General features: G+C 41.0%; 6 protein-coding genes, 2 long non-coding RNA genes and 1 other non-coding gene across 12 annotated transcripts; 7 read left to right on the forward strand and 2 right to left on the reverse strand.

Annotated features, from left to right (window-relative positions):
* Positions 1-6,094: 6,094 nt before the first annotated feature.
* LOC130251558 (uncharacterized) lies at positions 6,095-65,407 on the reverse strand. Of its 2 annotated transcripts, XM_056488269.1 has the most exons (5): positions 64,817-65,407; positions 46,132-46,207; positions 44,382-44,863; positions 22,270-22,323; positions 6,095-8,471 (listed from the first exon to the last, which is right to left on the reverse strand). In XM_056488269.1, the coding sequence occupies exons 1-5, from the start codon at positions 64,883-64,885 to the stop codon at positions 8,343-8,345; spliced, it is 810 nt and encodes a 269-aa protein (XP_056344244.1). In that variant the 5' UTR covers positions 64,886-65,407; the 3' UTR covers positions 6,095-8,342. The 2 variants fall into 2 exon arrangements, with proteins under 2 accessions (XP_056344244.1, XP_056344245.1); XM_056488270.1 differs by lacking the exon at positions 22,270-22,323.
* Positions 65,408-95,014: 29,607 nt separating this feature from the next.
* TRNASTOP-UCA (transfer RNA opal suppressor (anticodon UCA)) lies at positions 95,015-95,101 on the forward strand. Its single transcript has one exon. It is a non-coding gene; the product is annotated as a tRNA-Sec (tRNA).
* A 26,169-nt stretch (positions 95,102-121,270) lies between these two features.
* On the forward strand, positions 121,271-124,748 carry LOC130251935 (uncharacterized). The gene is made up of 3 exons (XR_008840258.1): positions 121,271-121,410; positions 122,080-122,098; positions 124,678-124,748. It is a non-coding gene; the product is annotated as an uncharacterized LOC130251935 (long non-coding RNA).
* A 2,344-nt stretch (positions 124,749-127,092) lies between these two features.
* Positions 127,093-197,522, reverse strand: RBKS (ribokinase). Its single transcript, XM_056489007.1, has 8 exons — positions 197,308-197,522; positions 177,887-178,019; positions 172,536-172,599; positions 169,732-169,794; positions 163,040-163,204; positions 157,528-157,619; positions 147,798-147,986; positions 127,093-128,314 (listed from the first exon to the last, which is right to left on the reverse strand). Exons 1-8 carry the CDS (start codon positions 197,355-197,357, stop codon positions 128,141-128,143), a joined length of 930 nt encoding a protein of 309 aa, XP_056344982.1. The 5' UTR covers positions 197,358-197,522; the 3' UTR covers positions 127,093-128,140.
* A 92-nt stretch (positions 197,523-197,614) lies between these two features.
* Positions 197,615-359,973, forward strand: BABAM2 (BRISC and BRCA1 A complex member 2). Of its 2 annotated transcripts, XM_056489005.1 has the most exons (12): positions 197,615-197,760; positions 201,133-201,292; positions 218,399-218,475; positions 230,310-230,404; positions 247,299-247,493; positions 251,045-251,119; positions 284,822-284,931; positions 320,388-320,487; positions 322,417-322,487; positions 323,944-324,026; positions 338,467-338,620; positions 356,645-359,973. In XM_056489005.1, exons 2-12 carry the CDS (start codon positions 201,165-201,167, stop codon positions 356,706-356,708), a joined length of 1,152 nt encoding a protein of 383 aa, XP_056344980.1. In that variant the 5' UTR covers positions 197,615-197,760; positions 201,133-201,164; the 3' UTR covers positions 356,709-359,973. The 2 variants fall into 2 exon arrangements, with proteins under 2 accessions (XP_056344980.1, XP_056344981.1); XM_056489006.1 differs by lacking the exon at positions 197,615-197,760 and having other exon boundaries at positions 201,131-201,292.
* A 25,050-nt stretch (positions 359,974-385,023) lies between these two features.
* Positions 385,024-401,624, forward strand: FOSL2 (FOS like 2, AP-1 transcription factor subunit). Of its 2 annotated transcripts, none has more exons than XM_056487615.1 (4): positions 385,024-385,811; positions 391,540-391,794; positions 395,425-395,532; positions 397,014-401,624. In XM_056487615.1, the coding sequence occupies exons 1-4, from the start codon at positions 385,713-385,715 to the stop codon at positions 397,521-397,523; spliced, it is 972 nt and encodes a 323-aa protein (XP_056343590.1). In that variant the 5' UTR covers positions 385,024-385,712; the 3' UTR covers positions 397,524-401,624. The 2 variants fall into 2 exon arrangements, with proteins under 2 accessions (XP_056343590.1, XP_056343591.1); XM_056487616.1 differs by lacking the exon at positions 385,024-385,811 and adding an exon at positions 385,846-386,234.
* A 17,333-nt stretch (positions 401,625-418,957) lies between these two features.
* Positions 418,958-494,148, forward strand: PLB1 (phospholipase B1). Its single transcript, XM_056487986.1, has 58 exons — positions 418,958-419,161; positions 422,932-422,969; positions 424,085-424,148; positions 424,621-424,679; positions 426,097-426,128; positions 426,997-427,040; positions 427,988-428,072; positions 428,564-428,615; positions 429,758-429,844; positions 430,322-430,384; positions 431,677-431,759; positions 434,123-434,198; positions 434,838-434,942; positions 436,420-436,494; positions 440,152-440,214; positions 441,014-441,094; positions 442,533-442,599; positions 443,291-443,349; positions 444,422-444,495; positions 445,987-446,030; positions 446,885-446,993; positions 447,868-447,919; positions 449,376-449,456; positions 450,969-451,034; positions 451,716-451,816; positions 453,208-453,289; positions 453,919-454,023; positions 454,668-454,763; positions 455,235-455,306; positions 455,924-455,983; positions 456,393-456,453; positions 457,159-457,217; positions 459,050-459,117; positions 460,077-460,120; positions 461,338-461,446; positions 465,114-465,165; positions 465,305-465,385; positions 466,483-466,548; positions 466,959-467,059; positions 467,759-467,840; positions 468,255-468,359; positions 470,007-470,102; positions 471,246-471,317; positions 472,891-472,953; positions 475,097-475,157; positions 475,856-475,914; positions 478,380-478,438; positions 479,621-479,664; positions 480,893-480,992; positions 482,377-482,428; positions 484,191-484,271; positions 485,301-485,366; positions 485,924-486,018; positions 487,212-487,293; positions 488,618-488,722; positions 489,808-489,903; positions 493,285-493,359; positions 493,844-494,148. Exons 1-58 carry the CDS (start codon positions 419,113-419,115, stop codon positions 494,063-494,065), a joined length of 4,380 nt encoding a protein of 1,459 aa, XP_056343961.1. The 5' UTR covers positions 418,958-419,112; the 3' UTR covers positions 494,066-494,148.
* A 39,560-nt stretch (positions 494,149-533,708) lies between these two features.
* On the forward strand, positions 533,709-562,897 carry PPP1CB (protein phosphatase 1 catalytic subunit beta). The gene is made up of 8 exons (XM_056486423.1): positions 533,709-534,159; positions 546,670-546,801; positions 550,066-550,296; positions 550,641-550,745; positions 555,549-555,620; positions 558,715-558,866; positions 560,388-560,522; positions 561,145-562,897. Exons 1-8 carry the CDS (start codon positions 534,108-534,110, stop codon positions 561,247-561,249), a joined length of 984 nt encoding a protein of 327 aa, XP_056342398.1. The 5' UTR covers positions 533,709-534,107; the 3' UTR covers positions 561,250-562,897.
* LOC130250598 (uncharacterized) lies at positions 534,170-544,840 on the forward strand. The gene is made up of 3 exons (XR_008840007.1): positions 534,170-534,589; positions 543,471-543,609; positions 544,381-544,840. It is a non-coding gene; the product is annotated as an uncharacterized LOC130250598 (long non-coding RNA).
* Positions 562,898-576,716: the final 13,819 nt, after the last annotated feature.

Here is a 576,716-nt window from a genome sequence, read left to right on the forward strand (position 1 = left end):
AAATGTTTTTCTTCACAGACAGAGCCATGTGACCACGATGGTTTTCATATCTGTGGACATAGTTTCAGGCTAATGTGTATCTTTCCTCTGTCGTTGTGTTGGGTCCTTGCCTCAGCTGCTCCCTCCTCGGTTTCCCCCTTAAAAACTGGCCAAAGTGCCACCAAAACCTTGAAAACCCACCCTGCCCTATCTGAAAAGAGATCTTTCCTGTCCTGCCTGTTGGAAATAACTGGACAGGCCCCACTGCTGGCAGCCCTGGCATCTAGAGGTCAGCAGAGACGGGGAGGGACATTTGTTCCCTTCTGGGTGGACACAGACCTGCTTCATGGTGCTGGCAAAGGGTGCCACAAGGGCAGAGGCAAGGCTCGGTCTGTGTGCTGGGGGACAGGGGGGGGCAGGAGCAGCACAGAGAGCAGACAGATGGCTACACAGCCAGCCCGGTTATTACCAGAATAAATTGGGTAAATCACAGGCTAAGCAGTTGCTCTCCCTGTGGTAGAAGAGGATCTGACAGTGTGATTGAAACTTAGCAGCATCTCAGAGCAATCATGGCTGGGAAGCTTGCTGTGCTGGGAAGCTCCACTCAACCGGGTTTTGCACTTGGACTGTGTTATTACTGCACTTTAAACCACAAGAACAAAATGTTTGGGACATGCTAATGACACCAGGAGAAACAGAAGCATTTTGATTTGGTAGTAATTGTAGTAATTATTTGCTACCAGGGCAGATATGAATACAATATAATGGGTCTGATTATTTATCAGCATTCAACACCAGAAAGAAAACAATGCTGGTAAATAGCAGAGGGTTTATTTTGGGGAACTGTTTAAAGCCAAGAAAGGACAAAATATCTCTGTTCAAAACAGGGCCTGTGGAGGCTCTGTGGCAAAGATCTGAAAAAGGCTTTCAGGCTTCACAAGAGCTGTATATGATTGAGGTTTGGCCCTGATGTGTTTGGCTTAGTGGCACTGCCAAGGCCAGGTTTGTTGAAGCAGCTTGCCCTTGGGCTAGACCCTGGCCAACATATTGCCAAATGTCATCCACTGGCAAAGAAACCACCCAGGGTAAAACACTTTGGCAACCCACTTTGGAAAAACTGAGGAAAGATGCTTCAAACACTTGCAGGGGTGCACAAACAGCAGAGTTGTGGGCACACCAGGACAGGTCTCACAGAGCAATACTCACTGTCCCTCAGTGGGGAGCAAAGGCCTGTGACAGCCCTGCTGCAGCCTGCCAGCACACTCCCAGGCACTAGACCAAGGACAGATGCTGACCAGCCTCCCTTGGAGTGTCTGCTCCTAGGGGACCCTTGGTGGAAAGCAACTTTCCTCCCATTGCAGATGGCAACCATGTTCCTTTCAAAGGGGCGTTGTTGTCTCCATTCCTCCCAGCTCCCACGGCACTTTCAGTTCCTCCACTCCTCCAGCCTCAGAGCTACTCTGCTGTGAGCATGTCAGACAGGAACATGCAATCAGTTCTGGCCAGCCTACCAACAGAGCCAGCTGTTATTACAGCAGCCACAACAGCAAACAGATCTTTGGGCTCCTCATGTGTCCAGAGCTGCCTGCACATCCTGCCCCAGGTTAACTGAAAAGACGTGGTCAGGTCCTGCCAGGCTGGCATGCAGCTACAGCCAGAGCGAGTTCTTCAAGCATCTACAACTTCTGCTTCCTCACCCCTTTGCTTGAATAAGCCCACTGAAATCTAGCTCAGGAAATGGTGTGATAGCAACATGCTTAAATGTTCTCATCATCACTGATGTTCCTTCTGCAGAGCCTTTGCTGTTTCAGCTGCATCCTCTTTGGCTTGCTGGGTTGAGGTTTACCACATGAGGGTTACCCACTACTGGAGGATGCTTGTCCTTGCTTTCCTAACATGTTCCTACATTTCAAAAGATAATTCCATGCATAACATACCCATTGCAAGCCTGCAGCAGTGCTCAAACCAAATTCACTTTGTTCCCATGACACATGAACACTGGCCTGCCACCCAAGACAGACCTCACACCCTTCAGAAACCTGAGCCTGAGCCATGCCTTTGTGACCAACCTCTGCACACAGAGACCATGGATGATTCAGGCTCAGCCTGGCTGTGCCAAGGCACATGATGGATGCCAGACAGCCCTGATGAGCCAGGGTTCTCCTGGCAGGCCCCAGCACCCACACATTGAGGGCAGAGGATCTGTAGGATGCCCATTTGCAGCCATGCAGATAGATCAGCAAGCAGCTCGGGTTTCAAGCACTCCCTGAGGAGCAGTGCAGCTGCTGAATGTGAATGGGGTCACCCCAGCCTCACCATCAAACACATGAGGGCCAAACACACTGAGACCTCCCCATGGAGGAATTCCTGGAAGTGGAAAGGCAGTAAACATGCATACAAGGCAGTGCTGGCGTGGCAGAGTTGGTTGCTGGTGCATTGCTGGTGCCTGTTTGGAGCTACTGGCCCACCTGGAGCCCTGGCAGGAGCAGACCCTGCCACTGAGGAGGGGACAGAGATGGGACTGGCACACAGTAACATATCCCAGAAAATGCCCCTATGTCACCACCTTTCTCAACCAGAGGTGGTATTTGTGCATGTAGCTTCCTAGGGAGTATTTTTCTTTTATCTTCTTTCTTTTCAAGTCTGTAGCCAAGTTGTAGTCAAGTGTGTAAATACCGAGCAGCCACAGCATCCTGTAGCACAGGGTTTCCCAGTGCAACCCCACACTCTGTGCAGACCTGCCCCTGGTTGTTTGCCTTGAACCTGCCACCTGCTACTTTTATTTGATGTCCCTGAAGTTCTTGTCTGAGAAACAACAGAATACAATCACACTCTAATTTGTATTGAGATCACTTTGTCTTGAGTCACTGGTGTCCAGGTGCCTGCTTCTTTTTAATTCAATGGTGAAAGCTCCCAAGTGCCTCAAGGGCACAGATCAGGCATTTGTAAATTTTTCTTCACTTTTCCAATCATTCCTGGTGTGATGCACTGCCAAAGCCTGCCAGTTATTATCATAATGGATGAGACTGCAAAACAGTAAAGAAATACCACCCTTGTCTTGGCATATATAACCCCTCTGTATGTCCCCCATGTCCTCCATGCATCACTGCCTGCAGACACCTGTGAACACACAGCCTCATTCATGTCCCTCCCCTGCACAGGCTCTCCTGCCCATGCTCCAGATGCACATCCACCAGCATCCATCCTTCCAGAACCACACTTGCATACGTGCTAGCCCTTTATCTTTACTCCTCCAATACATCCTTCTGATTAAAATATAACTAATATGCCATAAATACAAACACCACAGGCACATAAATGCCACTGTAAATGCACTGTGTCTATATACCCATGCTGTATCAGCACATACCCCATTCAATCCTAGCTTGATACACACCCTCAATGCATTCTTCCACCCCACACCTTGCCACAACATGCTATGCAGCTTCAGAAGACCAAAGGAAAGCCCGAAGTTGTTTGAATGAGATGGTCTGTCCAGCTGGAAATTCTGCTTCTCAGTTTCTCCTGTGCTTAGCCATGTTTCAGTGGCCTCCATTGAACCTGGGGTGAGAACCCTGGCCCCAGCAGCACTGTCATTTTTTCCCATTTTCCTAGCCACTCCCATAGGCAGGCAGATGGGTCAAGACTCAGCATGCAGCTGGAAACAGGGTGGTGGGTGGGTTTTCCAAACACCACTGCACTTTGCAGCACAGAGGTGGTGAGTGTGCCACAGATGGGCTTCACATGGAGCCCTGTCAAAGACTGACCCAGGTGAGCACAGGGCACCCTCTCATGGCTGACTGTCAGAGGACAGAAATTTCTGCACAAATGAAACACAGTGAGACAGAAATACATATATATATCTCATGTGTGCATGCATGTACGTAGGTATATGTCAGGAAATGTTTGGACAACACAAAGAAGAGATGATCCTGTGTGCTGGCTGCAAAGGGACTCACTGAGGCTCAGGTATACATGTAGCAATCCATTTTGCCACTGCCGTGATCTTGGTTCCTCTCTGTTATTTTTAAAAGGCCACAGCATTAACTTAATTAATTTACTTTAATTGGAGAACAGCATTAGCTTAAACTGTCCTGCTTAAATGGTAGAGGAGCTGTAGCCAAGCTCTTCAAACAGCCGCTTGTCCCCATTCACCCTGCTGCAGATGGTTAACACAGCTGAGCTGCACTTTGGCACAACAGCCCTGCTCTCCTCTCAGGGTGTTTTCTGCTCACAAGGGAAACACCTGCACCTCCCCAAGCAAGATGGCTCACAGCAGAGAAAGGACTCAGCTTAGAAGTTACAGGCTCCCCTGCTGAGCCAGGACCCAAGCCTGGGGAAGCCAGGAGCACACCAGCTAAGCAGAGGTCCTGAGGGACCCATGCCAAGCTACCATGCTCACAGTGCTTTGCTCAGACCTCAGCCAGCATCCCTGCCTGCTCTGGCAGAGGAGGAAGTGTTTGCACAAGCTGCTTTGGAAGCCACAGAGGTGAAAGCCCTGCACTGATGGATGCCAGAGGCAGCAACACGAGACAGTGGCTATAGCAAGGACTTGAAGACAACAGCTCAGCTCTCATTTCCCTGGCTTCTGCTGATCTCTCCTTCCCACATGCCAGGGTCTGGCATCCAAAGGAGGCCAACATCCTCACTCTCCTTTGTCACTAACATTGGTAACTACAGCTGAAAAGTACCCTGTAAGATCTTCACGAATACCCTGAACCTGCCTTCTTTGAGCAGCAGAGTTGTTGCCATATTGCAGTTTATCACCATGTTTCACCACAAAACTGCCCTGTTTTGCTGTTAAGGCAGAGGCCCAGCTTGCAGGGAGAGATGATGGGTAGGCATGATTGAACTAAATCCAAAGCCATGCTGGGGGCCCACACACAGCACAGGGGCAGCAGCAGCAGCAGCTCTACCCCCAGCTCACCCTGGTCAAGGGGCTGGCTGTGCAGTGCCAAGCTGTGTGCCAGCTTCCTGCCCTTCACCAGCTGCACCCTGGCTCTGGAGCGCTAGGTGTCCATCCCTCCAGCCTGGCAGATACAAGGTCAGTGCATCCCTCTCTCTGAATATACAAAACAGACTTACAACAAGCTTCATCTGGCAGAGGTTTGTGGAGTCATGGCCACCACCATGGTTTTGAAAGGCATCTGGGGCCCCAAGGGTGGGTGCACTGAGGGATCAGGCTGTGCTGGAAGAAACAGCCCAGAGAAAAGCATTCTGTAAGGGAGGCACAAGAGCAAGGGCTCAGGGGAGCCAGCAAGTCACCGCACAACCCTTGCAAAATTGGCCAAGGCAAATTAACAAAGCTGCAGCTGACAGAGAGGGGAGGATTTCAAGATAAGATGGCAAGAAGCCTAGAGGAGATCAGAGCTTGGAGGGAAGAATGGAAAAGGCCTCCTGGGAATGAATGTAAGTAGGACTGCTAAGGGAATTTATGTTAATATCTCTCAGGAGGCCTTGGAAAAGGGGACATAGGTAATAGCCTTGTGAGATGCTGGTGAAGATACAGAGTTAGGAGTGGGGGAGAGACAGGAATTAGCTCAAGTAGATAGCAAGGGGTGAGGAATGCACATTACAAGTACCCCAGATGGAGTATTTAGAGCAAAATACAGAGGAAGTGATGAACTATAGCTAAATTATGGAAAAGTGCTCTGGCTGTAAACAAAAAGGCTGCAGAGAATCTCAGGACAAATATGCAAGAGTTCCTGAAGTTAAAATGACAAGCCAAAGTCCATTTGGGTAGTTACCCACCCTCCTGTTTTGATGGGGGGTGGGGGCTGGATACCTCCAGTTTGACTTGCCAAGCAATAGGCAGGTCACTCAAAAGCCAAACCAGCATCTTGGTGAGGGAAGCACCAGTGAGTGACAATACACTATACCAGTAACACCACACCTCAAACAGAGCAGCTGCACATACAAAGACCCTGGCATTCATTTTGGAAAAGCTCATCATTTTCAAAGCCACTCACTTGCAGACATGGCCTCCTTGCATTGTGGAGTGCTTGGGACTGGCTGCCCTGTGTCACAGCTCGCTCTACTCCACCCCCTCCATACTCTTGCCCACTAACTCCCAGAAGGCAAATGAGATGAGATGGCACGAGACCCACCACAGGTGTGAATATAGCAGCTGTTACACTTTATTTCGTTGTGGGGTTTTAAATTTTTTTTTTTATTATTATTTTTCCTTCTGATTGAAAAAGAAAAGACAGAGAAAAGTTACAAAAGTAGTAAAAGGCAACAATATCGTCAGGACAGCCCTGTTCCCTGCTCGCACCCGGGGCAAGGGAGCCTGCCCCACCTGCGGGCTGGCAGGAACACACCTCTGGGCCCCAGCACCTTGGCAGCTCTTGCTGAGCAAAGCCTGAGGCTGCAGGGCCATGCAGGGGCTGCCACCCCAGCCATTTGCACAAGGAATGTGCCTCTTAGATGGGTCGTGGCTGTCCCATCTCCTGAGCACAGGGATTTGGTCCAAAGGAGAAAAGCTTCCTGTACTGCACTGGTCAGCTTGATCTGGCAGCAGTTAAAAAGCTGAGGTGTGATAAGCAGAATTTCTACTGGGGCAGGAGGAATCAGCAGAGGAATTGGGCTCTCTTGGAAATTGGGACTTTCAGGGAACCATGATGGTCAGCCCAAAGTCCCTCACCAGTAAACACAAGTGACCTCTTGGAGGTGGTGCTGGTGCAGGGGGGGGCCCAGCTGTAACATCTGGAGCCAAAGAACAGGCAGAGCTGGGACAGCATCAGGACAGATATCCCCTCACCACCTTGCCCAGCTGCTCTGCCTGCCTGAATGACAGGAATTAGGGAGAATAGGGTGGGGTGGGGGATTCAGGTCCCCAAGCCTATAGCCTTTGAAATTTCTCCAGGGGTCTCAGTGAAGGACCCAGACCAGTTCACTGGGTAGCCTCCTACTGGCAGCTGGACTGACCACTGGTCTCAACCAAAGAGCAGCATCAAAGACTCTACACTGAGGCAGATTTTAAAAACCAAAGATTATTTTGTATTACTCACAGTTGCTCCTCTTGATCTAGACAAACAGTAAACTACTTGCTTCCCCTAGTACTCAGATGCAGGCTCATGGTAGGGAATGCCCACAACAAAGAGGTTACTCTCTCCACCAGGTACAGCAAAGAGGAAAGGCCTTGTTCTATTAATTCCTGCCTTGTGGCACAAAACATATACAATGCCTTGAGGACAGATCCCAAACACCGTGATAGCAAGGCCTAACACAGTCCCAACCACCTCAGAACTGTCTATGGAGAAATGTTCCCCACCTTCACTCAAACTCCCCTCCTGTTTCTTCCACCAACAGCCACAAAATCGACTGCTCCCACTTCTTGCTTCATCTGGGAATATTGTTCCACTGATACCAGAAAAGTGTACCTGAACTTAGCAGCTAGCCTAAACAAGGGGAGTGGAAAGCTTGCTGGAGACATTAAATTGGTTTGAGTTTGGTGCCACCAGTTACCTCCACCATGATGTAGTGGGACAACACTATGGAGAAGTGTTACATACCCCAGAACACACACTGCCTCAGCAGAGAGGAGATCCATGAGCACACAGCCACCCCCAAGTTCTTTTCTTTGATGATGCTCAGACAACTGAAGGTGGGTGCCACATTTTCCTGCACAGCTCAACACAGACCGTCCAATTCTAGAATTTTATTCTAACCCCAGATCTACATATGGATGTCTCACTTTCCCATTTCAATCTCTTTTTGGACAGTATCACTGAACTGCCAGCAGATCATCTGGAAAGCACAGCTAAATGTGCCAGTTACTCCTCCACACACCTCCATGTCCTAGGGTTTTCCACTTGAGAGCTTGATGTGAATGCAATTACAACAATCTCAGAAAGGGATCTTCTTGTTTTGCAAGCAGCTCTGTATAGGCTCTTCCTCCAATCCTGAGCTCACTTCTGAGTAGAAGTATCAGGTCTATAGCAAAACACTGTAGACCCAGATATCCTTGGGAAACTGACTGGATTTGGTTTCACAGCTTGATCATTCAGCCCTGCTGCCATGCAGGTGATACAAACCCCTGAACACCTCCTGGATACCTTCAGTTACCACCATGCTCATGTTTGACACTGCCTTGGTGGCAGTTCTTGTGGCTTGTGGACCTGACTGGCTTGCAGTGCCCTGAAAGACAAAACTCACTCCCTTTGCCACTGCTTGGGTCCATCAGCGGTATGAGAACAGGCACTGCTGCCAAGCCATTGGCTTCCTCCTGCCAGAGCAGCTGCATTGCAAAGATGTGTCATCGCCCCTTCTCCCACCCCTCCCCTTGGGCATCACCACCTCCCCCTCTCCCTGCCAGGCAGGACACTGGTGGATAGTTCCTGAGGTTTTTTGGAGAAACTCCTTCAGTAGGCACACGACGGTTCTTCCACCGGAGCTATTGGGCTCAGCGGCTTCAAGGTGCTGAGGGAACGGAAGGCAAAAGTGGAGGGGTCATACATAAAGTGGGGTGGCGGGCGGCCTCCGCTGATGCTCTGCAGGGGAATAAAGAGAGGCATCAAGTCAGTGCTCACAGCAGCTGCAAACAGTCAAGTTCTTGAGTGCTTTGTCATCCCCCTCTCTGATACAATTACACCTCCTTGAACGTGTGGTCGTGCTTGCGCTTGCAGCAAATGGCACTAACATAAGCAGTGGAAGCACTTGGCTCGCATTCTTGCTCTTACTCTTCAAGACAAAAAGCAGGTACACAACCCTTCCTCCAGGACTGAGGTCCCTAGGATCCACATAACTAGTGCTCATGGCACCTGTAGCCACTAAGTGAAACAGGATATCCATGATGCATTTAAGGTATCACATGGAAAAGCTAAATTCACTTGGCCTTGAAGTAAGATCTAATGCACTTTTAGAGCAGTGGAGACAAACCAGATCATCTCTGGAAATGCATTCTTCAGCCCCATTTTTCAACAGCTCTCCAACAAGGATTTACAAACTACTCTTTCTTAAAGTCCCAGGCATGCTGAAACTCTCCAGGGTTTTGGTTCCAGACTCTACAGTTTGACAAGGAATGGCTGAGAGATGCTTGGAGGAAAAGATCCCACCCCCAGGCCTTACAGACTGGTTTCTACCATGGCCACTAAAGACTGTTCTCTCCCCATTTGCTCCCAGCGTTCAGAGCATGGTCAGAGCAGTCCAGAGTAAGGAGGCCAGAAATAGCCATGCACTGTGCTCCCTGCACTGTGTCACAGGACAGAAATGCTTGTTTTCCAGCAGGCTGTGCTGGGATGTGTAGATCCCAGAGGAATTATGGTGCCAAAGAAGTAATTCCATTCTGTTAAACTTTTCAGGAACTTTGGTTTGTTTCTTTCCTTATGCAAGCAGAAGCACTAGTGGGACAGCTACTTCACTGATACTTTTTGGCCAGGAGAGGAGGTCTCACTGCTCTATGGTGTAGGAGAGTGTTTAATCATGATTCTGTAGAGTTCACTCCCAAGGAGTATGTGTGAAGTTCAGCAGCTCAGAAACTCATGCAAATGTCCCCTACTCTCAACTCACTTCCATCGCTCTTGGGAAGGGCTTTACCACTATTTTCACAGAGGTTAGGAAAAAACACAATGAGAAACAGGTTAGAAAAACACCAAAAACCTACAGGTTGGGCAGAGAAGTGATTGAGAGCAGCCTTGCAGAAAAGGACTCAGGGGTGATGGTTGATGAAAAACTCAACATGAGCCAGCACTGTGCACTCACAGCTCAGACAGACTGATAACGTTGGAGCTGTTCAGCTTGGAGTTAAAAAGGTAGTATGGAGACCTTACAGGGACCTTCCAGTGTTTGGAAAGGGTCTACAGGGAAGGGAAGCCAAAGAAAGACTCTTCCTCAAGAACTGTAGTGACAGGATATGGAGTTGTGGGTAGAAATTGGAAGAGGTGAAATTTAGTCTCGATATTAGGAAGAAATTCTTTCCTGTGAGGGTGGTGAGACACTGGAACAGGTTGCCCAGAGAGGTTGTGAATGCCCCAACCCTGGCAGTGCTCAAGGTGAGGCTGGATAAGGTCTTGAGCAGCCTGGTCTGACAGGAGGCATCCCTACCCATGGCAGGCAGGATTAGAACTAGATGATCTTTACGGTCATCTCCAACTCGTAACATTCAGTGTGATTCAGATTGGGCTCTGGTGTTATGTGACTCCCTGCTCCTCTTCTAGGCCTTTCCTAACTAGAACCATGGTCTCCTTTGCTTAGCCTGTACTGTGAGACTGTTCTTCAGAGAATTAGGCTTTTTAGGAACAATTACCAACTCTACTGTCTCACAGAAGACAGAGGTTCATTTTAGTACTTCAGATACACGTCTGTCACACAGCTGCAACCACCCAACAGCACGGCAAGATGATGTTTTGATGCTTCCACCTTTCCTCTGCCTAGGTTTCAACCAGCCACCACAAGACAATAATGTCCCCAAAAATCTGTTCAGATGGTTTGTCTCACCCAAACACACAAGCAAATCAGAGTAAGCTAAGGAAGTGTCCAAGCCAGGCCCTGAGTGCTGCAGTAACTGCAGCAGGATCTGGAAACCTGTTGTCTCCAGGCTCTTGCTCACAGACCAGCCCCATGGGGCAGCATGTCAGGAAAGACCTCTAAAAGCCAGTGTGGGCAGCATGCTCCTGCCTAGTTGGTATCTCTTCAGCAAATTAAGATGGGCACTCGAGAATGGAAAATGCCAACACGGTGCTTGGACTCAGCTGTGCCTGGAGTTTCAGCCAGCAAATCATGCCCTGCTACATCCCCCTGACACCTTGGCCAGCAGCACAAGAAACAAGAGAGGCAGATTTAAGGGCCTTGACTCAATAGCCACCTGCTGTGGGGTTATATATGGTGTGTGCTCTGGCAGGCCTCAGAGCTGGAAGGTAACATAGCAACCCCTATTCAAAGCTAAGGGGCAGAATAAATCAGCACATTTGTCCTTCTCCAGAGCAGAGAAGGTCCCCTGCCAGTGCCAAGAGGGAATAGGAACAAAGAACCTGGCAGTCCCCTCCATTTTGAAATGCCAGACAGGATTAAGGAAGGCAGCTGAATCGATTCATTTTTGGCAGACGGCAGATGAAGAGCCTGGGGAAAGATGGGTCCAAAGGACAGACAAAAGTCATCTACAAAACTCACCAGGCTTTGGGTGGAAAGCTGTACTATGGTTTCTCTCTGGGGCCAATGTGTGGGGCAGAGAGCCTTCCCAGAGTACTGCCAGGACGAGGGGCACAGAACGAGGGCTGAGGTTGAAGGCCAGGGATGTGAGAAGACACAGGAAGATGCCAAGATTCATGGGTAGTCAGGCAGCTGCAAGTGAGGCTCAAACTGCACCCAATTCTGCCTGTTCATCATGGCAGCTCTCAAGGAGCCAAAAAATGACCACTGGCATTCAACAACAGCAGACAAGGGCAGAGTGAGAAGGGGCCTGTGCTCAACTGCAGGCAGTAACAGGAGAGGCAGTAACCCGACTGCCCTCATCCACAGCAAAACCCTGACCAATCTGCACTCCTTTATAACCCTGAGCAATACAGGATCCTCATGCACCTGCTCCCTGACTGACAGGGAAGCACCTCTGGTACCGACCTTGCTGGAGGCAAGAAATCTCCAAAGCCCTCAACTCTCTTCTTGCAGAGGAGTGTTTTTAGATTGGAGTTCATATCCAGCTCTAGGGATGGCCAGGCCTGATCTGGCTTAGTCCAAGACACCATTTGGAATCACAGCATGTGGTGGTCTGGTCCTGATGAGTAGTACAAGGCAAAGCTCTGTAGATGTATTTCCAAAACAAAAACAGATAAAACCAACTGCCAGAGAGGGGAACACGTTCCTGCCACACTGCTGCTTGGGCCTGCTGCCTCCTTGTAGTCTGGACAAGCACCCTAATCAGCCTGCCCCTCTCCTTGGGCACACCATGCCTGGGACTTTGCTTTGACTAGGAAGGGTGTTAAGAGTTGTTGCTGCCACAGCAGGTCCCCAGGGAGCTTGCCATAAACCTGCCTGACAGCCCCTGGTGAGCAACCCCAGGCCAGCTCCTGCCAAGGCTCCTCAGAGCACAAACAATATGCACTTGACATTAAAGGCTCATGTGTTCACTCTAATGGCATTCGGACAGCTGGGTACCGCTCACAGAACGGAGCCTAATATGGGCCCTGTGCTCATGGAAATCATTAACCAGAGCCCTCAATCTGCTAAGCAGTGTATTTACACAGCTGGAGAATGGCCCGAGTCAGACTCTCTGGGCTGCCACAGGAGAGCACGCAGGCTCAGACATATCCTCTGTCAAACACACGTGCTCACTTGCACATACCCACCTGCCCTCACACGCCTCAGGCTCTCCCCAGTACACAGGCACTCCCCTGGTCACTTGTCCACATCTCTCTGTGCACACGCAGACTCCTCCTGACTTGGAAATCACCAGGAGGGCTGTTCCACTCACACAAATCTTGCCTGCTTGTAAAGTAATTCAAGCCATGCAGGGCCAGAACTTCACAGCATCCAGGGGATGGTCTAAGGCACCACAGCACATCACTGCCTTGTACAGCTGCTCAGAACACAAGGTACTTCCAGCACCTGAAGATAACCACACTGCCCCACTGCACACCTTATTTGAGTTAGAGGAGCTCCTAAGGGAGGCAAACTCATCTAATGGTACATTTCAGCAAGGAAAGAGTATATAGGAAGAAGACTAACATGTAAAGCTAAATCTATTAATATGAAGCCATATTCCTTCTAGAAACAGGTCCCTTATTTGGGAAAATACCCCAAATGCAGACAGGAACATGATTTTGGTCTCATGATTCTATAGAATCATGGTTCTCCTCTTTCAACAAAGCCAAAGTGAGCACAGGTCCAAGTGAGGCTGTGGGATTGGCAATCCCCACAGGAGGGGGGAAATGCAGTTACCCAACACAAGAAGGTCTTCAAAGGGAGTGGTGTGCTAGGGGTGATGGAAAACTAACAGGACTATTTGGTCCTCTTTCTTAAGAGGTCTAGTAACCTGGTGGGATTCAAAACCACGTCAGCTTGCACTTTGCCAACCCATCCCTACTCAAGATTATTCCAGCACAGGAGTCCCCTCTTTCCTACTCTTGGGCCCCAGTGGTTGGGAAATGCTGCTGAGCTCTGTTTTAAGGATGCTGCCTTCCAGTGGTGGGTGAATGATCCCTTTGCACTTTGTAGACTCACTAGTTAAAAGTCGTTTAGGATGAAAGGCACCATGTAATTGCAAGTTGTAAAGGCGCATCCGATTCCCACCACCACCTTGTGTGGAAAGGAATAAATCCCCGGAATAGCTTTGGCAAAGACAGAAGCCTGCCTGAGATGCTGCTTGTTTGTGAGACAGCTGCCTTGCCCAGGAGTGGGCAGAGCCAGAGGTAGCACCAATATTCAGGCAGGGCACAGAAAGAGTAAAGGCTGTCACACTCCACAGAGGAACATTTACAGGTACACTGATTTAATGCCACTTTGTCCTTCTTCCTCTCATCCCTGCTAAGAGCTAGAAAATAAACTTCTCCACTCTTCAGCTTTGATGTGTGAAGCCATCAGCTGTAAGCATGGAAAGGGGAACCACATGCCTGCTCCTAGTTACATCTGTAATTCCAGACACGATTCTGACCAGGCCACTTCCTGACATCTCTGCCTCAGTTTCTCCAATGCATAATACATACACATCCTGGTTTCTGCTGGAACAAAATTAATTTTCTGCCTAGTGGCTGGTGTGTCCTGTGGCTTAGATTTAGGATGAGAACAATGAGGGCAGCAATAACTAAAAATACAAGTCTGCTAAGCAGTATTTATAATAGTTAAGGACTTCTCAGCTTCTCATGCCCTGACAGCAAGAAAGTTTGGAAGGGCATGAGAAGCTGGGAAGGAAACAGCCAGGACATCTGACCCAAACTGGACAAAAGGCTTTTCCATACCATATGATGGCATAAGCTGGTGTTTTGCCTTCCCAAGTAACCATAATGCAGCCCTGCTTTCCTGGAGATGGCTGAACACCTGCCTGCCCATGGGAAACAGTGAATTAATTCCTTGTTTTGCTTTGCTTGCATTTTGTTTGCTTTCTCTATTAAACAGTCTTTATCTCACCCCACAAGCCATCTCACATTTACCCTCCCAGTTCTTTCCCCCACCCTAAAGGGGTAGCAAGTTAGCAACTCGTGGGGTTAAGCCACAACAGTACCCCACAGCCAGGCAGCAGGGATGAATTAATTAACTTCTAGGTGTTTCAACCTTCTGATGAGAGGCGATTTCTTTTCAATTACAGTCTTGCTTCAGGCAGTTTTCAAGAAATAGTTGCTGGCAAGCAGGACCAGCTTCTCCAGTGGAGCAACAATTTACATTTAACTGCTTATTCATTAACTCTGATAGGGCCTCTAACAATTTATTCCAGTCACAAACCTGGAGCAAGGAGGAACTTTTCACAGGCAAACTCCTTTCCTCCTGAAAGTCTGTCTTCCACCCCCAGGTTCATATAGAATTTTATTTTAAGGAATATTTAAAAAATAGACCGTGCCAGAACTTCTGACTACACTTTTCCTTCCTCTTCCAAAAAAAAAAAAAAAAAAAAAAAAAAAAAGTCATCTTCAAAGGTTGTTCTGACAAAGAACCCAAAACTTTGCAGTGAACACTGTTTTCTTATGTTTTTCATCACCCTCCCCTAAAAGGCTGAAAGACCTGTCTGCCATCACCAACATAAGGCTGCCTAACACCTATTTCTTTCCATACCATCACATTGCAAAGAGCAGTTCAATGGTTTACAAACATATCACTGTTCCTCTTAGAACAGTTAAAAAAAATTTAAAAATCAAACATTTGCAAATGTGTGTGCAGAGTTGTCAGGTGGCAGCTACCAAACTTACAGAGGTGCCACCAGACAGACAACACTGAACCTTTTTGGAAGGTACTTCAAAGTGCCTAGCAGATGCTTGTTGGTCACTTGCCCAAAAGCAGAAATAGCCAGTTTCAGCTCTGGGTCCTTGCTGGCACCAGCATGATAAGCCTTTCTTCTCCTCTCTCACACATCTTTAGCTATGTCCTTGACAAAGCTGACTGCAAGCTTTGATTTTGCCTGCCTGACAACCTGAAGGGAAGAGGCTGTACAAATAAAAGGGACAGATGGGTCATTCAGAGGGGCAGTCTGTCGTTGCTCCCTGGCCAAGCTGGGGAACTCACCACTCCAGGGTTCCAGTACAGATCATTCTCTGAAGGCAAAACGAATCTCTTAGGAACAAGTGAATGAACCCATGTTTCCCTACTAGTGAGCTGTGTCTTGCACCCACTTTTTTTCCTTCTGATAAGAAAATGCCTGTGCTTCCTGCATACCTGCAGCAGTTCCTGCAAATACTACAGGGTCTGCATGTGCCTGAACAGAAGAAGAGCCAGGCAAATCTCCAAGTGCATCTGAGTCCTTAGTTTTGGTCCGTACACAAGTGACACTACCTCACCCTCTCCTTCCTTCCTCTCCACCCTCCCCATTCCAGCCCTTGCTGTGTAGCAGGAACAGCCTGCTCTCAGAGGGATCAGAGCAGCTGCCTCACAGCCCTCCTCCCTTGGGGCCAGGAGCCCCAGGTACCGTGCTTCCCACGGAGCCGGCACGTGGTGCGTCCCTGGGCGTGCGCAGCTTCCAGCTTGCGTGAGGCCAGGGCACGCAGATTCCCTCTGGCCAGGCAGGCTGGCACAGAGCAGCACGCTGCTTTCAACTTGAAGGTACACAAATTAAACCTGCAAAGTGAGGATTAATTAGCCTGGCAGGAGCAGGCTGCGAACACATGCTGACATGGTGCACTTGCCTCTGGACAAACCACCCCAGCTGTAGAAGCCAAGAGCAGGAAGTGGGTGTATTATGGGAGAGGTGTGTGGGAAAAGAGGATCACAGCTCTAGGGACTGGGAGAGGCAACAGGTGCCAGGTTCCCACAGCCACATGAGCCAAAAGGGAGCAGGAACAACTGCAGTGGGCCTGGATGCAGTGGGCAGATGTGCCTAATCAGACATCTTGGACTTGAAGCTGACAGAAAACAGTGGCTCTCTGTGACCCTGTCCATCCCCTACATCTCTACCTCTCTGCTCCACCACTCAGATATGACCCAGAAGGCATTAAACCTGATCCTCTTCTCTCTGTGAAACATGCCTTGCCACTTTCCATTCCCTTAAACCACGGTGCCACTAGCCATAGCCACCACTGTCCCAGAAGCAAGTGGGCTGCACTTTGTTTCTACCATTCCTCACCTCCCTCCTATTCTTAAACCAGACCCACAACCCACATCAGACCACAAAGCAGGAACAGTGCTGAAAATAGGAAGTCAGCCTCCTCACTAACCAGCCACTTGCTACTTTCATGGTGCTGTGTGGATTATAGAGCTCTTGGTTATTCCACAAAGTCTATTCTGTGGGCGCTGACATGATTCAACAGGTGCAAGGGCATACATGGCAGGAATTTATGAAAAGCAGGAAGCAATAAAAGTTTTCATCCTTAAGGAAACAGAAAAGAAACATGACAGTCCCACTTATACCTGCTATGGGCAGGCAAAAGGCTGGTTAGCCTTTGCCAGGAAATCCAGTAAAAGCCAGATATTTGGAGTAGTTTTTAACAGACAGACACATTCCTCCCTTAGCCACACTGGACCCTTCTCCACACTGAGGAAACTCAGGACAAAGTTTTTTATCAGGAATTATTCAGAACAAGGGCTGGGGATCTCCAGGACCAACTATCATCTTCAGCAGGCAGTTCAGTGGCTGGGTTGGAAGGAGAATAGGATACCCAAAGCTCCCACTTAGCAGAGGGCCTCATCCATTCATGCTCAGCAAATGCATGCCCATCAACTGGAGACAAGACACCACTGGGGAAACTGGAACACCAAAATCTCCATGAGGGGCTTCTGACCATCAAGTAATACAAGGCTGTGACTGGCCAGGGAGGCGAGTCTTTCTTGTTGATTCTAAAATCAGGGTCAGGTTTAGACACTCAGTCACACACTAGAAACAACCAGAAAGGTTTGGGAAACTGTTAGCAAGCTGCAGTTTTTGATTTCTGCTGCCTGAGAAGCTGTTTATACTCATGATATGGTATGAATAAGGACATAGCTCTAGGAACTTAAAAGTTCCCCTCTATCTCTCTTCAGGTGAGTCACACCTTCTGCTGGTTTCTCAGTAAACTCACTCTGAAATTGCAATCATGGTATTTATCTGCATACTTATATGCTAAAATGCTTGCACAGCTCCTTGGGAAGGGCTACATCTGTGTTTATATATATAGATTTATTTATTTATAGATTTATTTATATATATGCATGAATAGATACACAACCTTGTGATTTTTTAGAAATCTTTACTTTGTGCTGTGTAGGCAGAACCAGAGGTTTGCACTAAAACTGCTCTGTCACCTGGTATGCCTTGCACTTGTGAATAGCTCCTGCTCAGCTCCAAGCTGAAAAGGTCCCTTGTTTTAGGAGAAGAAAAGCCAGCATGTTTCTGCAGTGGCCTTTTAGGATGCAGAGTAAGAGATAAGAGACAGGGAAGTCATTGGAGGCATCTGGCCCCTGTCCAAGCAGAGGGCGTTCTCAACATCGATAAGATCAAGGCAAGAGCACAAGAGGTTTATGTTCCGATTTAAAATTCTTATTTTTACATAGCAGAAAACATCTCTGATCAGTCAGGTTATCAGATTGGCCTTGAAATCCTTCCTTCCTATCTGCCAGCCCCAACATGATCCTTGAGACACAACTGGTAAGCCCTTGGGTATCTTCTACCCACCTACGGCTGTTAAGATAAGCTCAGCTCCACTAATCCCATTCAGAGACTGCCTGTAGAAGTTTGTCAAGGAAGAACAAAAACAGGACTTAATGAGGGATGAGGGTTAAAAGTACTCATCCCAAGAGGGCCCGGAGAATTGAAGGCTGGTGGTATTATAGATACACTGGAAGACAGGTCTCTCTGCATTCAGAGCTGGCCAAGCCTGGTCCAGGGCAGAGGCAGTTACACCCCATGAGCACATGGTCACAGTGTCATGCTCTTTCCAGTGCCAAGGAAGTGTCTCCATTGCCAAACACACCTCACCACACAAACACACTCTGGACACTAAAATACCCATAAGGTGTGAGTGCCCCTCTCCCACTTCTAGTGCCTTGCTTCCAGTCACAGACATGACACTGCCTGACACTCTGGGGCACCAGGGACCAGGTTTGCACACTCACACTACCCAGCTCATGTGCAACACCCACATAAGCCAACACCTGTCCCTGACATTGCAGTGGCATGTGCTTTGCTACATTTTACCTATCATGTACAAATCATAATTCATATACATGCTGTCGCCTCTAATTTATCTCTGCTCACCTGCCCACAGGGGATGATTCTTTTGTTCCATTCTCCTTCACTGGGTGGGAACAGAAGCAAGATTATTTTCTTTTTAATATTATTTGCTCTTCACTGTAGGCTGACACCTCTCACAACTGCTATTCCTGAAAACATTTCAAACTGAGCTGTTGCACGTTAGAAAAGGTTATCAATCTCTCTTCCATAATCTGTCTAGCTTCTTAGACTAGTCACATCACTATCCCATCATCCCACTTAAGAACTGCTGAGTGAGTGGAAAGGCTGTAGCTGATCACCACCTGAGCTGGCCCTTGGGAAACTTAAGTACAGGAAACAACTGCAAGGTGACACCTTAGTGCTAAAACAGCAGCAAAACCCAACCCAGGTCACCTGTTTAAGACAGACTATCAAGGACCTCAAACATTTCCAAAAGCTGGAGCTGTGTTTCCATGTCAGAGGGCAAAGACAGTGCCCCTCCCTCTCACCTTCCCATGGGAGACTCTTCCAGCAGAAGACATAGGAAGGAATAGCTGTAATGATGCATGAGAAAACAACACCTTGCACTCTGACACGCCAGCAAAGCCCCGAGATGTCAAGGCAACCAAAGTGCAAGCCAGGAGGAGGGTTTTTTAAAAAGCAGGCATCATCTCACTACCACATGAGACACTGATCTCAGCAAGAACAGGATGAAAATGCTTCACTGATATATGAAGGTCACTGTCATGATTGTCCTCACACAAAATGGAATAAGCATGATCCTTTCTCCCACAAGTTATTCAGCAGCAGGAAAACTGAAGGGAGAAAGCAAGGATTCTTGCTTCCAGTGCCTGACACAAGCCATTAGATATCCAGCCTGCTCTTCAGATCAGCTCACTCACTGCCTCTTCATCCAGCTATACACTGTCTGGATATCTGTGACCATCTTGGTTCAGAAAGAGACTACCTGAGCTGAAACAGGAACACTGGTGCATCAGCACTGCAGTGACACAAAGTGGTTCACATGGTGATGTTTCCTGTTCAGACACACAGACAGCTGCCTGGTTCCTCCTGTAACAGCTCATCAACCCATCACTGTGAGATCTGTCTTCATTTCTTCTATCCTCACCACAGTGGGCAGGTTCCAACAATGAACCTGTGCCACCAGACCCTCAGCAACAGAGAGCCAAGCCTCTCACTTTGCCTTCTGCTATCACTCCTTGCACAAGGCTACATTCAGTGGGGCCTCAGAATAGCCCTTCCAATAGATCCTGTGTCCCTAGTGTGCTCTTACTCCATTACTGAATGTTGGACAAGACCCAGAAATCACAGAAGGGTTGAGGTTGGCAGGCAGCTCTAGAGATAGCTGAGTTCAAACCCCCTCCTCTGAGCAAAGTCAGCAGGAGTCTGTTACCCAGGACTGCATCCTGGCACACCATGACTCCTTCCATGGACAGAGATTCAACAGTTTCTCTGGGCAACCTGAATATCTTACATTTCGACTTGTGCCCATTACCTCTTGTTCTGCTGCTGGGCAACACTGAGAAGGAATACCATGCCAAGCATCTCCTGCTGGCTGGATTGAGGTTTCCCTTTATATGATGAGAGGATGGCACTGTCTTTCAGAAGTATTGACCTCTCTCAGCTGTTTCCAGAGCTGAGGCACTTCAGCAAAGAGTTCTGCCAGGGACCTGATGCTGCCTTTCTCAGCTGAGTACACAAAAGTGGGCATTCAAAATCGCTTGAAAAATGGAGGCAAAAACTGCTCCTTTACTTAACAGCTCTGCCACAAGAGACCAGCAAGAGGCTGTGAAGCACCACATGCTTTTATCACAGAAGCCACAAGTGCCTCAGGTGGAGAGGCACTGTCCCAGCTTGGCAAGGCTAGCCAGAGAAGAGTAGATTTTGTGCCATCTGTCAGAAAAGTGTGCCCTCAGTTTCTGCTGTTTATTGTACTGTAAGCTGACGTGGACTTAAGGAGCAAAGGGATAATAATTCTCCTTTCAGGTTCTCCAGGGGCACAAAACTAAGCCACAATAATGAGCTTAAGATGTCAGGAAACCACTTCACTGAGGCATCACTGAGACCCAAGGGACTAGAGAACCATCACCAAGCACCACTGGAAATAGCTGGTGTCCAGGGACAGGCACTCAGAAAAAACCCAGTGAAAGAGCACAAGGCAGGCATAAAGGATGGTGATAAACAAGATGTGCTAAAACACGGCAGCAGGATTAGACAGCTGGCAGGTCTGAAGGAGAGGCACAGTCTGGGGAGAGTTTGTGGGGCACAGAAGGACACAACTCTATTGAAAACAATCCAGGCAGAAGCACATAAGAGATCAAGATTAATTGTGCAATCAGAAGTATCGGGTCACTGTGAGGCTGCTGGAAGACAGGACTGAAGAACCCTAACAGAAGGTGTTTGAGAAGTCAGAAAAATACCACCCCCAGCTCTGACAAGGCTCTAGCCAGCTCTACCTGCTTCTCCTCCTCTCAGATACCAAATTCATTTCCAGAGCAGTGATGGGCAAGGACATCCAACCACATGCTTATCAACTGCAGCACTTCTGGGTACACAAAGGCATCATTCCTATTGCCTGTTGGGCAAGGTAAAAACCTTGAAAGGATCCTGGTCTGTCATTCATCCCTCTTGCAAGGCTATAAAAAAAAACACTGCAGTAAAGCAGCAGCTTCATCACGAAGGATATTTTTCTTCCCTCTAATCTGCTTTTGCCTGTGTATCACAAACATGGAGGATCATGTGGACTGAGGTACACCTGCTCTGGCAACAACATGAAAGGTCACAAACAAACAGAATGTTAGAATGTTTTGGGTTGGAAGGACCTTCAAGATCATCTAGTTCCAACACCCCTGCCATGACAAGGACACCTTCTAATAGACCAAGTTTCTCAGAATCCCATCCAACAATTCTTCCAGGGATGGGGTAGCCACAACTTCTCTGGGCAACCTGTTCCAGGGCATCCATGACCCTCACTGTAAAGAATTTCTTCACAAAATCTAATCTAAATCTACTGTCCTTCAGCTTAAAGCCATTCCCCCTTGTTCCATCACTACACACCCCTGTGACAAGTCCCTCTCCAGCTCCCTCATAGCCCCCTTTAGGTACAGAAGATGATACAAGGCGTTCTGGGAGCCTTATCTTCTCTAGGCAGAGCAGCCCCTGCTTCCTCAGCCTGTCTTCGTAGGGAAGGTGCTCCAGTCCTCTTAAAAACTTCACAGCCCTCCTCTGGACTTGCTCCAACAGTTATATGTCTTTCTTCTGTCAGGGACTGGATGCAGCACTCACTCCAGCTGGGGTCTCACCAGAGCAGAGTAGAGAGGGAGAATCACCTCCCTCAATCTACTAATCACATTTCTGTTTGATTCAGCCCAGGATACACCTCCCACAGCACCATATAGCACTGACCAGAAGAAAGACAAGGTACCCACAAAGGAAGCAGGGGCTGGCTGATGAATCCAGGAATTTGCTTAAAAGAAAACTCTCAGGGGAGCAGGCAAAAAAAATGTATGAGAGGATGAGATTTGAGCACACCTGATAGGGATGCAGGCTGTCAAGCATGGAGAGACTCAGGACACTGCAGCTTCATTCCTAGCTGGGATGAAACATTATCCAAGCACTGTAGCTTTTATCTGTCACCACCCAGTTCCATATCCCGTCTGGTTCTGCAAACACCAGTGCATCATGCAGATACAGTCCCTTTCTCCCAGCTACCTAAGACCTCTCACCCCTACCAAACACCCCTTGGCCAAGAAGGATCCAAATGACACCCTACTGCACAGCTCTGCTGTAGGAGCTCACAGCATGGGCTTTTACACCAAGGAAGCTTTGAAACCACAGTCTCCAAAATGGAAAAGACTATGTATTATTAGCCTTGTCAGCACCTAACCAAAACTACAGCATTCTATACTCCTCACTAGCAACTTTTGTTATGCAGCTGATTGAGCCACAGAATCACCACATTAGGTACATGTGGAAAGATGAATGAAGTGCACCAGAAAAGGGCAACTTACATGAATTTTAATTACTCTAGTCTTCGCTCCACAATTCTTCTTAAGCAGCATCTTCTGAAAGAGAAGTAGAATCCAGGGATTAGTAGAAATAGCATGAATGGACAGAAAGAAGGATATTGTAAGGAGTCCTTTTTAATCAAGATTTCATTAAAACAAGATGGATGCATGGTTAAGTGAGATATGAAAGATTAAGGATTACCAAAGGTGGCCAACAAGTAACCAACCTAATCTGAGAATGTCTCACACAGCCTGCACAGAATCCTTTGGCAGTGGCTGATTCCCTGGGTTTTGAAAGAACATACAAGAAATTTCACAAGGAAAGAGACAGAACGACTGCCTGAAAGGAAGTTTCTTCTTAATTTCCATCAATTAGTGGTAAGACTCTGCCCTGAAGCAGGTGAATTTGTCTTCCTTTACAAAGGAAAAAATAGTCTATTTCATGTAAATGCAGATGTTCCCATTATTTAACAGATATTTTCATTATGCTTATTTATTTAGAATAAAAAAGAAAAAAAAACAACCAAGGTAAAAGCACCTGCCTGAAGTTCTAAATCTCTTTGCCATATATTGCAAGAGTCATTAAAGTTGTCATAACACGAACCACACAACTTAGCAAACAGGATATACTTGAACCAGCAATTATTCTGGGAAATCACAGAAATAAACAGGTGAGTTGAAGTTCTATCCCAGTTTTGAGGCAGTGTTTTGAAAGCTGGCAAATGAATAAAATCATTCTTTCCCCTCAAAAAATCGTCACAAAATAACTCCCATGTGGAAAAACAAGGCTTCAAGAGAACAGTTCTTTCATTTAAAAAAATACTTCAACTACACTTTTCATACTGAAAAACCTGGTGAGGGAGGCATGTCAGGAAGAATCTTCTCCATCTGCTTCTGAAAGAAATAAAAGATTTTCCTAGCTTCTGTTTTTAACACTTCTCCAGTTGGAAAGCTGGGTGAAGTATGGGAAAACACTCCCCACACTCACATGCTTTTACAAAGCAACTGAAGTGTTTTTCAGATGAAGTTTTTAAAGGCTGTAGAAGGACATCCCACCATCTTACCAATATGAGTGGTAAATAGCTAGACTTCTCTCTTTTCTCTCTTTTTGTTTGTTACCCTTCTGCTTTTTCTAGCACAAAGCAAGATAAAAGTAACACAGTACAGGGAGGCTTGGAAACTCAAAAAGCCTAAAAAATCCAAAACATAAACAACTTCCAAAAAATTCAGAAGAAAAAGCACCACCCCAAAACTGAAGTCAGTGCTGAGGTGAAAGTATTTATTATTTTTCCAGTAGAAAGTCCTGCTGGGAGGTGGGAAGAAGTCCCATTCCTCCACTGCCCTCTGCCACTCTACATCCCATAAGCACATCTTTGCAGTCCCAATCCACATTACTGCCCAAACTTGGAGAGGGACTTAGAGATCCACCCAGCATTTCTACACACATCAGCCTCTTTGATCTAAAATCCAGAACTTGGCACGCTCACATCCCCACTTTGAAACTTTCACATGAATAGTTTGGGGCTCAAGGACAGTGTATTTCACTATCTAAGCATGCATGGGGAAGAAGGGCGGTACTGCAAGAATTTTGAGCTTTTTCTGTTAATCCTTTAGCAGAGGAATCCTACTGCTGTCTCCATTTTTCAAAGGACTCAACAGTAGCTGTGTCTGACTGCTCAGGTCCCAGGTCTGACCTGGCAGCAGAGCTCCAAGGTTTCTAACTCAAAAGGACCCAACAGGCCTTTGCAGAAACCAGGCAGGAGAAAAAGGGAACTGCTGACCTTAACTAGCCCAGCCCACGGCTGCCCAACTAAACAAGCAACCCTGGGAATTCCTATAAAATATCACAGGCCTCAGCTCCCAGCCAGGCTGCAAAGCAGCTATAGTAAGGCTGGTATTTACTATGAGGTCACTGCCTTTCTTAAGGCCCCCATAACCACACACTGAAAAAGAGAGAAGGAAGGAGACCTTGGTAGGACTGACAAAACCCAGGGTATAAGGAAGAGCAAAGTGAGAAGCTGTGAGGTCCTGCAAAGTTTTGGTCTCTCCCTAAGTTTTTCGTCCAGCTCCTGTGAAATGTTGGCTAATGGGATGAAGAAGGGTAGGCTAGATAGCTCAAGCCACAAGCCCACTGGTGAGATAAAATGTGTGAGACACAGCTGGGTTAAGCAATGAAAGTGAGAATCAGGACTTGTGATTTTGAGCCCCATCCTTTAGGGGAAGAATGCTGTTAGAGCAGAACATACCCTGCTGCATTCCATATGACTATAAGCTTTTTAACTTTGGGTGAGATCCTCAGCTTCCCCAGGCTACTGTAAAGCAGAGCTTTATAGGGGTACTTGGCTGAACTCTCAGGATGAAGTGAAGCTGTGATACAAAGTTCTACATTGCCTCAGTAGCACCACTGAATCCTCTGCCGAAAGGGAAAAAACAGAGCTCTGTTGGCCAAGGAGCAAGTACAACACCTTCCAGTACAGTCCAGTGGGATGAAATGCCTAGCATGATCACATCCACAGGTCTCCCTTCCAATGACTTCATCAGGGTGCAACAAAAGACATTATTTCCCAACTAAAATCAGCAGAGGCAGAAAGGTATTTACCCATCCTGGCCTTATATTAAAACATACAGGAAGGACCAACAGAAACAGAAATTACAAGATGACACCAAAGAATGAATGAAAGGTTTGAACTAGCCTGCAGGTAGATGGACAACCAGCCAGACTCTTTCAAGAGAAATTCAAGTGCTCAGCTCTATCCCAAGTCCTACTCTTCTGGTAAGAAACAAAAGTGGTCTTTTAGTGATGCTGTTGTGAGACTCTTACCACTAATTACACTACTACTGTGGTTTGCAGAGGTTTCATTGTGCAGCAAGAGCAAGATACCCTACATAACAATTTTTGTTTCTCTTGTGTTTCCTCTTTGTTCCTGGCGTTCCTCTTGATGAACTTAATAGAAAAATAAAAGCATGACATCCCCTCACCCACAGGCTGTTAAACTGGACCATAAACCTCAGCATACAAAGCTCCCTGGAACTCTAAGTTCTCTTATTTCTACTTAGACTGAAATCAGAGCAAGACCACTTGTGCTGTGCCCTTACAGTCTCCAGATCCCACATCATAGTAAGATCTGAAAGAGAGAGGGAGAGAGAGCAAGCCAGCCACATGATCCTGCAGAGAATGAATACATGGAGGGCAAGTTATCAAATCTTATTCTATTTAATCAAATTGTTTCCACCTCACTTGCAGCCACACGCTTTCTGCACCCAGCACAGCAGAGCCATGCTTTAGAAAAAATCAAGCCATCTTTGAATGGTTTTCCATCCCTCAGTCTCCCCTTTTCTTGCCAAACCTGAGTGCAGACTTTCGGACAGGGAAGCTAAAATGCAGTGCTGCCTAGCAACAGCCAGGGACTTTCCACAGCAGCCTCTCCTCATCCTCCCTCTGGAGACCTCCACGTCACAAGCCAACCACGGGATGCAGCAACTCATTAACTCCTATTTATACAGATACAAGGCAGAGCTGAAATAACATTTATTTGGCTACATGACTTGCAGTAGCCTAAAGCAGGGGAAACGGCCTGTAAGAAAGGTGACATACTCAGTTTAGTAACCCTGGGATCATTCCTAACTACTACACCAATGTGAAAGTGCAGTTTTATTTCCTCAAGCTATTTTCTGGGAGTTGTGACAATGAGCAGAGCAGAGATTTGTCAAAGGTCATAGAGGATATTAGTAGCAGAGCTGAGAATAAAACCACAGGGTATGGTTTCCAAAACTTTATTCCACCTGCAGAAAATGAAATGGAAGAAAAAGAGGCAGTGTCCCTACTTCAATTAAAAAGTCTTTCCTGCTGCTCTCCAACAAAACTGCTGGCATCAGAGCTGAAAAATACAGCTTGGGAGCACTATTATTTGCATGAAGGGAAATTTATTTTGCTATCTACTGTGATATCTACTTCTGCTAAAAGGAGGAAATGACATGACTAAGGAAATGTTAAAGCTTTTTTGAGGACACAAGAGTTATGCCTCTCTCTGAAAGTAAAGCTGAATTGAAACACTTTAGAGTTAATCCTCCAGAAAGCAGCAAAATCAGTTCAGCCCAAGAGCCCGCCCACCAATCTCACCTCCTGCTCATAACTCAGAGACTCTCTCAGTCCTGAGCCTGGATTCAAAAGACAGTTGCAGGGACTGGAAATAACATATTCACCAAATGAAATGTGGAAATGAACCCCTGATCTGCCACACATGTGGCTTTGCTGGACATGACTGCCACATCAAAATAGCCCCATTAGAGCCGAGATGAGCCACCAGCCCTGTTTCTCTTGGAGTACAGCTTCCAGTCCAGCCTTGCTTCAGGAAATACCTCCAGCTGCTTAAGCAGCAGTGCTCCAAGTCCTCTAGCATTGACTAGAGCAGCTCTGAACTAACCCAGAAGGAAATGGTGAATGCCTGCATTTGCTTATGCATGAAAGCTACCACAGAACTATTCTATACAAACTGCACCATCCAGATGACTGTAATGTATATTAACAATCAAAATACAGGCATTCTTAATGCTTCCTGGATCACTCCAGGAATACTGATATCCTCAAGATAAATGAAGTTGTCACATTGCTGCAACAGCTCAAAACTAAGTATTTAAAACTGTCAATGCACAGTTTAAAGACAGCCATCACAACTTAATTTTCAAATGCTTAAGAGTTTGAACAAACTCTTAAACCAGCATACAGTGCAAAATATTTTACATTAATAGGTATTAATAAACACTTTTCATCTTGTCTGCTTTTTATATACACATTTCTGATTTTAGAATAGTTTCATTTTCACTACCTCCACAAGACAAAGCAACTCTTTTGTCCATTAGTGTTGTGGGGGAGGGAGAAGTGTTAATTGCTATTATTTATTTAGTTTTATTATCTGGTCACAGTTTTAAACTGGCCTGTCCAGAGTTGGATGTAGTTTAATTACTACTGGTGTTCTTAGACTAATTTAGCCTATTTCAAGAAAGAGAGCACAGGAGCTCTCAATTTCTCAACAAATCATTTAATGTCACATTTCATCAAATGCTTCATATTGATAATCAATCAGCTTGTTACAATTTAAGAATGTTGCAAGGATTTTCACTTGCTTAATGAGAGAGGTTTCAAAATTAAAAAAAAAAAAAAAAAAATTAAAAAAACCCCAAACCTGTATTCAGTAACTGTGCTTTAATTTGACTCAAAGACCAGACTTCCCAAAGAACATCAAGCAGGCCTGACGTCTGCCTTTCCTTAGGTTTGCTCATGACCCTCCACAGGACAAGTGCACTTTAAAGATATGGACACTTCTGTCTCTTGTTGACATCTTAAGGCTCTTGACAGGATACAAAGTTTAAATTTTCAGAGAAAAGCCTCCTCAGTTCAATTACCCCTGTTTTACTTCCATGCTGTTAGCCCTACCAGTCAGCTACCCAGTCATCCAGAGAGTCTTCCAGGAACAAGAAGGACCAAGCTTGAATGTCTAGCACAGAAACAGAGAAACAGAATGGTGATGTTGCTTGCTTTGTTAAAGAAAAAAAAAAAGAAAAAAAAAAAAAAAAAAGAAAAATGAACTGAAAGAAGAAACAGAACAGTGTGAGGAGAAATTTTACTCTAAGTCACAGCAGAGGGCTGATGAAAAGGGAAAAGCCATGCCCAGTGACGCAATGTGCCAGGGAAAATTGCCTCACAGCAAGGCAGGGAGGCAGCTCCATGGCCCATGGAGCAGAGGGCTGAAGGGGCCTCAATAGGACACATCTTGGGACAGGGAGGAGAAGTGGGTGCGGGTGCAGAGGCAATGCCTACACGTGAGCTCCAGCCCGATGCCAATCCCATTACACACAGTGAGCCAGCAGGGAAGCACAGCCCCACGGCCCTCCTCCCCCGAAGGCATTTCAGAGCAGAGAGCCTGCCCATCTCTTTCCCAACAGCCTTGGAGCCAGGCTTGGCTCAGGAGGAGCAGCTCTCCCCGCAGCCAGCTGCTGGTGAAGGCCTGTCCTGCACCCCAGCGCTGCACAGGGCTAAGGCTCAGGGCAGGGGTGCAGCTGCAGCACAGTGGGCAGATGAGCTCAGGGTGCTGCACAAAGTGGCCATTGTGCCACCGGGCCCCACTGTGGCACTGTGACAGCACAGGGAGGGAGGCCCACAGCTGCGCCCACCGGAGCAGGGAGGCACATGCAGCAAGCCAGGATGGAGCACAGCGATCCAGCAAGGCCCTTCTAGGGCACAGGATGAATTAGAGGAGGGGGACTGGCCACCCCCAAAGGCACTGCTTACACAGGCCAGGTGTGATACCCCAGCACAGCCCCAGACACAGTTCAGTAGCAAGGCTGAAGCTTTCAGTGTTTTCCCAACACAATAGCTCTGTGCACCTTCAGGCTTAAACATCACAGCCCAGTGCCCTCTGCTTTAGAGAAATCCTCCACCCAGGAGAGCACTGCTTCATGCTCATGTGGCAGGGCACAAGGGAACAGGGCCATGGTTCCTGTCCTTTTGCCAACACAGTGATGAGCTTTCTACAGGAAGCTGCCATCCCAATGAGTTTAGGAGAATAAGAAGCAAAAAAAAAAAAAAAAAAAAAAAAAAAAGAAAAAAGCTATTTTGTAGGTTGATTTTGGACTAGGTTTTTTAATTCCTTGGCCCTGAGAAGTGCTACTAGGACATGGGCATCACCTCTTATCCTTTCAGTACAAAAACTGTACAGAAAAAACAAGCTTCTCTTTACTGCTTTTAAGCTGAAGCAACTCCAGCTGATACCAAGCCCCATCCAGACTCAGGCTCCCAGGCATACATGATTTAAATTGGCAGACAAACCGGGGCTAGGCTTTCCTAGCAGGTACCTAAGGGTACTCTGCATCATCAGGGATGTCTGGGCCCAGGGGTGCAAAGCCACTTTCCAGTGCATCCATGTACCAGACACAGACACAAGCTCCCTGCCCAGCCTCTGAAGCAGCACAGCAACAGGAAGGCTATAGCTCAGCCATAGCTTTAAATTACAGTTATCATCAGTCACAGTCTCCAGACTTCTCCATCAGAAGTTAAGCAGCCTCACAGCATTTTAAAATACAGGCCAACTCAAATGGTTTGGCCAACAGGTCCTCCTACAAAAACAAACCCCAGCATCCAACCACTAAGCTCTTGTGATACTGTGGAACATCCTGAAAAGCCTCTTAACTCTTTTGAATGTTATTTCCAGTTAATACTCAGTTGCTTAGTCATTCATGCTTTTTTTTTTTTTTTTGCCACATTTATCCTCTGAAGTCCATCTGAAGTTCCTTCAAAACATGCACATATTTGGTCTCTTAACATTGTCATCTCTACCAAAATGGGAGGCCCAGTTATCCAGGCAGCACCTCTGCCAGCAAGGGCCAAAAATCCAAAGCCTCCATATAGTGCAAAACACCAACAGCTTAGTGCATCTGGACAAGGCAGCAGAGGAAAGGCTGATTATTAAGTGATCATTGAGAACAAATCCAAATCTAAAAAAGCCAGGCAAGGCCTTACAGAAAGAGGTGTAGTGCAAAGACTTGCACTCAGCAAACAGTAGACCACAAAAACCAAAACAAAATAATTCCTGTGGTCACCAAAATGCGATCCAACATGGTATCATCAATCACCTCATTTTGTGCACTACTGGGAAGAGCTCAGCTATCACTGCTGAAGAGAAATGGGTGAGAGCCTACAGCAAACATAAACTGGCAGAACAGCAAGTCAGTCTCAGTCAGTAGCTGCTCTCTAAAAAAGCACAGCCCAGTTGCTCTGCAGTCCAGAAAGGCAATGTGCAAGTGATCACCGCAGAGTGGCACCAGGCTCCAGGGCCTGGGCAATGCCTGCTACAGAAGAGAGTGAGCTGAAGTCTGGCCAGCAAGGTCTGCCACCTGGCAGAACATCTGAATTCCCACTATTCCCAAGGCCCAGAGAACAGATTAAATTATTCAAATTACAGGCTGCTTTTGAAGTTTTTTCTGCATATCACACCAGAGCCACAGCTAACATAAACACAGCTACCTACTCACACAGTTGTGGTCTAAACAAACAGACTGTCTGCCTGTCTGTAGGTGACTCTGGTTTTCTACTGCTCCGCTGTCTCCTTTGTGGCATACAGTTTCCAGATATACTGTGGACCTCTACAGAAGCCCTGTCCCTTTAGCAACAGATAAAACAGGCTGTATTTGCCCTGGCACTTTTACCACTAGCCCTTTGATTGGAATTTGGGGATGGAGGAAGTGAACACTCTCTACGGAGCATCTCTGGCTCAGCAGCCACTTTCCCTGCTGGTCTGGCAAAGTCTGAGTCTGCTGATCTGCAGGGTACATCAGATGGTTCATCTGTTCACTCCATGCCAACCCCAAATCCCACACTGAGTTTTCCTCTGAGGCCTGGAAAAAAAACTCAAAGCTCCATTTGTGCAGGAAATAGACCTGACCAAAAACTCCAGCACCTGTGGAGTAACAAAAATGTAAAGAAAGGGCAGGATTCATTAATTCCCTATCACTCATCTGCACATGCCAAAGCTACCAAAGTTCAAAGATTGGGCTTCCCCCTCTGCTCACTAGAGTCTGTGAAAGGAGGAGGGGTGCAAAGGGACTGAGGGGGTCTAGTTTCACAGCTGGCAGGCATGGTAGCAGCTCCTGAGAAAAAGCTTACAAAGCTTCTAATTCAGGGCAGCCAACATGACCGTTTCCTCCCTTCCTTCCTGGCCTTGGCTCCAAAATTGTCCACAGGGAATGTCCAGTCCAGTCTAACATATCATCTGATGTCTCTATAGTTTATCTCACTTCTAACTGAGGCCCTGGCTCGGACATACTCCAAAGCCCTCCCTCTTCACAGACTTGTGCTTCAGGCAGAGCTAGGGCACAAGGCACACTGCCTCCTGCAGCTTTACCCCATTCCCCTCACCACTGCTGCTGCACATGGGAGATGGCAGGGCTGGGGGCATGGAACAAGCAGCCCCAGACTCTTCCCTTGGCTGTTTAAATGCTGTCCCCAAGTGCCCCAAGAAGGGTAGACATCAACACAAGTCAGGTAATAGAGTATAAACACAGTTCCCCTTTAAGTAGGGAGATTCAGAGAGCTCTGAAAAATCACACAGCTGTATACCCTGGGAAAGAAGAAGAAAAGTACCAATTCTTGTCAGCTGTGACATTACAGGAACGTGAAGAGGAAAAGAATCCACAGATGGCTGCTCCAAACCCAGAGGACATAGGGATAAGAGTGTGTGCCTTTACACCAGCCTTGGGTAACTGAAAAAACAAGACATGGCAAATGTTCTGTGCATGCCACGGGGCCCCATGCACACCAGCCACAGAGTGAACAGCCAAGCATGTGGAACACCAGATTTCCAGAAGAGACTGCATGCTCACACAGGTTTGCCACATGAACGGATAGATGTATGTGTGGATGGCAAAAAGAAAAAATAGGCCAGAACAACCAGCTCAAAATGGTTTCCAGTCTAGATTTTTAAGCAAATTTCTTCCTGGTTTGGACACAACTAGAACATTTTAGATGTTCATATGAAGTATTTATATTTAAAAGTAAAAATTTTTGGACTTAAATACTTGTTTGTCAGTCCAAAACCCTGCCCTAAAGTTAGCACAAGGAACTTTTCGGGAGGTATAAAACCCACACAAGATCTTCCTAACCACCACAGAAAATATCCAGTGGAGATAGTGGGTTTCTCTAAGGAGAACCTGGAACATCTACCTTTTCATCAGATTTTTAGCCAGAGTATTGGCTTCTCAAAAATAGGACAACTTGAGATACACTCATTGCATTAAATGAAGAATGGATTTGTAAGTGGCCTGGATCTTCACAATAGGAACCTCAAAATGTGGCTCTGAATTGCCTCTCATGCTCTCCAGCTGAGTGCAAAGGACATTACCCTGTAGGAACCCTTGCCTTGGGTTTATCTGATGCTGCTGAGAGCACTCACAAGTGGAACTTCAAGCAGAAAACATAAGGTCACATCTTCAGATGAGAACTTGGATTCATGGACTGTGGAGAAACTTTGAAAAAGCCAAAAGCAGACTGACTACATAAACAGCTTTGGAAAGCCAAAACGAGCCTGTATTAAAGAAGCAAACATCCCAAGCCATGGGGCTTGCTCAGGCTCTGAACACAGGGCAGCAGAGTCCCTCTCCTTCTCCTCCCAAGGCACACACGTGCTATGTCTGCACTGCCCTGCAAAATATTTAAACATGTTCTCCTTTCACATGACTATGCCTGTTGGGGAAATCTCATGTGCTTGCATAAGCACATGAAAATAAACAAATACTGCATCAGAAGATGATTAACAAACCTGAGATACCATTTTTGCCTACAAATAGACATCCATGAAATGGGAACAGTACAACACTAATCACTCAGAGAGAAGTGATGACATAACTGTTGCCACATTCCCCACCCAATCACCTCCTTGTCCCCCTGCTCCTCTTCCTCACTGAACCTCACTTACACATCAGTGACAAGGGAACATGCTGAAGCAGCTAGACAGCTAATAGGATAAAGGCCTCTTACTCCAGGGAGCTAATCCATTTATGCAGAACACAACTAATGACTGTGCTTGGAGATTGCTGTCCCATGCCCACGTGTGCCTCACAGTGCAACAAGCACAGCACACAGAGTCTTGTTCAGATGGTGCTCCAGTGTTGAAACTCGGAACTTCTGATGGGGCTCAACCTAGCAAATTTGAAAGTGCTGGCCTAGGCCTGTACCCGTGTGAACAGCTTGAAAATATTTCAGAGGACCCAGTATCTCCTGCCTGGTACACTGTCCTTCCTTTTAAGCTGGCATATGGTTCCCTTCAACGCTGCTGATCAGCACTTGCAGATTCTGATACCATTTTGCATCTCTTTGTTCACATCCTCACAGGTGCACATGGCTTGAAGTGGTGTAAAGCTGGTTCAGGGAACCATCCCCACTGCAAGAAGCAATACAGCCAAATCAGCAGTGTTTCTCCCTGGACACTCCAATAAGCTGGTGAGCTTCAGAATCTCTACTTATGAGCTTCAGCATCTTGTCCATGGGTACCAGCTCAGGATATGCGTTACTTCTGCCAAGTTTTTGAAATGCCTCTGTGTGAGGGCAGTGAGGCACCATCAGAGCCAGAAGCAGATCATTGTCCTTCTAAACAGGTGTTAGCAGAGGACAGCAAACCACAGAGGAATGAAGTATTTGTTGGAGAACTGCTGCCCTCAAGCATACCACTCCATGGTCTGCATCAAGATCCACTTTCCAAACAGTTGGTAATAAACCATCAACTCAACAGCTTGCAAGATCCATATCAGAGCCTGTATAGCACGTCAGTGTTCATAGCACATGTATCAGTCTTAATGCACAAATCATATCAGTGCTTCATTCAGCTCAGGATTTTGGCCCATCATGCTTACAAAACAGTCATGCCCTAGGACCAAGAGGGCTCCTTCACTCACCACACTGCAGAAAGGCAGAAGTTCAGATTAACTCATTAAAAAGAGACCAGATTGTATCAAGGACAAGTTCATTAGGATCCTCTGTGCAGAGAAAGGTTTATAACAAAAGCAAATGTTTACACCTGTTTATATGAATAGTTTTGAGGGTGTTTGATTTGGATGCTCACATCTGGAAAGCAAATGAACCAGTGCTTCAGCTCAGTAGAGTTTTATACAGTGACTGAGCAACACAGGCAAGTGTCACAGTTGCAGCAGTAATTACAGCTGCTTTCTACCTCTAACCCTACCAGAAGCCCCATCATGAGACAGCAATCTGGTTTTTTTTCAGCTTCTTGTGGTTTTACCATTTCACTCAGCTCTAGAGAGAGTCCATAGGCTGTTTAGCACAACTGCCCATAGTAAGAGTCTGCAAAATGCAAACGGGACAGTAAAATTCTCTTTCACGCTTCTTGTAGCAGTCAGGCTTGAATAGAACATTGGTATACTACGAAAGAAAAGAGACAAAAAAGCTGAAATGGTTGTACTATAAATCTTTCTGCTTAGAAAATATTTTCCAAGAGCACCACTTTCCGTGCTCATAATTGCACTCATTCCACTAACAATAACTAGAAACTAATAGTGTTGGTTGTTATTCAGAGGACAAGAAATTAAGTTGAAAATTATTTAAGAGCTTGATTGGATAGCACACCAAACTCAGTACTACAGTGAAAATAAACATGCCATGAACTTGCTGTGCTATTTCCACCAGAGCTCTGAACAAAGCATTGCAGCTTAGATTAAGACTCACTTTAAAGTACGATCAATATACAGTCCTATCATCCAGTCAGGTACACCATGTTCTTGTGTGAGGTTTGTCTGTCTTTCTGGCACATACAGCAAACAGTAGCAGTAACAAATTTTCCTGAACAAACTCAGGGCATTCCCTGACCTATGGTGGCTCTCCCAGCTGCAAACCACATCACCTGAAACATAACAAGGAACACATTTACAGAAGGGAGAACAATCAGAAATCTGACTGGCTCTATTTTAAAGATATTTCTACCTATATTAGGAATTACACAGATCCACTAGATTTGAAATTTGGAGAATGATTTTTTAAAATCTCTTCCCTGTTCCTTTATTATAATATGCCCACAACACAGCAGAGCCTATATGATGGTTTTGATGAGCTTCTGAAGTCACAGGCAAGATAGGGAGTTTCTAAAGCCTTTACAGGTAGACAAATTTTTATTTTGTTTATGCTGTCAAAAATAGCATGCTTACAATAAGATTGCAAAGTAGCTTGCAAAGCATTTTAGGGTTTTATCCTTTGCACAGCAGATCAACCTGTTTTTTCCCTAATCAAACTCGTGAAAGTGAAAATACAGCTTGCAAGCATATGTCGGGATTTTAAAGCACAAGCATGGTTTTGAATTAAAAATACTGCTTTTCCTAGTATAGACATGACCACAGACTTCATTTACATTACATTCCTAACACTCCAGACAAAGCTCAGTTTTGCAAATTCATTCCTATGAAAACTGCTTTGCATAAACAGTCAAAGTCCAGTAGGAAACCAAAAAGATTGTTTGCAAGGAGGAAAACCAGGAAATTTCATAAGGTTTCTTTTAAGTGCCCTCATTTACATTTTATTTTTAATTTACCTGCGGACCCCAGGACACCTATGTGTTTGAAATTTTTAATTTAGAAAAAGCAGTGACACTTTTTTTCCTTGAAGAGGATTTGGGAGGGTTTGTCTCTCCCTTATTGGTCATAATTTCTTCAAAACAAATTGCAGCTCAACAAGAAGCATATCTGGGCTCACAGCTCTGGAAAAGGGCAGGGAGTTTTACATGGGAATCTGCTCTGGTTTAATTCAGTCTCCATCTACATGAGAAGTAGATGCCTCTATTGAGTGCCTCCTCCTGTGAGATGAGCTGTGGACCAATGCCCAAAACTCCCATTGACATCAACAGGCTGAAAGAAAGCCCGAGCAGAGCCCAGCAGTGTGGTTCTCATGTGAGCCAACAATGGAGAGGTTATTCAGAGCTAAGGCAGAAAATCAGAGCTAAACCCCTGCCCACGCCAAGGACAGCTGTGTTGTTGACAGCCAAGCTGGCTATTCTACCACTCCAAAGCTTGGTCTCAAAAACAGCATTTCCTAGAGTGTTTACTCTAGCCACAGGCTTGGCCTTAAAAGCTCAGCCAGCTTCTGCCTATTGAGCAGTAATGCCTGCTGCATTTTTAAGACTCAGACGTGCCCTGGACAAGCTGCTTGCTCTCTGTGTGAGGTGACAAAGTAGAGAACAAACGCCCAGCATTAATAGTTAATCAGCACCATCACATGACTGCCCTGTTGCTGCTGTTACCACAGTCACACCATTGCCTCCCTCCTTCCTTCTGACCCATGGGCAGTGCCCCACTGCAGACTGCAGGGCTCAAAGCACACCCGTGTCACCTCTCAGACACCACTGCCAAGCCATGCTGGGCAAGGAAGGTGTTCTGCTTCACACATACAGAGCTAAGCAATGCCAGGGAAAAGCTAAGGAAAAGCAAGCTGTTTTCCATTCCTTACTACCATCTCTTCTGTATAGTGCTTTGAACAAGCCTATAACCATCTGAATTCTAAGCAATAGCCGCCCCTGTTACCTTGTGGCTGCTGAATCCTAAGGGAATTCAATGCTTAATGGTGGAATTGCAGGAACATAGAAAAAATCCCTAATCTATCTCTACTGCTTATTTCAGTTCCTTAACCTATACAACAGTCAAAAAAGCAAGCAGAAAACTGCCACCACCATCAGATGCCCTCTGGACTATATAAGGAATAACCAGGTTGGTTCTAAATAGCCATTCACCCTCCCCAGTTTCCTCAAGCCACTTCACTGGCCCTCCAAAGAACTAAACCATAAGGCTCTCCTTTTCAGAGGTTGCTACCACTGCAAAGATACAAAAGAAGCAAGAGATGCAACTTATTAGGCCTGAAGAGAGATGCATTCATCTGCAGACCAGATACAACTTGGGCAGTGACAGCATATGGTGGAGCTGCCTGCAGGCTCCTTCTCTCCCCAGGCAAGGATGAGATATTTGTATCACAATGAGCCACATGCTGAGGGAGGTGTGGGCAGGGAGAGGTATCTGGCCAACTCAACAGCCACACTGGGACCAAACCCAGACAGCCCCTCTAGTCCAGACACATCAAGACTGGGGGAGGTGAGGACAATCCAGCCATATTGCAGAAGAGGAGAGCACTGTAGAGAAAGTCCTGACCTTCACTTCCAAGCAGCATCTCCAAGCTAGTGTTTCTGAAAAATATACACAGATGCAGCAAAACTTCTTAATCTATCAGGCTCTTGAGATTACTTGGGCTGAGCTCAGGGGCTGGGAAACAACATGCCAACATTATCCTCCTGCACAGGACTGTGTCAAAATAAGAAAGAAAATATCCTTCAGAAAACCTAATTTGAAAAGGACCTGCAAAAGTCAACACACAAGAGATAGAACAGTGATATGCTGCAGGATGGCCACCCTTGGGGATCCAACCCAGCACCTCCTCTGTGGCTGCTGCTCACCCCACACCCAATCACATTTTAACCAGTTGTTGCTGTAGTTAGGAGCTTTCGGTTTTGCTGAGTGATGTTTTCTGTGGCCAGCTGGCAGCCCACCATAAAAAACTGCCAGTAGATATGGGAGACTGGGCTTTTCCTTCTATTAGCTCAGTAGGAATCATTATGTGTGATGCTTTGAGAGCAAAATGCTGGAGGGCAAAACTGCAATGTTGTCCACTCACATGCAGAGCTTCTGGCAGATGCTTTCAGGTGGAAGTGCTTTACCTCCTTCCAGATTTGCTCCTCCCAGGCCTACCAAACCATCAGTTCAAGTCGTACACAGCATCACCAGCATCACTCAGGACTTCTCTCTGAGTCATATCCCAAGGCCACAAGCCAATGGTGTCCATATGCCCATTTGATCTGCTCTCTTTGGACTACAGCCAAAGAGTCAGCTCTAGTCTAATACCTTCTTACCAGGCTTTAGAGTTTTGAGGAAAAAAAAGAAAGACAGCAGGGTTGGGAAGGTAGCCAGCAAGCCTGCCAATCTAACTGATAAGCCCTTGGCTTTAACCTCAGGCTCATAATTTTCTGCTACTGGTGCCAGGTGCTATTATTGTCCCTTTGGGAATCCTAATACAACAAAACTACTCTCCCTAGCTCTGTCTCCACTATTCTTAACCTTCCTGTTCCACAGATCTCTGCCTCTCAAACCTCAACCACATCAAATTTCCTCTCATCTTCCTTTTGCTCAACCAAGCTCTCTTGTGTTCTCCAAATGACCCTGACCAACCTAATCCCTGCTGTCTTTCATGATTCACAGCAGCACCTCAAGGAACCACATTTCAGATGTCTCAGCATTTATTCTAGCTTCTGGCTCACCCTCCCTTGGTAGTCCAGATAGATATATTCACCAGCATGCAAGCTACCAGGAAAAATCATCAAAATTACACAGTGACATACCCCAGGAAAAAGAGACCGATAGGTATTTCCAGAAATAAACTAATTTGTCCATCTCCCTCTTGAGCTGTTGCCCCTTCGCACATGTTACAAAACCAGAATAAATAAATGCACTGAGACAAAACAAGGATAGAAAACATCAAGGGAGAAGAACAGAAGCATTTCGCTCTAGGAATGGACAACACATTCTGTGCCAGGGCTCACACAACAGTGGAAGAGATGCATGAGAGGTGTGTGCGCAGAATGAAAGTCTGCTAGCAGCACATCTGAAAGGTGAACACAGTATCAAAAGATACCATGGGGCAAGGCAGAACTGGAGTGGACTTGCACTAAAATTAATCCTGTATTTCAACAATGCACAGAGAACACAGATCCTCATGGAGAAGCTGTTGATGTATAGGCTGTATAATTTCCAGAGGGCCTTTGCAACCTCAACCATTCTGTGAGAATACTCTAATCTCTGGTACACTGGTTGATGGGGAGAGTTTAGGAATAGGATTAGATTATCCTGCCTGCCTTGCCTTTGGCATTTACAGCCTGGCAGCAAGATGAACCTTACCATCAGTGAGAAGACACAGTCAACTTACTTGCCTCCTTCAGGAGGAAATCATTATGCTTTCTAAGAAGCAGCTAGGCCAAGTTCTGCTTGGGTTACTGCTCTTTAACATTCCAATTCATCCAGCTGCAGCTGCACACAAGCACTTCCTAATGTTTTTGCATGAATTAGATAAGCACTCAGGGAACACTTAGGAGACACAGAGATAGAGGTATCTGCTGCCTGGCAGAGTCATAATCATTCCTTGGGGCTAGATGGAGTTCCTCATGCTTTTCCCTGCTATTGAGTCTCTCTCCACCTCCCAGACAGCATGTTTTCTTCCCACTCTCCCTCTCTCCACCTGTCAGATCAATGTCTAATGTCAGTAAACTGGACATCAGCTGGCTGGCACTGAGCCAGTCTTTACAACAGATCAAACCACTGGAGAACATCTCCTCAGCTCCTCCAGAGATGAAAAGAACAAGATACCTGTCCCATGCCCCATCTCCCATTCATATGGTACATGTATAGAGTCCCAGAGCCTCCCACCATGGAACTACATCCTTGCAGGTGAGTAGACCAGAATGTCATTGATCATGTTCAGCCTAAATTTCCTCATACTAGGACTCCCTTGCAGCAGGCACACATAGCATTTGCTTGCTGGTCACTTCAGTGCCAAACACTGTCAGGGTTGAGATAGACAGGCACTTCTGTGCTGTAAGAACAGCTGCTGCAACATATTTCTGGGGGTGAAAAATTAAAAACAAATTGCAGGAGGTTACCAGAAGCAGAATTTCTCATTCTGTAGTGATGTAATCAGTTTCTGCAATACTTTCTTTACTATGTTGCTTCAACAAGCCCACAGACAAAGAACTGCTTATGGCCCAACTTCCCACACCTGAGAGACAAGTTCTGGTACCGGGTCCCTTAAGAACTGGTGTAAGCCATTATGCTCAGCACAGCCCCTGAACTCCACTCAGTCACTCTGGAGAGTGAAGCCCAGGGCAGAGGCTGTGCCAAAACTACCACTAGCAGTAGATTTTCCAGCACCTTCTCACCACAGAGAGAAGCTCAGATGGGCAAACAGATGGTAACAATTCTCAGGAACTGAAAAGGCCTGGATTCAAATGGGAGGCCAAGAGGTGAAAAGGACTCACGAGCTCACATGTGGAAGCTATCTGGAAGCTATTTGTCAAGTCCTGGAGAGACATGCAAGGGCAAAACCCAGCTGTGCTAAGGATATGGAAATGTCACCCTGGAGCCATTAGCAGCCCAAAGCCCAGACCCCAGTGCACCAGGGTCACACACTGGGTCCTTGGTCACGTGTGGAGAATGCTGTTCTGCAGCCTCTGTGCAATCAGTATTGACTCAAAGGAAGTTTTCAGTGCTGATCACCTCACCAATGCCCAGTCCAACCAAAATGCCAGTATTGAAACATACAGCAGGAAGAAGATGGTCTTGATATTACACAGCTAAGCACCATCAGGCATTATAACCAGGCCATTCCAGTGTCAAATCAAGATGAAATCTGCACCAAAGGGGGTGCAGAGCCTGCAATGAACAATACAAATGTTAGCACAGGATGCATTTTCCCTTCTCTGATAGCCTTTTTCATCCTAGCATCTCAAAGCATTTCAAGGAATGCACTAAGCCTCTAAAAGAATATGGTACTGATACTCTGTAAAGGAAGCTAAATAAAGAGCAACTGAGATCACTTGGCTTGTTCAGCCTGAAGAAGAGGAGACTGAAAGGAGACCTCACTGCAGCCTAGAACTTCCTTATGAGGGGAAGCAAAGGGGCAGGCACTGCTCTCTTCTCTGTGGTGACCAATGACAGGACCCAAGGAAATGGGATGAAGCTCTGTCAGGGGAGTTTTGGGTTGAATATAAAAGGTTCTTCACCCACAGGGTGGTGGGGCACTGAAAGAGGTTCCTCAGGTTACGGTACCAACCCTGCTGAAGTTCAAGAAGTATTTGGACAATGCTCTCAGGCACATTGGTGTGATTCTTGGAGATGTCCTGTGCAGGACCAGGAGTTGGACTTGTGGGTCCTTTCCAACTCAAGATATTCTGTGAATTTCTGATCTGTCTATTCATACAAGCAGGCAAACAGGAAACCTATCTAATCACTTCGCAATGTACCTGGAAATATACCCATGTACCCATACTCTCTGTCTTGTACTTCAAAATTACACTCTCCATATCAGCCACATACCCACACAAAGAATTTGGACTGCTTGTTGTACCACCCCAAAGCTGCTCTCCCTCCAAGAGACCTCTCTCCCAGCAAATGCTACACTCTGACTTCACAAGCTTCTGTAAGTAGATTTCAAAGGTGCTCCTGGCAGTCCCACTGAAGAGCACAGGAGGATCCTTTACTTCCTCTCTGTTTACACAACATGCCAAGACCAATTAGTTCCCTGGGAATGAGCTCAGCAACTCCAAGAAGTCTTTGTGACATCCTGGACTTCTTGGAGTCCTCGGAACCTGGTGCCTTCACCTTGAACCAAAGCATGTCCTTGCGCTCCTTGACCTTGTGCTCTCAGCATTGCCAAAAAAGCCAGATATGCTAAAGTGGCAGCAGCCATGCAGGGTGACCACAGGCTTCATTAAATAGCAAGGGGTTGGCAGCAGGGCCTGCATGCACAACGTGTCTGTCCAGGGACCATGACCAAGGGCTGCTGGGAGAGGGCATTCACAGCAGCAGTGTGAGTGTCTGCACAAGCCAGGGCATTTCTGCCCAATTAGGGGAAAGAATAGAAGCCTTCTGAGCTAATTTTCTAGTCCTTTGGAGAAGTGAAGAAAAGCATGCATAGAAATATCCTCCCTTGGCCTCAACAGGGAGACACTGGGTGGCAAGCTGACCAGCCAGGGTGGGAAACACATCCACCAACAGTCCAAACTCATGTCTGGAACACAAAAAGTCTGAATTACTGTACCCTGTGAAGCTGGAAAGGCACAGCCTGGCATCTAACCAAAACAGGGCTTTTTAAACCTGCTCCTGGTACAGCCTTCCCTGCTGCAGGAGGCTGAACTGAAAGGCATGGATGATAGAGACTTCCATTTATCCACAGGCCAAGAAAGCAATTCCCTGACTTCTTAAAGGCACTCTGCCCCCAACCCACTTGTCTCCCAAATTTGCTACTCTTTTGTACCAAAAGGCACCAAATCCCTGGAATACAGGGAGACATTTGGACACCACTTGCCAGTGACCCATGGGAGGAAGCAAAATCTGCTTAAACATCCAACACAGAGCCACTCTACACTACAACCCTCTGGACTAATATTCTATCACCAGCCAACAAACAGAATTTGATACAAAGCACTTGGCATCTCTTCATCCACCCTTGAGTTACCCATGCTACGTCACACCCCCAAAGTGCCTTCTTATCACACAACACATTTGCTTCAGGCACAAATTCGTCTTGCCTGATACTCTTTGTCATCTGTCAGCAGCACAGAGCTGTAGGAATGGGAAGTAAGGCTCAGGGTTAAGAGTGAAAGCCACATCTGCTGCTCAAAAAAATGTCCAGCTGATAAACTTTTCAGCTGTGTTCTCATGGGCAAGTATCTGATAGCAAGGATAAGAATCACACAGGAAGAAAAGTTTGATGTACAGAGCCCAGATGAAGCCTTAGAGTAGCCTGTTTAATATTAACATTCCCCATATGCCTTGTTTACCTGACTAACACATGATGCCACACACTGCCCAGGCAGTTAATAAAAGCCATTTTTGTTGGGAAAATGGAAACAGACCAAAAAACAAACACTCTGGTCCCATTTTGTAAGTGGGCAATGAGGGTTCTGAATGATTTTCATAGAAGAAATAAGTACAGGTAGCAAGCAAAGATTCATCATAAAGCTTCAAGATCTTACTGACTGAAAGTTAACCAATTAAAATTCTAAAAATAAATACAAATGACCAAATAAAATATTCAGGCTGCATCTCACTTTGCATGAGCATGTCATGTCATGCCCTCAGTATACTTTCTTTCAAATTAAATCCACCAGCTGACTATCCTTTCTTTATAACATGGATTCCACAATCATGGAATGTTATTGAAATCCACAGTAAAAGTGTTATTGAAAAAACACACTGCCACCTCCACTCCAGACCTCAATTTCTTTTGCAAAAATCCTTGCCACAATTAATCCAGAATTGTAGAGAGCAAATGGACAAGGAAGCCAATTACTCTCACAAGGTTTCCCCAGAAAAAAACAACAATTTGGAAAGCTTGTTTAAATTAGCCCCTAACCTTCATCAATACAATCCTAAACACAGTGCTGAAAGGAGCTCAAGGGAGACCAGGCAGATGCTATGCCTGGGATCCAAATCAGAGAAATCACCTGGGCCAAAAGAAACATTGCCCCATTTACTCATGTGCACTCTGAAAAAACAGAAGGCTGGGCACAGACTTAGCAGCTTTCTTCTTCTCTCTTAAGGATGTGAGACTAATTAAAGTCTGTCAGTATCAGTAGAAGATTTGGGTGATGTGAAATGCAAGACTGGGCCTTTTGAATGTTCTGTGAGCAGAAACTTGGCTAGAAGGTTGAAAAGGGGGTGAGGGAAACTGTACTGAAAATACAAGTCTCTGCATTATGTATTCATGGGATGTATGCTGCCAGCAGGACTGAGAAAAACCAACAATGTAATAGGGAAATCGAAATCTCACTTTTAGAGTGAGATATTTAGAAAATAAATGCATAGTCCTTTATTTTAGTGGGACCATCTTGTAGGCTTAAAGGAAGAGTTGCAAGCAAGGCTAAAATTAGTACGTCCAACCAGAGGCGGTAAAATTCTTTCCTAATGAGAAGAAATTCAGAACTGAAAATAATTCTTTTTAACTTACTGCAATGTACCAGGGCCAGCAGATGTCTACAGATATCCTTCTAAACTGACACTACAGCAGTGCAAACAGAAAAACAAATAATGAAGAGACATGAAATAACTAACTCTGCAGCAAGGCCTTTTGAAAGGGAGGCGCCAGATGGGAACTGTACAGGGCAGCCTGCCCCATTTCCCAGGCTCTGCAGAGACAAGGCAAACTTCTGGCATTTCTACACCTCAGCCCCAGGCCAAACTAAAGTCCTGCAAAATCAAGAGTAACTGCATCTAGAGCAAACTGTAAGCAGTTTGTAAAGTGTTAAGAATGTAAAAAGCACTCCTTTACACAGCTATAAAACTCCTAGGAAGCATTAAGAGATCTAAGTCCTAGGAGGTCAACAAGTGTGAAAATTCCTGTCATCATCAAGTCGACAACAACTTTCACCAAAGGCTCTTTTCATACATCCTAAGCAATATAATTTATTTTGAAGTGATATAGGTCAGTAATTTGATGAAAGCAAATACCAGTGATTTTGCTCCTGCGCTGTGCAATGAACTGGACAGTACAAGTGCTGCCTTCCTCATGGGGTAGCAAGAGAGCAGCCCAGCTCTAGCAGGAGCCACCCAAGAAACAGTGCCTTTACCTCTCAGGAGGGGTATCTACACCTACCCCAATTTATCCTAGACAGACAGCAGAGGTACCCTGAAGACATGACCACAAGAAGCAACCTTATAAATATACTGATCCTTGCCTCAATGACCCTTTTCTGTCTGCTCACCACACCTTTTTCCAAGCAATGCTGCTTTCCTCACGTGAAGTTCTGCCTTACCTGCTGCATTTTCTCCAGGTCAAGGCTGGGCCTGCTGACCTTATCCCCATACCCTTGCCGATGTCTCTTACAAGGCATGACCTGCTCGAGGCCGGCCCCGACGCTGGTGAGGAGGAAGGGTGCGGAGGCGGGGCCGTGCACCAGGGGCTGCAGTCTCTTGGGAGGGGAGGCACTGAAGAGCACGGGGCTGGGGCTGGCGTGCAGGCCATCGCCCTGCTCTGCCACGGACGCGGCGCACAAGTTCTTCACCTCCTCGTCGCTGGAGGAGGTGGTGCTGCCGTCGCTGCAGCGCGCCAGCCGGCTGACCTGCGACCACTTGCGCTTCTCCGCCGCAAACTCCCGGTTGATGCGCTCCAGCTCCTCTTCCGAGCTGTGCCGGTCAAGGCCGGCATGGAAGAGGGCCCGAACCTTGCAGCATTGGTTCTCCTGGTTCTGGAGCTGGTTGGTAGCCAGAGGAGTCAGGGTGCAATTCCGTCTTCTCTCTAGTGGGAGGAGGAGATTGAGAAGTGGCAGAGCAGATCTGTGTTCCACAGCCTAAGAAAATGGGCCCATTTTCTCCTGACCTGTTGTTTTCATCTTCACCCAAGTAAACATCTGAGCTGTTTCCCCACCTTTTCTTCCCCAGATGAAACACCCCCCAGCTGAATGCTTCTCTTTGGAAGTTTCCAGGCCTTTGTTCAGACCAGACTGCTAGATGTTGTCCCCTTTCAAACCATCACCTGGAAGTCTAATTCCAGAGAAAGAACGTAGATCTGTCATCCACCTCATCTCCTCAGGGTGGAGAAGACATGAGCTTACAAATGTGTTGCTAGGCACTTGCCTCTAGCCAAAAACATCAACTTCTAGTGACCACTACAAACATCAACTTCGAGTTCTCAGGGCAGAAGAACCACCTAAGTTATGCTATTCTAAGCATCACCTTTATGGCTCAAATAAATGAGGTCTGGAAATAAAAGTCCTCTATTACAAGACTTGTCACACAAGAGGTGCTTGTCACTTGTCTTCAGCCACAAGCTAGGCATGCTTTATCCCTTCTGCTGAGCTCTTTCTATGCTAAGCATACAGAGCAGGGATTTGAATTCTAAAAGGACATGGCCTGTGGGTCAGGAACTGACTTTTGCTGCCTCTGCATAAGAATCCACTCGAACCTGGGCACAGGGCATCCACTAATGGCAAACTTAGCATAACTTGAGATGCATTTACTACAGATTTCACCTGCAACTCTAAGCTACTTCGTATCAAGTCCAAAAACAACAGCAGAGCATCTGTATCTTCTCTATCAGACTCTCACAAAATGCGAAAGTAGGGCTGCACAATACTAACAATCTTGGAGAAAGGGAGCGAGACTATCAAATAATGAGTCCAGGAGAATGAAGAAACTGAAGGTTAAAACAAAATAGCAGGATGAGGAAACCCAAAACAAAGATGACACAAGTGCAAAAGCATGGAATAGAAAGGTAAACTTTTAGTCCCAGCTCTGCTGCTGGCACAATTGTGGACCATCTCTGCAGCACTGCAACTTTAACACGTGGTTAACAATGTCTATTTCTGGTGGTAAAAATGCAACTGCTGCATCTGATAACACCAGCCGCCCACTGTGAAGTCCCAAATGCTTCAAAGGTGACTGATTTACTACATCTGATTATGGTACATTGGGGACTGAGAAGGAGGCACTTGCAATAGCACAAGTGAAAAGAAAAACTGACTTCAGCCGTAGCATCCCAGGATCCTTCTATCTTCATCCCTTTACCTCTGTCGATCTGAGCAAGTTCCTGGTTCTCTCCCTCAGAGTCATCGCTGTCCTCATCACTTGGGGGATAGGAGATCTAGGGGACAAGGAAAAAGAAAAGGCTTCATTATGAGCACTGAACATTGCCCTGCTGCTGCCCAAGCCACTTCCCCCACCCTCCCCCTCTCATATCCTGCAGGCATCCACCCCACCTAACCGCACACCCCCAGCCACAGCACCTCCTGTATACACATCCTCATCTCCCAGCCCCAATCTCCCATCATATCCTCTCACCTTCTGCACCACAGAACACACAGCCTACTGCTATTTCCACCACACTGCACTGCCAACTCTTTCCCAAGTACAATGAACATATCCTGCCTTTCACTTCCCAGACATGTAGCTTACAACCATCATGGCCTACCACATCCACATCACGTGGATAACTGAATCTCCAAAATCTCCACTGCCAAGATAAAGACACATCCTGTCAACAGCACTATCATCTTGCAAGGCACCCACAAATGGAAGTGGCACGTTAGCTTTAGCCATCCTGTGTATGTACCCACACTTCCCCCTTGAAGTTCACACACAATCCACCACAGAACAGACTCACCTTGCTTTCCTACAGGACAACCCTGAAGTATTTAATAGAAATAAAAGAAACATGATTTCACAGAAATACAGATAATACTGTTATGGTGTCCCCTCTAGGAGATAATTTACAGTATCACTGAACACCTTTGAATGTTCCAAGAGTAACAATTCACATATTTTGTCAATATCGAGACTTTTCAGGAACATTTGCTCTATGTCAGCCAATAGACTTCAAGCCACTCACTCAAAACATGTCTAACACTGAACAAACTGGCAGCTGCCTCTTGAGAGGATAGAGAGATCTGAAACCAAGCTTTTATAGGTCAGATAGATCGCACTGCTTCTGAGTTTCCTACACAGAGGAAATCCTACCTGCCTTGTTACTAAAGTGACTTTTGTTCAGCTGCATAGAGCCTACCTGGAAGTTATTAGATTAAACCTCTGAGCTACACAGCTTAGGATGTGTCTCTGGCAGCAGCCAAAACCAAATGAGTCAAAGGAAAATGTAACACTTAAAAGAAACCTTTATAAGAAACAGTTCTGGAATAACATGGTCACGGCAAGATGAACTTCATTATTCCTTACACTTTTTTATTCAGAATAACAAGCATGGCCATCATTCTTAGCTGCCTAAGATACTTGCTCACAACAGAATCCAGTGATGATACAATTAAAAACGTTACATGCTATGTTTCCATTTTACACATTTCATGTACTGTGCTTGACTTTTATGGAAGAGGAGGCAAGCATGCAGCCATTACACTGACTTGGAATAATTTTCCTCCACCACCCTGAGAAGACCTTTGTAGTGTTTCAGCCACCCAGAGACACAAAAGAACAGCTACACTGAACTAGGTGTCTATGAAAGACACACTGCTGATGAAGAGAAACAATAACAGTTGAAAAATTCTGATTGATACTGAATTTGACAGCTATTAAATCAACACACCTATTTTGTAACCATCATCCAGAACTGTGTTTAGGGCATTTTGTTCCCCCCAAAAGCACATTGACACTTTTTCCCCCCTCCTTCTTTAAAGCTACCTTTTGCCCTTCTGTATTTACATTGCTCTTTGAGAAATCAAAATATATTTTCCATTTACATTGCTCTTTGAGAAATCAAAATATATTTTCCTTTCTTGCTAGTCTTTAAACTACATTCTCAACTGTCAAAAGATGAATTGGGCAAGTCAGATTTCAATTTATCCCCACTGCAGATATTCCTGAAGTAAACACAGGACACTGTTTTTCCTTCTACAACTACAATTTTCTTGTATGTGTTCACACACATGCATCATTTAATAAAGGCAGCTGGCACTGAGGAACACTGCCAAACACAGAGACTTCTAGTTGTCCCCAGAGCAGGTATAATACCTTGTTTGTACCATGGTAGTTCACAGAGGGGACAGCTGACACTGAGGTGCCATTGTGTAGCTGCTGTACAGACAGACAGAGGTCCTGTCTCTGTTACAAAAGCTAAGGCTTCCATTCTAACTCAAGAGGTACTGACCTTAGTCTGTGGCTCATTCCCACATAAAAACCTTTCATTTGGACACGGCAGGGTTTTCAGTGAGGTTTAGCAGCTCTGCGTGGGAAACCTAGCAGCTTCAGTTTCTGTACAATGTGAATGTCAATACATGGCATGGCACTGCTTCCAAAAAAAAGCCAATGACATCTAGCACATGCAGGTCAAACAGCTACTGCACAATGTCACTGCCTTGAGATGCTTAAGATAGGAGCTAGATTTGAGTCAATGGCTGACATTTGAAGGTCTTTGTGTCTGCCGGTCCTGGGCTTCCAAAATATTCACTCTTCCCTGTGCAAGTGCAATTTTGCCAGTCTTTGGTCTCATATGAGTAACTCTCCTCTACTGAGCCCTCCCCAGCCCCCAGGCAACCAAAGACCAATTCCCTCAAGCACTTTACTAGAGGCTTTCTTCAGGGCACCTGAAAGAAAAATCTTCCAAACAAGAGACTTTAACTTTCATGTCCCCCAACACAGAACCACCATTCATAGCAGGCTCACCATTAAACTTGTGGAGCTGATTTTTTTTACCTGAAACTCCTTGCCACAATACCCCACACAGGCAAAGACTAATAAAAGATCAAAAAAGGGATTCTCTGTCTTGTTGTCTGACTAGTTGGAGATAAATATTCTCTTCCTTGACTCTTCCTAGGCTTTAACAGTAAGCTTTTCCTGTACATTCAAAAACATTTCACTAAACACAGCAAGTACTGTGTTCAGGCCTCCAGCCTCCCTTGTACAGTCCCTGTCATGTATTAGCCACAGATTTACTTTTGTCTGAGGCAGTACAGCCCCATTTTCCTCAGAAATTTGGAACTGTGGCACTGCTGCAGCAGAAAATTCAAAAACTCCATGTCAAAAGTCCCACCAAATTCTGGCTTCATTCACAGCATATCAATTGCAGAACACTTAGACTGAAAGACACCTCTTGGTACCACAATAGTCCAAGTTCTTGCTCAAGCTGGAATAACTAGAAAAGTTGCCAGGACTGTGCCCAATGTGCAATCTCTGCCTCAATATGCAAAACTGATGAGAAGGGAATAGAATAAAATCTTCAATTCACATAGATATGTGAATGTTTACAAGCTATGGCACAAAAGAAGCCAAAAACCAAAGGACAGGTGGCCATCCACCCTTCAGTGTTTCTTCAGTAAATGCATCAGAAAGCAGTCTCCTGTTGATGAGGATCTCAGTGTTACACCTGAGTCCTTCAACTCTGGCACCTGACACACCTTTGTGGTGTCAGGACAAGAACTCCTTCTGTGCCAGATAGAAGCATAAACTAACTTCCCCATGCATTTCATTTTTCATCCATCTCTAGTAAGGAAATCTGGGTTGGTGTAAAATAACCAGATGGTATTTAGGGAAAACTTAAAAGAGTAAAGCTTATACTTTTGAGGGAGTTTTAACATAAAAGACAAGTAGGAGATGCAAGAAAAAACTAGAGACAGAAAAATATATCTCTCATCACACTGCTGCTTGTCAACTGATTAATAAACTGCAGTTGAAACTGCCCAGATCCTAAAGGGTCACATCACCCTCAAAGTCTAAAGCTCTGAAATACATCAGATAGTAAAAAAGCCCCACTATGCCAATGTGGAGTTCCTCTTGGTTTGCCTTCCAGAAGAGAAATTATCCTGCTGTCATACAATCAAAAGCAATGACATTAAAATCATCTGTGAGCTTACAAAGGTTAAGAAATCTCACTTCTAAGGCAAAATAAAACTCTCCCAACAGGCTTCATTTAAAGGCTGCCTTGTCCTAAAAACCTAAAACACCAACAGCTTGGTTTGGTGCAGTGGAGGTATATTCATGAGGAAGAGATAATACAGAGATACAGCTGACCACAGGCAACCCCTTGTTCACAGCTTGAATGAAGAATGCACACAGGCTGGAGGGCATCATTCCAATCTCCCTCTGGGAGCAGGGGAGGGAGGGAAGGAGAGAGTTTACCTCCAGGGAGGTGGTTTCCCTGGCAGAAGCCAATACTGCCTGTGCTGCACATATAAGGCTGCTTGTGATCCAGGTTTGTTCATTTCAGGCTGACCACTCCAGGGAATCTTTACAACTAAGTGAAGTCCCTTCCAAGAGCCCTGGAAAGAGACTTTTCTGAGTTGGTCTCACACCCTGGTTCCTGGCACAAAACCAGAAAGCAATAGATGAGCTCAACAATGACTACTGGTATCTCTGTGATGGGGAACTGATTTCCATTTCTTCAGACTTCAAACTGGAGAAATGAAACCAGTACTCACTACTCACTCACCTCCCCCCTGCCACATTGCCTACAGAGCAGCTGCTACAGACACAGGGCTCTGCTGCTGGCTCTTCTCCATTTCCACTGCTTGGCTTTAGCAGAAACATATCACTGAATTTCCCTAGTGTTATTTTTCCAGGTCAACAACTGGTGCAGTTGCCATGAGACACTGCCTGATCTTGAATGAGGGAGGTGCCATCCTGCCAATTATAAGAAACTCTGAATTAGAGAGAGTTGGAAAACAAGGTAGATGAGACACTGAAAGTCAGTTTTGAGCCATGGAACATTAGGAAGAAGGAAGGAATGAGTCAAACAGACCTTCAAATTAACATGCAACTCCTTTCCCAAGAGCTCCTTTAATTTTGAGAGATATTCAGTATTACAGGGAGAATTTATTCTAGTACAACAGGCTGGTTCTTTCCAAGAAAAGTTGCTGAGTTAAAGTTCAGTTCAATCTTCAAACATTCACATGTGAGATGTGACTGCCCAGGCTATATCTGGGGTTTACAGCTGGAGTCCTTCAACAACTAAACTCCCAGCAAGAACCATCCCAGTTTGGAAAAGCTTTTTTAGAGTATTTTTTCCATGTTACTATACCCCTTTTTAATTTCCACAGTAGGTCTGTCTTCAAACTCTATTCTCCGTTTCCTTGCAAATGGCTACAGTTCCAACCCAGGGCTCATAACCCTTGAACATGGTCCTTCTTTACAGAGCAGCTGTCTGGGTAAATGAGAGCAGGGATGGGCCAGTGGGACACAGCACTCCCTGAGGCCCTCGTTTTCTAAGCCTTACCCAAGCCAAGGACAGCAAGATTCCTGCTGTAGGAATGCCATCTTCTGCATGGGCCTAGAGTGTATTAATTGTCAGTGGTATCACAGATGTGAGGGAAGCAGAGAGTCACTCCAGGCAGCCAAACTGGGATGTTTTAACAGTACAGTTATTTTTGTTCAGTGCTCTTACAGTTCTCATACACAGTGACTGGCAAATCTCAGGATGCAAATGGTGGCAGTCATTAACCAAAGAATATGGAAACCAAGCTTCTGTTCTGAGGAGCAATGACTGAGCTGCATTTCCAGAAGCATGGATTTAAATCAGGTCACCTAGATCTTGAAAGGAAGGCACAAGGCTTACACAGAACAGTGAGGATATGAGTGGTGCATGGGTATAAGAAGGCACATGCATGGTCTTCTTACCATTTTAAATCTTCTCCCTCATCCACCTGCACTTTCACAAAAACGTGTGTTCGACCATGCTGTCTACGGCTTCTGGAAAGAATTCACACCTGTGGACAAATCTGACTAGAACTGAAGCAGCAGAGATACACTACCTAGTCCTAGGGATCCTCATCTGCAAGTGGAGCAAACCAAAGGACTCCATGCAGACAAGTGCAGTGGGGCTAGCTTCATCCCTGGAAAAGAACTGTTGTTTTGACTGGCCAAAACACGGTTCAGGCCACCACAGCTGACTCTGCACCCTCTCATCTGTCCCACACCAGTTCTCTTTGCAGCAGTCAGAGTGTGCAAACCTCTTTTTCAAAATCTTCCCCTGTTCTTCCCAGGGCTAAGCTAAGATCATTTTGCAGGAGGAGACTAAAGATAAAACCACCAGGGGCTTTACAAAATAAAAGCCAACCAAACAAAAAACCCCAAGAAACCCAGCAAGTTCCAATGTTTCACTATTAATCCACAAAAGCATGTATACACCACCAGTGTGCCTATGGTACTTGAACATTTGCAGTCCACAGGCACCAGAAACTAGACACCCCATGTTCCCCAGTCCCAGGGATGTGAATACAGCTGATGCCTACAATTGAGACTTCTGCCCACTCTGGGTCTGTTCTCAGAAAACCTGGGCAAATATTGTTACAAGACTAAAACTAAGATCATGCTTTTAAATTCCACCCAAAATAGAAATAAGTACTTGCAAACAGACTAGAACAGACTCAGTTCTACCAATGGTATAGGCACCCACATAGTGGCATTCCTCCTATCAGGCATCACACTTCTGTGACAACAAAAGACAAAAAAGGAATGCTGTCAATTAAAAAATTAGCCTTTAAAAGGCCTCCTAGGCAAAAAGCACCCAAACTCTGATCCTTACCATCCAAAATACTCCAAATCTGAGAGAACCCTATTATGCTTATTAATCCTCAAAGCCACTATGAGAACAAGAATCTCTCTGATTAAACATACATGCAGTCATGTTCGGAGCCATGGTTTCCATGTTATAAACTTCACTTGTTAAAAATACAGATATAACAAAGTCACTACAGCCTTCACTCAGCAGGTGGATGGGGTCTGGCAACAAAGGTGTTACCACAGAAAGAGAGTCTTTAATCCTTCAATTTCCTTCTTGACTCCCAGACCACTGTGTTCCAAAGTAAGACCACTTCTGTAGCATGGGAGCCAGGGGAATGGTGCAGCTCCCTGCTGTGATAAGTATCACTCTTACTGGTAGCAAGAATTTTTACAAAATTCTCAAACTATCCTTATGTTGTTAGCTTAAGGGGCTAATTAATGTTTATAGCTCTTACTACAAGTGACAGAAACCATACACTCCTCCAACTCCACTTCTACCTGCATGTAAAGCTCACAGGTGTGTCACTTCCCAATCAGTGTCCCACAAACCTCCTACAGATACCCAGCACAGCCTGGCCTCAGGTGGCAGTCACCTGCATGTGATGAGTTTCTCAACAGCTCTGTCACTCTGCTCATAGCTTTGCTGGTTGCATAATAGAGAGAGCTATGGCTAATTCCTACCCAAGTCTCAAGGATTCTCATGGAGGCTGGTGTTCACCTGTTAACTTTCTCATCCTGTGAGGGAAGGCATGAGAGCTCAGATGAGCTAATAAAGAAAAAGGTTGCAAAGTGTTGGAAAGCACGTACCAGAAAGAAGCAGCAACACAGTTGTGATGCAAAGAGATCCCTTTGCAGAGGAGATCAACTCCCCTGACAGCTCTGTGTGGAGCCGTGGCAATATGTTTTTGAAAAGGCTGGATGTGGCACTTGGTGCCATGGTCTAGTTGAGGTGTTAGGGCATGGGTTGGACTCTATCTTGGAGGTCTCTCCCAACCTAGTGATTCTGCGATCACCTGGCTCACACCAAGCAGGAGCAGCATTATTCAGCAGCTTTGACAACACAAAGCATGGCAAGCCAGAAAGACAAAAAGGACCCCGAAGGATTAAAGACCTTTACAAGGCCTCATCCACACTGCACTAAGATACAGTAACTTAGCTCCATCTGTAATTTACAGCCCATTTGCTGCTAAGCCCCAGCTCCAAATAGATTGAAAGCATTTATCAGAGGCTGAGAAAACTATTTATCAGAGGCTGAAAACCCTCTCAGACCTAAGTACAAGGGACACCTAGAACTGGAGAGACACCTATAATAGCTGAACTTATCAGTAATGCATTTACTCAGGGAGGGAGGATGGGAGCTGCCAACCATTCCTGCCTTGGCCACAAGGATTTAAATACAGCTCTCCTGACTCATAGCCCACCCCCACTGGCCTAGCTCAGTTACTATATTGCTGCAATGGGAAAAGGTTTCTTTGCACAGGCCAGCTTCTCAGGCACTTTACAGCAACTCCTCAGCATTCCATGAGTCCCCTCAACCAGGGAAGCACGGCTGACAGCAGCTGGCATAAACAACACATCTGGTAACAGTTTTTCCATTCCCCACTCAAAAGACTCAGAGGGCAACTGCCTTTGCCCTGAGATACTTCCTTAGCTGAGGAGAAGCTGCTTGTGTTGGGAGCCTCACTCAACACTCACCTCTGCTCAGCCATAAAAAACTGCATTAGCTACATTTGCAAACACAAGGAACAATGTCTTACAGTCAGGCTGGAAAATACATTTGGAGCACATGAGACATTTCAGGCTTCTCCTCCCCTCAAATCTCACATTAACCCCTCTGAGTGCAAGCAGATGACAGCTGTTTCATCTCTATGGATTTACACCAAACTTCTCATGTTTTATCAGGCAGCAAACCAGTAGGATAACACTTTCAGACCAGGTCTTTGATCCATCTGGTCAGGCACCTTTAAAGTAAGAGTTAGGAACATGTCATAACTTGCAATGTCTCTCACTGCACCAGAATCTTTCCTGGTAAATATTTAGTGATTCCAAGTGGTTCCTAGCTGGGAAAATCTGACAAATGGGTTGTCAGATCATCCCACACATGGAAGGACAGTTAGAAATGAGTGCACAAAGACAGAATTTGAATATTCGCTCTCTTCTTCAATATACAACACAGAAGGCACAAAATTAAATTAGTATGAGGTAGGTCCTAAACAAATAACAAGTGATCATTTGGCAACATGTATCTAAGGTGTGAAATATTCTGCCACGAGATGTTCTGAATATAAATACCCTACACAGATTTGGTGGTGTAACACAAACAGGTTTAGGTAAAAGAAAACTTACTGAGTTGCTAATGCAGGAGGATAGGATACTGGGAGAAACTGTAGGTCTAACATGGGATGGATGCTCCTAAATCCCATTCATGGAAGAGGGACACAGAGCACCATGCATTTACTTGCAATGTCATAACATAAGGGGGATGCACAGAGCAAAGCCTGACAGGGTTCTTTTCTTTCAGGTCCAACTCACCCCACTACAGAGTGCTGCTGAGACAGTGTCCAAGCACCAAATACTAAACTAGCATCCCCACATATCAGTTCAGGGGCAAGATGGGAAAAGCTGCATTGCACTGCAGCCCTCCACAAAATACCATTGAGGGGTTTCCCAAAAGTGATTGGCTCTGTCCAAGCCAGAACAAAAACAGTTCTCTGAAAACAAAAATCTATACATGGAAGCTGCTGATTTTTCAAGCCTTTAAATTATTTATGTTTATATGTTTCAAACCAAATATCTCTGCTCTTTCCTCTTAATTAGCCCTTGGCCATAGAACTTTATTCCCTTGGAATAACCAACTCATAGGAATAAAGAAAAAATAATATTAAAAAAAGAAAGACTCACAAGAATAGTCTGGCTGCAGACAACTGTCTGGAACAACCACTTGGATTTGTGTGCAATAACTGGGTGACAGGATATGGAAGGATTATTTTATATTTTTCCAGCTTACATCCAGACACACTCTCAGCAAACTGGAGAGCCTAGCTGCCTGTCTGGCACCTTTCCTTAAGATGGGAAATTCCCCATTCAACCAAAGGAAATTTTATTCTCATCTTATACCCATATAGAGCTTGGCAGATTGTGTCATGCCAAGAAATAAGGACATCAGTTAAATAAAAACCAGCATGCATCATGGAAACAATGTGACCCTGTTAGGAAGGAGTAAGATGAAACAGATTGCTGAATAAAATAGGTGTGAAGGGGTAGGATCTTTGTGCTATCTGCAGCTCAAATTGTGTGACCTCCCTGAAATCCTGGCTCAAAACCAGGTTTGTAGCCCAGAAAATCCATTAATCAGCTACCAAGCAATAGTTTGGTCCCTAGATATATCAGAAACCAAGGTCCACCTATTCTCATTGTGACATGTATGAATATTGAGGTATTTGGACATCTCACAAATACCAGGCATCTCCTATCCTTTCTAAATTTAGATAAGAACCATCTACCTTGAAGACAGGCAACAAACCTCAGATGAGCCTATCCATGAAATGGGAGACACAACTAATAAAAGCCTCCTCTGGAGACCTAAACTCAGGCATTGGTTTCCCTCCTCTGAAAGTGGTTCTAGCCTTGAACTCAAAGTTCTTCTCATATGGTGTGATACTGGAACTAGGATGGGGAGGTGAATCCAGGCAAAGCTGCAGAGGCCTTTCTCAGGTTTTCTGGTACAAAGACCAACCAACCCAGTCATGCTGTTTGAGGAAGGCAACCCACAGCCTACCAGTCTGCCATGCCTTAGGGATATCTCCTCAGGTTTCACTGCATCTCCTTGCTCACAACACTCATGTGAACAGTGCACTCCAGTGGAGCACAGACCTTAAACTGTTCCCAGCACCACAGCTCAGGCCTTAGCAAGCTCAAGTTCTCTGCAGCAGGCTGAGCCTGGATCATGAGCTGCCTGGATAAGAGGGCTGGAACCAAAGAAACAAGGGACTGGTCCACACCAGCTGCTTTGTAAAGCACTCACATCTTTGGGCTTTTAGCCCCTGCCACCCTTAGATGACATTCTTCTGTGCTAACACAGAATAACTAGAAAGAACAAGGATTTGGATTACTGCACATGCAGCCATGTGGCAGCTTTGGTGCAAATCTTCCAAGCAAGATATTTTCTTACATGCAAGTCCAATGGGAAGTTTCCATAAGCATCCATGATATTTCACCCTCCATGAAGGATGGACCAGAGAACTCATCACATGAGTTCTTCACAAGGGTACTCTGTTGTGGCATTCCCATTCTGCTAGAGCTTCTCAACAGGACAACAGCAAAAGTTCATCTGGCTGAGCACTTAGTGTGCTGCAGTGATTGTAAGGGAGAGTTAAAATTTAAAAAAAACCTACAAACTACTTGCTCACTATGTAAGATCTGGTCCCGCTGCCTCAGCCAGCTCCCAAGATACCCCAGCTAAAAGTGCCTGTCCTCCAAGAACTGAACAATTCAGTGTGACATATAGACTGAGGTACATATGGACACCAGGTCTGTGTCCAAATAGCCCATGGCAGAGAGGAGGTTATAATGGGCACAAAAAGCATGAACATAGCAAGAGAGGGAAGAAATGCCTAGAGACACCCTGAGCTGTCCACCCCCAAAGAGATACCATGCTGATCCATAAGAAAGCTCATTTGAGCTGTGCTTCCCCTGCTTGCTGCATCCCCAGAGCTTGGGCAGCCCCGTGTCCAGACTGGCACGGAGACAGCTCTGCACAGGTCACACTGGGCCATATGTCCCTTACGTCGACTTTCAGGCCTGGGTCACAGCAGAGTTCGCTGCACAGGGAATGCTTTCAGTGCAGATAAAGGTCACAGCTAATTGGCTTTTCTCTAAATCCCTGCCTGGGTGTTCACACTGAGCACTTGCGGGTGGTGCAGTGCCCATTGACACACAGCTGAGCTGGCTGGCTGCTGCTCACCGGCGGCAGGAGGACAGGCGGGCGCTGCCCACGGCCACGCACGGCAGAACACGGCAGAACACGGCCCAGCACACACATACCTGTGCTGCGGGTTGCTAGGAAGAGCTGGATCACCCGGCAACCTGAATCCCACTCAACAGGAGAACCGGGGCTACAGATAAAGGCACGGGGGTGGGAGGAGCTGGCTCTGCCTACAATGTGTGTGGGAGTGTTATTTCCCACTGAAAAGGGAATGCAGCCCTTGGTTCCCATTCTGAGGAATCCCAACAACACTGCCGTGGCCCCAGGCGTGCTCCAGGAACAGCCAGGGAAGCTGGCCAGGCTGACACACTGCAGCAGTGGTGCCCTGCCCACCCACCTCTCCACAGAACTCTTCTAAGCAGATGCAAGCCTTGCTTTTACTATAAAAGAAGCTGAAGCCATATTTTTTATGAAAGCCATATAATTAAAATAAATAATGACCTGGTTTTGCTTTCTATTTTTACCTCAAATATGAGCTCTTTTTGCACTCAGGAAGACATCTGGCATCCCAAACAGTGCAACAAATTTGGAACTTGTAGGACAATGCATGACAGCAGGAAATGAAGAACTGCATTATCCAGCAAAGAAAAATGATCGGTTTTCACTGAAATCTCAAAGTTAAATACACAGCACTGACTTTTCAGAATTTAGCTTTTCATCCAAATTAAAACCAAAATTGGGAAATATAAGGAAAAGTAATGAGATTTCTTTGTGCTTTTGAGTGGTGGAGTTTTGTTTTTTTTTTAAGCTAGTCCATAGTTTCCTATCAGTCATTAAGGCCAGCTAAGACAATGTCTCAACAAAATATCCCAATGTCAATGAATGCCCCATCATGCTGTATTTGCAGTATCTGCAATTTGTCTGAAGTACCACTCTTTGGGATTAAATCATTACAGGAGGTTATCAGTGCTGAATGTCTGCACAGAAAAGATGACAACCCTTAAAGACAGCCAAGTAGAAAGAATTGCAAACCTATTTTTTTACAATGCCTCAGGCAGAAGTCTCAAAAACCTAAGGCTTAAAGTGGCCAGGGTTGCCCATTCTATTCTTTCCCTTAGCTTAGTAACTATCACAGCATTTCTAAGCTGCTAACATACATATTTTCAGTCCTGATTATCACAAGCCTAACTTCAGGCATATTCATAGATACTCAAAAAGTCAAAATTGTACTTACACACTTAGATTCATGCCTTTGTGTATTTCCTGCGATTACAACAAACCAGAAGCATCTAACACAAGCACCTGATGTAACAGGAAGAAAAGCAAGAGTTTCAATGTAAAACAGAGTCCTCCAGTTCTAGAGGAATGAACCTGTTTGCTGGCATCTGCTGAAAACCCACCAAGGAGAGAAAACCTGAATACACCGCAGCAGACAAAGCTAAATTTTCCCTGTGCCAAGCTGAAGACCTGTGACACACAACAAGCAATAGGCCCAAAGAAAGGCAGAAATCAGTCTATCCTCATTCATAGTAATGAGGACTTATGTATATCTTTGAAAGCATACCCACTGTGCATCAATAATTGTGCTACTCCACTCTTGTTTTTGGTCTAAGGAGAAAGAAATAATGCTCCCAGCTCTACAGGCTAACAAGCTACCACAGGGACACTGACTGCAGAAGTCACTGCCTGCAAGCTTTGCATGGCCAGCTGAATCCCCTTCATACAGGGAAGATGAAGATGAGTCCCAGTTTCCTGTCAGGGCTGGCCAGCCAGACCAGAGTCTCAGGGCTGATTCCACATACAGATGTCAGTAGAAAATAACTGAGATGACTTTCTGGCCCCCAGTGCTGTGCATGCACACATGTAAACTGTAAGGGTACATGAAGAGAACTGACACAGTGGCTTTGTTAGCACCTAGCACACAATTCCCTTAAAGCAAATATAAGGCTAAAGTTATGTAGAAAAGAAATGCAGCTCTCTGTCACCAGAACACTCACATGTGACTTTGTATCACTGATCAACATTAAGGAAGTGACAAACATGTCTGTATTATCTCTGCCCAAGACCAAATTGAATATGCCAAGTATGTAAGTAATTTAACAACTTTTATGGATTAGAACATCAGTTGTATCACCTCCAAAGCTGTTTGTCAACAGCAAAGTTGGAAAGAAATTGCCACCTTTAAAGCGCTCAGTTTTCTTTAGCTACATGTTCCAGCCAGTTAATTTTTTAACACACCACAATACAACTGTTTCATTCTGATAACACCTAGGGCCACTAATTAAGGGCTTAGTTTGACTGGCAATGCACAGACTTGTTCCAGCCAGATGCTCCCTGCCCGAAGGAGCTTGCTTGCAAGCAAAACTCAGAAAACAGACACCCACACTTTAGCCACTACATAAATAGTAAGGCCCCAAGAGTTAAAGAGAAACTTGGAAGAAACACATTTATGTGAGAAACTCCTATCCAAAATTGTGGGGATGAATAAGACATTTGATTTGCAGAAAGCTCACAGAGTTGGTTAGAGAACACTTCTAAGGGCTCAATATCAGTATTCCATCACAAACCCACATGCAAGCCAAAGATATGCATTTTAAAAGCTCCTTGATCAGCCTGACTTAGTAACTCAAAAAGTGCTTCTCAAGGCTACAAGTCAAACTATGAAAGAAAATATTAAAAACTATACTAGACTGTAATACTGACACAAATGACAATGACACAAAAAAAATCATGCCTTGAGTTAGAGGTCCCTCTCACTTTCCTGGTTTGAAGCATTTCACTGCAATATGGGAGACTCCCCTGATCTCACTCTTTTCTCCTGTATCAACTGCGCTGGAACAGACCCAGTTGCCAGCCATTATCAAAGATGATACCTAACCTGTAAAGTCAGATCCACTTCTGGCTCAAAAGCAGCCAAAAAGGTTCCTGAATCTGGCCTAATCTCTAGCAAATAACACCAGATCAGTGAAGCAAGAGGTAGACCAAAGACTGAGGCACCAGGCAATGCCCTCTCCTTTCTTGGATTTAGCCACTGATTTAGAAGCTGAAAGTTGAAGAGCTGAAGCTCTCAAGCTAACAGGCTGTGCTACAAACTACAAGAGCTCAGGAGCTCTTGCTGCCTCTGCTACAGGGGCACAAGTACCCAGTGGAAAGATACCTAGGAAAACTTTACATCCCCACGTCCACAGGCTGTGATGAGATGCTTCCACAAATGTCGAGAAAGCTGGCAAATATCAAAAATAGGCCATTCACTATCATCTTTGAAAGGTCATGGCAATCAGGCAAGGTGCCTGAGAACTGGAAAAAAGCAAATGTTATTCCAGTCTTCAAAAAAGGCAAGAATTAGGAGTCAGGGAACTATCAGCCTGTCTGCCTTACCTCAGTCTCTAGAAATGTGATGGAATGCCTCATTCTGGAGGCTATGGATCCATGTATGTGGATACATGGATGACAAGGAGTAGTCAGCATGAATTTACCAATGTCATGCCTGAAAAACCAATTGCCTTCTACAATGAAACAACTACCTGGCTAGATAAAGGGAGAGCAGTGGATACAGTCTACACTGGCTTCAGCAAGACTTTCAACACTGTCTCTCACAACATCCTCATAAGCAAATTCAGGAAGTGTGGACTGGATGAGTGGACAGTGAGGTGGATTGAGAACTGGCTGACAGTCACAACCAGTGGCACATGGTCTGGCTCAAGGTCTGTCATTGGTGGTACCTTCCAAGGTTCAATACTGGGCCAAACATTGTTTAACTCATTCATCAATGACTTAGATGGAGGAGCAGATGCCTCCTCAGCAAGTTCACAGATGACACAGATCTGGGAGTAGTGGCTGATACCCCAGAGGGCTGTGCAGTCCTTCAGAAGGACAGACTGGAGAGAAGGGCACAGAGGAACCTTCTGAAATTCAACAAAGCTAAGTGCAGGGTCCTGCACCTAGGGAAGAATAACTCCATGGACCAGCACAGGCTCAGGGGCTGGAAAGGAGCTCTGTGGAGAAGGAGCTGGGGGTCCTGGTGGACAACAAGCCACCCATGAGCCAGCAGTGTGTCAATGGAATCCTGGGGTGCATTAGGAAGAGCACTGCCAGCAGGCTGAGGGAGGTGATCCTGCTCCTCTACTCAGCCCTGGTGAGGCACATCTGGAGTTCTGTGTCCAGTTCTGGGCTCCTCAGGACAGGAGACACATGGGGCTCCTGAGTGGGTCCAGTGGAGGGTAACAAAGATGATTAAGGGATTGAGACATCTCTCATACCAGGAAAGGCTGAAGGAGCTGGGCCTGGTCAGTCTCAAAAAGAGGCAACTGACCGGGAATCTCATCAATGTGTATAAATACCTAAAGAGGGGGTGTCAAGAAGATGGAGCCAGGGTCTTCTCAGTGGTGCTGAGCAAAAGGACAAGGGGCAACAGGCAGGAACACATGCACAGGAAATTCCACCTGAACATGAGGAAGAACTTCTTTACTGTGTGTCTGACCAAGCCCAGAGAGGTTGTGGAGTGTCCCTCACTGGAGATATTCAAGAACTGTCTGGACATAATCCTGTGCCATGTGCTTGAGCATGGAGCCTGGAACAGATGCTCCACTATGAACCCTTCCAACTTAGCCATTCTTGGATTCTGTGAATCAAGGACAGCCATCTTCCAAGGTGAGGCACTCAAATTTGAACCCTATCACACTTGACAGCCCAGCCACCCTTATCAGAAACTTCTGGCTGAGCAGGCTAACCCAACATCAGATGAAGTGTCAGTCAGTCCCTCCCTTCCACCCCGGTGACTTTTTGTGAAAGGGAAATAAAGGAACACTTTCTGAGAGACACCAGCACATCTCTTGAGTCAAAGTCCTCTGAGCAGCCCTAGCTGTCAGCTGCCTAAAGACCAGCTTTAGAATGGAAAAAGAAGTCCATTACACCAACACACAGAGCTTGCATATTTTGTGGTTTCACTTACAGAAGGCTATGGCATTCTCTCAGCTTCTCCAAGTGGGGAAAGACTAAGAGGAGCTATCAGCCACACTAAACCAATTTGAGACACATCATACAAAAATAAAACCTTTACAGTGGGCAGAAATTTCATCCTGAAAAGATTCCCAAAGCTTGGAGGCCAATCCAAGGTTGGCCAAATCTTCCACACTTGTAAAAATGAGTTGACAATTTACCCACGGACAGTCTCCTGGGACTTTGATTAATTTCAATCCAGTTGTAAGCCAGAAGCACAACAGCAGCTTGCTTTTCCTTGAATTTGGGAACTTCCCAAAAAGGTCATAAAGCGAGTGGGCAATGAAGAAGAAGAGCAGCTAAGCACACTGTTACTAAGGCTCAGAAAGCACTTGGTTTGGGCAGTGAATGTAGATCAATTCTTACTCTATCCAAACTTGATGCTCATTCTCCACTTACAGGGCTACAGACCTGATTCTGTGCTCTCACCTAACTTTTCACTAGGTTTCAATGGCAGCACATTGGACCTTTTAAATAATGCATATACCATACAAGCCAGAATACACACAGACCTGCATAGACACAGACCAAGGCCAGGAAGGCTGAAGTCTGGTCAGTGCCTGGCAGCCCCACATCATGAGGGAAGTGGAGCAAAATGGTACAGGACACTTGGCCTTGACACAGGGCCTGTGCACAGCACAGCCACCAGAAGCTCATACACTGCTCACCCCCTGTGATACCTTCCCAGGGTCCATACCTGCAAGGAGCTCCGGTCCAACACCTAAGACAGAGCACTGCACACTCCATTAAGCAATTAGTATGCTGCTCAACCAAGACCAGGCAGCTGCACATGGTCCCCAAAGGCCTACAAAACAGATTTAAACCCAGAGTTTGCAAGTCTGGCTTTCTGCCCATACACATGTGTACCAGTCATTGTAACACTCGCCACTGCAGGCTGCAAAGACAGATCTGATGGGCTAAGCTTTAGCCTTGCAAGCAAGGCACAGTGAAAGCTTAACTTTCTCCACTGAGCCTGCAAAAATGCAGACCACCTGTCTGCAGCACAAAACCTTGGCACCAACATGAACAAAATGGCTGCAGATGCCCACTCATGCACATTTTCCTGCATGCCTCCAAGCATCCTGAAGGCTGTATCTACCTCTGAGAGCTCCTTCCAAAGATTGTCACTGTATCACAACCTGAGGCTCCAAGAGAAACAATAAAGCTAAAGGAGGAGATTGAAGTCATAAGGCCCAGAAACACAGTGTTAAAAAACCCCCTCACTCCCTCTGCAGATACTCTGCACTGAATCAATACACTACAACCTAAAGCACTGCCCTTATTTTACTTCTAAAAATAAAGCCTAACTCTGCCTCCCCTGAGAGCCACAGAATGTGCAATCCCCAGAGGAAGAAGTACAGCAAACTTTGTTAGAAACAGTGCTGATGTTTCATCAAAGTTGCCATCAGGCTGTCCAGAGTGACTGCGCAGAAGTGCAGCCACACGGCAATGAGCCTCTGTGTAACACATACAAAAGACTCCACTAGAGTCTGGTATACGGATCCCCAGCCCCCAACCCAGGCAACGAGGGCTGCTACTTTTCCCAGATCCTTTCTTTTATTTGGGGCCTACACTTCCCGCAGTACTGGTGCCAATCCAGAGTAACTCTGCTATTTCAGGGGGTATCCCTTGGTTCACAACAATTTTGCCAAATCAGGATCTGGTATTTTTTTTCTCATTCGTCATGGCTCCATTTTTATCCCGTGGTATATGGCTCAAAAATTCCTCTTTATATTTGGCAGGAAGGGCTTAGACAGTTCTTATCCTGAATCTGTGGTCCTCAGTTTTATTTTAAACATTAAAAACGGATGTAAGAAGAATCTGGAAAGCCATGGGTCAGTGCAATGATCCAGCCTGCAAACTTCGGCTCAGACTCTGGCCTTCAGGACCAGAAGAGAGAGAAATGCAAATAGAGAGCTGAAAGGCATTTTAGGTAAATCATGTTTGTACAGCACCTAGCTCAGTGGGGTTCTAGCCTGGAAAGGGCTACGAGGCTACAGATTGCACACATACAAAGGTATCTATCTAGGCAAATGCCTGCACAATTAAATGGGAATCCCATCAAAAGGAAAACATTCTAAAGAACAGACAGATACATCTGTCTTCATTCACTTTTCTGTATTATGTGAATTGTGCAGGATAACTCTGAGTGCAAAGGAAAGGGACTTTAAGTAACAGGAATACAGCCTAGGCCAGTTCCTCCTGAGCACACTGGCTGAGAGGAAACTGACCCAGCATAATAAACACTGCAAGTTTCCAGCTTCTCAAGGCCCTCTTAGTAGTTACCTGAAAGGGACAAAAAACAACCGAGACAAAACCATCTTTTCTTACCTTTAGCTGGAAAGGCTGAATTTCGTTCAAAGTCTGGTTCCTGAGCTTTTTGGTGAGGATCTTCAGCATGGTACAAATCCGAGGAGCCAAGAAAGGGTTAAGCACACACACACGCACGCATCTGCATCTGCCGCGCCGCTGCCGCTACGCTCGGCGGAGCTCGCATCCAGCACCCAGGTACAGGGCGGCGGGCAGGGCTCCGCTCAGCCGCTCCCAGCTGCGCCCCTTCCCCTCCGCCAGCGCACCCTGCCCTGCCGCCCTCCGCGCTGCCAGGCGCCCGGGATCCCTCTCCAAAGCCTACAGAACAAAACTGAACGCCAAACTTCCTCTGCCTTCCACCCCCTCCCCAGCTACGCTTCAGAAAGGAGGGAGGTACCAGCTGGCAGCGTGCTGCAGGGGACAAGAGACACCGGGCGCGGAGCGCTCACTGCGGGACGGCAGAGCTCCGCTCATGGCAGCGCTGCCGCCCGCTCAGCGCCCGGCGGGCACCGGGCATCGCGCCCCGCCGCTGCCGCCACCCCGGGGTCCCTCCGGCACGGCCAGCACGGGAAACTTGTAACCAGCGGCGCGGCAGCAGCGGCGCACATTGGCCCGACGGGGCGGGACGGGGCGGGACGGGGCGGGGACTCCGCTTAAAGGGTCACCGGCCCTGCCGGCCGCCCGCGGTCCTTGGAGTCCCGGGCTGGGCGGGCTCTCTCCGGGATGTAGCGGACTGGGAGCTGCCTCTGAGCTACCGCATCCTGGCTCGCAGCCCGCTCAGTCCAGGGATCCCAGAACGGGATGCCGTGACCTGTCTGTCCTGTCCTCCCATTGAGAGCACAGATCCATAGGGGGACTCGTGGGTCCTGTCTCGGGTCCCTTGAGCCACCCTGGGAACTTGCATGGGGCCTGCAGCAGCAGGGACACTCGCCACAGCCTTTCCCCACAGGACCGCGGGCGCGGGGCCAGGCCAGCACAGCCCCTGCTGCACCAGCCATCCTCGGGCACAAGCAAGGTGCCCCATTCCCATGGCCAGTCCTGCAGCACCTCCCTGGCAAAACAGTCGGGGCAGTTATCAGGGACTGGCTGATAGGCTTTGAACCCACAGGAAGCCGCCGACACGTTTGCCAGCAGTAACAACAAAGGGCTTTCACCCGCTGCCAACTCCGTGCCAGCGACGAACTCCCCGTGTCTAGGTGAAAGGTCCCTTTTGCCCATTACCAGTCCCTCGGGGCCAGCAGAGCCTTTTGTCCCAGCCTTCCTCCTGGAAGCATTGCAGAGGTCTCTGCTTGTGTACAGATTCCAGAGGAGTGCAGGCTGGTTAACTGTGGGTCCTCATTTCTCAGCCAGCAGGCCTGTAACAAGATAAGGAAAGAGCCCTCCTAAAGTGCTGACTGTGGAAAAGAGAGAACACATCTTTCCTGCAGGGGAAAGGGCCTCGGTTCAGCTCCACTTAGAAAACTATTTTTTCTTGAAGCAGTACAACGAGCACAGAGCCTGAGCCAGAAAACAAAATTTTTGCTTTTCAGATAGTGCCTTCTTAGAAGATGTCTGCAGTAGGAAAGCTGTCTCAGCTTTAAACCATACTTGTTCTGTGAGTTCTGCATTCACACTGTGGATTTGTTTTTGCCTATTTTTTCCCCAGTTCACACCAAACTGAAATCACAATCCAACCATGACTCTAAGCCACCACATATTGCTATAGGTACTTCTGCCTTTCTTATTGCATGAATTTAAAAAAAACAAACCAGGGAATAGTGCACAGGAGCAGATTGCTAGTCTGGCATCTTGCATGCAACAGAAGGGAGTAAAATGCTATCTGAAACCAGAAATTCTCCATAGAGATATACAATAATATGTTTAATGCTAGGTAAGAATTACTCCTGGGAACTAACCAATAACCAAAGTATATCCCAAAGTCCAACAACAGCGACCCTCTTATAATTTTTTCCTTTTTTTGTTTTCCATATAAAGTGAAATTCCCCAAGCCATTATTCATTGCTTATTTCAGCTCTGGAGACACTGGCTGTCCCTATAATGGTCTGTAAGATATAACCCATAAACCACAGCTTAAACTACTGTGTATGATTGCTTTCCCATTCAGAGTTCAAGCATTGGGACAGGCACATGCCAGGGCCTCGTTGTTTGCTCTAGAACAGATGAAGCTGAAAAAGCTCCCTGGAAAGGAGAAGAGCAGAAATGCCATCCCAACTGTAACACATCACAGGCTCTACCTGAGCTCACCCCACCCCACTACACCACAGGACAACTGTGGGGACCACAGCCTGGTGAAGGGTTTGTGCTTGGCATCCTAACCTGCTGCAGGGCCAGGCCTTCTCAGGGCAAGCAGTAAAAACAAGTGCTGATGAGGCTTTTTTGGGGCACTTGCAATTTGAGAGAAACTAATACTACAAATCCTGCTTCTACAAGCTTTACCTACATGTGTTTCAGCAAATACCTGCAGAGTAGCTGTTTCTTTCTTGCTTTGTATTTTTATGACCAGAATAGCCAGGAACACCAACTTTGGGTACACCCAGTTCTATTGGAAGTCTAGTTATAGACACCTTCTCCCAGTGTTTTCTCAGACTCTGTATCTGTGAGCATCTCTGTATTCCAGCAGACTCAGGAGAAACTCACACCCTCAGGTTCCTCCCCAGCTAACTGTGCACCTCACACTGGTAAAGTACCACAGCCTCTGTCTCAATCCACAACTGCAATGCCAGGAGCAACTGATCAACAGATCACAATCTCTCAATCAATACACAGCATCCAGCATCTCCTCTGAATGAGGCACAGTGACACACTGCTGCAACCAGCAACAAGCAATTTAGCAGACCCCCAGAGGAAAAGAAACCCCCCCAGTAAACAGACCTACAACCTACTGCTGCAATCCTTGTCTTAGGTGATCTGTGTCCCGAGGATGAAGCTCAATGTGCTGAGTGGGTACATGACACACTGCTGCATCACACAGTGGAAAGAAGGCTTCCTGAAAGGTCTGGAGACATTTTTCCTCCACATACAGGTTGCAGAACACTACCGAGTAACTTCTATCTATGGATAGCAATATATTTTCCAGGGGTAATTAATAATATTATTCCCAAAGAAAAACCCAAGTCAGAGAAGGTTACTTGACTTTCTGAAGGTCACTGAGAAAAGTTGTGGAAGATCCAAGAACAGAAGTGGTACCTCCTCGCCCCAACTGTATGTGCCTAGACTGTAACCTAGCCTGTTACTAGATCACACTGCCAGAGCTATGCAAAATTCAGTGGTTTCTGTTCCCAAGCATCTCATGTGATCATTCTGCTCTGTTTTTGGTTCCTGTGGGTTTCCCACCCCTGGAGTTTTGATCTGCCTGCTGGGTTCAAACTAAAACTCAAATCTTAAACCTAGTCCAAGTTTCCGCTGGTCACATGATAAAAGCAGGAAAAATGCATCACACAACACTTAGGGTAAACCCACATGCCTGCTCCAGCATTTCTTGAAGAGCTCTTTATGAGAGCCTCATGGCTAGACTAGCAGCAGAAAGGAGGCAAGTGGCAAGTTTTCCCTCTCAAGAACACATGGCACTGAGGTGAAAGGAAGAGGGAAGGGGACTGTGAGCTGAGGCAGGGTGCTGGTTCACTTCCTGCCCTCTGCTGCCATGGGGAAGGCACCCCTGGATGTCTGCTGTGCCACATCTTATTATCCCTTGGAGACATTCCTCTGTGGGAATCCTGACCAAACAGTGCAATGGAGAGACAGGCAGTAGGGGTGAAGACAATACAGTGAGGATTAGTTTAATGCACAGATTCCCTCTAGGCTGTGTTTCCCGTTGTGCTTGGAGGACAAGCTAATGCTTTCTGCAGTTTATCCTGCCCAAGGTGTACCACTGACACTGCCAGGTGCAAGAACAGGAATGTGTGTGGGTGCAGAAAGCCTCATTAGGCAGGCCTGGCCAAGCCTTCACAATAAGAAAGAGATGCTTTTTTCACCCTTTGAAGGTGAAAAAAGCACCTGGGGATTTGCTCGCCCCTTGTTACACAGTGAACCGCTTTCTGGTCTCCTTTTTTCACACAGTGTACTGTAACAGGCTCATGCTGCATCTCTGCGTACGCTGGTCTGAACATCCCGAGGTTGGAGGGGAATAAACCAGCCAGGAAAGAGATTCAAGTGCCATCTATTGGGGATTTCCCCTCATTACACCGAGGGAGACAAAGCTGAACTGGAAAAAACCCATCCATCCCTGCTTGCTTATGACCCTAACTGGGTGATGTCCAAGACAGACACTGGAGGTACTGCCAGTGCCAGGCAGGGAAGGAGCATCTGCCAAGGAAAATGCTAAGAGAGAATAGGAGGGCAAGAGGAGGATGAAAGCTGAGCTTGCTTGGAGGAAGATGTGGACCCAAAGCCAGGGACACCTTGAATGGTGCTCCAGAGCAGGGCCAACCACCAACAGATTCAAACACAGTCCAGTGTATGTACATGAAAGCAGAAGAGAAGGAAAATCCACAAAAAAATATTGAGAATTGTTCCCAGAACAGTATGACTGATAAAACAAAGGGCACCAAGCTTTGTCCCTAGCCAGCCACCAATCATTTCTAGCAGGAACCACAGGGCGTTCCTCCTCCCAGACTGTGAGCCTGTGGGCTCCTCCAGAAGGGATCATCTCTGACTCAGCTTAGTTTGGCTTGTGTTAGGGCAGACATCACACAGAGGCCAAGTCCCCACCACACAAACCACGAACACCCCATGGCCCAGCTGCAGGGGTGAAGCTGCAGCACACACAGGGGCTCTCCAAGCTCTGACTGTCTGGTATTTATATCAGGAGTATGGGACAGGCAGTTGGGAAACACATGCCACACATGAAGGAACCCTTCACTAAAGCTGTAAGCAACCAAAGGTGAGAGCTGCCCACCATTACCTTAAAGGCTTCAAACTGTCCCAGAACTGGGCCAGCTGCTGTCATGCAAACACTTTGGACATTCAAGGAGAATCAAGAAGGGCTGGTTAAAGGTAACTGTTAAAGGACTGTAATAGCTATCTGTTCTGTTTTAGATATGTATCTTTTCAACTCATCTGAGCAATGAACTACCAAGGATACATGTTTTGGCATACATAGGTTTTGACTGCCATAAAAGAGGAAAAGGAAAATTGAAGAGATGCTATTTGATAGAGAAAAAGTGACTGTTCCAGCATAGATCACATGACATACATAAGAAGAAGAGACAATCCTGTCAACAGCACTGCTGGGCAGCTCCATCTCTGATATAATTCCCTTGCTGCCCAGTCTCTCCTTGCAAATTGCTTGGGCCAATTGGAAAGTCAGCATGTGGCTGATACAAGAAGAACCTGAGAGAGTAGGCCATTTACACTGTGCTTCTCCTGATGGTACTGCAGACATTTGTTCCTCTGCAAGAGGGCCTGGAAGGGACCCATGACACCCACTTGGTAACAGGCTGCTGGGACAGCACTCACAGCTTAGCTTGGGCAGGCCAGCCTGGCTCCTCAGAAACACAGGCAAAGAAAAGCAATGATTTCTGCCTTGGATAGCTTCTTTCTAATGCCTGGAGAAGAGGAATTGTCTCATCTGACCTTCTTTCCTTCAAATACAGTCACTGCAACTCCCTCACATCTCTTCCTTTTCAAATGCCTTCTCAACAACAGTCCTCAGCTGAGATCATACAGTGCTTCTGAGCCCTGCCATGTAGCCAGGAGCAGTCAGTCCAAAGATGAAAGAAACATCCCCACAGAAAGAGCCTACCAGCTCATCAGCTGCCTCAGACTCGAGGTCTTTAGGTCAACGACAAGAAACCTCAAACTATAATGCTTAGAAGGGCAGCAATGGAGAGAAAGATCCTAGGGTCCTGCAAAAAATGGGAAACTTCTAAAGCAAAAGTGCTAGGAAATGAGCACACCCAGTCTCTGAAGAGGAAGGGAGAAAATATTATTGTGGTTCCTGGTCTGATGGGGGGAAATTCCTTTCTGGAACTTCCTGGCTGCCCAGACAGCCTCTGGGCTTATCCCAGATGTATAAATAAAACACAGTTTTCAGCATCAAAGAGGTTTCCCAGTTCCTCTAGTTGGGCACCCCATCTAGATATGTATTTGTGAGCAGCATCTAGGGAAAGTGAAAAAAGAGCCAGGTTAGTATCACCAGGGAGAGAAATTCTAGAAAGAATTTCCAGGACGTGCAAGTTTGAACTTGATGCCTTAATTCAGGCACAGTGCACGTATAAGGAGAGCAACAGCCAGGTCACACCCATACTGTACCCTGGCTGGGCCATCCTAGGCACTCCTGACCACACTGCCCCACTTCGAGCCTGGCCAGACCTCTCAGACTGCCACCAGGCGAGCAGAAAACACCAGCCAGCACTGGTGGTGTTTCACAGAACTGTTAGGACTCCCATCTCCTGCCTGCACCTCATCTCCAGCTGCTGCCAGGCTCCAGTTCATCGCTGGGCAGGGACGACAGTCTTGGGTCTGCTGAAGTCAGTGTGTGAACCTGTGCTGCTGAGTGGCTCCACATGGCAGGGAAGGCTGGGAGAGGAGCAGGAGCACCGCCTGAGGCCACTGCAGGAGTGACAGCACAGCAGAATCCTCCGAGAAAGGCTTGCAGGTAAAATATATGGCCCTTAAAATAACTGCAAAACTGCAAATGACTGAGGATTTGTGGCCACAAACCAGCTAGAAGCAAATGGAAGGGGTCCAAGCATCCAATAAAACTGCACTGTGAGGAACAGAAAAAGATAACTTGTCTTCACAAGCCTCTGCCCCAAAAGCTCAGATTGCTAGACTGGCCAAGGAAGGAGGGGCCTCAGAAGACTATGTAATGAGAAAAAAATCACAAGTGTGCTATTTACTCCTTGCTTGCTAAACTCCGTGATTGCACATTGCACCTGTACCTCCTCCCCAACCCTTCTAGAGGCCAAGACCAAACGATTAAACCTTTATCACTTTCCCACAGATCAGGACAGTTATTTGCAAGCAATTTACCAGAAATTCCACTTGAAACAGCTCTCTAGACTGTATAAACAAGGATGAAAACAGCCTTGGGAGGGAGGAAATGAGATTTGGCATCAGAAACCATGAGCTCTGCATGCAGTCACGCTAGCACTACAAATGGTCAAAAAAGTGGGCTGGCAAGAAAAGTTGGGCTAAGGCAAAGGGCTGATAAAGGGTGGGGGGTGAGACATTTTCATGGGGATCTTATCATCCATCACCCTCTCATTTCGCTTTGTTTCCACGCTCGTGAAAAGTCGTCCCCGACTCCTTCCGTGCCTGCATCGCCGGCCGGGCGGCCCCAGGTGGCGCAGCAGACCGCGGCTTGGGCTGTCCCGGCTCTCCCTGCCAGCCGCTGTGCCGGGAACAGGGACGTGCAGGGCATGCAGGACATGCAGGACATGCAGGGCATGCAGGGCTGCCGGGTTTCCCAGCTCTGACGGCGTGCTTGTTCCCCCGGCTGTGCCGAGAGCACAAGCGGCATTACCGCGTAGCAGCAACGAGCTGCTTTATGCCGGCGAGCACACGCTCAGGAGATCGCGCTTTGGTAACCAAAGGTCTGGGTGTCACAGCCAGGTTGCTGCTCCAAGTCTGCACACACAGCCAGCCAGGCTGCTGCTCCCAGGCTCTGCAAGCCCCCTTGGCGCAGAAGGCCAGAGTGAAAGGATCAGAGCTGCCTCCGAATCCCACCCTAGAATGACCTCTCTTCAAGTGCTTCATGAGAAGTGGGCACCAGAGCCTGACACAGGTTACAGCCCTCGAAGGCAAACCAAAGGATGGTCACACGGCTGACTCCTTTCAGAGGACACAATGCAGAGAAAAACTCTCCATCTTAGTTTCCACACTGCAGCCAGCGTTCCTAGAGGTATTAATGAGTCATTTTCTGTTTTTGAAAAAAACTCTTTCTCAGCCAGATCTATTCAGATGTATTCTGGTTGCCCTCTAAATGGGAAATGGGCCCAGATACACAGCATCAAATCTCCCGAATCAACCTGCTCACACATCACAAAGCCATGCATTTAGCAGGTGTGTGGGACTCCATCTCTGGGAGGAATATGTAGCAAATGGCAAGAAAAACAGGACAGACAGATTCAGTCTAAAGAATCAGATGTTCATCTCATCAGTTCCCAGCCCTCCTCTTTTCTCCCTCGTTAACCCAAGGGATGACTTGTGAAAAGGCAGCTTAACTTGGTTATATATGGCAGACACTCATCATACCCACAGATAAATGGAATTTCAGTATACTTTTGCCCACTTCCTTGCTATCGTCACCATAGTGCACCATCATCACAATGTCAGAGCTGTGGTTGGGATGGTTGCATACTCAGGTCACATATTGCATAGGAGAGCAGCAGTCCCACCAGATGGACTGGAGCTGCACAGATAAGAGGAGACACTCATTATGTCATCTCAGCCCTGGCCTGTGTGTCCTGACACCAATGTGGTGGTTGCACCGACAGAAATGAAACTCAAGTTATGGTAACAATCAGGCTAAGCAGGTGACAGAAAGAGTTAGGAGAAAGAGCTATGATCAGACCAGACAGATAGGTCAGGAAAAATATGTGACTTGGAGCACTGCAATTAGCATCCTGACCAAAGGAGTTTTGTTCCTGCATTTCAGTGCAGGTTTGCTGTGTCAGACAGATACCTTTCTGTGCTGTTCTTCAGAGAACACAGAAAAGCTCAAAGCTCAAGCACATTCACATACTAGAAACTCAATAGCACCATTCCCAAGAGATGTAGTACCCCAAGGATCAGTGTAACTGAATACACCTGCAGGGGTGTTCCTTTCAAAATGTAATCAGTCCCTCCACGATTTCATTCAGCAATATTAGTGTAATCTTAAAATCTCCAGGTTTTACCTGAAGACAAAGGAAGTTATTTTCTATGAAGCTTGATGAAAATTAGCCAGGCTTTGAAGCGTTACTGGTTTGTATGGTTTCGTTTTTATCTCCTAGGTTTTATGTGACTTTCTCCTTAAAAATGAAAAAAAAGTGTTAATTAAACAGAGCTCACTATTGTTATATGCCACTGTCATGAAGACAGTGATAATAAAATTGCATAATTACAAACCAGTTTATCTTCCAGCAGATTTTTGCTATTTAGGGAAAACATTACAGGGTCATGAACACCAAAAGACAAGGCTTTTTAACCAAGATGATAGAAGATTTAAAGGCTCAAGGCCCACGTCCACAAAAAAACCCAAGGTTCCCTAAAATGGATCTTGGGAGAAATCAACTACCTAAGTCCAGGCATGCAACCCTTAAAACCCTGCCTAATCCCCTGGGCTCATAGACTATGTCTATACCAGTAAATTAAACGTGCCCAGGACTGTTCTCTGGCACTGAGAGCCCTGGCACAGGATGGCTTGCACCAATAACATTAAACTCTTTTATCCTTCAAGCAAAGCATTTGGATCCAAGTGGTTGTTGGGAACGGCCCCTGGCCCACAGTAACTCCCTCAGTTGTTCCTGGGAATTGTCTGGAAAAGTGTTAACTGGCACAGGCCAAAACCATGGCAAGAATAAATTAAATGGAATCAGCTATTAATTTCTAGACGATGGAGTCTTACTGCCCCAGATTTACTGATACAGACATAGCCCTAAAATCTTATTGTGTGGACATGTATTATCTATATATGCTTACATACTATTTATATAATATAGATTTATATAGAATATTTAACATTCATATAGTACACTTATAAGTATGAAGTTTGGTATGCATAGGAAGCATTTCTTGGCAAAAGTGCAACACATAGGTGTTTATGTTTCAGGTTGACCAGCCATCAGCAGTCTTTCCTTTCATTCCAAGTGTCCCTTCCAGATAATGGGAATTTCTAGCTTCTCAGACACTGCAATTTTATTGTGGGTAATTGAAAACATTAGGGGCAAATTTTCACATTGATTTTCACAGCTGGAGTGTCTATTTGTCCATGCTTAGAGGTGTTTGCCTGGAGATTACCTTGGCTTATTGAAGCTTCTGAGCTGTGAATATCTAATATTGTTTCATGTCTATCTTGTACATAACTCGGCAATTCCCAGTGTAAAGCACAGGACTCTGCTGTGACTGAGTATCTCATGTCCACCTTGACAGACAGGAACCTGAACCACCTGCTTTACCTGCTCCTCGTGGCAAACAACCCTGCAGCTCTTCAGAGCTGAAAGCCCTTGCTCTGTCCTGACTGCCTGACTCAGTCACAAGATGTCCTTTTGCAGAGACAAGTGGGACGCACAGGGATGATGGGATTGGCACAGCAATTACGGGACCATTCCTGTTGCAGGTACAGGACCTTGAGTGTGTCCCAAATTACACGGTACACTTTGATTTTCCCTGGCATTAATAGCTGGTTTTCCCTAAAACTAGTCCAGCCAAGTCGTGTGGAAGCATAGGGTGTTTATTTACAGGCTTAGCTTTCAAACACTCCACTTGTCCGTAGACAGGATGGCATCCTCTGTCCATGCAGTGATTTTTTGCTCCAGCAGTGCAACATGAGCAGTAGCCTCAAGTAGTCTTGACTTTTACAGAAAATAGCTTCAGCTACATAGTCAAAATCCCATGCTGCTTAAAAAGAAAGCCTTTCATTCGTGTCAACTTGTCCATAAAATCTAATCGTGTACTCGTTCATATCAGACGATATACCGTACACGTCTTAGGTGCAGAGCACAGCCTCTGAAGGGTTTGGACAATATCCAGATGTATGTTTCACTGTACCAGAGGTGTGTGAATCAGCACGAGCTCACACTCGCGGCCTGGAGACCTGGCTGCCCAGGGTGTGCAGATACATGACGGATATATCACCATGCCAGCAGATCCATGGGGATGTACAGGCTGGGCAATAGCACCCTTCCAGCCGCAGCTGGTGGCTCTGAGGGACCCGCGGAGGCAAAGCTTAGTCTGCACGCTGCCCCACAGCCCGTGCGAGCGGCAGAGCACACCCTCACAGCGGGAGAGCCGGAGCAGCGCACTCGGTGAGAGGTGCCGCTGACTCAAAAGGAAATGACCCAGGGCTAGGTGTCCCTGCAGGAAGCGCTGCGCGCCAGGAGCCGTGTGGGCGCGGAGCGGGGCCCGCGGCCGGCAGGGGGCACGCGCGGCGCGCGGCCGGGCCCGGCGGGAAGGAGGCGCGCGCCCGGCCCGCTGTGCCCTCAGAGCCGGGCCCGGCACCGAGCCGGGGACACTGAGCCCGGAACCGAGCCCGGGACACCGAGCCCGGAACCGAGCCCGGGACACCGAGCCCAGAACCTAGCCCGGGATATCGAGCCCGGGACACCGAGCCCGGGACACAGAGCCCGGGACACCGAGCCCGGCACCGAGCCCGGGGCAGCGCGGCCTCCCGGGCCGCCTCCTCCGCCCAGAGCGCCCATCCGGGCTCGCCTTCGTAGCTGCCCTCACACACCCTGTTCTGAGCTTCCCTCGTCCCGGCGCAATCCCTTCTGGTAACACTTGGGACATTGAGGCCGATTGCAAGACTGCGGGTGCGAGTCCCTGCCAAGATTTTCCCATTGTCACAGCTCGCTGAGTTCCTTCCCCTTCCTCCACCCACCAAATCCTGCTGGGTTACTGGAAAAGCTGAAGTCCCAATGTACCAGTGTCTTCAGGCCACCTATCGCAAAAAGGGATTTTTCCAGGAAGGCACATAACACAATCACAGCCATTCCCGACTTCTTTGCCACTTGAAATTTCTTCTTTTCCACTCCGGAAAAGGAGTGGTGACCTATTTCCACAGCACAAGTTACTAGAAAGGCAGTAAATAAGTAAGTAAGTAAGTAAGTAAGTAAGTAAGTAAGTAAGTAAATAAATAACTAAATAAATAAATAAATAAATAAATAAATAAATAATAAATAAAGTAAGCAAGTTTTGGTGGGTCTGTATTCTTCAAGCTCCAGGACATACATACATACATACATACACAAACAAACAAACAAACAAACAAATAAACAAAGTTAGTTTTGGTGCATCTGTATTCTTCAAGCTCCAGGACACATGCTGAGCCAGCCAACCTAGTCCATATATAAAACCCACCCCATTCACTAATTCTGTCACTTCATGGTGACAGCCAGCAGGTATGTAAATTGTTTAGAGAGTGTCTTCTCCTCCCCACAAACCTTAAGAAATTTGGGGGATGCACAAAACAGGATGGGACAGCACCGACCAAACAAAACAAAAAAATCTCCACACAAAAAAAAATAATTTAAAAAAAGCCAAAAAAACCCCCCAGAAACTGGGGAGACAATATTCTCTAAGACTCAGAGTAGAAAGAATCAAAATTCCTGTATTACAGGGTGAATTTTCATTTTCCAAATAGTTGGTCACATTTCTTAATTTCTCTGAGCCTCATAGTTTTCAATAGAGCACCATCTTACCCACCTGCACAGTGGCTGGTACATTCTGGTGAAGGTCATTATAAAGTTAGGCACTTTAATTACATGTTTAAAGTGACAATTGGATCTTTTTATGATCGTGACCTGAAGGAAAACCAGACTGCCTATTAACTAGAGGTGGAGAACATTCCATTAATGAAGCATGGAAGGCAGGACTGTGAAGTTCTTGTTCTCTTTCTTAAGGACAGATTATTCTGTACTTCTGCATAAGCCAATTAGTTTTTAGCTACCTTGGCTCCCCAAATTGCAAAGTGGAGAAAAATGTATATTGCACAGAAGCAACGTGAGATTTATTTATTTATATAAATAACACTGCCAAGGTTCTTGGAAATTGCCAGATAAAGCATGTCACATAAGAACAAAGTAAATAGAGCCAACAGCTTTTATCGTGAAGTAAGTAGAAAATATTTTTGTCTTTGTGATGCTGAGAATAATAAGGAATGAATGACCTTTTCACAGTGTCCTTTTCACTCTCTTGCTGAGCATTCCCTGCTAGATAGAAGTCATGTGAGAAGGACTCACATGTTTTTTTCTTAGCACATCAGACATAACCCTACGGAGAGTGAAATGCAAACAGAGAAACAACCAGAAGCTTTCTTGTACCATCAAAGATGTAGAAAAAGGGGCAAGAAAAGGTGGCAAACCACAAAGTTTGCCCAACAGAGAGGCCAAAACAGGGAAGAGAAGTATCAAAAGCAGCCACAGGCATCTGAGAGGAAAGCACAAGTGAGTGGGAGGAAGACAATGCAATAATACAAAAATAAAGCCCCTGGCCCATTTGGGCATGTTCAGATTAAAGAGCAGGGACAAGCCAGACTGACAACTATCTTGGAGCTCTTCCCCAGGGAGCAAGCCACTGGGTGGTTTTTGTATATAATAAAAAAGCTTTAGGCATTTCTGTTCATGCCAGCTCCCTTTATTGAGCTGGCACCTTCCCCCAGGATGGCTTTCCCCAGCAGCCTTACCTGAACCCTTAAGGCAAGTGCTCTTTTTCCCTGCCCACAACAGCAGTGAGAGACAACATCCACCACACACACCTTCCCCCACCATTCTTGCCTCACTAGACCTACCAAGATTTCTTTGGTTTTGGCCATTCTGAGGACAAAAGCCATTATGTTTAATCATATCCCAGGCAGTCTCTCTACCCCCACTGACCTAACACATGAGAACCATTTAAATGATGCTGGCCAGCTGCACTGTATCTTCACAAAAGAGTTCTCAAGGAGCCAGCTCTGTGCACAGTACCTGCAGTGGTACAAACTGGAAGGGCAATTAGGAAATGTCCCTTCTGTCTGTAACTGCAGTAAAGATATACACATGGGAATGCCTTGACATTCTTTTTTAATGGCTTTTAAAGCATTCAGTCCTTTCTCCACTATTCAGAGTCCAGTGTATCTGGACAGCATACACAATGTGTAACACAGCACACACAATGGAGGGGCATTCAAAGCCTCTACCACCACCTAAAACTTTTCTACAAGAAGTCATCCTCACAGCCTCACTCATCACCCCTAAGTAAATTTTGCTCCAGTTTTGGCATCTTCCATGCACTTCTGGAACCTCAGGACTCCTCCTTGTCTGAGAAGACCTCACAGTTTAAGAACAGGCCCTTAGTTCCCCTTTTCTCCACTGTATTTGTGAGCTATGGAGAACTGGGCTAGTGGGAGCCCCTGGACTCCACACTTAATGGTTGGGAGAAGTACAGCAACCCAGAAAACACAAGAAAAGCTGATAGCACTTCAGGCTTTTTGATGCCTCCAGGTAGTTGGGGTGTGATCTGACCCCATCCTGCTTTGAAGAATCTCCAGCCAAACTGGAGAAAGGACATAGCCTGGTTTCTCCCAGAAAGTCACCAGGTTGATGGCAGAATACCTTTGGTGTAAAATGATAGGAAAAGCCTGAGTATAAGAGGCTGTTATTTCTCCTGGCTGAAAAATTTACTAGGGAAAACTGGTCCCTTTGCTTTCCTAGATCTGAGGAGCTTGGTTTGACTCCAGGGAGATTAAAGCTACTGAAATGGGAGGGAGGGAAGGTTCCTACCATTAACAAAGGGCTGGTTGCAAGTCTGGGGAAGGAGTATACTCCATCATTAAGATATCTATGTTCCCTCTGGGAAGTCTTTGACCTGGAGTAAGGATCTGAGTTCAATGTCATTCTTCAGGTGGTAATTAAGCAGAAAGCTGGTGGAGGAAGCAATCTCTCAATCTCTTCAATCTCTCTCTCCTGCTCCTGTCTCCATAGACATCTTGCACCATGAAACAAAAGTCTTCACCTGTGCACAGCCCTTATCTATTGCCAAGTGTTGGGAAAACTGTGACTTCAGGAACTGTTAAGAAAAGGTCACTGAACTGCTAAAATCTGACAGCATTTCCATCACATCCAAAGCACAGCAGCCAGTTTGCTCTGTGCACCTCCTTCCCTAGCTACAATAAAGTGGGCAGCCCAGCAGTTAATGCAGGCAACTCAGAGTAATTGAATTTGCACAGGGCCCATTTCCAGCCCTGCTATTGTGCAAGTCTGGGAAAGGCACCAATTCTCCCTGTGCTCTCTCTCACGCCCCCCAAGTGAAACAAAGCACCCATCAAGCAGCAGGCTTGCTTGTCTGGAAGAATTAATAGCTGTGGAACAACCTGAGTTCTACACAGGTCCATCAAAGCCATTATCAGGACTGATGCTGGCTATAACCCCCTTGTTCAGAAAAAAAAGAGGCACACAGAGGCACCATCAGGAACTGCAGAATGACCCAGCCTCAGGGAGAAATTTGACATCATGCAGATACCTAACAGCAACATTTATCAAACAGGACTTACAGAGACTTGACTTGAACCAGGCAATCTGGAGTTTGTAGCCATCCTCTTAGCTCCTTAGGCCTGGAGCCTTAAACGATTTAAGCATCTAAATAACATCAGCAGCCTGAAACCTAAATACCTTTGAAGAGCAGGGCCTCAGGATTAGCCTGCTAACCAGAAGAGTCTAACTTCATGCCACTGGGAACACCAGCCCTGATGTTTCACCTGATACTTTCAAAGAGGCAATTGAGGATTGAGAACCCACCTTGTTAATTAAAGAAGAGTAGTATCTTGCCTTTTAACAGGGAGATATAATCAATGTTAATCTTTTGGGCGTGCTACTAAATATCCAAAGGGGATGTTTGTTCTGCAATTTCCCTCTTCCTTAATGGCAGGCAATGGTAGGCTTTTCCCTGCCCTGCACCATCAGCCACCCTGCAAATCACAGCTATAAATATTTTGGCTTGTTTGATAGCTGTAGCATTTCAGCGTCTTTCACCTCAAGCTTCCCCTCAACCATTACCCATTGCTCCTTCATGTCAGAGTTTTTGAGCTGATGTCCTCCTGTTATGCTACACATGCTGTGAGCCCTGTGTAGACATTTCCTCATGCTCTGAATTCCAGGCTGATCCATACCATGTCCCTGAAGGAGTAGTAGCAAAGGAGAGCAAGCTCCTGAGTTGGGCAATGCAGAGAAGATGCAAGCCATTTGCCTGAACCACCAGGGACTGCAGAGGTGTCCATCTCTGACTGAGGAAGATGCACTGGATGGGGAGGCAGGATAGACTGAAAAAGCAAATAGGGAAGGAAGGGGATAGGATGGGTAGTCAGGAGAAGGACAAGGGCAAACAAGGCAGGGGAAGGTTGAAGCAAGAAAGGCAGTGGGGGAGAGGCAGGATGTCTAGGAAGAAATAAGGTTTGAGATGAAGGAGTGGGATGACTGGCAGAGTGGGCATGGCCTAGAGTCAAACATGAAGTTTAGCTGAGGAGCCAATGTGTACAGAAGAGTGGAGATCATGTGGACAAAGGCAGTTGTGGCTATGGATGGAAAATCGACTTGTTGATATACTTAGGTTCCTGCCAGCCAAGTCCTAGCTATGGAAGCAGTTTTGGAGTTGTTAGACAATAGCCTTAGCAAGGGAAAAAAAATATTCTTCTTTTTACAACAGGGCTTGAGAAATCTCAGGTATGATGTCTGGAGAGGACATGTTTAATGTGACCAGAGAGATGAAACATTGTAACCTGGAGACTTCTCCTACCCATAATGTTTGGGGCACTTGAGATAGTTTGTGAGTAAACAGCAGCAGATGGTACCATTAGTATTTCTGGAGGAAGAGGGGTAGGAAGGGTGTGCAGAGAATTTGGATGGATTGAAGCAAAGCAAAGTTGGTACTGTTGTTCCTGGCCTCTTGAGAAATCACATGCAAGTGTCCTAGATGAAGGCAGCTTTGCTGCAGGCATTACAGCAAATGCCATTTTAATTTCTGACATGTCACAAATGGAAAAGATTTAACATGTATTTGTTCAATGTCACTAAAAATACTCCAGCAGATGCAGGATAAGGAGGATAGGGCTGATCAGTGGGGGAGGGTGGAGAGGACCTGCACTTTCATAAAGACTTAAATGTGAAGCTCACAAGCAGGATTTGGAAAGACTCTCCCAGTAACTGCTAAGTATCCTCTGCCATGAAAACCTGCTGTCAAGTGTCATGTCAAATCAGGGAGACTATAGGCAGAGACTGAGAGAGATTCTTTTCCTAAGAGCAGCCCAATGGATGGTGAGTAATTACACTGCTCTGGCATTGCCTGAACTTGACAGGTTCTCGCTAAGAACAAATACCCTTTCCCTGGTAATGAAGAAAGGTTCAATCTCATTTCACTCCAGGTGAGTATGTTCACTACAGTGAGTCCCTTTGCCACTGTTAGCACTCATGTGTTAGCCATGAGTAGTGTTCTGGCAGGTTTTAATCAATTTCACACATGTCTGGAGGAAGTGTGGGACAGTAGGTCAGCTGAGAGAGCAGCTGGGTGCATCATTTTCTTCCCCCTCCTATGTGTTGTAAAGCAGGTCACTGTCTTGTGCTTATCCCTTGTCCCTGCATGGGGAGGCTGCATGAGGTCTGCAGCAAGGGGTGCCAGAGGGCCTTCTTGCTCCCAGGCTGGGCAGCCTTGGTGTACAGACTGTGCAGGCTGTACAGATCTGCTCCTACTTCCACACTGTGCCCCTGGAAGGTAAGCAATAACCATGGCTCCCTGCCCTCCCTTGGTAAACTTGCCCTGCCTTTTCACAAAATAACAGAGAGCATTTAATGCTTCCTGGGCCAGGGGGTGACCATGAAGTCCTGACTCCTCCAACCCAAATGGGATTTTGGTTAGTAAATCATGAAACAATAGTAGTATTTTTGCTCTCAGTATGCAGCTCTGTCCCTATGCTTGCTAGAGATGGGCTCACACAAAATGCCAAGATTCAAGCCTCCATGAGCACCAAGGGAATTCAGATCCAGATTAGACAGTGCTTGGATGCTTTGGTGATTGGCACCTTAGAAATTACATAGATAGACAGAACACAGTGGAAATAGATGGGACTTTGCAGCTTTGGCTCTTCTCTGCTAGTTCTAATTATTTAAGATGATGTTTCACATCACATTCAAGCTCCTGTGCAGATAGCAGTGGCAGAGAACAAGAGATCTCTGCCACCTAGGAGAGGATTATGTGGATATGACAATGTTCAAACCCACTGGGCTCTGCCACGCTGCATTATTTAAGCCCAGTAACCAAATTTAGTAACCAGCCCCTGAGGCGCTGGGAGAAGAACACAGCTTCCAGAGCTCCTTCTCTGCAGTCCTGTTGGCTTCCTCCCTTAAAGGAGCCACCAGCTTTTCTCTTCCTCCCTCAGCCCCACCAGCCAGGCCTGAGTTCCCACATTGTTCCCCCAGGAGCAATGGAGCCCCTTGCACAGGTGTAACACATGAAGCAGGTACAAGCTGTCACACACAGTGTGATGCCTTGGGAGCCCATTGCAGAGGTACCTGCTTGGGGAAAATGAGCCATTCCAGCTCCAGGCCTTCAGGATGCAGGGCACAGAGGTTCCATCTGTGCAGTGAGGTGTGAGCTCAGGTATAGAAAGGACAAACCCTACAGTCAATGATCAGCCAATCTGGACTACTGGCTGCTTCCCAGCTGTAGTTCTGTATTCGATATTGGTGTGTATTCAGGCTCCTAGTGCTGCCCACTCTGCCCAGAAGTGGCTCTCACCTCTTTGGGAGCTTTGCAGCTCCATCTGAATCTGTGCATAAGCATGCCTGCTGGCAAAGTGTATGGACAGAAGCAACTCTGGACATATAAACAGACTGAGACTTGAGCTTGGGTGAAGACCTCTGCTTGCTTCCCTTGCCCACCAAGTGCTGCAGATGACAGGAAGAGGTGAGCACAGCTCTAACTCTCACCAGTCCTAGTCTCCCTTCAAGAGCAGAGCTTTGTCACTGCTCCACAATGTCACAGTGTCAAACAACGGCACTTGTTAACCAGTTTTCAAAAGAACTAAAGCCAAGGGAAACTGGGAGGCTTGGGCAGACCCTTTGCCAGCATCTCGGACTGTAGGTCAGCTGTCATGTGTTGAGTGAGCAGGTGCTATGCCACAGCAGGCCCTTGACTACCCAATTAGATGGGAGTGCCCCAGTCCATGTATGTGGCCAAGCTCTCTGGAGCAATCTAAGGGAAGGAGAGGTTGAACAGAGTAAATATTTAACCAGTGCTATGTCAAATGCAAACACATGTCCAATGTGGTGTTTGTCATCACAGGGCCCTGATCTTGTACATATACTTGAGGCAACACAGCTTAACTCCCCACTGATTCTAGCAGAGCTAGCTTGAGAGATGCAGAATTTATCTGGCATGTGAAGAGATCATTTCAGTAAAACCCAAGCTCAGCCTGGGGGAGCCATGAAATAGTGTTGAGACCTGCTGGTACTGTAGGTGACTCCTGCCACCATGCTATTAACTGCAAGGCGTATCCTCTCCACCACAGCAATTGGACGCCACTGCCTCTTAAAACTGTCTGCTGTCTCTTAGATCCCTCCCTGGCCTTCTGCCCAGAGCCCCAGAGGCAGAGTCGGAGACTGGTGTTTACAAACAGTCTTTTAAACTCTGTGTGGAATGAGAAAAAGGAGCAAGCCCAGCTGAACGGCCCTGGGAGGAGCAGATCTCATCAAGCTTGCACGGAATGTCGTGCAGAGCCACCTTTCTTCACCAAGAAGAACGCTCTTCGCCTAGCTGTCTGAGCTGTGAGGACAGGCAACAATGGCAGTAGTAAGGGAGCTCTCCAGGCAGTCAGGGCTCCTGCCAGATGCATCTCCTGTGAGCTGGGCCTCTCAGGTTGCTACCATGCCAGGGAGCATACAGCAATGCTGATTATAAAGACCAGCTCTGCAAGGAAAGGAAGATTTTGGGGTTGCATGGATGGTAGCAGCTAGTCCACAGGGCATGAAATCTCTGCCATCTTTGCCATTCGCAGATGCCAAATTGTGGGTATGCAGGATTGTTCAGGCTTTTTGATTTCTATGGTGTTGTTGTTTATGCAATTCTCAGCCTGACCAAACTCAAAAATAGGTTATTTATCACATACCTCGAATGCCATAACACATATGGCCGATTGCACCAGTGGCCCTAAGCTATCCCTACCCCACAGCCATTTTATCTGTAAACCACAAGCTCTTTCCTGGCATTCCTATTGTTCAAGTGACCAGCAGAGCCTATACCAGCACTGGCCTCTGGCGGATGGTCCCGGCAAGCAGGCGACACCCAGTACAAGCTGAATTCTTCTCCTTCTGTGAGCCCCTGTGCTCAATCAGCTCTTCCCTCCGCTGCACAGACCCCCAACAAGATGCTGCGAGTCTGTGCCAGCAAGGATGGCATTACTGGCTGTCATGTGACATCGGTCCTTGGAGAGCTGTCCCCATCCAGCACAGGACACCAGACGCCTGTCAGCTGCTGGCTGGCCCCTGCTGTGCAGTTCTGGGTGTGACACCCTTGAGCAGGGTCATTTTCTGTAAAGCCAATTTATTCTAGTCCTTTTTGAGGTCCTTTTTCTCCCCCTCTCAAGGGGGAAACTCTCCAGCAGTGCTGTTGTGGAGAAATTATTCTGCCAGAACTTTGCCCATGGGGACACAGTATGCTGGAAAAACAGTCATTTAATTCTGGTGTGATCACTTCAATTCTCAAGCCTGGCTCTTTCCCTCCCTCCCTGCTATCCACTGGAAATTAGCTTGCTCTATTCAGTTGCAAGCTCTTTGCAGCAAGGATGTGAGGGCCACGGTGTGGCTTGTGACAGGACAGCTGCCCAGTGTCCTTGCTGCTTCAGACTAGTGGCAAAGTGTGCAAAGCCAGTGTGTGGCCTGCTCTTGGGAAGGGAAATTACTCCCCAGCCTTTTCTGCAGACACACATGGAAACACAACTGTGAAAATAAAAATAACAGTTCTGGTGAGAGCACAGCAAAGACTTTCAGCAGCTGTGATGAACATCAAACCACCTGGCCAAGCGCTTCTCACTCTCACTCTCTGCCTTTCCTACTCTCCAGGAACCTCAGGAGGGGCATGACTGGAATCCCTGTCTGGGAAAGGGGAGGACAAAGAACATGTAGATGCCCAGCCTGGGATTTCCTACAGCTACTGCTCAAACTAGGCAGACAAGAGCCACGTGCAGCAGCTCCAAAAGCAACTCACAGGAAGGGAAAGGCGTGAGATTGTTTGTGTGAAATGTATACATCAGGACTGGCTGAGGGCAGCCCAGACCTCTGTTTCCCTGGAAGTAGAAGCAAGGCCTGGGGTTTTGCCAGCAGCCTGCTGCCACCCAGCCTGCTCTTATGCTAGCAAGATTCATCTGCAGCAGCAAACATCCAGTCAGAGGAGATTTTCAGGATGGGTTGCTTGGCAGGGAAGGGAAGGGGTGAGTGGGTATAGAAGAGGATAAACCTGTAATGTTCCTCAATTGCAGTACAGAAGCAGCCTCAGATTTCCTCCTAGGGCCCAAACTCACCTTGGCAGAGCTCTTATCTGTGCTCAGCCATGCTTGCACACAGGGGAAGAGCCATGCTGCCTGGTGCACCGGGCCCTTCTGGAACTGCAGGCTCCATTCCTTCTCTGCCCTAGACTGACACAGCTACAGCCTTCCTCAGGGCTGAGCTGGTGGCAGCTGAAAGCCGCGGCAGACACGTGGATGCAGCAGATCCAGACAGACAGAACACACAGGCAAGATGAGGCGGTTGGGGTGTGGGAAACTATGAGGGGTTAGAAATCTGCTGATTGCCTTTACACAGAAGCAGGCTCAGGAGAGAAAACCCCTGCTGAGTAGTTGAGCTCTATCCTGTCTCCTCTATGCCACAAAGCACGTGCCACTGGTGTACAACCCTTCATTAGATGGCTACACTGGCCATGGCCCATCATCAGCTGCTGAGCAGCAGCCTTCCTTCCCAGCCAGGTATCCTCTCAACAAAGCTAAACTCCCTGAGAAGGAGGGAGCAGAGGAATAGCACTCTTAAAGCAGCCTGCCCTGTAAATCATGACCTCAATATTTGCACTTAAATCCAAAAGCAGGAAGAAGATCATCCTCTTCATATTTTTTGTGGGCAGTCAATAACTAACCTCTGGGACCTGGCTGCTTACGAGAGAGAAAATTTCTGAAAGACAGCAATAAAGAGGACGTGGGTGCAAGGGGAGGAGGAAGGCGGGGATGGGGAGAGGAGGGATACGTATGTCACAGCTTACCTCAGAGCCAGAATTAGAAGCTGGGTAAAAAAATAAAATCACAGCAGGAAATAATGTGTAGCTTAAAATAGCAACATCAAATGGGAGCGAGAATGGGGAGTGGGTGGCATTTGAGGTTGCTGCTCTGTTCCTCCCTCAATGGCAGGGTGATTAATATGTCTACGCTACTTGTATTTATGTAACAAAGGGCACTAAAGGCCAAAGCTGCATTTTCACCAACACTGCAGGGGAGTCTGAATCCTTTCTTCTCCCCATAGCATTAAAAGGGAGAATCTGCACTCATGCTTCTTGCTTCAGAAACAAAAAAATAAAACCAAAACAACTCTAAAAAGTCCATGCTTCAGCACTGCACACACAGTTACATTTCCACAGCTTGGCATGGTGGCACAGAGACCTCTAAGGCTTTGAAGGCATTCCTGCTGTCTTTCATGGCTCCCCACAGAAAAAGCCTGTTCCCAGAGAACACCTGTGAACGTGTTTGGGTTGTCTCTGGCTGGAGGCTGCACTGTAATAGCAGGCAAGGTACCACTACATGTTACTACACATTTTCGTGCTCGTTCTCTGTATTTGCAGTGAATCATAGATCTCTGAGATGGGTCATGCAGTCCATTTCCTTGCCAGCACAGGATTGTTCCCAGCCATGTACTTAAAAACCTCACATTTCTCTTGGGAGACAGTGATTCAGACAGATCACTCTTCTCTTCACGCTTTGTATCCTGAGAACTGCATTAAAGACTTGAAAGCGCTCATGTGTTTTGATAAGAAAGGGATGTTGTTCTTGGGTGCATCAAGAACTGTTCAACCCACCACATCACTGTTCACTGATGAGTGGCTGCCAGATGTATCACACTTGTTTTTTAGACTCCTCTGGACTAATAAGTGATGCAGAGGCCTGTGCAGAACTTGCAGTGAAAAGTAGGAAAGCATCCCAAGGGGTGCAGGAGGCTTCTGCCTTAGCTGGCCACATTCAGCAGCTCCCACTCATCTGAAAGGCCATGTGCTGCCAGCACTCCCCCTCTAAGTGTCTGGTCCCCTCAGAGTGCAAAGGCAAGAGCAAAGACCTTCCTTCACCTCCACACACTCAAGCCTCCCACCTCTCCAGTCACTACTATCAAAATGCCTGCTTGCAAGTACCTGTACATGCAAATAGCTTAAGACCAAGTTTGTAGCGTGATAAAAACCTGCTGCACGGGCCTGATCCTGAAATTCCCTGACATCAGCAAATATCTTTGACATAAGCTGGGCCATGCTGCTGTCAGAGGAAGGAGAATCTGGCCCAGATCTAACGCAAATCTTCCCACAGGCAAGTAGAGCAGCACGATTTGTTTAAACATGGCATGCTGGTGGCTGCAGAGACCACTCCCAGCAACTCCATCAGCATGAATAATATCCTGCTAGTTAAATCCAGCCATGGTAAATATCTCCACCATGTTATCCCTCCAAGCAAATATAGTACCTGTATGGAAGAAATTCCTCAGAATGTTTCCTGTCTGGATCTGAAGCTTGCCAGGGACTGAATTTCCTGTGAGGCTACAGTTGGGAATGCAAAGCAAAGAAGCTAAGAAGAAAATGAGATGATACATATTTGGACCTGCTTTACACAGATCCTCCTAAGCAAGTACATATCCCGCCCCCCTGAAAATTATATAAAAAATTAAGTACTTGGATCTTCAAATATGGGCTAGGTTATTTTTCATTAAGCCTTCTTATTTTTACCCCACTGCCTCCCTCTCTACTCATTTTTTTTCCAGCTGCAATTCTGTGACTTACACATCCTGAAAATGAAAGAGGTTGTTTTTGCCAATAGCAAAGTGCTATGCATCCTTTCAACCATCTGGAAATGGATTTTTTATTCTTCCTCTCTCTCAACCACACACGCACGTGCACACACACAACCGAGTCTTTGTCTCTTGGAATCATTTCCCACACCAAATCTGATGGCCATGAAAAGAATTCAATAAAAAAGTTCCACAGGCATTAAGAGGCTGAGAGAGAATAAACAGGGTGACTTCCTGGGCACTTGTTCTCATCCAAACTGCCACCTCATGAGGAAGTGATGAATGCAATGGAGCATATGGTTCAGTTGTTAGAGATTAGGAGAGGTAGTTTAAGGTTCTTGAGGTTTTATCCTGGTTCTGCTACAAACTTCCTTTGTCACTAAGAGCAAGTTACCTGCCTGCTCAGTGCCTCAGCCCCCCTAGCTGAAAATAGGGACACACTTTCTAACTCTGTGTGATGATCAGTATGTTCGTGTTTGTAACGTGACCTGGTCTCCAGAGATGAAAGAAGTAATCTAAAGTGAAAATTGCCATGATAACTCTGTGCTGAGCCTAATAGAGTCAAGCAGAACACTTTGGGAGCCAGAGACTAGACTTGATCATCCCTTGCCCAGAGGCAAATGTTAAGTGAGCCATGTCACTATGCTATCCAGATGACTGCAGGTCTGCAGGAGGAAGCAAAGAAGAGCCAGAGCCACACTGACTGGTACAAACATGCTTATAGTGTCCAGCTGAGAATGAGTAACAGCTGCTTGCTCATCATCCTGATTTCTGTCACTACTAGTGTTTCTGAATGCTGAAGTGTCCCAATGCTGTGACTCAGGGCTGTGAGTCATGGGGCTGTATGTCTCCACTGCATGGAATCACTCACTTGCTCTCTGATGAGATTGCAGAAATCGTAGATCATCTTGGGTCTCTTGCAGTGGTAAGTCTTAAAAATATAGACACATATTTACAAACACATACAGAACAAAGTCATTCTGTCTCAAATACTGTCTACAGGGGATTTGTAGTAAAGCTCAATTTCACATACACATCCCACTCAATAAATCTAGGAAAAGTATGTCTTTTTTTTTCTCCTTCTGTGGACATTTAATTCCTATATCCCCAAAGATGTAGCAAAACTGGGCTAAACAGGATACAGTGCAGGTAGCACTCAACCTTTTGATTCCCCTGCTTTTGCCAGTCACATTTTTAGACCTGAAGTTCTGACATTGTGGCGACACAATACTTTTTTTGCATTGTATCTGCCTGTCTGGGCTCTCCAGCATTCCTGGTAAGGGAGTTTTGATCTAATGGCATTCTCCTAACCTCAGTGCTAGACACTAGTTGCACACAGGGCTGCTGTGGGAGCCCTCTCTGAGCTGGCTGTCAAGACCTCAGAGAAGACACCAGAAACTCCTGAAGTATCATCAGATCTGTGTTGACCACATACAGTGCAGCGGACAACTTTCGCATCCACAGACTGCAACACCAACCAGCTGCACATCCTGGAGCTCACCTCCAGTTTCTATGCATGATACAAGTTCTCTGTTGATACAGGTGCAGCTGGAATGGGCCACCACTTCCTCTTGAGAGGAGGGAGCAGGGGCTCACCTCAGTGCTGACCTCACTGGCTGGGAACCTGCTGCGCTGTCCACCCATACAGCGCCTAATCAGTGAAGCGGAGTCCCCACACTGACAAGAGTGGGATTGCTGATACTCCTCTAGTGGCAGCACAGTTTGTGTTGGCAAAAGAGTGTTTCTGTTGGCATATGCCTCTTCCCAGAATTGATTAAGTCATGCCTGTTTTTGCAAAAATCTCTGCAGCAAGGTGTTTTACTGGTGTAAAGATGTGTAAAGAATCGCTCTGTTTGCTCACAGCCAGTCTGAATCCTTCCCACAAAAGTAGATAAAATACTGTATTGGCAATTTTCCCAAGTGGGCTTCTGTGTGCTGGGACAGGGTGAGAGCACTTATATGTCTGAACTAATGCAGACAACCAGCAAGATCCGTACTAGGAAAGCAAACACAATGCTCTGAGCACAGGGACTCCCGAGTGATAGGAAGTGACTTCAGCACACCAATTCCTCTATTCCCGTAACTCTCTGTGGGCTTGCCAACAATCCTTATCGTCCTTGCTGAGAAAGGAGAGCTTTGCTAACTGATTACATCCTCGTTTCCTTGCTGTGGTCAGTCAGTTGCTGCATGCCAGAAGCAGCTGGTACGATTGATAGATAAGCACACGTCTTGATGGATCTGTCTGCTCTAACCACATCCATCCCTGCGGCTACGAGACAGACAGTTCTAAAAAGGACTGGAACAACACACAGCAGTTTTGTTACCAGTACTGGTTTTCTAAAAACACTAATCCAGGGGATATTGACTCTTCCTACAAAATACTGCAGGTCTCCATGAAGGGAGCCAGAATGGTCCCAACCCTCCCCATCAGTCCCCCAAAGCAGGACATCCCACAGCCCAACAAGCCCTGCAGACAAGGCAGTTCAAGTGCTGGACTCAAGACCCCAGGTCATCAGGCTCCCTGAGATACCATCCCTAAATGAGGATCCATGTCCTGCACTGACACAGGGTCAGGTCTAACACCACCACCTGAGACTAGACAATAAATGTGCAAGACTGGGCTCTCTGAGGATAAGCATGAATGCATTTGGAATTTTACCCCATTTTGATTAAAGCTCTCTGCACCTTGAGTTCAGCATTTTTGGATAGCCTGAAGGCATTCTTCAAATGCAATAGCACAATTAAGTAATAAAATGCCTCAGGATCACCTCTGCTCCAAGCACACTGCCCTCTTTTAAGCAGCACATCATGACAAAAGTCATCTCAGGCCAAATTTCTCTCCAGTTTGAGTCACAGAAGTGTCATCAGAGATGGAGTTAGCTCCGTTTATTAAGTGAGCAGAAGATGGCCAATTTTATTTTGGCTTTTGTCTTTTTTTTTTTGTTCTAGTTCCTGGAATCTGGTTTGTAGAAGTGGCCCTTCCCTCGCAGTGAGCTCACGCTTTGAGGTGGGCAGAAACGTCCAAACAGCATCTTCTTTGACCTTTCTGGTACTGAGATGCTTGATGTTGCTTTTTTTGTAAGTTTCTGAGAAGCTCCCACAAGCCTCTGTCCCCCCCATCTTCTGAACTGCATCTGCAGCATCCAACAACAGTCCCTCTGGAGGGCAGCGTGGCTCTCACAATGACGACACCACACTCTTAATTTGTTCCAGCCTGTTTCACACTGACATTTTAGCACTGACGTCATCAGCTGCTGAAATTTCATTGCTGCTGCTAAGAATAACAGCCCTCTTCATCCCCCACTTTACACCAAATAATTATTTTAATACTGTAGGGATCTAGGCTTATCTTTTCTGACACAAATCAGGTTCTGGTGGTTAAAAGAAGTAGTAAGAGCAAAGCATTGCAGATGCTGACACAAAAATAAAAGTGTATTGCTAAGTTGTAGGAGTGCTATAAATACTGAACAGGAACTGTTCAGACTTATTTGTTTTAAAGCTTCTTTGTCAGACAATCCTAGGCATTGTGAATTGCTTGAATAGCCTAGACTACAGTCAGCCCCAGAAGTCCCTTACAATGCCACTTCCAAATTCTCCAAGGCTTTGTACCTTGAATATTTGCTTATACTGGTGTAGTGTGAGCATAAAGTACTGCCAAATCAGAATTTCCCATTGACTTTGGAGCCTGAACCAAATCCCATCGATTTCTGTGGGAGGATTTCTATTAACTTGAATGGGCATTGAATCAAACTTAAATTGGCAGTGCTCTGCACCCATTTGGCACAGTGTAGTTCTCTGCATAAGGTAGAGAAGCAGGTCCAAAGACACTCAGAAATGCTTTAATTAGGGGCATTATTGAGGAGAGCAAGCTTTTCCATCATTAAGCTGATAAACTGAATTTGTGCTATACTTTTAATAGCAAAGGGTCAGATTTTCAAAGACACTTGGTCTAAAATGAAGCTGAATGCTTACAGGATTTCCAAGAAATGTTTTAAGGCAAATCAGATGCTGAGAAACCTTTCAAATCAACAGGTCTCTACACTTATCTATACGCTTTCAGAAATCCTAGGAGCTACCAGTTGGTCTTTCTTGTAGGCTTGTAAATCTAATTAGAAATTATGAGATGACCACTACCTGCAGCCAGGAGCCAGGTCTGTTCACCAGTTCCTGGTCAGGCCTGGGCCCTCCCAGGCACAGTGAGCAGTAGCTGCAGAAACTGCACCAAATACTGCCTTTAGGTACCTGCCCCTGATGCCCCCCATTCATCACAGAAGGAGAATGGCACCTCTGTCAGGCACAGTCCCTTCTGGGCAGGGGTGACAAAGGCCTCTAAAGGCCAGACACACAGAGGTCCTGGAAATGTTATTTTCAGCCCCTGCTGGGGAAGTCAGTGGCTAGCACAGCTTCCGCTGCAGGAGCAGACCTGAACCTAGACAGACCAGCATCCGGGCAAGGAGAAAATTCTCACAACTGCTTTGTTACTGCTTCCCCATCAACTCCAAGGTCCAGCATCATTTCCTATGTTGCTGCTGACCCTCTCAGGCACCTTCCTCTACTGCTTGATCTTTAGCAACTGCTGCCTTCATTATCTCTGCATCTCCCTTTATTGCAGGATAAAGGAAGTTTTTGGAGCTGGCATTTCTGATGGATCCTTTGGTTACTCAGCTGGAGTAATTTTGTCTGGCTATTATTTTTAATTTGGACTTAAATGTTTGGCATAGTCTTTCTCTGGAAAGTACAGGGAGATTGATCATGAGACATGAGAGAAAGACATCCCTGCTTAAAAATGCTGCAAGAGAAAGAAGATGAGAGCAGCATTCTCACACTAAGAAGCGCTGAAAAGGTTGATGCTAGAGAGGAAAGCAAAGAGAAAGTGAAAGTGGTGTCAGAGGCGAGCCTCGAGCACGAAGTACAGAAGCCAGGAATGCCTGCTCCGAGCCCTGGCAGCCATTCTCGTTCGGCTGAAGCGGTCAGCAGGGTCACATGCCGAAGGGCTGACAGGAGCGTATCTCTGAGCTGACTGTGCCTCTTCCGGCAGACGTCAGGATGGGCTTGGCTGGAAGCCTGAGGGATAGCTGGGACACCTGATTTCCTCAGCCCCCGTGCTAACCTCTTCCTCTCCTCCTCCCCATGACTAATTTCCCTCCACCTCCTCCCGTGCACACCCCCAGGTCCTCACCCCGTGCATTTTTATGCACAAAAGACACTTGTTAAATTACACCACTTGCTACTGGGATAAGGACCAGGTAAAGAGATAGGAATGTACTGAGGAACGTGACTCCTGCAAACCAAGGAAACAAGGAAAAATTTCTGCCCTGCATTGGCAGGCACAGAAGCAGCTCTCAAACTATCTCCTTCTGCTAGCTCCACCCTGCTTCTGAGTTGGGGTACTCTTAAAAAACACCTTTAAGAAGTTGCTCAGTACAAACAGTAAGGCCTCAAATATGCTCATGTCTGTCTGGGGAGTCAGCGGGCCAGGGCATATCCGAGCTGGTTCAGCTGCAAGAGGGTAAGCCATGACTTGGAGCCTTGCACTGAAAGCAAAGCTGTGCCCAGCAGCATTCCTGCGTGTGAGTGGGAATGGTGCTGCCCCATCATATACTTTTTGCTTTCTCTTGCTGACATCTACAAAACTGCTCCCAGCTTCGGGCTGTGACTCTGGTTCTGTTCTGTACCACTTTTACTGTGATGCTGCTCCACCAAGTACCAGTTTTGAGTCTAAGCTTCCCCAGGGCGAGCAAGAGGGGGAATGGGCCTACGGGGCTTTTTGTTGCTTACACCAAAAAGAATTATCTAATTAAAAATTATTGGAAACCACATGCATTTGCAGAAATGGCTCTGCTTCAGAGGAATCTCTCGAGGCAAATAAGTGAGTAACTCTTCAAGGGTTTATGAAAATAGCCTGTATAGTTACACTGGCTGGGATAAAATTAGAAGTGTTTTCAATCCTTATACTTCGGGGCATAAGTTGATCCTCAGCTGGAGGCCAGGGAGGAATTTCCTCCCAGAGGATATTATTGTTCTGAGATGTATCTCATGGGAGATTCACATCCTCCTGAGTACCTGGCATTAGCCACTGGGAAAAAAAGAAAAAAGAAAAAAAAAAGAGCGGAGCCCGAGCCCTGGTCCCTTCGCAGCACACCTCGGGGCCCGGGCCGCCCCCGCAGTTGCACAAGCTGCCCCGTCCGATGTTGTAAGGGTCCCCGGAGGTCCGGGAAGGGCCGGGGCGGCCCCGCTCCTTCTGGGAAGCGCCGTGACTCACCCGCCGCGCCCGCCCGGAGCGCCCCGCCCCGCCCCGCGGCCCAGCCAATCACCGCCCTGCTATTTGCATGCGCGCCCGGGGGCCTCTGGGACAGCAGCGCGGCCGCCCCGCGCCCCCTCCCGCCACCGCCGCGCCCTCCGCTCCCTGCGGGCCGTGCTCCTTATGGGGAGAGATGGAGGGTCCTTGTCTGTGGGATAACTCCCCTCGCCATTACCCAGGGGTACAAGAGACAGGGGACTTCATATACAAGCCATGTGGGCGTTCAAAGTTGCCCGGATGACCCTCAGTGGTCTGGGGTGCAGGCTTCAAACCTGTAGCTGTCTAGCGACAGAGTGGTTCAATTCCACCTTTCGGGCGGGCAGATCCTTTTTGTCCCGGAACAGCCCGGCGATGCCCAGTGCCGACCGTGCCCACGGGCACAAGGCAGCGCTCACCGCGGTGTCCCCAAGTGTCACCACACCAGGGGCGCGTTCCACTTACATCTTTTCGCACCTTATTCTCACGGCGCTGGACTGCTGGACTGGCACCGTGCCACGCGCAGCCGAAGGACAATTCAGGTTTTAATTGGATCTTTCTGCTGAGCAGATCTTTGTTCAACTGTGTCACATGTCCTACAAGAACAGAAAAGAAGTAAATAACAGAAGTCATTCTCTAGATCCGCTCCATATTGACGATAACCCATCTCCCACCCACGCTGCAACAAAGATGCTTCACTTCAGCAGTAAGCACGGGTGCTAATAATGTCACCCAGCCCCATGAAAAAGAAAGGTTAGCATCAAGCTAAAAAACATATTCTTCAAGCAGAAGGCATTTATTTTGTGATATCCTGTTGCAACAGCTCTCCAGTCAATGATTTGTGGAGCTCTAGTTAGGACGAGACCCCAGCCACCCCCACCACAGGGGACAGCGAGGATTGGAAGGGCATTTCCACATCATCTCCTGGCCCCACAAGCAGGAAGGGCGATTCTGCCTGGTGAATTACAGAATACTGAGTGAATTGTCAGATCTCTGGTGTTCCTGGCTGCATTTTGAGGGGTGCAGTGCCATCCGGAGTGAAGTAGGTAAGCACCCCTGAGGATCTAAGCCTAATGACTGTGCTTCCTTTCCATGGAATGACTCACTCCAGCTGAAGGTCTGGGAGGAGAAGGGAAGGGCACTGGGAGCCCTCCATGTTGCTCCAGGAATACACGGTCCTCTTATGGGAAATGTGGGGGCAAAAGCCCCTCTGAAGCCCCCACAGTGCGCGCCAACTTCTCCGTGGCCTTGCAGATGTGCGTGCACAGCTGGGAGTGCCCCAAGTCCCAGATGGCCATGTCTGTGTGGAGCCCTGCCTGCCAGGCAGCCTGCTCTGCCCATAATGAACTTTCTATGTGGAATTTCTCTGCGGCCTCAGAAATTGGTATCTGCTCTGCAGTTTGGCTGGGGGGGTTGTTTTGGGGGTGAGGGGGAGAGTTGGAAAGGCCTTTGCCCAGTAGTGGGCAGCTGAGAATGTTAGCGCTTCATGTCAGTTACCAAGCAGAACATAATACGGCTCTTTCATGTGGTGTTTATAACTGAACATGCTGTTTTGTGTCAGCCTGTTTTTTTTTTTTTTTTCCTTCCAAGAAGTAGTTTTGGATTAAATTATGACAATTACTTTCTTATATTCACACACACACACCCCCGCCAGCCCCCACCCTTGCCCTGCGTGCACACAAACACAAACGGGAATTATGTGCTCTGAGCGTGATTCGAACTATACAGCCTGGGATCTGTGCCTGGCATTGAGTTCACTTTTTTTTCCTCCACAACAAAAAGGCCACATCTACTCTGTACTCTTTCATTGCCTTAGGAAAAAGTAGGATGGTCAGATTGCTAGTGTGGGTGATTTGTCCCTCATGGAGCTGATGCGCATGAGACTTTCAGGCACGAGAGAGGAGCTGGGGAGCCTTGCCTGGGGAGATTGTGGAAAGCATTGCAGGGACCTGGCTTTGTGAAATCCCCTGTGAATCCCTACTCTGAGCTGCTTACACACCCCCAGTCTGACTCCTGCACCTGGGCAGTGCCTTGTCTGGTGGGTAACACAGGCACATGGCAGGAAGCGATCCTGCCTTTTTGGGCTGTGCCCTGCAGGGCTGCACCTCTAGCACGTGGCTGAACGCAGGGAAACACGTATTCATAAGGACAAGGGACATGGAAAAACTGCTCTTGCTTCAGCTGACACAGTGGGTGGGACAAGGCCTTAGGAAACAGGGCACCCTATACTTCAGTGCTGTTTTTTCAACACTGGTTGGAGGAGAACACCAGTGTGGAGGCCCATGTAGATGATCTGTCGGTAAGAGGGACATTTTGTACAATGCCATCCATCTCTCATCTGAGTCAGCTTTGTTTGGAGTCACTATTAGTCAGGCAAGGCTTCCAGTGTTTGAACCTGAATGTCACTTTCTTCCCTGACAAAGGGCCAAATTGAGAGGAGCCAAAGCTCTCACCACTGGTTAGAAGGCAATCCAGGGGTTACTCAGATCCAAAATGCACGAGAGAGAGCCTGGCTCCTTAGTCAAACATAATCTGCCTCCTGTTGTTTTCCCCATGGAGTCACAGCACGGTGAGGAGGATGTGCTGGTGACAGATGGCTGACGCGACTTGCTAAGTGTTCGGGTGACTGGGCTGTGACTCAGCAAGTGTTTGGTTACAAGACACTGGGAGCATGTGCTTTTGCACTGGGAACAGTGGTCCTAGCTGGATCTTATCCTGGGAGGATTGAGCATGGGCTGTTGTGTGAAGCTGTGACTGCCATCTTCCATGGGAGGAAAGCAGGCACATGTGGCCTATTAGAACAGAAAGTCAGGCTCCTAAATTACTGTTTACACTTGCAATGGATAATGTCTGAGCATGTATAAATATATGACCTGCCAGTGGTGCTTAGATGTCCTACTGGCCTTCAGAAAGGAAACATCCTGGCCTAGAAAAATTACCATCTTGCTCAGAGGAAGTAGGAGTGGGAATTGCAGTTGAGTCACTAGAGGGGGACAAAGACCTAGCCTGGGTATGCATCCATCCACTTCCCCCACAACTGCAGCTGTGGGAGACACCTTGGAGAGGCAGCTGCAGAGATAGTCCTTCTCAGGTGCCTTGAAGGTACCCAGTTGCAGGAACAGTTTTCGGGAGGCTGAGCATGCAGGTAGGGACCAGCAAGGCTTTGTGGAAATGAAGCCACTCCTTTTCCCCTAGAAGCATGATGGCACATGTATGTGCATGAGTAGGTTAGCAGCCTTTATGTTGGCTCTTCCAGCATTCTCTCTACCTAGAGCCCGTTGGTCCATAGCTGACCTGGGCTTTGAAAGGCTGAATTCCAGGCATTGCCAGTGTCACCTGGGCAGAGGACACAGACAATCATGTATGGGTACAGGCACATGCCATTCTTCTCCGTTCTCCTCTCATGAATGGAGGAGAGCTGAATTCTCAGATCTGGATAGGTGCCAAGTGTAACTATTGTCTCTGTGAGCTGAAGATGTCATGGAAATATTGGAGGACTTGAGCAGAGTGTATCTGTGTGCATCCCACACGTGCAAGGAGAGCCCAAGTGGCTGTGGCAAACAACAGGGCACTGCTTGCAAGTGACAGATTGACCTGGAATGCTTAAGAGCTATCCCACACACTGTCCTGGGGAAATGGAGACCTTAATGACTCACACGAATGGATCGTGATACGCAGCCCTCAGCCCGGCCAGGCTATGTGTGGAACCAAGACACTCCCGTTTTCTCCCCTCCAGCATACTTCCCTGACCAAATCCAGGACTGAGCCACTTGGCTCTGCTGGAGCTGGTCAGAACATGTTTTTCTTCTCTTCTCTTTTCCCCTCCTTCACCCTTTGGAAAATGTTGACATTTCAGCAAAGGGCTGAAAACCCAAACCCTGAATATTTTCCATTGGAAAACGCTGGGGGAAAGGGAGAGGAATAATTCCCAAACTGCCAACAATCAAATCTCTTTTGCTTTAAAGGCTTTTGGGTTTCTGCAAGGGAGGCATATTTGGAGGTCAGTGAACACTTTTTATGAAAATGTCTGTTCTCTCAACACCAAATTTTTCACTAGAAGTGTTCCAACTGGCACCATTTTCACTGGTGATGGTTTGGACACTCTCTACATCTAATTTTGGAAAGGACCTGAAGAAAATTTAATTCATTTTATTGGAATATGAGGCACAAATTTCCCTCCCACACCACAATTGATACTGAGAATTTGTATTCTTGGTATCTTGAGACTATACCCTGATATTCTTTCTCTTTAAAGGGTGCTGTTCACACAAACATCTCAAGCAAGTTTGGAACCTGATCTCTGGAAACACCATGCTCCCAGAGCTCCAGCTGACTTGCCTCAGACCTCAGAGCACATTCCTGAAGAGAACCTACCTTTCACAAGGTCACATCAAAGGCTGCAAGGGAAGCAATAGGCACTGAAAGGTGTGTTACCTGTAACTATCCCTTGAGCAACTGATAGCACAGAACACTTACAGAGCGTTTTGTTCTGATTTCTTCAGCTGATTTACATTTCTGTCTGAATTGTAATGTAGACCTGAAACATGTTTCATCTTGGTTTTGCACATTATGCTGCTTTCCTGTAAGTTAAAAAAAGGGACAATGCTAGTATAACAGAACACACATATTTGTAGGAGATGAATTATGCCCTAAAACCTTCACTAAATGTGGCTAATAGCAGGTTAGAGTTTATAAAAGGAAAGATCTTAAAATGGGCACACACTGGTCATAAATAAATTGAGGCTGCAGACTTGCAGAAACTTTCAAAACAACAGCAGAGTGAAGTTCAGGATAACCTCCAAAGAAAAGCAATAGGAATAAAAAGCTCAACTGTTTGAAGACAGATCTTTATCAGTTGTGGGAAATCATGACAGCAAAGGAATAGATTCAATCACACAGACAACGCTTTTAATATGTCATGCCTCTTACCCCATTATTTTCCATGCTGAAGCTTCTCAGTTACTATTTACATTCTCTCTGGTATGATTTAGTAATTGCATTGCTGCACTTCATTCTGATTTAGTACAGCTCCCTGTCTCCTGTCACTTCCAGGTTTTTCTGAACTAACCACCTGTGTTTGAATTCAGTCAGCACCAAAAAAAGGGGCATATTTGACTTCATCAAATCCCTGGGTTTTATTCTTTTCAGTTTAGGAACATGTCATTATAATTGTTAAAGCTCATAAAGCAGTGGGTTTAGAAAGATAATGATGCAATATCTGTTTTAGACCTCACCCTTGTTGGCTGGGGGCAACTAAATGTTGATAAAAGGAGCAGGTACTGAATGTCTCTTAGTGGCAAGAAATACAAAGGACCTGCATTGGTGCTGTACATGCTTTGTCATAATTTTTCAAGATAAGTAAGCAACATTTCACTTACAGAACCTTACTCTTGAATTAATAAAGTCAAAAGATCAAGAGTTTTAGCCCCTGGCCTTGGAAACACAATTGCAAGCCAGAAGCCATGGCAGAATCCTGAGGAAGTGCCATCTGGAGCTGCAGAGCTGTAACTAGCCACTGGAAAGCCACACACACACATAGCTGAGATGTAGCTACAAGCTGTCCTTGCTCCCATCAGTACTACAGGGGCAGATCCAGAAACAAGGAGATCCCACATAAGATAAAGAGTCAAATGAATCACCCTGTCACTGTGTGAAATGTAATGACTGGGAGAGCAAACAGATTAAGCCAGGGCTTATGACTGTTAACATTCATAGAAACATGTTCCACAAATTCAGCTTTCAGAGAAAAAATGGATTCTAGCTTCCTTCTGGTAATTTAAAGAGGCAACAATCTGTTCATATGACCTTCAGATCAGACTGGTACAGGGGCTGAATCCTACATTAAAAACTGAAGGATGGCCTTTTGGGGCAGAGTAATGGTCCATCCAGCACTCTGCTCCCAGCTAGGGCAAGGTCCAGGGAGCACACACACACATACACACACAAGGACATTTCCCTCTCCCATATGTTTTCCTAGCATTCACCTTTGTTGGGATGTTAGATTACGCATTTTGCCTGTTCCTTTTAGTGTCCTTTTATGGGCCTGTTGCCTGCAAATTTGTCTAATCCCATTTTGAGCTCACTGATGCTCTCTGCCTTTGCAGCCTTCCAGGCCAGCAACTTCCAGAAGTTCTCTACCTAATGTGACGTAATTTTTTTAAAATTGTTTTAAACTCATCTCCTGCTGGTTTCATTGAGTGGTCCCTGTTCTGCTGTTGATGGATTTGGCTACTAATGGCTCTGCGTTCATCTCAGCCACCCTGATTTAGTGAATCCAGTCCTTAGCCCCCAGAAAAAATAGGGAAGCATTGCAATATTGGTTGCTCAGCTCACTTCGGTCCCTGACACTTGCTGACCTTCCCAGAGTGGTTTTGTGCCTGGAGCACTCTGGCTGTTACCAAACTCAGGGGGAAAAAATGATGGCGAAGCAAATGGAGTGCAACTTCCTCCGGGAGCTGTGCTCCCCCCGCAGCTGCTCACCGGTGACGCAACAGGTCCCCTTTGCGGTAAAGAGCTGGATGCTGATGGCCCGTCCTTCTCCTGGGGCTCTGCAGTTCCGGGCCCAGCAGGGGGCTGCAAAGCAGCAAGCAGCATTTCAGGGAGGGTAGGCTGGCAGCCCTGGCGGGGGTGTCCGGGGCATCTTCCAAAGTGGCTTTAATTAATGAGCACATGTGCAGCGAGGAGAGTTACAGCATCCCACTCAAATTGTTGACTTGGAGCCGCTTCTGGAGACAGCCGTATTCTGCTCATTAGGAAAGAGCTTTTTTGCAATGCCCTTGGATTGGACAGCTCTTGGATTGCACCACGAGATCAAGTCCACGTACGGGCTGCCTGCCTTTCGGCTGCCAGCTCCAAGAGGGTTGTTTTTCTTGTCTTCTCATTCTCAAGGAGTGCTCAGCCAGATGGCCTGTTTTCGAATGCACTGTGCGTTGGTTGGATGTGTGTTTGGAGAGTCTGCCAGCTTCATGAGAAGGAAGAAAGAGCAAAAGAAAGGGAAAAAAGCACCATTTGGTATCTATCTCTGGGACCCAGCCAGAGTTGAGGCTCTGTTTGAAGAAGGGGGGAGTCTTAAGAAGGAAACTCTAGACAAAATTGAAAGCTGGAAAAACTTTCAAGCTTGACAGACTGGGAGACTGAAGTTCTGTACAACATCCATCCACTACCTGGCTCCATTGCAAACGTGTAGCAGACTTCCTCAAAAACAACAGTGAGAGCAAGCACAAGCACCAAGTGTCTGTCTCTCTGCTCTCCCAATGTACCTCACCTGTGGGCTGGGATGCGGAGAGGTGACCCAGCCAGCTGCCCACCAAGGCTGGGTGATGCTGCCTGGGGGTTTTGGGGATTTTGTTCTCTGTTCACCAAAAGCAGAAATTACAGCATGCAGCCTCAACATGTCAGCTCAGGAAAAGGAGCTGCAAAGGAGTAGTACAAAATACCCGTCACCATGGCCCAACACTTGAAGAAGCTAGGTTAGTCAGTAAATTAAGCCAGCCCAATGTCATTTTCTTATACCCCCTGATGTTCATTTCCCAGAAACACCTTCTATTGGTTTGGGGCAGCAAATAAATACAGGCCAAACCAGAGCAACGGCTTTTTCCAGCATTCATTGGCCAATAATTTGAACCTGACAAGAAAAATCTGTTGTTGAAGGAAAGGGGGAAATTTTGAAGTTTGGGTGGATTGTGCTTGGCTTTGTTTTCTTAACTAGATGTCATGTTGTGGTAACCACATATTGTTCCAAGCAGCAGGAGGAGGTCTTGCTGAGCAGAGCTGAAGAAAGCCACATTTGTAGCCATCCCCGCTGGCTGACACACCACTGTGTCTTACAAGCAGGCATGTCTGCTCGCTCTCTGAAACCCATGGCACAAAGATGATGGTTGCAGGAGCATGTGTGTCTGTGCAGGTGGGTGCAGTAGCTGCAAACCTCACTTCTCCGCTGATTGCACCGAATTATTTTCATTGGAGCAATCAGAATTCATGGGTCATGGGTGGGCAGTGTGTCCTGGCAGAACTGGCTGGGCTCTGTTGCAGACATTCTGCCAATAGCCAGGGCAAAAGGGGCTCTTCTCCCTCCTGCTGAGGGACACATCTTGGGCCAAGCTTGCTGGTCAAAGCCTCTGTGGCTTCTCAGGAGTTCCTGGCTGTCACTACTCCAGGTCCAGGAGGTACTTCACAGCAATCACAAGGGCAGCATTTGCAGGCCCCACCATGTAAAGAGCAGGATCTTTCCCCACACACAGGAAAACATCCTCAGCTGCTGGCAAAACAATGTCTCTGACCTAGAGGTGCAGATGCCGTCCTGGAAGGGAAGGAGGTTTAGCTGGTTCAAGACAGTGGTTACATCACACGAGTTTATTCTTGCATGGGTAGGAAGGCTGCACAAAGAGATTGCCTCCCTTCCTACTCCAACAGGGCTCAACTTTGCTAAATAACCTTGGCATAAAAAAATAGGCTGTGGTACCTACATTCACAGTTATGATCATCACAAGAGAATGGATTTTCTGTCTGCCAGAAAACAAGGTGCAAAAGTCGAACAGTAAATTCAACCATTCTCTTCAGGGCTTTCAAGGGCTCATAACACCACTCTGGCAATTGCCTGATTGTGACCAGTGCTGTGTTATGGAGCTGATAAAGGAATTGCACAGGAGTCACTGGATCGGGCTTTACCACAGTTAGGCTGGTTGGATAGTTATTGCACCTCTTAGCAAATGGAAATAAGGATTGCCACAACATTCACATGAGTACTGTTGGAAGGAGGTAGCTCCCAAACAAAGGTCATCAGTGCACTTTGGGTGGGAGATCAGCCAGTAAATACATCCAGCCATCCGCTCACCCAAGCTGCACTGGCTGTGTCAGACACAAACAGCAGCCTCTGCATTTTTCACATATGGTAGTTTTCCCCTGCTTTATTTCATTGCTCTAGTGCTGCCTGACTTGTGGACATGCTTCTCCAGCAACATGGCAGGAGTTGACAGGTCAGTCTGAAAAAGCAATTCCCTGTAAGTTATCTGGTCTAAGGTACCTAGCATTGTTCAAGGAGAGGAAGCTAGAATTACCCAAACAAGGGATTTTGGAAATTTGTTTACTGTACAGAGAGGAGAGGCCTGCCTTTTGCACCAGTACTGCTGCCACCAGTCTTTGTGTATAACATTTTTAGTTATCCAGTACCTGGATGGGAGATCTCCAACAGAGGAACCAGAGGTTCAGAGAGTCTCCTCTCCAGCCAGGGATAGGTCAGTATATGCCTCAGCATGGCAAAAGTAACATTGCACTGTCCATTATGAACCGGAGTCTTGAGTGTGGCTGCACTTGAATTCAGCAGCACCCACTGAGGTACTGCAGAGGATGACTCCAATTCTGCTTCTGAGCAGCTCATTTAGGCATCCTCCTTCAATAGCTCAAGGTTTTCACAGGGAGTGAACTCCCCAAAACAGCTAAAAAGTGGCCACATCTCTTTTCCTCCATGCATGGCCTCACTCTGCACCCAGAAGCTCTCAAATCATATCTTAACTCAATCTTAACTTCATTAAGAAAATCATATTTCTAGCAAGAAGATATGATGATAAGCAAACACAGCTTCCATTCTCAGCTGTGAGGGAAAACCCTCTGTGCTACAACTCCAAACAGGAGATGAGATGGACAGAGTTGAACATCAGTAGCAAGGATGTGATGATTGAAGCTGAAGATGTGGTTTAGAGCCTAGATATACACAGAGTGGACAGTGCCTGAGATCCATGCTGCTTCGGCTGACAAGCCTAAGCAGGTTTGGAGTACACAGTACATGGAGTCATTCCCATTCCCATAGAGTGTCTCACTCACATCCATTCTTTCAGCCCATGAGCTTCCTATGGTTTTATTGGTGGTCCATATCTTCTGCAGACCATATGTTTGACATTACTGGGGAATGCAGAGGTTAAAAAGATTGGAACTCCTTTTGGAGTTATGGGAAGGAAAAACTTTAGAGAATGACTTACGGTTAGAAGTAGATTATCATTCAAATGCAGAGACCCACTTGACTCATAGCTGGAATTGGATGTAAGGACAAGGATGGTTGCTTTAAAAATTCCCAGTCAAGGTAAAACAGAAAACCATGAAGTGCAAAACAAGAGAGCACATGTTTAAGAAGTTGAATTCTAAGACACAAATTCAATTCACTACCATGCTGACTAACTTTTAAACTATGACTACACAGTAGTTCACAAGCCTGTTTTCAAAAAGGGACTGCACATGCACACACATACAGGTAAATATAATATATGCAGCTCTTATTCATATGTGATTTCTTGGCAGGCATCTTACCATGAATTTGGCCAGGCTTTGGGCTGTCTACCACAACATTCTTGTACTCAAGTTTGGATGTTATGGGTGGGTGGACTAACAAACTAAAAAACTGGTTTTGATGGTCAGATTTGGAGAGGAGCAAATAGATGTCATGCCCTGCTTGGAGGCTGGCAACAAGCTGGGGTCTGTAGGGGGTCTGTTGTGGGGCCTGTCCTGTTTAAACATCTTTAGCAGTTGTCTAGATGAGAGGACTGAGTGCTTGCTCATCAAGCGTGGAGACAACATCAAAGTATTACAAGGCAGTTGATATGCTTGAGTGCAGAGCTGTCATTCAGAGGGCCCTGGACAGGCTGGAGGAATGAGCTGAGAGGGACCTTAGGAAATTCAACAAGGATAAATGCAAAATCCTGCACTTGGGAAGGAAGAGCCCCTGCAGCAGAACAGGCTAGGACTGACTGCTGAGAGGAGCAGCTCTCCAGAAAAGGATCTGGGTATCCAGGCAGAGAGCAGACTGGGTGTGAGCCAGGAGTGTGCCTTGGCAGCAAAAGAAGCCAAAGGCTGAACAACCAGGAGGGTGACAGATGTGTTTATCCAGCTTTCATAGGTACTCAGATGGCACTGGAGTACCAGACCCAGTTTTGGATCCCCAATGCAAGAAAAACATGGACACACTGCAGCAAATTCAGCAGACACCACCAAGAGGTTTGAGGGCAAGAGCCCTTTGAGGAGAGGCTGAGGGAGCTGGGCTTGCTTGGCCTCAGACGAGATGGCTTTGTAGGAGACAACCAGCAGCCTGACAGCTTCTACAAGGGAATTAGCAAGAAGATTGAGCCAGGCTTTTCACCATAGGGTGTGGTGGGAGGATGAGAGACAATGGACTTTAACTAAAATGGAAGCTGTTTAGGCTGGCTTTAAGAAAAGGCATTTTCACCATGAGAATAGCTGAATACTACCCAAAGAGGTTATGCAGCCACCATCCTTGAAGGGTTTCAGTACCCAGAGCAACCTATCCTCATCCGTATTTTATCTTCTCCTTCTTTGAACCAGAGATTAATCTAAAGACCTCCCAAAGTCCCTTCCAACCAGAGCAACCTGAGTATTTGTAAGGTTTTGTAAGGTATTTGGGAGCCTGAGTATTATCCACTTAAGGAACGAACACAACACTATGTGAGTTGATTGGCCAATCACTCTGCAAGCAGAAACTACTCAAAAAAAAGCCACAATGAATTTGTAAACTACTCAAACAAAAGTCATAGAATTTGCAAAAATCTTTGTTTGCATAAAACTATTGACTGAAAATTTTAGACCAACAAGCAGTTGAACAAAAGTCTGTTCTTCACAGCCTGAGAAGAAAAGCAATTTCAGTGAATTTATGATGCAGTTAAACACCAGTTTTCCTTAATGCCCAGTAACCAGTTAGGAGATTAAAAACTGTTTTCTCTTTGAGGGCTATCTTCTCATGAAAAAGAATGAGAATGCCAAATGCCAAATACCAAAGCAGCTAGAAATATTTCTTAGATTATTACTATGGCATCTTCCAACAGAAAACTCAGATTGCTTCACTGCTGTTAATTAATTAAGCCTAGAAACACTTATGCCAGGAAGTTTGATATCACCACCTCTTTTTACAGATTGGGGGAAAGCAAGATATTCATTCAAGGCTACTCAGTGAATGAGGGGCAGAACCAGAAATAAAACCTGGGAATCCTGGCTCAGAGTCTTCTCTTTTAATCTCTAAACAAAGCTTCTTTCCTGTAAAATTCCATCTAAGCTCTTCATAGAATAATTAGAGCCAATTTATTTCTTCACTCGTTAACAATGAAATCTGACAGGCTTTGTACTCAGGATGCTGAAGCTCAGTTAGGGGAGCAAGGCTCTTCTTCATGAGGGGAGGCCTGGAATGCCAGTCTTTAGGTGGCTTAGTAGAGGCATACTTCCAGCTGCCAGGTACTTGAACTCCTGCCTAAATCCCTGTGACAAAGCTTTAGGGAAGAACTGGAATGTAAATGTTATCTACCATACATGTTAGGGAAGGATTAAACAGATAGCAGCTGTTTTTACAATGATAAAACTTTGCCCTCAGTGGCACTTAAGAAGTATGAAAGAACATTTACCTGTCATGATATTAGATAGGTTTCTCTTTTCCTTTGATTTCATTTGCCTATTTTTGATTTCAATTTTTTTGTTTCATTTGCCTAAGTGAGCAGACTGAAAAAGCTCTGAGACACAGAGAGATTCTTGGCAGTGTTTCAGATGTGCCCCTCAATTCTCCCTTCTTCAGTTCCATCAGATCTGGAAGACACAAAGTTTCTCAGGGCTTACAGCTCACTTGCAGCTCACTAGGAGTGACTTGCACTACCTTGAGCTGTGCAGTAAGGTCATGAGTCATGGACTTCTCCACCTCCCCTACCCAGGGCAAATGGCTCACCATCCTCTGTCATCACTCTCAAGGTTTTCTCTGAGGTCAAGAAACTGACACATGAAGAACTACAGAAGTGCTGACCATCCAATATTTTGAAACTCTGAAAGTTGCTCAGCACCTCTTAACCACAGGCCACTACATTTGAAGCTGAGCATCCCGTACTGGGGCTATATTTAAGCATATGCCCCCCTTGCTCAGCATCACATGAAGGAGGCTTTGGTAGAAGAGGGTAGACTCAGGATTTCCACATTAAAAAAGCCTGTACTTTTGCAGCTTTGATGTATTTTCCTTCTGCAAAGCAAAATAAGAAATACTATTCTCACAGAGCTTCACGGGAAGCCTCTGCCTTGGTCTCTTTGGCTTTTGTCAGAGTAGGGTTGAGGACACTGATCCTAAAGCCCAGAGACCAGAAGAGGTGCGGGAGGAACCATCTTTTACAAGAAATCCTTGTGGAGTGTGGAATCTCATCTTCCCTGTTTCTTCAGTGTCATCTGCCCCATCTCTCCCAAGGCTCCAAGCTCAGGTCCAGTGGGTGGCATGTTGAAATGGACTTTGACCATCTGGAAATAGTTTGCTATTTGCTGTCCCCTTGTTCCAAGCTTCATTTGTGGCTACACTTGGTTAACAAATGGCTTCTGCTTTGGCCCCAGACATCTGCTATGGCCCTTCCCTTTCCCTCTTGGGCATTTGCAGTCACCAGGACAGGGTGCATCACCTCCTGTAGTGGAAAACATTGACAGGAAAGCCTATTGTCTTAACATCTGGGGACAAATCACCCAGGCTCCTTTAGTCCAGCCTTATCTTGGTGACTTATGAAGCAGAAGTCATACACACCTTTTCCTACAGGGATGAAAAGGTTCCAGCCAAAGTCTAGGAGTGTGAGGAGGGTGAAAACAAGGAACAGAGAGAAGGAAAGAACAGAGAAGAGCACTTATGTCTATCAAAGCTAAACTAAAAGTTCTGGGGAGGAAAGGAGGTTGGCTTTGGCTTTGGCTTTGGCTAAAGATCAAAGCCCGAAGGTGGCTGTGGCTTTCTGATCTAGCTGAAAGTTGCAGAAGCTTTTTTCTTGCAACACTGATGGCCCTGAGAACTGCTTGCAAGAGTCCAAACCCTCAGGAAGAGAAACACAAGGTTGTGAGCTTTCCCATCACCTGGTTTTCATTTGGAGGGGACAAGGTTGGTGGTGTTTGAGTATTATGTAGCAGGGAAGAGAGCTGAGGCTGCAGTGCCTCAATGGCTTCAGGGAGACCAGGAGCAAGCACAACCACAAATCTGCTTGAAGCAGGCTGCAGGATAGGGAAGAGGCTATTTCTTCACCAAGCTGTGTGTTCAGTGGAAGCATGAGCTGGCAAGAAAGGAAAGTTCAGCTGAAGCCTAGAATATGAAATTGAACAAGTGGCTTTCTAATGAAAAGCTAAAGGGGAAATTCCACAGTCTGCTTCATGGCTGCAAATAATGGCAAGCCAAGGAGAAGCGAACCAGGTTAATTTGAAATCAAGAGGGACTTGATACTCTGCTGAGCTAAAATGTGTCCATTTGTTATATAGATACAGTTTTCTTGTGGGCATCTACCTTTTTCAGATGTGGATGGGAATTTCTGAGGACACTGAAGAGAGGACATCCTTCTACAGTGTTGAAACTTTGCCCAGAAGTCACTCCAGCCTTCTGCTTGTTCACAACCCAGCATGTCAATCACTAACCACTGAACCTCCTAATTAAGACAAGTCACTGGGACTGAGAGGTTAGAAAGCACTAGATACAGTAAGTAGCATCAGTTGAAGCACACATTTGATCTTCTGAGTGATATACATCCCCTCCTTCCAGGAGTACAGCTGATGAATAATGCCTCTCTCAGAATTTGTTGCATATGAAAAGATTCTGGCAATGTGCTGGAAACAAGGAAAAGAGCTGAGCTAACCCAAGAGGAGTTGGTTTTTATGTCCCTTTCCATCCTGAGACATGGGAACATTTTTACAAGTTAGCATGCTGGTGTCTCCCTGTGGCCCAGCTGGGATCAATGGCAGATGGCACAGCGGCTTGTCCAGAAGAAGGACTAACAACCATGAAAATGCCTTCCATGGCCAGTGGAGCTGTAGGAAAAGACCTCTGCAGCTGTCCACATTAACAACTCACAAATAATACAACCAGCCAAAAGGGAGGTTACTGTAAATTCATCAGGCAAATATTATTCAACCATCTGAAGAGCAGCTTGACTAATGAAAAGGTTATTTGTGAATAATTCCAGAAGGATGATAACACATTGGAAAAAGTACAGAGAAGTGATACTGGGCTGATTAAGAAACTAGAAAGCATGCCTTAGCATGAAAGGCTCCAGGAGCTCAGTCTGCTCAAACACAGATCATGTGAGGGGTTGACTTGATTACAATTTCTCATTGCTGACATAAAACCAGAGGTTTGATAACTGAAACTCAATGAATTCTGACTAGAAAAAAAAAACAAAAAAACCCTGATATTTTAGAACTGAGAGTAATTAATCAGTTTATGTAAGGCTTCTGGTAGATTTCTCCATTCATTACCAATATTTAAAGAAAACAAACAATTCCTGTGAAAGTTACTCTGTATTTCCAAAAAAAAGCAATTCAATGTGATACTGCAGCTTATGGTATACAGGAGCTCTGACTAATGATATATCACTGGCCCCTTCCTACTTTGCAATCTCTAAACCAATGAGCAAGTTGCTCAAAACAGACAGCAGAATTGTAGGTAGGCTCATTGCATCATTTAGTTTGGAAGAGACCTCAAAAGAAGGTAAACTGCTGAACAGACAGATATACCGTTTGTCAATGTTATTCAGCAGGCTCTAATTATGATGTTTGCAATGACTGAGGAGATCAATGGAAAGACTCCTAGTGACAACATCAACCTGAGTAAAGCACTATCTACAAGACACACCTTCACTCCCTTTGTTCTTCAAGGAGAAAAATCCTCTTTGCAGATGCCTTTTGCCCCTTGCCATACCTGTCTTTCTCTGCCTTCCACCAGTGAAAGGGACTTAGCACTAACTCAGGCAGGATTTATGAGGTTTAACTCACTAATGATTGCACAGTGCTTCAGGAGTCTCATCTGGGAGACACAGTCTATTCCTGTGTGATCCCACTCACTTTCTCTCTTAGACAAATGAAGGCAGGCACTTGCCTTCTTGTATCTGGCAACTACTGCAATAATGGCTTCAAGAAGAGATTTTGGCAGAGAATTTAATAAAAAATTAAATGTGTCCTGACTTTAAAGGCTAGAACACGGATTAGAAAAGGCTGCTTTATCTGGTAATTCACAGGAAGATAGAAAGTTCCTTCAGTGATGAATGTATCATTCGTTGAATAGAGTCACTGCCTGAAACATCCCCAGTTCCATGTCGCTAAAAAAAAAGTAAAAATGCTGCTCTTCTTGTGACCAAATGTGAAGTCACTCTTTGGATCAGGGGATAATGTCATAAGGGTTTGGTCTGATTCATTTTAAGAGAAAGGATTTTTGAATCAGTGAACAAGACAGTTCAGCATGTCAGCTCAGTCTCCACCCTGTCAGTGGATTTCACATCTAAAATCATAACAAAAGCTGCTAGAAGGGAAACAGGCCCACTGCTCAGCTGCCTCTCTTTGTGTATCTACTTGAAGCCCATCTTGCAGAGAGCTCTTCGCCTCTAGACTAAACACTACTTGGAGCTGAAATAAATATGAATGAACAATGGTTAGGACACTCAAGTCAGCTGGTAGTGTGGTAATGTGGTTGTATGGAAGAGAAGAGAGGGTGAAGAGACAGAAGTCCATCTGCGTGCATTCCTTTGATGGGGGTTTGCTTTGCTGAAGTATAATCACTTCTCTCCTTTGCAAAGACCACCAAAGTTTTCACATGTAAGAAGATAAAAGTGTCCTTATCTCAGAGCTGCCAAGAGGTACAAACAGGGAAATGGAACTGTCCTTACTCCTGAGATGCCAAGAGTGACCACACAGGAGAACTGCCTGATGTAAGGTACTTAACTGAATACCTAAACCTCAGTTCTCATGCCAGCCTACTGCTACTGGAAGGATATGATTTCACCTGCCCTCTGGATAGGCACATTACCCTAGCTGAGTACAGCAGTGGATGGGACTTTAAATGTCTACAGTTGGATGGTATCAGGTTAAGATCTCAGCCCAACCTCTTTATGCTTTGCTTTAGCTAAAACTCCCTCCACAGACCTCACTGAAATCAGGGAAACCTCTCAAGGATACCAGTGAGTTCAGCAGAAAGCCATGCAGCTGAAGATCCAGGCCTTGGTGGTTACAGCTTTGTTTTGGGAGTTTTAGTCTAGATTTTCAAAACAGTTCAGCTGCTGGTACCAAACGATTGCCAGGACTATTGCATTCCTTCTGACTGGGAATGGATGTCATGTCATGGGGGAGAGTCAGAGGCTGGGGAGGTGCACCATTTCCCCTCAGCCATGCATATGGGGCAGTCACACAGGTTTCCAAAGGGGCTGGAGTCCTGGACAAATGCAGTAGAAGATGGTCTCTATGTATGTGCTGCCCCACTGTCTTCTGAATAGCCATAGTCAGACTGGAAAACTATTAATGTTTTCTGGAGAATGCCAGCCACTCCAACCTAATTTCTGTTGATCAGACAGTGAGTTACAGACTCCTTCTGGAACAGAGACAGCCTCACAAGAAGCAATGTCAATGAACACAGCAGAGCAGGCAGCTACACCATCCTGCCTTTTAACTGCAGCAGAGTTATGGAAGGTTATGAACCCTGAGCATCCTGGACAACACTGCCAATTGCATGTTGTTCCCTCTCTTGAGAAAAAAGTCAGATTCAAATAAATGGCCTTTGCTCCTTGCTGTATTTCACACTATTTGGCATTTCTGCCCAGAAGTTCTAAGAATGAGAAATCTAAGCCAAGATTGGCAACTGATAGATCTCCTGAAAGGGTTAAATGATAAATTGCATTTGAATTAACCCATGAGGCCTAAAGCAATTCAGTTTCTCTAAATCTTGGGATTTCATTGGAAGGAGTATAGCTGCATATGAATGAATGTAGTAGGGAGACAGGAATGTCCCCTAAGCTTCTAAGTTTACACCCAAGCATTTACAGCAGCTGGAGATGTGAGATACAATTGTGGCTGAAGAATGGGCTAGGACTCTTGTCAAGGTACCAGTTCATCACTGGTCTCAGTGTGCTGCTCTCTGAAGACAAGCCAGTGCTCGGTTCTGACCTCACTTTAAAAGAATGAAAAAGAAAACACAAAAAAAACCACTACAGGGGATATTTTCTGTAGGCAGAACTAGAAAAAAAAATGGAAATTATCCTTTTTTGGATGGAAGTCTGAAATCTGTGGACTTTTCTGTGTAAATTAATTGATTTTTTTATGTAAAAAAACCCCAACCCAGTGAAAAAATATTTACTCTTTTCCTCACCTTTCCTTTCTCCTCTCCTACCTTTTCTCCATGCCACTATTGAAAAGGGGTTGAGAGGAAAACAGACAATAATTCTGAAGAGAGTTAAATGTTCTTCACGGGAAAATTTTTGAACAAAGAGCTATGAGCACTTCCATTTCTGGACATTTGACATGTTGAGCTCCCCCCTCCATAATTTCTGTGTTCTTCAGGGAAATCCATTTGCCCCTGGGGTTTAAGTGCTTCAATTATTAATCCATGTATATAATCAGGGCTGAATACAGCCACTATGTGAAGCATGACTGCTCTCTCATCATATGAGTGGGAATATTTGCAGAAAGTGTAGGGAAGGTATGGCCTCTTAATTTTCCTGTGTAACTAGGCTCCTAATTAAATTCCCTAAATGTGAGTTGAACAGCAGGAGGCCTCCTGTGGGACAGGTAAGTTGGTACATAAAGCTTTCATTCTTCCCACTTTCCAATTATTACTCATGAAAAATAGTTATAAAATGTCTGGAATGGATGCTGAGCTACATATAGAAGGGAACTGTTTGCCAGTGTCAGATGCTTCCATAACATGCATGTCACCATGCCTTTCTCAGCTGGTGAGCAGGAGTTTGCAAAGTCTGGGTGAGCATGGAGTGGTTTTTCCAGACATGAGTGAGATGCTATGGAAAAGCAGTCGTATGGTGTTTGAGGTTTCTCTTTGTAACTGGCTCCAGCAATCAAATACACCTCCTCCCAAGCTGTTGTTTCCTACTCTATACATAAATCTTCCATCTACTTAGCTTGAATTTTGGGTTTTGCTATGAAAGACCTTCTAGATATGAGACATGATTGCCTAGAGAAGGCAGGCAGATAATCTCAGTTGTAGAGTTATATTTTTCAGTGTTAGCTTTCTGGGTTTGCCCTTTAAAGATATGACAGTTGTATATAAGTGGAAGTAATTTAGCCCTGGAGGGGTGAAATTCTTTTTTAAGCTCTTCATGTAACCTTAGTTTGTTATTGCAAGAAGATCTCTAACCAGGAGCAACTGGGTCCAATCTGATGCTGAATTAAAAATAACTAGAAATCCTGGGGCAGTCCTCTGCAGTGCCAGAGTGGTTGCCAGATGCAGTTGGCATCAGATGTACGACTAACTCAAGTGCATTTGCCAGTATTTCACCCCCAGGTATTGCAGGCAGGAGGGCAGCTGGAGGGCTGTCCTGCTGGCTGACCTGCAAGTGGAGGCTCACCAAAGCCATCCTATTGATGCAGAGGGTTCAATGAGGTGTCACCCCACAGCACTGGCAATTGTACAAATATAGAGTAGAAGACAGTTCCTGCCTAGAAGAGGTAAAAGGCTGCAACTGGCAGCAGAAAAGTGCAATGATTGCCTCTGGTTGTTCAGCAGCTCAGAAAACTCTTGGAATTGATTTGGCTCTGCAGACACGCTGAAAACAAATTTTATCCCATTCCAGTAAATTCTTGTGGTTTACTGCTAGCATGAAATGCCCTGACCATCATTTTACATGCAAGCACGAGGTCACTGCAACAGTACTGGTTTATGTGAACTCTTCAATGGCAGCAACAGGATTTCAAAATGATGCAAGAGTATTTTTGTACTGAGTAAGAGGTGAGATCTTCAGTTACCCAGAACTAGGTCATCAGAAGCCGATGCAGGGCAGGGCTGGGAATATCAGTCCACCAGTCGTATCCCAGTATGGGCTGGGTCATGTGAGCAAGCAGAATATTTGGACAGAAATTTATCTAAAGTCAGATGCTATGGGGCATGTTTTCATCATATTTACATGTCTGATTTTTAGGCAACTATGCCCCTTGGACACATACTGAGTTAGACTAGATAGCAAGACAACCTTAAAGATCTGGGCTAGAGCTATGGGACCAGTTATATTTTGGGAGCAACATCTAGTCTTTTACTGATCTACACAATTGGGAACAGCAGTTTTTCCTGTAATGGTGAGGTCAGAGTCCATGCTGTGAGAATTGGGAAAAGAAGGAAGGTAAATAGTTTTTCTGATTCCTTTGGTTAGGATAACTTTTGAGGAAAACATGTGACTCTAGCATTGTTTTGTGGGCAGTTCAAGGATATTCTGGTCTATATAATGATGTGGGGAAATAACTTGCTCTTTTTCAGACAAGGAATATTTCCAGAAAGATAACTTGAGTTATATTTGCATTATTTGATCTAGTACTTTGGCATCACTGAAGAATATAACGGGGGTAAAAACTGACTGATGTGTACATGTATCTTTACTGGTCAACAAAACCCTTGCAACAGGCCATCTACTAATATTGTTACAGTCGTTATCTTCTTAACCTAGAGGACTGCCTCTCCTCTATAGGAGGGAGACTATTTCTTTATATTTGGGGATGGCAGGGCAAGGCCAAATGGTCAGTTCTTATGAAACAGAAAGAGGAAAGACAGTCTCTGCAGAGATTGTGCAAAAGTCAAGGAACACACACTGTGCGTCATTAGGGCTTTCAAATTGATTGTGTGTTTTCAAGTAAAATGGTTTAAGGAAGACTACAGCAGAAGAAAAGGGTCTGGGGAACTAGCCAGAGACAGTTATGCAAGAGCCCAAGACTTCAAACAGATTTCTACATACATTCCTGCTGAACATCATTTCTCATACTCGCTCCTTTATGATGATTCCTATGTTTTAAGTATTCATCCCAGGTCTAGCTTGAACCTGAGCTAAGCAGACAGAAATGAATGGAACACTGCCCTGCTTAACTCTGTTTTTCTGCTATCCCATCAGGTGAAAACGAGTGACTGGCTTCAGAAGCACAAATGCGTGGAAAAAGGAGCGATGATGCATTCAGTGCTTGCAGCTATGAAGCCCTGGGGCCTTCTCAGCACAATGTTCATAAATCAAACATCCATCAAACCACAAGACACTGCAAATTTATGTCCCTCTCCTCCTTCCCAGCTCTCTGCCCTTCACAAAATCCACGATATTCCTACTTGAAATTCCTCAGAGAGGCACTCTTACCAGACACAAACAGACAGACAGACAGAAATCAGTTAGTGAGGTACAGCTCATAAATAACTCACTAAAGATTCTGCTGGGATAAGGGAGGGAACTGCTGTGGGTGTATTGTTCCAGTCCCATCATTTCCCAAAACACTGAATGAAATAATAACTTGTTTATAATACTGCATGACATCAAGGCAATGCTACATAGCTGCACTTGAGAAACAGCTTTGAACCCTGTGACCTTCCTTTAGTGAGAAAGTCTTTAGGGAGGCCACGGGATGCAGAAAGCTGTATCCTTCTTCTGGTTCTCTAGATGCACTTGTACCCTTGAACCACCTGTTTTCTTTTCCCTTACAGCTGCTAACTCTGGCTTGAAGCTAAAGATATCCCCTTGCCCAGGAACCATAAGAGTGATACACCAATTCATTCCAGAGTAGATTTTTGACATAAAATGAACCAAGTCCAGGCACTTGATCCATTCTCCTCCAGTAAGCTGCAGGAGGAAAAAAATTAATTCCCTATCTGTGTCACATCATGTTCCCTATCTGTGTCACATTACATAATTGTCTTCTCCTTTTGCCTTTACCTACCTTGCTTAAAAGTACCTGGCCTTGCAGGTTCACAGCTTTGATTTTGACACACTCTTTCTTTTCCCTAATATCATAGCTAAGTCCTTTGTGTTACAGAGCAAACAAATGCACCTTCCTTTGAAGGTGCACTAGGCACACTGACTGAATTCAATGTTTCTAAGCAATAGAGAGCATCTGCTGACCAACCAGTTAACTTATTGTATTTTCTTCTTTAACAGTGTAGTAAAAACAACAGCAATCCAAAATATAGAAAAGGAAAAAAAAAAAAGCGCCAAATCAAATGAGAATTGACCCTGCTTTCCTGAGAGAAGGTTTACTTTAGAGATGTAAACTAATGCACCTCCTATCTTGCCTTTCCCTTAGGCAGCTTCTTCCAAAGAAAGGAATAGTATCTTCAGCATCAGTGAGGGTGTCTTATATCTGTGGGGACTAATCACTTCCAGGACTGAGCTCTGATGACTTAAGCTGCTCTGTGCACAAAACTCCATGCATTGAAGGCAAAAACATTGTTCTGTTGCCCCAAAAAGGGAAGAAGGTTTCAAGGCTTGCTAAAAACAACTTCTGATCAGCTGTACACATCTAGACACTGTTGTTTTTGGTGTCCCAGATGGTCCCAGCTGTTGGCATAAGCACTGACAATGACATTCATTCCTTTTGCACACAAGTCCTATGCAAGCCCAATTTTTCAGCTGCCTGCTGATAGGAAGTGAAATTCACACAGAGAAAAGCTGTCCTTGAGGCCCACAGGACCGCAAAGCTTGTGGAAAAAATGGGGAGGATTAGTTGTAGGATCACTTCCGGCTACTATCTAATTTTATCTGTGTGTCACTGATACCGAACGTCATTCTTTTTATTATGAGAACCCCTCGACAAACAGGGCTAAAAATAAAGAGCAAGAGCTCGGAGCTGGCACAAACTGTGCTACATGGACTCCAATTTGTATAGCAGGAACTATAATCACTCTGAGACGTGCCCAAGCCCTCGGGCATCCCACGGGATTTCAGTCACTTGTTTACAAGGTGGTTTGATTTGCAGCTGTTTGACTACAGTGGCATTTCAAGAGGGGGCGGTTTGAAAGGATGTTGTTACTTTGGATGCCGGGATTGGGAAATGGGTATTGAAAAATCACACAAGAAACAGGGAGTGCTGTCTTTGTTCTTCCCCCCTTACATACAAATGACGTCAGTGCAGGGGAAAGGAGCTCCAGAACAGATCCAGAGACCTGGTCCTCTGGAAGGAATAAGCAGGGTCCAGGTAAATCCCTGAAAACAGAGCTGTGCCCTAACCACACCAGCATGCCCCACGTCTGATCTAGGAGGACTAAGTTCTCTAGGTAAGAAGGGAACCATCCAAGCCCATTGCTTTTCCACCTTTTCTAACAAGATTAGCACACCTAAGAACTAGGCTAAAGGCCATTTCTAGCTCACTTCAAACAGACCAGCAGCTGAAATGGATTTAGTCACTGGCTCGAAGTGATTTAACACTTCAGATGGCTTTTTCCATAATTCCCGCTCTCCTGACCTGAACAGTTCCTCTTTCAGACTGCATTAAGCTAATGCCCACTTTCTTCTGGCCCTATTGGAATAATGGATTCAGATATGCAGAAAGAATGTAAAAATCCATCTGTTATTCTGGGATGAGTGATTTGCACAATAGTGCCCGTGAGTGTTTGTTTAACACTGTGGACAACAGAACACTGCTAAGTGGTAACACGCTGAGAAAGGGAAAGCAAGAAGGGAGGAGAAAGTAGCCTGGCTGTTTAAAAGCTATGTCCACCAATCTGTCTGCATTTTTTTGGCTTAGTTAGCTGTTTGCCTGTTTTTTTGTGGGAAACCAGGAAGGACACGTGGAGCTTTTCCCAGGCTTTAGTGTTATTCTCTTGTTTCCAGCCTTGGATTTTGTATGCGTTTAATTACAGCAACTCACGTAGAAAATCCAGTGCCAAGAGGATATTTACCTTGCAAACATTTCATCTGCTGCCCCCCTCTCCCCTTCTGTGACTTTTTTGGGTGATGACTGACTGGAGGCGCCGCGTGCATTGAAGAAGCCTCACCCTCGCCAGCCCCAGACACCAGCCCTTTGCCTGCTCTGCGTGTGCCAGAAACCTGGCTGCACTTTCTTGGCAGGGAGCAGCCATCTCCTCACTTCCTGGAGGTGAAGGAGGGCTCAGCCTAGAATATAAGGCATAAAATGGGAAAGAATCAGTTAGATTATAACATGACAAATTGTTGTTTTTCTAGCGAGATAAAAACCCACCCTATGTTTGATTCTGAGTGACACTGATCAGTTTGGCACCAGCAACTTCTCTGCTGGAGTCATGAGTGACTACTCTTTAAGCAAGTACCAGAATTATCTAGGCTGGCATTACAGTTCATCACACTCCTTGCTTTCTTTAGGCAAAGTTGAGGGAAAAATCTGCATTTGCACTGCACATGCCATCAAAGATCTCAAAGAACATGACTTATCCTAGCCCACATGCCAAATCTGAATCAGAGCCAGGGTCAGAAATTCTCACTCTCTCTCCTTTCCTCCAGCCAGGATAACTTTTCCTCAAGGTCAGCTATGACTGTTGCCATCAGGGGCACGTGACACTCAACACCTTGCCACACATATCAATTTCAGACTCCCTGGGTTTTACCCATAGCTATTGAAAACTGTCTACAGAAGAGGCTGCTAAAAAGAAAGTTGAAGACTGTTGAAATCTATTCTAATCCACAGTGTCTATATTTATGCAGCCCTTGTCACAGCAGAGCAGAGAAAATGTCACTGGAACAGTTTTTTTTTTGCCAACAGGCAAGAGGTTTAAAAAGAGGCAGTAACCTCTATTTGATGATGTGTTTCTACAAATGTTTAACTTGCTATTTCATTTAGAAATCATTTTTTATGTTGATTTATATTCCTGGCAGTGAAGTCAGGAGGTTGGCAATCACATTCCTTTTCAGTCTGTGCTCTGACTGAGGCAATAACGCAGATCAAAGAGAAGGAGTCTTACAGCACTCACATTTTATCATCTTGAATGTTTTCAAGCTCTCACTCTGATATTCATGGGCAGATTATGTAACTACTAGATTTATACTTCTGAAGGCCATATAGTAAAGACTGAAATGTTGTACCATTAAGAGAAAGTATTTGGAAATAATTGAATTGAATAAAGGAACAACATATCAAGTAAACACTTGACACAAGCAGTAATGTTTTCCTGGAGATGTCGTTTTGCTCCAGCCTTTTCTAGGGTCAGCCACTTGTTTTCATGCCATAGAATATATAATTAACTGCATGTTATTATACATTCTAAGTCTTGTTTTTCATCTAATTATGTCAAGCTGACATTTTTATTGCCTTAGTAATTGTTAAATATTCAAGGACTTGAATTCCATCAATAACAGTTTACCTAACTGATGGTAGCAGAGTAAGCCACAGACTTTCTATTAATTTTTCAGAGGGTAATATATTACAGTTCATTATCTAATGGGTCAGAGGAATATGAAGACTTGCTTTGGTGCCTCCCTTGAGCCTTCCTGCCCATGGCTTTTGTACAGTATCTCATGAACACTGAGGTTTAGTTGCCTTATCAGCTGGGGACTTTGACAGCATAGCAGCACCTCCTTTTTAATAAAAAATAAGAGAAAAAAGGCAGGCAGAGATTAGCAGATCATAGCATCATCAGAGTTGGAAGAGACTTTAAGATTATCTAGTGTGTCACCCAGCACTATCTCTGTAACCCCTAAATCACTAAATCATCCCCATGCACCACATCCAGACACCTCTTAAACACCTCCAGGGATGGTGACTCCACCATCTCCCTGAGCTAGCTATTCCAATGTCTAAAACGCACTGAAGGATGAAAGAACAGATTGAGAGTAGCCCTGAGGAGAAGGACTTGGGGGTCTTAGCTGATGAGAAGCACAAGGTGACACAGGCATGTGCGGGTTTGTTGGGGCTCTGAGCAACCTGTTCATGTCGGGGGTGTCCCTGCCCACAGCAGGGAGCTGGGATAAGATGATCTTTAAGGTCCCTTCTGATCCATGCAGTGGGACAGAGCCCAGATGTGCTGCCAGCCAGAGGGCACAGCCTGTGGGCCATCCCAGCCAGGCATGTCCCCTCTGCACCGGCCCTGCTGCCGTGAGCCACAGCCAGGAACACGGACAGGCTGCGGGACCGGCCTGCACGGGCACAGCACAGAACTGCGCTTGGAAGGGACCTCCGGAGAACATCCAAGGCAGGCCCACCTAGAGCAGATCACTCAGCAACACATCCCACGTCCAGGTGGGTTTTGGATGTCTCCAGAGAGGGAGACTCCACAACATCCCAGGACAGCCTGTTCCAGTGCTCTGACACTCAGTGCAAAGAAATTCTTCCTCATGTTGAGGTGGAACTTGTTTTGTTTTAGTTTATGTCCTGTCGTTGGGCACCATCCTTTTGGCACCCACCTTTGAGATATTTGTATGCACTGGTGAGATCCCCTCTCACTTTTCTCTAGATCAAGCAGGCCCAGCTCCCACAGCCTTTATTCGTAAGAGAGATGCCGGTCCCTCAATCATCTCTGTTTCCCTCCACAGGTCCTGTCCATCAGCTCCACGTCCCTTCTGTGCCGAGGAGCCCAGAACCGGACAGAGCACTCCCCGTGCGGCCTCCCCAGGCTGAGCTGCGGCCTGCTGCCACAGGCTGTGCTGGCTGCAGCCCAGGATTCCCGCGGCCCTCCCCGCCGTTCCCGGCACGGCCCCTCCCCCGGGCGGCGCGGCCGCAGGCCCGGCCCCGCGCCCCGGAGGCGGTAGTGGCGGCGGAAGGGGCGGGGCGGGCGGTGCCATCGGCCCGGCGCGATGTTCCTGACGGCGGCGGCCCGTGAGTGCCGCGGGCGCGGCGGGGCCGGGCGGCGGCCAAGGGGCGGCTCTGCGGGCGGGGGCGGCGGCGCGACCTCCCCGGCCCTCCCCTCCTTCGGCCCCGGAGGGAGCGCAGGGTCACCTGAACAAGGCTTGCACGGACACATTGTAGAGCCTTTTTTTTTTTTTTTTTTTTTAAATCTATTTTAGTGGGTGTTTGAATCTGTGCTGCAGGTTTTTGATTGCTGTAAATTCAGTGAGGTGCCAGAAAAATTATTCAGCCCGTTTCATGCCGTGCTGTGGGTTAGGTCAGTGAAGCCAAAGCCGGGCTCATGGGAAGGTCGGGCTCAGCTGAGAAGGGCTCCCTGCTCTGTACCTGTGGCCATGCAAACTCTTGTGTTGGCACCACAGCAGAAGCCGAAGCCCCAGTGGGTGGAAACAAGTTTGGGAGACTGGGACTGCAGTTCCACCAGCGGTGTTCCCCACACCTGTCTTAACTTCAGGGTCACCCAGAGAATTCATACTCGGCACTGAAGCTGAAAACTTACTGAGAACATCTGGAGCATGCAGCAAGTGCTGCCTGTCATGCTGGGCACTGCATTTGCACTGACACTTATAAAGGTGACATGATGGCAGAAAGAGCAGGGAACTGACAGCACGTAGAAAAACTAGTGGTGCTTTATCATGACAGTAAATCTCTTCACACTTTCTGGGGCTTTAGCAAAATTAGGCCATGGAGAATGCTTAATCTTTTTATGTTGCATATAAAGGAAACAAGATGAAATGGTAACTGTTTCTTCTGTTTTTTCTTTTTCATGCTGCAAAATAAAACCCCAGTGGCCAAGAGCAAATCTAAGTAAGTGATGGTTTTCCTCACCAATTTTTGATTACTGGTATGTTGTATGTTTGCAAAATGTTAAGCATCTCCAGGTTTTTTTAATATACCTGAGAGAATTGCACTCCTTGAGTCTAGCTGCCTGCTCTCAGCCATTCTGTATGTTTGTGTCTTCTCACAGGTAAGTACAGAATAGTGTGAAACTCACCCATGGGTTCTGAACTTGCAGCAGAGGCAGGTTTTGTCCTATGGGCTGTCGTTCTGAGCTCAGCAGGAATCTCCAAAGTGCTCTGCACAGGGGGAAGCCCACCTCTGTGCTCTGTGATTAAAGAGAGGCTGTAAATTATCCAAGTATTTTTCCTGTTGTTCACCTGTCATACCTTTTTAGCTGAGGAGAGTAAACTAAGGTACAGCACGGGTCTTTTTTGTCTGTGGTGTGGACTTTAGGCAGTGCTGTGAAGCTTTCCCATAACCAGAGTGCAGAACACTTCCTAGGCTTAGCATATTCCTGAGTTTATATGTGAGGAATGGACAGGGTGCAGTCAGTGCTCTGGGCATCTTACTTTGCTCTGTAGTCCAGCTCAGCAGAGACGTTAGTGGGCTCTGGAAGAAAATTAGTCACAGTCCTCTGACCTGTAAAGAAAGGTGATAGTGTGTTAAGGGTTGGAAATTATAGTATATCTGCTTTGAGCACACCAGTACTCTTACAATGTGGGCACAAGGAAACAGGATCTTGTGAAGAAACTGACTTTGATCCAAAATGCTCTTTGTAAGAAAATTAGCTAGACAAATCCAAGAGGCTAAACTGGTACATTTATGTGAACACATTCCTGTCTTCCCATTCCCAAAAGTTGCATTCTGTGTGAATTTATTATACTTAGTACCACACAGGCCCGGGAGCTATGGCCTTTGGTACATTTTCTGTATTCTGTTGTTTTTAAGAATCTGCCCCCAGCAGAGCCAGTACCAACCACATTTGAGCAAATTCTTCTGCTACAGAATTTCTGCACAGTTGTCAGGCTTTTAAATTAAGAAAGCACTTCCCGAGTATGTGCCTAACAGAGAGCAGTTTGACATCTCATTGTTCTACTGTTATCTATTCATAAAAACAAACACAGCAAACCAGGAGGTTTCTGCAAGGTGAAAAAGTAGCTTTTAAAAATGGTGTTACTAATGTTAATGTAGGGATTACTACCACACACTCCCTTTTATTTTTTATCCCAATGTTTCTTTCTGTTCTTTTACAGTCCCATATGCAATCCAGGAATAAGTTCTTATATTATTTATTCTTCTCCACTCCCCTTGGGTTTCTTCCTGTGCCCTGACAGCATTCTGGTGTTGTTTTCTGCCTCTGCTGTTACATTTCTTCACGGGGGAGTCATTTTTTTGAGCAAGGTGTATTGTTTGGAATGGGCTTGGCCTCAAATGTGTGGTGCACAAGAATTTCAAGGCATGGTCATGCTGATGCCACTGATTCCCCCAGAAAGGGGAAACTGCACAGAGCCTTTGAGGAAGTGAGTGAGATGTAGGGAAAGGAGTCTTTGTGGTTACTGAAGCTTCGCAGCACACCTGCAGTAGTGTACAGGAGAGGATGATAACCAGGGATAATCCCAAGAATATGATTGGTCAGTTGTCTGCAGGAATCCAGTGTCTTTCTCTTAATTTTTAACTCAATTGTAAGTTAGATTGCAAAGTTTAAAAGGAAGAGCTTAAGGAAGCACACTGGTGAGAGCTGTACAAGTAAGGAAGAACAGATTAATTTTGACAGATCATTTTGTGTTAGGAACAGGAAAATGCAGGAAAATGGAAAGTGAACTGAATGGCCACATGCAGAGATGTATCCATCTCTTCATTGAGAGGTGTAATTTACAGACTGGTTAAAGTGTTTTACATTTGTTTTGAAACTTCGAAGATGCCCTCTGTCTGGGCAGTTGCTTGGATCTTGGCATACTTCCAGACTGGGGTGTGGAGCAGCTTCCTCAGTCTTCTGCTCCTGGGACACCGCAGTTGCTGCCAGCCTGCCCCGCAAACCGAGAGCCCTCCAGTGGGGAAGGGGGTTCCCGTGGCTGGGTTAATATCAAGCTCTGTATCTCTAGCAGGATGGATGGTGCCAAGGGGTTTCTGCTTCTCCTTTTGCATGCCTCTTGTGCCAGCCTATCTGCTTAGCTTCCTCTCTGCATGAGGAAGTGATAGTCTGTGATACAGTGTTATCTACAGCCTGAACATCTTTAACTACCATCATGCTTCCTCTCTTGCCCTTAGCTTTCAAGCCATAGTGACTCAATTGTATGCTGATTTTTCCTAATTTCTTTTTTTCTCTTCTGTTTTTATTCCTCCCACCTCACTGTTTTTTGGAGGAGCTTCTCTCTAGGCTTGTATCCTGTTGAGGAATTATTTACTTAAACTTGATGCTTATGGTTTAGTGTTTGCCTGCATTAAAAGTTAAGCATACATAGTTTTGATACTCCCATCTCTGAAGTTGAGATGAAGTGTCTTATGTGATAATGCCAAACTGTGTGTGCTGAAAGTCCATTGGCAGATATGGTGAGCTCTTGCTGAATGCCTGTGCAGTGACACAGAGACATCCCTTGTGACTTTAGGTACATTCTGGTGAGGATGAAAAGCGCTGCAGAGACAGGCTACTGCTTCAACATCAGGAGACTCCGGCTGCAGGAAAAACTGGTCTTACTGAAATACGATCCCATCGGTAAGAGCTCAGGGAAGAAGTCAGTGTGCTTTGTGTGAGCTGCTCTGACTCTGTGGGGGAAAAGATTTGAATGCAACAGGATTTTTCCCATCTAAGCAGAGTATGTCATAACATGTTTCATACTCAAATGACTGTACTGTTGCTGTTCTTCATGACATTCCAGTGGGAAGTAAATGTTACCCTCATTTTACAGATTGTGGCAGTGAAACAAAGTAATGACTTGCCTGACACATCAGAGACTTTGATGACAGCCATGCCACATGTCACTGGCGAAGTCAAGTGACACAGGAGTTCTTTCATTCTGTTTCTTTGTGTGGTTTGCTAGACTGTGCTACCTCCAACAAGCAGGCACAAAGTATGCATCAACAGAAGTGTTCTGTTAAGTTGCCATGGGAGCTCTAGACCAGAATTTTTAACCACCTCTTACAAAATGGACTTTATCTTCTAAAGAAATAGGCACAGATTCTTCCTATTCCACAAATGATATCATTCTCCAGATGGCAGTTAGCGGATTCTTTTATGTTCCCCTGGGCCTTGCACATTTTCTCAGTTTAAGAATCTGATTTGCTGGATTTGGAGGATTGCACCTGCCAAACTGCCTTTTGCTCACCCAGCTTTTTGAAAGGTGACTAAGGGTTCAAGTTTCTGTTGTTAGCATTAAAACTCTGAATTTAATGTTAAAAAGCTTAAAGGGGGGTAAACTTAGAATTTAAACCAAACCATATTAGAAGTAACATGGTGTAGCTAATGCAAAAAAGACTTCTTTAAAGGTATAGAATAGTATTCTATTCTTCTTAGAGAACTACCATTTCATTCTCAGAGCTAACAGTACAGGAGCTTTGAGAGGTGAGAAAAACCACCAGAGAAGCAATATGCTGTTATCAAAGGTGACAGAGGTTATGGCTTTCCTTTTGAATTCCACACATAAGGGGAATCGGAGATCTCTGGAATTGTATTCTTGAATAAGAAGAATAAACTATTGCATTGAAACATTGTGCAGAATGATCCTCCAGGAGCTTTGCAACTTGTAGGGAAGTGAAGAAAGAAAAGAACTGAGATAGAACATGTAGTAGGTTGCTGAAGAAAGCTTTGATCTTTGTAGCTTGTAGTAGAACACAAGTGAGAAATTGATGTGAGAAAGTGTTGCATGTGTGAAGGGAAGTAAATTTGAGTCTAGATAACAACTCACATCAGGAATATGTTAGGAAGCATTTTCACTTGGCATGTGTTTTCACCTTATGTTTTGTACTTCTCAGAAACCTGGGACGTCCACAGAATAAAGCTTTTTAGTGAAGTAGTGGCAGGATTGCCCAAGTTTCACTACCTCCCAACTGCAGCAACAGAATCTGTACTATCTGCAGTATTTCTTAAAACGAAACTTTTTTGTGGAAGAAGAGATTTTGTTGTGTGGATTGCTCTTGCGTAGCTTTCAAAGGAATTAGTATAATGAAACTAACCAAGCAGTGTTGATTATCAGATGGCATTGTAAAGCTTTGCTTTGATTTACTTTGTAATTTTTGGTTTTTGTTCATGTATTGATTATGCGTAACCTGCCCCTGCAGGTTTTTTTACAAACACCTGTATCAGGCATTGTGGTCACGGCCAGTTTGTGCCTGGTTGAGAGATCCACAGGACAATTGGTTAACTTCTCTGTCAGCCTGTAGGACCAACTGGATCCAGCTTATCATCTGTAGTTGTTTGGGCTCTGGAGTTGAAGAGTAGTAGAAAGCAGAAAGAACCTATTTTTGTCCCTGCATTGAGCAGCTGTGACTCAGAATAGTCACACAGAGCAGCTGTTGAGTGTTTTCAGTCACTTGCATCCTGATACTTTTTCTCACAGAGGTAAAGTGGACATCTTAGGAACTAAAAATTACATGTGGTAAAGTGAAAGCACCACTAAACTCCTTCAAGAGTTGGTTAACAACAGTGCTGTGCCAGTCAGTTGCTCCACACTCATTTAAGCAGTGAAGGCAGCCAGGAGAAAAAGAACGTGGGCTGGTTGAATTGAATTTTAACACTTCAGGCTTCTTAACGGATTCTTTTTTCTCTTTTTTTTTTTTTCCCTGTAGCAAAACAACGTGTCCTCTTCACAGAGAAGAGAAAAATCCGTTCTGTGTGAACAATGACTGGACTTGATTTATACATGAGAAGAGGATGGTCTGGGGGGAGGATGGGGTGAGCACTGATTCAGAAATCCAGCAACATGGGCTGAAAAGAGAGGAAATGAACTGGGATCACCATCTCCTGTGATTTGAAGGCCATTGTGAATAAAACAATGTAGAGAGAGAAAATTCTTAATGTCTGGACATAGATCATCACAGTAACATTTATTTATCTTTTGAGTTATTTTTACAGTGCTCAATTAAAAAAAATTAAATAGCAAATCCCATTGTCTGTGTTTTCTATTGTGAAAGAGGCTGTAATCTTCAAAGGAACTATTGTTTTATAAAGCAATAAAAATTAACATTTTCCACAGCAGGAATTCAATGGCAGGATTGCAAGTTTTTCTAACCTACCAGCCACAGATGCGACAGTAGTGACCACAAGCTGGTGTCATTACTTGGAGGGGTAATGTTGCACCAGCTCCTTCTGAGGAAAGAAGGAATGGCAACCTAGATGAGTTTTTGGATAAGCTATTACCATGGTTAAAGGTCTGGATTATTTTCAGTCAGGTTAGTGGGATGCATTTTTCATTCCTGGGGTTTTGTCAAACATGAAGAAAACAGACAAGGTAGTTTTCTTATGTTCTTGTAAGCTTTTCTTCCTTAATTAGCTTTCCTGTATTTAGAGCAATGGGGCTAGAAACATTTTTCCAAAGTCTACCTCAGTAGCAGTCCTGTCCTATTTGCAGTTGGAGGGACCTTCCTGAGGGTGGGGAAGCAGGGAGTGCAGTGCCACACCTGAGGCACGTGGGCACAGGTGATCTATGGGGCTTTGTTGTGAGCCATACACTGGCCCTGGTGTTTGAGCACTGAAGTTGCAGTCTCAAAGCCAATGCTCTGCTTCATGTGCTGCCATTTCACATCAGAAGTTCTGATAAAATCAAGTGAAAATACTGCTGGAGGCCCAATACCCTCCAGGTGTTTTGCTATAAACTTCATGCAGTTCAGTAGAGCACACTGTGTGGGATGGCCACAGGGTTGTATGGGGCCAGAGAGACCTGCTGTGCTGTGTTTGAAAGACCCACCACCCCAGCCTATCTTACTGCTGTAGAACAGGAACACACAGGATTCCTGAAACAAGAAGCAAAGAGACTCTCCTGGCCTTTCCAGTCAGCAGAGGAGAACCTCAGTGCAGTCAGGAGAATAATGCTGTCTGGTATGAGATAAAATCAGTACAGCAAGCTAGACAATCAATTAGAAAAGGTCCTGAGGCAAGTCCTTCCTGTAAGGATATGAAGATTGTGTCCCTGGTGCCTGGACGCTCACTGATGCGACGCAGTTTGACTTCCTGATCATTTCCTCCATGGGTAACTTGGGATAGTAGGCCAGGTAGAAAGCCAGTGCTCCCACAAAACTGTCTCCAGCGCCCTAGAATAAAACAACAAACAAGCTTAAGTGTATTTGCACAGGGAAACAATTCAGATGCCTTTACTGGAAAGACACAGGTTGTAACACTGATTGCAGGGGTCAGGAAATTGTTCAGGGGTAGAGTTCAATACACTTTTCTATGCCTAGGAAATTTTGCAAAGTAAAACTAATGCCACAATACTATCCTTGTGCCCAGCTGTCAAGGTGCACTCTACAATATGGCTTAAAACTTAAAGAAAAAGCAAAGCAAGCATGCCACAGTTCATCAAGATGCTGTTATAAACACCACTTTTGAAACTTCCTGTTGTTGGAGTGTCTGATTTTGATTTCTCAACCTGGATGTTTCATTAAAGCTATTTTTCTCTTATTTAACTTCTGTTTTTTATAAAGGTCAGTGGTAAAAGGGGCAGAGAAATGAGGAAAAAAATAAGCCATGTGGCTTGTGGTGTCCATAAATTCCTAGTTGCAGAGGGATATCTTTTGATGCTTCCAGAACTTAGCTGTTGTTTATTAAAAAGGTCCCAACTGTCATTTAAAATGATCATTGTGTCTATCACATAAATCACTCATATTCCTGGGCCAAGCTTTGCCACCTGTGCTGAGTTTGACCCTGGAGGATGAGGACAGTGACATTGACTGGGAGCTCTGGCAGCCATGGCCCTCTTGAGTTACCCATCGTTCCCAAGCCATGCCCTAGCTTCCCCCTGGGAGCCCTGGGGAGGCATGGAGTACATCTGTCCCACATGGGCACCAGCCACAGCCCAGCTTGCTCTGACCCTTTTGCCCAGATACTGCTGGTAGTGCTCTGGTCAGCAGGGAGTGACAGCTGTTTGCCTCCCAAGTGCTTTTTCACAATAACTGTTGTTTAGTGATGTTCAGTGCTAGGAAGTGTCCCCAGAAACTGGCAAAATTTAACTTGATTGATGGTCGTGTTTAACTTGATTTGCTCGTTTCAGTCCACAGTGTTCTTTCCCCCTCCTCCCCTAAAACTGGCTTGATTTCTAAGGCCAGACTGATACCAGTTCTTGTTGGTACCATAAAACTGGTCCTAAGGTCTCTTTTTTATAAAAATCTTACTTTTATACCAGTGAAGGCATTAAACTAGACACACTAATATTATCTGATTTCATTCCACACCCAGCATATGGATTACATTCCCTGAGGGATTTTGCCTCTGTAGTTGTAATAAATAGGCCCTAATAGTCATGTGACAACAGCAAAGGGCCTGGAAAAACTTTGTCAAAACAGCTCAGCAAAATTTCTAATGGAAGTTAAGAATAGGAAGTAATATTCCAATTTTGAATACTAGTGTTTGTCAGTCTTAAACTCTTACTTGCCCTGAAATCAGCTGCATATAATATAATTCCAGGAAAACAATTCCACTTCCACAGAATTTGTTTCTAAAGTTGCAAGCAGCTGACAGGGCAGAGCAGCGTGGGCACTGCAAGGGACCCTAACAGGGGTGAGCACAGGATAGGGGCCCTACCCCAGGCTTGGCCTCTCCTTGCCCAGCCCTGCCACAGTGGCTGTTTGCATTGGTGTTTCCAGTGAGAAAACTCCCTCCTTAACTCTTGCTTGGCCTGGAGCTTGAATGCTGTCTTCCATCAGGATACAATGGAGAGCATGGCCTGGCAAAGGACAAGTTAATAAGCAGAGCAGCACCCCTGTGTGCAGCTGTAGCAGCACCTGTTTCAACAGTTCTGTATTCCTAAACATATCAAGGGCAGGTGAAGGTTTTTATCAATTTCTGTCAGGCCTTTGTCTGCCTTCTGGTTTCCGGAGTGTCCCCACAATGGCAGGTGGAGCAGGAGCAGGTGACTGCTAGTTAAGCATTGCCAGTGTCTTTTGTCTGATGCATAATACAAAAATCTCCATCCCATCTCAGAGCTGGTAATCTAATCACTGCATGATTAATTATTAAAGCTATTTTGGTGCTGTTGTAACGGACAGGAGTAGGATTTCAGCATGCAGATCTGTTCTGCTGTAGCTCTAGCAGGAAGAACATTTTTTACAGGGATCACTGGGAAATGGAAGTAGCCAAATATTTTAATGAGTAATACTCAGAATATCTGGTGTCAAATGGCATAAACTGTTACCTGGCAGCAGCATGGAGCAGAATACTGTCTTTCTGTTAGTTTCTTTAATAATTGCTGCACTGCTGGCTATAGGAACAAAAATGACTAACCACGTGTCACCCAGGTCTTAGTCTGTGTGCCAGTGAGATGGAGTGTCAGTTCTCCCTGCAAAGTTACTGTGGCTCTCTGCTCATGGGTGATGCTCTGAGGTTGTGAGATGGCTGGGGATCTCCCTTTTAGCGTGGCTGAACAATGATAATGGCTCTGAAAGCAAAAAAGGGAGCGAACAGCAGACTCCCATCTAGAACAGGAAAAGACCCCCTAGGAATTTTTGCAAGAGAAAAGATTACAGGGTGATTGGAGAATATATAGAAGGATTTGAGGCTGAACTCCTCACTTCCCATGCACAGACTGAAGCAGTCAGTATTGGCAAAGCCCAGCTATTGCAGGCCCAAAGGGTACCATAAATTCAGTTGTTGAATTAAGTGAACCTTTTGTGAGGGAGGTGTTTTCAATAGAAAACACTTCTGTGCTGAGAACAAACAGCATCATGCATCAGATTGATTATGCAGATACTCTGCTCAGCCTTGCTTCTGGTCTGTGTAGATGTGACTGGTCAAACATGACTAAAAGAGCAATAGCAGAACTGGTTCAGTTGCAAGGTTAACTGCAGTAAGAACTATTTTTGGCTTACAGAAACAGACCTTCCTTCTTTGGTATTGTGGATTAAACTACATTGGGTTTGGTAGATTCAGAAAAGGTTGGCACAGAGCACTAGAAGGAACAGGCTCAGAATAAAATCAAGATTACACAAACACTGGAATAGCAAATAGTAGATTTACAATTAGCTGTTTCAAAACTTGCTCTAAGAAAAATATTTCTAACCTACTTCACAAAAAAATTAATTTGAAAATGACCAGTAAGGTGCATTGAGAGTGCCCACTGACAAAATTCAAGTACAAAGTATGCAATATTTTACATTCTTCAGCATTTGTCTTCCGGGAATTCTAATACACTGCAGACTTTGATATAATCCTCATATCCTTGAGTGCCTGGAGACAATTCATTCCATAATTATGAAAGTATAATGTATTTAACCTTTCTGTAAAGCAGGAGATGCAAGTTTGTTTGAAATAAAATAAAGAATTGTATTTTAAAATTGTCTGATATGGTGTGGCTCATTCTTAAATACAAATGTCATGGTTTTGACTAATTTTTATGGTTTTGAAGCAGTTTTGAAAACCTATTTATATTCTGTGCCACTAGTCTGTAAGGTCCTTGTTTTCCTGTGTGTCTGGAAAAGGGCATTTTTGTTTCTTACAATCCAGCACTGATTGAGATTCTGTGCCTCTAGAGAAGAGAATACCCATGAAAACACTTCTATTTATACCTTAGCTTTTGTTAGTCCTGATTTGTCATGAGCTGGTTCACAACTTTAGTATAACTATTTTTATACGATGCTGCCCTGAGAAGCTTTTTAAGGAAAGTGCTTTGTAAGTGGAAACTATATTGTTCAACGGCCTTTCCAGCTTGTAAAGCCTTTTCCAATCCATCATGCACAGACTATTAGGATGCATTTCCCTTATACAATAAGATGACTTGCTCACCAAAAAAATTTGGAGGTCAAGAGGCTACAGTTCACAGAGTGGCAATAGTTGCACAGCCTTGTTCCAGGGCAATCTTTTGGTCAGCCTTTGCCCTCCCAGTCTGTTCTCCTGGCCAAGAGCAACAGCAACCACAGAAGAACATAAGGGCTTTGGCTCCAGAAACCTGACATTGTTAGTGAACCCCAGAAAACTTTTCTCAGGTGATTTTTAAGAAGTTACAGTCCTTGTGCAGTCTGGCTATTAACATGGATTCATTCCATTAAATATACTGTAAGAGCATGTTACCAAGGCCCAAAGAAACACCTGAAAAGGATGTTGTACAAGAGAAATATTTTGCCCGTAATGATGAATTCTTCATGTTGTGAATAAATCAAAACATCAATCCAAAAACTGTCCAAAACTGCCTCATGATGTAGAACCAATAACATTGCTCACAATGATGCTTGTAGCCTCCAAGGAGTATTCACAGAAGTGCACAAATGAACAAAGCCTGAGGATTATGCTGATTTAGTGCAGTCTACATGCATGGCAATGCAGAGATGCCCAGCTCTGTTGAAGGACTTGGGCCTTGGAGAGTTCCTGTTGTATTTATAGCACTCCACAACTGTGTGATACTGGATTATGCTAAGGATGTTATCACTCTGTCACATCTGCTCAACATTCCTGCTGTACCTCTGCCTACTCTGTACCCGAACTGCAAATTAGGCCTATGTAACACAAAAATAGCTGTCAGCAAAGGCACTCACTATCCATTGCTCACAAGTGGGAAAAGCCTATGTCTCCCTACAAGAATCCCTGGGAGGTGCTTTGATGAAAGGTTACTAGTGGAACTGGAGAAACATTTACAGCCTTTGGATATATTCAGATAGACTTTGTGCCATTAGGGTCTATGTCTCATCTAAGGGATAATTTCAGTTGAAATGCTCAAGGAATAAAATATAATTTGATGACAGTATGCAGTGGGTTGACCCTGGATGGATACCAGGTGCCCACCAAAGCTACTCTGCCACTCCTTTGTTCAACTGAATAGGGGAGACAAAATAGAACAAAAGGCTTGTGAATTGGAGTAAGGGCAGGGAGCAATCACCATCCCAGGCAAAACAGACCTGACTTAGGGAAATTAACTTATTACCAATCAAATCAGAGTAGAATAGTGAGAAATAAAAGGGGTAAAACTACATTGTCCCAGAGGTGCTGCCACCGTCACTGCTCAGCCTTGGCCAGTGGTGGGTCCCTCTTGGAGCATTGGCTTTATCAGACAGGGGGGAAGCTGCCAGCAGCTTTTCAGAGAAGCCATTCTTGTAGTCCCCCACTACCAAAACCTTGCCATGAAAACCCCACTCACGGTGGTTAAATCAGTTATGCAGCTTTTGGTTTTCTATGATTTCCTTCTTCCTGAAAGAACCCATGTTTATCCTCCATGTGATGGAGAATGATTTATTTCTGGAAATGGTCCTGGCTGGTTTTTTTTTTTTGGTTTTTTTTTTTTTTTTTGTTTATTTGTTTGTTTGTTTGTTTGTTTTGTTTTGTTTTGTTTTTTTTGATTTCTGCGTTTATTTGCCTGTGGAATACTTTTAAAAATTATTTTCTGGGAGGTTAATATTTTCCTCCCCATATATTTCCTCATGTTTCACTAGAAAGATAATTTGTCAGTTTAAATCAAGATAATCTTTAAATTAAACTAACTCCACTATCTTGAAACTCTCCTGAAATTAAACTAATTTGACTATCTTCAAACTGTTTCCTAAAATCAAGGCCTAACAAGGGTGATTACTCCCACAGTGTCTGGGTTGCTAATCCTGTGTGGAAGCATTGCTGTCTTTGTATCTGCAGATACTGGTGTGGCTCTGTACAGCTGTGCTTAAAGCAGGGGACCTATTGTTATAAACCCCTAGAACATGAAATATTTGAAAATTACAAAGATATTTCCCACTAACACAGTTATTCCTGTACTTTTGCATGGAATTTTGAGCCAGAACAAAGTGGTAGAAACTCCTTAACTGGGAACTACCAAACTTAGCAATACGAACCAAATGAACTTGAATCAAATAGCAGGGTTTGCCTTCGTAGGTCTAAGTTAGGCTTTTGGTACTGACTAGATAGCACTGCAAAGCTACTTGGGTTGAAAAAAAAGGAGAAGAACTAGGAAAAGCACACTGTACCCCAGAGCTTCAGGGTCTGGATCCCCAACTCTGTTACTGTGCTTAATCTGTCCTCTGGTAACTGAGTGTTTCTGCAGTCTTCTTTTCTACAAAGAAGGAGTAGATGTTACCTTAAGCCAAAGGAAAAGATATAGAGAGAATCATGGTAGTGGTGCTTGTCTCTTCCTTTTTTTTTCCCTCTCTGCCTTCCCCACAAGTCCCCCCCCAGTGCTGTCTGATGTGGTTTGCACACCCCAGGCAAAGTCATGGGGAAGTGCTAAGATGCTGCCCCACCGTAGCTCCTTCCTCCCAGCCATGCACAGAATGGCTGAGCTCAGCCAGTGTTTAACAACGGCAGGAGGTGTAAGCTAACACATTTTAATTTACATTCACTGTAGGTTGACAGTGCACTCTTAATTCCAGTGATTCAGACTCCAGTTTCATAATAGGCTTAAGCCAATCCATGGTTATGCTACTGCTGAAAGGCTCAGTCCCCACTCATGCTTTTACCCTTGTCTCACGTTCCCACGCCCTCCCCTACATCAGATTTAGCACTTGTGTGGCCAAGCAGTGAGGCAAATCAGTTCTCTGATCCTTCTGACAACTGGGCCAGCCAACACTGAGCAAGAAACAATAGTTTCCACCCAGATCAGCAAGTTGCTGTATTACCACATGATAGCAAGTCCACAGCAAAGGAGAAAGAGGTTAGAAACACTCCTTTCAGCATGATCTTGGATCAGCTTGAGCCAACTGTGAAACCTCACCCTCAGTCAACACCAGGCAATTCATTAACTCAGTTGTGTATCCAAACCTTAATACTCTGGCTCCTTGTTCACACAAGGAAAGCTGCCTGTTCCACTCTTCCCCCTGTACCCTCTGGGCTCAGTCTGGAGGAATGAGGGAATGATCACGCTTCCACCCTGCATCTTTACCAGCCTCTGTCCTGGGAAGCTGTGGGAAGGAGCAATCCCTGACTTTCCTACATTTATGTTGCGATGTACTTGCATAGTCATGAACAGGGAAAGTTTCTGGATCACTTACTCAAGTTGAACAAGGCCACCATATCATCAGGTCCTTTACATGTCCTGAGAACTTAGAAGGGTAACTAAACTACACCCAGTAGTAGACTATCAGTTGGGAAACATCAAAACCAAAGCATACCACACAATGCTTCACATCAGCCATCAGGAATTTTTACCCACTTCCTGACAGATTTCCTGATGGGTCATTAACAGTGATTAATCAGCCTGACCGTTAACCCCCTGCATTCCTGAGAGATTAATCTCAATACAAGGCCTTTCAATTTCTTTCCTTTCTGAAACATCCTACTACATTAAGTTTCTAAACTGTTTCTAAAAAGATCAGTGACAAGCATTACAGATTTGTGAATTCCCCTGAAATGTTTGGTTTGTGGTGAATGTTGGAAATAAAACATACAACATTCACAACTCTTCAATTTTAAATTTGTATGTCATCTAAAAAGCACAGATGAAAGTATCCGCTTTACATTTCAAAGCCCATATACAGCATCTACTTTGAAGGCAGGTAATAGTGCTCTCATTTCACTCAAGATCAAGAATGTTAGGAACACCCACTTTGAGACAACTGTGGGCTGAATCCAAAGCTCCAGATCTTTCATGGGCTAACAGGAGTCACATGAGCTACCCATCCTTTGAAAGTGAGGCACAGCTTGGGAACCCTAAAACTGAGATATGCAAAATAATTAAGCAGATCTCCACAGCTCTGCTGGACTCTCAACAGAGGAGCTCCCACCTCATTGTTTACAAAAAAAAATACTACAAGGTGTCTGTGAGATGATAGCTTTCGCTTAGTGCACAATGAAGTCTGGGAAAGATTGCAGGAGAGCTACATTGTCCTGGATAATAATATTACAGTATGCTGCTCAGCACTGGGGAACAAAGTTATTCTGTGTTGTAGACTGTTAGTCTAACCCCAGAAAGCCAACAAAGTACTCACCCACAGGGAGCACTCCGTTTTCTGAATCATCGAAACAATTCAGTGTGATGATGCTCATATAAACTCCTTTCAGCTCCAGATAGCAAAAATGAGAAGTGACGCATTTATTTCTTTCTTACACAATGGAGTAAGAGCACTGAACCAGGAACTCCATATACCATTCTGAAAACAATGAATCCATGTTGCTGAACCTGCGAGATTCCTGTCAAACAAACAATTCACCACTACTCTGATTCCTACACTACACACAGGGCATTAGGTATTTTGGCATGGAATATCTGAATTTGAGATATGCTTCTGTTTAAATTTTCTGTTTGAGTTCAAACTTTCACCTTCATTACCTGCTTCTTACATGGTTCCACACTTGAGTTTTGATCTGTGATCCCCTTTCATTTGATCTGGAAGTTCATATCTTACCTAGAAACTCAGAAACAGCAGAAGAAATCCTCCACACTTTTTTTTTTTTTCCCTGCAGTGCATATAAAAAACTTATGACATACAAAATGCAGTATTGGAAAATTCTCATTACACTTCATCTGAACACAAAACTCTCCAGTGGCACACTTGCAAAGTTATAAACCACGATGTGTGAAGAACAGGGAAGCACGCAGACATCACTGCTAATAGACAGAAGATGGACTTTCAGTTGAACATGCTACAGGAACTATATCCACCTTTCCCAAAATTGGAACTTGCACAGAATCAAGAGTCATGGTTGAACCCTAGTTCTAAATATAGCAGCTCCTCAGAAGGTTGATTTGTACTTCTCAAACTGGTTTATCAAGCCTCAACAACATGCAGCTACTCTCCTACTCTAATCAAAAGCTTCACTTATCTCATTTCCTTGAGCAGTACTTCACTTCTTTCATTATTCATGTCACACTTGTGCCAAATTGTGCTTTCGTCCCAACAAAGCTCATACTTATGTGTTAATTCACAAATATCATTTAATGATGAAATCTGCAGCCAAAGCTCTGCCCAAAATACATCACAGTATTTTGATAGTACACTGGAAATTCTGGCAGTGGGTTTCCCTCTCCAGCCAGGAGACAACTGGCAAAATTATCACTAACTGTGCTACCCAGTATCACATCTGAGGCTGACACGGTTTCAGGACCCCATAATCTAACAGCTAAGTAAGAAGAAGGTAATATCTGTGCTGGACAGTTTTACTAGCTACATGTGTTTTTTTTTTTTTCTCTCAGACTGAAAATGCCAAAGGACTCTTAGTGATCCCATCTAATCTGATGAGAAGCACTCGGAATGACACAACTGCCATCTTGCCTGGAATTGATCAAAAAAACATTCTTTTTTTGCACGAAAGCTCCATATGCTCGAGTGCCTCTTTCAAAACCACAGCCTCTAGTCTTTGTTGGCTGGCCACTGCTTCTGCCTACCTCTGAACTACACATCCTGGAAGGGAAAAAAAACCACCAAACTTCAGGAGTTTTTTTGTCTGAGCTCTCTCCAGCTTTGTCCCCTTGCCAGCTCCCTGCATTCTTTTTCCAACTGAGTTTGTGTAATCGTTTCGATGACTACTCAAGCTGTATCTCCTCTCTTGAATTTCAGTTAGATATGACTTACAAGCCAGAACTGCTGCTCTGCTCAACAGTATTGTTCTCTGCTACTCCCTCATTCTATTGTCCTTAACCTGTGGGGCAGGAGTGGAGCAAACAGGATTCCCACACCTCACTCATGGTCTTCAGCAGTAGGTGATCACCAAGGCACTGCTTCTGACAGAAAGGCATTCTCTGTGAGATTCCCTGTAAAATACATCTTTCCAAGCAACATACTGCCTGCTTAAGGATTTCGGTAACAAAATCACAGATACCAGCAATGAGGCACAGCTACCAGAGAATTCTCTCACCTTTTCCCTGTATTTCTGTATCTCTTTGTGCTTTGAAATGAATAAAATAAATACTCCTTATAGACATTTGAGCAGCTGACAAAGACTGTGGCCAGAATTCAGGAATCTGCTTTTCTACAGATGACTTTCTCTACAACAGCTGGGTTTATGTCTGTATGTCCACCTTTAAACACACAGACACAAAAGAAAACTATGAGAAAAGTGGCAAAATCAGTGCACTCAATTGTAAACTTGCTATTAAAGACATTCCTACAGGTTACTGCTATAAATCACCAAAACCTACAGTTTTTAGTTCCCTTCTATTTCTCTAATGAAAGTTGTAAAATATATTATGTCTGTGGGACAGGCTACTAAAGATTAACTCCTTTATTCTTGATAAGAAACAAAACTTCTGGAATTTTCTGCGGTTATAATTTGCAAAAGCAAGAAGCCTGATTTCCCCACTATTCTCATTTCTCTGTTCTTGTTCTTTTGAAAACCTAATTATGCAATATCACCAATCCAACTCAAACTTTTCTGGTTTCTGTAGCGACCAAACTTACTTGACATTGAAAACTCTGAAATCTGATATTGTTCAATATAATCATTACTGCAATTGGCATTTCTGGGCCACTAGGCAGGCAAGGGGCTCCAGAGCCAGGTGTGCTTTCCCTCTCACCACAGCCAGGACTTAGGTGAAGAAACTGAGAAGAATAAGTTATGTTCCACAACAGCCTGGATGATACCTGGTTCTGCAGAGAATAGTTTTAAAGAAGAAAGGGAGGCATATAACATTTGTTAGCTAACCATGAAGAGGAAAAAAATGATGAGGAGTTTGGCCAAGAATATGCTGCACTATTACACAGCGGATTGCATTTGCAACTTCCTACAGCTCAGGCCAGAAAAAGATACTTGGGAAGGTGACGCTCTGGATGTGCCAGAAGTGCCAGCTTCCACTAGCTATTTTTAACTGCAGGAATTTCATTAGAAAGGATGGCTGCACACAGTTGGTCTTCCTTCCTCTTCATCCTTTCTGTAACTCATATATCCCACAGTGCTATTTACCATTACAACTGGCACTCCTCGCTTGCACTGGCAGCCCAGGATCTGCTCCAACACAGGGTGAGCTACATACCAGGACTGAGCACCCTCTTGAAGGAGACCCTGAGCTGGACTCATCAAAGTCAAGAGGAGGAGAGCAAATAAAAAAAGGGATGCAGCATGTTTTGCTGTAATGATTTTGACTTGTGTTGCATTCCATGGCTAGCCCAAGAGAAGCAATAAAAACAATTTCCTGCTCTGCTCTCAACCTGCATAAATTATATCATTGTTTCATTTACTAAAGCATCCCAAAGTGAGATGGCACAAAGCTATTTCTGAACTCAGCCTCTCTAGACCTCATCAGAATGTATTCTCAGGTGCAGATGGTGGATATGGTATCATTCCTGTGTTCTGGCCCATACATAAAACACTCGAGTTGCTACATGTATGCTGCCAGCATCTCTACCTTTCTATGTCCAGAATAACAATCAACTGGGTTAATTTCCAAACTGGAATTTTCCTCAGTATGCCAATAGTGGAACCAAAGCACTTGCTCTCATAGCATATTTCCATAAACTCCCTACAGCCTCTTCAAGGGGCATCCAATGCAAAGCAACTCTGCATTGTTATGTAATTTCTCCTTTATGTGGATATTTACAATGATGTCCAGTTCTGAAAATGAGACAGCTGGTAGCCTGACAAAAGTTTTCCTCCAGTCCTACTTTTTTTAAGTTAAGCATAGAGAACAAGTCATGATTAAACAAGGCAAACAGGTTCACTTGCCACTGACAAGCCAGTGTCTGCATGTTTTGTTCCCTATCTACAAACCAGCATTCTGAATAATATTTTCCTCATGTTGTAAATCATGTAAGATGCTTAGCAACTTTTTGTATATGTATACATGTATATGGAATAAAGCTTTAGGACACAATGGGACACAATGCCATGACTTGTTACTGATCATGTGTAGCAAAACCAAACAACTCTTGGTATCACTAAAGTAGTTTTACTATGAGTTTTTTGTTGCCTGGCACACTACAATCTTAAAAACTAAATATTGGCTTTAATCTTCTTTTTATAATATGTCTTCATTAAGTACCCCTTGTAATTTAATGCAATTTGTGGCAAATGGTAATACTGCTTTGGGCCCACTTCTCCCTGTCAGCTGTATCTCTGTTAAATTATGCATTTCCATCTGGAAAGAAACTGTACAGGACTGTAGGCTCTCTTCCACTTAGAGTCAGGAATGGAAAGGGATTTAATTAGATGGTTGAGAAAAGGACTAGAGCAAAGCCTGGGTGGTCCATGGAATCTTCCACTGGAAAACAAGACTGCAAATTGTTCTGTACAAGCCTGCTTCTGTTTGCTCACTTTGTTTACATTGTTTGTTCTTACAGATTAAAATAGACAGTTACTAGGCAGATAAACAGTGTTTCCTTCCACGACAATGTTGTCTAGAAGTTAAGAGAGCAGCATGGGACAATATATGCCTGTGCTTCATTTTTGGCTGCATCACTCTATATAACTTGGAGCAGAATTTTTAGCCTGTGCCTCAGTGCACCCAGCTCTCAGTTGACTGCCAGTGCAGAGGGATGCCACTCTTGCAATGCCTCTTGTCACTAGATACCTGTATACCCTTAGGCCACTGACCAGGCCTTAACAAACTGAAGTGTCTTTAGAAGGCCTGAATCAGAAGCAGAAACTCATGAGGAACTAAGCAAGCCTCATCTAGACTTAACTGTGAGTCAACTCACATGCAGTGATTTCAGTCATGTGCCCTTTCACAGTTCAGCTGAACTTCAGAATATAATAAATGCAGCTTTATTTAGACTTAACAGTGCTGATCACTGATTGGAGTGCCTGGCAGATTAACTGATTCCTCATGGTTTTTCTGTTCCAAAATTCAATGGATTCCGTATTTGTAAAAGAGGGAATGCAGAAGGCTAAGTCAGAAAGTGGGCTATGACTGGAACTAAACTTATTTATTAACCTATTTGGGTTGCATGTAAAAGAAAGGAAGCTATTATGCTTTTTGTGGGATGTTAATGGGAACTCTGGGCATAATTACTCTGTGTTGGTGTGTCTGAATAAACTCCACTGATAAATAAGATGTTTGCCCAGTGGTAACTTCTCTTTCCTAGAAAATGAAAGGGAAGATGAGAAAAAAAAAGGAAGACCTGAAAAAGGAAAAAGAGAAAAAGAAGGAAAAAGAAAAATAGAAAAAAAAAGAAAAAGAAAAAGGAAAAATAAATAGAAAAAGAAAAAGAAAAAGAAAAAGAAAAAGAAAAAGAAAAAGAAAAAGAAAAAGAAAAAGAAAAAGAAAAAGAAAAAGAAAAAAAGAAAAAAAGAAAAAAAGGATACATTTTAGGGTTAAGGAAAAAAAGAAAAAGGAAAACTGTTTACTCCTTGCTACATCTTTGGGTAGGAAAAGGTTAAACAGTCAACATTTTTCTTTTCTTAGCAAGTTAGAGAACTGTACATCAGACACATTGTCTGCCAAATGCTTCATTTACTACCAGATGCATTTTTACTTTGTTGAGAGATAGCTGAAATAAAATCACTGTTCTTTGTGCAAACGGCATGCTAAATAATGTACGGCTACAAGATTATTAAATAGCTAAGGCATTTGATAATATTAGAGTCAACCACAAGTCCCACTTCTGCTGATGCACAGAATTTTGAGTAATTAGTCATTGCACAGAGTGTTGTATTTATATCCCCTTGAGCCTCAGACGTTAGGCCACAAAGTCAGGAGACAAAGAATTGCTGTTATTAGGAGGACTGTTTTGGATTTATTTATATTCTAAGGCTTTATTTCAGTGTCCACTTCACTCCTCTGGCTCAGGCTTCCTCCAAACCAGAAGATACAGCTAAGTCAGAGAATTTTAGTGTAAACCATATTTTTACAGACAAGACCTCTCAACTTCAAGCAGAAGCACTTCAATGAGTTTGCAAAGCCCCCAAAGAAGCACAACTGGCCTGAGGTTATATGAAAAGCCTGGGAAAAAGGCCTCCCAGGTTCTGTTCTCATCTCTAATAGACTTCTCATGGCTTATATGCAACATATTAATAGCAGCTCCAATTTATGGACAGATAAATTGGGATACAAAGAAGACACGTAACTCTTCCAAGGATTTACAGCAAGTCTTTTGCAGAGCCCTGGAACTCTTAATCGGTCCTTTGTTCAAATTGCTAAACCACACTGCCTTCTTTAGACCACAATTGCTGCACAGGCCTGAATACTGTGACATATCTAAAATTATATAGCTATACACTCATATGAGGCTTTATTAAAATAAAGGTTGTGTAACATCTTCAGAGTTCAATACAAAGCTGCTCAGTGAGCAATCTACTGTTTAAAGACAGCCTTCATAATTCTCTGTCCTAGTAGAAGAGACAGATCTAATAAATTGTAATAAGAAATCTGAGGGAAACAACAGGATTTGAACACAAAACATCTGATGGCAATTCATATTGTAGCAAAGAGCCTTTCTTTCACAGAACTGACATGAAAAAAATAATGGTAACATTTTGGATTATGACAAATTATATGTATCAATATTGCACAGAAAAGGACTATATATAATAAATCATATACTCATGTCAAATTTCAGGCAAAGTAGATTAAATCCTTTCTTCTAAATGACTTTCATGTTTACAAGCATGGTATTTCAACCTATGAGCTTCTCTTAGCAGGTTGTGCAATCTCTATATCCAAAAAGCATAACCAGACAGGGAAAATGCTGGTAATACAAGAAATTACATGGTAAATGTAATGGTTGTGCTTAGAAATACCACAAAGTTAAACATTCTAGATTCTCCATGGCATTTAAAAGAGGGACAATTGACTTGCTGTGATTACTAGGGGCACCATTGTGAAAAGTGATTCCAAATTTTCATTTAAATATTGTGTGCCCATGTGCATCCATTTGCCATTCAAGAAAATACACCTATGCCTAAGCCAGACATGCAGATGCCTGATCTCCTGGCAGCAAGTGTGCTAATGCAGGACTTTTTGCACACAACAGTGGTGCGTGTAAACCTGGAAGTCAACTGAAGATCTTAAATAGAGTGACTATACTATGCATTTAGAAAACCAGATGAGACAAAAATTAGAAAGTCACCTTAACTGGTGCAAGTATATGTTTGTCATTTTGATCCAAGCTGGGCTATGGAGCAAACTACAAGTTCTAAAACTAATTCTAGATGACCTCCCCCCCAAAGCAATCTTGGTGCTGTAACCTAGAAATGGAGGGGCCAACAGAGGGGCAGCTCTGGCTTACTTAGAGAGTCCCCCCATTTTCCACTAATGCTACTGCACAGGAGAGATTCTGCCAGTGCCAGCTCTCCAATTCGAATCATGGACCCTAGACAGGACACCCCATCTCCAACTGCAAGGAGCAACCACACAGCAAATCCCAGAGACAGCAGATGCGTTCCAGCCTGCCATAGCCACTGACCACCAGACTGCCCCACCTCCAGAGGAGGCCTTGCATGGCTCTGAAGCCCAGACCCTGAGTAACCTGAGCTCCAGACAGCCTGAATGCCTCTTCAAAGTCCACCTGCATGAACTAAGCCCCAGGAAGGCCTCTGGCAGTACCTCAAGGACTTGACTTGCTTCCCAGCTGTCACTTGAAATGCTCAGCTCCATACTGTCCCATAGTGCTTTTTTTCAAACTGGAAAGGAACTAATCTCACTGCTGGCCAAATTCCAGCTTTGAGTAATTACATTCTTCTGACAAATTTTCTTTGGCAGTTTCAATGGAATATAATTAGTAAATGTAAATAGATGTAAATAGTGCTGTAAATTACACTTTGCATGATTGTCAGAAGCAGAGGGGGAGAGCGAGGGTGAAGGGGCAAAAGAGCAGAGCTTCATTCTCCAGTATGGATGATGATGTGGCCTTCTATCTCATCAGTCCACATATGTCTCTGCCAGGATGGCTTGTTCAGGGCTACTGCAGCAGCAGATGCTAAAATCTAGGATCATCGTGTGGTTCATCACACAGATCATCCCCTTCACCTCAAGTACAATTCTGACACGATGGTGTTTGGTCATGTCCTACAGCTGTTTGTGAGCAGCTGCTGTGCTCCATCTCAGCTGTGCTTCTGCTTCAGCAGCAGCCAAACTGCTTCGCACACACACAACTGCAAAATGTGTGTATATGGTATTATTGTTTTCTATGAAATGCTTATCAGATTTGTGAATGATTTATGAAACCTTCTGCTACCAACAGAAGTGTCATATAAATGGAATTATATAATTATCCTTCACAGCTATTTTAATGTAGCTTCATGTACTAGTTTTACCTAGAGTGGAAATAGCTTCTTCCAAAAATAAAGTAAATGCATATATTTAACTTAATATAGTCAAGTAAGTTTAAAAGCAACTATTTAAAGTAATGAAAATAGAATATAATGTATACCTATATTAGTACTTTATTATGTGTCAAATGTCTCATGTACGTCAACTATTTCAAATACAAATTGATATAGCTGGTGGGCTTAATCAGATCTTTCTGTCCTACAGAAAATTCAAGGATGATTTGTCAATAATTAACTTATTTTTCTGCTTATTCAAAGTTTACATACAGAAAGTAGATAGCAGGAACTAGTAAAATGAAGGGAAAGTTCATTTTCTGAACAAAAGCTTATTGCACTATTTAGCTATAAGAGGGGAAACAGATGTTTTAGCTTTACAATACCATGTCTTGCAAAACTTCCCTCTGAACGACTATTCGTGCTCTACATGTTTTGGACTGTGTATGGAGAGCTCTGCTAACAGTCATGAGAAGCATTGCATACATTACTAAAGCCCACACTAAGATAATTAGTGCTAAAAAAAAAGAATCAACAGGCCTTTTTTCCCTCTTTATAGTACTGATTTAGTGTGGGTGAAAAACGCCAGATTTTCAATCTTGAAGATTCATGTTCCACCACAGAGTGGGAGATGGAGCCAGCTTTTCCCAGTGTTCTGCCAATAAACACTTAGATTAACCACCTCAAGGGAAGGGACGAAGAGCCAGGCTCTCCAGCCTATCAACCCTCAGTGTCTCTGATGAACCTGTGAACATGGAGAATGGGGAGCACACAAACTGGGACAAGGAACTCAAATTCTTAATCTTTGTGGGTGTACCTACCCAAGTATTTTGTTATTCAAAAATTCCTAAAATTGCTGTGGACAACAGAAATTACCAGGGGTCAGTACTGAAACTGCAGTGCTGCAAAGAGGACTCTGGGCAGTTGTAGCAGCCATGGAAAATTTTTACAGTGAAAGGGGACTTTGAAACTAATTTTATATCTTGCATGTGTATCCTCTAAATGGCAAACTCTTTTTTTAATAAGGACTCTGTAGTCTTTTTTAAATTCTGTGATAGAGTACACACGTCATTTAATTCTTTGTCTGGCAGTAAATTTATCTTCTGCAGATCTAAACAGTATCAATAGAGATACAGGCACATAACCTGCTGTGATTGTGCCTGGTCCCTCAAGATGCTGAAGTCAGGGCAGTTTAAAGTAGCAACTATTTTTTAATATCAAAGGGCAGGCTAAGAGTATACACATGAACAACTCTGTGGGTAGGTGGCTACTTGGTAAGCCACCTTACAAGTTTGATCCTTCCCCTGGGGAAGGATCTACTGTGACATGCCTTGAAGGAAGTAACATGTCCTACTAGAATGTTTAATGCTTATTTTAATAATAGAGCAATCCAGGTTAGTTGAGGATGACATTATTTTGCTTAGTGTTTGTAAGGGTTGCTTTAAAATCACTTGCTTTCAGGCAAAGTGATCATCAGGCTAAGCACTGTAAGACTTTTATAATGGAAGGCCAACATATTTTTTTCATTCAGGCTGCAAGAATAAACCAAGCACAGCTGTTTTACTGAAAACAACCCACTGGTATTTAAGTAGATTAACAAAATTAACTGTGAAAATCCTTGCTATGTGGAAGCCAATAACCTGTTGGCCACAAGGAGGCAGGGCAAGGATTTAGTAAATTAAAAGAAACTGTTTTTATTTAAAATAAAATATTTTTTATTTTTTTTTTAAAAGAGGAGCATTACATTAGTTCAGACATGAAACTCCAAACTGCTAGGCAAGATAAAAAGCATTTTTCATCCACAGTGTGTGGTTTCAGTATTTCTGTTTTATTCCAAGAGCAGCAAATCTTTAAGATATCAAACCATAGCTGATCTGGAAGCAATTTTATTCCTTTGAAGAAGCAGATCACACATATTTCTTCAACATCACTTCTGTGTGATGGAGAAAAAGCTCTAACACTAAGCTTTGATAGCAGCAGTGGATTTACCAGCTCAGAGCAAGCAGCTGTACTGCCAGGTTCACAAGGTGTTGCTCTCAAGCTAATAAATCCTGCTTCTGGACAGCTTTGGGAGCTCTGCCTTTCACTTCCTTGGCACTTCTAACTCTGGGCTAAAAGCAAGCAGAGGCAATTTGGCATCTGTAGTGCCCTACCAAGAATCTTATGCAGGGGAAGGTGATGTCTCCTTCCCCTAACTAAAAATTTAAGATATTCCAAAACCAGTACTAACCCAACATCAAACTTCTCAATGACAAAGAGGAAAATAAAACCAAAGTATTGTTATTATATAGAGTTATATAGAAAAATATTATATTGAACAATTAAACAACACTTTCCACAGTATCAGAATATCACAATCCAAACATATAAGCAATCTTCTGATTGAGATGAAGTGACTTTATTCTTAGCTCTGCTACTGCATGTTACTGACCTAGGTAATTTCAGCTCCCTGTGCCTCTGTTTTTTCATCTTTTAAGCAGTTGCCTCTCCTCTTTGTGAATCAGTATGAGGTCCATGGATAAAAAACATGCTACAAGAACTAGTTGTTATTAATGCAATTCAGATATGGAATGTACCAGATGGTAAAATCTCCAGGATTTTAATGAACTATTGTAACAGAACATATGTAATATGACGTTATTATAACAGGCATTTAAATGTATAGTTAGTACATATAATGCGACCTGCTCTGCTCTCAGTAACTCCACTGGAATTATTTTGGATTTATGTCAGATAATACTAGGAACACAAAATAGCCCCATATGTGCAATGTGGTAAGGTTTTCATAGCCATGCTATCTTAACTATTGCCTGTCCTGTTTTTCTCTTTTGCTGGGGGTATTATATTTTGTGGTTTCACAGAACATGTTTTTCAGCCTTTTCTGAGCAAGACGCAAAGAAGTATCCTAATGTCAAGGAGTAAAATGCACCTGACCAGGTATCCCTTACTTAGCATCATAAAACAGTCATCATGAAGCAGCAAGAACTCTTGGGTTTTTCAACTATATTCTGTAAAAAATAAGTGCTTAATCACCTTATGCTAGAACTTCACAAGTAATTCATGCTTTGTCAGAAGAATCAAACATTTGGTTTCAGACTGTGAGTAGTATCTCCATTCTCTCACAGTGTTTGAGTTCTACACAAGATGAATTAAAGGAAAGGGCAAAGGTGAAAAAAAACAGGACTGCAGCTCAAGCCAGTGGCATCACACACTACAGTCAGAGACAGGTACTTCAGTAAAAAAGGAACATGAGGACACCTTTAGTATGTATAATAGTTCTAGCTCATCTACAATACAGATTATAAAACTCAGGTGAATTGACATTTAATATATGAGACACTGGAAGCAAGATATAAATTCCACATCATAAATTAGCCTTTGTGCAAGTGCCCAAAGATTTGGCTGATTACTCACTGCTTTCCCCTAGTGCTTAAGCAGTCTTTTCCAAAGCAAGACAGTTAAACCACAAAAACGTACCGTAGTGTCCACAGCCCTGACCTTCCCAGCAGGAACGTGCTTTGGAATGGGTTCGTCTCCTGATATCATCATGCAGCCTTCTGCTCCAAGAGTAACAATTACGAGCTTACACCCTCTTCCTAACAGCATGCGTCCCACCTTTTCAGCATCTTCAAGGTTGCCAACTGGGATGCCCGTTAAAATTTCTGCCTGGAAAACAACCCACGCAAATGAAAATCATAATCTGACAGCATTCATTTTTGGACAACAGTTGCATTTGAAAACATTATTTAGTATCTTTTAAAAATGTGTATTGTAGGATGATCATGAAACCACTTCCTACGCTGATATTCAGCTGTGTCTTGCTCCTTGCTTGTAATCAGTGTGTACTTCAGGCACAGCAGACTAACAGAGAGCAGCCTAGGCACAGAGACACAGGAGGTGTGGGTTCTGTTCCAGCTTCTACAACCTAACTGGCATACAACCCTTAGTAAAATTACATTTCTCCCACATGCCTCCATTTTTTCATCTGTGAAATGGACACAGTGACACAGTCTTGGCAAAAAGCATTTTGTGGTTTAATGTGAAAAAATGCTACAAGTCAACTTGGTCGCTATTCTTGAGCGATATTTATCACTAAGCAAGAAACTTTTTAAACACTTTTTTTTATTCCCTGTGTTCAGCTAGAGGGACATCACAAGGGAAAATCTCTTCCAGGAAAAAAATTAATTGCTCAACTTTGTTTGAGCACTCTGTTCAGTTTAATGTATATTTCTGGATGAGAATACCTAAAATTTATCTGAAGCCCTCTTTGGACAAAGGCCTATTAAAAATTATTATGTATTTGTGTTATGGCCATGTCCATATGCCTCTGTCAATTGTGCGGGCTCTGTACAAACACAGTTAAACTTTTCTTCTAACTGATGGTGAGTTTAAGTAAGCTTCTCCCAGCTGGGTCTTAAAATTAATCCCTTCTAGTTCCACCCAACGAAGAGCAAAATTCCCCCAAAATCTGCAAGGAAGACTTCAGAATCAAACATTTTTGCCACTTCATACATTTTTCTTGATGGCATTGTATTGTCAAGTGCAATGTGCTTTTTCTCTTCTTTTTGGAAGGGAAAAGAATAAGAATGAAACAGGAAGAAAAGGAAGAGAAATTGTCTTTTCTCTGAAGCAGTCTACTAGGCAGTTCTCCTGCATAATACTGTATGCCTTCAACTGTAAGTAAACGGACACATTACATTTGGCTGTCTTTACTAAATTTTGTCCTGCTTGCCTGAGAAAAGGGAAGCCTCACTGTAGCTTGCATTACAAGGTTGCCGCTGGATCTTGAAGAATGCAGTCTGACGCATTTTCAGATAACTGCTCATAGCCGAGCATAACTTCCACACTCCTAGGGCTTGCTTTCAGCGGAAAACTTTCTCTGGAACCTATTCAGCAGCTACTCTACTGACCTTTGCTGCATGGGCAGCTCAGCTTCTTGGGAAACAGCTGCTGAAATATTTCAAACTACCTTCCTCCGCATGACTGAAGCTTACATTCAGCGCTCGCGGTTCTTGATGTAACAAACTGTGAAGTGCAGTGATTAAACAAGTGGTTCCCGAGCCCAGGCCATGCCTGTAGAGAGGAGAGGCAGGCAGGCACCGGGGACAGGAACTCCTACAGCCATCCACAAGCCAGCCGCCCCCAGCTGTGAGTCAGCGCCTGCCACTGTCATTTCCTGACTTCCAGCCTGACCCGGACCAGAGCAGCCACCCTTGGGCTCTGAAGGGCCACATGATGCCAGCACACTCCCTAGAGTTTATAGCATCACTTGCAGAGCACTTAATCCTTTGAATTTTTAAACACACATGACCAAGTTCTGCAGTCCCTACTCAGAAAAATGCACAAATTATTTCAAGCACTGTTGATCCGATCACTATGAGGCAGAGCCTGGTGTGGCAGGACTTGGTTGCTAAACTTGTGCACTGCAGGGGCAAGGCGTGGTCAACACGTACAGGCAATTTAAAATTACTTTTTTTAACCACACTGATCCCAGACAAGAATATAGTAATATCTAAACTATAAGAAGGCAACTAAATCTGTCTAAAAAGTTTTCTCTTTGGCATGCCATTATGCTGCTCGAACTTCTCTTGCAATGTAAACTATTTAAGCATATTAAACATATTTCAGTTTTAAAAAGTATAAAAATATTTTCAAGTAAGAATTTTTTTTTTTTCCAAAAAGTATCTTACAAAACCTTTTGAATGTGTCTTTTTCACTAAAAATGGTTTTGGAGTAGCTACAGATAGATGACATATAATATGAAAATATACATGTACACTCTATTCAAGTGACTAAAAAGTCTCCGTCTCTCCATGAATTTTAATATATCTGGAGTGGGAACTATGTATTCCTGTATTCAGAACACCTGGTACACTGCGTTACAAGAATAAAAATAATTTAAAACAAATCCTTGAATGAAACAGGCAAACTGAATTTTCAGAGTACTTTATGAGGGGCAATAATTCCAAACATTCTACCCCTGTTGCAAAGTCTCCAGGAGGAAAGTGGGTTTGGTTTTGGTAGAGTAAATCTAACATTGGTTTATTTACGTGGTATTTATACTTTTGTAGGCTGATGAGCAAGGTAAATAAAATATTTAAATATAATACTCTTCCTAATGAAATGCACAACCTCTATGCTTGGCATTAAGACAGTACTCCTCTTTGTGCTTCCTATGTCCCAAATCAACAGGATTATTTACTTGAGTTGTGAAAGAATTGTTTTGGGACAGATATTTGTAGAAATCTTTCTTTTCATCTTTACACTGCTTATACCAATAAACAAAATTATTTTGAACAGACAGTCTGTATAAAAGTAGTTCTTTGGCTGCTTCAAATCACTATCATCTAACTCATCTACAGCAGGATGGTACAACTAAAAAACACTGGAACAAGCTGGAAGAACCATAAAAGCAGCAGAAGCCAGACAGACTCTGTGCCAATGATTAGAGATTGCGGTAAATGTCAACTGATGTTAAATACTGTGGTGAGTTTTTAAGTTCCTCCCTTCAGTAGAATCTTATTTAAAAAACAAACTGTGGTACAATTGAGGGAAATAACTAATGGTTATGCAAAGAAAAAATTAAATAACAATACTAAAAGCCCAATGTGGACATTTGCCATCATACTGTACAAAAGAGCAGCCAATGAAGAATTTTATTTTTCTGCAGCTATTCTCATAAAACTACTCAGTTAAATGGACTTATTAAAGCAAGACGACATTCCACACAACTGCTGTGAGAATAAATCTATGATGGATATTATATAATTAATCTACATACTATTTTCACAATTTTGTTTGCAAGACTGATAGAAAAATTGAACTACAGCTTTTAGTTTCATAGATGTGAAGGTTCTTGGCCACAGTCTTTACTAATCTTAGTTAAGTCTCCATCTCTTTTTAGACTGTGGAGTCTAGTCATGGTAAGCTGACACTAACCAGAAGTGCTACATAAAAGAAAATGGCCCTGCTTTTTCCCCTGCCACTCTTGTCCACATGGTCTATTCTCTTGTGCCAGAACAGCCATTTGTGTGGCCTGGGAACAAAACAGATTGCAAGGCAGATCTGTGTTAAAATTAACACCACCCTGAGTCCCACATTACCCCCAAAAGTCGATCCAAAACAATTAACTTCTTTCAACAGCAATAGTAATTTACACTGGCTAAAACTGAGAATGATCCTAGCATACAAACATTTGCCAAGTGTTCCTAGCTGTGGTTCATTTGGGGCAGTCACTTCCATGGAGATGTTCTGGATCCTCTGCTTGGCATTTGCAAAACCAAATCTGCAGCATCATATCTAATTTTGGGAACCTTGCACAAGTAGGACACTGACCTACCACAGCACAGTGCAGTGGAAGGCCATCAAGACAGTCAGAGGACCTGAGACCAGGACATACAAGAGGAGGCTGGGAGAAGCAGGCTTGTTCAACATGAAGAACTTCTGGCTAAGGGGAAAATCTAATTGCTGTCTAGGGCAATTAGTAGGTGGGTATAGAGAGGATGAAGCCAGAGTCTTCTTGAGGGTACACAGGGATAGGGCTAGAGACAACAAGCACAAACTAGAACATGGGAAATTCCAATATTAGGACAAGCTTTTTCACCACAAGGGTGATGAAGCAGTGGAACACGTGCCCAGAGGTCACGCAGTGTCCAGCCTTGGCAGATTCAGAACTTGACAGGACAAAGCCCTGAGCAATCCATCCTAAATTGGACAGGTTTCACCAGGGTGTTGGACTAGTTGAACATCCAGAGGTCTGTTCCTAACTTCCACAATCCTCTGATCCTCAGCAAATATAAACTGGTGAAATGACAAGAAGTAGTAATTCTTTGGGGAGCAGTCTATCATTTGGACTGGGTTTTGTGCACCCAGCACAATAACAACTTTGCAAATGCTGCCAGGTACTACTGGAAGAGAAATAATAAATAATAACAGGGAAACTGACTCAGTTTTAAGGCTAATGCATCTAAAACTACATATGATCATTTAAAATACTTATAATTTCAAATATTTAAACACAGCAAGTCAGTTGGCTACAAACTTGGCCGGTACCTTAGGAGATTTCTTTTGAGAATGACAAAACAAGAACTCTATCTCATTAATTCTAACACTTGTGAACAGCCCCCAAGAAGTAGTACAACAGATTTACTGTATAAGAAATTGCAAGGTCAGGCCACAAGCCAAGCTAGTTCCAGTTGTTTCAAATTATAAAATTTTTACATACATACAGGCAGAAATACTTATCGTGCTAGAATAATTAAAAACTGATTGAAATGAATTGGCCTGAAGCTATTAATTTCCCTCCCAAAAGTAACATCTTTCATTTTAGACTAAATATGGGAAAATTCATAGTTTCCAGCAACTGATAAAATGGGGTTTAGAACAAAGACGGAAATAAAATACACTGTGAATTGCTGGCAACTTCTATGTAATGGCAGAATAATAGCTTTCCATTACTTAAAACACAAAAGGCAAATTCAAGACATGTTCTGAGATATTTTATTTCTAAAGAACCTGTTTTTGTTTTGACTCCTAGAGAGATCAATTATATTTTCTTAAGATTATTCTTAGTATTAATCTCTCTATATTAATAAGCAGTATCTTAAGTGTTCTTATCCCAGACTACACATAAAGTTTTATAAACTTCATATTCTCTGAATCTTGCAAAAGGCAATAAAGTCTCCTGATTATGGACATACTAACAAATAACTATTAAAAAAATGATCTATCCTCTGTTGATAGATGGTAACACTTAAAGGAAACAGTAGAAATGTATCTGTTTTTCTGTGTTATTTTTATACATTAGCAATTAACTTGTATTGCTTTCTATTGAAGCTCCAAAGTATTCCGCTAGCATTTAATTAAATCATTGCAAGGCTTCTTTAGATCAAAATCCTGATACCCATTTTACATTAGGGAGAAAGTAGTTCCCAATTTTGCATAAAAAATAGCTCATCAAACTTAATCATTTGCTGTAACCATTCAGTTGCTCTTCTTCTCTTGAAGGACTCTTCAGTATTCTTTGAACAGAGAAGCAGCTGTTCTTCAAAATGTTTAGGATCAAATTGAAATTGCTGATGTGCAATATATTTAGGTTCTTAACCTGCAGGGCTGTGTAACTGCATGCACACGCTGAGAAAGAAAAACAACACATGAACTGTATTGACATTGTGGTTATGCCTAGAGCCATCTGCAGCAAGGAACCACACAAATACGTGGGAAAAAAATGGTAACTATTCCAAAGAGCTTGTCTTGTATAGAGGTGTCTCTTTTTCAACATTTATAGATGACTGAAAAGAACAACCATTAGTTTTCACCAGGATGACATTGGATACATTTATTTTTCATTACAAGAATTAAGGGAATGGAGAACTAGCACATTCCTGCACAAACCTCAGGGATTAGGCTGTGCTACATCTGGGAATTAACAAACTAGTCTCAACAAGTTTGATCTTTCTGGGAAAAGATAAAACTGAACTACAGGCTAAGCAAAGAAAGAACTGATAACCTTGCAAGATTTATTCTGACTTTTTTTGTTCATGAACCACATAAAAAGAAAGCAATGTCAGACATAAAATCCCCTGTTATTGCAACAAGCAAGAGTGAAAAGAACAGCTTGTGAAGAGCCTTCTAGACAAACTAATGGTAGATAATTCACTGATAGTGTAATTTTGTTTGCATCTCTCTAGCACATAAATCCATAAGAACAAGCTGTGCTGTTATACCAGATACTGCATGTGATTTCATTAAATCCTAAAGCATTTAATAAAGAATGAAATATGAAATGTTGATGTTGTATTTGATATCTGCATGTTTGAGAGCCAACATCCCATGGCTGACACTATAGCTGACATTTTTGAACTTCTATTCTGTGACAAAGGCATTGCAGATCAAGACTCTGACCTTTAGACCTGTAAATAACAAACTTCTGACTCAGTAATAATTCAGCTAAACACAAGGACCATTCCCTCTTTCTCATCTTTAATAATACAAACACTTCACACAGTCTATGAGATGTCTTAAACTGTATGGCTGGTGTTCTGTTTGACAGCCAACATAATTTTCTGCTACAAACATATTGTTCACATATTATCCACAAACCACAAGATTCTATAATTTAAAAGTATTTCTTGGTGAACAAGAAAGAGAAGAACATTATGATAAAATTGTGAAAAATACTTGTAAATGTAAATTACTAAGAAAGGCAAACTAAGCAATAAAAAAAATCTGTGTAAATTTTATCTTTTCTGACAACACACATTTGTGTTAAAAAGAATGCTTTAGAAGCAGTTGAACTGGGTAGCTCTAAAGAATTCAGCTTCAACCAAGGTGATTTTTAACTATTTAAAAGACTTAGTAAAGCTAAAGCAGAAATAAACTTTTTTTTTTTTTCTTGAAGTAGCTAAAAATACCAGATTTAAAAAAAATAAATTCCAGAAAGGGTAGAGCTGGAACATAAATAGGATTTTGGCTAGAAGGAAGGCATTTGAGACTTAGAAATACAAAGTAGGACAGGCAATGGAGCTGGAACAGAACAACTCAGGAAGGCACCTGTAAGCAGGACATTCACTAAATTTGACCATGGAGAATAATAATTTTTAAAAATCCAAAAAGAATAACCATAGTGGCATAAAGAAAAAATCCATCTTAACCAAATGCTCTTCTTTAACTGTATCTGCCAATAAACATTGAGTGAAATTTTTTAAAAAATAGAATAAAAAGATCTTTTCCCAGTATATACTCAGGATCACCAAAGTCTTAGGTACTTCCTGATTTAAAAAATTATGATGGAAATGCATATGTAGGTAGCTGAATGGATAAAGTTTTAAAAAATCTTAAAGATTTGTAGAATTAACTTGTTGCTTTTAAGTGCCATGCAGAGATGTGACTGCTAACCTTTATTTGGGTATGTAAACATTTATCTGTATATCAAACTTCTCAAGTATATTCATTACAGAAAGGTGAAATTTCAAAAAGTCATGAAAGAAAACAGAAAACAGATGGTATATGAATATATAACAATTGCTAAAAAAACCTGTGACATAAGAAAAACAAATGCTTGATTTTTCCTTTTTTTTTCCTTTTTTCAAAAAGAATGGAACAATGGCAATAGTTCATCCCTAAAAATCAATTCAATACGAATCAGACACACGGAGAGAATGAAATCAAACAAAACTGAATATCATATTTGTGCTAACATTATCATTTTCACTGCAAAAGATTGCTTTGAAAAACAAAGCTATTCATGAGCCATTATTGTTCCAGAATATGCTGTAGGAGTCCTATACTTGGATTTATGTTCCCATGGTATGGCTGGCAGGAACTCCCATATGTCTAGCATTTCCGTAAATTCAGAAGAGTTGAGCCTCCTCAACAGCAGAAAGCATACTTCTGTGCCTGACCTTGCATCCAGTGATCCTAGCTATCTCCACATGGTAATTACTTTTTAAAATAAAATAGCAGAAAATAATGCAAACTGTAGTCCCAGCTCTGCAGGAAAAGGTAGATGAGCAAGCAGGGATCTATTATAATTGTACACCTGCATTTCTTGTTCTCTAAATAAGAAGTAATTTTGTTTTCTCCATGTGGTGGTAATAATAATACCCCTGGATCCATTAAGCTACACTTCTCAAAGAATGTCTCTTTCAAGACTGTCCCCTAGCAATAAAACACAACAAAAGAAAAACTTTAACATGTGTGTTAAAGAGAGAGAAGTCAGGAATAGACAAGTAATGAAAAAGTTTTGTTTCTAACATATGGGGGATAAGATTTAGCAGGAGGAAAAAAATTAACAAGTGGCATTATGAAAAAGCAAACAATGAATGACATTTACTAAAGAGTGGCAGAGTATGGATGTTGTCAGCCCAAAATGCGAGCCATTGCACTATTTAGCCAATCCAGAGGTATTGTCCAGGCATAACAGCTTTCTGACAGCATTAAGAAAGCATGATACTGGGGTTCTGTGAGTCCCCTGAACAAGAATAAATACTTTGCCTTAGCATTCTCTTCATCACATAGAATTGAATTCTGATATCTGTTGGGCAGTGTCTGAGCCACAAATTATATCACTGCCAGTTATCCTGGAAACTCCGGCTTCCAGAGACCTGAACAGCCACGGCATCTCCCACCTTGCTATTTTGCTAATTTTTGAATTCTCTGGACTATGTGTACTTAGCACACAGCAAAACATCCCAGAATAAAATTTAGATTGGGTTACTTAGGCTGACCTTAATGCTAGAAGACTCATGGACTGACTACTGATACAGTTTGTGATGGGGTTTAACATAAATTTCAAAAGAGGGTAATTGAGTCTTCAAAAATTTGCAATGACAGACATTGTCATCAGACAAAAAAAATGCTACAAGTAAGCAGGGCCATGCTCTTCTCTTAGTTCTTCCCCCTCCTCTCTACCCAAAGGGGTCATATTCATTGCAGAAATCATGTTTCTTAGGGATAACTTTAACTCTGAGCAAGGCATGGTTCCTATGCACTAGGTTACTTCTGCCACGTTCCTGATTATACAAAGAGAGGGTGAGGGGAAGGAACACAGCATGCCTAATGGTAATAAGTAGCAAATGTAAACAAAGGTCTTATGAGATGAGGTTAATTTGTCTCGTGTGACAAACCAATTTCCTTTGGGAATTGAATTAGAAAAGAGAGGAAAAGGAGGGGGGTGAAAAAAGAGAAAAAGGAAGATATACAGTTGAAAGCCAGAGAAGATTGACTGAAAACAGATCTGACAGGAGGAGGCATATGAAGCTACTATTTACCATCAAGTGCAGCAAGCGTGCATCACCTCCTGGCAACAGAGTTTAAAACTGTCAGAACACTACGGTTAATGCATTCCTGCTAATCATACCAAGGGACCACAAAACAAGGACAAGGAACTATTTTAATATTTACCACTTAGTGATAACATTTAACAAGTGTCCTTTTATGGATGTATTTTGCTCATCTACTTGTAAGGGAGGCTGGACCCAACTTTCCTGCTGCAAACAGCTAATTTAATTTCAAGTGCAAGTTTAAGTTATTTTAGAATATTCCTCTTTGCTGTTTAGATCAGGAATCAAACCTGTCACTCCAAAAGTCCTATGTAAGAGGAGCATGGCTCAATTTTCCTGTTCTCTATGCTGCATTTCTGAGAAGAGTATCCTTCTGAAATTTTCCTGCTCAAGACTCCTTCTTTAACATGACATTTGACCATTACCTCAGTTTCATTGCAGCAGAAGATATCAGAATAGGTATAAAACTGTGGATCTAGGTCAGCAAGGGCTGGAGCTGGATTAAACAAAGTCTTTACTGGAAAAAAAAAAAAGAAAAAGAAAATCTAAACCTGGAGTGTTTTAGACTCATAAACAATCACTTGAAAGACCATTGTGTTTCAATCACTGATCCCAATGTTTATTATTAACATGCAAATTACTCTCAAGTTCTGCATCCTTGCCTTATACAAATGCTAAAAACTTTGTTGATTATATTAAAGTTCCATTCTAATTCATGTGCAGGCACCTGTTATGATGGGAACATGACAGAAGAGTAATGGAAAAAACTCCAAGAAATTATTAATTTTTTTTTAAAGAGAAGACTGAGACATTAATGCAATTTGTTTAACTGATGATGCTTGTTCCATGATATTAGTAAGTTTTACAAGAACTGATTTAGTTCTAGAATTTTTCAGTGTCGTTATCTGAGTTCTGTACATGAAGAATCACGAGTTATGGTGTAATGAAGGGCATGTCCAGACAAGGAGTTAAATGTGCTTCTGAATGTGTTACCTAACTTGTTCAAAATGCCACATTATAAAACTGTAGTGTAGACAAGGCACTGTATATTTTTAATATGCTATCTGGCAGAGCTAGACCTAAACTTATCATGTGGTAGAATATGTTAGTTAACCTAACTTTAAACTGTAGTAGCCTAAGGCCCCTTGTAGCAGCAGCAAAAGTTTGTCATGAAGACAGTGTAAGTGACTTACTCACTATTAACACAGGAAGTCTGCAGCCTTGGTTTTTCACTTTGCCAATTCTATGATTAATACTTGTGCCTTAACCACAAGGCCATCATTTTTAAATAAAGCACACACTCTTACTTCAGAAATATTCCTTAAAGTCAGTGATAAAACCTTCCAATTTGGATGCCTAAATTTTCAGTCCTAGACACATATTTAGACTGTAAGCTATAGCATATAATAGTCAGACACCCTGAACATCTCTGAATCCCAGTTAATGCTGTAACAGACAAAGATGCACAGAGACTTCTGAAACCTGAGTACCAAGAAGTTTAGGTGATTAACACTTTGAAAGTTTTAGCCTTTGACTGTACAATTTTATCATGCCTCTCTACCTGCCTCATTAAAAACAGTATTAAAGTGACAAAGACTTTTACTCAGAAGTCAGAAAATGCCAGGGTTAAGAATTCCAATGAAATCTTAATTTGGCTCCTTATATTATTACAATACAGTATGTATTATAATAAACTCTTTAATTATATGATCACATACCACTGAAAAACAGCATGTGATCACATAATTAAAGACTGCAACATAATACATATGCAGAAAGGAGACAAATTAACGTTTCACAGGCAACCTTAACTCTTGCATTTCCTTTTTTCTTAACTGCAACACTAACGAAGTTTTCTTAAACATAAAACTTTAAAATATACTTTCCTATGTAAAACAAACAAGCAGCACATACTGGAAAACAAACTGTCATGTGGTGTCATATTGACATATGCATGGGTCAGGAGCAGCACTGGAAGTGTTCCAACTTGGGTTTTAAGTAATACAGACATGTCATGAGCACAATGTAATACACTACTATTAGTTTTCTCACATATTTACTATCTCCTGAGCATGGGGTGAGGAGGAACCCTTAGATTCTCTTTCAGGCTGTGAAGAAGAGCATGGCTTTTGAACAGGATAATCTGTTTGGTCCTCCTGAGGAACTTATTTTCTGCCCAAATTCTTTCATAGAATGGTCTGGGTTGGATGGCCATTTCCCCTTGTGCTGTCACTACATGCTTTACAAAAACTTTGTCTCCATCTTTCTTGTAGGCTCCCTTCAGGTACTGGAAGGCTGCAATTAGGTCACCCATAAGACTTTTCCAGGCTAAGCAAACAGCCTTTCCTCACAGGAGAGGTGCTCCATCCTTCTAATCGTCTTGGTGGCCTCCTCTGGACTCTCTCTAACAGGACTCTCTCCCTCCTGTGCTGGGCCCCCAGAGCTGGATGCAGGGTTCCAGGTGGGTCTCACCAGGGCAGAGCAGAGGGGCAGAATCCCCTCCCTGCCCTGCTGCCCACGCTGCTCTGGATGCAGCCCAGCACACATTTGGCTCTCTGGGCTTGGAGTGCCCATGGCTGGGTCTTGTCCAGCTCCCACCCAGCAGCACCCCCAGGTCCTTCTCCCCAGGGCTGCTCTTGATCTGTTCATTCCTAGCCTGTCTTCATACCAGGGTTGCTCCATTCCAGGTGCAGAAATTTATACTTGGTTTTCTTTAACCTCATGAGATTCCCACAGAACTACTCCTCAAGCTTGTCATTTCTCTCCTTTGCCAAGATTCATTCTCCTCATTGAGTTTTTATTCTTCATTTATCCTCCTTGCACAGAACTAAGCAATTGTAACCTTTTTCATGAACTTTCACCACATCATATCTTTTTATGGCCTACAATTCCTTTTCCCACTTCCAGTGCCTACATTCTGCTCCCTGATTCTAACTCCATATTCCAATCTCTATTCAACAAATCTCTGTTCCAATTTCATTCCTCTTTCAGCTTCTCCCTTCCTTCTTCCTCTGCCACCCCCAAAAATCAAGTAAATCTCTCCCACATTTCCTTTGCCTGAAATCAACTCTCCATCCCCAGCATTCCCATCTAACTTTGTCTCTTCTGTATTGAAATTGAGTAAGCTCCTGCTCTATGCTTCCTGAGCCTACAACAGATCGTTAACACTATAAAAGAAGTTGCCTAAGTCATGGTGCCCAAATGGACGAGTGCCTGTATGGACAGATGCTCAGGGGAAGCTAGCTGTGAATCTCTTAACAATTTTCTGATGTCTGTGTAAAAAGTAAATAAGTATTTTTCTGTTTGACAATATAGTTAAAATCAGACAGGTTTCCATATTGTTGTGAAGGCTTGTCTTTAAAAGAAAGCTCCCTTGCTATCAAGTCTTAAGTAAATTTTAAGGTAGCTGGTATTCATAATTCAAAAGCTAGGGTAGGGTGGGAGGCATTTTCCATTGCCTGGTTTCTGCAACCGCAGTACTTTGGCAGAAATCACAAAGAGTTTTACCACAGACAAAACAGCTGTTATGAAAAATTGTAGCCCAAGATTTAAAGCTTGAAGAATCTGAAAAATAGATCTGTTTCTTGCAAGTGACATGGAACCTTTAACTGAGTGTGCCTGCACTTTGTCCTTCAGTAATAATAGGCTGGGCATTATCAGCCATCTTTTAAGGAGTCTGTCACTAGAAAAGCCCAAAACTAGACTTTTGGAAGCAGCAGCAGCTTCTCACCACCAACTACTAAAAACCTTTAAGTGTCCAGTCAGATTTCAACTACAATTCATACCCACCTCATATAGTTATTCAAAACCTTTCCCTTTCCCTTTCCCTTTCCCTTTCCTTTCCTTTCCTTTCCTTTCCTTTCCTTTCCTTTCCTTTCCTTTCCTTTCCTTTCCTTTCCTTTCCTTTCCTTTCCTTTCCTTTCCTTTCCTTTCCTTTCCTTTCCTTTCCTTTCCTTTCCTTTCCTTTCCTTTCCTTTCCTTTCCTTTCCTTTCCTTTCCTTTCCTTTCCTTTCCTTTCCTTTCCTTTCCTTTCCTTTCCTTTCCTTTCCTTTCCTTTCCTTTCCTTCCTCCTCAACACGATTGTCACAAGAATGATGAATAATCAGTGCCACAATGAGAGGATGTCATGACATGTACATGACATGATGAGATGTCCCTCTCCAGCTTACAGATCCAGATGACCTTCACTGAGGAGAAGCAAAGAGCTCTTGCCTGTCTCCATATTCTTTCTCTCTTTTGTTTATTTCTTTCAGTAAGAATGAAGAAAAACAAGCAAAAAACCCTCATTGAAACAGAGGTTTGAGGCATCTGGGTATGCATCTGTTTTACACAAAAATAGTCAAGTGAACATTCTAACATGAAGTGCTACATAATACATGAGGGTATTGCAAGCTACAAGAAGGGAAATTGCATTAACAATTTACTGCTGGCTACAGATTTTTACAGGCTTTTACAGTGTTAGAAACTCAGCTGTTTACTTAGATTTGATGGCACATGACATTTGAACATGTGTGGCCTATTGTTTTAAAGCAAAGCAACCAAACTTCCCTGACAGAAGAGCTGCACAATGATAACACACTGACAGCACAGAACTACAGCTGGCCCACAGTTAACTACTATCTTTTCTTGATATATTGTGCTGTCTACAGTTGCTAAGTGCTTGCATGTCTGTTAAGTGTATCAGGTTTGAATTTTTTCAATTGCTTTTCAAAAAAATCTTGTCTTTTCTTCTGTCACATGCTGGCATCTTGCCATAGGAGGGTGACAAAAGTGTGAAGCATCTTGCCAAAACTGTTCATAGAGTTAGAAACAGACGACATAAGTAATAGATATTGATTCATGATTCAACCTAGAGTCCATTAAACATTAGATTAAGAATGCTGTTATCCATTTTCATAAAATGTAATGACAAAAATATAGTGCAACAGGTGCACAACAGGCTACGGTGCAGAAGGTGAACTGGAGAGACCACAATTCCAGCGTGCCATGATCTACTGGAGCTAGCCCTGGGCCCAGCTTCAAGAAAATAGTAAGTTCTGATCCCAGTTCTATCCCTGATCTGCTGCATGACTGACTATGCTATGAGCTGTCCCCTCCCAGTCTGATCTTCTGGATAGAAAGGAAAACTTTTTTTTTATCTCATATAGATGCCTCTCTTGCGTAATTATTTACTTAGTGTTCAAATACTGTGGCAATTGTGCTTGAGTAACTGAAAGCATTAGAGGCACTTAAACAACAAAAACATTATGTTGGTAATGAAACCCCATCCTGTTCAAGCAAAATATTAGCTTTCATCTACATATATGCTACACTGAAGTAACAATGCTCTACATTTAAAAGTATAGTACAGTAACAATTTTCTAACAATTTCACAGACCATGACTGTGTCTATGCAATGGCATCATGCCCAGTCACACTCCAAGAACTTTGGTTAGGAAGAAAAAGCCTTTTTTTTTTAAAGGATGTCAACTACTATACAAAAAACCACAGCCATACCTACTGCCATGATGGGAGAACAAGGGCATAAGTCTGGTTTTGAGGTAATTCCATTCACTTTCCTGTGTGTGGAACTTTACTAACTTGCATTCATTATGCCTCTTCTGCTCTGTAATCATAGCAGAGTCAGGCCCATAGTCCTGACCTACCAACATTATGGATTTAGTCACAGTGTGAAAACAGGACGAAAGACAGCACCAGACATCTACAGGGAGATTATAAGGATATGAGTTGTTTTGCTATCCAAGGTTAACACTGCAAAAATTTTAAAGCAGATTCAGTTCTTATTAGGATGAATTTTTTGGCTATTGTTTGAGTTCTAAATAAAACTAATATGACAGAAACCAGAATAGACTACAGGATCTTTATTTAGAGAGCACAATAAAGGGTATTTTTCATGTAGCACAAATGAAAGAGAGAGAATGGCTTATGTTAAATTACCTCCACTGGCACGTGCCATTTTCAGAGCTTCAAGTGAAACAGCAGGGGTTATTTCTAGCTGGCAAACAACCACTTTGGCTTTACAGATGACATCAGAAGCCGTCTTCAGGTCTTCAAAATTTAAAAGCAGGTTGGCTCCTGGGACTATGACAATAACATTCTGTCCTAAAGAGAAGAAGTTGTGTTTTTTATTTTAACTTTCACAATAAAATATGTAAATAAATTCCTTGCACTTTTTACAATATATTTCAGATAAGTATTTTCATTTACTTTCCAAAAAAAGCCCATTAAAATTGTATGCATTGCTGACATTTTCAAATACACAAATATTTCAGAGGATAATCAAAAAGACCAAGGTACTAATGAACTAACACTGCACAATAAACGCTATATAAATTCCTTTCGGAAAAATCATGTATGGGCATTCCCCAGTCTTATTTTGGTGTCTTCTGTGAACTCTAAAGAAGCACTGCACTTGTCACAGTGGAGATGGTGGATACATGCTGAGGGTGATATTTGCATCTTCCTAAAATATTCCACTAGCATTTGGAAGAGATAGGCATCAATGTGATTACTGAATTCACATGCCAAAAATGGCATAAAAATTTTAATTTTCCCATCAGCTGGGAACAAAAAGTATTTCACAAGCTAAGAAAATTATGCACATTCTTTAGATTTCAGAGAAGCAGGCTTGCACCATTTACCTGAGACATTTCAAGTTAGGGCTCCTAACCATCATGACAACCAGAACCAGCTTGTCACCAAAGCCCAGAAAGGTGATGCCTGTGAAGTTTTATCAGGAGTAAAGAAGGTGGTAAACAGCTTCTTCTGCTCTTAGAGGTGGCCAGGAGAATGGTCTAAGCAAAGCTGTGAGTGTGGAAGCATAGCAGTGTCTCAAAGCACATCTAAGATCCATTTTATTCCTGTAGTTTGTTTTACAGTTAGGTGAGGTTCATTTACGTAGGTTCCAAATATTCTTTTGTTTTTCTTCAAACACACAAATCACCTTCTTTTATTGCAGCTTCTTTCTTTTTTTAATCTCTCTTACAACACTTAGAGACCTTCAGGCATGGGTGCCTTCAAATTAAAATTTATTATTAATCACTCAGGTATTAACTTCAATAAGTCAGTTGTTCCTTGATTTACAGGCTCAGCCCGCCCCCGCTGAAGATTCCTTTAAGGACTGCCAATCATTAAAGGCTACCAATTCTGTAATGAACTGAATTACTCTGCAAATAAATATTTATGTTTTTATATACATTATTTTTGTTGAATGTGACTTCAAAGTCCTTTGACTAAGAACGTGCAAAGCTTCTCTCAGTAAATACATTCCAAAAAGAAAGCAGGACAATGGAAAGAATAATATAGTGATCTCAGAGGGAGGGACCCAAGCTTTCCAAAGCAATTCTGCTGTCAATGGTTTGGTACAGAACAGCTGCATATGAAAAGCAAAACCTCAGCACTTAAAAGCCAACGCCCTGCTTTTCAACAGACAATGATGGGCATCTTGGATAAAAAACAAAAGAAAACAAATCAAAAATCTTCTGCAACAAATAAATGTTACCCAAGATACCTGAATTCTGTTGAGGAAATATTCAAAGGCAAATTGTGCCTGTTTTGCCAAGCATATATTTTGACAGCTTTAGGGTGCAGCAGTGCAAGCAGTAAAAGACAGGGAATCAGTGGAACAAGAATCTCTTTCATTTCTGCCTGGCTTCTGTGCTTCCTAGAATCTCAGACTCTATTCACATGTCTTGATGTATTATCTTGCTGAACTATTTAGCTGTACTGACATGTATATTATGATCAGACTTTGGAGCTAATGGCCCAAGGCAGTAAGGAGGGCTGTTTGCTTAAACTCATATGTACAAATTCAAGGTAGACCATACTGCACTGGATCACAGTCTGAAGATTTTCTTTGTAACTACAAAAGGTCAGAGACTTAGAGCCGGCTTTCAAACCTGCCAGGGAAATGCAGTACCTACTGCAGTGTAACAGTCCAGATGGACTAAACCCAAGCTGGAGGGAAACCCCCCACTCCAGTTCTGTTCTTAGCTATTATATATACTACACTTACTGAACGATAGCAGTCACCACAAGCTTGCACCAGGGTGCATGAAGGCAGAATCTGGACCCATGAACTCACAATTAATACAAAAATTTGTATTAACAGCAACCATTTTGTTGAAAGCAATTATTTCTTGCCAGGGAAATCAGATGGGAATTCAGCATCAGGGACAACAGAGTTAAAGACAGATGGCAAAGAGGGGTGAGATTCATTTTGTCCAACATGAAATAATTTTTAAGTTTCAAAAAAATCATACACACTAGAAAAGTCTAAGAAAACTAATTTCTAAAAATTGTTTTTATATGTTCCTTCAACAAAAAGAAGAGACAAATATTTTCAGAGGTTTTTTAAGTCTTTTATATCTTAGACATCTTATCTTAATTATCTTAGATAAACTATTAATTAACTTAGATAAACAGAAAAGCCTATGTACCTCTGCTAACCCTGGGTGAAGCCTTAAATTGCAGACCAAACTTCTAAAACTACTCCAGTGAGGAAAAACATTACCCATACCAAGAATGAGAATAATATATTTACTGCATTACTGTTAATTCTAAAATCTCTTTTCTTAGACTAAAAATATCAGTTTTGATGGGAACATCTATATGACTGTGAGTTTTGCAGACATCAGCTAGAATATTAAGGGCCACATTCACACTTGCTATAAGCTGTAACAGCTAAATGAAATTGATAAGCTTGTACAGACTTATACCAGATGGGGATTGGGTCCAGTCAGGTTGAATGCTGCATAAATAAAAACTGTCCTAAGCTGGGCTTCTAAAATTGCTACTAGTTCTAGTTCTTAGAAAGATGGATAACTCAAGCCAGACTGTTTTTCACAAGGGTCATCTTATAGATGACACTAGGTGAGAAGTGCCAATGGAGAAATCAAATGTCAAACCAGTAAACGGCACAGTGCAATAAATATCTTTAAAACTGGCTGACAAGCCTAAACACCATCAGTAGTGTTTAGAATTAATCAAAATATCATACAGTTCAAACAGTGCAATTGTAACAATAGTTGAAGAGCTTGTGTATAATAATTCTCAAAGAAGAAAATTACATTTTTGACCGGAAAAGAATGTTACAAGAAAAACATGTGCTGCCAAATCATATAGTTCATCAATATGAGGGTGGGTTTGGGGTGTGTTACGGTATCATAATTTCTTGGCAACTATTTGATAGAAATATTGAAGAGTCTTGCATGCAAAAACATTCAAGTTCATGAAGAAAGTCACCAAGTAGAAAGTCTCTAAAATTCAGGTGACATTTCTTCATAAACCTGAAGGTTCAAACCAAAGATTTTCCTCTATGGAAAGTATAACACAAACAAGCTAGCATATGTATTCTAAATTTGCCTTGTTTACTTAGCCTTACCTAAATATATATTTTGAATGGTTTTTTTACTAGCTGTGCTTTGGTACTGAAGGTACGCGCAATTTACAAAATTATGTCTATTCACTGGTCATGAATGATTAATAACTGTACCATAAAGTGAGCACAATGCCTGTCTCAAGTGAGGGTTATCATCCAGTGTTTCGTGTAGGTGAGCTCCAAGTCCTAACTTGCAATAATCAAGAGAACTTTACCCATGACTCGCCAAATTCTGTTTTGCCTCCACTGAATTTTTGCTAGGAATATGAATATGAATGTTGTTGGACTTGTTCAGACCTCTGGTCCAGTTAGGCCAACATAATGGCACCATCAACTGTAGCTGACAGTCAGTACCAGATATGGAAACAGCTGCAATAACCTTCAGAGGTAAATATGTAAAAAATTATCCACAATGAGAGTTTTTCCCTCCCTACATGTGTGTGTGAAAGTCCAATACACATCATCACTTTATGGGGCTCTTACCTTCCCATATCACACTGCTAGCAGAAGGTGTGCTAAGTGACAGAGCTAGTGGCAAGAAGGCAGACTGAAAGGGAAACAAAACCTTGGGTTCAAAGTGCTGTGATGCATCTCAAAGAAAATGTGTTAAGAAAAGCAGCTGGATGTACCAGCTTTTATCCTTAAGAGAGAAAGTACAGATATGAAGGGTATAGGATCCTGCTATACTGAAGCTTGTGTTTAGTAAAACCAAAACTTTCTGAAAGGGTAGCAGCATAAAAGAGAACTGAAAGGAACACAAGGTCCCAGCAATATTTCTGCACAGATTTCTGAGACGAGCCCAGAGGGAACCTTTGCAGCATCTCTGGGCTGCACATTTTTCCGTGCAGCTCTATAAACTCATTAAACATCTCTCTACCATTCTGCATTAAAGCAGAGATTGAACCTGTCTATCTTTTATTGAAACTATAATATATTAAACCTCTCTGTCTTTTATTGAAACTATGTAGTATTGTTCTGGAATAGAATCAACTTTGAAAGTATCAAATGTGCCTGACATTTTCCAATTTTTAGCACTTTGCCAATTACAATAGTGTGTGGGTTATACTTGTGCAATTCAGTAACTAGTCAAAAACTTCCAAGAAATTCCGCAGCGCCAGTTAGACAGACAGAGGTAACATCAGGAAAGATTTACTTCAGAGCCTTATCTGACTCTGATCTCTACGGTTTTCTTTTGCTCTGCCTTCACTCACACATCACAGCATCATACCCCACCACTTGCATATCTCCTACTTCTCCCGCTGATTTCAGTTTGAGTTGGTATTTTTCCCAAGTATCAGTGCTTGTAAAGAGTTGGTAAGAAGGGTAGATTAGGTGTGTAACAATACAGCAATGAAAACTTGTCAATTTAAAGAGATGATAGCTATGTTTTTTATTTGTCCCTCATCTAAACACAAAACACCCTCAGCAACCCCAACTCCAAATGCCTCCTTTTCAGGTATTATTTGAACTAGCAGAAACTACTTTACATCAGTCCACTGAGTGCTGTGGTGGTTCAGCTATGCCAGCACAGCCACTGCAGTAAAACATGCATGTGTAGACAAGCCCTTTGAAAACTGCTGTAAAGCCTGTTTAGGTCAAATCAGCCAGGTTTCTACAGAAAAAAAAAAAAAAAAAAAAAGAAAATGTCTCTTGCAACAGCAAAGCACATAAGTACTGCTATTTTACTGCAATTTACTCAATTCAGGCGCCAGATGGTTTTTGAGAGAAGTAACAACGAGAACCATTACCAATTCTGTGCATCTGTTTGCTTTAGAGCATAGTTCTGACCAGGTTTGCTCTTCTACTAGATTTTAAATTAAATTTGAGGCCAGTGCTAACTTAGCATATGATTTTTCAGTTACTCAGAGGCACAAACTACATGACATTATGCATTATTCATGTCACTATGTGAATCACAACACTGTCATATATCCTTCACACTGACACTAACATGTAAGACTGTCCACTGTGAACCTCATGGCCCCAAACATCCATTTCCCTTTCCTGGTGCTTATAAAGGTTTTACATCCACAAGATTGTTTTGTTCCTTATACTTCAGAAAAATTCTTGGTCATAAAATTTTAACAGGTCATCATCTGTTCCTTCAAATTTAGACTCTTTTTATCTTAGCTAGTCATGCATACAAACTGGGAAATTATACAACTGGTTCTTATTCAACTAGTCTTGACAGAAAGTCTAGTGCAAGACAAGTACAAAACAGTGGCCCAGGAGTGCTACTGGACTCACACTGCCCCTCCTATTTATAAAGGCTATAGTGACTGTAGGCAGAATAAGAAGTGTCAAGAGTTGCTGTGTAATCTACTTGCTGATCCAAACCAAGAAAAGGAGGTGGAAGTTAACAGGCAAGTATCCAGGTTATTCAATGTATTAGCATTACCTTATTTCTGAATTAGAGTTGTCATGCAAGGCTTGGATTAATCTTACTTAGGGAAAATTAAACTCACATCTCCAACTAATTTGCCTAATTTTCCTGAATATTCCTGTGTAGGCTTGCCTTTAGTCACAGTTCCTTCCCAATTTTGCTGCGTGAGTAAATAGTTATGTTTCCTTTCCCATTTTGAGCTGTAGCCCAATGTACAACCATCAGGTTACATACAAGCTTGGTAAGTTGATGTGTCAGCTAAGCTGTGGTAACTGTTCAAATGAAGCCTCTTAGCAACTCCAGAAGTGAACTAATCCAATCACACTTAATTTGTTATGTTTGCATAAACATTATCAGTCCTGAGCTCTACATTTTGATCCAGACACATTTCTTTTAAGGGCTCTCAATAGCTTGAGGAAATGGCTTGAAAAGACATGTAAATGTGACAGGTAGATGGTATAGTGGGGGACTTGGCAGTGCTGGGTTAATGGTTGGACTCAGTGACCTTAAAGGTCTTTTTTAACCTAAACGATTCTATAGTAAAAGTGATGGGTATGTTGTAGTGGAAAAGGAGAGCTTTAACCTTCTCATACACTGCATGTTCAGGAATGTAAAACCAGATAGATCAGCTGACTGATTGAAATACGGCTATCACACTTATAATTTAAGCATCTAATTCTGCTGCTTTTAGGCACCTAATTCTACACTGCCTGCAATAAACAGAAGTGCAATGAAGTGTGAATAAAATCTTGAAAAAAATGAAAACTGTAAAAAAAAAATTTCCCCAATTAACAGTGACAAGGCAAAGGTTTCTTTTATGGCTGTAAAGGCAGAACAAAGAGGACAATTCAGAGCAGAAATATGTACCTTCACTGTTGACAATTATTGAAGCAGTTCCAGTAGCAGCATCTGCAGTTTGACCTACAAATGCTAAGAAAGGGAAAAGTTAGAGCATGCACTAGTTCAATACATTACTTTCAACCAATAGCATGTGACGCAGTTTAATTGAATTAAATCTAAAATGAACCCATAACCTCCAGCAATTTAAAAATGCTAATTACTCTTTCATGTGCAACAATGCCAGAGAAACTAACAACAACAAAAAGTGTTAATTTACACCCACAAAACAGAAACACGAGTCCAACATTCTTTAATTTGGCTACATTAGAGAAAGCATGTTATTTATACAGCCTTCTCAGGCACTCTACTTCTACTTGGAAATATTTCTTTTATCCAATGAAACAATAGAGTCAAGGCTAAAGAAAAACAAAAATACTAAACAACCCAGCATCTCATTCTGTGTAATTTGCATTTCAGCAGCAATATTAACTAATGCTATGAAGGCAGTGGTGCAGTTATATATTTCCTCTTTGGATTATTATTCAGAGAAATTAAAATTATGCTGGCAGCCCTGTCTGTTAGAAAGATTGTTCCATGTTTACTACTGTAAGAACATGTTTTCAGCTGACAGCAAATTTGTCAAATACCAACCAATGATATGAATTTGGTAGTAGAAACCAGTAGCACTGCAGCAGAAAACTGACCAGAAAGTTGAGGGTTTCTTTTTTCTCCCCAAAAAACTGTATTTGAGAAAAATCTACTATTCCATTTGAGACAAATTCTGGTGACCTTTTGTTTAAGGAGCTCTGGTGTTCTAACAGTTTAGAACATGGATTTAATGATGGGAAAATGTGGGGATCTTTCTCAAGATGCGCCTTTGTGGCCAGTTTAACAATCTGCTCCAATTTGAAGAAGGCTGAAAAACACCTTACATCATGCTCATCTGGTTTTGCTGAAGTCTTGCAGGTACTCGCCCTGGAGGTACCTTTGTCTAGCTCAGTTACCAGGGTCAGAGCAGGACTTCCCTTGCAATTACAGCTTATTTTCAGCATGAATTCTGTGTGCACACTGGAACTAAAAGCAGAGAATGTGTGTCTTCTGTACTCTCAATGCTGTTGCAGCATGAGCAGCAAGTTGCTCAGTTCAAATGCGGGAAAAGGAACAACAAATCAATAAAGATCTAATGGTCTGAGCAGCACTGGCAGTTGCTTGGTTGTGGAAGATAAGAATACAGGGAAAGGGGAAAATTACAAAACAGATTGGAATTGGAAAGAAAAGGGGTGTGCTGATATGCTAGAAAACAGAAGAGAAACATAAAGAAGACATAAAACAAGGACTTAAGATATGAGAGCTAGCAGAACTGGCATTAATCCAAGGATTTTCATCCAGTAATCAATATCCTTATGTACAACAACAGGGATATACTAGAAAAGCACTAAACTGAGACAAAAAGCCCATGACTGAAATAAGACCATCTTGGGCAAAAAGCTCTGAGCACACTGAATCACCCCTGCTTCCAGATCTTGGAATACAAGTTAGGATCCTGTATCAACCCCACCAGCAGTATATCTTATTTTTCTCCAGGGAAAATAATGATCAAATGGAGGAGGTGACAATCAAACACAATTCTGAAATACATTTAACTCAATCAGCAGAAATTGGGATCTTGGACCTAAACATTCCAAACCTTCAAATGATCTACCTAGGTATCAATGAACTGCAATATGATGGAATTTCTGATTTTTTTTCCTGCATTACTCTTTTGTTGCTATAAAGATTATTTAAAAATTCATGTTAAGATTGCAAGATCAATAATTTAAATCAGAAAACATTTCTTTGTGGCATATACATTTTCATTAAGTGCTAGGCATTATAATTGCTTCATTTACACGATCAAAGGCACGAGGTAGGCATGCTTTGGAGACATTCAGAACTGTACACTAACAGACACTGTTTTCATAGCATCCTTGCTTGGTTTCTTGCATAAGTTGAAAGATACACAATGAATAAACCTATATATACATTTGCAAAATATTTAGATGCTACACGATAAGCATAATAAAAAAGTCCACAAAATACTGATAGTTTTGTCTTTAAGGCAGGGTTTGAATAATGCAGACTAAGCTTGTAGCTGCACCTTAAACAGAAGAGATAAACAGAATATTGAATTGCCACTTAGTGATTACATCTGTCCATCCTTGCCCATTCCAAAGGAGACAAGGGTCATGCAGAAAAAAATGTGATCATGTAGTTAAGCAGTGCACAGTAGAGAGAGAATTGGTTTTACAAAGGTGAAAAGATAATAGAATATTGTGGATGCCTCATTTTCCCTTTTTCTGAAAGCCTTTTAACATTGATTTTTGTGTGTATGTGTGCTAACATCAGCTGCAGCCTCTAAAATGACTGCATGGGTCGGTTCATAAAGCAAAAGTGAAATGTACTGCATTTACCATTGAATTTCCACTCCATCCGTTCTCTGAAATGTGAAGTTGAGAATGAGTAATCAGAATGAATTTTTCAATATCTCAGCAGGCATTATTATCATTAATGCCAGACTAAACAATTGCATAACAGCAAGTTATCTTCAGGTGACTTGCACTAATGTAATAATCTGAGGTTTATAGGCAATAACACTACATTTTATTTTTAGTGGTACAGCTGATTTCAGAAGTTCCCATATTCTCTCTCATATTCATTCATTCCTGCCAGCTGCATCAAAATAGTTATTCATAGTTCTAAATGGTAAGCATACCCAATAAGGTAAAACAATCAAAATCCTGCACTACCAGTTTTAAAAGTTAAAAAATAATATGAAATATTTAAATTTTTACCTGTAGAAATACCATTCTTCTTCAAATTATCAACATAATCATTGCCAAAGGAGTCATTCCCAACCTATACAAAAGATAAAAGAATGGGCTTTCTTTACAGAAAGGTGAGAAGAAAAATAGACCATCTTTAGACAACCAAATGCTCTACTGTAATTTAAATACAGCACTTTTAGTCTTGAATCCTTTTGCCTTATTAATCAACAAATAATAAATTAAGAAATGATAGTAGAAATTTATTAATAGCACTAGCAAACAATAAGAACAGTGTTCTGCAGTTTCCTCCTGCTCTATTACAAACATCCATGTTGCCATATTCAAGCTTCATCCTTGTACAATCCCTGTGCTCCTTTGACACTGAAACTTTTAGGGATTTTAAAATCTGGACATGTACTGAATTTTTCAGTTTTGAATTGAAAGCATTGACATCAGTTCTGGTGTCCTTCTTAACTGCAGTTTGTATTTTGAATTTTCTACCTTAAGCTTCCTTGGTGGAAAAATATCAGACTGTGTCTATGGGATAGGAAGTGACAATAAACACAGCATTACTAATTTCTGCAATTCCCAGTACTAAATGTACTGTTTAGAAATTCAACGTTTTTTGTTTGCATTATCCAGCAACAGCAGATTGAGTTGAGTTAGGGAGTCAAGCTATGGTCTATTGTTTTTTTAACAGCAACTTAAAAAGCTTGTAATTTCAGTTCCATTAATCTTTTTAGCTGAAAACAATTCTGTTTGCTGTTTATTCAAACGAATATAAATTTCTTTTTATTACATTACACAAGCAGAACAAAGGAGGTGAGGTATATGGAGAAAAAATAGTTTAATTCACTTAATATCATGCAAACATTTAAAATATATTTACAAAGCAAACAAAGTTTTTGAGTCACCACTCTTAGCCTGTCTTCAGCATGTGCTCCCAATTCCAAGAATGAGTTGTGTATCCAAGAAGTGTCAAAGCCTAATCAATGCTACAGAAAGTATTTTCGCAAGAGGAAAAAAGAAACATCTTTCAGATTAGAAGCCAAATTGAGATCCTGGTTATGGGTCTAGAGAAGCCCCAACCAATTATCCATCCATCTTCTCATAAAATAGCACTACATAGCCAATGGTGTACTTCAGTTTCTAGAAGCACAAAGCAGCTGCCTCTCCAGGCTGTTGTTACAAATTTGTCTATTTATGAGTTCAGTCCTTCAGAAAGCTTGGAGAAGGACTGAGTACCAGCTCAGTATCATAAGAATCAAGAACTTTGATTTAGAATTCTAAAATTTAAAGTGTCAGAGATGGATGATCCTTCTCCGCATGTATTTGATTGCATAACCATGATTTGAAACTTCCATTTCCTACAACATCTATGAGGTTTTTTCCTAAAGCATTATTAAGGATAGTCCTAGTCTTTCAGCAAAGGAGGACAGCAATTAAGGTCAGAATAGTCTAACCAGATGGAACATTCCTCTAGTACATGGGAAAAAAACCCAAACAATCCAGCATTTTCTTGGATCACTGTGTTATTAATTGTTTGCATATTAGAGTATATTTGCACTTCTGACTACTCCCAGTTTGCCAGACAGGGCGGGTTGTCAGAAGCTGCCTCTTCTGACTGCTTCAGGCTGGATGACTGCAGCCATCTGCAATTTAAACCTGAGTTGTTCTCACCTCTGCAGCCTAATAGCTGTGCTCTGGAACACGTTCTGAGTGATGGCATCACCTTCTCCCTCCCTGGTTACTATGATTCTTCTACAACAAATCTCACAATTGGCTCAGTTAATTCAGCAACAAAATATTTCATAACACTCTTCCAAAAGCTCAGCTGAAACTTCCTTCCTTCAGCCCTGGATCCTGCATGACTGACAGACAGGCATCCCTTACTTTTCAACTGTCAAAACAGCTGAGAGCAGCAATGGGACGTTTACTCACAGTAAGACATCTCAGTGCTGGAGGCAAGCCCTCCAAGTGGTGTCCATGGAGGTCGCTTTCCTCTGGAAACTTTTTTCCATGTTAGTTCATCAGTATCCAACCCAGTTAATCCCAGTGCATTTGGAGGACTTTATTTTTCCATTCAAGCTTTACCCCCAAGCAAGACAAGAGTATTGGGCATGGGACTCAGTTTAGATTAAAGGCATATTTACTGACCATGTCAAATTATATAACATTGTTTTAAATATTTCCTGCTTTTGCACAGACTTTGCTAGATGGACTGGATGAAATGAAAAATAAATGTCTTAGTCTGCTGACCACAGAACACTGTTAAGTGCTGAAATAGCATTTCTTCTTTCTTGAATTCTTAACAACAAAAGCCATTTGTACAAGCATTATTGTCACACAGTTTGCGTATCAGAATAAATAGAATTACATTAGTAATTTTCAGTCTGGGTTTTCCCTGCTTCTGATCATGTTTTCCACGTGGAGCTAAGGAGCTGGCTGGCATCATAGCATCTAGAATTGTAGCAGCTTAAGAATCAAACTCATCTGTACCTGAAAATTACTTACAACAAAAAGCATGTACTTCTTGATAATTTTCATTTATTTGATATGTTGCTTTTTATTTCTAGTGTTTACTCTTTTTTGTCATTAGGGAATTAAACAGGTACTAAACACAAGCATAAGACAGTAATACAAAAGGAAAAAAAAATTGAAGATATTTATAGTATTTTGGGCTGCATGCAATAAAGTGAGAATTTAGATTACAGCACTTAAACTTGGCTTATGGATTATTTAAAAAGACTACACAATATGGTAATACAACACTTCCTGTTTCTAGGTAGGAATCAAATGCAGCCATGACTTAAAGAAAATTTAGCATATGCAATATCAGCAATGACCAGTGAAGATCATTCCAAATTGTTTGCCAGAGGTAAAGCAGGACCTTTTTCAGCACATACAATGTCTTTCAGACCACCATCCTTCCACCATTTTATTCCAGGATGCCTAACAGATTTTTTTGCGATTGGTCACAACAAAAACAAAGAAAATAGTTAGGGGAGTTTGGAATCTCTCTATAACACTGCTATTTTTTCAGTACTGCAACTGTGTTCTTGCACGAACCTGAGCAATTAATTTATTTGCTTAGATCCTTTAGCATCCTGAAAGGAATCCTTTACATTTCTCTGTAACTATTCCATCAATACATTGTTTTACAGGATGGAGCAAATTGACTGCTACTGTGTCACACATCAATAACTCAGAGTAACAGTGGCCACTTGCAGAGACATCCAGGCAGGAAGCAGAACACTTTCAGTAGTTTGCATTTCCACTACTCAATTTGTAACACTTTTTACAATTTTTACATTAAATCCCACAGCACTCAATCGGTGGCATCTCTAGTCATAACAGTAAGTCATTATGATACTCTCTCTCAAACCCCCACCAAACACTGGCTCTTGTGTTTTAAAGCTCTGAGGTATTAAGAATTCTTTGTCACTCGATCTGAGAAGTTTATCTCTAGTCTCCTTGAGGACACCTCTGTCTAAATTACACTGCTACTAAGAGGATGCCACACTACAATGGAATGTCCCATTAGTACTAATACTGATTCCATTTCCTGAACTCCAGATTACAGAAGTAATTTTTGCGCTCATATTGGATAAAAAATGTTGGGAAATATGACCAAAACAGAAGCATATAACTGAGCAGAGTAATGTATGTGAGGGCCAATCCAGCTTAAAGAACCACCGAATACTTCAGATTACTTGTTGCAGTAAAAATAATTTCACTGTAGAAGCTCATTATTGCCAAATTCTTCTTAGATTAAGCAAGAAATTTTATATCTCATTAACCTATGCAGATGTAAGACTGTTTATGAGACTTCCATGAGATGAAATAGTATTTTGTGAGGGTATAAAGTGCAATTTTTAAAAACTAAATAATAACTTTCAAAATTAAAAAAAGAGAGAAAATGGTAACGTTTTCTCCAACAAATACACAACAGACAGAAAGAGAAAACGAGAGAGACAGACAGACAGAAAGATGTAAAGAAAGACAGAAAGACAGACAGAAAGAAAGAAATAGAAAACAGGGTTTTACTGAAATAAGAGAAATAGGTTTTTGAAAAATACTTAAAATTATAATAGCTACTAAATTTCATTATGAATGTGTATGTTTCCATTGCACTGAGCAAAGGCTAGACCACAAAAAAAAAAAAAAAAAAAAAAAAAAAAAGCAAAATTCACACTTGCAATAGAAAAAAAGCCTTTAACATTTAGCAGGAAATGTTAGCAGGGAATTCATTGCCAGTTCATCTTGTACTTGAATCTGATCATTCTTGAACGCAAAGATGATCAAATATACACAATATGACAGAAGCGCAAACATTGCCAAAAAAAAACCCCAAACCCATACTGTAGAAAAACTAGTAATAATAACTCACAAAAATGCTTTCAGGTGTAATTTAAATTTATAGCTGACATTGTTTAGTCTAAATATTGAATTGGAAGAACAGTGAGGAAGGCTTCCTTGAGATGTTTCCAGTACTTCTCAAAAAATCCTTGACAGACAATGATCCAACAAATTTAGCATCCTCCCCAGCTATGGCAAAAAAACAAAGTATGTCCAGTCAATTTGAAGTTTCATCTACAGTTAACTCAGGATGGACAATAAAGACTACAGAGAGAAAAAATTTGATCTTAACCGTAGTAATGATCTCTCAAAACTTATAATGTTTAATGACAAAAATCAAAGAAAAGCATTGTAAGAATATAGCATCTGCCAAGCTGAATCAGCCCAGTGGCCTGTGAGCAAGTCTTTACAACTGCAGTACATCAAATGTTTCAGAGAAGTAGGCAAAAATATCCCATAGCACACAAAAGTGCTAGAATTTGGATATGATCACCTTATCTTAACCTCAAGTAATGAGATAATGATTCAACCCTCAAAGCACTTTTATATTTCTTCTCAAATTTGTCACTGGCTTGTCAGTGTCTGATTTTTAATCATGTACAAAGTAAATTTCAGAGCGACCATAGCTTCTAGCACCTGAATGCTATCAATGAAATGCTGATTGCTGTAACAGTGGGGAACATAAAGAAAAAGGCCTAACCAAGATTTCTCAAATTTTGAACATGTCTAACTCTTCCCAATTCTCTTTTCCATGGTATATCAACCTAAGTTTTGCAATCTTTCTCTACATGCAATTTCTGTCAGATCTGTAGCCAACTAGTCTGGTTCTGGCAGTGCTCTTAAACAACCTCCTCCATGCTTAAATTTATAGCTGAAATAAGAAAAAGAAAAGAGAATTAGAGAGAGATTTTAAAAAACTAAAAATATACCAAAAGCTTTTTGGTAAGTGACCAAAAGGTTTACTGGAATTTGCATAAACATTCAGTTCAGCTGTTATTGAAGAGCAAGTCAGTGCTTACCTTGCAGATCAGTGAGGTCTTGGCCCCAAGTCGAGCAGACTGGACACACTGATTGGCTCCTTTCCCACCAAAACCAACAAAAAACTTATGTCCAAGGATAGTTTCTCCAGCTTTTGGCAACCGTGTAGTAAGGCTATTCCAATTTAAAGCAATATTTACATACATTAGTGACTGAAGATAACAAGCATCTTCAAAGTAAGTTGCATTGTTATAATCCTAAATGGCTCAACAGTCAGCCAAGAAAACTGAAAAATACTCGAAAGACCTTTTAGGCTTCTACTCCACATCCCACTAGCTTAAGTTTATTCCTTACATACCACTCAGTCAAGTTTCTTGTCCCCTCAAGAGAGGGGCTGCATTTCTTTTGTTCATGTTTCCTGTTTCTACAGAAATGGTACCTGATCCCTGACTGGGATTCCCCAGTGCTAACTCAATACAGATAAACCACACATCTATAGGTCTCACTGTTCATGGGGTTTTTTACTGTAACATTAGGCTCAAGTTTACATATAGTTCACTTAATTTTATTACATCTAATGATACCTTCTTAAACTATCCCTAGGTAATTTTTCACTCTGTTGGTGTTCACACCCCTAAGAATTGTAATCATTACCAAAACCTGCCTCTCCTCTGCTGTCATACATGCTCAAAGTACACATTTAACATTTTTCTTTCCTAAGTTTTTCTCTTACAAATCAAGCTTTACAACTTCTCAGCATTTTGTTTTTTCCTTGAATGCAGTCCAATTACATTTACATCCTTCTGCGGATGGGTGCCCAGAACCAGATGCACTAATACAAGCCGAAAGCCATCAGGAGTGTATTCTGGTTTCATTCCCATTTTGGAAAAAAAACAAAACAAAACTGCAGTTTTGTTAACCCTACCAGATGCTTTTCTATCTCAAAAAAAAAGTTAAAAGGAATAAAAGACACCACTGAGACTGTAGGGTAGAATTTTGAATTTCTCAGAATGCAAAGACTACCTGACTTTTGTCATTTCCATTAAAGTACGTAACCCAAAGATGCATTTCCAACACTGAGATAACCAAAATTTCTTCCTTCTCAAGCCATGCATTCCAGGTACAAGGCCAAAAAACGTAATTAAAATTTCTTATGCTACAAACAAGTTTACAACATGTGGAAAGAGAAGGCATTCTATGATGTACTAACAATTTATTATGATGTACTAACAACAGTTACCTCAGACAGTTTCCAGAAGTCTGCAGAATAGAAAGGAAACATGGGGAATGGAGTCTGAAAGAATGCAGAAGATTCCACCTTAATGATGAAGAGATTAACTTCAGCTCTGTTTGTCAATTTATAGCATCATTTTACCAATAAACCTCACAGTAGCTTCAAAATTCAAAAACTGAGTTCTGGGCTCCTCAGGACGAGAGAGCCGTGGAGCCCCTGGAGCGGGTCCAGCCGAGGGTAACAAAGATGATTAAATCTCCCTCTTATGATGAGAATCTCATGGATGAGGAAAGGCTGAGGGAGCTGGGCCTGGTCTGCCTTGAGAAGAGATGACAGAGGGAACCTCATCAAAGTCTATCAGTATCTGAAGGGACAGCGCCAAGAGGATGGAGCCAGGCTCTGCTCAGTGATGCTGAGCAATAGGGTGGGAGGCAACGGGCAGATGCCCAGAAAGTTCCACCTGAACACGAGGAAGAACTTCAGCACTTCTTTCCTGTGTGGGTGACTGAATCCAGAAAGTCTCCCTTACTGGAGAACTGCTTGGATGCAATGTGCAACGTGCTCTAGGATGATCCTGCTTGAGCATGGAGCTTGGAACAGATGATCTGCTATGGTCCCTTCTAACTTCAACTCTTCTGTGAAAATTGCCAGCTTTCCAATTCAGAATAAAATATTAGGAGAAATTATTCAGCGTAGGGGTGGTGAGACACTAGAACAAGTTGCCCAGGAAGATTGTGGATGCCCCAGTCCTGGCAGTGCTCAAGGCCAGGTTGGATAAGACCTAGGACTGATGGGAAGTGTCCCTGCTTATGGCAGAGAAGGTTGTGACTGGATGATCTTTAGAATTCCTTTCAACCCTGAATGTTCTATGATTCTATGCTTCTGCATGAGGCAAGCACTACAGATTGTTTTTTGAAAGGATATGAAGAATATGTGTGTATTACTTTTTGAGCTTATGCTGCACCTTCTGGGGCATATGGGTGTTTGCAGAATCTTACAGAACTAATGACAGAGCACATCCTAATTTACTGAAAATTCTCAGGAAAAAGCAAACATTTTTTTCTCCCTCTAATTTTCAATTTCCTCTCTCCAAAGGTTTAGGATCATTAGAAAGTCAAGAAAACCAAAAATGAAACTAGTAAAGTCAAACAAGTCCCAAACACCCAGAAATTAAGATTTTGGCTTTGAAGAAGTTCTTACAGCTCTGTGCTTCATCAGTAGTTATAGTTTCCAGAGAGATGAAGGCAGGGATGCAGCCTCACTAACAGACACTCACCAACACAGCAAGCCAGATTTTAGTGTGAGGATAGCATACATAGTCACCAGGTTTCTTTTGTGTGGGTGGCCACAGATAAACCCCAAAAGAGTCACACATGAAACTCATAACACTCATTTCCAGAGATTCAGAGCCAGGAACATTTTGTTGCAAAATGCTTAAGCCATTTTCAACAAAAATACAAGAGCTTTTTAAAAAATACACTTATTACTATATATATATATATATATATATATATATATATATATATATATGTATATGTCTGGAAAGGATTGCTAAGCTCCTAATACAGCTAAGTTAAAATAGTTTGCCCACAGCAGCATCCAGGAAATTGTTTCTAACAATAAGTAACTGTACACTCTCAGGGACAAAGGTGCAACAATAAAGAGTATAGATAAATAGCAATATATAAACAATATTCCTTAATGGTAATATCTGTAATTTATCACCATTTTCACCAATGGAAGCCAAAATAGAGACGGCTGTGGACCAGAGAATGAAGGCCACAAAACTCAGCTGAGGAATCTGCTCTTCAGCTACTGCCAGGGTATTGCACATACACATCTAAAATTAGGTGCCATTCAGTAGGGAAGGATGTTTCAACCAGTCTTGGTAATAAGAACAAATAGCAGCCCGTGTATAGTTCCTTTTATCCACACATCTCACTACACCTGAAAAAGCAGAACATCACTGTTACTGTTTTGTGGATATGGAAATTAGTCAAGACATTTTGCCTTTTCATGCTTTGGGTCAGTCAAGAAACCAGGGGAAAAACCAAAGAGAGATCAGCTTAATCCACCAGCTCACACTGTCTTCTCATTTAAATTCTGCAGTATGAAAATGGCATCAATTCTCAATTCATTTCTCTTCCTTAGGCTGTTTTCTTCTCAAAAGATTATAGCTTATTCTAAATAGAATTTGCTTCCACAAAAAGTCAATATATTTTAAAGGAAAGATTATAAATTTTCGTGATTCCAGTACACATCTCCTAATAGCACCACTCAGAGCTCCTATTCAAGTATGTTCAACCATAAATATTGTTGTTTTAACAGTTTTAACAGTAGCCAGACTTGATTCTTCTCTCTTTTATGTTGGCATCAACATGCAACTCCAGTGGAAGCATCATAATTTCAGTGGTGAAAAAACAGGCTTGGTGAGATGAGAATTTCGGTCTCAGTGTTTCAAGTAGTTTGGCATAACAACTGCCTGTGGGAATCAAACAGCTTGTGGAAGACAGGGAAATGATCTTTTTTATTTTTTTGATGGAAAAGTACAAGGCAAAGGGCAAAGGATCAAGTGCAAGAGTCATTTATAACTAGTTAATTTTTAAAATAAGCTAAAACGGACCAAGCAAGAACACACAGCAACTTCCTGTAGCTCTCTAGAAAGGAACTCTTCACCATATTTCATTTTAGGCATGATTACCAATCATTCCAGACCAATTCTCCACTCCAGAAGCCCATTCTTATTTTCCTTATGAAACAAACTCAGAGTACAGATCTATAGATGCAGTTTTAACTTTCACTGAAACCAGTATTCCTGAAACAGTTTTTTTTGCTAATATAATGGTATTCTCTCATAATTTAATTCTGCAACTATACCAACTTTTGATTCACATCAGACAATTTTAATGAGCATTTTAGGCTTCTGTTATGAGCAGGCAGTGATGACTAATCTGTATGATTAAGAAACCCTATAAATTCTTGGCTTATTCATGGTGTCACAAAGAACACCCAAAATAGCCTAAAAGTGATGAAACAGCTAATGTTACTCCAAAACTAGGCTAAATAAGTTAATTAGAAAATATGTCACATGGGCTTTCAGAATTGTTACATAAAATGTTCTGCAAACCTGTTTACAACTTTTGACGTAATTTGAAAACACTGATATGAAAAACCCAATATAAGTTACTATTCAACAGACTCCTTTGTGCTTACGTGACAAACTCTGCTCACCTTTGGGAGGATAAATGGTGCAAAGGATATTGAACTCTTATGTCTTACAAACAATCAGAAACTGAACTTGAAAACTCCCCATACATTCCAACTAAAATAAAATTACTGTATGTTTTGCAAATTGTGCATGGTACGACTGAATCATATTTATAGAGGAAAGTTCAGACTGAAACATCTTGAATTACTTTGGACATTACAAGCATGCAATATAATTTCTCATAATTTCATAATTTCAATTGAGTTTGTACAAAACAATATTTAAATGTAAAGCACACAGGAATGCTGCCCACATTTGTTTGTGACAAATGAAGAATCTTACAGTGTTTCAGAGGTTTGGGATGAATAAAGGCACAGACTAAGAATTCTAGCACTGCAGTAACTTCAACCCTCTCTTCCAGTGTGTGCCACGAGTTCCCATAGAAGCTAGAGCTGATTAGCATTTTTTTTTAGGACAGACATCCCTTTGGAGGACTGGCATTAAAACCAGAACAGAATCCTTTGCTACAGAATTGAAACACTGAATCAGAGGTGAAAGCATGATGTATTGCCATTAACATATCTTTCCCAATATTCTGCGTTTTCTCAAAAAGCTCCCCTCTAAGCAGTGACTAAGTATGAAGAAGGGAAAAGGGAGAGATGTATAAGAAGAATTTGCATAAATTAATCCTGAAATTAATCATGCTTTGCTTCTGATTCTTCACACCTAACCACTGTTTGTTCATTGTTTTCAACACATAAAAACTAAAAAGTTGTATTATTAGTGTTGGCTTAAACTGATGTGAAGCCATGCCCTCTCCTCAGCAGCATTTCCCCACTATTTCTCTAACGCTGCTTTTATTGTTTACAGAGCTTCCTAATTCAAAACATTTTTGTTCAAAGGGTCATTTTCATTTGGATCAGTGAATTCATCCAATTCATTATCCAGCAGCCAAGGTGGGCCTGTTAAGGGAGGAGCAGAAGAGCCTCTGCTGGCAGCAGTACAGTAAGACTGCCCTGAGCCAAAGCTGGAGCTTGCACTTGATACTACTTTGTGTTGAAAATACTCAATGCTCTGTTGCTAAGGTTTGCTTAAATAGTACAGTATAGTTAGCTCACTAGATACATTGAAAAGCAGAGAGTATCAGTATGTTTCAGAGAATGACATACATGAGAAAGGAAAATGGAAAAGCACATGAATATTTTTCTCAAAAAAAGCCCCAACAATATTTTCATCAGGCAACTCAGAGGGGGAAAGAATTTCTACATTAGATTAAATATCACCAAAAATGCCTAAAATGACTGTCATTTAAATAGTATCAAAGGAAACATTCCCATTTTTTTAATTCCTGAAGAAAGGTGAAGATGATCAGGGGTAGGAAAATTGCAGCAGAAATACTTAATTTAAAACTGACAATAAAAAGTAATGTAAAGTAAAGCTCTAGAACTTAGCTTTGATTCTGTTCTCTGTGAATCACTGAACAAAACTTGCTTTCTCCACTCCTGGGAATTCCCTAAAATGGGGAAAATCCCAGCGAGATTAGAGTAGGTGTAACTAGCCACTGTCTAGTACATACAATTTACTGGCCTTTCATGATTCTCACAACTGAACAAATACAAAGGAGAGAATAGTTCTTGCCTCTAATATAATATAACATTGTGGTGAAAAAGTCTCAGACCTCTTTTGGATCTGGCTTAACATTTTGGTTTAGCTTTGGTCTATTTTGTCTAGCTTCATTTTGAAGATTTGAACATATGCTGTGGGAAAGTATCCATAACACAGAGACAAAAAGACCACACTCTTTTTAAAATCTGATGTTCTTGACTCATTTATGCTTTCACTCCTTTTAATCATCCACTGAAATATCTTATTGGGAGGTAGAAAACTTCCAAGATTTCAAAAGAGATTACCTCAGGAATTTAGTTAACTACACTTTGGTTTAAGCATGGGGCAATCTGGTTCTAGATTTGTAGACTTCCTTCAGAACTTTAATGGCTGGAAAAATCTAAAAATCTATTTTTTTCCTTCTCTATTCCTGAACATGACAAGGTTGTTTTTTTTTCAAAAACACCCCAAAACTTTTAAGACAATTCAAACACTTGCCTAGTGCTTGGATGTTTGATTGTCTGGATTCTCTGTAGCCCACAGTGATGAAAACTGCAGAAGAACTATCCAAGCTGGTATCAGGCACAATAATTGACACTTACAGAGGAGTCCCTCTGCAGCAAAGTGAGATGCAAAAGTTTTACACTGTCATCCATTCAGAGGGGTTTTTTAAAATGTGTTTGATTTTACATCAAAAAACATTTGTAACCACAACGCAAACAAGTGAATGATAAATTGGTGCAAAGCAGCAGGAATCTTATCAATGAGTTTTGCTGTCAGGGAAAATATGCATTTTGTTAAACAGAAATATATATAAACAACATATAAATATACAAACTGTTTATATAAGCACATTAATACAGATATAGATATATATAAATAGACAAACTGGTTTGTAGATCTCAACACTGAGTGGGTAAACAGCTGAACAACTGTAGAAAATCTCTTGCAAGGGAGAAAATTAAATGAATGGTTGTGACCATACGTAGGAGGGCCACAAGAGTTATATCTTTTTATATGTACAATCACATTGAAAAACACCAAAACTTGTAACACATAGGATGAGAACAGCTGTCCACAGCTCTTCAAGAACTTCAATGAATAATTTTGTTGACCCTTTGCACAGAATAGGATTTTACCCTCCTAGACATTAAAAGATGAAACAAATAGCAAGGCATGCAGATGAGTGCTCTGAAGCATTTATAGTAGTACACTGTACTGCATTTCAGTGAAATTATGGTATTATCAAGACATCATATTCCTAAATTATGTTACGAATATGAAAACTTCAACACAAAGAAATTGTTTTTTTGACAAATTACCCAAAAGCTTTCTCAAGAACAAACCTGTAACATTTCCTCACATCACTAGCAGTTAAATCTGGGGAAAAGGTGGCACAACATTGATAAGTTCATAATTTGTGGAATGCTTATTTCTGAAGATGAAGCTCTAAAGAGATTCAAAAACTCAAATAAATCTACCTTCAGATATTTAAGTCTCAGCGAACATTCCATCATTCTTACCAAACATCTGTTTTGTATTTAAGAAAGATTGTGGAAATTTTCAGAAATGCTACTCTCTAGCTTTATTTGCCTCCCACGTTGTTCTTCATTGATGTCTCTCGATTACATTATTTTTGGAATAGCAGTTACATAATTATTTTCAATGCAATCTGACAGTAATGTTAGAATAGACTGTCTCTGAAACAGGCTGTGCTCACCCAGAACTGAAGCAGGCTGCCTACAGTTCCTGTGCTGAACAGAACATTATATCATGATGAAATACCAGTGCTAAAGCAGAAAAAAGCAATACAAAACAAAACAACCTTTGCAACCCAACCCAAGAGTGATCTTTAAATGCCCAAGGACAAATTAAGATAAATAAGACATGCAAACATTAATCTTTTCTATACCTCTTAAAAAATGGATTTATCAGATAACTGTGAAGAAAATGGAAATAACATGGTTGGTTGGACAGGCCACAGGGTCCTTGCTCTTGTCATCATGATTTTCTATTTACTGGTAAATCAACAAAGTAATCTGTACTTCTGCTTTACTGTCATATAGAAAATAGGGCACCTACTATACAAAATCTTGCTGTCAGTCTTTTTCAGGTAAAAAATAAAAAGAACCCCCCCACACCTTTAAGTATTGCCATTTTGCAAACAAGCATATTGTGTTTTATAAACTATAATATTAGGAGCAGCATCATAGATGTGTTTTCACTACACAGTCATCAAGAAAAAGTACAGTACGGTCCAAGTCGTTACACTTTTCTTCAATAAGATGTTGTTGTAAAAGCTTATAGTCAGGACAGTAATTTTAACAAATATGATATTTTTTATCAAGTTTTAAGTGCAGTGCTTCCTGCTGAATCCATAACAGGCCATGAATGAAAAGTATAACCAAAATGAGACACTGTTTTCATACATTTATTCAATGTATCATAGATGATGAAAGCAATAAATAGATTTAAATATATGTATATTTATTATATGGGGATAGGATAGGATAGGATAGGATAGGATAGGATAGGATAGGATAGGATAGGATAGGATAGGATAGGATAGGGTAGGATAGGGTAGGATAGGATAGGGTAGGATAGGGTAGGATAGCGTAGGATAGCGTAGGATAGCGTAGCATAGCGTAGCATAGCGTAGCATAGCGTAGCATAGCATAGAATAGAATAGAACAGAACAGAACAGAACAGAACAGAATAGAATAGAATAGAATAGAATAGAATAGAATAGAATAGAATAGAATAGAATAGAATAGAATAGAATAGAATAGAATAGAATAGAATAGTTGGAAGGGAGCTCCAACCATCATCAAGTTTAACTTCCCAGCCACTTCAGTGTACATTTTTGGTCAAGTTTTTACTTTGAAACTATCTTACTGTTGATTCACTGATAAAAAAAAGTGTACTCTGAAGCTCCATTTAATTATAAAGGCATCAACTAAAATCTGGGATTACAGTAACATTAAGGCTTGTGGGGCAAAGATGAGAATGTGCAGGGTGTGGGGGGAGTGTGCGTGGGCTTCACTGGCCAAGGTTAACTCTGCTGTGACAGGTAGGAATCCTCTCTAGGTAAGCCCCTTTACCTTTTTCACAATTTTAGCTCTTTGGAGAGGTAGATCCCTAAATATCAGAAAGAGTAATACGAATTCCAGCAAAACCACCAACTACTTTTTTCGAACAGGGCATTTTTCACTTGGTCCTTTCTGGGAAAAATAAAAATGAAAATTAATTTTTAAAATGACTGAACAATACTAACAGGATATTCCCAATGAATAATACTAGCAGGATCAGACAATTAGAAGAAGGAATGAATATTCAATCTCACTGCTGCTGAGAACATAAAAAATGCCAGTCTTCCCACGTGAGTACTGAACTTGGTCTGCTTATCCTTTGTTTTCAGCTCTGACCAATGTTTTTTTTTTTTCCTTCTGCTGTTTATACTATCAAGGTTTATGCATTTTGTATAAACAGGGAAAGAACACCGGAAATATAGCAAGTGATGACTGGAATAAATTAACAAAAGGGAATTATGATTCTTTGGGCAAAAAAGTTATTTTTGAAAGATGAAAGACAGGGAAAGAGCAATACAGAAGAGAAGTGCACAATAAGAACATGATGTATAAGGACAACAAGAAGAGGTGAAAGCAAATTAGGGGAAATTTCATGGCTCAACAGTGACATGCTATTGATGTCGCACAGGAGAAAAAGGAGGAAAAGAGGACTAAATTCAGAAATGGAAAGAAGAAAGAATAAAATACAGAAGAGAGCACACTGATATATTTGGGAACATTACCACCTTCTTATTTTATAATTAGTTGTCACATAGATCAATGTGTTCTACAAAGCTGCACCTACTTTGGCAACATACTAGTGAAAAGTAATTTTGTATTTTCTTCAGGCTCCAAGTATATCATGAGAGGATCCTCAAGGGAACCTGGATGTCAGCATCAAATAACTTACTGCAGCTTGATATAGGAGCTAACAACTAGAGCCATATAAAACAAGCAAACAAAACCTTACTGGTAAGCTCCTATGGAAAGAACAGCTCAGACAGCTCCTAGAGGCAACATAATATATATGCGTGCCCAGAGTGTTTTTACACAAAATTGTTACCATCGACTCTGTATGATTTTTATTGCAGCTTTTGATTTGTGCCAGCAGCTCTTTACTGTCAGGAGCACTAAAATTCACCCAAAGATATTTACGTCTAGAAATGCATCAAGGAAAATGGTTGTTTCCATTAACAGTACAGACAGCAAGTAATTCATTAACAAGACAGAATGGAATATTAATCATACCATTCTGTGTCTCACAAAGGAGAAGAAAATACAATATTCTTAGTGTTGGGTGTTAAAATCTAGTACCTAACACCTGCCTATTGTGACAAATATTTTCAAAGGAGCTCCTTTAGACAGCTTCCCGTTTGACTGTTGAGAATCTTGCATGTCAGACATCTCCAGATTGAAAAGGCAAGAGATGATTTATTTTAAATGGTCAAAAACAGTTTTCAGTAACAGTAGGACAGTAACCAAACCATTAAAAATCGGTGGAATTTATATGGAAAAAGTATTTATTTGGGCTAGAAATTATAGATGCTTTCATAACACAACATAACATTCAAAGTGTATCATGGGATATAGCAGAAGCCCAAGGAATACCCTGAAGTACTGACGCTGCTAGTGCCCAGTATACTGCTGCTTTGCATGCTATTTACTTGGAATTGTTCAGCTGCTAACAACCCTACAAACAGCAAAAGGCAATAGTCGTCCTCTCTGCAAAGTGGATGTTATAATGTGAAGCAATGGCCATATGTTACAGAGCACTACTGAGATAAAATGACATCTTTTTGTAGCACAAATTAACACAAACTTCTTACCATGATATTGGACAATTAGTAAATAAGCTTTCATCCCAACATTCTCTTCCCTGATCACAATGATATTATTTCCCAACTATTCACTTTCTTGCAACAGAGGTATAAGCTCTGGGTTTTCTACAGACAGAAGGCCTCAGAAGGAATGATGAGGAAGATGCATGATCTGTAGGTTGCTGTAAAATCACCTGACTGTATCATCAGCATATAAGAGCCAGGTATATTATGGCATTAGCAATTTTAGTGTCCAAAAAATACATATAATAATTTTGTCTACCCTTTTATTCCAGCCTGGCTCCAATTCAGTGAATGACAATGAGAAAAGGAATTTCTTTCTGCTGTAGTCACTCATATGGTAAGAATTTCTTGAAGAACCCTTTCTCATCCTAGACTTTCTGCGTAACTGGACACACGCAAATTTGTATGTACTTAGGGCACACCATTTTGACATTTTTCCCCAAATGGTTATACCCAGATCGTTGAAAGAGATATTTTTTGAGAGTTCAGTTGTGTTAGGTGGGAAAACAGACAGGCCGAAATGTGCAGAGATGTAGTGTGTTTCTTAAACTACATTACCAAAAAATTACTATTAATTTTGTCTCATGTTGCAGTACCCAGACTAAGGATGTCCTTTCTCTACAAACATTCATCTAATGTCTTTGCCCTTTCTTTTCATACTCTTTTTGAGGAAAGTCTACTTCCTTGGATTAAAAATTCTTAAGTATTTGAAGGGATTAAATAAGTTATGAGTCCACCACTCTTATCTTGCAGCATTAGCAACTGTTCTAACACTGGTCTCCACATTTTAAATTGATGAATTTTCTTTTGCCATTATGGTATTGAAACTGGCCTCTGCTTTCACCAGCTTATGAGAAGGGACATACACTCACAGGAAGGCTCAACAAAGAGATTCAGCTACTGATAGCTGGCAAATAGGGACCCACTAAAAAGACGAAAGAACTGATGACCACATTGTTTTACTTTTTTCGGTAGTGTCTAATACCTTACTGGCCTCCAATCGTGAAAAATGATACTCTAGTGAGAGCAGAAAACTGTGAATCTTTAAGCCAAACATTTAAGTAGCTCTGAATAACAAAGCTATAAGGAGTGCCACTGGGTTTCAGACAAGTGTTCTTGGCCAGGCAAGAGAACACAAGATGGAGTAGCTGATTTTCTTCTCTCATTAGGAAAATATACCCCAAAAATGTATCACCTGCTAGGATCAAAATGTTTCTAGATTCATTTACTCCATTACCAAGTGAACTCTCTAGAGGATTAAGCAATAGTTTCCCAGCCTCACACAGACCAAAGCTAAAAGCTTGGTAAATACTAGTTTTATCTCACAAACTATAATTTTTAATTGCTAACACACATAGGAAAGGCATAATCCTCCACTGATGATATCATAGTCTATTGCCATGGAAATGACTGCAATATCATAAACACAGGTTTAAGATGACCTCACTTTCATAGGAAAGAGGAAAATTTCACTGGAATGTGAATGACATTGGGAATAAACATAGATACCATACAGTGAAAAACTCTCTTACTAGACAACAACTAGACTTGCAGCTGAACAGAAAAAAGGTTCTCCTGCCCAAACAGTGTGTTACTGCTTATGAACCTTTGAACAGAAAGCCCTCTGAACTCCAGTCAGGGTTCCCCTTTGTAAGTTCACCACACCACAGAGGAGTCAAATCCCTGCCCTGACAGGCGTACAGTTTAACCACAAGAACATGAACAAAGCATGGTTATGAGAACCCAGTGAAGGATCTCAGAGCAATGTTGTAACTGGAATGCTTCCTAGAATGAGTAAGTATTTTAGAAGTGGGAGGAAGAGAACTCCACAGTCTCTTGAAGCACACAAAATAACATGAAGTCAGACGCAAATGCAGAAGTACGATCTCAGTGTGGCAAGTGCTAAGCATTTTGGCATCAGCTCAGGAAAATACATATATTTAACCTTCAGCTCGAAGTACTCTAAGAGGCGTCAAACAGCTCAAGGACTGGAAGCTGAAATTTGTGTGTAAGCTTTGTGTTGCCATGAGTTGGGAACGTTGAGTACTGCACCAGACCCCAAGTCCAGATGAGAAAAGAAGCTTGAATTGAGAAAAGGGAGTGGAGAAATGTGCAAGGTGATAATGATCTCACTTAAGAAGAACCTTTTATCTTGAAGGATCTCAAAGCAATTTACAAACTTAAGCAGACCAGACACTGCAGCTGGTAGGAACAGAAGCAGACAGCTGGGAACTCTTGCATGAGAAGGAGGAGGTAACAGAGGACCCACTCGGTGCCGTATCTTCCAAATTACTGCTGCTGGGAGAAGACAGCAGGACTGGAAGAGAGCCTTTCCCTGAATTTTGTCATGCAGCCATGACAGAAAATTGCAGAAAGCAAGCAGATAGGCAGAGCTGAGAGAAAGAAATGCAGAAAAGCAAGGGGCCTTTGGACAACTGGGGACCTGTCACTGTCAGGACTGTGGTTTCCCTGCTTTTTTCTCAACTTCAACTCTTTAGGTAGACTCTTCGCACTTTCTGCAGTAAAACCTTTGGTCATTCCTATTATTTTTGCCTCTTTTAATACCTTACTCCAATTCTCTTTATTTATTTCTATCTTTTTACAAAACAAACTGCCATTCTTCCTGTCCTCAAATTGCAAAATGTTTTCCCTATGCACAGTAGAGTAAATAGTGCTGCTCTTGGTGACTTGAATTCATGTACTACAGACTTGACTTTAGCTCAAAAGCACTACTAAATACATACTATTAAAACTTAGCTAGATAAATAAGTCTAAAAAACAAGAGTCATATTAGTTATTGCTGGAAGTAAAAACAGTGCCTAATTACAGTAAACAGTAGCATAGGACACCAAATGAAGACACCAACTGAAAGGGCAGGGACATTTCAATGAAATAGAATCCAGAAAGCAATACTTTTGTTGTGTTTAACTTAAAAGACATTGTGTGACCACTTTCACATTCGTATTTCCCGAGACTTTTAAAACTTCCACATTTCCATTTAGGAAGGGGAGGAAAAAACCCGTTTTCATGGATAAGAGCCAAAGACAAGGGCTGAGCAGGTGTTCTAGCACCACCAGTCCCTTTCAGAGAGGGCCCACAGCATCCTCTGTGGCATAAACAACAGTTTCTTTCAGAAGGTGCCAGCTGGGATCAATGGCGCACTGTCTCTTGCTTGGGGTTCATAACCTTAGTTGCAAATGCAGCTCTTGTAATGAGTTAAAAAAAGTCCCTGGTGGCCTTGCCCTAGTTATTTTCTGTTAATTTAAGAAGCACCCAAGCAGACATTTTCTCTCGTTTTTCCCTCTTCAATATTTTGTCATTTTTTGTTAGAGGAACTTTATTGGAAGCTTTTCAAGTCTGGGGTATAACACCAAATACCTTTAACATGCTAGAATATTAAACTGTATCTCACCCTAAAATAAACTATCACTCAGATTTTACTGGAGGACAACAATTTAAGTTTGCAGCAGAGAAAAGCTTCTTCTGTCATGAATAAGCTTGGATCAGGCCCCGTATCACCAGTGTTTGGGCCAGTAGAGATAATCAAAAGCTGTATATGGACAGAAAACAATTTTCTTACTGAATGCCATTACTGAAGATTTAATCAACACAACAGAAGGCAAGCAGGAGTTTCTCTAAACATTTAGGTTCTCTAAAATCAGAGCAGAACAACAAAATGCCGAGCTTGTACATTCTGCATTTAAAATGCACCCAAACTTTGCTAGGTCAGAGAAGAAGACAAGGGGCAGACAGCACTGGGTCTGAAATCAAGCCCAGATTTTTCACTATTACATAAATAAAACAATTCACAGATGACACATTCTCTCATGCCTTGATGTCTTTCATTGGACCCAAAGATTAATTTCCTCAACTGGACTAAGCTTGTATTCCTTCACAGTTGTGCTTTCTCATGCAATGGCAGATTGACTAGAATGAGGAGTGGCTGCTGCAGGGGAAGCACTACAGATAAAAACAAAAACACAAATGAAATTAATTTAAAGGATTCTAGAATACTTTGCTGCTAGGAGAAGCTGACGAGGAAAAAATAACAAAACAAGGCAAAAACATTAAAAGTTGGTGACATGCATGACAAATGGTGGAGACAAGAACATGTATGAGATATGGAAACAAAGCAAAAAAGAAAATGAAGTCATATGCAAGACTTCCTCTGATCACTCAAAAGAAATGTAAGAAAATTCCTTTTGCACAATCCCATCAAAAAAAGTCTGCAATTACTATTGCAAATACTGCACTTCTGAAAAAGAAAGTAGACACAGTTTTGGACCATGGACATTTCCAAAGTGCCAATGAGCCATTTACTTCAGCACTTCAGCAGACAACATTCACCACTAGAGACTTAAAAGAAGACACAGAATCTCACTAACGAGATACCTTTGCCATTTGGCCCAAGCAGAGGTTGTGCTCTGTTAGCAAAGAGGATTTGATGTGTTTGGGATGTTCATACCAATGTGCGTTTGTCACCGCTGTCCAGCTGCAGATCAGCAGCACACTACCCTGTATAGAGCTCAGTGCTTTCTTTGCCTTGTCCTGTCTTGCTGAATGCTTATAGTTAATCAGCTTAGTACTTGCAGTAATTATTAACAGTGGTTGTTACAATAGGGGGCTGGAAGCAGAACTTTTAGTTCTACTCCCTAAAGGGAGTGAAGAAACGTGATGAAAGAGGTCCACAGAAAACTAAGCCCTGAAATTCTGAACATTCTGAAAAATGCAGTGTTCCACTATTTGGACTGTGGTGTCATCCTCTAGAGTTAAACTGAAAGACTGTTGTTGTTGTGACTATCCAAAGACTGTTTTTCCATCTTACATTTTGTTCTATGCTTCTGCTGTTTTCAATTGCCATGCCAAAGTTTCTCCTGTTTATTCTAATTGTTTTAGTGTGTCTGACTCTCATTGGTTTATATGTTTAGTCTTGTCCTGATTTAATATGAATTAAAATGCCAATGCCCCGACCAGTCTGCAAATATGAGTCAGAAGAGAATCTATTTAAATAATACTGTGGATGGTACCCATCTGGTTTGTTATCTAGATCATATAGAAAAATGCTGTTTTTGTTTTCTACTACTATTGCCTGCTATTGCCAATGAAGTGTTGATTGTGATTGTGACCACAAATATGTTTTGCTCCTAGTCCTATTAAGCCAGAAGAGTGTGGTTTACTGCATGTATGTACGTGAGGCTGTTTTGATCATATGAAATTCACTTTAGAAAACCCACATTCTGCCACTGCAGCGCTACAGGACAATAAGAAAAGAATTTCCAATGAGAACAGTGTTTTAAAAGCAAACCACTGCCCTTCCTTTTAGAAGAATTTTAAGACACACTTCTGAATTTGATTATTTTTCAGAATTATCTATTCAACCAAAGGTCTCTATCCTTTTCTGTCTTGGTCATTACATAAGATTGAGCACATTTCAAACTGTATATTTCATTTCACACAGAGGTTACACTTCTTTAAATCATTAATTTACTGTATTGAGTAAAAACATTATATGCTAATTTCTCTTCATGGCAAATCTGGTTACCATATGTTCAATGGTGGCTTGAAGCTTTTTGGTGCCTTGCCTCTACAGACGTGGGAATGCTTAACATTTAAAGTCTGCCACTACTACTTCAAGTCTGACCTTGAGCTTCTAGCTCTCCAGACAGAGGGCCAAGGTTGTGTCCTAAAGGGTCAACAGGGTATTTTACCAGTTCAAGTTACAACACAAGCATTGTCCAGCTCTGGCAGAGTCCCAATCAATATTATTATCTTCTAAGAAAGATAGCTTTAGTGTCTAGTGGTGAATATGAACACATTATTAAACATAATGTACACAAAAATGTGTCCAGCTTCCTCAGTGAAACTCTCACAAACTTATTCAGGCTCCTCCAAATGGGTGATAGGCATTTAACATGATCACTCTTGTCCATATCTGTTATAAACTGAAACATCAGCAAAAATGGCAAACTCACAAAACCTCCTTCAAAAACCTCCTCAATGCTCCTTCATTCCAACTGAAATGAACCCTGGCTTTAAATCTAGCATATGTGACCCCCTCTAAAACCCATATACAAAAACAGCCATGAGTTATGCTCCTGGAACCTAATCCTAACCCCAACCTGACAGTTTTTATATTTCATAAAGCTTGTTTTTAATTTCCTGTTCCACCTAGGCACAATCAAGCCTACTGCTTAGTACTTTCCGGTAATTTTACCCAGATTTTCCTAACCCAGGATACATTTAAACAATATCTGCATAGGTCCTACATGGAAATTTTGGTCAGATTAAACTCTTGTCTGCTAAATTTAAACACAGAGTTTTTCTTATTTTATTAAGTGCCTGAAGTTCTGTGCTAGTAACAGAAAGAAAGAAGCTATCCCATCTTTTTCAACTGAAGCAGATTAGCTTATCACTTATGAAAAGCCCTTCACTGCTCCTTAAAGAAGAGGCTAATAATAGTGAGTCAGATATGTGATAGCATTTCTACACTTTATGAAATCCTCTCAGCTGACTGAAAAGTGAAACGGCTTTTCTTCAGCCACTTAATCTCAGTGTAACAGCATCTGTCACTCCAGCTCATGGTGTAAACTCTGCAGTAAAAAAAAAAAAAAAAAAAAAAAAAAAGTCGTTTGTTTGTTTAAATGGCAAGAAAAGCCCAAAGCTGAAGTTGTAAGCATTGCTTAAACTGGCAGACAGTTTTTTGATTACTTTTCTCCCCACATTTTAGACAGACAGGAAAAGGAATGTCTTGAGGTTAGAGCACCAAGTGCATCATAAGCATCTGAGAGCCCATTCACACGTAACATCAAGACCAGTTCCACAGTTCTTACTCTGACTTACAAGACAACTACTCTCCTTGGGAAATTGCCAGTGTGTTCTGCAAATTACACAGAGCATTAAATCTTTCTGAGACAGGTTCTGTGATTATTTAAGGGGCTTCATCATTTCTGCAACACAAATCTACGCCTAAGCAGTACTCACTCCTCAGCATCCTCTAATCACGTATTCTGTGCTTTCTTGACCCACACGCTTTGGTAAAACTGTCTGCTGATAAAGGACATTTTTTAAATTGCAGAATTTCTAGCAGGACAAGCAGATGAAGCCCAGATACATACACTTTAAATCCTATTTTAACCAAGTCTGCATATAGAGTATGGAAATGTGTTTAAAATCAAAAACTGATTTGCAAGTTTACTGGGACTGACAAGGCCAGCCAGTTCAGATTAGAATTTACACCATGAATTCTTGTAATTTTGCTTGAATTCTCCTGTTTTTTAGTATTGACTACAAAGCCCGGGCTACTGGAACCAACAGCTATCATGAACTTCTGCACTTCAGTTTTTCTAAGAAGTTTCCAAACCTTACCTATATACAAAAAAGAAAAAAATAAAAAAAGACAATGAGACCAAAGTATTTAATTTGAAAACCAAAATGCTCAGAAAATGAATAAAGAGAAATTAAGATAATAATTTTAAAAACGTTTTAAATAATTAAAAGATAGTTTTGGAGTGCAGAGCTGCTAAATTTTTGAGGGCTTCCTATATGTACTTTTTGATATGTTTGGATATGAGTACTTTGGGAGGCCCTCCCTTCCCTCCTCTTTCCCTCAATCTCATTTCAGTGTCACACGAAATGTTGTATGCAAGTAATCAACTTACAACCTACATTACAACCTGATTCATGGAGCTAACTTTGGTTTCTTTGCAATATTAACCTTTCTCGCTTTTTCAGTGGAGACAAGTGTGCTTTGAACTGAAAAGTTGTTACGGTTGACCAGCTTTATTTACTTCCATAAAGTCGTTTCAGAATCCTTTGCTGATAAAGAGTATCAGAATTCCAGGTTTCCTGCGGGTGCCTACGAAACGCTGCTTCCCGGGCCAAGGCCAACACCGACCCACCCGGCACAGCTGAAAACACAAACCCAAGCCTCTCCTCTCTCCAGAGTCACAGACAGATGATCAAAGCTCCGGCACGCAACACGTTCAAACCTCTCCCTGTTCCCACACTCTTCTTTTAAAGTACTGCTTGCAGCTGACATCACCCGGGCGCAGCCGCCCCCTTCAGAGTCTCAGAATCCCAGAATGGATAATGTTGGAAACGACCACAGTGGGTCACCTGCTCCAATCTCCCTGTTCAAGCAGGGTCATCCCAGGGCACACGCCACAGGATTGCACCCAGACCGTTCCTGAACGTCTCCAGCGATGGAGACTCCATGACCCGTCTGGGCAATGTGTGTCTGTGCTCAGTCCTTTGCCGCAGCCGCGGTTCCCGCTGCCCGGGGCCGAGCGCTCCGCCCGCCGCGCCTGGCGCCGACCTCGCTTCTGCCCTCCCGGCCTGCGGGAGAGGTGACACCGGCTTGGCTCGGCCCGGGGCGCATCCTGGCCCGGCCTGGCCCGCGGAGGCCCGGCGCTGCTGCGCTCTTCCCCGGGCACCGTGACGCCCTGCGCTCCCATGACCTCAGGGTCGCTCCGCCCAACACGAGCGGAAACCCCCATCCAGTACTAACCTGACCAGGTCGGTCATACAGGATCCCACCACCACAACCTCCGCGGCCATGGCGCCGGGGCGGCCCTTGGACCCTGACCCCGACCCGCCCCGGGCCCCGCCGCGGCTTCACGGGTTGCCATGGGCGACGGGCTGCCCGCGGGGACCTTCGCCTGGCAGGGCTGTCCCTGCCGAACGCCTGCTTCCACGACCGCCCCCTTCCCCTCCGCCGCGCGCCGCTCCGGCCGCGACCGAACCGCCGCCCCACGCCCTGCGCGGCGGCACGGCCCGCTCAGGCGCTTGCGGCGGACGCCAATATTGGGGCGGTGAAGACCCCTCCGGCCCGGGTGGGAGCGGCGGCGGCGGCGGCGCGGGGGGAGCGGAGGCGCGCACGGCGCGCGGCGGGGCGGGGGCGCGCACGGCGGGCGCGGGGGCGTGCACGCCGTTGCCAAGCGGCGAGTTCCGGCCGCCGTAGGTAATGGCGGGGCCGGGACGGGCGGGATGGGGCGAACGAGCCGGGCAGGGAGAGCGGGAGGGAGCGAGCAGCGAGCAGCGCCACAGCCCTTCCCGGGACAGCGGCGGGCGGAAGGGGGCCCGGCGCCGGGAGGCTCTGGCCCGGAGCCCGCGGAGGCCCGTGTTAGCGCCGCCGCCGGGGCGGGGCGGGACGGGCGCAGCGCCGCGGGTGGCGGCACCGGCTGGGGAGGCAGCGGGGCTTGGCCGGGGTCAGCTCAGAACGGGAGTGGATGGACGGGAAGTTTCCCCTGGACGTGGGGAAGAGCTTCTTTGCTTTGTGGGTGACCGAGCACTGGAGCAGATTGTCCAGGGGAGGTGTGGAGTCTCCCTCACTGGAGATACTCAAGAACTGCCCGGACACAATTCTGTGCCATGTGCTTTAGGATGACCCTGCTTGAGCAGGGGGCTTGGTCCAGGTGACCCGCTGCGGTCCTTTCCAGCCTTACCCATTCTGGCATTCTGAGCGTTCTTCCATGCCAGGGCTTAGGTAACGTCGGCGTTTAGCCGGGCTCCGCAGATGCACACTGCTGATCGCATTCCATGGATGTGTTGGGGCACGGCTGCAGGAGGCGGCGGTCGTGGGTCCCCTCCTTTCCCCGCTCACACCCAGACACAAATTCCTGCCACCCGCCCCCGAAGTGAAAACCACACAACCAGCTTGCCGGCGGCCACGCTGAGAGGGTTAGACAGGAGAGGTCCTGTCACGTTTCCAGGTCTCCATCACTATATTCACCTTTTCCTTTTTAAATCTAATCGTAATCCCCATATTGTCTGGCATCAGAGTATCTTGCATCCCGACTCTCTCTGGTGCCCAAAGCAGTGCCCGGGACTTCATGGTTACTGTGAAGCCTGTGTAACATTAGCCCGAAGTCACAGTGATAGCCAGCTGAATCTGAGGATTCAACTATTAGTTCGTTTGCTTCTTTCAAAGGTTTTATTTTGGGAGGGAAACAGTCCAGTGAATTTTGTTTTGCTTAATTCCCCTGAGTTTGTTTGTGTTCAGTTTCCAGCAGTGTGGGAAACTTAAGCTGAGAAAAAAAAAAGTATATGACAACTGAAATTTACCAGGAAACTGGTACAAATTGTGTTCTAGTTTGTAAAGCCCTTTGTTTACAAAATAAATCAGTAAGTTTACTTGATAGCAACCTTTTAAGCATTGTGTATCTGGCTTGTTAAATAGAAGATACTGTTGTTTTTAAAACTGATGCAATAAAATACAGAAAAATGCCTAACAGTCATTTAAATCTTGTTTTGACAAGTTTTATTAACAAAAATATAATGAATCTCGTTTTAAAGTTCGTTTTGAGAGGTGCATCTGTTCAGCTGTGATCAGCAGCTGTATCATGTGTCTCAATTTCACCCTCATAACACAGTCCCCCTAAAATGTGTCATTATCAGAACCCATTCTGCGACCTTCGTGTATAACTTCAGGATTGCTGGAAGGATAGCTTGTTTTTCAGCATGTTCTTGTGGTTTAAGAAGTTCTGAACTTTGTCAGTCCAGCTGCCCCCTGTTTGAAATTACTCTTCCCTACAGCAGGGCTGGCAGACTGAAGAATGTGCCCTGTTGTAACCACTCTTGCACAAAGTATTTTAGCTTAAACTAATTTTTTATTAGCGGTTCAATCTAAGCCATTGGACGTTACATTGAAATTTGTCAGGTATGGGCTTGTGTTCTCTCAGTCCCTCTGGGAAAGAATGAATAAAGGTGAGCAGGCAGAAATTTTTAGTAGAAAAGTAGCAAACTGGAGGTAGTGTCTTAAATTGCTGTAGTTGTTTGCTAAACAAACTTAAGATGTTCCACTGTCAATTAGACAAATGATACATGAGAGCACATTATGTGTCAGGGCATGGATACTTAGTCTTCAGCTTCTTCCCTGCCATAAAATGCAGGAGCCAGTGTATTAAAGATAATTACTGTTTTTAGGAAGTTTTACTTTATTAGTCTTTCTGTTTGCCTCAAAGTGCCTGGCCTTTGCTTTATTAAGATACATTCTGAAAATCTAGGACAAACAGTCTTGAGCGTTGCTTCCTGCTACTCCAGTGTGAATGGCTTTCATGAGAACAGAATGTGAAATTTAATGTTGATCCCAGTTACAGAGATTTAGTAGATTCTGTAGACTATCCATTAGTTACTAATTAATGCTTGTAGACTGAGTGTGAGAAACAACAGAAAATTGCAATTATTGCCATGAGTTGTTCACACTCTTGTTATAGAACACTTAATAATACAGCAGTCCATATGCAGCATTTTTAAGAAAGTGAATGCAGTGTGTATTAGTAATGAAATGGTTATTTTTAAAAATATTTTTTATGATGGTGGGCTACTTATGAGCTCTTCTGTCCCACTTATCACTGGCAAGTTCATTTTATCTTCAGTCATTTACAGCCTTGTTTTCCAAAATTAACTAAGTTCTGTTAATTTTCATATGAAGCTCTGTGCCTTAGAATGTGATCAACTACATTAACATTTTAATAGGTTGGTTACCCTTCTTTTCTCCCACTTCTCCTACCACAGTCTGTTGTTGTCCACATACTCTTTTCGTGGTGCAATGACTTAAAATGTGTGTATGCTCAGTTTCTGCATTTCATCTAGAAAGCAATATGTTCCTAAAGCATGCTAAATTAATGGCCTAACTGGTTTAGGTTAAGGTCATGCAATTGCAAGCACTTCTGAACAAGCTGTGCTTAAAATATGTGTACATCAGCTTCCTGATCTGTTATGTGAAGGAAGATTAAGATGTCTTTCAAACAGTGTGGTGATACCACTGAAAGAAAAGCAGTGTTAGCTTTGAAAAGGCATCATGAAATCCTATAAATTGCTACCTAATGAAGTAGTATAAAAGTAATACTGATTATAGGTACACTAGTGCTCTTAGAAATTGCAGGTGAGCATACAGAGAGGTATCAAATCCCTGGGCCCATTGCAATTAGTGTAAGTTCCACTGGTTTCAGGGGAAGCTGAAGAAGTGTGTCTTGTCAGTTACAGACTGACTGGGAATGCCCACAAGAAGGGCTAGGCTGTGAATTTCAGAGTGGCCCTCAATTTTACGTCACTTTCTCAGAGTGTTAGGGCCTTAATTATAGATGCCTAGGACATAATTTTGGCTTTATGTTGATACTGAATAAACAGGCTTCATTGAATGTTGCAGAGATGAGAAGAAAAAAATGTTACCTGTGTTTATTTTTTCTCTATAAGTCTGTGCACAGTTCAGTTACTCTACACTCCAGATCTTTTGCATGCTTACCTTTTTTTATGTTGATGTTTGCAGAGTACATGTGAATCTCCATCAAATAAATAGGATATTTTTAAATTTTATTTTCTCCCTTTGCAGCTCAAGACAAAAGGAAGGAGGAACATAATAAAATGTCACCTGAAGTGGCCTTGAACAGAATTTCTCCAGCACTTTCACCCTTCATTTCCAGTGTGGTCAGAAATGGAAAAGTAGGACTAGATGCTACTAATTGTTTACGGATTACAGACTTGAAGTCTGGGTGAGTTCCTCATCCAAAAAGAACACCCAACCCCTCTCAGTTAAGATGCCTTTTCAGAACTGAGTTTTATTAGGTTCATGTATTTAAGCATTTTGAACACAGCTGGAGTTGATATACTAGCTGACATACTAGTTACATTATTTTTTGTCTTGCTACCATTTTGTCATTTGGGAGACTAAATTTGTCATATTTTTGGCAATAATAATCTTGTTAAGACAATCTCATCGCTGCCACTTGACAGTGCTGGTTTTCAGCAGTGAGATAGTTACAAACACTTTTTTCTGTTGTTTATGACTTGCTTAGTCAATCTTCTCCGTAAACCAAAAATTGAAAGACAAATTTGTGTGACCTTACCTGTAGTCATGAATTTGCAAAACCAGAAGAAAAAGTAACTTTTCCTTTATCTGGCTTCCCTCAAGTTCAGTACATCAAGTGGCTGTAGGGGCCAAATGTTTGAAATAAGCCAAGCTGCTCCTTTTATTTTTAATTCTAGATGCATTCAAATTAGTTTTCAGGTAGTAATAGAATTTTGGGATTTGCATATGCAAACCGACTTTGGTGTATAACCTCTGTGACTAATACATGAGGAGAGTGAAATGTTTAGATGACACATCAGAAATTGCTTTATTCTTAAAGAATTGAGTATCTAACAGCATCTTTTTGATTCAGGGTTTTTTTTTTTTCTGCTACAGGAGCTCAGATTGAAATTACTTTTGCTTTAGATATACAAATCATCTTGTTTTTGCAAACTGCTGCTCTGTGTATCGTTTTCAATTATAGCATAATAAAAATAACAAAAGATGTTCAGAACCACCACAAATCACTGTTGTTTAGAATACAGTTCTGCTGAAAACTTTGTTTAATGTGCTTCTGAAGGCTGTTTTATTATGGTTTCATTAAGTACTTCAGAGGTGCTTTTCTGGTTGTAACAATGCCTTTTCAGGAAGGAGGTTTGCATTCTAGAGTTAGTTTGAAAAGAACCATTGCTGTGAGGTGCTGGGACAGAGTACAGATTTACATGGAGGGCTAAGAAGCCATGACTTTTTTATTAGTGTTGACTGGTTTGACATTTAAGCTTGCAAATTACATAAGACAGGCTGAGCGGTTCTGCATCTGCTGCTGTCATTTCATGCTAGATCTTGCTTTCCTTTGAAATAGTCTTCTAGGAAAGCTGTGATGGGAGCTCTTACATTTTTCCAGTTGAAATCTAAGAGAAAGGAATACAAAGAAAAGTAGAAAGAAAACACAATTGTTTGTTGAGAGGTAGGTAAGGGGTTTGCTTTCTACCCACTGAATGCTTATGCTGCCTGCATTTAAAGTAAAAGATTAAAATAATAAAAACAGTGTTTTCTAGCTGACTCTTTTAATGGGTTTTTTTAATAGGTCTCTAAGGTTTTTGGTCACTGATCCTGCCACAAAGATTTTGTATTTGCTTTGTTAAAACGTGAATGTTTTCCAGGAGTTTATTCTTTTAAGAACTAAAAGCTGCCAGCAGCTGCACCTGTCACTCAAACCCCATGATTCAAATTGTATAGTACCTCTCTTAATGTGGAGTTTACACACAAGTACAGCACCTGACAGAGTTTGTCTCAGAGCTGGTTTGAAGACATTGGCCCACCTAAATGCTTGTGTTAGAAATACTTTTTTCCTTGTTCTGGAACATAAGTATAAACCTCATTCTTTATGTTGAGTCTTTTTTTTAGCTTGAGGTTTTTAGGAGATGAAGTCAGGATAATCAAGATTCTTTATTTATTTCAGAATTATTTTGAAGGTTTCCTTTCTTTGGTGCAACTAGTTTCTTAAAGCCACTGCTCTAAACAGAATTAATTAACAATTGCTTGGAATTTCTTCGAAATGCAAATTTCATAAATGTGTTTTTGGAAAGATTTTTGTTTGTTACAAATAAATTGTTAGTTATTTATAACCGGAAATTTTGAATTTATATGTCATGTAGGAATACCAAATTCTTGTGATTTAGTGCTCTGTGCTGTTGCTGAACTTGTAAAGAGTGCAAAATTACTACAATACGATGGATGAATCACAGTATTACAGAGATGTCCCTTCCATAACTCAGATCTAGTTGAGTGGTCCTTCACCTTTGAAACAGGAGTTCTTTGACACTCCACAGACTGTTTCTCAGAGTCTCATGTCAGCTGATAAATAAAAAAATCTCCAACCCACAGCCTTGTTAGTAGATTTAAATTTGTTGCTGCATACTGATGGTAGAGGAAAGCTTTGTAAGTTCAAAACTGAATTGAAGGCCATTGGCCTACTCTCCTCCCCTGTCCTCACATCACCAGATGATCCAAACCCCTGTATACTTCCACTTTCATTACACTTTTTTAAAAGGGAACGAAATAACACAGAAAAAATAACGTAGGTGGTATCAACATGAAGAAACAGAACCCTGGGGCCATTGAGGTTGGACATAAATGGGAAGAAAATAAGGAGAACTATTTTTAGAGAAATGGGAATGAAGTTCAGGATATCAATTGCAAAACTCCCTTCAATTTCAATGGGTTGAAATCAGGCTTTAAACCTAGAAAGTGGAACCAGGCAGGTTTAAATTAAATGTGCTGGATTAAATGTTTGAAGTTAGATAAAGAGCAGTTCTTGTTCACAAATGAACATGACCATTTGGGAGTACTATCAGTTCAGAAACTTTGCTTTTGAATAGTGATTGTACATTTATTGACACATGACAGGGGTTGTACAAATGCTAGTCTAGGCTGTTAAAACCCTAGCCTAGCTTGAGTTTATTACAGAACATGCAAATGTTTTCTGCTTTAACTGGTGTGTTATGTGGAAGATTTCTAATAATAAATAAATGCAGTTTTACTGTAACCTTTAAAATCTCATAATATTTAAGGTAATCTCCTCAATAGCTATTAATTTTGAAAACAGAAGCACTTGTAAGTTTCTGGGGAGGAGCTGTATGGTTGTTTCACTGTCACATACCACACTGTTACTCTTAGAGAAAGTTAGGAGTTACTGTTGTTACACCCCTTCTCTAATAAACCATTTACATTGTATAGCAAAATAAAATGTTCAAACTGAAGATCTATCTATTCTCAATTCTTAGGTTTTAGAAACAGGAGCTGTGATGATGGTATGAAGGAATGATAGTAACATACTGAATAAAGTAGTACTTCTAAGGCTTTGGCCACTCAGAACCTTGTTTTTGACATTCTCAGAAGTGGAAAGTGTTTCCTTTCTGTTTCACAAGTAGAAGATCAATTACCAGATTTTAGCCTATCACATCAGTTGATTTTGATTTGTAAATGGCAAGCATATTAAGGCTTTAATTATTTGAAAAGTCAATCTATATGTCAGATGGTTTTAGTAAGGAACTTGTTTTGCACTTATTCTGACTTATTGCTGAGATTGACAACTTTTGTTGTGTTTTATAAACTGTACTAAAGAGCTGATGTTAGATGTATGAAGTATGATGATATGTTAATTTGCTTTGCTTTCAAGTGTGGGAGGGAAATATGTCACAGTAAGGAAATCCTATTGTTTTGCAGTCTTTGAGTATGTAAATGTTTTATAATAATATGTTACAGTTTCATAATGTCTGTGTGTTTTACAAACTTATTAGACAGTACCAGTCTCATAAGACACATATATTTACATCTGTGATTAGGATATTCAGGACCAAGTACTATTTATAGATATATATGGCCCCTGCTGATGCAGACCCCCAAATGGAGCTCAGTGATATGGCATAACAGAAAAGAAAGAAACTCTTCAACAGAAGTACTAATAAAAGGTTAGGTGGCCAAGTTTTCTTGTAAATGTGGCCCCACAGTGATCAAAAGTAGAACTGGGGTGTAAGGTCATGTCTGAAATATAGCACCTTAAGCAGCATTGATTCTGGTGATAAGAAAACCCTGGCAGGCGTCTGTGTTGCATTAATAAAAGGCATTCTTCAAGATGACAGAGTGGATGAAGGCATTTTTAACTCTTGCATAGGATAGTACTTTGTTCTAGACCCAAAGAAAATACTGCTGCCACTTGAGTCAATGCCATTTATTGTATCATTCAGTTAATCTCTACTAGTGTGTCTTTGAAATACTGACCCATCTTAATTAGATATTAAAATCTACTCATAACCAACTGAATTGTGGCTGAGGCATTTTTCTTAGCATTTACACATATAATCATGGGAAAGATGTTGAATAGGGAAAAGTGATTATTATGTAGATTTAGAAATAGAGGATATTTTCCTATGTGAAGGGTGTTTAATTGTTGTATAATGTAGAATCCAGTTATTTAAGAGACTGCTGCTTTTCCTATGGTGTGTTACAAGAGTGAAAGACATAGTTGTGGTGGTCATTGCCTTTGAGAACTCTTTTTTTCCCCTACAGCTGTTCATCAGGGCCCATGCTTGAGCTTCAAATTATGCTGCAAGCCTATTCTTCTTACTCAACAAACTTGATTTTGTTTTTTAAATTACTTTGATGTGTTCCACCAGGCAAAATTTCAAAATGAATACAGTGATTTAAAGCTGCATATATTAAGATTCTATTTTTTTAGATATCCACTCATAACAAAATTTAAAATTTCATATTTCCATGGTTATATTTACTCCATATTTATGAGAAGATTAATTGTTGAATTTTTATGCAAGTGTTTTGTAGTAAACCATGTTAGTATTTTATTCTTTTCATTTGTCTTATTCACTATTGATTTCTGCCTCTCTGCTTGATATTGACCTATGCATGCAAGTAGTTATGTTCCTGAAAGAAACCTATATGAAGAGTGGTCAAAAAAATGTAATTCTTTCTGGAGTAAATTTCAACATAAAAATTTATTATCAAGCTGTAATAAGATATTTATAACTTTATTGCCCTGCTTCCTAGGAAGCAGTGGTGATTTACTTTTTTTCTGTTATCAAGTAGACTGCAATATGCTTTGGTATTTCCCTTTCTTTTGGGCATTTCCCTTTTTAAAGTAAATATGCATTTTTATGTGCATATTTTGTGAAATAATGTTGATTTTAGCTGTGAAATACTGTTACAGTGCTGTAGCAGTTATTTAAAGCTTTTGCTTGATCTTTTGCATTTGATTAATTTAAAGTGAAAGACTCTAGTTACTTGAGGAAGGTTCATATCCATCATTCACATTGGTGTCTGTACGTAATTTTTTAACATTTCCATTTTGTTTATGTATAAAGTTTAATGAATCTGACTCTGAACACATGTAGTATGAAAAGCTGTTTTTAAAAATAGCTGTGTTTTGTTCAAAATGTGTACTTGGAAGGATGTGACAGTTTCTAGGAGGTCTGTGAGTCTTATGAGTCCTTTACTACTGTATTGGATAAGTCGGGTGCTGTTGCCTTTTCACAAAGTAGGTTGGTTCGTTGCAGTTTCTGATGACGAATATAGTTCTTCACTGCAAAAAATCTTACTGCTAGAAGTTTGTTATCTCTCAAGTAAAATGTAAAAGGCTGAAGCTCTGATGGGACAGTTTGATAGAGTTGCTGCTGCTGGGGAGCAGCACTTAGAACTTCAAACAGCAGTTTTTCTGTGCTGCGTATAAAAGTCTTGACTGTCTCCAAGATTGCACTCTCCTACATTTGTTTCTGAATGATAAAAAACAAAGGCAAAATGTCTGTCTGGTAAAAGGTCGAAGTGTGGGGCATGCATTTGGCAATAGTTTTGTAAATACTCTCCACAATATTTGGCATTCTTTTCACACCAGTTTTAAACAAGGTGCTTGAAATTGTTCAGAATAAAAAAGTTTGTGTTTGTCAGTTTCAAGTGCTATGACAAAAGGAAAGGAATTTAAAAGTAAAGGCAGCACTAGATAAATGCAGTAACTTGGTCTCTCTTTTAAAAGACTACATACATTTTCCTGAGATTTTTTCAGTTTAAGTGCTGCACAGTATGTCTTTGCTGGTATTTTTAGATAGGTACAGTGAGTAACTTCCTCCTGTTTGACCTTGAAGATGGTAAATGCCATATTTATCACATTTATCATTTAAGAAAAATGAGAAGAAACTATTTGATACAACTTTCTTTTCTGTGTAAAGAGAGCATCACATGTGTAGTACCAATACTGTGCCAAATGCTGTTGGAAAAGTGTACCTTAACAAGGTGTTTAAATGTGGTTTTGCTGTCCATATCTTGGGAATTCATTGAATATTTCTTGAAGATGGGGCTTGTGTTAGTGTAGGTGTATGCCCAGGTCTTTCTGTTCTAACAGATGTCTCTTATTTCTTTGAGTTGTGCAACACTACAGGAGAAAAAATTCTTAAGACTTTATTTTTTGTTATAAAGACCGCTAGAATCTAATAACTGGTATCCAGTCCAATTTCTTCACTTCCAAATCCTTGCATTTGTTTAATGTGAACTGAACAGATCTTTAGCATGTGTCTTGGATGCATATTGCATTTCACCAGAAGCTGAGAACAGCTCACTTTTTTTTCTCCTTATCATTAGTGGAGAAGAATTCTTTCCTGGATAGGTGGTCAGTAAATTCCTCCAGTCTTACATACACAGTTATTTCTTGTATGCCTCATTCTCTCATATGTATGCATGTATACAAGGCATAACATTAAAAACCTAATGTACACTTGTGATGAAGCTGAAGCAAATATTATATATTTTATGTTTTGGCTTTTTTGTTGCAGACATTGTCTGATAAAATTAGGGGCTTTAAAAGCATAGGAGATGATCAGAGGCTTTGTCGTGACAGATCAGTGTGCAATAGTGTTGAAGATCATTCTCTAGAAATAAGAATGAACCATGAAATGTAATAATTAATTATTTTTAATCTGTTTCTTGATTTACAATCGTAGGTATTTACTTGGCATTGCATTGCCCAGTATAGACATTCTTTGAAGCAGCTATTCTCTAACTGAAAGTGAGCATCTCAAAGAAATACTTAGAGCTGTATGTGCAAATTAACAGAGTTCAGTTCACTCTTGAAGTTGATGTTTTTATTGAAGATACTAAGTTCAGTCCTTGAGGTAAAAGTAAGCCTCCTAACTAATCCATAAGAAAGTAAGAGTCAATAAAAGGGAACAGACTTATTTTGTCTTTCCTGAGAGAAGGGAATTTGTGTCTGAGGCAAACACCACTCCACAGTGTAGGCCACAGGTTCTTTTCTCTGTAATCTGTGGTATATGACTGAAAGGATAAAATTAGACAACTAGGACTGAATATTTTTATTGTTGTAGAGTTAAAGAATCCCAATGATAAAACTGAGTTAATTAGGGAAAATTGCAGAATGTCATTATGGAAAACAAAAAAAAAAAAAAGCCAAATATAAAGCCCTCTAAACTTAAAATGCCTAAAAAACCCAACCCTAGAATGTCTCCCAATATATGTTATTTCTTTCTCTCTTTTTCTACTCCTTCCTCTAGATTGTTGGTTTCAGTCTCTTCAGTAAAAGTTCGTAGGTTTTTCCTGCACTTCAGCCATGGATTTTTTTTTTTTTTTTTTTTTTTTTTGGGGGTGGGGGGGCGGCGCCATGATTCTGGTGTAATACATTGTTTCATGTTCTTTGTTAAGAATACTTCTGTACTGAGAATTCTTTTAACTAATAGATGGTGATTATCTGTCCTGTTTTCCAGGCTGCCATAAGTGTTAGTCCTAAGCCTTAACTTAAACCCCATGAAGGTGACATGGTTTCAGGCCAACTGCAAACAAGCAATGAAGACATTTAAAAGGAATCATTTCCTCAGAGATTGCCAGTGGTGTAGTATCTTCCGTGTACATGACTTTGTTTTAGTTTTAACCTGTTGCACATAGGCAAAATTCAGTTTAATTAGATTAGAATGGTGGAGAACTTAGGGCTGTAGGGGGGATACTAGAAGTGGCATAATGACAGGTCAAGGCATTTGTGGCATGCTGAGGACTCAGACTTACAAGAACTCAGAGTAGACTGGACTCTCTTTACACTGGGATCTAAAAGTGACTGTGCTTATAAATAGTCTTGTCATTGCAGGAGGTCCTACAGGATTTTCTGTGCCTGCAAGGCTAATAAGAGATGAGCCAAGCCTAGCTCCTACTGTGATGCTGGGGGAAAACGGGAACTAGACAGTGAGGGCAAAAACAAGCATTTGCAGGGAAGAGGATTTTTTTGACTGTCATCAAGAAAAATGTACATGGAGCTCCTTTCTTTAGGTAGTTAGAAAGGACCATGGGGAAGGTGATGCTTAATTTTATGCTTTCTGGTCTAATCTTGAAAATAGTATTAGCACTACTGAGGTGGCAGTGAACGGAGAGTATAAATGTGAGAATGAGAAGTTAGGGAAAAGTGAAAGGTGAACTGAGGGGTTCTAGAGTGAGCCTTCTGGAGAAAATGTAATATGCAGCTTGCTTTCTGCAGGTGCAGTTCCATGGGGTGGTCTGTTGTAATTTTATATATCAATTTCCTTTTCCTTCTGATCTTTTTAGTCTACTGCATATCTTTATTGTAATTAATCTAAAATAATGTTAGAAATAAGAGAACTACTGATATTTTTATTCAGATGTTATCTTTTCACAGGCTTTGTGCTATGTCTCCATTCTTGTGATATTTTATATAAATATACTTAATCTGAAGTTGCCCTTTTGAATATGGGTGCGACTGCAAACTATGTATTTATGTTCTAGATGTGATGATCTTGCTTGATCTAACTTTCATATCCGAAAAAATGAATTCATTATTGTATTAATATAAACTTCTCCTGAGAGTCTATAAATTAGGAAATCTATTAATATAGGCATATATGACCAAAAAGATCTAAAACTCTGCAACTAGAAGAAAACATTGAAAGGGAAATGCAAACGACATAGGATGACTGGATCCCTCCTAATATCCCTCCTAATATCTATAGAATCAAAGAATGGTTTGGGTTGGAAGGGACCTTAAAGATCATGTAGTTCCAACCCCTGCATCCTGGGCATGGATATGACCCATTCATTGTTTATTTAGTTTGTTAAAATGGGAAAATATATGAGCATGGGCAATGATTTTAGTCCTTGAGATTTTTTCCTGATACCAGTTCACTGCATTTTCCAATAAAATGAACTTAATTACTTAGAAAATGGATTAGGAGTCTTTATGGCTACTACAGCCAGTAGTGTGAGCAATGCTACATGACTTATTAAAGCTGATGTTCATAATAGCTCAGTTTTTGTGATTTGCTGTATGAGTATGCTTTTTCTGTGAACACTGAAAGGATATGAAACTCCAGGTGGTTGTCTGTAATTTCATACTTGGTGAAGAATGGTTCTCTTTTAGAGTAATCTAAAAGTAAAAATGTTCCCTGTCTGATTCTATTTTTCTTTCTCCAGAAATGGAGTTCACTTTAGTGAACAGTAGGAGTAAAAGATGTGACATGTTATTAGGTTGTAACTCATTGCAGAGTAATAGATAATTGAATGGCAGCTGTGAAAATCTGAAACATGGTTTGAATCTGTCAGGAGGGAAGGGAGATAAAGTAAATCCAAAGGATGCATCTGCCACTCCCTCATATTCTTCACTAAAAATTTGCTTGTGAGTTCCAAGAATTTGGGGTACAGCTGGTCTTACAGTATAATGAAAAGAGTGCCTTCTCCTCCTGTGAACAAGTGGCAGTTTATGATATTCACTAGTTCATTTACCTAAACATACTGTACTAGAGTGCATGTTATAAGTGTTGTCCCTTCACAATTGTCTTCATTTCTGTTCAATTTTTGATCATTCCCTCATTAAAATTTCCATTTTCTGTTTCTGTTCCATTGTTTTGAGGCGTGTGTGTGCTGTGTGTCATCTTTTAAAATAATTACATGCAATTACCAGAGTATAAAAGATTTTGCTTACAAAGGGAATCAGTTTGATTATCAATGTTTCTAAAGCATATTTGTAAAATATGTTTTGTTGAAAACTTTGTCAATGCTTACTTATTTTTCTTAATTAGTATCATCATTAGGTGCCTGAGACCCGGTAATAATGATCTCCCACTCTAATCTAGATATTTTATGAATCAAAAGTTGAGATAGTTTCAGAGCTTTTCTTTCAAGTCCACTTGCAAGTACAGTAGATATGGTAATTCACATTTCTTTTTTGTGGTAGCACCTTTCAACCTGTCCTGCTACAGTGACTGGAAAAGAGCTGTTCTAAACCCAGCCTTACTAGATTAAATGAACAGGGAGTTTGGTGCTAAAAAAATACCAGAATCATGTGATATTTCTATGTGTTTTAATTTAATGTAGAAGTTCTCTGAGGTGATTTCAAAATACATATATATCAGTGTGCCTCCTCTGTTTCCCTCAGAGAGGCTGGGCTGGACATCTCCCTCCAGCAGAGGCAAACGTGTTTTGGTGACTGCAGAACTCTTGCCACAAGACTCAGGCAGCTCTGAAGGAGATTTTTAGTTCTAGAAGTCCCAAAGCTCTCCCCACCTGCAACATCTGCTTTGGCAAACCCTCACTCCTATTAAGAAAATCTACATTTTCTGTTAATATACAAGTGCTGTATTTGTTTTACTAAGACAGCCATAAGATACTTCTATATAGTGTTTCTAGTGAAAGCAGATTGCTGGCAGCTGAATTGATTTTAAATCGTTACTTGAACTTTACTTTTAAAAAAATGCAAATCTGCCTATAGGTGCAGAAGGGAAGTGAGAGTGGGATTTTTTTAGTATATATGTTCTGTCTTGCATCCCATTGCTTTCTAGAAGTTCCAGTTAGTGCGATGAACTTTTTACAAGAAAACATAAGCATATGTATAGGAAAATCAGCATTTACAGTAGATGAAGGTTATACTGAGGATATCTGGAGACACTTTGGAATTTCCCAGATGATAACTGTGGCTTGAAGTGCTGTTGCTGGAATATCACCTGTACTATCAGAATTCAAAAACAATTTCATAATCTTTATTGCAGTGTCAGAAGTTGTCTTTGACTATAGTTGAATTTTATACCAAGTTGGAAGAACCAGACAGAGTATAAATGAGTTTTCTGAAAACAGTGGGCTTATCTGCTGGGAAATTTTTTGAATAATTATTAGTTCACTTTCAGGTTTTAATATTTTAATTGAGATGCACTTAAGTACATTAAATGTAGCTGTGTTTTAATTCCCCAAAAGCAATGATGTGTGTCTTTTAAGAGCAAGTCATTCTCTCTCTAGTATGTGTAATACATATGTCTATATAAAGAAGGTAAACTGAAGGTGAAAATTGGTTGAGTAGACCATCTCTCCCATTTCAAATTTTGTCTGATTGACAGAATTTTGGTTGGATCTGTTTGTTTTCAGGGGCAGCTGCTCAATACTCTAAATACTGTGTAGGAGCCTGTAAAGCTTTGTGCAGTGCTGCAGGGAGCTACTGCCTGATACAGGGTGTTGTCATCAGTGTCAAGGCTCTAAACTGTGATTTTCACCATTTTTCTGTTTCCTGATCTTGCAAAAAACCTATCACCTGCTGGCCTTCCTTTTATTCACCTCCACTCTCCGCACACTTTAATTGTTCTTAATGCCTCTGTACGTGGCATACCCATCTGTTGTGAGTTCTGCAATTAATTCTTAGTTAAATGGGATTAAATACTCTGTCTTGAAGAAATACTGGAGAAGATTTCCATCTACAGAAATTGGAGTAAATAAAAATCAGAAGGCATCGACAAAGGCTGTTCTACTGGATTTGAACATTGAGGTGCTTTTCTTAGCAAATGCTGTGTAAGAGCTTTAGATGGAATTTTTTTTGAAGATTGCTGCCTCTTATTAGTAACAAACAATCAACATGTTTTTGCCTCTGAACTGTATTTGACTCTTGCTGGCAAAACCTTTGGCCTCTGGAACTCTGATTGAACTGTGTCTTGTCATTCCTAAAATAATATTCATTCTTAGCTTCTTGTATTATGAAAGTAACTTGACCTCCTTTTCCCATAACAGTATCTTTTTACATCATGTACAGGAACAGTTGGAAGCATATCCTAGGTATGGTGGGGAGGGTTTGGGAATACATCCAGGGTCAGAATTAACTTTGTGGTGTTGCTTATTATTTGTGTGTGTGTATTGGTTTTTGGCTGTGTTCTCCATTGAGGTGTGTCTAATGCAGTGTGAAACTGTCTTGTCTTTTACACCAAGAGTCTGGTGAGCAAAAAACAGTTGTCTGTTTTCCAGTGAAGTACTGATCCTCAAGAATAGCAAGTGTAGCAGCCTAAGCATCATGAGATTAAAGAAGCTTTTTCATCTCTGATTATTCAGGTTAGGCAGCGGCAATATTAAGTTTCTGAAATTGTAGAGGCTAAAATTCTTAGTCTAATTTGACTTTGCTGTTGTACAGTAAAATTCACTGATGATTTGTCTTCTCATAGTAAAGGCAGTAAAGCTTCTGTGTGATCTATGAAGGAAGAATGACTAAATGCATTGCATTCTTTTTAATCAGTAAATATGATAGTCATCAGATAAATCTTACGTGACTATTTGGGCTTACACCTATACCACAAATTAAAAAAAGAATAAATAAAAAGGAGATTACTCATTTTCCTGTAGAGTTGTTTGACTTCTGTTGGCAATTCTGAATGTTCTCTCTGGTTTTATATGGTTCTAAGCAGGAGATTTTAGGAGTGGCATAAAAACTAAGCCTCTGACTGAAATTTTTGGGATATAAAGTGGTGGGTTTGGAGAGAGGTCTTGATGGGTTTGGGTTTTGTGGGTGTTTTTTAAAGTTTTTGGGTAGAATAACCATCTATCTCCTGACTTTCATGATTAAAGTGATAAACACTTGTGCTTTTGTTTCATTGTGATCCCTTCAGTTGTCACAGAACATAATTTTGGATAAGATCTTACCAGAGCCCAAATAATTTAAAACTGCTTCTCTGGGAATGCTTTCAGATGATGGTTTTAGAAAACTAGTTTGTGGGACGATGGTGTTGAAATCTGGGATTATCAGAGTCCTCCATATCATTGTGGCTTCAATCCTGTAAAACATCATGTTTTTGGTTTTTTTTTGCTTTTTCTTTTTAACCTGAACAAAACAGAACAAGTGTCAATTCAACAAAATAGTCAATCACAAATACACTAGTATAAGAGGAAACCTTGCTGTTAAGTAGAACTGCAGTCTTAAAGGCTTTTAGGATTCTCTAGGAAGAGGTTCATTTTGCAGAAAGATACATTGTACTATGCCTGTTGTTATAGACTGAGGCCTTATTCAGAGCAGCAAAACTGAGTGACTTTCCTGGTTTGTATTGTTGTTGTTGTTGTTTTGTTTGGATAAATTTTTTTATTTCCTTTTGTGACTAGTAAAGAATTCTGAACACTTATAACTAAGCATCTGGTGCTGACAGTGGCTTTGAATAAGAAGGGTTTAGTTTATGTATGATGTATTAACTGTGAAAGAAACCTTTTCCCAGCAGCCACAGACAATTTGTAAGGTGCATCAAACTCTCAACAAAGGAATATTCTACTTGTCTCCTACTTGGAATAATTACTTCTTAAAGATGTAATGTATCTCAATTTGAGTTTAATCTGCTGTATCTGCTCAAGGAACTTAGCTAAAATCTGCTGTGAAAGGGATGCAGCTGTGGTTGCTGCATACTCTGTTCCAACTACCAATTTCCAACAATAGGTCTCAGCACAGCCCCTTTGAATAGGGAAATACAATTCTAAGCAATACATTTAATGATATTCCTATTTATTCCAGAAATTTTTCAAGTTGAAGATTCTTTATTATTTCAGTAGGGAAACCATTGTGGGAGATCTTGTGGTATAGAATTAATCATCTTATGAAGACTAAGATATATTACTGCTCTGAGAATCAGAGCATTAATTCCTGCTTCAGTGTCTTTCTTATGTAAAATATTATTACTTAGATTAATAAATGCAAGCCAGTGTAATATTTTCCTATTAATAAAGAGGGAGATAGCACACCCATATATCAGGAGATAGAGTCAGCTTATGACATTAATTTTCAAAACCAGATATTATTGTTCTGTATGTCAATTCCCTGTAAAGAAAATACAGCAAATAACCTTTGAAAGACTTTATTACAAGTAATTCCTTTTCAAGTGTTACTTCTCTGTGGGCCACATTAAGGAAAAGGATCACATTTCCAAAAAACAAAAGCCTTACGTTTTGTTTCAAGGTCAGACATGTATATAATTTTAAGAGGTTGTGTATGTTAAGGAAATCCAAGGAGGAGATAATGTCCATAGTCAGGCCATTACTTGGGGCTTTCTGTTGAAATAAGGTCACACGTAGACGCCTACATAAACCAAAGTTTTGGTTTGCCTTAGGAGTTTTGTTCTTTTGCTGTTTATTCTAAAAAGAAATTGCCTCCTTTCAAATGGATGTATATAATATTTCTGCTTGGTTGCTTAGCCTATTGCATTTATTGAAGTCTCTTGTGCAGCCCAGCCAGAGCAATTTGGGGGAAAAAATGTTAATACTGTCACTTTCTATCTTTTCTAGACCAATAAAATTAAAAACATCTCTAGTGCAGTGTAATAATATAGGAAAAGTACTTAGTATTGCTTTTAGGGACATTCACCATTAAATAAGGCTTTTATTTTAATGTTAAAGAATATTATACTTTCCCTAAGTATTTCCAAATGGCCCATTGTGCTAAAAGAAAAGATGGTAGGGTATTTACAGGATCAGAAATTTTTGTGTCTGTTGAAAAGCTAACAACAGTGTAATTTTGATGGTATTTGAGATATGTCTCAGACTGTGACCTGTGATACTTTGAAAGAAATTTTCATTAAATATTAAATGATGTTGCAGAGATACTTTAGAACTTGAAAAGGGTTTCTTATGTTGCCTTTTTTTTTTTTGTATGCTTCCTCGAATTTGTCTTATACCTGATGTAAGCCATAGAAATTATTTAGAAGTAGCTAATAATGTCTGTATAGCTGTTAAATTCATCCAGAGACATTAAACAGTGGCTAACAGTGTTAGCCTAACAGTGAGAACTCCCATTTTGCTGTTCTCACCTATTAAAAAAGTGCAGTTTGGAAAATAATTATATCCCCTTCTTTCTGTTGCACTAGGGATCCAATCTTTTGTATTCTTAAGTTGATTTTATTCCTGGTCAGGCTGGTGATGCTTACTTTTCTTGATAAGCCCTACCTAGATGAAATTTAAAGATAAATAGTGCAACCATTAAACCAAAACATATTTCAGCTTTGATCCTATTGTCCAACATTCTGTATTCCCTTTCACATTTGCATAATCAGCAGGTTTCACAAAGCATCATTTCTTTTCCATCTTCAGTCTTTCAGTAAAATGTGAGGCATTATTCCAGCAGATGAAAACCAAGTCAGGTCATTCTTCCTGGATGAAGCAAGATGTGAACTAATCTTTTTTTAAAACTTGCTTTTCATTCAAGTCTGCACATACCTGATAGTAGATAATTTTAATCTAAATTATGTCATTCTAGATTGCTTCTCATGATACTCTCAAAAGATGTTGCAAAAACCTTTCTAAGGCAAAGACAGGACAGGATAGATGTGTTTCCTGCTTTTGATTTGAAAGTTATCTAATTTCTGTAGTGATACTGAAAAAATATGGTGTATTCTTGCTGAATCAGTGTAGTTTGTTAACTGCATGTGGCTCTTAATTGTATCTGTCCTAGATTTTAGCTGCACATAAGTGGTTTGCTTATGTTTTCTAGTATTTCTGTGGAAACTCCATTTAAGTTAATTGATCTGTAGTTTCATGGTTGCTTCTTTTTGAGGAAGCTACATGCAGGCACAAGTTTGACTGTGGTAAATGTAGCTCACTGAATATAAACAGTCTGAAGTTAGTGCATATGGTTTCCATAACTTCCAAGTGGAAAGAGAAGAGACTCTAGAGCCAGCACTTGAGAGAAATGGCTCTCTGAACTGTTTTGAGTATGTGAGTGAGAATTAAGATTGTTCCATTTGCCCTGATGCCTTTTGTGCAATGTGATAGATAAAGCTGCAGGAGTTACGATATTGTTTCTGACAAGGCAGGATCAGAATATTTTACAATTTTCTGGCCTACCCATCTTACTGCTTTTAGTTGTGTGTATAGCCCAGTAAATGTGGGTTTTGTTTCAATATGCTGAGAGTGGTGTGTATCAGAGCTCTACCAGGGATCTGATATATAAGTTTAGCCAAGTTATTTTACCTTTGTCTACCCTTCTTATTACTCAGTGTTTTTCTTAGAGCTGACCAGCGTGCTTTGATTTTTAGGTGGTTTGCAACAGTTATGCTGGGGCTGTGAACAGTTCTCAATAATGTTAGGCTGACAAGAAGATTCAGGGCTATCAAGATCCCTAGAAACATGAAGCAATGAACTTCTAAGGGCTTCCAGTGTTTTTGCTCCTGATACTCACCGCATGCCCAGCAGCCCACAGCAGAGAGACCGTTCCAGCCAGTGAAACAATGTGTGTCCCTGTTCCTTCTTTTGAAGCTGAGATTTTGAGATATTTTATTTGCAAATTTTGGTCTATGACCTAAAAGCTATGAAAAGGTTGATCATCTCTGCCCTAGACACTAAACAGTTTTCCAGTGACTTTTTTATTTATGAAATTCTCACTTACCACCATGAGGCCCAGCTGCTATTCCAGTGCTCCAGATAGCAGGAAAGTCACAGACCAAAAACATACATGCTTTATTGTTATAGCCTCAAGTAGCTGATTCTGAAACTTGCCCTCTTGAAGGCTACTGTGAGACTTTTCCACAAGGGAAAACTTTAATGTTATAATAGATAAAAAAATAATAAATGTTGGTGGCTTAAAATCAAGATTGATCCCACTTGTATGGGTCACAGGGATAGGGAGCAGATAACCATGTTACTGCGACATACAGAGATGTGAATTGCAAAATTCATACAAAGTGGAGAACTTGATGGCTTTGACTGACTCATTGAGAGCATCCTGATTACACATTCAAACCAGAGCATTTTGCATATATGTTTTCTTTATAAAATAAGAGAGAGTTGGCACAAATCTTAACATTTCTTATGCTATTGTGAGAACTGCTGATCAAAAGAGAGTGGGCCTCCTGCATCTTTCCCACTTTTTCTCCTTTCTCAGAATCATAAGGATGAGTATTTCTAGTAGTCACAATATCTTTACTATTAGTCATTTGTATCCTGTAGAATAATGTTAGTGTTTGCTACCATCTGTAACTGCTTAGCACATTCTTTCTTCTCTTATCTTCATTTTTAGCTGTACATCTTTGACCCCCGGACCCAGCTGTGATCGTTTTAAACTACATATCCCTTATGCAGGAGAAACACTCAAATGTAAGTTAAAAAAATCTTGCAGCTGCATCTTGGCTTTTCTTTTAGTGTTCCATGTCTCTCTAATTTTCCAGTGTGTCTGTCTGACTAACTGAGTTCTGAGATACATGTGTTTGTTGTTTTCTCTTAAAGCTTCAATTCCAAGAACATGCAACTATCAAGAATATGTAATATTTAAGATAAGTTTAAAGGCTTCTGTGAGACTACAGTTTTGAAAAATGAGTTCTAAAAGTCAAAAGTCACAACCTACATCCCTGGTATTTCTAATAAAATGTTATGACTAAGACAATCTCATGACCATTTTTAGATTAATTTATAAGTTGTATATGTTTTGTGTTGTTTCTTTCTGTCTCTTTTAGGAATAATTCTTTATTAAGCTCCAATAAAAGATGTTAGTCTGCTATTTTATTATATATCTTTAGCAATGACTAGTATAATTAACTAGATTAGGGAAATGTGAATTTGATTTTTTCTAATTTAGTTGTATTGTTAAATCATCTTTATGCTTAGAGAACCTGTAGATAGCTAGTTCGTTTGCCCACTCAGTGTGTGTTATGTTTGTCTGTGTCTTGTTTCAAAGGTTTAGAATAAAATTTGCTTTTCTATGTTTTTAGAAGGTAACTTTTTCTAAACATATGAACTGCTGAAAAATGGTTGTGTTGTTTTTATCTCTAACAACAATTTTCAATCTTTGATCTGAAAAATCAAAGAAGATGAAGATCTTCAGATAAAGTAAAATTCAAAGTTTGGCATTTATGGTTTTAGGACAACTCTGGTAAAGCCACGTCTTGAGTGCTATTTCCAGTTCTGGTCTGTCTGTTACCAGAGCAATATGGACATACTGCAATGAGTACAGCAAAAGACTACAAAGATGACCAAGAACTGGGGGATTTGTTTTATGAGGAGAGGCCAAAATAGCTGGGGCTTCTTCAGAGAAGAAGGCTCAGGGCAAATCTTACCAATGTTTGTAAATACCTGATGGGGATAAATGAAGGAGCCTGGCTCCTCTCAGTGACAGTCACTGAAGGGAAATGGTCACAAATTGAAGTGTAGAAAATTCCATTCAAACACAATAAAAATTATTTTGCAAGGGTGCTCAAAAGTGGAACAGATTGTGCTCAGAGCTTGTGCAGTTTTTGTATCTCCCTCCTTGGGGCTATTCAGAACCCAGCTAGATGTGACCCTTAGCAATCTCCTCTGTTTGCCCTGCTCTGATCTGACAGATCAGACTAGGCAGTATCCAGTAGGGCTGTTCCAGCCTTAGCTATCCTGTGAGTCTGTGAAAGTATGCTTTCTGAGGGAACAGGTACTTGCTGTGAACAGAAATGGTAAGCATTTAAAACACTGCTTTGATATTAGCTATTTAGACTGCATCATACACAGGCTGTAGCTCTCCAAGACATTTTAAGTATTAAGAATTTTACTGTATTCCTTCTGCAGTTTTTTTGTTTGGTTGTGTTTTTAACATTGTGTCATTCACTGGAAGTCCTTATTCATCTGTGAACATAAAACAACACAAATGAGCTCCTTATATTCTATATAAGAATATATCTTATATTCTAGAAGTACATTAAAGCTTCCATTTGGCACCTGTAAGGAAAGTTGTCTTTCCCATAAGTTGATCTGGAACCTTACTCAGGTGTTAAAGAGAGGAGCCAGGCTCATCTATCAGCCTACTATAGCAATTTTGACTTTTCTAAATAAATGAAATTATGGCTCCAGAAGCTTACTAATTATTCTTTCTCACAAAATAAAATTGGAAAATTTAAGTCCTACCTAGTAATAATTTTAAACAAAATAAGGGGTTCTGCATTTGTTCAGAAGTCTTGTAAGTAATGGCTGTATTGTATGAAGCCAACTGCCCTCCCAGGTACAACTTTTATTTAAAAAATTGTTAAAATGTGTGGTAAACTCAACCCATTGAGTCTTGATGTGTTCTGCAATGTGTAATAGATTCCATTTAAGTCTTGTTTGATGACTGTGATCAAGTCAAAATAAGTTTCACATGCTTTATGGAGTGGTATCATGTTCTATGGGACCATCTTACCTTATACAGAGCCATCTTTGTATGTTCTGAGAGATGTCTTATTTCAAGTAGAGACTGAAGCTGTTCATCATTCATGAAGAAAAATGGATAGACTAAAGTGCCCATATGCAAGTGCACAGGAATAAAGACTATATTAATATATTAAATTACTGTAGTCCAGTTAAAGTACCTAGAAATATTATTATGGAATATGCTTTAAATTTCAGTATCAAGAAATCTGGGAGGTTTTCTCTAGTGTTCTTATATTTTTTATATCACATACACAATTAAACAAAAAAACCCTACAGAGCATGTTACATATTTTATCAAAGACAACTGAAAATAGTATAAACAAGTGTATCTTTTTCAGAGGTGTCTAATAATAGCTGTGAATTCAAGTAATAATAATCCTCCACATTTCAGCATTGCGTGTTTGAAAATGCTGTGAATCATTAAGTCTCACAGCATGTGGAATAAATGGTGATGTGAGCAGAATTCAAGAAAGCTTTAATAATTTTGTGTTTAGATCTGTAATGATGGCAGGGGAAGGCAGCCATAGTGTGCAAACAGAGATGTTTAGATACTTTGTTGTAGTCTGTTGCTAGATATGCTATCTTTCAGGGGCAGAATATTTCTGCAAAGGAAAGTTGTGAAATCTGCCAGAATAAAAAGATTGGCTGAAAGCGCTCAGGATCTCCAGTGTATGGGCTTCAGATGTGGTACCAAATACAGGCTGAAGTGTGTAGTTCCTTTGTGGTTTGTGTTGCATCCTCTTTGCAACAGATTAGGTCTTTGCATATCATCAATCATAACCGCTGCCACTGCACAGGCACCCTTGTAGAACCCCAGTGTGTTGGAAACTGTTGGTGTGCAGCTTTAGGGAAGTGTAACTGCACAGTGCATTCCTGTTTTCCAAAAGACCAGAAAGTTCACAGCTTCTCAGAAAAGGAGAAAGTACTGCAGGCAAGGCTACCTACCTGTAGTGTAAAATAATTGTATTGTAAACTTAGATAGGAGCAAACATGTTGTGACTTCAGAATGGCTTGTTGGCTGTTTAATAGGGTTTTGTTTTTTTTAAGATGTCTCATTCACCTTACTTGTGCAAGTATGCAGAGCTGCTGGAATGTTACAATGAACAGTTACTCAGCTCCAGACAGGAACCTTGGAGATACCCACAGTTTCATACTGGAGAAAATACTATGCCAGTGTTCAAGATAAATTAGTTTGTCATACTAATTTATGTGATGCATTCAGGGAGGCTCTTTTACTTTATTTGCTTCTGTAAGGGAAATAATTTTTTTGTTTGTTTTCATGGTGAGGATATTTAGAAAACTTGATTCTAGTCTTGCTAGACTGTCAGTTGAAATCTGAGATGGCCATATTGTTTTTATTAGTTCATCCAGTACTCAATGATGTTGCGTTAAACTCCACGCTTTCCTCTGTATTTGAATTTATCAGATCTCTTAATTGGAGTTTTCATTTCAGGAAATCTGTCTGTAATACCTTGTAAGAGGTTGTATCTGTGTTTCTAGGACAAAACTTACTTTGTGTGGTATGCAGGGGTATTCTTTGCTGCTAACTGGACTGCAGTATCTGCTTAGAAAAATTCAGTATTCTTTCTGAAGAAGTATTTGTGTATTTTGAGGTGAAGTGTTTTGTAACTCTTGCAGATATTTCAGTCTTAGTTGATAAAACATCAATGCAGATACCAACAGAAATTGTCAGAATAAGCAGAGTTGTAAACTGCAATAGTCTTTATAATTAAAACATGCCATTTATAATCAAATTACAATTTTTTTTCCAGAAAACCTTGGAATGTCTTGGGTTTGGCTTTCCATTTTCACTCAAGCTTGCATTGCTGCTTGCTAGGGAATCAGACTTTTTTTTTTTGCTTTTGCTCTTCACATTTTCTTTTTCAGGCACTGATGCCTCCTTCCCTCTCTGACCTTGAGTGCTGTCATCTGGAATTTCACAGTGATTAAACAATGTGTTGCCCTTGCAATGCTACTGTTCTCTGTGGCCTCTTGAACTCTAGTATTTTCATCTTCTGTCTGATTTTCACTGTCTTTATGTGAGTGGGTTATAGCTCTGAGTTCTACTGCCACTTTGGTTTCCTTGATCCTGAAGAGCATTTCCTTTGTCTCATTTGAAGCTTAGTTTTTCATTTTTTGCTTCTGATTTTTGTTTGTTAGATTCTTACTCCTTTTAGTTATGGGCCTTAAAGGAGGAAATCAGTCTTGCTGCCTAACCACTCTAAGAATATTGCCCATAATACATGGTACAAAATTTCATCTGTTTATATTCCTATGATGGAACTCTTTCAGTAATTTCATCCAGTCTTCTTGTGGATTTCTATTTTAAGAAAATAATTAAGAACAAACAAAAGGATAAACATAGAGAAGAGTCCGACCTCCTTATTGCCCCTTCAAAGGCTGCTTTGCCAAGTTATTTGCTAAGAATTTGTTTATTGTGCCAATAAACAACTGTAAAAATGATTTTTTCAAGTTATTGTAAGATTTAAGATTCTCATAAGTATGTTTCTGCTATGCATGTATTAGTGTTTTTTGCACCATTAGGTTATTTTACACAGGCTACATTTAGGTTGAGGCTTTTATGGGAAGGACTTACTGGTTGCTGTAATTCATATTTTCACTTAGATGAAACACTTAGGTGTTATGCTTACCTGTGTGATAAATGTCTTTTTGCTGGGTCATGCAAGTTACCAAAGATTTTTCCAGGCAATATGTTTCCTTAAGTTTGGCTGTGTGTTGATTTACATGACAGGAGTAATAAATCTTTTTCCTTCAGTAACCTGTTTGTTCTCTAATGAATATACCTAATGAGAGTATCAAGAGAAAGTCTAATCTTGCACATTTCTTCTTTGAATACAAAGTTTGCAATATTTTCCCCTTTTAAATAAACCTCTTTCCTCTTACTTGGGTTCTGTGTTCACTTTTTCTTACATTCTGGACTTCCCTTGAGCAAGTAAATTACAGAAGATTTTGCAGTTGTAAGTCAACATATTTCTTCATCAAGGGAAGTGACCTTAGAAGTATCTATGTACAAGTTTGGACTTAGAGAGATTTAAAAGATTTTACAATAGGCCTCCTCAGTGGTATTGCCACAGTGCCTTGCTACCTTGCTCTTTCCTCCATTTTTTGCCTGTTTGGGCTGCACATAATGGTGGTGGTCTCAGGTCCATTTGCTTGAATCTATTTGTCCTTTGCTTTCACCTTTCCTTTTCTCACCTACCCAGTGTCTCTGTTTTAATTTCTCCAGTGTCACCTGGCTTTATTTTCTACCAGTATCTTATCCCATCTTGAATTATGTTGTTCCATCTTTGTCCACTTCAATTGTAATACTATGATTTCTGAGAAAGTAGTTGTCCAGCTACAGAAGCAGCAAGTTACTGAGATTGTCTTGAGGCCTTCTTGCTCAGCTTGGGATCCAGTTTACTTAATGTTACTCTATTTTTGCAGATTTGCCCACTTTACTAAATAACATACTTTCTGTAGTTGTACAGCACTTTTTTTTCTCCTACAGCAGCATTTGTCAGTTGAAGAAAAAAAGGCCCACACCTGCAATCCTTTGCCCAAGATTTAAATTAACATCCTGCAAGTTCTTCCTGTGTATTTCCTTCTTCTGTTGTAAAAGTGGGACTTGATTCACCAGCCTAACTATAGGTGTCTTAACTCCGAGGTTCCCAAGAATACTTTGCTAGGCCTTTTCAGCTTCTAACCCACAAAGCACTGATCTCTCTGAAAACCATGTGGCATAGCTGCCATAAATGTGCCCTGAGACATCTCAAATGAGACTAAACAACTTGGTTTAATCAGCTGCACCAAATTTATGGAGACTTGGTCTTTCACAGCCTTGCGTGGGGTGGAGTAGCTAGGATTTCTTCTGAAGTGTCACAGAGGTGCTGAGAAGTGTTTTTTTTTTAATGCAATCAAATTTTTTTTTTCAAATTGTCCCTCTATTATGAGGTGGTTTTGAGTCTTTAAGCTGACTTTTCTGTCTTTCCTTTTCTGATATCTCGATACACACATCAAGTCAGAAATTAAGCTCAAATTTACTTGTGAGAATAGTCTGGCAGCAGCAGTACCACAGCAAAATAGAATTACTCATGTATCTTTTTTCGGTAGTAGTATTTTTGTATTTAACAAGTTTTATTGTCATTTCAGGAACTAATCTTCCTTGCCAACCAATTAGAAAAGGATTCTGTAGGTATTACATTATTGTTTTTGACTTAAAGCCTGCAGAGGCTCTAATCCAGTGATCAGGATTCCAGGCAGGTCTGCATTTAGTTAATTTAAATCCTTTCATGCTGCTTACTGCACTGACTTAGTATCTTGGTTGCAGTGAGTAACTGATTATTTTTGTATCTGTAAAGACAATTAAAACTGGCTGGTTTAGATAAGAATTTGTTTATAGAAGAGACTGATCAGTTCTTGTCTACAGTTTGCATGGCTACTAGAAGAGACAGGTTAGAATTTTGAATTGATGAATAATATAATTTTACTGGTTTTTCCTTTTTAATACTCAACAAGAGCACTTTCTGTATTTTCCCAGAGCTGATTCTGCACATAGTTTGGTCTCTTGCTTCAGCAGTTGCCTTATTATCTGTGAATGCGTTTTGTGATCAAGTTGCATTTGCATTTCTTAAAAGTCAAATGGGTTGATCTCCATCGTAGCAAATTCCATTCAAATTGATCTTACTCTAGGTTGCAGTGGCCACACGTGTTTATTCTACATACTTATGCTGACTTAGAAATTCTTGGTGTCAGAAGAAACTGAAGCATATAGATATCCTTTCAAAAATAGAGTTTAGGAAGTTAGCTGGTGGGCTGCTTCCTAATTTTGCTGCTGTTGGTTAAATAGGGATGTTCATGCTGTGGCACTCCTAGCATGATATTTTTCAGTACTACAAATTTATAGTATGATTTAAAAAAGAAGAAAAATACCCCGAAAATTAAATTACCTGGAGAGAAAAAACTGGATAGGCCAGTGGAAAGTGATTGTAGGGATTTTAGAATTTTTCAGTTTCTTGCTGAGAAACAACTGTCTTGCTTGTAGTCAATTCTTACTCCTCTGTTAGATTTGCTTCTGCGTTTTGATAGGTGAGAAAAGAACAGCCCATGTGGTTTTTAAAAGAAATTATAGATTTAAGTATTAATATTTCTATCTTTTTGTCTGTGGGGAGAAAATTAGCTTTTCTTTTGAAGTTCTGTGAAGTAAAACATTTCAACATTTAATGCTGTTTGCCTGAGGAGAAAGAAGGGAAGAGAAAGTAATATTTTTGGATAATTGGAAATGTAATTCCATCAAAGTAATTATTGGCTGGTATATCTACTACAATGAGATAAGTATGGTCTGAGTATGAAGGTTTTGCTTGCCTTGCTCTTACACTGGTCATGGTCAGTAGTACAGTGGAGCACCACACAGTTGGCTTTCGTGAAGGGAAAAAGGACAAAAGAGTTGAAGCATGTGGAAAACTCGAAACTTGTGCTGAAGATTGAAGAAGAAGAGTATTTGTGTCATTTAGATGAGAATAGCAGAGAATGCAGGATTATATTGATTTTTTTTATTTTTTTTTTTTCCCTCCGAGGTTAAAATGGTAACTACTCTTAAACTCTAAGCACAGTAATTTTATTGGCTAAAAGTGTTACTTTTATTTGCCCCAGCACAGTTTATTTGAAGGGGTAAGCAACAGATAATATCATGCAGGCATTAAATACAGTACTTGTTATAAAAACAGCTATTTCTAGCAGGTCAAGACAAACTGTTAACTTGTGATTCAAAACATTTAGCACCTTGTATTTTGTAAGCTTACTGCAAAGGCTAGTGTTAATATTTATGTGAAGTAAAATCAAATTTGCATTGCTCCATCTGAATACCTTTTATTTGAGTGTAAAGAAGCATTTTTTATTTACGTGGCATAGCCCTGCCAAGCAAACTATTGACTGCAGTGTTAGTTTCCCCAGGTTTTGATATTTAACAAGAACAAAACTCTGCTTTAGGATGGATTCTCTTCATCTGTAGTCTGATATGTACTGTGTGGTTTTGCTGCTGTAATTTAGGAAAATAGCTCATTCCTCATAGCCGTGATTAGGGCAAACACCCTCATTGGTGCCTAAGCCTTTTAGAGAAAAAGGTGTTACCTCTTCTATTCTAGTATGTAAACTGTGCAAGTCATATGTGAGACTGTAAGAAAGGGGAGAGCACAGATCAGAGAAGTTGGAGAGACTGGGGGTGATGTGTATGAATGTTTGATGTGGTTAAAGAAAAGGTTTTTTTTTTAATTTGTTTTAGGAACTAGCTGAACGACTTTGGATTCATGGCAGAAGTGGGACTTATAAGATTTGGTTGAGGGAATGTTTCTTTCATTTTTAAATATGTTAAAAATTAGTTCTAAGGTGAAATCTTTGATAGCAAGATGCTGTCTTTAACTTCCAGAATGAAGCCACAGATGATGGAAAATCACTGCTCTTTTCGAACTGTTAACATTGACGTGGAAACAATGTTTTGTTCTGTATTTCTTTGTCTCTATTAAATTGTCAGCCTGCGTGAGGTTTGATTGTAGCAGAATAAATTAGGGTTTGCATTTGGCTAAGAACCTATGGTACTGTAGGTAGGAGGGCATAAATTATACATTTCTGTTTAGTTCGAACGTAAGAATAACAGCATTGTTTTTTGTTTCCATAGGGTTGTAAAATATTTTGAGTATGGTCTCAGCAATAGTATTTTGTGAATGTGTAATTAACAGGCACTGAAATAGTAGTTTTATTTATTCTGAAGCCTAGAGAACCTATATAGCTATATAACATGTGGCCTTTTGGAAATTGAGTACATTATATGAAAAATAATCTGGATATAGCATTCGCATTAATATTGATATATTTGGTCTCAAAGTGACTTTTATTGAAAGGACTTGGGAATTTAGATTTGAGGCATGTTTGCCCTGGACAAGTAGAAGCAATTTTAGCAATTATAAATAATTATATATATAAAAAATCAAATATTACAGTGTTAGTTTTTATTCTGGATTCTGTCTGTTGTACCAGAATAGTTCCTTGGTATCAGTAGGTCATGAACACTTTTAAAATCCAAATATCTGCATTGTTGGTCATTCACTGTGGATAAGCACACTTAATGCCACTGATATTTAGTGGAAGAAGGGTCTGACAGAAGGTGGTAAAGGACAAGTATGAGCACATGAGATAGGTAATTGATTGGTATGTCCAGGCAACGTGATGTGCCTGACCAAGGTGTGACCACGCATCACAGCTGAGTGGTCAGAAGAGGAGGGTACCATCTCCACATGTCCCTGATCCCCCAGCATGAATCATTGCGTGGCATATGCCACTGACCTCAACCCCAGATAGTTAAAGTTTACCTTTTAGCATGTTAAACTAATGATGCCAACTTTAATTCACTATTGTATTGAGCACTGCATATAATGTGTTCTGGGAGCTGCCTTGAGTTCACTCTATGAAAGGAAAGAGTTTGTACTTACTTGAACCCCCATATTGCACCTACTGCCACGGCTTTCCTGGAGTTCACCCCTTACTGTGCAGCTCATAGAAATGGATATGGTTTATTGCTGATCTCACTACTCAGGCAGAGTCTTGAAACTGTCTCGTGATGTAGAGTTCTGTAATAGTTTTCCACTTATCAAACATGGAGGTGTAACATCAAAAATACGCTGTTACTTTGAGCCTTCTTTTATTCTGAGCAGCTTTTTTTAGTATGTGTGTAGTTGGAGTGCAGCTCCTCAGTGATCTGGGCTGTAGATATATCTAGCTACTCTGTTTCAGCAGCCCTGTTAAAGCAGGAATGCAGAGAATGAAAAGCATGCAGCTAGCACCTGCAGTATGAGTGTGTGCTAAATGAGTTACTTAGATTCACATGGGAGCATGGCAGAAGTACAGGTACAGTCCTTTCCTTTGGAGTAGCATGGGGCTGCCTAAGTCATGGGCCAAGCTTTATCACTGTGCTCTGTTCTGAGTTATTCATAACATGCCTCTTTCAAAACTCAGTCAAAGAATGTATTAAGGTGAATCTCCTTCAGTACATAATCTCAAGTTCACTGCTCTTTATGTAGAGATTGATGAGGTTGTTGAAAGGAGACATGCATGACATTTCAATTGCAGTAAATATCAAGAAAAGGGTTGCATCGTGGTGGTGTAGGAACTATCCAGTCTAGTAAACATCAACTTTTTTGAATTCTTCAGTGCTGTATTGCAGTTTAGGCAATCTAGGAATTACTTTTTCTTACTTAATATAGATGCATTTCCTGTTGCGATTTTATGCATTTTCCTCCAAGACTGGTGCCTGTTTCATTCTTTTAAATGAATTTTAAATGAAATGCAAGGTTTTATTTTTATTTTGAGTGTGTTGGGAATTTTAACTGGCCGACCTCTGCTATTTTCTGCACACCATACTTACACGTGCTCCTGACAGCTGTGAAAGGAAGGTGGGAGTGTGGACAGGAGAAACCCACACTGTGCTCTACTCGTCGCATGATCAGTGAGTTTGTGATTTGGAGCCATACTGTAGAGAATACCTACCCCAACTGGCCAGTGGCTTCTTGTTCATGAGCCTTCATCCTCTGCAATTAATCTTCATGGCATCCTTGCTTCCAGCTAAGGCCAAGATAAGTTTAAAGAATACCTGCAATTAAAACTGTCATGTTAAATGCCTTGAGATGGTGACATCACTGAGCCAGCGATGTGGCTGTGCAAGATTTCTTCATCTAATTATTTTCTCCTGATCTGCATTCATAGTTTTTTAAGAAAGAAAAAGTGGTGTAACTTTCTCTGAACAGAATTGTTTATAAGGATTGCCATGCTGGTTTTACTTTGCCGTGTGGATTTTAAACGAGTCGTAACATGTAGCAGGCAGTCTTTTTTTCTAATGTCTCCTACCTCATAAATCTGTTTTATGCAAAAACTCATTTAATCTTTCATATTTTCATAAAGAATGATGGAGAAGTATACAAGTAAGGCTAGAAGCACTTACTTTTATTTTAAATTTTTTTTTTTATTGAACAGTGGGTGGGTTTTTTTGAAAGCTCAGATAATTATAACCACCTCTTGATCTATATGAACTCTGAAGTATGTGTACTAGTGAAATACTAGAACCCAAATTTCTTTTAATTGCTTATCTCGTGACACTGGCAAGATGAGAGCTCAGTGCCAAGCTGTGATGAAGTCTTATATTTTCAGTTAATTTTCATCTCTCCATTTAAATGTGCAATACTGCATTTCTCTTAGCCAGAATTTAGGTAGTTGGAATGGTTCCTATTGAACTGTGTATTTTTCCTTCTAAGAGTTGGCGGTGGTGTGGAGAAGAGAGGGAGTAAGTGCTACTAATTTTTAAAAGCTCTGGCATTTTGAAGTCGTGACCTTAGTAATTTTCAATTGACTTTTATTAGACAAAGCACAGCCATGTAAATATGGTACTTTTTATTAAAACAAGATCACTTTTCCAACTTGGTGTTTTGAGGCAAGCCCCAATAGTGTTTGAATTGCCATTTGAGATACAATGCAATAATGTATTTCACGTTTCATTGCTTGCAGAGGAGGAAGAAGCTGTGCCTCAGGAATTTGACTTCATCCCCCAAAACATCTGATGCTTATCTTGCATGTGAATTTTTTGTAAAAATTATATGGATATATACATAAAATATATGGAATGTAGCTGTCAAATTCTGTCTTAAAAAATGTGTGTTGTATGTGATTATTTTATTTTATTATTTGTAAGCGCATACATAAAAGTGCAAACAATGTTTTCATTTATTGCTTTTCAGGGGATATAATTTTTAATGCTCACTATCCTGACTTGCCACCAGATTTTATCTTTGGAGAGGATGCTGAGTTTTTGCCAGATCCTTCTGCCTTGCATGTAAGTACTTTACTGTTTGAGAACCTTACACCTTGCAGAAAGACTTCACTTTTTTAGAATAGCTTCAACAACAGGAATTTTATAACAATGCAAAATAAAGAAGAGACACACCTTTTATCTCACTGGTATTTTGTGTGTAAGCACATTGCCTTCTAAAGTGATTTAAAGTTGAATCCATAAATGGAGGGGGACAAAGTTTAAAATACTTTAATCAAGACAATATTACCTTTGTAGGAGTTACTTAAAATATCTGTAAAAATATGTCTATTTAATATATGACCTTCTTAAATGTCTGTCTCAGAAAAAAAAGGTTGATCAATTGTGTCTTTAAAAACATTTATCTCTGAAATAAAGTAGTGTAATTTGGTGTCACGTTGATTTTTGTTTTCTGTTGAGGAAGGATATATCTAGTTAACATGTTCTGGGAACCACTTCATCAAAGAAAGCTATCTGCTCATGTCTGTTAGGGTTATCTGGACAAAGAAATGACCTTCTAAAAGGTGGGAGTAACAGAATGAGAAAATACTCTTATACAGCTTTATTACTATTACTTTTGGTTTTATCTTTTACCTCATAATAAGTTATATACAAAAATCAGGAGAATTGTTTTTTATAATTTTTTTAACATACCTAATAGAACTTTTAAAAGGTGAATGTCATATTTGTTTTCTTCTGGTCACTTCACTGTCAAGCTTGCAAACTCCTTTGGGTAGGAGGCATGGTGCTGATGAACAGTTATTTCATTATGCTAGTTTATAGAAAAAGCTTTTCTTTCTATGGCAATTCTAGAATTGTTTTCACACTCCTTTATTTACCAATTCTGTTTTCCTCTTTTTCTCATTTGTTTTAAAATCTTACAACGTCCTGAGAAGTGTTTGCATTAGTTGTTACTTTTTATAGTTGATATTAAAAGAAGAGAAGCACCTTTTAATGTACTGGAAATAGAAATAATTAATAAATTGCAAATGAGATATAAAGTAATTTGGGACATCTTGCAGAAATGCTGTTCAGATGGAGAAGCTTGCTGAGAGGGATATGGTGCCATATTTCTCAAATGAAAAGAAGTCACTAACAGTTGTATTTTACAGGAAAGCCTGCAAAGATAAAAACATCCTTATTTTTCTTTCTTTCTTAAATTTTTCATTAATTATGTTTTTTTTGGGAGTGTTGCTTTTCTTCTGCCTAAGCACAGAACAAACTTCTTGTCTTTTTGTTGGAAAGAAGAGCCATTTGCTTCTTGATACATAATGAGATTAACCAGCCTATTGGAAAATAATTAGAGTAAACCAAAAAATAAGTCTGCAAGCCTTTGGTCATTATGCCTTGCTGAAGCATTCACCATGTAAATGTAACCTTCAGTTTGTCCTGATGATGTTGGAGCATGTTATTCCCACCTTGCAGCGGTGGTCTACACAGTGTACCTTTGGTTTTGCACTCACTGTTTAAAGTTCCATATGGTTTGTAGATTTTTTTCTTCAGAATGTTGCCTTAACAATAACTTGCTTATTGTGCCAAATCTTTGAATAGCTCCCTTTTTTCCACAAATGCGAGAGCTGTTTAATGAAGAAAATTTTAATTAAATTCTAAGATATTAGCAGAATTCTTAAATGTGTTGATGTAGCTGTCTACTGACTAGAAGTAAAATACAGATTAGCACGTTGACCATAATTTAATGCTCTTAATCTTGAGCACTCTTCAATACTTCTGATGCAACCATTCCTGGCAATCAAAACAGAATCTACCATGCACAAAAGCATGTAGATGTTATTCAATGAGGAGCACAGTCTCTAAGTAAGGAATATGTGCCATCAGATCTGTGGGAATTCTGATATTGAGCCTGCATGCACTGCTCTCATCTGTCTGAGTGTCTCGTTTTCCAAGAAGTCATCACATGTTGTTAGATGGCTTGAGTCAGGCATTATGCTTAGCTTGAAAGGAGAACCAGGTACTCCAGATTCCTCCAGCTCGTGTGGCTCTAATGGAGGTTGTCAGTAGGCTTCCCTGAAGACATTTGAATGGCTGTGTTGCAGATCGTTTCAGTCACTCTTCAGTTTCCATGGCCATGGGCAGACCTTCCAGTTAGGTTTTCATCTGAGTATGGTAATAGCTGTTCAGTTAAGCAGCTGTTAGCCAGACAGCTAAAGTAAGATTCCAGAAATACTGCATTTTAAAAAGTGAATGCTGTAAGAGAATAGTTCATGTTTTGGGTTTGGTTTTGTTTCCCCTGGAGAATTCTTGAATGACTAGGCCAGTATTTCAGCAGAAGAGCGATGTATTGAGCTCAACACTCTTGTTTTATAAGCAGGGCTTATAAATGCTTTCCTAAATTGATACTGCAATTGCAGAATCAAGTTGAAAATGCTCATTGAAATTTAGCTTTGCTTTTGTGTCTTGCACAAACATTAAAGTCACTTGAATTTGAAACTCAGCTTGAGTCTCAAGTTCAGCACTGCAAAGTGTGTGCTTCATTACATGTCTTACCAGTAGTGGTTACTCTGCTGGTCGCAGGGTCTAACTGTGTGCATGCTGATCTTGCCAGTGATACTGGCATTGTGCAGCACTTCAGCTGTGGGGCAAGTGGTCCTTTTGGTTTGTCATACAGTTTTAATTGCAGTCAGGGGGCTAAATTCTTTAAGTTGATGATGCTGTTCATGCTCAAAGAGCAATTAAAAAGAAACATTTTTACATTTTATTGTCATTAAGAATGTTTTCTTATCAAAATGCATTTAATACTTGCATGTATAGTATGCATAAATAAAATCAGCTTCTCAGAATGTAAATAGAAAAGTTCTTTCCTGCTCTAGTGTTTATTCATTTTGGATGACAAGTATTAGAAATGTATTTTAAAAACAACCTATGATTCACTCGGTTCTGATTAAAAATTCAGTTGGCACACAACAAGATTAGTGATTGTGTACGGATGAGATTAATTTGGAGCTCATTACAATGACGCCAGTTTGAGTAACAAGAATTGTTTGTTATGTTAGCCTAGTTGATTGTTAATGTGAGCCAGTTAATAGCTGAAGTGCTTATTCAAAATGTTAACCCCATTTTTCCAATGATTTTGAATTATCTTCTGTTTGGCAAAGAGGATACAATAGAAGTTTCAGCAAGGCAACTGACAGTTCAAGGAAATGGGTGTCTTAGTATTCTACCTCAGGTCTCCAGCTAGTCTCCCCAGAATTACTCTGCCCACCCATTGCTATCAAAAGGGCTTGAATAGCCTTAGTGGGAATGGAGGCAAGAGGACATGAGCATTTCCTGAAGCCTACTAAATGCTGAATATGTCCTTGTGGGCTAGTATATAGCATTTTTCTTGTGGGAATACTTAGTGCTGCGTTTGCATGGGAGGAAGATACTGTCATCACAGATCTTCAGAGAATAGGCCGCTGCAGTTCTCATGCCCACAATTAGCATTGGGAGGATTCTTTTCCCTTGTGTATTTGTTGATACTGAGTACAGATTTCAGTCACTGTGGAGTTAATTCAGCTCATTGTGCTACTCAAGTGTATTGGCTGTCACGCTCTATATCTTATTTGTTTTTAAGTTCTTGTATTTGTGCTTATTAGACTCATTTGGCTATATGAGGACTGTCATGAAGGTTGTACTTTTTTCTGTGCCTCTGTTCAAAGTATTAATCGTTATTTCTGTTGGTTGCTGAGTTAGCTTTTAATGGGTAGTGAAGAGATCCTTTAAATATTCCCCTCTTCCATTAATTGTTTATTTACTCAGGAGCATGAGACATGTTTAACAGTGTCAGTTGTACCCCTGCCCACAGTAACTCCAAGAAACCTCAAAGACTCCTTACGTTAACTACTATTGTTTGAACTATATTGTTCTTAAAAGTCTGTCATTTGTATTGTTAGGAAGGATTTAGATGTTATGTGTTCTAGTGTGAGAGCCCCCCATAAGGGCAATGAGCTCAGTGGTTTTTGGGATGTGATTTTAAAATATAAAGCCACAGCAATGAGTTCTGCTTGTCTGAGAAATGCACGGGTAAGTTCAACCTATTGAGCTCTTCTGTGTGCTCTATTTCAAATGTCAGCAGCACATTTCATTCTTGGACCCCCTAACCTGCTGCTCTTGTGCTGAAAGCCTTAAATTATTTTGGCTTCAGTTGAACTTGGGGAATTTATTCAGTTTATTAGAAATGTTTTTCCTTATTTTGAGCTACTTTATATTCCTGTATATTGTGTTCGTTTTTCAACCATGTCTTGACTTTATATGTCAATATGTTTTGTTTATTTATAATCCCATGTTATTTAGCATTTAATTTTATGAAACAAACATTAATTCTGAAAACATTTTATTCCTGTCCCTCTCTATTGATCCTACCTATTTGTATTTATGGGGAATGCAGTTATGTGTGCACACATATATATACATATGCATATAGTCACTGCAGCCTTGCTGAAGGTTGTCTGGTATTAATAGGTAGTGGGGAGAAGAATCACATACCATTACCTTTAGAGAAGTCATTTATTCAGGAACTTTCTCAAGGACTTCGACTGTTGGCACTTATAGTATCCGTTTTGGTTATGCCAGTACAGCATTTCTTTTAAAGCCAGATCTGAAAGAATGTAATTTTGAATGTATTTTAATCTGGTTTTGGTGTCTGAGCTCCACACTGTTTCTCAGGGAATTACAAAATCACAGAATAGTTAGGGATGGAAGGGCCCTCTGGAGATGATCAGGTTCAGCCCCTCTGCCAAGTTGAGTAAGTACTGGGTTTAAAATGAGAAATCCCCAAAAGAGGATTCTGGCTGGGAATCCTCTCCTGGCGTAGTGTGGCCTGCTTGACTGCAGCCTGTGTGAGGTCCTTCTGAGAAGTCACACGGTCTGAGAGCAAGTGTTAGGATTATCTGTGTACCTGTGTGGTAAAGGTGATGGCCATACAGTCCAGCAGGAGTTCAAGAGGATGGTAGAAAAAAAGATTTTCCCGTCACCTTTCTATCTTTTAGTCTGTAAAGACCTTTCTACAATAGGAAACTACTTCTTTTTCTCATTGTTTTAGTCTTCTTGATTTCTCTTGCAGCCTTTTGTTTTTGTCCTTTTTGTCTACAGTTGTTAATATTTATATGGCTGAGAGATGTTTAGCCACATTGTATTATTGTGTTATTTTCTATTCATGTAAGATCATTGCATTGTATTTACCTCACTTTCTTTTTGCCAAACTTCTGCATTTCCTAGTACGATTTATAAAATGTGTCTTTCTATCTCAAAGCGTTAGCAGAACAGAATATGCTAAAGTTGAAAGTTGTGTTCTACTCGATTGCAGTATTTTGGCTGAACTTTTCACCTAGCAAATCCAGAAATTTAAAAAAAAAGAAAATTCATGGTCTGATAATACTACTTTAATTTCAAGGAACAAAATATCTGTTAAGCTAGGTAGTTTTGCCTTTCTTGCTTAAATATTGCTGGTGTAGAAGGCAAAATTAACTCCATTAGTTTTGTAAACGGCTCCAGGGGGAAACATTTCCTTTCATTTTTTGGCACAAGCTGCTCTGATAATAAAATTTCTCCTTAGAATATGAAAAATCCAGAATATTAGCTTTTAAAATATAGTATTTCAGTCCACGAAAGACTAGTTGTTGGAGAGCATTAGGAATGTGCATGGATGTTTGACTGAAGGATGGCAAAGTGGGAGAAAATGTTTTTCTCCATACTAACTAAAGTGATGAAGGACTTAATCATTGTGCACTAGTAAAATAGGGGGAGAAAACATTTTATGGTTTTCCATTCATAGCATTGTTTTAAGATAAAATAAAGATAATTTTTGTTTGTTGTATGAGTTTGACCATATTTTTCATGGTCTTAGATTTAGATAGGCCAGAAGTTTGGACCAGAATAACAGGATGCTTAAATCTTAATGTAAAATGCTGAAAAGTATATTTGGGCTTGTATGTCTTTGCTTTGCAGGAAATACAGTTGTTGCTAGTGGTAAGGGTGGTATAATGAATTATAGTAAATCATTCACTTTTGAGCTATAGTTCATACCAAATATGTAAAGTTGGATATCGCAAGCCAGACATATGAAAGGAGAACATCTTTTAGGTGGAAGTCTGGAAGTACAATGATAATTTACAATCCTTTAATGTAAACCAGCAAACTGGTAATGTACTTCTGACTATTTTTTGGTTCAGTTTTATGTATTAATACATAATACATTAATACATAATACATTAATATACAATCATACTTTATTTGAGCAGTGTTTTGTTAAAAATGGTAAAAAAAGTATTATCAGAAAAACTAGCGGAAAATGAAAGGATTCTGGTCCTTATGTGTGGTGTTACTGTAACAATACACTCCACTCTAGAGTGCTTTCTAGAATTCTCAAGAACTCTAGAAACAGTAAGAAATTATATGTCTTGAAGGCAACAGCTTGTTAGCTTTGGAGAAACACGTTTACAAGGGCCTTGGGTAGGGGTGGGGGTTTTTTTGAGAGAAAATACTGACTCTAGGACAGTCTTCCTGAATTGAGAATACATTTAAACTCTGTGTAGTATGCCCATTGAATTCACGTTGATGTGCCATAATAATTCGTTTTTCTGTAGAGGAAGTTGGTCATTGCTTATGAATATTCAAGTGGAAAAAACTTTTATATTAACTGATTTCAGGAGGACAGTTAGAAATGGTCATTCTGTCTAATAATGAAATTTTGTGTTTGATTTAATTCTGGGTTGTGAATTCTGTTCTAATTTGTAATTGCACTTTTCTCCAATTAAATTAGTTTAAGTTTGGTACCCTGAAGGTTCTTTCCTTCAGAAGATATTGTTGGGGCAAAGAAATAAATGTCTTTGCGCTCAGGATGATTTTGAAAATATCTGTTCATTTCCTGAAATGGAGGAGGACTGAAGATATATTTTCTTTCCTTTTTTACCAGTCTAAGTTTCAACCTATATTTGTTTCAAAACCTCTTTGTTTTACTCATTCTTTACATTCTTTTAGGTCTGTGTTTCCTTGCTATCTTCTATTTCAGTTCCTAAGGCATATCTGCTCTTTTTTAGAGATAACTACAGAAATATAATTCAAATTTAGTCAGCAACTTGAGTCTTTGGTTTGCAGTATAAGTGTTTGTACAGTTTCATGTGAACTCTGCATTATACCCATCTTCCCAGAGATGCAGATTTTGCTCTCATAAAGGAACCAAATGAGTGTTTTCATGCTGGTTTTTTGAGAAGAGATAATTAATGTGCAATAATTTTTCTGGTATGGTAGAGAAATAATTTTGATTTTCAATATTTTACGAGTTACACAAAATTTTTTTTTGTGTTTTCTTAGGGACTGTATTTTCAAGGTCTTATAAGCCTTCTTGTACAGATGCAAAATAAAAATGGCAATACTACTCTCACAACAGTGAGGTCCACAAGTGAGGTATACATTGATTTTAATTTGTGGGATTTTGGAAGAGGAAGAATGGTTAGAAGAAAAGAGTTCTGCATGTACCATTCGACAATAAATGCTCAAGGGATGTTAGTGGATGCTATCCAAAACATTAGCTGTGAAGGTTCTGCCTTTTTGCTGTAGCTAAAATTACTTGTGTTGACAGGAAAGGAAAAAGCCACAAGAGCTGATAAGAGTGAAAGGTTTGCTATTTGAAAGGGACTCTTGAGGTGAAGCATTAGCAGTGGTCTGTTCTCTGGTCCACTGGGGGTCTGAGGAGTTGAGGTCTATTCACACTGCCATCACGGCATGGTAAGTGAGTCTTTAGCTAAAAGATGCACTTGCCTATATCTTGTGGGGGAATTTTTCTTTTCTTCATGCTTTATTCCTTGTACTTGCCATGTCTAGTTAAATATGTAAACCTCTGGTAACCAACTCCCAAGGCAAAAAAGTGCAGTGTGGAGAAACTAATGATTAGTGCATTGGATTCACTAACGCAGAATTTAATACGTGCTGAAGGAATTAAGAAATTCCCTCTTGAATCAGGTAAAGGTATCATCTGCTTTCTGAATGAGGTGTATTGAGAGGTCTGGAAAGAAACAAAACTTGTCTAATTCCTTAGCAAAGTAGGGCAAGAAATGCTTATGCATGCCAAGTCTTTAGAAGATTAATTAGATGGTAGGCAGTTGTAGCTTTTAAGAGTCTGATTATCTTCTAAGAGAACTCTGCTAAGAGAAACAGGCAGGCTTTTCCAGGAAGAATGCACAACATAAAAATGTTCTCCTGGGCTCAGCTTCACAGATTATGGATTTCCTGAATACCCTTAACTTACCAAGATCAGCTGTCTCTTCACTGCTTCTTCAGCAGGAAATAGAAAAAATTTGTAGTAACATTTGGAAGTTGAGTTTACTCCTTTTTTGATACTCGAGGGGCAGTTTTGCATTTATTCTAGGTGAATGCAGAAGAGTGTTCTCCATGTGTCAGATTTGCTGGGATCTGTTATAGAGCTGGGTATTGGATCATTTATTAGGAATCACACTGTGTAGCCAGTGGAATAAAAAAGGGAAAATAATTTCATGCATGACATAAGATGCTTTTCTGAAATCAGAATTAATTTCTTATTATGTTGTTTTCCTGCTCTGTATTTTCTTGCTAATTCAAGGCCCTCCAGTATTTGGGATTTCAACTAAGTGTTTATAATCTATTCTAATTTCTATATCCAGTTTTCACAGACCCTTGCCAAAAATAAAAATTAAAATAAATACTGACAATCCCAAGCTTTGCTTTATGCAAATGTTTTTATCTGGTATTCACAGCAGCGGAGCACACACGGTCTGTAAATTCTTTGGTTGTATTTGCAATGACAGAAGTGCTCCAGAGTTGAACTGTTTTTATGAAATGTTAAGTTTTGATGTTTGCATGGGTCCAAAAATGATCATTTCAAGAAGATCACTCCAGAAAGTTGTTCCAGTGGTGCTTTGGGGGAGAGGGATATGAAGAACCTGTGAAAACAAGATGACAAGTAGATGGCATGTAGGTTTAAAGTGATTGATTTGAAGCTGCAGCCTGTAGGATGTTTAAGTGCTGGCTGCTAAGAAACTGAAGCCTTTGAAGTTGTTATAACACTCCAGCCCTGCAAATACTGTGAAAAATATCTGTTGATAGAAAGATGTGAGCATATGGTAGATAATTATCCTGTGCCTGTTTCTGTGAGCAGTTTCCCTGTGGTGGCCTATGAAGAGTAGAGCAAAGCAAGGACTGAAACCAGATATGCCAGTTTCTAGGCTAATGCTGTAACCACTGGACCAGTATCTCCTCTGTATTTATGTGGAGGATAAGTACTAATATCATGCTGTGATCTTTCTCATTTCGGGTAAAAACTTATATTGGTATTGATTTTAAGCCACTGTAGGATGCAAGTTGTGTGCATGTGGTGTGCAGAGATATAAACAAAATGCAAATCTGTACTTAACATTATTCTTTATGATAATTCTGGATGAAAGATGCTATAGAAATGCATTACCACTGTTACGTGCTTGGGAGGTTTTGTTTACTGACATTTTCTCATGAAAGTTAATTTCTTGCTTAGAAATATAGAAGTACACTAACTTAAAATAAGATCTTGCTGTTATTTCCTGTAGTATAGCCAGGAAAAACAGTTACAATCTGTCTCCTTTAAAATCACATTCCTGGAAGATATTCTGGCAACCTGAGTATTTAAGCACATTTCAAAGAAAAACAACTTCAAATCAATTAGAAATTGTTACCATATTTCATTTTTGATAGTGTAGAATTATAGTTTGCTGCAGACATTGCCTGGAGTTATGAAATAAGCAATAACCTGTGAAGGAGTCTATGAATTAGCAGCCTTATGGAGCATGAGGCCCATTGTATTGTGAAAAGAAATAGGGAATAGGTAATCATGGGCACTGAGTAGTTTGTATAGGTTCTTGATTAATTTTTTTGGAAGGATGAAAGAATACTAAGCACAGAATGTTTCAGAACAAAATTTAAATGTTTCTTTGCCAGAAGTTGAATAGTACAGCGTCTTTGGAAAGCTAAACTTGCATGTCATTACTAATAGGGCTGAGAAGTTGCTTCATTGGGGATTTTTCACTTGCCTTACCTGTAAGGTCTCACTAGAACTGATAGTGTCAGGCTGCAAATTTTCCTTGTCTCTTTTGGAAATCCAGTTGGTGTCATTGCTACTCATTTAAATGAGTTACTGTTGAAATGGCTTAAATTGCACTCTGTGGGTGGCCTTGTAACAGCTCTACTCTGCCTTTTATACCAACTTCAAGTGAATTCATTTTCTCAACTCTGGTCATGTCTGAGTGTCAAAAAAACCTTTCCCTATCAAACTGTTCACTTACTATGCAGCCAACTTCTGTCAGCAGACAGGATCAGGAGCCAGGGAATTCACAAAATTGAATTTGCAGCCCCACAAAATCTCTGGGGTTATACTTCTTAGTGAAAATCAATGCTCCTTGGTGAGATTGTTTAACTTAATATCTGGCAGATGGTCAGACCAGATTTCCCAAATCACTTGGATTTCTCCAGTGTCAACACAGTTTGAAGGATGCCTATGGCCTATTAATCTCTGTATAATAATTGAGTACTATTTTTCCATTCCTATTGCCACACAGCATGAGCTAGAGGGGAAACTTAGTGAATGTACATGTTATTTGTTAATCACTTTGAAGTCTAGATAGGTGTTTTCTTAAAAGCCTTGTCCTGAAACTTTGTTTTATAATAAAAAATGTCAGCCAGGAAAACTTCTGCCATGAAGTAGCATTTAACTTCCTTGTGTTGAATTGCTTACTTATGGATAGGTAAATAGTTACTGGCCATCTTCTGTATGGGCAGTGATGCTTCTGGAGTCTGGTCTCTGTCATATGGAAGTTCTCATTCTGTTGCTGAATGAAGGGTTATGGAGCAGCAAGAGAACACAGCAACTAGGCAATTTTTGCTTGGTGTAAGAAAGAGCAAGAAGGAGCAGTTAATTGAAGGAAGTCATGGCTTTAAATAAGATAGTTTGTGAAAAACAAAATACAGACAGTTTATTGGTTAGAGAAAGAGACACTTTTTTTTTTTTTTTTTTGCTTTTTAATGGATTTAACAGGTGTTTATTTTTGTTATGATTTTTTTCTTGTGTTTACAGTAAAGAAAAAGTTTTTAGCTTGGGAAAAATCCTGGATGGAGCTGAGAAAGTTTTACGTCCTGAGAAAGACTCAGAACCTGAGAAAAAGGCCTGGCTGAAATGTGCCTAGGCCTTCAGCAGTGTACACACTCATTCCATTACTTTTTCTGCAGGGCATTTTGAATTTATTTCTACAGATAATTTTTCATTAATTCCCTAACTGGAAAAATGGGCCTTACCCAGTCATCACAGATGACATTTGCAGACTTCTGTGTCTACAAGAATATACTGTCATCTTTGGGTGCTACTAAAACTTCTGTACTTCAAATGAGGCAACAGTTGATCTTTTTAGAAAATGAAAGTTTAACAAGTTGCAGTATGGCAAAGCAAAAAAAAAAAAGATGAAATTAGAAACTGAAAGGTTGAAATTAAGATCTAAAGCATGAAGCTGCTCCTAGTGTTGGTGGAGATCATGGAGACAGTGTCTAGACAGGCAGTGTCTAGACAGAAGAGAATTGTTTATTTGAGCCTCCATCTGTGTGCTCAGAAATGACAGGTAAGTTCTTCAATGATATGCTGAAAAGATAACATGAATGATGGTCCTGACCAATCTGAGTTGTGCATGTGAGATCAGCATGAATGCAGAGCTAGTTGCAGATGCAGTTTGGGTTGATTCATACTGGTATATTGTACAGTGAGCCACATTCAGTCTAACTGGCTAACTGTTGAGTAACTTAGGATGTTTGCATTGCAGAGGTCATTTAAAGATATCTATTGGCAAACAAGGCAAGGGATTGTATCCAAGTCTGGATTTCTTTATTTTAAATGCATTAATGATTGTTCTGTTAAATTTTATTAGCTCTCTGGAAAGTCTGCAGAAGTCTTATTTCAAATTAGGCAAGATTTATTGAGTGAAATATGTAACTTAGTCTTTCAATACCCTGGCCACTGTGATAATTTTTTTCTCTATAAAATCTCCTTTATTCACAATTTTATTGCAAATTCAGAAAAAAATATGGCTCCTTTCAGCATGCATATGATTTTGGTAAAATTATAATGTATAGATTTATGAGCAAGGCAGATTTTGATATAAGCTACAGAAAGCAACAAGTCTTTTTCTGTACACATTATTGTCTTGTGATTGCTGTATTTGGGTTTTTCAAACCTTCTTGGCTTCAGTCATATGTGTTCTTATTCCCAAGATTTTTTAAAGTTTTAAAAACTAAATGTCATAATCTTGAAGTTGCAACCAATTTTAATACTTACACAAGATCTGAGTTTTGTAGCAGAACTTGAAGCCATGAAACACAAACCAGAAGCTCTGTTCTTCTAGTGTTTTAAATCTTCTCAACTACCATCTCTTAAAAAGCTGGGTAGGTTAGAGCTGAAATGCAGCCTTCGGGCAAACGATCAGAAAATACAGGTTACTTCTCTTTTTGCTCCAAGTTTAAGATTTTGCTAATTTCCAAAGTCTAATAGGGAATACAATACCACATTGCTAAATAAAATCTTATTTAGAAGGACTGTTACCTCTACAGAAGGAGGATAACTTCCTGTTTCAGGGACACTACTCTCATCAACTAAAGACAAATTGTGTGTCCTCAGAAGAATCTCTGTGATGCTGAAATTGTAGCAATGTAGACACTCTAAAAGAGGTAAACTTGCCAAATCAAATTCTGCCTTAGATTTCAACAATGTATTTTACAGGTAGTTGCTTACTTTATCTTTGATTTCAAAATCAGAAGGAAGATTAAAGAAGGTGCTGTCTGAAACTGAGAACAATATAGCACATATTTTGACATCCTGTTGAAATTGGATTACAGTAAAGTTGCTTAAAAGTATTTTCAAGTGAATGAATGCACTTAGTGCTTAGGGCAAATAAGTTACACTAAGATATGCAAAAAGAAATTTCATACATAAACATGGCATTATATTCAGTAGTGTTTGTGTTAAAATTTATGAGTTTAGATCTTGTGAAAAGTACAGCCCTTCTGCAAAGTTAACAAAATGGATGGAAATGTAGTGGCCAAATGCCAAATAAGTGCACTACACTAATATAATTCAAAAGCTAAAAACATTTTATATCAATCAGAACTTGTGTTTCAGAAAATTTTTGTAGCCCTTGTATGTTTCTTCCTTCATGAGTGAGAATCCATTATAATTCATGTATGTCCTAGGTGGGGAGTTAAATTGTTCTTCATGTGATTTGTTTTTATAACCAGTTTGTACTTTGAAACTTGAGTTGCTGAATGAGAGGTGTTTAGTAAGGATCCTACAGTCAAATCTTTCATTTTAATTCCTGTAGCTTTAAGGCAATACAGAATAAACACTGTTTTGATGCAATGTTCTTGCAGTCTTTGAAAAGAGCACTTCTTTAGCTCTGTGCTGCACAAATGACAATGGATTTCCTCTTGCTTTTTTTTTGTTCTGTAGTGTAATGTTATTTAAAAAACAAAAGGTTCAGTTGCATTTAGGTCAGTTATTAAAATACTGTTGGTCATTTCCTTTGACAGAACATTTCTATTGTGTTATACCAATGTCATTAGGAGGAAAGGTTATTCCCACTTGTCTGGCTGATATCAATACATACTGGCATATTACATCCTTTGGCTTTCTGGAAATGTTTTATTTGAGCAGCAGCTTGGGAACAGGAAATTTAAGGTTATATGTAGTCTGGTTTCAGACTGCATGATAGAAAATGTGTTTCCTAGAAGATGCTGTCTAACTGACAGATTTTGTCTAGTATTTTGTAGCATTGGGTAAGCTTAAATGGGTTCAAGTTGCAAACAAATTTTTACCAGCTGTAGGTGGCAGACAAGGTAGAACAAAGTTTTCAGTCACTCTGTAGTACTTGAGGAACTTACATGAATTGCAATACTATGTCACCAATTTCTCTGGAAAGAAGCTTACCTTTTAAGATATGGCAATGATAATATTCCCATTTTGTAAGTAGTTCCTACTGTCTAGAAGGGGAAGAAAACAGAGTACTTTTAATCAAGCTGTGGTCAAATGTGAAGTCTGTGACACTGGGGTAACTTTTAAAGCAGAGGTTCAAGGATTGCATTTCAGCCATGCTGAGCAGCCCTTTCTACCAAAATCAGAGTGAGCAGGAAAACAGGCATACAGTTCAATCCTGTAGCTGTTCATGCATGTAAAACACAGCAATACATACTTCCCTTGGCTTTCACTGACAAATTAGACTGGTATGTTTCAAGTGATGATGCTGAAAACGAGAAATTCATTTTGGTAAAATGTGGGAAGATTGTTTGTAAAGATAGTGCAGAAGGCAGTTTTCTTCAATGGCAATGGAATCAGCTGTACTGATTGCCAAGAAGTGGAGACAGCCTTGCTTGTCCAATGAGGATGGGTCTTACTGTCAGCTAGCCAAGAGTAAGATAGTTGGAGCTGGAGCTTGAGATCCAGAGTCTGCTGCAGTTTGGGTTGGAGTCTGCTGGCTGCACTGTGAGGAGGAAGGGACATGCAGCCATGCAAAGGACAGACAAGGTAAGAAGATGCTGTGTGAGGGGCAGACAGGCTTAGGTGGCTGGATAAGGGACAGGTTGGGGTTAGTCAGTCATGCAGAAGGAAGAAGGAAACTTGCAGAGAGGAGTCAGTGCTGTGTGGAGCTGCCTGAGAGAAGTCAGCTGAGAAAAGGTATAAGAATTTTTTAATAAAGGACTGGTCTTAGTGCTAGTGGCGTCTATCTCAGCATAATTACTACATTAATGTATATTACTTAAGTGGGAAAAAAGTATAAAGTTCTGGAAAGAGAAACACTTGAAATATTAAGCCGTCATACATGTATACTGAAGTCTGTATAAAACTACCCCATAGGGACATATCTAAAGTCATCAGAAATAATAAACGTTTTGACCCTTTTTAATGGAAATAGCCATCTTAGAAATCAGGCTATGAGTAAATTTCATTGTAGAGCTGAAGCATGGTGCCTGGTGAGTAACTGATGAAGCTTTCTATCTGCCTTTGCAGGGTATCAGAAGACAAAATTTATGCACAAACTCTTTTGTTTCTTTTTAGGCCAGAGCTGTGGAGTCTCACCTTGCTAAGATCCTGTTTCAGTCTGAGCTTTTTGTAAACCTCTGAAGCTAAAACTGGCTGGTGTTGGAAGGAGCCTGTAGGTGGAGATCATTAAGCCCAGTTGCCCTGCCTGGGCAGGATCAGATAGATCAGGCTGTCCAGGTCCTTGTCCAGTCAGGTTTTGACTATCTCTAAGGACAGAGACTCAACAATTTCTCTGTGCAACCCATTCACTTGTGTTTATTGCTTTTATTTATTACTTTTGGTGTTACACAAAATATGAATTTGTTTATGAAATATCTGCAACTTAGAGGAAGAAGTAACGTGGCATCTAAGTACATTGAATACAAATATGGATAAGAAACTTTATGAAGCTACTGTACTATATCATCACTTAGTTGTAAAATGTGGATATCTTTGCTAGTTTTGAGTTTCTTAATATAAACTGTACAATTCATGCAATTTAAATTTCTGTTGCAGATAGTTTATTGTCAAATGTCTGGGTAATATGTACCCTTCTAGTACTCAAGAGAACTGGAAAGTGAATTTTTACGCCAGCATGGCCTGCTGGGCGAAAGGGTAATGGCTTTAAATTGAAGTAGGGTAATTAAAATTAGATATAAGGAAGAAATTATTCACTGTGAGGGTGGTGAGGCACTGGAACGGATAGCACAGAGAAGCTGTTGATACCTCATCCTTGGAAGTGTTGAAGGCCAGGTTGGAAGGTGCTTTGAGCACCTAGTGGAAAGTTTCTCTCCCCTGGACTACATGATTTTAAGGGCCCTACCAACCCAAACTGTTCCATGATTCTATGAAATGCAGATTGATTTTGCTTATACTCAAAGCTTACCGAAAGCTATGTGATTGTGTTAACCTGCTCTGAGGCTGTATCAAGAAAACCACCTGAAGATGACAGTGCAAAGCATATAAGCACCAGTACTTATGCATAAGTACTTTCAATTGGTGCTGTCTCATGTCTTAACAGCATGGACTACTGGGTGAGTCCTCCTTTGTCTTTCATATAGGTCTGTTTTTGGTCAACTAGATGTAGGCATGCAACACTGGTCACATTAGGTATGGTTTTTAACACCAAACACTTCCTGAATAAAACTTGCTGTGCCTAGAAGACTCAGCCAGTTATAGGAGTAGAAACAATGTTAGTGTGTTAGTGACACAGCTATCTTAATTGTATTATCATTTTATTTCTGGTAGCTGTATTTCTTGAAATACGGTGAGCCTGTAATAAAAATTTCTGCCAGGCATATTAAAGAGATTCTGTGTACGGGTGACATTTGTGTTAAGGGGGTGAGTCAAGGTAATTCAAGTGAAGAGACAGTTAAGGTGAAATAAATCACAAGGTTGAGGCAAGAGACAAGAACCCATTTGAGATAATGGAGCAGAGCAGTTTCTGTAGTTGGTGTTAATTTACCATATTCACTTGGGTGACTGCTTTTTGAATCATTTACTGTGCAAGGTTGTACTTACCTAATCCTTGTGTGTTATGTATCAGTTTTAATTTAATTCAAACTTTCCCAGTTCCCAGATGCAGCAGTATAATTTTAGGAAAGAATTGAATGCTAATTTGGGCCTATGGAAGTCTGATAGTAGCCCTGTTATCAGTTTCATGGTGGTCTCCTATTTGACATTAAGCTTCTGCTGTTTCACCTGGCTTTCTTCCAAAGCATAGTAGAACCTTCTTATTTTAATGTTGTCGTTTAGCTTTGTCACAAAAGTTCCTCATGGATATGTGCCTCTGGTATCAGTATGGAAGGGGGATTGCTTGTCTTTTATTGCTGTAAACAGTTTTGGTCTTTGTTCTCTTCCATTCAACAGAATTTAGCTTCCTGGAATCCTTCAAACCCTGAATGCCTCCTGCTTGTTGTGAAAGAGCTTGTGCAGCAGTATCACCAATTCCAGTGCAGCCGATTACGGGAGAGCTCTCGGCTCATGTTTGAGTATCAGACTTTACTTGAAGAGCCCCAATATGGAGAAAACATGGAAATCTATGCTGGCAAAAAAAACAACTGGGTAAGCTTTTATTTAATTTAAAATGCTTTTAACAAATACAGCTCTTGCTTCGGAAAACCTAAGTTTTTCCTGAGCATCTCCATGCTTTCAGTTTCCAATGGAGAAAACTCCAATTTGACTTCAGCTCATTTTCTATGCTCCCTGTTTCGTATGCTGCTGTGTTCCATTACCTTGGTTGAACCAGATTTCCAGGCGAGAACTGAGTTTGAGCCTGGTGTTCATTCATCTGGTTTGTAGGTGAAAACTTGGAAACTGTTGAAATGCCTGTGCTGTGTTTAGAGGGCACAGTGCAATATTAATGCAGAAGTTTGAGTTAGCTTGAAAGATTTTAGAGGCAGAATAACTGTGTTGGTATGACACCCTACCAGCCTGCTTAGGGGTAGGATGTATTAGGGTGTGTTTCCACATGATGATTGAGTTGATTTAATTGGTAGCTGCAGCTGCCAGTATCTCTCTTGCACTTGTCTAAGCTGAGTTGATTTGTTCTGGGAGAGGAGAGGAAAAACTAACCCTACTAATTTTCTGCAAGAGGAGGCAAGATGAGATAGAGCAGTGACTTAGTAGGACCATGCTTTCCTATGACAGCAGCATACTCTTAAGATAAATTTGCCTTCAAACTAGTATCTTCTGAAACAGGTGCAGTCTGAAAATTGAGGGAAATTCAGCACTCCTACTATCAAGGCCTAGAATTCAACTTTGTCACTTCAATCATCCTTAAGTTAGAGGTGGTTCAAGGATGTTTGCCTTACAACTCACGCATTCATCTGGTTTTCTTTTCTTAGACAAGTCATCTAGGCTTTTTTTATTTGAACACAGGTTTAATTTTCTTCATCAAAGAAGTCAGACCCCTTTAATCTTTATAGATCAGAATATTTGATTGAAATTAACTTATTCACAGATGTTATTGTCCATAGCTTGCATCCCAAATAACTTGCTATATCTCTGAATTTCATCAGACTGGTTTATTGAAGCGCAGAAGGCTTTCTGAACTGCACTGAAATTTTATCACAGTTTTGCCAGCTGCAAAAATTCTACACAAGATTGTAGAAAACTAGGGGTTTCCTCGTTTTTGAGAGCAAAGACATTGCTACTTAAGCCTTTTGAGTCTCTTCTCAGTCTTTGGTGATTGAATAAAGAACTTTCTTTAATTTTAAATGCTGTTTTAATTAAAAATATTCCAATAAAATAAATTTTAAATGCATTTTGAGTCAAATTCTTTTCATATAGCAGAGTTGTAGATTTTTTCCATAGTGTGTGCTTTTTTCCAAGTCTTCATTCTCTGTCAAGATGATGCTTGAAAGTCTTGAAGATTCTATGAAACTTGGTATATGTTACAGAGGCTTCTTGACTAGTGTCCTAAAACAAAACTATGAAACTACTTTGTGTAGTTCTGTTTCCTGTCCTTTACAACTGTTTTGTTAGCCTCAAGGATCAGCAAAATAGGACTGTTTTTCTAAAAAGAAATAAATAGCCTTTTATCTTCTCTGCCTAGAAGTCATTGAAATTCATGTTGCTGCTCTCTCTCAGGAACCAATAGTAGTTCAACAGATTTCTGAAATAATCAAGTATGAGCTTTGCTGTGAAAGCAATCATCATAGGTGTGTGAGTTAAAAATACTTTGAAGAGAAGGCCTGAATTCAGCACTCTGTCTGAAAATGAAAGAGAAATTTGCTCCTATACCTTTGTTCCACTGTCTCCAGTTTCCTAAAGTGTAGGTCTCAAAGATGTATGGCAAATTGACAAACTATTATCTAGTTTAGCACCTTCATGTTTGCAGAGTAGCAGCAGTTGCAGAGCCCATTAAATACCTAACTGCTCAGGGCTGTGGCCAGAAATTCATCTCTCATGACCTGATGCCTGTATCTGGCTGTCTTGGGCTGGGGAGGTGAGCACCATGGACAGGGGCTGCTCCCTGTCCAGCCAGAACACCTTTGGAACTATTTGCAAAATAATCTTGGTTGAATAATATGAAAGATCTAGGCTTTTTGGAGCAGCTTATGATCAGAGCAGCTTATGATCAGAAGTCGTTCATCTGTTTACTGGCCACCCCATTTCATCAGACTAGGTATTACACCAAAAACAATTTTCTGGATGTTATGGTAAATGTGGTATGGCATTTTCTGAGGGTCCAAAAGGGAAGTACTATCTGTAATATCTGTTTCACTCTGGATAAGAAGTGAGTAACCTGACTGTCATCACAGCAGTCTTCATGGCAAACGTGTGCAAGAAGCTGGTGATTTTTCTGCACACATCAGTAACCCAACATCAGGATATTGGCATTTCTCCTCACAAGTGGTTTAATCAGGAAAAGATTCACTGTTGGACTTTAATGTACACTCACTTTTTGTTGTGTAGTGTTTCTATGAGCAATTTCTTTGACTATCTTGTGTGAGTACCAGTGACAGATTTTAAGGGCAATTCTTAGCTAGCTGGCATAAGGGTGGGTTACAGCCGAACATCACACAAAACCTTTTGGCAAATGATATAACTTGAAAGGTACCACTGGGAAGATTTCAGTTGCATTCCAGGTCTTGTTTTTTCTTGTTTAGTGACTTAAAGGTGGATGAGTTATCTCTAGTTCATGCCTGGTAGATAGACCCAGAAGCAGATTGGCACTGACAAATTGGTTAGCAAATTATCCCATTTCTTTTGTATTTAATTGCATAAAATCGATGTTTAACACTTTCTTTACTGCTAATTCACCCTACCTAACAAATATAGCTGCTGTGTGGTTACTTTATTGAACTAAAAATACAGAGATAACAAAAGATTAATATGGAGGAAATCAGGCAGGCATTTGTTTTTAAAAAAGAGTTAACTTTGTTGCATTATAATCAGGTGGACAAAGTCTGGTTTTAAGGAAGTGTATGAAACAGAAAGGAAATCCTTTCCATTTCCTTCACATGCCCTTTATACGTAAAAAAGAGCAATGTGTATGGGACACTTGGCAAATTTTCAGTAAACGGTTGTCTAGGTGTTTAGAGTTACATAATTCTGAAAAGAAATTTTTTTAAAATCTTCTACTTCAGCTCTTTTCCTCTAACATTATTCAGAGGACACTTTTGATACATGCTCACCTTTCTAAACACAAATTCTCCTGCATAGATCTGCAGTGTTTGTAAAGATGCCTCTGTTTTATCCATATGTTCTTATCAATTTGTCAGTTTTTAGCTTTGCTTACAGACACTTTGCAGGTCTCACCAGACCTTTGTCCGGAAATGAGTACAGCCAAGATACATCTATATTTAGAGCATAACAAAATATAGTCTGATTTTCTGTCATGCACATTGTTTTATTCTAAATACTTTTTGCTGTTGACTTACTGGCAATGAGGTTTAATATTTTTTCAGGTGTTTTTTCATATGACACCTGTGAAATCTGCAATTTTTTTTTTCCTCTCTAGTAGTTTCTTTCAGCAATTTTGTTTTAAATCTCAACCCTTTTCTTTGGTATGAGCTCTTACACGTTTTTCTGGATAATATTTAATCTTCAGAATGTTTGTGGTTCTCTTTTAGCTACCAGGTCTCATTAGTGTTACCTTTCTTCCACAGACTGGAGAATTCTCGGCTCGCTTCCTCTTGAAGTTGCCTGTTGATTTCAGCAATATTCCTACATACCTTCTCAAGGTAAAAACAACTGTCTAAGTGGACAGTATTTATGAGAGAGTATGAATTATTGTAATCCCCTTAGTAATTATTTTGACTTACCTGCCTATGTGCTCTCCAACAGTTTGAAAATTCACCATTTCTAAGTCTGATTGGATTATATTTTGGAAAGGTGATGTTGGATACACTGTTGTTTTGTGGGCCACTTTAGTGGCATCTTTTACACGAATCTGTGGAATTTCATTATGTATAAGTGCTGGGATTTTTAATGAACAGTCTCAATTGTACCAGAAGTCTTGATAGTAGAAGCAGAAAAGCAAACTAAATATACCATTTCTTAACAGGGAATGAAGGCAAATTCTGGTTATTTTAAGTAAAAGCTTCAGTGATTACTTTCCTTCATTGTTCACAATGAACAGAAATTTGACCAGATACTTTTGAAAGTAGGGCTGTAGAGTATTTTTGCGAGTTAGGATAAAAAAAAATGTTTATTTCTTTGCTAAGAGGAGAAATTAAAACAGAAAAAGTAATTTGTGACAAACTACCACCATGGAAGAATTCTAAATGAGTGGATTTTAGAGCACAGGGGCTGTCTCTCTTTGAAGAAGCTACTGTGGAAGCCCGTCATCAGGTCAACGTTACTATATTTAGAGAACGCAATGAGAGATCTGTTTTTTTCTGTCTATCATGACTGTCAGAATAAAGAACTTCCACTGCAGACAAGGTTTGAGTCAGTTGATGTTGCCAGCATTCATCTTTCCTTTAAACCATGTGTCTGCCTTCTTTTGCTTTTAAATATTTGGACAGAGGAACAGCTACTTAATCTTTAAAAACTTATGTGTTGAGATGAAATTGTCCGTGTGGATTTCATTACCTCCTCTTTATCTTGTGGTTAGAGCTGTCTATAATTGCTAAATCACAACTCTGAGTCTTCAGTGTTTCACCAAATAAGATGTCTCAAGCTACAAACCGTGACAATAAAGGCAGGCACAACTGTAATCTTGACTAAAATTTTTTGGTTGCAGAGGTTATAATCCCATGATCTTTCTACCTTCTGTAGATTGTTTTCTGCTTGAATAATGAGCTGCTTCTCGAAAATATGCAGATACTTTCCGTAGCAGCTCTTCTCCCAGCTGCTGTCTTTCATTGGGCTTTATCTTCTCACTTGGTGGGAATGTTTCTGGTCAGATGTAAGAGGGTTGGCTAAGGCCTTTTTAAGAAGGTTGGTGTTAAGCAGGACAGCAACAGTTCACCTAGACTGCAGGATAGCTGTGATTTGCTTCTGAAAGACGTTGGGGAAGAAGGAAGACCAAAAATGTATAATGTGCTGTCTACTCCTGCCAGAACTCCCAAGTGCTGTATTTTTCAAGAGCAATTTTAAATGAGTCAAGAATTTCAGGACGAATGCTGAAGGAATATATTTTAATAGCTTCAGTTGCAGTGCTGTCTTGTACCTCTCTGTTCAGTTTCTGGGAAAACTTGCAGATTGGAAGGTGGTGTATGACTTATGAACCTGTCATCATGTAGGAACACCATGATAGTATCTGCTGTTGTTTCTGAAGAGTAATGTTTTAATGCATGATAGCATACTCCTCCTTCCTGTAATTCCCAGTCATGTTCACTAAACATCTTCTCTAAACAAGGTTTGTATACTGTGGGTAAATCATTACTGCTCCACAAGTCTTCTGGAGCTTAGTTCATCCTGAGTACTGAGTGATTCAGTAGTCTGAAGGAAAACACGTATTTATTTTGCGTACATGTGTAGTGTGAGGTGAAGAGACACACAGAGCAGGCAGCAGAAACAAAGTTTCCCAGACTGCCTTTATTTTGATGCTTCGTAGGTCTTAGTGTCTTAGCTTTTGGAGTTTTTAAATTAATGTATTTTTGTATGTTGTAGCCTGGATTTTTACAGCAGCGGATCCTTCTTAAGAGGCAATTACTAATGAAATCCTTAGTTTTCTTGATCAGGCTTCTACAGTGGAAGCTGGCAAGTTAACTGTCTGCAGTAGGAAAGTGACATGTAGTCTGGCTGAGTAGCCACAGGAGAAGAAATATTGTTGTATTCCAGAAGTATTTGTTGACAGTAGAAAAATAGCTTGATTTAAGCTACAGCATGGGTTATGGCAGGCAGGATCTTATACCCTTGCTGCCTTTAGCTTCCTGTTCTCTGAGCTGGATGAATGTCATCTCTTGTGACAACAACATAAACAATATAAATGCAGGTAGAATCATAACTACTCTGTTGTGATTTAAGTAATTGTGCACTGACTACTCTAAATTCATAAAGCTATTAAACAAAAAAGAGATTTTTTTTTTTTTTAAGCTGTCCATGCAGGTGGAAATAATTGTTAATATATTACCCTGAAAGGTGGAAGAGCAATCAGTAATTGAAGGCTGTTAGTGCATTAACAGCTTAATGTTTTACTGCAGAATTTAATGTGTTTGAATTATGTTCTAGTCTGTAGCACACCATACAGTGTGCAGTAGCTTCTCTGTAATGATTGGCAAAGTTCAAACATGTTGTGCTTTCTCTGACATCTTCTTTTTGATGTTTAATTAATACTACTTGTGTTAAAATCTGATGAAATATTAAAGACCATTTTTTTGCCTAATCAATCTCTCCTAGTATCCTAGTGATTTCTAATGCTTTTCTGGAGTTTTTATGGATGTCAGTAGGTCATCATGCTACAAGCAGGACTGTAAAGCTTTGTTTTATAAGCAAGTGCTTGGGGTTTGAGGATGTAAGCTGTGTGTTCAATATAAAGTGTTACTGAACCCTGATCTGAACCTCAAAATCTTTGGGGTTGTTGATTAAGCACTCTGGAATCATATGGTGTTATTCTGTCAACTTTGTACGGATTGTGGTGAGAGTACTTTTCCTATAAAGAATTGAAATTTGAAGGTGTAGCATAATTTGGATTGTTATGGACTGGAGAGGCAAATTTCCCAGGTTATTTCAAAGGTATTCATGGCACTAAATTTAAATTTGAGTTCAAGTGTGTGTATATTTTAAGTAAAATAACTGAGTATATTAAAAAGACTGAGGATAGTTAAAAGAGCAATGCAGAGTATACTGTTTCTTCCTTTGAATTCTAAAATTGTAGCAAAATTTCTTCAGCTTTCTAGTAAAATTTCTTCAGATTTTATTTAGTTGGAAACATAATACCTGTTATAATGTCTGCAGCAGGTAAATTCCTCTTCATAACTTCTCTTGGCATACTCCTTTACATTTGAAAGAAAAAAAGCATCATTGTGTATTTTCTATGCTAAAGAGCTATTCTAAAAGAAATGTTGGCTTACACTTAAAAAGCACATTAATTATTTTTTCTTTTAGAAAGTTATACTTTAATGCAAAGTTTTTTAATTGAATGTGGACCTTTGTATCCACTTTCAGATTGTTTTCTTATGCAAATCCATTTGATATAAGTGGAAACTTTGTGTTGAAACAGCCACAGAATCAAGTCGATGGCTCAAACTACTGCAAAGTTTATGATAAATCTTTCATTAAGATTCGCTTATTTGAAAATAATGTGGCTTTGGCTCAAGAAAATCCTTCTGTACTTTGCCTTTTATTTGCAGTTGGATATTTAATCGGCATGTTCATTTTGAATTAAATTCTTTTCTGTTGGTTGCAGCATTTTTAATTTTCTCCGCAGTATTTTATAAAGGGAAGTATTCACTGTACTCGTTTTGGGAGTCAGTCTCTAGTTCACATTTCTGCCTCTTTACAAATACTGTGTACTCCACCATAATAAAAAATGTAGTAGGCTCAACATCTAAAATACCTCTTCAAATTTTCATAGAATTTTTTAGGTTAGAAAAGATCATGAAGTTGAATCATTAACCTAGCACTGCCAGGTCCACTAATAACCCCATGCCCAATCAAACCACTCCACCATCCCTAAGTGTCCTTCTGCACATCAAATGAGCACTTCCAGAGGTGGTGACTCCACCACATCTCTGGGCAGCCAGTTCCAGTGCCTGATCGCTCTTTCAGTGAAGAAGCTTTTCCTGATATCCAATCTAAACCTCCTCTGCAACTTGGGGCCATTTCCTCTTCTCCTGTTACTTGTTACCTGGGAAAAGAGGCTGACCCTCACCTTATTACAACCTCATTTCAGGTGTTTGTAGAGAGAGATAAGGGTCCTCCTTTAACCTCAAATTCTCCAGAATAAACAGCCCCAGATGCCTTGTCCACTCATCATAAGAGCTCCAGACCCTGCCCCAGCTCTGCTGCCCTTCTCTGGACACTACCCATCACCTCAATGTCCTTCTTGTAGTGAGGGGGCCACAACTGGACACAGCACTCGAGATGTGGCCTCACCAGTGCTGAGTACAAGGGCATGGTCACTGCCCTGCTCCTGCTGGCCATGCTATTGCTGACACAAGTCAGGATGCCGTGGACCTTCTTGGCTATCTAGGTACATTCATTCTGTGTGGTTTTGTTTCTTTCTTGGTGATTTTTGTCAGGAAGGGGCATGCATGTAATCATAATGATAAATCATTAAAAACCTCCAATCAGTAATTTACAGATCATACTTGTTTACGTGACTGTAGTATTAGTGGATTTCAGAGTACGTTGCCGGTGATGCTGTTCAAAACAAGACATTTAGTATTTTTCTTCCTATTTCCGAGGGGCATTTAATGTTTTGACTAAATAAGATGTTCCCTGATTACCACCACCTTCTTATATTATCTTTTAAAGTACTCATTTCCTATTTCCTATTTATGTACCTGCTTGCTGTGCTCTGCTGAATAGCTAATATGAGGACTAGTTTAGCTATGATGCTGTGACCAGCAACTTCCCAATAATTTCTCAGTATTGAAGTGTAAAGGAAATATGCAACACAGGCCTGTTTCTTTAGATGCTTTTTTTTTTTTTTTTTTTTTTTTTTTTTTTTTTTTTGTGATGACCATTGTATTTAGTGCATATCTTCTAGAACTGAAATAAATAACAGACATTGTCTAGACACATTGCCAGGGGCCAAACAGTTGTGTGTAAGACTGTCAATGGAAGAGGTTTATCCTCAAGTTGAAATTGAAAGATAAGAACATATTTGTGTTTTTTTCCTTAGTCTGATTTCATCATTTGGAAGTCTCTTAAAAGACTTCACTGCAACTTTTGTTTACAGCGTAGACCAAATTCCAGGTGAAAAGACTGCAATATTTGTCTGTGTTTGAGTAATTCGCTACAGTACAGAACAAACAAAAATGTAATATGCAGGGTCAAATGAGACTTTTTTCCAGGCCAGTTTCTTTACTGTTGTGCTTTAGCAGTTTGATTTATTTGACAGTATTTGTGTTAAATTGCTGTAAATACCAAAACACAAATGCACTTGTATAAAAAGTTCTAATGCTGTTTTTAAAACTTGAGCTAAATATTCTGAAGAAGAATTGTATTTTCTTTTGCTTTTAAACTTCATTGATTTTGTTTGTAGATGACTAGCTAAAACCTGATGTGTGGTGTGTTGAGGTCACAACAGTGGCGAGAATGATGTGGAGTTCAGGTCTGACTTGATCTTTTTGCACTGGACTGCTTTAGTCTGTGCCAGGCAGCTACCTCTCAAAGGAACATAGAATGTTATACAGCATATACTATTTCTGTTGTGTTGGATAGAATGTTGGACCTGCATACCATATGAAGCTTGTCAGGTCTGTGGTGCCTGGTGTCATTTTACCTCTTTTACCAATAGCAAACTGGAAGTTTATAAGGCTGATGGATAATCCCAAAATAATATGTAGTCCTTATAATTCACAATACTCTGACCATGCTTTATATAGAGATCTTTTAAGCTAATTTAGGTTGCTGTTAATATTATATTGATTAAGACTTTGTGACAAAGACACAAAGTTAACTTCATGAATTGCATTCCATGAAGTATTCCTTGCCTTGAAATGTATGCATTTGGAGCAAATAGTTTATATCTTGAAAGTAGATGACAGTATGATATTCACTAGATTGGTAACTATACCAACATTAACTTACTTAAACAGAATTTTGGATCATCAAAGATTGTCTGGGCTTCTTCTGTAATAAAGGCAAACTTTGTAACACACAATTATAATGAGCCATTCAGATTTTAGATTAGAAATGGGTCTGTGCAAGTTAGTACTGGCAGTATTTGAAACAGTAGTGTTTGTAGCAGCTGAAGACAGTAAATTGCATGATCTAGAGGCTGGGAAAATGTAAGCTGTGTGTGCAGAAGATAGATACAGTAATAGATGTAACTATTATCAGTAATAGATGTCACTGATGCTTTTCTCTTAGAGTTTTTCATTTTAGCCTGTGCTACTGCAGTAATCTGTGGTTTATTTTTGCTGTCCACGTTTTTCATTGAAAATAACAACAAAGCACCAGTGAGGAAGTGCTCCTTCAGCTTGATACCTTGGTTATTGTCAGTTTAGCAGTAGCCAGTGCCTGAAGCAGGCAAAACTCCAAGCACTGGACCTTATGTGTTGACTGGCCAAAAATAAAATGGGGAGGAGGAAAAAAGAGTTTTCATATCTTCCGTGTCTTTGTGAAAAGTTTCTGGTAGTTTAAAAAGTTGTGGAATCAGAAAACTAGACTCTTCTGGTGCTGAAATATTTTAAGTGTCTAGTTTTTCGTTATAGCTTAAAAAACATAAATTTATTTTGCAAGATATTTCACTTGTCACTACAGGTGAAAGTGTATAAAATCTTTCATATTCCAGTGTATTGTGCTTCTTGGCTGGTCTTACTATTGCAGGTGTACTATTGACCTCACAGAGTTTTTCAGTTCTTATTTTGTCACAGAATCTACTGATTCTGGTGTTGGAGAGTTAAAAGTAAAGTGATAACTGCTTTAGTTCAGTGAAGCTGCAGAAATACTTACAGACACTATGATTTAATTAGTCATCCTTTCATGACTTTGTTCTTAATATCTTCTGCCCACAAACCAAGGGAAGCAAATCTCTATAAAAGTGTCCTTTATGATTAAAATGTATTACATTTGAATTCTGGGAGAAAAAAAAAAAAAAATCCCTTCATTCTCACTAAATTTATTAGTACAGCTTTTCCAGAACAAGATGGCTTGTTTGTAGCATCTAGTCACTAAAACCACATAAAACATGTTAGTGTCAGGAGCACCTTAAGTTCCATATGCTGAAAGCCAAAAGCAATCTTTTAAAATCAGCTTTTTCTGTAATTTGTTGGAAGATTTTGTTAATAAGATCTGTCAACTGGAACAGCTCATTCTGCACAGCTGATGATTTTTATAGGTTATGATCTTAATATGAATCATAGTCCCCAATCAACTGTATTTCTGATGACAGTTTTTTTTTTATTTTTAAGCATTTTATTTTTATAATGCAATAGTATATGACCACCACATCTACTAATAAATCTTACCATATTCATCTCAATTTCTGTGAATTCTCCTCAAATTTGGTGGAACTATTAATTTGCTATTCAGATATGACTAGAGATAGGGAGATTTTCCTTAATTTTCTTTAAAAAATTAAGAAAAATAAGTTAAAAAGAGCAGCTTTTGAAACCCATTTTGCATCTGGTGGGAAAGTTTATAGACACGTTATGTTGCGTGACTTGGTTCAGATTTACTGCCTTGTTAGGGCTTGTAATTTGTACTATTGCTGTGCATTTGCATTTTATGTATTGCATAGGAAGAATGGAATTCAATAGCCATAAAAATAATTGCAGGTTATTACATAATGATGGTGCTTGTTTTATCTGTCATGGGCCGCCCATAGTATGTAGAACAAGCAATGTACAGTGGTCTTAAACTGGGAAGTGGATCTTGGAAATACGTATTTTTAGAACTCTTGCAATCATTCTCCACTGCTGTTTCTTCTTGAAGGAAAAAATATTTGAGAAGTTGTCAAGCATAGAATTTGAAGGCAGCAAATAATCTGTACAACTCATGAAGCAGCAAATCTGTGTTTGCAAAAACAGAAATGCATAAAGCATGATGATAGGGTTTTAATGAGGGATGTTTCCATGCTGAGCCCACAGCCCCTTTCTACTATTGGGACTTTCTAAGGCTTCAGATCAGGGCATAAATCCTACAGCAGCTCATATATTGACATTTTAATATAGGTTTTATTTATAAAAGTGCCAGTTGCTGTTACAAGGGCTGGGTTGGTTTAATGTTCTGGGGTTCTTTTGTTCTGGTTTTCAGCTTACTAGACCATGTCTTCTTAAGAAAGAATACTATTAACAGGGATGTACGTCTGTATGGTGATTTATATAATTCTTAGTCATGCTTGGTTTGAATGCTGTGATTTGCATTTGTTTTTGTTTTTTTTTTTAGTTAAATATACAAAATCTTTTAATGGCTGTCAGTCCTAAAAAGAGGTTTCATATGTTTGGGGTTTTCTTAAAATATATGTCTGTAAAATAACCATGTAGTAGTGTGTGAAATACTGTTCAGTTATACTTGATTTCATGGGTTTAGAGATTTAAGCCAAAAATAAAAATAAAAAAAAATTTAGGCTTTACCATTGAAACAGTAACTCTCAGCAGTAAACATACTGAGATTGACTGATCTACCACTTTTATTTTTCTCTAATTGGTACTGGCAATGTCGTTAATCATAATACCATAAAACATAAACTAAAAATACAAAAAAATATGATGTTTTCTTCCATGTTACTAAAAGAATGCACAGCATTTTGTTCACCAGTTGCTAGCTAATAATGTGCCATGTTCCTATAAAGCATTTATTTTCTATAGTGACTTCTTTTTAGGAAGGTTCTTGCTAGTTTACAGAAAGTGTATAGAGGTATTTTCTCTTTTAGAAGGAGACTTTAGATGGAGAAGGCTAAAGGAAAGTCTGCCTTTTCTAGCAGCATCTCAGTGAGACAGTGAAAGAACAACAAATAAAACTTAGACCTCTTGACTCTCTATTTCTGTTTTAACAGTTTAGGTGTTCATGCTAGAACTTGTATGTCTTTCATGTGCTGGGACCTGTAATCATTGCAAACAGCACATCCATGGGAGAGAAGGGGCAGCAGGGAGGAGCATTAATTGGGCTTCATTGGGTGCAATTAGGTGCACTCCTTAGGCCTTAGCAAGTTACCAGTACATCAAAATTTGGGCAAAAAGATGTCCATGAATTAAATGTTGGTTTTGAGTTGCGTAATGGACTGTCTGGAATGCACATATAACACTTAAGTATACCCATATAATACCATTAGGGAGTCCTTCTGGTGAAGGAAAATAGGGAAATAGAGTTAAACTGATGATGCTGTTCCATCTCTTGCCATTTTAATGATCTGCTTTTGTAGTTATCTTAAGTAATAAACTACTGAAATATATGTGCCTTTAATATATCGGAATGTGTTGGACATATCGGTGTTTTAGTCTGTGTTTTACAGTTACATCTTTCCTGGTGTAGAAAAATATTAGAGAAATATGACTGACGTCTTGACTAAAACTGATGACTGACTGATGGTATGTAAATAATCAGCAATTCATTTGCAAAACCCTGAGGACAATGTGTTGGTTAACAAAGAATAAACACGCTCATTCCAAATTATTATTCTCATTGTTTAGCATTTATAATGTGTGTCCTAGATAAAATCATTAATTTTATCTCACTTCACCTAGCCTCATTACTTTTTTTTTAAGTAATAAATCTTATTTAATTTTCTTTTTACTATTGTTAAGGGATTAGATAAGCCCTTGAAATATAGGTCAGATTATACTCGGGTTCCAGTTTAGACATACATGTAGGTATTGTTATTTTTTCTCCCTTCATAGGTTAGATGAAATTAGTAACTGATCATCTCACAGGTTCTAATTTTATATATTGTTCATAGGAGTTGTAACATATGATAAAAAACTTCTATTTTTCAGACAGGACTTGAAACACAAGCTAGGTATTCTGCAAATTCAGAGTGGAATCCTGAGCTGTGAGTAGAAGGCTTGTCCAAGGCTTTAACCAGAGCAAGTTCTTCCTCTCCCCTCTCTCTATTATCTTCACAATTCATCACAATTCAAATCGGCAGTCATTTTGACACACTTTCCTTGAAGGGAAAACAAGCACCCCGTGTCAACAGAGAGTTGTGTGACTTCAGAGTTGCTGGAGATTTTCCTCCTAGGCCATTTTCCTACTATTCTGGGTTCTTACTCTTGTGCTGCTGTAACATTCTTTACTATTCTTGAGTGTTTTAAGGTGATTTTGGACACCTCTTCACATTTGGACAAAAACTGTATCTCTGAAGATACTTAGAACTTCAATTTTACCTTCTTTCTAAAGTTCACAGAATTAAGCTGTGTTCTGCATGAAAGAAAAGCATTGTATCTGTTTCACTTATTTAAAAAAAATTGAAAAGCAAATAAATTGCAGAGCAGAGACCAGAGTACATGCAATCTGACTCGCAGTCTGTATGAGAAATATTTAAACTAAAATACAATTTTAATGTTATATTCTTGAGGCTGTGTTTCATCTTTGTTTACAAATGGAACACTTACCTTTCTAGGTGGAATGTAGTTCTTTGTGTATCCATTTCATTTTATGCATATCGTTTATTTTGCCAATGTCAATAAAAGGCTGTTAAAATGGCAGTAATTTCTAGGCTTTGTTCTGTGTAATTAACCTTGACTGCACTCGAGCTACTGAACAGAAGAGCAGATTCTCTTGTATTAATATTCTTTTTTACTTGACGACTCAAACTCCCTTTTCAAAATCAGGAATTTTTGAAACTTTATTTCAAGATGTGTAAATTGTATGTGGATATTATTTGTTTTGCAGAAATAAAAGACTGAGGTGTTAATAGTACAGTACTTTAGGACTGAATGCTTTTTGTGCTCTTCTAAAACAAAAGAAGTGTTGGAATGAAATTGCCAGAGAGATTCTCTTGATGCAATAGCAAATGTTTCATAAGAAGCTGTGAAACTGAATTTGTAATAAACAAGACTGGCATTTTACGACTGTGTTCTTGTGGCATCAGTTTTACTGTATGGCAACAACTTAATAGCTAAAATATTCTCTTTGTTTCTTTTTTGTTGTTGTTGTTTACCACACGTTGCCAGTTCTTTCTTGAAAAGATGTGTGATCAAACTTCAGGCCCATTTACAGGCCTTCAGGCAATGATAATATCACATTTAGGAGACTATACCTATTAAAGCAACTTGGAGGCATATATTACTTCTCTGACTCATGTGAGACAGCATTGCAGTATGCAGAATTACTTCTCCTTGGCCTCTATTTATGAATTTTGTGAATACAGCTGAATAAACTTATCCCTCCTGGAAGAACAGTGCAGAAAGTTATATGCCACTGATACAAAAATGTTATCACTGTTACAAGAAGGTGAGTGTGTATGAATAAGCATTATGTTAATATAGTGCTACAATACTGAATATAAAAGAAGATATAGCACAAAGAGATATTTAAGTAGAGAAGAACTGAGAGTCATTCGAAGCCTATTAAGAGCAGAGATCCATGTAAGATTGAAAATATTGCAGTCTCCTTGTTTTGGAAGGATGTATTCCCAGGAAACTTGGAAAATTTTAATAATGATCTGTATAAATGGCATTTGAAAGAAGAAATTTAATCAATTTTGCAATGCTCTTTATCAAGACAAAGTAAGTGTGCTTAGAAGGACTTCTCTTCTAGAGCAGTTTTTTTAGTGCATACAGATGTAGATTTTAAGTAAAATTGCCGCATTTGTGAGCAGTAGAAATAGTAAAGCTGCATTTTGTACAGGTTGAATCCCTCATCTTCTTGAATTGCTGCACAATGCTGTTATTGTTCTCCCATATGTTCTGTGTAGGGATTTATCACATGAAAAGATGAGAAGTGTTTTCACTATTTGGCTCCCCTTTTGCTGCCTTTCATAGCAAACTGAATTACCTGTTACAGCATTTGGTGGAATAACAAGTTGTGTCTCTCCTCTGCCTGACTGCTTATCTTCATAGAGCTTCTATGAACTTAATTACCTTTTGAGACTAAAAACAGGTCAGGGAAAGAAACAGAGTGGGGAGGCATCTGAAGAGAGTGGCAACATATATGCTGAATCTGAAACTAAATTAAAAGGGAAAAAAATTATTACATAATGTCTTCACTAGAATGAAAATCTTTATGTCATTCAGAATCTTTTCATCATCCAACAAGTTTTAGAACAACTTAGCTCAATGAATGCACAAGTAGAATATTTACACTTGCTTAGCACCAAGGCATTTAGTTGAATTTTTTTTGTCAACTCCTTCCTGCACTTAATCATCTATCAGTGTTGTTTAAATCAATTTGGGAATGCCTATCTAAGGATTGTACAATTTAAATCTTTAGTCAAGTAGTCCATTTGGGAACATTTGTGATAGATCGTGGTGTAGCTGATTTTCTTCTTCCTCCACTGAGTTAATCATCACTGTTACTGTGAAGGAAATCTCTTTTAATGTAAGCTGAAAGAATCAATAGTAAGTTTCCAATATGAAGACTGTTAACTGCTCGTTTAATATGCAAAAGCTATTTTGGGGTTGGACGGAAAAAACAAGAGTCTGAATTTGTAGAGAAAGATGAATAATCTCTGCATTACCATATTAAGGCAATTTTGGAATGTACTTTCAATTAAGATATTTACAGCTGTACAAAACATTAGTGTTTTTTGAATCACAGAGAAAGACTGGAAACAAGTCTTATCTCTTCATCTTTGTGTTCTAATTTTGTATTCTTTGAAAAATACAATGAAAAAGATTCTTCTTGAGATTAATATTTTGGAAGCTTACTACATGCAAACTTTTGAAAACACTAGTTTGAAACTTTTACAGTATTGTCTCCAGATATTTATTTGTTTCTCCTGTGCATGAGAGTGTTCAGATCTTTGCAAAACTGTTGTGCAGAAAACAAAGTATTTGGGAATGCTCAATTTATCACTTCATATAAATTATTAGTTCAAGACTGTTTCTTTTTTTTTTTTTTTTTAATGCACCATTATTTGCAATCCAGCTTCTAACACACTGAGAGCTAGACAGATACGGAGCCATGCATTTATTAATGCTGATTGAGAAGGAAATATTTAAAAATTGACAAAAATACCTTGACAGTGTCCTGCTGAGTAACCATCTACAAATATATTAATTCCATTATTTTAATGGACTCCTTTCTTGATTAATCACTGACCTTATTCTCTTAAGCATATTTGTCAGGACATGTCTTCCTAACAAATCTGTTCAGCCTGGAGCATGTGAAGCATCATCCTCATCTTCAAACTGTGTTAAGTCAAGAAAGTGTTGTGATAATGTGGGCATTGCTAGTCCAAGAACATTTAGAACCTTGGGATCTTTTTAACCATAAAAGGATGTCTGTTATACTTTCTTGTTTGGTACAAGTTGGAAGGGAATGAAAAAAAATACAGAAGGAATTTTTATTGCTGAGAAGCATTTCCCTCCAAATAGCACATGAAGGAATACCGTGTCTGAAAAAAGATTTTGTTGGCAGGGGAAGAAGTGGTCTGATAAATGTTGCTGATTAATGATTTAGCTTTAAATGACTATTGGATATAAAACTCAAATTTTTCTACCATCAAAAATATAGAAAATTAATTTTTAGAGAACTACTTTTTTCTTCTGTTTGTGTAAATCCTTCTCTGGATACTAGGCTTGATTTCTTCTATTATCTTTTTTCCCACCATAGTTAGAGACTGTTATCGATTGCATTTGTTTAGAAGCTTGTTTGTAAAATGAAGAAAAAGTAAAAGAACTTCATGTATATGTTCCAGGAATTTGCATATGAATATAAGAGTTTTTCAGTGCAGTTTTAACCTGGTTGTGTACAAGCATAATTGTAAGCAAAATGTTTATTTATTGTTTTTCAAAATGTTTTGTATTTCTTTTGAGACTTATGACAATTTACTGGGTGTTGATATCTATGGTGGGAAAATGATGCATTTTATTTTAAGATTGTGAATCATAAAATAAGCTCAAAAGTGAAGACGTACTATTTTTCAATTTGCATTCCATTTTTAACAGTAATGCCAGAATTCCCAGATTCACCTTCAAGTGACCAAAACTGTTGAGCATAAAAAGAGAACAGTATGTGTCCTTTGCATCCCTGTGTGTCCATGGTTGGTGCACAGATTGTTGTATTACAAATAAATAGTTTAGTGTATTACCAAATGTCTTTAAAGCCTCAAAGTGAGCATCAGTATCTTCTCTTTCCTTGTCATTATGGGATTATCAACGTGAAGGATCAGGAAGAACAATTTTTATATTTTTTGTTTCTACTGAGGTTCTTAAAGAGATTCCTTTTGATGCTGAGAGGGCAAGTCACATAATTTCTTGGGTTTTATATAAAACAAGGGGCAAATATTTAAAACGTATTAGTGACCTACAGTTCCAAATGTATACAATGTTTTGATTCTTACTGCAGTCTTAAATTTCTTTATACAACAAATTATTGGTTGCTCAGCTATTCAGTGGTTTAGAAGCATTTACATGCTGAAAAGCAGGTAGGCAACTTTTCAATAAATGAATTTATGCTTAATGTGTGCTTGTAATTTCAGAGCATTAAAATGATTCTTTTTTTTTTCTTGGTTAGTTTTTAAATTGTTTTCTCTAAAGGACTAGAGCAATGAGAGTAAAGTTTACTGTTTTCTGTTGTATTTTTCCTAAAGTGTGTTTTATGGGAAGTTAGATATGATGCAAATATGAGGTGTAAAACATAGACTTTGATCAATAAAGCCTACAAAGCAATATATTTATAGATAATTACACAGTATGGAATGCAAATTGCCATATTACTCTTTGGAAGGATGATGGGTCTTTACTAAATCTAGATTATAATTTTTTCTTACACGAATACTGAAAACAATAGTACATTTACAAAGATTAACTGATGATTCAGCAATGAGAAAAAGTCACTTGCATTTGGAAGCAAATCACTGATGTATCCAAATGTCATAAAAAATTTGATTTCCAGCTTTAAATCACAGTTTTGGCTCTAGTGAAGAGCAGGTGTATACCTCATGGTTGGTGGGGTTTCTTCCCTGTTTTTCAAAGAAATTTTCATTATATTTCATGTTATGGGAAAGGACTAGCTGGTAGTTTCACTTCCCTGTGTTTGTGCTAGAAAAATAGCAGAGGTTTATGATGCTGGAAAGTGATCAAGGCAAGAAGTGTTATGTCTCCTGTTATGAAACTAGTTGCGTGCAACTTTTTTAAAAACAAATATTTCAGATACCTTTATAGAAAGGCTGGTCTAATTGGCCCAATTGGTGTAGTTCAGGCCAGTCAAGAGATGACTGTGTTTTTATTCCATGAGGTGGACTCTGCCCTCATTGAAGTCAACAGGATCATGATCACAGAACTATATTCATAAACACAGATTTTCAAACCATCTGAAATGTAAAGGGTAATTATATGGCATTATATATAAAGGCCTCTTTGTGTTATGTGCTTGTTCTGTGTTTCTGAGGGATAAATATATACAAGAATTGTAGGCGTGTCAAAGCAGCAAAACTGGTTCAGACAGGTAAAAGCATTTGAAGTGGTGTCTTTTGCACCATTAATAGTTTTGAGTTTGTCTCAGTAGTTCTGCATCAATATTACAAATCCTGGTTTTAGAGATTTATTATTCCTGTAAAGGCATCAGGCTGAAATTTGGCTCATCAAATGAATTACTCTTTCATTCTTTTTCTATTAAAAGAATTTTATGTTGCCAGTGATAGTTGTCTGATACTGGAATGCTTCTGCAGCTTGAAATTTTTTCTTGTTCATAAGGCAGTTGGTGGCAGTTAAAGGAATTGAGGTTACTAAGTTTCCTTTCTGCAGCATTGATGGTGCACTTTGCAGTCAGAATCTAAAGGTTTTGAAATACTGGCTTAAGCCCTGTAACATCACTGAAAAGAGGTATTAATCTCCACATTTTAAAATTTGTAAACTGGTATATGAAGTTTTGCTAGAGTAAGGTACTGACAGACTAGAAATAGATTCCAGTAGTTGTGATTTTTAAGCCATGGAGTATGAAATATAATAACTACTTCATCTGCTAATTTGGCTGTGGCTGTCAACCTAAATTTAGTATGATATTTTTTAATAGGTGAGTACAAGCTATTCTGTGTGCTAACCTTTGTCCATTTGAGTATTTGTTTATCATGGTTGAACTTTATGCAATTTAAGAAGCTGTCATTCAGTAGATGTTTTTAAGTCTTCAAATAATGTCCTTTGATACAGCAGTGTTGGAGGTAGAGAGGAAATGAGCGATTTTATTAATTCCAAACAAGCTGAAAAGGTTTTTAATTATTGTTTTAAACATTTTGTGCTTTAGTCGTAGGTTATCTTTTAAATACTGTTTTAGTCCTTTTAAAATAATAGTTTCAATTGCTACTGTTAGCTTAAAGTGCATGTATGTATAAATTCAAGACTAGAGATATTTTGAATGATAAGTACCTTCCAAATGCTTTTGTGCTGCTTTATTTAAATTATTTAATGTCAGTTCAATATGTCAAAATGAAGTAGAAGAGAGTGGAAATTATATTCAAGTCTATCCACGTGAGCAATGCCATCAAATTAATTTAGCATGTAGTAAGCTTTCAGTGGTGAGACTTGGGTGTCATTCTCTTCCTGCTGACATTGACAAGTGAGCATTCAGGTCTTCAGGTGTAAATGACAGCTCAAGCTGTTGTGGTGTCAGATTGATCAAACCAAAATTGAGTTCAGGAATGGCCTCATGGCTCCCCTGGCTGCCCTATGAAGAATCCAATGCTTTATAAAAGAAAGTAATTTATGAAATCTTATTAATATACTAGCTATTCATTGCACAATCCTTGCTATTCCCAGTGTTGAGGTGGCTGTTACCAGTGTCAGGATTGCTGATGGCTTCAGCATCAGCTCAGACAAGAATGCAAAACCTGGCATTATCATCTCTGTATTAGCCAAGTTTTCTCAACACAGAGCTCAAACCAGACCAGAAGTCTGATTGATTAGTGCCACAGTATTTCATACTCTTTTGAAGACAGTGACTTTAATCTTTTATTCTTGTCTGCTCTGAACTGTTCTGGAGCCTTCTATGCCCCCCAGTATTTCAATGGGAGCAACACCTTCTGTATATGGAATTTATTTAATTAATAAGGTTTGTTTATTTAATCAGAAGAAAAGCATAATAAACATAATGACTTTAAGAAGCAGTATTGGAAGGTATTTTAATCATAGCTGGAGTATTCTTTGCAAATTCCTTGGAATTTCTGTATGCACATAGTAATGTATGCTGTCCAAGACATGTTTATTTTCTGATTATAGACTCAGTGCTGTCTTTCAGACAGAACAACGCTGTAGATCCCAGATCAGATCAGTCTTACACGCCTAACTTATTGTTATTAGTAGTGTCAGAAGTTTGTTACCTTTGTTTTTGAGGTTTGTTTTCTTTAATAATTAATGACAGTAACTCAATATCAGAGCTGGGTATGCTTAGACCACATTTCATTACTTTTTCAGGTGCTGAAATGTGAAAGATACCTAACTTTTTGTGTAAATAATTTCTTAAAAAGCTAGGCTTTGATAAAATATGAAGACAGAAGGTTTTCAAACCAATTCAAAATACATAAAGTGACATAATTTATAATACAAGTGAAGTTGAAGATCAGTATTTAACTTCATTTGTGATATCCACTAGCAAGGATTTTCTCAAGGTTGGTAATTATCTACTAAACTTTGTTAGAATAACACTGCACATTATTTGTGGTGAGGACTAGAATCTCTTAAGTTTATTTAATAAAAATTAACTTTAACTGGGAATTAATGCAAAGATATATATTCACCAACTGCCCAAGGCTTATAAAAAGATAGTATATTGAGCAGACACCAAGTGACTACAACATTGCTTAACATTGCTCTGGTTGCTGCAGCTTGATTTTGCCAGTACTTGTTGAAAGCTCAAGATTTTGATTCTATTGCCTAAGGTTCCTGTAGAATTACAGCCAAGAAAAAGGATCTCCTATTGGACTTGGCATTAACAATAATTCCACTATGTTAGATTAAAGAACAGTGTTTAAGTCACTGGGAATGTACATATTCTGCAAAGAATAAACCTTTTTTAGCTGACATAGTTAAGCACAAGCATCACAGGATATATGAAAATTAATTCATATGCTGAAATGTTGAAAAATTTTTGAGGAGTCAGTGCATTATGTGACTTGTATAAGATGTCATGACAGTTAAGTTGTGGTTCCATTCATTGTTCTGGATAATGCATTTTGCCTGTGAAAATATGATAGAAGAGTGGCATCACTTCATATTTTATATGAAATTGGTGGAAAACCATGGACTGTAAGTACTTCTGTACTATGAAGACTCAGCAGAATAATTCCTCTTATTTTCCTCTTTCAAAGTCTAATCTGATACAGTATCTCTCATCTTCAAAGGAAACACTGTGTTTTTAGCAATTAGTCCACCAACAGTTTGTGTATAATTATGTTACCAGGTCACAAAGTATTGGGCTTTAGAGAAAGATCTCTTCATGTAAGCATAGAGAAACAAAGTGTTTCTCAGATTAGAAACACTTTGAATTATGTTAATCATGCTAATTAACAGCTCACCAAAGTGTTTTATTTGAACTGAAACATGGGGCAGTTGTTGACTCTGTGAGATATTATATAAGATGCAGCACCTTTCTTACAGTATGGTAGTGAGTGGCTCTTCAGCAAAGTAAGTAGGTAGGAAATAAAGTAGTTAATAGTGTTATCTTAATTTTCTTCAAGAAACAGTAAGATAAGACCTCATCTGCTTTGTTCAAGGAGTGCATTACAGACCGATGAGCGCTGGAAGTGCCTATGCCCACTCCATATTTCTCCTTCACCTAACAGACATTCAGTTTTTCTGTTTTCAAAGGTAATTTCAATCCAGAGTAATCTAAGTTATTATATTTCTCACATGAGGAGTTTTTATAGAACCTTTAGTTGAACTTTTGTAGCTCATGCTTATCCTCAGTTCTGTTTGTCACCTTCCTATTAATCAAGGCAACATTTTGGCTTAGTCTGTCTTCTCAGGAAATAAATGGATGACTTTTTCTGAGGAACTGTACAAACAGTGGTCATTTCACCATCAATCTTGAGCCTCCACTTTCCAGGTTTATTGAACCTTTAGTACTACTTATAATGGACTTGCTGCAAATACCCGTCATAGTCATCTTGTGCATCTATCTACCTGTACAACAACAATTTCCATTTTTCCTTCTCATGAATGGTTTTTCAATTGGAAATTATAACCTATAGAAGGAATGAAGTACAGCTGATATCCTTTGAACAATTTCCATGAAGGCATTCTTTATACAATTTTATGTCAAGGGTTTCCCTACCATATTTCAGATAAACCAAGTTGTTCATTTCCTGAGGAAATGTGGCATCAGTGCCAGAGTGTGTCTGTTCTGTTCTCCTCATTTTTTAAATAACTGTACCTCACCTATCAGTGTGTTCCACAGTGAAACTGGCTATGGCAAAGAATGCCCTTCAGTTAGTTCCTTTTCTTGTTCTAAGGTAATTTGTTGTGAGAGCTATAAAAAATGAGTCAATTACAATACAAAGCAAACAAACATTAGGGGGAAAAAATGGGATGTTTAATTTTGTCTCTGGACTTTCCTGGTATCTTTATACATCTGCCTTCCAGATAGTAAAGTCTTATGAAAGGGACTGCTCTTCTTTTAACAATAGAGCATCAAACATGTGGTTGCCACAAAACCAGTTATTATAGTACAACTAATAATTATGGTAATCTTGTGAAGATTAAAGTTTTAATGTAAAGCATTTTCAATTTCATAGATACAAAAATACCTGCAGAGAGTATTTCTTAATGTGGGAACACTCCATGCTTGATTAATGCAGTGGGATTTAAGCTCCTCTCAGACTGAAGAAAATAAAAGTTTTGATGGAAGAAAAGAGATAGAAATCTGTAGGTGTTGACTAATCCTAGTGGAAAAGGATATCTTTTCGATGTTTATTAAAAGCAAACAAATAACCACTTGTCATTAGCACATCTGTTTGGATACAGCCTTAAGACAAACTACTGTCAAGTAAGTGCAGTTGTTCTGACTGAAAACCAAGATGGTTGTGTTTAACTAGCCAGTTTGTATTCTGAAGGAGCTCAAGCAATTGAAGCATCTGTTTCCATATGCCACGGAAATAAAAAAAGAAATGTGTTTTCAAAAGCAACACCCAAACCAAACAAAAAATTTTAAGAAGCCTTTTAGTTAGTTAAGGATATTGAGGAATTGAATGTGGAGGAAGACAAAAGAGAATGGCATAATTTTTTAGAGAGGAGAAGGAAAGTATCAGAAGTTTATTTTCATGTAGGTAAATATTGCCATTGATAACACTGGGAGAGTGTTAAAGCCCAGATGCAAAGCAATTTCAGAAGCAGACCTGTTGGCAATCTGTGAAGACTCTAGAAGTTTTCATCTTGATTTTCACAGACCATAGGGGCTAAAAAGCCTGTGTGGAGCCAGGGCAACAGTTATCTCCAAAGAATATTAACAATTTCTGCTTAATACTACTCAAGGAGTCTGGGGACCAATCAAAAGAAATGAAGCTTTGGTCTAGACAGAGCTTTCTGGAGATTGCTGGGGGTCCAAGTATAAATTAAATGAGTTGCTTTTGTTGTAGATCAAGCAATTAACAATGCTGCATGGAGAGGGAGAAGTCTTGAGCTTCATAGTTACAGGGAAGTTTTGTGTTCATGATCTGACTGTCTGGGCTGAAAGGTCAGAACTTGGCAAGACCATAGCGTGAATCCTAATGAAGCAGCAAAAGAGTGAGGGGGTGGAAGATCTTCACTTCTGTTTCATTTGAGCTAATTACTGCAGTGTCCATCTGGTAACTAGGGCATAACTTCTTTTAGAAGGACCTGCATACGTACATATGGGAGGGTGCACCTGTATATGCCATGGCTATGTCTAAAGAGTTTTACCATTGCAATGATAGCTTGGTGCAAAGGAAGGTGAACATGAATAAATAGTTATATCTTCTCTTGAAGTGCTGTCTGTGAACATACTCAGCTGTAGGACACTTTACCGTGGATTGCAGTCAGTGTTATTTCTTGAATTGTTTGAAACCAATGGAAGCAAACCACTATAAACATTATCATAGCAAACCAACACACTTTTGAAAGAAGTACCCAGCAGAACTGAAAATGAGGTCTATTCCCAATGTAACTAGTGTGAGTTGAGGTTATATCTCTGGATAGGTTGATTTCCAGGATTTACTGTTTTCAGTGATGCTAAGATTATGGTGACATTTATTGGATTTGAAGCATACGTAAGTATTGAATGTAACCAGAAGTTTTGAACAGTTTTTTAAGTAAATCATGAAATTATTTGTCCTTGCTTTTACATATATAAAGGAAAATGCAGATAGACTTATTTGAAGAAATCTATTAAAATTTTTACTTAAACATGAGTTGTCATATTGCTAATGAACTGCACATAACAGAAACATATGGCTATAGCTTCACTTGCAGAATTTTTAGATTGGCCCATGGCTACATAGGCTGCAGAAGTGGGAAGTTAGTATAAAGGCAGGTCTATGCTTTGCACAGCTGTAAGATAAAACTGGTGTGGTGTTGGATTTTAGTATTGATGGCTAGAAATTTTTTTTTATTGTGAGGACAAAATAATATCTGCATGCTCCATAGATAGCTCCAGATTGTTTTTGTTTGTTGAAGTACACAGTGTATTTCTATTACTACGCTCACAGTTCTGAGTCTTGATGTTTCCTAGATTTACATGATCTTACATTAGAACTGGTTCTGTGTGATGTTGAAGTGTTTCTGTATAGATGTCTGTATCTAAACTGGATTCCCTATGTGATGTTTGTTTCTATGTTATTTCAGTTGTGACTCTAACAGGAGACTTTGACTTCTAGGTCTTAAAAGTAACATGCTGCAACCAGTTAGTGGTTTTGTTTAATGTATTCAGTCTTAATTAGAGCAGACTTGTAGACTTTTCTCTGATGGCTAAAGCTGGAACTAACTATATTTATAGTTAAAGCAGTGTTTCTCAATATGTTTATTAGAAGCTAGAGGTGATACCTAGTTTCAAGTAGTTTCCTATTTGCCATGGCAGATCTTCCTATTCCCAAGGATGTGAAAATTGATGTATTGGGTAGTTGTGAGGGTTGGGGCAGAACGGGTGTGTAGATGGTTTTCTCCTGTGATTGTTGGAAGGTGCTGCATACGAAGTGAAAATGATGGGCTGACATCTCACCTATTCTTAATATTCAGAAAATAACAAGAGAGGATAAGCTTTTAGCATTATATCTGAATCCTGGAAAGAAAAGATGAGACACTTCATTTCTAGATAAATGCCATAATGTAAAAAAACAAATAATCTTGCACATGAGATATCAAGATGGTAGAATTTTACATAGATTTGCAAAAATCAAGTTGCTGAGGGTGGAAAGATTAATTAGAAAAATGGAGCTGAATTTGGCAATTTCAGAGAGTTCCCAGAATGCATGTGACTTGAATCTTCCTTCTGCCTTGATCCTTTAAATGCTGTTGATTGCAATTTTGTCACTGATAAAAGACAACTGTTTTCTAAGTGGCTTCTTAGTAAAGAAGGCTCAATGGTTTCAGACTTACAGTTTAATAATAAACATAGGAATTTAAATACTACTATTTACATCATATGTTTAATCTGTTCTTTTTTACAATGCCATCTTAAGTATTGGCTTCTCTATTTTTTAGCTGGCACTTACTTTGATTTTCACATGCTATTCTGAAAGAACATCCAATTCTGCACTTTTCTAAGCTTTTAAAAATGCTTAATATTGTCTGCAAAGAAGTAACATAGTGAGCCCCACTATAGGTGTACATGCAAGACAACTAAAGGACTATATTATTTTGATATCATTCTCTGTAGGGAAGGTGAGGTTCATGAAGAAGGGGAGAATAGAGGAGTTACCATTGTCTTCCTGTCCCCATGAACTCTTAACTTTTCATAACTGCAAGGTGGAACCAAATCAATAATCATCCAGCAAATTCCATCAGTTGCGAAGCTTGAACATCAAATTTGCATTATTTCAGAAAACTTCTGAAAATAATGTGGCCTTTAATTTACTGCTTCAGAGAAAAATAAAATTTAAAAGTAAAACAATCGAATGCTTTCTCCTATATGACAGGCTAAGAAGCTTCCAGTTCAAACTTTCTTGTTGTGATTCAAGTTTGCTGGTATGTAATCAGATCTCCCTCTCTGACAAAAAATGTACTACTCAATTTTATGGTCAGAAAGCTGAATATCAGACCCAGAACAGAGGGTATTCCTCTCTGTTAATTTGTGCATGCTAGGATGCTGTGCTGAAACAGGTGACCTTATGCAGGTGATTTCAAGCCTTATGACAGCATTAAAAATTGCATTTACAGAAAATTATCCCCTGAACTTTGGAACAGATGATATGAGAGAAAGCGTCAGGAAAGACTTAAAAAATTCCAGGGTGGTATCAATATTAGTAGCCTTTGAACCCTAATATTTTTTTTTATTGAAATACAGCTCCAGACACCATAAAAGAGTTTAACTATACTTCTCCAAATTCTTCATCCTAAGTTGATGATGAATGCACTGATGGAACAGATAAGAGAAAAGATTGGGTGATCTTTTCTGAGTCAGTAGTCAGGGAAATGTCAGTGATGGAGTCAGTCTTCCATCTGGAAATACATGATATATTCTTCTAGCAACGACCACTTTAATTCAGTGGGACCTCATCTGAGCTGGACACCTGTGTTTCAGGCACTGTCTCGGGCAAGGTAAACAGCAGCAGATGATTCAGCCTTCACCTGAGCTGTGTGCTGAAGTACAGGAGTTACTCTCACACTGTAAGTTACAAAGACCTCTCTTGACACAGCAAGATTGTCACCATATGTGACTTCCTTATTATATATTGAAAGAGACTACACTACCTCAGTGAATTTTTTGCACATTATGTGCCTGATTTACATACCAGTACAGATGTGAACTCTGAAATAGCAATGTCACAGTCATCAATTACAAATGCAGCTTTTATCCCTCGTTCCAGTGTCCTGCTTCTCACCTGTATCAGGATCCACCTTCATACAAATACAAGAGAGAAGCTGTTTTTCTCTTCTTACTGCGAGAGTTTTATTTTTATTACGGTTGTTACTCTTTGTGACATCTGTATACATTTGCACTTGTGTGCAGAGCAAGTATGTTGTTTGTTGGAAAGCTGAATGTTTGTAAATAGGGCTCAAGGGGGCAGGATGCTCTGACTTCCATAGTCTTTGTCCAAAGCAGAGAATGCCCCACACAGACACATGCTCATATTTTTAAGATCCACTAGACACAAATGGAAACATGAGACAAGGGGATTATAGAATTCTTTGGAAAAGAAATAAAAATATTATACCCTTGAAATGGGAAGGCATAATAACAGCTTGTGAATCAAGGGGATAATAGAATTCTCTGGAAAACAAATACAAATATATCCTTGAGATGGGAATGCAGAACAGCAGTTTGTGAATCAAAGGTCCTGTGAACTTTAATAAGTAACATTCTTAGTATTCTCAAGAAACAGCAGTTGACAAAAGAAATCATAGCAGTTAAGAGTTTTAATATTGACATTTTCTTTTAAAATATAATGTTTCATATTTTTAAATCAGGTCAGCAGTGCTAAGCTGCAGTGGTGAAGGACCACTGAACAACTTTAACTTCTCTTGTTTTTGCCTTACACTTTGATTATTCACTTTTTCATCTGTGAAATCATGTTGGTACTTCCTGGTTCACTGAAGACAGCTCAGGATATGGCTTTACTGTGGTGTTCTTGTTGTGACCCATGTAATCTATAGTATTTCTGATTTCAGAGATACTCACTGAACCAGGAACATGGAAGAATATGTGGAAAGCAGGGGAAAAAGCTTTTAGTAAAAAGTTGGATTGATTTAAAAAATAAATACTTATGCTGACTTAGAACCAGAGCCCAGTTACAGAAATACTTACGATTGATGTCTCTCTCACAGTATTTTAACTTTTGCTCTCTTTTTTGGTGGGATCTGTTAATTGTATCAATGAACTATTTCATTATCTTTAAAACAATACTCTTCTTGGTGTCATGCTCCAAGAGTCAGCTCTGTCCCTAGAATCCTCGCTTGTACAAATACATTACATTCTTCCCAAATATAATTGTTACCTCTGAATCTTTCAGCCATGAGTCCTGCATACTAATCTGTTACATTTGTTTTTTCAATCTGCACATATAAACATGCATGCATAGAAGAGCTATACTTGGCAATTAGAAGATTGACTTAGCAAAAAAATTATTTTATTTAGAATTGTATTAATGATTTCTTTGTCCTCTAGATAAGTACTTGGGTATTTATGAGGAGACTGTTTTCTGCTGGACACAAGATGACTGTTCTTTGGCCTCTGGAATGACATTGCTATTTTTAAAGAGATGAGAAATCAGTAAAATGGGGGAAAGGAATGCAAATATTGCTTTCTAAATAAATTACAGTCCAGTCGACTGACAAGATGGCTGGAGAGTTTTGAGTCTTGGTGAAATCCTATTGAATGATTTGAATTCCAGGTTTTATGTGTCCCCAAATGTTTATCAGAAAAACAAGTTTAAAATCAGGGCTTACATTAAAAAATGTGTCATAACTACAGGTTGAGGAAGTAGCTGTTTGTGCGACATGGCAGCATTAGCTTGGTTTGAGTGAATGCAACTGTTGCTTGCTGTTTAAAAAGAGTTTGAAACCAAGCTTTGCAATCTCTGACATTTTGTTCACCCAGTTATCAGCTGATGATGGCAGAGGCAGGTGCTGTTGTCAGCCTCAAGGTGCTTTTCTTGAGGTTCTAGGAAAGATATGGTGTTACTGGAATCTCTTTCTTGCCTACAAAACTTCATGAGAGTAATGGGGCAGGGGGTGTCTCTCAGGGTAATTTACTTAATGGAAAAACGGTGGTGTTTTGTATTAATGATTTATGTGGTCTGCTTAGAAGTTAGGTTAGAAGGAAGTGAAACAGAAGTTAAGCAGTAGTCCTGTGTAGTGTTTGATAAACTGATGTCTTAAATTTTCTAGGAAGGAAAACTGCTTTTTTAGGAATGCACAGAAAAGCCAGGTCTGAGATTACTACCCAGCAATCTAGATTTCTAATATTTCTTCCTGTTTTGTGTTTGTTTTTTAAAAAAAATTAATTCATTTCCAAATGTATTCCAAATTCTATAACTGCTGGCTTTTAAACTTATTTTAACCTGAGTGTGATACCTGATATTAGAGTAGAGCAAATATATTCATACTTAAGTGTCATTGAATGAATTGAAATTTAAGATTTTCAGCATCTTATGTATCAGTCTCTTCTAAAAATATTGAATATTCTCTATTGTCATCAAAAGATTCTTAACCAAGTGAAGACTTAGATTCAGTCAATAGGATAGAATGATCTTTGTTAGCAAATATATTTTGTCTCTTGAATGTGAAAATGAATGTGTAAAACATTTTAAATTGTTTGACATGAGTTTAAAAATATTAATTTTATACTGCACCCAATATTAATTTTATACTTTGTAACGCCTAGATTATGTATTTCAGATTTGGGTCTCAAACCTGCTGAAACATGTTTTTGACCATTGAAGAAATCTGCCTTGTTTTCTGAGATCGTTTATCAGGCCTAAGCAATCAGTATTGTTGTGCTGAAAGTGCCAGACTTTTCTGCTGTCAAATTAAATTAATTAATCATCTGAAATTTCATTAATTTTGAAGGTTTTGAATTTAGCATGTGTTTTCATGGACAAGAATGTTACTCTTTCCTTTTAACCTTCTGTATTTTTTTATGCTTTTCCTAACAGCATTCTTTACCTAACTCCAATCATATAGTCAATCATATTGTGGAAGTAGTGGTAAATTACCATGACCATAACAAAAGAAAGGAGTATAGGCAAAACAGATTCACATGTAAATGTTGAACAAGAAAACTCTGAACAGTGACAATGAAAAGAGCCCCTGGGATGTCACACTGTTTGTGTAACATCCGTTGTTTTCCTGTTCAGTTGTTGATGCCCAGTGGTATACTTGGAGGTCTTGCTGATAGTTTTAATGCTCAGTATATATTTGATTTATTTTGTTAAATGAAGAAAACCCAGTATGTTGTCCTAGAAGCTTGCTTTTCAGATCTTACCAAGTGGTTCTCAGCCTACAATTTCCATGTAATTTTTAAAATCAGAACGACCCTGAGCTGAAATGTGCTTTGCCTAGAGTGTTTGCCAGGCAAGTGTTTTGCTGTGTTACCTTGGGAGAGGGACTGTGTATGGAATGCTTTGATGCCATGAGCAGTGCACTCAAGGTGACTGACTGCCTTTGTTTTCATTAAAGATCCTATTTAAAGAATCAACACTCCTTGATCAGACCTGGTAGGTTTCCTGGAAGACAGGAGAAAGAATTTCCTGGAGTGATTAAATATTCTCCCTAGAGTGAAGCAGATTTTTCAGTCTCATTTGCCACTCCACATTCCTTAGCCTGCTTTCCCCTAGTGTGTTTTCTTATTTAAAAAACAAAAAAAAAAAAAAAAAAAAACAAAAAAAAAAAAAAAAAAAAAAAAAAAAAAAAAAAAAAAAAAAAAAACCAACCAAACAAACAAACAAAAAAAAACCACTAGGGATAAGGGAAAAGATAGGGAGAACTTGTAGCTGCTCATATCAAAGCTAGTGAAACTGCAACACAATAAGAGATAAGAGTACAATTGCTTGTGCTTTATTTTCATAGCATTGCACACTGCCATTTGATGGGAAAAAGCCAAGCTTTGCAAACTCTTGTGAAGCAAGAGGCCTGTTAATACTAATGAAGTGAACAGTGTTGTATATTCTCTGGTGTAATTCATACTTCAGCTTCAAAACCAAATTCTTCTCTGATGCATTGATAATAAGTATGTCACAGGTATGAATCATGCAGAATTACATGAATTAAATTTGACCTAAGAAATTAAATTTCTGAATGCGTTTATGAATGTTATTCTCATGCATTTCTCTTCTGGAGGCCTTTCTTTTTTCAGAAAGGATCCTGAAATATAAATTTCACACTCCAGTTAAACTAACCAATTTGGTAGGGCTGAAAGGTACCACTGGCAAGTAAGTGTCAGCTGAAAGACTCAGTGTAGGCTGGCTGCAGATGCTAAGGTCAAGGTCTCATCCCTCCATTCTGTTCTCATCTGTATTTTGCCTTTCTATTCCACCTTCCCCAGCAACCTCCATCACATCATGTAAGTTCATCCTTTGTTTATGTTAAGCTATTCCTTCCCCATTTGTTCATTTTCTGTTCCTTCAATTAGTTGTACCACAGAAACAACTATTGAAGAGTTGTGAAGCCTCCAGCATGAGGTGTAGGAGCAATCAGCTGGGACCAGGAACCTCCCTCCTGAAGCAGATTTGGCCTCACCATATTGTTGGGAGGCATCTACAATGTTAATCATCTGTGAGGCATCTCATTTCTCAAGGGAACATCCAATAGGTTTAACAGTTTGTGTTCTCTTTCTTCCCTCACTTTTATCCCCACACCAGTTGGTGTGTATATTCACAGTGCAAACTTAACAGCCTTACCAGAAGTTCAGCTCCCTACTGTCCCCAGGGTCAGAAGCTGCTTGTCCTCCCCAAAGTAAGCCAATACTCTTCCTGCACATACTTCCCCATCCTTTCTACCAAATTCCAAGTTTATTTTTTTCTCATTTTTGTTAGTCACCCTAAACCAGGCTCTCAATGCCACACCTTTGATCTGTGCATCACCCCATTGCGCGCTCTCCTGCCATCCTGAGTCTGTCATGGAAATGCAGGTCCTGCTACTGCCCAGGACAAGACTGAAGTCTCTTACCACTTTAAGCATTACTGTTTGGGGCAGGGAATTGCACTTGTGTGCCAAATACAGAAATACCTCCCCTCAAAAGTATACTTTAATCAGAGGATGCAAGGCAATTATTTTTTTTTATTTTTTGATAATGAAGAAAAGGTAATAACTGATTTTCCATACTCTGCATCTTTAAGGAAAAGGAACTCTAATGTACAACTTGGTAGGACTCCAGGCACAAGAGGAAATGGGTTATAGCAGTTGTGACTGTGCAGAGCAGATGTTTTGGTTGGCCTGGCTATCAACCATCTGACTCATAATAAATTGTCAGTTCCAGTAAATTCCCAGTTTTCAATTACAGTAGGTAGGATATGAGAAAACAATGCCGTTTGGATAGTGTGTTTAAAGTGGTTTTGATGGTAATTTTCATAAACAACTCCTACTAACTTTGTAAAAAGATTAAGGATCTTGGAAAGACAGCAGCTGTAAACATTGAAACATGCATTTGAATGTAAATTGAGATTAATAGAAATGAAAACTAACAAATGGCTGTTAACACAGTGCTGATACAATTGAAAATAGAATTCTAAGTTTTTCTTTGGAATTTTGTGATACTCAAAGTTTTTTCATGAGGTGTAAGGGGGAAAATTTCTAAATGCCTTCAGACTTCCAATTTCATGTGTTCTGTTCTTCATTTATATTTTCACATTGTCTCTTATTCTTGAGTTTTGAAAATGCATACTTAATGAGCCTTTCCTCTGCACTGGCTGAGTAGAAAATGGGTGAATTAAAATCAAATACCATGAGTTTTGTGTTTATAAAATGTTTTATTTGATTTTGTAAATTGTTGCTAGGTTTCTGTAATAGATATTTTCAACCCATAGGCTTTTTTTTTAAATTTTTTTTTGTTGCTCTTTTCTCACCACATTGCTTCAGAGGTTTAGACAAGGATGAGGTCCCATTGTGCAAAGTATCCTGTAAACATAGGAAACCCCTTGCAGTTCTTGAGAAAGAAAACTTTATTTTCAGTATAAGAGGTATATCCATTTTTTTTTCATGTTTGATTTGAATGGACATTTTCAGAAATGAGTATTAAAAAAAAAAAAAAAAGACACAGTAGCAAGGTGACAGAAAGGCACCATGAAAATCTGTGTTAGATCTTTTATGTTGCAATTTTCTAGAGGCTGGGTTTCTTACCATCAGGCATGAGGCTGTTGTGGAAAAATTAATAGGTGTGCATTATCACATGTTTAACTAATGATGTCAAGTATTTTTACATTTAGTTTTTAAACCTCAAAATTCCTGTGGCCCAGGATGTGTTCTCTGTTCAGTTAGAAGTTTATTTTAATAATACCTTCTGTAGAGTCTTGTGTAGAAAAAGAAAAGTTCTGTGAGTATAAAATGGCACTTTCATTATGGCAGTTTTAACCTTGAAATTTAACATTTATAGAAAATTGGCATTCTGCATTCTTACAAAATCAGTTTCTCTTGAATAAAAAATTAATTTGTTTAGTAAAATCATCTGTTGTGTTGTGAGTTACATGCAAATTATAAGATGAAAAAGCATGGATTCTTAAATACTAAAAAATGAGATGTGACTTGAGTTCAGCAGCCTTTTTTTTTTTTTTTCTCCCCTAAAAGGGTATGATATTGTCAGAGCAGTGGGATATCACTCTGTCTTTTGAAGCCAGCTGAAAGACAAGAATGGAGGTGACTTTTACTTTGCTGCTCTATTCAGATCTGATCTGTTCTTCCATATAAATACATGTGCAGAAGTGGGAAAAGGGAAGATGCTGTCTGTGGAGGGTTTGATAAGAAGCATCAAACCAACATTTGCCTTTGGACACTATGGTGCAATGAAAAGAACTCAGCCCCATTTCTGGGCAAATGTCATGGCCTGGTATTAGAAGGTTCCATCTTCTCACCTAATCACTTACAGATTTCTGTAGATGACTGGAACAGAGATCACTGAAGGAGTTAAGTTGTAACTGGCACAGACAACATCAAAAAAGTTTATTAGTTGAAAAGTTTTCCACAGTTTATCTGTGAGACATGTGGTTTTGGTTTGGTTTTATAAACGGCAGTTCTAACAGATACACTAGTGTCAAATGCAGTTCTAGCAAGCAGCTTCTTCCATAAATAAAAGTAACAAAGCCTGAAAGGAATAAATGGTCTGGTGTCAGATAGAAGGGAGTTTGTTGTAAATCTGTGGCCACCTGAACAATAAGGTTGAGCAAATTCGTGGTGTTACTGCACTGTGTCTTTTAAAACCTACAGGAATGCTGGTTTTGGGTTTGGAGTCTTTTTTAAGTAACTATTTTTATTTCTCAGGGCTGAAAATATGCATCCATTTGAAATGTGGTAGTTATAGAAGAATGCTAATTTCTTTACATGGATTTGCATTGGACAGTAGCTGTATGAACATAACACAGTGCTCTACTGGCAGCAAGAGTTTGAAGTCATGTTTGTTGTGTGTATTTTTTAAGTGGAAAAATATAGTATCTCAATTTATTGCTCTTACTGCACATTTTATTTTAGTGCAGCTTAACATGCAAAGATACAGAGATGATTTATGTGGTTGTGTGGGTTATTTTCCCCTGGCATGGGTCTTCATATGAAGTTCACTAATGAGCACAGGAAATATAATGTACTATTACTATAGGTCTTAGTGGGTGCTGTAGTGGCATTCACCTAGTCCATTTCGAAGTTGGGTTTTTCTATTTCCTTCTTTTGACTTTTTTCAATCAGTAAGCACCTGATAGTAATTCCAGAAACTGGTCTTACACATGGTGTCAAGCAGTGTGTGCACATCTACATTTAGCACTAATCATAAATGCAAGGCTAAAGAGGGGATTTACTGTCCATGGCAGAGCTGGACGCAGCACTACAGGTGGGGTCTCAGCAGAGCAGAGTAGGAGGGCAGAATTCCCTCCCTTATCTACCTGGCAACACTGCTTTAGACTCAGCCCAGGATACAGCTGGCTTTCTGAGCTGCTAGTGCACATCACAGGGTTACATTGAGCTTCTCATCAGCCTAACAGTTTTATGTACCTGTCATCTCTTGAAGAATGCCCATTAAAATAAAATCTTTTTAATTGATATTAGCATTAAAAGCATTGCTGTTTAATCTCTCTTAATAGTTCTTTTCATTTGATTGACAATTAGCAAATCAATGGGAAAAAGCCAGTTAATGCTCTGCTCAGTTTCAGAGTTGAAAGCTGTTCCTTATTTAATTTTTTTCCTTAATGAGGGCAATACACGAAATACTGGGGAAACGGTCAGGGTGGATTGTACTCTTGGGTATATTTTGTTATTTGTCTTGATGATAAAGGTTTTGTAATCTGTTCTGTTTTCACTAGTCCAGATGATAGTACCACTTAAAAATGTAACACTTAAGGGAACATTTTGGGTCACAAGGTCCTGCCCGTTGCTGTTACAGGCAACCACGTCACATTATGCCATCCATAAACTGATCATATCACAGCAGGACAACAGCTATTGTTTGTGCTCGCCACTCATATGGAGTGTTGCCCTGCAACTTAGGGTTAAAATCATGCTCTGATTTCCAGCCATCATGTGCTCGTGACCATTTCACTGGCAGTTCTAAGAGTACAGTTTTCTTTCATCTGTCAGAAGTGAGCTGCACACCAAGGCAGAATTGAAGAAAACACTGTCAGTTCTGTCTCATTTTTCATCTAAGACAATTAGGCTTTTTTAAAACCCATTTTTCCCTGCAGCTTATCACTGAGTTTCTTGGCATGTAGTGTTCTGCACGTAATAGCTGATACCTAGCTCGTCTCCCTGGACATTAACAGCTCCTGTCCTGCCAGAGCTTCAATGGCATGAGATTGTCTTCCTGAAACCACTCAGTGGTCACTTAATTTTCTTCTCCCCACATAGGGCAGGGTCTCCTAAGAATATGTAAGTGGTTTGCCTGTTCCTTCCTCACAGCTGTAGGACAGAACATACCAGGGCACTCTGCACCATGTTGATCCTGCTTGGAGCAATATCTTATTTCCTCTCCTATTTTTCCAAAACGGATAAGAACAAAGGCATCTTGGCAAGTTGCTATGTACATATGAACAAACACATTGAAAGATTTATTTGTGAGCAGAAAGTGGCACTGTATTATTTGCTGTCAGTGAAGGTGACTGTGCTGCTAACTCATTACTTTCTAACTAAAGAGCTTAAGTGAAGTTGTGCATGTAAGAAATACACTTGTTCATATACTGTATGTGATTTATGAATTGGAGGTATGTCAGGTCCTAACCAGAAACAATTTGTTCTAGATGATCTCAAAGCTGTAACTGATTGTCCTGATATAAAGCAAGCCTTAATTGTGAATACATTAAGATTAACTTGTATTTAGCATACCTTTTTTTTTTTTTTTTTTTTTTCCTACAGTACTTTCCTGGAGTCTGCAGTCTTTGCTGAAAGTAATGCATATGTTTCATTTGCAGGAAACTGGGGGGCAATGACTGCTAGATACAAATTTCTAATTGCAAAAGTGTTTTTCATCCACAATAGGAGTTGAATACAATACACTCAAAAGTTTGAACCGTAAACTACTTTGAAAAATAAAAATACAGAATGTGTGGTCATAAATCAGTGATACTACAACAGCTTAAAAAATTCTTTGGCATTTCCATCTGATGTAAATCAGGAATTCCTAAAAACAAAATATGTATCTTTACTAAAATTTATAGTTCACTGAATTGAAGAAGAGTACAGTACTGTATACTTCATAACTCATTAATTTTATTTTGGTATATTGAAGGAAATTAAGCAGACCAAAATATCTTTAAAGTGCCAATATAGTAAGAAAGAATAAATTTGCAAGCGATTTTGTAATGGTTGCAGTTCTGATTCCTTAAGCATCTCCTAAATAAATTCCTATTTGACTTATTAGTTCTTATCTGTAAGCTTTTAAATATTCAGCTTGTTATTTACCATTTTATATTGCTTTTATATGTACAGGATGTGAATGAAGACCCTGGAGAAGATGTTGCACTTCTCTCAGTTAGTTTTGAGGACACAGAAGCTACTCAGGTTTTTCCTAAGCTGTATCTCTCCCCACGTATTGAACAGTGAGTGAAATGTTTTTTCTGGAATATTTATTCTATTTCATCTCAGAACTTCTCAGTTTTTTCCTGATACATGTGATAACATACTAGATGATAACATACTATTGCTTTAAATTGCTTAAAGTTATAGTGGTTGCTGAGTGTGTGTGCGGTGGAGAAATGGCAGATCTTCTCTCAGCTAGTTCTGTTTGTATGTGATATTCTTGTAGCATCACAGTTTCTGAAAACCATGCTTGTCCTTTCCTGTGGCAGTATATTTTGAATGCCTTTTATGGTAAAACATAGTGATAGCTTTGAGGGGGAATCTAATTTTTTTTCTGTTGGGAAGGTAAGTTCTTTACATAACATAATACATTTGAATAAACTATTGTTGTAGAAGCTAAAGGGCTTGCTTAACTATGCTTTTGGAATTTGCAGCTTTAGTATATTGCTTTCTTCAGGAGGATATCTGAGTATTTCATTTTAAGAGCATTGAACCTTACTGATCTGTTTACCAGGTGGCAGATTTGCTTAGAAATCTATTTTTACTCCTAAAATGGAAGACTGAGGACTAAAAATCAATCTGTTTTCTTTTCTTCCATTGCTGAAATTGAGAACATTTTAATGTTTCTCATTATCTTCAGTATGTCGTTCTTGTAATGCTTAAAAAAAAAAACTATGTTAGACTTTTCAGGTATACCACATTCACACTGGTATCTCATTGTTTCAGTGATGTGTTGTTTTTTTGCTAATAGGGCAATTGACTTTGAATTGGTGACAACTCTTCTGTGTAGAGGAAAGGTGGGAAATATGACTACCAGTTTTATAATAACTTGGTAATAAAGTTTGTGTGAGTGAAGAAACATGGTATCTTGACATTTTGATCAACATTTTGATCTGGATAAACTCTTGGATGCAGTTTAGAAAATAAAAACCACAATTTAACTTAGATGAAGACATAAGACTTCTGAGATACTTTAGGAAAACATAGGATACATGTGCATATGCAAACACACAGTTAATGTATTTAGTACCTTTCATATTTTCATCAGTTCATTCCTCTTTGTCAGCATCAGTTGAGAGAATAATTGTAGTCAAATATGTAATTATCCTTCTATGTTCCAAAGGATTCTTTTTCTGAACTCTTAAAAGCAAATGGGCTACCATTAGTTTCCATTGTATTTCCAGCTGTAATCACATGTTGATGGTTAAGTATGTTTCAGGCCACCCAGGTATATCTGTCTAAATCATCCATGAGCTAATGAACACATTGTGTATTTTCCCACTTCCAGCGGTATCTTTAGAAAGATATTAACCTCTTGATACCTAACAGAATAGCAATACAAAAGAAATCTTTGTCTTCCTAGAAGTATTGCATTTTCTCTCAATACCCTAAAGAGCATCTGATTTTAGATGTGTGATGTAGAGCAATACTGCAGAAAGATACTTGAGTGGTATTGGTGTATTTGACATTCTGATGTATTTATGGCTTTTGTAATTTATAGCAGATGCAGTCATGTTAAAATCATGCCAAGTAAACCTGGAGTTCTGTGCCACACCTTGTCACATTATCTGTGTGTTGAAGTTGAGATACTTAACTAAATCAATTTGTCTTTCTGCATTTGTAACATTTTCATCACAGTATCTAGGTACTGATAGTGCATAATTACTGAAGTTGCTTGTGAGCTGTTGCACCTCCCTTTAAGCTACTGACTATTTCTTGTGTGCCATGAAAAAATGTATGGGTATTTTTCCAGTGTTTGTGTAATTGTGCTTTAATAGCAAACATGCAGATCTCTCTTGTTCTTTCCCAAAACCAGTCTCTGCTGTGTTTAGCAGGGGCTGACAGTCTAGATATTTAACTTCCCAGTGTTTGGGAACTGAAGCAACAATGTGTACTTCTTTATACTTTTTTGCCAAAAGTACAAAAAGCCTCGAGAAGCCCTCAGGATTAGTTTAATGACTTGAGGCCATGGCATGTTACATTTGAATCGTGTTCTGCTTATAAAGGTCTTTCCTGCTGCTCACAGTAACTGGATCTACAAAAGCCATGTAAACAAATTACCAGTGTATTTTTTCTATGCAGCAGATTTTGAGGTGAACCAAGTAGTAGATAGTTCCCAACATAACATTCTCAAGAACTCAACAAAACATGAAAAATACCAAATTCCCACAATTATTTTGCTAATACTAAAATATGTTCACTTTAGGAAGAGTGAGCAAACAGGAACAGCGTTTTCCTGACATATAAAATAACATTTCAGGTTTGTATAGCAATAAGAGGAAAAGGCCCTGTTTGTGTGAAGTGAGTTATCTCCTGCTTTCCCAAGAGGTTTCATTGCTCTTGTGCTCTGCCATATAAACACACATTCCCACATTGCCCTTTCTAAAAATGATATATACCCACAGATCTTGTCAGCAAATTTGAGCCCTAGAAATGTGAATATAGGGTTTCAAAAACACATTTTTTTCTTTGAAAAGTTTTTGTAATGCACATTTTCTCTATTTTTTTAAATGGATAGTAGGCACAGTACTACTAAGACTTTGGCTGCACTTTGTCACAGACTTTAGAAGAGAGATTTCCAAAACTGGGGAAATGTCCACCTTTTATGATTTGGGGTGAAGATGTTAGTACACTGATTGACTTGAAAATGTTCACATATTGAAGCACCAGGTAGAAATGCAGTAGAGGAGAATTATGAATCATTCAAGTCAATACTGGTGCTTTATTGATTTGTATGGTGTGATGCCTGGCTGTCAAGTGCAGTTCTTACAATCAACCAACCCACCCCACATTTAGGGGTGGGAAGTACTTATATTACTTTATAAAAATCTCATCAATAACAATTCATAGCAATACCTGATTTAATTCTTTCATTAAAACATGCTAATTTGAAAAGTTAATTTAGATACTCTTTGTTCAAAACATTAACAGCAACTTTTAATATTTTCTTAATTTTAAATAACTTTAGAAGCTTACATTGCATAGTTTTAAGAATTCTTCTGGCTTTTTTTGCATTACATCAATAAACAGATGCCAATAACAGTTACTTTCAATCATTTTAAAATTATATCAAGTTAAAATGAAACTTGGGATATTTATGAGATGTATTTGTTTTTTAAAAACTACCATCTTTACTGTAGTATCATAGAAAACAGTTTTTGCACACTTCTGTAGGAAGTGGTAAGCTGAGAAACCACACAGACTGACCACACAACTTGAGAGATGGGTGCTTGTCAGCATCTGTGAGTGTGTCCCCAACTCATCCTTCCCTTCCTCCCACCTCAGGGCAGGGGACTTGTCTCAGGATGCTCTCCATCCTCTGCTGTGAGCTGCTGTGCTTTGGGAAGAGGTCATACAGCTGAGCTAGGTAGGCACAGCCATGCTATAGGGCATGATAAGGACCTGCTGGGACATTTACTCTTCTCTCTCATGCATTTCCATGAGTTATTAGTAGTGGCTGTAAACTCATTGGAAGAAAGCATCTTGTTGTTCAGAATTGCCTTTCTGAATTCCATAGATACTATGATATAGTATCATAGATACCATTCCACTAGATACTCATATGGAATGGAAATTTGTAATATAACTGCCCATCATATCTTTGTTTCCCATTTATTAAAAGTCATTAGACTATAAATCCAAAGAATCAGTGCAGGATTGAACAGGTGGTTTCCATATTAATGCTTAAAAGTTTTTGTTAGCATAATACACGTGAATGTGGATCAGAAGGTTTTGGGGTTTTTTCTTAAGAGAAAAAATTCAATGTATGTAAATTTTTTTCCTTCATGAGTCATCCATGCTAAAGAACATAAAAATGGGTTCATTTTGGTTCATGTTTGAAGAAAAAACTATATTAGGGTAGAAACACTGTTACTCAGTGAATGCTGTGTTCCCTGTATTCACAGAAATAATCCTGCAATAAACACTGTTGTCTTGGAGGGCTTTTCTCTGATAAATACGCAGACGTGAATATGCTAAGAAAACCAGCTGTCAGTAGAAGTTGTTTTGCTTAAATGGATCAGGCTCCATGCTTTGAGGACTGAAATGGTCGTTCTTTACTGGTCTGGGAGCTGTGCCAGAGGGTTCTTCGTGACTGAGGGTGGTATGCAGAGTTCGGTGACTGCGTTTAACCTTCTCATACAGGCAGGGGAGAGCAACAAGAACCTGATCTGAACTGTTAGGCTTTGAAATGTTCCTCTGTGTTTTTCACTGATGGAAGAAAAAATTGAAGAGAAAATAAAACGTGTGTTTGCTTTGAGGTGTTTCCTGTGCTTTCTGCTGGGAGTTGGAAGAGGAAAACCATAGAATATTACCCATTTACTACCGAGTACTGTCTCTTGCTGTGTTTGAGACACAGGGGAGCTGTGGAGGGTTTCACCTCTCAAGTTGGCATGCCATGCTGCCATCAGTAGAAGCCTGCTGTTTCAGATAGATTATGAGTACACAGTCACCAAATGAATGGTTGTGCTTAGGCGTTTTTATATGCCTGCTTTGTAGAAGTCAGAAGATCTTCAGTTTGGCATACGAGAATGTGATTATTCATCTGAGTTGATGATTTCAGTAGAATTGTTAGTAGTCATCCATGGCAGTCCATGGCTTCTTCAAATCCCAGAATATCTTTGCAGACATGGGAAGCAGGAGGAATGACTGTAGCTTTGCAGTGCTTCCTGTTCCATTAAGCTTTGTTTGCTCAGTGCCTGGCCAGTGCATCTGAAATATTTACTGCCTGCTGTGTGTGCCATGCCCCTGTCAGCCAAGTCTTCAGAAACTGTAGCCAGTACCATGACCTGATTGCCAATGTAGCTCTACTTTATACTCTGCTTATGTCCAAAAAATAATCTATTTTGCTGCTACCAACTTTTGATGGCATGTTGACAGCTTCAGAAGAGATCAGGACAGACTGGGACTGGCAGTCAAAGCAGATTGACTTTTACTTCTATTCAGGTGTTCAACTGCACTGATTGTTCTTTTTTTTTTTTCCCCTCTCTGAAGCTGCTATAGAGCAATTAGTGAAAATAGTTGTAGGAGAGCTAAGATTATGTGTCCATCATCTAAATGGTGCTTTAATGCTGGATATGTTAATGCTGTCTTTAAATGGCTCAGTTAGTGAGATTTTTAAGTCAGTTAAGAGACTGAGCAATTAGACCTATTTGTCAAGGTATGAAATACTTGATGCAGTTCAGTGGGACTGATTTTGTTGCTAGGTAATGAGGTACCAGTTTCTCTATGTAAGAGACACAGGACAGTTTTTGGTCTGACATACCTTTTGTGGCAATCCAGAGCTCAGTGTTGCCTCAAGTCTCAGAACAAAACTTAGAGCTGAGTATTGGGAAGGCTTTGTCTTCTGGAGGTTTTGTCAGGCTCTGAGTGTCAGCCTGTATGTTTAATGTTCTGTAATGTGATGGTGAAGGGAGTATTTTTACATGATATATCAAGCACTTTATCACTTAAAGTATTTTCTTGTATGGTTGAAACACACATATAGAAAAATTCATTAGTAAAAGATCACAGCACAAAATGTAAGCATTATTCAGCATAGCCCTCTTCAACTCCCTCTGCAGACTTCTGAATAGGGTGGAATGGTCTACAGAAATTTCACAAATTTTAAACCCATTTGATTCCTTTTAGATCAAATCTCTCCGTTAAGCTACTGCATTTTTTCAATTGTGCACATGTAATTTATTTCAGGCTACCCTAATTAAACATCCAATTCTGTATCATATTAATTGTGTGCTATGAGTGCTCCACCTTTCATTGTAATATTCCATGTTTCAACACAGGCATTTCTAAGTATCATTATAAAGCTGAACTCAACTAAAATATTTTTCTCAGGATTTTATTGTGATATCACTACTTCTAGCCATTTTTATCCACCTACAAAGAGTAACAATAGAGGAAAAAGGGACCAAAGTAATTTTTTTTTTTGGGACATCAGACAGTATTATCCATTAAGGTGTTCTTGATTCTTTAGTTGCCCATATGTTTAGACTTGTATCTTTGTACAGTGATATTGTCAAAAGGACTTCAGTTAGTCAAAACTAATCCTGGCAATGGTATTGAAAGTTGCTGTCATCTTCATTACTAGCTAAGTCAGTACTTAATATTTTTGAAATCTTCCTCTCTATCTACAATACGGGCTATTTTTAGAATTACTTTCTTAGATTGTGTTTATTTTGATACTGAAATTTATTTTAGTTTTACAAAAAAAAATCTTACCTTTTTTTGATACATACTGACATTTTTGTTTTTTCACTGCCTCTGTTTTCTTAGAATTTAGAGGCTGGAGGGTTTTTATTGCCATTCATACATTCCTTGCACAGTACTGAAGTGCCTTTCTTGGATGTTTTCCTAAGACATTAGAGCACACAAAGCAGGTTTCATCTTCATTTCCTGAAATGTTTTTGGAGAGGAAGAGAAGCCTGCTGATCAGAACCAATCCACGTTGGTACTGAACTGTGTCTGTCACAGTTGGACAGGTGGCTGGATTTTTTTGTACCTAAGAATTAGTAGGAATATTTGTGGGGGCTTTATGTAGAACCTTTTGTTCTAAAGAACTCTGGACCAATGGTAGGGACAGTTTGAACTCTTTGAAATGTTTTCTGTAACATTCATTAGGCTGATGAAAGAAATTTGTAGCAGGTGTTCTCTTTTTATTGTGTAGCATTTGGTATGGCAGTAATAGAGCAGACGGGGGGTCTGGTAACTGGGGTTAAATGTTAACCTAAACAATTACTGACTAGGTGTTTCTTCAAAATGAAATGGAAAAATCAGGTTTGGGTAAAACTTACATGTAGGGCAATTTGGAGTTTTTTCTGGGGCAAATTTATTTTTCCTTTCATTGATAACATACTGATGTTAAATTCTGCTTTTAAAAAAAGCAGCAGTTAGATACAGAGTTGCTGGGAAATCACAATTGAAGCAGTAGTTTCTCTGTTGTTAAACAGAATTAATTCCAAAGATTGCCTCTTTGGAGTTAAATTGCTCTTGCAGAGGAAAAGTTACTGACAGCATCAAATTTTAAAATTACCTGACAAGCTTGAGGCTTCTGGTAATTTATCAGTAAATGTAATCATAGAATCATTTAGCTTGAAAAATATATTTGAGATCATAGTGTTCAAATGTGAACTCAACACTGCCAAGTCCACTGTGTTCCTCAGTACCACATCTACACATCTTTTAAATACCTCCAGAGGTGGTGACTATACCACTTCGCTGGGTAGCCTGTTACAATGCTTCGCCATCCTTTAGGTGAAGAAAATTTCCTTAATATTCAACCTAAACTTCCCCTGGTGCAACTTGAGGCCATTTCCTCTTCTCCTGTCACTTGTTATTTGTGAGAAGGGGCTGACTCCCACCTGGCTGCATCCTGCTTCCAGGTAGTTGGAGAGGGAGATAAGGTCCCTCCTGCACCTCCTTCTCTCTAAGCTAAACCACTAAGCTAAACTCAGCTTCTCCTCACAGGACTTGTGCTCCAGACCCTTCACCATCTCCATTGCTCTTGTCTGGACACGCTCCAGCACCTCAGTGTTCTTGTAGTGAGTGACCAAAGCTGGACACAGCACTGGAGGTGTGTCATCACCAGTGCTGAGTACAGAGGGGCAATCCCTGCTCTGGTCCTGCTGGCCATACTACTGCTGATGTAGACCAGGATGTCATTGGCCTTCTTCATCACTTGGGTCTGTTCACCTGCTGTTGACCAGCACTGCCAGGTCCTTTTCTACTGGACAGCTTTTCAGATACAGTTCCCCACGTCTCTGGTGTTGCAAGAGGTTGTTGTGACCCAAGTGCAGGACCCAGCACTTCACCTTATTGAACCCCATACTGGCCTCAGCCCATCGATCCGGCCTGTCCAGTTCCCCCTGCAGACCAGCAGATCAACACTTTCACCTGGTGAAAGATGACACTTGGTGTCATCTGAAAACTCAAACTGGGGACACTTGTTCAGTTCCCCTTGTTCAGATCATCAGTAAAGATTTTAAACTGGACTGGCCCAAATTCTGAGCCCTGGGGAACCCCACTAGTGACCAGCTGCCAGCTGGGTATTAATTCCACTCACTGCCATTCTCAGGGCCTGGCCATCCAGCCAGTTTTTCACCCAGTGAAGAGTGCTCCTGTCAAAGCCATGGGCTGCCAGCACCCCCAGGAAAATTCTGTAGGGAATTTTGTCAGAGACTTGTCAGTGATAACATCTGCACCCTTTTCCTCATTGGCTAAACTGGTCGCAGGAGGAGACCAAGCTGGTCAAGCAGGACCACTTTTCATAAACCCATTGTGCCTGATCCCCTGATTGTCCTGCAAGTGCCATGTGGTGATGCTCAAAATAATCTGCTCCATGACCTTCCCCAGCACAAGACCTAACAGGACTGTAGTTGTCCAGATCCTCCTTCTGATCCTTTTTATAGATGGTCATTACATCTGCTGATGTCCAGTCAACTGGGACCTTCTTGGTTAGCCAGGACTGCTGGCAAAGGATGGAAAGTGGCACGAGCAGGTCATGTAAGGTTTTTCTTTCAGATCAGAGCTGAGATTTAGTTGTTCTACTGTATTCATTCTAACTGGGTAATCATTACAAAACTGAAACAGTAGTTAAATGAGTTAATTGGAATCTTGGCAGAAAATGCAGTGGGTATGGAAAGGCACGTTTATTCAACATTTATGGAAACTCAGATTTCCTAGAGTACACTTTGAACCCACTTTTGTTGCTGCGTGGGTATTTTTCCCAGTTCTTGATGTAAATGCAAACCCACCACTACAGAACGTGGTATCTTAACAAAAATGCTTTCTTGAAGTTGATTTTTGCATATTTGGGATATGTGGTTTGCTGCTGAATATGGTGATTAAATCACTTGTTCAGAGAACTTCATTCTGATTGTGATCTGCACATTAGTGTTCTGTCTTCAGACTTTTTCTATTTTATTATTTAAAGCAATTAACCAAACTTCAGCTACTGTTTAATGCTTGCTTCCAGATGGCCACATTCAATTGGTACAAATCTCAGATCACTGGAAAGTGAAAAGTTAAGGATTTTCAGATATAACCTCTGACAAGTGTGAAACAGAATTAATCTGTATGTGAAGGACCTCAGTTTTGAGTCTCTGTTGTTTTTTCATTCTGCCTCCCATCCCCCCATTGGAGAGCTGGTAGTACCTGCTAGGAACCACATTCCTGTTACTGATGTTCCAGGAGGGAATGTGGTGGTACAGGGTACAGGGAGCAGGAACTGAGGAGTACGGCAGAGGAGTTGAGGAGTGTGGGGAATTTGATGGGCAGGAGAGAGAATATAAGGGGAGGGGTCTGGGCCCCACTGTTAGTGTGAGGAAGGATTGTAGTGCACTCTGATATTACCAGAAGAGCTGGTTCCCCTGCCAGCTTGCCTTTTTCCCATAAACTTCTGGACCCCAGTACTACTGGGTACCACCTCTCAATTTCCTTTGCTTTCTGCCTCCCATCTTTCCTCAAATTCAGTGGCATTTTAAACTTGATGCCTTCTAGAAAGGAGCATTAATACCTCCTTAATTATCCATTGTAGGAAGATGCCATTTTCCCAAAATAATTTTAAAATGTGACTACAGAATTTCTGGGGGTTTCCTTTTCCCTAATTATTGTCAAGAATGTGAATCATTGTACTGCTTATTTTATTTAAGGCATATGAGACAGTCACAGTCCATTCTGCTACTTAACTACTACAAGCTGCTTGGCTGATGTGAATGTTAGCTGAAACCCTGGCTCCTTTCAGCACTTAACACACTGGAGCTACCTGGAGAAAATGTATAAAAGACACTATCAAGGGTGAGACTTTTTTGTTCAATAGTCTTTTCCTGGATAAAAGATTCCCCTTCAAGAATATTGTGAGCTTCTTTCCTAGGAGCTTTACTCTAGAGAGTCCCCTTAAAAAATCACAGGGATTTGTTGAATTTTGAACCTGCCGCTGGCAACCTCCAACTACACTAAACTTCAGCTGTTTAAATTAAAGTACAGACTATAGGCAACAAATCATGTGGCCATTATATTAATGAATGAGACTCTTTTTATGTATAGCTTGGAAAAACATACTTATGTGTCAACAAAGAATATTGCAGAATTTAAATGAGAGATCTCATGTGTGATATTTCATATGTACATGCAGTACGTGTCAAACAACCCATGGAGGAAGACAAATTAAATTTGGCAAGAACCGAAAATTTAGATGATGAAAGTGTAGATTCTTTTTAGCTGGATTTTAAAACAAAATCTTTGAGCTGGTCTCTGGTCAGGGGCCACTAAAAATACATGGAGAGGAAACTTCAGCTGTTCAACAATTTCAGTGGACTAAACCCTGTTAGTACTGAAGTTGCAGACACCACAGTGCAGTGGAAAAACCTGTACAAATAGAGCGAAACAATTCTGCTTGCAGATATTTGCTGTTGAAGCCAATGAAAGGGCTGTGCTCTTCTGTGTGGTTTAGTGATGTCAGGCACTACTTGCTGGAGGCAGCTGTACTACTGCAATGCTTTCCTGACCTTAAATAGCCTATATGCTGGGTAATGCAAGTGTTCAAATATAAATACGGGGCACGTAAGGACAGAGGGAGGCCAGAAAAGCCATCGAGGCCCCTTCCCTCCCCTGAATTAGTCAGTGTCTTCCTCAGTATTCTTCTCTTCTGGTATTTGTCCAAGATATTTACAAAACCGTTTAGACTAATTGTTCCCTTGTGTTGCCTGAGTACTGTTTATTCCATATGTTAAGTACTGCGTGCGAAGCAGCTCCCGCTCTTCAGTGTGGTGCTGCTTGCTTTCCTTCCCTTTTCCTTTCTTCGAGGTTGCCTTTGATATTAACCCAAACAATTGTGCAACCCCTGCGTGTCCTGGGAGGTTGTGTGTGCCCACTGCTCTTCCTAGACCTCTCCACACAGGCAGGGCTTTCTGGGACATTCTGTGGAGGTAGTTCCTTCAGGTCATGTTTTTGGTCAACTTCCCAGGCTTTTTTTTCTCTTTTGCTCTGTAATGGGAAGATGGTTAGATGATCTGTATGTGTAATTATGTAGTGATCCTCCTAATTTGTTCCACGGCTCAGACATTGTGTTTCTTTTGTGCCTGTAATGAATGTGTTGCTTGTTTTCTACCTCCTCAAATCCTGTTGTTTTAAATTGGTGCTCTTGTTTTTGTTCATTTACCAATCACTTTGATTTCTCATTCTGCCTTCCATTGGTTTTTTATTTCTTCCATTTCTATTTTCTGGTTTCTCTTTTGGCTGTTTGTTTTCAGCTCTGCACACATCTCTGAAATTTTGTTTTGTTTTCAAGAAGTGAGGCTCTGTTTTTTGCATGTCAGGTAGCAGTTTTTCCTGCAGTTGACATAGAAACTGCAAGGAGAATTGAATGATGAATGTACATCCTGGCAAACCAAGTCTTGTTCAAAGTTTAGGTAACATTTGAGCTATAAAAACCTAACAGCCTTTTAAATTCTGTGATCAGAGAATCGTTGCAGGTCCAGAGCAATCACTTAGTGTTGTCTACAATTCCAGTGCCTTTGTTGTTCTTTATTTTAAAGCATTTTAACATTAGTTTCCTTTAACACTGTTTATTTTATATTTCTTTTAACATTATTTCTCTTCACAATTAATTGCTTCCATTTGTAAAAGGAGTGAAACCTTCAGGATTTTTATGCAACAGTAAGAGCAAAAGCATTCCATTATATTGTAGTTATCAAAGCCTGGATTATATAGAATTGAAAAAACTGTTTTTCCCTCTGTGATAGTATTCTATTTAGACTGCATATGTCAGTATTAAAAAGATGTAATTTCTCACTACTATGAATTTCTTAACTTTGTGTTAAAATTTTGGAGGTCACATCAATTCATAAAATATCAAGTTCCTTAACCCAGGATAGCTGGAGTGGTTTGGTAGAAAATTCTTTTGCAGCAAGTTAGTGGTAGTTCTCACATCAGAGTCATAGAGCTCTTTGTTGCAGAGGAGCTCTGCATCTTTTAGGCCATCTTCCTGCTTGGCATGGGACTGCCACCAGCACTAGCTCAGGTCTTGTGTCACAAGAGTCTGTCCATGCCTTGAACACTTTTCAGTGGAGGTCCTGCAGGCTCCCTGAGGAGCCAGTCTGCTGCTGTGCCACCCTCCTTAGGGGAGACCTCTTCTAAAAGTCCAGTCTGAGAATCCCAAGGCCTCAGTTGTCCCAGTCCTTGGAACATAAATGTCCCTTCAGACTGAAGCTGTGCAGTTGGTTTAGCATTACACAATGCCATTAGCTGTCAGAAGCATAGGCTTTTTTAGTTAGTCTCATCATGCTTCTCCAGCAGCATGCTCAGGTGAGTTCTTAAGGGCCTGTTGCTATCTAAGATTTGTTCTGGCTGGAGGTCAGATGAGCTGGTAGAAAGTTAAATTATCTCACTGCTGTCACAGTGAAAGGGTAGCATGAGGAACAAGGACATGATTTTTCTCGATTCTGACAAGTATCACTAATGCATAGGCCTTTTGGACTGGTACATTACATAAATTAAAGCAGTGCATGGGACCAAATATTGAAGAATTTGGGTCATTATTATGGGTGGTGTTATGCCTTGCAACACCAAGGCACACAGTACTGGGAAATCTCTTTTACTTTATTTTTTTTGGCTCTGTGTATTAAAAGCTTCAAGTTGCCTTTTCAATACACAGATGCTAATTTGTATTTTCCTTTCTTAATTTCATATACTATAGCAGAATTTTTTAAAAAGTAAATAAATACACTGAAATAGAACACTAGTCACTAGCAGTGAATGATCCTGGCAATGCAACTGGCATTGCTGAGTACTTTCCACATACAACTGAGTACACTTAAAATGTTAGAAAAAGGATAGATTTATCCTGATTTTGCTGGTTATACTAATGTTGTGAAAGTCTAGCATTCTATTTTTGTTCATCCACCAATCTGTTCAGCATATTTTGTTTAATAGTTTAATGGTAGAGTCTATATGCAGCCACCCATATTACATCAGACTCTGCAACTGGAATGTTGTTTACTTTTCACCAAGGCAACTCCCTGTTTTTGTTAATTAATATCTAACAAGGTCCTACAGCTGACTCCCTTTAAAGACAAGAATGTAAGGGTGTAGAGGGTTTATAAGCAGGCTGTGCTAGCAGCAGAGTTTTTTGTACAAGTGATCTGTTAAAGGACGTGATTTGGGGTGGCTTTTTCCATTTTTATATGCGTGCATATTCTTTTATTCTTCCACACTTTTCTTAAGAAGGTTATGTTTGTACTGCACATGCATACCCCTTTAATACATGGTGCCATGAAGTTATTAAGCCACAGAAGGAAACTGGGAAAATTTGTGGGAAAGACTTCTGCACCATTCTCTCACCATTGAGGACTAAAGGAGAACTCACGTTTCTGAGATGGTCAAATTGACAATAGTTGTTCATGTCTAAAATGTATTTTATTTTTTTTATTTTTGATGACAGGCAATCCCTCATATGTCTGAATTACCACAGTACCAGAAAGGATTTTTTTTTTGTTTTGGTTTGGTTTTTTTTTTGGTTTTTTGTTTAGGAGTTTGATCTGGGCTTGATTGGAAATTATGCAAGGTATATACAACTTCCTTACTGCTATTCTTCTGATAAAATGTTTTACTATCTTCTAATCTGAATATCTGTTTCTGCAAACTTTAATGTGTTTATCTTCCTGGTATAAAATAGCGCCAAATGCTGCCAGGATGTGTGAATGTACCCATGTGTATCAGAAAGACTTCATGACTGGGAAACTAGAAGCAAGTAAGAAACTCCCTCTGACAATCAGTCTGTACCAGATAAGTGTTGCTAGACTTAGAAATGTTGTCTTTCTTTTATAGTTAACTTTTTTAATGCAAAATATCTTCTCAGTTAGCCTCTTCAATTACTGTCCTGCCTTAACTGTATAGGCTGTCTTGAGGCTATCCACACTTAGATGCACTGATACAGATTCCTCTAGCATCTCCACTGGTGTTATTTGTGCTGTGTCCTCTAAAGAGATGGAAATTTAAAAATTCAGTATGTGCAGAAGTACTTTTTTTCCCCACCATGAAAAAGATCTTTTTAATCATTTGGTATGGTTTTGAGCTTCAACTCCACTAGTATTTCTCAGTAACCTAGTGATAAATAGATAATGCAGTTAGCAAACTGATTAAAATTGTATCTTCAGGCAGGCAGAAAAGACCTTTTAATTTAATTCAGTCCATAAAACCTGTAAAAATACTGGGTTCTATTTTAAGAACGAGTAGTAGGTAAATAGTGTTCCACCCAAAATCTGCCAACTACTGATTGTGTTTGTGTTCTCCCTTTTTTTTTCCTTCAGTTCTTTTGTTGTAGGAGGACATCTTGGCAGAGCTTCACATATGTGGTTAAGTGCTTGCTGAGCCACAAACAAATAATACTGTACAGTTAAGCATTTCTTCCTGCATCACCAATTTCTATTCTCTTGGGCAACAGGAGTTCAAATCTGGGCAAAGATGACAAGCATAGACCTGTCTGATTGGATTAATAACATAGAAACTGTTGTTAGCCACCATAGTAATATTTTACAGTTGATCTTGTGGTAAGTTTCTCAACCCAGATTTTGATTTTGTTATACCAGCAAGTAGATAGGTGGATAACCCTTCGGTCCTAAAGGACAAAAGGGGAATTGTTTCAGGTTTGGCAGATCTGAATTCTGCCAAAGGAGGTGAAAGAGGGTATGTGGTAGCCTGAAGGGCAGTGATGATTCAGAGATGACTTCCAGTATAGTGACTATGGGGGATTTCTTTTTAAATGTTCTATCATTTTTGCTTGTGTGGCATTTTCAGGCTCTAAGTGCCTTTGTTTGGAAATAATTGGTTTGAGGAAGTGCAGGTTTTCCAGTCAGTGTTTTCAGTGACACCTGGAATGGAGGTAGAAGTAGAATTAGTTTGCTTATCACTTGGATATTACAATTAAAAGGTTTTTGGATAAAGTTATTTAGTCATGAAATCAGTGGTTTACAGAGAAAGTAATGAGTTTTGTTACGTGTTGCTATGGGAATGACTTCAAATTTTTCCTTTATCATAACTTTTCAAAAAGCTCAGGTAGTATATAATGAGTAGTAGGATCTATATTTTGGATTGTACCATGAAATTGAATGCATGTGAAAAATCTACCTACAACTTAAAATTTGCTTTTCTATGCATTTATAGTTGTCTTAAAGTAACAAAAATAGCTAAGACCTGGGAAGGTAAAGCTGTGTTACAGGAACTGTGAGGAGCTTTTGGGGAAGTAGTTCTGAAATTCAGGTGACGACGTTCAAGGAGTTTTGAGCCCACTTTACAATGAGAGTGTAGAACAGGTTGCCCAGGGAAGTTGTGGATGCCCCATGCCTGGAAGTGTTCAAGGCCAGGCTGGATGGGGCTCTGAGCACTTGATCTAGTAGAAGGCATCCCTGGCTGTCCATGGCAGGGGAGTTGGAACTAGGTGATCTTTAAGTCCCTTCCAGCCCATTTTATGATCCTGTGATATCCCTTATTTGTCATTTCTTACACTTGTAACATGGCATAAATTCAGTTCTCCTCAGAATGCTGCAGTAGGCTTTAATAAGTTCAGCTTAAAGCTTTGTACATGCAATGTGAAATCTAAATTCTTAGGAAGGAAAAAGACAATTATCTTCTGGGAATTAATTTGGTCCTTTGAAGTTACTGCAGTGTACCTTCTGAGGAGACTTGCGCCTTGATTAGGATACCAGTCAAATGGCAAAGTCAGAACTGTGGCTATTCAAAACTGTTTTATGTAGAAAATATGCAAATTATCTGTTTGAATTACCTACTTGAGAAGAAATATCTCTTTCATTTGTCTAGCTTTAGTACCATATGAAAAAGAGAAAACAGTATACAAAGTAATGCAAGGAGGAGAGGTTTGGGGGCACTTTTTCAACAAAACTAACTAAAATTACAAATTTAAAAACCCAAACCATAAACTACATATTATTTTAGCTAATAGAAATACTTTTTTGAAGTATAATTCTTTTTTCCCCCCACTAAAAGCTTTTGCTCTTTTATTCTCCATGTCTTACTGCTTTTGGAGTTGTCTGTGTTTCATCTCCCCTTTAATGTGTATTTACACTGTGGAAAAGATGAAAATACCAGGTCCAGATCATTCATTAGAATTGAGCAGTTCTGGGGTTTCTTGGTACACAAATAGTGGAGTGCTGGATTTTCAAGGCAAAGTATAACATTTAAAATGAAAACAATCTTTCTGTCTTTGGGATTATGGAACATGTGCCCTGATACTTGATACATAGTAGTTTATAGTCAGCTGTTCTCCAGGCTTTCATTCCTTCTACATGTACTGCATTTTTATTTCTTCTTGCAAAGTTAGAAAAATCAGACCATGGACATAAGTTCCAACCTTTCTCAGCATTTGGTTCAAAGAGCTACAATTAGTTCTCTTAGTCCTGGTCAGGTTTGCATCAGTGATCTTCAGATTCTGAACTAACTAAATACTGAATAAATACATGATTCCTTAAAGGCTAGATAGCCTTTTCCAGCAGCTGACAATAGCTTTAGATAGGTCACTCTCCCCAGAGTAGGTCTCCAAAGAGAAAGCAATTGGAGCAGGTGTTACACAATCCATAGGAGTGTAAGTTTGACATGTAAAGACCTGGGTGTCTTTAAATACATGGATTTTGAAGTCACTTACTTAGGCAATAAATTTGTGCATTTCAGATGCTATTTTTCATGTATTGTCACGTTGAAAGATGAAAATTAGATGTTTCCCAACCAATTTTGTCTTTCATGCTCTGAAATTATTTACAATGCCAATCATATTAGAAACTTATGGATGTGCTAAATCAGTTGGTAACATTTGCATGTCACAGGTTTGGCAGTCTTGAAGAATAGAAAATGGTGCTTAGTTACAAGGAACAATCTAGATATTAGTATGCAGTACTTGAAAAGTTTGTGATGTATATAACCATGACCTTCACCCTCTTTAGTAATACTGTTGCAATTGCTAATTTCTAACAAAAAGCTACTCTCAGGCAGTCAGGTCAGTCAGAGCAGAGATGCAAATCATTTCTGTTTTCTTAATGTTTGAGAAGTGTGTCTTTGTGTAGCTCAGGTGCTAAAAACAAGCAACACAGTAAAGGAAATCTGCTTTTCATAAAAGGATGAGATAGTTCCATTCTTCTTGACCACTTCCACCTTTCAGGATAGGATTCCAGTGTAATTACAAATCTGAAGTGTCTCAGGTGCTGATACCCCCATCCCCCCTTGCCTCTAGCTTACACAATTCTCAAATAGTATCCACCTTTCAGATCTTTCTTTAGTGTAAACTTGAAGTGTCTTCTTTTTTTTTCCCTTTGGTATTCTTTTTTTTTCCCCTAAATACAATCTATAGTCTTTCACAGCAGGAGATTTCTGGTAACTTACTGCTGGGACATTGGCAGTATCTTAGCAAGGTAGCATCACTTCAGTGACTTTTTACAGTGATATGGGTGACAAGGTAGTAAAAAAGGGAAGAATGGGGAATCTGTTAATGACTGGTTTTTATCTGATTTGGATGTAGCAAAGAAATTGAATGATAGTTTGAAAGTGGGTTGGCTGTCTTTTAATTCCTCTTCAACAGACCCTTGGATTGATTATCTCTTCCATGCTATAATTCTGACAAATCTTATTTGAACTCCCAGTGAAATAGCCAAAGATTGATTTGACCATAGATACTGAATTTATCTTCCATGCTTAGGCAGACTTCCTGTGGGCTTTTATATTAAGTTTGGAGAGCACATATGAGATTGTTTTGTTGTTGCTGTCTTTTGGAATGCTGTTTCATGGACTGTGGTTTTCAGTGCCAAGATGTGCTAATTTGCAAGGCGTGAAGTAAATTTGACCATCTAGTTACACTTGCTAATACTTTTACCTCACTTCCCTTTATTAAAATGACCTCAAGTATCAAGTTTGCATTATAACTCTCTCAAACACCAAAACAAAGGAAAACTGTATCAAGTACAGTGTTTGTCTTGGTCTTCCCTTTCTCTCCCCAAGCCTGTCAAAAAGATTAAACAGAGGTAGCTGTGTCTCCTCACCCACGTCCTTGCTCTATACTGCAGCGGCTCAAAAACAAAGAGCACACAAATAGAATCAAGCAGCAGCACTAGCTAATCATAAAATTTGTTCAGTAACAAAGGTAAGAGGCCTTTAATCAAAACTGCAGCACAGCCTGTAAGTGGATCTGCACTAGTGTGCCAGTGCATCCCTAAATCACTGCCATGTTTAGGGCATGGGGCTTGCTTGTGTGGTGCATCCCCACACTCCTTTCCAGGGACAGCTTGTCCTCCTCCCTTGGCATCTTGCAGCTAGCTGTGCCTGTAAGCAGGGATATCACTGTGTGCAGCAATTTGCTGGTGGTGTCTTTAGGCTAATTGTGTCCTTACTTGACTCCACCTACTCTGAGAAGTTTGACATACCCTGTTTCCCAAAGTAAATAGCATTTGGGGTTTGGTTGTTTTGTTCATACTGTTTCATCCCCACAGAGGAATGAAAGAGCCATTTTGTAATCTTAATTCTCAGTTTACTTCCTTCAATCTTCTCCTAAACCTCATCACATTAAGTGTTAGTGTTTCAAGTTCTCTTTCAAGCACATACCATCCAAATCATGGTGGTATGTGAAATGTCATGTTAGGCAACTGTTGATATTGTCAGAGGGATTGTATGTTAAGCTGGGGTGGGGAAGGTAGCACGGTGTGTTTTGCAGAGCTGTGCATTTCTAAAAATCATCGTGATCCCTGGCATATCACTTGTACTTGCAGAAGAGGGCAGGGACCTATATCTTCAGATGGGGTGTTTTTCCAGATATTCCACCCAGCCTGAGTTCATGTCAGACAAGTCAGGTCATTGCTGCAGAGCTATTGAAGTTCTCAAAAGAGAATCTATTTATTTGAAAGTTTCATTCATTTCATTAAATCTAAAACTCTTTCGAAGTATACCACATTTTACTGATCACAAAATTTGTCACTTTAAAACCTTTTCTGCAGGAAAAGGAAATGTAACCATTCTAAAGTTCTGCCTTTTTCTCCCCTGTAATTCAGGTTGCTCTAACAACTATTTTTACTGCAATTTTAAGCAAACACCATCATTTAAATGATTAATATCTATTTTAATAACATAATACTGTGACAATCTTTTTAATGTAAATAGAGATACATGTATGTGATTAAAATTTTGCACTGTAAATCGCCTTGCAGTATCATCTAAATATGCCACCCCTCTAGAAAATCACATGCATGTGCAAAATGATAACAAAGTCCATAGAAACAGGGCTAGCACATATGATATTTTGCCTTAAGAATTCTCCAGCCCTAACCTATTGGTGGCTGAGGATATTTGATTCATATGTAATTCTGAATGAATTTTCCTTTTGTGTACTTGTCCAGCCTACCCTTTGCATACATATTGCAACAGGGAATTTGATAGCTCCACTACATCTTCCATTAAGATGTACTTCCTTTTAGTTTTGAAACTACCTCTTGCTGTTAGCTTGGTGTAAAGCTGGCCACTACACTTGTATTGGAAGAGACAGCAACTAGTCAGTGCTTATTCACATTTTCAGCATCACTCATCATATTATGGTAATGAGATTTCTGTCCTCATTTTCTGGTTTCCAGACTGAGTTGTATTGCAGATGAATTTCTACTTCTTTCCTCATAATCCCATACTTCTTTTTGTTTTGACTTTTTATTTTGTGCTGAGTTGACATTTCAACTGAACTTTGATCATAACCCCAAGAGTAGCTGAATGCTTGGTGCCCATTTATGGTTAGGTTGTTTTTATCTGCATGTATCACTTCATACTCATCTGTGTTAAATCTCCTCTTTCTTACTGTCATCCAGTTCCTCTGCTTCAAAGCCTCTTCATTACTCTTCATGGTTGGAACTTGTTTTGACTGCCCTCAATAACCTGTCATCCCTGAGCTGCCACCAGGCAGCTGACATGTTTGTCAGGTCATTTAGGAACATTTTAAACAGCCCAAGTCACTAGTGAGCCCTCCTGCTGACTTAACCCTACTGTTAGAGCTAATTATTTACTTAGGCTTCTTAGTGACTCTTTCTAAGAGCTGCCGTAGGTGTGAGAGGTGGGACTTCACCTAACTGCGAAGGAATCAGCTTTTACACCGTGCCTGTGCAGACATACCTGCTGCCAGGGGGGCTCTGAAATGAACCCATTTGCCTAAAACTTAGGGAAGCCCTCACAGGAAACAACCCAGCTTTCATCATGTCTTTGTCATTTCCACAGCCACCTCCTTTGACTTGGTTTTATCTGAGTGAAAAACCTTAGTTTTGCTCTGCTTAAAACCAGTGGTGATGGTTCTGCAGGTAGGGCTCTTGTGCTACTGTTTGCTAATATTAAATGGTTAAATGTGATGTCCATCATCAGTAAAGCAGAGAGCACAGGGCTTGAGGTGACCTTATTGACTCTAACAAGGGATGATCAGTCTTTGAGCAGCCTTATTAGAAACTAAAGTAAAGTTTAAAGAGGAGAATGTAGAACTACATTCAGGAGTATCCTCTGCACTCAGCAAATGAAAACAGTTTAAACTGCAGTGACCTGTGCTGGAGGGCTTTTGTCCTGCAAGAGCTAACTACCCTTGCATAACAGGCAATTGTTTTACAGCAAATCAGTAGCAAATCAAATGGTGAGTAGCTTTTGCTAGAAAATCTTGATAAACAGAACCTGCTGAGACCAGGTTTCGATTTTTTTTCCCCTTTTCAACGTATAAGAACAGAAAAATCTGCTTAGAGTTTTCTGAAAAGTCAAGTGTCATTAAAAACAAGAACAACAAGGACGTGGACCATTAGGTCTTTGTACAATGTTTTTATATGTCATTGGGGTTGGATAGTAGAAGAACTGGTTTCTGGAATTACACGAGCTTTCCTGACACATGCATTTTGCATTAGATTTTAAAATTCTAACTGGAGGAGATGGGCAGAGTACAAAAATATTTTCTAACTGAAGAAGTGGTGGTAAAGCTTCCATATTTTCTGCTGAACCCAGAGAACATAGGCAAGTTTCCATCACCTTCTGGTATTTTGACCATTATTTTCCTCTATTGATTCATTCACCTTCTTTTCCTACCCACTAAGCAAGATTAGTAAACTTACTGTGAAACTACCAGAAATTCTAGAGCCTTTTCTCTAACACAAATTCCCAGCTTAAAAAAAAAAAAAAGCAAACAAAAATATAAGCCAACTGGCTGGTGGAATCTTTTAAATTTTACCCTGTGGGTACTGCCCAAGAAGAGAGTCATAAATACACATGTCCAAAACTATAAAGATTAATAGATTCCTGCTCTGGACCTTTGAGGAAAAAAAAGGTCATCTCTCTAAGCTTAGACTAAAAGGCCTTTGTCAGATGTTTTCAGTGGTATTAAGCAACTCCTGCTTTCCAGTAAAGCTGGGAGATTGAACAACCTTTGAAATTTTCTGCAATTGGAAATTGCCTCATGTTTTCCATTATAAATATTTTTCTTTTGTTTCTTTTATTTAAAAATTTTTCAGTTCTAGGCTGAGGTTTTCCATATGAGATAGCTGTTTCAAATGTGTTCTGTTTTGAAGCTTCATTAGGACCAGCGTATTTGCCTTACTGATTCAGTTTCTGCTGCTCAAGAGGCATCAATTTTTTTTTCAGTGATAGTGTCAAGTTATACCTTCCTTTGGCACTTCGGGTTTACAGAACTTTATATGAACTTTTTCTTTTGAATATGCACTAATGGTAAGGAAAGTGGATTGCTAGGATTATATTGACACTCCTGGGGTTGTGGTTAAGAAGGCATTTGTAGAAGCTCTTGGAACAGTGGTTTTGACAAATAATTTACCTAATGGGATGAAGTTTCCTATGCTTTTTTCTTGTTCAGGAAGTGTCTGAGGAACACTGTCCTCTCTTTGAATTGCATGTGCAATGTGAGTTTAATCAGTTGATTTTCAGTTTTTTTCCAGATTTGAAGCTTTCAGGTTAATCAGTGGGGTTGTGATGGCGTTTCTTGGAATTGCTATCATTGTCTGCATAGACAGAGCTTGAGGTCTTGACTGTTTTCTTGCTGGTTACCTCTGCCGAAAACTTCAGTTCCTCCCTGGATACATTGTGTGATGGGAAATGGGGGTTATTTTTTAATCTGACTTTCTAAGAAAACCTATTTTGTTTGCTGTAAAATTAATATGATCATGTTATCTGTACATACAGATATCTGTCATTTTTGACCTGCTGACTTTTTTGAGCCTGCTTGTCAATTTGGAAAAAAAAATGTGGAAAGGTAGAAGTCTTGAGAATAGGAAATTCTCATAGTTTCATGAATATAACCACCAAGAAGAGGTAGATACTGTTAGTGCCACCTGAAGGAAAGGTTGAAGCCCCTCTTTATTCAGTGCTGAAGTTCACTCTACTCAGTGAGCAGAGAGTCAATATGAGAGAAAGAAATTACGAATATTCTAATAGTAGGAAGGGCTTCCATCAGAATTCACGCCTTATTAAACATCAGGTGAAAAAATTCTCTCTTCTGTCAAGATTCCTCTCCTGAATGCATGCTCTGATGTCTTGCAAGGCATAAACAGCATTCAAAGCTTTTCATTTGGCAAAGGTATTTAGGACATCTTTCCAGTGTGGTTTCTCTGATGTTTATAAGGACTGAACTCATGCTGTGCTGTGGCTGTAACACAACCTGTGTAAAAAGTCAGTCTGTGTAAAAAGTCAGTTCGATGCATGGTAGAAGTCCACTGGAAACCAGACTTTGTTACTGTGCTACTCACAAACTTCCTTCTTGTCTTGTGAATAGTCCTGATTCGTGCAAATAAAGATGGGTAAACATTGGCTGGCAAGTAGTCAGGAATAAAAGAAATACAGAGATTACATGCATGGATTATTATAGCTGATGTTTACATACATAAAACTCATAAAGGAGTAATTCATCAACCTTTATTAGGTCATGTCCATATATTGGTATGACATTAACATTGGTAACGTTGTGTTGTTATAGCACGTGTGCAGAGGAGGATCAGGTTACTGCAGATGTGTGAACCAAAACTTTGAAATTGTGATTCTTTTGGGGGCATGTGGGGGGAAGAGTGTTGACTTAATATTACGCATTTTGTTTATGAGCTTACGTATGAGGTGCAGGTGGTTATGGGGTAAAAAGGCAATATCTCATTTTATCAAGGAGACATTCAGATAAGGATTTATGTGACCAAGGTTGTAGTAACTGAAATAAATAAATACCTAAATAAATAAATAAATAAATAAATAAAGTGTTGTGTTATACAAATGCCAAGTATGGGCCAGCAAACAAGAGAAAGGATGAAATTTGAGAAGTTACTGGGTTGGCTGTCATTTGTGAAGTCAGAATTAGATGAATGGTATTAAGGACTCTTATCTCACTATTGCTTTCTTTTTAGCTTGAAAACAATATATTAGGTACAGTAGATCCAAATCCTACGGTTCTAAGTACATTATTTTAAGCCAAGGTATAAAAGACGATGAAATCTCATTGCCTCATTTCTATCACAAAACAGCTGATTTTTTTTTTTAAACTTTATGCCTGATTCTTAATCTGAAGTGAAATTGGGCATGTATAGTATCCTGGCATTGCATCATTACCCTGAGCTCATAATAAAAGGTAAAAAATCTGAAAGCATGATGATGAATATGATTTCTCTGCTGTCAGTGTAACCTCTGCTATTTTTAAAGAAATTAAAAATGAACAGTATCCAAATAAATACTAACTATAGAAGAACTTACTAAAGGAATGCTTTCAGTCATTTGCAAGAAGGAAGCCCAGTGAACATAGCCTGTATACAGGGAAGTTTAGATTTAAATTCACAACTGTGTTTTTTTTGCTTTTATTGGGTCAGGTTTTTTCCAATTTCAGCAGACCTAATATCTTCATAAGCTAGTACATTCATTATAATTTACTTTAAAACATCCAGTGATGGCCTGTATGTTGAAGACAGGAAATAATAGAAAAAGGAAAGAGCATATGATTTCTGAGAACTTCTGTCTTCCCAACAAAATAATAACCTAAGCATGCAGGAGCCCCAAATCAGCTATTTCTGCCCCAGGTAAACTAGAATTCTAGAACACTATTTATAGATTTAAGTAACATGGAAGGCTTCATTTTTTACATTCTTTAGTCAATTCAAAAATAACTTTTCATGAGTGACAGATCTTCACAATAAAAAAAGCTTGTGAAGTTGTCTCGGTCTGCAATCATGTATTTCTGTGGATGCAGATCAATAGCATAGACAGTGTGCAGCATTTTCTTTAAATGTTGTAAAATGGGAAAACAGTTAACCTGCCTGAGGAGGTAGTATCCAAGGGATATTAGTTGATGGAAAGCAGAACTTTGGGTAAAATGAAATGGCTCAATAGTAAACTTCACCTTGAAAGATGCTGAGGACCTACTTGAGAAATTCTGGTTGTACTCTGCTTCTGAAGTAGTTGTGAGTTCTGCTCAGCTTTTATTAGCATACAATAATATTCATTCCCTGACACAAATTGTATCAAGGATTGTGTATTAATGCATTTGAAGCAATCTGTAGAAGCACTATACGCAAGTTGTATTATGTGTTCTTAAAGCACTTTGCATTTTTAGGGTAAAAGGTACTTTAATAAGACATGTAGTAAGACATGTAATGCTTTTATTTTGGTAATCATCTGATCTTATATATATATATGACTGAAGAGACTTAGTATAAAATCTGAAAAGAGAATGCTTTATTTAGGAAGCAATTCAAGATGTAGAATCCTAATATTTCAGTCTTACTAAAAGACAAAACAGAAATTATTTAAAAGCTGACAATCTTTCTGAAAATGTCATTCTTCAGCTAAAGAGGTTGGTTAATCAAAGCATCTGATATTTATTCGTAAATACATCTACTTGCAGATGCCATTTAGTCCATCCCGTTATCTTACCACTCAGCATCTGAAGCATTAAGTAATATTAGTTATTATCAAATCTTTAAAAAGTGATAAGGTGTACTAATGTAAAGGTGGAATTTTTGTCTTTCAATGGCAGCTTCTAAAGGAAAGAGGAACAGCTTTAAAAGACAGTTTAGGGGGTAGAAGTGTCTATATTTGACTCATGGCTTGACTGATACTTGTGTGTGCCCTGTTAATGTTCATTGTCTCTTCTGGGATAAGGGGAATCTTTGTGAAAAGGATTTTTTGCTCCAGCCTTTGCCTTGAAGAACATGCTAGAATGAATGTGTTCCATGACCAAAATCTAGGCATCAGTGTAAACAGAATGCTGGAAATACTTGTATTCACCTTCTGACCAACTTAAGCACTGCTGTTAAGTTACAAATTATGAGATGTTCAGTTTCTTGTGTGTGGGTCACTGCTTCAGTTTTAACACAGTGAAGACCTGTGAGTTTATTTTTCTGCCTTTTCTGTTTTTAAAGTAGACATGTGTCTACCTTTTTATAGAAGGAACCTTTGTTACTTCTGGTGTAAGACCAGGGTTCCAAAGTGCCAGTGTTTTCTTCTGAGACTTTTTCTCAGTCATTCCACCTACCAAAGGCTGCCCTTGTGCAATGTGATCCATAGCTCTGCTTCCCTCTGTTTTGAGGAGAATGTGTTAGCATGAATTTTGAATTATTTGTGTTCATAGGAGGAAAACGGACTTACACAAATTCCTGTGGTAAAGACTCTGAAAGGGACTGTAAAAACTGTCTGAGCAGATTGATATCACCTTGTTAAATGAGTAGGAGTTTAACATGGTTCATATTAGCTTGTCAAGCCACAGTGGCTGTGTTTACATGAAAAACTGATGTTCTCTTGCCTTGTGTCCACATGTGTATTTGGCTTACATAAAACCAGAGTGCACTCGGCCTTCTGGAGCCTTTAGCAGGAGCACCAGACCAGACTTGTAGCATTCCACATCATTTGTGAACAGAAGATAAAGCCAATTTCAAGATCTGAGCAAGAATGCCCTTTAATCATGCTGCATACACATGGAAATCAGTGTCAGGAGCCAGATGTATGAAAGAAAAACATTTTTCTCCTTTAACTTTCTATCTCCCTCAGGCATTTTTATCGATGACCCAAATGCTCAACTTCATATCCAGAAGTTTTCCAGCATGTTGCTCTCATTTCATTTCTGAAGTTTTTCTTCAAGTTGTCTTGCCCTCTCAGTATGTATTTCTTGTTCTTCATGTAAGCTAATGAGACGTGATGCTGATGAAGCAGAGGACAGGATGTTTCATACAAAATGTTTCTCCATAGATGAGATTCACAAATGAGGATTACTGTCTGGCCTAAGGAAAATGGAAAAAAATTACATGATAGAGGTTTGCAACACAGCAGTGTTTTAGCACAGAGGCAAAAAATAAATGCTGTACAAAAGGACTATGTCACTGGAAGTGTTAGGCATTAAGCAATATAGGAAAAGATTAACAATAAGAGATAATTACTGTAATTTGGCAAGTAGATTAGGGAACATAAATAAATAAGGAACAATATGAGCAAGTGCAATCACAAAATATAAAAGGCTGCAAGTTATAGGAAATGACTGTTGTTCTTCAGAAAAAGGCGAGAGCAGTAGGCAGGGAAGGCAATAGAGTCATACAGGTTTTGAGAGTCATTTTCCTGCTTTGTGATAGACACTGCTGGTTAGCTGGGTTTAGTACAAGTACTGGAAAATTAGCTGCCATGTGAACTGATGTTATTGAATGCATGCTGGAAGAGTGATCAGAAGTTATAGATATAAGTGACATACGTTTGTATGTGTAACTGATACCATCTTAGAGCAGTTATTAATTTGTTATTTACTTTATTGATGGATAATAAGAGAATATGTACATGGATTTGTGACAAATATTCTGTTCAATTGAGTTGTTTGGGAGATCTTCATCACTAAAGCAGAGTGAATTTTAAAAGAGTAGATCAGTATCTTAAATGCTGTCAAGCACTGTGTAACACACCACCCAGGCTTCTGTGCAGTGAGGAATTTCCAGGGATCCTTACAATAAATAAATCCTGGATTCTTTTGTTAATTTATTGGGTGCTTTTGTTTCAGAGATGCACACTGCTTACAGCATACCAGCACTCCAGTATTCTTTCTTTTTTCTTCTTTATGCAGATATTTATAATTCCTAGCTCCCATCTTCGTGCTACACCATTTTTAGTTCCTTTGATACAGCTCTTCCAAGTCACTGCATTTTCCCCTTGAAGTAGAAGAGCCAATGCCCAGTATTATTTTAAGTGCTACTTAGAAGGCCCTTAATATATTCATAGTTCAGGTGGTTATAAATATATCAGCAAAACAGGTAATGCCATTAAAAGTACCTTTCTGAAGAACAGGAATTTGAAGAACAAATTTTGTACAACAGACTCAACTTTCCTCCTTTACAGTTCATGAGAAGGAGAAATGGGGATAGTGCATTATTTAAAACAAATTTCTGGGTTTTGTTGGCATCTCAAACCAGTGCAGGGTGGAAGAGTTTTACAGTTCAGTTATAGTTGACTTTTTCTGCACCCAAATTCTTGTTTTGTCATAATTGTCATGAGTCTACAGCTTCTATCACATTTGATTTTCTTTCTGAGATCAGTGCAGAAGAAAATTGAAGGCAGTTAGGCTACATAGTCTTTCTCTTGGCATCTTAATTAATTTCTTTAATCTTCATTTATACGTTTTTGAACTTCTGTGGAAATGAAAACAAAACAGGGCTGCACAGTGCTCTCTTTATTTACTTATCTGCCCATGTTGCTTATCTTATCTACCTTTTCTGTTCAGTGATGTTTGCTGCTGCTCTGTTTGTCTGGATTTCTTTCTTAAAACTTTTCCTGGTTGTTTGAGAGTTTTATTTGCTGCTATTTCCTTATTGCATTGAATTCTCTGAAAATCTTCTCTGACGTTTCTTCACTTCTCACTCAGGTTTCTCTTAATTTGTTGACAACCTTTAAGAAATAAGCAAAATGCTTTGGAAATTATTTATCTACATTGTAAGTGTTAAAGGTTTAAGTCTTCTTTCTGCAATGTACATGCTTCCCACCCTCCCATTCAATTCCTTTCTCTGCAGTGTAGCTTGACTGTGTACTGGACTGTGAAAGTTCTTTGGGACAGGAACCATGCCTGTTTCCTGTAAATATTCTTTAATAAATTATTATTTAATGAAAATATCTCATATTTCATTTTATTTATTAGAATTAATACTAGTGAGCAGTATGTTTTGGGAGGGAGAGGGAAGGATACACCAAAATTCTATTTTTGATATCATAAGGAGTATCTCTAAATGCAGTTCTTCTGTCATTTGTTATGGATTCTCCAGTTGACTGAGTATAGTACATTTGCAATACACAATGCTATTGGTGGGTTTTTTTGCAGAAAAACTAAGGGGGGGCATCAATTCAGTAAGTTGCAACACAAAAACAATGTTTGTCAGAAATTTTTAGCCTTAAAGAGATTCACTCTCTCTTTATAGCCTTTTCATTTTTTCTTTTTGAACCTCTTAGTAGTGTATTATGGAAAAAAATTTTATATTAATATTTTGAAACAGTTTGAAATAGATTACTTTTATACTTTTCACTTAAGTGTTGTCTGAATGAGTAAGTGACCATAATTTTTGTAGCATTTTATGGAGTGATCTTATTGACACCAGTTAGGTTAACCTGTACAATTTGGAGCCTCACTGATAATTTCTGTTGCTTGGACTTTTCCTCAAGTTTGTACCTCGAGGTCTGATGGAGGTGCCAGAGGACAATCAGTTGTGCTGGGCTGCCTGCCTGCCCAGCTGCCTGCTGTAAGCCACAGGTTCTGTTTATAAAGGTGGGTCCCCTCATCCAGAGATGAAGGCAGTGTGGTGCCTGTTGGAGGCAGAGTGCCCTGTAGTACCACTGTGTGACATCAAGTGTCCCATCAGACAGGTAATAATTGTTATCCTCTGTGGTTTTGTTTCTTCAGAGAACATGAGATGTGGAGTGCTCCCTTTTCCAGCACTGGCAGCCCAGGTTTTCACTCTATCAACCCACCAGTAGAAATTTGGCAGTCCTCTTTATGCAGAATGTTTCTGTGTATAAAGATCCAATAAGCAAAGGAAAAATCCTTTCAGTTCTGATTTATCAAGTACAGAGGAAATACTAATATTTTCAGACTTTTGTGCTATCATACAGCAGTAAGAAAAACTTGATCCTGCAAGAGTATCTGTTCTTTCTTCCTCTAGCTCTTAATACTGTCAGTGAAGGGATGAAAAGAAACAAGTTCTAATGTAATTATAGGGTTAACCATCTATTAATCTCCTGCTTTTTGAGTTACTTTCTTTGAGGAGGAGTAGAATCCTGGTGACAGTCTTATCCCCACAAATCTTTCAGTATTGAATCACTCTAGCTATGGTTTGCATTTAAGTCTGATAGATTAAAGAACCTAGAATCTGTACACTTAATGTAAGTCTCCTTGGTATAACCATTTTGTCTAAAACAGCTAATACATTATAGACAATTGCTTCTTTCTTACAATTTTACCTGCAGCAGAACAGAGAAGATGGAATAACCCAAACATAGTATTTATTAGCATTTACAGATGACCTCATCCCACAGCTTTTGTACTAGTCTATGAATATTATTAAACTTCCATGTGCTTCAGTGTAAGCATCTGAACATTATAGGTGGGAAAGCAGAGAAGCAGAATGGTTGAAATAACATGCTAGAATATCCAGAGTCAGCAGAAGAGCTGAAGTAAAGCTCAGTGAGTCTGACTTACAGTTTTCTGCACATTCTGTGAAACTAGAATACATTCTGGGTTTAGTATTTATTCTTTACAGTGATTATTTCATATTTTTTTCCAGTCACTAGTCAGGACAAGCTCAGAGGTATTTACTCTGAGCTGCTAGTAGGTCAAGGAAAAAAATGATGGTATCATCCTTTCAGCTCTAATGGTCAGATGCTGAGTCTGAGTTTGACCGGGATTCTTTCTTCAGATAAGTAGATTTGGCACAGTTCTAGTTCTATTTGTGATTGTATTTCTTTTTCCACTACTTCCAATAATATCGATGCCTCCTTGCTGGAAACATACATTTCTGTTTTACCAGTATTGTAGTAGACATAATTCTAAGTAAAAATTGTTTCTTTAAAAATAGAATGGAAATTTTTTTGGACACGCTTCCCTTTGTGATAGATTTGAGTGGATAAGCAGTATGTTAATTATGTTTGCTTTAAATGGACTATTACAAGAAAGGAAACAAAATACTGTCTCAGACCTAGACTGTCCAAGTTTCCAGTACAAATGTTCTGTTACTTTACTGCTAAGCTTTGTGTTGCTGATCGAAGCACTATCCCAAGGCTTCTGCCAAGCACCACATTGTTTGTGTGATAGGAGGGATTTGGTTACAGTCAGGCAAGTCTGAAAAATGGTAAACTGACAGCAAATCTGGGATCATGGTTGGTAAGGCAGCTTTTGTGGTCACGTGCTTTTATTTGATGTGGTTCCTTGTGTCTCTTGTGCCAAATGGTGTAATGTACTAAAGTGATGAAACTGCAAAAGAAAAAAAAGTCAGCTATTTACTTCAGCAACAAAGGAAAAAGAGAACAGGGAAGGAGATCAAAGCCTTAAGCATGCCTCTCAAAATAGGAAAAAAAGAGCAAAAAGAAGGGAATTTCTTTCCACATGCTTCAGGCTACTCTTGGATATAACCATCATGAGTCATAAACCCTTTAAATGTGCATGTTGGTCTGCAGTGTGCTTCAATTTAAAAATACGGCAGGTATTACAGAGAGTTAAAAAGGGCGTATCTTGGTAAAGGGCTGTAGTCTATAAAGTCTAAAGTCTACTTTTCATCACTAATACATAGATTTGACAATGCTTTAACACTGGCCATACTGACAGAAAAGCTTGTAATTACTTTAAACCCATATAAAAGGTCTTTCCAAGATTTTCAGAGGCGAGTTTTAAAATTCTTTACATTTTCAAAGTCAGACAATTCTATAACTCCATCATTCACAATCATTGAACTTGTCAGTTCCCTATTTCTGTGTGTTTTGCAGAAAGAATATATTTGAGTTAGAAATGTTGAGTGCAGTCAATATTGCATATCACTTTCTTTTGGTATAAAACTGTTTAAAGCTATATCACACTGTATTCAGGATAAGTATGATTCTTACAGTTCTGTACTTCCTTACCCAAATACATATTTTCTACTCTCCCTAAAAAAAAATACTCCTGTTGGGTAAGGTACCTCCTTTTAAATAGCTTTTCTGAAGACATTCTTTTCTTTTTGATATTTGTTTCACAGAAAAAGTTATGCAACTTTTGGAAAAGGGGAATGGGAACAGGTAAGGGGGAGGCACAAAACATATACTGTATTATGTGTGCACAGGTCCTTAGCTGTAGTAGCACAACCTGTGTTAGCACTTAACTCTTTAAACTGTGATGAAGAGAGTAGTCTAAAATAATCCTTATTTTTCAGACTTAGCTCAAAAGTTTCCCAGCAGTCTAGAGAAACCTGTTGGTTTTTTTTTCCTCTTTGGAGAAAGAGAGAAGCAAAATGAATTGCAGAGAAGAGGCAGTGCAAATGAAAGAGTTCAGGGGAACTAGGCAGGCCCAAGAGTTGTAGGGAAGGGGTTAGGGATAGGACTAAGAGCATCTCCCTACATGCCTGTAAGTGTGCCTTGCTAAAGCACTCTCCCAGTCTTCTGAGCTTGAAACCTGCAAGGACCCTTCTTCTCTAATGGAGTGATGCTTTTAAGGAAGGGCAAATAACTGGTTCTTTACCTGTAAATACTCAGGAACAAAAACAATCACTTGTCTCAACTTGTGAATTAATCTAAGCCATTTATTGAGGATGATTTCTTGAGAAAGACATTTTAATTAATTATAATTTATCAAAAAATGTGCATTTTATGTTGATAAATAGATCCATTGAGAGACAGAGCAAATCACTTGGAATGCACCAGTCAACAGCAGAAATCTAAACATACTCCAGCAACACTTTCTGATCTTGTATTTCAGCATGTCACAGAACAAAACTTCTATTAATGCAGGCTGACTGCTGCACTTGTTGAATTCAGTAGTGAGTTCCACAAAAGACAGTTTAGGCCACGGACCATGGATCAGAACCATGTTGTGACTGACTCTGGAAACCCAGGACAGGCACCTTGCTACAAGGGAGTCTGCTCTGTCTTAAAGTGAGACGTGTGAAGTTGCTTTGCAGAGCTGAATAGGCTTCGGGTAAGAGTAAGCAAAATTCTGAGGCTGACAGGTCTTTGTTCCAGCATGTTGGTACAATCTTATCTCTGAGACAGGTAGATCTACCATGTATTTAATCTTCATCTTTCAAAATGAAATAGCATCTCCTAAGACTATTGCTTCATGAATTGTTAAAATTACAGAAAATACCAGACTGTTAGAATTCTAGCCTTTAAAAAGTATAGCAGTTTATTGGAAAAAACAATGTAAAAATCAGACACAAATTAATTGATTGTACTGAAACTAGCCTTACTCTGGCAGCTGTAGGGGAGCAGTTGTCTGTGCTTCCTCATCATATCTCTTGATGCCTTTTGTTTAACATTTTTTGTTGTCTTGATAAAATGAACATGGGGGTTTTTGTAAGGGTTGTATAGCACTGATACTGAGAAGGAGAGCTTGATTGCAAACAGAGATGTTTAAGATCTCCAAGAGGCCCAGCTATCTGGAAAGCAGATTTTACATGCAGCAATCTTTAGCTTGTGCTGGTGAAATACTTTGCCAAATGGAGTGTCCTATTATAAGTCAAAGGAAGTATTACAGCCTCTTGCCTGGTCTCAAGGTTGTGAGGTATGCAAATATGTTCCTTTAACATGACAGAGACATTGTAGTACAGCATAGTCAAATCAAACTTAGAGCAATAGCTTTGTTATGTATTTAAAAATAAAAGGTAAATATCAGTTTCATAAGGCAGATGAATCTTAATTGCTAAATAGACAGGCTTATAGACAGTTTTGAGATGGTCAGAGGCAAGGTCCTGTGCAATTGCAGTATTTTATTAAAATATTTAATAAGCAGATTCTCTGACCCAATAGAGGGAACAAAGAAGCCTGTCCACTCTTAATTTTCCCTACCATAATTATTTCTACAGAACATAAATTACATATTGTACAGCTTTATTTTGTTTTCAGGGGATAATTATACTAGAAATTCCAGCCTTCTTTCTGTGGAGGGACCTCTTTCTCAGAAGCCACACCTTTTAGCAGTCTGTTTTTCATTTGAGAAGGGCTGAATTTCCATTTATGTCAACACAGTTTTACAGGGTCGCTACTTTCAAGAGATGGATACAGGTAAAATGGGAAACCCTTACTCACAAATCCTAGTAATTCAGTCTGTAAGATGTACTGTAAGCTGATGATATAGGAGCAAAAGCTTGTTTTTTGCATGTGTAGTCTGTTAGAGATGACTCAATTTCATACCTGCTATTGTAGCTGAGAGAGAAGCCTGTAATTCCTGTTGTAGTCATCTGAGCATCCTCAGTGGTATGTCCATGCTGCAAGGAAACTTGGACTTGGTGTCAAATGAGGCAAGGCAGGATGCAAAGTTGCAAGGACAGTTCTAGTTGCTCTGTATATGAGATTAAAGACTTTTATGGATAAATTTACATCATATTTAAAGAGTTTAATAAACTGGAAGTCAGGATCCTGAAGTAAGGTTGACAACTCACTTGTAACTTAGCAGATCAAGTCTTCCATTCTCCGGTGTTAGAGGTTGGTGGACACCCTATGCAATTTTGTAAGAACATACTGCTTCAGAAATGTTCCAGCTTTCTAATCATCTGATAGTTACACTTCACTGCTCTTAAGCATCTACAAGTTGCAAAATTTTTTTCTTGTGTGAATAATTTCAGTAAGGGAGTAGAAGCAAGGTAACTGAATTCTGTTTTAAAAATCCTATTCAAGTCTTACTTCTGCTGAAAAAGTTTGTTTGTTTCTTTTATGTAGCTGTGGTGTACTGAGGGCTTTTTTTTTTTTTTTTTTCATCGTTGCATATGCAAAATCCAGACCTGCAGAACTGTTCCATGTGGTGAACAGTCTGCTAAACCCAGACTGTTTTGCCTGAGTAGCAGATTTCCATATACCTCATTATGAGTTTGGGATTTTTTTGATTTATGTAGGCTCTGTTCCTTCAAAGGGATGTATGACTGTAGACCTTTATACCTACCAAAGTGGTTTCTTATCAAGTACTGAGGAAAATAAGAGGCCAGATCCTGTTGGAGAGTGAGACTTGATTTGCTGAGAAGAACTTTACTTTCTAGACAGTGTAATTTGTCATGGAAACAGCATGTAAACAGGAGGCCAGACAAAGTAACTTAGCTCTTGAAGTTTTTTAGTGGTGTCCAAGATGGTTCTGGATGGACCGTGAATGATGTAATCCACAGTGTGTAATGCAAATTTTGATTTGGTAAGGGACTATAAAGAAAGATTTAGGTCAGTACTGCTAGAAGGAAGTAGCATGGACTTTAGCCACTTGTTGCTTTATACAGCTTGATTTAAATAAGTGTTAGATCTTTCCACACCAAAGAAGCCATTATCCTGAGTAATAGCAGGTGTGCTTCAGTCTTCTGTCCTTTGATAAAGTTTAAGCTGCCTAAATCTTTGAAGTTACCTTATTTCTGTGGATTCCTACCATTCAGATATCCAGTATGCACGTGGACAGAATTATTATCCTTATTTTTGTCATTTCCTACTGGGCATGAACAAAATCATAGAATATAATCATAAACCAATGTAGATTGGCAAGAAGGAGCTTATCTGGCCAAGCCACTCCTCAGAGTGGGGCCAGCTCATGGCTCCATTGCTCAGCTGAGCTTTGAGCACCTCTGAGGACAGAGCACCACAGAGCCTCATTTCAGAGAACCCTCTGACTCCATCATCTCTATAATTTTCCATTAGATACTTGAAGGCACCAATTTGCCTTCAACTTCACTCCTTGGTATCCCCCCTCTGCAGTGTTCTCTGAAGACTGAACAAACCCATTTCTTTCAGCATCCTCCTTACATCATCATATACCTGATAATCTTTCTGACCCACTGCTCCCTTGATTTACTAGGTTAACATCTGTGTTCTGTTGGGAAGTCCAAAACTGGAGTAGATGATGTGGTTGATTTTTGCATCTGGCCATCTAGGACTTCTCATGATGATTCTTAGCTGGTTTGACTGAAGGTGGGTTTTGGAATAGCTGAGGACTTCAGGTCTCCTCCCCACTAACAAGATACCTGAACTACAGTACTCCACATCTTACTGATGATGGCTAAGAAACAGAACTGTTCACAGTGAAAAAGCTGTTTCCTGAGAGAATGTTTTGTGTTAGTGTTACTCTTGATTTAAGTGGTTAATTTACAGTGGGTCATGGTATAACTTGTTTTTATAGATGGTATCAGTCAATACTTTTTATTATCATCACAGCACAAAATATACTTACTCTTGGCCCTCTGACTTCAAGAATAGGGAAAGAGGATTGTGCAGAAATAATTTTCAAATCCCAGGGACTGTACATGTAACATATTCTTAAATTAACTTTTTTTTCTAGTGCACTTGGAGGATCATCTGCTCTTCACATCCCAGCCTTTCCTGGTGGAGGTTGTCTCATTGACTATGTACCCCAAGTATGCCAGCTGCTCACAAACAAGGTAAGCTGCTGCAGACAATCAGCTTTCCTTTCCTTTATACACTGTACTGCATTTCCACACACATCATTATTCTTCTGTCAGGTATTCTAAGCAAGGCTTACTTAGGCTGAAACTGCATGTGGAATACCTTCTTGGTAAGAACTGAGCACCTAAGCACAATATGGAATAGAGTGACTCCTTTAGGTAAACAAGTGAGTTTGGGATCAGATCCTGGAGCAGTTTTTTTCAAACTGCGATATGTTATGATTTAGGATAAAATGTTATTGTATTGTACAACGCTGCACTGTAGTATACTGGTTTTTAGTAAATACAGATGTGTAGTTTGCATATTATTGTTCTAGTTGCAAGTTCTCATACCCCAGTCATTATTGTAGGTTTTGAGTGCTTTCCATAATTTTTCTGAGGTGTTTCCTCCAGATGAACTGAATCAGCAGTTTTTTTGGATGTTTATATGGTAATAACTACTTAAGGTTGCTAAAAAGGTTGTATTCCAGTTAGCTTACTGTTTAAACAAAAAAGAACAATTATAGTATTTTGAAAGTTTCTCCATTTGTTAAATATAATTTTCAAAAGAAGGCTTAGGGGTCAACATCTAGAAATCTACTATTACAGACTTCCTATTTGTTTATTATTTTTACCTTCAATTGTCTAAATGAAGAAAATAATTTTATCTTTTAGAAAGGATTCTTCAGAATGTGTTTCCATAATTATGCTGAGATCTGTCATTAGAGTTGTTTTTGTTGTGGTTTTCTGTTAAAATTACTTTCTGTTTTTAAAATCTGCAAGTACACCGGGCTGTTTTTATCCTTTCTTGAACAAAGTCACTTAAGCAAACTTATCGTATGTTTTCCTCTTCCCAAAATAACATTTCAGATCCTACACAAAGCCTTCAAAATAATCTTAGTGTTTTATAAAATACAATGTTTCAATTTATAAATAGAATTTAAGTTATCCAAGACAGCTCTCAGCAGTGGTAGCATCAAGACTTTTTCAGTAATTTTAGGAAAGCATTTGCCAGCCAAGGAATTCTAGTATTGCCATAGCCAAGAAAATACTCTTCCTGTTCTTTTCAGTGGGGGGAAAAATGGTTCCTAAAATGCTAGTTTTTATTCTGGAAAGCAAAGGAATTTACACAGGGAATCACATATAGAACCATACCATAAGTACTTCCAAGTCACCAGTTGTAAACCAGATGTCCTTGCAGCCTGGTGACACATGCACTGGTTTTGTTATGGGTCAAACCCTGCTCACACTGTTCTCCTAAGTGATGCCATCCAAATCAACAGGAAAACATACATGGTGTGAGGAGAATTTTGCCTTAAAATCTCTAAATTTAGCAGTATTGGATTTTGTCTGTGCTAGGATGGAAGTCTTTCAAAACCCAGAATGCCTCAGAAACTGATGCCCACAGTTGAGTAGGTGGCTCCCTGAAACCAGTGAATGAGCTTAGTGTTCAGAAGATGTTTTTGGAGGTGCAGTCTTCAGAAAACACCCAAGATCAGTTGTGCAAGATATTTTATTTTTTCTTCTCTTTTATAACCAGAATGTTATTTTGACACTTAGCCCATTGTCAGTTCAGATAACTGATTTGCCTATCACAGATTTCTACTCAAACTTCAGTAAGGCAAGGTTGAGCATTTCTTTCTTTCAGTCTTTGTCTTGTGCAGTTAAACAGTGCTTCAATCTGTTGTGAAAGACTAAGTTTCACTCAGTTGTGATTGAAGAGATTTCTTTACAAGATATTCTGTGTGCAAAATCCAGTTTGTTTTAAAGGCATTTTAAGATTCTTTAGGGAAATCATGCTAAATGTAGGATTCAGAACTACTACCATGTCAAACAAATCTTCCTTAACAAGCAATATATGACAAACTGGGCTTTGGGTTTTTTAATCCTTTTATAGCTCTGGATTTGTTTTCTTTCTTTTTTAAGGTACAATATGTTATTCAGGGATACCATAAGAGAAGAGAGTACATTGCAGCTTTCCTGAGTCACTTTGGAACGTAAGTTTTCTTCCGATGCATATTTTTCTGTAGTGTGGAGGAAACACATTTTCTGCATATGGTTTGTGGTTGTGTGGCTGCTGTCCACTGGATGAGATGAAATCTAGTCATTTTTCTCAGAATTATGTGTACAGATTGTCTCTCTAGAACAATGCTGGAATGTACTTCAGCATTATTTCACTTCTGTGCCAGTGGGCAGTTTGATTTTTCTAGAAAGTAGGTAATTATGGGTAAGGGACAGTAGGGCCCTTGTGCAGAAGAAAGGTGTTTTTCTGAATAAATAACTTGAGGGGTCTCAAAGGCAGTGTCTGGGTTGGGAAAATGGGGAAGCAGGTGTGGTTCCAAGCCTTGCAAGAAAATCAGAAACCACTGCTCAGTGTAAAAGCAGCACTGGGAGACCAGCTGTTCCCACCAATGACCAATATTTTGAGGAGAGGCTCTTGGGTCATGTTGCATTCCTGCAGATGAAAAGGGTATGGCCAGGCATGATGGCACATTAGCATCACAAATCAGTTAAGCAGGGCTACCATGGCACTGCAAAGGGCTAGCACTTTGTTTTCCTCCCTAAATTCTGACTTGAGCAAGAGTCCAAGCCCTTAGCTTATCATGATGAGGGATTTCTGCTTCCAAGGGGTGATGCCAATGACGTGAATATTCAGGAGCCCTTCAAATCTCAGGTCTCTCAAGTGAGGTTAGGAAAACACATGGCTTCTAACATGCACCTAAATTTAATACAACAATAAATAAATAACAGTAACTTCAACTGGGCATATGAGTAGACAGTGCAAGCTTAATCTTTATCAAGACATTTCCTTTTCCTCTGAGAAAACTGTATTATAGAAATGGCCATGTGTGCCTATGAGTATATGACATCTGCATTGTGGTTCATGAGTTATGATACTGCTTCAGACATAGAGAATACCAGCTTCTGATGGTTGAAACTTCTAATCCATCTATCAAACAAGTATTCTATATGGATTTTTTTGTTATGATCCCATGTTTTGTATTTCTTATATATATTCCTCCCAGTTTTCAAATTTAAACTCTTCTAAGCTTGCTTATTTTCAGTTTTACCCTACTCACTACAGAAATGAAAAATAATCTTAATTTGAGTAAGGTACAGGGAATTTGTGTGTCTACAGTTCTTATCAATTTAGAGCTGCGGATGTGGTAGCAGGTGTCCTTTCATTCAAAAGTGTATTTTAAACTGAAAATGGCCTTTCTTTAAGTAAAAACCTCCAATACCACAGCATAATTAAGGCAATTACTAAGATTAAAAGTTTAATCTAATTTGCAGTTAGCTAGAAAATTGTAACTTTTAATAAAAAAAGCAAATCCTGGAAGTTTCTAAACAAACAAAAATAACAATCCCTGTATTACAAAATTTACATATTCCTTATCTAGTATTTGAAGGTAAAAAATAGTATTCATTTTTTTGTTGTTTTTTTGTTGATAGTGGTGTGGTGGAATATGATGCAGAAGGATTCACAAAGCTTACTCTGTTGCTGATGTGGAAAGACTTTTGCTTCCTTGTTCACAGTGAGTAACACTTTGCCTCAGGCATAAATGTCTATCCTCTGAAGATACAAGTTCAAAAGGGAAAATGTACAATTACAGGAAACAATTTAAAAGTTTTAGCTATTTTTATCCAGTGCTTAATCTATTTTTGATGTGACTTAGAAAACACAGAATCTCAGTTGTATCTAGAGAAGGAGAGAGGAGGCACACCAATAGTGAAATGTTGATTTTACAGAATGCCAAAAGGGTCTTGGCAAAGTTTTCTGGTAATTTGACTCAAGATTAAATTCACTGGTGTAACTTGGCTTTTCAAAAGTGTTAGTGATGAGGACTGTTGCTATACTCGACCCAGAAATAACTAAAATCATCTGTAGCTGTCAGGGATTAAGGCATTGATAACAACTGTAAGGACACTTTATGCAGAGAAAATATATCACAGAAGAAATAACAGCATATTGTCATGAGAATCCAAAACTTATTCCTAAACTGAAACTGTGTAGGCAAAACTGTCCTAAACATAGCTAGGTTTGCTGGCATTTAAAATTTTTAAAGTAAAGATTATATTACTATCAAAAAGACATTCTTAATTTAAATATATAGAATTATTCCATGTGGAAATTAGTAATTGTGGCTTTGATACTGTCTTTTACCTATAACTTAAAGTTTCAATTTCTGTTTTTCTTTGAGGTAAGATGAAATTCACAGTTATCAAAGATATTTTGATCTGGTGAAATTCAGTAACTCTTTATATTTGTTACACTTCTTATTAATGTTTAAAATTTAACCATTGCAATAGGGGCAGCTGCAGCATTGGTGTTTGATAGCATTCTAGCACTGGAGTCTTTCATATTGAATAATTTTTTATTGTGGGCTAGCTTTTCATGTGGAAAATGCATGGTGTCTTAAGGACATAATTGAAAATTGTCCCAGAGTTCTTAATGCAGAAAGTTGAGATTACCATTGTTCAGAGAAGCCCTTCATCCTGTGTTGTAAACATGGTCTCAGTAATCCCTTTCCTTCTATGTCCTAACATATATCCTTCTATGTTACCTTAACACACATTAATGATCTTATGAGGTCTAGAAAGCTCAAATCTGAAATTAAAACACTTCCATCATGTTATTATAATTTATGTTGGGGGAAGAAATAGAATTGAAGTGGTATCTTTGGGAAAATTATCCTCATGAGGCCTTTACTTATGTTTCAACTACAATGGAGAACTGGTCACTGGACAATTGTCTTCTATGAGACAACACTTCCTTATGTACAGGCTTCCTAAAGATTTCCTACCTTTCTTACTCCCCAACATGTTTGGGTTAATTTAATCAATGTTAAAATTCCTGTGGATTTGATTTGTGCTGTGAGATAATATACCTTAATACATGTTGAATCACTTAGATTTCAGGGGAATCAAAATTCAAATTTCTGCTAAATAACAGAGCAGCTTTTAACTGTGTAATATTCATGGCATTCAATTAAACTGGCACGAAAGCTACAATTATAACTGAATAGTTTATCACTATGTATTAACCCTGTGGCCTTAGAAATCATACAGTGGCTTAACTGTGTAAGCCATTGCATCACTCACTTGTTGAACAATTCAGTGCAAAAGCATTTCTGGTCCATGCACTGAAGGATATTGCAATGAAAGGACCGAAACCTGCACTTCATTTCCTGAGTGAAGTAATGTAGGCTTTCATCTCCTAACCACTGACATAACTATGTATATTACGGTTGAATATTTAGCAAGCATCTAATAAAATGTCTGGGAGAGATAGCAATAAGTTGAAAACTGTTCTACTTTATATATTTACTATAGTATGTAAATAAAGTATTCAGAGGAGAGTAAATAGATCAGTATACAGCAAGCACTGTGGCAAATCAAATGAAAGGAACCACAGTAAATTCTATTGGCGTCTAAATTTTGGTTAAAATTCTAGGTTTGAGATTTAGGTGATGTTTATAAACCCTAACATGAGTTGTATTTCCTTTTAGAAGATGGATTCAGAGGTTTCCAAAATAACTTTGGCATTGTTTTACAACTATTTGCATTGAGAGTTACAGACTTGTAGGACACTAGGAAGCAAAAAACATTAGAAGTAAGTTGAAATTATTCAGAATAATTTTATTGCGTACAGTGGGTTAAAGAGGAGAGAAACAGAAAAATAGTTCTGAATTGCTGAAGCCAAATAACCTTAGAACAACTTCATATGCTGAAAATAAAAGACTGGTGCTGTAGTTACAGAATGAAGAGCAGTGTGTACCCACTCTACTTTAAAACACCAAGGAGCTCCCTAGTCACAAACTTAATCATTAGACTAATGAAGGTGCTGGAGTTATTGTATTAGATCAAAGAGACTGTTTCTTTAGTGGTTTGGTTTTAAGAATTAATCAAGTACTTTCAAAAATGAGACAGAAGAAATAAACATTTAGAGATGTTCATGCATCTACATGGGAAAGGAAATCATTAATCAGGCTTACTGCTTTTGATACTGATACTGTTTATGAGTAAGTCCCAGTGTGAGGCTTGGTGAGTAAACTTCAATAGACTACTCTCTTTTCAATAGACTTTCTCTTCTTGTTTATAAATCAGCTGTGATTTATATCTGGAGACAGATATTTCCTTGTATTCTTGTTCCTGTATACAGTTTATGTATTTAAACCATATATAAATTATAGTATCATTTAGGTTGGAAAAGACCTTTAGGATCGAGTCCAGCCATTGATGCAATAACCAGTCAATATTTAGATAAAAACACAAGTTACATTATCTGTACATAATTAAGAATTAAGTAGCATTATTGTTATAAGCACAAGAGTAGAACTCTGAAGCAACCTAAATTTGGGCTTTTCAAAGATTGTTTTTATCTTGCAAGATTTTTAGGTTATCAGCACTAAGGAGCTGGACAGAAGCTGGACCAGTTTGCAGTAGCAAATGAAACACGGCTTGTGTTAGTGATTGTTTAAGATGTCTTGAAAAGGACAAACATTAAAAGGGTTTGATTCACTGAACAGTATTTTAGGGGTTTGAGAATATTGAAGGCTGCCAGCATTTGTATTTCCACTTTGTTTGTGATCTCAGTCAAGGTGAAGTTGGTTGGGAACACTTGCTGGAAGTGACCTTGGCTGATTGTAAGGGATTTCAGTTTCTGTGTGGATAATACCACTGACCCAGGAGTTCCAAAGTGCTGGTCATGTAAAAGCTCAAGTTTAATTGATGATCATTCTTGCCATGGGAATTCCAACTTAAGTAGCTTTTTGTCCACCCTTTAACTTGTCTGTGCAGTTTAGGTGGTTGTCTCTGTTAGAGGATAGATCAGAAACAGGCAGTGTCCCAGCAAGAAGGAAGTTTTGAAACAGAAGAGACAAGCAAGCAAGGAACCTAAAGCATTAATTGGCTAAGAGGAAACTGTATATATGAGTGTCAGACTTTGGGTGGACACCTGCTTGTGGATTCAAGGTTTTTTGGTGGATGTTACCAAGACCAGCTTCTGATGCATTCTTGTTTGAGTATTGCTGTCTGCACACATTTGTAAATCCTTTCAAGAAAAATTATGGAAAAAACCCCTTGTCTGCCTGAGCCATGTCCTAAAAAAATAGGCTAAGTATTGAGTGGAATATTTACATTAGATTGTTTCTGTGAGCTTTTATCTAATGAAGTGTTTTAACTTTCTTATACAGTGCTGTTATTTAATTCTTCTCATTGTTCCTTAAATGAAAATGGGAATTTATGACTCTGAAAACTAAAGAAGGTAAAAAGAGAACATGACCATGTGAATAACAAGGTAGTATCTGGTCCTGTCAGGAAAGCAGGATAGTGCAGTAGAAATGCCAAGCATAAATAAATGTTTCAGGAGTCTAGAATTAAAAGTTCAGTGCAGATCAAAACTATCTGTAAATATTGTATATATATATATATAACTATCTGTAAATATATATTCTTAAATGAGGAACTGAAGATTAACAAAGCCCCAGTGATGTAAAAGTGGCTAAAGAAAGTCAAATTTGGATCTTATACATGGTAATAAGCATAGAAGTGTCGTTCTTTTGGCGGTCTTCTCCTCTGACTCAGTACTTTTAGTTGTTTCTATGTATTTCTTTGAATCTGGTCTTGAGAGTTACTGAAGCGTGTTCTACCTTCAGTAAAATATACCTTGAACTGAAGGGGTTTCTTCAAAACTTTGTACATTGTTTGAATCCCTCAAAGCAAAGCATTCTCTAGGACATCTCCTGTGTAGTGAAGTTGTCTTGCTTACTGAAGTCAGTGAAAACTGCAGATACAATGCTGTGCTGAGGATCAGGCAGTGTGATGGAAAAGTAGCCTGAGTCACAGGCCACAGTTCTGCACCAAACTAGGCATGGGCTTAGACAGGGGCTAATCACAGGACTGAATTATAGCATTTGGAAGATTAATGAGCCTTTTGCTGTTCATTTTTCTCCATGGTGTATTTTTCTCCTTTATTTCTAAGGGATACTGCCAAGTAGATTTAGTTTGAAAATTTTTATTGAAAGCTGGTAATTTAATTTTTGACATTAAGAGCACTTGAAATATTTTGTTCCTTTGATTTCACCTTGGCTCTTTACTTGTATGTGTGCCAAATGAGGGGTTTTTTTAATATATAGCTATTCATAATGGATGCAAGTGAATCTGAAAAGTGGTTTTCTTTTCCTGGTTTCTATTTCACTAGGTTCATTTTGTCTTCATGTAACTTAGTATAAGCTAGTTGTAGGTTCCTATTTGTAATTGCAGAAAAAGGGATAATGGACAGCAGACAGCTCATAAAACCTGGTATGGACAGCAACAAACATTAAGCAACAGTTGTGATACTAATTAGGCTTTATAAGAGTCTTATAGATGGCCTGATGTGGGTGGACTGGCAAGGTATTTTAAAATGTCATTTTGCTGTGGATATTACTTTTTTAATTTCTGAGAAACACATGTATTTGCCACACTTTTAAGATTCTAGTATATTGCTAAAGACATTAATTGATGTTTTATCAGCAACTACAAGCACTTTAACAAATGGACTGAAAGGTTTTGTAATAACTTCTTACAAAATAGCACTTTTCAGAAAAATGAACTGTTGATTTTTCTTATTTTATATATATATATATATATATATATGTAGAGAGAGAGAATGACTACTATGTGCCCAAGTATGTGACAGATAAATTAAATTCTCAGAAAAGGACCTGACATGGAAAATGGATATAATCCTATTTTATCCACTCAGTTTTAGAAAATAAATAATTAGGTCAGAAAGAGTAATTAACAGGGGCGGGACTTCAGTGCAGGTTCTGCCACTTATTCTTCTTACTCCATGTCTGGTTTGTGCCTGTCTGCTTTGGTAACTCACAGATAGTTTTTCTCTAAGATGAGAACTGCTTTAAAGGTATGAAATACAGCAAGTTCAAAATTGTTTGTAATAGCAAGTAAAAAGCTAATATCTTGTTTTGAGTCCAGAAAGGAGATGATGTGCAGGGGTTTCATGGATGACCCCTTGGTTCAATACTAGGCAATGCTTTCAGAAAAGAAACAGGATGATACACAACAGAATTATTAGAGAGATGAAATGTCTAGAAATAAGAGCTGCATCAAGATAAGAAACATTTTCTGCATAATTCTTCCCTCCTTCTATGCAATGACAATTACTTTGTCTCCAAAATAATTTTTTTCCAAGGATCCATATGTGATGGATCCACAGAGGCAAGTGCTATATATGTTTTATGAAATAGATAAATATAATTCATTTTGGAATAATAAAGAATACACCTTGGTTTAGAGATGGAACTGGTCACAGAGATGCATAAATGTCAAAATGGGGGAAGGAGGCAGTGCCTAAGATACTTTTCTGTCTCCTTTATCAGCAGCCCCCCTGCCCCACTCAGCAGCAGTCCTATCTTTTCCCTAATCATCCTTTTGCTGTTCCTGTAGCAGCCCATCTTGTTGTCCTTAACTCACCTTGCCAGATTCAATTCTAGGTCAGCTTTGACATTCCCTGTCCTGTCTCTGCATGCTCAGGGAGTGTCCACATCTCCTGTGATTCCTTTTTATGTTTGAGTTTTATCAGGAGTTCCTTGCTTATCCATGTAGACCTCCTGCTGCTAGTGTTTGCCTTTCTGCTCACTAGGATAGACTGTTCTTGAGCTTGGAGGAGGTCATCATGGACCCCTCTTTTTACCAGGACCATTATCCCATAGGAGTCTTCCATGGGAGGAGCAAGATCCCTGACCAACGTGAAGTCTGTTCCCTGAAGCTTAGGGGTGTGATCCTGATGTTTGTCTTACATCATTCTCAAATGGCAGTTCACAAAAAAGCACCAAAAATAGCTGGTGTAGAAAGTATAAAGGAATCTGTTCCACAAAGTAGTTCTTTAGGTCATTAAAAAGCAATAGAAGGATAAGCTTCTAGAACTGTGTAAGGTGGCTTGAAGAGTAAAAGTGGTAATTGTGATGTTCAGGGGTGGAAAGAGGCCTTGAGCCTGTACCATGGTTAAAAATCCCTGGAGTGGCTTAGTTGGCTAGTTGGGCTGGATGTAATTACACTGTGTTGGGTTCTGAAAGCTGCAAGCCTGCAAGAATCAAAGACTGAAAGAACAGGATAGTAGGTGTGGCAGCAGAGGGTCCTCTTGACCTGCAGGTCACTCTGACCACAGGTAAGAATGGAGTAAAACAGTTTCCTTTCAAATCACAGGCAGCATTAAAACAGAAAAAACAAATTATTTGCAAGCCTCATAATATTAATAAAATGTTGCTAAGAGAAGACAGTGGTTTTGCACATCTGCTCTTCAGGTGAAAACATAGTTTGTAAAGTCTTCCTGACCAGTTGGAAGTAGCTAAAACAATTAGCAGTGTATCTCTGCTCAGAAAGCAGAGGAGTATTTTTTGCAGTCATCACCAGCCTGTGCCAAGAAAGGGCATGACTTGCTTTTTGCACCCATAACAACTGCAACTGTATTTAAGTTTCAGGCTTCAAACAATTCAGATGGAGAAGAGACAGCTTTTAGTCACATCAATCTCATCAGCACTTAGAGAAGTTACTATAGAAACTGTAACAGCAGAAACAATGAAAGGAAATAACGAAAGGAGGAGAGAACGAAGATCTATGAGAATTTGAAGTAAAAATAAAACAAAATATAAGTCAGTAGCTGAAGCTGGTAATAAGGAGCCTTTTTCTTAATTAAGCTAAATATGATTACAGAAATTAGAGAAGGAAAGCAACTATGCCTCTTCTTTGAGGTCAATATAGGATTGTGAGATATTTCACAGGATATTTTGAGGAGGTAGTCTAGTCTTGCTGTAGAAGTCCAATAAAAGTGTGACATAGGTGGGGTGGGCAATGACATTAAAAAACAAGATGATATTATAAAGCTGTTTTCAGATTAAGTTATAGCTCTTTAGCATGGTCTTCGACCACACAGCTGGAAACTGCTTGAAAAATATCTTGATTTGATCTGTTACTTAGTTCCTCTGTAAAACTAAACCAATAGCTAGATATTCTGTCTGCAGCACGTAACTGTAACTTCAGTCATTTAAAATATTTTTGTCACATTTTTTAAAAATGCTGGTTTGTATGAAGGATGGAGTACTTAAAAATTGTTACAGATTATACAATAAAGGCATGGGATATTTTTACAACCATATAATATGCCTATGTGAAAGAAAAATGAAAACAATTGTAATCATAAATCTAGTTGCTACTGGTGCCTAGGTGGTATTATTGTTCCTGCTATCAGTGGAAGAAGAACCACAAGGTAGGCGCAGAAAAGTCGTGGAGTCCCCCTCAAATACAAATGGGTTACATTGTATTTAAAGAAACCCAGACAAAAGCAACTAACAAACCAAAACAAAGCAAGCTAATGAAACAAATTTACTCTGTAATGTGTCAGAATAGTTTAATCCATTACAATTCGTTGTTTCCCTTTTGCCTAGTGGTTTGTCTTTTTATGGTTTAGCATAGTATATTCTGTTAATGGAATTGTTGGTTGGGTTTGGGTTTTTTTTTTGGGTTTTTTTTTTTTTGAGTATTTACTTGTATTTCTATAGTATTTATTTGAAAGTATTTTGTACATAAGTCATCTTACTCAATTACTATACAAGTGTTGACTTTGCCAATGGGGTGGATATTTCCCGTAGCAAGGACAGACCTCATTATTTCAAAACCAGCTGTGATTACCAACACACCCAGAATGCCATAAATTTCTCAGCTAAAATTCCATAAACAGCTTTTCCTTTCAGATTTAAAATTTTGAAACATTGATTTCAAAATAGTGTCTTCCTGCAAAGAACCTGCTTTTTTCCAAAAGGGATGTCAGCCCTAATAATATTTAATAAATTCAAATTTCTGTGACTGTGCTCTGTTAATCTAAAGTCCCACACTAATGCCATTGATATGTTATTTGTCATCCTTGCTTTCTCATTCCTGCCAGAATAAATTATCACACACCAAAGTAGGATAGCTGTGGCATTCAGTAATTCTTCGTGTGTTGTAAGCCAAGTTCCCCCTTTCATTTTTTGCCAGTAGAATGTAGGCCAAAGGCCTTCAGCACACACAAGTCCAGGAAAGATTCACTAGGCAAAGTAGCCTAAAAACCTGTCCTGAGGAGCTTTGTGCCAGACACTACAGCCCCCAAAATGCTTGTGGCTAAATCTGTTTGGGTTTCTCCATAGGAACCATGATCAATATGATTCCTGAAAGACCTTCTGCACTAGAATTTTTATGTAAAAAAACTGAAGAAAACTCTTTTTCCTTGAAGTTAGGTAAAGATTTTTCACCCATTGTACAGGCTCTCTGAATCAGCTTTATCATGGGAGAAGTCATGTCAAAAATCTAGTAGAAATTTTCTTCTAAAATAGGGCTTGAGAGATGTGTAAGTGATAACTATATATATGGTACATGTATTGCCATGGAGTTGCACTATAAATTCACATGGGTCTCATCCAGATCATCCCAGGAAAACTGCAGAGCTCTGAGCTCAAGGAACTTTTCCGTTTGAGGCTGTGCATTCAAATCCGCTGTTTTTCCCGGCAGTGTGAGCTCAGTTGCAAGTAAGGCAGAGAGAATGTGGAATTCAGTGAACCAAAAAAAGAACAGGCAGAAAGATGATGAATATGTACTAACAAGAGACAGAAATGTAGTTTTGGAGCCTGGAATATGTGTTTCCTGTTTCCATTACTTACTTCATCAGAAGTACTTGAGTGCAGAGGCAGTCTCTCGCCAAAGCTGGATGATAAGTGAGGAGTGAGTCAGGGAATTTTGGGAAGAGAACAGCTAGAATCAGGCTAAGATTCTTCAGTGTTCTCTGGAGATTTGAGTTTGGCGTATCCTTCTTGTTTTTCTGGTGAAATAATTGAAACAAAACCTCTCATGTGTCCAGTGATCATTGATTCTGAAGAATATTATATGGCAGTCAGCACTGGAAGGACTTGTGTTTGGCTATATAAAGTATCATCTAGTAGTAAGTCTCAGAGGAATTGCATCCTGCAGGCTGGTACTTTGCATCAGTAGGCAGGTTGACTGTTCTTTCCTTGTTCCTTCATTCATGATCTGGAATCCCTAAAGAGCCTTTCAACTCATTAATGTGCTGTGAAGCCATTTTTTAAGTATTTTACATAGCTAACGTCATTCTTATGATGATTAGAATCATCACGTTGAAAAGCTCATGCAGAAATGAACACATTTAATTGGAGCAAGACTTTGGTGTTGTGCAGTAAATAAATGCAGAGGGAGAGGGTCTGTCAGATGGAAGAAGCCACAAGAGTGTCTCCTTTGGCCATCTCTGTGCAGTCTAGGACCATTTAGAAACAATGCTGTATTATCTTGTTTGAAGGCTGCTCCATAAAGCAAGTATGGATTGATCTGAGGTTGTGCAGGCCATGAAATCTTGTTGAAGTAGAAGTCTCAGCAATAAAATAGCCAGATCATCCAGTGTTTATGACTGCAAAACAAATTTCAGGTGCAGTAAGCTACTGCAGAATCAAGCACCCCAAAGGTTAGCAAGATAACCAGTACGGTAGCATCCAAGGGTTAAAATTATGAATTCAGTGAGTAAATGTTGGCTTTTGTATCTAGATTTATCCAGTGCCATACAAAGGATAAATAAACCTTTTCCGTGGAACAGGGGAACAGTATATGGAAAAGATTTTAAACGTTACTAAGTGCTTTGAAATATATTAGTGGTCACTGTGCATTTCAAGCATGGTTTTGTTTTCCCATCTCTCTTCTCCAATGCTTAAAGGTGGAAAGGAGGGCACTGTGGTAAACCTGCCCTCTTCTTCTGAGCATTTTTCTTTCAGAAAAGCTGTAGCAACACTGGTACATGCTTTTTCTGAGACATTCCTTCCACATTTCATATCCTGTTGAACAAGTCGTAAAATTAGATGCTAAAGATATTATTTTAAAGTTAATAGGATAGTCAAAATAAACTCTGTAGTTGTTGACATAAGTTTAACAAACTAGGTAACCTGTTCCAGGTCTCAGATTGGTGTTCTTTAAGAAAATAAACAATTCAATCTTACAGATGCATTGCACAGTTTTAGTTATTAATAAAGCAAGATTTTGGCTTTAAGGTAACTATGTTTTGAATATATGTACGCATTAAATAGTAAGTCAAAAGAAGCACATTTGTGTGTTACTTCTAGATAGTTTCTTATGTTTCAAAAAGAGAGCAACTTCAACTATTTATAAACTGTAATTAAGTTTCTTTACAACATGACTCATTCTCAACAAGCAAGTCCTTTTTCTTTTGCTTTCTTATGAACTGTGTGGGAAAATTAGGGTTCAATCAGTGAAGAATTTACTCAATGCTTAATTACCCATAAACAGCCCTCCAAGTTCTGCTCATGTAGAGCTTGCATAAAGACATGATTTTCCCCACACTATGGCTGTATAAAAATTGACTTTTAAAAAATGATCTGTAAATTGTAATGTAGGAGAAAGCAGTGTTTTACTGGATTCTTTCTCCAGTCTGCTTCTTTGTGTTCCTCTTACATTAACAGTGTGATGCTTTAGGAGAGCCAAAGTAAGAAATCATTAGATTTAAATGACTTCGAGCATGGAACTAAATTAGAAAGCTTTACTTTCCTGAATGAGCTAATTGTTTAAATTTTCCAAAGGAAATGTTTCTATTTTTGCGAGAGAAGGGGTAAATGGGACTTCCTCTGACATAATTTTCATTTTAAATCTTGAATTTGACAGCAGCATTTTTACCTTCATAACCAAATATTACTGCTTAACTGCATGACTTGTATAAGCTTGCTAGTTGAAGTGACTCACTTACGCAGATGAAGTTATTTTTAGGGAGATAATTTGCACTATTTAGAAGAGAGGAAAAAAGGGAGAGAGAGTCCTACTAAGAGCTAGATCTCTCATTATAGTTTACAGAGCTCGTGAACCCAGCATCCAAGCAAAAGATGACTAAGCAAGGGGTCTATTGGTACTTTCAGGAATTTACAGACATGAGTCATCTGCTTATTTTCTGCAGACATATCACCAGGGTACTTTGTGAGTCAGCTGTTATTTGGAAATAGTACTTGTATTCAACATGAGTGCATTTTTGTAGTTCTTAGGTGACTAGCATGCCAAACTAACACAGGCTTTTACAGTTTGCCTAGTTCAGGTGTTAATTTACAAAACTGATGTATTGTTCTTAACTGTGATGCATTTTTCATGGCAAAGTGTGTATGTTGTCTTGCATGTATTTACAGTAACACGTTTGTCACCTTAGATATTGCATGAAGGCAAATCTGATTTTGTATTAATGTACAGGTCGAGAGTCAGACTGCCTACACACAACCAGGTAAAAAGAAAAATTTTCTTTAGCAAGTCATGTGTGATTATGAGCAGAATTTGACCTTTTATGTCCAACACACCTTGCCAGCATTAATTACCAGTGGCATTTGCTTATTTTTTTCATTCTGTGCACTAACAGTGTCATGCACGGGTATCTACTGGGACAGAAGCAAGTGCTTGCCTTCCTTTCCTATTGCTGAAATAATAGCTGGCTACCTTGAGATATGTATAACACTTTAAACTCAAGGCTATTTCCTGTTTACTGGCCTTTTAGGTGTGGTTGTGTTCCAGAATTAGGGACAGGTTTTTTCCCTTGGTCTGGACTCATCCACACCTTGTATTAAGGAAACACTTGCTTTAGAAAAATGGAAGTTTGGTGATTTCAGGCGAAGGGCAGTTTAAATTTTTCAAAACTCTACTTGCAGTTCAGCATAGTACTGCTGTTGTCCAGATGTGGGATTCAGAATTTTGAATCTAGTTTGATTATCTGATTTATGGGATCAGTTTATAATGTAAGTAGTTCCTGAAAATTCCTGTACAGATTTTGGTTAATAGAATATATTTTGGTGGTACCTTCTCATAACAAATGCAGGTGTCACTGTAGTGAGAGCACTGCCTTGATTATCTATTTTAAACAGCATTTCTGGTGCTGGGTACTTTGTCCTGAGAGCCCACCTCTAGTTTTAGGTAACAGGGAAAAAAACTGTTGCAGCTTGCATGTGTTATGTAGATGGCAGTTTTGAAAGGAAAGTTAATGAAAGTTAGAAGTTTTCAACTAAAAAATCTAGTACAAGGACTAAGCTATTATTTGAATGCTTTGCTGAAGTTTGTTTTTCCTTCTCACACGGTGGTAAAATACAAAAGTATACAGACTTGGTTTCTCTTAAGGAGTTGGTACTTAAGAATGAAAAAGATACACTAGAGAAACAGTTTAAGCCCTCGGAGCTGAAGTAGTATATTTATAAGATTAAAATAGAGAATCAATCTTCTTGTTTCTTTCCCCTTTTCCATGGTGGAGTCCTCCAGAGTCTCAGGCATGCACACCAGTTGTGAGGGGAGGAGACAGCTTGCTTGCTGATAAATAGCCAGGTTACACCAATGTTTTTCAGGGTTGCTATTTAGTAATCACATTATCAAGAGGAATTCGGCAGAGCAATCATTGAATCTAACCTTTGTTAAAGCAGTGATCTGCCCTCGAATTAGCAGAACTCTGCCCATGTCATTACTGCTTAAATATCTGCTGGAAGCTGCTGTGTGGGCTGAGTCACCCCGACTCTGGGAGCTGTCACGTGTGGCTCAACACTGGGTCATGAACCGAGCAAGCACCATCCTCCACGGGAGCTTTGGGTGTATTTTGGGACTATGGCTGCAATAGCACTTTTCATTTAGTGTGCTTCATGGCTACAAATGCTTTTACTCCTACAGCTTGGAGGGGAGTTTAGAGAAAAGGGAGATGCAGTGGAGCTGATGCACATCTGAGTATTTAGATGTGATGGGTTAAACTGAAAAACGAAGGAACTAGCAGGATGATAGCTAGGAATTTGGAAAATAAAACCTGTCTTGGACTGATTCCTCAGTCTGTTAGCAGAGATTTCATAGGAAGTGCTGGAATCTCTGGAACTATTTAAAATACAATTCCATTATAGTATTCTTTCATTGTACAGTCTTTAAGAAATATGTTTTGGAGGATAGCAAAAGGTACTGCTTTAGGTGCTTTATAAATGAAGCCTACACCTTTAAAAGAAATTAACACTCTTCTGTTAATTTCAGTGTTAGATTAGAAATTTATCAGTAATTCAAGTCTGTTGTCATAACTCAGTTTCACTACAGATTTCTGAAGCCTCCTGAAATAAGTAGACCAAGAAAATACAAACTGTAATCCTAACAGTGAAAAAGTCAAGTTAAAAACTAAGTTCTGACCATGAAAACATACACAGTTTCTAACTGTTGTAGACTATTTTATTGTTCACCGGACCTAGCTGATCATGAGACAGTGATAAGCAAAGGGAACTAAGAGGTTCTGATTTTTATTTTTAGTGGGATATTTTGAGCACTAATGACTTTGCAGTGTGTTTTTAGTTTTGTGGGTGTTTTCTTGTCTAGCAGATGACAGCAAGTTGAAATCTTTTCCAGCTCATATGACTGAAGCCTTCTACATTCTATATCAAATCATTTGACCACTTTAGGACACAGACAGCTGTAAAATGAGGATGATAATGCTTTTGATTTCCATGAGGACACTAAAATTGTCACTAATTGACACTAATATTGATTAAAGCAGATAAAGATATTTGGTTTTTTATAAATTTGGTATTTTAATGGAAAGCATAACAGAATGTATTTTGTGAATTTTTGAAAGGGAAGATTTCAGTATAAAAGTATTTTTTTTAAATAACTAAATAATCCTGGTGGAGATTTTATGATTAACATAGCAATACACTAGCTAAATACTTTACAAAAGTGATTTGGTACAGCAAAGTATCCCATACAGCATTGGGTTGGAATCATTGCTTATAAGAAATGCCAAAGGATGTTTTAGAACTAACCATTGTTTCTTCTTTTCTGACACCTTTAAACTAATAGAATGGGCTGATATATTCCCAATAAAAAAAAAAAGGAGGGGAGAAATATGCTGGTATTTTTATAACACTTTTTTGTTTTTGATTGCAGTTGACCTACCCCTGTACTTTCCTCGGGACCAACCAACCCTAACATTTCAGTCTGTCTACCACTTCACAAACAGTGGCCAGCTGTACTCCCAGGCCCAGAAGAATTACCCATACAGCCCCCGATGGGATGGCAATGAAATGGCCAAGAGAGCAAAGTAAGTCAGATTGCTGTTTCCTACTAAGCATTCCATTTGTTTCATGGTCTTTGGTGGGTAGAAATTTCATGGATATAACTGTACATTTTCAGCATTACAAAAGCTCAACCTGTTCTTCTTCTCATACAGTCCTGGCATTCCTGTAGATGAGCATAGGCAGATACTTGCTAATCATGCTTATTACATTAATGCCAGAGGACTGAACAAAAGAAGGCTCTTTCTGTTAGGCTTTGTATGGCACAGAGTGGTGACAGTCTCTGCTCCAGAGAACTTCCAGTCTAAGCAGGTGAGATAGCCCCCAGCAGGAGTAACCTGCGTGGTAGCATCAGTCAAGGTAGCTCCCTGGGGTTGTGTGGGTGTTGAGGGGACCCTGAAGGGAAGCATGTGAGATGGAGAGAGCAAGGAAGAAAAACCTGAAAGATGTGGTATTAGACTATAATGAAAAGGCATGGAAGAACAGGAGGAGGTAAAGCAAACCACCGTTCCAGCATAGGAGGCAGCCCTATCAGATCTTGAGAAGGCATATCAGATCTTGAGAAAGCTATCTGAAAATCTGAATATCTCTTACTTTATTGCTTTTTTTTTTTTTTTTTTTTTTTTTATGGAAACAGAATCACTGTCTTCTTCCACTGCATTTTTTCTGCAAGCCCTTGTTTCGGGCTGAGGAGAGATCACTTCAGTCTGTGTATCCCTTTAGTTAATGATGACAGGGCAGCCTCACAGATAGGTTCTGTTGCAAGGGCAGGCTGCCATAGGCAGTGGTGTCCCCAAAACTAGATGTTGTCCTTGTCTTGTCATGAAGCAGAGCAGATTTTACCTGAATGGGGGGATACAGGCAGCAGACTTACTGCAGTGTTTTGGATTTGCAAAGTGTAAAAAAAAAACAAAACGTTGGAACAGCAAGAGATTTAAGAAGGCTGATTATCAGTTGTTCAGCATGTAAAAGCATCAAACTGCATAAATCACAAGGCGTATTGGGATGAACATTTTGAATGACAGTCAGAAGATTAAATTAAATCAGCAAACATGCATAAAGAAGAGTTGAAACAAAAATAGTTCAAGCTGAGTAAATCAAATGAGTGGCATGGTCAGAGACTGTAATTTGGAAATGATGGAAGCTAACAACAATAGACTGATGCATTTGTAGATTTTTATACTAATTTAAATTCCATGGAAAACATCAAAGTAACATTTGATTTGGGATTTTAATATGCATTGTAATAATAATTTTTTGGTGTGTTTGGTTTTGCCACCATACTGTTTATAGGAGCACCACTTCTTGATCAGCTATGATTTTCTTGTGTGTATGGACTTTCTTCCTTTCTGTAGCAGGATATTGTGAGTATTCTTTTTATTAAAAAAAAAAAAAGAAAGAAGCACAATAACTGGAAGCATCACTGTGGCTTTTTTATGACCATACTACAAAATGCATTTCTTTTGTAGCTGAAAGCTTACAAGTACCTATGTGCTGTCTGCTAAGTGCATTCACTTACAAGTGGGTATATACAAATGGACTTCACTGCCCTGCACTTGAAATTTCAAAGTATAACAGCAGTTCTCTTTAAAAGCACTAAATGTGTACACTTACTATCACATGTACGTTTGGTGAGGCTATTCACTCTTACGTTGGAGCCTCTGCTCTTCAGCTCTACACTGGCTACGTAATAGAGAAGGAGGATGAGAGGCGGGGGAAGGCAGTGTGCTGAGGAGTCTGAAATAGCAGTCACTGAGCTGCAAAGAGACAGAGAAACTGCTCCACTTAAAAGCGCTTCGCTTGCAGAACAGCTAGTGAGTCCTGAGTGGGCACCATAAATAGATCTCTATCAGGAGAAGTATGATGTTATGATACATGTGAGCGTATTTTAAGAAAGATTTTTAACACAATTGAGCATCTTATGTAAACAGTGTTTAAAATATTTGCTAGGGCTTCTTAGAATAGGTTTGTGTATTTCAACATAACCAAATAACTTCTTATTCTACGTAAATAGTTCCAACAACACACGAAAACTTCCCAAATAAAACCAGAAAAAAATACATTATTTACCCTCTAGAAACAATGTCATTCTGCTCTGCTGAAGTAAATTTAGCCCTGGTTAAATCAGAGACAACTTGTTTGTGTTTTAAATACTGTCAATTAGATTTTGCTTATATACAGTCTTTTTCCCTCTTAGCAAAATGGTCTCCCAAGTGCTCAACATTCTTTGAGACAAAACATCTCTGTTTATCTTCCTGGCCATTGCTCTAGGGCCACAAGATCTTCCACTTGATATTCCAGTATCTGAACGAGTTCTCCACCCTTCTTCTCAAACTTCAGGGATCAGTGTACACTATCTTTCTCACTGAGGCTAAAGTCTCATCAAGAATAGCTTTTGCTTGCTCTTGCACCAACTGTAGAAGCATCATCAAGTTTTAAATGGCATCAGTCACAGATTTCCTCATTCTCAATTCTCTTTTCAGCAACTCAACAGAGCCTGTTTATTCATGGGCAGAGCTGTCATAAGTTCATTCCAAAGGGACTTTGATTCTGTGCCCAGCCTTCTCCCAAGGTTGTTTTGGTGTGGGTTGTTGATTTTTTTTTTCCAAACAGGTGAGCCTATCCAGTTCCTTCAGTGCAGGGACTAAACTTGAAAGTCTTGGAATCCTTGCTTATCTCTGTGGCCCCCAGCAGAAGTAGGCATCTCTTTTGAAGTTAGGACTTAACCCTTTGCTGTATCCTTGAGACAATCAGTAGTAACTATAGGCAGGATCAAAATTAGTTCCCTAAAATGTATACATATAAAAGTAGATTGTATGCATTCACACCTAGAGCATATCACCTAAATCTAAAAGGCAAATTCTCATATCAGAGTATCAGTTTAGCTGGATCTTTTTTATTCAGAGAGAAAAACTGCTTATGTTCTTGCTGAACATTTATATCTGTCTGATAAATCCATGAAGTCAAGTCTCTTTTCTGTGTCCTCTCAAGCAGATTTTAAAATCACTGGGCTCCATTGCAGCCCACTGACTTAGATTCCTCACTGAGAGATAGCATCTGGTAACTGAAGCTTGATTTTTGTCTTAGCCCTGGGGTTGTCCTCTGGCTTTATTTAATTCTGAAGGATGAATCAAGTCCTGATTTAATAATGTGATTTCAGTTGTCTCCAGATTGTTTGTTTCTCAGTTAATACAAAATTTTAACCTGTTTCTCTAGCTAGAAACAGGGAAACCAGTAACATTAAAGTTTCCTTACGAGCTGCTGTGATGCCATATCCTCTCAGTTGGTATCTCAGGCTCTGCCTCTTGTAGGTCATTTATTTATATATCTGTGGCCTCCTGCGTAAGCAGCTTCTCCAAAAGTTTTGGTCCTAAAATACAATGGCAAGCCTAAGAAAATACAGTAAATTATGGAAAGTTAGCAGCCTTGTTTGTGGTGTACGTGTGAAGTAAAACATCTCTGTGCAGTTTCCATGGGAAAGCTTTCTTGTCTTTTTGCTTAAATAGGCGTTCAAGTGTACATAAATGGAGTCTTTAAAGAACGTGCAGACTTGAAGCCTGGGATTTTTGAAGGAATACTGTAAATAAAGCTTGGTTGTTTATACAAATGAAATTCAGTTCTTAGATGCACTCTGGCCCATTTTCTGTCTGACCCATTGCTGCTCTGTAGAGCTCTTAGATTATACTTCAGGGGAGAGCAAGTTAAAACTCAGTTTACTCTTTTATCCTACATAAATCCACCTACTCATCATTAAAAATAGCAGGAGCATGGAAAACTGGTATCACAATAAGAAGTTGTTCCAAGGGTTCATATTCCTTTTTTTTTCCAGGTTGGCTGACAAAACAGGTTTCTGAATGACAATGTTATCCCTGACCATTCATGGGTGTTTGCTGAATGTGGTGTAAATTTTATATATCCCTTAGGGCATTCAGAGGGTGGAAGCTTCAAAGGGCTTAAGTGCTCTCAGCTTCATATTGGCTGTTGCTCTGCCATGAGGTCAAGTGCATCTTCAGATTATATGCAGGTGCATCGTGTGCAAGCCACAGCTTTTTTTTTGGTTTGTGCTCAGCACAGGAGTGCCATGCTTAGGAAGTGTCTGGCTGGTGAACTGGGACATAGCATTTTCAGCCTCAGTGATACCTTTTCCTTGTCACCAAATCAGATGATTTGTACCATGTGTATAACTGAGGCCCCTCTGCAAGAAAGACCTTGAGGTGCTGGAGCATGTGCAGAGGACAGTGGAGCTGGTGAAGGTCTGGAGCACAAGAGCTGTGAGGAGCAGCTGAGGGAGCTGGGGTGTCCAGTCTGGAGAAAAGGAGGCTCAGGGCTGACCTTACCACTCTCTACAGCTGCCTGAAAGGAGGGTGTAGCCAGGTGGGGATCAGCCTTTTCTCCCAGATAAGAAGGGATGGGACAAGAGGAAATGGCCACAAGTTGTGTCAGGCGAGGTCTAGTTTGGATATTAAGAAAAATTTCTTAATGAAGTCATCACCCCTACAGGGATTTCAAAGGTGTGTGGATGTGGCATTTAGGGACATGGTTTAGTGGTGGGCTTGGCAGTGATGAGTTAATGTTTGGTCTCGATGAACTTAGAGGTCTTTTTCAACCTTAAGAGTTCTGTGATTCTAAGATTACATTTACAGATTAAAATATTGCATTTCTTAGTCTAATAAAAGGATATTTGAAAAGAAAAAGGGACAGTTGATGCGTTGCTGTTTAGACATATTGGTTGTAATATGTCAAAGACTTGCTGTTCCATTCAGTAAATATTGTGTGCCCTAATGATTTCTTTTTTGTTGTTTTGACATTAACCAGTTTCAACTCATCCATTTTTTTATTATTATTCAGCTTTCCTTCATGTTTTAGGCTGAATATCTATTATATATTTTAAATTCTTTAAAAATAACAACTTTCACAATTTCCATGAAACTTTAGGGTTCCAGCTATGCCACCATGAATCTCACTATAAAATTTACTCATAAATATTGCACTCTTTTTATATCTTCTCTTCTTGATAGGTGTCATTAAGGTAATAAATATTTTTTTATTCTTTGACTTGTATTTAAGTATTTTTTTGATTATTTGTAAAAGTATCAAGTCGTATTTGCCTGTATTATGTGATTTTCATGCATATTAGTCATCTTTAAAGAGCAGTTTTCCAAAAACTAACTTATTTTTATTACATATACTCACCTCACAAAGCTTTTTGTAAGTGTCTTTGTCTCTGTTGCATGTTATCTTAAAATGAAATTCATAAAAATGAGAGTAAGGAAGTATAAAACCCAGGGATGTCATTTCTTCTCTAGGTGTGTGTGCATGCATTCAGTGGCTCAGAGGATTCTTTCTGAAGAACACCAGCATAGGTACAGCTAAAGGCTGAGGTGGTGAGCTGGGTCACTCATTTAGCTCTGGTTTTTGATAGTTTTGCATCAGAAACTGAGCAGAAATTATTTCCTTGCCTGAAATGGAGTAAAGCTGACATTTTGTTGCCGCTGGTGGCCGCTCTTCAGGACAGAAAAGGGGCAATACGCTGTGACAGCCACAACGATTAGAGATGTGGCAACCCTGATGAGTGAAGCTTACAAAGAAGTTAATTCGATTTTGTAGACCATTAAATCAAAACTGATTTTCTGTGGGAGTGTCAGCTGATCAGAATTATATGGGAACAGTAGAAATGAAAATGGGGAAAGCTACATTTTGTTAAAATACTTAGTGGTTGCACTTGTCCTCGTAGGGTTTTCTGCAGTTGATTTACCAGCAGAATTTAATAACAAAATTATTTTGATTGTAAGATGTAACAGGTGAAGGAATAGGAGTTTTAATTAGAAATTTCCCTGCACATTCCTTTATTTTTACTTAGTTCTTCTGCATACAGTACAGAATACAGTACATATACATGATAGTCACACTTCTTGAGTCATATTTTTCATGTAGTTTTCTTTAAATGTCTCCCTGGATAATTAAGTCTGACTCTTAAGTTATGGTATGTTAGTTTCTGACAGGTGCCTGCCAGGGATCTTCAGTGCTGTCATGCATTATGTGGATTTCAGCCAAGACAGAAGGGCCCGGGTATTTGTTTCTGGTCACTTCTCATTAAAGCTTTGACTGCAGGAAAGAAAAACAACTATTTAAAGATGAGGAGTATAGGTGCTATAGGAAGTGCATAGAAATAAAATCTGTTAGGCAATTAGTTTTTCTGTGATTCTGTATAATACTCTGTATACGTGTGAACTGTACATATGTGCGTTTTGATATATAGTAAATATTCTTTCTGCAAAGAAGTATTCTTGTGCATTGACAAGAGAAATGCACAGAAGAAATTGGAGAAGTTGGCATGGTATAAGTGGAATATAATAGCACTTTGCTGGAAGACAACTGCTTTGTAGGAATGAAAGGTTAGAATTTAATGTAGGTGGTTCTTGGATAACTGGGATTAAGTGGCGTTCTAGAAATACTGTGAAACACAGTCACTGTCTGATTTGGCTTTATTAGAGAGCTCCATTATACATTTATGAAAGCTGCTAGTTCTATATTAGAGCATGAAATTGCAGTTAAGAACTTGCAAGAAAAGTCCTCCCTTTCTCAAGAGAAGAGGGTAGAGAGAAATACATGGGTTTGGAAGGAGCTGAGATTTAATAGTCCAGATAAATACTGTTGCTTGATCAGTTACAAAATAAACAGCAAAATAAAAATAGTGAGTTCAATAGTCTTGTCTTTTGAGTAATACTCATAATTGTTCCATTAAGCTAGGTAAAACTCTGCATTCATTTATCCCAGTATCATGTCTGTATCAATAGGTAGTAGTGGATGCTTGTGGAAAATCATGGCAGAGCATGGAGTTATATTTCCATCATATGTTCTACCATCCTCAAGGATTTCTTCATCTAGTATTGGTACATTCCTCTTGAGTAATCTTACCTACTTTCCTTCTATTTGCTTGGTTTTTTGAACAACATAAAATTCTGTGGCAAGGGATCACACAGGTGTGGTGTGAATTACAAACTCTGTTGGCTTTTTGAATTCCTGCCTTCTCCTACCTCAAGTTGTTACCCTCTACTTCTTGTATGGAGGCAGCAAATAGTTAATCTGCTGATCCCTTCTATAACCTTTGTTTTATGAACCTCTTCATGCCTCTTTTGTCACCTTTTTTCTCCTTTTCCAGAACCTCTCCATCTTTCTGATCACCCTTGTCCTGCTTCTTTCTCCATTTTCTGTGATTTTCCTTCTGGATCAGGGAGCTGCCTGTTACTCATGATGCATTCACCATGCATTTATATGGTGGTGTAGTGATATTGTGTAATTTACTCTCTATTCTGCTTCTAACGACATCTTATTTCATTTTTCCATATAGATGAAGGCTAGTTCCAGTGTCATTTTAGCACCAACATCTCCTTTCTATCTGTTTTTTAGAGCCTTTGTTTTTTGGATTTTTTCCTCACATATTTCTCCTTTCATATTTTTCAATACTGACTTTTCACCTGCTATGTTATCTCCCAGTCTCCTAGTACTGTAAGAACTATCTGCAGTTCCTCATTATTGTGCCTTATTTTTCCTTCTCTGACTAAATTGTTAACATTAACAAACTTTTCCGTCTTTGCTTTCTTTTGCATATCATGTAGGAATATGAACAACATGGGTCAGAACATCAATTTCTGTCCACTTCTCAGGTGACTTCACCCTAATGGTATTTATCATTTGTTCCTGTCCTTTTCTTTGTATCTTGGCCTCCTGTTTATCCACTCATGGATTTTTTTTCTCCTTCTGTGGTAATTCAGGGGGTTTTATGCCTTTGAAAAGCCTTCCCAAATACCTGTAGGTAAGTTGAGCAGTGTATGTCACCTGAATTTTTCTTGTCCATGTGGGTTTCATACCTTAGCAAAGTAAGAGACTTGAGAAGCACAGGTTTGGCTCCTACTCAGTATGTCATGTTTACTCAAGTCCACTAATTTTGGACTATTTATGAATCTTTATAATAATTTCTACTAACAGTCTCTACCAATTTGTAAGGTTTGGACATTCATTGAGTCATAGCCCTTCTATCTTCCCAGACCTCCAGACATTTTTTTCAATTGACATCACACTTCTCTGGTATCAAGCTGTTTTAAGCAGGAGCTATTTACAAGCTATTTAAGAGTTTAACTTTCTCACACTTGAGTTTCTCTAGAACTTGGGTGTGAATGTAATCTGGGGCTGTTGATTTGGTTTTGTTCATTTGTTCGTTACCTTTTTGGCTGATTTTTTTGCATGAGTCGAATCTTTTGGCACATCTCTTGGAAAGCCAGATTCTGGTATGACAAGCTCTTTAAGCACCTCCATTTCATTTATTCTTTGTGACTTTATTTCTTCTGAGCATTCTTTTTACTTTTTGATCACATTTTGTACTGTTGACAAGTGGTTATTTTGAGGGCCACAGCTCATTTGTTCCTCAAATTAATTTTGTATTTGTTTTATTCTGCTTTTACCTGTTAGTATTAAGGCTTATTTCTGTCTTGTTTTCCCCTTTGGATGGGTCTCCAACCTTCTGAGCATTTGCTTTTACTTCTAATAGCAAATATATATTTTTTAAATAGGAAAGAGAAACAACTGCTTTAATATGTTTTATAAAATCACAGATGTGTGCCGTCTCATCCGTTTCCTTCTGACTGGTTTGTCCTAATGAATATCCAAGGAGGTTTCTTTTATGGTTTGGTATGTTGCCTTCGGCCCCTGTGATAAGGAATCTGGCAAAGCACAGCGGATAGCATGATGAAATCAGTACTTTCACCTGCAAGCAAACTTTGTTTTCAGGGATGCTGGTTGTCAGACTCGTTATGGATGCATCTGTGGTGTAACTCTTCATTTCTGCCTCTGAACTACAATTAAGGGATCCAATAATCTCTTAAAGATCATTCAAATTCTATTATTACTGCTGGGAACTCCTCTCTTCTTGAATCTCTACACTTGTACTCCCTTACAAGTTTTACTCCTGAATGTATTCTTGCCCAGTCTTTAACTGCTTTCTCTTGCTACTTATATCATCTTTACATTCTTTACCCTGCCTTTTATGCTTTGAAGAGGTTCCTAGTTGCATCTTGTCTCACATTTACTCTCTCCTTCAAATCTAATAAGTTTGTTAAATAATTGCTCTCCAGCAGCAGAGCTCATTGTGTGTGTTTATGTAGCCTAGATAAGAGGAAAATAATATGTGTCTGGAATAAACACTATCTCTTTAAGAAGTTAGCCTTTACCTGGAGTGGGAAAATATGGCTATGGCACTTCAGCAACTAGGAAAAATAGAGCAGACTTGTCACGCTGTAGCTCACAGGACTGGAAATTTCCTGCAAATTAACACAGTATTTAAAAAGACTCTATGAAGATGGAGTTTTTCCATGATGACCTTGGAATATCATTCTCATGATCCACTGATAAGGAAACAGAGTGACCATGCTGTGACAGAGATATTCCAATGCACCCTTCACAGACACCCACTACCCTGTGGGGAAAATGGAAGTTAAGAAAGCAGAAGCAAAATTTGCTATGATCTAAGACCACAAACCTTCATCTGACTGAAGTACATCTATTTATGTACATTGTGGAGAAGGTGAAGGAAGTAAAGTGTTTTATCTCTTGAACTGACTGGCAAGCAGAAGGCATTGATGAAACTGTTTCAAAATAAGAGATTAATTTTTTCTCTGTGTGCTTTGGAACACTTAGATTCACTGTGTCTGTGCAATACACCTTTGAATTTTTTTAATATCTGTATCTGAAATCTGTGAGACATTAGTTACCAGAATCTTAATTTCCAGAGAGTTTTAAAAAGCTGCCTTCATAGTTACTGGCCTTGGTTTATATCTGTATGGTCTGATTATGTCCAGTAGCTGTAATTTTTATCTGTTATTGTGAGTAAAGGTCCCTGCTTTTGGAAGTAAATCTATTCTTGGAACTAAAGTTAGCATCTTTTACAAAGTGGTGACCCTACTTATGCTGCTGCTTTAAAATAAACATTAATTGCCAGCCTACATAAGGATCTGCAATCTTAGCAGTTCTAGGGATCTGCTCCACAGCAGTTCCCTAGAACTCCCTTCCTTTATATTTTGCTTTTTGTGAGGTTGTTATATTTAGGGTTCATTCATGCTCTGAACAGATTGTCAAAATTCATTTTCCTTTTTGTTAAGTTGGGCAGCAAAGTCATCTTTTAATCATAATTTTTATGGCAGACCAATGTTGAATTCTTTATTTATAAAATCAATTGATACCATAGGTTTTTTTAATAGATGCAAATGTATATCAAAATGAAAATTTAATTTTAATTTCTGTTTGCTTCATATGGAGTAAAGCTACCTGTTTGTTCTGCAATCAGCAAACTGTTGAAAAACATATCTAAGTACAACCTTTTCTTGTACCTGTCTGTGTGACTTGAATCAGAAATGGCAGTAACTCCAGGAAGAATTTCTGGAAGAAAAGGATATTGTTAATAAAATACAGAAAACAACTTTTGACCATGAGTGAATTTTAATGTTTAAACTTACGATATGTACTTGGTTTCACTAGTTCTGCCCCTTCTGTTTCCTGTTACAGTTTTGGTAGCATGTTTTGGTTTGTTTGTAATTTTAGAGACGAGTTTCTGTTGTGCAGTATTACAAACTGAGCTGAAAACAACTGTTTTTCTTAAAAACTTGCATTTTATTGGCTGCCCACTGCAGATCTCTTGATGCTTGATTATTGTTCTGTCCATCAGCCTAGCTTCCTAGTCAGTGCCTTGCATGGACTAGCAGGTAGAAACAGGCATAAGAAGTTTACTAATCTCCTTGTAGGTAATTCGCAATAAAAGGAGGTAGAGAGAAATAAATATTAGAAGAGGAAGAGGGATTGTGATGCATTTTTCTTGGCACACAGGAAAAAAATTGCTAGCAGCATAATGGCATTGTGCACTGACTCCTTTGTACATTTGTATGTTTAGCCAGTTACAGTAGCAGTAATTTAAGAACTATTGTCTTGCTGTTGTGTAAACACTTCAGATGTTTGCTTGGCATCACCAGTTCTGGAGATGTATAAAATGGAGAACTGTGTAGACATTGTGATTCACATAAAAGCAAAATATTTGCTATAGATAAAGCTGCCTAGTAAGGAAATTATAAACCACATCCCAAAGAGCATACCATCAAGAAGCTTAGTTTAGAAACATGAATACATGCCAAGTATCGTTATGTGTATTTGAAGTGAGAAAGAAATCCTGGAAGGTATCTGTTTTATTCTGCTGCTGTGCTTGGATAAATTTGTGTGATGTTCAGATTTGAATGGTTTAGAAATGTTGCTGGCTCCCGAGTGCCTTGTGCATTCTGTAATAGTCCTGATTTTCATTAGCTCCTGAGCCTTTGCCACTTGGCACCTGGCCCCGTTGTGGGCCTGCCTGCTGCAGCCCAGTTCCAGCTAGGCAATCAGAAGTTAGAGTGCTGAGAACTATTTCTCACTTCAGTTTTTGTAATGCCTTAGATGTGAAGGCAATAATATAAAGATCATGTTCTTCTAATAGAGGTGTTGCAAAATATCTGCTGTAGAGTTACTCTCCTGTTACCCCATAGTTACCCCAAAGCAGAAGATGGGCTTATTCAGCTTTGCTGTGAGTGCTTATGTATCTTTAGCCTGGTGAGGAATGCTGTGGAAGTGTCTGTGAATAAATAGACAACATGGTTCATCCAATGGAAATATGTTTTTAATGCATTATATATGGTAAAAATAGCAAAGAGGTTCAAATGTCTCGTGTCTGAGTTTGAAAGGAAAAAACTATGCCTCAAACGTTGGCATGAGGCCTGTTAAAAGAATGGGCTCTCAGTAGATTTCCACACTTCTGTGTTCAGCCCCTATTCAGTGCAAGGCATAGAGATGCTGGAGAAGGACATGAGCATGGGACATTAACATTAAGGACATAATGAGCAGTCATATGGAATATGACCTAAATACATACCCACTGTCGGAATTAATGCACCAATTTATTAATTTAAGTTCCTTTTGTTAATTAGTGCTGATCACGTTGAATTGAGCAGCTCCTGACAAAAGGAATTTAGAAAGAAAATAATAATTTGTATAAAAAAACACAGGTTGGCATCTTTGATTTAGTTCTGTCAGAAACAAACAGGAAATCTTAGAAAGTTTGGAAAGTTATGGTAAATACCTTCTGTACAGGAGATGAATTATTAGGGGTTGCGTGAACCAAATCAGCTTCATGTGCCTGTGTGGTCACAGGAGGACAAATCCTCTCATCTGGCATCCAGAAGGAATTGTTGTAGGTGTTCAGTATTTTCAAAACAAGTTTTCACTGTGTCAAAACAAGTTTCAACAGGAACATAAAAATACAAAGGCACACTACATATATATGTATGAGCCATGCAAAAATACTTTGTACTTCAGAAAGTGAATAATCAGGTGACGTTGATAAAGCCTGGAGAAGCTCTTTTATAATTCTAATATGGCTATAGTGTTGAAATAGTTTATATAACAAGATTTTATTGCAAAGTGTCAGCGTAATAATACTAGTCTGGAAGGAATAGGTCAAAAAACCTCGAGAAGCCTCAGTCTATCCTTCACTCTGATCTACACCCTTCTTAATTCCTGTTTTCGCCAAATTTAATTGAAAGAAAATACAGCAATGCTGTTGTAGCTAATTTATGAAGGTCAGTCATCTATGGAGTTGATCTTTTTCTGTCAGGATTCAGTGGATTTGAAGAAACTTGTAGATGTCCTGAAGCTGTTCTTCTAGGGTACAGCAGGAAAGAAATATGGGATGCAAAAAGATGTAAATCCTAGAGGTACAATTCCTTTAAAAGAAGTGGACAGATGCTGGGACAAATGCCTTGGATTCTTGGTTGTATCTCATACAGCTGAACAGGATACAATTCAGTCCTTACCTCAGTCCTTGGATTATTCAAACAAACTCAATGACGATTCAGACAATAGAGAACTACTGAGGAGAACAGGGTGCTACCTACAGACCTTACTCCAGAAGACTTGGAAGGATTGAGTAGAACTATTCAAACATCACCGTGACTACAGGAGTGCCTGCCTAAGTCAAATCTAATAACTTGGAAAAGTTGAATAAAAGAACTCATATTTTCCTGTGTTCCTTCCCTAGAGTAGGAGAAAATGGATGTATTTGTCAAATACACTTGCTACTATAATTTTGAATACACTTAGGGTCTATAATTAGAGCCAAATATTTACAGAATTAAACCACAGTTGCAGTACTTACTAAAGTATTTTACAAGAATTAACTAAAATATTGAAATAATGGGTCGTATTTAAGAATAAAGTTTTCTCTCAAAGCCAGTAGTAGGAAAAAAATCCAAATGCGGTAACCTGAGTCTGCCTTCAGATGAGAAGGAACACAATGCATGCGCCTGATGCAGTGAGAGAAGGTCTCTATGTCTTTGTGAAAAGATGAAGATTGTGGCTCAAGGGCTTTAATTTGCCAATAAGGACAGTGTGCTGGTAGTAGAAGTGTTGCTGTGCTGCTGAGTCTGTTCTTGATGTGGACCATCATGGATTTCATCCCCTTTGTTTTCCTCAAATAATCTCTTGTTGGAAAAAGCACTTGAAAGTCCCGCATCTTGAGCTGAAACAAATAAAACATGAGTGAAAATAGGGCTAGCATGGGTGAATTTGAGATCTTGGCAGTCATAAACTGAGGAGTTTAAGGGGAATATTCTTTGTGAATGACTTGGGAAGATGATTCATCACCCCATGATGATTGTCCTTGTCCCAGACATAAAAAGCAGAAATCTCATTGATACAATGTTGTGTATGCTTTCTTTCCTCACAAAGTTTGAGTCTTTGAGACGCTCTGCTCTGAATTTACCACATTAAGATTTTTAGAGAAATACAAACACCTAAACAACCCTTTTAATTTCATTACACCAGCAGCAGTAACTAGAACACAATTGTATAGTTGGCTATAGTACCAGTCCAGCAAAAGCAACAGCAGAAATCAAGTGTGTTGGTGTTAGAATGCTTTCACCATAAATATATGGGAAGTGTTGTTTGATGGGAAATTGCACCTACATAATTTAAAATCTTTGTAGATTTTCAGCGTAGGTATGTGGAGGCAAAAGTTATTACCAAGTGGTCAATGCAGATTTTCTACCCAGCACCAAGTTACCCTGGGAAAAAAACAGTACAATTAGAATGAAATTTGACAAAAGCATGTGAATTCCGAGTCAAGTATGTTTTAAGCACGGCAAACCCACACCCTGGGATTTAAACATGTATGGGCTTCTGGAGACCTTGTACCACACTCAGTGTTTCATATCACTGGAAAATATGTAAACAGCAGGTGAGCCAATTCTACCTTCTTTTAGATACTTACCACTTGCAATAATAGCAAGACTTTCTTTCCACTGGATAATAAGGTGAAGGAAAGAAGTGCTTTGCTCTCAACAGACGTCCTTGAGCGTAGCACCTGGAATTCATTGTACTGTGTCAAGTATATATTGTGGTTAACTACAGCAGAATGTGTTGTTTTCTGGAATGATGAAGAAAAATTTCCATAGAAACCTCATAACTTACTACCTTGAACTTGGAAAATGACCATTTGAGGGAACAAAAACGAATAGACAAAAAATAATGGGGTCTTATAAGAAGCTTAACAAAGACTTAGACGTGTGCTCCTAAGTGTATGAAGATTGGCACCCACTCTAGGCTGAAAATAAAGCAACTTTTTAAACACTGTTTAAACTGAGATCTAAACCATTGTGAGAAGGATGCAACACTCAACGTGTGTACTCAACTGATTGTACTCAACACTCACGTAAAGAATATCTGTATAGTTTGTACAAATGAGTTTCTCTGTACCTACAGAAGAATTTATGCACGTCTTCTGAGCTTGGTGTAAGGTCAGTGTGATGCAGACATGGTACATGAAAGCTGGAGAAAGAAGGATCTCCATCTTTCCCAGAAAGGAGAAAAAGCATCGATCAATAGCTGATTTCTGTCATTTGACACAGCCCTGAGAAACCATAGGTGAAGTTAGCTTTCTTCGTCTTCAGCATAGTTCAACAGGTACCCAAATTACTGTTGTTGGGTTTTTTTAATAACAGTTCTCCAGAGCTGAAAAGCATATCTAATATATTTAAAAGTAATAATTTTTAAATAGTTTGGAGATAACTTGAGAGTATCATGTGGCAAAGTTTTAAAAAAAAAAAAAAAAATCAGAGATTTTTATATGAATCCCTGTGGTATAGCACAGATCATAGTTATTAAGGGTGTAAATCCATGTGAATGTGTTACTATGAATAGGGTATGAGGAATTATCTTTTTCCAAAGTTCATGTTTACATTCGCTGTTTCTCTGTGTCTGCATGTACAGGGTGCTGAAGTGTGGGTGTTGTCTCTTGATTTAAAATCTTTCTATAAGGAATAGCATTCCATGTTGAAAGATGCCTTTACCATGTAGTCTATAGCAGAATATTGTCCTTAAAATTTTTTTTTATATCTCTTAAAGTTATTTCATGTCATCTGTTGTGACATAATAGTTTGAGTCATGATCCTATTTGGGCAGAAACACGTGCACTTTAACTTCAATGCCAGATGGTCGATAGATGAAACTTACTCAGAAGGTGATTGGTGCTTCTTTTCCTTCTTGCTAGTAATCTCCACAGAGATTGTTGTAATTAAAATGTTGTCATTTCCACTTCACAGGAAATTCAGGGATTTTAACACATTGTCCCAAACTTTGGATGAAAAGAAAAAATTTAGAAAAAATTTTCCGGAGTTCATTAAGGAGTTTCACTTACCTTCTCCTACGTCCCCATCTTTCCTCCTCAATCTGCTAATTGTTCTGTAGCTGAAACAATCCTATCAAGTGTGCTGGGCTTTTGGATTTCTTAGCAAAGCCTCTTTTGTTTTGGTTTGTGGGGGGGGTGGTTTTTTGTGTGTATGTGTGATGAAGCGTGATTATCTCTGATTTTGTTTCATCTCAGATACTTAAGGTGTATGGGGGAGGGACAGAAATGGAGGAACACAACTTGAGTACACTTGTGGTACTGCATTTGCTTCAGCCTGGAGAAGACCAAAATGATAAGGGCTACTTTAAGGTATAAAAGGAAAAAAAAGCAGACACTTAAAATGCTGAAGTACTAAAGGAATTTTTGTAGTGTATGGAACATCGCCCAGGGGTTAATATGAACTACAAGTGAAATAACATCCTCTTTGAAACAGTACATCTGATCAGAAGGTAGGGAGGTATTAGACTTAGTTTTGCAGTAAAGGATATGAGCTCTCCTGCAGCAATCAGTGAAAAGAAAGGATGCAAGTGTAGATAAAGTTGGTGTGGGAGGGTGTTTGTGGTATCATAAGCATTCATTCTGGAATTTACCTAACAGAAAAGGCACATATAATTACTGCATATAATGCAGTAAGTGTGGGCTTGATACAAAGCACAGAAATGCTATAAAGGAAAAGAAATAAAATGTAGGAAAATAGTTCTGATTGTATCTTGTTTAATGATTAAGAATTTCTACAGTTTTGGAAGAGGGAAGTTTTAAGTAACATTTATCAAGTCAATTAAGACCACGTGCATGGACGAGAGTCTGCAGAAAAGCTATCAAAGGGGAAGGGAGAAGCTATTTAAAATAAGCAAGCAGAGAAGCATAATTAAATGTTAGGACAAATAAAGCAAGGACAAGTAAAAGCGATAGATCCTGACACTGACAACATGCAGGTGGTACTCCATGAAGTAGCAAAATACATAGAATTAAACAGGACTTACAAAAGCTACAATTTCAAAGGTGTGGTAGAAAAAACACAGATGCAGGAATGGCACTCAGCTGTTGAGATCAGGGGACAGGCAGACCTTCTCAGCTGGTTTATGTACGTGTGTGTGCCAGCATGAACAACCACTTTTGCAGGCATAATTATGAGGGTTGTTTTCTGAACTTTGCTTCAATAAACCAAAGTGTGTTCTGTAAATACACAGCACAATCTGTATATGCTATAAAATGTGTGTGCTGGTTGTCCTCTTTCTGGTTTCCATTTCTGGGGTCATCTCCTCAATCCAGAAATGCTTTTACTTTCCATTGCTCTTTTAACCTTTGGACAGCGTCTCATGTCTGTTTTCAGCTTGTGCACAAAAGCTGACTGCAGCTATCTGGTAATTAATTTGCCAAGCACAACCTCACAAAGAGAGGCAAGCCTTCTCTTCGTGGTCTTGCAATGTTTTTAGGTGTCAGGAAGTATGATTGTTCAGTGATTGCCAAAGCTTCTACTGCTGTTGTGAAACACATCATGATTGTGAAGCTGATGATCAGTGTGTTTGCTTCAGGAGGTAAACCAGCAGAGATCAGGAATCTAATAAATGACATTGAAGCTATTCTCACTTCAGATCTCGTCTCAGTGAGGAGAACAGGAGAGAAATTAATAGAGACCAGTGATAGAAATAGAAAACAAGATTTAAAAAAAAAAAAAAAAAAGAAAGTGAAAGTTTGGTGCAAAATGCAGTAGGCAGAAACCAAAGGCAGAATGATGAAGCAACTTCTAATATAACTGGCAAGTAAAGGGCATCCCTGGGACATGTAAAATACATTTATTTCGTGATTGAGTATCTCAGCAAAAAAACCTCAAAGGTATAGTTCTAACTCAATTTTGGATACGTAGGATTAGCTCGTTTTATTGATTTATGAGTCACTTGAACCTTTGTAAAGAAGATAGACTAAGATCCAAAATATACAAAGCACACTTTAAGAAAGAACATTATCCTATAAATTTTGAAGTTTAACAAAAGGAATTACAGTTTATACAATGTCTTTAGTATTTATTTGCTTCATTTTATGTAAACTGCTGCCATCAGCAGTGACAGTATTGAGTCAAGGTTTCTGAGACAGATAAGGAGCTTATCTCCTACAATCCTGACTTCTCCTCACTGTTTTCCTGCTCCATTGCCTTGTCTGTCTTTGGGCCTTTTGTATCATGTGTGAAGCCTTTTCCAGATAGGGGAAATAGGAAATGTGGGAAACATCAAGTCTTTCAAATCACGCTTTTAAGATTTCTCCTCCCTAATCATGTATTTTCTGTTCTTTTCACTAGGACATATTTCAAGACATTTGTCCCTCAGTTCCAGGAGGCAGCATTTGCTAATGGGAAGCTTTAGACAGCTTCAGGCATGGAAACTATACTGGACAGATCCTTCAGTCTGCACATGTCAGCCCAGAAGAAGAATGCCTGGAAATGGGTTGGGCTGTTTTGATAGGTGCTTTCTTGCCTCTGAACTGGTTTTGGTAGCTTCAGTTTTTGGAGCAAAGACCTCACTAGCATGCTTAGAACTGATATTTGGTATTAGTCCTGCCCCTTTGCCTCTGCCACCACCATTCCTTTCTGTATCTATTGGATTAAATTTAAAAGGGTGTGTATTGACATGATAACACTTCCTTGTGCCAACAATGTCCTGTATGTTATGCCTTGTTTCCTTGTCTTCAGATGTTCTAAATTGGATTGGTTTTCCCCATGGAAATATGATATAATGTGTATATTTAGTTAACATTTTCAGCTTATCCTAAGAAAACATGAAACTGCCGTATGTACCGGGATTGCCTAACAGACTGTACAGTGCCATATTCTGCCTTGGAGGTTTGTGTCTCACAGTGGTTGTTACTCTCACAGGTATGGATATGAGTTGCACACTTCAATTCTCAGTGCCTTTCCAGTTGGTCTGAAGTTAATATGGCAGGGTGTTTGAGGTTTGCTGGTTTTTCTAATGCTTCTGTTGAAAGCTCATCTTATGTGAAATGTTAGGCTTTTATGCTTTGTTTCCAGTTGTACAATTTTGGTGTTTTCCCAATGAGAGCCCCTTGCCATTATAAAAAAGTTTTACTTCTTTAGTACCAACATGCAAGTAACTAGTTACATAAACCAGTATAACAAAATAAAGCTCTTTCTTAGACGTGTAATTTTTCCAAATAAGATAAATACTGCTACAAAGCAAACTTTCAACAAAGGAATGAATGATGTCTTGGAAAATAGCTGATGAGATAATGTAGGGCTATAGGTATTTAGCTTAATGCTTAAGCTCAGCATATCTTCTCAGAAAATATTTTTAAGTCTATATGACTGGAAATATTACCTCTCCTAATTCTGAAATGCCAAATGCAAAATCCCACCTATTCATCCTTTCTTTCCTGCTTGTGTCAGGCACACCAGTTGGGACTAATGGTCACGATGTCACTTCCCCAATTAATTTGTGAATAGACCAAGGTACTTTCCAGTAAGGAATAAAATTAACAGAGTATGTTGCTTATAAATGGTATCTGGAAAATGTGCCCTACTTCTCCTAAATACAAGGAACTAGATGAATAATTATACAGATGATACAGTGGAACTGGAAAACGTTTAATTTTAAATTTTTCACTATAGCATCACATGCAAGGAAGTCTCATCAAACTACTTGATTGGCAGTATTCTCCTTCCCTTTCTACAGCTTGTTATTTCTCATGAAAAACAGTGCTTTTCAGGGTTTGTATTCACCTAGGAAATACAGATGGGTTTTGAGCAGTGAAGCTTAATAATTAAGAATTATGCAAATAATTCGCCTCTAGAAACTACAAGTATTTTTAGCTAGTTTGTGGGCAAAATTTAATTTATGTTTAATACTGAAGTTCTTGGCTGAAAATTAAGCTGCCAACAAAATCAGAAGCTTTATTGTAAGTCTGCAGAGGAGGCATATTCTGTCCTGTGACCCACCCCTTGGTGATTCTCAGTGCATTTTCTGAGGACTGTCAACAGTTTCAAAGGCCTGAGCCTGAATTCCCTCTGTGGAGACATTGCATGAGGCTTTTGCATGATTACAGCAGATGTGGAAGGTAATGGTTTTTTGTGAATAGCAAAATCATAACTGAACAACCTCAAGTGACTAAGAACAAAATATTGTTTAGTGTACTGGGATGATCTCACGTCTGCATTTATTCAGGTAAAGGCCAAAGCCACAGACACATATTCAAGAATTAACCAGCCTTGTGAATGGGGTGGGAGAAGGAGGGTGGCTAATGAAAAACATTTGTTCTCACAGTGTTCAAAATCTGATAGAAACAATCTCTAGCCATCTTCAAAAGGTATAAACCAAGCCCTTAAGTTGCATCAGCACATTCCTGAAATCTTACATTTTATAACTTTGATTCGGTGTTGTACTGATTGCCCCATGAGCACAGAGTGTGCTTTTATATACCTGATTGCCCAAGTGGCACTGATTTTTTTTTTTTTTTTTCAGAAGTTATCTAATTCAAAGGCTAGAAATTGCAAAATAGTTTGAAAAGAGGTCCACTCTTCAGAATTTAGATTTCTTCTCAACCAAAAATGTATCCTTCACCTCAGTCCTAGTCATTTTGGACAATTAACTGCTTTATTATTAAAGAGTTTTAGAAACCACGTAAGAAAATGTTTTGAGGGTACAAAAAGCCTAAACCAGCAATTCATTGTGTTGAATTCAATAGTTTCACCAACTTTTCACTAACACACATAGAAACAAATCTATAGTTTCAGTCTAATTTTAATGTCATGCTACAATTGGTAGTATTTTGGAAAAAAAATGTAGAAAAGATGAAAAACTGTTTTGTTTGTGTTTAAGATAAACTTATCAATTTTCAGATTAGAAGAAAAGGCGTTTTTGTTTCACTTAATGAACATTTTCTTTATTCAAGATCACCCTTCACTCTATGACCTACATATTTTAGCAAATAAAATTTTATGGTATTTTATGGATCCCTTTCTAATAGTTCTCAGAAGTATTGGGAGTGTTAGCTCTCCAAATGAGGTATTGAGAGGAGAGACTGAAATGAATGGAAGCTTCTCTCCAGGAGAATTACCATATAAATGCTGTACCAGAAGAGAGGGTTCATTTGAAAAATTTTATATCAAACCAAGTATTCCATTGAAGGCATTTAAGCTGGCCACAAAAGTTGGGATCTGATGAGTTGGAGTTATTTCTGTTATCTCCTGTTTTGTTATAATTTCCATTGTGGCCAGTTTAACGGCACTGAGACTCAGCACTTCCTTCCCTATTATGTGATGTATGCAATTGAAGGGAGCAGTCAGACCTAGGCTATTTTCCTCGGCTTATGAGAACCACAAAACACAGGAGAAAAATAGAAATGTTGCAAACATATCAAAAAGCCCAAACTCTACACTGTCCTAGTTTTGACTGAAGGAATGCAGGAAGTCTTGAATTACTAAGCCCTGGTTTTACATGGTTTTCCAAAGGTCCTTAAATCACAAACTTAGAGTCAAGCCTTCATTCATCTGCATACATAATCCACTGTCCTAGAAGTAATGCCAAATCTTATGGATCCAAAGTCAGACTTTTTGTGAACTTGCTGGAAAGACTGGACAAACAGCTGGAAGACTAAATAAAAGGTAACTATACCCTACATTGTCTGGCCTTCATTGATCTTTCCATTGTGCTGGCCACTGCTTTGTTGATTGGCACTTTTCATTTGCTGAATCGGCACTGTTTGGTGTTGTCCCTGTCCTTGAACATCCTCCCATTCATACAGAGAGTAGACTTGAGTCATTCTTGAGAAGAGATCATTGCTGGAGCTAGCCCTGATCTCCTGTGCTTAAACCCTCCCTAGGGGTATTTCTCTGTATGTTCCCTTTCTCTCATCCTGCCTGGAACCTACAGCAATAAGTATCTTTGGTGAATCAGTGGTGGATGATATTTAGCCATGAAGTGCAGCACTTAAGGCTCACTTCAGGTGGTTTTACAGAGATTTTTACCTAGGAAAGGGGATTAAATCTTGAGTATTCTCCATTGAGCAGTGCCCCCTAATACAAGGCTAGGGGTATAGCAGAGCTCAGAAATCTGTTTAAGTGATGAGTAGATACAGCTTAGACATCCTCCCATATCAGTACCCTTAACCAGAGAAGCAGCAGGCAATAGAAACCTGTAGCAGCACGTGAGGGTCACCAGTGCAGGTCTGAAATACATTTCTAGTACCATGTCTGTGCAGCTGTGACATGGAGAGGATGGAAAGAGTCCTTTGTCAGTGCAGAAGGGAGTTTCTCACCTTTCCAGCTTTGTGAGAAAGATGTGCTGCAAGGAGGTAGCAAGCTTTGGACACAACTTATGACCACGATCGTTAATTATGGGGTGATGTTCCTTGCCCTGTGAAGCAAATGAAGTCTGTGACCAAACTGAACTGCCAGTGAACACTCTTCCTTAAATTATTTATGCCTCTGTAATTGATGCATTGTAACACTCATTAAACCTAAAAGTTACTCTTACTTCTTAAATGTTACTGAAAATCCCTTAAGTCATCTCCTTTTCAGTTTTTATTTTCAGGTCTCTATCCTCTTCTGAAACAATTTTGCTTCATCCTTATTAGTTACTGCTGTTTTTAGCAAACTTGAGTTCTTTCTTTTATCAAGGCAGCAAGGTGTATGCCAACATCTTGTAGGCCTATATTAAATATAGAATTATTTAAAATAAGTAAAAGCTGTTAAAATAAGTAGAAGCTGTTTTTTATTTACTAAGCCAAGTGTTGTATTCTCCACAACAGAAGAATTCTGAGGAGAGGCTATATTACCAGACCAAAGAGGATAATCATGCTGATGGCACTGGATACATTTTACAACTCTTCATTTAATTTCCATGTTAGCAAATTAGCAGGGGCAAAATGAATTGTCGTTTCCTGAAGGAAGCCTGCACCTAAGTGAAGCATTGATCAGACACTGTCTTTTCCTGTTTATACTTTGCATCAATAGGGTTTGCCCCTACAGGGAAAGCCAGTAAGAGTCTGGAAAATGTCTATAAACAGTGCAGGGTTTTTTAATATTTTAATTTACTGATTTCTGTAGATTCAAAGAATAATTTCAAGCTTTGTTCTGGAGGAAGATTAACAACACAAATACCAGAAGCATGCAAGTAATTTTACCTATGTAGAAAATAAAAATCTTAGCAGTCAAAGTATTATTCTGCAAGAACTCAAGGGTTCTGCAATATATTTCTAAGCATGTGCCTTGAAAGGCCATTGCATGTAGTGATTTTAGTCCTGTTTTTCTTATTGTATTGCCTGTCTGATGTTAAAAAGCTCAGTTCTTGGTTCCAAGGCACTGCACAAACACCATTTTGTTGAAGTGGTAGTTACCAAGAGAAAAGGTAAGGAGGGAAACCAGTATGAGCAGCTAAAAATAGGTCTTAAATAATCAAGAAATCAGAAAGGAAGCAAGGTTTGACAGCTGCCCTGCCACTTGCTGAGTCTACAATATATGGGCCTTTAAATGTGCACCCAGTACAAAATACAGGAGGCTTTTCTTGCAGTGCTAAAGAATAAATGCAGTTCTAAACAACAGGAAGTAAAGCAAGCATTTCATTGCAAAATACACACTACAAGTCTAACATTATTAGTGTCTACAGCTCCCCGTGTTTCTCCTGTCACCAGAAATGGTGAAGAATTAATGCCTCGTGCTGCAGCTGCCCACAGTGAAAATTGATCCTTGGGGTACTCTGTGTTTTCATCCAACTCTGGTTAAACCCTAATGATGCTTTTTCTGTCCTTGAGGATGGCAAAGCAGTACTGGGGAGCAGCAAATCTTACACTGTCAGGGGTTTCTGTTCCACTGCTGCTCCATTTCAAGCCCTTGATTTGGGTGGGGCGAGTACTTTGTAAGCCTTCAAGCCTGCCAGCAATCAGGGTACATTTTATTTCCTCGTGATTTGTTTGAAATGGTTCAAGCTGATCCTAATTTGACATCCTGTTTCCCTTATTCCACTGTCCCTTTCAGCAAAGATTTTTCAGTACTTGTTTAAAAACCAGAGCCATCGAGGTTATTTGTGTCTCTTGAAGGGGATGTAGCCCTGGTGCAGGAGTAGCAGCTCGAGGTTGGAGCTGTGCATTTCTTCCCTGAACTGCAGTGTCAGCAGCAGCCCAAGCATCGCCCACCCCTCCCAGCAAACCTCACTGGAACTGCATGTGACTGAGGTGACAAAAACCCAGACCTGTTTTTTGCTTTTCCTCGGAAGAGCAGCAAAAGGGCCTGTGCCTGCTCAGAGGCTGTGTGTAGCCTGTGAGTTCCCAGCTGCAGGAGGTAACAGGCCTGGGTTGCTCATCAGCAGGGACTAGGTTCATTTTTGTACCCAGCACAGGAGCTGTGCCAGCAGGAATGCCACCCTGCTGATGCTGCTGAAGCCAGGCGTTTCCTCTTAAAGCCTTGGTAGGAAAAGACAGCTGCAAAATCCTGCTGCACCTCAAGCACAGCCCTGCCAGCTAGGCGTGATTTCTTGTGTGTTTTGGCCAGCTGAGCCTGCTCTCTGATGAAATACACACTATTGGCATGCTGTGTTTCCTAGACTTTCTGCACTCGTCTCCCTGTCCCTTGTATCCAGTGGTTGCTGTGTCTCAACACACCCGTTTTCCTCTTGATCTAGGGGATCTCTCAGGCACTCACAGGTGAGCCAGGAAAGAGGATGGCATCCTCTGGTTTCAGCAAGAAAGAGGTGAGTTTGGGTGGATGAGCTTGGGCTGTGAGAATTGGGCTTGTCTTCCTCAGAGCACCCACAGCCCTGGTAGCCCAGAAGGAGTGACAGCCTCTGTCTAATGGGGTCAGGTAGTAAATGGGGCCGTTTCTGGTGTGTAATTATACACTGGGCCCTAGGTGTCTGCTCCTAATGGCACCCAGGACTCTTGGGAGTGACTCAGCCACTGCTTGGGGCTAATTATGCACGAAAAACCCCCACAACTCCATCCTGCCTTCCTCTCCTCCAGTGGATGGGTGTGCAGCAACAACCTGGAGTGGTCATGCAGAGCTCACACAGGAAGGGTAAATGCTGCTCGTGAGGAAAGGGCTTTTCAAAGCAAGGCTGCAAAGAACGCTCAGAGCTGCCTGGTTTGAAGAGGAGGTGGTGTCTGTCAGGACATTGCTCAGGCAAATGTGATTCCCTGTCTCTGGCATCACCCATTGCTGGAGTACTTCATTGGAGAGATTCAAAAATAATGTGATCACTTAGTTTGTCGTGCTTGTGGATGGCAGGACTATTTCTTCTGCATTTGTCATGGCCATTTTGTTGAATTGGGCATTATTTTTGTTGTGGTGCTTTAGAAATGGATCATGGGGTCATGGCTCTTTTCAAAAATGACCCATGTATTCAGCACTGTGATACACTGTGGCAAAAGCGTCCCCACATTGGCTATACTGTGTGAAGTGTTCGTTATGTTCTGGGCTCCTGAGATACTTTGGAGCAGGCTCAAGAATCCAGGAAGTTAATTCAGGGCAAACATTTAGAAAGAAGATGATGGAGGTTACCAACATCACTTTGTATAGAGCCCCATGTTTGCTAAGACCTTGTACTGCTTTTAAAGCATATACCTTAAAGAAACATCAGAAGTATCTCCCTGTGTCTAGTGTTACATACACAGAATTAGGGAAGTTGCAATAACTTGTTGAAATGAATTTGCAGTTTTGTGACTGCTTCCTGCCGAGTCTGTTGGACTGTGTTTATGGAGAAGAGATACCAAAAATTCTGCCTTGAGAAGTGACACCATCAAATGCACAAGTCTCCAGGGTACCAAGCCCACAGCAGAGAGCATTTCCACAATAACATGCAGTCCCACAGAGGAGGTGGTGCCCCCAGAGGTTGGAGCATCTCCCTGGAGATTGGTGAGCCAGGAGCAGGCAGTGCCATGCTGGTCCTATCCAGCAACTGGAGATACACCTGCTTCAAGCAAAATGTGGGACTAAATGACCTGAAGACAAACCTTTCAGTCAACTTGGATGTGGTTTTATTTATTTTTTAATGCCTGTGATACACCTGTAAGCACAAACTATCTCCTTTAAAGATTGTTCAGAGGCAATAGAACTTGGAAACAAAATGAAAAGCTTAAGTGGTGAGATGTTGTAAGTTTATTATTTCTAACCTTTTTTAGATCCTTAGAAGGGCAAAACGATAAAATTTAAATAAGTTCAGTACTTTTTCAGTCGTTCACTTGTGTTAGTAGGCATGGCTGCAAAAATTGTGGCTGATGTTTGTACAACACAATGCTCTTAAGTAGCTGCCTAAGCTAATTCTGAGCAGAGCAGCTCAAGCACTTGTTGATGCACTAAATATGTATTGCATCATCCCTTCATTTTTATGAAAGGTACCTTGATGTTGCTTTGAAGAAAAACTGTGTTTGGATTTGAAAGGAGGCTGGGCTTCTGGAGCCAGTGCTCCGTGTATACAAACAAGATGCTTCTTCAGGGAGGAGCTAGGGCTAGAAACTGGTCCAACCTGCGCTGAATTCTGGTTGTTTAGACCGCTTAAAGAGCAGTTCGCAAACAGGAAAGAGTTAAAACCGAGTCAAATGAGCTGCTTTGTGGGCAAGGGTATCCGGGCAGACTGGCAATTGTGGCAAGAAGCCCTGTGCATGCCAACCTGAGAGGCCTGTTTGCAGGGTAGTTAGCTTTTACATACTGACATCTTGCTATAGAAAAATAAGAATTGTTTTGAGGTTCGTCTTTGCACCTTGTCCTGCCACTCAAGATTAAATCTCTCAGACAAAACAAGCTGTTTGGGAGGCGGACCAAGAATGCCTTTACAGTGAAGAAAAATAAAAACACTCAGCCAACTGTGATTAACTATTGAACGCAAAACACTCCCTGGGTTTTGTTTATTTGTAGACTGTAGAAAAAGCTCACAAACGATGCCATGCTTTGAGTGTGAAAACACTTCAGCCTCTGCATCCCTCTGTTACTGGGGGAAGGAAAGGATTTTATCCAAGCTGGTTCAGGAGGGGGCTTTTTTTAAAAGATTTCTAAAAGTGTTGTTTATTTGTTTTTGCAAAAGCGATGTACCCAGTTTCCTCCCATTGTGCATATTCCTGCCTCCAGCTGTTCCAACCTGAGCTGGACTCTGGCTCCCTCCCCTCTCACTCCACTGGGCAGGACAGGCTGAGAGCACCCAGCTTCTGTACAGTGCTGCCAGATGCAGCACAGAATCCCTCTGTCTTCCAAATGCTGGCCAGATGAGCACAGGGAGAAGTTGTCAGTAAAATAAAATCATTTTTACAAAAGCCAAAAAAGTGCCTGTGAGCAATTTTTATTGCTTGCAGGCAGCTGTGAGCATCCCCAAGCTTTGAGGCAACCTCTGGAAATGACAGTGAAGGAGCCCAGTGTGCTTCATGTGTGGATTTACCTGTTCGTCTCAGCAAATGACAATATCCAGGTGCACAGGCAGATTTGGGTTTCAGGGAAGGGAGAGAAAGTGGGTGCTGGCAGCCAGAGAGGGAGGGAGCAGAGGTTTATTGGCACTGAGGGCCTGGAACAGCACTGCTGGGTATTGTGTTTGTGCTGGAAGGGCTGAAGGTGGAGGCGAGTACGTGGAATTGTGCAGGATTGCTCTTCAAGGTCAAGGAAATGCAGAAAGTAAACAGTGTTAATTGGGAAAGAAAAACAGGATTATTAAGACTCCTTTGGCTCCAGTTTTCTAAATTGCAGGAGTCAAGGCATTTGTGTTTTGTCATTAACTTATTAGTGCATCTTTAAATGCAACGCAGGACAGGTCTGTTGGGAATTTTAGCATTTAAAGCTGAGCTTTCATACCTCCACTGCACACAGACATAACTAAGCTCTTTAAAGGAAGGGCCATACAGTGCAGCTTCTTAACATTGGTTATCAACTGAGTGCAGATTAAAGCACAGGCTCTGCAGTGGTGCCTTCTGGCATCCCAGTACCACACATTTTGTGATGAAAGCGGAGTCAGGGCTCCTCAGTCCCAACTGCCCAGGCTGAGTCTCCATCACTTAAGTAGTAAAACTGCATAGGACAGTCTTGACAGCAGAACAGTCAGAAATAGGCAATGAGATTTGGCCCAAATGGACTCTGACTTGGGAGCCAGTTGCCTTCTATGAAATGTGAGCAGTATGCAGTTGTTTAATGCAGGATTAGGTGCTCCTGTGGTACAGCTGTTTTCTCAGGCTTAGGCTAGTAAGCCTTTTGGTCCAGTTACTGAAGGTGTGATCAGGACACACCTGAATACACAGATATGTCAGGCTTTGGGGTTTTTTTGTTGTGTTTTTTTTTTTCCTTCAAGGGCTATTTAGCTTATTTTGTTGACAGAAAATATAGAGCCAGTTCTGGCCACTCCCTGAAGTCACAGGGAACAGACTGCCAAATTAACTCTTCCCATCAATTTACTATGTGACTCTTTAAACACAAACCAGGATCCAAACCCCACTGCAGCAGTTTCTGTGCATGTGAGCAGCAGAACTGATAACATCTAATCAGCCTCTTTGCCAAGGCAAGACAGCAAGAAGTTCTTGCTTTATAACATTAAAAATGCTTTGTAGTTATATAGGACTTTTCATGTGAGGACATCAAAGTGCAGTACAGGTATTAATTAATTAATTAGGTTTCACAACACCCTTGTGAAGTATTTGTGTCCATTTTACAAACAAGGGACTGAGGCAGAAAGCAAGGATGTGATTTGTCCAGGGTGCTCTGTGGCAGGACAGGAGGCAGGCCCAGCCATGCTGCAGCCAGCAGTGCTGCTCCCACCCTGTCTGGGGCAGGGGAAAGCTGTGTCCAGTGTCACTGTGAGAGTGGGAAATGGCTCTTCCTCAGCCTGAGCCCGGCATTGGCATGCCCTGGGAGCACAGGCATTGGCTGCCAGCAGACAGGGCAGTGCAGAGGCTCCTGCTGCTCTCACCCTGCCTGAGCTGGCACATCCCATCCTGCAGTCCCAAAGTTCCACAGCCCAGCACCACAATGGCCTGGGAGGCAGCATGGGAATGGCACAGGCTGAAGGCAGTGCCCCTCCCCAAGAGGCTCAGGCTCTTCACCCCTCTCCATCACCAGCACAGCCATGCCCTGAGTCACTCACCAGTATGAGATTTCAGTCCTTCAGACTGTTGCTGAGAGCTGGAAGGCCAGTGGGAAGAGGACAGTGCTCAATAGCTTTACCTGCTTCAAAACCTCTCAGTGGGCAGCACAGCAGGCCTGGGAGAAACAGGTTTGAGGGAAGTATATGAGTCTGGGGCTGAGAGCAAGTGGCCAGGCTGGAAACCTCTTTCCCAACAGGAGGAAGGTGGGGGAGAGCTGGCATGCTGCTGCTCAGCCAGCCTGCTCCAGCAGCAAGGTATTCTGGCCTCTCAGGAAACTGCCCCAGAGCTCTTTGATCATCAGAGAGAATAATGGAAAAAATTTGATTTAATAGAGGTCAAATTAACATGGATTCCATTGGCTAAATGGGGAAAACCTTAAAATAGAAGATGTTTCTTAAAAAAAAAAAAAAAAATAAGACCAGATGAGCTTTGTCCAACTGAGAAGCATGAAAAGTTCTTCCTAGCACGTTGTGGTTATTTTGTAATAATCATGCATTACACTGATACGTAATTGCATGCAGGCAGAACAGGAGTAGTGTGTTGTGTAGAATTGCCAGACACCATCAGCTACCATGAAGTAAATCCTATTCATAGCAGTCCACGTTTTTCTGATACATCAGTAATTCTCTTCCTTGTGTCATTTTGCTGAGCAAGTCCTCTTTTTTCCCCCCTCTCTGAGTTTTGAGCCCATAACTTTGAAGGGATCTCATTTTTCATTCATTCTCCTTGAATCCTTAATGTTTAAGTGACTAGTTTGTAAATTAATTATGCCAGAAGACAATATAGTATCAACTTTCAGCTCTCCTTAATCTCCACCAAATTTTTGATGTTCTGACTGAACTGAAATGTGGTAATTTCTCTAAAAGCATAACTAGAAAAAAAAAAAAAAAAAAAAGACAACAAATCCAGTTGGCCAAGGTATGGTCTTCAGGCCCCAGCTCAAATACAGCATTTAAGAACTTGCTTAACTTACTAATTGAAGTCAGTGGGATTTCAAGCACTTTGCTGAAATGGGAGATTCTGTGGACAAGGTTTGTGCCAGTACATTTGTAATACAGAAATAAAGTGGTGCCAGGTTTATTTTGGCTCTGGGTTTCTTTGTGGTGGTGATTGACAAATCCACAGAATTGGACTAACACCAGAGTGGTGATGACTATAAGAGAAGTGATGACAAGAAATAATAAATTTTGAACTGGCAAACACTTTAACTCAGGCAGACTGTAAACCTCTTCGTAAGGAAAGAAACAGGTTGGTTTATGCTGATAAATGCACTCTTTTCAGGAAGACCTCCAGTTAACCAGCAACTAATGTGCTGGGACAGCTGAAAATTTTGAAGCAAATCCTTTTGTAAGTGGTGTAACTGCACTAAAGCTTTTGGAAGTGGACAGGTTTACATCACACGATAGTCTAGTCATATAATCTTATAATAATTTTGAAAAAGTATCATTTCCTGGACAAAAAGCTTTTTGCCTTTGCATTGCAGGCAATAGGACAGAGCTCAGCATGGTAAGGGATTTTTGTGTCTGTTTGCTGGAGGGTGTCCAAACCCACCCCACTAACCAATAAATCACTACCTAATTGAAAATATTCACAGAAACAGATTACAACATCAAGGATGGAACCAGTACGGTAGGAATTAGACTGACAATGTCCATACGTAGGGTGTGGTATCAAAAGCTGATCTTACAGCCTGCCCCCACTTGCCCTTCTCCCTCCTCTTCCTCCTCCTGCCTCTCCTTGCTGCCTGATTGCTCTCTTCATCATCCTGCCTGATCTAGTGCATACCTGCTCACGTGGAGTTAGTTCAACTCACTAACCCAGGGAAATAAAACCTTTAAAAAACTTTAAAAACCTTTTTAAAAAGCTGTGTTTTTCGGGTGGGTTCTTTTTTTCCTGTTTTAGTGAGTTGACTCATTACAGCTCCATCAGCCAGTGCCAGCAGGGAGAGTGTGGCTGGGGGAAGCCTTGGTCCTGCTGTGGGTACAGGCAGTTATTCTGGCTTTGGCCACCTCATGATACCTTAACTGTGGCATGGCAATTTCCACTTTACTGACACAGGACAACATGGACAAGTTATTGCCGGTACATCAAAGACCTGGAAAAAATTAATCAACAGCACCTCCGAGCTATTAGGCATAGACTGTAGTTAGATAAAATCATAAATAATGAAATCCCATAAGGATGTTGCACAACAAGTATTGAAGCAAAGCTCATAAAACTCTTTCCTGCTGCATTTGAGCCTTTTTCCTTCCACAGAAGACATTGCTTTCTAAAAGTGATTTTTTATTTTTTTCTTATTAGCAAACTCCTGCTGGGCAGAGGCGGGAAGGGCCCCAGCCCATGTGATGTCAGGATAAATATGTGGGAAGCCAATGCAGCAGAAAATCCAGCCAGAGGAATGTCTGGTGCAGGGTGAGTGGTGCAGGAGCAGGCTGGCTGCCTCTCCCAAGTCCGCAGTGCCTGCGAGGTGCTCGGGCTCTGCCCGTGGCCAGGGCTGGCAGGGAGGGCAGCACTGCACTGGCTCAGCCCCACTGTGTCTCCAGCTCTCCCACCTCTGGGGGAATGCATCCCAAAACACTGTGTTCCCTTCCCAAGGGCACCCTGAGCAAGGTGAAATGGATGGGCCTGTCTATCTGATGCAGAAGCAATTAGCCTGGGCTTTAATCAAGGATTTTAGCATCTGAGTGTAGGAAACCTTAACAAAAGACCTTTGCATTAGACTCTGCAAATTTGTTGTAAGCAACAAGTAACAAGAGCAGATTTAGAGATAAAGATAATGAAAAACACTGCATTCTCTTGCCCAAAAGCCTATAAATCAAGACCTTGGCTCTTGTCTGCAGAAATGCGCTCAGATGTAATTGGAAACAGGCAACACCGATCTGAAACACCCGATCGAGCTCAGTTTGCAAAGGCTTGGGTGATGAGGTCTCTGGAACTAGAGAGGCTCTCCCTTCCCAAGTGAGTGGTCAGTAACTGTGCCACTGTCCTATCCATTTTATCCATTTTATCTGAAGCTGCCCAGGGATTTGGCAGCAATGGAACGTGCCCTCGAGCCCCAAGGAGGCTCCTGTGGGGCCATTGGCACGCTGGCCAGGCAGGGGCTGGGGCAGGGGACCTGGGCTGGCAGAGGGCCCTCTGCATGGGGAGGAAGAGGAAGAGGAAAAGGAAGGGCTCCTCTGACCACAGGCCCAGAGCAGAGGCTGTGTGCTGCCACTGCTGTGCTGAGGGCGTTTCCCCCCCACATCTGGCACAGCCAAGTCAGCTCCCCTTCCCTTTGCTCCACAGGGGAGAAGTTCCCATCACCTCCAGCACTTCCATGAGGATCCTCTGTGATGGAGAAGAGGCACCTACTGGGTTTCTTCACTCTGGGCAGTGCTCATAGCACAGAGCCTCAGCTGTGGTGGCCCAGTTTGAACTCAGAGGCCAATTAGCTGTCCAAAAGACAATTGCGCAGTAAAGCTGTGCAGGCATGAGACAAATCATCATTGTGCCACCATCACACACCTTGTGTAGATACTCTTCAGTTTAACTGCCACCTCTGTGTGAAGTGCTTCTTTCAAAGTGAAAAGGCTGTTTTCATCCATAGCTGTCTAGAAGACGTCACAGTGCTGTAATTATATCAGTAATAAACAGTGGAGCTGCCATGGAGAGAGCAGCAAGCACAGCAAGGAGTTGTGCAGGGCGCCGGTGCCAAGCCAGATCAAGGCAATAGAATTTATAGCTGCTATTATCTGCGTGAGGTATATTTATGACTCCCCTCCCTGTTGCTCTGATATCTTCAAATCTCACAATATTTGTGTATTAATTCCCATAACATTCCTGTAGGTAAGGAAATTGCAAACAAGAAGCCCAGTATTGAAGCCTCTTCATGCACACAGAGCAGGGTTTGGAAGGTGGGGAAACATGAGAAATTTCCAGCAGTTACAGGTACATCCATGAAAATTAACCAAATAACGTGATGTAAGTAGTTGGGCTATCTACAAGGTAAACAGCTAAATTCCTCTGGGTTGGGCTGTGCAAGGGTTCACACTAGATGATGGCAGTGAGTCTTTACCACTTTAAAAATATACCTGAACTTGAAACTAGAGCAGCCCTGATCTGAGACTCCTTGATACCGGATGGTTGGAGGCATAGGAAAATGAAAGTGTTCCCAGCATTGAGATTCATAACAGGAAGGGGATATAAATGAAGGTTTGATCATTTGAGTTTTAAACAGTGTTTAAATTCTGCCCCTAATTCATCAACATGTGATTTATTACACATTACTTTCAGAAATTACTAATCTCTCATAAAACAGCAGAAGGTACTGCTACAGGATACAGGATAAATGAAACAGCATCACTTTTCTGTTACTCAGAAATCCTACACACTGATACGGGCTGTTCATACTTTCATGTCATTTTTGCCTACATTTTTTGCTGTGACATAGATTGCATTGTACTCCAAAATGAAAATAATGGGTTTTTTCCCCCCAGTTCTTCAAGTGTGATCTTGTAGGGGAGGGCACCCTTGAGCAGAGTCCAGCAGGCTCAGCCAGTGTGCAGTCTGAGGCTGTTCTCTGCAGCTGACAATTCCTCCTTCCGTGCCTGTCCCTGAGTCCTGACAGTTGCTCTTGGGCAAGCCTGGCCTCAGTTCTCCACGCTGTTCAATGACAATAATTATTCATACTTTGGGGAGTATAATTAATACTTGTAAAGCACTTTGAGATCCTTGGATGAAAGAGTCTGTTGACAGACAAAATGCTTTTATGGTGACTGTCAAATTAAGGTCCTCTGAGCTTCCTCAGCAATTGAAGAGTTAATTAGCTCATGCCAGGAACCTGCCAGCCTCAGCAGAGACAGGGTGCTGGGTATGACAGTGCCCGTCCCTGGCCTTTCCTCACTGGGGCAGCTTTGGTGAAGAAACTCCTTCCCTATTCATACTTCTCAGGAGACAATGTCCTTGTAATGCACACAGGCACTTTGCCTCTTTCACCTGGTTGTGTTGTGACCATTTTCCTCTCTCTCCCTGGTGTGCATCTCACATCCCAGCTGGTGGGGAGCTTGGTGTCAAGTTCCTGCTGCCAGACCTAATCCAGGTCACTTTTCCTCCACACTTGAGGGGCACAGCTCATCCCCTAGACAAATTACTTTTATCCACAGGTCAGAACTTTCCCAGAGAAGCCTGGCTGGTGCTGGAGTGGCAGGCAGGAGGACAAGCTGAGCTCTTCAGGAAGGAGGTGCTGCCCAACTGGCGGCAGGAAACCAGCTGCGTTTCCTGGGCAGGTCCCAGCCTGGTAGGGCACACACGAGGAGGGCACCCGTGAGTAAACCCTGCACTCATCAGGCATGGCCTTGGTCTCTGTGTACAGATAAGGGAACTCCCTTGGGGACCCCATCCTTGAGCACCACACAGGAAATCAGAAATGATTTTAGCAAAGGGGAACTCAGTCATGGTCAGACACCACAGTTGTACTCTCAAAGCTGAGATGAGCAAAAGGCTACAACATAGTTTCCCTTGGCAACCTTTGCCCTTCCCCACATCAGTACAGCTTTGGGTGGGCAGCACTGGGGAGTGGTGCCTGCAGACCCCACTTGTGTAGCTCACACAAGGCTGAAACAGCTCATGGGAAGCACATCAGCTGCTGTACGGGCAAAAGCTCACACCCAGAGGAGTCACAGTGCTTGTACTAGTTCAGCTCAACAAGGGTCTGCAGAGGACCAAAGTTATTAAAGCCCTGGGATGACTTGTGAGAAAACAGGAGCTGTCCTTGCCAGGACAGCCACAGAGAGGATGAAATCTAGGGTGGGTGGCAGCAGCTGGGCTCCCTGATTCACAGTGCATCTCCATCAGCATCAGCACCTTTCACTGCAGCTCCAGCCTGGCTGGACAACACTGCCCCATTTCCCTCTGCCTGTGTGGAGGGGATGAGAGTGGCTGTGTTTGCACAGGTGATGGAAGCTGTTTACCCTCTGTGTCACTCCCTCTAGCTGGCTGCTGGTTTCCTTTCTCAGCTCTCAGGGTGCACTAAAGCAGCCTTGTGCTGCCTGTGTCCAGCACCACCAAGCCTGCCTGCCTCTGGGCTCAGCTTTCCTGTCACACAGCTTCTGCTGCTTGCCATGGCAGAGCATGGTGCCTTCTCTTCCTGCACAGACCATGGGTGTCCCCAGCAATGCGTCCTCAGGGACATCTTCCAGCTGAGCACAGAAAGAGGCACTAAAAGATATTTCACTCTTGCTGCTCTCCAAAAGTATTTAAGAACATAAAGTGCAAATCTGGTACTCAAAGTCCTTCTTTCTGACCAGCCTTCACCTGGGAAAAATCCCCAAAGAAAACCATACACTCCTCTCCCCGGGTGGGAAATGCTGCAGTTTGACTCATGGGATTTTAGACAGCGCTTCCCATGCGCACGGTTACCAAAAGGCAGCATCTTGTGCCCCAGCTATTTGCCCTTTGAAGCAGCCTGGGGAAGGGAACGTGAAGGTTTCTTAGAACATTAAAAGTAGTAGTGAAAGTCACAGGGCCTTTTTCCTTTATAGAATCGAAGGCGAATTTGAGCAATAATTCTTCTGATGTCTCCAGGGGGAGGAGATGTGACGTCTTGAGGTAAACCACACATCCCGTAACTACCACTGTGCCATTCGTGAGCGCTGCCTCGCTGCACAAGTGGCAGAATTGCTTTTCAGCAAAAGTCACCACGTCTTTGGAGGGGAAGAGTTCCAGTCAGAGAAAGGCCGGGTGGCGGGGAGAAAGAAAACCCGACCGCAATAAAGCAGCCATTGAACCTGAAAGGAAAAAGACGTCAGCATCTCAGGCAGGGGCTCTCCTTTTTTCCTGGTATATCCGTGAACCATAATTATGTGGAAAGAACTCGTGGGTGGGATTGGCTTACTTACTGACAAGATGAACTTTCTCAGCTAATGCCGTGACGTTGTGAGGGGAGAAGGTTGGGTTCCCCCGCCACAGGACCTGCGGGCTCAGGGAGCTGCCTCCGAGGGGAGCAGCACCTGCACGTGCTCAGCAGCTTTCCTCCAAGGCATGGGTCGAGGCAGAGCTGGGAGGGAGGCTGCTGCCTCCCAGCTGGGTGAAGATTCAGGAGCAGATGGTCAAGGAGAGCAGAGGAAAAATCTGGGTGCTGCTGAGCTGAATCCCATTTATTTTACCGAGAGAAACCTTGGAGGGGTGCAAAGCTCAGGCAAAGGACAATTTGGAGCTCCTGAGTTCCTCAGTGATTGAGAGGTGTGCAGGAACTTAGGGAGGAGAGCCTGAGGGAATGCTGGTGCTGAGGACTGAGGGTGAAGACTGGAGGACTCTTTCTGCAGAGTTTGTGCTCTGCAGAATTTAAGGTGAACCACTGTTGGTTGAAATCCTAAATCCCTCTGAAGTGACCTGGTTTGGACCCACAAGAAGGAAATTGGAGCCAGCTGAAGGGAGTTGGAGGCTGTTGAGCACCTTGGGGTTGAGCCTGGAGGCAGATGCAGTGCTGCCCCAGCTCTCCCAAGTTCGAATGTTAGGAAGGTGGCTGCTGAGAGCCCAGCTGAGGGTTGAACCTTAGGAGAGCTTCTCAACCCCTTGCTAGGTCATCTCCACCCCTACCAGTCTAAATAAACATTACCATAACATTGAGGTGGCCGAGTAATGACTGTAGGCAAGGTCTGAGGTGTGCACCTGGTCTCTCTCCAAGTCTGTGACTGAAATAGAAGTCTTGGTATATCTGCAGCTGAGGACTGAGGTGTGCTGTCCAAGTTAAGTAAGAATATACAGCTCTGGAATGGCATGGGTTAGGTCTTTGCTGAGGAAGCATTTACCACCACTGCCTGCACTAGAGGTTGCTTTTTGGTTCTTTAAGGATAGCATTCTAATTATCTCTTCTGATCTACAAGTTTTGGTCCATTGCTGTCCCTTCTCATTACTGTTCTTCAAACAAGCTGGCAGGGGAAAATGTGACCATTAATTACACAGATACAAATCTAGGTCTAGCATGTGTCTGGTGGAGCAGCAGGGGGATCATTGTTTACCTGGCCCTAAAAGCTAGGATAACCATATTTCTAACATTACTGCACTGAATGGTGCTCCCTGACACTTTTCTCCCATCTGCAACCACCAAGCACTGCAAGGCCACGGGATCCCTCCATCATGCCAGGGGGACACACCACTGGCACTGCCAGATGTTCCTGCTACTTCTTGACCCACAGCCACCGGCAGTGGGACTGGCAAACACATCCATGTGTCTGATATGCTAATGCCCGTGTTTACAGGCTCCCTGAGCCAGCGAGTGCTGGGATGTTTAGGTGGCTGAACCTCCTCCTGTTGTTTTAAGGATTCTGGCAAACAGTCAAGAACAAAAGCTAAGACAGCCAGTTCCCGTTTGCGGGCACGTCCCTACATTTCAGTGTGGCAAACCTTGTGATTTAGCAAGCCAGAGCCTTCTGCCCCAGGGCTGTTAAAAGCTGTGCTTTTTAAAAGAAGAAAATAAGAAAACAAACCTGTCACGACTTCCAAGAATATTAGAAAAACACCAGCATGGATGGGCTGCAAGACTGGGACCAGGCTTTCATCAATGCCTCCACATAGGGGTTACTTGCAGGCTGTGAGGCTTTTTTAAAAGCTCCCATGAGCTTTTTGTTTGCTCTCTTGACAAGTTTGTCCTTAAAGAGAAAGGAAGAAAACACCAGAGGCTTTTGCTGCCCTCCTGAATACTGCTTCTTTCTGATACCATTTACTGCTTTTCTCCCCAAAGGTGTGTACCCCATGTCTGAAGTGGAAAATGTTTGCTCACAGGACACGGTTCACTGATGGAAACAGACAAGTCTAATCAATCTGGTGCAATACTTTCTACTCCTGCAAAGAGCCATGGCTGGTGGGAGCCTGAGCCTGATGTGCTGTGTCTCCTCCCCAGGAGCAGCCCCTGGCATGGACTGAGCAGGTTCTCACATGCCAGCTCCCATGGGCTCACAGCTGGGCACATGTGCGTGCAGATGTGTGCACGTGCATGTCCCCTCCACAGAAATCCCACAAGGTGTTTGTGCCAGGGCAGATCACTGTCCGGCTGGTTCCTTGGTCCAGGGGCTGCACCAGGCTGGCAAGGGGCAGCCAAGGGAAAACTGGCAGTGCCTCTGCACTGGTCCCAAGCTGCCTCAGGAGGATGCAGACATCAGCTGGTGGGCTGCAGGAGACGACCAAACCTCCGTGGTTGCTGCAGTTTCCGGCACAGGGTCACAATCCCAAAGGCAACGTGCATGAATTGCCTCCTGCCATGAGTGGTGGCATCCTTGCATGGAAGGAGAGCAAGCTACCACTTCTCTGGGGCGCTGGGTGCCGCAGAGACGTGGGTGGTGGTGGTCTTGGACCCCTGACCCTCACAATGTCGTGGTGTGCTGTCCTTGGAGACAGCCTGGTGGCCTTGCACCCACCTGGGTGATCTCTGCCTGTCCTTTTCCTGCAGCTGCTGGGTCTTCCTGCTTCCTGCTCCCAGCCCCAGCCTCGGGCATCGCAGCTTGTCGCAGCCTGTGCCGGGGCTGCTGCTGGCGGCCGAGGGACAGCAGAGACCGAGCAGAGGGGACCTGGCGCTCACGCCTGGCTTTTGGCTGTCGCTTTGTGTGCAGCCAACACCGGGGCCAGCTCTGGCAGTGAGAGACTGGGGGAGAGACTGGCCCCGAGTACGTGGTTGTGCATGTCAAACCAGGTACCTTCCAATGAGAATGAAAAAAGAAAAAAAAAAAAACAAAAAAAAAACAAAAAAAAAAAAAAAAACAAAAAAAAAAAAAACCAAACGCAGGGAGTCTCCCTGAATCTGTGCACGAAGGTGTGGGTAGGAGAGATCTGTGTCCTGGCACCCGGCTGCAGGGCTGGTACCCAGAAATCCAGGGAGCAATCTTCTCCTTTGTTTTACAAATAAGTATTGCCTTTGGGAGCAGGATCAGTTGTAACATATTTATTGCGAGAACGAAAGACAAAAAAGCAAAGTTCTCTGCCAAGAGCAAGTGGAATGGGCATGCTTTTTAAAGAACTACCACAAGACTGATTACTTTTCCAAGTAATTAAACGTTGTGAAAGGTTGTTAACGTGCCGATAATGGACAGCTTTGCAAACCGCCAGCACAGCACGATGTGACAGAGGACAGATAGCACGATGTGACAGAGGACAGATAGCACGATGTGACAGAGGACAGCACATTAGCAGAGCGCAGGGCTCCTCCGCCTCCGGGGCTGGATGCGCCCGCAGGGACCGGCCCGGCGCGGTGCTCAAAGTTCTCTGTGCCAGCTTCACCCTACAGATTTGGGAGTGCTCTTCTCTTCCATCGCATCCCTCTCTAAACACCCTTTCCATGCAGTCTGGGACTGCACCGGCTGGTCCCAGCTCCTGAGAAGCTCCTGAATTTCCATCATAGCCCCAGGATCACATCTTAGCCAGAGGGATGTAGGTGGGCACTTGTTCAGAGCAAGCACCTCCTGGTCCTGCCCTGAGACCTCAGATGGGGAAATTCTGCTTTTTCCTTGTCTTTCTGTACACAGTAGCAAGCGGAAAAATGCAGAGGAAAGAAAAGTGCAGGGCATGGTGGAAAGACTCAATAACATCCTGGGTGGGAGCATCCTTATAATCCTCCAAAAACTAGCCCAGCATTAAAAATAGTTGGTAGGTTTTCCTGGTCTCGGTGTTGGTGTTGACGTAATATCATGCATTGCTTTAAAATAACTCAAGAGTGCCTTTGATACAGATTGTATGTAACTCAAACTTCTGGGTCATTCTTGAGAAGAAAGATATGTGCTAATGTCTTTACAAATAATTTGATGGGTGAAGGTGTGGGTGTTAATGTCTTTGAGATGGGTCTTAATGTCTCTGCTAACTTTGGGCAGCAGGTTTGTTGCAGAGCCAAGATAGCTGGGGTCCTGAATAAAACAAAGGTATGCACAAGCCTGAACCACTGAATTTTGGTAGGTTCAAGGGGGGAATATGTGCTAGGCGGTTCGGGAAGCCTGTGCCTTCCTGGTGCCTCAGCCAGTGGGGAAAGGAAAAGGGCAACATGGGGCCGGGAGTTTAGGATAAAAGGAGGCTGCTCCCTCCGAAACACCGAGAGAGAAAATCCTGCGGGCGTCTGCCCCGGTGGCCTCTCCCTCTATTCCAATAAAGTTCAAGGACGCCTCTGTCTTTTTTTGGACATAAACCTCTGGCATTTGTAGATTTTCCTGACATTCTGCTACTTTCAAAAGCCCCATTCTGCATTCCTGAGCAAGCCAGGAGTTGACTGCAGGAGGTGTTTAGTCCAGGACTTTAAGGTAACACTGCATTATAGCAATCTCCACCTCACGTCCCAGAGAATCTGGCGAGTACTGCTGGAACTTCAGTATTATCAGACTCCAGGCAGCCACTCTGCAGTGTGAGCAACCTTTCAGCTTCATGATGCCGCCAGCAAGATGTCCGAGGCAGCAAGAAGCTGAAATCCAACCATTCCATGCTCCAAAGTGGCTTATAATGTTGTAGCCAGCTTGGAATCACCAGGCTCACGGAGACCTGTGACCTGCAGGGGACCTCAGCCAAACGGGAATGCCACCACAGTGCTTCCCGGAGTGAGGCTGCACACATCTGGGTTTGGTGTCTCACACTGGGGCACAGTCCTGTGCCACCCTTTACAGACGGATTGCTGGAGCAGAGCCTCTCCTGGGTGGCAAGAGAGGAAGAAGCCACTCCCAGGTGCTCAGGAGCATCCTTGGTCCATTTTCTAAATGGCCACATTCCCAGAAAGCATCTCCTAACGGATGTTTCTTTCCCAGGGATGCCAGAGGACAAAGTGGCTCAGGAAGGTGGAAGGAGGCACTGGGTTGCACGGACACCCTCGGGATGGAGACGAGCCAGGCCATGCAGGGACACCAGCCAGCTCCAGTGCCGCTTCCCAGACTGGAAAGGCTCTCTCTCCTTCCAAGGTTTCCAGTAGTGAACAGGTCGCTACGGCAGGAGACAGAAAGGACATTTCACAGGTTCAGCCAACAAATCATTTTACCTTTGCCATTCAGCAGACTCCCTCCCTGAAACCCCACCACTGCCTCGAGCCGTGTCTGCAGGCGCTGCGCTAATCAATATTCCTTGGTGGGGAAAGTAAGTCTCACTTATCGGCCGCAAATTCCCCCGAGTGCTTGTGTCAAAGTCTGTCATGTCAGCTGAAGGCAGCCTTACCAGCAGAAAGGTCAAACTGCCTCAACCAGATCTGAGCTCAGCCATTAACTCCCGTGTGCTTATCGGCCTGCCGCTATCAGGAGAGCGATCTGTGTGCACTGCACACCTCGCTCCTCCTCCTCCTTCCCCTGTGTGCTGTGCTGCCAGGGAGCGCTTCGGTGGGGCTGAATCACTCAGGCAGGAGCAATGCGCTGTCTGATAAGCTCCGCTGGGCGATCCGCTTGGCCTGCACCACGTGTGTCAGGGAATAACCTCGGAAGCTCTCAGAGCATGGATACTGGCCGGAGCCCATCCCACCATCCCAACTGCACAGAGCTCGGTGCCCTCACCAGCACGGCTGTGCCTGGTCCTGCTCACACCTGAAATGGCACTTGGGGTGAGAAGCCCTCAGCATCCCTTCAGCTGAGCTGTGGGGCACTGGCAGGGGTGGGATTTGCTATTCCCAAGGTAGTTTCTCAGTCCTTTCCTCTGACACAAGAAAATGTGACTGTGAGGCCCTGGTCACAAAATACAACAAGAAAATATTCAAGTCTCTTACCAGGCAGGACAATGGGGGAAGATCCAGGTCCAAGCTCCGTGGGGCAGGGCTCCTATCCCCTAAAAGACCTCTTGCTGGGACTGTGCTGGTAGCACTCCCTGGGATCTTTTGGGGAAGTCCCTGGGCTGCAGAGTGGATGAGCCACATTGGGCCCTTTGGCTCCTGGGGCCAGAGGTGGTGTCCCTGCAGGAGGTAGGAGCAGAGCAAGGCAGACTCTCATGCTGCTGAAACAGGTTTGGAGCTGGGCAAACAAACACAAGCACCAAGATAACACTGCTCATCTTGTGCCAAGAGGTGTCTAGAGCTAGACTTGTGGGATCTCTGTTCCCATCTTTCACATCCCATACTCTAGAGTGAGCTTGTTCATTCCTAGGCAGGGATCTCCTGGAGATGTTTTCTGCTTCCCCACAGCAGCAAAGTGCCATAAACTGTGTGTCATAGTCACCCCTAATAAGCCCTTATTCCCAATCCATGTCTTGCACCTGCTGCCCAGTGGGTTGGTAGGATCTCTGTCTGGGAACATGTTAAGAAGGCTGAAGCCATTTCTGCTTTGTAGTGCTTGGCCTTGTTGGTGTCTGGGATCTCTGCAGAGCTGACCCTGTGGGGGCCAGCAGGACCTCTGGCTGCTGCTCCCACACCATGGCCATGCTGCCAGCCTGACCAAGCAGTGCCAGGGATGTCCAGTGCCCATCTGCTGCAGGACTGCCCTGCTGCTTCCCAGCCTGTATCCCAGGCCCTCAGCACCACCTAACCCAGCATCAGAAAAGGGAAGAGGATCACAGCATCTGGCTTTGTCCTGGGTTCTCATTTGCACCAGGACTGGAAAAGAGTTAAATGATGCCCATCACATCACTCGGCAGCAGTAAGAATGGCAGTATGGGTGTCATTATCCTGGACTGGATAGCATGGCAGCACTCATCCTGCTGGGAATGTGGGGCAGAGCCAGCTGCCTGCTTGAACACAGGGGCAGTGTGGCTGCAATCACCTGAGAACAATTGAGGGGAGTGCCTCCCTGCCCTGAAGATATGCTGTGCTGCTGGAGGGAGGCTCCATGGCCCCATGCCATGGGGTTATCAGCAGGGGAGAGGGCTCCAAACCCAGCACAATGGTCTCAGAGGACATGGGTAGGAGAAGCTCTGTGCTTGGCAAAAAGTATTTCAGGAACCACATCCAGAAGCCCTTTGAAGGAGAAAACCTCCATTCTCTCTTGGATATGATGGAGTATTTAATAAATAACTGTAATTAAGCATGAGGTGGTAGCTTAAGAGCTCGTTCCCAGAAGTTAACATCAAAACACTTGCTCTTAGCACTTAAAGAGACAATATGAAAGCAGACTTCACGATCAGATGAAAGTAGAATTGTCAGGAAGGGCTGGAGAGCTCTGGATATGTGTACACTGCTTCTCCAGAGAGCTCGAGGAAAAGGTCCCAGGAAGCAAAAGAGTCACTTGTGTGATAATGACAGAGAAAGCACCAATTTGCAGGGAGGTAGGTAAAAGAGGACATGAGGAATTGTATGGGAAGAAGAGGTGTGTGATCAGTCCTAGGTTGTCCTGCAGCTCCCCACTCCCACCAGCAGCAGCTTCAGTGCCAGCTCTCCTGCAGCCACCCCTCTGTCCAGGAGCTCCCCTTTCCCCTGCAGGAACAGCCACAGCACATCCGAGCTCTCTGACACTGGCAATACACGTCTAAGGTGAAGTGATGACTGCAGGCTTCTTCACAGAACATGTCTTAAGGGTTGGAGGAAGAGCAAGGAGGAGGAGAATGGCGGCTGCACATTTGTAAAATTGGAAATCAATGATCTTGCCCTCGGGCAGGTGGCACGGTGTGGCTGGTGCAGCCCGGCGCTGGGGATGCTGGAGAAGGAGGTGCTTACTGCTGGCTCTGCCAGCTTGCCCCTGCAAACTGCCCTGATCCTCTGCTCCCGTAAAACACCGTGAAAAGCATTCCCAGCTCTAGGTTTCAGTCTCCTAATTGTTGCCGAAATCGAGAAGCATGAGGAGCCAAGGTCTCATTTGCCTTACAATGATCCTCTCCTGCCCTGGAACCTGGGCTGGTCTTAATTTGTCTTTGGTTCAGGCAAGAATGGACTAGGCAGACGTACATGTTATCTCTTGTTTTTTTGGAAGCAGGGAGCCTATTGCACAACACAGCTTGGTCTGGATGAAGATTAAAAATGCATGTGTCTGGGGTACTGAGAGCCAGGCTAGTCTGGGTTCCTTCAATCCAAAACAATAAGTATTACAAAGGACTGATACGGGAATGAGGAGACTCAATAGGATGAAATATTTTTTCCCAATGGGATGTACCAATCCCTTCTGTACGTGTGAGCCTGTCTTAGCCAGAAGGGGTTTGTGCTCTCAGGGCAGAAGGAGCTGCAGTGGAGTCAATGTAAATACAGGGTAAAGCTTCAGCATCCCATCTGATGGGTGTGGGTCAGGAGCTTTCGGAGGGCAGGGTGGTGCAGGTCCAGCTGTGGCAGGGAGGTTCATCACCCTACAGGAGCTGAGGGCTTGGCCTCAGGTGTGTTCAGCTTCCTGAATTTCTTACAGGGCTTCTAACCTGTGGATTTACAAATGTCAACTAATTACATCCACATTAGCTGTAGCCAAATATTAAAACAGCCACTGAATGTCATTTCAAGTGAGCTATTCCCAGACTAGTCTCATGCAAATTTGGCAGGACAGGATAGATGTGCCAGAATTATGTTGGGATAAGGTTTGAAAACAACACTCAATGAGCTTGAACTAAAACAGGAGGAGGGCAGGTAGTTTAGGTTTAATGAACTGCTGAAGAAAAAATATAGAAACAATTCTAGGAGCAGGGATGGAAAACACTTCTCTTTTTCTCTTGCAAAATGCCTCAACACTAACGCTCCAGCACCCCCATCTTGCTTTCCTGTTTCTGGCTGTCACTTTTTCCCTACACCAGATACTTTTTTCATTTCTTGCTGCTCAGCAGACTGGATTCTACAAGCCTACCCGCCTGATGTGAGACAGGACCAGAGCCAGGCTTGGAGAGCTCAGGTGATGGCAGTGGTTCCTAACATCTGGTGAGCCTCGAAGCCAGCAGCATCCTCCACCTGAGGGGGAGGCAGAGCCAAGGGTGGTGACCAGCCAAAACCCAACCACGGCTTTTGTGAAGTCTATTTATTTTGATGACTGTTTTACCCTTTCTCTCTTCATCTCCTGACAACTGCAGCCTGATTCCTCTCACATCTTGAACCGATTCTCTTTCCAGCAGAAAGCAGCATGTGCAGATCACCTGCCACCCAAGGGGAAAACCACATCTCAGCCTCACTGTGCCTGCTGGAGCACCTCTCCCCCTCCCCACCCTCAGTCCTAATGCAGTTCCAGTTGGAAACACGGGAATATTTTTGCAGCCCTGTCCCCTCCACCCCCAAAGTCAGGTGCTGCCTGAAATAGGCCAGCTAATTTGGAGGGAGAATTTCAATTGCCTGAATAATGAAGGTGCTGAAAACTAAACTGCATCGGCAGAAATTTTTGTCCCAAATTCCTGTGTCAGTGCTAAAAAACAACTGAGTTCTGAAGACATAGCCACCATGGGGTGCTTCATTTCAGAGTTCCCCAAAGGCTCCAGGGTTGGGATGGGTGCTGCTTCTGCCTTCCAAGGAGCACAGTGTGAGTGGAGGAAACTCACTTCTTTCAGATGGGCTCCTGTGGGAAAATACTTTGTCTGTGAGACAGCTTAGATGGGATTTTATGGCTTGAACTCAGATGACTTCTCCCTCCCTACCAGCAAAAAGAACTTGCCCAGTGCTGGGCAAATCCTCCAGGGAGGGTGGGAAGGAGACACCTGATGTCTTGGAGCAGCATTTAAACAATCTGTGAAGTAGCATCACTGCTGTACTGGCTGCAGATCTGTGCATGGCTCTGCTCTATCTGCTTCTGCCACCTTCCAGCCTGTGCTAGGCACTGACCTGGCAATGCCAGAGCCACCCGCTGCGGGCTGGTACAGTCCCTGTCCCACGAGTTCCCAGGGCTGTCACCTGATGTTCCTGTGACATACTCTGCTTTGGAGACCTAGAGGGGCTCTGCAGATCCTAGCGGGATGGAGGAGTCCACTTAAAAAGTAAAAATAAATGCAAAATTTAAATTATAAAGAAAATGAAAATAAGGGGAAAAAAAGAAAAGTAAGGATATACATAAAATTTGAATAATAAGAAAAATTTAAAGTTAATAGTAAACGGGAAAAATACTTTTAAATTAAAAAGAAATTAAAAAATAGTAACGCACAATATTAGTAAATAAAAGGAAAATGTAGTTAATGAAAAGAAATGAAGACTATAGAAGTAATAACCAGGAAAGCACAAAATAAACAAAACAATAGAAATACAGAATAATAAAAATCAAAGAACCAAAAATAAAATAAAACTAGTTTAACAATGCCACAAAAACTAGACGAGTAGTCCAACGCTTGGTTTATTGACGCTGACAAACGGACCGAGCCCTGGTGCGGGGCTGGACAGAACGTTCCCCCGGGACAGCGTGGCGGGGCGGGCCGGTCGGTGCGGCCGGACCCGCGGCTCCCGGCCGGCGGAGCGCCTGTCCCTTTAAATCGCGGCGGCCGGGCAGGGAATCCCTCTCGCAGCGCGTCATCCGCGGCAAGGAAACCCGCGCTCGCGTCGTGCGACGCAAATGACCATTTTTGGCAACGTGCGACAGCGGACGGCACCAAGCGGGGCGGGGGGAGGCGGGGCCTGCCGGGAACCGGGCGCCGCGCTGCCCCCGCCGCCCGCCCGCCCCGCCCGAGCCGCCCGCACCGCGGGCCCGGCAGGGGCGGGAGCAGCGCGCCGGGCGGGCGGCGGGCGCGGCCGAGCAGGGATCCGTCCCACCCGGCCGGCCCGCCTCCCCCGCCGCGGCGGCAGGTGGGAGGCTCCGCGCTGCCAAGGTGGGGCCGGTGCGCCGCGGGTTTGACGTGTGCGAGTGCACATGGTGCGGCGGCGGGCGGATAATAAGCGAGCGCGGCCGCGGCGATGCCATTGCTCTGAGTCACCGCGGGTGCGCGGAGCTCCCGCTCGCAGCGCCGCCGAGCCGCGGGGCGCAGGACCCGGCTGAGTCACCCCGCGCCGCGAAAAGGGGCGGCCGGTGTGTGGTGGCGGTGGAGGAGGAGGTCGGGGGGCGGAGGAGAACCGCTCCGCCTGCAGCCCCCGGGGCCGGAGCCGCTCCGCCGGCGGGGCGAGTTTCGCCGGGCAGCGCGGAGAGAGGACATCGGCGAGCGCCGCTTGCGCGCACGGCTCTGCTCCCGCAGCACCGCCGCGTCCTGCCATCCCGTCCCATCTCGTCCCGCAGGCGCTCGGCTGCCAACTGAGCCACTTTTTCATCGTTGTTATTATTTTTATTTTTGTTCTCTCTTGTTTTAATTTCTTTTTCCTTTTTTTTTTTTTTTTTTTTTTTTTTTAACCTTTTCTCCCCACACACTTTTTTCCCCGTCTCCAAAGCCGTTTTTATTTTTTTTTTTCCCCCATCCGTTGCGAGCGTTGGGAGGCGAAAGGCAAGAGCCGAAGAGGTCGGGAGGGAGAAGGGGGCGGGGAGACGGCGAGGGAGCGGCGGGTGTCGGTGTGGGAAGGCGGGGACGCGGCTCCCCCGGCCCGACCTCGGACCATGTACCAGGACTACCCCGGGAACTTCGACACCTCCTCCAGAGGCAGCAGCGGCTCCCCGGGACACCCCGAGACCTACTCGAGCGGCGCAGCCCAGCAGGTAGGGCCGGGCGCTGCCCCTCTCCGCGCTCCCTCCGGGGCCGCTCCGAGCGCTCCGGGACGGGAGCTCACCGCCCCGCCCGGGGAGCGGCGGCGCTTCCTCGGCGGCGGAGAGGCGCAGGCGGTGCCGGGGCTGCCGCAGCCGCCGCTCCATCCCGCCGCCCCTCGCCGGCCGCGCTCCTTCGCTCCCCGCAGCGGGTGCCGCGGCGCGTCCGGAGAGGCGCTGCCCGGAGCTCCCCGCCTGTCGGGGGCTGTGTGTGAGTGCGGCACGGCCTGTCCCGGGCGGGGACTTGCCGGAGGGAGCTCCCGGCGGGCAGTCCCCGCCAGCCCGGCCCCAGGTGGAGCGGGCTCGGCGGTGTCGGTGCCGAGATCCCGCCTGGCGCCCGGGCACTCAAAGGGCTCCTCCGGGTCACTTCTCTGCGAGGTCGGTAACGTGAATACAGGGGCGCACCGAACTCTTCCTCCTTCCTGCTTTTGTTCTCGTTGGGAGCTTCTCTCTATCCCCGTTCATCGCGCCTGCCCGGGTGGTGCCCGGGGCTCGCCCGCAGCACTTGGGGCGGCTTCGCTGGGACTTGGGGAGGTGCCGCCCGAGTTATTCACTCGTAGCCGCCGTGGAGCACGGAGGGATGGATGGATGGATGGCTGGAAGTGGGCTCTGGGTCTTTCCTGCGGCTATCTTCCCGCTTCTCCCCCGCTAAACTTTTCTCCGAGGCGCTGACACTCTGCCTTTGCCAGGCTGGGACCCCTTGGCCGAAGCGTGCGGCGGTGCTCAGCCCGGCCGCTCCTTGGCTCCCCTCCGGCCGTGGCTTTTCCCGAGCGGGAGTTTCCCGGGACTCGCCGGAGCGCTCCCCGGCCCCGCTCCCCTCTCAAGCTCCGCTGCCGGGCGGCGCTTCGAGAATGGGGAATATTTCCTGTGGAAGCGGCGTGAATTCACGGACCTGAAAGCCCAGTCGTGTGGTTTGGGGTTTTTTCCTTTCATTTTCCTAAGAAAATACCTCGGAATGACTTGTATGCCTAGATAGACTAAATCTACCACTTCTGGGGAAGACATTACACAATCGGGCCAGTTATACAAACCTGGGTTATTTCATAACTTGTTTACATCAGCTGGCCCAGCCTCACTTTTTTTTGCCTTTTCAGAGTTCGGCTTCCCCCCCTCCCCTTTTTTTCTCACAATATTATTTCTTGTGCGGCTTGTATGAGCGAGCTGGCAGTGTAAGCACAGTGTAGCCGTCGCATCAAGGAGTCATAGGACAGTTAAAAGAGAAAAAAAAAAAAAAAAAAAGAAGAAGGAAAAAAGTCCAGTCTTAAACTCTGCCAGCCGTACCAGCCCGTGACATTCCTCACATTAAAGAAGTTTTACCAGAAATGACTCGCTGCCGCTCCCCGCCTGCTCCAAACGCATCTCGCTGGTGCCCTCTGCGGGCTGCGGCTTCCAGGGACTCCAGCTCAGCTAAAGCTTATTCCCTGGTTTACAGTAAATGCTAGGGCAGGGCGGGGGAGCGGGAAAGGGTGCTGAGAAGCTGGAAACGCCCGGCAAACTGCAAATTTTCACTCTCCCTTTCCTCCTGTGATTTAACAGCTGCTCTGGATTCAAGCACTTGCTGCAGGAGGCCGTGAAACTCCGTCACCGCTTCGCGTTTGAGCTGTCACAGTCCGAGCAGTAACTGGGTTTTCCCCTTTTCTGGGGCTCCACGTCTTCCCCAGGCAGCTCGCGTGCGTGCCGTGCGATGCGGGGACCAGAGCCCAGTTTCTAGGGTTACTATCTGAAACAGGGCTTTGGGCAGGACGTTGGCTTAGCGAGAACATAAATGTTTTCTTTAAGAATCCGGGAGATTTCTCAAGGCCTTGTGCTCTGTCTTCCCCTTGATCCTTACAGATGTTGTAGATTAGGATCAAATGCAAGCGTTGCCTTTACCCTAGCAGTTGGGCTGTTCTGCTGATTCTGGTCTGTGGAGATCTGCAGTTTTATCACTACAGAAAATATGCATTGCTGAAATTTTTTCTTTATTGTGTTCTTCTTTTTTTTTTTTTTTTTTTTTTTTTTTTTTTTTTTTTTTTTTCTTCCAAAAGCAAGAAAAGAGGCATCAGTCACATGTTTAAATGGAAACTGTGTCTCTGAGCCAAAACTTTGATGCTTTTTAATTATTTTTTCCCATACAGCACGGCACTGGAACATTTTTCTTTTAAGTTTCTTGTCATGCTATTTTCCTAATCACTGACTTGCCATGTGGTAAACATAGACTTTAATGGGAAGAGTTTGTGTACTCTTTCAGAGTGGTCAACTTTCCCCTGAGATATTATAGCCCTGTGTCCAGATTTCCTTCGAAGAGATGTTCAACACAGGACAGCCATCAAGGGCCTTGTATTTATTGTAAGATCTATCACATACCCTATATTTGATAACTGAGTAATGTTGAAGATGCTCTAGGGTTTTTCTCAGTCGCTTTGTTGTTGGGTTTGATTTTTTTCCCCCCAGCCATTATACCCATTTCTCGACTGGTTTCTGGTGCTGCTCAGCACTTAGTTACAGATGTCAGTGAAGGTCCAGAGTGGAGCAAAGACACAGCAGAAACCTTAAGGTGGAGAAAGGAACCACAAAGCCAGAGCTTGAAATGTCCCCGTGCTGTCTGTGCTGCTAAGTTGTGAGCTGCTAGTGCAGCCTGTCCCTGCCTGTGGCAGGACTCGCTGGAGCCTCCCCCGACTATGGGTCTGAGGAGGCTCTCATCCAACCCCGTATTTTTAAGGCAGAGCAGAGACTGACCTCAGTTCTTGGCACACTTAATAACAGGAGTCCTTCTGTTTGCTGTTGAGTTGTTGGGGTTTTTTAATGATACCTTCCTCTGCGTTGGCTTGGGTCAGGAGGAGAGCGGTGGGTTCGCGGCTGAGCGCGTGCTGCGTGTGGAGCCCTGCAATCTGCCTATCGCCTCATCTCTACTGCTCTGCGTTCCTTGTCGAGAGCAGCAACTAGAGCTGGCACAGAATGCTTCCAGGAGCCTCTCGTGGGTCAGGAGAGGAGAGCTGTGCGTGTCCTGTGAGAGGAGGGGTCTGGAAAGAGAAGTGGGAGAGGGCAGGCAGTGCTCTCAGGTTGGCAGGGGCATTGAAGCTCTCTGAGAGGAGGAGGGATGAGGAGAGCAAAGATGGGGCTGCAGTTTAGGGAAAGGTCTGGCACTTCTGTGTGAGGAGTTTGGTGCTCAAAGAGGCTGTGCAGGGGAGGTGACAGGGAATTCAGGGTCTGCCGCTGCAACCAGCAGCATCCCAGGGGTCAGAGCTGGTGGCCACTGGGCAGAATGTGGGGACCAGCAGCATTTTGGCACGGCAGAGCTGACCCGGTACAGCGTCCTAGCAGGGAAAATGAGGTATGTGGGGAAAGCCTGATCAGTCGGGAAGCAATGCTTGTAAAACCTGGTGTTAGACTGAGCACGCTGTGTCTGAAGACTCAGTCTGCCACAGCAGTCTGTCCCTTAATTAGTTATCCAGGAAAAATACTGCTTTTGGAAAGTATAGAATACAGGTTTGGGGGATTTTTTTTATTTCTAAGAAATTTTGAGTTATTAGAAGGGAAGCTGATGACAGAGACAGGGCATGGCACAGAGGGGAGCTGGTCTCTTCCCCCCAAGTCTGAAAGCAAGCATTGTGGAGCTGCAGAGGGATGTGGCTCAACTGAGCAGCTCCCCTTTGCTGTCCAGGAGACCTCTACTGGTGTTACAGAAGGGTCCTAGGTTGAATACAGGAGCGATTGGAGCCTGATTTTTGTGCTCTGTTGGGAATTTTTAGCATGCTGTTGGGTGCTGGAGGCAAAGGTTACCTCTGGAATGCCAGTGGTGTCTGTATGGCAAAGTACCAGAAGCTCTCTGGATGTTTCGCAGTCACAGCTTTCTAGTGTCCCTGCAAAGAAGACAGGACATTTCTTCCCTGCTTTTTGGCTATGAAAAGGAGGGTGGCTCAGATGGGTAATGGTCATGGTAGAAGCCACTTGTGGATCTGGAAGCAGGGCTCACATCCCTTGAGTTGAGCCTGTGGTTCAGCTGGTCTCGCACTTCCTCTGTTCCGTGGGGTTAGGGTCCTCTTGTGTTCTGGTTGTGGAGGCACCAGTGCATCCTCTTCTGTGCCATGTGGTCACAGCCTACACCATGCAGAGCAAAGGAGGGCGTTTGCACCCATAAATTCTGACCCAGTGTTGACAGCTTGTGGCTCTGAGCCTCTCTAACTAACTGGGAGATGTGACATGGACTCTGACATGTGGGATGAGCTGAGGCTGTGTTGGACTCAAGCTCCAAGTGAATCTCTGAGGTGCTGTTGGGGGTTTTGCCAAGGTCTTGGTGCCAGTGTCATCCTCTCTGTGTAATTTCCCCGCCTGCTTAACTTGACTCACTCCTTCCTTCTCTCATCCTTTCTTGCTAGATTTTGAGCTGGTCAGGGGTGTAAGTCAGCAGTTGTCAGTATTCAGACTGGATCTCCTGGTCTCCAGGTGTTGGCAGCTCCCTAATGCTGGCCTGAAGTGCTGTAGCTATCAGCATGTGAAATGCTATTTGCAGTAGCCTTGGTTTAACAAAGCTCTTAAGGTGCTTGATTAGGCACACCCTGAAAAGGAAATCTGTGTTAAAGTGGTGTCCCTTATCTGGGACTTACCTGAGCTGAGGTCAGGCTGATGCAAGGGCTCTTGCTTCTCTGGGAAGCTGGGTTGTTGACCCAAGAAATGTGCTTTTTTTCATGGAATCATTTCAAGGCTTACAAACCAGTTCTGGTGATAGCTGTGGGTCCTACAAGCCCGGTCCCTTGCTCAGTGATTGCTGAAGAAGCAAGGCCTGTCTGTGTGTTAATTCCAGTCTAACCATTGAAAGCCTCCTGAAGGAGCTCAGCATAGACAAAAACATTCTTTCTCTCCTGCTTCCCCCTCCGGGGACAAGCGATTGTTTTCCTTGCAATTTAGTGCCAGCATATTATCCAGATGGATTTACCTCTGTCTGAAAGAAGGTGTACATGTATTTTGGAGGCGATCATTACCTGCTGCCTTGGTTTTACTGCTGCCTTGTTTTGTCTAGACAGTGCAGAGAGCTGCAGGGAACTTGTCCGATCTGACTCCTAAGACCTACTTTATAGGCTGCTATTAAAATACATATCCTCGCACGTAACCATCCCTGGGCTGGGTTTCTTGATGAGCACAGAGCTACTGAAGGAGAAGCAGGCTGCTGTTCTTGCCATACCAAAAACCCTACATGACCAAGCCCAAATTTCAGGGCAATCCTTTGGTGAAAGGAGGCTTTGCTCTGCTTGGTAACGGCATTTTAGAACTGAAGTTTCTCTTCCTTTTCTTCGGGTTCAAAGAGAAGTGTTTCTCTAGAAACTCCTTTAATTCCCCTTTTGCTCCATGCCGGAAGGTGTGGTGGGCTCTGGCAGGAGGTGGCAGCAGTGGGGATGGTGCTGGGAGGGGAGACTGGGTTAGGGTAGTGCTGGGGAGGAGTGTAGGGGAAGAGGAAAGGGGTTGGCAGAGGGGAGGGGAAGTGCCTGAGCCCTGTGCCTTCCTCAGGGGGCCGTGGCAGACAGGGGCAGCTTAAGATGCTGCAGAGGCACCAGCTACTGGTGTTTTAGCTTCAGGTGCTGCTTTGATCCTCACTGGTGCCGCTCCTGAGGGCCTAGCTGGTTTTGTAATAACTACTTATGTTCTGCTCTCATTGACAGTTTCTCCTGTGCTCTCTTTCCCCCTTCTCCTCTGCCTTTCCTCCTAGAAATTCCGAGTAGATATGCCAGGATCGGGCAGTGCCTTCATCCCTACGATCAACGCCATCACGACCAGCCAAGACCTGCAGTGGATGGTGCAGCCCACGGTCATCACCTCCATGTCCAGCCCTTACTCCCGCTCGCACCCCTACAGCCACGCTCTGCCCCCGCTGTCCTCAGTGGCCGGGCACACGGCTCTGCAGCGTCCCGGCGTCATCAAAACCATCGGCACCACCGTGGGGCGGCGGCGGAGAGACGAGCAGGTAACTGCACACGCACAGATTTCCCCCCTCCCCTCCTGGGGCCTGCCAGGAGCACTGAGGTCCATCCCTGGTGCACATGCTGAGGCTTCTCAGGGTGTAAGCTGGAGGGAGGCTTTCATTGCTGCCTCCCCATGGTATGGTGAGATCTACCCAATCTTCATCAAATGCCTCGCACCGCCGGCCCGCGTTGCGGCTTGGTTTCAAAAGCAGGTGAAACTCTGAAGTTGAGCCCTGGGTTTCAGTTTGAGTGTCTCTGCCACTCTGGGCAGAAGGAAACCTCCAAGAAAGCAGAGCAGCTTTCATGTAGGTGCTTTACAAATCTTACACCGAATTACATCAGCTAATGTTTTTTGTCGGCTCTGTAGCTGCTAGCACTGCTCCACTCTCCATTTGTGTGATACCCCCAGTACCAGCCAGCATCATGCAGGGAGGAACAGCTGCCCTAGAGCACCTCAACTCTAGTGTGAAGAGCCTTATGGATGACTGGGGTCTAAATCTACCTTCCCACTACAAACCTGTAACTGCTTGGTCTTTTTGCAGTAGTTTGGTGGGGATCCCATAAGAGATTTTTCTGCTCTAAACCCAGAGGTATTTTCATAACTGGCATGAGGCAGCTTGTACCACTGCTGCCCTGTGCTTAATCTCCTAATGGGATTATCAAGCTGGGACCCTGGATCTGGTGGACTAGGTGCAGGCATCACATCTTCTGGAAATCAGCACTGTTGTTCTTCTCTTAGTAAGAATCACCCTTCTCCAGGGCTGCCTGGTGAACAGCTATTCACAGTGCTAGGCTGATTTCTCTTAAAAAAAATTAAAAAAAAAAAAAGATCTGACTAAACTCTATCTCCCCAAGTTGTTCCCAAGCAGCATTTGTGTGGGTCGCTGCAGAGCAGTGCAGTGAGACACACGGCACACCCTCCAGACACGAGCTGTTGTGTGAGGTCTGTTTCTAATAAGACTCACCAGCCCTACTTTTACTTCTACATCATCTGTTTTGATTCACAGATGATTATTTAATGTGGAGTTGCTGTCTGGTTTAGACCCAAGAGGTTAAAGTCAGAGTTTAGCAGTACCTCTGCGTGGGGAGCTGGTATGGCTGCAGTGAGAACCCATTTTTGGGAGGAAGGATGGAGTAGCTGTGGTGGTTCGGGTACGTGCCAGCCTTTTCCACCAGCTGGAGCTACTTCCCTGTTCCCTGCATGCAGGGCTGGTGTCCAAAGGCAAAGAAAGTCTCACAGAACTGGAGGAATAATTAGCAACAACTAATTTGTTTGACAAATGCTGCCTCTGTGTTCACAAATTGGCCGTGAAGAGATCACCATATTCTCTGCTTTATTTGTTGTTCAGAGTTATTTGCTGAAGGATGCCTGCCAAGCAATTCCTGGCCTGTGGCTTGTTTGCAAGCCGTTCACTGTGGGTCATTGAAAGCCAAGTCCTTTTGATTAGACACGTGCTAAGGCAGTACCCGGGCGCTTCGCTGTGGCCCTTTGGCTCAGGTTTCCAGGGCTGGTGCTTTGAACACCACATCGGAGTGCCTTTTTGGAAAACATTGTGTAACACTTTATAAAAAGAGCCTGTTTTGATGAACATTCCTGACAGTGAATGCACGTATTGGGCTTGGACAAGCTACGGGTAACGCATGGAGCAGGGGTACAAAGAGTGCCAAATCCAACCACTTTCAAACAAATCCAGCAACCACTGATGGAATATTCTTTTTTAGACCTGGTACAATGTTAAGAACATCCAGATTGGGGGCTCCTGCCCTGCTTGTGCGATTTTTGGAGAGCAGAGCCTCTGAAACAGATAATTTTTAAATTACTGAAGGCCCTTGGTACTGAAATTTTACTCCAGACATATTTCAATGAGATCTGTGCTTCCAAAGCATTAAAGGGCTCTTGAAAACAGGGGCCTCAAGTCAGCAAAGCTTCTGTGTGCATGCTCAGTGCTTTGCCATACTGTAGATATTTGTGTGCAAATACATTTTTACCCTGCACTCATGGGGTGGAAGTGAGTGGGCAGAGCTGTAGCAGGGATAGCAGTGCCTGCAGGGGCTCCTTACTGGAGGAAATATGTTGCCCAGCAGAATGGATTTACCCTCCCAACTAGGATGGACATTGTGAGCTGCTGATGGAAAAAGCTTTTGGGCCTAAATTCTGTCCTACAGTCCTAGAATTGCTTGTGTTGCTCAGTGAGCATCCAGGGGCTCATGTTACATGCAGGTGAAATCACAGGCACAGATCAGATCCTGAAAAAAGCAGAAATGAGCGAGCTGAATGCCCAGAGGCTGAAGTAAACTTACTGAAACTGCAAACATCAAAATTAGGGAGATAGAGCAAGCCAAAACAAACTCTGCTGAGGCTGAAGTAAAACTAACAATAAAAAGAAAAGATAGTAAAACTGTGAATGTCTCATTTGTGACATTGACAGTCCATGAAGATATTAAAACTGAAGCCTCTATGAAGCTTTCCATTCTCTGCTAGCACTCTGTGAGATCTGACATGTGCTTTGCCAGGTGTCAGGGTTTTGCTTTCGTTTACAGTCACTAGGCCAGAGTCCCTGCAGCACCCATGGGCTGGGTGAGGCTGAAGTGTAGGGCACAAGGCTGAAGTGCAGGGCTGAGCACGTGCCCTGGATCCCCGTGCTGCTCTGCCTGCATGGCTCCCTGTGGATCCCCTCACTGCCCTGTCTGCATGGATCCCTCTGGATCCCCTCACTAGGCTGTCTGCATGGATCCCTCTGGATTCCCTCACTGCTCTGTCTGCATGGATCCCTCTGGATCCCCTCACTGCCCTGTATGCATGGATCCTGCACACTGGGTGTCACAGCAGAGTGGCTCACCTGCTCTGTCCCCTGCTGTTCTGGCTCCCTGGCTTTGACCATGGCACAAACTATCTTCTGCTGCTGGGGTTTGTGAAACCTTGCCTCAAACTCTAACAGTTAGGCATGGCTTTGACCAGGTCTTGTGAGCTCCTGCTCACTTCCTCTGGTTTCGCAAGAGTGTAGCTGGATGGGTTTCTATGGAATTGCTCCTGATTTACATCAGTGAGGATGTCAGCTGGCCTCAGGAAGCCCTGATATCACTGGAGCCTTGCCTGCTGATGCAAGAAGCAGTGTGTTATCTCGCTGAGTGCTCAAAAATCTGAGGTCAGATTTTTGGGTGGTATAAATCATTGTTGCTTCACAGACTTCATGGGAGCCCTGCTGATTTCCCTGTCTCCCCCTGTACACCATCCCGACCTTCAAGCGAACAACTATTTTTGTGTGGGAAGCAGCAGATATTTTCTTTCAAGAAAGAGGCACTTACAACATCGTGCTCTGGTTTTGCTTAACGTACCACCCAAGTTGTGAAACAATCAGAGCATCTTTTATCTGTTTGGCCTTGGTGCAGATTCACTGTCCTCTTACACAATCTTCTCCCTGTGCCCTGCTCCTTCTCCTCACCCTCTGCTAAGACCTGGTAGAGGCAGAGATACTGGGTGCTTTCATCTTCTGCTGACATCAGTGACAAGGGGGAGTGCTCAGCATCCTGCTGGATCAGGCTTTTTTCCTTTGCATTGCGGTTCAATCCTCACAAAGTGGAAGGAATGCCTTGCTCAGATCTGATTGGATTTTCTTGGCACTTGCCCACAGCTGTCGCCCGAGGAAGAGGAGAAGCGAAGGATCCGCAGAGAGAGGAACAAGCTGGCAGCTGCCAAGTGTCGTAACAGGCGCCGAGAGCTGACAGAGAAACTCCAGGCGGTACGTGCCCTGCATGCGTTTCTCCTTCCTGCCACCCACCCCTCCAGCCTGCTCCAAGGACATTGCTTTTCCTCCACCGGCATCTCTGAGGAAGGTGCTCCAAACACACTCTGCCTTCCTCATCCAAGGCTGCCCAAGGGTACTGCTCCTACATCAACAGTAGCTGATGAAGGAGACTTGGGCATGGAGTTTAGGACCCTAAAATTCTCTTTGCTGGGTGCCCAAAATGTCCTAGGAGCTCTCTTCCCTTCTTACCTCTCAACCAGCACAAGTCTTCCTGACTCTGGTCCCCTTTCATAAGTGGAAATAAAGACACTGTGTGCCTCAAAGGCAGGCTTTAAGGACAAAAGCACTGAAGAGAGGTAGGATCACCTGAAAGCTGTAGAAAACAAGGCAGATGTTCTGTGTACAAAGCTATACCCTTTAGGCTTAGTCCTTTGGAGGTTGGGTAGTAACTGACTTCCTTCCAAAAGGAAGCACCGCAGAGACGTGTGCCCTGATGCTTTGCAAGTAATAATTAGTAAAGCTGGAGAAGGTAGAGCTGAGCATAAGAACCAAGGGGTGGGAAGGTATTGGTTGAAGAGAAGACAAGAAAATTTAAAAAAGATGTTTAAAAATTCTTTGGGTTGTGTGAAATAAGCTGAAGGGAAGGCTCCAGGGCTCCTGGTCAAGAACCAGCCTGGTTTCATCCAATGATGATCTTAACAAGCACAGCAGCAGTGAAAGCACACCCGTGAAATGTGCTGCTGCCTTAGACTAGGAGGTGTTCTCAGTGTAGGGGAGGCAGGACATCCTATAGAAATGTCATGACTAACGTGGTAGAAGTGAGAGGAGTGTGCAGAGTGGGAAGTCAGATCCTGAAGGGCTGAGTGTGAGTTTTGTGAAGTTACGAGCTCCTCACATATGAAGAGCTGCTCCCAGACTGATTATGATCCATCTGCATGATGCGACCATGGGAGAGGTAAATGTCTTAATTGTAGGATGTGTCAAGGGGTGATCCAGTGTTAGTCCTTTGGGCAAGAGTTAGACGAATATGCGCTACAGAAATAAAATGGAAACAGTTTAGAGACTGCTGTACACCACCTCTGTCAAAATGAAAAGAATATTACTAGCCTAACATAAAAAAAGAATGGGAGGAGATCTGGGTCCTCTGCTAAGGTGTCTGTTAGGCAGGGAGCAAGGGAGAAGACTGAAGTCACAGGCCAAGACAGAGTGGCAAAAACTAGCCATCAGAAAATTAAGGCAAATTCACGAGATTATTTATAACCCTTAGATTGGTGATGTTTGGGAATAGTCTACAAACAGACATGTGAAACACAAGATGCTTGACTGGCAATGACCTGGTGTCTGCTTGGCTCACAAAGAGTCTGGGGTGTATCTTCCTGTGCCAGATGGGATCTGGACTTAGTGGCCCTGGTCCAGGTGAGGAGTAGTTCCAGAGCTTTTGTTAATTTATTTATTTATTCCTCTTTCATCTGCAGGAAACTGAAGTACTGGAGGAGGAGAAGTCGGTGCTGCAAAAGGAGATTGCTGAGCTCCAGAAGGAGAAGGAGAAGCTGGAGTTTATGCTGGTGGCTCACAGCCCTGTGTGCAAGATCAGCCCCGAGGAGCGTCGGAGCCCACCATCGAGCAGCCTCCAGAGCATTCGGACTGGAGCAAGCGGAGCGGTGGTGGTGAAGCAGGAGCCTGTGGAGGAAGAGATCCCATCTTCCTCTTTGGTCCTTGACAAAGCCCAGAGGTCTGTCATTAAGCCCATCAGCATTGCTGGAGGTTTTTATGGGGAAGAGGCACTCAACACTCCCATTGTGGTGACCTCAACACCAGCCATCACTCCTGGCTCTTCCAACTTGGTGTTCACCTACCCTAACGTGTTGGATCAGGAGTCTCCTCTCTCCCCTTCTGAGTCCTGCTCCAAAGCTCACCGGAGGAGCAGCAGCAGCGGGGACCAGTCCTCAGATTCCTTGAACTCTCCCACCTTGCTGGCGTTGTAATCCCCCTGCGGCCCCCCATTTTGCCAGTGTGTTACATCCCCCACAGCACCATGGGGGGAGCCCCCTCCATGGGATTAGAGACAGGCACAGGATCGTTCAAGCACAAGGGCAGCAAGAACAAGGATGGGGAAGTGCTACAGCTCCAGGAAGGAGAGTGAGGACCAACGCCAGCTCCCTGGAGGCAGGAAACGGCAAGGGTGGGACTGACACGCCAGGGTTGTTTGGAGAGGGTGATGTCCCCTCTGTAGGGACTGCCTTGGAAACCTCTTTGTGGACTTGGGGAGCACTCCTGGCCAGGACTGAAGGCGAGCTGCAGACAGTTGCTAGCTGTCCCTTTCCTTTGTGGAAACAAACCTGATCGGTTGTGCTCTGTGCTTAAATCATTCTGGTTAGTTGATCTTACAACTTCTCTCTTGCGTGCTCGCTCTCTCTCTTCGCTTATCATTTCCAATGTTGTCGATCCCATTACATTTCACTCAGTTGCTCTGAACTCTAAAGTCTTATTAGGATCTTTCCTCTTGTGAATAGCTGTGGGAAACACGTAGGGTTTCCCAGACAGGAGGATGACAGCTGGGAGGACCAGGAGATAGGGGGACCAAGAGGGAGCCCAAGAGCTCAGCAGCAAGGGCAGAGCTTGTAGTCTCTAGCCTGAAGCACAGAGACAGCAGAAGACTCATGTGGAAGCCTTTCTTTTAAAAAATGTGGATATATTTATCCCCTTGGGCTCCTCAAAAAAACAAGTTAGCATCACAGGGCCAAGGTAGCATCAGAAAAGCTGCTGGGCTGGCACTTGCCAGTCACTGGCAGGGTTTTACCCTAGTGTGCTGGATATCAAGTCTGCTGCTTGTTGTTTACTTTTCCTGGGATGCCTGCTGTCTAGGGAGTATTACATCTTCCTTCCCATCAGGGCTCCTGACTCAGAGGCTGATCTCTTCCTGTTAGTAAATCTTCCCCTCCCCTTGGCCATATTTGCAGAACATGTTGAAAAAAAGGACGTGGCACCGCATGCCTATAAATCTAGGATGGAGACTGGCAGCAGCTGATATGGTCAAATTAGCTGGCTGTACCCTTGCTGATTTTTGGATTGTTGGGAAACAAAGCATCCACTAGCACAGCACAGGCCACAAGGTACCAGCTCCTGACCAGGCAGGAATGGCATGGATAAAGTTTTGACCTGTTTGAACTAAAACAGAGCTTCTGACAAGCTCTGGCAAATGACAAGTTGACAGCTGAGGAAAATTGATTAGCATTATTTGCACCTTGGTCTTTGGCCTCTGGTTTTTCTTTGCATTACAATTGATCTTGTGTTGTTGTGGTTGATTGGCCTGAAGACAGAATCAAACCAAAGGGCTCTTTCCCTGGTCTTTGGTCCTTCTCTAGCCTGTGGGCTTGACTGCTACTACTGAGTGCTCACAGAGGTCACAAACTCTCCAGTGCTCATGATCACTACTGAAAACAGTAATGTGTGTAATCTATTGGAACCAAGCTCAATTCCTATTGATGTCAAGGCACTGGCAAACCATGACCCTGTGCACACTAGGATTGCCCAGCTTGCCAGCTAAACCGCTTAGGAGAAGCTCTTTGGTCCTGCCTATTCTCCTGTGGTGGCAGCTATTTATTTTGGTGTGAGATTCTTTTTCTTATACACACACACACACACACACACACACACATATATATATATATAAAATTTTTTTTTTTTTTTTTTGGTCAACTGAACCGGGGCATTTCTTGTTCAGGCTGGACCTGGAGAAATGCAACACAATTATAGGGCTAGTTGTATGAGATGCAAAACTGCTGCAGTCCCCACCAACTCCACTGGGAATTAATAGGGTTCAATCTTGTGGAACTGGAACTTTACTCAGCAGGGCTGGCTTCCCTCCAACTCTGGCCACTGCCCATTGCTTGAATCATTTCAAAGAGACTCTGTTCTGGCTCTAAAGGTGGACTTGCCTTTTTTATTATAACTATTATTTTTAACCCAGGTATTTACCAAACCTGCCAGAAATATGTGAGTGATCTTTTTGCTTCATAAAGCTGATTGGATTCAGGCTTTTTCTATATTGCTTAAACACTTCCATTTTGATATTGGTGCTAGAGTTTTCAAATGGAGCTTACACAGTAAGTAAAATTAGTAAAGGAGTTGTATTGTCCTTACACGTACATCAGAATTTCCTTTCTAATAAAGTCGATTTTAAATTTCCCATAGTTAGCACAGAGGATCCACTTTTCCTAGGGTTTTATGTAGATGATGCCACTTTAGGTGGAACTGCAGCTTCTCTGTTTGGGCCACTCTAGACTGAGAATCTAAAACTGTTAATAAAAGGTCTCTGCATGTCATTTTCACACATTTTTGAGGAGAACACAACACTGACAAGTGGTGGGTGAATCCTAAAATGTTGCAGCTACTTTTGAGCTAGATGACCAGGATTGCTGTCCTGTGAGGTCAGGAACATCCACCCCTTGAAGGTGTTTCAGGAAGTCAGGCATCTCCTCAGATCTAACTGGTGGAACAACAAAAACCTACCTTTGCTTCTGGTCACTGAATCATTGCCAAAAGGAGCTGCAGATAGTCCTTGTCCACTGCCTCCTGCCTGGTCATTGACCTGCTCAGAGACAGGACTAGATGCTCCCCTTTCCTGACCTGTGATACTGATGGGAGCCAGGTGAAACTGCTCAAAAAAAGAAAGAGGATTATTTTCTAATGTTTGGAAAAAGCCCCAGATACTTGTGCCCGTCCGTTTTCTCCCTCAAATCTCTCAAAGAATGTCTGTGTTGGGATTGCTGGTCTCCAGCCTTTTGTATTTTGTGGATCAGCCTTAATTTCTTTAGTTTCTGGCAGGCAGGTACAATTTCACTCCTGTTTTGGTCTGGCCCTACATTCTTTTTTTCATGTTTTCTGGTGTGCTCTTTGGGAACTGATTGTCCTTCCCATGCCTAAAATGTTATTTTCCATGAGTCCCTTTCCTGCTGATTCCTAATGTAGTGTCTCATGTTCTGCATATAGTGGGGATGTGGGAGCTGTTGTAACTAGTGCTGACAGAGTTGTTGAAGTCAGTAGAGAAAGGCCCAGGGAATTTCAGCTGGTATTGGGACAGCCCCTTGGTGACTGGCCCAACAAAGCCTCTCCTAACATCCTAAATTAATCAATGCCAAACTGGGAGGAGTAGTAGCAGCTGCATTGAAGGAAACATTCAGCTTCTAGGTGATGTTTACCATTCCAGTTTTGCCCTCATTCCTCCTCCTCCTTTCCCAGTTGTGGCATTGCCTTCATATATTCCTTTCTTATAGATGTGGAGACTGGGTGAGTCTCAATCCACTTGTGGTTGTGATGGGATTTGGGACCAACATGCTGGGGACAGTAACTCTCTGTTGTGTTTTTATAATTATTATTTAAATGATCTATTTAGTTCATCTGAACCTTTAATTTTGCTGCTTACTGTATGTAGGATCCACCTGGCCTTCATCCTAAATGAAAAGAAAAAAACAAAATGAAAACAAACCTAGGACACCTCCCTTCTCCCTGGTCTCTTATTATTTATTGGCAGGCAGCCGTCTTGTGCCTGCTCCAGCAGATCTGCCCGCCATTAATTTAACATCCTCCCAAATCACATTCCTGGTGTTTGGTTGTTGCCTTTTTTTTTTTTCCTTTTTGTTGTTGCTTTTTTTTCCATTCTAAAACAGACTTCTGAAATGTAAGAAATCTTATTATCATGACACAAGTTCATTTTCATTAGGAAGGCCAAGTCAAACATTTTAAGAGGTGGGGGGAACAATATACATTTATTTCTTATTTATTTATCATGTTTACATCTTTTTTCTGTTCAAGACTTGGATATAATAAAGCATTAAAAATACTACAATCTTCTTTTTGTTTTAGGCTAATAATTTTTTTTGATTCCTTAAATAAAAGAATCTGAGTTCTGTTGTCTGTACAAAATGTAAAAAGAGATATGTTTTTAAAGATGCATTATCATTCCTCTGTGAACAGTAGGTGGAGTTCAGGACAAATCTCAGAATACAAGATAATAATAAAATCCCATCCTGTTTTACTTAATTGTTCCCCTCCTATCCTGTATGATTAAAGGGTTATTCCACTTTCTTGTTTGTGGTTACTTGATGTTAAAACCATATTAAAATGTGTAGGAAATAGGTATCCAATTGTTTTTGCTCAGTGAGAGGATAAACTGTTGTATATATCTTGATATACTGTGTAGTTCAAAGTAACATCAGTAATAAGGGATAGTGCATCTTTCTTAGAGCGATAAGTTACTAGTGTCACTAAAGCCTGCTTTAAGATCCTCAGATACAGACAGGGTCTGGTTCTGATTCCACTCACGTGGGACAAACTGAAAGCATCAACAGCATTTTGCTGCTGTGAAGCAGGTGTCAGTAGTGAAATGAAGTCTCAGTGACTAATAGATGACCATGAGGGTTATTGAAGGTTTGGGGGCACCATTATCTTTTTTTTCCTCAAAAGTTTTAGACCGTGGGTTTTCTTTTTTACTGTCTGTCTGCAGTGAAATCGTTTCTGCCACAGAGGTTCTTAAAGATGACTGCTGAAGTGGGACCTTTCTTTGCTTGTAGTGATCTTGATGTTGTTCTTGCAGTCCTGGGGAATTTCAGCTCTGAGGCATGCTATTCTCTCTGGTGTTGTCTCTTTTCTGTTCTTGTTATTTTACTGAATTACAGGCCTACAGTATTTGCACTAAAACAAAAAGCTTGTTAGAGAAAGCTTGCTGCTACAAAAGAAAGAACATATAAAATGGTTTTGCTTTTACAATTTTAACTGAGTAGCATTTTATAGAATAAAATCAACCTAGACTGAAAAGAAAAAATGACTTTTCTTTTTTCCTCTGCACCTTCTCCCCATACTCCTTTCTTTTCATCCAGTTCCTCGGTGGTATGATGTTCCCCCCTTCTCTTTTGGTGCTCAGTTGTAATGATTGGCTGTATTGTTGACTATGCTGCTGAGAGTTATGACACTTGTAAATCTCGTTTTAATGACATTGTGGACACTTTTGTATAGCAAGAACTAACTGGAGTTCTCTCTGTTAATTGAAGTAATTAAAAAGCTCCCTTTGCCATGAACAATTAAAAGCTTGCATGTTCCTTCACTATGAACAAATGGGTTCAGCATTGCCAGGTGCCTGGTTGCAGCACATTTCAAGGTTTCTTTCATAAGAGCAGCTGCAATCCTTACAGCTGTTACCTGCAACAATGGTAGATGGAGCAGAGGCTAGCAGAGCAGCCCTCCTGGGCTAAAAGGCAAATAAAGCACTAATCCTTTCATGTTGGCTTCAAAAAGGAAAGGGATAGAGGTAGAAAATGTGTGCTGACTTCTTTTGCTGTTTGTTTGTTTTAAATCTCCTCAACCAGAAGGAGTCAAAGCTTCTGCTCTGAAAGCTTGGGGTGGGGAGCATGGTTGCTTCACTGGCAGCAAGGAGGAGGTTAAGATGGAATTCCCTTGCTTGCCTGGGGAAAGCTCCAGCCTCTGGAGTGGAAAGAACTCAAATACATGAGGTAGGAGTGGAGGATGTCATATTTGAGTTCAAAATGAAACATCAGTGGGGAGGAGATAGGTGAATCATGGCCTGCCAAGCTGGCACCAGACCAAGCTTCTCCTTACTCATGGACTTCCTTAGGAGTAATGTCTGCTCTGGTTTCCTGCTGGTCCCTGTCCCTTGTTTTTTTACCCTCTTTTTAACTTTTTTCTTTTTCTTTTTCTTTTTTTTTTTTCTTTATCTCTGTGTTCTTACAGTTCTATGGGGAAGGAAATGAGAGATGCAGGCTTAAGTTATAAAGTGTGTAGAAATTATTTGTGAAGTTATAGGGAATGCTGGAGGTATCAGTCACCAGAAGAGGGAATACATGCACATGCCTGTGTGAAATGAGCTCAGCTCTCAGGAATCCATATGGTAGGAAAGTTGACATGAAATCAGCGTAGGAGGGTTTGAGCTTCAGAGCAGGACCCAGCCCTAGAGTTCTCTGCAGGGTCAAGGATGACAGAGGGATAAGCGAGAGCCTATGGGAAGCTTTTTCTAAATGCACTTGTCCTGGCGTGGCTAAAGCAAAAAGCAGATATTCTAGAGGGCATGGCAACTACAAGCAAACATGCCAAAGGAGCATCATCTCTTAATATCCATCTCCACTGGGCCTCAGGCATGGGGAGTCCCCATTTGATCTCCTACTGCATACAAGCCTTCTCCAAAGAGAGTGCTTCCAGGTTTTCCTGCCTCTTGAAGGGCTTTCCCATTACACTGCTGCACAGAGGCATCCAGCCTCGATTTTGTAAAACCAGCTCCTTTGGCACCTCTTCCACCCCCTCCCGGAAAAAGGCAAACAGGAGGATATGTTCTTGCTCCCTAAGCCCCTGCTTGCTGACTGTCAGTGCCCTTTAGAAAGGCTTCATGCTGCTTGCGAGTCTCCCAGCAGTGGCTGCCTTTGACTGTCGTCAGCTGTGGACCCCAGAAGATCCACAGCACTTACTGTGACTTGGTTTGAAGGATGAAATTGCATGGCAGAGCAAACCCTTTTCCACCAGTCTTCCAACTGTGGGAGGCCAAATTCTACCACATTGACATGGAAATTATGTTTTTCCCAACATCCTCATCTTGGTTTAGATCACTTTACATAGGGAATTTCCCCTCCTTCTGAAACAGGCTCATCCTCCCTCTACCCTGCAATGCCTGTGATGAGAGGGAGTGATCTGTATCTTACCCACAGGGTAGGCAAAGTTGTACTGGAAGAGAGATCACCCATTCCTTTTGCAGGAAAGGTTTTGAGGGACATCTGCATCAAAAACTCTTGCATCAGCAAACATCCCAATTATATCTTTAGTGCATACAAGAATGAAAAGAGGCTGCCTGTTCTCTTTTTCCTCTGCCCTTCCCAGAATGGGAGACTCATCTCTGGAGTTCTCCTTGTGGTCATATTTCTCACTGACTGAAGCACTGGCTCCTCTCTCCAAACAGCATGTGTGGGTAGCCTGGTCTTCTTACATGGAGTGGAGACCCCACCTGGAACAGAGCTTTTGTGGCAAGAGAAAGCCTAGAGGAGTTGCCTGAATACATCATACCAGAGGCCCTCAAGTTGTCAGATGAAGGCTTTTGGTGATTTTTTTTTTTTTTCACTTTTAAAATTTTATCTAGAACCTGCAGGAGCAGCTACTGGAACACTGCAGAAATTCAGCAGCCAATGGAAAGAATAAGCATGTGTTAAATCCGAAGAAAGTTTAATGGCAAGCAGAGCTAGAGTGGGTGTGGGGGAAAAGAAGGCATCCAGAATACTTGTTTGAAGTGATGTTTCCACTGCCATGTGGGAAGGATGTGACAGAGAAAAACGGTGACATAGTTATTGCATCAGATACCCCAAAGTGGAAAAATTGAAGCATTAAAAAAAAAAAAAAAACCAACAAAATCGAACCACTACACTATATGGTTCTATTCTACTTATGTCTCTATGTCCTGAAATTTCATATCATCATCATAACAAGTGTTTTCTGCTCAGTCTCTCATGGCACTAATGAGGCCCCCATTGAGCAGTCAGGACAATCAACAGCACAGATGGATTATCAGAAGTTGCTGGCACCCTCTCTTAGGGCTGAAGTTTAACTTAAACCTTTTCATGTGTGTTCCAGTGTAGTGAGATCCAGTACACCTCAGTAAGATATTCCTTGATGAAGACAGGACAAGGCTGGGACGAGAGGCCAGGACAGCTGGGAATATTTGGCTATGAGAAAAGAAGGCTAAAGGAGGATCTTACCAAAGCGTATCAATACCTGATGGGGGTAGAGAGCAAAGGAAATGCAATCATACTCTTCCCAGTAGTACTGAGAGACAGGATGAGAGGCAATGGTCACAATTTGTGACAGAGGACATGAAAGTAACTTTTTTACTGTGATGGTGGTCAACCCCTGATATAGGTTGAGCAGGGAAGTTTGTGGAGTCTCCATCCTTGGAGACATTAAAAACTAGACTGGACATGGCTCTCAGCAATATGCTCTAATTGACCATGCTTGAGCAAAAGGGTGGATTGGACACTCTCCTGTGATGCCTTCCAACCTCAACCATTCTGTGTTTCTGCTTTTAAGGAACATATTGTGAGCATATTTCTTTCCCCCTCGCAGTGCTATCTCATCTGAACCCCAGAATTCCTCTGTACTAAATATCAGCCTTTTGATGCTGGCTATGCAAGGTCAAACAGATAAGGACTAAGCTGGGAGGAGGCTATCATGGCAGACAAGAATGTAAACTGTTCAGCTTGTTGTAGTGTGAGTCTCAGATTTCCTTTTTAATTTTGCATGCTCCATTCCACAGACTAGTGTGGAGGAAGAGAGTGAGACAGGCCTTACATGGCTGTGATCTAGATCCTGCATCCCACAAATGACTCTCTGCAAGTCCACAGGCAGTGCCAGGAACTGCTGCCTATTTGCCTTTTGCAGGCTCTCCTACTGTTTTTCCCCTCTCAGACAAAAGCAGTTTTTCAAGTTCCCTGGAAAGGTAAATAGGAATCTACAGTTGATGATCCTAGGTGAGCTCATGGGTCAGGCATAATCCATTAACTGAGCAAAGAGTTCCCTCTGGCCCCCCACCCCATTTCTGTAATCCTACTTGGTCCCCCAGACTCAGGCAAATTCATCAGCAGCTCCTAATGATGACACACACTTCTGCTGGGGATTACTGATGTGAACCACCACAGCAGGAAATGCTGAGTTTGGGCAAAGGGAGGAAATAGGTCAGTTCTTTTCCTTGGGTAGCTCAAGCTATCCAAGCACTGGATGCTCTAACTGACGAATTCCTGTTTGAGGTGCTTACATCATATTACTGCTCTGAAATGTACTTTGATTTAGTTTTGAAACTGTCAGTTTCACGTTAATGAGGGTAGAGCAACAGACACCAGCCTGTGGGCTTTAAAGGCCCACATGCCAGAGGCCCATGAATAATCTAGGGGAAAGGTGAGCTCATGAGCCCTCCACATCTAAGATTGCCCTGTGGTCTAGCAAGGCACAGCCCTGCTCTGACCCCTCAAAGGCAGAGCTTTGGGCAGGCCATCAGGACCAGCAGTGAGCAGCACCACAGCCTCATGCCTCAGGAATTGGTTGCCACAGCCTTTGTTCTAGGCTGATGTTGACTTTAAAGGCTGCAACCCTTCACTCCTCCCTGGCTGCTACAGGTCACAGGGGTGATGGGAGACGTTTGCTGCCTTTTGTAGCCTCCGATTGAGCGCCGTGTTTGTGAGCCACAAGGACTGTGATTAAATCTCTGCTCTGAGCAGTGTTCTGAGGCCATACTGGTATCTAATTACATTCTCTGCTTCTGGCAGCTGAGGAAATGAAGATCTGCCTGTGACATTGCCTGTGGTAAAAGGGAGGGAATAGGAAAGGAGAGTGATGCCTTAAAAATATCAGCTTCAGGTGCTTCCCTTGACCTTGGGTGTCCTCTTCTGTCAGCACCTGCAGCTGGGATGGGTGCTCATCCTGGAGTGATGATCATCCTCCCCCTGCTCTTGTTACCCTGGTGGAGATGAGTGGCTTGCTGGAGCTGGGGCCAGGCTGTTCCCAGGCAGCTACAAGGAGCAAGGCTGTCCTGTGGTGGCACGGAGCAGGAGCTGTACAGTGTACCTGCTCAAGCTCCTCCAAGATGCACCTGGCTGGAGGAGGTCCCTGATTGCATAGGGCTGCCTGTCCTAGAGGACTGAAGGAAGAACCTCCTGGCAGTATGGCTGGCTGCCTTAGTAGGGTAGGTCTATCCTCCACCCTTGGTGACTAGCTGGTCCCAATTCTGGTTTTCTTTTGTCACGTGACTACAACTCTTAATTTTTTGGTGCAGCTGTTGCCATTTCTCTGGTCACCAGTACCAGTGGAAGCTCTGTAGGCACGTTTCTGGTGGCAGGGAGGGAGGCAGACTGTTCCTTCTGTGGGGCTGTACAAAGGGCTAAATCCTGTGACCCAGTGCCATGGGGAAGAAAGTCATTACTAATCCCTACCATATAGCGGCTCCGCCTGCCCAGCAGGATCAATGGCGCCATCTCAGCCCCATTATGTTGACTCTGAATCAGCAAGGAACGCCTAGGAGCCGGGAGGAGAGGGCTCCTCCCTGTGTGGGGTACGGTGGGGTGCCTGTGGGACAGCCAGGGTCTCCTTTCCTCCCTGCTGATTTTGGAAGAGGTGATGAAGTGCTCAGTGGCTGCTAATGCCCAGACCCTGGAGCAGGAGGGGCAGAGACCCTGCCAGGATTTGTGCCGGGCTCGCCAGCCCAGGAGCATGGGGCGAGCACGGCAGCTGCACGCCCTCCTAGCTGAGGCCAACCAGTCCTTCTGGCAGGTAGAGGCAGGGGTGGGTCTCGGAGCCATTTCCAGGGAACAGGCTGGCGCTGGGAGGGAGCAGCTGCCTCTTTGCCCCCACATTCACACAAGGCTGGGAATCTAGGCTTTAGGAAAGGGTCGCCCATCTCTCCCCGTGCTGCTTGCGAAAACAAAGGGCGACGGCTTTTCAGACTATACCATTTAAGGAGTTCCCCAGCTTAGTGAACCTCGGCTGACCCCAGGGTATACCGAGCTTCCAGCCCAGCAGAGCGGCGTTTCAGCCGAAAGCTCGCAGCCCAAAACTTCCCTCCCTGCATCGGGGGAAGGGGGGCTGCTGGAGCACGGGCAGCTAATGAGAGCGCACAGAAAAAAAAAGGTGATGTCGGTTCCTGACTCTCGGATGTACCAGATCCCTTCCTAGGAAGGATGTTGCAGTCCGACAGGATCAGCTCGAATGCGAAGCAGCTTCAGCAGCTTTTGGCAGGCCCTGGGTCACGGAGGATGGGAGGGTGCCAGGCCCACAGCGCCACTGGGTGCTTCATGTCGGGGCGCAGGAGCGGCGCCCCAGCAATGCAATGTTTACAAAGGTGAAAAACATTAATAACGTGCGAGGTGCTCCTCCTGTTGTTTCAATAAGATCAAGGTGTGTACAGGAGAGCAAATGTGTGTATATACCCGCGCTGGCTGCGCCTGGTGCGGGATTATCCCAACCAGGCTGCAGTCAATACTGACAAATACAGTATAGGTCCTGTCTTGCCCACAGCACTGAGGGAACTGTGGCAGGCTCAGTGCTTTCCTCCCTCTTGGGAAAGACCTGGGGTGTTTTCAGCAGCGTGGGGAGCTTGGGTCCCGGTGCCTCGGGTCCCAGCAGTGCATGGTCTTGCTGCTGCACCGAGAGAATTGGAGGGGAGCGACTCCCAGCCCGGCGCCTTCTCACCGCCAATTCACCCCTCCGTGCTCTGCCCTCTCGGCGTGCTGCAGGAGACAGGGGTTCAGGGGAAGAAGAACGAAAAAAAGAAGAAGAAAAAAAAATAGCATGTGAGATCATATAATTAAAGATGGTATCAGAATGTCTAATTAGGATGACTGAGAGAACTTGGCTGGGAGACGCAGCCAAGAGCTGAGTTAGTGTGTTTGCCAGTCCAAAGCTCCTTAACAGTAATTAATCCTTAAATGTCCAATTGTTCAGAGTTCAAGGAAACACCTCCTACTACTGTACTTTGTGTTCCTGTTAAGCAAGGAGACACAGCAGGGCGTGTGCCCTTATTCTGTAAGAGCGACACGCCTAGGGGTGTTGTTAGGAACTAGACCGAAGGTTGAGTATAATTATTAACTACCTAAGAGTTCCCAGCATTGCACAATTACCCAAGCCGCCTTGCAGCTGTGCACTCGCCCTGTTTGGGTTTTTCATTGTTTTTTTTTTTTTTTTTTTTTTTTTTTTTTTTTTTTTTTTCCCCTTTCTTTCTTTTTAAAATAGAAATGCTGAGCTTTAGTAGTGATATGTACAAATCCTGCTCAAGTGTCTGTCATCTGCTCCCTTTCCAGTGTCCATCGTGCCACTGATTTGGGATGTGGTGGTGGAGGGGAATGAGGGCAGCATATATACCTATATATGTGCTACATGGCAGTCTGTGCCCCTCGCTGAAACTCTTAGGCTTATTTACATCATTTGCAAATTTGACCCAGAGATTTTCCCTTTGTTTTGATGCTGTCAATGACTCTCACATTAACATAAAAGCCTTGGCTATTTACTCTGGGGGTTTTCATTCTGCTTGCATTTTTGAGGTGAGTTGTATTGGTTTTTTTTTTTTTCCTTTGCTAATATTAAGCTAGGGGAAAACCTGGAGGAAAGAACTGTAGGTTTGAAAAGGAACTGATCTGTTTGTCCTGCTACAGGGCTTCTGCCGCTGTCGGACCCTGGCTGGGGCGGTCAGTGGGATGATGAGGAAGGATGCTGAGCTGTGGCTGCTGGTTCTGGCCGCAGCAGGCAGGTGGGTTTGGGAGCAGAGGCTCGCTGCCTTCGGGAAAGCCCAGCTCAGCAGCGGCATCACAGCTCGCTGGCAGACAGGGGAGATGTGTCACTTCCTCAGGTGCATCATCATCTTTTAAGTCGTGTTTCTGGGTTTTTATCCTCTCCCATCTTTTTTTTTTTTTTTTTTTTTTTTTTAATTGATCCTTTCTGGTGGGCGTGGTGAGGGCCCAGCTGGGAGCCGGCCGGCCAAAGTCGCTTCTGCAGGGGATCATTAACTCGGGCGTCAGCCAAGGCCGTTTAGTGTTTATAAAACGCAGACAATTAAAACACAGTCGCAGCGCTGCAATGCTATAATTGGAAAGCAGACTGGGCCGATGTCCACCCGGAGGGACCGGCTCCCCGGCACGGCGGAGGGATGGGCGGGCCCGGCTCGGACAGGGCCGCTCCGTGCGAACGCCCGGCCGGGAGGGTCCGGCCCTGCCGAGCCACATGCTCTGGGTGGGAAAACAAAGGCTTGGGAGGGAAACAGAGGAAAAAGAAGGGACTTGCCCGAGGCCAGCTGACAGCCTGGAGCTGGCCGGGTGCCTGCCTGGCTGCCTGGGCGCACACTGCACTGTGTCCCTACCTGCACTGTGGGTCCGTGGTAGGGATAACAGCATTGCTTCTACAGGAGTGTATCAGGGAATGAGGGCCCTTCCCCTGCCAGGCCACCTTGTGGGGAGGGTGAAGGGACTGGTGGCTGCCCCCTCGGGGTTTGGGAATAGCCATTAACTGAGCCCCGGGCTCCAGGCTGGCTTCAGGGTCAGTGGGGAGTGGGGTGTCTGGGGCTGTTCCCAGATAACACAGTGCTCCTGCAACCCAGCCTCCACCCTTAGCCAGTCTGGTGCCACAGCACCAAATGCAATGGCAGTCCCCACGGTTGTTCCCCATCAGTGGCTGACTGGCCTCTGGGAGCTGCATCAGGCAGCTGTTGAACTCAGACTCCAAGGCTTCCCTGAAGTCTGGTACGTGAGGAGGATGCTGAGTACTGAAATGGGATCGCCATAGCCCTGCTCCAAGCTCTGCAACTGACTCACTGTTTCACCACAAGCACATCCCTTCACCTTTTTGTGACTCAGAATTTTCATCTATCAATTAGGGATTTATGAGGTTTAATTAAGGTCTGTGAAGCCCTTTGAGATCCTCACTTGAAAGATGCTGTGCAGGCATAAAGTGCTGTACGCAATGAAGAAAACAAGAGAAATTAAAAGCTCCAGACGAGAGAGAAGAGAGGGCAGGTTTCCCACTGCTTGGTCTCCCAATTACATGCTCCTTTTTAGGATGGCAACCTCACTTTAACCTGTGGACAAACGAACTTGTTCACCCCTTCTTGCAGCAGACAGGCGATGACGTGCAGCAGTGTCTTACTCATTGGTTAGCCTTCAGTCATCTTTCCAGAAGTATGAGCAAACAGGGGAGGGGGAAGGGAGCAAGGGCGGGTGAGGAGTATGAGTTCCAGAGAAAAGGGAAGTATCAGAAAGCAAGCTAGGATGTGCAAGGGCCTTTATCACTGCTGTTGAGATCTAGCTTTGCACAGTAACAAACAGGAACAGATTTCATCTGTCCCTAGAGGTACGTGCCCTGGAGCAGGGAAGAGCTGATGAATTACAGCAGAGAGGAAGCAAAGGAGTCTTCTTATGCAAGGCATCTCTTTCAGTGTCAGAGAAGAGGTAGATTTAAGAAGTTTGAGGGAAGTGGTTGAGCTTAACTAAATGAAAAGTTGTTTTATCTATGTTTTTAAGATAAAGGCCTTGTTTGCAGAAGCCATGGAACACACACACTCTGAAGTTTGTGCTGTAAGCTTAAGGCCTTTGCTGAATGGGACATGCCCAAATTTACTTAGGTGCCAGGTGGAAACCAGGTCTAAGGGCTGGGAATCTTACAGCAGTGATATTAGCAGGACCTCGAAGGTCCCCAGGAGCCACAGAAAGCAGTAATATGTGAACAGCCTTGCTATACTATATAGGAACAGGTTGACCTGGGGGAGGAATGGGCAAAAAGCAATCTCCATCTGCAGTCTCCAGTCTTTATTGTCTTTGTTTTCTCCTTTGCTTGCAGTACAAACAACCCTGTGGAAGCAGGCTCCAGTAGGTGTGGTCTGTGTATGCACTCGTGGGTGTGCCGCTTTGTTGTGTTAAAAGGACCATTCCTCACCTGAAAGCAAAGTTCCAGGTTGTCACTGACAGTCACATCAAAACTCGTGATGCCTCCCATCCCCCACCTGCATACCTTCCCTCTTATGTAATAAAAACAGAGATGCCTGTTGAGATGAAACCCAAACTTGTCCCGGGTTTGGTGTCTGCCTTTGTTCCACACTGATCTGGGACCCCTCTGCCTATCTTTCTTCTGAGCTGCCAGGGAAAACAGATAATTGGTTACAAAACAGGTAATTGCTGCTGGCTAGAACAGACCCCTGAGGTCAGAGCAGCCATCCTCACTCTTCTCTTTCTCTCCCAAGAAAACCTCCCCCAGCACATCCAGCTTTCCTTAAGGTTTCCCAAGCTCTCTGTTGGGCTGGCTGGTCTGCTCTAACTCTACGTTTCTGAAACTGCTAGTGCCCCAAATTTAGCACAAAGCTTAGCATTAGTGATCACTGTTTTGGAGCAAAACAGAATTATGACTTTCTGTGGCATACTTATGACACTTCATTAATATATCCCAAAAGAAATATTTTTGTTGCAACTGCAGTATACTGTTGACTCATTATATGATCCACTCTAATTCCTCCAGATCCTTTTGTGTAGTACTGCTGCTTAACCAATTATTCCAAGTCATCCATTCGTGCACTTAATTTCTCCTTCCCAATCATAGTACTTTGCTGTGTTTTTATTGAATTTTATCCAGTTGATTCTGAGCAGTTTTTGCAATTTATTGAGATCACTTAAAATAATAACGTGCACATTAATTGTTCAGAAAATCCTATGGACAGGCCCATGCCTGCACCCATAGCTGGTTCCAGAGCCCAGACTTTCCATCTTAAAAACAAAGGCCTCTAGCACTTGATGGCATTCTTGCAATATTCTGCTGAAATGTCAGGATGAAGCCTGGCAGAGCTGTGGATTTTGGAAGGCTCTTTCAATGGAAATATGGGATAAGAGCATCTGTTCAGCTGGCAGTGGCTTTTGGTCTCCAATCATCTAGCGTTGGTTTAAATCACTGTTATTTTCTGTATTATTTCTGGTCTTCAAAGCATGAAGTCACTGAAAATATGCAAGCTTGGAATTGGCTTCTGACTGTGAGGGAGGATGTGATGGTATACCTGGACAAACGCAGGTCACATCAAGGATCCCCTGACCTGGACTTCTCATCCTAACGACTGGAGGTACAGCTCCAAGACCATGACATTTCCCCTCCACTCTCAGCCGAAGGGTCAGGATACTCGTGTTCAGGAGTGAAAATACAGGAATTTGGTGTCCTCTGGTGGCAGCTGCGAGAGCTACAGCTGGCTAAAGCAGGCGTGACTGTCTTCACGCAGTTTGTCACTCGGGACAACTAGCCATGTGCTCCAGCCACAGCACTCCTTTCTGCCCTGCACTGTAAATATTTCTAGTCCAGACTGGCTTCCATAGATTGTGTGGTCGCCCCTCCTATTTATTTTATGCCCATTTACTTGCTTTCCTTTCTGGAGCACTGAACTCTGTGTGACTTTGGGTTTAAGATTGACTTGAACCATCAAGTTTGCTTGCTGTTCTGCTGTGATCTCTTTGCCTCACAAAAGGGAATTTATTTTCCTTAAGCACCTCTTCAGAGTTACAGAAGGCTTCATCTTCTTGCCTTTGCATGGTCCCTTAGTAAAATAAGTGTGTCTGTGTCCAAAGGCCTTCCAGCCCACTTCTCTAAGCACTGGATCTGTTGCCCACAGGCTTGGCTCAATGCAGCTCCACTCATTGGGTGGATGAACTGGTGAGCAAGAAGACACAGAGCACCTGGACAGCCCATGTTTGGCTCTTTCAGCCACAAAATAGTGAGCGCAGGTCAGAGCATTGCATAGGTGGTGAACACTACGATGGGAGGACGTGTTTGCCACAATTTGTGTTGTGTGAAGTATGTGAAGGAAGCACACCAAACCATATCCTCCTGCTCCAGGGGCTTCTGCTGCTAATGGACAAAAACTGAGCAATTCTGAGGGCTGTGGAGTATAAAAGTCTCTAAGAGTTTGGTGCAAATGCAGTCAGAAAAGTCAAACAGTTGCATCCCATATGAGGAAAAGCAGCCTTACCTCCTCTCCCCTCTCAATTGCTATGCTGCTGCTTGATAGTCTTCTCTTTTTCAAGGGCAGCACAAGTATTAATGATGCAAAAAGAATATACCACACTGCTGGCTCACTGAGGTCAAAGGAATACAGGTTTTGATGTGTAAAAATAGGCTGAGAAACAAACTTCTGCAAGGGAGTCTGGTAAGCAGAGGATTTTTAGGATGTGCATAGAGGGACTAGCAAGTCTGGGACACTGTGGCACCACAAAAGGCTGACCCCACAGAGTCTATGGTGTTGCTCCTTCCTGTGAGAAGAGCTTCAGAGAGCACAGGAGAGTCAGGAGCTTCCCACTGGCTGCTGCAATTACAGCTCTGGCTGAAAACAGAGCCCCTTTGTGGCGTGAATACAAACAGCCAAACAGCTTTGGGAATTTTATAGCTTAATGGAAAAGAATGGGAGAAAGGGAATACTCGTGTTTTCATTTTACAGAGAACCACAGCGCTTTGAGACTCCTTCAATTCACAGTAGTGTTTATTTAGGTGCCTGATTTCCATGCAAATCTTTGAGATTTAGGTACTTTGCATGTGAGCATCAAGGAAGTCACCCAGAGACACAGGAAGGTAGCATGTCTTTTCTGGTGCCTGCCATTGAATGCCATCACTGTCTATCAGAGGCAGGCAGCCTGCTTCCCTTTTCTATCTGCCTTCCTGCCAGCACTGCTTTCTCAAGGCTGTGGTAGCACTGGTGAACCCTTTCAAGTCTGTGGCTGTAAACAGGGCTCCCCAGAAGTGAGCTTTATCTCCTGATTTGATAACCAAGGGGCCAACTGAGGAGGCCACAGGAAGTATCTGGTCCCCTGCTTCTTGCTGCTTACAGACAAACAAGTCCTCACAATACAGAAAAGTCAGTAGAAAGAGTCTTCAACAGAGGGTCTTAAAATCTTCTGCTGTTCTCTGGCTGTTCAGAGTGCTCAGCAGCCTTGCAGCTATCATCAGGCTTCAGGGGCTCCTGCCCCAAGGAGCTGGGAGGATTTCAGCCTGTGGCCTGATCTGCAGTTTGCTTGTACCAAAGACCCAGAAGCTAGAATAGGCAGTGAGGAGCAGTTCCAGCTTTTGCTGCAAAGGGCACACAGTGTTTTTGTGATGGGCAATGGGGATTGAGGGACCTGTGGCAGATACACAAGCTGCAAAGGCAGGCTGGACACCACCAGCCTTTCAGCAGCACTGAGCAGTCTGAGGAGATGGACTTTAGGCTGTACTTTGGTGCCAGCCACAGATGAGTGGTTAAAGGGCTTGAGCCCTCAGCAGGCAATCAAACAATCTGTGTGAGAGGTTGTGCTCTACTTAAGGCACAAGGAAGAAATTTCAAGTTTCGTTCAATTATTAACATAGGATCAGAGTTTTTGTTGTTATGTTGCTGCCTTCAGCTACTGGTAAGTGCTTGCAGGAGAGCACTACTTTATGGCTCATCCAAAATGGGTATAATTGCAGTGGTGACCTTGCTTATTTACGTACTTACTGCCACAGCTTAGGTCTCTATAGCAGCTATGTAGATTTTTAACTATAAAAGTCAAGAGTCCAACCATGTGCTGAGCTTAGAAAAATTTAGGGAAGTGTGTTTGAAGCCTTGTTGTTGCTTTATTTTTTAACAAGATTTCTTTAAAAGCCATTTTAGAAATAATTTATATCCTTCTGGCCTGCAACTCCAAAAGCCCAAAATTTTTAAAGGAGTGCACTAAGCATTACAAGCCTTTTTCCCAGTGTCAGTAATCTGCCCATACTCAGGCTGGTGCTTTGCAGCTCCTCATTGACTTTTGTGTTTTTCCTTTCCCTGGAGAATTTGCACTCTCTCCAGCAGGTGGTAGCAGCCTCCTTCAGGCTGTGCAGCTCTGCCTGATGATTCATGTCCCTGGCTGCCCTTGGCCTCACTTGATCTCCTCACCCTCTGCTGCGTGTCTGAACTCCCCTGTGGAGGAAGATCTCTTGTTTAGGTCCAGAGCATGCACTAAATTTACCAGCAGTGTGAGTCACAGCAAGAGGAGGCAGCGGCACAACATCGCAAGGACACATGACATATCTTGCTGTTGTATATGATTTATTCCTAATGTTTTTGTAGCACTGTCATGTTCTACCCATCACAGATGGGTGCCTCATAGATTCAGGGATCCTCATCCAATTCAGGGATATGCTTCCTAAGTACAAAAATTCAAGATCTAATGCCTTGTCAAGGCAGTAGGATTAGTGGAAGCACTGACAGGTCACAGGTAGGCTCTATCTTCAAATGAAATGGAAACTCAGTCTGCTTTGTATTTCCACAAGAAGTCCTTTGCTATGCCAGTGTAATGTGATAGTTTTTTGGATGCAGTTACATTATGGACTGATATATGGCCTCTGCTTATTAGTAACTGAGTAAGCTCAGTGCCAGTACAAACATCTTGGGTTTAATTATGAGTGGTTGAGTGCTACGGAATTTTTTTTTGTCTGCTTTTATTGTTGGTTTTTCTTCTTTGAATATGCAGCCATACCTTCATTATTTGTATTTTAAAATAGTGGTCTTGTAGGTGAGGATTTAGGCTGAAAGAGTTTTTAGGTTTTGGTATTCTGTATGAATAAAAGAAATGCCAGAAAAAGCTCTGTTTAACAGAGGAGATGAGAAAAACACTTAAAGACAAGCTAAAAAAAACCCCATGGCTTTCGCAGCTATGATTCCCATACCAGGTATGAAAGGTAAAGCTTTAGGTATATTAAAAGTCACCTAAAAATACAGCAATGAATCAAAGAGTTTGGCTAATATGCTTTAGCACCTTTGTTTGAGTATCTGTTTGGGTGTTGCTGGCTTTAAAACTGTAACTGGGACTTGACTTTTTTTTGTTGATATTTTGCACTGTTGGGTGTAGACCTGTGAAACAGGTCCTTTGCTTGAGAACATGCCAAGGCACAAAACTTCTGCTTTTCACCACCATATCTCATGCAAAGCTCTTCTCTGCCAGTTGTGTTATGAGCCCTGTCCATCCAGGGCAAGTGACAAGAAGACTCACACGATTCAGGCAGGGTTAACTACCAGACCTAGCTAGCTCCTCGTCCCACCTGAGCAGCAGCAGGCACTTTAGGGAAGACACAAGATGTTCTGTGTTGATCATTAGGTAATCAGCTACATGGCTGCAGTTCCTTAGGGTATTCCATCAGTTTTGAGGGTTGGTTTATGGTCTGGAACTCTCCTTGCCTTCTGTAGCTGCATCTAGCTTTGCCCTTGCAGTAATGTAAAGGCTTTAATTTGTCTCTGACACCTTCTACATCTAATAGAAAATTCTCTCTTCTCCCTTTTGTGAACTTTTTTCATCTTTGCTGCCACTTGTTATTTGCTATTCAGTCTAGGAGCTGTTTTGATGTTTTGGTGGTGGGAAGGAGTGTTTACAAGAGATTTACAAGCCTTGAAGTTAATGCTGTTTTGTTTCTGGAGCACGTCACAGTGTTTAAAGGCTAAATTTACTCTTGGATCTGTGTTTTATGGCAAATGAATGCATTAATGCTACCTTCCTTTTCATGTTTCGCTTGGTGTACAATGAAGAAGAGGCTTTCTGGGATTTTTAAACACTTCCAGATCTTCAAGAAGCCTGTTTCTCAGACTTTTGGTAGTGAGAGCTTTCCTTTGAAGAGTGAAGCAGCCACAAACCCTTGCATGCAGTGACAGAACCCACCAAAAGTAACTCCCATCCGTGCTGAGACTCTGCCATGCCACCTTGACTGAGAGGTGATAATGGTCCTGACCTGGCCTCACCTCCCTCATTCTGACCAGGTGCTTGGGAATTCCACTGCAGCTCAGCCCAGGCAGGGCTTGCTGGTGTGGTGCTGCACACTGACAATAAGTAAGACTTTAACTTTTCCTTACCTTAGTGGTTAAAGGAGCTTGGGTGTCCAAACGAAACTTGGGAGACCCCCCAAGCAGAATGAACTCATCCCTCTTGTGTTGGAGCATGCAGCTGTGTCCGAGGTGAGCAGCCCCTTGTGCTGGTATGTTTTTGATGAGTTGAGGGTGGAGATTCAGAGGATGGAGGAATGCTTTTCCCTGCCTATGTATATTCCTCCTTGCATGTTGCTCTGAACAATAGCTGTTCATGTTCAGAATTAATACAGCATTCTTAGTTTTTGAAAAGTGAAATGAGCACAAGATCTACCTCCAATGTGTTCCTTCAAAGAATGTCATATTTCTGTCATGAAACAACAGAAAGCCAAAATAAACAAAAATCCCTTTGAAGGATGGGTTAGACTGCCTCAGTTGGGTGTGTTAGTGGCTTGTTTGAGCATTTAAAGCTCTTTACTCAAGCAGACTCCCATTATTCATGTAGGAGCTCTCTCTGGATGTCCCTGGTCTCGGAAGAGGCCAAAGGTCACTCTGCTGTTTTGTGTGAGAACAGCAGGCTGCTCTTCAGAGGTTTGACCCTGACTAGGTAGTTGAGACATAGTGGTAGTCTCATTGGTGAGTGTTGGATCACAGTCTAGCTGGCATTTCTGCACACTCTGACTCTGCAGAAATGTACTGTAATAGTGTCCCAGCAAGGGGCTTGGAGGAAAATCTGCCAGACGAGGAACTAGTGGAAGAGGAAACAGGCACAGGATGAGTCTGATTGAAGGCAAGAAAGGAGCACAGGTAGGGTAGGAGACAAAAGGAAGAGCACAACCTTCCTCTTCAGATGGGTGTGGCTGCTACATAGGGTTCAGCTGCCTTAGGAGCAGAGGCTCCTTCCCTGCCTGGCAGAGGCAGGCTAGTGCCAAACTAATGTGTTATGTATTGCCTGGAAGAGCCTTGACCCTGCTGGAAGCTGACTCATGTGATCTGGGTCCCTTAGATTTGCTGAGAATTCTCCTGAAAAATGGCCAGCTCTGTCTGAACAAGTGAGAGAAACTGTGCCCTTTCTTTTGACCCTTGGATGGGCAATGAAATGAGATATCATGTTTTATGGCTGCTGAGTTATCAACTTTTAAGATATAAAGGAGAAAAAGGAAGAGAATTTCTTTCTTTTCAGCCTTAACATCTAATACACAGCCCTCCAGGATTATCAGTTCATAGAGGTGGTTACCATGAAGCTATTGTTAGGTGTGCTGTTCCTTTGGTTGCTCTCCTCAGAAGGTAAGTTTTGGAAGGCCCTTTGAAAATTTGCATTGCACACTATTTGGGAACCTCTATTTTTAGTTGTTGCAAGGTGGGTGTATAGCTGGAGTTTTAGAAGCAGGATGAAGAAAATCTGTGAGTAAAGCTGTGATCTTAAATGCAGTTTTGGGTATGTTTGATAATTTTTTTGATGAAGATGTATGCATTGGTTTGCACTGTTCTGGGGACAGACTGTGTCTTAGGCACTAAAGCATTATGGTGAGAGAAACATCACCAAATAATTAGACTAGCAGTGAGATCTGTGCCAAAACGGTGCAGAAATTCAAGCAAGGAATTGAGGTTTTCTCTGAACTTGTGACTATGATAATCTTTTCAGTGATAGAAGTAATCTTCTGAATCTGTGAATGGTTAGTCAGCATCCTGGCATTCCAGGCATTGTTCAGATTTCTGTAATATTCAGGGTAGGGGGGAAGCCCTTTTCTCCCAGGGTGTCTAAAGTCTGTGTTTAGTGCCAATAACAGTTTTGTGGGTGCTCAAGACTGAAAATGCTGTGTATGCTTTGGCTTTATTAGCTCTGTGCTTCAGGTCTTGCCTGTAAGAAAATAATGATAACTAGTAATAGTGCTTTACCTTAGCAGTAGGCTGTGATGATCACTATCTTCAGAGGATTATAAGGTACTCTGATAAATAATAAACTGTTAGGAGGTTTTGGTTCCTGATGTAATCAGAAGAAGTTATCACACCTGAGCTTTTTAATTTAGGGGAAAATATGTACTGTGCCTGCAGTTCCTCTGAAATCTTTATCCAGGAAAAAAGATGTTTTCTGACAGCAGCCTGTAAGAATGGTTTGTTGAAACAGATTTACTGTAAAAGCAAGGGAGGAAGGAGTTAGTATCTTTCTCCCAAATGCTGGGAGAATTATCTGAAAAATACTTCCTTTTTTATGTAAAAAAAATTGAAAATACAAGTTAGAATTATTCAGTGGTATAGTAGGGGAGTAACTATAATACTGGGAGTAGCAGGAGTTGAAACAGTCATCCTACAGGAAGTGTAAATCCAAAACAAAGACAATTGAAGAGGTTAAAATCTAGTCAGCCAAGCCAGAAATTAATCTGAAGAGAAATGATGAATCATTGTTGAAGGAATATAAATCAATAAATCCTTTTACAAATTCTTCTGAAACATGGAATCTGTAGGACTGACATGCATAAAAGAAGGCTGAAGCCTGACAAATTCTTTTTTCCTTTGGTGTGCTTGCATAGCAGCTTAAAGAAGGCCTTTCACTGCAAGCCTTTCAGCTCAGGGGACAAGAGAAATAATGACCAAATCCTTGAACAAACTCATGACAAATAGTAAAAGAACTGCCAGGACTAGATGATATCCACCCAAGGGAGTGAGCCAAGCAGAAATGTGAACATGTCCATTTTATTAACTGTGATGCTCATATTGATCAGTGTTGGGATGTGGGCTCTGTACATGTTCAGAAGTGATCTGGGTAAGGGTGAATTCTAACTTGCTGATGCAAAGCTTTTCAGGATGTCCAGAATGAAAATTTAGACTAAATTTTCCCCTTATATATTACTCTTATCCATGTGTATGCTATGGTGAACTCTGAATAGATACTACTTGACCCCAGACCACAACTGTCTGAAGACATCAGTGCTAGTGACAGTCAGAGAGAAATTATTTCAAGAGTTAGTGAGAGAACAGCATAAAAACCAAATTGCTGCTGGTGTGTACAGGGCCATGGTTCACCTGCATCTTGACAGTGGTCTGGATTTTTCATCTCAAAAAAGATGTGGTAAAACCTAGGAGGAGGATAAAGGGGGAGAGTGGTCAGACTTAGGAAAAAAATTAAACGTGAGATCAAAGGAACTGATTCTTCAGCCTGGAAAAGAAGGAATAGGTATATGAGAAAGACAGGCACATGCAAAATGGCAAACTGCAGAAACAAGGGGATGACTACTCTTTACAGGAGCAACAAGGAAGCAATCAGATTATTAACAAATGAGAAGTACTTTTTTTCAACATGTAATTGAGTGATGAAGCATCTTTTGTCAGAGGTCTTGGGGAAAGCCTAAAGTGTGAAAGTATTCGAAAAACAAAGAGACAAATCTGTACAAGAAAGCTGGCAGAGAGTTCTTCAACATTAAGTAATTGCTTGCTTGGGGAGCACAGTAGTACAGGTAGTTGGGAGGATAGAAAATTGAAGTGTAACTGTATTTTCCTTATTTTTTGCCTAAGCATCTGTGTTTGGATATTGTCAGTGGCAAAATCACAGACTAGATAGACTTTCAGTCTGACACATTAAAACTGTTCCTCCAACTCTCTGAGTCCTGGAAACTGGGTCTGGATCTTCTTTCTCTCTCAATGTAACCTAAGGAACTGTTTCAACTATAGTTGAAATTAGTGTTAAAATTCTCAAATACTTAGTTCCTGTAGTAGATTTGTGTGATGCAGACAAGTCACTAATTGCTTTTGCCTCCAGTATCCCAAAGAGAGTTGGGGTTCTGATTATTGCCCTGAGTAAAGCATCATCAAAATCCACAGATTGAACAGGCAGAAGTGTTAAAAAATTGTCATACAACAGCCAAGAAACTGTCTCAACCTTCTACAAAGTACTGTAAAAATAATAAAAAATTGCAAATAGGTCAAGGCTGAAACCCAGCTAGGGGGCAAAAACCATGTATAGAAACTGTTGCCATTTATTAAGTATGGTCATGTAGTGTGGCACAGGTGACAGACTGAGGTGGTCATGGGGAGCAGTGGTGGCTTTGTGTCACTGCACTGCCCTGTGTGCACAGGTACCCGTGTCCCCAGAGGCTGCCCAGAGTCCTGTGCCTGTGCCAGGCACATCTCCTTGCAGTGTGAGCACTGCTGGCTGCCCTACTCCCAATGATGTCTCACCTGCTGCACCAAGCTGGCTCATTACTCTGTCATTGACGTGGAAAGAAAGGTGTACAAGCCAGAAGTGCTCAGCAGGGCTAAATATTCCAAAAATAGCTCCTGACTATTAAAGGAGCATTATTCTAATTCTGTATAAGGCTTGCTGGATGCTGATGGCTTCAGTGGGGCAAGTAAGAGCAGCTGACAGCAAGCTTTGAAGTTCAGCTGACCTAGGCTTTGTGGCTATCTTTGTGGAAATTTTAGAATAAACCAAAATCTATTTGCATAAATCCAAGTATATGCTCAAGGAAAGAGAATAATGTTTACTGAAGCATCTACAGGCCTGACTCCTGGCTCCACAGGCTATTTTGTCTGCCAAAACTCTACTAAGAGAAGAAATTGCAGCTGTTTCTGTATCACTATGGCAAACTCACAACAGTGTCATGCTGCTCCCTGACTGTGGTAGATGTAGATTAATGTGAATTGCTCCTTTCTAAGGAGTTTCACCTTGTACATGTTCAAACTACTCTAAATTTGGACAGACTAAAACTACAGCAGTGTATGAAATGTACTGAAGAGGAAAACAAGTAGGGAAGGCCTGTGGAGGACAGGTTTTTTTTGAGGGGATCCTCAAGCAGTTCATCACCTGTTGCTATAGATTCATCACATTCCACTAATTTCAAGAGATGTCACCTGCTTATAATAACTAAAATCTTTTTCTAGTATAGCAAAATCAAAGAAAATGTTTGGTTGTTGGGGTGAACCTCATCTTTGGAATGTAGGGCAGATGAGAAAGGTGCCTCCTCTCTGAATTCTGTGCTTCTAGGTGTGTTAAGTCTTATGAAGCTTTTTTATTCGAAGGTAAAAAAATATAGCATAACTCTTTCTTTAATGTTTTTAAGGTAATGCGGATGATCAGGAGGAATATGGGAAACTAGAGGTAAAGTATAACTTTTTTTTTTCTTCTGTTTTCAATACTTGTCATTACCTATCAAGCTGTTGCTTCCTCTGAGGCAGGCAGGAGAATAAAGAATACAGCTTGTTGCTCTAAACTGCTTCTGCAAAGAAGAAATGCAAAGCCAGTGAGTCAGCAATGCGATAGTGCAGCTGCAAGATTATAAAACACAATCAGGAAATGAGATTTTCTCCGAGCAATGTTTGTTATTAGGTTATATCCTGTACGTAGGTCGTTTGTGGTTAGCACTTGTTCCTAGATGCTCTGTTGCTCTTTTGGAAACGCAGGTTTGAACTCTTCTTTGCTTTATAACAGTGAAAAGTGTCTGCAGCATTTAAGTCCTCCAGCTGGGCACTAGGGAGGGTGTGGGCACCCTGGTGGCCCTTGTCACTGTACAGATTCCACCTTTAAGTATTTTTTGGTGATGGTTAGATACCCACTCATGGTCATTGTGATGTGGGAACTCCTTGCCAAGTCACCTGGGGAGGCAAGGATTGCCTTTCATGTCCCTTTAAAGCACTCAGTGTTGGGCTGTGCCTACCATAAGGATATAGGATGGCATTAAACAATGTTCCTACTGGTACTGAGCTGTCTCTCACACTGAGTGAATAACATCACTCACATCTTTGCCTTTTCTGTTCACCTGGCTAGGAAATGTAAAGGAGCCAGAATCAGTTCATTCTGCCTTTCCTGTTGCATATTGGAGATGTAACATTTTGTTGTGTCAGTTGGGTGCCCCTTGACACACAGAGATGCCTACAGTCACTGTCCGTACCACCTCTTCCAGATTAAGCAGTCACTGCAGCAGTGGATGTGACAGGATGTTCATGTGACGTTCAGCACATTTCATTGTTTGCTCAGGCCCAGTGCTGTGGCAATCAGTAAGAAAACTGACCAGAAAGTGTCAAGTTCTAGAAGAGTTAACTGGAAATGCAGCTGTTAGATCTGTGTTCCCATGTATTTCTAACAGAGGCATAATTGCTCTTTGAAATAGTTTACATTAATAAAATCTTAGTTCTGTGTGAGAATTGGACCACTCATTCCACAAATTTCCTTGTTAGATCTAAGCAATCAACCATGTTTATTTGTTTATGTCAAAGGCTCTTAGAAGCTTGCAGTTTTCATGTGAGCAGGCGATGTTCCCTGAGACTCCTTCATCTTCAGGTTTGTGTTTGATATTGTCTCTGCAGAAGCTTTGCCTCACAAAATTATTTGAGAATGGACTGGGGCAGAAATCACCTGGATGCCTATGTATGGGATTGACTGAAGTGGAGCTAGGCTCTATAAACTCCTTAGTTTTTTGTTCCACTTGTGATTACTTTTCTACTTTTGTTTCTTCAGTTGGTGATTGGGGATGCCACTATTACTTCAATCATTCCCAGCAGTGTTTTTTTAATCTTTTCTTGCTTGATGGTTGAGCATTTCAGTGCCTCTAAGCACCCAAAGTATTTACTGAACACCTGAGTGAAGTTTCTCATGCTTTCTGACTAGTTTAAAACCTCCAATCAAAGCGATCAGTATAGACTTGTTACTATTTTAGCCAACTTTATGTTTTAATATACTGATGAATGTAACTTTCCTTTAGGGTTACTGTTTTGGGGTTTTTTGTAACCTGAAGTCTTTTGCTTTTCTGCAGTTCACGCTCTAAGGCCAGCTGACATCAAAGCAGTCACTGCAATAGGAAGTTTGCAAAGAGTAAGTACAAGCGGGAAATGAGCTGAACGTGACCCATTTCCTCTGTTGTGATGATGAAGTCAGCTGATTATGTCGTTTGGGGTCTCAGGGTGTTCAGGACTTCAATCTTTCCACAAGCATCAAAGACTTCTGGTGAAAAAACCCACTGAATACCTGCTGTTCAGTGTTCCAACATACCCCGAGTCTAAAAATAGCCAGCTGACTTCGTGCAGGAGGAAATGTGATCACAGTGCTCTTGCAGAGAACCATGATATTTGATTAGAGTGCATGGATTTTCCTAACAATGTGCATAACAGATTGAATAACTGGAAGAAGATGCTGGGAAAATTCAAACTGGAACAAATACAAATTGTTGAGAAATGCAGTAGATTTTCCACCACATCAAGTGTTTTCTGTAGAAACTGGTTTCCTACCTAGAAGGCAGAAGATCTACAAGAATCATAAAGATATATTTCTGATTTATAGTTCAGTGGGTAAAGTTCTCCTGCCTGTAATAATATTGTCAGATTTGGATGATCTCTATTTGTCTTAATAGCTGGAAGTAGATATCTGAAACAGATTTGAGGCCCAATTAAAAGCATTTAATCACAATTCTCTAGCTTTGAGGAAGTACAGAAATGCCTGTAGAACAAAAATTTATAGCTGTTGGAGAGAAAATGGGAGAGAGTCTCCTGTATTACAAAACAACTTTCACATTTGAGATGGTACCCATCAATATATCATACTTTTCCTTCAGAAAATCAGCACTCTGGACTCCTTATGAGTACCTCTTTCTTTTGAAAAAAATCATTGTGCTGAATGCAAAGGTGTTTCATCCATATCAGATGGATGACCCTTTGGAGCAAGTCTTCTTTGTGCTGGTGTCTTTGTTGCTTGTGGGTGTGTAATAGAAAAACATGTAAATTTGCTTATTTTAAGGATGGTTTGCTTTCCTAGAACAAACATCTCTGTCACCTTCTCCTCATCAAACTCTCTGAAATCAGTGGGGTTCCTCTATCAATGTTCTTTTTAACAGACACCCTTCTATCTCAGTGCCATCTGTGTAAATTATCTAAGTGACTTCAGGTTATGTCCCTTGTCAAAAAGGAGTAGGGGTAGATCCAGGGAAATTTGGTCTAGAATAGCATCTCATTTTAGGGAATTTGATTTCAACTAATCAAATTCTATTTTAAGCTGTGTGTAAAAAAAATAATTAATGAAAGCAGTAACTAAGAGAGGATTATCAGATTATGAAAATGCACTGTAATAGGGAAGTTCTGGAAAATAATCTAAATCTGTGTGTGATTACAACACAATGGGGAAGACTATATAGAGAACAATACTATCTCTAACAGGACTGAAATACGGTACAGGAACAGCATATGTAGGTCTAGTTTACACTTTGCTTAATATTATTCTAATTGCTTCTTCTTCACAGACACCAGGATCTGGTGAAGATTCACTTCAAAGGTAACAATTAATAGTTAGCTTTTATAAGTTTTGATGTCCCAATCCCTATAGTATCACAGTGCAGGAGTTAGGCCCGATTTTGTTACTGTTTTATAGTGAGGAGGAGAAAGCCAGTGTAAAATAGAAAGAATTTTGAGACACTGAAACTTCCTCTGTCCTTTGGTAACAAACTTTTTGTACTTATACTGGATATAGAATTACCTTTGGTTACTCTTGATATTCTTGATTAAGAATCATTGCGGTGTGATAAATCCTAGGCAGTAAATATCATAATCACTAGTACAGAGATTAGAAAGCAGGGATTTATCAGAGTTGAGGAAGAACCCAGTAGTCCAGATAACCTGTCCTCTGCTTGGCTGATTCCCAGTTCTTCATGGACAAGCTTTACCCCATTTCCTTTTCCATGCCCCTTTAGCAGATCTGAATCAGTGAGTGAACATATGGCTAAACCTTGTAGTTGCAGGACTGTGCATATCTTTTCAATCACAGCATTCCAGATGAGGATTTAGTGCTGCACAGATAAACTTTAAAAGACTAAGGTTTTTTTATGGTTGCATAAACATCTGTGTCCACTTGCATGTGGGCGTACTCAGGGAGGTCCCTGCATCACTTACACCTATGTAAAAGCAAGCACAAGTACTGCAACATGCAGAGGGTAGAGAGACAAATAAAATTGACATCTGAGACTATGTTCTTACTCAGCAGTAGCTGATGACATGACAGTTTTGGGGAAAGAAAGGCCCCATTTTCACTTGCAGCAGCTGCCATGAATTTCACTTTGAGATGCAGCATAACTAATAAGAAAATATAATTTTTCTTTGAGAAATGGAATAACAGGAACTTCCTGTTTTCTCTTCCCTTTCTATAGCACAGGAAAGGACTTCCTTGAACTAAGCGTGGCAACTTTAGCAGGTGCGTCTTGCTGTCACACTAAAACTTCAGCAAATTAATTTAACACCTTGCTGGCAGGAGCTCCAGGGCTCTGCTTGTCTGCAGAGCAGGTGCAGCACAGGCACACTGCAGGGGTGTAAGGGAAGCTTGAGGGATGGTGTACCTAGGGACATGAGTGCAGCCAGCTTGGGTTGTCCATGGTGGCTTTAAAGAGACTGTCTGGGTAGACAAACAGCAGTGAAGAAGGGGTGTGACAGACTGCTGCAAGATTCTTATATGCCCAACAGGTCTTTGTGGCCTCTTTTCTACCCACTACACAGTCTCTTCTGGTGCGTGCTTGTGGCCCATGCTGGCCTGGTGAAATCTTCTGTGGGTTTGCCCGACCAGAACTGCCATGTGCTTAGGATTTACACTGGGACTGCCATAGATGTGCCACATCTGGGAGTTTGTTGCCTGTTGGCTGTCTCTGAAGGCAGCCTTTACTTGCTTAAAGGATATTGCAAGTAAAACTTTCATGCCCACTGAAATGTTGTGTAATATATAGCTCCAGGGTCCTGCCCTCCAAATAATTTTCCTAGTATTTTAACTCCTTGGTGTGATGTCCATTTCCCTGTAAAATGGGTTTAAAACATGGCAACTCGTTGTTTTATGAGTCTCCCTGGGTAGCCTTTCCCAATAGCTTAATTTCTACAGCTGCCTGTATTTAAGCCCACCTACAATACTTGTGGCTGACATGAGATGGGGATGGAGGTTTTTTACCTGATTTGAAGGCAAACTCAGACATCAATCCTTCACTTCAGAAGGTGAGGAACAAATCCAAGAAAAACAGCTGCAGACGGGCTTGGGCATACCACAGATCCTCAGACTTTACATATTCTGGTGCTGGTTTAGTTCTGCTGTGTTTAATGAATCAGCAGAGTAGCAGTCTGCTGGATGCAGAAATCACCTAACCTGTGTGTGTCATTCAGCTCTCATCAGCACCTTCAACCCCTCGGTCCTATACCTGTCCCCTCCACCTGGCACAGTGGGAGAGGCACAAGACAGCCAAGCCAGGTGAGTTTGAGGGGCTTTTGGCTGAGCAGTTGATGCACAACTGGCAAGGGGAAAGATGGAAATCTTTGATGCTGGAGCGCTTCATTGGGCACAGAATATGTGCAGTACTGGCAGAGGCTGTCATAGTGGCTCAGTTGGCACCTGTCAGAATCAGGAGGAGCAAAGCCCTACTTTGGGGTCTGTATCGCCCGAGTTAACATCAGGTCTCTTTATAGATGCAAAACGAATTTTTGGCTCCAATAGAAGCTGAGCAGTGCCTACTAAGCTGCTGTTTTCATCTAAGTGCACATATCTGAAAGTCAGCTGAATATGAACTAATCACCCACAGCTCTCTAGGTAGCACAGTCAATTGTCTAATCTAATACATTTAGGAGAGAAAAGATTAATCCAGCCTCAATCCTCAAATGTTTTTTGATTCGGTGGTAAAAATCAGCCAAAGCTTTAACCTTACTGATGCCTTCATAATTTCTCTCTTCCTTTCTGCTTTTCAGAGACCTCCTGCATCAAGCTGAAGAAATAGTGGAGCTGATGAAAGCAGATCAGGTTTGTTTAAAGCACAAGACAATTCAGAAAGCATAGTGGTTTAATTCAGAAAGCAGAAAAGTGGTTTAATACTTAAATAACCCTCAAAAATTGTTTCAAAAAAGAAAATGCCATTTTTTGAGGTTAACGGACTTCAGTCTTTCTGTTGCAAATAAGAATCAGTTCTGTGCCTTTCAAGTGCAGAGTTTTGTTCTGAAAGAATCCCACCTTTTGTACTTTTGTCAAAGCAGCTGAAGAGCTTGGTAGAGAAGCCAATATGTTTGCTTTCTGTTGGCTGAAGATGTGAGACTTCTGCTAGCTACGCTCTGTAACTGTGCCAGTGTTTCTGAGAAGCCAACCCAAAATAATAATTCTCAGTATTTGTCTCTTCAGTTCCTTTTTGGTCTTTTAGGAACATATTTTCAAAAAGGACAATAAAGACATAGATATGCTTTGGCTGATGTTGGTGAGAGCTTGAATTATTGCTCATGGCTGAGTGCTTTTTAGGTCCCATCCTGGAGCTTTAAGTATTCATTTCTCCTTTGTTCTTAGCCATGATGTTATTTTGTAAAATAGTCTTGAAACAATGGGCAAATGTAATTGCCAAGACAATTCTGCTGTTGCCTCTTTGCTCTACAGGAATTTAGCATGCATATTTGTGGAACTGTGTGGTTCTAACAAGGCTCTTCAGGGCGGTACAACATTGCCTAATAGACACAGTACAGCAGAGCAGGGCTCTAGCCCCAGATTTTGTATCTTTGTCTCACTACTGTGGCCCCTTCTCAGCAGTTCATGTTCAGTAATCCTGTTGGCAAGCTGCAACAGTGATGGAAAGGGACAACATCAAGTTCTGTGCTAAGCTGCCCATGCCCATCTTTTCCAATAGAGTCACCTACAATTTCAGCAGCAGCAATTTCAGGCTCTATCCTGAGCTTTTTGTAGGTATGTGTTCAGCTTTAATTGCAGCAGTTGGTGCCTGGCCATCTGCCTGCTGTATCCTCTACGGAAAAGCTGGATGGCTCGTCAAATGGAAGGGACCAAGATGGCCAGGGTAGGGCTTCTGCTTGGTCTCACTGGTTTTGAACCCACAGCAAATTGTATATAAGGAAGGAAAATAGCAAATAGATCACCTGTTATCCTATTCCGTTATTTTTTTCTCCCAGATGATGGACTTCCAAAATGACTGGAAACTGATAACAGTATTTTTTAGTACTGAAACCCCATGTTCCTCCTATGCTTCCACACAACTGGTAAGCACTTTTTGGGATGGCTTAGCAGTCAAGGCAGGTAGTTAAGACACTTTCCCATACTCTGATCTCTGCTACAGGGAACCAAAGGAGTAGTTAGGTCTGGGATGTTGGGATGCCTCTATCCAATGATGTAAACTTCTGGCACATGATGTGTTTTATATTTATAAACATCTGTACTTAATTTGCCATCCCTAGTCTGAGATTTCTTAGTAGAACAACTGTTTTCCATCTTCGACTATAAAGATACTTTTCTTCCCTATCCCTGTCTTTACTATATGTCAAGTTGTCTATTTATAGGCAGTTAAATTACAAGACTAGTTCCCATGTTATTTACTTGTTGCTGGCTAAGGCTGAATTTAGAATAGAGTGGTTCTTAACAACCCTTCAGTATCCAGCTCAATATGCAGAGTTTGTGACTTAAGAAATTGATATCTGTTTTTCTACTAGTTTTGATGGCCTTTCTCGTCTCATTTACAGAAGGACTGCATATCAGAAAACCTGGAAAACCTTACAGTTGTCTTAGACTTTTTGTATGAGAAGGTAAGATATATTCATCAGCCCTGACTAGGTTAATCCTTTGTGTATTTTTCCAGTCTCTCCTACTAGACTAGGGCTTGCACCACTCTTCACATGACTTACAACACCAGTCTCACTGCATTCAACCCACTGGCTCCATTTGTTTTCACTAGGAGTTTTACTCCTATTTCTAAGAAGCTGACACATGCAAACAGAAAGGATGGATGGGTAACTGCTCTGTTTTGCAACACAAACTAATGTACCACTCAATCTTTGGGTATTTTTAAAATTATTTCTGTGAAAATTGGAGTACATCTGTCTAGGTCTGAAAGTTATGTTTAACAGGGCTGTTGGTAAAAATATCTAGTTATTGATGTGGGGCACCTGGGAAATATACAGTCTGCTAGCTACCTGGTGATGACTTTTACAGACCAGGAAAGACATTCATTAAAATACATATAATAGTCCTTTTTTCCCATTTTGTGTTCATTTAAAAAGCTCAACCTTTCTAAAGGTTTTCTAGCAGGGTAAGCTAAGAATTATCTGCTTACTTAGAATGGTTTCTGGGAAGCGTTCTGCCCTGTGTCTTGGTCCACTAATGATAGTGGACGAGATGAGGATAGATTACTACTAAAACAGACTATAAACTGTTTAACTGAATTATTTCAATAGCATCTTCCAGTAATTTTGTTTTGCTGCATTGAAGGCCTACAGCATATTCTAAACCTGCTGCATTCTGGTTGCATCAGACCACAACCACTCGTTTTTCTCCAACTGACTTCGACAAATGTTGTGTATGGGGGAAATTACACCCACACATTCTCTTCAGATTCTCTCCATTATTATTTCCAGAATCTGTTTATGTGCACTTGTAAAAGTGAAATATCATTATGTAAATGAAAAGCTGCTTTCTGCATGGGGGAGAGGTGTGATGGGTTGCATGAGTGCTTGTGCTGTTATACAGGATGTTTTGTCCCCAGCTTTGCATTGCTATGTTGCCACAAAAATGGTAGTCCCAAGTTCATTTGAGTTCAATTTAGTTGGCTGGTGGCCATTTTGATTATGTAAAATGAATTGCTGTGTCTCAGTCACGAAAACATGGTCACAAGTACTTCATAAATGATGATCCTAGATAGCAGGCATAGGAGCAGGGTTCAGGATGGAATTGGCAAAGACTTAGATAATTTATTTTATGTAGGCAGAATCCCAGGCCAGAGGTAATACATGTGAAACTGTAGACGTAATTTACCATAATTGCTGCTTGCTGATCTTTAATTGCAAATCTAGCATGAATTATTTTTACTTTAATACTGCAGGTTCCCAAGGCCTTCGTAAATCTAGTGGATTCCACTGAGCTCACAACTGCCTCTCTTGCATGCCAAGATTACAATAATGCCAGGTAACAGGTTTCTTTAACTTCTTGTCTCTGTTTCCTGCTGGTGTTCAACAAATAGCTATGTATATGCACTGACTTTATGACTGAGATACAATCTGCTGAACTGTTTTTCTGCCCTCAATACAAAAGTATGTAAAAGATTTTAAGTCTTCACTTTGTTTCTGATATACTCTCTCTGAAAGATATATTTTTCCTAGGAAGCTAGTGCTTTTAATCCTATCAAATTGTACAGCATATTTAAATATTGGGTCAGAGTTAAGGAAAAAGAGAAAGCCTTGATGCTGTACAAGCACTATTCACCAAGAGCCAAGGCATTAGTTTGTTATCAGCAGTTTTAACCACAAATCCAAAACACAGCAACATATGGGCTGCTATGAGGAAAGTTAACTGCATCCCAGCCAGATCTAGCACTTAGATTATGGTCACAAAACTGCACCAGCTAGTACCCCCAGTTTTTAATTCAGTGATACTTTTGTTCTGCAACACTCAAGCCAGAAGCTCTGTGCGTGCTTCAAAAGTTTAAGTTTTGACATACCGATATTCACAAGATGACCAACTGATTTTAAAGGACATTATTAGGCTTTTGGAAAGATTCTACTTGGACTTAGGGTGTGCTAGGATAGAGAACATCCAAGTTGTCAGTTCCTTATGGTAACTGCATCTATTTATCTGTCTTTCTCAGTACTTTGTAACAAAAGTGTGAGTTGTTTGTGTCCCGATTTAGTATGGAGTAGGAGTGTGCACATGAGCAGTTATGATGGAGTAGTTTACAGCTGGTGAGATTACACTTCATCTTACTCCACTGTCATTTTTTTTCCCCTGTGCTCGTGGCATAGGACACCATGTGTACTAATATAGTAATCCTGAAGTGTTTCACAAGCTTTGCAAGTGTACAACCTTGGAGATGTTCTGATGGAATGGGGGAAGAAGTCTGGCTGCTGTGTAACCATGTACTTGACAAATACAAGAAGAGGAGAACCTTGCCTTGTCAAAAGCGACTGCATGAGACACTCTAGTTTATTTCTCCTGCACATGAAGGAGGAAAATGTGAGAAATGTGGAAAAGATGTGCTTTAGAATATGGGCCCTGACATGTATTGAAGGACTTAAAAATAAATTTAAATAGATCTATTTCTTTTTCTCTGAGGAATTTTTATATTTCCTTTTGTACTTAAGGCAATTTAAGTTCGTATTGTCATCATGCTGTCGTAGCTGTGTTTATCTGGTTGATAAACACAGTTCCCACAAGTTTGTTAGATGGCCTCAGTCCCAGATCCTCTCCCAGATAAGGACCTCCAGAATTGGGTTACTAAGTTGTTATTATGAACTGTGCTTTGAGAGAAAAATATAAATCCATACCAAAATGTGAAATGTCAAGGACGATAATAGTGGTTGACACTTTCAGTCCTGTGCCTTTAACTTTAGACATTGTAGTTTGGGACATAATGGGGTTTAAAGTTCCCTCCTTTACTAATTTCTTACTTACTAGAAGCATCTGCACTAAAAGTAATACATGAACCCTATTTTAAGGCATGGAACTCTCTTCATGTATTTTATGAGGTTCTTCTGTTAGGCTTGGGTAAGATTCTGGTCCTGAATTTATATTTCTTTCACTCATCAGCAGTGATAATAACACTCTGTCAGAAAACTCTCATTTTGTGGGTTTAGCTAGAGCTCTGTGGAAAGGATCCTGACACATACTTATTGCTTATATCTGCAAACTCCCCAGAAACTTTCTCGATTCCAGTCCATCCAGCAAATTTCAAGGGAGTATATCTTTGCTGGAACCTGACTAACCTTATGTGTATTGTTCCCATCTACATCTTTGGGAACTCTCAGAATTCTCTAGCTAGCTTCAAAAACATGCAGTATACCCATCTCACCTTGCAGGTCAGAAATCTGAGTGTCAGTCATCCTTCAGCATGTATAACCTTCTGCAGCTTCCATCCACATTTCTAGATGCAGGTCTTTGTACCAAACACTAAAGAAAAAATTCCTGTGGAAGTATTTAGAGTTTGTTCAATTTTCCTTTGTGACTACAGAGCAGGAAATGTTTGAAAACCAGTGCAGCTGCTATTTTAAACCTGAGCATTTTGCTAGGTTGTGAAATCCTGTGCTAATCTAAGTCTGGCATACTTGTCAGCTGACTAGGCTTTCAAATCAAAAAGAGATACAAAGCTCTGGATGTGAGAATATATATAATTCTATGTTTATATTAAAAAATTAGCATATTCCACGTAGCCTTTTCTACACATACAACAATTTAGTCTTTAATATGTGCTCGTCAGTGTCTTAAAATAATTCATGCTATCCACCTTGTTATCAAAAGTTCATAATGTCTTTCATGTTTTAAATTATTTTCTGCAGCAATCCAGGCAGGAATCAGTGCAGTCATGTTGAGCACTCCACATTACATGATAACATACTAAGGTGGTCCTATCAGGTATGGCATCTTCTGTGCTGTTTGGCTCTCATTTTGCTGACATGTCTATTCATTTTCCAGATTGGCCTGAAGCAAGCAGTTAAGGGAGGAATAGCAGTGAGGAAGTTGTGTAACAGCCTTTCTATCACGTATCCATAGCAATCCCAGTCCCATTTCTTACCTCAGGAATATTGACAATAATTTGTCTCCATATCTCAGTGATCTTAGTATCTCCTGAAGTTTTAAATGTCTATATAGCTTTTTTTTATATCCCATCAGAGAAACGATCCATCTTGTCCAGTAAAATGCCATGTGATTTAGAAGAGGGAAATTTTCTATTAAGACAAGGACAGTTGTGCTAGAGTTTCTTTTAAATATGCCAGGGTGGCAATAAACATGACATTTCATTGCCTTGCTAAGCTTGCTGCCTTTTCAAAGAAAATTATAGTAAACCATCTTTCTCATAGCTTCAAGGATTTTCCAGTTGTTGTGTAACAAGATTTCCTTAAATTACTGTCTTTGTTCTGGATTACACAATTTTATTTCTGTCCTTTATTAGGGATAGGGATAATTTAAATTTACTTCAAGTCCTGATGAATTACACATACATTACACTATCTACCTAATAATACTTATCTCATTAAATGGTTGTCTATTTAGGATGCTTTGGAAAAACTGCTGGAGTCTGAGAGGTTTGATCAAAAGAATGACTTCACTGTTGTTCTTCAGCCTTCCCTCCAAGGAAGAAATTTGCTGCTCAGACTGGTGAGTAAACTCAAGCTGCTCCGTTCTTTCTGGTTTGTGTCTGCTGAGACCAACTGCAATATTCAAAAGCAGGCTTTCCTGTCCTAGGCTGTGTTATTTTGGAAGACAAGGGTAGTCAGGCACAGGAAGAACACACCTCAGGATCGGACACAGAAGTCCTGAGAGTGGAACTTGATTTAAATAGCACCAGTCAGAGCTCTTGTGTTTTTTGAATGCTATGCTCCAGGATAAATCAAGCTATGGCCCCTCTGCACCTGAAATCACAAGTGTCTGGAAGCTGCCAGTGCTGCTGCTTTTTCCATATCTTTGTAGTCATCACCACATTTGTCCATGATTATGCTCATGTGTTTGACTACAAAGGCAAAAAGTGGGTAAGGTGAAGTATTTAAAATGCTTAGAGGAACAAAGGATAAAGGTGTATGTAAACTATGTTGGAAAGTACAGTTATTTCCCTGCTATGAGTCTGGGAATTCAGACATTTTTTCTGGTGTAGGCAGTAGGGAATGAAGATGGGATTGCCTGGGATGTCAGGCATGGTTTTGTCATAAGGGATCTATAAAGGGAAGTTGAAAGGTCAAGGTTATCTAAGATCTGGCAATGAAGAGGGAGAACATTACTTTCTAGAGAATGGCTCATTTGAAGTAAGGTAACAAAATCTATCATGTTAGATGGTTTTTTATAAAATAGGTTAGGAGTGACTCATGGCCTGGGTTTTTGAGCATCATGATAGCTCCATGAATTTGAGGTAATTCCATTGCTCCCCTCAGCTCAATATCAGAACAAAGTGAATTGGGATAAGAAATTTTTCTTCCAGAAAAATAGAGGGTTTACTATGTTGCAAAATCTTCTTGATGCTGCTAGGGTCATCTTTTGCCAGGCTTTTTTTGTAGATGGCTGGTCCATATGGAAATAGCAGACTTCTAACTTTCATGGCATTACTTCTTCTGCCAGTAATTTGATCTATTATTTCTTTAAATATGATCATATGTCATAGGTGGATTCTACATTTCTTCTGATTTGTGATATAACTGCAGGCCACCATGTGTAACCTTCCAAAGTCTTCCAACAGTTACATTTAATTTAAAATTCAGCATGCCCTCTTAAGAAAAATTCTGCATGTTTCTATCCTTTAAATGCATGTGTACACTAGAAGAACTGTTGTTTATTCCAAATGATTCATGTGTTCACATCTATGTCTTCCTGCTCTACTGTATGTCACTATTGTGATCATGCTGTGCTGTTGCTCTGCTCTTCTTGTTCTGTTGATGTGCAACAATCATTTACAAAAACAGCATCTTTCTGTCTTGACACACCAGTAGTAACTGGGGTCAGTGGCAAGTGGCTTAACGAGAATACCAAAGATTGATTTTCATGTGGATATAAATATCATTTTATAGATTGATAACTTTCATGACTGAATATCTAATCTTTCCGTACTCTAATTATTTTATGATGCTCAAAGTATTTTCTCTTTCAGGGCACCACATCAAAGACACAAGTGGAAGTTCTGGAGGATTATATTTTCATGGCTGTGGGCCTCTGGAACAACATGGTAAGCAGTACCACAAAGATTGTTTCTTGCTGAACTTGGTCTGTATGCCTGGTAGCCACCCTGCACAAGCCAGGCTTTGAGTAACAAAGAAGCAGGGGAAGGAAGAATACAAGAATTATCCCAGGACTGCTATCCTCAGCTGTGCAGGGAGGCTGCTCTTGAATAATGTTAAATGCCCTGCACTTCCAAGACAAATCTCACTCTGCTGCTACTTTCTACTGAGAGCTTTCTAGAAAGGTTTTCAGAGTAGCCCTTTGGGAAGCCTCATGGAGTAAATGAGCTGTGACAGATCCTGCTTTTGCTAATCTTACCTCTTTGGCAGCGCAGCACAGGATGGCTGAGGTTTGTCCTAACCTGAGATTAGCAATTACACTCCTGCCTACTCTGTCCTCTATCCTGCATCCCCCACCATTCTTTACTAATGAGTCTTATAGCACTGTCTCCTCCTTGACTATCATCTTTGTGCTGCTGTTTCTCACAGTGAAGAGATGATAGACAGCCTTGAGGAGCTCTTGTAATGTCCTCTAGAGTTGGATGTCCTATCCAGCTGAGGAAAGTGGGAGAGTTCACTCAACCTTGAACACCATGACCAGTTCTGTAAGGGGCTGTTTCCCACTGCAGGCTTGAGCTGATGACACACAACATTTGAGTTTGCAGTTTTAAATTGATTATAGGGGCAAGTGAAGAAATGTGAGTTGCTTTTCAATATGAATGAAGCAAAAAAAACAGGTATGTGGGTTTGGACTCAACAGAGATAAGCAGGGTGCTGCTGTTTGGATATGCCCTTTCATGCATTGTTCTAGGTAAAATGTTGATTTTACTGTTTCTTTTTAGAAGCTTTCAACATTTCCTGTTTCTTTTTCTAGTAACACTTACAATCTCTTTTTTAATAAAAAAGAAACTTCAATGGCCAATTAAGTTAGATAAAATATAAAATACTTCTTTCTTGTTTTCAGTCCATGTGTTAATAAGATTTTCTTTGGTGAGTATCTACTATTCTTGTGTCTGTCCAAATTATCCTAAGCATGAAGGAAAAAAAGTCTGTACTGCAACAACGTTTCTATAAACCACATTTAAAAATTAATTCATACATATTGACATGTTCTTGTTTTCTTACATGCTAGTTCAAGCAGTAGTAATGCTGTTGTACCTGTGATCATTTAAAGAAGCAGAATTTGCAGGAAGAGGCTTCTATTCCACCAGACAGTATATCTAGAAGAATGGTACAGTGACTTTAAGAAAATATGTTATCTTTTAGTTAAAGTTAGTATGACTTTAGTTAGTTAGTAGGAGCCAAGGAGTTAAAAATTGATGGGCTGTTGCAGTGGTAACCTTGGATCAGCCATGCTGGGTCCATTTATCTCCTTTGCTGTTATCTGTGATATTCCTTGTGATGACATGATATCACTTTTTCCATCATAAAATAGATGCCCTCTATTTCATTCTTCTGCCTCTAAACCTTTTCTGCAAAAACTTTATTTGTCCTCCTGTGCTCTGTTGCTTCTTGAGCAACCCATTATATGGCATGTTACTCTCTTCTTGTCATTGATTGCCCAGGAGCATTTTGTGGAAATTGCATAGATGAAAAACCATAAGCAAAACAAAGTTGTGCTTATAAGGCTGGCTATATCAGGGCCAGTTACCCAGACTTGAGTGGTGAGCATGCTGTGGAGCCACCAGAACCAAAACATGGTCATAAAGGAGACAAATGCCTCTTTGCTTTGTTTCAGTATTTTTTCTCAGTGTGAGGGGACAGCCTAGGTGAGCTGGAGGAGGAGCAAAATGTGGCAAACCACAGGTTTGAAGGAAGACTGTAGAAATGGTAATATATCCCTCAACTCATTTTGCCATCTTTTTTCCTGACTTCTCTTTGATTAAGTGGACTTTTCAGAGTACAGCTAGCAATCATCAGAAAGGGGCCTTTTGGGGTTGCTTCTTTGTCTGCCTGTGATTGCCTTGCCTGCCTGTATTCTGCTGTGATGTAAAATATATAAAAGATGCATTCAGCAGAAAAAGCACTAGCAGATGTCCTCACCTGATAAAGGTCTCTCCAGTTCTGCTGGGAAATCCAGCCAACAGTTTATGCTGACTTTTTTAAAAATTAAAAGAGGACCCATAACACAGTCTTAGGAGCTGATAGGAAATCAAGATTGTGACTTGTGGACCAGGAAACATAGCAGAATGAAACTGTATTCACAGGTTTACCTTCTCCTGCTCTCTGCCAGCCTGTCCTGACCTTGTTTAGAGGCTTGGTATCAGCCTCTGTCCTGGAATAATTACTGTTTATTGGTCAAAGGGCAAAACCTTGAAAATCTAGTTGCAATTTGCCTTAGGGTTGCACTTCAGCCTGACTGAGAAGGAGCTGAGCCATCATGTCCTAAGGGCTTGTCCTAGGCAGGGCTGGATATTTGACCAAAACAGTTCTAAGTCTCTAGGACTTAGAAATGCAATTGATATGCTAAGCACACCAGAGAACAGTCAGATAAATGACACTGGAAAAGCTGAGAGAGGTTGGCTGTGTGCTTGGACAGCTTTGATGTTTACCACAGAGAGCCTGATCGTAGGCTTTTGCCAAAATTAATCAGTTTTTCCTCTGGACATATATCTGAGGGTAAAGCTCCATTAATGTATTTAAAGAATTTCGTAAGAGTAAGAGCTTCTTGTCTTTTGGCACTCTTTTGCATTACAGAAACAAAACACAACCCTATCCTGTGTTTCATCATAGGAGAATGGGAAAGTATCCCAATATATCTTTCCTCTGAGCTTTATTATTGTGCACATTTTGGGGAAATTTGTTTTATTCCTTCCTATCCCCCCACTCAAAAAAGCAGACTGTTTCTTCCAATGTTTCTCTCAAAGAATATAAACTCTGTAAGCCTCTTCTCTTTTTCTCTGAGTTTTGCTGTTATTTTCATTGATGGAACAATCAAAATAGAATATAGCATTCCTGCCCAGAGTGTATTGGTGACATCAAGCCTGCTGCTATTGTATTTGCCAGTCCCTTGCATCCTGTTTTTTGTGTAGGCTGCTGGTCCTGGCAGCTGCTGGTGCCAAGCTGAGCAGACATGCACTGAGGTATCTAAACCCTCAGCCAATTCCTCTGTGTGTGATTGCAATTTAATTAGCACTCAGCAAGCTGCCTGAACAGGTGAAGTGATTATTTTTGGTATTTGCCCCTATTTTCTGAATAATTCTATAATTTTTCATTATAAGTATCCTCTCTCCAGCCAACAAATATAAATGTTATTAAGCCTCTGTATGGAGTAGGAAAGCACCTTTTGGTGTTGCCTAACATGTGTGAGAGTGTAGATAATGAAACAGTTCTGAAAGGTAGGATAAACAATCAACACTTATAGACTCAGCATTCCCAAAAGCCAAATTAATGTTTGGATGGAAGTTGTAGTCATGATGGGAAGACAGTCTGCTCATGTGAGAGGACTTGTTTTCAGTTCCTTGCTTTTGTAGGTATACATGTGGTATATTATGCATGGATAAATATTTATCATAAGCAAAATAAATTTTTTAATATATATCTTTAGATATATGTATATGAGCCTGATGGAAAACTTCATGCACTAGAGCCTTTGCATTGGTGCTGCTCTCCCTTCCTTCCCACACACAGCATGTGTACAATTCCTCTGTTCTCTCCCTTTCCAGATGCAGCCAGTTGGACAGAAGCAACCTTATGGTGTCACAAAAATTGTCCAGTGTCCATCTCAGGTAAAAGGACTTCCTTGTTATTCTGCAACTTTATTTACTCTTTGCAGAATTTCCAAGTTTCCAAATACTGTTGTTGTTTTCTGAAGCTCTTGGGAATGTGCACTTGCCCAAGTTACTGCCCTGTTAAAAACGGAGTGTTCCTAAAGTTCATTGATATGGAGTCTTTATTTTCTACAGATGAAACTCTTCAAAAAATAACTTTTGACAAAATTTAGTTAAATCATCTCTGTCAGATTTGATCTAAAAGTTATGTCTAGCTAATCTGAATTTATTAATTGCAGGTATGAGGTGTATTATCAATATTTAAATTTGTGTCACCAATAAAATTGAATCCATGTATTTTATATAAACTAGATTTTTTGTGATTTGCCTCTGCTGCCATGTTTTACTAATTTAGTCCCTGGAGCTGTCAGTAGTCAGGATTGGAATATCTCATGTTCAAAGAACAGGTTCTTGTATGCTTTTGCATTTAAGCTCTGACTTTAATAATTTGATAGTGATTACTGGCATCCAAAAGCTTCTGAATAGCAATTAAAATATCAAAGAAATAGCATTTTGTTTTTTGTTTGATGTTAGATTTAAGGCAGGAAGTGGTGCTGTGCCTAGAGCATACCTAGAACAGGGCTTCAGACCAGGGCTTAACTTTCAAGTCTAACCTGTTTTACTTCACTAATGCAGTGTTCAGTCAAAAATTAATACTGTAAAGATTTTTTTCTCTTGGAAAATGTAGCCAGAAGACTTTAATGTCAGCTGACTGTGTTTCCACTAGCGCTGGTAAACATACTCTCTTTCTCTGCAGGAAAATCCATATTTGTTTACATATAGAAATAGTAACTACTCATCTTCCCTGAGGACATCAAACACCAAAGAAACACCTCAGGTATAGTAGGACTGTTTGCATCAATGCACTGGGTGTATTCCAGGGAATGGGGCAGGTGGGTAAGGTTGTGTTGTAGCCTAGATAAACAGTGCTACCTGGGAAAATTAAATGCAAAACTTCAGCTTCTGACTTCCATGCTTGACTAAATAGTCAGGTGTTTAATAGCACATTCTCTCCTTGGTGGTTTCTGTATAGTGTGAGTAGGTAGATGTGTTCAGCTAGCCTAAAATGAGTCTTGCCTTCACTGGTAAGAGCCTATGTTAAACATCTGGATAAAAATATTATCCCTGGGAGAAGAAGATAGTGAAAATGGGACTGTTTAGTCCTACCATGGAAGAAACTAGATCAGATCCAACTACTGTGTGGGTCTGATTTCGTCTTGTTTATGCCATAGTAAAACTGAAGAATATGGATTTTTAATTTTTTTTTTTTTTGTGAGATAGTTTCAGATTAGATGCGAGGAGAAAAAGACCCAGAATTGTGTTTAAGTCAGAGTACTCTGATTTTGAGCAGAACTTGGTGTTCTCAGGCAGGAACAGAGTGAATTAATAATGTTCATTTTCATGCCCTAGAACACAGTGCCTAGACCACATCTAGATAAAATGGCCTGTTCATCACTGGAGCTGAAATATGCATTTCAGATCACATTTTAATATAGTCCTATATGTTTTGTTGGTTATTTGGGGTGTACAGACCTCACCATGGGGCAGTGGTACCTACCACTCCGTTTCTTGGAAATAGCTGTAGTGTAGGATGTGTTAAGGGCGTAAGGAGCAATAGTATGTTATGTTTGTGATTGTTTTGCTGGGTTTTTAAATTAAAAATTAAAAACCCAATCCAGAACAATGTACATACAAATATCTTTTCCTTAGCAAGTTAGCCTACTTAAGGAATTCTGCAGAGACATTTGGAGCCAAAGCACATCTTTGAGACTTGTTTGCTCTGGTATATTTATGGTCAGCCCTTCACTAACAGTAAACTTTGGGGGCATTTCTGTCAGTAGGCTGCAACCCAAAAGAGCCAGGAGGGCAAATTCCTGGTTGCATATACAGGACTGCATATGGAGAAGGCAGGCTTATGGCACAGGTACGGTTTCGTGTTAGGATATTTCAGGGATGTGCAAACAGTTTCTTGCAAAAGATGTTCAGGGTATGGGCACACCAAATCTTGCATAGCTGAGCACAACATGGCTCAGAGTCTAAAACAACTGACCTCGCTGTAGGTGAGAGTTTTGTACTTGTAAGGCTGCACGACTTCTGAGCAGGCTGAGTTTGTGTCTGCCTTCAAAAGGCACGGGGTGAGGGCAGGCTGAGCTGGGCAGCTGTATACAAAGGACGTAGGGGTTTCATTAATCTAATGCTCTGAGATGTAAATGGTTTATCATGACTCTCTGTTATAGTGAGACTGATGTGAAGTCTTGCTTTGTCTGTCTTTGCAGGAGAGGAGTTATGGAACAAATATTCCCTGTCCTGACCGGGTTCCCTCTGATACAGTTCCCATTTCAGGTATAGTAGTGTGCCGTTTTGTCATAGAGCTACTTCATTTGATGGCAGAAGGAAAATAGAACTGGGTTTACTCTGGAGAGGTACTCTCTTCTTTGGAGAAATGCACTTTGTTGACTGTGGTGTTAAGGAGTCTTTTTGGAACAATGTGAGTGGTTGTACAGCAAGATGTGCATTCACTGTGTCAAGGGTGATGAAAGTTTATGCAGCTGCATCTCCCATGTACAAAGAAGTGACAGTGGAAAAGATAGGAGGCAGTCAGGTCCTTCATTTCCAGTGTGAAAAAAATGTAGAGGGCTCTTGTTAATGTAGTCTGGAGTGTAAAAACCCATATGGAGTTCGTTTGGTAGGTTTTGTCTTTCCTCAGAATCTGTGATGGTTCCAAATATCCATTCTGTGCTGGCACCAGAGCTGTGCCTGCTTTTCAGTCATTTTCACCAGTTGAAAGAAATTTGAGGAAGAACAAATACAAGACTGGAACCTTGCTGCTTCCTTTGTCACTGTAGCTACTGCCCAGATATGGTACCAAGAATCATTTCTGATTCAATACCTATCAGTCTCTGTCATTCTGAACTGATGCTGTCATGAATATTAAAAATACTGTCTTATGCTTATTCTGAGGAAAACTTCTAATAACCATGGCAATTTATAGTTTTTTTTCTTCCCTTACACTACTTTCCTTTTTTTTTTTTAGTTCATAATTTGAAACCAGCAGATATTAAGGTGATTGCTGCCCTGGGAGATTCACTCACAGTAAGTAAAGATCACTGGATAGCCATTGATAAAGCTAGCAATGAAAAACTTGCAATGAAATTTCTCATTTTTTGACCTGGGAAATAACATACAGTTATGCCCTATTGAACCAAACACATTTTCCACATTTTTTTTCCATACTCCACTTTGGCTGATTGGTAATCAGATCATCAGAGATAATCAGAGTCTAATCTGAAGACACAGTTCCCCTTTAAAGTCACGAGAGTGCCACACAAGGAAGAAATGTAAGATTAAGCCGTGCAGCAGCAAAGCTATTCTGCTAGAGTGGACTTGCAACAATTGCTTTTCTTTACTAATTTTTGGCAGCTCCCAAGGTATTGGCCCTGAAAGCCATTAGTAAGCAGCGTGAAGAGAAAGTTCTGCAGCTGATTGTGTATATCTGTGTGTCTATATAATATGGTAATACCAAAGCCTATAAAACCATAGTAATTTGTACTAACTAAACATAAGATTGAAATTGCAATAGAACATCAGATGTGTTGAGTGTAACTTGAGAATTTCTTTTGCCTTGAGAATTTCTTTAACACTTTACCTGGTACTATGTAAGCTCATTACCCCTAGACTGGTTGTGATTCTCCAATCAGCAGTGACTGCTTTACTGCTCATATCATAATTCATGTTTCCTACATGTTCTTTGCTAATTATCACATTAAATCATGTAGTCTTTTTCCTCAGGGCAGCTGGGAAAGATATAAAATCACTGTACAACTTTTTAATGTGAGCAACATTATAATAAATTATTAATTCAGGGCCACTGCTATCTTACTTCTTCCTTATGTAAATTTAGAATTTATATGAGTATTTTGAACATTCTCAAGTAATTTTTCCCCACTTGATCTAATCATGAAGTTGATAGAAGAGGGTAATTCACTGGAATGGAGTTAAAATACCTTCAGCCTTTGATCTTCTTGAGAACAGGGATCTGTTCTATTTTGGGAAGATGACATAGCTTCCTTCATTAAAATGCTTTTTAAATTATTCTCACTAGGATAAGTCAAAGAACTAGTTACTGTAGCAATGTTTATTTTCTGAAGGTGAACTCTTCTTCCAGGCAGGTAATGGGGCAGGATCCAGACCCCATGATGTTCTGGATGTCCTGACTCAGTACCGAGGTCTTTCTTGGAGGTGAGTCCCAGGAATTTTCCCCCAGTGGGAGACAATCCATTTTCTTCAGTTTTGATTGTTATAGTTGTTTTTTAAGCAAATGAAGGCTTGTAGAAATTGGATTTGATGTCACATGTTGCATGATGGCTCATGGCTGTACAGTTACTCATGATAAAGAAAATACTCAAACTAGTGATTATCTAGAATACAATGTAGCATGGCTGGAACAGACCTGGGTACACAGAAAAATGGGATCCTTGTTAAGGAGGTAGTTTTCAATCTCACAGTTGTAGGAGACCCTGGAACAGAGTTTTCTAAACTCCATCACCATTACATCACTTGCTCATTCTGCATTTCTGTCCCTGCTCTTTCTGTATCCTGTCTGCTCTTGCCCAGTGTGGCCCACATCACCCATTTGTCTCATTTAAAATTGGTGGTCTACAAAAATCTTTCCTGCTGTTGTTTCATATGCAGTATCTCTTTCCTTGAACCTTTCTCAGTATTGCTTACATCATGCAGAATAGTATATCAATAATTATAAGTCAATACAGACTTTTACATGTGTGACATGTTGTTAGACACTTCAAAAAGACTCTGGAGAAAGGCAAACATGCTCACTTGTTAATCTGCAACTGTATGATTTAACACCAAACTTGTCAGGCTAATCTTCTGTTCATAATTTTTTTTACCAGTTAAAGTCACTGCAACTTTAGAAGAAGTTTAAAGACACTCACAGAATCATAGAATGGCCTGGGTTGGAAGGCACCTTAAAGATCATCAGGTTCCAACCCCATGCCATGAGCAGGGACGCTTTTCGCTAGACCAGGCTGCTCAGAGCACCATCCAGCTTGGCCTCAAGCACTTCCAGAAATGGTATTAGTGCACTTCAAAACCTGTTCCAGATTAAAGGGACATTATAGTGGTGTTCTAAGTCAAACATTTTATATTTTGATCTTTAATAATAATCTATGGACATTTTTTCCTGACAAGTATACTAGTATTTTTTTCAGCATGAAAGAGAATAAAGAGAATACAGACATAATGGTGAATTTCACCATCTAGTAGTATTCTTCCAGTTGAGTGAAATGTGAGCTGGGGAAGGCAAAGGTATTGATTTTACTTATCACTCTGAAATATATTCTTTTAGAATTTTTGTTTTGGTTGGTTTTGTTAACTAAAAATGGAAGCTATAAATATTTTAATAGGTACAACTGTAGCAAAAGTGGCAGCCTTGAAAAAAATCTAATTTCTTTCATCTGGGTTTGAACAGATGTCAAAACATGTGAAAGAGCTGAAAGGACAGCTGTTGTACAGGGCTTCTAATATCATTGTTCTGCTGGAGCAAAGAGTGTCTGTGATGTGATGACCCTGGAGGACAGGCACCCAGAGCCTGGGTGGGCTCAGGACAGCCACCAATGTGCTCTGTACATGTGTGGTAACCCCAAAAGGGGGCACTCTCCTACCTTGTCCATTGCCTTATAGCACTTTATTCCTGTTCTTTCTTTTTGACAGTGTTGGAGGAAATGAAAACATAAGCACAGTCACGACACTACCAAGTAAGTGACATTTTCTGTAAACTTGATAAATATGTGGTGTTTTTTATTATTCAAATACCTGTTATTATTAAAGGAGACAGGAGAAAAGAGTTAAAATTTGTAGCAAGACTAAAGCAATCCCTTTGTGTTTAATGTCCACTACTGAGTAAAAGTTGCATAACAACCAGGCTATAATGTGCTGTGCATGACTTAATTATTTATTTTGTAATTCTTAGTTTTTGGTTGTTTCAGTGTTCTTCTGTTTGTAATAGTTCTGTTTAAAATGTGCTTGGGATAGATGGATCAAAGATCTTAGCTCATAGCCTAAAGAAACTATTTTGACTGTATGGGAAAGTTGTTTTAGGCAGGGGCAGAATCACATTACAAGATCAGATTTTACATGCTTTTTAAAGGTCAGGACATTTTAGATCTGAGGTGTTTGTAAGGCTGGTTTGTAACCTAAGATCTAGAAGGGAATCTGGGGTCTTCGGGGTTAATACATCTGGGGCCATCAGGCTAAAGGATTTGATTCCAACCTGTCTGCAGTTAGAGCATGATGGCATGAGGTTCTTCTGCCTGAGTATATGGTTACCCAGCCTTGCTTGCCAGGCAAAATTGCATTGCTAGCCAAGATGGTTGTGTTAGGTCATGAGATAGTAGAATAAATGAAATTCAGAAATCTTGAAGGCAGGGAAATGGTTGTATAGTGATGAATCTCCATGTTTATTATAATGAAAGGTTGATTTTTTTTTTTTTTTTTTGATAGCTATCTCCTAAAGCTTTTCAATGGTCTTTTATTGAAGTCTAACCTTTATTGCCTCATTTGTTACCTGCTGCAGGAAGCCATATTTCAGGGTTCTGTCTCTTTTCTGCAGATATTCTTCGTGAGTTCAACCCATCCTTGGTAGGATTTTCCATTGGCACTGGAAGACAGGATTCCACCAATGCTGCATTCAACCAAGCTGTGACTGGAGCTCGTGCAGAGTAAGAGGAAAACTTTTAATTTTAATAGAAATTTTATTTTTATTCTATAAAATTCCTTGTGACTGAAAAAGACTCAAACTCTGGACTTTGGCAGGAGCACAGTAAGTACAATAGGCAAAGATTTTTTTATCCTAACTACAGCATGAAGGCCAAGAAATGTGATGAGGACTTTGCAGTGTTTCTATGTCAAATAAATTAGCAACAAAAGCGATACTTTCTCTGGCATTTTCAGTCAAGAAAGCCACAGCATTTTACAAGCACTACTCAGAAAGCTGTCCTGTGTGAGTCAGACAAAAGATATGTCCACTTTATAGGAGGTATATTCACACCCTCTTGTCATCAGGACCAAGAGTTCTTGTAGAGACTGAGAAAATTGTGGGTTGTTTAATTCCTGATCTGCCAGAGCTGGGAGTTAACTAGAGACCACTATGCACCATCCTCAATGCAATTCATATCCTATTTTATTTCCACTGGTAACATTTCTTATAGGACCTACTTCAGTGCCTTGAGGCCATATAATAACGTTGGTATGAGCACAGACACTTCAGAGCTATGTTTGTTGATAGCATCTGATGTGGGAAAAGTGCATTTTCTATACAGCTTTTAAGAGTAACTATGCAACATTTGCAAAGTAGCCCAATGCCTGTTGGATGCTAATTATTTTCTCTTTTTTTTTTTCCATCACTGTCTCAAAATATAGCCTTTATTAGATATGTCATATATTCCATTCAATGAATATTGGACTTTCTCTGGGGTTTTTAGATTTTTGATGTCCATCCATCAGCTTTCCTCCTTTGCCTTGTTATCTATGAAGGATTCTTTCTTTAAATTTTTATTAATATATTTAATGATCTTATTTTTCTTTTATTTTTAGGGATGTTCCTGAACAGGCTAGGAAGCTGGTGGACCTCATGAAGAATGATGCTGTGAGTTCATGATGTCATGAATGTCTTTAGAATGAAGTGACATGGCATCATTAGTTTCTAACAGACCAAGAGCAGATCTCAGCAGTAAATGCCAAACTTTAAAGCTGTAGGTACAGCAGGATACAGCATAATGCTTCTCAGTGCAGAGAATTTGTACCAGCATATGAGTGTTACTATCAAGCCCAGGTAATTGTAACCTTTTCATAATCATTTTTACTGCAGTGCTGTTGCTTCTGCTTCTGACCTGTGTAACCCTGTAAGATAACAGAACCTTTTCTCCATGAGGATTTTGCTGTGGCACTATTAATTATAAGCACATGGTTTTCCCAGCAAAAATGATATGTGCTAGGATGTTGAGAGCGAGCTTTTCAAGTAGCAAGTTGGAGGAACATGTGAAGTGAGGAAGGGACTTGTTTGCTATAAAAACAAATTAGTCCCTTCTTTCATCTGATCATCAGCTGATTTTTGACTTACACCTTTATTGTTAGGAATTATTTGATTAATGGTCTGTAAAATACGCATGAGGTTGAGGATTGATTGCATATTTCTCACCTCAGCTTGTGCTTTGAATGTTTGCTATTTGTAATTTGAGAAATGCGCTATGAAATCAGTGACCTAAGTTACATTATATTAGTTTGGCTTTCCAATTGTGCAGCTGGAAAGCAGCTCTTTTTCATTTTTTTTTACATTTTGAGACCAAACTACTGAACAGCATGTTTACTAGCAGGTATATGTTGCCTCCTGCCTTTGAAGAAAGATGTTTTTAAACCACTGGAGGCTGATGCACTATCGATTATTTTTCTTACTGGTGTTTTGCACTAAAATTAAGGCATTAGAATATTGAGCACAACATCCTCAACATCCTACTCAGCATATCTGAACCTTTCCTCACAGCTGAGAAGGTGTTTATTTACTGTAGCATAATTACTTTGATTTAGCTATCCCTTTGCAAAATCCTTGCAAAAAGAAAAAATGCTGTAATATTTTACCATTGTTGTTAGATAGAGTTAATATTGCCCCACTGTTCCTTGCAGTTTGTCTCACAACAAGTTTCAAATATATTGTCCCCCAGGGCTTACCAGCAGAATAGCTGCATTATTTATTACACAGTAAAGTACATACCATAATTTTTGCTATGAAGATGTATTTCTAGGACTGTAGGAAGAGTCACTCTGTATGCACAAGGTATTACTAGGAAAAGCATGCAGATAGATTTTGAGCAATAGTTTTCTGAAGCAAATAGTTTTCCATGATGCTGCTGTTATTGTAAATCTGGTTTAGATCATAGCAGTTTCTGCATCTTCAGTCATGACTACAAACTTGTTTTTGTTGTGGATGCCTGGGGAATGATAGCCATGTACTCTGAGAAATGAGAAATCTGTATTTAGTATGTTGCTGGCATCTCCCTCCTTTTTTTTTAATGATAAACTTCTGTTCCATCTCCTTCTCTGTGTAGAGAATGGATTTCCAGAATGACTGGAAGCTCATAACACTTTTCATAGGAGGAAATGACCTCTGCAAGTTCTGCGAGGATCCAGTAAGTTCCCTGCAGCATGAACTGGGCCAGTCAAGCCACAGGGTCTTCATGCATTGCAGGGGGTAGGAGGGAGGAACTCAGTGGGTGAGACTGAAATAATGTAGGTCTTAATTGTGCAGCTCTGGAATGTAACTGTACTGGGACCCTTCAGGGTGCTCAGCATAATATTTTTATAATGTTAGAGATACCTTTAGAACGCCTGTAAATTACATAATTGTTGTGACTTTATTTTGCTACTAACTAAGATAACTTTTTGTTGCATAGTTACTTTACCTCCTGTATGCCAAGTGTTTTTATACCTCTTTGCCTTGTCACACTCCTAAGTCTTATTTGGTAGTCTCATAATATTTTCGGTGCTATGGGAGAAGTTCTAATTAGCTCATGCTAATTCAATTATGTGTAATGTAGTATATATATAATATATATATAACATACATTCAGTATCTAGCCTTTGGTACGTGTGATTGTAAAGGAGATGAAAGGCTGTGACAGGCTCCTCACTTAGTGATGAGGGTTACCCACTCACAGGCAGTTAAGCACATACTTTTCATCCTTCATGATTAATTTTGGATCAGGAAGAACAGCAAAGCAGCACAGTAAGTTGGTTATAGAACATGGAAGGAGCAAATCAACCATTCCCACCTCCTGCTGTCAACCCAAACACAAAGTGCCTGTTCACATGACTGGGGTGGGTGGAAAGGAGAGAGAATGCATGCATCCAAGGAGCACGGTGATCTTTGTGTGGCACAAGTACAAGTAGTGCCAACCACAGCAGTCTTGGTGAGCTGTGAGTTAGGAAATGAATAAGGGATCTGAGCTGTCTGCTTCTGTAGAGTAGACAGGTGGGGGGTCTTAATGAATTTCTGCTTGAAATTAAATGAGAGAGGAAAAAGGCTGAAAATAAGACTGACATTTCTTGTAAGAAAGTTTATGTGACCATTGTAGTCCCACAAGTGAAAAAAATAAATGTTGGCTCACTTGAGACATTAAATTAGAGTGTTTAAACTAAGCCATTAAAGTGGAACAAGGAAATTTTGGCACTGAAAGACAACTATATGAAGCGATTTAATTCTCAGCTAAATGCATAAGTTTTGCCAGTTATTATTTGTGGCAGGCAATGAGCATCTGGGAGACATGTTCTAATATTCCATGCAGCAGAAATAAACTTACTTTTCCACAAGCTATTCTCTCCCATATATGGCCCCTGTAATGATTGTTAGCTGTACTTTTAAGACCAGCCCAAACAAGCTTGGGAATTGAGAGTGTTGTGATGTCTGATAACACCCTGTGAATTTTCACCCTCACTGGTATCCAGTGGCTGCTAGATCTTTTCTTGCCGGTGAGAGAGCTGTGATGGGAAGGAAGAAAAGCAGAGACAGGACCATTTTGTCTGACTGTTACTTTTGACCCAAGAGTTAGAAACATAAGCACTGCTGTGAGAGACTCCAGCTAGTCATTCTTGTCCCTGTCTGAGTAAACTAATAATAAAATTCAACCCTCTTGCTTTAACAGGTACACCATTCTCCTGAAAACTACACCTACAATATACAAATAGCTTTGGACTTACTTCACAAAGAGGTAAATCAAACTTTTCTGGTATATGGGAGCAGGGATTTTGTTCTGTTTGGAAGGCAGTCACTGATTATCGATTAAGAATTTATTTCCTTTCTTTCATCTGCAGAGTACTACTGTATGCAGAGGTGTTTGTTCACAGGAAAATCTTTGTGAAAGGCAAAAAGGGCTGGAGAAGTCTTTTACCAAAGGAATAAGGATGATGTGCTGTGGACAAATAACATAAAAAAAGTATTATAACAAAATGGAACAAACATAATTAATTGACCAGAAAATGCTTTGCTTGTTCTTTAAATTGCAAATAAGTATATTTTTGAGGTCATTAAGAGAGAGAGAGAGATTCTGATATTCCACATAAAGAATGATGAGAATACTTGAAAAGTTAGCAGGTGTCTGGGTCTTGCTGACACTTATAACAACTTGTTTGGACCTTTCTGAAGCCACAATTTTCAAGTGACCAGCTGTCAACATTTAGAATAGAATTAGGTAGTGCAGGCAGGGGCTGTAATTTAGTATTGCTTGTGTGGGGAATTAATTATTGAGGAAGTACTTTGAACACCTCTGTTATAAATAATACATGATGCTTGAATCAGCAGGCTGCTACCTAGGTCTGCTGTGGCTGTTAGGGACAAAGCCAGCACTCTGTGCTCCAGGAGATTGCTATGGATTTGTTTGTTCTCTTGGCAGGTTCCACGGGCGTATGTGAACCTGGTGACGATACTTTCCATAGCAAGTCTTCGGGAGCTGCATGCACTGAAAAACAGTGGCTGCCCCAAACTGCTTATGAGGTTTGCAGATGATTTATGTTACAACTTTCATTGTTGTTCACAGAAGGCTGCAATGTCTTCTTGGGAAGTTTTTTCTTAAAAGGAAAAGAATCTAGTATTTCAGGCTACCAAACATCTTTCTCTGTGCATGTACCTACATTTTGATTTCAACACAGCATTTAGAATAAGCTGTCTCTGTATCTGAATCCTGTTGTTATTGCTTCTTATGAAGGTGCCACTTTTGACTCTGCACTTACCCTGCAAGTGAGTTCCAGCCAGAGCAGAGAAAGCTCAGCTGGGCACTCTTTGGTGAAAATAGAGAAGACACTAAGACATAAGGTTTTCTGGTTGTATTTACAGATTTACTTTTCTGCACTTAAAACTCTCCCTCTTGCATTTGCAATTTTCAGTCTCTGTAATCTCATTGCTGATTACTAGTTTTATCTCTAATTAGTGTCTCAAGTGGATGTTTTGGAACTTAATTTTGCCAACTGATGCTTTATGGCTCAACAATCCTTTCCAGATCAGTGTTACTCCACTACTGAGGTGTCAGGTCTGCAGCCTGAGTGGACTCTTGGTGACTCAGATAGGGTCCAGCATTGTTCCCTGGAGTTGCTTCTGGCTGGACTTGCTTGTTTTCAGAAAAGAAAGTCTCTGCTCTTCTGGACAGATGAGGAGAATAGCTGTGTTCTATGAATTTAGACAGCCACTGGTTTTCCAGGAGGGACAGAGATGCAACCTTCTTGCTGTGATTTAAGTGCTTCCTCATGGCTGTCAGTGGAAATTTGGTTTTGAAACTCAGGGTGCTGGTGCTCCCAATAGCCAGTTGTAGTTATTTTTAAAGATCGATCTATCGATCTATCGATCTATCTATCTATCTATCTATCTATCTATCTATTTATTTTTAACAAAGGTTACTGGCTAGAGTACACAGTTATCTCAAGACCCTAGTCATTGGACAAAGGATAGTTAGTAAAACCTTTAAGTTTAAGAGATCTCACAATCTCTCCCCATCATTTCAGGTACCACAATTAATTTAATATTTGCCTCTTGGGCAGCATGCCAAATTTACAGGGTGATAAACAGACCCTGTGTGGGATAAAAAATGCCATTCTACTAAGTAGAAGAAGAATCTGAAGGAGGATTTTGATCTTGAAAGTATTTTTTTTTCTGAGAGTAGCAAACAACTTTTAGAGAAGATGTATCTACTGGTGCTGCCTACCATATTTCTGAAACTTTTGAAAACAAAATTTAGATTTGTATTGTTCTCATATAGATGTACTGTGGAAGTAAAGGCTTTTGGTAGTTGGTCTCCATTAAGCTCTCAGAGCTTTTAATCCTGCAGCTTATCAGATGGGAAGCAAGGAGGGAAAAGGAAGAGCAAATCTCAGTGCTGTGCTCTTATCCCACAGGACGCTGTGCCCTTGTGTCATAAAACCTATGGACAATTCCAATGAGTTAAAGCAGTTGGTCTACTTTAACAGGAGGTATCAGGTAAGGCACATTGCATTTGTTAGAAGTTTAATGTCATCCTTCTGTTGATCAAGGGACCACAGGTGGGCTAATTTGAAAGTGGGGGACAGTTTCCACTCATACCAATAATATATTTGTAGTTGTGATTAAAAAAAGTAGGATCAGGATCTTTACAATTCTGTTTCACTAAACCAACAAAACAGATGAGAAGAATAATAGTTACAGAGGCATATAAAACAGAATATGTGAGAGAGCCAGCAGTTTTTTGATCAGTTATGTGATTGGAAATCAAGTTAAGTCAAACAAAATGGTAACTCAGGAATAAGTTTTCAGACACAGTGTGTCAGCCAAACCAAAAACAGTTTGGTGATTCTGGGAGGACATCTTTTTGACAGAAAACCTAATCCCTGAGCAGGCTGCCAGTCCTTGTCAGTCAGCCATCCCCAGGCTGCCTCTCTGCAGAGAAGCCCAGGATGAGTGTCTCAAAAAGGTGGCAGCCTTGGCTGCCTGGCACAAGCTGAAAACCATGGTCATGTCTGAGCTACTACAGAAGGGAGGGGCAACCGTTGGGTGATGTGTAAATGGATGGAACAGCTTGATGAGCCAAACACAGACGAAGGAACAATGACAACTTTTCTTTGACTCTTTAGGAGAGAACCCGCCAGTTAGTGGAGAGTGGAAGGTATGACACGAAGGATGATTTCACGGTGGTTATGCAGCCATTTATGACTAATATGGAAATGCCAAAAACACAGGTAAAACTAACTAGAAAACCACACCTACGTTAAATCCTGGTGCAATGCCACTGACTTGTCAAAATTGTTTTAACTGTAGATGTAGCTACCAGTTGCCTGACATAGTAATTATTATATTCAGTTACCATCCAAAATTGCATAAAATGTTTATGGAATATGACATACTGGGCAACAGGAATACAGACCTTGATTTGGGGCACTGCAATTGGAAAGCCATGAAGTAGATATTTTAGTTCAAAATCTTCATCAGGAAGCACTTGCCCTACATTTACTATATATTAAGTCCTTTACAGTACTTTGGTAAATGACCTTTGGTATGAAAACCCACATGTTTCAAAGTACTGTAACGTGTAAAGACCACAATTGATATCTGTGCCCAGGTATTCTGTACTCAGAGTCAGAATATTCTGTACTCAGTCGGTTTGTATTCCTTATTACTTTGGGAATGGTATATTAAAGAGAGTTTAAAGGCTTCTTAGTTCTGAGTTACTTTCACTTGGCCTGGTTTAATTCTGTTTGGCTCAGAGGCTTTTGCAGATACTTTGTGTAGAAGTTAGCTGGGTTATCTCACTGGAAGAGAGGACTGAATGCACAGCTTGTTGCATATTTGCTCCCTCTGTGATAGCACCTATCTTATTTTCTAGGAGGGGTTGCCAGATGCTTCATATTTTGCCCCAGATTGCTTCCACTTTAGCCAAAAGGCTCATTCCCAGGCTGCACGTGCTTTGTGGAATAACATGGTAAGATTTTTAAAGGCTGTGTTGGTCTCTCCTTGGTGACTTCATCCTGCCCTTGGCAGCAAAAAGCCCCCAGAGATCTACTAGATAACCATAACTCTTCTGAATTGTGTTTACAAAGGACAAGGGTGATCATAGGAAGAAAGGTCACTTGAATTTTTAAACCAGTCTTATCAAACCAGTCTTATCAGTAAATCTCAGGGTATGTTCAACTGGGTGTGTTAAGGCTGTGTCTCTCAGGAAGATGATGTCTGCCAGGCACAGTGATCAGCATGCCATATTCCAGGTGTATGGGGATCAGCCTCTTCAGCTCACAAAGAAACAGTGTATGGGGCAGCTGCCAGCATTGCTGCAGCGCCCTGCAGTTGTCTTGCTGTGCTGCAGAGGTGCTTTCCAGTGACTGGCAGCACAGCATCACTCATTGCTCTCTGGTACTCATCTGCTTTTCCTCTGTGCATCACCTTTTTCCCCCAGCTGGAGCCTGTAGGGGAGAAGACAGATAGTCAGAACATGGACAATGAGATTGTCCTCGGGTGTCCATCTGAGGTAAGTCACAAGGGTGTTTGTGTTTATGTGGAGGTGCTGGGGGTCTGTGTGAGCCTTTACCCAGTGCCCGGAGCTCTGTCTCTGTGGGGGTGGTCTGCTCCTCCATACACAGTTTGTGCTACTGCCACCAAGAGCAGCATGAGCCCTCACCCAGGAGATGATGGAACCAGAAGTAAGCTTCCTCATGGTCACACATCACAGCTGGCCAAAACACAAGGCAAGGGTGTTTGGCCTACCTAACCAAGATCATCAAGTATCCACACTGAATGGCAGAGCTTTTGGGGGACACAGAGCAATAATGGTACCAGTCAGCATAGCTCTGCAGGATTCACTGGGAATACCTTGCAGCGGGGCCACAAGCTTCTTGTGAAGCCATACACAGCACGGTCCTGAGGGTATTCTTTAACTTCTGTTTTAAAAATGTAACCCAGATTTACACTATTGTTACACAGACTTTAAAAAGGCCATTTATTAACTCATTTCTCTTTAATCCCTGGGGTTTATTTGCATCAGGCTGCTAATCATCTACAGACATGTGAGAACTGAAGTCTGGGGAATGGAAATCTCCATGTGTTCCTCTGATGCTTTGCATTGATTCAGATTGCCTTGTTTTGTAGGCTGAGCCATTCCTGAGGACATATAAGAACAGCAATTACACATACCCTAACCAAACTCCAGTAAGTGTCAACACCACCATCCCACTGTTACTCTGCTGCATCTGTTCCTGTATGGTAACCAAATGAGTTATGTTCTGCAGCACAGGGAAAATCAGTCTTTGGTCAAAGGGGCTTGGGAGTCTGAATGCATGGCACAGAGCAGGGAAGCACTCCCCGAGTTAGACAAAAAGCATCAGAAAACACCTGTAAGAGCATGTGCTCAAACACTGAACACTGTTATCAGTACAGGACACTGCACTCTTCTGAGCAATACTGAACATGACTATTGAATTGTGCAGCCAAGACCTGTTTAGTTAATTATATGCTAAAGAGGCTCTGGTTTATCCACCTGGCCTCTGCTGGAAAGATCTTAGTTACTACTGAATGTATTTGCTAGCCAAATGCTGTTCAGCTTTCTTTTTCTCTTTAGAATTATGGAAGCCAGCTGCTATGTGAGGACAGGTCTCCATCCTCCCCTCCTGCAACTTCAGGTAGTGTTGCCTGCTTTATGTTAAGAGGTTGAAATACCTTCAGCTGTCCTTCAAGATGAATGTGAATTTTTTGCTGAAATGGTTGCTGGACTGTGAAAAACATTGCTCAGATAGGATGTAATGATTTTCAGCAGATGCTTAACAGATACAGTGCCACACTGTCACGCGAGGCAGCATTCTGACTAAGTAGCTTCACTAAACTCTCTGCCAGTGGAGAGCTTCAAAATAACTTGTGATAAAATCCAAATTATAAGCCACTCCATCTAAAGATCATGGAAAGAAACTGGAAATACAGCTTCATTCATGTTAGTATGGACTTTAGCACAATTCGGTTTTTCAAATAACTTCACATTGCCTTTTCCTTAATCTTTTTAAGTCTTTAATGTGTTGTTCCTGCTTTGTGTAATTCTGCATTGTTTTACCTTCACTTTGGTGCTGGATATTGTTTGCCATTTATTATCATTTGCTCCTTGCTCTTCTGTCTTTTCGGTAGCGATCTTAACCATTGAACTACTGAGTAATATGCATATGTTGGTGCTACAATCACAGGAGATGAGCTGGAAAGAACTTCTCATTTATCACTTGGATATTGTAAAAACAATGTGACAGAGCATTGAAATGCACAATGGCATATTTCACATACACAGTAGAGAAAAGAAGTAGCTATTTCCTAACCAGATTCAACTGTATCTCTTTCCTTTGCAGTGCATTCCCTAAAGCCAGCTGATGTGAAAATTGTAGCAGCCCTTGGGGATTCTTTGACGGTAAGAAGATGGTGTTTTTACTGTTCTCTTGGTAAAACTACAAACATGTGCCCTCTCCAGTGGAGGGGAAATAGCTATTGTACCCAGAAGCTATGATCTGTTCATTCATGGGTGATAATAGATCTAGCAGCTAGATTAAGAAAGAAAGTGTCAGTCTTTCAGCACTCCGTTCCCCCCCACGCACGTATTCACATGCTTTTGAACTCAGGCAAAAACACAGGCAAATCCTTTAAAGAGGTGCATAGGTAGTTTGCTGAATTGGAGGCAGAAAAGATCAGATGCTGTTGAAATGTATGGGATGTAGCATAAGGCTTAGGTTACAGTGCTTTTCAAAGTCTTTTTCTGAATAGGAATGGACTGATGAGCCTGTTTTTCAGCCTCAGTTCTTTCAGGAGCAGAATACAACTAACTGGTGTTGGATAATAGCATTTTAATAATTTTAGCATTAATGAGATAAGGAAGTATGAGGTGAGAGTCCTCTAACTCAATGCCATTCTGAAGATATTTTATTGTACCTATTTTAACTCAGTCATTTTATTGTGCCTGTTTTAACTCTTAACTGATTTCTTGATCACAATACAGTTCTTGCTGCTGCTGATTATCTTTGGCAGACTGGAAGGAATATATTTCAAAATCCAGGCATCCTGTGTTCAAGTTATGGCTTTCTGCCTTACGTTTTCATACTAGTCAAAGATCGAAATTCTTCAGTGAGGTCAAAGGAAACACTGGAAAAGATGTAAATGGAGTATAGGTTTCTCTTAATCTGAGCCTTAGCAACAAACATACTGTGTGTACAAACCATGAACTCTACAACTCTCTGGCAGACATGTTGCTACAACTCCTACACACAGAAGACTACTGAAATAAATAGAAATATTTTGATGTAAATCTGCAAAGATATTCTGTTAATGGTTGTGGTTGCTATATCATAATATCTAGGGCCCTGCAGGTGTTTCTGCTTCTAAGTATAGTTTGTAGGAACTGGGAATAAAGTCTGCTTTCATAGAAGATGCAGTGGTATATTGTTGTCTCAGAGGTGCACTTGGCCTGTGCATAGTTATTCTGAACACCAGTCTTCTGCTATTTCAATAAAGTTTATACATAGAAGAAAATGTAATATTGTGGTTTAATCTAAGGCAGCAGCAAATAGGCTGCCTGGTCTTGTACTGTACTGAAGTACTAACCTGCACCAAGATTTAGAATGAAACTGTAAAATCACAGCTGTCAGGAACTCTGCTTCTGAATTCTGGAGGTGTTTTAGGAGGGATATAGTTGCCAGCTTGCCTCTTTCTTCAGGGTAAGTGGAGAGAGTGCTTCCTCCTTGCTCCAGTTCTGCTAGAAGTCTTTCAATTTAGCACAATGGTTTTCAAACTGGTATATATGAATTATGGTGCTTCTTTCTGATATGTGCTTACTGTCTCTACTGATTTCATGTAGTGTTTGATATCATTAGCCAGAAAGTTTTGTGTGTTTGATTGAGATGTTTTCATCACTGTTCAGTAATGCAACTATAGAAGAGTTATTTAGCTTGTCTAGACCCACGTCTTTGTTCCACAGCTCCATCATACATTTTGTGTGTATGTACATATACATTATGTACTTGTAAATAGTTATGAAAGGTATTGCTGTGCTCTTCAGGAGAAAGGTTTGGGAAAAATCAGATGCCTTTTAAAGCTTTGGAAGACATGCACCCAATTAAAAAGTAAATAAAACAACTATGTTATTCTATTTAAATCAGAAAATTGTATTTGTTTATGTATTTCTATTACAAGTTACTATTGCATTAGTAATTGTGCTTTAAATTCATTTGGTTAATGAAAAATAATGTCCAGGCTGGTTCAGGAATTGCCTCAGATACCCTCGAGGATGTGACCACTCAGTACCGTGGACTGTCTTGGAGGTAAGTCTTCAGCCAAAGTGGTGAAAAGATGTGTTTTGCATCTTTCAGCTGTCAGAAAGTTGAAAAAAAATGGTTACTTCTCAGGCTAGCATTTCTTAAAGATGTATCCAGATCCAGCATTTGTCATAAGAGTAGCTTGAGAGAAAGCATTTTCAGCAATTCATTTTAAGCAAGTTTTTTGATCTCTCTCATGCTTTCATTTTTGGCTGCCTGCAGCAGTTTGTATTTTTATGTTGGGATGTCAGGTTGGAAATCTACAAAACAAGTCAGAACTGGTTGGTTTTAGAACTTCTTCTCAAAGTTTTCTATTTCTGAACTTTTTGTAGTGTCATGGAAAATAGTTTGTTTGCCCAGAGAACTTTTGCCACATATAGCAGCAGACAGTCATAGAAGACTAAATTGTTTTGCTGTTGTGATGTAGCTCTGTTGATATTGACTGAGGCAGTTCTGTGCTGTACTAATACCTCTCTGTAAACAGGAGTCTGGCCTCAGTATGTTCTGTAAACACAAAAGCTGGAGAGATATATATCCCTGTGCAGAAAGCAGGAGAGAGGAGCTAATGCTGAAGTTGTCTTGTCACTCAAGGGCTGTCTGTGTTTGGTGTTGCCTTAGAGGGGCTTCATGAGGCTGGAATGGGCCTCAAAGTTGACCTTCTAATCTGCAGTACTTAAGCCTTGATTTGAGTATGAAGCTGTGTCAGGCATTGACTATACCCCTGTACACCTGCAAGAACATGAAATCTTTCTGACAAGCATCTTCACCACTGAAACCTCACCTGTTCTCCCCAAAAGCCCTTCCACTTTTGTCCTCTCCATGGACTTTGATAGAATAATAGTTACCAAACTAATAACTCTTTGCTTTTCCCAAAAAAAAAACACCTGTGTGTGGCAGGTTTTCACTTTGTTTCTTGTCTATGTCCAGAAAAGAGGAGTGATTGGGATTTTTTTTTCTCATTTTAGTGTTGGAGGCGATGAGTCATTGGAGAACGTTACAACTCTACCTAGTAAGTAAATGCTTTGCTAGATATAAATGTCAGGATTGAGGAGATGCAGTGGACTCATTTCTGATAGATTTCTAGAGAGCTTTTAAGTATCTCAAAGCTGCTTTTGACAAGAGCTACCTTTAAAGGAAACAGTGTCCTATGATTAAAAAATAAAAAGTTGCCTTCATCAGTGAAGCTGAGAACAGATAGAAATTCCCTTTCTTTCTTTTCCCCCTCCTTTTTCAACTCTTTGAGTATTATTTCAATTTCTAAATAACCTTGCTGTGTCCATGCTCATGATGTATTTAACATTTGCTTTTAATAAATATTCCATCAGAATTTTTCCAAAAGAAATATTTGCATAGAGTAGGCCTCTTTGGTAAATAAAGCTGCCTACTCATACATATAACCTGAAGGGAATAATTTTAACTTTCTCTTTGCTGAAACCTGCAACTTTACATAGCTCAGTCTATTGTTAATGTAAAACCACTTGAGTTTCAGTTCGGATTAACTGTAATAATAAACTTCCATTCGAAGAGGTCCAGTAAACTATTCTTTTGTGTGTTGACAATTATTTCAAGCAAAATGTAACAGGAATATAATTAGAATAAGCAATTGATTGATTGATCCTATCATGTTTGACCAAGACCTCATTAAAATGTGGTTAAATTTAGTCTTTGAGATTGAAGTAGATTTCATAGTTCACAATGTGGCCATGTTCGTTCTCAGCTGTAAATTACTCTGTCAACTTCCTTTTGGAAACTGCTGTGGAGAACATGGTGGAACTTCATCAGACTCATGCACCTGAGGCTTTGATCTTCCCATTTGTCAGTAGGATGAGATTTTGCACAGCAGTGAAGCAGATCCAGATGCTTTAGCTAAAAACCAGCTTCAGCTGGGCTGAAGGACCCTTCACACTCTCTTCACAAAGTCGACATCATATGGCTGAGAATTTTATTATAGGCTTTAACCACTACAATATGAGAGAGAACTGCACACAGTAGTCCTCAAGTCTGCTCATCTCTGGTGGTGCCAGTGCAGTGCATTGCAAGCACACTGCTGTCTGAGTCACTGCAGCTGGTGACCCCTCTCCCCACTGCTTGCTGAATCCATCTAGTTGACCAGCAGCAGCAGCTGCGCTGTCAGAGAGCAAAACTGTGGCAGTGCTGTGTGTTCTAGTCTCTGTAGGCAGGGAGCAGCTGGAGTCTTTTTGGCTTCATTGCCACTTTGTTTTTCAGACATCTTTAGAGAGTTCAATGTCACCATCGTGGGCTACTCAACTGGTACCGGGAGTGAGAATGATTCCAATGCATTCCTTAACCAGGCAGTTCCTGGAGCACAGGCTGAGTATGTAGCTTTTTGTTTTACATTTGTAGGTGATGAATGCTTTGTCTAATTGCCTTTCAACTGTCTCATGTGCTGTCACAACTTGCTCTGAAGAGCAGCAGAACCAGTTGAGTTAGAGTGGAAATTGGCTCAAAACATGTTAAATGTATGGGTTTATTTCATAGCTGAGCTTTCAAATGAAACTAACAGTCCTCATTATGAAATCCACAAACAAGAAACTGGCAGAAACAGTTTGGAGGTTTCTGCTCTTCCTGTTCAACATCTATTCATTTATCTGTTTATCAGTCAATAAATCTCTGAGAATGTGAATGTTTTTAGAAATTGAACATGAAATGAATTGATAAAGAGAAACTGGGAGTAAAACAGAATGCAATCTTATGTAATTGTGACCTCAGGTTTCTGGATAAGCAAGCAGGAGAGGACAGGAGAGAGATGGGGAAAAAAACTAGTCTGGAATCTTAAGAAAAGAGAATTACAAATGGTCATACATGGGTTTTGGTGCATTGCAGACCTGGTGCAGTTGGAGCCAGTTCTGTCAACATAATAGGGATTGTAATGTCTTGCAGCCACCTGAATTTGGCTCTTTGCTTTTAGTCACACCTGGGAAGCTGCATGAGTTGAGCTTTGCTATATTGCTTATCCTAGAAATCCCTGGATACTTATTCAAAGTCAGTGCTGTTTAATTAACAAAACAGATGGCTGCTTGAATTCAGTCATAGTTTGGGCACAGAATCTGGCAGACCATGCCTGGATTTGACATTGTGAATTGCTATTACCCAGACCTTAATTTGTTTGTTGAAAGTAAAATTCATCTTGCTTCCCAAAGGAGTCTTGGAAGTGAAGTTCAGAAGCCGAGAGAGGTGTTTGTGTGTGCTGTATCTAAGCAAAGATTATTAGGACTTATCAAATTTTTTTATTGCTCTCCTGTAGGCCTTGGGTAACTTTTGACTCATTCTGGTAATCTCAGTAAATACTTGGATTTCCTGACAGAAATAGGCTGCTAGGTCCCCTGCTATATCCTGCAGCCCCCACAGAACTGAAAGTAGGCATTTTTTTGCCTGGTGATGACCAAATATAACTGTGTATGTCAGTGGAATGTACATCAGCCATCAATGAGAATTTATTATGCAGCAGACATCCAGATTATCTCCAGCTTTTGCTTGTTGCATGAAAGAATGAGAGAAGAGCCTGTCTCGTATTCTTTATTAGCTAAAACCTAAAAAAGGCTTTTTGATTTGGTGGGAGGACTTGAAGCAGGATACACAACCTCTGAAGTCACCATTATGACTTAAGGCAGCTTGTATCAGCAACTGAGGCATTGCTATTAAATAGCTGTTTGTTAGTTGTTTGGAATGATTTGATGGATGCTAGTCTAATGAAAATTGCCTACTTCATCTATACCAATTAGTTTTCTCTCTTCATCTGCAAGTGACTGGACTGGATAAACATGATTAAATTGAGCTATCTTTGTTTTGTAACCATGTTTTGTAAACATTCAGCAAGGAGACACGGACAACAATTATCCAGACTTCTGCTTGTCTTCTGTTGTTTCTCTGTCTCATAAAAGTCCTGTAAAATACTATCCCTGAGCTCTGGAGTACTTTTTTTGGGGTTTGTGTTCTCTAATGTTTTGGCTCTTGATGTAGCTGAGAAGATGAATTCATCCTAGCAGAGTACTGAAATGTATTGCAACATAAGGAAATGTTTCTCCTGCGTTAGGTATTTGACCCTGGAATGAGGAGGCAATCCAGCATTTATTCATCAGCCAAAAACATCCATTTTCCAGTGATTCACAGAACAAAATAAGTCCACCAGCTAATTCCAGCTAATGCTGGTATTTAAGAATTGTTACCTGGTCTGTCTTGCTTTATGGTGCTAATCTGGGAAGTGCTTTCCAGAGGTGCTGAGACATTTCTGAAATCAGATAATTTTGCAGCCTTACCAGCTTATAGAAACCAGGTGTAAAGGTTTCTTAAAATTAAATCCATGGCTGCTTTGAAGAGCCCTTTCTTGAACTAGATGGAAATGTAGTAATGCAGGTCTCATGCAGCAAAATGTTCCTGAATCCATCTGCATTCATTGCCAAAGTGCTTAAGTACATGATAGAGTTAAGGATAGATCTGAATAATGTTGCTGTAGCAGAGCCTGGCTGAGGTCTCTGATTTCATGTGGGAAAATAAAAAAGGTTAAGAATTTAAGAGTGAGAGGAGAAAACAGGTGACAGGAATTGTGAATATCTGCATTTCCCATTAGCAAGCTGTTTCCATTGGTCAAGATCTAAATTTGGTTGAAACTGCAATTCAAGGATGGATGATTGCTGGCAGTACTTCATTCAAGATGTTATTGGATCTTGCTGACTGCATTGGCTCAGGATGCATCAGCACCTCACTGACTGTATGAGAAATCAAATATGTTGTGGACTGTCAGATCAATAAGTGGTGTTTTGCTCTGTGTCAAAATTGAAGATGATGTCCTAGCTTAGGGGTTTCCACAGTTAGAGCAGAAGGAAATTGTGACCACTTGTGGCTTGTGGTAGCTTTGGGATATAAATAAATAGGTTATGACATTGGACAAGGGTAATGGTGATAAGAACTACTACATGCACACACTGTCTGTGTCACAAGTAGATGTATGACAGGGCTCATTCCCCGGCAGATGCCCCCATGCCAGTGTTAGATCAGTATTCAGCTGGACAAGGGTTGTGAGAGACTTCTCTTTTTCCTACAGCAAACAAAACCTCACAAAGGGGAGCTAAATTCTGTTTGTCATAGAAAGCGTTATGCTTATTAATGTCAGCTGATAGGCTCCCAGAAATGCTAGCCAGTGTCTTTAACAAGAGTATGGAGGGAGATGCAGCTCATTCTGAACCACAGACCTGCCTGGAAGGTCAGCACTTTCTGACCCCATTCTCTCCTCTCTCTCCTCTCTCCACTCCCTTCCTGCCGTTTGAAGACCAGCCTATCAGGGCAGTCAAACAAAGCTGAAGCATTCAGCCTAGGTAACTCAAAACTCATGGCACTTTAGATATCTATCTGTGTGTGTGTATATATATATATGTAAGTACAGAAAAAGGAGAAAGAGAGTGCTCACCTGGCTGTTGGAAAACAGCAAGGCTGTCATCTTAATTTGTTTGAGTAATCTTGAAGGTTTCTTGGATTTTTAATTACCCTGGAAAATTGTGTGCACAGGGCTGTAGTGATTCTGGGTTCAGGCTACAAAAATGAGAAGGGTGTGCACAGTGAGCTCTGAAACCTACATTTTTCAGGGACATGTTGCTCAGCTAAATATTGGGACAGGGGATTCCCTTGTTTTAGTCTACAAGAAATAGGTTGATAGCTGCCTAGCTATACAGAGACCCTCTGCTTACAACTGTTGCCCTGTCTGGCTTTTCAGCTGTTTTAAGTGCTAAGCACTGTAATAGGAGCTGAACTTATGACTCCAGATTAATTACTGAATTTGAGCAAAATCTGTATTCAAGTTTGATTTGATGTTGATTTTATTACCAAGATGTGAACCTGTAATTTGATCACAGCAACATGAGTATTGTGCTGTGTCCTCAATCAACCTTTCTGATATCTGAAAACTTGATTTAAGATGTCTGAAGTGTGGTAATGTTGATCTCTCAATATGGGTGTGACTTTCACTTACTAGTTCTCCTTCTTTCCAGGCACTTGCCAGCCCAAGCAAAACGTCTTGTGAGTCTTATGAAAACTGATCAAGTAAGTTGTCTGGGACTCCTTTAAACTTACAGCATGGACAGAAATAGGAGTTGCTTCACACAACAGATCCACCTGCAGTGATACCGTGTGCATATCACAGCTAAAGAAATTCAGACTCGTTATTTTCTTTGTTGCACAGAGAATTGACTTTGGTGCCGACTGGAAGCTCATAACAGTGCATATTGGAGCCAACGATCTGTGCAACTATTGCAAAGACCCTGTGAGTAGTGGAACTTGTTGTCTGAAACTCTGGTGTCAGTATAGAAACACCTCAAGGGAAATCATAAAGCCTTCACAGAGATAACATGAGTTATACATGGGCTGCTGTATGTTTTGACAGGGTTGTTGCTGGCAATACCCTCATAAAAAAAGTTACCAGCAACAGAGTAGGATGGTTTTGTTTTTTCTGGCTTACTCTGGGATAAGAACCACTGCTTTAGCTACTGTTTGTTGGCTGTAAGCAAAAAATGGAAGGGAAGAAATGCCTCACTCCTCTGATGTGGTAACTGCTCTGCTGCTAGCTTGGCCTCTTTAAGCATCCAGGAATGGCAACGGTAGTTCAAAGCAGTGCAACCCTACAATTGTCATCACGCCGTAACTCACAGTGTAGGGAGGTGCTAGGAACTGCTGGGTTGTACATATGAGGAAAGTTGCTGCAGTGCTCAGTCTTATTTGAATGTTCTGCTTCTCTGCATTGTGGAGAAGCCTTTAGGGCTGCCATCAGGAGATCATGGGAGTTGAGTGGGCCGGCAGCAGGGAGAGGCCACCTTTCACTGCCAGCTCTCACTCTCTTGCCTTTAATATGCTCACTTCTTATGAGCATTTTCAATCCTCCTGCAACCCCTTGTGCTTGAGAAATGTGCTTCTTCTGCAGGAGCCTTGCTAGGCATCTTTGCTGCTGCTGCCAAGTTTTATAGCCTTATTTATAGCTATGACCTTGACTAGCAATGATTTCACATAATTTTATGAGAGCTTATCAGCTGGCTATGAGCATGCTTATGGCTGCTTGGTTTATGCAGTTCAGCATGCATTCACATTGGGCTCCTTCCTGCATTTTTACGTGATGGGCCCTGTGGACTTGGGTTAAATATGCTGCTACTCAACAAAATTTATTTTAAATCCAAAATTTCACCGATCCTCCCTATGTTTTGGATTAACTACTATGCTTAAAATACCCAGTCTTTAGAAAGAAACAGGAATATTCTACAGACCACAGTGCTGAGAGCAGAAAAGGAAGTGAATTAATGTGATTCTCCAGCCTCCCAACCTAAATTCTTTGTGTCTCCATTTGAATGTAATCTCTTCTGTTTCTATCAGGATCACTACTCAGCTGGGAATTACATCAAAAGGATTCAAGAAACTCTTGATATTCTGCACAAGGAGGCAAGTACTGTGAAATTCTCCGAGCATTCTAGCTCCCACTGAGACATGATTGAGTGATTCTAGCTCTTCTGTTTATTTGATTTTGTGGGATTTTTTTGCATTCTGGTACTAAACATATGTTGTTGACTTCTACAAAAAAACATTTTGTTTTGTCTTGTCTATCTGCAGTAGTAAGATGCAGTCTGAAATGGTAGATAGTAACACTGAGCTATGGTGTGGGAAAAGAATCAGAAGCTGAGTTGGGAAGTTTGGTGGAGAATTTGTTGCTTTTTCATTATTTTAATTTTTTTTATCCTTCCAATGGTGGAGAAAGGGAAGGCATGTTAAATGGCTGGACTTTGGGGTAAAATAAATGCACCGTGGGCTGTGTAACCGGTTTCTTCTAAGTCAACGTCTGACTTACCTTTCAGGTTCCAAAAGCTCTAGTGAGTCTGGTTGATGTGGTGGACATCCTCCCTCTGAGACAGTTATTTGTGGACTCTCCAGTTCAGTGCCCCACTTACTTGGCAGAGTAAGGCTTGTTTGACTTCCTTTTGTCCTGTTTGTGATCTTATTCCATGCTTCTCTCATAATTTGAACTGATGTTTAAAGGTAGCAGCACAGTCCTGTGGACTTCCTTCCCATTCAGTGCTGACATCAGCCTGTCTGATGGCATTTCCTTCTCTTGGCTTTGACCTAAGTGTTTTCCATATCTAGAACTGTACATAATGTGCACCTCAAAGGCTGAGGTTAAAGTTACTGAAACAGGGTTCTTCAAGATGGGGTTGAAGTTCACAATCATTTAGATTTGCAGGCCTTATTTTTACAGGAACATGATGCATTTGAAGAGTAGACAGGTTTCCCCTGTTTCAGAGGCTTTAATGCAATGGGTAATTTGCATTCTTTGCTGACCTTTCAGACAGAAACAAATTCTCTGTCTTAAAAATGAAAAAGGAATTGTTGATTGGAAAGGTATCAGTTCAGAAGTAAAACAGACAGAACATTTCAAAGACCTGTTTTCTAGTTCCCCAGGGGCTCTGGTGTGCACCTCTGTCAGTTTGCAGGGTCTTTGGATGCCAGGGTATAATGAATGAAACAAGCTACCCTCTGTGATTGTACAGATTCCCTTATTACATCCATGTCATGAGGGCATTGGATGACAAAGGGCGGCATCTCTATTATCAGATGTTTAACTCTCTATCCCTGTTTTCTCCTCTAATCTACCCCACAGTTATCTGTGCAGCTGTGTTCTCACAGGAGAAGAAAATTCAGAAAATTTCACAATGGTGAAGGACGCCATCAAAGCTTACCAGGTAGGACTATTAAGAATGGTACAGTTTATTTCCAGTAGAGGTGAGCTCTTTATTACCAAGCAACATATCATGAACATACTATGATCTGAGCAGGAGCTCATTTGATGCCATCCAAACCTATAATGTGACCAAAACTAGCAGCAGAGGTATTCAGAAAAATTGTTTCCTAATAGAGGTTAATCAGTAGGAGTTTAGTCACCAAAACCCTGTCCCTGACAAACAGTTTCAGTATTGTGTTCCAGCCTTCTCAGCCCCTTTGCAGCACCTCAGCCCTCTTTTGCCAATGTCTATGGCTATTTAAATTCACAAGTAAAACTTCCTTTTGATTCCAGCACTTTCAGAAAACCCAAGCAAAGAAAATACTTATGATGCAGAAATGTTGTTGAAATATTGCTGGTGGTTTGTTTCTTGCAGCTTGGCATTCAGAGACTGGTAGAGTCTGGCAGATATGACACTCATGAAGATTTCACAGTGGTCATCCAGCCTTTCCTCCAAAATCTGGAGACTCCTCTTGATAAGGTATGATCTGAAGGTGATTTCTGCATTTAAAAGAGTAAGGGTGGGTGTCTTAACTATAGAGACTATATTCAAGATAGTTTCAATTTGTTCTGTGCTTTTCTTATGAGAAGTTTCTGCTTTTTGATATAGTACAATAGATTTCCTCATACAGTGAGCAGTTCTTAGTTTTATGTATTGTTCTTCAATATCATTACTGTTTTGGAAAATTAGTCAAAACCTGATTTAAGAGGTTTGTTTGTGTATGTTCTTTAAAGAACATAAATATTTTTCTTCCTGAAAATACATGATTAATAAAAGACCTAGTTATTAAGTTACAATTCTTAAATCAAAATACGTGCAATGTTCAGTGCATCATCTACCATCTATGGCATCAGCTCCTCTTTGTGCCACGTAACTCATTTTTCTGTCTCTCACAGAAAAGGAAGTTTACCTATGATCTCAAGGAAGTAGTTTTATGTAGTTCATATGTATATTTTAGTTCCTTGCATGGCAAGTTCCAGTAAGCTGTAAATCTAGGAAAAGACTCAGACTTTCCCTAAAGCTGAAACTATTTTCATATGTACCTGGAGCTAAGAGGAGATGTAGCAAAATATCGAGTAAGACTTGCTCTGGCATTATTGAACTGAACTGATTCTGAAAATGTTCCCAATAGCTGGTGAAAGTTTGAAAAGTCAAGATGCTGCTACAGACAAATTTGGAAAACTGGCTGAAAGCTTCACAGGCCTTTTGTTTGGTTTTTGCAGGAAGCTGGTGCCCATGAAAAGTTACCCCTAGGAATTTTGGTACTGAGGGAATACAAATAAAAACAGAAGAAGCAAAATATTTTTAAACTTCTTTTTTGTAGTTTCACAAGCATTAGTTCAAATTTTAAGAAGTTCAGGATGCTCTTTTAATTTCTTATCTCACACAACATTCAGATGAAAACTCTGTCTCTAAACATGGCAAAAGATATGATGCAAATTTTGGTACTAGTACTCTAAAAAGAAAGCCCAACCACACTGAAACAAAACCTGCTCAAGTTTTGAGAAAGAACTGCTCTGACCAAAAAAAGGTGCTTCAGTCATGTTGACCCTAATCTCAGTATTCATGTGACAGACAAGATACTTAAATTTCCAAACTCCATCCCCTTCAGATCCTCCAGTACCTGTATTAACCCTGTATTAAAGTACAGCTTTGTTCAGAAAGGAGACTGCTCTGGGGTGCTTGGTCAGCCTGGCTGCCTTTCATCAAACACTTACTTTCTTCTTGATCCTTTCAAAACTCACAGCTGTGCAGAAGGTACTGCAGAGCATGATGTTGCCTATGGTTCCAGTTCTAATGACAACTGGAAACAGGGAGAGAAACTCATCCTTATTGCAGAACCTGACGAGGAACTGTACCCATAATTGAAAATGGTGGTTTTGCTGCTTCAGGATGGATCTGACCATGGAGGCACATAATCATCTCTAGCTAAGTGTTTCTGGTAGTTCATAGGTCTGCTGAAGTACAGTTTGTATTGCCAGACAATCAGGAGCCTTTCTGCAATGGAGCAGGGAGAACAAGTAACATGAATCTCTATTTACTGGTTCTGATTTGGCCTCAGCAACTCCAAATTGGAGGTGTGGGGTTTTTTCCATACTCAGATGTCCTTTATGCTTTTATTTGTAGGATGGGAATCCAGATGTCTCCTACTTTGCACCTGACTGCTTCCATCCAAGCCAGAAAGGCCATTCTCAGCTTGCCAAGGCTCTGTGGAATGCTGTGGTAAGGTGACAGGTGACAGAGATATTTTCATGGCAGTCAGGTCTTGGTGAAGATCTCTTTACATGCAGAGCCTGTCACCTTACTGCCATGAAAATATCTCTGTAATAAGCATTGCAGTAAAGGCCTGAATAACAGTGGACCTTGTGTTTGTCTCTCCTTAACCAGTTAAATACCCTCTGGCTTTGGCACTGCTCACTGCCTAGAATCTCTTGATTCTTAAAGTGTGTGGCAAGGAGAATGGTGCTGCAAGTGCATGATCACAGTCATTTTGTGACTTCAGCTGAGCAACTTCAAGTCTTCTTCATCCATTTTATTCAAGGCAGGATAGCATTTAATAAGGATGATGTTTCTATGGGCTGCTATGGGAAACCACCAAATAAAGAATTGTAACTGCATCTGTCAATTTAAAATGGATTACTTAGAAGTTTGTTTTAAATCTGTGTGTTGTTAATGTCTCATTAGGAATTAAAGTGGCTTTAATTCAGTTCAGTTCAGTTTTACTACTTTTGGAAATGAGTTAAGCTCAATAAAGATGAGTCACTAAAGATTGCTTAAGCAAACCCATTTTCCTTAGCATTGCAGTGCAGGAGTCCTCAGCAGTCAGAGGCAGTATCTTGGATCCTGAATAGTAACTTCCATATACTTTGGAGTAATATTTTAACAGCTGACATGATTACTTGCAATCATCAAGCAGTACCTCTAATTAGATTTGGTATTATCTTCTACACATAAACAATCTTTTGTTGGAGATGCCATCATGCATCTTAGTTATAAAAAATTGAGGGACTCTTAACGTCTTTTATGCAAGAGAAGAAAGTTTATGACCTTGCCTTCTGGAAAAATGCCAAGGTACTTCATGTGCCTGCCAAAATCCTCCAGGAGTTTAAACTGATCCACTGTAGCTTTCCATTTCCCATTTTAAGCTTCTTTCTAGAGCTGCTCTTTTGTTTTGTGGTTGCCATGTTCTTTCTGAGAAGTAGATGCATTTCAGCTTTGGCTGTAAATCTTGGTCTGTAAATACAGGCATCTTTATATAGATTTGAAAGGTATATTTATGTTGGAGTCTTTTTTATTAGAATTGTTATACAAATTTAAGATGAGCTGACATGGTTAAAAAATAGGTTCTTTTGTCTTTGTTTCTAGTTACAGCCTGTTGGCCAGAAAGCTGACTCATTTGATTTCTCTGCTGACATCGTCCTTGGCTGTCCAGATCAGGTAAACATGCCCACATTTTGGAAGCTGCCTATCAGGAGGCTGTACTGCTTGTGCTTGCTGCAGAGACAGGGATTGGGTATATCTGGAACAAGTTTGCTTAAAGCTTTGTTCTGTTTACCTCTGAGCCAGGAGGTGTTCTCATACACCTGCGCTGCTGTCCCGTGGCCATTTTGCTGTGCCATGAATGCTGATTGACCACGTGCTGATTTGTGTGTTTGCAGTTGCAGCAGAGGTTGTTTTTTGTTGTTTGTGAAGTACAGAGGCAGCTCAAACAGCAAACAACAGAATATCCTGTGTTAACTTTCCCATCACAATGATGTTTGGGCACCACAGCAGCTTTGAAAACCCAGAGTCTGTTGTCTCTTGGATTAGTGGCAAGTTGGTTTTCCTGGCCTGATCCATAAGAGGAATACTTCAGACTCTTTGGAATCTGCTTCTGCAGTTACAAAACAAGCTGCTGAACTTGCAGGACAGTTGCTAGGTACCAGCACGTGGAAATGACTGCTGCAGGCAGCAGTAATTGGTTTCCATTCTTCAGCAGTTTCAACAAGAAGACCAAAGAATGGAACAGATCAGAGAGCTGAGTTCTGAGTTTTCTTAGTTCTGAAAACAGGTGTTCAAGTATACATGAGGCTTTGTCCATATTGTGTCCATCCTGTCAGACGAGAACAATCTGCTGAGTTATTAACCAGCATATTTCAGAAGTCCTCAGATTTGCTCAAATTGATCCGATTTCATTTGCCCAGCATTCTTTCCAAGCAGCTTAAAGGAACTCAGCAACTTCTTCAGTGCCAAATAATGTGGATTTTATACTTCTTTCCCTTCCTTCACTCTTATTCAAAGATGTTGCTTTTCAGAAGTAGGCAAAGAAGTTTTATATCCCTTGAAAACATGTATGGCCATTTTTTTTTTCAGAAATGGTAAACCTTTAGTAAGCCTAAGTGCTATGAAAAGATCATTGACAAAAGCGCCAGTAGCCATGGAAAATTATTTGTTTTGAGGCAACCTTAGGTACAATAAAAGCCTGTTCTCTAATTTCAGTGCTTTTTAAGACTTTCTTATGCAGATGCTGGAGTTGCTCTTGATGGAGGTAAATGAGCCTCCAGGTGAATTTTTTTAGCCTATATGGTATGCATGTCTCCCTAAATGCATGCTGCATTAGTAGGGGACAAAAATAACCATGAAATTTCTTCATCCTCCCTTGGAGGGAAGAATGATCTTTTCAGTAAGCAATCTTTCATCACCCTGCTGCTGACACGGAAGATCTGCCCAGGTTTGTCTAGATACTGCATCAGTGCCTTTTGAAAGGACTAAACATCTAATGAAGTCTAATTTAGAAGTTAGGAGAGGAAGATGTTAAACTGGCATATGTAATTTTTTCACGAGGTACTAAACACAGATTTTATTAATTTTAAGAAAGGAGCATAATTTCAAAGTCCATATTCCAATTTTATAGTTTAGGCAATTACTTTCTTCATTTTATGATATCTTGATATGACTTGTTATTGGTTTGTGCCATGTGCTTATTGCCTAGTTTCTCTTATTTCTCTTATTTTGTTTCCTCTTTCTCCAGAACAGTCCCTTCCTGGGAACTTACAGGAATAGCAACTACACACCTCCTAGAGAGCCAATAGAGGTAATTGTTGCACCTTCTGCTGCATTTTAGGCAAACTATGCAAAGCTGCATAATATCTCTTAAAACATCCTGAGTTTATAGATTACATAAACTATTACCAGTGTTTGGAAAGAGAATCCTGCCTTGCATTGCACTTTTCATTGTGTAAACAAATGTTTTCCTAAAAACCAAACAAAATTAATTATATTATGGGTGCAATTATATCAAAACTGTAAGCAAAGTGAGTAACCTAGAATGCATAATTCATTTGTATAGCAGTTCCTCACAGTATGGAGAAGCTCTCTTAGAATCCTGACCCCCAGATAATCTGAGGAAGGTCTAGGTATTCTGCTCTGAAGGCATTGTTCTTCCTTACACTCAAGTAACTTAACCTGTAGAGGGCAGTCACCTTTACATATTGGATGTGTCACCCTATACGAGGGTGACAGGAATCCCATTTTCAAAGGAATTTAATTTCCACCATGACTGAGCAACTATCATGAGTCACATTAAATAAACATCAGAAACAGACATTGTGTGTAGAGGTCAAAATGGACTGGGCTAGTTTGACATGCTGGGGATGCTCATGAGTTACCCAATTATCAAAATCTTTGTGTGCCATGAGGGTCACAAAGAACAGCAATTGTTGTCCTAGCAAGTCATACTTTGCAGGACTGAAATGGGATTTTTATCAGTACAGCTAGAGTTATATTTTATTAGGTAACTCTTAGGCTTCCACTGAATCTCAGCAGCAACAGCTTTTGAAGTGATAAAGGAAAGAAGTAGAGAGAGGGTAAAGCAACAATTTCTGATCTAAAAATAAGTCTGTCTGTCCTTTCTAGCCTCTGCAACCAGACTTTAGTGGTTGACAGTGGAGCCTATTGCAACATATTTTACAAGAACAGGTGAATTTGTGGTGATGTTTTTTATCAGCAACCATGCTTTCTGAAGACCACTGCTCCATGTAGTTTTGCTCTGGTAGAATGGTGCAGTCACAGAATAACTGAGGTTGGAAGAGACCTCAGAACATCCCTAGCCTGATCTCCTGCTTCCAGCAAGGCTATCCCCTGGATCAATGGACACATTGCTTTTGCAAGGGCTGCCCCCTGTAATAATTTTAGTTTTTCCCTTGTTGCCTTCTTGGCTAATATGGTTGCTGGTTACCAAAAAGCAGTGGGAGACATTCATCAGCTCTCTCTGCTGGTGAACTTAAGTGGTCTGTGATGTGTGTTTGATTCAATATCTTAATTGGTGTAATATACATAATAACTATTATGTCACCAAAAATGTATGGTAAAATACAATTATTTAGAGCTTGACAGTTTTCTTTACTGAACTTTTAAAGCATTGAAATTTTTTCAAATTTTATATTCAGTAAAAGCAAGTTATTTTTGAAACTTTCTAGTAAAGAGTATGTTCCTGGCAAGGTACATGTGAAACAATAATTTAATAATAGGATATATAAGGTTGTTCCAATGCTTGACCACTCTTTCAGTGAAGCTTTTTCTAATATCCAACCTGAACTTTCCCTGGTGCAATTTGAGTCCATTTCCCCTTGTTCCTTCACTGGTTGCCTGGGAGAAGAGACAGACTCCAGTCCTGTCACACCTCTTTTCACGCAGTGGTAGAGTGATAAGGTCACCCCTGAGCCTCCTTTTCTCCAGACTAAACAACCTCAGCTGCTCCTCATAGGGCTTATGTTCAAATCCTTCACCAGCTAATATAATAATACATTAATAATATACTACATTAATATAGCATGATAACTTTTCAGAGGATTTTATTGTTGATTTTTCTTTGCTTTTACCTCTGAGCAAAACTTCAAACCTGGAGAACTCACATTGTAGGTCATGGACAAAATTTCTAGGCAGTGGAGAGGGAAAAAATAACCATCCTTATGGGACTTTGTCATAAGCAGCATCTCAAGATGAAATGTTTTGCCTTTGGAAAAGTTTTATGTTTTGGCTAGAAAATGTCACCACAAGTAATTATTGTTTGAATAGTATTCCACAGAGAGGTGTAAGACTGTTGAGCTACATGGGCACCAAACTGGGATCTATGTTTTAACTTGGTTTTGCCCTTTACTGTACAGCTAAACCATGTATGAATTCCACATTATCTTTTAGCTACAAGATGAAACGAATTTTTTAACTTCTCATTTCAGAATTGGGGCAGTGAACTGTCGTGTCCTGGTCATAGTCCATCTAGTCGTGTCCCAACATCAGGTGAGAAAGAACTCCTGACCTAAAATCACACATAGGAAAAAATTCATCTGTTGTTTCTAGAAACAATAAGATTTTGAAATTGCACATCCTAGATGGAAACTAAACAATAAAAGCTGGTATATTTAGCAGCAAAGAAAAGAAGTCTGTCTTGCCATTCACAGTAAGCTCTGCATGACAGCAGGTATGTCTCTGTGGATAAATGTGATCACGTTTATTATATGTGTGTATCATATGCATCATTCATCATACAGCAACGTGGCAGATTAGAATTGCCCAGGAGGGTTAGTGATGTAGCAAGTTGGAATGTGCTCTGATAAGCAGTGCAGTGCAAGTACCATGTGTAGTGTGAAGATTTTACTGGGACATTTTAATAGGAAATGATGATCTTTGACCCAAACCTGTGAGCCAATTAAGAGATTCAATGTATGCATCTGTAAACATACCTAGACTGTTTTTGTTTTTTTACCTAAGCTGTTTTAAGTTCCACTTCTTTCCGTGTTAGTGTAATACACTGTTGCAAGAAAAGGCAAGAAGTTCCACATTTTGCCTAGGTGACACACAGAACCTGAAGCTTCTTCTACCTTAAAAGTCTGCAAAAATGCCATTAGATTGGAACCTAAGACCTGCATGTTTATTCTATTAGACAGTATTTTGTCAGTTGTCAGTAATCCTGCTTTTATTGTCCTACTGCTTTTCAGTACATGAGCTACGGCCTGGTGATATCAAAGCCATAGGAGCTCTTGGAGATTCCATTACTGTGAGTACTGTTGTATTTCCACACTTGGAATGAGAAGAGCAGTTGTTGATTTCTACCCAGATGTTGTCACGTCATGCATCATCAGATAGAAAGCAAATTGCTTTGGCTTGGCAGAGAAAAACTCATCTACCTGGTTCCCTTTGCAAAGAAATAGCCTGCAGGGATATGAGTGACACTGGCAATTGTGTAATCCAGTAATAAATAGTTAAGACCAGGACAGAAATAGGATCCCATTCTCTCTTGCATACAGTTTATTCAAGTGTTTTTGAAAAGGGAAGTGTCTGTCTTATAGGAATAGTCTCTTCTGACATGAAAAAAAAGAAGCAAAAGCAGTTGATATTTTTGATGCAAGAAAACATTTTGCTGAAAACTCCCATGGAAGTAATTGATTGCAAAATGAAATACTTCCCACTTAAGATAATTCTGATACTTCTGTATTTCAGAGTTTTGCTTTCAGATTTTGCTTCCTGGGTTAGATGTCTTCCAGTTAAAGCTCTGATGTATTTCAAGTACTAAGAAATGGAGGTTTAAAACAAAAAGTAGGCACCAAAAAAAAAAAAAAAAAAAGCCCCAGAGAAGAATAGCAGGGAATACTGCAGATCTGCACTGAAGTTTTCTGAGAAAAAGTTCTGGAATTACACAGCCCTACAGAATTGTTCTGGCAGGGGATGAAAGCAAACATTTGCGTCAACAGTTCCCATGAATTCTAACTCCTGTACTAAACCAGTGCTCATTCCAGCAGCTTCTGTTCCTGTTGTGTTCAGAGGGACTTGAAGGGTCTGAAGGCCTTATATGATTAGGCTTATCTTACAGACAGGTGTGCATGTCTTCATTATGCATTATGCACCTTCTCATTAGCTCTGAAACTGATTTTGCTTGACCTGATGTAATCCTGGCTTTTCCCCTGCTGCAAAGAAGGGGGAAGAAATCAGTGAAGAACTACAAGTCTCCCTCCTATCTTTGCCATGTCTCTTAAAATTAATTGCTTTATTTCTTTCCCCAACATCAAATGCTAGTTATGTGCACTAGCCTATAGCTCTTCCATTAAAAAAATATTAGTTCTTTTAATATATGAAATATTTCAGAAAGCCCTAGTCATAGGGACCAGATTATATTGCTTGAGGTCTGTGTCTCAAGAGCTGGGCAAGGCAGGTTCTCTGCCATTATTCATGCAGTTCCTATCAGTTGCCAGTGCCACAGCAAGGTGTGTTTGGGGGTTTTATTAAGTGATTTATTTTGGGGGGCCAGAAATCTGCCAGAGTATTTCCCACATGCACACACATACTCACACCTCCCACAGCAGCCACGCGTGCTTTGTACGGTGTAACCATCCTTGGCACAGGGGCACTGCAGCAGCAAAGCCCACCAAGACATGGATTGTCCTCCTGGTGCTCCTCACAAGACCCCTGAATGCAGTGTTTATGGTTGAATTGGTGCCATGGCTTTTGAAGAATACAAAATTAGATGAGGCCAGTAAAAGACTGTAAAGCTGCAGAAGAACCCCTTTTCATGTTTGCTGCCCTGAATGCAAGTCAGAGTGCTGACCTTGCTATGGGTCTGTCCCCATCCTGTGAGCTACTCAAATTCAGCACAGAGGTCTTTGTTCTGATGGCTTTATGTATTTATTTAATTTTGAAGGATATGAAAGTTCACAGTGCAGTAAGAAAGGCTGCCTTGATATCTATACGGTTGGAGATTAATGAAACATTGAGCAATTTAGTCATGCCACTGGTTAGAATTCATCTGTCTGACTTCTCTAGCACCACTGCACAGTGAAATCGATAGACACACCAACATGCTTATCTATACTGGCCAAAAAAATCCTGTCTACACCTCATCATGTCTGTGTGTTAAGTAGCAGACTGGATCCAGGAGAGGAAAAATGGATTGTACACCAAAGATTTGTTTTCTTGGCAGATTAAAAAGCAGCTCCTCTGATTTATGTGCAGCTAAAACTGGATGGGGATTTTTCATCAGTGTTTGGGGCTTTTTTTCCTGGATTACTGAGTCTCTCAAAATCATCTTTCTTCAGGAAATGCCAGGATGAAGCATTTTCCATCAGAAAAAAATCCAAACAAATGCAAAACTGTTGATTTTAATCTGGGTCCCATTGGGCTGCTTAAACAGTATGAGTAGCAGCTTTAAAGTCTTATGTCCTTGACCTTACAATCTGATGTTCTCTGTCTGGACTATATCTCCTCTGATGCTCTGTGGTCTGCTATCTAGACGAGTTCCTCTTGCATATGAGGGGAAGCATGGAAAATTTAAGTATGGGAGGTGCAGGGCTGCCCACAGGCCAGTGTGTTGAATTGGGATATTGCAAAAGCTTGGCTGATGCAGAGTGATGTTATCAGAGTAATGTTTCAGCACTTTCAAAACATGATGTATATCTTACCTAAATTCTTAGAGCTTTTTTTTTGTTTTTCTTTTAGTATTTTATCAATTGTTATTTCCATCTTTTCCAGACTGGAATAGGAAGCAAAGTACCGGACCTACAAACAGACTGGAAGGGACTTTCCTGGAGGTAAGTGAAAATGCTTATTTTTTTCCCCCTCTGCTTTCATCCACACAGCTAAAAGTGTGGGTCACCTGCTTGTGCAGGTACATCTTTGTATATGTAAATTCAAGGGGAAAATGCTGACAGCAAGTATTGCTTGCTAAGGATTGGAGGAATCAGGACTTGAAGAGAAGGTTCCTGTGAGGGTGTGGGGTGGGTTCTGTTTGTTTTAGTGGGATTTTTTCTTGCTTCTTTTTTTCTTCTTTCTTTCTTTCTTTCTTTTTTTTTTTTTTTTTTTTTTTTTTTTTGTGTGTGTGTGTTTGTGACTGCTATGAGCATGGTCCTGTGTCACAGCACCTTTTAGCCTTTTGCTAGTCTCTCTGGAGCTTATTCAAAATGTTGCTGTGATTATCTACTGCAGTGTCTAATGCTTGAAGGTCTAGAGTGCAGATTGGCATGAACATGGCAAGAGCACTGCACACAAACTCAGTGAAGATGTTTCAAACACCTTTGCTACTGCCAAGTGGGCAAGCAATGCACATCCAAGGGTTTGAAGCTCAATACCCATGCTAGAGTGGAAGGAAACTGCTTGCTCCCTATGGGCAGACATATGGCTGATAACTGTGTGCATGTATACATCGTCCTCTACTCTTCCTGCATCCCTTTGCATGTGTCTGCTGGCATGAATATTTTCAGGAGGGGCTGCCACAAGTGGTGTAGGAGTGTATTGGCTCTGCACACAGATAAGTTTTGAATGGTAGAGGCAGAGGCTTTATGTAATCAGCATTGCAGAATTGCAGATAGGTAGTTAATGAATATTTAATGCACTCTCTCCTATGCATAACTGCATGCAAGTGTAGTTTCAGCAAGGTAACGTGGAAACGTGAGGAAATATCACCTTTCTGTGATAGGCATCCCATCATGTCCTTACGAAAACTTGGTTCTCCCAATATGGTCTGTTCCCAGCCTGAAGGCATAGCTTCTGTCTTAGTGCTGCCCTGCTTTGTTTAATGTGAGTTATCCTTTCCCTACTTTCCCTGAATTCCTGTGGTTTATCTCCTTAGTCCTGTTTGAAGCAAGTATTTTTTTGGGGGGGGTGGAGTGGTGTTGTTTTTTCCTTCTTGGGCTGCTACAACAACATATGGTGACAATAAGACAGATGGCTGCTGGATTAACCCTGCCGGGTGATTTTGTTCTTTCCCTTTGTAGTATTGGAGGTGATGAGACCCTGGAGATCCAGGCTACTTTACCCAGTGAGTATCCTAGAAAAGCAAAAGTTGGGTATTACACTGAAAGTCGTCTAAGTGGACCCTAGGAAACATCTGGAAATGGTCATTCTTTCCTTCAAAACGACAGGAATGTCCATCTGTTGTGGGTCTAAGCAGTTCATGTGAGCGAGAGCTGAAATCCAGGCTGACCTGATTAGCTGTAAAGTTGATTCAGCCCCTCCACATCACAGGACCTGCATGTGATTGTATCGTCCTTTTGACCAAAAGAATTAGGAGTAAATGTGCTGAAGGTGACAGAAGTTCATGGCAGATCTGCTCCTCCCTCATTTTGTTTTGTTTTCTAGTGGCTGACTGTAATGTCTGTGGACAAATGAAGGGTTATGAAGCAATTAGCAGTCCATCTAGCCAAGATTGTTGGCAAAGCTATGGTTCTTCCTGATGATTTCAAGTTGCTACATAGCAGTGGAAAAAAACCTCTGAAAGTACTATAAATTTTTGCCCTAGTGTTCTGTGTAATTGGGGCCTGTAGTTGCCATAGAAACCATTAAGTGGTCAATGTGACAATAAATTGGAAGGCGCTTGGTTTACAATGGCTGCTCTATTTGTATGTGATCCATGCTGTGGAGCAATTTGACAATACCTGGCATTGTTAGGAGTAAAATCTGATGTGCTTTGCCTTGTACCAGGCATATCACTGTATTTGAAGAAAAATAGAAGGCACAATTCAGTTATGCATTATAAATGAGATTCTATAAAGAGGTTTCAGACAGCACTTCAGACACAGTAACAATGACAGTTTTCAGACTTCATGCATCCCCACTGAAAGTTTCAGTGAAATCTAGAAAAATGAAAAAGATTCACTTCTCTGCCACAAGTATTATTATCTAGCTGGAGAAGTGAGAGGTAGAGGGCCATATTCAGGGCAACTGCTTCTGGTACACAAAAGAAAGTAACCACAAACACTCTGACACTTAAATTCAAGACTACTGATTTGCCCAAGATCCACCTATGCGTCTCCTGGGCCACCAGGCCCTGACTCCTCAGGCCCCTGGAGAGAACTAATTGCAGTGATGAAATTTGGACAGTAACTAAAGTCTTCAAAGCAGATATATCTCTAGCTCCTGTAAAGTCACAGTGAATGAGGTGAAAACAGATTTATATTCTCACCACTCAATTGGCTCCTGCTTCTGCAGGGAGGCAGCGCTGCTGGTTGTACTGTGAATGGTTAAACACTGTGTTTTTTCTTTTTAAGACATCTTGAAGAAATTCAATCCGAACCTCTTCGGCTTTTCCACTGGCAGTTCTAAGGAAACAGCTGGATTCAATGTTGCAGAGAGAAATGCCACAGCACGGTAAGGACAATCCCAAACAAGAAAAAGTGATGGATTGGCAAAGGTTATCTTTGTGATGCATGTCAGGGTTGAGGTAATGTTGATGACCTGCTGGTACTCAGCATGTTTCTGTGATCTAATGTTTTTAATTGTAAGTTTCAGGGTTTTATTTTTTTAAATTCAATTCAGTATTTGGGGAGATTTATTTGTTATCTTTTTAAAATTAGACACAAGCTTCCTTTCTTTATTTGATTTCTGCCCATAATTTTTGAGCCAATGCCTTAGTTATGCTTCTAATTCAACCAGTACCTTTTTCTGCCCAGTCTTCAGTGTACAGGTCCCAAATTCACTGTCAGACAATATCTATAATAAGGAAAAAATTCATGACCACTCTTTTATTCCTTGATTTCCAGAGAACATGCTTGAAAATAACAAATAGAAGCCCAATGCTACCCTAATGGCATTAAAAATTATCCCTGTTTGCAGCACAAAATAAAAAAAATAAAAAAAGTAGCTGGGAAATAATTCCTTTCTCCTCCTGAAAAAAAAATCTGCTAGTCTTAACAACCAAAACATCTAAGAATTTGTATGGCTTACACTGTGCTTGCTCCATGAATGCTCACAGAATTTGTTTCCAAAATTTTTGTGACAACCTTTAACAACCGTTAAATCTGCTGCAAGAGAGATTTAGGATAACTATCAAAGCCTGTATAGCTACTAAATATTTCATAGGTTCCCTGAGCAAAGCTGACTCAGCGTGATCAGTATGGTTCTAGGAATCCAAATAATGTAACTGCATTTGTGTAGCTGCTGGAGAGAGGCAGGGCTTATTAGCTCAAGCACAGTCTTTTTCTAGTATATTAGGAGCTCATTTCCAGCTGGTGTCTCAGCATGGTTTCTGCTTTGGCCCGTGGATGTTGCATCCTGTCCAGAGCTGGACTGGGGCTCTTGAGCCTGGCAGTCCCACAATGTAAGCACTCTTTTCCAGCCATAAGACAAGCCATAGTAATTTAAGGCCGGATCAGAAATGCTGGTTAGGTGCCCAGCTTCTGTGTCAGCACCAAACTCCCCCACTGGATTTTTGGAGGGAGTTATGCAACTCAATGTCTCTGTGCATCTGGGCATTAGTGCTTTTTCCCAAACAAAATGCACCGAGGCCAACTCTGAGATGGGAAGAACTCATACCAGTTGCCTGCCGCTTGGCAGCCATCCCAGGTGAAGCCTTTTCACATCAGATTATTCACTTGTGCAACTTGGTCCTTCAGTGTTTGCTCAGCCTTTTGAGGCATCACTTTCCTTATACTGATTTCTGCTGATCCTGAGATCACCTGCAATGAGGAGTGGGGATCGAGAAGGTGATGTGCTATTAGAGCACACATCTAAAATCTTCTGTTCTCTCTCCTAGTGATATGCCAGCCCAAGCACGTGCATTGGTGGAGCTGATGAGAAGCAGCTCGGTGAGTGGGATTTGGGCCACACCTCGGTGGTGCTGCCCTGGTCTCTGGGATGACTGCAATTAATGGGATGCTTGAGTCATGAACAGTGCTTAACTGTTCAAGATGAAAGAAAAGTCCTTGTCTCTGCTGTGCTTTCCAAGATGAATGTTTTAGATTAATTACCCCTAATGTAAGATGCAGTGCAGCCAGGAGATGTAAGGAAGGTAGTGAGGAAGAGAAGAAATCTGAAGGTTCTGGTGAGATCACAGGATTGCTTTGTTGAGCAGCAACCTTCAAAGTGAAGGTCAAAAAGGCTGAGTGTAAAATTGCTGAAGCAGGTACCTGCAGACCAGCATGAGTCACAATATCCCCAATACTGGGAAGGACTACTGAAATCTTTGTAGGAGAAAAAGCCCTCTCAAAGTCTGGTTTGGAACAGGCAGATAATTAATCAGTGTCCAGAAACCTCAGGAATGGATGGATCTCTGCCACACCATAATCTTTCAGAGAATTTTATGGGATCTAGTATTGTGGACCAGTCTGCTCTGCTAACTCCACTGAGGGCTACAAAGAGCATCATGAGCAGGGAGGGGAAGAAATCTGAGAAATCCAAGGCTACCCTGCTATGAGTATTAGCTGAATTTGAGTGGATGGCTGTCTGGATGTGAGCTGTTGGTTCAGGGAGAGCATTCCCTCTAAGGGAATGGGAGTGCCTGGTGCTCCTTGGCTCAGACTGAATGGGAAAGGAAGGCACTGAATAAGCAGGATTTGTCAAAGCATGTGGCTCTCCATGCCAGAACTCTTGATGGATGCTGCATGCTCACCCCACTGTCAGTTACTCTGCATTGCCAATTGTTTGGCAGTGAAGGGAGCTGGCATGGCTTTTCAATAGAATAGAAGAGGAGAGGCTGTCATGCTTTGTTTTATTCACAGCTTTTTATGCATTATTTTTTTAAAGGGAGAGAGGAGTGCGTCCCTGCCATAACATTGTCTCCTCATGAAAGTCTTTCTGAGCAAATCGCTGGTTAAAGAGGAGAATTCAGACCTGTGGGTGATTCCCAGGCCCTCCCTCTATTTGTGGGATCCTTTTGCAGATGTTTGTTATGTAAATGCACTATGCTAAAAATAGTTGCCTTTGATTCCTTTCTTTGTACTGAATGTTACAAAATGTTTTGATGAGATCCAGCTTTCAGCAGCGCCTATTGTTAGCTTGTGGTGACGTGGATGCTGCAGCTGCCCTTATATGAGCTCACTGAAGTCACCAGCCTCCTGGACTCTTCTATTTTAATCCAGCTGTCTGTTCCCTGGGGCACCCCTTGCCCCTCCTGTCCACGGGGTAATTCTTGCCCAGCTGGCAGGGATCCCCAGCAGCTCCGGTTCCACAGCTCCATGAGTCACTCCAGCCTCCACTCCCACAGGGCTTTATCCCCACGCTGCCTGCAGTGTGCAGCCATGGCTGGCAAATCTCTACTGTCCATCCCTGTCCTGAAGCTGACACTCACTTAGGGGTGCTTGCTGCCACAGACACATTTCCGTGCTTGGTTACCCTGACAGAGCTTGTCTGCTGAAGGGAATTTCCCTACAGAAGCCAAGGTGAATTGCAGTAGACTAGTAAACCGCTCAGATTTTCCCCTTGGAGAGATACTTTTCTTTTGCCAGCTTAACTCCGCATACCTCCCTTGTTCTGCCCTACTGTCTGTGCCCCATTTAGCCCCATTTGAGAATGTTGCCTCTCATGCCTTAGCAATGGATGCTGCAATATGTTTATTTTATGTGCCACTAGAAAATTAACTTCAAGGAAGACTGGAAGCTGATTACCATCCTTATTGGAGGCAGCGACCTATGCCAGTACTGCTTGGACAAGGTTTGTATCTCTGAATTAGGAATGCTCATCCAGGCATTTGGCAGGTGACCAGCCCTGGAAACATAGCCTTTCTCAGGGAGCCAAAGTTCCTCTTTGTTTAAAAAGCACTTAGAAGTCCTGCCCCTTTCATCTGTATTGTATCAGAAACAAGTGCACAGCTTTTGATACAGGGGCACTGCAGCTCTGGAGAAAGGCATTATTTAAGTACTAGGATCCTGCTCATATTGTACAAAACACAAAGATTAAGCTGAAGAGCTCTCCCTGCTTAACTGGACAAAGTAATCAGTGTGGTGTCTCAGGCATGTTAGAGGACACAAGTGAAGGCTACTGAAAAACATCTCCACACAATAATTACTGAGGATGCCCAATTCTTGCTTCAGAATGACACCCAAAGTAATAACTTCAGTTTATAGTGAAAAACATGTCTTCTCTCTAGCTGTCAGTGGTCATCCCCTCTGAAGCTGTCCATGTGGCACAGACTGGGGGTCTGTACCCCAGCTTGTTGAAATGACCAGGCACTGTTCTCTGTTTTGTTCTTTCTTTTACAGGCTGCTGCCTGGAGCCTTTGTCCCCGCAGCTACACCTCTGTAACCACAGTCACTATGTTATTTTGCTTATGGGCTTTGTGGGATCTGACTGCCTTTGTATCAGTTTCTCCAGATGGGCAGTTTGAAAGAAAAAAATTATATTGTTCTGTTCATAAGGGAAACTAGTCTGCTCTGGGTCTTATAAAAGACAACCCCAAAATCCAAAACTGTGATCAATATAGTCATTATCAGGGAAAGGCTTTATCAGGATACCTCAGGATTTTCTACAGAGATTAGAGGAATATTACAGAAAAAATAGCATAAAAACACAAACACTATATAACCTCTGTGCATGTGCCAGTAAACTTCTTGATCTGGAAATATATCTGCCAACGAAAGAATAAAGGAGGATCATGTTGGTATATCTTCTCACAGATGACCTTGTTAATTCCTGAAAAAGACTGACTCTTTTTTTTTTTTTTTTTTTTTTTTTTTTAAACAGGAAGCCTATTCAGTGCAAAAGTATGTAAAGCACCTTCAGGACACTCTGGATATTTTCTATAAGGAGGTAAGCTTTTAAGATACCCTAGCAAGCTATGTTCCTGGCAAGTACACTGATGTTTTTCTCACCTCTGATAGAGTGCCTGTGATTATGTTTCATACAAGGTCATCTTTCAAATAGCTGGAGTCAGACTGTTCTTCAGTGCTGCATTTCAATGACTGTACTAGCTAATGCCCTGAGAAAGAGGGCTGCAGTTTCAGAAAAATCATGTGTTTGACAATATTTATGCTGTGGACCAAACATACCATGACCCTACAGCCAGTTTTTGTGGCTAAACCAACCATGAACAGTTTCATATACCCTAGAGCAAATGGAAATGTCCTAGGGAGGGAAGCAGCATTTCAGCTAGTTTGTACTAGCTGCTGGAATTTTTTTGGCTGACATCCACTGTATGTCTCCCTCCCCCTCCTTTTATACATCATCCTTGCACATGCCATTGGCTGCAGCCAGTGCAGTTTGCACTGACTCCCTGACCTACGGATGGCACTTCTCGCTCTTTGTAGTGGTATCATGTTCTGTTATTTGTAACATGTCTCTATGTCTGGTTATTATAATCCTTGCAGCTCCCAAGAGTCTTTATCAACGTGGTGGAGATACTAGAGTTCTCTGGACTGCGTCAAATCACAGCAAGCTCTTCAGAGTGTGCTTTGGCAGCAAAGTAAGTGAGCAAAACAGCTCTTTGCCTGTGAAGTGATATTTTTTTGGCTCAGTCTCAATTTATACAGGAGGACATCCACACTGAGCTTTCCAAGCTACTTGCATTGCTGCCTTTACGTGGTGCACTATTTCTATTACTTCTTGCAATACTTCATCTAAAAAGCATGCAACTGTAGATAGCAGAGTCTCCTTCCCAGCTGTAAGGCAGCATGGCACAGCACAAGTCAATGTATAATTGCTGAACTTTGAAGGCTTTTTTGCCCAGCCATCTGCTGGTCAGCAGCACAGGCTGATTCCTCTCTTTTATCCAGTGTTGCATTACCTCTGGTGCGGGCTGGGCTGCACACAGCAGAGCACAACCAGGAACTGCTCCACGCACCTAATGAAGGAGACCAAAATCTTAACTCAAAGAAGTTTAAGAGACTTGTTTTAGAAAGCAGCAGTGTCTTTAAAGGCATCAGAATGGACATGAAAAGACTCTTTAATCTTGCAGAGAAAGGTATAACAAAGACTGGTAGTTGGAAGGTGATGCCAAATGAATTCAAATTAAGTTAGGCACAGATTTTTAAAAATACAAGTGATTAACTACAGGAACACACTGGAGGGAAAATAATGAATTGATGATCTTGCTCAGTGTCTTCATATTCATTCCAAGCACGATCTAAGAAGATGAATTTCAGTGAAGCACAAGTTATTACCTCTTGTTATGAAGGTAACATAATAAAACAGAGTGGTGCAAGGACTCAGACTACATGAAAAATTTGTCTTTTCTAGCTTTAAACCCCCAGATGTCTGAAAGTCTGCGGTAAGCCCATTTATGGGGTGGGTTTTCTTGCTGTTCTAACACATGTGATTTCCTGCTAATATGTGGCATACTTTTTTGTTCATACTTTTTTTTGAACATATGTTTTTGAACATACTTTTTATGAACACATACTTTTGTGTTCAACTCAAGAGTTGCAGATCCTGCAGCTCTTTCTGCCTGTGGTAGATCATTGTTTTGAAGGGTAAGTCACTAGAGATTTTTCTTTTCTGAAGTATCTGTCCATTCCTAAGCCACAGAGGTGGTTCTCCCTTCTGCATGTGAGCTTTGAGCACCAATCCTGAGCTTTTTGAAGCAGACACACAGTGCTGAAGAACTGTGAATAGAGTATTGTAGACTGGCTTTTAATTCTGGTATTTCTTTCATTGAAGGAAAGTTTGCCCATGTTTCTTAAACCCAGAGGAAGATTCTTCCGAATTACAAGAAATTAAGAGAGTTAACAGAGATTTTCAGGTAATGCACTGATTCTGTAACTGGTCATCTTCACTTGTGTCTTTTTATATTGCTTCTCTCACTGTCCTTCCTGTCATGCATATCCTCAACATACAATATAGACAGGGATAACTGGAAAACAACTTGGCTACAGCCTAGTGAAAACCCTCCCCAGCTAACCAGCCAGCAGCAGTGTCAGCTTTCCACATTGCCTTATGACTTGACCTCGGTTCTGAGTTGGATGCAGATGGAGACCAGACCAGTTCTGTTTCCAGCTGCTGTTTCAACAGCCGGAAAGGATTTAGTAGTGATGGCTGCTTTGTTGATTTGTGTTTGTCTGTTATGAGTCCAATGAGTAGCTCACATGAATTAACATGTTACTGCAAGAGTGACAAATGACCTTGGATCAGCTATTCTGTGGTTACTTTTAGCAGAAGAAATTAACTAAACCATGGGCCAGCTTGCTATCTGAGAGTAACTTTTCATAGCCTCAGGCGTAAGATTCACTCAAAATTAACAGAGGCTATAAATAGCTATTGGAGCAGAAGCTTTTTCCATCGATGTTCTTATGAATACAGGAATCACTGTATCAGATCACATTATGTTCTCCATTCTGGCTCTGGCAGTGACTGTTGTCCAATGAATCTGACAAAGCTCAAGAAATTTACCCTGGGTAACGCTTGTATAAGCCTACTAAAGGGGTCATTTTCCTTAACTAAGGAAGAGGGATTTGGAATGTTTTGAGATATGATCAGGAGCATTAGCATTTATACCCATAAGATGGCAAGTTACAATGAGGTAGGTTTTTTTATTTGTATGAATGTCTGTGACCATAATTTTTGAAAGTGGCAGGTAATTTTTCAATGTTTAAGTATTATTTTAATTCAAGCACACCTTCTGAAAAATCAAGCGAGCTTCAGGCTCAAGTTGGCATTCTGGACTCGTTTGTCACTTCTAAAAATGTTGGCCTTGTTCCTTTTCTTTATAATTTTCTTCAAATTTTAATCTCATTGAAATTGCGCAGTTTTGGTTTCTTTAAGTAAGGTCTGAACTACTTTTTTTTCTGTATTTTTTTTTATTAAGCAACTTTATATTTTTTACTTTTTTTTGTTTGTTTGAAATAATCCAGGTTCTGTGCGTTTTCCTCATGAAAATCTCTTCATGAGCCAAATTATATTCTTAGCCACTTTCTTGATTTGCTTTATAACATTTAGCTGGATTTACACTAACGATTTACAGCTTCCTACACTGCAAGATGTATAATCTGCATGTTTCTGATAGCTGACAAATGTTAGACGAACCTTGCAAGTAACTCTTCTGTTTTCACTAATTACACTGTGTGCAGGCTGAAACCTTGCAGCTGATCAACAGCGGCTGGTACGAGCAGAGGGAGGACTTTGCTGTTGTCATCCAGCCATTTTTCCGGAACACCTTGGTCCCCCTGGATATTGTGAGTGCTGTTTTGCTTTCCCATTATGCAAGGGCCTGTATCTTGATTTTTCTTAAGCCAGTAAGATCCGTGCCACAAGGACTATGTCTTCTTCTCTTTGCACAGCCTAGGGGCACAGCATGGAATCTGTGGTAAGAAGTGAGAGAGGAGAAGGCAGGAAGTCTCACAAGAAGGCAAGAAGATTCACAGTGCTGCCTGTGAATCAAAATGCCTTTAGGAATAGTTTCTGCACCCATAAACTAGGCACCCTCTGACTTCCCCTAAACTGCATGTTGCTTCCTTTGTTGGGGAGGTTGGTTAGCATTCACCACAGTTTCCCGATTTAGGTTATGGAATGTGTTCAGGTTTTCTTCAAATGGAGACCAGCACTTGAGTCTCTGACTCATCCAAGCATAGAAACAGGAAGTAGCCTTTGAAACCAAACACTGATTCTCCTTCTTTTCTCCAGCCTTAGCATTATGTATGCTGTGTAGTTAAGGATACAAATATCCAGCATGAATCCTCATCAAAACAGCCCAGTTTTGCATAGTACTGACACTTTTTTCATACTATCCTCATTCTTTTTCCTGTCAGTCTACAAGGTAGACCAATGGTCACCATACAGGTAGTGATGAGGCAAATTCCCCCTAAGAGAGACATTTGCCACAGCTGGATAAGCCCACAACTTTTATTGTTATCTGAAATTCAGCAGAAATTTCAACACTTGAAAGGCTGTAAGTCTGAGTCACAGAAGTTTAAAAAGCAAAAATAAGCACTTTTCTATCAGTTCTGTACGAAATGGAATGTGGGTCAATGGCAGGGTCTGTGTAACAGCTGTGACTGTTGGCTTGATGATAAGTTTAGTTTTGTTATGAAAATTTTTGTGTGAAGTTCAGCAGGTTGCATTGCACAGAAGGTCTCAATGTCTCAACTGCAGACCATAGTTAGGAGCACCTAATTTTATTTCCAGTGTGAAAACATGAGCATATTGCCTTTAGGAAGATACCAAAATTGTGGTCTATCAAGTACAGTACACTATTAGATATAATATGTCAGATCTCAAAGACTGAAATTTGCTGAGAAATAATTTTTTGCTTTTATTGCAGGTTGGCAAGCCAGATATGAGTTTCTTTGCTGCAGACTGCTTTCATTTCAGTGTAAGAGGCTATGCTGAGATGGCCATGGCTCTCTGGAATAATATGGTAAGGGGTTATAACTTAGATCCCTGTGTATTTGTGGTAGCAGTAGCTACAAAAGATCATGAGAAAGGTGTCTGAAACAGAAGAGTAAGCAAGACATAAAAGTGATATCCTAAGAAGAGGAGGTTGCTCAGCACTGAGGTTCTTCTCATTCTGCATTGCTAAGGAATGCAAGAGTCTTAATGTAAAGAAAAATTCCTTTCTGATTTGATAAATAACTTGCATTAGAAACAAAAAGTGAGCCTCCTTAAACATACAGTTCTGTAGGTTTGCTGAAAATGTCTGTTCAATGAGCTTCCCCTTCTTCAGTGAATTCTCTTATATTTATTAGGAAAACATATATGTGACTGAATTTTTGCTGCCATTAATAGTGTGGACATGTTGTACCACCCACTCTTGTATCTGAGGCAGTTTTAGTAGAGTCACCAAAACTACTAGGGGGCTGAAATCAAATTTATGATGCTTGTAATCACATTCCATCTGTCATTTTGGGGGAAATGATAGCTTTCAAATAGTGATGGAAGAAGGTGTCAGTGGCACATGCTAGACTTGATAACTCCAAGGTCATGGTTGCTTTCAGAAACATTTCCCCACATTGGCAGGAAGACTATGGTATTTTTATGCACAGCAACATCTCCTTCCCTTGTCTTGTAAATATCAGTAGCCAAATACATTGTGCTAGCAGAAATCCTCCATCCTACTTTACAAGAAACAAGCATAAATGGAGGAGAGCTTCTTTTCTGTCCAAGTAGAAGTTTAAGCAAGATGAGAAACTTACAGAATACCCCAGAATGAGCTTGAAAATAAGGACAGGAAAATGCAGGGCAGGAATCTGTGCAGTTGCCCAGTATAGGATATGAGCTGTAGGTCCAGGATTATAGAATGTACAATGCAAGCACATGCTCGGAGTAATTGATTTGTGCATGCACAGCAAATCTGCCTGTTTTCCATCAGGCTTCCCTGTCTGGGACTCCAGATGACAGCAGGCTGGTAGGCTTCACTCTGCTCCATAGCTTAAACAGGGCTAATGGTAGGCCAGAAACCCCAGGCAAATGTAGAAAAATTCAAATTGAGCATGGCTGAGAGATTCAAGGAAAAAAAGGGACAGTACCTGGGCATATGGTGGTCTTAAATTTGGTTTCTGTTGCCATGTGGTATTCCTATTGGCCATTACTCATTCCTGAATCACCATCAGTCTTTTTCCCTATGCCACAAAAGGTTTTTTTTTTTTCCAGACTGTCACTCATTTCCTACGCATATAAGGATATTGACACAAAGCTTTCTACTGGGGTGGCAGAGATCAGGTTCTTACTGATGCAAACACAGCTATTCCCTCCCATAGAGATCTGTGGGTCTATGCCAACTGCAGATATTGCTGTTTACTATTTAAATCTAGTTCTTGTAACATATCCCTGCTTTTCCCTTGCAGTCCTTGTACGGCAAGGCTGTGCAAGCTTACTGTAAGGCTGAATTGTTTCCCTGTTCCCTGAAAAGCTCAGCAGGCTGCAGGCTTATGGCCAAATGACACGGATTCTTGTCAGTGCACATAAAGGGCCAGACTGTGCCTGGCCACTGTGTGGGTATGCAGGGATTGGGATGGTTTATGGAATCTCTTCCTTGCCATAATGTTCTTCACCCTTTTGGCTTTGTGCAAAACAAAGTGTGTTCCTGCTCTCTGAAGTCAGAGGACTCTGTAGTCTTAAGGGGTTTCCACTGGTCCCAAACCCACCTTATCAGGTCTTTGGCCGAGATGAAGACACATGGACAGTGTTTGGTTTGTGCTCTTCTTCCATGCTGGCCACATGCTCTAGGAGAGCAGTGGGTACTTTCAGAACTTGTCCTGTATGTTCAGGGATGGGAACATACTGTCATCTTCAAACTCAGAAGCTAATGCTTCTGAAGGACAGATTGCATAGAGATGAAGTAAGCATGGGTGGTTACAGAATTTTGCATTTTATCATACTTTGTCTGGGCTCTGTGCCAGAATCCTTACTGAGTGCCCTGGCATGGGAAGAATTACAATTATCTACAAATAACCAGTTGCACTGCAGGCAGAGTGCTGCGAGATACAAGCCACACATCATACAAATAACAGCTGTTCCCTTTAAGGTGCAGCAAAACAACCAAATTCAGTCTTCACTGCATTAGCTAGTGGGTGGCCAAGTGCTTAGGAGTCGTAAAAGAGTCCATCAGGACACTACAACAATCAGCAAAACTTGGCATCCTGTTTTGCTTCTCATCTTCACTTGTTAGCTTTCTTCTCTTCCCTTGTTATATTTTCTGTGGTTCATATATTTTTATTTTTCAGTCTCTGTTAGCTTCTGGTTTTTTTTAATTTTTTTCATTAAAAATGAACTAGAGAGAGAAAGTATTCTCAGTGTTTCCATATGAGAATCTTATGGATAATTTTTTTTTCCCATGTTGTGTTGGTCTTGTTGCTGTATTGTTTCTCTTCAGCATGCAGCTGACACTTTAATCCCTTGAGGACAGTAAATGCCTGTATAGACAATGGCAGAAGCAACAGCCCTCTGTGCTGTATTCCCAGAAGTGCTGGATGACAACTTTGCAGTTCTCTGTGGACCAATCTTGAAGTCATTACTTCAGGCATGCCCATGCAACAGTTGTAAACACTTCAGTTAACATGACTGAGCAAGCCTCTACTCGTTAGCTTAGCTATGGCAACCAGTGGTATGTGCACTCCTAGCCAAGCACAACTGCCTGCTGCTAGCCTAGGCATATTTTATGTTGGGTTGGAAATGGGCTCAGGGTGAGCCTATGGTCAGCTATTGCAACTTAGCTGACAACTGATAATATAAAAGGCTCTGTTTAACTCACTTCTTGCAAGATTGTAAATGCAACCTCAGCTAAAATTCCCAGGGAATTTCTTGTCTGAGTGAAGACTGCAAAAGTGGTGCCATCCCCTCTCTGTAACTCTGTCATTTCTGAAGTAACTCCTATCATCATGCCACCTAGGCACTTTTCTTTAAGTAATATGCTAAGTAACATCTGTCATGTGGGTTTTTTCCTTTGTGGTTTACACTGCCATTTGAGATGAGTACGTGGTAGAACTGGGTGTAATAGTGAACCACTTTGCTTTAGCTGAACATTTAAAATACGTTGTGTTCAGAGCAATGCGAAAGGAAGAAACACTTATCCTATTCCTTGCTTCTGAGGGAGTTATTCTGCAGCCAGTACATTGGATTCTCAATGTCTTCGGTACACAAGTGTTAAAATGTTTGCAAACTTTCCTCTGCTCCTTCTACCACACTTCTTCATTACTGCAAGCAGCAAAAGATTGGATAAGAAGTTGTAGCTGTCTGAATCAAGAGAGTCTGAGAAGAAAAAGTTCATCATTGTGTTTAACATTACTTCTCTCTTCTTCAGCTGGAGCCAGTTGGTGAAAAGCAGTCTTACAACAACTTTACCCAAGACAGATCAAAACTTAAGTGTCCAAACCCTGTAAGTAAAGGTCAAGGTGCTCTCTCCATTAATTACCTCTATTTTTTCTCCTTTCTTCACACTGGTGGAGCTCTTTAAAAGAATATCTTTGTGAAAGTTTCATATAGCTAAAATATACTCCCGTTTTGTTATAGGCAGGGAAATCTACTTAGATTTAAGACAAAAAGCTTTATCCTCACTGCAGTGGGAAGCCTCTCATTAAAGCTTCTTCTAATGGGTTGATGTATTCCCATTTGCTTGTTTGCAGAAAGCAAATTAGGAAGTGATGCCGCCACTCCTGATTCTGAGGTGGCTTCTGTTTTGTGTTCTCAGAATTTTCAGGCAATTGAGCAGGAGAGTGTTTGGGCTAAGATAGAGAGAAGGCAAAACCAGGTGATTGTCTAAAGATCTACCATTCCTCTCAGAGAAGGGGCAGTGGCACATTGTAGGAATACTGCCGCTTGAGTGCTTGGTGGTAAATAAAGCCTTTGCTCTCCCTTTGTAGGAGAAACCTTTTCTTTCCACACGAAGAAATAGTGGATTTGGAAATTCAGATCTTAACTTGGGGAACACAGAATCTTCAGTCCCCTACTGGGCTGCCATTGTGACTGCAGTAGCCGGGGTCCTGGTGGGTTCCTTACTTGGCTGGATTGTGTCTCGAAGAGGAACCAAGAAGCACCAACGTAAGGCTGACACTGAAAACAACATGAAAACAACCTCTCTGTAGCACAAGTGGAACAAACATGTTTCTCTGATGAGACTGCTCTTTGCTGTGACAAAGAAAGTAGCAGAATAAAAAACCTTTTGATATTTGTTTGATATGAATGAAGCTTCATGGTTGCCCAGGGATTTTTGGGCCAGATAACATTGATCAACAATGCATTTTAGAGTTATCTTCTGTGGACCAGTCAAGTGGAGGATGAAGTTCAAAGTATGTTGTGGTTTCATGCCAGCTAGCAGCTAAATACCACATACCTGCTCACTCCATCCCCCTCAGTGGGATGAGAAGGATAACTGGAAAAGGTAAAACCTATGGACTGAGATGGAAATTATTTTAATAACTGAAATAAAGTAATATGTAATAGTAATAATTGTAATGAAATGGGAAGTAACAAAAAAGAGAGAGGAATAAAACTAAAGAAGAACAAGTGCTGCACACTAAAATTGCTCATTGCCTTCTGACTGACACCTAGCCTGTCCTTGAACAGCAGTCAGCCCCTCCTGGACTTCTTCCCCCAGTCTATATAGTAAGCATGGAATGGTTACTATGGCATGGAATATCCATTTGGTCAGCTCAGGTCAGCTATCCTGGCTATGTTCACTCCCAGCTTTTTGTGCTGGCAGAGCATGGGAAACTGGAAAGTCCTTGGTTTACAGTAAGCACTACTTAGCAACAACTAAAATAGTGATTTGTTATCAACATTATGCTCATACTAATTCCTAAACACAGCAATGAACCAGCTATTATGAAAAGTATTAACTCTATCCCAGCTGAAACCAGGACAAAGTGTTAAAAGCTTTTTCATTCTGGGGATCAATTCTCTGTTTCATGAATATTACTTAGGATATCAATTGCACAAAGAAAGAACACCTGTTCATGCATCTTGGCTTCTTAATTGTGCATCTGTCCTTTGCTCTTATAAACCTCTATTTAAAATGTTAGAGACAAGTCAGTGATTGCAGCCTGCTGTTCCTCAATAGTAAAGTGTGAGTGAGATAAACAGCAGCTGCAATTTTACATGTTATATTCCAGCAAGACCATTGCATTGAAGGTGCTAAGGTGATCCTACATGGGCAAGTACAATGCCATCTTTAAGCTGGTTTCTGAGCAACTTGGTGTCTCTGGTGCAGTGCTGGGCAACACAGATAGAATAACTCTGCACTGCCTTGGACTCCAGGATCCTTCCATCTGGGATAGCTCCATCTGTGGAGCTGGGCCATATCAATGACTTCTTCTCCAGAGCTAAATAACCCAGGGACAATCCTGTATCCTCCTGCCCTCCCCTGTATGGGAGCTGGTTCCAGAATGAATTGTGATCAATTTCTTCACTAGCATCTGCTAAGGCACCAACAAAACAAAAACACTGTACCTGCAAACTAGCTTGGCTTAACCCTTCTCATAGGAACTCTGTTGTGTTCAGGCCTCCCATGATGAAGACTCCATGGCTATTATTCATAGAAGAGCTTGCAAAATTGTTTTTCACTTTTCGTTTTGCTTTGTTTTGTAAATTCTGATCAGGAGTTCAGAGATCATACTTTTTGGAAATTAGACTTTCCTTGTTTTAAACCTGCAGGCCAATTCATATGTTCTATCAGTACAAAAGGTTCTTCACGAGATCACATGATCTTGTCTCCCAATATCTTTCTTATTTCATATGTTATATACTTTATATTTTAATTTTATTGAAGCCAAAGTGAGATTTGCACTGGTGCAATTTTTTGTGATGTGTACTACATTTCTACTCCAGAAATGCATATTAGTAGAAAATTATAATGCTTCCCAGAAGAAAGTGTTATGGGTTTCTTAAATTTATTATTATGCACACAGAAGGTATTCAGACTCCTCCTGCTTCCATTTCATTTCTGTCAGTGTCCTTGCTAAGGTAAAAAGAGATGGGCAGAGTGCCATTTACACAGTCAGGTTTCAGGGGCTGTAGTTGCACTCACCTCTTCTTTGATCAGCACTCAAAAGTAGGGCTGTTAATAGTAGGACTTTTATTTACCTGCATCTCATCCACAGACGTGTATCTGTGAGCTCTACATGCTGCACAAAATGGGGATATATTTAGAATGTAAACCAGAAGTAGTTGTGTCTTGTTCCTGTGCAGCACAGGCTGCTCTTCCTGTCCCTGTCTTCACTGTGGGTCATTAAGTATCTACCTGATATTTATTTAACTTGGGAAATGGAAGCAAACACAACCTCCAACCAAGAGACAAGATTTTAGTGTATTCCATAGCACCTATGCCTCAGACACATTGGAAAAATATAAGCCTCATATATGGGAAACCATCAATCTTAAATTACATTGGCTTTGTTCTGGAAGTGCAACAGACTTCCCCTACTTTCTGTAGCTTTGCTGTAGCTTTAATGCATGAATACTGTAGGAGCTGGAGCAGGAACTGGAGGGTTTTTATTTAGTCTATGGAAGTATCTTCTGGCATCTTTCTTCTGTAGACTAAAGTATGTGGTGAAATACACTGTCATTAAAAAAAGTAAATCAAGAATCATGCAGTTTGCAGCTGTTCCACAAGCAAAATAATTTCCATGAAGTTGTTACTGCTGAATGTTCTCCCCATGCTTATTAAGGTAACATGAACCTGGAATGAATGACAACTGATTAGGTCTAGATACTTTACATTCAGTGGCACATTAAATCAGGAAATAATCTTACCTGTCAGTTGTCCATTCCTCCTTTATTTTCTGTAATAAAATGGCCTTGGTTTCAAATGCCCTTATGGCATTTTGCCTCAGTGGATGTGGAATAGACAGATTGCCTACTGAAGGAGAGGCTTAGAAGGAGCTTCAAATCTGTGTGGAAAAATGGATCAGTTGGATGCCATTTTAGCCAAGGATTTTGCTTTGGCCAGTGGTGGTCTTGCCCACCACTGAAAAGCATCTCTTCTGTGTGATTTTCTAACACTCTGAGAAATTAGGCTTTATGAATGCTTCCTCTGGAGAAGAGCCACAGCTCAGCCCACATGAGCAGTCACTATCCAAAGGACCTTTGTGGGTACTGGCCAAAGCTCAGGTTGTCAAGAAGGACATTGGGAGTAAATATTATACTGTTCCCTGGTCCTGAGAAATAATCTGTTCTTCAAACAGGGAAGAGATGAAGCCTGACAAGTGTTGGCAAACATTTGCCTGCAGCTTCAGCTGTTCTGGAGTTTAAGTTCTTTGTTACTGCTGTTGGACCTTCCTCTCATCACAGTAGTGTCTGCATTCTGCTTTGTGAGGTCTAGGGTCAGTTTGCCCCAAAATCCAGTTTAGGTGCTCAGTCAACTTAAGGAAGATAGGGAAAGTTCAGAAAAACATCTGCAGAGAATTTTGCATAGCCTTGGAGATTGCTAAATGTTTCCTCCCACCACCTTTTAGGTGGTGAGATGTCTAAGGACAAATGATGTCATTTTAACAGCTAGGCAGTATGTGATAGCCTGGGACATCTGCTACTTTGAGGAATATTTTGCTACAATGTTGAGGTGAAACAATCCCACCTAAAGAAAGGAAAAGCTCTATATTTTTACAGACCTTCATTTTTGTGATTTACACTCCTCAGAATATTTAAAGCATTTGCTATTGGAGGATCATAGGTTTGCAATGCTTGTTCCTCCCCCCCCTTTTTTTGTTTTTAGAAGGAAGGTATCTGGGATTTTGGGGCCAGCAGGACAAAAAAAATCTATCCATAAAATAGTTCATATATTACTTAAACAAATCTTCTGGGTATCATAGATCTTTGACCACAACAGGATGCTCCTGTGAATTGTTCTGTTAAAATTAATTCTGTTCCAAATAGCCTGTTTGCTCAACCAGGGATCTGAGAAGCATCTCTAGCAGGAGCCCAGGAGTCTGTATTGAAAAAGGGGTGGAGAAAGAAAGACTGTCACATTTTAACTTAGCATATGCTGAGTATCTTCCATTTAAGTGTCCTTGCCTTCACTTAACTTTGGTGGATATCAGATGTTTCACCATCTTTCTGAGAATGGTAATTTTCTCATAGTCATTTTGAAAATTGTTCACTTTAGATGCTTTTGATGACCATTCTAGCACAAATGAAAAACTGTTCTGGTTTTGACCATTGGAGAGAACAGTAGCCCAAGGAAAAAGACAGAAAAAGCACAGGACTTGAGCAGTTTTAGAAAATAAATCCTATTAAACACAGGTAAGCTTATTTAAAGGGTGGTTGAAACTACTCACTGGCTATAAGAAGTTTCCTTATGTCTTTCCATTTCTGTGATCCATGAAATTGTCATTCATAATGAAGTCATAACTGCACTAAGTTACTGAGAAAACATCATTTGCTGAACTGTATGGGTTTTCCCTAATTGCAGGCCTTCAGCAGGATTTGTAAAAGTTGGCCATGAAAATGTTAGTGCTAATGTTCTCTGTTGAATGAAGTATAGGATCCATTAATGTGTTTCTATGGTAGGGTAGTTTCCAGGTCTTCTGCTTCCCTACAAGAAGTATTTAATAGTCCCTTTGGACTAGGGGTGCTGCAGGGACATGGTTCCATGAGAGGCAGTTAGGAATTCCTGCCACTGATCCAAGGGGTGACCCTGGAGTGAGTTATTTCAGCTGGAGAAACCAGCTGCTCCCAGACATCTAAGAGTGCTTTCTCATTGGTGTAAAATTATTATGGCTAGTAAGAAGAAAAGGGGCATGATACCTTCAAAGTATCTCTATCTTAACCATCAAAGATTTTATAAAAATTCCTTTTGGTCTTAAAAACTAGCCATGGAGGGAAGCTCTTTAGCTACCCTTTATGTTGCTTATGTGATGGAAAGCACCACCTGAGGGCCCCAATGGGCTTAGGTAGTGATAGGAGAGAATCCCCAAAGTGAACCAGCAACCAGGGTTGCTAAGCAGTGGTTCAGTTCAACCACAGCAGGGAAGTTGGGCCTTGTGTAAGGGCTTCATAGTGGGTGGATGAGGCAGAAGATACTTTCTGTGTTCTTGCACTGGTTAAAGACACAGGAATTGCCTGGTTCAGCAGCTCTGCACCCACAAGGGATTTACCTGCACTTGCCAGGTTGCCCACAGGTATCCTCTGAATCAGCTTTCAGATCAAAGTAAAACACAGGAGTTAAGGGTGAGTTGGGAGGACACAGCTGGGGTAGATTAGACAACAAAAATCAAGGGTGCATCTTTTGAAAGTTTCCAGGTTGTCTCTCTCCTTAGCTCTCTCAGCAACCATCCTATATTACTTCAGCATAGACTTTGGAACCCTCAGAAACCTCGCCTGTCTGCAAGTACAGCCTCTAGAGCCTGGGTTGCAGCAGCAGCTAAACATCCCACAGCCAACCTGAGTGACTGCATGAATCATATTGTGTCCCTGAGAATTCATCCCAGACCTCTGGGGGTCAGAGGCACTGACATACCGGGGCTATGCTTCCCAGACAGCCTCAGGTGGAGGACAGACAGCGAGAGCCTCACTGTAGGCAAGGAAAATAACACCTGTGGGAAGGCACAGAAGCAGAACTTCAGGTACTTAAACACTTTTAAAGTCCAAAACCAGAGTTCAGCATGTACTCTGAAGGAACAGCATGGCACTTTGTGGAACATTGATAACAGGATTAGACATACGTATTGCATCACTGTGTCACCTACATAAGCTTCTTGTGCATCTGAGCTGAAAATGCCACAAATGCCACTTAGCCTTTGACACAGCATTTATCTATCATGTACTTGTTTTTGTGGCTTGAGCTGACCTTTTCCTGCTTTTGCTCCCTCTGTGGCAGTCAAACAATCTCTTCAACCTGAGACATCCTTTTGTCACAGCTGCCAGAAATCTCTGGTACAGGGTAAGTAAATAAGCCAGCCTGACAATTAGGACATTCCCCTCGCTGCTACTTATTCAACAACAAAAAACTTATTGCCTTTGTCAAAGCATCAACCAGAGAATTTTACAAATATTTATGAGGGCAATTTGTGTGTCCTAACATTCCTGTGAGACAGTCTTATTACCCCCCCAACTAAAGATGATGAAATTTATGTGCAGAGAGGTGAAATGATGTTCTCCAGGCTACGTGATGAGTCAGTGGCTGAACAGGAGATTTAAACCCAGCAGTCCTGGCTCCACAGACACAGCCCAGTTGTGTAACCACTGTTCAACTTATCAGCTCGATCACTAACACAGAGAGACTGCTGGCTGTGCCAGATTAACGCCTATTTTTCACCTTAGATTGAATGCAAATACGGCAAAATATTGGCAGTTTGTTCCAATAAACTGGGGGGAGAGAGGGGTAGGGAGCAGCAGAGGATCAGGTCTGCCCCAATGCTCCATCTACACACAGAGACAGCAGGCACATGGATGGATGGATGGATGGATGGATGGATGGATGGATGGATGGATGGATGGATGGATGGATGGATGGATGGATGGATGGATATCCAGGAGTATCACGGGGTGGGGAATGCAGGCAACAGGCAAATTCATTGCCTTCCCATGGTGCTTCCACTCACATTCCCACACCCAGTCATTAGCCCCAGGTTCCACCTCCAGCCTCCAGCTGCAAGTTGCAGGTTCCACCGAGCTCTGAAGGGGTCCTTGCACATTGAGTAGAGTAGGAAGAGTTGGGATTTTTAGGGATCTGATCTCAGATCTGTTGACATGGTGATGGTATGTCCTCCAGAACAGGAAAAAAGTGGATCCTATTGAGAAGAAATTAGGTTGATAAAATTGAGGGGTTTTTTTGTGCTTTCATCACTTGATGGAAGAAAAATGATGGCAAAAAAGTGGAACTAAAGTGAAAGTTTTCATTTCAGAATGTTATTTCAAAGGCTATTTAGTTTCAGAATATTTAGCAATGCAGGATGTCTGCCTTTTGACTTTTCAGCTGAAAGCATATACTTGAAAAATATAACTGATTTGGAACCTTTTGATTTTTTTATATTGCCATCCTGACTTTTGAATAGGAACTAATACTAAATCATCAGCATGTCTGAGGAGAAAGAAAAGTTGTTTCTTTTGAATTGTTCCAGTAAATGCAAAGCTGTAATTTCAGTTTAAGAGGCAGCTTCACTGCTACGCTAACTCCTGTATATATCAACATGAGTTGTCTGTACCAAGTAATTTTCCTAGCTATGAGAGTGACCACAGACCAAAACCACTGTTGTGCACAACCATCATCCCTGCTGCCCGACAGTACCAGTTTGTAACTCTAAAACCAAATTATCAGTAGCCATCTTCAGCAAGAAACCCTGCAGTGTAATTGTTGGAGCAGTTGCAGCATGTGTGTGACCATAGTGATTGGGTAAGCCTTTCCCACTGACTCCAATAGCAGCTCAGAAATAAAAAAAAATTACGGAAAGAGGGAGTTTGTGGCACTCCCTGTGCTGCTCTATCCCAGGGAAGGGAAGTCTGCTTCAATAGGAAGCCTAGTACTGGCTGTGCTTATCTTCTCCCTCAACCACGGAGCTGGGGATCTGCTCCTGGGTGTCTTCCCACCAGACCATATTTAGCAGAAATCTGTAACTTACTTGTGTAGCTTTTTGAGTTTTGAAATTTCCTAACTTTATATGAAAGCAGTCATGAGTTGGGATGAATCTTCTTGAAGGGAAACAGGGTTGTCCCTGCAACTTATCAAATCCCAAGAAGATGTTATTTATCCATGTGCTCTCCTTTGGTCTTCCTTTGAGCTGCCCCAGCTGACTGTTTGCTATGACAATCTAATTATGACTTAGTCTGGCCCGAGCACCAGCTGCCTTCGGTTTCTTTTATCTCACTGAACTGGGCAAGCAGGAGCTGGATGCTTCAGAGCCTGCTCCCTGTGTGAAACCAAAGGAATTCAGAAGTGTATTAGAAAGGCATTAGCTTCTCCTTTTCCCTCTTTTTTTTTTTTTTTTTTTCCACTGGAGCCCATCCAGATGGAGCACAAACAAGGAAAGGATAAATGCAAAGCGCTCTGCCACCCTGAAAGCACGCGCTGACGTCAGCTTTCATGAACCGGCACTTTAATCATCGCATGGGGAATGTTTCTCTCTCCCTCTGCAGCCTCCCTTTGGATTTCTCAGTGCACCAACATTAGCATTTATGGCAAGGAAGATTTATTTTCTTTGCTGGTTAAAAGGGTAGTGAATTCAGAATGTTTTCACAAGCTGCTAGACAGAGCTCTGGAGACCCAAAATGCTGTAGGCTCAGTCTAGGTGCATCAAGGGCAGCAAAAGGGCAAACTTCTTCCTGGGTGTATTTCCACTTGCATTAACAGCCAAGTTGAAAAGCAGGGGGCTAGTCCATCAGCATGCACAGAAAAGCTGCCAGGTTCTCCAAGCCAAACTGCATAAAATACCCTCGGGGGGAAAAAAGTGTGGGGTACCAGATGCAAGGGACAGACCAGCCAGGGATCTCCAAAGGTCTTTTTGAGGCATATAAGCTAAATTTTTCAGAACTAAGCACTGAAAGTTAGCAGGCTCATTTTCTGTTCATGTGTCAGGCCTCACAGAAGCACCTTGCTCTCTCCCTTTGCCCTAGTCTTCCTGAGAGGACTAATGGGTCATTAGACTTTGACCCGCTCCCAGTAGAGCCAGGAGTGATGAACTCACTAAAGTGTGTGAGGAGCATTTTAAACCTGCTGAGGAAGAGCCCTGTGGAAGTGCCTTGCACTCAGATATGTGCTGGGGTGGGGGGAAACGATGACAGACACTAATGATGCTAGCAGGCTCTGGTCAATACAGATGCAGTCAGCTGGTCTCATCAGCTGCTTTCATTGGGCTGCCTGCTACACAATTAAGTGGTTTCCTGATTACAGCCTTCACACTGTCCTGTGTGGTCCTGCATCATCAGGTGCTGCTGCTTCCTTTACACTTGCTGGAGCTCTCTGCAGCATGGCGCTTTCTTAGCGTTAAGGCCTCACTGGCCCATGTAATTAAAGGAGGATTAAAATGGATTTATGGCAGCCACATTCTTATTTTGGTACCTCTTGCATGTTGTGGCTCTTGCAAGGCCCAAGGTGACTATAGGGTTGCAGTTATTTAAAATACACGTATACAGATAAATATGAATATATACACAAATGTATATGTGTATATATCTCAGTTAGTGATGCATTTCCCAGGTGTCCAAAAACTTCTGTAGTGCTATGTAAGAAATGTATGAAAGAGATAGGGAGCAAGTAAAGATTGTCATGAAAGCTAGGATTCACTTTTAGTCTTTCTCCCAGCTCCATCTCTCACACAGACAAAAAAAGCCACTTGAAAACTACAGCTTCCTACCAACCACACTGCCACTGTATTTTAGCCTCTTATCTTTAAAAACAGATATCCCCTCTTAGCCACCTTCCCCTCAAGAAAATCAAATTTTCTCCAGTTGAGCAGCCAGCACTATCAGCTCAACTCAGACCATCACACAGCATGAGCTGTCTGCTGGAAAACCCTGAGAGTTTGGAGCAGTTTAATAATTAGTTTGATGTGCCTTTTTATTTACTTTTTTTTTTTTTTTTTTTTTTTTTTTTTTTTTTTTTTTTTTTTTTTTTTTTTTTTTTTTTTCTGTTTAGAGTGCTTGGTTAGTGCTTTCCAAGCTTTCAAGGCTGGAAACATTTTTTTTTACTTTTAAATGGGAATAAGAATTTTCATGTAATGACAGAGTTGCAGGAGCAAGAGCTGTAGGAAACTGCACCAAATATTGTGAAATTTATGACATAATCATCACCATGTTCCTGATGTCAGTTCACAATTTGACTTGCTAATACTGGAACCCAGGTTTTGTGTTCCTGGTCTCTCTCTCAACCTTCTGCCTTCTGGCCAATTTAAAATGCAAAGTGACCACTCTGCCCCTAATCTAATATTTTCATAATGTCTACTGCTCCCTAGAAGAAATTTGATGGTACAGCTCTTCCTGCAGTTCTTTTAGCATAGGCTCACCTGGGTCCCACCAGCCTATGGCAGATCTCTTACACCAAACCCCCAGGAGTGAAATAAACTACATTTCTCAACCTCATTCTTTTGTCATTACAAATACATTATAAGTATATTTTTTGCCCATATAATGTGATGCAATTTTCCAGCACACCTTGTTGGATATTGCTATACTGATTAGAATTGGACAGAAAAACAATATCCAATTACAGCTATTGCAGGCCAATAAAAAAACCACAGTTCTACAGAAATTCATGTTTTACAAAGTGAAGTGTCTTGCTTTCACTTTTGGGGACTTTTTAGAATAAATTTCCTTCATCCCTATAAAATGTTTGTTTTCATAATGACACAAAAACTCCAGGGGCAGACTCTAAAAAAAATTGTTTCTCCATTATGATCAATCCTAAACAATTATTTTCCGGGGGTTTGCAACATTCAGATTAATTACAAAGTGAAAAGTAAATGCATTTCCATCTCATTCACAGAAGACAAGTTTTATCCTCTAATAAGCTCTGTTGGTGGCAGATATTCTTGATAAACTGGCAGCATTCTGCTCAGAGGTGGTAGCAGCAGAAGTAGATAGTGCAACAGTGGCTTTCTGATGAGGGCAGAATGGCTGATGCAATAGAGATCATAGAATATTTGGGCTGGATGGGACCTTTAAAGGTCACCTAGTCCAACCACCTTGCAATGATAAGAAACATCTTCATCCAGATCAGGCTGTTCAGAGCCCTGTCCAAGCCAGCCTTGGGTGTGTCCAGGGGTGTGGCATCTGCCATTTCTCTAGGCAACCTGCTCCAGTGTTTAGTCACCCTCATCACAAAAGAGGCTTTTGCAGTGTTAGGATTCTCCCCCAGTATTCAAGCTGTTTAGATCAAAGGCTGCCAAAATTTGGGTTGCTAGCACCCAAAGCAGCTTCTGCTGCACTGCTTGCCACTTTCATGGGGTTTGTGGCACCCTTTGGGACACAGGCCACGATGAAGGAGCCCGGGCAGATTCTTGTTTGATTTTTCTGCAGTACTAAGTAACCTCAGAAACACTTGATGACTTCATTGCAGCCAGCTGTTACTGTATAAACAGTTATTTAGAATACTGTGTCCTGAAATACCCAGGTCTTGATCCAGGGAAATAGTGAGATACTATTGCTGTGCAACACCATATAATCAAGGGAACTGCCCGGCAGGTGACAGGCATGGTGCCTCCTGGAGTCACATGGATCTAAATAGCCATCACTAGAAAGCAGTGGAGAAGGGACTGCCAGCACTTCTCCTCCTCCAGGATTCTCTCATGCAATCAGTTTTAGCTGATCATGGGGACTTCAGTGGCATCTTTATGCTGGCAACTTATTTCCAAGAGCAATAGCAGCTATTCAGCCAGATCTGCAGACTAGTTGATGGCTTACCCTGCTAAAACTGGGTTCATATCTCTCCTAACCTGTATCCAAAAAATGAATACCTGAAACCTTTGTATCAGCCCTGCCATCTGCCTCATTTGTGTTCCATGCCTTAGCAGAGAAATCTTTCTTCCCTTTTCATTGCTTTGACAGTTTTTCTGGATGGAAGAGCTCCAGGAAGAGTGGGATCAAGCAAAAGTCACTCGTGCTGTACATGCAGCTGTCTGCATACTCCCTGCACCTGTTTGCCCTCCCTATTTCTGGCCTGAAAAAATCCTAGGAATTCTTCATTAAAGGTTTTTTTCATTCATCAGCTATCTCCTGACAGCAGCCAAGATGACCATCTGTCTCTCCAGAGGGAGAAGAGAGCTGGGTATTGTGTTTTTCTTTGTTCTGCTGTTCCCTGATCCACGGGCAGAGCTCTTTCTGAAGCTGTCCCCAGTTTCTTCTCTGATCTGGGCCACTGTGTGCAGGCTGCTGCTCGGGTTCTTCTCTGCTCTTTCCCTGAGACACAGTGACCTACATACCTGTCCTTGCCGGGAATGGGCCACATCCTGGCTTATCAGACCCTCCCTTTTCAAGGGTGATAAAGAGAGATCTTTAATTATCTGTTGGTTTCCACCCACCAGTCCCCATGTTAAATGTGGTTCTGGCCCTCCATCCTTGTTTGTTTTTATTACAAACTGGCTAATGTCAAGGATTTCCATCCAGGCATCTCTGTGGAGTCTTAGATCTTAATCCATCCACAGTCGGAACTAATTTGGTTTGTTTCTAGAAGAAAGCTGCCTGTGGTTTTACTTTCTGCAGAAGAGTTAACAAAAAACAAAACAAAAACCAAACAAAACAAAAAATAAAACAACCACCAAAACAAAACAAAAAAAGAAACAAAAAAAAAAGTAGGGGTTGAGAAAGGGATAGGAACAAATTACATAAATGAAGAAAAAGCAAACTGCATCACAGCTTACCCTGTTGCATGATAGGTACAGGCATTGCTTAAACTTGCACTGTAGGTTTTGCATGAATAAGAAAATCAGTGGCCTACATGATACCTAATATTCCTCTGCTCTTGTAGGTTAGTTATGCAGGGAATAAGTAGCATTACTGCAATGAGACACACTAACTTATGCCTTATTTCTGCTTCTAGTACCATTGCTCTAGTAAAACTCAATGTAAAATGCTTCTTCTCTTGAGAACAGCTTGTAAGTGCTATTTTATTTTTGCAAGCAGCACTGATGAATTGGTAAACATAAATAAAAACATAAGTAGCCAGGGAAACCCAGACTCAAGAGGGTAACTCATTTTAAACCCAAGAGTCAAACTCAGGATAGCAATATACATATCCACTGACTGAGGTACTGTGCCTATCATACTGCAGGTACACAGGTGCTGCCTGCTGCTATCCCTGTGTTCTTGGCTATGGGACATCTGCTACAGCTGCCTAAATTAGGTTCAGAAGACCAAAAAGCAAGCTTTAGCCAAAGAAACTGCACCCCTGTGAGCACTCCAACACTGCCTAAAATGCCACCACATCAAGAATGAAAAACACTGCATACAGCTCATTTAGCAAGGTCTGTAGTTCACATATGTTTTCTGTTTGTTGCCTCAACATTCCCCCCGGCTGGAGGCGAGCAGTGGGTACCCAGCTGTGCCCAGTTATGGTCAGAGACAGGGAGGGGCAGGTTGGAGTTTAAAAACAGAGCAAGAGGTCAGCTGTTTGCCTTGGCTTGGAGATAGGGCTCTGGTTTTGTGCTCTCTTTTGATTTTTTTTTTATTTTTTTTTTTTCCCCCCTTTCCTTCTTCTCTCCTTTCCTTTTCTTTTACCAGTCCTGGGGGGTTCTGAAGCTGTTTCTAGCTTATTCTACACTAATTCTGTACTGATGTTACACCACTGACCCTTGTTTCATTAAGGTAAGGGAACTGTGAGCTCTGTTCCCTGTAACAGAAAGGGTCAGTCTGAGTTTGCTTCCTGCTGTCTCTGTTCCCCTTTTTGATGGATATCAGCGTCAGACACTGAGCCTCAGTGTAAACCAAGCCCTGCTGAGCATCAGAGACGTACTTGAAACCACGAAATTTAGGAGAGGGCTATAATGATATCTTTTTGAGCTGTTTTTAGGAGTCTTGAAGATGACTGGTTTTTAAACAAATTTTGATTTAATGCATTTAGGATCTCTGTGATTGATGGTGTCTATAAATACTATTTAAATGCACAATAGAATTTTTAACATGCCATTTCAGGAGGGGGTGAGCCAGGGTTGCTGCCTCGCTCCTGCAGCAGCTTCCCTTGGCTGTGGGGTGACCCTCTGGGGTGACATGTCCTTGGCACAAGGGTCATGTGGTTGGGGGGGCTCCTGAACATCCCCTCCCCCCTTGTTTTGGCAAAGTTCTTGTCCAAGGAACATGCTGGGCAACTGAGGTACACAGAGCTACTGGAGAGGCTATCAGGGAATTTCTGTGCTCAGAGGACAACTCCAAGTCATGGAGAAAATAACCCAGAGGGCAGCACAAGCAAATGGGACAAGTGCCTTCAAGCAAATAGTCATGGGAGGCACAAAACAGGATAGAAACGGAGGAAGAGGTAAAATCTGCTCCCCCATCCTCTGCACCCCCTTCTCAGACATCTTGATGGTGCTATTAACAATATTAGTGCTTTTCTTGGTAAGGAGGGGGAAAGCATTTGATAAGAATCTGATCACATGTTTCTATATTTAAGAAGGGAAGTTTTTTTGATGCTGAAGTAGAAAAAAACCAGTGGTTTACTGTATTAAAATTGGCAAGTGCTTAGCGTAATCTAGTGATTAAAGCAGTCTTTTCCTAGTACGCTTGTAAATCATAAATTCCCTCTGCAGAATGGCTCCTGTGGCATTTTGCCCATTAACCTTTATGTGCTTTGATCTCGCTCTGACTCCAGAAGTTCAGGCTGTTCCCTGGCTTGTTTAGCTGTTGCTGTTAACAAAACCCTTGCCATTTGAAATACACAGTGCTTGGCATCCGTGTATTTCTTAGCCTTCAGGTCTCTGAGCACGTGCAATATTGATGCCTTGTGGATCATAGAAAAAAACCTGACTCATTAGTGAGGAGATATTAAATAAACATCCCCCAAGAAAGCAAACAAGCTTAGCCATTACGAAGACTATTTTTCAGCCTGAGCTGTGCTAGCAGAGGCATAGGAAATGAGAGCTTAGTGAGCTGGAGAGAGGAAAGAGGAATCATGCTATGTTCACGTGCAGCCAAGATGTGCATCCCCTACCTGCCTTGCAGACTGGCACAGCAGTCAGCACTGGGGTGCAGCTGGGAGGAGTGGGGGACCTGCTCTACCTCCTGTCCTGCCTTTCCCAGAGGCCACATGCTGAGGATGGGGCTGCAGAAAATCTTCCTGCCTGATGTCTGGCAACAAGCAGGCACAAAGCACAGCCTTTCCTCAAGGCACTGCAACCATGGCTCATGTGTGCACAAGTCCATCCTCATTCCTCCAGGTCTCATCCAAGTTCTGTCTTTGGCTTACACCTTTTCTTTTCTTCACCTTTTAAGAGTATAATGTATATTTACCTTTCTCCTTCCCTCCTATAGGCAGTTCTGAGGCCAGTGGCAGAAACCACTAGTTAAGATAAAAATACTTGGAGATCAAAAACTTACCACAAGCATTAAGTATTCTTAAATAGACTGGATATGTATTTTGCCAGCCACGTGACATTTATTATTTATAACTAACGATTATCTGACAGTTAAGAAATACGAAAGGCAATTTGCTTCCCATGTTCAGGGACTCATGAGTTCACATGAGTCAATCTCAGTCTGAAGTCTGAAAAAGATCACTTTGCAATCTGTAAGCAGCTTTAAAGCCTTCACAGGCCTTAAAGCATCAGGCTTAGCCAGTTGGGAAAAAACTCTCCTGGAACAAGGTAGCTCTGACAGCAGAGAGCTAGAAAAGGGAAAGAGCTGATAAGAGGCAGCTCCTGCTCTTGATGCAGGTAGAGGAGGAACAGCAGGTTTTCTTGAAGCAAAGCATACATGTCTGATTTGTTACTGCTTCAGCTAATAGTTCTCATATTTATTTATTCCAGGCTCATCTTCACTTGATCAAATGGAAAGCATGAAATTGCCTTATGGATACATGAACCAGTCAGACCTGTGAGTAGTCCTAACTCCACAGAACCTTGTACTCTGTCCTGTCTGTCATTGTGGCCTACATTTCCTACTATTCAGCCACCAGCACCTGTTTGCAGCTGCTCTTCTCTCAGCCAAAACATGCTAGAGAAGTTCTTTAAATTTGGGGTTTCTTTCCATCCAAACCTCCAGTACCCACCCATGCAGAAAGGTGACAGCCCAGACATCTCCTGTAACACAGAAAATGCCAGAAACACATTGAGATGTCTCTCAACACACATTAACTCCCTTTCCCTTCCCCATACTGAAAAGTGCAAGCATTTCACTTTTGTACAGAAGGTGCCTGAAAACACAGTCCCTCCCTAGGACCAGTTGCCCTGTGGAGAATGTGGGCAGACACTCCTTTGTTTGCAAACAATGCAAAAAGTTGCTGTCTTCTGACGTCCCACAGCAGCAGCTCTCCACCTGCTTGTGTCTGAGTTTACAAAATAAGCTTCCTCTTGCTCCATTTGAGTTGAGGCAGCAGGAGATGCTCAGCTGGAAGATGAGCCCCCAGGCCAAGGCTGGGGTGAATGGCAAGTCAGAGGGCAAAGCTGGAGGCAGATCAGTCTCTCTGGATCTCACTTGGATCCAGGGTGAAAAAGCTCATCCCTGCTCATTTGATATAACCACATTTGCTTATACATCTCTCACTAGCTCCCTTCAAGTGGAGTTTCTCCCTTGGTGCCTTGCATATATGAGATGATTTGGGACAAAACACCTCCCTCCTGGCTGCCCATCCTTCCTTTAAATGCCTTGCCTGGTTGCAAAGCTGGTGCCAGCTGTCAGCATTGTACTGTGACTAATGTTCATTTTCTTGCACAATAGAATGCTCAGCTTCTTATTACCTACCTTTGGCCTTTCTGCTATCTTCTCATTTTCCCATTTCTTTCACACATCCATTGCAAGTGATTAGCTCTCAGAAGTAGGAATTGCTAGTCTGGTTTCCTCAGGAAATAGGGCGATCCTGTTCTGTACGTCCTCAGGTAACTGTTGAACACACCAATTGATTTAATTTGGCTGCTGGAGAGTGGGCTCAAAGCTAATTGAATTCCTGCAGGTTTTGTGCAAGCAGGCAGCCAGCTGGAGCAGAGAGGAACCCTGGAGTCACATGCCAGAAAGAAAAGTAGCAGAAACATTTCATCTTAGTAGATACCAAAAAATTCATAAGGGAGATACAGTAGTTAGGCACCTAAAAAAGTGTCTCAGTTTGTACCTCCAAATAATCATGATAGACAAACCCAGAAGAAACCTGGACTCTTCTAGTGTTAATTAAGTTCCTTTTAGGTTGTTTGCACTGTGATTGGGACAATAGTTTTAGATCCCTGAAAGGGATTTTTAATGTGTTACTATAGACCATGAAAAAACTAACTGTAATAATACTGATAAAGGCAGACAAAGGAAATCTAATCCCCAGAGGTTCATCTGGCAACTGCAGGGCACAAAATCTCACCCCATAATTTTGGGGGTTTTTTGCTGGCAGCAGATTCTCAGCCCTCGCCCACTCCATTCCCCTTCCATGGACAACCTTAAAATTAGTCAGATGATATGTAGACATGTGTAATCCCACAAGAAATGAGCTGGTTTGGAAATGGCAAGTGCAGCATCTAAACCTGGCTCCAGGTTTCCAACTCCTGCTTAGACAGCAGAGGTGGTAAGGAGAGTACTGAAATCAGTGTGATGTTTTGCATGGTGACACATGCCTGTCCAGAAGTGGTCAAAAGGGAGGATTTAACCACAGATTGTCTCCTTTTTTTTTTTTCTGTAAAAAGGCATTTTTCCATTGTTGGGCAATTCCATAAAAAATAAAAAGGAATAAAAATGAAAAGGCTTGTGCAGCAGTTTGGCTGACAGGTTTCATGCAGTAGTGCCGTGTCACAGAGATAAACATCAGTGCTTAGCTTACAGATTGTCTCAACACCTGGAAGGCTGTTATAGAGACAGGTTTAATAATTAATTGCTATTTCTCTGAGACAATGTACCCTGGATCTCTTAAGGTGCATATTGCACACCAGGTAACAGGAGGAGTAGGCAAAAGAGACAAAAGCATTAGAAAAGATAAAAAGACTGAGATCAAATGACATTATTCCTCATGTCATGGTGGAAATGGGTCTGTACTCAGCTGATCCTGCATAAAGGTTACCTGGAGGTGTTTTGATATACTTGAGGTCAAAATACTTGTATTCCAAAGTTGCTTTTAAGTAAATGATTCTCATACAGCTGGTGGCAGGAAAGAAGATGGAAACAGATAAATTCCTTGATATGACTGTGTTGGGTTTGTATCATGTCACCATGCATAGCTGAAGATATTGAGGTGTTGTTTTATAACCAGAAAAATATGATACCTGGAAATGATGTTGAAAGGTCCCTACAGGATATGTTTTCTGTATATAGTATATATTTTTCTCATCTATGTTTAGCAGTACATTTTTCTGTGCAAGCCATAAACCTAGCGAAATTGAATGCTACAATGAAAGGAGAAATATGAAAAAATATTAATCTGCTGGGCTCCTTAATGACCATGACCCAAACCACAAACCTGGACTGCATTCTGGCAGCAGAGGAGCACTAACACTCATTTATATCTGTGCTTCAGGCACCTCCCCAAGTCAGTTGCCATCACTTAGCATGTACTGGGGGCTGTGTGTTAACATAAGGGTGCTGAGAACAAAAGTAATGGCAGCTGATGGCACAGAGCTGCACGTTCTGGTAGCAGTGACACTCCAGTACAGAGGGTAATCTTATCACACAAGCTTATTTGAACAAATGTGTATGTTTACTGATGTGAACATTCTCATCTCAATGAAATTGATGAAATGAGGGAAATTATGATCACATCTAAGATATCTACAAGGACAGGACTAACTGCTGATGCCTGCTGTGCTTAGGTTTAGGCTGCCAGTGATCAGCGTGTCTTTTGTCATTGAGCAAATCCTGTTGACATCCTGGGCAAGATGCAAATCCTCTCTCCCCAGGTTTTTATTGCTGAGGAGAATCTTGATTTCAGTGAGTCAGATAGTGTTCTTTTGTGAACATGTTGGCTCAGATTGCTTTGAAAAATATGTTTCCCTATGAATCGAAGCTGGCTCTCAAGCTTCTTTGGTAAGCACAGTGCACAAACTGAAATTGTAATCATGAATCTGTGCAGTTAAACTACTTGTACAGATGGGTCTGATGCTGTTGGTTGCATTTTCCCATTGCTACTGCAAAAGGAAGGAACTCCTGAGCTGGAACAGGGGTTTAATAGAGGAAATTATTTGGGTTTGCAACGGCCTCTCTTAGAGACAGTTGCTGAGGAAAAGCTCTGTTGGCAAACTTCCACTTGGTTTGTGTCCAGATCCTCAAAGTATAAGTCATCCTAAGTCAATTGAAGAGTATTTTTATACTACCTGAGTTCTTACCCTGTGTTTTATCATAATTTCTGGTAGTTTCCATCCACTAATTGCAAAGAAAAGCTATCCTAGGCTGAAACACAGCATTTATCAAACAAGCTTATAAATCTGTTTTCCATAAGACTTTTGAACTAATTAATTTTGCCTGGCATAGAGATTTTAAAATATGTAATGGCAAGTTGTATGTGAAGAAGCAGTAGAAGCAAGATTGAAGTGTTTACAGAGATGGAGTCACTCTCTTAGTTTCGAAAAGCAGCAAGTAAGTTGTGTGATTTCATAATGTCTGAGGTTTTAAGCAAGTTCTGGAATGTGCAATTATGAAAATGAAAATGCAATGAAAATTTGTAAAAATGGAACCATTTCTGGTTCCATCTCAATAGACAGATTTTTTTTCTATCTCTCCCTTAGCTAAAAGGGCTGGCACTCTTACTACCCACCACTATTCTAGCACTAGTGATAACATTCAGCATTTGCTGAGTACATATTTCCCCTGTTGGAAAAATATTAGCTCATTAAATCTTCCAGTATTTCTGCAATAAGAGCAGTCATTAGAATTGGCTTTACTTTATGGGCAAGAATAAGGGAGAATGGAGAGTTTAAGTGACCCAACCATGGCAAATTAGTGGTAAAATCTAAATGGTGCTCTTGATTTCTGTATATACTCTAAAGACTCATGAAAATTATATTCCTTAGTCATTCAGCTGAATGTCTGAATAATCTTGAATTTTCTCTCTTAAAATAAAAAAGGAGGACTGGTGTGGACTTGTATCTCATAGGTAGTAGATTCCAAGTTTCTGGAACTGATATTTTTTTCATTAAAACTCTTTGACACTAACTGTGAGGCACTGGAAGAATGTTAAGGCTGTTGAGTTTTCATGTCTAACTTTGCTAACTCTTGAATGCAGTAGTAGATCCACAGCAGAAGGAGTTCTGGGTCTTTGCACATCAGTGTTTGTAAAGCACACCATTCCTGATGGAGCAGTGGGGGCAGTCACATACAGTGTGTGTGCTGTGCTAAGAGGTGCTAACAGCATGGGAAGGGGAGTATGGACCTCCTCAGTCCTGGCAAACCTACCCCTCTACACTGAGCCTCGTGGGTGGGAGGGCTTAGGGCAAACCAGCTTTGTGTTCATTCACAGCCCTCACCATTCATACCAGACTTGTGATGTACATGCGCTTGGGAGGTGGCTTTTAGAAGGTGCCAGACTCAAAGCAAAGGCTGGGTTGGATTTTCTGTGTTGTCACTCATCTGACTCAGCCATTGGCACTGACTGCACATCTCCCTTGTCTAAATCACAGCTGCCCTGTGGGCTCCTCCTTGCATCCTGAAACAACTGGTAACTACATTAAAACAAAAGCTGCTTCAAAGTGTAGGGCAACCTTTTCCAGCTACCCATCTTAATGCTTTCTGTGAAACATGAACTGCTAAAGTTTGATTGCCACTCCAAGGCCATCTACATTGCACATCAAGGCCGTGCAATGATTCACTTTTTACTCAGTTGTTACTGATAAGAAAGGACTCTTTAGAATTTCATTTCCTCTTTGGAGTTTTCTAGGAACTGGAAGTTGGGTAAATATTTTATTGGGACAATAAATTCTAAAGGAAAGACTATGTCATTGCTCAACAAAACTGTTTTCTGAGATATATATATAAATTACAGGTGTACAGAAAATTCCTAAATGCAATCAGTTGACTCATGGTGCTGGGTGGATGGAATAACAGCTGTGGCGAAGGGTTGGGTCAGTGAAGTCATGTGGAAGCTTTACCACTGCCTTAAGTCAGCACTGGGTGATCTACTTTTGAAGAACAGTTGAAGCTAACAGCTCACAATGAAAAAAAATTCTTTTGTCAAAGGCAGCTACTCTGTGTGGTTTTCACAAAGAACTCTTCCAATCTACCATATCTAAAAAAGTTTACCTTGCAGAACAAAGCCATTAACCTGATAAGATTTTCATTGTTTTAGTGATAGGAAGGACAAGGGGGAATGGCATTAAACTGAAAGAGGGCAGATTTAGATTAGATTTTAGGAAGAAACTATTTACTGTGAGGGTGAGGAGGCACTGGAACAAGTTGCCCAGAGAAGCTATGGATGCCCAACCCCTGAAGTGTTCACAGTAAGGTTGGATGAGGCTCTGAGCAACTTGGTTTAGTGAAAAGTGTCCCTGCCCATGGCAGGGAGTCTGGAACTTAATGATCTTTCAGGTCCCTCCCAAACCAAACCATTCTGTGATTCAGACTTGAATAATAGTCAGTGTCTGAGGCTTCAAAGAAAAGAAAGGAAAAAGGTTTTTAAAAAGCCAAAAAAAAGATAGCACAAGAGATCCCAAACATTTGCTACTTATGTAACGATAAGGACAGGAAAATTCTGTTCTGACCCTTCATTTTCTGCTTCCGTCTTGAAGATTTGCTTTTCCCTGCATTTGTGACCAAAATGCATGCATTCTTGCATAATAAAATTATGTAGCCTCTTCTGTTGCTTTTCAGTGCCCTGAACCCCAGCAGCCATGTATTGATGGTGTATTTCATCAGGGATGCAATGGGGGTTGTAAACTGCTAGGCTTGGGAGCTGCTTCATGGAATAGGGAGCAGGAGCTGGAGAAAGTAATCACGTTATGTCCTGCTGCATTTATCCCTTGTCATACATTAATTCCTGGATATTAAGTCCAGCAGGAACTGTTATGATCATCTATACTGAACTTCTGCTTATGTTGTATAATTTAACCTTTTTTCTGCATTGGACCGAACAACCTGTGACTGCACAAGTGTGTATTTTTAGAAACCATTAATCCTGATTTAATCATTTCATATCATCAAGAATTCTGAAAAAAACCCAAAACAAACAAACAAAAAACCCACAAAAAAAACCATGACAAAACAAACAGCTTTGGAAAGCTATTAATGGGATTTTACTAAATGTAACCAGGAGATAATTAGTGTGCCCAGGGTGATGCTGCAGGTTGTTAGCTATGTCCAGGAAGCAGAACCAGGTGAGCACACTCCCAGCCTGTGCCATCAGTATAAAAAAAAATCCTTCCACTCCAACAATTTCAAATCAAATTTAAATATATATTTCCTTAAACCATTGGGTGTAAGTTTCATTAAGTGCTCCTGTATGTGAGGCTTTGCTGTGGGGCCTCTCACTGTTCTGGACTGTGTTCTAAGGTGAAAAGATGCTCTTTAGAGGACTGACAGCCAATTTAAGACTAGGGCTCAGAAATGCTTAACTGGTTTTGTTGTCCTTTAGGTGGCTGAACAATTAAGTAGCTGTGCTGCAGTCATCTTGAACATGAGGCATTTTGGATGTGAAGGGGCAGGGGACACAGCTGCTGGCTTCTAGGCTTGACCCCCTAGCTTGTACTATTTATACTTTTTAAAAGATTAACCATCATAAGGCCAGTTGAATGCAGGGCAGGTACTGATCAGTAAACAGAAATCTATTGGAACTCTTAATCAAGCAGATTTCCACTGTTTCTTAAGCAAATGCATCATAATTTAGCTCATAGTGCTTTCTAATCAAATGTAAACAAACAGACATACTCCTCTCTGTCCTTTTAAGGGGATATAATGTGTGTTCTTCAGAATTTGGGCCACAGGTTTTGAAGAGAAAATCTGCTTAGTGGCCTAGATATCCATAAAGCTGCTAGCAAATACAAAGAGAGAGGGATGAATGACAGATGTGCAGATGCAGTTAGGAGGAATTGTTACAGGCATAAGACTTGCTTGTCACTGAGTGTGCTCCCCTTTCATTTCAAGGGGACTGAATGCATTTATTCTGAAGTCCAAGTAACAAGTGTTACAGGGTGAAGGTCTTTGATACCAAAGCTAATAAGAAAAGGAAAGGGGAAGGAAAGCAAGAAAGAGGTATCAAAGTCTCCATGTATTTATTATAATCCTAGTTTGAGAACCACTGAGCTGGAGCTTCCCTAACCCTGCCAGTGAGGTCTCCTTGACAAAGCTACAGAAGCAGCCAACCATGTTATGGTTCTGGGCACTTAGTTTCACAGACATGGTTTGGTGTCTTAAGGCTGGTATAGTATTCTAGCAATTTAACAAAACAAAACAAAAAAACCCAACCCAAACCAATCAACCAAAAAAACCCACCACAACCTAAAGCAAACTAACAAAAACCCAGCCAACCAAAAAAAACCCCAAAACAAAAAACAAAACAAAAAAAAAAAGAAAAGAAAAGAAAAAAAACCTCAAATAAACTTCCCAAAAGCTCCAAAAAACTGAATTTATGATTTTACTAATTTGATTATTGGTTAAAAGTCTTTGGCCAAAGAACCAGTTGAGGCACTCATTTTAAACCGCAATGTTTTTTACACTTATGGGTTTGAGACTAGACTAGCCCACCATCTTTTATATATGAACAAGGTTCTTTAATTAATTTTTTAACCTCACTGTTGGCAACATTGAAATATGTATTATTTCTTTATGCAAGCTTTATCTTCTGGTAGTGGTACTGGTGGTACTGGCATAGTCCTTCCACAGTCTTTGAGTGTTTACTGCAGAGAAACCTGTTCTCAACCATTTTTTTTCCTTCTTGGCTTCTTTATGGTTACTTATTAGGTTCAATCAGAAAAGAAAAAACCTTTCCCATACTTAGAGGGCTTTGATGAGCCATGAATTTAGACTCATGTCATGCTTTCAATGTACTGGGAGTGAGTACTGATATGGGAAAGAGACTATGAGCCACATGTTTCCTTTGCCTGGGTTAATAGTGATAGTAACATACAGAACACTACTGAAAAAATGAACATTCTTCAAAAGTAAGCCAGCATGCAAGATGCATGTATCTCTATAAAATAACTCAGTCACATCAGGCAGTATGAAATGGGATTTTTTCAGACTGCCTCCACTATAAAGAATTCATTGTATTTATCTGATTACAATTCTCTCCAGGAGCAAGTAACTTATTGTATTGTAAATCTGGCCACCTACCAGCAGTGAAAGCCTATGCTTAGAGGAGCCCAGCTTTCCAAAGGACTAAAAAGCTGAGCTGGCATGCTAGTTCTGACTAGGGTAGAGTATTGGCCTTCCTCAGAATTAGACCATGTAATCAAATTTTATCATTGTCTCATCTGATGAAGCAATATATAGCACAAAAATTGTGAAGTGAGTATATTTAGTAATTTGACAAGCTGCAAATGTATTGTAGGATTTGATCCAAACCTCACTGTAGCCCATGGAGAGGAATGGTTTCTTAAACACAGCTTGAATGAGAGAGGGAGAAATAAAAACAGTGGAGAACTTTAGGAAAAGAAGAGCAAAGCAAAAAAACCAGAATAAATTCATGGGCTAACCAGCACTATGTCACAGTTCTCCACCTTTAATCCCAATGTATGGTGGACACTACTTATATTATTTTTCATGTATTCTCTATGGCAAGGCCATAGCTAGGAGCTTACCTGTTTCTGGAATAGAAGCCCCCTGCACTTGACCAGCTGGGAGTAAGATTCTCCTGTCTGCATTAAAAGAAAGATTTGCCTTGCCTCTACCTCAGATTTTCCTTGACAGGCAGATGTAATGCCTCTGTCTCTCCTCTCTTCGGGCCTGCCCCTATCTGTCCCCTCTCAGGATTGTAGGCTCTTCATTTGTCTGCTGTTATGCCACAAAACCTCTCTTTTGTTCTCTTCTCATTGAGGATTCAGACATGGATCAGAAACAGAAACCAGCCACTTTCTCTAGGAGTTCAGAACTAATCTTAACATCATCTGTTTACACAAAAAAATAACTTCCTTGAACGAGATTGAATAAAAATTAATGTAAGGACTTATCTGATAAAGTACCTTTTTTCTTTATGGAATTACTCTTCAAGTCTTTGCATGTTCTCAATTTGCCCTTCTTTCAAGCTGAAATTCACCTCAGGTCAAATAACTTTAACTTCTGTTACAATCACCAAACTTTTACTTCACTGAACTTTCTTCCTTGAAGCCAAAGTTGGTTTTGTGTTTCAGTCCATTTTATTTGCAGCTCCAGTCAAATGCACCAGATCTTCTTCAAGTACACAAAACATTTATTTGGTCCACTGTGAAGTCAGATCACTAATGGTCATGGAATTGCTCATTGGCAAGATGAGTAAATCCCCCTTCAGGAGGTCAGGCTGCTGAGCCACTGTGAAAGTGGGGTACTCAGCAACAGAGAAGTTTGGGGAGGCTGTGTGTGATCTGCCAATTTGACATTGAAGTCAGCAGATCAGTAGGTCCCTGTGCCTCTCCCTGAAAGAAATATTTATTTGCTGAAAAAAGAACCAAGTAAATAATGAAAAACTGCATATTGCTGTGGCTGGGGTGAGATGCTTTGGGGTTTTATTTTATGTTTTGTGAGTTAAGGCAGGTGAGGAGATGTGTGGCACCACATAAATATGAAATGCAGCTGCAGAGATGGAAAAGGGGCATTGGAACATCTGATTTAGGAGTACCAAAGGGTAAACATGGTGCTGTTCTGCCAGGCTGACCTGTGCTGCCCAGGTTGATAGCAGTGCAGACCATGAGCCAGCCACGAGACACAACCCCCACGCTGGGTTTGTTGTCACCCCACGTTCTCCATGAGGAGATGCAAACCTTCCACTTGCCCAGGCTCTTTCCCCAGCTTGTCTTTGGGTGCCCTACAGCACTGAAAGCACAACCACACCTCTGTGGGAGCCACAAACAGGGAGCTTGGCCAGCAGCCTCATTCAGGTGGGTTTTGTGTCCCCTCCTCTCGTCCACACCGGAGCAGAGCTGAGCCACTGGGGCTCGCATCCAGAAACTCAGGGCAGGGAAACATGCAGTTATATATTCATGTTTGGAGGAGTTTGGGGTTTTTTAAATCTGTTGTTCAGACATTCAGCAAACATTCATAAAGCTCATATTCTCAAAATTATTTATTATTACTTTTTATTCATTATAGGAACCGCCGTTGCTTTGTCACATGGGAAGTAAACAACTGCTTTGACTGACTAAATACTCAAATCAGGTTGGAGAAGGTTTTAGTTCATTTCATTAATCACACCAGCTGTTTATTGCTGTTCATGTGATGTGAAGAAGCAGAAATGGCTGTTCTTAAGCATGAGGCTGCACCTGTGCTGCTTCCTTCAAGACAGTTAAAAAAGGTGTTCTGCCCATGTCTTGAAGTATGTAATGACAAGTGTCCTTTTTATAAGTTGGAGTTTAGAGTTCTTAGAGTTTAGCACCACTAATACCTGGTATAAAATTTGTTGGGGACACATACCTTCTACTAGCAGGAGAATGAGTTATGTGATTTACAGAGGCAAGTTGAACGTTTGCAGTGAAATGGGAATTCTGAATGTACTATGATATATCCTGGTCTTATCTACCAAAGGTTGAAAAGGACAGAAATATCAGAATTTGAGACTGGATTAATGAATGCACAGAAGAAAAGAAAAAAACCCTTACCCAACTTTGAAAGTAGTCTTCCAGCAAAAATACTACAAGGCACTCTCAAAAATCTAAACCTATGTTTTTTACTCCAATGTGCTGTAAAATTAATGAAATCTGGTATAATAAGAGGGTGGAAAAGAATCCAGTGCATTGGATATTGATTGCAAGTAATTTGAAAAATATATAACTTTAAAAGTTATATATATATAAAGTTATATATATAACTTTAATCTACAGTAGACATACATAAAAAGTATATGCAATGCTCACAAAAAATCTGGCTTCCATCAATGTATGTAAACCCTGTTGGGCCAGCTCCTCAGCAGCATAAGCAATGGTAATCACTCTGAAATCAATGACCCAAACTCTGACAATTTGGACTGGCTACAGGTCTGCCTGTACTCATTTTTCATACATAAATACAGAAAGGGCAATGGTAAGACTACTTGCCATGCAGGGCAACTGCTTATCTACCCTGATCAAAAGGGATAATTCCCAGATCAGAGTCAGATGATTAATCTGTGCACATTGTTCAGTCCAAGGTCTTTGTATTGTGGTCAGCAGCCCATGAAAAACCTCAGTGGGATGGAACACACCTCTTCTCCCCTTGGCTGCCAGGCAGTAACAACTTTCTGTCACTACTCACCTGGTCCAGATTCACTCAGTGGCCTAGAACTAAAAGATCCATAACAACTAATGAATCTTTGGAATTGTTTAGTTCCCACTTCTACACTTGAATTATACATTCAAGACTATTTAGCAAAATTACACAGTATTCTTTGAAGACAAAAGTTTCTGCTTTTCACAGGCATAATTTTGTATGTCCTCTCTTGGAAAATTGTGGGTGGATTATGTAACTGTTATGGGTGTTTATTATTATCTGTACTGGGAAATCAATTGGTGCTGCAGAGGATAACAGCAAACACTTACAGCAAAGATACTCTCCCGTGGTGATAGAGATGACAATGATAGATGGTAAATAGATGGTCAAGAAATCCCTACTGTTAGCCTGGCAGGATTGACCTTAAACAGCTTTGTAGGCTTATATAGATTTTGTTTTCAGCCTGCAACCAAAGCAAAAGTTATGGTTGCAATACACACGGAGGCTTTGTGCCAGCAACAAAATTGCATTTGCATCACTTTTGTTTGTGTTTAGAAAAAATGCTCTTGGGTCTGTTTGCTTGAGTAGTGAAGCAAGAATTTCATTATTTCAGTGTTAGGCTCTGGCCCAAAGTGGAATATCAGCCACTAGTCCTTCACTGTTTTTGCAGGCAAAAAACAATACAAAAATATATCCAAGTGTTTGACTTTCCCATGGTCCGCTGAAAACCTCAGTCACTGTGTGTATTTAGTATCCCATGATTAAAGCACGTGCCAGTGCTGCACTCCTGGATCCTGGCTCAGCCTTTCAGTTTATCCTTTCTGTAGCTTTAAGTGCTGGTGGCAGGGATCTCTTCAAGGATTATTGTCACGTGAAGTCTTGCAGAGGTCACAGTGACACGACAGACTCTCTGCCAGGCGTGGTACAAACGCATCATGAGCCACAATACCTGCCTGGAGTGAGGCTCCAACCCTATCTGTGGCAAGGAGGAAACCCCAGTGCTTTCTGTAATAAAGGTACAATGCCTAGTTTCCTTCCAGCTTGGCTATTTATGCTGTCCAGTCACATTTGCCAGTGGTGTATCACTGGGATATAGCACTGTGCATTTCCTGCTTTGACTGTTGCTTAACAAACTGTTCAGCTGTCACACTGTTAGCTGGTACTTACACCATGGTCATGGGCATTCTCATGTCTGGGAAATAAGCAGAGCTGATTGAATTGGCCCACATCACACTGCAGAGAAAAATTAGGTTTCTCTTTTACTTAGTATTGGTCTAAATCTACCTCCTCTGAATCCAGTAACAAACTGTGACTGATTCCAGGGCAAATCTGGCTCCAGTCCTTCATTAGCAGATGGATCTTGGATATCAGTGAGTGAAACTTGGACTGTATGTGTAAGACAGTATTGATTTTCTACGGGGCCTAATAAATAAGTTTCTGTTACTTCTTCAGGTCCTCCCCTTGCCAATTATAAAAACTTGTAATTGTTTTCTGAAGGGCAGCATTTGCACTGTTGGGGAAAGCTAGCAACATTCAAGTGAAAGAAAAAGAATTAAAATGTGGTAGATACTAGAAATGCAAGACCAAATTACTGTCTACTGGGGAAAATGAATATGAGTGTGCCTAATTACATCCCTTAGAAATGGATACTCAGCTAAGAAGATATATTGTCATTTGTATTGATAATCTGCTATATTAATGCTTGGAAATAGTTAAACTTAGGCAATTAAAAAGTTTTAGGGGGTCTGCATATAAAGATCCAGTGGAGTATCAAAGTGATGGACATTTCTTTCCCATTAGGATCTCAGATATGCTTAGAGTTCATGATATCAAAAAAATGGCAAATGAATATGAAAGCCTAAAAGGAAGAATGCTTAACACACTTAATTGAGATGACAACCAAAGTAACAGATGTCAGAATAAATATGTTATAATGCTAGCGAAAAATAAGCTGAAATCAAGCAGATTTCATTCTGAACCTATTAAAATTTGATACAGTTTAAGGCAAGTTGAACAGTCCCTGTACAACCACAGCTATGAAAAAGTCAAATTAGATTATACCACTCTGCATATATGTTTAGCTGATATAGTGCTGAATGGGATTTAATTCATCTCTGGTGACTGTTCAGTTGTGGTCAGGACGTTCTAACAAATTTACTTTGATTTTCCATAACTGTATTTAAAGCAAGGTAACATCTGGGTAGACAAGGTTTTAGTTTGCACTTGAAGGCTTTGTGTTTTGTAGGGTGATTTTTATGACATAACTACTTCAACAAAAGCCCTTGCATAGACACAATAACAAGAGGGGGGAAAAAAGACAAAAAGAAAATAGAAGTGGTGCTTTTGATGTTATGGCTTATATCGCTTGCCAGACTGGAATGCATCTTATAGGCAAAAAGCCTCTAATTATGTGGGAGGAGTTTACAGGCAGAACTCTACCAGCACGACAAAACATTCAAGTGTAAACTGGAGCTAAGTGCTTATTTAAGTCAGCGTGTCTTCTAACCACTTAACAAAGTATAATTTATTTTCCAAAACCTCCCCTTCCCCAGCCACACAGTGTGTCTGATTCTTACCTACTTCAGAAGCCAACAGAAGGATGCCAGCCCACCTGAGAGGGAGGATCAGGCCTGATCCTTCAGAGAAAGGCTGCTTTAATGGGATTCTCCCACTAGCAGAGGGTGGTGTAATGAGAAAAGCAACACCCTGGGAAGTACAAAAGCCTGCAAAGAATTAGCCCTGCTCATCCTACTCCTACTTACTTACACATTTATGTGACTTTTCCCCCTCCTGTGTAACTCATGCCAGCTCTAACTTCCTTACTAATGGGTGCACAGATGCAGGGATTTAAGAGATATTCTGGGACACCAGGCAGGCTGTCCTGCATGGAACAGGTTCCCCCTCTCCCCATACAGCTGCTGGCTCTGGCTGCCATAACCAGCTGCAGGAGACTCTTTTCTTGTCTGTGGTGGGCTGGTGTGGCTGTGATGCTGAGTGAGGAACCCTTACCAGCTCAAGTTGTTGATAGTTTGGCTCTTTCTTCCAATCCACAGAGCAGATGTACCCAGGAAGGCTGGGCAGGAGGTCAGATTACATTACAGAAACTGAGCCAAACTGTACCTGCCTGTTGTATTTCTGACTGTTGACATCACTAATTTGGTAGGTTCTGGCTGTACCCTTTCCATTCTTCCCCCCATCCAAAAAACTCCAACATCAAGTCAGACATGAAAACACCTGTTTTGTACTTTTTCTTGCACTTGTGTTGAAAAGGGCAAAGGAAAAAGAAATAAGAGAGAAAGAGAGAGAAAACTGTAAGATCACTTTCCAGAAATATTTTGAAAATCCACAGGCTTAATGAGAGAAAAGAACTAAATGCATGAATGTTGTCACTGGCAAGCCATCTGGAGCAAGCAAGTGAAAAACCCTTTCAAAATCTTAAAAGTAAATGATCATGCAAAAGCATGGATAGTCTGCACTTGAGGCAAAAGGTGTTTAATTAGAATGGGAAAAGTCTTTGTTCTAAGTAATTAAAGGTAAAATTCCAGAGCAGATGAGAAAAATCCAAGCTCCTTAAACATTTGACAATTTCAAAAATCTGCAAGGATTCAGGCATAAACCCACACGAGGAGAGGCAGGGGAGGAGGCCAGACTGCTTAGACAGCTCTACTGAGACATTGCAAGGGCTGGGAAGTCGGTCCCTGTCCATGTAGGGTGATTCAAAGCACTCAAGTCAGGCATACAGACATTCCCAGCAACCACAGAGTAGAATAAGCAGCCTCCAAAGGATGATGAAAAATCCCACGTGCTCATCAGTGAGCGGCCTTGAATTAGTCAGGCACCTCAGCTTTGGTCCTTACTCAGAGCTGTTAATGGATTTTATACTAGATGGCATCTACTTTATCCAGGACACAAACAATCCTGGAATCAGGGACAAGCAATACAGCCAAAGGAATGATGAGTTCAAGGAGCCTCATGAAACAGAGGGTGTTGGAGTACCAGTGCTGCCTGTGCTTGGAGCACACCTGGCTGCTCAGAAACAGGACTGCAAGCACATGGAGCATGTCACAAATCTGAGATTCACCAACCAAAGCCCTCATTTGGAGGCTGGTGGCCATTATGGTTTTGGAATTTAGCATGGCCAGAAGGAGCTGCCTAAGGAGTGAGGCACCCCCATAATTTAGGAGGTCTAACTAAAAAGATGCACATATTATAGTGACTACTTAACATGACAAAAGGTTTTATATGACATGGTCCAATTCTCTGAGTGAAAAGAAAAAAACCATGGAAAAATCCTCAGTGATTCAGCTGTGAGCTGAAAATGTTCTCTTTTCTTTTTCATTTGTTCTGGATACACCAAAGTTAGGTATTAGTGGTATAATCTTTAGACTCCAATTGTTTCCAATAAAATCCACACTTTGCAACAAGTTTTACTGAATGAATGTCATGACTAAGCTTTGAATAATTTGTGTCCTATTACATTTTTAATAGCATTTTCCAGTTTAGTGCTTTCTCCCTTCTCTGTAATGGTTGCCATTATAAGTTTATAAGCAGATTTCCTAGCAAGAGGATTTATCACCTAGAGCTTTCCTATGGAGACACTCATCAATATTAGCAACCATTTTTTGAATTATACTTATGACACAATTATACAGCTACCACATGCACTGCATTTCTCCTCATTAACAGGATCACTCATGTTTACTGAAATTTATTTTATTGAATTTATGGATATAAGAGGACACTGTCAAAAGCTGTATTTTTTTTCTCAGTGTTGGCCAAGACAAAAGCTATAAGATTCTATTCCAACTTCTGACCAGCATGTGTGAGCAGACTCATTATCTGCTTTGAAGCCTAAACCATTTTCTAGCTGCATATTTCAAAAGGGCTTTCCAGAAGTGGAAGTGATTACCTAAGACTATGTAGTGCTAGCAAAGCATCTAAATAAGGTATCAAATGGTATGAAAAATACACAGATGGTTGCCAGGAATCTTTCCTTCCTGTTGGAACATAAGAGCCAATTTATACACTAGCAAACAGAAAGTCATCTCATTGCTCTAGGAGGGAAAAAAAAATGTTGAGTGTTATTGAAGATACTGCAGCTGTGCTTCTGACCCTCAAGAAGGAGTTAAAACAACCCAGTGGTAGCTGAAATCCTGTTATTAAGATCCCTAACCAGCCAACTGCAGTGTACTCTGATCAGAAAACAATCTTATTTTAATGGATGAGTACATGAGATTTTAACTCTGTCACACTAACTTTTCTGGTCATTTAATTGGAAAGAAGATGCTCAAGCTTCCTGGGGACAGTGCCAAAAAAGGAGCTCAGCTTTGAATGAGGGATTTACACTGCTTAACTCTGACACTCAGCTTGTGCAGCGTGTTGTTTTTAGAGCACCAAACTCTGCGAGGACCACACATTCCACAGGTGCCACAACTGCCTGCACTGTAGTACAGACCTAGCATGTCCAGGGCACAAACAGAAGTGTCCTACCCAGCCCTGATGTGTTAAGCACAGCCAAAGTTCTTGGGGAAAAGTAACAGCTTTTTGCTGGTTTGTTGTTTACTGTGTTGGTTTGGGGTTATTTTGCTAACAATGTCAGCACTCCCCCTTTCTTTCTATGCATCTCAATGCTTTCTTCTTGCCTCACACTAAGTGTTTTGGTTTCTGAAGGTCCTCATTCAATGACCCAACTGCCTCTGTCCCAGGTACAAATTTTTGAGATCCCTACAGGGCAGAGGACTGCAATGCTTATCACACTTTTTGGCTTTGGAACTTACACAAAATGCAGCTTTGTCCTTTTGTCTTTTACCTCTGTGAAAGTCACAGAAGTGTTTGTAAGAAAATGTTTTCCACTTGTAATAGAGACTTAGTAGATCAGCTGAAATTGCCTGGATGTTCTAAACTTATAAGCATCATCCCACCAGAGATGTGTTCTTGAATGTTAAATTTAGGCTAATTGGAGGCATATCCTTTAATTTAGCAAGCTGAGGTTACTAATACAGATCAAGAGCTAAAAATTAACAGTGGAGCTGATGTATGCTAAATGCCTAAGTGATATCTTAACCTATAATTATATAAGTTCTGTTAATAGTGAATAATTCAAATCTTCAGGGATTTCAATAGTCTAATGGGCTGTTCCAATTTACATTATGGTTGCTAGGTTTCATTAAAATGAGCAAAAGGCTGCATAGCGTAGCAGAAGAAAATTGGTGTTTGAAGTTATCACCCAGAAATCAAAACATGAAATTTAAATTAGAAGGTGTCCAAGCAACACGACACCAAAGCCTAGCACTGATAATGAAAAGTAGGAAGACAGGGAGTTTGCAGGGATATTAAAGGAAGACAGCACTACTAGCAACACGCTCCGCAACAGCGATACCTTGAATTCTGCACTACTGCGTGTAAGGAGTTCAAAACATATTACAAACCTCCATTAAGCCTTGCTGCGTTCTTCTGAGTTATTTAAATTTTGTTATCGCTGATTTGCAGCTGGCAGGCTGAGGCACGATAAGGCACCAGGCTTATCTGGAGTTATGGGATGACTCAGTAGGATGCTGGGGGCTGTAGCCTCCCTGCTAGCCTGCTGATGGCACAGCTACCCCACACCATTGCTCTGGGGCTGCTCTGCCAGCCCCCTCCTCCAGCAGCCACTGCCATCTCAGCCTCACCCCACTTCAGCCTTCAGCTGGGCTGACACCTGTCTTTGGGAGGCTGCTGTACACCAGACCACCCAGAGCAATATGGGTTAAAGCTGCTGCTTTCCAGAGAGCCAGAGGGAGTTGTTATTCATCTGAATCACTGCAGACACCTGGCTTGCTGACTTGGCTGACAGTGGTCACAAATCACAGTGGGGACAGTGAGCAGGAGCTTGGAATGACCACCTCCAGCCAGAGCTGGCACCAGGGAAAGCGCAGCATGGCCAGCCACAGCCACGTGTGTTTCTGTGGACCTGGGATACACCTTTGGGAGCCCACAGTGTCCAACCCCAAACCCAAATGACAGCTGTGGCCAGTGTGTCTCATGGTCTCACCCATCTCCTGTTCTTCTGAGCCATACTGTATGCAAGTGAACTGTTTTTGGAACAACAGGGTTAAATTAGATTACTTAATAGATAATAAAAATGTCTCATAATTTAATAGGAATGAGAAGTGTTTGTTACAATTTGGTAGAAGTCAAGCTGTCTGACATATTTTGATATCTAAATTTGACTTTAAGTTTCTTTATAAGTTCTTCTGGAGTGTACTTTAAATATAGAGTGTCTCTGCTTCTTATGAGCAGATTAACAACTAAAATAAGTGTTCTTTTCTACCTAAAGATTAGCTATTTCCTTAATGTATAGTTAGTTGTTCATGCTACTTTTCCAAAATTCAGGCTCAAATTCCCCATTTGTATATAATTTCAGTTTCTCAACCTACATTTAGGTATCCGAATTTCTCTAAAGAGACAGAAGTACAGAGGGCTTTTGTTTGGTCTTTTTTTAAAATTTAAACATTATTAAGCTCTGCAGTTTCTACATTAGTGAATAAGCCATGCAATAAAGAGTTATAATTAAATAGTTATTTCTTTATAAAATAGGTCTTTCCAACAGCTTCTTTTTATTTTATTCTGAATTAAAGTAACCTCTTACATCTCAGTCTGAAATAGACATATCCATTTTGCAACATATTGCTAAATATCTCTAATTTACATAAGAAGCAACAGCAAAACTCCACGTACATTATGTTAGCTAAATTATTATTATTATGTAATTACATAATGGAGAAATAGCAAATTCAAACTCTTAAAATGCTGATCATGAAGTATATTAAATTATAGCATTGCATCAACTGCAGGGCAGGTGTGCTCAGTGGCACACCCTCCATCATGCAGACGATGGGATAAACTGGAGCACAACACAGCTCTTCTCCAGGAAACTGAAGGAGATTTTGCAGGTCTTTGCTGTGTCCTGAACCAGAACTAGAGCCTCTTTAGGGCTTATGGCTGTAGGTATATGGAGAAGCAATACCTAATAATTCACCATATATATGTATTTCACTAAGTCATGGATTAATGTGCTTTTGTGGGAAGGTTCCCCCTGAAATCGCAGGTAAAAAGAAATCCTTCCCAAACCTGCTTTTACATGCAGCAGACAACAGAGAGTCAGCAGGGGCAGATTTGGCTCAGGAACAGGGGGTGCATCCATCAGTGACTGCAAAGCCCCCCCACAGCCTGGCCCTGCAAGCCATGAGTGCTCTTGAGCCAATGTCAGCCTCCCAGCAGTGCAACAGAACAGTAAGAACCCATAGGAATCACATACTTCAATAATTCACTGGCTGGAAAACACTTCCAGATTGACAGATGCCTTGTTACTGCAGAGTCATGTTAAGCAATAACAACACAAATCAATAAAAATCATCAAATAATTAAGAATCTTCAGTCACTTAACATCCACTGCAACTGCCATTAGCAAGAGGTTTGAGGGTTGTTCATAAATCTCTTCAGCATATTATAAATTCCCCATGGAGCACTCAGATGCCCCAGCTATGGTGATTTATGCTGCATACCCTGCAATCCTGTCCCTGTGCTATTAACTGTGATGGTTTCACATTTAGAAATGGTGTCCTGGGAATATGGCTGAAGACACAGCACACAGGAGACACACCAGTGAGAGGAGACACAGACAGTCTCATGCAGGAGATCATGATTCACCACATAACCTGGAGGAACTTATTTACCTTCTCATTGTAAGTGTAACCCTCAGCATAAGAAGCGTGTGTCAAAATTTAATCACTTCATGGACTGTTATGTAGTCTGATTAATGATATTTAGAGAGGACTTGGAGATCCCTGGATAAAGGTTGGGGTTTTAGTCAATCTGTTATTTCTGCCTTCAGAGCTTTCATTTCTTGTGTCAGGCCCCAGAGTTTAAAGGAGTTCTTTCTAACTCTCTGCATGCACTTTGTGAAACTGGCTGCTGGTGTCAAATGCCAGTGTATTCACAGGGCGTAAACCATCTGGTTTTACTGAAACTAAATATTCCCATGTTTACTGAGGAAAATAGATGCAGACACTTTCAGTTCTTGCAGCTGTTCCTTCCCGGGAAACAGTAGGAGAAGATTTTTTTCTCTCCAAAGCAGAGGAATAGTAAGCTTGATTGACATCCTGCAAACTGCAGATCTTGCAGGCCCAAATTATTCTCCTTGTTTTACTTCAGAAGTCCTTCCCCCTTCCTCACTTGGGGAGTAACGCCTCAGCAAGTGTATTTCTCCTAGTTTGTGGGCTGTAGGACAGGCTGTCAGGGGAACTGAGATTGTACCACATGCTAATAAGCATAATTTCAAGAAAATAAAACAAAACAATGCTTCTCACACTTTTATATAGTTCTGACACAGAGAGATGAAGTAACCTGTGATATATAACCCTGGTTATGCTTCACCTTGTCCTTATTTTGCAAGCAGTTCCCAGGAGTCTCTCTCCTGTCTTCCAGTCTCTCTAACCCCTCTGGGAGCTGTCAGGATAGGGCAGGGGGAGCTGCTCTTTTTAAAAAAAATATAGGTCTTACTTACTAAATCTATTCTAATTTTTTTTAAACTGTGTCAGCATTGATTTTTGACATAAACAATCTGTTTTCTGGGAATATCTAGACCTGCCCTGCCCTGCCTTTTAAATATGCATAAAAGGCAACGATGGCATAACTACATTCACAGGAATCAAGGGTCAAAACAATCTTGCTTCAAAAAACACTATTGCCAAAGTGTTGGTAAGTATAGCACTTGTGTCTCAGTCAAAGATCTCCCAATGTATTTCAAACAAAAACTATATTAAGAGAGACAGAACAGTCTGAATGATTGGGGCACTCACTGGACACAGACCCAGACTCGAGTGCCTGGGCCAGTGGGTGTTTAATTGCTTGTACAAAGTGTTGCAGCTCCAAGCAGGGATACCAAGAGAACCAGTTTGGATGCAGGAGTTCAGAGACGAGTTTGTCACATCCTTGCTGCATGCTTCTAAATGCAAACCACTGGCTAGTTTGGACAGTCCTTAATTTGTGAGGAAGATTGAGAAGATTTTGGTTTTAGCTTAGTGTAGAAGAAGAATTATATTATTTTTTACATCTTAAAAGGTTATAACCAAAACCAACTATTTATCCAGTTTTAGTTCAAATACTGAGAAATAAAAAAGGGGCATAAAGTACTACAGAGTAGGATTCGTTGGTCTTTCTTCTTCTATCTCTTAATCTAAACTTTTTGGACAAAACAGGGATAAGTTATCTGCAGATTTTGTTCATTTCGAGATTACCTTAACACAGTTTCTTATACTTTCTGATTAAAGAGATAAGATCTGTAAATACTTTTGTAAACAAACTCTCCTAAGGAAATACACTGTCAATTGGATCACTAATTTCTGTTTCAAGTAAGAAACTGGAAAAAGGCACTGAGGAGGCAGCAGTGGTTTAGCTATTGCCACTCAGGGAGGTTATGCTCCTAATTACATTCTGGGAAACAAACCACATGGCTCCTACTGGCCTCTCCCTCCCATCCACATAAGAGCTGCAGTCAGCCCTGAGTAACACTTTGCCAAGGTGATAAAGAACATTAGAAACAAGCTATAGTGATGGGATAACACTGTAAAATACTGTCATGTACTGTCCACCAGGTAAATGATGACAGACAGATCTAGGAGGGCAATGGTTTTTTAAAGTTACAATGCCATAGTAAATAACATAAAAGTGTATGTAGTGCACTAACTTTAATGTGCAGTGAGTAGCAGAAGTTCTGGCTGAACAAACATAAGGTTACCAGGGGAGAGTAAGCAACAGCAGAGATGCTGTCAGCACTCTGCAGCTGGGGAGAAACTCTCAAATTCCCAGCAACAGCAGCATAAGTGAGAACTCATGTCTACACAGTCACAGTTGAGGGAATGACATTTACTAACACACAGTTGTTTTGCTGTTTTCTTTGGATATTTCTGTCTTTCAGATCTGACAAACTGAGTAGAAGAGCAGTGCAAATTAAAGGACACCTTGAGACAGCATGCAGATAAGGAAGGCTGACACATGAGGTATTTAGGGTAAATGACACTGAGACCAAGTAGGGGAAAGTTAGGAGCAAAGCCATCTTGGTGGACACGAGAGGAATTTTCAAAATAACTGAAAGACAATTTAGAAAGGTGAGCATTATTAATGAGATTTTGACAAGGCATCAGTCCAGCTCCCCCTTGTACTTGAATCACCAGTTAGCTGTCTTTGGCTGGTATCTGTGCATGGTATAACACCAAAAATAACTGAACATCTACCCTTGATCAAAGAGAATGCTTTCATTCACTGTTTCTTTCTGTAGCACAGAAGACAATGAGCCTCATTCTCTGATCTTTTAATTCTGTTTACTGTACTTGGATTATGCCAATGGGACATGCTAAGCTTTAACTCACTGAGGGAGAAACCCACATATTTGTGTCCCTGCTCAAGCTACAGAGAAAGGGGAGTGCAAAATTTACAGGGTATGCAGCACAGTAAGGGGACCTGCCACCCCACTGACAACCCAGGTACAGCTGGGCAGTAGCTGTCAGCCAGCCATGTTCCCAGTAAAACAAGACACTGGCACAGAATCTACAAGGAAAGAAATGAGCTGGTTTTTTTGCAGCTTGTTCTTCTTCATAGCATCTCTGCTTATATTAATTATTTTGTTGTTATGCTGCTGAATTGTTTCTGGAACATGCTGACATGCCTAGTAAAAACAGTTGTTAGGGGATTGTTTTGCTCAGTGTACCTGAAAGTTTATCATCCTATGGAGTTTGGGAAGAGGTCTTAATTATATTTTTATGCCACGGTGAAAGATAATTTCATATCCCCATTTAATTATCAATGAAGAATGTTCTGTGATAATATGTTATTATGTCTGAACCTGATGTTGTGATGGCTTAAAATAGCCTCCAGGGCAGTTCAGTTGTGTGAAACAAAACTGGGACAATTCCTAAAAGCTCAAGAGGGACTGCAGATCTATTAGTTTTGGCAGCAATAAAGTAGTTGGGATAAGGATGAACTTTTAAAAAGGGGAATAATTATTTTTCCTAGTTTAATGAGAAATGAAAGAAAAACATGTAAGGATTTTCTTAAAAAAATGTAGATTTCCAATATTAGCAGAATTTGAAAAACAAGCTATATGTACTATCATGAACTTATAAGAGCATTCATGAGATGAGTTGAAATTTTATTTCCATATATCCTGCCCACCTGTGTAGGCATTTCAAAAGAGTGTTCTTTCACCTGACTGTCTGGACACTTAGCATCATCTGATACCTAATCACGGCCCCACCTTGTCCTAATTGCTTTTGTTTTGCTCATACTCATTTTCTTCTAATCAAGAGATAAAAAAATGGGTTTCGACATTATATAAGGTGGCAGGCAGGATTTCACTGGCTTGTAGGGGCTGATGGAAAAATTCAAGTTCAAGCTCACAGAGATAAGTTTCTGTATCTATATTTAGGCATATAAAGGAGAGGTCTGTTTTTTCTAGAACATCTGCACTTTGTTACATTGTCAACATACGTGTATTTATCTGCTCTCCCAGTTCACAGTGGGTTTTCACCACCTACATTTTAAAGCACTTCTCTGTCCATCCAAGGCAAGCATCTGCTGACAGAAGTATGTAAACATGTCTTTAGAGAGCTCATCTAAAAAAAAAAAAAAAAAGTTCCAGAAATCACCAAAAAAGTACTAGGAGTACTAGCAGGTCCTGCCGCAAAGAAACACGAACCACAGTTTCCTCTGACAACTGCGTTGGAGGAGCGCTGTAAGGAGCACAACTCGTCACTGCAGTTATGACAGACTTTTTTTCATTATTATTTTTAATACACTGCGAGATGGCACAGGTGCGGTGCCAGCAGGCGGGGGGTGACCCTCGGGTGACACGGCGGCTCCCGGGGCTCATTCTCCAGCCTTTTCCCCTCGCCCGGCGCCGCCGCCCGAGCCCGCCGGGACAGCGGGGCACGGCCGGGCCCGCTCCGCTCCGCGCCTGCGCCGCCGAGCCCGCCGCGCCTGCGCACTGCGGGGCGCCGAGCGGCCGCGGCGGGCGAGGCGGCACATGCGCGCTGCCGGCGGCTGAGGAGGGGAGGAGGCGCGGGGAGGAGCGGTGGCCGCGTTCTCCCATTTAGCTGCGAGGGAGAGGGAGAAGTCGGGCGGCCGCCGGGGACCGCCGGAGGGGGGTGGGGGGAGCTACTGTCGCTGCGGCCGCCGCTCCCTGCTCCTCCTCCTCCGTGGAGCGCCCTCCACCCCGCCCTCTCCCCGCCCGGGACCGAGTCTGGTGGCCACAAAATGGCGGACGGGGAGCTGAACGTGGACAGCCTCATCACCCGGCTGCTGGAAGGTGAGCGCGGCTCCGCGGGGAGCCGGAGGGCACCGCCGCCGCTGCCTGCGGGAGGAGCCGGGGCTGCCGGGGCCAGCGGGGGCAGCGCCTTCCCTGCGCCGCCGGGCCCGGGGTGGCGGCCGGAGCGGGCTGGGCTCGGCTCGGCGCGTCCCGCCGCTGCCCCGAGCCCCGCGGAGGGAGGAGGGGCCGCTGTGCGCGGGGGGTGCCCGCCCTGTCTGGCTGCCCTCCTATTTAATAGGAATTTAAAAAAAAAAAAAAAAAAGCCTCGTTTTCTATCTTACCTTCTTCACCGCGCTGCAGCTGTCTGGCTGAGGGGCGAGCTGGGGACGCTTCGCTAGCAGAGCTCTTTCCCCCCGCCCCTCCGCTCGGGTTGTAGTCGCAGTCCTCCGTGTGTGAAATTACGTCTGCGAGCCGCGTTAGGGGTTTGTGTGTACGTGAGTGTCGGTGGGAGCAGAGGGGTTTAGTGCGCTGACATTCCTCAGCCTGCCTACGGGGCAGTCTCCCGAAGTGGCTCGCATAAAGGCTGTGAAAGATTTTCTGTGTAATAAATAGGTTTTCTGCCCTTCAAAGTAACAAAGAAGCTCACTTATTTCCCGCTTTTGGAGAAGCTGAGGAATTATTGCTAGCATTTTCTTTTTATTTAAGTTATGTTGTGAATGTTTAGTCTTCTTGGGCCTCTTCTTCCATTAATCTTTCATTCCACATTCAACAAATACCTGGTAGGCTGGAGATGAGATGAGAGTACTTGCATGGGTATGCACTGTTCATTTATTTGGTTGCTGTACTCCTTAGATAGTTGGATCACATTTCAGAAGGCTTATAGAAAGGAATTTATGGAGCATGTATAGTTTGGCTGAGTTTTGCTCAGCCTAGTTACTACAAAGCAGAGGGTTTAGGGCTTTAAGGACTTCTTAGTAGCTGCTATCTCATCCTTTTCGATGTGAAAATTAAGAGCAGCAAAATCAGTATTTAAAAATGCATAAAGTCTTTGAAGTTGTGCTTATGTTTGTGATGCAAGGTATGAAGTGTAGTATAGTATGAAGAAACAAGTATCAGTTGAAGTTTCTCTTAGATCGCTAATGCAGATAAAACTCCCTTTTTCTGGATGTTGAAACATAGATTAATAGGTAGGTTTTTAAGACAAACTAAATAATAACTTAGTAAGTGTTGACATTTTAGGGCAGATATTTGGAAGGGGGCATTAAGATATATGTATATTTATGGTTCTGAGATACTTTCAATAATATATTTGAAAGATACTTGTATCACAATAGTGTAGTAATTTAAATATAGATTGCTTTAAGAGGAGGGGATTCTGCAGTGTTTTGGCATGCAACTTGTTGGATTGTTCTGTTTCCTCTTAAATATTACTCTGCTTTTTGTTGTTGTTCTGAAGAACGTGTATGTGTTCCATACAGTTTACATACACCATAAATACTTGTGTTACAACTTTGTAGCTTTTTGGGTTATGGGTCTTACCTTTTGTTTCAGTAGCCTAACTTGTGCTTTTTGTCTTCCATAGTGCTTTAATCTTTAGGGAAATAGGTATGTACAACTTCTGAACGAAGCCTTACTTGTAATTTTTCTTCTCTGTTTCTGAGTCTGTTTTTAACTCTGAGCAGAGATTATGAAGACTTTTAAGGGGAATGGGGTTCTTTCTTTATATTTGTCATCTGCTTACGTTAGAGGAGTGCCTTGTACAACATCTTGTATCTGAAACGCAGCAGGTAATCCTTACAGGTTTTGTTTGAAAAAAATGGCAGCAATTAAAGGAATGTGTTCTGTGGTTGATTATTTTTGCTTTCTTTTTACCATATTTTATTTGTTGCATTGCTAGCATATAGCATTCTAAGCTGTGGTTCAAATAGCAGTGTTCCACAATGAAGGGGTTTTTTGTTGGGTTGTTGTTTTTTTTTTTTTTTGTACAATTGACAGCTCACATTCTGGAGCTCATGCTGTTGCTTAGCTGACCTGTTCTGGTAACATGAGTATGAATCCCTCCCCACGCTGGTTGCGCAGAAAAATTTCTGTTGACTCTTATCTCCAGTTAAATTGTTCAAAGCAAGTTGTTTGGCTCCATTACTCACACTTCAACTTTGACTTAAAAGGATAAGGAAACATGGCTTTTGTGGTGAAATAATAAAGAGACATTTTCGTTAAAAGTTGTCATGCAGTATATATTTACTCCTTTTGGTTGCTTTAAGTGAATTGTATGGCTTTGAGTTTGAATAACAGTCTGCAGCTGTCTCTCAGTGCTGCTACACCTTATTTTTCAAGGGTAGCAAATACATATCAAAAGCCACAGCAACAGGAAACTTCACTGCTGTCACTGGGTTGCTGGGTGGTGACACCTGTTTCTAGGCTGTGATACTAGCTGTCAGGAGTTCTTGCTCCTACTTTAATTAGGTTACTCTAACTGTTTTTATCCTTGTTGCTTCTGGGTTATATGACGTGTTAACTTGCCTTTTGATTGGAATTACCTACTTAGATTGTCTTACTTTCTTTGTATTTAATTGTGATTTTGGCTTCTTTTCGAGATACCAGTATGAAATGGCTTACATCTAGGAGAGTTCAAGAACATCTTCCCAGTCCTCAAGGAGTGTGCCATATGCTTATCTTGAATGTATACTTACTTAGGAGATTATTTGAGTGCTGAAAGCCAGATCGATGGCCTCTTAAGTTAAATTTAGAGATAATTTTCTTAGATTCACCTGAACCAGGGTGTAATGGATGTTAATAGTCTTCTAGGACATCAGCTTTTAATTTTCATAGTCTTTAGCTTTTAATTTCTGTATTCCTTTGTATATACCAAGTTCTTATCCCCTATTCATTAGCTAAGTGGTGAATTTAGGAATGGTAGGATCTCATTTTGAATTGCCTTTCTCTTGCAATGTGTCTAGTACTTGGCCACTAGTTAGTGATACCTTTTAAGTAACTTCTCACTTTTATATAACGAGGAAGGTAAAAACTCAAGTGTATGCATGAAGTCTGAACATAGCAATGCTTTATTTTATTTTGTCTTCGTCTGCCAGGTACCATCTGCCTGATTTAAGTTGTCCTTCCTGTTGCTTTACTAGAAGAATGAGGGAGATGCTGGTGCTCTGACATGTGTGCTGCACTATCTTGGAGACACTTGGAGTTTTATTGTCTGTCATGAGTGAATCTGCAAAGATTTGCAGGTCATTTAAATACAGAATTCCATGACTTTGCTAGAAGAGACTTAAGAGTGATACCTGACCATGAAAGTGAATAAGTCAAATTCATTGAAAGAGTGTTTCCTTCTTGTGCTGGTATGCAGAATCACAGGTCAGGCTTAGCTGTGTTATGGTACACAAAGATGGTGGTCTTATTTTTGCTTCAGTGTGTGTACTTATTTCATGGTTTTGTTTTTTTTTTTTCCTTCCTACCATCCCAGCTATGCCATCTGGTGGATAGAGTTTTTTCCCAGTCTGTTCTAGCTGTGGACAGCAAAGGAATATACACATGTGAGACTGCCATGAGCACATCAGATGTGGAATACAGAATCATAAAATGGTTTGGTTTGGAAGGAGCTTGTAAAGGTCACCTGATACAACCCCTCTCCAGTGAGAGGGACAGCTTCAACTAGATCAGGTTGCTCAGAGCCCTGTCCAGTGTGATCTTGAACGTTTCCAGGAATGAACCATCCAGCACCTCTTTGGGCAACCTGTTCAGTGTTTCATCACTGTCACTATAAAAGAATTTCATCCATATATCTAGTCTTAACCTACTTTTTAATTTTTTAAGTATAAATATGTTCCCCTTGTCTGATTGCAACAAGCCCTATTAAAAAGTCTGTCCCCATATTTTTTATAAACCCTCTTTAAGTATTGGAAGGCTGTGATTCACATGTCTTCTTGAAATCCTCCTCTCCAATGTGAAGAGAAGTTTTTTCCCAGTACAGCTTTTTTCTCTTGGGCTCTGCAGCTGAAATTGCTACTTGTGTTTTGCCTTATCTAGGAATACCATGTATCCTTATGTGGGAAATGCCCTGAAATTTGCAACAATGCTGAACTAAATGGGTGCACCATTCAAGCCAGCAGCCAGATTCTAAGCTAGTTTGAGTTTAGTGGTGTGTGGAAACAGTTGCCTCTCTATCAAAGCAAAGATACTGGAAGAGGTGTAACCTTGACTTGTAAAGAGTGCTGGGAATGGTGTTAAGTAACATTTCCATATTTCTGTCGGGGTGTTGGGCTTCCTGTTTCTGTGCTGTCTCTTAAACTGGGTATAAGGCAGCCCAGCTGGAATGAATCTGTGCTCTTTTAAGTTTATAGGTGTCTGTGTTAGTAAACAATAGGGAGTTTACCATATGGAAGAGAGGATGTACTTAAGGTTACTGTGTCGGGGTTTCCCTAGGTACAAGATGGCTTTCTGTAAAGGGATTTCATTTATATTGCTGTACAAACAAATTTTCCTTGTCTGAGCAAGACACCTTGCTTGCCTAAATTTAGCTGTCCTAATTAAAATGAACAATTAGACTTAATCTGACTGAACTTAATGTGCATTTTTTCTAAACAAATTTATTTTTAGGGAGGCTACTAGTTCTGGTAGTACCGATGCACCATGAAAGCTGGGAAATACTTGCCCAAAAAGAGACTTGTTGCTCTACAGGTAGATCTAGGGAATGGTTATTGCTTCTATGTTCAGCTAAAAGGGTGATTTTTATGATTGCCTTAATGAAGCTGATTGCATGGTGTTCTTACTGTGTCATGTGATGCCCTCTAAGAAAGTTGCAGGCTTCACTTTCTTGTGATTTCGGAGGTCTTACAGGTTGTGATAAACATAGAAATTTGAATATTACTTGACTTTCATTTTAAAAGTTAGATTTTTAACTTCTGTGAAATAATTGGGATTTTTCCTATTAGTTTTAAATAGTATAGAGCATCCTGGTCAAATGTGCTACAGTCAGTAACATTTCTTATTTTGTTACTGTCTTAACTAATTAATGTATCCAGCCAGCCTGATGGTGTGGTGTTATGATATGATAGTATTGCTTGCAGTTCCAGGCTCTGTAACTGATGCTGAAAAAGAGGCAGTTGTAGAGAAATAAAATAGACCTTAATGATCTGTTGCAAAACGATATAAACAAACCGTGGAGATGAATCCTGAATAAACAAGAGTTATTACCTGGTTTGGTGTGACATCACTGGATAATTTTCGTACTAGAAAAATATACAAGAGTAACTATAAATGTGTTGCTTACAAAGGATTTTTTTTTAAGATAGTCTTTAAAAAGAGGAAGAAACTAGGCAGTTTTGGTATGTTTGTAGGAGGGTCAGTGTTGTATTAGGCAGAGAGGAGAGATAGAAGAATGAAGTCTGTTTCGGGGTTTGTACAGCAGTGCTGATATCAGCCACTTCATCTTTAGCTTTATAAGTGCATGACGGATGGAATGGTTGGCTTGAGAAATTGCACTGAAGGCCAAGAGCCCTGCATGAGGCAGTGCTCTGGGGTTCTTTATTCTGTCTGGCTGTTCTGCCGCTTGAAGACTCGGTGATTCAGTAACTGTTTCCTTTAGATACTTTGCAGCACAGGTTTTACTTGAGTCATTCACTGTCTTGCTCACTCACAGCTAAGTCATAGTATAAAAGGAGAGAAACCGTTCTTATTTAAGAACACTGCAACTATAAAGTGTTAAAATTTCTCTTAAATGCTCATTAGTTACCACCAAAGGTAGGTGTGTAACTTGTTTTTCTTTTTTTTAAAAAAGAAGGAACTGCGCTGCTAAACCATAGACTGTGGTGAATGCAGCTTGCTATATTTGGCTGTTACTCACTAAGATCAGATGAGTACTCTGTGAAGGGGAGTGTATAGGGGAATCCACTCTTAACTACAGCCTGAGGTGCCTCTAAAGGTCTCTGGTTTAGAATTTGAACATTGAAATCAACCTTCTGTTGTATGATTTGTCCTAGTGCATTGACTAGGACTTGTTTGTTTCACAGTATCGTCTTTTCTGGGTTTGAGGGGGGGAGTGTTTGTTTTTGTTTGTTTTTTGGGTTTTTTTTTATACCAAGCTTGATACAGAGCTTTTTTGTTTACATCCCAGGTAGCTATTGGTTAAGTACCAGAGATACTGATGTGCAGAAGTTACACCCAGGTTTTTGTATCATAACTTCAGTAACTTCTCTCCTTGGTACTTCCCAGAAGTTACTTCATAACCTTGTAATTTACCTTCACCTTCCTTGAATTTTAGGACTTTTATTAGCATTTCTTTAGGGGAAAAGAAAGTCATCCTTTGAGCAAGAAGCTGAAATTCTTTGTTTCATGAAATTTTTATGCTAGGTTAGCTTTCCAAGTAGACTATGGCAGGAATTAGTATCACTATATAATACAGCATTGTGAGAGGCTTCTACCTTTGGTTTTGCTGGTTGCTTGAGTTGTAGGTTCAAGTGTACTTAAGCGAACAGTAAATACAGAACATGTGATCTTGTCCTTCAGCATTGATTTTAGCAATTCTTGGAACTATGTGTGATGCAGAATGACTGAGACATCAATTTGTGGAACTTCTGAGTAAGGAAGCAGGTGGTCTATGAAAAGCTAAAGGAATGGGTAAAGGTTGCATGCTTTCATGGGCTTTACTGGAGCATCCCTGAAGCAATTTTACATAGTCGTTTCTAATAAAGCCTCTTCTCCATGAGTGTTAGTTTTGCTGGATAGTACGTATTTAAATAATGTAAATTCAAGTTTGGATAGAACAACACCAATTCATTGTTAGGGTTTTTTTTTCAATTAAAGGCTTGTACAGTCTCTTACTGTGCAGTGAATTTGTGCTTGATGTTAAATAAGCCTGCTAAAATGAGTTCACAAGCAGTCACTGTTCTTCAGCAAAATACTTAATATCAAGGTCATCTAGTGCAGGCAATTTTAGAAAGACTTTAAGTTTACTTGCATATAAAAGCACAGTTTTTCAGGAAGAAACCTCCCTGGAAGACTGACTGTTCTATTTTTAGTGAGAAATTTGGGTGATGTACCCTAGGAATAGTACAGGGATTTGCTGGGCACACCGCAGAAGAGCTGTATGTTCAGCGATATGTTCTTGCTGAATTGAGCAAAGCTCTAACAGGTTCATTTATATTGTTGCTGTCCACCAGTGTAACTTGTGAATGAGAGCTATTCTAAGCTTAGTTCTGTCACAGCAATTCTGAAAATTTAAAACTTGTGTTGCTGGCTTGACTGTTTTGCTGCAAGGTAGGTAGGGAGTAGCTGCTTCTCAATGGCCGCTGAACAAGTTAAATAACAGAAGATATTCTGAGGGAGTAGAAGTTTTGCTTTTAAAATTGGTAGTTGCTTTTAAAATCCAGTATCGGATTCTTGACTTAAACTCATGAAAGTATGTAATTTGGATTTAAAAAATACTGAGAGCGGATAACTTCAGAACATATTTCCAAAAATCAGTGTGATGACTGCTTGTTTTTTTTCCCCAAGTCATAGGTAATGCCACTTTAGCTTTCAAATCTGTTCTGCTCCTACTATTGACAGGCTGTTTAACATTTGCCAAATATGCCAAAGTAATTTTAAGTACAAAAAACCCCTCTGTTAAAAGTCGGTGTTTTTAATCACCAATGACTAAACGTTCCACAGAATGTGGGGGGAGTGTAAGCTCAAGGGAATTGCTTGTGTGCAGTTTGTAAAATTGCATGCTTGCAATCTTGTGTTTGGGGGTATTTTTTAGATCTGCTCTGGCAAAATTGATTTCTAAAGCCATAATTTCAAACACAAACTTGGCTAGCGCTACTGTGGAAAAAAGCAGAACTAGGTCCTTACTCTTTCACTAGCCCTGTCTCAAGTGCACAGAGACTGTATTCTTCAGCTTGGGAAGTATTTAAATTAAATTTTTGATTTGTTCTGTCTTTGTTCTAGGAAAAAAATATCAGCTCGCTCATGCAGTTTACTGTTGGCCACTGTGTGGCCACATAAATGCAAAAAACCCAGAGTGAATGGAAGGGAGAGTGCTTATTAGCAATAATGCTGACCCAATTTTTGTGACACTAGGGAGAGGGCTCTGAGTTTTGATGTTATGAGTATTACATCCAGTAAACAGGACACTGCGATCTTGGAAACTGACACCAGGTAAATGCTTAGGGTAGCTGTGCATACCACAGCTGACTTAGTAATTGAAGAAACTATTAATGATGGCACAAAATGAGCCTCTTAGTTACTTAGAGAGGTACACCAGAAGCAGTGTGACAGAAGAGGTTAAATACATTTTTTCCATTTCCTGAAAGGGTATGGAAAAAAGCGATGCAAGTGGAACTTGGAACAGCCGATTCTTGACCCGCTTGCCTTTTTCTTTCCAGTACTGCATTATATAATCTACTACTCTCTGGCATGAGTTTGGAGGGATTAAAAAAATTATTATATTTTGCTGAAGTTTTTCTTACCTGCCACTGTGCAGCTCATGTCTTGGATTGCTAATTACCGTCACGGAACTTCTTAAGGTTGCTTACAGTGATTGTGTGGATGCAGAGATTATTCTAATATCAATTAGAGTAGCTTTTCGGTGACTGTAGGATTTGTTGTGCTAAAATAAGTCTCAGTGTTAAATGCATATATTTGCTTTTTTCTTTTTATCCTGTACTGTGTCACTCTGCTTGAAGCTCATTGGAGGAAAGGCTTGTTCTGTCAAAGAACTATGCACGTGAGTTTGTGTATTACAACAGGAAGTGCTGTCCCTATCAAAAGGCTAATTTATGTAAATCAAAGCTTGTTTACAGCATCTGCATTTTAGATTAAAGAGAATTATTTTACTTTAATGTTGATATGGTATTTCTGCTCTGGGTAACTGACAGCTGTTAAAAATGATGGTTTTCCCAATGCTGTTAAAGACTGTGAGTTACAGATTTTGCAATGTGTGAAGCTATGACTTGAGTAGTTAGCTATAGTAATTTGTAAAAGAGTCTGAAAAACATCTCTTAGACTCTCGATCTGGTCCTTAGAACCTCCCCTTCAGTCTGTTCTTGGGGGTTTGGCTTTTGAAAAACTAAATGCAGTGTTGCTTACAATCCATACAAAGCTCAGCTGAGTCAAGGGAACTTGAACAAAATTCTAGTTGTAATGTAAGCTGCTGAAATAAGTGCTTAGTCTTACTTGTGTACTTGTACCACAGCTGTGGCACATCTGTTCCGGATGACTACTTGGCAAACCTTCCAGTGTGTTTGTGAATCCAGTGAAGTGCTGAGCCATTCAGGGTCACAGGAGCCTCTCATTTCTCAATATGTAGTACTCCTGTTGCTGATCAGGGAACTGTGGGAGAAAACTGCTTTTATCTTAATTAGTGTTGGTGGTTATCCCAGGTTTTGTATTACTCCAAATCCAACTGAACCTAAGTGTTCACCCTGGAGCTGCCAACTTTTTGGGTGGAGGGTGCATTTGCAAAGATGCGTTGGCTCAGATCTGCACCCTTCCCAAAGCATGGAAGTGACTGATCATCAGGTGAGTGCTGTCTCCTCTGCTGAGAGTGATAGACCTGTCAGAGTTGTAGAAGTCTCTTAAGATCTGAAGTGAGGTATTAAGTTTTCTGTTGGGACTTACAGCATTTAGGGTTTTACTTTTAAAGAGCTACCATCAGGGCACTGACTGGCAGTTAACTATGAAGTCAGGATCTGCATGTTCTGTGTCTTCCTTCTCATGAAAAAATCCAGCACCACTCAAAGCATCAATCCTATAAAGCAAATGTTCCAAGTTTAAACCTCTGTGTGAGTTTCAAAGGGAGCTAAAGGCTGGTGTTGTAAGAAAAATTGATTGGATGTAAGTTATTTTAAGTATTATGGGTGCCCTACTTGAACTGTTATCTTAGTTTTGATCTCAGTGCTTGGTCTGGTGCTGCTTGTGGTAACATTAGTGTTAACATATAGTTAACATTAGTGTGGTAACATACAGTGGGCTTTCCTGGGTTTGAGTTCCAAAACTAGAGTGGATATAAGTGTGCAGTTCCAGTTTTTGGTTTTGATCTGTTTGAAATTCTGGTATTGCAAAGCATCATGAAAGTTAAATACAGAAGAGACTATCACTGCTTATGGTTAAAAGAAAGCACTGTCTGTAGTGGGAAGACATGACTGGAAAGCTGGTTGTGCTGTATGGTGCTTTGGTGTGACTTTATTGCAAACTGTGGGTCTAAGATACAGTAATTGTTTCATTAAAATTATAGCCATTGCAATATGAAGACTCTGCTTGTGTATAATGGCAGTTTATTGTCCCTATCAGAAAGAGTTCCAGGTCTCTGAAGGGGATCATTGTAAGCTACTGGAATGCAAGCATTTGAAATGGGGATTATTGGAACATTGTTGTACCTTGAAGATTGGATAGCCAAGTCCTGTGTGAAGCTGTCAAGCCTGAGTTTTTGTTTGGTTGTATTTTTTGGGGTGTTTTGTTTTGGGGTTTTTTTTTTGTTTTTTTTTTGTTTGTTTGTTTGTGTTTTTTTTTTTTTTTTTGTTTTTTTGTTTTTTTTGGTGGTTTTTTTTTGGTTTTTTTTGGGTTTTTTTTTTTTTGTTTTGTTTTGGTTTTTTTTTGTTTTTTTTTTCTTTGCTAACAGTGGGGCTGAAGATACATCTGTAAGAACATGGCTCATTTGTTTGAGATGTGATGAAATGGAGGCCTGTAGGCATATATTGTTTGCGACTCACACTGATTATTTCTGATGTCTGCCTTTGTAGTCTTCTAATATGTAAGTGAACATCTTAATGCATGAAGAATAACATAAGTGTTGCTAAAATGCTGTTTGTTTTCTCGAGTATAGCTGAAATCTTAATTAGCTAGAGGAATGTGACTTACCATAAATAAGTATCACCTGATATTTATTACCAGGTGATAAATATCAGCTGGTAGTGATTCAGAGTGTCACTGAAAGAAGTCCTATATGACACAGCCTTTTTCTTGCAAGGTTCTAATGAGCTAAGTATTTCCAATATATCCTCAGCTTCAGATAGACTATTCCTCCTGCTCTTTTGGCACTCAAGCTAGCTGTCCCGGGATCTAATTTCATGTCTCTTCCCTGCTTTTGAAAACTGTTCCTCAGTTCTGCCTTTTCACATGTTCCTGTGATTGCTTCCTAACCTCTGTTTGACAAGTGTCTGGTGTTTATTAAAAATAAATATTTACAGCACAGTGTTGGTGTGGCCAGATGTGCAGTTACACTGGGACAAGATAACCAGAGCAGGGCATTTTGAGTTTAACAGTTTGGACTGTAGTACTAGGTGACCTAGGACAAACTGTTTTCACTCATGTGCTTTCTTCCCCATTGCACAATGGAGGTAATGCTACATGTAATAATACTGACCTCCTCTATATATAGGTTTTCTAGAAACTAAGCAGAAATAAAAGGAAAAGCAAGGTTATGTTAATTTTTTTAAACTTACAAGCTTACTCTTCTGTTTTGGAGAGAAAAAGCAGGTGACCTAGGGATTTGCTATGTGTGAACAGCTAGTTTTTGCTCTTCTGTTCATGAATCTATTAGACTAACTGAAGTTGTGGCTAAAATTCGTATGAAACAATTTATAAAGTACTATGCATGAATTTGAAAGCATTTGGATGTGAGCTGCAAAACTTTTATATTACCTTCCCTTGTAGGTACTAGCATGGTTTGATGAATGTTGCTTTCATCTGAAACAGATGGCAGGACAGGATGTTTGCCTGTTGTAGACACTGAGACATTCTGTCTTAGTTTGAACTCTGAAGTTTGGTTTATGCTGAGATGCAAGACTGAACTGGATCGGCCAAAGTGACAACACATTTGTTCTATTCTGCTGCCTCATTAAAGATGCACTAAAGCCTCTGACATAGGAATCATCCAGATACTTGTAGAAAGAAGCAGCTGCAAATAAACTTGCCAGAGGTTATTGGTTGGAGTACAATGACATGTAAATGCTTTTGATTTTATGCTAAATATAGGTCTGACTACTTGACTTACAGGTTTTTAGGAATTCAATTTCATTCTAATTAAAATGTTCTTGGCTGTAAAGGTTTCAGTAATTTAAGAGCCATTATATATGGAAGCTTCATCAAACTTCCATAGTTTTTAGTGTGATATTCCTAATATGACAGTTATGTTTATTTAAACATAAGCATGTCTATGATGTTTTCTTTGTATTTAACTAGTGCTTTTGAACTTAACAGTCCTAAAGAAGTTTGTCTTGTACTAATGTGGGAATGTTTTCAAATTTTCTGTTCTTGAGATTTTTCTTGTGACTACTCTAGCATAAAGAAATTGTTAAACACTTCTTAAAATTGCTATTTATGGAAAAAGGCACAGCTTAAATTGTTCTCTTCTGAGACCTGATTGAACAGGAATGCATACGGATCTTTAAGCACAGATTACCACAGTATTAGAGATTAATGTTACATTTCATACAGCGTAATTCCAAGGTATTTGGTACATATATAGAATGTGATGCTAGCTTTTGTCAAATACAAGTTTTAAATACAGATCATTTGCATTTAGCTGTTGCTGTATATCTATGTAGTAGTGACCTTCAACTGTTAAATATCTCATTTCAGTACGAGGATGTCGTCCTGGAAAGATTGTTCAGATGACTGAAGCAGAAGTTCGGGGCTTGTGTATAAAATCACGGGAAATATTTCTTAGCCAGCCTATTCTTCTGGAGCTAGAGGCACCTCTGAAAATTTGTGGTATGTAAGCTTGATATGTACATACTTTAGGTGGGTGTTTTTATCTAGATCTATGCTAGGGGGATTGGAAGAATACTGAGTCAGGCAAATGAGCTTGAGTTGGGATTAGAGGGTGGTATTCAAAATCTTGAATGTAGTTTTCAGTTTCAATTGGATGAAGTGAAGGAAAAGCAGCTAGCACTTCATACATTGCTGATGCTCCTCACATTATTTTGGAGCAATTTTCCTTGGCAATAAAGGGCTGCTTTTGCCCTCATCTAGTGCAAATTTTGCAACCTGTTCATGGCTCACACAGAGCTGGTGCTCTTCTGATCACTGTTTCAGAAAGCAGTTAGCTGCTTTTAAAGACTCACATGTTGTAGTTGCTCACTTCAAAGCATAAACAAAACAAAGACCTTGAAAAGTTGAAGGCATTGTTAGTCTTTCAATTGAAAAAGTAAAACTGAATGCAGACTTAAATTAAGCACAGTTACCATATAACAGATTCCTTGAGCTTTACAGCATGTTTTAAAAAACATCAGTATTGCTGTGAAGCACAAATAAAATGTGTTTTTACCTCACTAAGCCTTTATAAGATTCTAGGCGTCTTCCGAATTACACTGTAACTACATGCTTGTAAAAAAATGTTGAAAAGTATTGTATATACCAGATTGTCATCATCCTTCAACTTGCCTATTAATAATAGGCAATGTCTTTGAAAGCATAAAATTCCTTGAATTAGATTAGTTAGTGTCATAATATTAAAGGGGAAACAATCTTTATATTTGTTACTACTTACATCCTCAGACATAGATTAACTTCTTCCTGGCAGATGCAATGTCTCCAGTGTTTCTTACATTGAGAGGTTATTACCAATTAAAAAAACCCAAACCCCAAAATAAAACAGCCAAACCCACAAACAAACCACTGATGGCAGTGTCATTTTTAAATGACAATTGCTTGTTAGGGTGGGAAGGAAAAACCAGCCCAGCTTGCTTAATGATGTAAAGTTGAAGATAAAATGCAACTTTATCACATGTTTTCTTTACACTTTTCACTGTAGTGTAGTGTTACTGTATTCCTAGGTGAAGAAAACATGGAAACTCAAGTAGATTGTGCATAAGTCAAGGTCCCCAAAGAATAATGGGCCTATTTCAGTTAGCTCTTCCTCATCTGCTTAGGTCGAGGCAGTTGAAAGGACTGTTAGGTATGCAATAATGGGTGTAGCTAATGCACAGTTAAGTAAGGCATTTGTTATCTTAAATCAGATTCCAAACACAGTGGAAGTACCAGGAAGTGTCAGGTGCATCTAAATTTAATATTAGAACAATTGTCAAAGCTACATTTAGATAAAAGTGGAAGAAAGGTGATTGCTTTCACCAAAAGCAAAATATGCAGCTGGTACTGCTTTGAACTATTACTTTTGTGTGTTCAGGCAATGCCTGAGGAGCCATTGTAGGATTGTCTTGTCTTACAGTCAAGTCAGTTCAAAACAAGCTCTACATCTCAAATGGTTGTGTTTTAATGTAAGATGAAAGATGCTCTTATGTAAATGTCCATTTTAAAATAGATGTGGTTTTTAATGTAAGTCTTTATCTGGTAGACTTCGACTTGTGCTCACTTGAAGCTGTATTTTAAAACGTTCGGTGCTCTGAATGGAATTGTCCCTTAATAAAATTGTTTCTGTAAAATGTTTTTTCCATTAAGTGCATTTGTTCCTCTGGTGCACATGTGTTACTGAAGGTAGAAATAGGCAACACAGTAATATTTTCTGTAGTGTGTTTACATTATAATTAATTCTGTTAGTGCTGCAGTCTGGGGATTTGATAACATGCTTCTGGAGTACTAGACCCAGCATAGAAATGATTTGTTGAGAAGTCTTCTGCTTTATTCGGGTTGTGACCTGGAGACTTCTAAATATCAAGTGGAATACAAATCATTCTCCAATGTGAAAGATTTTTTTATTTTAGTGGAACTTCAGATTGTGACTGAAACTGTGTAGTAGATACTGATCACCTTTATTAGAAAGAAATTGGAAAGTGATTCTTCTCCCTGAGTGAGAAAATAGTATAGGAGGATGCTGCCTAAAGGAGGAAGTATTGCATTTTTCATGGAAAGTTTAAAGGAATATAATATAGCATATATTCTTAACACTGTATGCTTTAAGGATTGGACCAGAGAACATACAGGTTTGAGAACTTTTTTCTTTTTTAAGATGAAGAAAGTTGTGTGAGTGGTTCTTTTTTTCTCTTTTGAGGCCATAGTAACTTGTGCTGTACTGGAAAATAAGTCTGAGCAAAGTCAGGATTTTGTTACTGAACGGGCAGCAGTAGTGAGAATACATTTATGTAGTGCTTAGTGTACAGGACCAGGAGATGCTGAATCTAAATAGCATACAGCTTGTACTGAAGGCTTTTGGCATATCTGTTTTGCATCCAGCTACTCTGGTAATGAGTTTTTCAGTCAGCTGGAATACATTGTATGTATGCTGCAAGTTACTGTAGAACATCTTTGGCACCTTCACCCCTGCAGACAGCTCAGGGATGGTTTAGCTTTGGTTTCTCTGATGTGATACACTGTGGTGGTGTAAATGCCACACAGAGCTGTTCTGTGGAAAGCTTACTAGTTTTAAAGCTGACAGTGTGAGGAGTAACATGACAGGTATTTTTCCTAAGAGCAAGCTGCAGGGTTGAGTATCTTGTAAGGGATGGCAATCTCCATTTTGCTTATTACATGCATCAAAGGAGGAGTTAGTCTAAATGCTGGGGGATGGGATTCTTAGTACAGCAATGTTGTGGGAATTGACCTTTGAAGTAAGTGTACTTTGCCAGCACAATGTTCAGTTTCTCTCCAGTCTATTTCAATTCCTTACTGATCTGTTTTTGTTGTAAATAATATGTTTTTTTTCGTGACACATTTGCTTCCTGGTCATGTACCTGTTCAATTAGAGGTTTTCTTTCTGACCTTGTTTTAGTTTAAATAAATTAAAGCTTGGTTAGAAAGCTTACACTTTATTGTGAAGACTTTTATAGCTTGTGGGTTTCAGATTGACTTCATACCTGACATAGCAGTTCTGCAGATATGGTGAGTTATTTATATCCTGTGAGTACTTCAGCTTTATTACTAGTATGGTTCTTACCTTTGTAATGCATATTGCTGGTTTTAAAAGATAATATTAATACCTTTTTTAATATTACTGAATAAAAACTTACTAGCTGGCTTAAGTTCTTGATTTGTGTAAGTCTTTATGTTGCACTAATCCTTGGTAAATATTTTTTTATTCAGGTGATATCCATGGTCAGTATACAGACTTGCTTCGATTATTTGAATATGGAGGATTCCCACCAGAAGCTAATTATCTTTTCCTTGGAGATTATGTAGACAGAGGCAAACAGTCTCTGGAAACCATTTGCCTATTACTGGCATATAAAATCAAGTACCCAGAAAACTTCTTTCTCCTAAGAGGAAATCACGAGTGTGCTAGCATCAATCGAATCTATGGATTTTATGATGAATGTAAGCAAAATCTATTACTTTTGAAAGTCTACAACAGACTAATACTGTGTTTTGGAAACACTTGTAGTAGTGACCCTTGTATTGCAAGGGTTTCAATATTCTGTGAACCTGCTTTGAAACTTTCTAAAAATACTTTCCAAGTAAGGGTTAAGGTCACTCTGGAGCATTCTTATTTTTTTCTTCTGCTGTCCTTGAAATACTGTTGTAAGAGATTGAGACCTAAGTGTACTATCAGAAATAAAACTCCATAAGCACAGTTTGCTAACATTCTTGCTTAGGCTCTGATATGTATTACAGGTTGGCTTTAAAAACCAGCTTTCTAATGTCACACACTGTTTTTGTAGGCAAGCGGAGATTTAACATTAAGCTGTGGAAGACCTTCACAGACTGTTTTAACTGTCTGCCTATTGCAGCCATTGTGGATGAGAAGATCTTCTGTTGTCATGGAGGTAAGCAAAGGGCTGCTTTTGAAGGCTGTATCCAAACTCATTTTGGGTTAATGCTGTACCAAATGGATTGTGGCTGTGTGTACCTAATACTTGGCTGGAGATATTTAACCTTGTGTTGTCTGTAAAGGTCATGCTTTTCTGTGCACTTGTCAGTAGATGTCATTCTTACCTGATACACGTGGCCCTCTTGTGCCTGAGGGGGAAGTGCATCTGTAAGTATCCCCATTAGTGTATCCCTCTCTGAAGGTTGCCTAATGCTAGAATTATGGCCTACTTTGCCACATGACTTGTTGCTGTTACTCTGTATCAATGCAGCCTTCCCTAGCATTGCTATCCTTGGCACTGAAGAATGGCTTTCACAAGTAACCTTGGCTCTACACCCTCAGTCTCTTTAACTGTTTCACAACACTTTGGAGGGAGGAACCGCTGAGGTCACGCGGGGCTTGAAGCAAGATATTTGTTAACACTGGAACAGGTTAGACATGGCTTGTATGGACTCCATAAAGCCTTCGCTGCTAGACAGTCTACATTCTGTGGGTACCTTTCCCAGTGCTGCCCTGTTGGTATACTGAAAAAAGTGTTTGGTGTGATCTGACCGAGGGCTGTGACTTGTCTGAATATTGAATTTAATTGGGCTCTCATCTTTGTAGAACAGGCCTCACCACTTTGCCATTTTATAGGCAGTGATGCTTAACAGGTTTTCAGAAGCTTGCAGTATTAAACCGTTGAGAAGGATTTCAATTACTTGTAGTGAGAGCCATCCTGTTTTGTGGCTGTATTCGCAGCTGCCTCCGTTAATAAGCAACTTAATGCCTTTCACTGAGAGATCCAGAAATGGTTTGGTAGATGTCACACCTGTGTTGCCAGTGAGATGGAAATTAGTGGAAGTGAAAGCACTGCAGAAACATCTAGTTTGAACACCTCCATTTGGAATTTGAAGCCGTGTGTGGCCCAGAGTTCCTGAGCAGACTTGTCCAGGTTTCATGAGGCTCTATTGATGGCTGATATCCTGTCTTTATTAATTCCAGGTATCAATTCAAGAGCTATGCTTGTATGGAATGTGCTTTAAAAATGGTGTGGAGTATTCTTGCATCTTGTATTCAAAGCTTCTGCCTTCAGTGCCTGCTAGAATAAGCTATCAGGGTCTTTACTTCCAGGGGAAGTAAAACTTCCTCTGGGAGGAACACATAACATGCTCTGAGATATTAAGTCCCTGTAAAAACATAATTAATGCAGTAATACAGTTGGATCTTTCAGACTCTGGGTAGCATTGGCATGTCAAGATACCTGTTTGCTTACCATGTGGAGGTGTTTCCTTCTTTTTTAAGAACTGGTATCTATCTTACAAGCTAGTTCTCAAATTTTTAAGAATGTGAGATATAAAGTCACTTCTGCACCTAGGTAGCCAAATATCAGTGGCTAAAAACCCATGTAATAAATTTGTCTCCAAAACAGCTCATGAAAGAATTACTGTTTTACTATCAGAATATGCTTTTGAATTTGTGAATTTGTTTTGGTTTTTTTTTTGTTGTTTTTTTTTTTTGAAAACAGAGAATGAGCAGTAACAATACTGGAGTGTTTCAGGCAAACAATTAAGTTTAGATGGAAGATAATTATAGCAGCTTAGCAGATAGAGCAGAATGCTTTGATGAAACTGGTAGCTTTGTGTGTATGCATTTGAGATCTGAACTATGAGAAAGAAGCCTCAAGAGCTATTTTTCAAGAAAAAAATATTGAAGTTTTCATTGTAAATGGGAGGGCATGTGTGAGTTTAAAATTTTCATGTTTGACTAAACAAGAGGTTATTTTGTTCTTAGTATGCTTTAAGGATCTTCTTATGCGAAGCAGTATTTACTTTGTTATTCATAGCTGATGGCCCCTTAAATTGTGTGGGGTTAGTCTGTAACTGAAATTATTGCCACTCTGAACTGATCTGTGGCTGTAAAACAAAGTGAAAAGATTACTAATGTGCTGTATGATCCTAATAAATGGAAGTGGGCATTCAGCACAGAAATAAGTTTTGCCCTTTCTCCACTCTTCTCCAGTCCTATCCAAACTGCATTCCAGATCCAATGAAGTAACGGACTGTCAGCGCCTTTTCATGATGTTACTGCTCTAATAGACACTGAGGCAGCAACACAAACCATTGAACTCTGCTGGAGGTTGAAGCTAGCATGTAGATATAAGGTAGGTGCCTTTTTTACTATATTGCGCATTTTTGCATAGTTTATTTTTAAAATATTGTCCTCTGGGATATAATAAAACTTTGCAAAACCGCATAACATAGTAAAACAAAAGGCACCTAACTTCAACCCCAGTAGGCCATCTACAATAGCTTAATATCCCAAGTCATCTCTTTCACCTGGACTTTTCTGGGCATCTGTTTTGAGTTATCCATCTCACAATATAACTCAAACCTCTCTTGCTATCCCTGTCTCTAAATGTTCATGCTACTGAAAGGATCTTTCGTTGTATCTTTTCCATCAGCTTCCTCGCTTCCCACATTCCTCATACATGTAATAATTTGTCCTTTTTTTAAAACTGTCCTCTCAACTAAGTTCTGACTTTTCTCTTTATCTCACTTCATTAAAGCTTATTCCATAACCATTCCTGACTTCTCCCTTTCTCTCTGCATTGTATTCTCTTCAGCATTGGTCCTCTTACCTGTGACACCACTCTTTAGCTCTAATCTTTAGATAATTTACAGTATTAGTTTCAAGTTTCTATAAACAAAGTCCATATTGTAGTGTCATATTGATGGAATACATTGGTCTTACCACACTGGATTTAAGCTCTGAGATGGAAGTTGTGTTTGTACAGTAAAATACTGAATTTTTGTTGTAGTTTCAGGCTCTGGAATTCTGTTTCTCTTGTGACATTAATGACAATGAACTAAATGTTGATGTTTAACTCTACTTGATTTACATAGTGTTCAAAGATTGCACTATAAAAATTAGTGCCTACCACCCTTACTTTACCAATTCCACTCAGAGAGTGGTTCAAATCAAATTTGAGTCTGCCTGGAGTAATGACAATTCTTAGTTTTCCCTTAGGGGAGATGTGATCTTATGCTTCAGAAAGATAAAGAAAATATCTTTCTGTATACTGTGCTTAGCTGCTGTGACAACTGAATTGTATACTTCTAGTAAACTGTAAGTTTCAGCTATCACTTTAGTGGCAGCAGCTTTACAGTGAGCTTTAGCATTCTTATATCCTCTGTTTAACACTGATCATGTAGGACTTTTCCCTGTAGGTATGAGTTTGAAAAAACATGAGCCATTTCTTTTTGTGCAAGGAGAGTTAGGAAAATACTTGGAAAAAGAGATGGTTACAAAGAAGTCTGCAAATCTGCAGGTAATTCTGTAGGGTTTTGCTATTTTGCAGTAATGTAAAATAGCACTAAAATAGACAGCCACAGGGTTGAGGCATGGTTTGTAATAACATTTCCTTTTAAAGAATCATAGAGGGCTTTGAGTTAGAAGGAACCTTAAAAATCACCTAGTTCCAATGACCTTGCTGTGGGTAAGGAACCTTCCTCTAGACTGGGATGCTCAGTCCCATCCAGCCTGGCCCTGAACACTTTCAGGGATTAAAGATATATTTTGGGTGCAACCTGAAATGCTGAGAGCTGTAGCTTCATGCAAACTAGTTGTGCTTATTTCTCTAAGACTGCCCAATACAGTCTCTGGGTATAGTGGGTATAGTGCTAATGTAATGTGTGTGCAAATAGATCAGATCTGGGGAAGGGGAAGTAGTAGATTTGTCAAGGTTTAAAAGCTGATTGTCTACCTGAATTTATATTAATATTCCTGTATTGTTGTGTTTATAAACTTGATTAATGCCCATTTTAAGTAATCGACTGTCAGATGTCTGCCATCCTTTACAACCTCAAGGCAACAGTGTGAAAACAGCTTTAGCAAGCTGGTGATGATAGAAGGCTTATAGCATAAGACTGCTTCAAGAAAAATAGTCAAGAATCTTCATACTTGAAGAAGAGTTCCTTAAATCTGTATCAAATGATTTGGTTCCTGTCAAATATCATTGTTCTTATAACATTTGTTGCCACTGTGCAAACTCTGATGTCAGCTGAAATTATTTTACGTGGTGAAATGATCTGTAAAATGACCTTCCCAATAACAGCTTTCTTCTGTCCTGTTCAGAGTTCTGGACTGGGTCAAGTTGAAGTGGTTTGTTAATATGGAATGTATTTCATCACAAATTAGGTCTTCATGTTCCCTTTTCAAATTTGCAGCTTTCTTAATTAGATACCTCGGCCTAAGTAATTTAAGACTCTTATGACTCTTATTTAAGGATGTGTTAAGATGCTAGAGCATCTAGCAGCCTCTCTTTCATGCCTGTATGTCCCAAGCAGCGGAGCTTTAGGATGTGTAAACTCCTCAAAAGGTGGATTTGGAATTTCATGCTTTAATTGTTGTTGCATATTAATGGCTAAACTGTTGAAAGATAGCTGTCTGTACTAAGTGATTTTTTTTTGTTTTGTTTTGTTTTGTTTTTGAGTGATCAAAGTACTGTGATTTTATAATTCAGTTACCAGCTGAGCTACAGTAGGTGACAACCTCCATGGCTAAAAGGATGGTAATGAGAACCCCTTGCTAATTTCACTTACCTTATTCTCTGTCCCTCTGTTCAGTAACTTAATTGTCTGATAGCAAACTGCCTTCCACTGTTGCAGTGGGAACAACGGATGCCGTGTGCCTTTGAACCTCAAATCTTATGTTCTCTGGAACCCTTTCTTCAGGTAAAATGTGTATATGAGTCACTTGTTTTCTTGTACTTTTACAGGACTGTCTCCAGATCTCCAGTCAATGGAGCAGATCCGGAGAATCATGAGACCTACAGATGTTCCTGACACAGGTGAGTGCTGTGGAATTTACTGTTAATAGGTCTTAATGATGAAATGGGTTTAATCAATTTCTGTGCAAGCAGTGTAGTGACTTAACTTCTGTTCACCGTGCCTATATAGGTTGTGAGAACCTTGTTCCTCATGATGGCTATGTTATCTGATATGTTAAAGGTGGTTGTTTTTCTTGTTTGTCATAGCAGAGTAGGGTATGTTTTTCAATACAGGTTTTTGTATATATTATTTTCAAGTTTCCCTTAAAACATCTTAGAAATCTAATGAAAGATAAAGGAAACTGAAGAGCTAGTTCCTCTTGCCTTGGCTAGGCACACACAAACCTTTTAGTCTATCAAAGAACATAACTATTCAAAATTAAACAGTACAATGAAGTTAAATTTCCTGGCTAAGTATTTGGGTTTCTCTCTATTTGTTTCCTTCCTCATTAAACTTGAAAAATACAGCTCTTACTTCCCTGCAGTTGGGATTTCAATTGCATCTATCAATGTACTAGTTGTGACATTTTCTTCTAATAGGTTATTGTTCTGTTTATAAATGCTGGATGCAAATTGATAGTGCTTTCTGTACAATGTTCTTTTGAATGGTTTAATCTATCTTGCTCAGTGTCTTCATTTATTAGAGATTTTTTTTTTACTAGTGGATTGAAAAAACTGTCAAGCAGTACAGTGGGATAGTTTTTATAATGTTGAATTCAACAGTGATCTGAAATTAACTTTCAGAGGAAATGTAAAATTTAAACCTTTTTTTGAATATAATTTACAATTAAATTTTGAACTAGAAGAATTGTTTCCTGAAATGTGCCTTAATGTTGATGCATGGGAGTAATTCGGGGACTAATGTTACTATATCTACTGTCCCTTAAACAACACCACTTCTGTGCAAGCCAGTATATATACTCCTGACACTAAGATGCATTATAGACTGGTGAGTGATTGTTTCTGTAGTATAAATTACTACACTGTTTGTCCTTTTATGCTACTTACTCACTCGATGCATAACCAAATAAATGTCAGCACAAACGAGTCAATCTTTGCATATATCAGCATTCCCAGAAAAGATGCTTTTATTCAGCAGACAGATAATACTGCTTGAGCCACCCCCACTTCAGGAATGCCCTTACAGAACGTAGTTCTTGTTTCCATGGACACTTCACTGAAATAGTCTCTCTTCTTAGTACCTCCTAAAAATAAGTATAGAGATTTTTGTAAAAAATTGTTTCATGTAGAGTTTTGTAGTGTTAATTTTGCTTTCAGAAGCAATAGCTGGGTGTGTACTGGCAGAGCTAAAATGAAATGTCCCATCAGAGGCATGTGTGCTATGGTACAGTGACAAAGGTCTTCATCTTTTGGACCTATTTAAGGAAATCACTTTTACGTAATGGAAGTAAGTCTTGTGGAAAATTAAAAATGAACTGAAGTGGTCTCACTGCCATGAAAGTTTCAAGCCCTTCAAAGCTATCCCTTTGTGGAGAGGTGTCACTCGGGGAATGTTTGAGTTAATACAGAAGTTTAGGTAGGTGGTCATATGGCTGTGCTAGGATTAGATCATTGTAGTGGCTTCTTCAAACCTGATGAAAAAAGCTTTTGTAGCTTCAACTGCAATTTAAAAATCTCTCAGTACAGATTTGCCTATTGTTCTGTATGACCCTAGAGATTATTTCATTTTGGAGAGAGAATAGAAGAGGGAGCACTTGCTAAGCAGCTGAGATAAGCAGCTTCTGGCAGTTGCTGGAAATTCATGGTAAGAAGCCATTAGGAATTGCAGGGCAATTATTGTTTTGAAAAACAAAGCTACTCAATATAGAACTAAATTTTAGTAATGTTCAGTTATTGTCATGCTCTGTCTGTATTCAGTAGCTTATTTCTAGATAGAAATATTATCTAAAATGCAGTTGTACTTGTTCTGTTCTTTTTCTTCTAAAAACAAATCAAATTTTAGCCTCTTGTTAGAGAGGAGCTGTGTCTGACGTCGAAGACCATTTGATAAATGTATGTAAATATAAAATGGTCTAGTTGCACAATGGGTTTCAGACATTGGTTTACTTGGTTACAGCTTGAAGGATCTGTTGTTTAAGAGATAACATCTTTAATATTTTGTTTAGCAAGTAACCAAATGTAAATCAAACTTCTGAATGGCAGATGAGGGATCCTGCTGGCATACCTTTCTGATTGTGAAACAGTGCTCTTAAGTATTGGTAAGCCTATGGGTCATCACAGGTAAAGAAAGTACAGTTTCATGTAAAGCTATGAAATGCCATTCAAACATTTGGGGATTTGTTTGTGTTGTGGTTGGATTGGCCTGATTCTTTCTCATATTAATAATTATAGAAAGCTTTATATGTATACAGGCATTGCAGTTGATCTAGAAAAGTCTGTATTAATACCTGGTGTTAACTCCAGAGTTAGCTGACCTTTTGTTGGCAGCAAAAAAAGATCTTGACCAGTGCTAAAATGCCAGAAATGCTTGTTGTTCTAGCTTAGATTCCAAACTGGCTGTCACAAGGCTTTTTGGAACAGTCAACAGGGGTCCAAGTAAATTGACAGTGTTATGTGAAATGATATGTCAGTGTTTTGCTGTGTTACATTTTGATTTAGTCATCTAAGGTTCCTCATGAATGGTAGGAAAGGTAAGAATCAAAGCTGTTCATGTTCAGAAACTTATGGTACAAATTTGCTTGCAGCATTTATGACTAGCCTTGCATAGGACTTTTAAATTCACTGCAGCTTTCAAGCTAAGCTTTCTTGGTGAGCTATGAAATTGATGGTTGCCTTTTAATACACATGGACTTCAATATTTTTAAACTCTGCAAATATTCACTGTAAACACACTGAATATTGCAATAAAAGATTATTTCAGAGAACTGTTTGGCTCTTTTTTCATCTCAAGGTATTTTCAGTGGTGAGGGGGGGGGGAAACAATATCCAGATTTCCAGACTGTACTCTTTGTCTGAGTTGTAGTTTAAGTATTTTGGCATTTGTTGTTAAGGCTTATTTTCTTTAGGAGAGCTGCTCTAGAAATTACAATAGAACTGTTTTATGTCATAAAATACCTCCTATGACTGGCATTTTCACTTGTGTTATCTTTCAAAGGTTTGCTCTGTGACCTGCTGTGGTCTGACCCAGACAAAGATGTGCAAGGTTGGGGTGAAAATGATCGTGGGGTCTCTTTCACTTTTGGTGCTGATGTGGTCAGTAAATTTCTGAATCGTCATGATCTGGATTTAATCTGTCGAGCTCATCAGGTATGAGTTTTGCTGCTGTTGCTTGTTAAAACCTCTCCTGCTCCTTATCAGTAGTGTATATTTGGAATTTCATTTGCACTGTTATTTCTAGAGAAAAAATCTTTCTAATAAAGGGCCTATAAAGGCTGTATCCTTCTGTCAGCTCATGTTGGACTGTGTCTAATGTTAGTGGAGTAGAAGACTAACGCTAGATTTCTCCATTGATCTCTTCTTTTGTACTGTCAAGACTGATCTATGTTAACATCAGAGGTAAAGTCTCCAGGTTTAAAGGGGTAGAGTGACTTGAATTTGAGATTTACACTGAGTTTGAGTTCTTCAGTCTCAGCAGTAGGCAATCAATCCCCTGGTAGTTCTGGCTTAAACTACCTCTACTTCGGTTCATGGAAATATAAAATGCATTTTTACTATCTCTACAAACACCTCTATACATAAAAACTTTCACTGTTGCCAGTATTTTGGGTCAGCTATCTAGAGTACTTTGGCATAGATTGTTTTTTTTCTGCACATTTCAGTTAGGCTGTTTTTGCATTGTCAATCTTTATCACACTTTTTTATTAAGTTAGTTCAAGCAAGAGTGCTAGTTAGGTGGACATCGGGTTTCAATTTCCTGTATAATATTTCAGTTTCATGATTTAGTCAAGTTTAGAAAGCTCCCTCCTGCTGTGAAACAAAAATAGGCTCTTTATTCTGTGTCACTGTTAGGCTTGGGTACACTATTAGAATGCTTAAAAATTTTATTTTTAATTTTACTGGTAAAGCATTAGAGAAGATTTAGTATTGATTACACATGCTGACTGGATTTCTTAACTGCTGACCAAGATTGTTGCAAATTTCCTGTATTCATATAGTTGATTTAGTTCTTTATAAAAGAAGGATGACAGATCACAATGACTGCGCCAAAGCAAGCAGTTGAGTGTACTAGTTGTACTACATTGTAACATGAATCTTTTCTTTTAGGAGAGGGAACATCCTTAGCTGATGCATCATACTACTTGCATGATTTTAAAGGTGCATTATGCTCTTAGGCAAGATCTGGCAGAATCACTCTTTTATTATCATTTTAATGCTCTAAAATCACCTACACTTGAGGTGTGTGTAATCAACACCAATTTAAGCAAAACTTAATTGTTTCAAGTTGCAATGAAGGTGGCATCCGGACCTTGTGTGCTCCAAACTAATTAGGTCAAGCTTACACATTTTGTGTATAAAGCATAAAATGCTGGAAATCCTTACATTGGCAGTGTATAATTGGACTTCAGCTATGAGAATATTAAACAGTCAAGCTGATGTGTGCTTAACATTTGAAGTGTCAGACATGGGATGTGCTACCTGGCCTGGCATTCAGTGTCAGGTTAGACAAAATGAGTGAACTTGTCCTGCCTGAAAGTCAAGATATATAAAATAGCTTTCTGAGTTTCTGCATGTTTCTAAAATAAAGTCCAGTTTGTCTCAAGATTCTTGGTTTTTTTTTACCTTCCAAGTTTCTTACGTAAGCCATATTGATTTCTCTGGTGTTGGCAGGTGGTTGAAGATGGATACGAGTTCTTTGCTAAACGGCAGTTGGTCACCCTATTCTCAGCTCCAAATTATTGTGGAGAGTTCGACAATGCAGGGGGCATGATGAGTGTGGATGAAACTCTGATGTGTTCCTTCCAGGTATGGTATGGTTGTGCATTAAGATGACTGTAGGTGTTAGGCTGCATGGATCACATTAGTGTACTTGAAGTGCTGGTGATTCAGTGTAAAACAATGTTCTTGGGCTATAGAGGACTGCACAGGAGGCTGGCATTTGTGAACAACTGGAACTGCAAACCACTGTTCACCAGAAAACTGGGATTTGATATTTTCCAAACTATTGCATATTAAGTTATTCATTCTATTCAAATGCTTATTTAAAAATTTAAAGTTTAATTGGGTGCCTTTTTTTTTGGTCATACCTAGTGATTGGAGTACATAATTATGCAAACTAATGGTTATAGGGATTCTTTTAATATGGCTGCTTTGGTCAGATTTTAGCTCCTGTTCCTTCCTGGATGTGTTTTCAGCATCTTTTTTTTCCCATTCCCACCTTAACATAGCGGTACAACTAGAAGGATTTAGAGTTATTATTATTGTTTCATGTAGAACTAAGACATTTGTGGGGTTGTGATGTGATTTCTGCCCCCCCACCATCCTCATTTCTCTTGTTCCTGCTGAACAAAGTTTCATATGGGCTTAACAGTATTTGAAGTGTTCTTAGTTGTTTCTGACTCAAAGGAACTTCTTTATTTTCTCTAAGATATTGAAACCATCTGAAAAGAAAGCCAAGTACCAGTATGGTGGACTGAATTCTGGGCGTCCAGTCACTCCACCTCGCACAGCTAATCCACCGAAGAAGAGGTGAAGAAAGGAAATAATGTAGAAAACACCATCAGATCTGTCAAGGACAAAACTCCATATTACAGTATATAATAAGTGTGCACTGTAAAACCATCCAGCCATTTGACACCCTTTATGATGTCACACGTTTAACTTAAAGAGACGGGTAAAGGATCTTTATTAATTTTTTCTAGTAGAAAGATGTGCAACACTGTATTGTAACAAGTATAGCTCCAAGTTCTAATATCCAGCATAGAGAGGAAAAAAATTAGGAAAAAACTATTTCAACTACATATTCACATTTACCACGGTTTTTAAAGTTGACCAACATCCCAGTTAAAACTCGGTGTAATAGTTAAATCAGATGAGAGCATGATGTTCCATTTGTGTAATGTGGTCTTATTGTTGCTTGATTGCTTTTACTTTGGTTATTTTGTAGCTAGAATGATGCAAATATGGTATCTAGTCTTATTTCCTGGCTCTTTGAAATTGATATGAGGAAGGGGCTTTTCTAGAACAGCCATTAATCTCTTATCCTCCCCCTAATGCCCTGTTTTTTCATCATAATGCCATGTGCCCCATTATAATGCAAAGTTTGTAGTACAGTAGTGATTAAATGGCAAACTGAATCCCAGATGCCCAGACTGGACAGCTTGGCAGCCAACGTGTATCAAGACAGAAAAACCTGTCCTGACCTTTTAACTGTAACTGCTACACAATGAATTTGTGCACTACACTATTTTAAATTATTGACATTACACTGTGCGATGGCACTTCATTTAACTTAGGGCAAAAATGGTATTGCCTATTAGTTGGTAACTTGATTAAGTGGTACCTTGGCTTTAGTTTTATTAGCATGAAACACCTTTGGCATGCTTAGCTTCCAGGTAACTTCCAACCTGCATCAAAATTCATCTTACATAGTTCCACAGAACATGAAGATCCTTATTTGTTAAGCCTTTGAAAGCTGACATTCTTTTTCAGAAGAGGGTGTGTTTAAGTGGACGTTCTTCAACATACGGTAGGCTAGATGATGGGTAGTGAGCTGAAAATGCTTCAGGAATGTCCAACTTCATAGTAAGGCTTACATCACTAAAGATTCTGTCATTTGGATTTTCATGATCAAATTTCATATACTATTGTATAGACTTCTGCTTTGTAGTGTACTATAGTAGCAATAATTTCTGTATGTGATCAAGAGTTACGCAGTATTTCTTTTCAGTTCTCTCCTTTATTAAAAGAGTTAACATTGGCAGATGGCAAGATATAGAGAAGATATGAAATATATAGTAGGATAAATGAAAAGCACAGATTTGTGATGCTTTAGGATGAAATACTTATTGAACACAATTACAAAAGCTTTTACTGAATACTGTCAAATTTGTAAGATTCTTTGGGGGAAGGCTGCAGATTTATACCATTCTAAATGTGCATCAGTAGATGTAAAACTCTTGACTTCAGTATTGTCTTTGAAAATGTTAAATTGAGGATTCTAGTAACTTATGTTTTATGAACTGGCACATTATATAATGCAAGAGATATATTGATTTCTGACACAGTGAGCAAGTTCTTTAAAATGGATTTAAGTCTCTTTTCTAATTCCATTTTGTTTTAAATGCATATTTTAAATGTAGGTTTTTTTCATTTAGTAAAAGTTGTCTAATTCATTTGAATGAAGTCTGACTGGTTATTTTAACATAACTGACTGTTACTCAAAACATGGAGTTGGTTGTTTTTAAAAAAAAAGGAAATCTTACAGTATATCTGTTACTGATTTATACTGGATTGGTCTGTGGTTTTGAACAATGGTTTGTTTTACCCCACTTTGAAGCAAACACCAGTTTCAATGCTTAGAATAAAATGTCAAAGTAGATTTCTTTTGATGTTGTTCAAAGACACTTGTTTTTGAAAGTCAGTGATGAGAGCTGTGTGAGAGTAACTGCAGTTTGTGACAAGATAATGAAACCTAATCTGTAAGCATTGACATGGTAACTTCCTGCCCCAAGTCATTGCTTACTTGAGGTTTACTTTTGCTAGTTTTTAAAATGCTGGGTTTTACCAAGTGCCAGCCTCTGTGTTACCAAACATCTGGACTAACACTTTTCCATTTTTTCTTTAGTTTCTGGAACAATGTCTTCTGTATCATAAAATGTCCAGGTGTAAAACTGTATGTTATGTGAGTACCTAACATGCTCGCTTGTGTTACAGATGCTGTCAAAAGAAAAATAAAGTCTTCGGGCCTTCTTCTGTGTCCTAAAGAAATAGGAAATTTTTAGTTTTTTTAATGGCACTAGTAAGCCACATTGGGTGCTGATATTCTGAAGAATTGCTGGTTTTGTATAGCAGAAGTCATTTGGAAATTATATGAATGCTGTTTTGATTTCTGGAGAGTTGGAATGTCTAACATCCCTCATCCTCTATATGGTGGAAAACACACATGATGTAGTAATCTTACCCCTACAGATATGACTGATGTTCCATACTAAAAGCAAGCTTGATACTTAACAGAACTTGCCACTTCAGCTTACATTTGCAGGGTTAGTGTAGATCTCTATTTTTAATATTGTCCATTCTGGGAGAAGTAGAAAAGATAACCTCAGTCAAATTCTACTCAGATAAAATTAACTTTCCTCAATGAAAATTGATAGTGGTTTAAACGGCTAATAATTTTTTTTCATATAAACACCCTGTCTTTAAAAGCCTTAAATACTATTAAATAGCACGTGTAGTGTGCTAGGAATAAACAGGAGGATTCTCAAATGGGCTGTTGAGAGGCATATGAAACATTACAGCATTTGAGATGCGTTTTTGCATGTTCTCCCCTCCACACCTTTATCTGACAGTAATATTCATTCCATGCTTATAGTAGAGTACACATGGTACACAACCCCTTGTCTTGTTCCTTTCTGGATGATAGGCATTTTGAATTTCCAAAATATTAACTTGAAGTGTGCTGCAGGGGATGCTGCTTTGGTCTCTTTTTGTGTTGATAGATAGAAGATGCTTTTTTTGTATCACTTTTTTGTATGCTTTATAGTGCACATTGGTTTTTGTGCGTGGATAATTGTTTGCTGCTTTAATGGAGGAAAAATTTTCATATAGATGTGGTTGTGCTGCTCTAATACCTTGAACACTGAAGATTTCTGTTTAGTTCATTGATCTGGTGTATATCAAAATACTGCTGTAGAAATAGACTCTCAGTGAAAATGCTGTGAGGGACTCAAAGTAGTGGATTATGTTGGGTTTGCTAGACACATCTAGGCACACAGGAATACTTGTGGCCACTGAAGTCTGAGTTGGTCATTTTGCTTCCAAGTTTTTGATTAATTGCAAGTGTCCTGCTGCGAGCTGTCACCATGTTTCAGGATCCTGTTACGAAGACAATCTCCGTTCGTACTGTACTCTCTGAGAGAGAAGCCAATAGGTAAGTGTGACACAACTTGTAGCATCCCAGTGCTGTACATTGCTGTGTACTTACTTGCCTGTGAAACTGATGGAAAATCTTCAGATCAGGAGAAGGAAGTTGCATTCATTGTCAGTAACATACATCCCTGATGTAAGCTTGTTTGATCATAGAAATCCACCTTGCTGTGTTTCTGCCAAAGTCAGATTTGTTGAGCAGAAAGGTATGTTTTATATGAAGAAGTGTTTCTGTCTGTGGCTTGTATTTCGATAAGTCTAAGTGGAAACTGTCAGATTGAATTGCTGGAGCTCTGTATTATTAGTTTGGGGCTGGGAAAAACTTTTTTTTGCTCTCTAGTAATAGAAATACAAATGACACTATTGCTGTTGAACATGGTTGAACTGAAGGTTATCTGAGAATAACTGTTCTGGATAGCTGGAATCTTCAGAATTTGTAGATGACAGACACAAATATTCCATGCTTGTCCTTTAACATAAAGCTCAGAGATTAACTTAAAAGGGATTCTGCTTTGTAGAGGTTTATGTAGATAGCAATTGTAAAAGCCTAATCTTTAACTAGGTATTGACCTTATTCCTGGCAGACTTATTTTTTGATGTTTCTGAGACTGTCCTTGCTGCCAGGTTGTTTAGAGAGGAAGATGCCTTTTAGAAACTTGCCAGGTAATATTGCAGCTTGGTAAAGAGGAGAGACAGTGGTGCTGTCAATGTGTATTGGTTTTGAACTCATTCAGATTTGCAGCTTGGTTCATGATTGGTACCCATCTGCTTTGGAATGTACATGAGGAAAAATGTGAATATTTGATTTAAAATGAACTTGTGAAAAAAGCAAGGATGAGAGAATGTCTCCTTATGACAAGACAGAGATAACAACAGCACAGTCAAATGTCTGAGTCCACATGGGCTAATACTCTTTAAAGGACAGGGAGGGTTTTTTGATACAAGTCAGAATTTGCAATAACGTTCATGCACATAGCCACTTTCTTGTCAATTAAAAGGAACTCAATGAATCAATACCAGGGTTGGGACATTTAGGTAAAGCCCAGGATATTTTTGTTCTGCTGTCACTTATTTTATTTCTGCCAGTTAGCAGTAGAAGCTTTCAAGTTCACTTTCAGCACAGCTGTATACTTTCTTCACCTGGATCGTACATGGATTTTGCTTGTCTTGCTCCAAAGGTTTATCAAGGTTTTGGGGACAGCACCTAGCCAGGTGGCTGTGTGCAACTCATGAGCTTATAACCAGGTGTTCTCACTGCATGTAGCAAATTATCAAAGCTGAAGGAACCTCAGGCTGTGTTGGGCTGAACACTGAAAAACCATGTGGCTGTAACTCTTGTTGGGTCAGTAAAGAAGTTATGCAGATAAGACACAAGTTTAGGTACTTGTTTTGGGTTTGTCAAATTCTCATCATCTATAGATTTCTGGAACTGCCAGTGCCTGAGTGTCTTCCCTGCAGAGCACGCGAGGTGCTGGGAAAACAGCTAAGCTGTCTGGTTACTTGTTTTGTATCTCATTGTGCCTTGTTAAAATAATAGGTAATAAGGACACTTTATTCTTTTTCCCAGTATCCTGTTTAAACTCTAATATTTGCATCTCTGTGTCCCAAGAAATGAGACTTTAAGAAGAATTCAAATTAAATGTTTGCCACAAGTCCTTGCCAGTACATGACTACAATAATCTTTCCCAAAAACCCCTCATTTTTGCCTGAAACAGTCAGAACAGGTGGAGCTTTAAGCAGAGTATATGCATTGCCTGTTGCCTAGCACAGACCCTTTCCTGGATTCCATGAATCTACAGCCCAAGCTTCCTTTTAGTCTGCTGCAAAGTCTTGGAGGCAGCCGTATCAGAAAGCAGGTGATAACTAGATCCAACTGCCAATAAAGAACAACAAAAACTGTTTTGTATCTTCAGGTGAAGATGTAAGCTTTATGTGAAAGATAAAAAGCTCATAGGCTGAACTGCAGAAATGACCACCACTTGAGATGAGATAAATCCTCTTTAAATAGGTTAAACATGCTCAGATGTTAAGTTTTAATGCTTTAGCTTCACCCAAGTTACTGTTAAAGGAAGTTAAAAAAGGAAGGATTATAGTTTGTCTATTGTTACAGATTGTTCATATTCACAAGTAGTAAATTATATTTGTAGAAAGCAAAATAATTAAGCTACTGATTTTTTTTTTTTTCTTTTTCTTGGTAGAGAGTTTTCCCTCATCCTGTTGTTTTAAAGGTTTGACTCTTTAGGGTGCAAAAGAGAATGTTGTAGATGGATCCAATTAATTATTGAAAAGGCCTAACCATAAAAAATGGTATCTTGAGGATAAAACTGGTGCAGCTCATGACATGAAGCAGAGGAGCACACAACATTGATAAATGCAGAGGACAACTGTGGCGTGTGAATATATTCCACTGTAAGTTTTTCTCCATTGTTTTGAAGTTTTCCATTAGTTACCCCAGAATATTTTATTTTTATATTTCAGGTTCTTACTCCTGGGTGGCCATTTGCAACTTCCACAGAGATGGAATGCATAACACTTTCTTGGAATGCTGTAAAAGGGAACATTTTAGAAGAATTTTATTTTAATAGGCATATTAACTGCACCTTAATTGCATCCGGTTTCCAGGAGACTGAGTTAAGAGAACGAGCTAAAAGACTTAAGTCCCTTTTCTTGAAGCAGTGGAGAACAAATAGCATATTTAATTCATTCCTACTCAAGGCTCTTACCTGAAGGTACAATAAATAACTGACATGGTAGGCTTTGAGACTCTTGCCTTGCCTTTACCACCTAGAGTAAGAAGACATACTTTTGAACTGCATCTGACTTGTTTATACTAATGCTATTACAATAATTTAACATGGTTACTTAATAAAAATAGACTCAATCCAGCTGATGTAATTATTTTCTCTGCCTCAATCTGGTATACAGATGCCATCTAGTGGTCAAAGGATAGTGCCTGGAAAACTTACTGCAGCTGCAGGACTGACATTCATTCCATGTTTATCCTGCTCTTGTCTCATGTGAAAACCTTATTCCTTGATCAGTACTGAAATATGTGTATGGCTTCATAACAACTCAGACCTTGATGCATTGAAACTAGGCGTTCCTCAGTTAGATGTAAAATTTATTTCCCAGAAGTTTTGCAGACCGTGTGAAAACTCTTAAATTATCTGAGGGTTCTGAAGTGGGTAGTGAGGGGTGGAAAGAATCAGAGCTTCCATGAAAAGTGTAGAAAAATTAGTCTTTGTCTTAGATGAAGATTTCTGTCTTTCTTCCCCCACCTCTGGAATCTTCTGTTTTCAAGTCTAACAAAGTATGGAGAGATTATACATTATCTGCATTGCTTTCCAGTCAAAATGGTGGAAAATATGTAAGAAAAAGTATGAGGTATGTTTAGGTCTGATATATCTCAAAACTACAGTAAAGAAAATACATTGCTTTTGGCTTTTATGTGGGATTTAAATTGGGATATGCTCTCAGAATAGGGCTAGTATTAAATTTTGACACCTTACCTAACCAAATATTGTGTTATTTGTATTTCTTTTAGTTCCATGGTTCTTTGTTCTATTTATGGGCTTGTATTATAGGCATGTACTGCTGAAAAAGAGATTTACACAGTTTAGACCTGACTGAGGGAATCACTTGATGTTTAGCCAGGTTCCACTGGTTGTCTACAAAGAGTTTCTCTTGAAAAGCTGTGTCTACACTAGTTCAAGGCAATTTTATGGTGTTGAAGTGAATCCTCCTGATTATCCTGATGTACTGCTTTCCTGATTGTCTGCATGTACTGAGCTCCACTCATGCAGAGCTTCTGCTGTTGTATGCAAATTAGATCTTTTGGGTTAGTTTGAAGCAACAGAAGTTTGTTCCTAGTGTATGCCCATGGTGTCAGTAATCCAAACTACTGAGTCCCACTGAAGTCTGTTACTCTTCTGTCCCACAGTTTACACAATATCCTTTCTGTTCTTTTTGTCATGCTTTCTGTTGCTCTGATTGGGCAGAAAAGAAGAAAAGGAGAATGGTGGCAAAATCTCTTTGGCTTCCCAGGTGTTGCAGTATGGTGTACCTTAGGCTGCTGTGAAATACTCATTTTTCAGTCTGTCGTGAGAGGGATGAAATCTTTGGTGGCTGGATAACCCAGCAGCAGTAGGAAGAAGCTGTGCATTTCAGTAGCTCCTGACTACCAGAAGATCTGCAGTTGGGGTGTGGGGTACAGTTCAAAAAGGATGAAGAAGCCTTCTTGAAGACCAGGGCAGCAGACATTTTGAGGTGTCACAGCATTTGTCTTCACTACAGTGATACTGAAGAGATCTCTTCAGAAGCATTCAGCTTCTTGTGCAACTGAGATTCAACCCAGATGAATTTGCCTGTCCAGCTTGTTAGGATGGAAGAGGGGGACAGGCATGTGAGTTTTCAGGTGGAACTAGTACATGGGGCCTGAGTGTGTGGGGAGACAGTGAGTTGCTAATCTGAACAGGAGGTCTGCTTTAAGTCTTTAAAATCAATTTCATAGGGCTGTGAGGTGTAGGAGAAATCTGCCATGATACAATTTTGCCTCAAAATGTTTATTTCTTGCCATGTGAGGTCTATGAATTATGGGAATTATGTGGACTGCACACAAGGATAAGAGGCCTGTGTAACCTTCCTTAACTTCCAGAGACAAGACAGTGTCTTCTTCTCTCTAAGTGGTGTAGGGGATGAGCTGATGGCACTGCACACAATCCTGTGAACAGTAGTATGACGAGTACTGGTTGAGGTGTCAGTTTACTTGGAATGAAAAGCAGTTACCTGCTGACACTGTAGCAGTGTTTTTGCCCTTCCACATTCTAACAAGCTTGAAAGGTTTCATGGCAGCTGTTCCTTAATCAGGTCCCAAGAGCAACAGCATGAAGTTTGTTCTAGAGGAGATGTTTTGTGTGGTCACTTCAGGATTAGAGATTTGTGTGTCAAGTACAGAGCTGCTATTTCAGTAGGAAGGTGCAATCATGGGCTGGTTGTGGGCTAAGGGCCCTGGGTGGCAGGATAAAGGATGTGTTGTGCTGCTTGCTGACATGATTTTTCCAAAGATGTAGCAGTCCAGTGGGAGGTAGACAAGCTAGTATTACAAGAGTTCAAGCATTGGTTGCTGAGGGGAGGCCATGCTGGAAAGTGTGCTGTTCATAGTTGCAGTCTAAGGTACAAGTGAGAAGGGAATAGAGAAGGAAGAGCTTGTAGACAGCCCTGGTCACAGCTGCCTACAATTTAAAGTAGGCCTGACAGCAGTTCTTGAACAGCTTGTGTGGCAGACTCACTGAAGCTCAGAAGCAGGAGACTCTGGGAAGGTGGTGGGAACATGAGTATCTTCAGGAGGCGTTTGATTTCCCTCCAGAGTTCACACATCCTGTTTTTTGATAGCAAGTCATGAGCCAGCTGCAGGAAGAAACATGAGGTCAGCCTGATCCTTTGAGGAGTTTTCACATGCTTCTGGCCATCAGGTACTCTCTCCAGTCAGGTGTGTGAGCATAAGCTCATGTGGTGTGGAAGCACAGCCTATACAGGCTTACTGGTCCTTCAGCCTTCATGTGTGTATTTACCCCTTATCTTAAGCTACACTGTTAAGTTTGTGCTGTTAGTCCCCAGAGGACCGTGTTCAATCCCGAAGAGAAGTTTGGATTAATCCACTCATACCTGTCTGTTTCTCTGTCCCTGAAGTTCTAGGTCCCACTGGCTCCCTGAGAGCCTTGTGTTTATCCGAGTGAGGATTATGGGTCACTTCTCATGGAATACAATTTAGGCTTTGCTGAGCTATTTCGGTTCAGCCCAGGTGTTGTGACTACTCACATTTTTGTTTCCACCTCAAATTGCCTGACTTGCTGACTTGTGGTTTTCTAGGGTACAGACTGAGCCATGTGTGAAACCAGAAGGGCATGATAACTCCAAAAAGAAGGCTTCAATAAAGGCTGGACTGAGAATAATTGGATGCCTTCAGCCTTCTGCTGAACTATTGGCTCAAGCATCTGTGTGGGATGAGAGTATAGCATGTACTTGTTTTACTATAAAATGTATTCAGTTCTTCTAGTAGTAGGTGGTGGTTGAGAACAACAAATAGTATTTGCCCTCAGGGCTCTGTAGTGTTGAACTGAGGAAATGAAGGAGCTCTGAAGTTTGTGGGCAGCAGTGAAGGTGTCATTGAGCATACCTTGTTGGGCACCTCTGGCAATCATGCAAGAGCTTGACTGTCACATACTTGTCAGGCATCAATGTGTTCCCATACAGTGTCGTGTATTCTTTTAGAAGGTGTCAGTAGAGAAATTTTAATGGGCTAAGTATTTTTCACTCAGATTAATTGCTTTTGCTGCCTTAAAAAAGAAAAACCCAAGTAAAATTAAGTAGTAGATGCAGGAATTTGAGTTATGAAAACAGCCAGGTGGTGGCATCAGTGCACAGCAAATAAGCATTTGAACGTCACTTAAGGAAGACCAGGGCTTATTTAGTCACTGAGATCTGTGTAAGTGGGCTTAGATAAGTGAAGTGCAGCTTTTTTCATGTGACTGATCAGTAACTAATTATTTGCAGGCATTTATGGTCAGCTATTTTTAAGGGGTTTGGATATAGTAATTTTTGTACCAAATTACTCAAACTTTGTATTTGTGTGCGAGTTTGTGCATGTAGGTTTGTTACAGGTTTGTTAGGATAATCTCTTCAGTTACTGGTTTTGGTGTTCTAGTCTTCTAACTGCAGAAGATTTTTTTTGGGGGAGCTGAAGTTCATAATGTTAATGCTTTAAGAGAATAAATGTTTCTTTATGCTGTGAACCTCATTCCTATCATGTTTTTATGTTAGCGTAGTCTATAATACATAGTATCTGAGCAATAAATATGCCTCACAACCTCTTAAAGTAGGTAAGTATGATGGCAGAAAATATTGTCAAAGGTGTTTTTGACAATAGTGGTAGTGAGAATTAGAGTGAAGATGAGAGTTCTTGACTCAGGCCTGCAGCCAGGGTTAGATTCCTACTTAAAGTAGGTCCTGTGTACAGTACGGCCAATGCTGGCTGCTATTTCCTAATAAAGGGTTCTGGCTTTTTGCTTGGAACTTACCCAAAACTTTGGTTCTGCCTTAGTCTTTTTTTTATCAGATTTCTTTTTTATTTCTTCATTTTAACTTATTCAAAGAAAGAAAGGTAAGCTTCACCCATATCAGACACTGCTCTTGTGGTTGTTTTTTTTTTTTTTTTTTGTCCCACAAATAACACTTCTAAGCAGTAGCTGAAGCAAATACTGTAGTTCTTCCTTCACAGCTGTGTTGTCATACTGGCAGTAGCACTGCCCTGCTGTGGTGTTAATGTGCAATGTTTAAATTGCCTTGTATTGTTTGCTGCTCATCTCCCTATGCTGATTGCTGCTAGATAACAACCTTGTCTTTTTGTACTTGGAACTGATGCCTGCATTTCTTAGAATCTGCTCAACAGAGGAAGAAACATTGTGAGACAAGAAAAAAAAAATCTTGATCCTTGCTCAGCTTTATTGCTAGCACATCCCAGAGGATCAGCTAGGCAGTGCTGGGCTGATGGTTGGATGTGCTTGCACATGGCTTTGAGAGATAATTTCTATGAAAAATGGGGACAAAGGCACCTGTCTGATTTCTTCCCATTGCAACCATTTATTATACCTGTGGAAGATCCCAAGTCAGCATGTTGTCCTTGAGGTAGGAGCTGGACTTCTGCAACTTCACAAGTGCTTCTTCTTATTCCTATCCACAAATTCTGAGTGTCTGTAATTCTGTAAAACTCAGTTGTGCATTTGTTTTGCACATGTCCCATTTCCCAAAATCCCAGCATATATTCTTAAATTTGCATAACATTAGCCTGTGATATTAGGAGTCAGTGTACATGTATCCATGTAGGAGATAGTACACACTGCCATGTATAACTTAAAAGAGAAACAAGAGCAAGCACATGCTGCTTTGAAATAGGCACCTGAGCCTACTGCTAACTTTTACTGAAAACCACTCAAGATTCATCTCTGAAATAATACTTGAAAATCAACTGGTTTTACCCATTTTCCTATAGGAAAAGCAAAAGTGGTGTGCTGCAGTTGATGTTTATCTTGTTTCAGTATCACTGCCCTTTTTCTTTTCCAAGAAAATGGTCCATGTATGACTTCATGTAGCTTTTGTATTTCCATTCTGGGAGCACTAAGCATTGTAGGCCTGGTGGGAAATAAGCTAGTTGTATAGTTTCATACCCACTTATGATGGTCTTTATGTATCCACTTATTCAGTCTGAAAATCTTCCCTTATTTTAGTTGCTTCTGTTTCATTTTTATTATTTTGTGGTTTCTGCTGCTATCCTTTCTTACAGGTAGCTGTTTATGTGTGCATATATATATTTTTTCAAGTATCCCCAGCTTCTTTGGTTAGGTGGCCAGCCTGAACCCCCTTAGACACCCAAGTTCATGAAAAGCAAAGCTAAAAGAAGCAGTTGAATTGTAGTAGAGGTTAACATACTCTGGTGACTCTGTTAGCATGTTTTGTACTGCTTTAGAAAGTGTTTTCCTGGTACCCAGGCTACCTATTTTATGGCTACTCAGCTGGAGGTGGTGATAGTTGGTAGTACTGTTTTATAAACAGTACAATCAGTGTGAACAACCCCAAGAAACAAATACATCTTTGAAATGTGTGATGCTGCTGGCCAAAAGAGGAGACAAAGAGGCCCTTCATTCAAAATTAGAGATAGGCCTGTGCACACTTAAATGTGAACTGCAGTTGTTTAGGAAAATAGCATCTAGATGTTTCCTTAACTAGCTAAAATAATTTTTCAGTTGAGTTGTGTAATATATAACAAAGATGGTGATAGACTTTAAATCATGCTTCTTTCACCATTTTCCACAAAGCAAGATTTTATCTGGCAAAATGATCACCTCCTATAGTTACAATTAGTATGTCCCAAGAATTCAGTGTACTTCAGCAACAGTCACTTGTATAAGAATGTCTACAATCAGTAAAAAAAACATAACTGTTTTCAGTGGCAGGTCATCTGTATATCAAATACTTTTCTTCCTCCTGGCATGATGTTCAAAAGGACTGTGGAGATGCTGCAGGGAGATTGGAGGATTGTACCACAAGTCTGAACACCTGGAGTTCAATCTGTGTACCCTGGACCTAGCATATTTCTAAACCTCCCTGGCTTGCTCTTCCAAAGAGTTGAACTCTTGAAGATGCTCCCCCCTCATGCTTCTATTGCAACAGTTCACACTCTATTTATGATGTGAGGTAATGTGAGACTGTCTCTTTTTTTTAAGAGCACCGAACTGCCACAGATTGGAACACTAACTGCATCGTGTGCCATCTGTTGTTGTCTCTTGGCCATACGGGCATGTTCCTGAACGTCCCCCGTGTCAATATCCCATGTGTGCTACATAAAGAGGTTTAACTATTTGTTCATGAAGCACCAGTGTATTAATAGCTTTTTAAACAAGTGATTATCTTGCATTAGAAGGAGATTGTCCTGTATCACATGCTACTTTAATTTACACTGTTGTTTTAGCAGGTATTTTGGAGAAAAAACTTGTAATCTGCCAGGCACATTAAATGTTCATTGAGTTCAAATTTGCAAAATTCACGGAGTTACAGAACATAGCTGTATCCACAACAAATGTATTTTGGTAGTTACTGACTTTCTTGAAATGCTATTTCACTAATAAGAGCAAATGTTGTTCCATAAAAAGCAAGGAGCTTATGTTGATCCCTGTAATTACTCTTTAAACAGATGGAACATACATGTCCAGCACATTTTCAGAAGCCCCATCAGTTTTGCAATTATGAGGATTTAGTCTCACTTCCATGAAAAGGAATGGAAGTTTGTTAACTCTTCTTGATTCTTACTGCACAGCAAGTGTATTGTTGAAAGGACATGGGAAGCTTTGGAAAAGTTGCTAAATAGAAATGAATGCTGCACAAAGTGCCCTGGGCACTGAAAAATGCTCTTTTTCAATGTCAGCCATTCCTAGTGTGAAGCTTCTGGTGCTGTGATGGCTGAACTGTGAGGCAGGCCATCCCTAGTGAGTCAGCTTTCCTGGCCAGAATCACACATGAATCATTAGTAAGTTGTATCCAATAAAAAAAATCTGGAAGGCAAAGGTTTCATCTCACACTGTACAAAAGCCATCTATTTGGGATCAAGGTTTATCTACTACTGTGTGGAATCAGCCTTTTATTGAATGTAAAATTCTCATTTGAATCTTGTCTAATGATTAATATCTGCTGACTGTCTTTTGTGTATCCCAACAAAAATCCTGTCAGGTCGTGTATTAATTGAGGCGTGACGAGCAACTGATTTTCTCTGGGTGATGGCAAAAAAGCAACAATTTAAAGGGCTACAGTTGCTAATTTGGAACTCAACTGAAAGATAGGATCTGGATTTCTTTCTTTTGGCTTGTACTTTATCATTGGGATTTCTGAAAGCAGCTGGAACTTCTGCTAAGCAGAAACAGGCTCTGTCTGGCTTCAGCTGATGAGATGTTGCGCTGCCTGTGCCAGCTGAGCCCTGTGTCCCAGAGGAAGAGTTCTGCCCTGTGGGAGGGCACATGGTGGTAGAGCCTCCTGTCCTCCTGGCTCTGCCAGAGCCAAACCTAGCTCCCTGTGGGAGTCCAGGAGATGATGCCCAGAACTTCTGTGCTCTTTTGTTGCCCTGGCAACAGCATCTTCCTTTCTGAGCTGCATCTATGCCACAGGTACTGTTGCATACCCCAGGGTTGCAGCTACCTCCTGCTATGGTCTCCTTTCTGTTTCCTGTGATGCAGAACAAGCAGGCATAACCTTCCTGGTGAAAAAGTCAGTGTCCTCTTGCACATATTCACTTCCCGTTGATTTTGGTGAGAAGGCACGCCCAGATAAGAACTACCACTACTTAAAGGTTGGGTTTGATAATCTTAGAAGTCTTTTCCAATGTAAATGATTCCATGATTCTCCATAACCATGGAATAATAAGCTAAGCTTACTAGTTGGTTCCTGTACACAATGAGTCATCAAATTAAGCACTCATCTCAGTCCATTCCTGTTGTCTTAGGTATTTTATCAAGTAGTCACTAAAGAATGTCTGTAGTGAGATGTAGCAAGTCCAGATAACAGGAGTCTTCTGCCCTCTCACGATAAGTTCTTGTTGTCAGTTAATAAGGTAATGCATTGCCAGATCTTTCTTCTGCAGTGTGGAAATGGTACATGTGGATATTGTTTGTAAATGTCATTTTGGCATGGGTGGGAGTGTGTCAAGGCTTGTGCTAAAAATTAAATAATACAGCAGCTGTGTGATAGTGCTTGGCCCCAGTCTCAGGCACTCTCTAGTTTACTCCTATGGACATGTCTATGAGTCCTGCAAGACTCAAAAAATGCATCCTGAAGGAAGCTGCATCATGTGTCTGTTGAAACCTCAGTGAACCTCTTTCCAAGAGTTCCTCTCATTGTAGTCATCTTGTTCAGTTTCTGATTACTGTATAATTTGAATTCTAGGAAGGTTGCTCCAAAACCTAATCCTATTCAGAAAAAAAGATGACCTGGAAGCCTCAGCAACCTGAAGTTCCATCTAGGTTTATCTCAAGACTGTTACTAAGGAAAGGAGAGCTGGTTACTGAAAGGAAAGGGTGTCCTTTGAAGGGAAAATGGCTTTGGACAGGTGGTATGCAATAGAACTAAGCTAGTGGAACTAAGAATTGCACTTGGAGACTGCATATATTGTATTCTGTAACTCTGTCAACAGGGAGAGCAGTCTCTGCCTCTTTACCCCTCCAGGGACAGTGTAAGATGCTGGAACCTGTAAGGATGTATGAGGAAGATGATGCCATGGGACCCTCACCCCAATACAACCTGAAGAAATTGAATTCTCACTAAGCAGTCAGCTGGCTGCTCCTTTGTGCAACTGTTCTGTAAGGAGGTGGAAAGAAAACTTATGATAAACCTGACATGTTTATGTTGCTGATCTGTCCCAGGGAGACACTTTATTATGTTAATGATGAAATAAGGTGATGCTGCTTCCTTTCTTCTGGTGTTTTCAGCAGAGAGCAGGTCTGCTTCATCTGCCTTTTGCCCATCAAGGGTTTT

This window comes from Oenanthe melanoleuca, chromosome 3, assembly GCF_029582105.1.
Source record: "Oenanthe melanoleuca isolate GR-GAL-2019-014 chromosome 3, OMel1.0, whole genome shotgun sequence".
Classification (NCBI taxonomy): domain Eukaryota; kingdom Metazoa; phylum Chordata; class Aves; order Passeriformes; family Muscicapidae; genus Oenanthe; species Oenanthe melanoleuca.

Coding starts and splice junctions, on each gene's coding strand:
- LOC130251558 (XM_056488269.1), bottom strand. CDS start 64,885: ATGCTGAAGATCCTCACCAAAAAGCTCAGGAACCAGACTTTGAACGAA. Junction 22,324..44,381: donor ACCTGGAGAAAATGCAGCAG/GTAAGGCAGAAC, acceptor CTTCTCTTTCAG/AAGATGCTGCTTAAGAAGAA. Junction 8,472..22,269: donor CTAGAGTAATTAAAATTCAT/GTAAGTTGCCCT, acceptor ATTCCCCTGCAG/AGCATCAGCGGAGGCCGCCC.
- RBKS (XM_056489007.1), bottom strand. CDS start 197,357: ATGGCCGCGGAGGTTGTGGTGGTGGGATCCTGTATGACCGACCTGGTC. Junction 163,205..169,731: donor AATAATTGTCAACAGTGAAG/GTACATATTTCT, acceptor TCTTCTCTTTAG/GACAGAATGTTATTGTCATA. Junction 147,987..157,527: donor TCTGCTGCAATGAAACTGAG/GTAATGGTCAAA, acceptor GTTGTTTTCCAG/GCAGAAATTTTAACGGGCAT.
- BABAM2 (XM_056489005.1), top strand. CDS start 201,165: ATGTCACCTGAAGTGGCCTTGAACAGAATTTCTCCAGCACTTTCACCC. Junction 201,293..218,398: donor ATTACAGACTTGAAGTCTGG/GTGAGTTCCTCA, acceptor CTTCATTTTTAG/CTGTACATCTTTGACCCCCG. Junction 218,476..230,309: donor TGCAGGAGAAACACTCAAAT/GTAAGTTAAAAA, acceptor ATTGCTTTTCAG/GGGATATAATTTTTAATGCT.
- FOSL2 (XM_056487615.1), top strand. CDS start 385,713: ATGTACCAGGACTACCCCGGGAACTTCGACACCTCCTCCAGAGGCAGC. Junction 385,812..391,539: donor CGAGCGGCGCAGCCCAGCAG/GTAGGGCCGGGC, acceptor CTTTCCTCCTAG/AAATTCCGAGTAGATATGCC. Junction 395,533..397,013: donor TGACAGAGAAACTCCAGGCG/GTACGTGCCCTG, acceptor TTTCATCTGCAG/GAAACTGAAGTACTGGAGGA.
- PLB1 (XM_056487986.1), top strand. CDS start 419,113: ATGAAGCTATTGTTAGGTGTGCTGTTCCTTTGGTTGCTCTCCTCAGAA. Junction 424,680..426,096: donor CAATAGGAAGTTTGCAAAGA/GTAAGTACAAGC, acceptor TCTTCTTCACAG/ACACCAGGATCTGGTGAAGA. Junction 468,360..470,006: donor TGGAGACTCCTCTTGATAAG/GTATGATCTGAA, acceptor TTTTATTTGTAG/GATGGGAATCCAGATGTCTC.
- PPP1CB (XM_056486423.1), top strand. CDS start 534,108: ATGGCGGACGGGGAGCTGAACGTGGACAGCCTCATCACCCGGCTGCTG. Junction 546,802..550,065: donor GGCACCTCTGAAAATTTGTG/GTATGTAAGCTT, acceptor TTTTTTATTCAG/GTGATATCCATGGTCAGTAT. Junction 555,621..558,714: donor TACAGATGTTCCTGACACAG/GTGAGTGCTGTG, acceptor TATCTTTCAAAG/GTTTGCTCTGTGACCTGCTG.